Source organism: Falco punctatus, assembly GCF_963210335.1.
Source record: "Falco punctatus genome assembly, chromosome: 6".
NCBI lineage: Eukaryota > Metazoa > Chordata > Aves > Falconiformes > Falconidae > Falco > Falco punctatus.
The window spans coordinates 35,038,854-35,591,317 of record NC_137585.1 but is presented as its reverse complement, the minus strand read 5'-3'; the positions used below and the strand labels follow the sequence as shown (position 1 = coordinate 35,591,317).

General features: G+C 50.2%; 30 protein-coding genes and 1 long non-coding RNA gene across 61 annotated transcripts in view; 19 read left to right on the top strand and 12 right to left on the bottom strand.

Annotated features, from left to right (window-relative positions):
- Window positions 1–447, top strand: part of RPS19BP1 (ribosomal protein S19 binding protein 1) — a 2,402-nt gene extending 1,955 nt beyond the window's left edge. Inside the window, exon 4 of the mRNA XM_080392983.1 lies at window positions 1–447. This exon is cut by the window's left edge and continues 235 nt beyond it. The gene's annotated coding sequence lies outside the window, so the exon portion shown is untranslated.
- Window positions 448–9,064: 8,617 nt separating this feature from the next.
- Window positions 9,065–12,209, bottom strand: ATF4 (activating transcription factor 4). Its single transcript, XM_080392980.1, has 3 exons — window positions 11,997–12,209; window positions 10,578–10,892; window positions 9,065–10,005 (listed from the first exon to the last, which is right to left on the bottom strand). The coding sequence occupies exons 2-3, from the start codon at window positions 10,792–10,794 to the stop codon at window positions 9,155–9,157; spliced, it is 1,068 nt and encodes a 355-aa protein (XP_080249106.1). The 5' UTR covers window positions 10,795–10,892; window positions 11,997–12,209; the 3' UTR covers window positions 9,065–9,154.
- A 13,349-nt stretch (window positions 12,210–25,558) lies between these two features.
- On the bottom strand, window positions 25,559–31,875 carry MIEF1 (mitochondrial elongation factor 1). The gene is made up of 5 exons (XM_080392979.1): window positions 31,737–31,875; window positions 30,419–30,567; window positions 30,083–30,263; window positions 27,824–28,086; window positions 25,559–26,729 (listed from the first exon to the last, which is right to left on the bottom strand). The coding sequence occupies exons 2-5, from the start codon at window positions 30,560–30,562 to the stop codon at window positions 25,923–25,925; spliced, it is 1,395 nt and encodes a 464-aa protein (XP_080249105.1). The 5' UTR covers window positions 30,563–30,567; window positions 31,737–31,875; the 3' UTR covers window positions 25,559–25,922.
- A 38-nt stretch (window positions 31,876–31,913) lies between these two features.
- Window positions 31,914–35,009, bottom strand: MIURF (mitochondrial elongation factor 1 upstream open reading frame; the record flags this gene model as incomplete). The annotated part of the gene is made up of 2 exons (XM_080392981.1): window positions 32,492–35,009; window positions 31,914–32,152 (listed from the first exon to the last, which is right to left on the bottom strand). The coding sequence occupies exon 2, from the start codon at window positions 32,139–32,141 to the stop codon at window positions 31,914–31,916; it is 228 nt and encodes a 75-aa protein (XP_080249107.1). The 5' UTR covers window positions 32,142–32,152; window positions 32,492–35,009.
- Window positions 35,010–40,893: 5,884 nt separating this feature from the next.
- On the bottom strand, window positions 40,894–65,225 carry MGAT3 (beta-1,4-mannosyl-glycoprotein 4-beta-N-acetylglucosaminyltransferase). Of its 3 annotated transcripts, none has more exons than XM_080393784.1 (2): window positions 64,403–65,225; window positions 40,894–47,615 (listed from the first exon to the last, which is right to left on the bottom strand). In XM_080393784.1, the coding sequence occupies exons 1-2, from the start codon at window positions 65,089–65,091 to the stop codon at window positions 46,106–46,108; spliced, it is 2,199 nt and encodes a 732-aa protein (XP_080249910.1). In that variant the 5' UTR covers window positions 65,092–65,225; the 3' UTR covers window positions 40,894–46,105. The 3 variants fall into 3 exon arrangements, with proteins under 3 accessions (XP_080249910.1, XP_080249912.1, XP_080249911.1); XM_080393786.1 differs by lacking the exon at window positions 64,403–65,225 and adding an exon at window positions 58,855–58,943; XM_080393785.1 differs by lacking the exon at window positions 64,403–65,225 and adding an exon at window positions 58,009–58,843.
- On the top strand, window positions 48,360–134,392 carry RPL3 (ribosomal protein L3). 2 transcript variants are annotated; one of them, XM_080393812.1, is made up of 10 exons: window positions 48,360–48,363; window positions 128,099–128,291; window positions 128,897–129,065; window positions 129,962–130,097; window positions 131,131–131,317; window positions 131,729–131,889; window positions 132,186–132,287; window positions 132,765–132,860; window positions 133,452–133,571; window positions 134,286–134,392. In XM_080393812.1, exons 1-10 carry the CDS (start codon window positions 48,361–48,363, stop codon window positions 134,328–134,330), a joined length of 1,212 nt encoding a protein of 403 aa, XP_080249938.1. In that variant the 5' UTR covers window position 48,360; the 3' UTR covers window positions 134,331–134,392. The 2 variants fall into 2 exon arrangements, with proteins under 2 accessions (XP_080249938.1, XP_080249937.1); XM_080393811.1 differs by lacking the exon at window positions 48,360–48,363 and adding an exon at window positions 126,640–126,735.
- On the bottom strand, window positions 87,366–96,301 carry TAB1 (TGF-beta activated kinase 1 (MAP3K7) binding protein 1). Its single transcript, XM_080393793.1, has 11 exons — window positions 96,163–96,301; window positions 95,238–95,374; window positions 94,945–95,098; window positions 94,230–94,316; window positions 93,526–93,664; window positions 92,938–93,051; window positions 90,491–90,602; window positions 90,238–90,382; window positions 89,597–89,819; window positions 89,131–89,287; window positions 87,366–88,057 (listed from the first exon to the last, which is right to left on the bottom strand). Exons 1-11 carry the CDS (start codon window positions 96,193–96,195, stop codon window positions 87,850–87,852), a joined length of 1,509 nt encoding a protein of 502 aa, XP_080249919.1. The 5' UTR covers window positions 96,196–96,301; the 3' UTR covers window positions 87,366–87,849.
- On the bottom strand, window positions 105,004–124,435 carry SYNGR1 (synaptogyrin 1). 2 transcript variants are annotated; one of them, XM_080393816.1, is made up of 4 exons: window positions 121,721–121,935; window positions 109,941–110,178; window positions 108,323–108,468; window positions 105,004–105,881 (listed from the first exon to the last, which is right to left on the bottom strand). In XM_080393816.1, the coding sequence occupies exons 1-4, from the start codon at window positions 121,817–121,819 to the stop codon at window positions 105,663–105,665; spliced, it is 702 nt and encodes a 233-aa protein (XP_080249942.1). In that variant the 5' UTR covers window positions 121,820–121,935; the 3' UTR covers window positions 105,004–105,662. The 2 variants fall into 2 exon arrangements, with proteins under 2 accessions (XP_080249942.1, XP_080249943.1); XM_080393817.1 differs by having other exon boundaries at window positions 105,740–107,151; window positions 121,721–124,435.
- A 16,451-nt stretch (window positions 134,393–150,843) lies between the features above and the next one.
- On the top strand, window positions 150,844–185,600 carry PDGFB (platelet derived growth factor subunit B). Of its 2 annotated transcripts, none has more exons than XM_080393807.1 (8): window positions 150,844–164,503; window positions 170,015–170,460; window positions 177,076–177,172; window positions 180,317–180,400; window positions 180,926–181,131; window positions 182,858–182,999; window positions 183,404–183,573; window positions 184,823–185,600. In XM_080393807.1, exons 1-7 carry the CDS (start codon window positions 164,380–164,382, stop codon window positions 183,538–183,540), a joined length of 1,236 nt encoding a protein of 411 aa, XP_080249933.1. In that variant the 5' UTR covers window positions 150,844–164,379; the 3' UTR covers window positions 183,541–183,573; window positions 184,823–185,600. The 2 variants fall into 2 exon arrangements, with proteins under 2 accessions (XP_080249933.1, XP_080249934.1); XM_080393808.1 differs by having other exon boundaries at window positions 169,597–170,460.
- A 19,859-nt stretch (window positions 185,601–205,459) lies between these two features.
- CBX7 (chromobox 7) lies at window positions 205,460–230,361 on the top strand. 4 transcript variants are annotated; one of them, XR_013929162.1, is made up of 7 exons: window positions 205,460–209,740; window positions 211,124–211,167; window positions 215,189–215,254; window positions 215,780–215,846; window positions 216,448–216,787; window positions 219,489–219,608; window positions 227,980–230,361. XR_013929162.1 is itself a non-coding variant. In XM_080393815.1 (6 exons), the coding sequence occupies exons 1-6, from the start codon at window positions 209,672–209,674 to the stop codon at window positions 219,521–219,523; spliced, it is 621 nt and encodes a 206-aa protein (XP_080249941.1). In that variant the 5' UTR covers window positions 205,461–209,671; the 3' UTR covers window positions 219,524–225,934. The 4 variants fall into 4 exon arrangements, 3 of the variants coding, with proteins under 3 accessions (XP_080249941.1, XP_080249939.1, XP_080249940.1); XM_080393815.1 differs by lacking the exon at window positions 227,980–230,361 and having other exon boundaries at window positions 205,461–209,740; window positions 219,489–225,934; XM_080393813.1 differs by lacking the exon at window positions 227,980–230,361 and having other exon boundaries at window positions 205,466–209,740; window positions 218,841–225,934.
- Window positions 230,362–230,497: 136 nt separating this feature from the next.
- Window positions 230,498–245,511, top strand: CBX6 (chromobox 6). 2 transcript variants are annotated; one of them, XM_080393810.1, is made up of 5 exons: window positions 230,498–230,989; window positions 231,141–231,184; window positions 231,362–231,427; window positions 231,622–231,688; window positions 239,629–245,511. In XM_080393810.1, the coding sequence occupies exons 1-5, from the start codon at window positions 230,921–230,923 to the stop codon at window positions 240,544–240,546; spliced, it is 1,164 nt and encodes a 387-aa protein (XP_080249936.1). In that variant the 5' UTR covers window positions 230,498–230,920; the 3' UTR covers window positions 240,547–245,511. The 2 variants fall into 2 exon arrangements, with proteins under 2 accessions (XP_080249936.1, XP_080249935.1); XM_080393809.1 differs by having other exon boundaries at window positions 239,575–245,511.
- A 6,432-nt stretch (window positions 245,512–251,943) lies between these two features.
- NPTXR (neuronal pentraxin receptor) lies at window positions 251,944–263,032 on the top strand. 3 transcript variants are annotated; one of them, XM_080393796.1, is made up of 6 exons: window positions 256,406–257,167; window positions 257,667–257,887; window positions 259,760–259,982; window positions 260,125–260,369; window positions 260,693–260,872; window positions 261,289–263,032. In XM_080393796.1, exons 1-6 carry the CDS (start codon window positions 257,095–257,097, stop codon window positions 261,511–261,513), a joined length of 1,167 nt encoding a protein of 388 aa, XP_080249922.1. In that variant the 5' UTR covers window positions 256,406–257,094; the 3' UTR covers window positions 261,514–263,032. The 3 variants fall into 3 exon arrangements, with proteins under 3 accessions (XP_080249921.1, XP_080249920.1, XP_080249922.1); XM_080393795.1 differs by lacking the exons at window positions 256,406–257,167; window positions 257,667–257,887 and adding an exon at window positions 251,944–253,022; XM_080393794.1 differs by lacking the exons at window positions 256,406–257,167; window positions 257,667–257,887 and adding an exon at window positions 252,317–253,022 and having other exon boundaries at window positions 259,763–259,982.
- Window positions 263,033–268,920: 5,888 nt separating this feature from the next.
- DNAL4 (dynein axonemal light chain 4) lies at window positions 268,921–274,131 on the top strand. 2 transcript variants are annotated; one of them, XM_080393829.1, is made up of 4 exons: window positions 268,921–269,286; window positions 270,635–270,856; window positions 271,739–271,822; window positions 272,974–274,131. In XM_080393829.1, the coding sequence occupies exons 2-4, from the start codon at window positions 270,785–270,787 to the stop codon at window positions 273,136–273,138; spliced, it is 321 nt and encodes a 106-aa protein (XP_080249955.1). In that variant the 5' UTR covers window positions 268,921–269,286; window positions 270,635–270,784; the 3' UTR covers window positions 273,139–274,131. The 2 variants fall into 2 exon arrangements, with proteins under 2 accessions (XP_080249955.1, XP_080249954.1); XM_080393828.1 differs by lacking the exon at window positions 268,921–269,286 and having other exon boundaries at window positions 270,113–270,856.
- A 98-nt stretch (window positions 274,132–274,229) lies between these two features.
- Window positions 274,230–285,764, top strand: LOC308066472 (extracellular serine/threonine protein kinase FAM20C-like). Its single transcript, XM_080393800.1, has 10 exons — window positions 274,230–279,070; window positions 280,523–280,698; window positions 280,784–280,862; window positions 281,361–281,453; window positions 281,637–281,752; window positions 282,056–282,236; window positions 282,362–282,471; window positions 283,149–283,230; window positions 283,374–283,433; window positions 283,519–285,764. Exons 1-10 carry the CDS (start codon window positions 278,601–278,603, stop codon window positions 283,751–283,753), a joined length of 1,602 nt encoding a protein of 533 aa, XP_080249926.1. The 5' UTR covers window positions 274,230–278,600; the 3' UTR covers window positions 283,754–285,764.
- A 109-nt stretch (window positions 285,765–285,873) lies between these two features.
- On the top strand, window positions 285,874–296,375 carry SUN2 (Sad1 and UNC84 domain containing 2). 2 transcript variants are annotated; one of them, XM_080393787.1, is made up of 18 exons: window positions 285,875–285,985; window positions 286,327–286,485; window positions 287,018–287,190; window positions 287,348–287,482; window positions 287,684–287,779; window positions 287,976–288,069; window positions 288,280–288,350; window positions 288,612–288,733; window positions 289,057–289,287; window positions 289,373–289,450; window positions 289,539–289,582; window positions 290,034–290,199; window positions 290,286–290,513; window positions 291,577–291,661; window positions 291,771–291,886; window positions 292,075–292,242; window positions 292,688–292,780; window positions 292,897–296,375. In XM_080393787.1, exons 2-18 carry the CDS (start codon window positions 286,358–286,360, stop codon window positions 293,008–293,010), a joined length of 2,142 nt encoding a protein of 713 aa, XP_080249913.1. In that variant the 5' UTR covers window positions 285,875–285,985; window positions 286,327–286,357; the 3' UTR covers window positions 293,011–296,375. The 2 variants fall into 2 exon arrangements, 1 of the variants encoding a protein (XP_080249913.1); XR_013929160.1 differs by lacking the exon at window positions 292,897–296,375 and having other exon boundaries at window positions 285,874–285,985; window positions 292,079–292,242.
- Window positions 296,376–297,144: 769 nt separating this feature from the next.
- GTPBP1 (GTP binding protein 1) lies at window positions 297,145–316,894 on the bottom strand. Of its 4 annotated transcripts, none has more exons than XM_080393791.1 (14): window positions 316,665–316,805; window positions 315,178–315,341; window positions 311,012–311,123; window positions 308,335–308,515; window positions 306,926–307,274; window positions 306,372–306,495; window positions 304,333–304,447; window positions 303,734–303,878; window positions 303,421–303,603; window positions 302,481–302,616; window positions 301,723–301,901; window positions 301,009–301,206; window positions 299,839–299,880; window positions 297,145–299,399 (listed from the first exon to the last, which is right to left on the bottom strand). In XM_080393791.1, the coding sequence occupies exons 3-14, from the start codon at window positions 311,115–311,117 to the stop codon at window positions 299,307–299,309; spliced, it is 1,851 nt and encodes a 616-aa protein (XP_080249917.1). In that variant the 5' UTR covers window positions 311,118–311,123; window positions 315,178–315,341; window positions 316,665–316,805; the 3' UTR covers window positions 297,145–299,306. The 4 variants fall into 4 exon arrangements, with proteins under 4 accessions (XP_080249917.1, XP_080249916.1, XP_080249914.1 ...); XM_080393790.1 differs by having other exon boundaries at window positions 315,178–315,637; window positions 316,665–316,794; XM_080393788.1 differs by lacking the exon at window positions 315,178–315,341 and having other exon boundaries at window positions 316,665–316,894.
- Window positions 316,895–318,537: 1,643 nt separating this feature from the next.
- JOSD1 (Josephin domain containing 1) lies at window positions 318,538–328,029 on the top strand. Of its 2 annotated transcripts, none has more exons than XM_080393818.1 (5): window positions 318,538–319,023; window positions 319,356–319,543; window positions 323,740–323,868; window positions 323,985–324,179; window positions 325,578–328,029. In XM_080393818.1, the coding sequence occupies exons 1-5, from the start codon at window positions 318,988–318,990 to the stop codon at window positions 325,675–325,677; spliced, it is 648 nt and encodes a 215-aa protein (XP_080249944.1). In that variant the 5' UTR covers window positions 318,538–318,987; the 3' UTR covers window positions 325,678–328,029. The 2 variants fall into 2 exon arrangements, with proteins under 2 accessions (XP_080249944.1, XP_080249945.1); XM_080393819.1 differs by having other exon boundaries at window positions 318,539–318,926; window positions 319,188–319,543.
- Window positions 328,030–328,205: 176 nt separating this feature from the next.
- Window positions 328,206–330,221, bottom strand: TOMM22 (translocase of outer mitochondrial membrane 22). Its single transcript, XM_080393826.1, has 4 exons — window positions 330,058–330,221; window positions 329,838–329,956; window positions 329,421–329,538; window positions 328,206–328,952 (listed from the first exon to the last, which is right to left on the bottom strand). Exons 1-4 carry the CDS (start codon window positions 330,163–330,165, stop codon window positions 328,878–328,880), a joined length of 420 nt encoding a protein of 139 aa, XP_080249952.1. The 5' UTR covers window positions 330,166–330,221; the 3' UTR covers window positions 328,206–328,877.
- A 163-nt stretch (window positions 330,222–330,384) lies between these two features.
- On the bottom strand, window positions 330,385–333,912 carry CBY1 (chibby 1, beta catenin antagonist). The gene is made up of 5 exons (XM_080393827.1): window positions 333,650–333,912; window positions 332,807–333,036; window positions 332,236–332,341; window positions 332,036–332,151; window positions 330,385–330,994 (listed from the first exon to the last, which is right to left on the bottom strand). Exons 2-5 carry the CDS (start codon window positions 332,882–332,884, stop codon window positions 330,914–330,916), a joined length of 381 nt encoding a protein of 126 aa, XP_080249953.1. The 5' UTR covers window positions 332,885–333,036; window positions 333,650–333,912; the 3' UTR covers window positions 330,385–330,913.
- A 627-nt stretch (window positions 333,913–334,539) lies between these two features.
- LOC308066488 lies at window positions 334,540–345,105 on the top strand. Its single transcript, XR_013929165.1, has 3 exons — window positions 334,540–339,271; window positions 340,031–340,066; window positions 342,686–345,105. It is a non-coding gene; the product is annotated as an uncharacterized lncRNA (long non-coding RNA).
- Window positions 345,106–352,935: 7,830 nt separating this feature from the next.
- On the top strand, window positions 352,936–367,201 carry DMC1 (DNA meiotic recombinase 1). Its single transcript, XM_080393830.1, has 13 exons — window positions 352,936–354,644; window positions 355,245–355,289; window positions 358,147–358,293; window positions 359,222–359,304; window positions 359,875–359,927; window positions 360,862–360,903; window positions 362,111–362,183; window positions 362,818–362,909; window positions 363,754–363,827; window positions 363,915–364,029; window positions 364,881–364,941; window positions 365,434–365,550; window positions 366,247–367,201. Exons 1-13 carry the CDS (start codon window positions 354,588–354,590, stop codon window positions 366,314–366,316), a joined length of 1,029 nt encoding a protein of 342 aa, XP_080249956.1. The 5' UTR covers window positions 352,936–354,587; the 3' UTR covers window positions 366,317–367,201.
- Window positions 367,202–369,262: 2,061 nt separating this feature from the next.
- DDX17 (DEAD-box helicase 17) lies at window positions 369,263–389,834 on the top strand. The gene is made up of 13 exons (XM_080393792.1): window positions 369,263–369,582; window positions 373,749–373,899; window positions 375,928–376,027; window positions 376,169–376,302; window positions 377,034–377,099; window positions 377,384–377,525; window positions 379,621–379,781; window positions 379,870–380,042; window positions 380,352–380,462; window positions 380,933–380,994; window positions 381,396–381,455; window positions 385,670–385,909; window positions 386,587–389,834. The coding sequence occupies exons 1-13, from the start codon at window positions 369,539–369,541 to the stop codon at window positions 387,108–387,110; spliced, it is 1,968 nt and encodes a 655-aa protein (XP_080249918.1). The 5' UTR covers window positions 369,263–369,538; the 3' UTR covers window positions 387,111–389,834.
- KDELR3 (KDEL endoplasmic reticulum protein retention receptor 3) lies at window positions 387,282–396,725 on the bottom strand. Its single transcript, XM_080393822.1, has 5 exons — window positions 396,245–396,725; window positions 395,171–395,271; window positions 394,467–394,625; window positions 393,887–394,139; window positions 387,282–390,676 (listed from the first exon to the last, which is right to left on the bottom strand). Exons 1-5 carry the CDS (start codon window positions 396,333–396,335, stop codon window positions 390,636–390,638), a joined length of 645 nt encoding a protein of 214 aa, XP_080249948.1. The 5' UTR covers window positions 396,336–396,725; the 3' UTR covers window positions 387,282–390,635.
- Window positions 396,726–397,373: 648 nt separating this feature from the next.
- On the top strand, window positions 397,374–421,897 carry KCNJ4 (potassium inwardly rectifying channel subfamily J member 4). 4 transcript variants are annotated; one of them, XR_013929161.1, is made up of 3 exons: window positions 411,505–413,442; window positions 414,016–418,520; window positions 418,605–421,897. XR_013929161.1 is itself a non-coding variant. In XM_080393799.1 (3 exons), the coding sequence occupies exons 2-3, from the start codon at window positions 414,154–414,156 to the stop codon at window positions 416,727–416,729; spliced, it is 1,368 nt and encodes a 455-aa protein (XP_080249925.1). In that variant the 5' UTR covers window positions 411,505–413,442; window positions 414,016–414,153; the 3' UTR covers window positions 416,730–421,897. The 4 variants fall into 4 exon arrangements, 3 of the variants coding, with proteins under 3 accessions (XP_080249924.1, XP_080249925.1, XP_080249923.1); XM_080393799.1 differs by having other exon boundaries at window positions 414,016–414,191; window positions 415,400–421,897; XM_080393798.1 differs by lacking the exon at window positions 411,505–413,442 and adding an exon at window positions 397,374–402,172 and having other exon boundaries at window positions 414,016–421,897.
- Window positions 421,898–433,728: 11,831 nt separating this feature from the next.
- CSNK1E (casein kinase 1 epsilon) lies at window positions 433,729–457,010 on the top strand. 3 transcript variants are annotated; one of them, XM_080393806.1, is made up of 11 exons: window positions 433,729–433,996; window positions 438,118–438,205; window positions 444,215–444,325; window positions 444,488–444,636; window positions 445,324–445,552; window positions 451,930–452,100; window positions 453,443–453,591; window positions 454,080–454,272; window positions 454,362–454,501; window positions 454,896–454,961; window positions 455,600–457,010. In XM_080393806.1, the coding sequence occupies exons 2-10, from the start codon at window positions 438,130–438,132 to the stop codon at window positions 454,926–454,928; spliced, it is 1,251 nt and encodes a 416-aa protein (XP_080249932.1). In that variant the 5' UTR covers window positions 433,729–433,996; window positions 438,118–438,129; the 3' UTR covers window positions 454,929–454,961; window positions 455,600–457,010. The 3 variants fall into 3 exon arrangements, with proteins under 3 accessions (XP_080249932.1, XP_080249930.1, XP_080249931.1); XM_080393804.1 differs by having other exon boundaries at window positions 433,730–433,996; window positions 455,484–457,010; XM_080393805.1 differs by lacking the exon at window positions 433,729–433,996 and adding an exon at window positions 435,633–437,263 and having other exon boundaries at window positions 455,484–457,010.
- Window positions 457,011–458,718: 1,708 nt separating this feature from the next.
- Window positions 458,719–489,391, top strand: TMEM184B (transmembrane protein 184B). 3 transcript variants are annotated; one of them, XM_080393801.1, is made up of 10 exons: window positions 458,719–458,952; window positions 471,909–472,168; window positions 474,709–474,874; window positions 478,306–478,396; window positions 478,960–479,035; window positions 482,111–482,202; window positions 482,499–482,668; window positions 483,877–484,071; window positions 484,969–484,992; window positions 486,053–489,391. In XM_080393801.1, exons 2-10 carry the CDS (start codon window positions 471,968–471,970, stop codon window positions 486,292–486,294), a joined length of 1,257 nt encoding a protein of 418 aa, XP_080249927.1. In that variant the 5' UTR covers window positions 458,719–458,952; window positions 471,909–471,967; the 3' UTR covers window positions 486,295–489,391. The 3 variants fall into 3 exon arrangements, with proteins under 3 accessions (XP_080249927.1, XP_080249929.1, XP_080249928.1); XM_080393802.1 differs by lacking the exon at window positions 458,719–458,952 and adding an exon at window positions 465,295–465,430; XM_080393803.1 differs by lacking the exon at window positions 484,969–484,992 and having other exon boundaries at window positions 458,723–458,952.
- Window positions 489,392–490,401: 1,010 nt separating this feature from the next.
- MAFF (MAF bZIP transcription factor F) lies at window positions 490,402–493,907 on the bottom strand. Of its 3 annotated transcripts, none has more exons than XM_080393825.1 (3): window positions 493,798–493,907; window positions 492,514–492,567; window positions 490,402–492,434 (listed from the first exon to the last, which is right to left on the bottom strand). In XM_080393825.1, the coding sequence occupies exons 2-3, from the start codon at window positions 492,547–492,549 to the stop codon at window positions 492,021–492,023; spliced, it is 450 nt and encodes a 149-aa protein (XP_080249951.1). In that variant the 5' UTR covers window positions 492,550–492,567; window positions 493,798–493,907; the 3' UTR covers window positions 490,402–492,020. The 3 variants fall into 3 exon arrangements, with proteins under 3 accessions (XP_080249951.1, XP_080249950.1, XP_080249949.1); XM_080393824.1 differs by lacking the exon at window positions 493,798–493,907 and adding an exon at window positions 493,543–493,752; XM_080393823.1 differs by lacking the exon at window positions 493,798–493,907 and adding an exon at window positions 492,743–493,463.
- A 94-nt stretch (window positions 493,908–494,001) lies between these two features.
- PLA2G6 (phospholipase A2 group VI) lies at window positions 494,002–510,256 on the top strand. Of its 2 annotated transcripts, XM_080390933.1 has the most exons (17): window positions 494,002–494,460; window positions 494,598–494,841; window positions 495,355–495,570; window positions 496,401–496,581; window positions 498,164–498,351; window positions 499,593–499,689; window positions 500,654–500,836; window positions 501,042–501,150; window positions 501,754–501,903; window positions 503,545–503,635; window positions 504,393–504,556; window positions 505,055–505,205; window positions 505,390–505,526; window positions 506,172–506,326; window positions 507,063–507,230; window positions 508,396–508,469; window positions 508,988–510,256. In XM_080390933.1, exons 2-17 carry the CDS (start codon window positions 494,633–494,635, stop codon window positions 509,127–509,129), a joined length of 2,415 nt encoding a protein of 804 aa, XP_080247059.1. In that variant the 5' UTR covers window positions 494,002–494,460; window positions 494,598–494,632; the 3' UTR covers window positions 509,130–510,256. The 2 variants fall into 2 exon arrangements, with proteins under 2 accessions (XP_080247059.1, XP_080247060.1); XM_080390934.1 differs by lacking the exon at window positions 501,754–501,903 and having other exon boundaries at window positions 494,002–494,841.
- Window positions 510,257–510,356: 100 nt separating this feature from the next.
- On the top strand, window positions 510,357–524,591 carry BAIAP2L2 (BAR/IMD domain containing adaptor protein 2 like 2). 2 transcript variants are annotated; one of them, XM_080390938.1, is made up of 14 exons: window positions 510,357–511,739; window positions 512,701–512,776; window positions 513,082–513,168; window positions 514,290–514,351; window positions 514,958–515,029; window positions 515,641–515,757; window positions 516,164–516,310; window positions 516,786–516,938; window positions 517,410–517,548; window positions 518,337–518,562; window positions 519,535–519,606; window positions 519,950–520,130; window positions 521,987–522,027; window positions 522,839–524,591. In XM_080390938.1, exons 1-14 carry the CDS (start codon window positions 511,701–511,703, stop codon window positions 522,912–522,914), a joined length of 1,488 nt encoding a protein of 495 aa, XP_080247064.1. In that variant the 5' UTR covers window positions 510,357–511,700; the 3' UTR covers window positions 522,915–524,591. The 2 variants fall into 2 exon arrangements, with proteins under 2 accessions (XP_080247064.1, XP_080247063.1); XM_080390937.1 differs by having other exon boundaries at window positions 519,950–522,918.
- A 192-nt stretch (window positions 524,592–524,783) lies between these two features.
- SLC16A8 (solute carrier family 16 member 8) lies at window positions 524,784–536,017 on the top strand. Of its 2 annotated transcripts, none has more exons than XM_080390936.1 (5): window positions 524,784–525,241; window positions 528,255–528,491; window positions 528,997–529,140; window positions 529,705–530,568; window positions 532,862–536,017. In XM_080390936.1, exons 2-5 carry the CDS (start codon window positions 528,263–528,265, stop codon window positions 533,254–533,256), a joined length of 1,632 nt encoding a protein of 543 aa, XP_080247062.1. In that variant the 5' UTR covers window positions 524,784–525,241; window positions 528,255–528,262; the 3' UTR covers window positions 533,257–536,017. The 2 variants fall into 2 exon arrangements, with proteins under 2 accessions (XP_080247062.1, XP_080247061.1); XM_080390935.1 differs by having other exon boundaries at window positions 524,785–525,241; window positions 528,184–528,491.
- On the bottom strand, window positions 535,787–546,667 carry PICK1 (protein interacting with PRKCA 1). 2 transcript variants are annotated; one of them, XM_080390940.1, is made up of 13 exons: window positions 546,536–546,666; window positions 545,463–545,554; window positions 544,579–544,690; window positions 543,977–544,105; window positions 543,787–543,853; window positions 542,492–542,581; window positions 542,003–542,056; window positions 541,841–541,903; window positions 541,380–541,513; window positions 540,499–540,591; window positions 539,438–539,488; window positions 538,083–538,227; window positions 535,787–537,822 (listed from the first exon to the last, which is right to left on the bottom strand). In XM_080390940.1, the coding sequence occupies exons 2-13, from the start codon at window positions 545,501–545,503 to the stop codon at window positions 537,578–537,580; spliced, it is 1,224 nt and encodes a 407-aa protein (XP_080247066.1). In that variant the 5' UTR covers window positions 545,504–545,554; window positions 546,536–546,666; the 3' UTR covers window positions 535,787–537,577. The 2 variants fall into 2 exon arrangements, with proteins under 2 accessions (XP_080247066.1, XP_080247067.1); XM_080390941.1 differs by lacking the exon at window positions 540,499–540,591 and having other exon boundaries at window positions 546,536–546,667.
- Window positions 546,668–552,464: the final 5,797 nt, after the last annotated feature.

The window sequence follows — 552,464 nt, the reverse complement described above, 5'->3', positions numbered from 1 at the left end:
GAGATGTGCATCTGTCAGGGTGGGCTTTAATGTCATACTTGCAGAGCAGCTCTGCGTCTGTGCAGAACTTGTTACTGGCCAGCTAGAGCCATGGAGGTTCTCTTGGCTCTGAGATGCACTCTCCTTACAGTTATCTCCCTCCAGCCAACATGTCTTACATCCTTCATGTAGAAGGGTAGACCAAGCCAAATATAAATCTTGTTCCCCCGCCTTGGGATGTAGGCCTTCTGCCACCTGTGTTATTTGGCAGAGTGCATTTAAAGCACTGTATCTGAATGGAGAAATGTTTTGGACCAGCAGTAATAAACCATGGGAAGGGAAGGATGCTTTGAAAGACTATTAAACCTGAGCAGTCCTGCACTTTCTGTTCTTATTACAGCCTCTGTCAGGTTTCTCAGTCATTGTAAAAACTTTTCATATGTCATTTGATTAAATACTTGTTGCAGACACAGCCTCTCTTTGCCTTTGTAATAGTGATTAATTATGACAGGCTACGACTGATGGAGACAAACTGTGTCACTGTTCTGATCCAAGCATCCCTCTGTTTAGGATGACTCAGTTGTGTGAATGGCCTATCTGATTCATGTTGACACATGTATTTAATCTTCTTTCTGACATGCTCAGGCCTTCAAGGAGTGCAGGTTGGAATGGAGATGACTCCTCTGTTTTGCCTACTTAGTCTCCCCTCTCTGAGGAAGACCTTTTACAGGGAGAAAGTTGTCCTTTGGATGCTTGTACCTGAGCCTCCCACTCAGGTTCAGCCACGCTAGGAGGGCAGCGCTGCTGGGCGCTGCCTGCTCCTGTACCCAGGAGGGGTTGTGACCCAGGTGTTAGTCCCAGCAGAAAGTTAAAACCTTCTGAGCCAGAGGTTGTGGTGCTGGGTTGGAGGGATGTTTTTTCTATCGGGCTGCTGCTAAATACCCGGTTGCAACAAATAGAAGGCCCAGCAGGTGGAAGTGTTGTTCCAGACGCTTCCTTGCTAAACCGCTGTAAATGCGCTTCTGGGGAGCGCCTGCCACTGCCCTTGCCCGCCCCTTACCTAAGAAAATGGGAAATGTGTCCCCTTTGGGGAAAAAGAGGTAAGGAGAAGGACTAATGCTAAGCTTTGGTTAGACTCAGGAGTTGCTTACAAGGGGCTTGGCTGACATGAGCAGCAGCTGCTTAGATGTCAGCACTGGTGAGAATTTGGTATCCCTTCCCTGTTTTCTGATTAGAATTCCTGGTGCTGTCCTCTTGCTGCCTCTTTTGTGTTCTTTCCCTCTTGTCTGCATGGGAGGGAAGGTCACCCAGATGTATGAGGTCCAGCCAAGGGAAATAGTGAACATACTGAAGTGTGTGTACTGGGAATTGTGTAATAGCATGTGGGAGGGGCTTTCTTGTAATAGGATCAAGTTCAACTATCTGCAGCCAAAAGTGGTAAATATAGAACAGTTCAAAGACCAATTCCCTTCTTTATCCATTTGTTCTTGCTCCCAAAATTTTAAAAAGTGTAAAAAAAAGAATGCTTCTTTAAAGAATGAAAGCAATAGTGTTTGAAAAAGTGGTTGATCAAAAGGTGTATATACCACATGTCTCCTTAAAAACTCTACAGTCTGTGCCTGCTGTCGTGTATGTGAGCTGGTCTAACACATGCAACTCCATGTGGAGTTGTCATGGAGACAATTAACAGTGTGAAAAAGCTGGTTGTGCCACAACTTGAGTTTTGAAAGAGGTAGATTTCTGGGGTGATACTCTGTTTCAAATCCTCATCTTCAGTATTTGGTAGTTCCTTTGATCTTACAGAGGTCCTTCATGTCACCCCCTGTGCCTCCTTTACCTATTTCTCCTGCGCACCCTTGCTTCTGTGGTTGTTCAGTTCCTGGGCCCTTCTTTTGCAGGCTGAGGAAAGCAAAAGCCATCCTTTGTTGCTCCAGAAAGAAGCACTAGTAGGGTAATGTGGTTCACTCTCTACAAAACCCTGCTTGTTTGCTTACAAATGTAAGTAAACAGGAAAGCTGTTCTTTCAGAGTTAATGAGGAACTTTATAAAGTGGGGCCCAGAGCAGTTTTCCCCAAGGATAATAACACCTGGATCTGTGGAGTTTTAAAGCTAGATGGCAGCTCTCATTACTGGCTGGAAAGACTACCAGGGCCAGCTAAAGTAATAACATACTTCTTGTGGGCTGTGTGCCATGAGGTATTACATTGTTGAAGAGGTTAAACCTACCTGACTGGATTTTGCCATCTGAAATCAAATTTGGTTGTACAGTAAACAGTATCCTTAAATAAATTATACTTTATTTTGCAGGAGAAAGGAAAAGCAAGCAGAATGAATGGGTGGCTCTATATAAACAATATTCTAGAAGGGCAAAGATCTGACATGTTCTAGCCTTGATTTTCCCTCTCCCTAGCAGAGCAGCAGCTCCTATGAAAGGACAGCAGTGCCACCTGCACACTGGGTAGATGAGGGCAAGACCTGAGGAGAATGTCTACAGGCTAGAGGAGAGAATGGGTACCAGCCTGTCGCATGTGCCTGGTGATAAGCTACAGCTAAACATCTCATACTCCAGCTGTCTATGTTATGGTCTAGTCATGCCTAGAGCATGCCAGCTCCTCAACTGTACTGGGACCCCACGTGGTGGCTATCGTAGAGCAACCTGTGCCATCTCTCTGTTCCTTGCAGCCAGATTTTTCTGCCCCATGTAAGAGAAGAGGGGGTTAGGGAAGGAGCAGCTGCCACAGCTGCTTTTCCTAGCTGGCCTCCAACCTCTGGTTCCCATGCTGGAAGCTAACACACTGCAGCCCTCAACCCCTGGACCTGCTAGACAGCATTTCTCTCCAGCTTGCAGCAGTGCAGGGAGACATCCCGCTGCTGCAGGGTGAGCACCATGTGCTGGCTGAGCTCATCGGGCTTCTGGCTCGCTTCCCAGCTCTGCGACACCAGCTGAGCATCCTGCAGCAGAAAATAGAGGTAGCTGAGCTAGGGAAGAAGGAGGAGGGTGCCATCTTAGAGTGCATCCCCACCCACACACAGCAGGGAGTTGGAATGGGAGGCAGCAACAGCAGCAACTTTAATATAAATGCAAATAAAAGCTCTGGAGTGTTATTAATGTGGTAGAACATTTCCAGGGAAATCGTTTAAAGAAGGCAGAATAGTTCCCAGATGCTCGGTGTTGAGCTAGCTTATTGTGAACAAGATTCATCAGGCCTGTTAATGGCCTATTGCTGCCTCATGACGTGAACGGAAAGCAAATAGGAAAATTTGTTTGGATGGGTACAAGCTAATGTAAGCCAATAGAGCCTCTGCTGTATGAACAAGTCTTTAGTGTAGAAAGCAACACCAGCTAACACCAGCATTACATGTGTATCAGGAGAGGGCAGGACTGCAAGTGTAAACCAAGAAAAAACGTGTTTGCTCAGGACACTAACGAACTTCTTGCCTTTGAAATGACATGGCAGTAAGAAACCTGGCTGCCAGTGAACAGAGACTGACTGTAAAACTTGCTTAGGCAAAGACGACTTAAAATGCTGAAAAAGCTGTGGAGGAAAAGTAGGGGGGAAGGCTCTTAAAAAGTTTTGGCAATCTCAGCCTCTGGTTTCTTTTTCATAACTGATTTACATTTCAGTCTTTACCTACAACACTGATGGGCTCCTGAATATCCTGGGTAAGGAGCTGGTTATTGTAGAAGGTGTACAGCAGCAGCGCCCTCAGTAACTCACAAAAGAAAAGTTACAGCAAAAGGAAGTGTCTCGTTTTGAGACAAGAATACCCATCAACTCAACTAAAAATGAGGAGTGTAAAAGAAGGCAGGCTGCCTCATGCCTGTTTGCAGCTCAAAACATGGAACTCCAGCCAAGGCAGGCTGAAGGGTTAGTAGGTTTGAGATGGATTAAAGGTTTGCATGTCTATCCATAGTTACATTAAATAGGATTAACAGTGCCAACCACTAATGGTGTGGGCAGGGGAAATAAAAAGCATGACGGTTGCTCTGCAGCTGTCTACAGGGTTACATGCACCTTTTTCTGAACGAATTAGCTGTTGGCAGGGCTAACCAGTAATCTAGCCAAGCTGGTCTGTCCTGAGCTGCACCGTGTGTGTGCCAGCAAGATCATTTATCTCTTTTAATGGGAGGCAAAGACTAGGTCTTTTTCTCTGCCTGCCTGCGCACTGCAATGAAAATGCAGAGGAGTTACAGATTTAGCCAATTCTCTGCCCTATATAAATTAAGCTGACATGTCTGCTGCACTTGAAACTTGCTCCCTGCCATTTCTTAAAAGGGTGTGTATGTATAAAAGAGGAAAAAAGCAGCTGAAGGAGAAATGAGAGATGGCTAGCCATTACTTGGAGAACATGCACCCACGTAATAGGGAAATTGGAGTTTGTGGGTAGGGCTAGCTTCATTCAGCGGCTTGTGACACTGCATGAATGCACTGAAAATAATGCAAAGACAGCATACCTGGGATACCTGAGCAGCCAAAATAGTACTGCCTAGGTCAGGGGACCAAACTCCTCTGTTAATTCACAAGGCCCAACCTGTAGGCCTGAAGCGTTTCAATGGGAAATTCAGCAAAGAGTGAGCTTGTTTGGCTCAGCAAGGGATGCTCATGGTAAGACCCCAAGACTGTCTTTGTACTGGAAATGAAATGCAGCAGGAGGGTAGATGCTGGACTGCATGGCAGGGCTGTGAATACAGCAGGAGGACATAGAGGAATTTGTGTTATGGTTGTCTCCAGAAGCTATTTGAACTGTATTAGGAAAAAATCAGCATGCAAAAGGTGGAAATTATGCCTATAGAAAGGACAATATAGATCCTGTTGATTCTGAAGGCCTAAGCCTATGGAAAGATAAAGAAAACTACTGTTATTCTGGAAAATTTATAGATTTCCCACAACAAAAAAAGGTTTTCTGAATCAGGAACAGATGTAGTAAGTGGAGAAGAAGGGTGGCTACCCAACAGCAAGGGCTGAGAAAGCAAGGGACATCTTAAAACAGAGAAAGTATATGGATATCTCAAGAACAGAAGCTGAACCCTACCTAAAGAAAAGGTGAGGCAATACTTAACAAGGCTGTGGGAAATGTGGGTGAGACAAGAAATGTATTTTTTTCAGGAGGCATATGACTGCTCTCTGGAAACAACATGGCTTGGGGGCCGGGGGAGAGGGGGCTGTGACTGGACTACCTACCACTCTTATGAAATGGTTTTGATCAGAATAACCCTTTTTTCTTTCTTTTTCTTCCTACCAGTCCAGCTCAGGAGTGCTGGGGGAGCATTCACCTCCCAAAGGACAGCCTGTCCTTGCAGCTATTTCTGGGCTTTCTGCCAGGGCAAAATCTATTTGGAAGATTTTGTCATCATTCTTTCTTCATCTTCTAAAGCTGCAACTGGGGGTTTATTTTTGTAAGCATGCTGCAAAGGTGCATCTGGTTCTTCATGCAGGCATGTGGAGAAGTTGTCAGTGGTGGTGGTTTCCTCTTTTCATTTGCAAAGAGAAATGCAAGCACCTGGTTCTCTTTAAAGGCAGAATGAAGAGGAAGGTAGTTATAAGTATCATTGTATAACAGCAGAAACAAGCTTGTGAAAAGAGGCCATATGTTGTCAGAGCAGCTTTGTGAGACGTGAACCACTGGGAGTTGTTTGGTTATGTATGGAAGTACTGGAGTCCTGCTTACTATGAAGTGCAAAATGGGCTAAGGGATCAGGAGCCTGAGGGTCATGCACACTCTGTGCGTGAAGTCCACTTTACTGCCCTTAATTCAGAGGAAATATAATTGAACCAGAAATCCCATCAGCCATGCCAACTTCAGATTCAAATAGGTTTTATATAATATAGATTGGGGGAATTCTGCTGTTTCCAAGTATGTAGAAGAACTGGGCTCCTCTGAGTGTAGGTAAATCCTGCGTTTTATGCACTAGTCTATTTCTGGACATGGTATTATTGCACTGCACACAAGCCACAAGGATTCGATTAAAGCACATTTGTTCAGAGAGGCTGTGAGAAAAAGAAGACAGCTCCTGCAGTTTGCAAAATGTAAAATCAGTCACCAGCCAGGAGGCTATTAGACTTTTTCTGCTACAGGCTGGAGTTTGTTATGTGACAGTGTCCTCAGTGTTCCTTGCCTCCTGTGGCAGGCTGAACAAGCTGCTGGGATGCAGAGCCAAGTGGCGTGATGCTGGCTGTGCCTAACACAAGCCTGGAGGAAAGGTCTAAATGGAAAATGCCAAGGAAGAGCCAATCCTAATCTCCAGCCTGTGTAAAATCTTAACTAAGTTACTATGTATGGAAACATGGCATCATTTCAGCAAGTGTTGCATAAGGTTGCTATATCGGATGCCTCTGCAAAGCTGCAACCTCAGAGCCTCAGCAAATCATGACACCAACAGCTCTAAGAGCAGATTTCTGGTTCTCCTGCAAGGAGTCCTATAAAATGTGGATACAGGGCAGAGAGCAAAGCAGCACAGATGTGTCACACATTCCTGTCTCCTGTTCCAGCTCTGATCTTCCTTGCCTGGAGTAAGTATAATTTGGTAAATTGGAGGTACATACTCTCTGGAGGGCTGTAGAAACCAAAATCATGTATTTACTGGCCAGCACAGACACTGCCTCGTCTGTCTGCAGAGCATGGGCTCAAAGAAAAATTGATAAATTGATTTTAGTCAGGACTGGCTCACAGACAGCCCTGCCATGGGGTGGGGTTGGGGTGGGGGGTAAATGTGCTGGCAGTTTTTCCAGGCTTTGGGCAAGCTGAGTAAGGGCTGCAAAGTACACCCACTGCCCCACAGCCTGGGCTGCTGCCAGGCTTAAGCAGAAGTTGCGATGGCTCAAAGGGAAGCGGAGGTGCTTGCCCTGTGGCTGGAAAGGGGCATGGTTCTGGGGAAAGGAGGGGTTTGCCCTGCACAGACAAGCCACTTGCTTATACACTCACGTGAGTTGCCATGTTCTCTGCGGCTCAGCTGAGACCACACGTTGTCACCTCAGGTGCAGATTTGATCCATCAAGGGAGACTGTCCTGCTCATTGGGCTTTACTGCCTCTAATTATCCCCATCCCCAGCCTGGCAGGTCCAGCTGATCTGAAAGAAACCTGTTAGGCTGCTCTACCTACCAAAACAAAACACTCCCTTGTCCTTGCATGCAGTCACCGGCAAGTTCTGGAGAACAAAGCAGCACTTAAGCAGGACCTCGATGTGCCTGCAGTTTGCAGTGCGTCCCATTTATACAGCGCGTAGTAGCCAAAGCACTTGCCCAGGCAGTGAGCGATGGGGCAGATACTCCCCATGAAGGTGAGGGGTCTAGGCTGAGACCACTCCACAGGAAACTTGCAGTCTCACGAAAGCCAAGATGAGGGTCTTAGTTACCCAGATACCACTTCCAATGTGGCATGAGCCCTAACTCCTGACAGGGCATCGTTGTGCTGTACTGTAAACAGCACACCCACGTCACCCAGGCACTAGCTGTAAGCACGGACAGGTCAAGCCACCACCAAGGGCCCAGCCTGCTCTGCCCTCCCTGCCGCGAGCAGCTGCCGGCTGCCAGAAGTTACCGACTTCATCTGCCCGCTGTTGGAGCCTTCGCACAGCGGGTCCCAGAGCGCAAGGCTGTTACCCCGTCACCCATCAGCTAACGGCTCGGGCAACAAACAGGGCTGCAGGACTGTAGCCCTGACTTGAGGATGTAAGGAGCCGGAGTGTCAGAAACCAGGACCCCTGCGAGGCTGCAACTGGACAATTTCCCAGTATCATTAGGGACTTTTTTCCCTCCCCATCCCAGCACTACCTGGAGCCCAGTGCTGGCCAACGCCAGGCCTGAAGCTCTGCCTGCATCCACCAGCCAGGCTGGGGCACGCAGGTGTCTGAGCAGGGCAGCTTTCTGGGTTGTGTCAGTGCAAGTGAGAAGGAATTTTAACTCCTTGGGGAAGGATGTGCACATCCACATGCCAAAGCAGGTTCCAGCAGGCCAAGCAGGGATTAGGTGCTGCTAAATGTGGGTACCAGCAGCCAACACCCCCCCACCCTCCCACAATGATTAAAAATGGCACATTGCAAATCCTGAAGCTTTTAGCAGAATATGGCCACGCTGGATGTGGAGCTCCCTCAAATGTTCAGACCCTCACTGAACTACAACCAACCACAACAACCATTTCCTTGCATTGAGTGGCTACAGACCTACCCATTAACAGAAGAGCACTAATTACTATCTACAGGTAGAAGCCACCCTGCTACACAGGCTCCTCCTACCTGTCTCACGTTGGTGTTCAAGTTCTCTGCAACATGTGACAGACAGACACCATCACAGCAGGCTTAGGGGTTTTTTCTCCCCATTCCATCTTTCCTGTTGCCATGCTCCAGCGTTAACTCGCCACAGCCCCGCTGAGCCAGGCAATCCTGGGAGCCAGGCCCGGCTGCAGCTCACTGTCAACAACCCCTGCCCACATCAATGGCACACACTGCTCCAGCACACCAGCACCTTCCATTTACGTTTACACCTCCGAATTTGACTCTCCAGTGGCTGACTCGAGAAACCAAGTCTTTCAACACTTTGGTACACAGACACCTTCCACCATTAAGAGCAACAGGAGTAACCTCACCCACCTGCCCCAATTCACCTACTGGTATGAAGATACCACTTTCACAACTCATGTTTTAGTACCCAGCACCATTCACCTACTTCAGAATATTGAGACTGTAAAAAAAAAAAAAAAAAAAAAAAAAAACAAAAACAACCAACCCTCCCACCATGGTCTTCATGGTCTTTTACTGACCTTGTGTTATCTTTTATCATCTAATCTTCTATAGACCCTTCTTTGCTGTTGACTCAGGGCATCTCAGTACAATACCACCCTGTAAGTTTCAGTACAATACCACCCTGTAAGTTTTAAGTGAGCAAGGAGCCACTTGAGTCACCGTTACTAAATAAAGATCCCAAGCACCCTGTGCAACGCATCCCACTGCCTGGCGGAACAAGCAGCATACAACAGTTCCAAGCTGTATTCCCCTCTGAAGACACGAGCAGCTCACCCAATAGCTTGTTGGGTTTCCACACAGTGCAAGTGATGCTTTTGCAAGTACCCAGTTAGCCCACACCAGAATTGCAAGTTTACTATAAAATAATTTATTAGACAGCAATACACATTTTAGCAGCAAGCTTATATACATGCACATAAAAACAGCCGACTACCCTACTCGGGGACTCTAGCTCTTTTGCCCTTGGCCTTGCGTACCTCTTCAATCAGATCTTTCAAGTACTGAATTTCCTTACTAAGGGAATCTGCTTTCTCCTTCAGGGCCTGATTCTTCTGCTCCAACTCTCTGCACTCCCCAGACAGCGCCTCCTGTTCCGCTCTCTTCTTCTGCCGGTAACGTGTGGCAGCTGTCTTATTCTGCTCCATCTTTTTCAATTTCTTATCTATTTTCTTTTCTCCTTTTATCTTTGCTGGCACTACCTTCTCTGCAGGATGATCATATGGTTTGGACCGCACAGAGCCACAGCCGGCATCTGCAGGGAACTGGCTGTCATTGGGGGATCCAACTGAATTGGTAGGACTATGTTGGGGTGTCCCCAGGTAGGAGTCTGGGCTCATGCATATTCCACTATCATCAGAATGGCTCTCCTCCTCTTTCTCGGACTTGGTGATCACTACCACAAAGGTGGGGGCCTCCTGTTTTCTTTCTCCTTCCAGAACATCCACTTCACTACCTAATTCTAAACTAAATGAGTGGTCTGGAGTGGAAGTCAGAGACCCTGGGGAGAGGGGAAAAGACCAAAGGGAAGCCAATGGGGCCATTGGATCTGCTCCAATTGGAGATTCAGGGAGATGGGCAATTAGGTCAGTTATCAGTGAAGGTTCTTTGCTGTGAAATTCCTGGATGGTAGGGTTAAATAGGAGATCACACGTGTCTTCCAACGTGGCCATCAGCTCGTCTGGTGAGACGGTGGCTTCCAGATGTTCCATACCTAACAGGGCATCAAAATCAAATTCCTTCAGATCCATCTTCTCCACCATCCACTCCATGCCAGAGAAGGCATCCTCTGCACAATGAAGAGAAGATTACCAGTTCAGTTGAACAGTCACCAATGCAATTCAAGCTTCTGAAAATAACCGAGCAGCTGACACCTTTTAACATCTTTCCCTCTCATATCAATATGAAAAAAAAAAAAAAAAAAAAAAAATCAATCGGGGGGGGGCCCGCAGAAATCCCCTGCCATTTAGCTGCAGAAGACTACAGGGTACAATCTAAGCTGTCAGCTGTTCCAACATTCCATCCCTCTTACTTGGAAGCCAGAAGAATTCGGGGCCATTCGAAACATACAGCCATGCTCATTTCTTGTGACCTCTGCCAGGGAGCAGTACCATAACAGCTGGTATGTTATTAAAAGGGCAACAGAAGTATCACTTTACCATATGCCAGTCCAGCAACCAGCGATTCTGTATTGTGTAAGCAGTGCAGTACACATGCTCTCCAAGCAGAGATATGCATGTGAGGTTGCCTACGCATTTGTGAAAGCTTAGAAACTTCATTTTTTAATCAGAACATTAGTAAACACATTGTGATTATGTGCCATTTAATTGCTGCACTTCATGCAAATAAGTAATACCTTACCCTGGCTGCTATCTATGGTGTTGCCTAAACTGTCCACAGCAAGCCAATTGGAGGAGACTGCCTTAGCCTTGTCGCTGGAGAACCCATGCGAACCGAGGGGCTCGGCCACCTCCAGGTAGTCATCTAGGAGTCCCAGACTTTCCTCAGCCACCGAACACGGCTGGCTGAAGGGGGATAATGAATCCCCCAACAGCATCTCGTTGTTCAAGAGGCTCATCTTCGACAGTTTTTAATGCTTTGATGGTGAAGGATGTAGACAAGTAGAGGGTCTTTTTGTCGACTACAGCAATGCTGCTGTGCGGTGCCTTGAAAAACCTGCGAACAAAACTTGAATTATCAGCACTTGTTTGACCAACATAGTACCTTTTCAACAGCAATACCACCTCAGGAAGTATGGTGGTACTTTCTAGGCTTGTACAACTTCTCCGTTTTCGGGATTGCTCTCTGCCTCCGCAACATCATCTCTGCGCTTTTCTGACTTCTTACTACTGGCTCGCCAGGGCCAGCCGCAGGTGCGAGCCTCCGGCCGCGCCACCAGCTCCCTCACGCCCCAGCGCGGGCACGGCCGCCGGCCCCACCCACCCGCCGTGACTCACGCCCACGCCGGCAGCCGCAGCCATTTCGCGATCCTGCCGCATCCTCCTCCCCACCCCGGCAGCGGCCGCCATTTTGTGTCTTGCCACGTTTCCACCGGGGCTCCAGCTCAGGGCGCCTCAGGCTGCCGCCCAGGCTTCGCGTGGCCCAGCCGTGCCAAGAACCCGGGAGGCAGCGGTGGAGACGCGGTGGGAAAAGGACAGCGGACCCCTCTGAAACGAGCTGACGGCAACAAGGCGTCTGGGTGAGAAACCGAACCCAGTGTCAGACATTTTCTAGAGGCTTATGAAACCTCTCCAGATCATCGGGGAGGCTTAACGCTACGGCATTACACAGAGTACAGTACTGCTGCCAGGTTACGAGCAGCCCCCGTCTATCTAACTCGGGACGATACACCAGACGGTATTTACGCTCTCAGAACCCCGGTGTCTCCAATACCCCATTTCCCGAAGCTACAGAAACACGCTCCCACGCGGGGTGTGGGTACACCCTCCATAGAGAGGTACTGCTCTTACACCCACGAAAATTCCAGCGAATGGATGGTTCTCGGACGTTTAGGAATTAGAGTTGTCTTTATGGAAAAAAAACACAGTAGTTTCTCGTAATGTGTTCTGGAATGGCATTTCCTGCCGTTTCTGGCACCCGCCGCCCCGGGGAAGTTGAGCCCCACAAGGATGCCTCCCCCCCGATCTTTTATTTCCCAACAGATACCACCCATTACCATACGGGTGATAAACACAGCCTCGAAGCCCACTTAAAAGGGGCAGGAGTGCGACTAACGCCACACAGAAGTGGTAACCCCCATGCCTGGCACACAGTACTCACGCCATGGTTGCAGATGCCGGGGATGTGCCGAGGCCGCCGCCGCTGCTGCTGCGCCTGCTGCACTGGCCGATGCCGCCGCTGGCCCTGCCGCCCTTAAAGAGCCATGGCGGCCCGGGGAGGGGAGGCTGCTTCGGTCCGCGCCGCGCGGGAAGGCGTTGCGCGTACACACACTAGAACAACCTCTATTTTCGGCAACAGACACACAATGCGGTGGCACCGCCTGCGTGCCGCGCTTATATAGGAACCGCCTTAAGCAAAACAAGATCCGGCTGTGAGGTGTCCTTCCGCCAAGCGTCACCTGCCTCTCCCAGCGCCCGCCGGCCTGTAACCTAGCTTTCTGGGCTTCTCTCGTGTCAGTCTGCTGCGAATTAAACGCAGGAACCGCCGACAAAAGCTACCACTCCACGACGGAGCAGCGGCGGAGGGACTACATGGTGTACATCCGCGTCGGCAGCCTCCCCGCGAGGCGAACCGCGTCACGTGATCGGAGCAGTTGAGGACGCTCCCCCCGCCCCTCCCGCGAGGAGCTTTGGCGCCGGAGGGGGGGGAGCCGTTCAACCGCCAACAAAGACGGCGCGCTCGCTTAGCAGGCGTCACGCAGATCGCCACGTGGGAAGGGGGGTGCTCATTGGCTAGAGGCGAGTTGCTCACGTGCACTGTGCGCTGTCATTGGCCAGGGTCCGAAGGAGGCCAGATGCTGAGGGGAAGGCGGGGGGAGCGGCGAAGAGCGCAGGGGCCGGGAAATGGCGTCTGGGGCGGGAGTGGGGGCTGCGCCCCTTACCACAGTCCTGTGCTGTCGCTGACTCGTCCCTCTCGAAACAGGACGTGTTCCCCCTTTTAATTTCCAAAGGCCTTTTTTGTTCGCCACACGAAGTCTTGCTGAGGCCAAGCCGGAGCTGGCAGCTGCTGCTCAGGCCGAGGTGCTGGCACGGTTCCTCTGAAGCGCTGAGGCGGGGCGCCGCCATGCCTTCCTGCTCCCGCAGATAGTGTCGGCCCAGGGCCGCGTCGCCTTCCCTCCCTGCCTGCCTCACGCATGCAGCGCTTAGATTATGGCTGCTTCGAGGCGTAGGCTGTTTGTGTGTATGGTGGCATCTGTGTCTGACCTGTGCCTGCCGGCTTTGCAGCAGCCCTGGCACAGTATCAGCCTGGAGTTGTTCATGTGGAGCTTTGCTGGAGAGCCATGTTGCTGAGCAGACGAGAGCATGAGTCTAATTAGTGACTTCAGCCTATGCAAGAGCTGAAAATGAAGCTGGTTATTTCCCAGCTGAGGAACAAGAACTTCCTCTCCTACTCTGCAGTTTCACACTTACACAGTTGCTTTTCTGTTCTCTGTGCAGACTTTACTCTTGACTGATGTCAGCATTGATGGATCACTAAAGTGCAGTTTCACATTATGTTTTACTGATCTAAATCGACTTTCTGCTAGGAAAGAAGGCAGCCCTCCCTCCTCCTCCACCCTATTTCTGGCTATACAGTTCCACCAGCTGGTCTGGCCCTTAGTAAGCCAGCTCAGCCAGCTAACCCAGCAGGAAACTCAGGGGGGTAAACAATTTTTTACTGGTTTCAGTCCCTTCATCATTTCACTCAGGTCAGACAAGCTTTGGCCATCTCTGGTGAGCTGGGAAGATTGGTGCCTGTGTACTTTTCTCACTGTGTTTGTTATCCAGCTTCAAACAGTTGTTTTTCCATGTTGCCGTCAGCTCTGAGAGCTGCAGTAAATCTTTGCTTGTTCAATCATCATCCTGCAGGTCAAATTGCTCTCCACTATGTCTGCAAAATGCTCTGCTATTTTCTCTAATACAACTATCTTTAAGTTAGGGCCTCAATAGTATTTTGTAAAGCCACAGCCTTCACCGAGTTTGCTCAGGTGTACCTGCCTGGCACTTACTAAACAACTTGACTGATGATTTGCGAGGACAGGTGTGACCCAGTTTCTACTTTTAGCAGTCTGATGTTACCATCATCCCTACAGAGTATGTCATTCCACATCTGTAAACTGAACACTAGCTGCTGAATGAAAAAAGCAATTTTTCCTCCATGTTGGTTTGTTGTGGGGTTTTTTTTTTGGTTGGTTGTTGGTTTTGGGGGGGGGTGGTGTTTGCTTTTTTTTTTTTGGGGGGGGGGGATGTGTCTAGAAGCAAGCACAGATTTTGGAATGAGTCATTAAAATGGAGGAGGCAAAGAAAAATGTGCTCCAACGCCAGAAAACACCACAACAGCAACTGAGTGATCTAAGATGACTGTTCTGATAAATACACTATGGAGCAGGCAGATCTTGCTTCAAAGCGAAGTTTAGAGAATGCGGCAGTTTTTAAAGTAGCCAAGTGGGTGATTGGCTGGGTGGCTGGGTGGACAGCATCTTCATGTCCTCACTGGCTAAGGGAGAGCTCTCACATTCCCTGCCATGCCTGCTTGCCCCTCCTTTAAGTGAAAAGAGTGATTGTACAACCATAATCATAGCTAAATAAACAGAAATGCTATGCACACCCAATCCTTAATCTTGAAAAGATAATTATAGATTTCACTGAAAGGACTCTGGGTATGTGCGAGAAAGAATCATGCAAGCAAAAATGAAATATGCAGTGAGGAACTTAACCCAGATCTGCCTGTTTCCTAGCTGCATGGTTTCCATTTTGGGTGTAAACTTAATGTGGAAATTTGCCTGCGTTATGAGCTCCAGACAGAAATTTTTTAACAATCCCCAGTCCAAAAAGTGAAATCAAGTAACCAGAAGTCAGTCATTTAGTGAACAGCATCTTTTTTCCCCATTTCCTGAAGGACTGCAGAATTACTGTTGTTACATAATATCATGAGCTATATCCCCAATTCATTTATAAATCATCTCTCTGCATTTACACATATTACATCAGAAGTTTTTCCTTGGTGGCTAGAGTTTTTGACTGAGGTAGAAGACACTTCTCTAAGCCCAAGTAACAATTCCTTGGGAATTTTTGTACAAAAAAAAAAAAATTACAAGTCTTTTCTGTGCAGAGAACTACTAGCTACCCTCTACTAACTCAAAAGTGTCTAAAAAGTGTTCCTTTCCAGTATTACAGAATAGATTTGCGGCTCAGAGATTGAGAAGAAAATTGAATTTACAGTGTAAAAAAGGTAGTTTCTGCATGAAGATTAATTTGTGTGCATGGTCAGTGAACTTCTGCTGACATGTTAACAGCTTTAGCACTGTGCATGTTACCTTCCTGCCCTGGGTGCCATACCTCAGCAAAGAGAGCTCCTGTGATAGGTAAGCTCCATCCTGACCCAGAAGCAAGGAGCCAGCCACCGGCAAAAGGAGCTGCTCATGCAGAGCTCACTGCAGGATAGAGGCCAAAGTGACCTTGCTGGGAAGTGATGAACTGCCCTGAATAAATACAGCACTGCAGAAAGCCACCTCCGGCCAAACAGCAGCACCAGGGTGTGAAAAACGAACATTCCTCCTTCATTAAGATGGAAGGTCAATATATGTGGGGTTTTTTTTGTTTGTTTGTTTGTTTTTTTAAGTTAAAGTTGCAAAGGCGAAGAGGTTTTCTTCTTCCACCCGCAAGTATACAGGAGATAAACATGCTGAATGCTATGTTATTAAGTACACAAAAGACAGGGAGGACGTAAATGTTTCCATAGTAACATCTCCTTGCACAGCCTACACAGTCTGTATAGGATGCTCTCAGGGACTGTCAGTGGGGGTGAAATACTCATGGGCCTCTGTAGCAGGGGATCAAAGTGTGTGTGTGTGGGGAGTATATATTGCTGGGGCCAGGGAGGTAAACAGCAAAAGTAACGGAGATAGAGGTATTTGTTTATTTGTTCTTTCCTGGAGTGCTGGGAAAGCCACAGCCAGGGAGAAGGGCTGGCAGATGCTGCATCAGGAGGGTGCACAACCCCCATGGTGGCACTGGGCAGGCAGCTTTGGGCCCCGCTGAGCCTCAGTGCCCTGGAGAAGGGATGAATGGGCTTTTGGCGGGCGCTGGGCCCTGCTGGGGTGGCTGGGGAGGAGGGGTCATTGCCTGCTTTGCAGGAGGATGGGTGTGAGGGCAAACCCCAAGGGGATTCTTGTGATAATTTCTGTCCTTTGAACCTTCCATCACAAGGGACAGGAAGCCTTACTCCACACTTCAATGAGCAAATCATTTCCAGAGACCAGCAGGAATTTTTCCGGGAGACAAAAGTGCCAAGGGAAAGACAATGGGGAAATGAGGCAAAGCAGCTAGACGTTCTGAGCAGTTTTGAGGGAGAACTACCTACAACCTCTATAGCACAGGCTAATTTGCAGTGCTCAGTTGCTTCTCTCCTCATGTGGCACAAACGGATATCTGAAGGATCTTTTCTGCCAGATTCTCATCGTAAGCTCCTTAGGGATTGCTTTATAGGCGTTCCATTTTAAAACTAGATTGAAAAGCAAATATATGTGATTAAAGATAAGGCTGGGAGGTATTAGTGTCCATCTTTTATTACATACAAACAGAAAATAAGTTAGCCATATGCTCTGCCTGGTTTGTTTTGGACTAGTACACCAAATGGAATCTCTAATAAATCATTCATTGCTTACCCACCCCCTCACTATCTTCTGTTTCTATCCTGTTATGTAAATATCACTGACATTTGAAATGAGACTAATGAAAAAAAAGCATTAAATCTGCAATTTACATTTGCAACTTACAGTTCAATTATTTTAGACAGATATGGAAACAATCCTGGTTGTTCACCTACATTTTTCTTACTGAACAAACGTGGGCATGCCAAGCACATGCTGATGGCTCACAAAATACGTCTCTCCAGAGGCTTAGTTACTCAGAATCAGCCAGGCTGTGGCCAGCTGCCACAGGTAAAAATGTTGTGCAGATCTGGTAAGAGGGAGGTGAGCTTTAACTTGTAACTTGCCCAAGCATGAATTTCTTGAACAAAGCTACAACTGGCTAAAAATGATGTTTAGCAAAAAATATGTGTGAAAGGCGGGGAGGGGTATGTGCTGACTTTTTGTTCAGACCATGCAGGATTTTTTTTTGTTTTCTCCATGTCCAGCCTTGTTTTATTATGATGAAAGGACCTGGAGGTCAAGAATAATGCCTCATGTGTATTAGCACATGTGGGAGCTGTTTAGCACACAAACAAAAGCCTTCCAGTTGTCCAAGCAATAGAAGAACAGAAACATATCTCATAGCAACTGTTGTTCTTCACAGGGTTGTAGTTCATGTGACCTCCGCCGCAGACTGTGTATTTAGTGCGTATCAAAATGCACCAAATCTGTATGTTATCAGCATCTGCTGGAGTCACATATGCCAGGTACCTTGTGCCTTTCTGTGCAAAAGGATGAAGAGGAGAGCAGCAATGAACATTCCTTCTTTTCTAGCAGTGTGAAGTTAGCAAGAGCTGAGGCCTGACAAGCGGGTACAGATTATGAGAGTGCAGCATCTCAGACAGCCACAGACACCAGTGGGTGAGCTAACAGCCTGTCACCACTTCAGTGGATTTGTCTTTCAGTCTCTCAGTGCCCCTTAGACTTGTCAGAATAAGGGCTTCTTGCTGTAGCCAAAAAATGGCAATTATACGGCACTCCTGAATCTGGCATCTAAAGCAGCAGCTTTGTCAGAAGCTGGTAGAAAAGTTATTTGAGCTTTAGTCATTTCAGTCTTTCTATTCAGTGAGAGGGGATGCACAATGAAAGGCTGATAATACCAGACTATGCTCTGTGTACTCTGTCTGGGGATTTGTTTTTAACTTCACCTAACTTCAGAGTGTCTTGATACGGCCAGGAAGAGAGACTGTGAATGGGTATACTCTATTAATGAAATAAAACAGAATCATGGGGATGTCTTGTGTGCGTGTGAGATCTCTTTGTCTCTGATGCTGCCAGGCAGCTTCAGCAGGAACACTGACAAACCAGGTAGTTCAGATGAAGCTCTGAAACTCATTTGGGGATAAATCACTGTTGAGGCTGTAGCTCCCCAGGCCCCTGAGGAGGAGCACTGCAGACATTATTCAGTAGTATTTCTCCACTCTTCATAGGCAGCAGCTGTTCTGTGGCTGGAATTTACCAGCAGACTTCAATCTGTTTTAATATATACTTGTTTACAGAGGAGGAGAGAGAAATTCCTGGCAGATGTTAATGCAGTTGTGATATCATTGAGTTTATAGCTTTTTCCTGAATAACTGTCATTTTCCCTCCTGAGATCTGTGTTAGGAGATTTGGCAAACAATGTCAGGTTCTTTCAGAAGACTTTGAGACTGCTCTGCTCCCTGCACTTGTGCATAAGCTTGTGGGTGGCCTCAGCAGAGCCTCCCCAGATGCATTACAGGGGGACTGGCCATGGGCAAGCTGGATAATAGTCCCCAGAAAAGACTTTGTGGCCAAAGTATTGTATTGAGTAGGTGCTGTGGCTGTCCACTGCCACTGTTACCGGTATCACTGTGGAGCTTGGTGAGGGAGGTTTGCTGTTCTCTTAACAGGAGGAGGTTTCTGCACTTAACTGCTGAGAGCGCTGGTTTGAGACTAAAGCCAGGTCTGTCTGAGGAACCAGCCATGGCAACCCACCTCTGCTGGGCAGGTGCTGCTGGCCTGCTCTTTTGGTACTCGGAGTGTGAGACACTGTTCAGGTCCTGTCCTGAGATTGTGATGATGGTAGACATCTCTGGGTCTGAGGTAACATCTCAGGATGGTAACATCTGAGCCATTCACCTTAGTCATGCTGTCTCAGTGAGACTGATTTGGTGCTGAGCGCTTACTGCAAATACAGGTCTCCCCTAGGCAGGGCAGGCTCTGTCTGACCATGGAAGTGTGCAGTCTGTCAGGCCACAGGGATCACTTTTTATTAACTTTCTCTTCTTACATATGAAAGAAATTACAAAATTATAAAACAAAAAGAAAGAAAGACAGACAGAGAAGAAAAGTTCCTAATCCAAATCACTAGCTCATTGTTCAAGAAAACGCACTGGACTAGATACTTTCTGCTGTCTCTGTCACGGCCACAGGCAGTGATTTGGAAAAGAGAAGGTTTGTGCCTTGCTCACACGCTTGCAAGAGCCAACCTTCACTGGAATGCCAGGAAGCTGGGACCCCTGCCAACATGCTCTCTAACGAGCAACATGGGAGCTGCAGCTCTGTGGCCTGTGGGATGACTGTGTCTTGTACTACCTTTGCTTCAGCATACCTCAGGCCCTCTAACAGTGTATCACCACTGCTATAAACAACCAGGAGTTGAATATAATTCAGGTTATATTACCTATATAAGTGGTAGTAGTCATTATGTCCAAGGCTACAACTATCCTCTGTACTAAATAAAATCAAGAATTTGAAGGCAAAAATGTCTCTGCCATACTCCTTCCAGGAATGATTGCTTCTTGCCTCTCGAAGGGGGTAGGGAGCCTGGGGGGGCAGTACTAGTTTCAAAGTAATGTCTGTTGTGGAACAAGTAACGGGCCTACACAGTCCATTATTTGCCATCTGCACCCTCCTGTCTGTTGCCTGTTAGGTGTCCGTCCTTTGCAATGCTAAGCAGAATGGGACAAGATGGTCTTACAGGACTGGGATCATTGTAGTGGGGTGGTTGATGGGACAATAGATCACTGTGTATGTTATGTGGTACATGTGTATATATATATTCTGTGTATATATGGTAGTGTATGTGCTTCTGTGGAACGCTGACAATTCCACCACAATGAGAGGCAGGGGAAGGTGGGCTTGCGCTGAACCAAGGGAACTGTTGCCTTAAAAAGAAAATCCAAAACAAACCTGAAAACTCAAACAAACAACTTTTGCCCATTATTTGTACAGAGAAGGCTTTTCGTGAAGAATGTGGTTGGAATTGATATATATATTATTTTTTTTTTCCCCTGAGAAGCTTAGCACTGAGTGTTAATAGACAGATCAAAGAGCTACTTGGCCACTGGAGCCGGGGAAATTGAACCAGGGCAGCAAAATAAAAATCAATATGACTTCAATTGTATTTAAAGTGATTTTGTTCAGAACTGACTTCTGTGTGAGCACTTAGGAAAGTTAAAGATGATGAAAAAGTTTGAGTTCTGTGAGCTAAACCCTCTCCTACTCTCCTGCTATTCATAAAACAAGAACACTTTCTGTATAGAGAATTATTTCAGATCTTCCCTACCTTACCTGTTGGTCTGACCACCCTCTTTTGCCTTGCCTTTTGCAAGATTATTCCACAGGATCACATACTCATGATCTGTGACTCATGAATAATGCTGTCCTTAGAGTATGCTAGTAAAACTTTTACACCCTGCTATCCCTGATTGTGCACGGGAGTCATTTGTTAGATGACAGCTATTCTAAGGTGTTTAATCTTAAAAAAAAAAAAAAGAAAAAAAGAAAAAAGGGAGGGGGAGGGTATGTCTTGAATCCCTTGGATCATAAACTCAGATCATAATTCAGCCTGACAAAATCCAGATACCTCAAACAGTTCCCCAAGTGCCTAGACTGCAGCAGTCCTCCTAGGGCTGGAAGCCAATACTGGGTTTCACTGGTAGGGGGGAGAATCTCCCATTTCTTGCTTGCTGCATCTGTGAGTAAAGCCCAACATTTCAAGATCCAGTCCCAGATTCTGTGAGCCATGCTGGAGCCACTGAATTGTACCTAGGGCAGGTAGTGGGCCAATATATTTTATTTTACCTGGAAGAGAACCTCCTTATTTGAAAGAGGCTCCTCTTTTTTCCATGAGCTTAAATTTAAAAAGCAGCAGCTGTTTGCAGCTTTTCTGGAGTTCAGAATATTAAAATAAACCTTAAAAAAACACAGAGGTGATTAAGTATTTGGGGAAAAAAGAAACATTCATCATACAGTTCAACACTTTAGCATAATAATCTCACATTTGAGATACAGTCATTCTCTCTCCCCCAGCCTAAGATTAGCTACAGAATAGTCAGGCTGGAATGTATTTATTTTTGTATCTCTTCATTTTAAAAATAAACAAATAAGTAAAATGTCAGTTCTGCTACATTCATTTCCAGGACAGGACTGTGGTTATATAAGAAAGTGCTCAAACTATTTTGCTTTTTCAAAAATTCCCCTTCCTCCTAAGCTGTTTGTACCTTAGGCTAAGAACAAAAGAGGTGCTGAGCCTTTGCAGCCTGGAGAACCATTTATGTGCTGCTTCTTTGTAGCAACCTTTTCCATACTTGAAATAATTATCATGACTCCCCTCAATTATTTCTTCTGTACATTAAACAAACCCATATCTTTTGATCTTTCCTCCCTATTCATGCCAGGACAACTTTTATGCAAAGGTGCAAACCACCGCATACATTAAACATGTATTGCAAGCTCTAGGCTTTCCAGGGGCATTAACTTGAGTGGGTAATACCTGGCACAGATTCCACAGAGCAGCTTGTTTTAGCTGTTCCCGTAAGACTCCTTATGACGTGAAATGCGCTTGATCTCATCTGATCCGTTTCTACCACAGAGCAGATTAAAGGAAAAAAACAAAACCAAAACAACACAGGCAAGGAGTATCAGGGAAAAAAAAGTGTACGTGATATAGACTCCCTTTGTATCATAACATATCCTCCAAAATACTTAAATTTTAATTGCAGAGTCCTCATTAAAACAAGTCTCGCAAGACAATGTTGTCACTGTAGCATGTGTTCCCAGAATTAAGGAGCCTGGGATTCATCAAAAGTGGCATCGCTTCATGTTTTACCCGACATCCAACACTTCTGCCCCACCTTCGTAAGCAGGCACATAAAACTGGGTCTTACTGCAAAGAGCTTCAATACACCAGACACAGGCCCCTGGCACAAGAGCTTCCTCACTGCCTCAAGGCTGATGCTTGGATAAAAAGAGGAGTGCATTTGGCAGGGGAGAAACCAATGTGTGACTGGGCAAGGGTGGAGGAGTCTGCACAGGAAAGTTTAATATTAAAGAGGCACGGAAGCCTGTGAAGTCTGGGGAAGCCACAAGAAAAGCAGGTGCCTGTCGGGGCACGCGGACAATCAGAGAAAGGATGGGAGGCACAGCACCATAATTACGCATCATCTTGTGACTGGTGTGAACGCTGCCAGGAGCCAGCACACTGCAGTACTGAGCTGATTGCTCTCTCAAGACAAGTTGCAGTGTGCTGAGCACCCAGAGCCACAAGGGAAAAGCAAGTGAAATCAGCAAGGGGCATGTCAGTCCCCGAGCAGAATCTGGTATAATCTGGTGTGGTGCAGAACTGTCAGCATAAAGGTCATACACTGAGACAGAAGCAGAGACGTGCTGCTTTGTTTATAAACACACCGAGACAACCAGGTTACCACGGTCATTTTATTTCAGAATTCCACGCACTCTGTCACAGACCATGCACTTAGACTTTCCCCTTTGCAAATCCCCAACCTCCAGGCCTGGGAGAGATGGGGTGTCACCTGAAGACCGACACTTCTCACCACAAGTACCCACATGCAAAGAGTGAGAACCCTGATGGCAGCTTGTCAGGAGGCAGAAAGCAGCCTCATTTCCATAATTGCTTTTAAACAGGGAAAAGAAATCCATCTGACTTCAAGGATTAGTGATGGAGCTCAGCAGCAGCAAAACCCCACAGCTGAGCAAGTTGCTCCTTGCCCTGTGGTTACAGGGAACAAGACAACAATCTCATAGGAACCTCGTGTGAGCCAAGCTATAGGAGAACACACAGAGGCATTCTTGGAGCCCAGGCAGCAAGCAGCCAGATGCACGCTCTGGGCCCCTTACAATCTCTTTGTCTCTGAGCCACTCTGCCAGGAAGGTGGCTGGGAGCTGCCCTTTTCACATTCAGCTTTAGGTCCTTCTGCTCTGTGCTACAGCTTTGACTAGGAAGGAGCCTACCTATAGGTAAGACAGCCCTCTGGGCTGTAGGTCAACACACGTACTGCATTTAATACTGAAAGGTGCCAGTTTGAAAAACTCTGCAACAGTCCGTTTGACCCACAGGCCAGGTACAACATTAGTGTAAGCTTCCTGCATACTTACCCTATTTCTTCTGTTTCCCTGCCTCTCTTGCCCCTTACGCAGGACCCTGCTCTTGAAACACTCCTAATTGCAGTGTTCCTGTGACCCATTACATCTTTGGCCTTTGCTGAGACTGCCACTGCCACAGCAGCTATTGCCTGCTGTGGTGGCCGCCTGTAGGAAGTGAGCATTTGCCTCCCAAGAATGGGCTTGTGGCTACCTCAGAGGGCAAAACTGATGGGAAGAAATGATGGAAGTGATTCAAAGTGGAGCAAAGTCTACAGAAAAGGCAAAAAGGCAGTTTCAGTCTCCATTTGATGCACAAATTGAGCTCAATAGCAGCAAGAAATGGCCATAAAATATTAATTCATTAGGTTGCCAGGAAGAAATAAAAGCATTCATGTAAAGAATTCTATATACAGATATGTATGTGGCAACTGTTCTCAAGCCAGCTCAGACAGTGCTTCCTCCTGTTCATGCCTCACCTTTTTTTGTATCTACAGTTTTGATCATTCCAAACCATGTTGCTGCTCAATTCCATGTGAAGAGCATGATATTGGAGTCAGCACCAAGTGAGGGGTAGAGATCACACTGAAGAAACCAACTTACGGGGAACTCCTGACAACCCATGTATTTTAATATTTTTGTTGACCTTCAAGTAAATAAAAGAAAGGGGAATCTCCCCCAGTAGCCTATAGGCTCCATGTCTCATGTGTCTGCTTCTAGGGTAGGAAGGCTGACATCAGAAAGGCAGTGGAGGGCAGAGAAAAGAAGAGGGGGGAAAATCTGGGAACCAGAGTGAAGAGCAGTCAACAGCTGACCAACACTGCTGCAAAACTTACAAAACACAAAATCATACAAACGCAATTTCTGTTAACCTTGTATAGACTACAGACTTTATATACACACAGAGATTTCAAAGTACGCATCTGGCAGTCTAGAAAATACCAGTACCCTAAGGATTGAATAATTTAAAATGCAACTTTGCATTATCACTGTATATGCAATACTATATGACACACCGGCTAAAATGGACGGATTGTCCAAGAAAGATGCTCCCTCCCTCATCTCACCAGCACTGCCTCTAAAAAGAAAACAAGGACTAAAGACTCCCCTCGGTGGTTCCACTCCTGAAACTCACCTTGAGACTTCTCTGTCAAAGGTGGGGGGAAGTCCTGAGACTAAGGGAAGAGAAAAGGAATTCCTGCTGCCTCCGAACTCTGCTGCTGCAGTAGGCCTCTCCATTGGCTAGGGAGGCTGGACAGCAAGGAGAAAAAAAAAGGTGCTACAGCTGGGAAAAGGCAACTACGTTTCTGCAACAATAGCTGGTCTTTTGACCGAAAACCAGCCCCAGACTTGGGAGGACACCCTCCCTCCCCGTTTTTGAAGACAGGATGCCAGAAGGCTTAATGCAGAGTACGCAGAGTCTACATGGCTAGTTTAGATTGTACCAACAGCGCAGCAGGTGCTCCCCTGAAACCCATACTGCAGTCAGCAGCAGATGGTAGGGCAGCCAAGGGAGAACAGCCTGACAGCAGTCATAAATAGGAGTGGGCAGAACTGCATTACCAACAGGTCCGAATGGACAGAATGGAAAGATGTGCCCCTACGAGCTTTCTACAAGTAATTGTAAACTGGGAGCACTGGAAAGTCAGCGCATGGGAATGAGGAAGGGGATGGACAGCCTCAGTTCTGAGGTGACTGGGGAGGGGACTAAAACACAAATTGAGAGCAGATGGCAAAGCCAACGTATCTCTAAATGCCAGCTCTACGTACGTACCCTAGTATCAGTGTATGGGACAGAACCTTGCTGACGACACCAGTTCAGTTCTATCACCTTTACAGACTTACAGCTGGTGAGAATCTGGCTTACATGTGCTTATTACAAAGCCCCTTGAGGCATGCAGTCTTGCTTTCACCTCCTATAAACCAGAACAGCCATAAGCTCTTTGGGAAAGATGAAAAATAAAATAAATAAAAAAAAAGATCCCTGCTCACATGCACGTCTCCCACCCCTCCTGCACATTCAACCTCTCTTCCTCTACGCCAGAGATATCTAAGGAGCCACACTGTTCTCCATTCCCCAGGCCATTCCCACCAGCAATACCCAGCAGATCTGGCTAGGCAGGAATGGCAAGTCCTGCTCCTTTGGCCTCATCGAATAGCCAAACCACAAAGGTTTCTTCCTCCCCACCACACCTTCAGTGAGAACTGCCCATACTGGAGGTTGTTGCAGCAGACTGGACAAGCCTCAGCTCTTACCCCTGAACCCAGCTGGCAAAGGATGAGAAGGCTCTGTAGCAGCAGGAGCCACAGGCATGGGCATTCTCATATTCCAGGCTCTGCAGTCCTAAATACTGCCAGTGTAATCATCACCCACTCAGAAATACAAAGATAAAACCCTATCCAAAACATCTCAGTCAGTCTGCCCTGCACAACTGGGTCAAAAGGACGAAGAGACACAAAAGAAAAATTAGAAGAGGAAAGTAAGTATGGTACAGCAGAGAAAAAGAAACATGGGGCAAAGTGAAGACTGGAGGAAAGGAAAGGACCCCAATGCAGGTCTGCTAAAATAGTCACTGGATTTACCAGCCCAGTTCCACCTTCTTCAGACCAAAACGGACTTGCTGCAGTAAGTGTACTACAGGAGAAAGGAGTGCATAGTTTGGTTTATTTTTCTGGTAGACACTTAAACATCAACAGAATTTATGCGAAGATCTTGGAGCTGCAGTTTTAGCCTCTTTTCCCTAGCCAATGGATACCTGTTGGGGCAGAGATGGTGGAAATGGACCAGTAGCACCAAGAAATTCAGTGGGAGCACCAACTCCACAGCAGGAAATAATAATGAACCAAAGGGGACAGGGGGGCTGGAGACAGAGGAGAGGTGCGGGGGGTGTGTGTGTGTGCGTGTGTGTGTGCGTGCGTGTGTGGAGAGAGGTGGAGGAGACATACTTTGCAGTAATCAAAGGACACCTTGGCTAAACCCTATCAATGCTTCCCTAGGTAAGGCCCCATTACGTCTGCAGCAAGACCTCTGGCTCTGACAGAGAGCTGTAGAGGGTATAGCCCAACTCATCCACTTCTTCAGGGGTGAGCTCTGAAAACAAGTTCACCTTGGGGTTCAGAGCACTAGGGAGGACACCTGCCTCCAAATAGTGGATCAACCCCTTCAGTGCCTGTAAAAAGCGATCAGCCAGCATGTCCTGAGACCAATTGGACTCTTCTTGGGATAGGTGCAAGATGACATTGGTGAGCTGGCTGGCAGTGAGGTGACCCAGGGCTGGGTTTGACTTGCATACTGCTTTGAAGATCTTCAGGCACAAGCAACGGCAGCCAGAATCACACTGGTCCAAGGCCCGGAGGCGAGCTGTTTCTGCTGGCCGCAGGCTCAATCGCCACAAATTGTCATTTTGGGCCAATCGATGGGGTTTGGCCACAAGGATGATGTCACCCAGTGTCAGGGATGGTAGGAAGTCAATAAAAAGATGCCGTTCTGGATCATACTGGACTTCCAGCGTCAAATCTGCTGGGGGAGCTGCTGGACGGATCACATAATCCAAGAGAGTCCCAATTGCTGGCCAATTGATGGAGCCAGCTACAACTTTCTCAAATGTGTCTGCTACAGCTTTGGGGGAAAGGTAACCTCCCACCACACAGCGGTCCCAGTAGCTGCTCCCACGGGGAAAGTACTCTGGGTTTTCTCGACGCACCAAGTAGAAGCCAGGAATGTTCATGATGGTGTCCTCCCCAGGGATGCACGACCACAGGTTCTGCTCCAGCATCAGAGGCACAATGAGCTGGATGTGGTCAGCTGTCACTACCTTTCACAGGAAAGAAAAGTCCATAAGAACAAGCTTTCTCTCTCCATGCTCTTTTTTTCCATCACCTTTAGATAGCCTTCTGTTCAAAGGAACCTGGAATAAGGATTCAGCTGTCTCTCTGCGTTGGATTCACAGCCTCCCTTTGCCAAAAGATATTCTGAAGGGCTATTTCTCAGCAGCAGCAGGATAACTCCAAGGTATAGCCCAAGCTAGTGCTTACGCAGTAGGTACTATTTAGAGATCTTTAAATACTTCAGGACCTGATATGGACTGCATATAGATGAACCATTTTGCCTCCTATTGCTCAAAGTCCACTCCTTGGATGTGAGATGCAGCTGGCCCAGAGCACAGCAACACCACATGATACTTTAAAAAAGGAGGCAGAGTATTAAGTTTCTACGTAAGCTTAAGTTGCCACTGTTTAATTATCCCATGCTACAACCAGGTACTGCCCTCACCCGGTCTGCCACTTGTGTGGAAAAGGTCATTAAAGATTCCTTTTCACCAATGTGATTAAGACCCCAGATCTAAGTTTCACTGGACACAACACTCCATTCCAGAGCCCTGACTCAAACAAAAAAGCGTGCCTCTGAATCACTCACTATAGCCATGGGCATCTTGCCATCAGGGAGATATGCAGCAGGGACTGCTGTCCAATCCAGGTCTGTCATGCATTAAAAAAAAAAAAAAAGTAGGGAAGACCTACATCAATACACAGGAGTCCTAAGGGAATATCATGTATTTGGAAGGAAATAGAAGGGACAGAGAGAAAACAGGTCTACTGGAGAAACAGCAGGAAAGACACAGCTAAAGGGAGAGACAGAGGCAAGGAAAGAAGGGCTGAGATACTCAAAAGAAATAAACCAGCAAAAAGCAAATGCTTTGCAGGCAACTCCAGAGCAGTCGGGTCACTCACGCCTGTTCAAACAGTATTGCATAAATCAACACCTGCCTTCATGGTGGGAAAGGTGACACTACGAGCCTTATTACAGAGGAATGCTGTGCTGAGCCAGCAGTGCCAACAGGGAAGCCTGAAATACCCCTGCCTAGTCAGCCTTCTGAATAATCACCCACCATGCAGCCCCAGGAATTACCTGCAGATCATCATACAGGCTGCCGCTGAGGTACATGTCACGCAGGGGCATGTCTGGCAGCTTGGCACGTAGGAAGCTGCGCAGCTCAGCACAGATGTCCACAGCTGCTTGCTTGGCCCGGGCCTGCTCATCTGCTGGGATAGCGACCTTCTTCCGATAATAAGCAAAGAGCTTTTCTTGCAGAGACAGACGAAGGCGGGATTTTTTCAGCTCCACTTGACTCCTCTTGGCAGATGGCTTGGACTTTGTGGGTCGAAAAAAGTCTGCAAGACAGAAGGAAAACTGTTGATCGTCTGCAGTGTTTCACTGTGAAACGATCCGCAGAAGAAAATCTGCAGCATGGAAGTGCAGCCTCCTAGGTCTCAAAAAACTTTCAGCAGACATTTTGCACGCTTTACACAGGTACCAGTCAAAAGGGATGTGCTGAGAAACTTCAAAAGATACTACCTACAAGCATCAAACCAGATTAAAACAAGTTACTAGATTTGGAATTTAGCCAAACAAGACTAACATCATGTACAAGGAAGTAATTTTAATGGCTATGCGAGCAGTACCTTCGTTCAATTTCATCAAAAATTCAGCACTGTTAGCAATTCACAAGGTTTCAACGTGATGCCAGACCAGTGGGTAAAACACTCTTGAACAACCATCATGATCTCATTGAGTTTTTAACAATATAATGGATTTCTACAAGTTATCAGCAAAACCCAGTCCTGACTAGGGTATGAGGTCAGAGATCACACCACCTGGAAACGGAATAGTTGTTAGATGTCTGATCAACACTTATCAGGATGGTGAGCTGACAGGTTGCAGGGCCAGCAGAACTCAGGGAATCATAGCTCCAGTGAAATCCTCCTTCAAACCTTCAATTGTTGAAGAACAGAGAGCACACTCTTAGACACAAAAAATACAACAATGCAATGCTTCATGCTGCCATCTGTGTTATTAAGCAGTGTCTAACCCGCACAGCATCTCCAAGCCCCTTTTTTTCTGACTGGTTTCCTAAAGAAACGTCAGTGCTTCCCATCTATCTTTTAGATTTCTCTTAATATGGACCAAGCAAGAGTTTCAGAAGTTATCAGTGAGAATTAAGGAAGAATTACAGATCTAAGAGATCTTTGGAAGGGCTGTGGTATTTAACAGGTGCAGGAGAAACCCTGAAGTCAGCGACGCCATTATAGCAATCAGCTGTCGCACATTTGTTTGGCAACAGACATTTGGTCACACAGCATGTGCAGAACGGCTGTCCAAGCTGCACACAGACCCATCTCGCCCAACCTCAGCAGCTGCTGTGTCTTGTCCCACGGGGGTCTTTTGAGCCGATTTGTGGGTCTGTGTGGAAAAGAAATAGCCCACAAAACCATAGGGAACCTGACTTCATTGTCTGCTCATGAAAAAAAAATATTTTTCCATCTTAATTTATGGTAATTAAGTCAAGAATGCAAGATGCCATTGTCAATGATTTTATTCCTCAGTCCTCATCTTTGGGGACTTCAGTCAAGTGATCTAGACCCCATTTAACATAGCTGTCTAGTTACTTAACATTTCTTCAGCAGAAAATCCATTGCCATCCTGAAGATGATTTTCTTGTAGACAACCTGGAAATCAACTTAAAAGCTTGATCCTGACTTTTGTTTTACCTCTCCTGGAGAGAACTGGGATAGAAAGTAAAACCGGTGAGAAACACCCACCAGACACTGAAGCACTCTAAACTACTTATCATCCCATTCAGAAAGGTGACTGCAGGTCACTTTTTATAGCCTGATGAAGACTCACTCAGTGATGAGCAGCACTAAACAGGCAAACAGTGTTACAGAAATTATTAGGGAAAAGGTAGAAATAATATAGGAAATACTCTTATATATTGCTAGTACATTGACAATTCGAATATTCCCCTGTTAAAAAGACAGAAACTGGAACAGTCCAAAGAAATGCAACAAAGAGCTTGAAAGGAACGTAATGGCTTTTTGGCAGAGAAGATTGCACAAGTAGTATTCAGCTTGAAAGAGAAAAGACTGGGGGAGAATAAAGCTTAAGACCATGAAGTCATGAGAGGAACGAAGAATACAAATAGATGACTATTACTCACTAGTACCCAATCTAAATTCTAATTCTTGAAGTTACTGGCAGACCTGCTTAAAAGAAAAACATCAAAATCCTGGGCTAGACAGGGTATTTTCTTTTTTACGTTCTTTTAAATGAATACAGCGTTTAGACCTGGATGACTCTGTAATGCAGGAGTATCACCCTGCTCCTTACCTGCGTCTGCAGCTGAAGGATCAGTGGGAAGGGTCTGTAGGGAGCGGCTGAGGCTAGTCTTCATGTCCTGGGTCAGTAAGCGTGAGGAGGAGCCCAGCCAGTTTGGCTCTTCCCAGCTTCTCTTTCCTGACTGGCTCAAGCGAGTGGGGCTGCTGGGAGCACTGATTGCCCGGTCGTACATCTAAAGCAACATCACCAGGCACAGTTTGAGTCATTAAGGGCCCAAGATTTGCATTCTACCCAACCTAGTGCCAGCGTCCTGCATCTTTTTGTTTCCCACTCCTCCTTTCCAGTGTCCCCATGCTTAGGTCCCACCCCACCGTCCCACACACTCACCCGTTTGACGGCCAGCGTGGCAATGCCCAGCATAGCTGCTCCACCCACACCCAGCACAAGCCGGGCATTGGACAGTACGAAGTCAATGGCTGTGCCAATGCCGTTGTCATCTTTTTTCCCTTTGCGCTGCCCAGTGCCTGCCATCTCACCTGGAAGGAGCAGCAGTATTAAACAAATGGGTCAAAACACACAGTCCTAATGGCTCACTCCATTCTCCTCCACCTCACCCTCACAGCTCTTGGAGTCTTAGCACAGAGCTATAGGAAGGGACCACCCAACCCTACAGCCTCATTAGGTATCTTCCCTTGAAAAGCTGCTTATTCACAGACACACAAGAACAGTGCTGACCAAGTTCTGCAATGACAGCATTCCTTGGCTTCTAGCTCTGTTTGTGACCTGAAAAACATCCCAAACTTGATGTGAGGCTTCTAATCATTGAAGCAAGTTTAATTGTGCAATCACTTAATGTTTTTTAAAAAAGATTTACTTCAGCAATATTTTGCAATAAACCCCTACATATTATGTAAAACTCTATGACCATTCAGGTTTCTTCCTGTTAGTTTGTGCTTCTCATGATTTTTTTAATGCCAATTTATTGTCTTATTCTCAATCTAATGGGTGAAAGTTTTCTCACAGACAAGGCAATCCAGGGATGGTCAACTGCTTGTTTGCAATAAATTAGAATCTTCCCAAGAGTTGCCAAGGTAGTCTCAGAGCATCCACTCCCAGGATTTCTGGGCAGTGGCTAGTCCCAGATACTTCAAAGACACCCAAGAATCAACAGTAGAGATCACACCACACCACAATGGAAACAGCTCCCGTGCTTTCACTGTACATTAATTCCTGCCTTCAAGGCTGGTGGGTTTGACTCTCATAGAAGTAACGTATAACATGAACATTAATATTTTTTATGTACGTACTTTTGTTTCCTCCAACTCCCATTTAACCTAATATTGATATTTAAATTTAAAGAGCCTCCCTGGCCAACTACACATGTAAAACACACTTTGCCACCACTGTACCTGCAGATGCATCTTCAGTGAACCTACATGAAAACATCAGGAAACTCTTCCAACCTGACTTGAAATCTGTTTTCTAAATCAGTTTCAAAGGTTCAGAGCCTTCCTGACTTGGGTGGTTTAAAACTGTCCTTAGGTTTTTCTAAGGTCAAGCTACAATCTTAGGAAGAATGTTCCTGCTTTGATGAATCAGGAATCCAGTCACTCTTCACCCCTAGGCAGAAAAACCCCAACATCTTCACAAAGCTAACTGTAATAGTAGCATGAAGAACATGGTTACATCATTGTAAACGACCTACCTGTGACCTAATGCATTTGTAAAGAGAACAGGAGAGTCCTCCTGGTGTGCCTGTAGAAGCACGTTCCAGACTTCTTCAAGATAGTGGTAGCCAAGGAACGTTAATCATGTCTTTTAGATGGCAAGTGGGTTTTGGAAAGAAAAGAGAAATGGGGCCAAAATGAGCTACAGGGGATCTCTAAACCAGGCCCCCAAGTTTGTTCTGCAGGAAAGCTTGCCCCTTCTCCAACTGTCTTTCCTTGTCCTCTAGCCGCTGCAGCCCCTGGTTCTTGCGGAACTCACGGCGGATGAAAGCGAGGTAGAAATCCCGGTCAGTGTAGCGCAGCCCACGGCCCTGGCGCAGCAAGGCCCGATAGAGGGTCAGGACAGCCTCCCGGGACCACGCTGCCATGGGGGACGCGTGCATGGAAGAACAACCTAGAGAAAGGTGACGAAATGCGGAATCTGAGTCAGCCTTTCCCTCCCCGAGGGACGCACCGGCCACCGCCTCCCCCTTCATGCTCGGCCCCACAGGCCGCCGTCCTTCGGGGGCCGGGAAGCGGCTGGACGGCCTCTCTAACAGCGCACCGAGGATAACGGGCTCTCCCAAGGGCGCACGGCCGCCCGCCCTGTTGCGGGGAACCAGGGGGGCCCGTGGCCTGACCCCTCTCATGGGGGGCCGCCCAGGGGCCGCCCGCAGCACCCGCTCCCCGCCGGGGTCCCAGGCTGGGGTCGGGCCCGCGGAAGCCCCGCGGGGACAGGCCGCATCGCACTCACCGGGAAGGACCGCGCTGGGGAAAGGAAAGCCCTCTGGGACCCTCAAGGCCGCCGCTTCCCTTCAGCGGATGCCGCCACCTCCCCCCCGGCACCGCTCCCGGGGTCACCCGGCAACATGGCCGATGCGCTTCCGGGTCGTGACCCAGGCCCCGCCAATCATAGAGCTCGTTCGCCGGGGCCCAAACCGTTCCTTCGGCAAAGGACTTCCGGCCGGCGCGCGCCCGAGAGGGGCCGGTGGCGCAGTGCTGTCTCCCCCTGTCGGCGGGGCGCCGCGCCCGCCGCCGTACGGCGAGGCGAGGGGGGGGCCTCTGCGCACCGGCCGCCCGCGCCGAGAGGCTGCCCCCTGCCGTCGGGGAGGGGGACTGCCGCCCCCCTCGCTCCCAGGTGGGGCTGGGACGGGCAGGCTGGGCCCGGTGCTGGCCTGGTTTGAGGAGGCCGTGCCCCTCAGGGATGCCGGCTTCCTCAGCAAGGGTGGCTGAGGGGAAGACGCTGGGGCAGGGTGGGGGCCGGGGACACCCTGAAAGCCTGTGGGGAACAGCTTGGGGGGGGGGGGGTAAGTGGGACCCCCACAGTGCGGCCTGGAGGGACCCAAGCTGTGCTTAGACAGCCCAGGGTGGAGCAGCCCCTTCCCACCTTGTTCTGAGCTGTCCCCATGGCAGACAGGAGCCTCCCTCCCTGCTTAGGCCTCGCTTAGGCTTGCCGCTGCCTTCAAGGCCAGGGTGGGTACCTGCGCCGAGCCCACCTCAGCACCGGGCCTGTTCCTCTCGTTTGCGGCCTGGGCTGCGTGTGCTGCGGGGAGGCAGGCTGGGCTGTGGGCCTCGGCAGCTCCACGAGCCTGCGAGTGTGCTCCCCGCAGCCCAGAGCAGCTGGAGCACTAGTCGGTGCTTCCTTCAGCCATTCTGGCTTTGATGGGCCTAAATGCCATGAAACAGCTCGGGCTCGGCTCCGTGTGAGAAAGGTGAGAGTTCAGCATGCTGCGGCGAGGCAGCACCCACCCACAGGGTGGCATGGCCATCACCAGCTGTGCGTGCTGGCTGCCCAGGGTAACAGGGGTAGAGAACGTTTCTTTGGTGCTGCAGGGCAGGCAGAGAGCAGTGGGTTCATGCTGCATATCTGAAGGTACCTCTGACTACCCTGATGCTTTTTTAAAGAATAACTTATCAAATTCCAGTTTCTTATCTTTATCTCCAAGGAACCTGGGTCTGGTCTGGAAGTCTCAAGGGTTTTGGGAGAAGGGCAGTAGCTGGCAGCCTGTCCAGGGTCTACCTGTGGAAGTGGAAGGAGCCTCCTGAAGCCTGGACCTTCTGTCCCTCTGTCCAGGTGCAAACCCCCCTTTTCTATTCTCACCTTTGCTAGTACATGCCTAGTCTGGGGAATAATTATTCCTCCGTAGCCATCTCATCTTCCCCGGATCCTACCAAAATATAAAACATAACTGTATGTGCCATGCCTCCCCTGGGGAGAGGGGGAGAGAAAGAGCAAACTGCATGTCAGAGGAGAGCCACATCCCTTCATACACTTCTCAGTGACACCAGATATAACAGTGATAGAATTGAACAAGAAGAAAACCAGAAGCTGCAGACCAGCTCGCTCCACGCCAATCTCTTCTTGTTCATTTCCTTTCAGAGATAAACAACCCCAATCGTTTTGATCTCTCTTTGTGAGTGAGTTTGCCATGCCCCTAATCAGCCCTTTCTGAGAAAGGCTTACTTGAACTGCAGACAGTATTCCCAGAGAGGCCGTGCTAGTGATTTACATAATAGCATTATCATATTTTCCATATTATTCTCCCCTTCTTCCTTTTGCATGCTGATTTTTTTTGTGTGCTTTTTTTTAACCTGCAGTTACTCACAGAGCCAGGGTTTGTGTGACATCCAGATCCTTTCCTGAGTTGCTAGACACTGTCTGGAGCTTTGTAATTCTTAGGTGCAGTTTGTTATCTCTTGTCTGACTTTGCATGTGCCCAGTTAAACCTTGGCAAATGCATGGTGCTGCCCATTTGCCATATTTGCATTTTATTTAAAGTCCTTTCTGGTCTTCTCAAGAGTCAATAGCTTTGAGTCATCTCTTAAAAATGTTTGGTATATTGCTCATCTTTGTTTCCAGATCACCACTTCATATACTGAGCTATCCAGGACCTTGGAGGCAGTGTTCATATTCCCTACCCTTAACCTTCTGCCAGAATGAAAATTGATCTTGGAACCTTCTTACTAGCTTCCTGCCTCCTCCTCAGGTTGTTGAGCCACAGAAATACTTCAGTCCTCAACAGGGCTCTTGTTGCCTCTGGGCAGGTGCACTGATGAGCCCAGCCCCTGAAACTTTCAAGTTCGGATCAAAACCTGTGCAGTGATGTGTGGCAAATCCCTGACACACTATGAATGGGATCTGCCAGATCAGGCTGCGCAATGATGGGCTTTCCTTGCTGCCCTCCTGCCATGGCAGCCAAGGACTGCAGGCCTCCATAAGTGCCCCCTCCCCAGCCTGGACCCCTTGGGTTGTGCAAGTTTTAAGAGTTTCTCTGTTTTTTTTTACACCCTGGTCTGGCTGCCAGCTCAGGCCCCCTCACTGGCAGCTGCATGTGCGTGTGCATGTGTGTGTGTCTGTGTCTGTGTCTGTGTGTCTGTGTGTGTGCGTGCATGTGTGTGTCTGTGTGTGTGCGCATGCACATGCGCGTGTGTGTCTGTGTGTCTGTGTGTCTGTGTCTGTGTCTGTGTGTCTGTGTGTGTCTCTGTGTGTGTGTGTGTGTGTGAACTGCTCCAGGCACGCAATGTGCCCGCAAGCTGCCCTGGCCCCTCCGAGGAGGCCGCTGGCTGTGCCCACTGCCTGATTGGGCTCCCCACACCCACACTGTGTGAGCACAGGTGTTCAACCTGCCCCTTCTGTCTTGCAAAGAGAAGGGCAAGTGCAACGCCAAAGCAACATATGGCTGACACCATCCCGGCTGCTGTGCAAGTGCCGGACTTCTGGTGACATGCTGGGGGTTGTAAACTCGAACTGAAACAGTGAAGCAACATCCCCCCTCTCTCCAGCCTTTCCCAACTCAATCAGCTCCTCTGCTGACCCACCACATGCAGCCGTGCTGGTGGGGACGCACCCAGCACCCCCCCAGCCTTGTGCTGCCCTGATGGGATGCTGGCCTTGGCACCCATTTGCCTGCCGAGCCCTGTTGCCTGGTGGCTTCTTTGCCCGTGGACCCACTGGGAATGGGGTGCCCCCCCCCCCACTCCAGCCTGCATGCCTGCAAGAAAGGGAATTTACTTTGCCATGACAGGGAGAGGTTCAGGTAGAGAGGAGGGAGCACACCTTAGCTGTGCACCTGCGGAATAATAACAACCTTTGTTTCCCCAAATGACTAAGGGAGCTTGTGAAATATCAAAGGCAGCGTGGGTGACAGCACAATAACCCATGCTGTTACCTGGGATAAGGCACAGACTTCCCCTCCAACCACGGCCTTCCTGGGAGTCTCGGGAGCTGTCACTCCTTTACCAGTCTTCTCGTGCTTGCAGCCAGTCCTCCCGCTCAAGCAGCCACTGCCATGGACTCTGGTGGCCACCAAAAGCAGCAAACCGCTGCCTCTTAGCCCAGCTTGCAGCCGTTGCTCCTGGGAGTCAAGTGCCATCTCCGGGGCTTCCCATCACCCATTTTGCAAGAGCAGGACCATTCCCAGCCAGGGAGACATCCCTGTGCTGCCCACCACCAGCCAGGAAACCCTCCCTGGTCAGCAGGGAGGTGAATGTGACCCACAGATCTGCAAACGGCATCTTGCAGGAACTCTGCAGGGTCAAGAGAAAAACTGCACTTTGAAACAGAAGGCTGGCCTTTTCCAGGAGCCAAAAAAAATCCCAAAATGTGTGAGGGAAGATGGGTAGTGACCCACCAATGCCATCTGAGCTTGAGTTTAATACCCTTAATATCTTCTAGTAAATGGACCTTGCAGAGGCCTTTTGGCAGTGTAACTTCATTCAACAGCTCTCTCTTTCATTGCAGCCGTATTTCTTTATCTCCCTTGAGTGATCGCAAGGAATAATGGCTTTGGGGGTCCTGTTCTCCGGGTGCAATGAGCCAGGAGGCGTGGATGGCCACGGGTAGCATAAGTGGCTTCTTTCCCTGAACCGCCAGCACCTTTGAAGTCGAGTGCACGTGGGAAGGAAGACAGGTGCTGAGGGAGGAGAGATTGCTGGTACACAGCTGCCTTTCAAGGGGCATTCCTGTTTTACAGCCCAAACCCAGATTTTAGTAACAGACTAACCAGCCACTCTGGGGAGCCACACGCAGGGCACGTTTTGCCAGGGGGAAAGAGAGAAGTTCCCAGCCCTGCTGCTGCTGCAGAAGTGGGGCTTTTCAGCTTCCCAGCCTCCAGCCCTGCAGCCCAGGGTGCTGCAAACACTGACAGCCATGAGCAGTCTCCTGTGCAATGTAGAGCTGCTGCCACTGCAAGGATCTGCACCAACGGTCACTGGGAAAGCTCAGGTTTGTTACCTAACAAATGGAAAATGCTGCTGTAGTATTTTTGCAATTGGTCCATGTGCACCTTCGTTCTTAGCACAACTCGTGTTTCTTCAACCAAATTTCCCTGTGGCTGGATTTGTTTGAAGCATTTATTTTTTTTATTATTATTCCCTGGCTAGTAAGATCTGTTCCCCACATTTTTCACCTTGCACCAGCTGCATGCTGCAGAAGGTTTCCAGAGCCATTCAGAGACCCTGCTTTTGTGAGTGCCGTTATCCTTGTGATTTTGCATCACTCTGACAGCCTTGTGGGCTTTCTGCAGAAGTGTCTGTGGAGAGCTGAGAGCTTGCAGCTGGTGGCAGCAGCCCCATCACCACCACCCCGGCAGGGCTGCACATGGTGATCTCAGGGTTTTTGTACTCTGCCTGCCACATGCTGTGGTGAGGTCCTCAAGCCATGGAATTTTGGTTTGTGTAAGGGGCATCTGAACTCCCAACATCATGTGGGGTTGAGTCCCATGTACATATATACAACCTGAGAAGGGCAGAGCTGCTATATCCTGCTGCTTCTCTTCTTTTTCTAGGTGAAGGCACCTATTGCACGTCTCGTCCCATTAAGTCATGGGTCCTTAGATAGATTTATTTCTGTCCTATTTGAGAAAATCTGTCTGTTTTTTGTTTTGCAGTACTCTGATGTTCACTTCTGGGTAACAGTTTGAGCCAAATGCTTTAAAAACTCTGGGAACCAAACAGAAGTGGGTAGATGTTTTCTACATTCTTTTATTTTTGTGTGTGTGTCTGGTTCTTAGTAAGTGTCTGAGGGAAAAAAAAAAAAAAGATATGACTGATGATTTGTTGCTCTCTCTTTGGAAAAGGTCCAGACTGTAGGACAGGGCTAAAATTCCAGGAAAGAGTTTGTTGCATAGAGGCAGGTTCATAATATTTGATTTTATACATTTTCTGGGTAACATATTTTCTTTAATTTGATATCCTGGAGAAGTCATTTTAGACCTTTATTCAGCACAGCTTAGTTGCTCTTCTTCTCAATTTTCCTTATTTTTAGAAAGGTGAAGCGTGGTTCCCAAATTAAATTGTTACTGGGATGGACTTTAGCCAAGAGGATCCATGGTTCAAGTCGTAAGGCACAGGAAACACAAGAGCAAAACAATGGAGTTTTATTTTGTATTTCATTTGGCAGGGTGAGGAGAGATATGGCCTTGAAAAATGTGTATTCTTACATAGTTGTAATGTACTTCAACTGACAGTAATGACTATTTTCTCCTCTCATTTGCCTTAAAAAAAAAAAAAAAGCACACCCAGAAATGCTGGAAATGCCAGGATTGCCAAGTTTTCCTTAATTTCAAGTAAAGGTTTGTGTTTGGGGTTCTTGGAGATGCTTACAGTAATGTCCCAAACATTAGCTGAAGTGGGCTGATCCTCCACCCTTCTGCTGACGTGCTTGTCCCTGCTGCAGCTACAAAAGGCACAGCTTGCAGCAGCCTGGCCCCAAGCCAGGCTCCTCATCCAAGCATCCATGGGTTATATCCCTTATGTCAGCCTCTCACTCCAGTGACACGGAGCCCGTTCTCCGGATGGGGCAGCTTTGGATGGCTCCTCTGAGGCTGTTATGCAGCAACAGAGCAAAGCCCTGCCAAGATCGCTCCCAGGTGAAGGTCTGACACAGCTGGGGTGTAAGTGTGCCTGTAAGCCACAGAAACACATGCTGCTGCCAGGAGCAGGAATTTGCCTCCCTCCTACCACGGCTGCAGCCAAATCCTCTCTGTTGTGGTGCTCTGGAAAGCAGGGCAGCCAGCGCCTGCAGCTGGGGGCACGTGAGCGTGAAGCCATTTGCTGGTGACACTCTCCAGGGCTGGGGTGACTCTCTCCCTTGCGGCTCCGTGAGCTGCCACCCGGCCAGCTGAGACCTCACTGCTTCCCCAGCTGAGCCACTAAAGCAGTGAGATTTAAAGAAAAAAAAAAAAACCAACAAAATTGGACTAATAATTAAAAATTAACTATCCCTGCTAAACAGCATATTAAGCCATGCCCTTACACAGGGAACAAATGTATCTGAGCAACAAAAACAAACAGCCAGCAAGCCAAGCTGTTGGTATCCCCTTTCCAGCTTTCTAAAAGGTGTTGTAGTTTTATATTGAATTCACTTTGTTTCCAAGCACCCTGGTGTTTGGAAACAGCATGTCCATCCCCCAATCAGCTAACCTGCTGCAGGCATCGATCAGGAATCAGCCGGAGTCAGCCCCTCTGCGAGACCCAGGGCCTGTCACAGCCCTGGTTCCCACTGAGCGATGTTGCACGATGCCCATGATAAGCACTGGGCATCCCTGACATACAGTGAGAGCCTGGAGAAGCAGCTTATTTCCAGGTGATTCTACAGCCCCTCCATGGTGCATCTCCCCAAACAACACCTGTTGGTGTAATGACATTTTGAAAAACACACAGGATTTACTTGGCATTAGATGGCTTGCATGCTCCTGGTTCAATACGGCACTTAAGGCTCCATGTCCCATATTCAGGATGCAGGCTGCACATACCAAGATCCCTTTTGATGTCTTGAAGGACCCTCTGAGAGACAGTATACAAGGTTCACAGTGGAGCCACGTGCCCCTTGCACTCAGCTGACTGTCAGCGCTGCTCCTGCAAATGAGGGTCTCCACCACAGCCTGGTTTGCTGAAGAGCCAACCCCTCACTCACAGAGGCACTTCAAGCTCCCACAGCAGAAGTTCATGCTTGCCAAGGAAAAAGGTTCTGGTTTCTGTCAATGCTTTCTTTAAAAAACCCTCAAGAAATGAAGAAATGCCATTTAAATTACTTCTTAAAGTAATACAAATGCCAGTAAAAGATTTTGTGTTGGAGGCAAGAAAAATAACATGGGAGAACCTTTGACCTAGTCAACTCTCATTTCTTAAACTCACTCAATTGCCATGGGCCTAAGCTTATATACTTATCTCCCCCTCTTAAAAAGCTGAAAGTTCAGGCATTCTGGCAATCATGTATTTTTAGATTATCACCTATTTGGGCACAAAAATACAGCAATCACTAAGAATGATAAAAATCCTTAACAGAGAATTTTAATTACTAGAGTGGCATGTTTATTCCAGGCCCTTTATTCCAGAGAGAGAAGCAGCAGAAAGGCATTAAGCATGCACAACACAAATCTCTAGTTTTACGGAGACTCTTCCACAAGAGCAGAATTGAAATCATTGGTCTGATGCAGAAGAGAGAAAGAAAAAGGAATGTGCTGAATCTAATGATTTTATGGAAACCAACCTGTGATGTTTACAGTCGCGATCTCTAAAAGGGACCAGGAATGGACCTGAAGTGCAAGACACTTAAAAAGGTAAAAAGTGAAACAGCTGTAGATGGCTTGTGAAAGGCCCTTGCCAAAGGCACTGCTGGGGCCAGATGCTTAGGATGATTCAGAGGAGGACCACGCTTTGATACCAAATAATGGGAACAGTCAAAATTACACTAGACAGGTTTTAAAATAAGCCAAAACAAGGAGGTCATGTTCTTTCATGCACCATGCAGAAAGTAGCCACCAGAGACATTTCTGCAGTGGGGAGGTGTAATTTGGGGCTCCAGGGTTTTCCACAGCTTTATTTGAAAAAGTGGGTGCACCCAAGGGACGGAAGGTGGTGACAAGGGACCATTTAAGGAGCAGTGATGCTGGTTCCTACATCCACCAGCTCTTCTGAGAACTACTCGGCTGGCAGCCATCATTACCTGCTTGTGTGCCTTCACGTGCTCATAGTCACCTAATCTGACCTGGGCCCACAAAATCAGGAATGATTCCCCAAACCACCCAAGGCTCTCCCTCCATCTCCCTTCCCAGGAACAAAGTCTGCCAAGGTGGGAAGCAATTTCCCTCACTCTGTTTTCCAGTGGCCCCTTTTTGCCCGGCGATCAGAAATAAAAGCTGCCACACACACCCCTTTGGTTTCCTTTCATACTTTGTAAATTTTTTTATTATTATCTCCTCCTTTTAAGCATCCCTTTAAGGGTGAAATGAAATCCAATCATTTACAGAGAAAATGATTTCAGAATGTACATTTGATTTATCCTTACAAAAAGTTCATTATTACTTGCTCTTTATAAATTACAGAGTGGAAAGGAGCTTTGCAGACACTCTTATTTTTCCTTTTTTAAATTTATTTTATTTTATTTTATTTTTGGCAAGTCCACGCATTCTTTTGCCAAAGCAGGGTGTTCTGGGGCTGCCCCAGGGGCAACACCACCAATAGGTCCAGGTGGACCCCAGGCTCAGAAGTGCTGATGGACCACCTCCAGGATGATACTACATCATCATCCCATCCGTACAAGAAGGAAAAAACAGTGGTTTGAAATCTTAGTCTCAGATTACTTCAGATCCCTTCTTAATCTGTTATCTATAGTCCCCAAAGCTTTAAATGTCAGTGTATTGCATTAGAAACAGCTCTTCTTTCTTGGCGCTGGATCTGAGCCCCTCCTGCCACCCCCTTACCTCCAGCTCCCCCTCCCTTTCCATAATAACAGCGAGTTTGTCCAATGAAATCCGAAGGGAGGATGGGGGAGGGGGGGGCACGGCACACAACGGTGGAGGGATTCAGGATCCATTCTCCCATTCACTTCCCTCCTTTCTCACCAAGGTTTGAGGTCAGTGAAGCCAGGATGAGCCATCCCTTCCCTCTTCATCACCAGTGTTCACTAATCGGACCAGGAGTGACCCCGGACACGTGTCTTCACAGTGCAGAGGCATAGCAGCCACGGAGATTGCTGGCAGGAGCTGGGAGACAGGGGCAGACCCAGGGGCTGTTCAACAGGGGAAAACACACTACCGTCCCACAAGGATACACCAAGGGGGGTGGAGGGGAACAAATACCCATTCTGCTCCGATGCTCTCCCTCCATCCTGACTCTTATGTTACCTGGAGGCCACAAGGTCCCCCTTTTCACCTGCCACAGAGACATGAAGAGCAGGCTGGCCTGAGCTGCGTGACAGCGAACACTTCAGCAGGACACAGGGAGAGAAAGCAACAGCAAGAGTGGACTTGAGCATGTCATCCTTCATTACCAACCACACAGGCACAAAACCACTTCATCTTTTCTGTCCATCACTTGGGTACAGCATTACCCCCAGTCCTCCGGAGGGGCGAAGATGGCTGACCTGCGCGGTTCCCCCTGCTTCAGCAAGTTCACCTGCTGCAGGTCACCAAAGCCCATGTCCTTCCCCTCACCTGCGGTCAAGGAAGACGACGCGTTCCCCAGTCCAAAGCCCTGCAGGGGCACACAATCCCATTTTTAGGTGGGAGGCACACAGAAAGTCAAGAGCAGGTATGGGCAGACAGAAAGCGAAGAGCAAGGCTTGGGAACGCCACACACTGCCTCACCTACTATCCGGTCCTCCTTTGCACCAATTAATTAGAAGGTGGAAAGGTGCTGGGGCAGAAAAAACACAGAGCTGAAGAAGGCTGCAGGGAAAGTCTGGCAATGCTTTCTCTCTCTCCACTGGACAGCTTCGCTCCCACAGGCAGCGGGCACGTGGCTTCGCTGCTCACGGCTGCAGCAACCAACAGACTGAGGCTCTGGTGGCCTGATCCCAGTTCCAGCCCAGGGGTTTTTAGCCCTATGCCGCCTCAAACCTCAGGACTTGATTCAGACAAGATAAAGGAGCCTCACCACTCACCTCAGAGTTCAGCACTAGGAAATGAGGATCTGATACAAACCTGCCTCCTCCTCTGCCTCTTGCCACTCCACACCCCCACATGCTTTTGCGGTCCCTCCCATGGAGGTGGTCTGGGAGGGTGGCTGGCCACCGAGGCCCTGGCACAGCAGCACAGGCAAGGCTGGACAGAGGGCAACCCACCACCTTGGGAAATCACTCTGCACAAGTCAGCTTGCCAGTCCTCGTCCCCTCCAGGAACAAGGAGGATGATTTTTAATGACAAGCACTCTAGCCCCTAAGGATAATAAACACAGGGTTAGCCAGACAAATTAGACAGAAACATTGACTGGTTTGGCCTTAAATCAAAAAATGTTTAAACAATTCCTGAGAAACAAAAAAGAACGCATTTCATCTGTAAAGCCCCTTCCTCCCACCACAACAGAAGCTTGTTTTAAATTTAATTTTCTAAGAATAAGGAAGTAAGTCCAGGAGGAGAACAAGGCCAGAGTCCTGCAGAAAAGACCCAGCACTACTGTTCCAGCAGGACCTTCTGCTTCTGCCCAAGGGGGCAGAAGGGAGAGGCAATTCAGAGGGAGAGGTGGAGAATGATGGAACAAACAGTGGAGGAGAGAGGAGCAAAGGTAACAGGCTGTACACTTCAAGAACAGGAGATCCAGATATTGCAGCTGTGGGCTCATCTGAAACTCCCAAGCCAAGGGCCATACCCAGCAGTGAAAACGTGACTTGCAGTGCACTAAAAATCCCCCAGGATGCCCATGCATGAGAAGGGCTGGTACCGGAGGAGAGGCTGCTCCCACTGTAGAAGATAACAAGGTGCAGCCCTAGTGCACATGCACTTTAGCCCCTGCTTCACGGGGCTCTGCTGCTGCCAAAGCACCCATGCACGGACTGACTTGTCTTTCCTGTCTTCAGCAAGGCCTGGCACTGGCCTTGTGTTCTTGTCACAAAGATAAGGCAAAGCCAAAGGTCTGAGATTAGATCTTAGGCTCCCTCCAAGAGTAAAAATGAAAAACAGATTCTTCCTTCCATACTTTTCTGCTACTGAATCCCACGAGCTGACACACCTGCTCTCCTCTGGCTGCCCCTGGGGAAAGCATGTCCCCCTTGTGCTGCAGCATCAGTGCTACTGCTCTCATCTTGCTCAAAGCAGACTCCTCCTCTCAGCTGGATCCCCATTTCTCTATAATCCCTGTACACCGAAGACCTCCATGCAGCGATCTGGCACAAGGACCCTGTGACTGGGACAAGACTCCGTCCTGCTGCATCAACAAACCTGCACTTAGAAGAGCCACAGATTCCCTTTGGGGGAAGAGCATTCTGCCTACCAGAGCTCCTCCTCCTTCCACTAGGTTCCCAAATGGGACTTTTCTACCTGTGGGGAAGACACAGCAGAAGCGAGAACGCTGATTAAAAAAAAAAAAAAAAAAAAAAAAAAAAAAGTCCTTCAGTTCTGGCTTAGGTGTGGAAGAAGCTAAGCTCAGTTTGATCAGAAAAAGAATGTTCATCTTTATTCTGTTCCAGTCTCAGTCTTATTAGGCAATCAAGTTATTGTCGATGTTTTTTACTTCTCTAGAGATGTGGATAGGAGGGCTAAAGAAAGATATACAGAGATGGGAATGAGGCACAAGGCTGGGAATAGGTTGGACAGCACAGGAATATGGACCCTGATGGAGTGACTTAATGGCAATGGAAACCCTCCTGCTTCAACACAGCACTCCCGATGTCAGGGTCACTCTTCCTTATGCCATCATTTTCCTCCTCCTCCTCTGTATGATCTTCACTACTATGCTTGGAACATGAGCCCGTCTTTCCACTGCAAGGCTAACAGAGCAACTTCACCATGTTTTTCACCCTCTGGCCACTACAGCCTAGGCTCCGGGCACTCCATCAAGCCATCTGCTAAGGAAGGGCAGTATGGGTGGAGATGTGGATCTGCGTCCTCAATGAGCTGAATCAATCCAATAAGACGGGCCAGACCCTGACCACCCATCACTGGCAAACTCTGAGCAGACACTGGCCCAACCAGCTGCAACTAGTGCTGTAGATTCCCTCTCCTCTGCACAGTCCTGTCTGCACAGCCCAGGCTGCACATGCTCTCTGGATGGCACGATTGTCCCAAAACAGCCTCTTGGTCCCCGGGAAAGTCTGCCTATGCCCTATTTCTCCATGAGCTCCCTCACACCTTAAGAGCAGACAGATCCTGTGCCTTTGACAGGCTTTGTGTTTCCCTGTAACACCCATTGCTGACTCAGAGCTTTGCCCTTCTCCTTTCCCTTTTACCTTACAGCAAGATGAAATGGCCAGCACATGTAAGCAGCGACCCTGCAACAAACAGAGCCTGCAGTGTTGCAGAGGCAGCCACAGAAGCACGCAACAGTGCTATGCAGAGCCAGTGCTCTCCCTGGCCCTTTCCTATGAATTCCCCAAAAAGTCATCCATGCCGAGACAGAGACCACAACTTCTGGATACCACCATTTCCTGAAAGCACACCCCCCCCAAGCCCAACTATGTCCCCTTCCCCCCCACCAATACTGGTATCAAACGCCCACGTGCATACCAAAACCATGCATGTTAGCACTCATGCACATAGGAAACCATGCACTTGTAAACGTACACTCCCACCATCTGATTAAGTACCCTGCAGCTCACCCCAGCTCCAATAGAAGCATGTACTGCAGGGAAGATGCTTCAGCTTCTGTGGGCCAAGCCAACGCAGTGTTGTGGGGGCAGGGGTGAAAAAGGAGTTTAAAAAAAAAAAATCAGCTTTCTCCTCTGCTTCCCATCTGTCTGCTCCAGGATTGGTAGAGCATCAGGACAAGATACAGCCCAGGACAGATGCATTAAGCCTATGGGATGAGGCTGCATGTTGGGGAGAACACCTTGGAAGCAAAGGATTTCCCTTCCCCAAAATACTCTGAATATAGAGGTATACAAAAAATAAACGCATACTGAGATGCTTTTGCACATTCACTCATCCAAAAAAATGCCTGTGACACACATCTGCACACGTGACCACTCGCATCAGTTTGTGCCTGCTGACTCACACGCTCACTGAATAGCCCAGACTCACATCTGTGCTTGCTCCAATCCACAAAGGATGGGAACAGCTGCCCTCTCTCCCCATGGGACCCTCCTGGCCTCCCCCGGAGGAAAATCCACCAGCTGGCTGCAGAGATCCTCTCCAGCCAGCAGAAGAGGTCCGGGAAATGCAAGACAGTCTTTATGCTACTGCCAGAGTAGGTCCCAAACATCTCTCCTCCTCCTGCCCAGGCCTCCCTTCCCGTTATCAAGAAATTCACATCCCCAGACATCACCCTGGATGAAGGGAAGAAGAGAAGGAAGGGAGGGAAGGCAGAGATCCTGGAGAAATGGTACACCCCACCCAGAACCAAAGAAAACAAAAAAAGAAAAAGAACAGATGAAAACACCCGACTCCTTCCCTTTGTTGTGAAGTTCTGATTTCCCATGCGAGCCCCAGTGGCCTCACCCAGTGCTCTCTGCTTTTCGGTAAGGGTTCTCCAACAAGTAGCGGAACCGCTGGTAATTCTTGAGCAGGTACTTGGGAGCGTACATCTGCTCCTTGGGGTCGGCAGGGGGATACTCCTGCGTAGTACCATCGAACCAGCCACCAGTCCGGATCAGCTCCCGGATATAATTGAGGTCTCGTTTATCCTCATAGTCACCCCAGCGGGGGAAGTCCCCATTCTGGGCCGACACCAGTTTGAAGTAGATCCCCTCTGGGGTGAAACACCAGGAGCAGTGCCAGCCAGCAAAGTGGAGGGGGCTGCCCAGTGACCACTGCACCAGGATGTGTCCTGTGCTGTTCTCATACTGCCGAAAGCCAGGCATGGTGTAGTACTCACGCCGCCGCAGACGGATCCCGTCGGTAGCATAGACAGCCTGGAGCATCCCCATGGTGCAGCCTGAGACCACCTCCAAGGTGCCTGGCTGCTTCCAGAAGAAGCCATAGAGTGACTTGCGCATGTGAAAGGCAAAGGGCTCCGTCCAGCCATCGTAGAGCTTGAGGAAGAGCACACCATCACGGGCCGGGATCTCATCAGCATCATCAATGATGAAGACGTCGTCTGGGCGCAGGTTGCGGAGGCGAGAGATGCCATCCCGGGTGAGAAAGGTGCGCAGGTAATCGTCAGCGATCCAGCCGTCCTGGCGGCCGCCGGGGGGGAAGTGGTCCAGGAAGACGTAGAGCACCTTGTGGCGGATGTAGTCGAAGGAGCCGTTGAGGAGCATCTCACGGAACTTGAGGGGTCGTGGCTCTCCATAGGCTGTGAAATTCGACTCGCACACCACAAAGGCATCCACCACGTCTCCCAGCTCGTGGAAGCGGACGTCCAATAGGTCAAACTCATGGTTGACGTTGATAGCATTGATGACCCGCCGGGGGATCTCCCGTGGCACAAGGCGGTCCTTGGTGGGCAGGTTGGAGTACTGGACCACAGTGGGGACCCCGCAGCTGGGGCCGTGCCAGCCCGGCAAGCACACGCACTCCACCCACTTGCGCCGCTTGGTCCCACTGGCACTCAGCGGCTTGCGAGCCAGCCGCCCCGAGGCTGCGCCATCCGCTCGCTCCTCCAGCCGCCCTCCCACAGGTGGCTTCTCCAACACCTTGGTGCCCGGTTTAAAGCAAATGCCACCGGCTTTGGTACGAACGAAATATTCTGTTGTGTCTTCTGGCAGCACAAACTCGGCTTTGTGCAGCTCTTCACTGGCTCTGCTGGGGGGCAAGGGCTGGAGCAAGGGGGAGTGGGAGTACAGGGGTGTGCGGAGGAACTCTGCACCCCCTGGCTCAGGGCTGACCTGAGGTGTGACAGGGGCATTGTTCCAAAAGAAACTGGAGACAAGGTTGGGACTAAGTGAAGCCAGCTCCCGGGGGAAGGTGACATAGGAAAGGGCCTTGAGGAAGTGCAAGAAGGAGATGAGGCAGAGACCAGCCATGCAGAGAGTCAGAAAGAGCTTATGGCGTCTCATCTTCATCCTGTGGAAAAGCCATGAAAAGGAAAGTCACATTCAATAGTTACTGAGGTGCAAAAAGTTTACCACCGGTAGAAAGCCAGGCTGGGGGTGGCAGACAGCTGGTCCAAATTCAGCATGCAACTTCCAAGACCTGAGTCCAAGAACTACTCCCCCCACCCCCTGCCATCTCCATTGGGCGTTTTGTCTTGGGTGGGTTACACCAAGCTGAACCTCTTCTAGATCAGTCACAGTCTTATAAACTCACAAAGACAAGAAAGGCAATGGCAACAGGATAGAAAGATGGGAAATCCAGAACAACGATGATTAATGATCTAGTAAAGTCACCACACTTCATAGATTTGTCCCCGTTTATTGATGGAAACAAAATTAACATAGGTCTCCTCAGGCCCTGCATCACCAGAGGGTTGAGGGCAGATGAAGAGAGAGCAGAGAGCAGGACAGACGAGGCAAGAGTAAGGGGTACACAGCTGAAACATGAATGGCGCAAGAGAGGCAGTTCTAAAGGACGAAGATCATTAGCCAGGCTGCCAGAGCCAGATCCTACGCTCCTCAGATCTTTTCAAGTGTTTGCTCAACAGGCACCCTAAACCCCACCTTTTTTCCCTAGGAAAGGTTAGCCAAGTTCACACAGGGAACAGGAGAAAAGAATAAAATTAAGATTCTCTCACTTTCACTCTTCTCCCCTCCCTCTCACGTCCCCTGTATCTCCAAATGTTGCCCTTTGCTTTTTGTTTTCTGTGGACGAGATGCTGAGGTTTTTTGCACCTGGATCAGGTGGCTAAAATAAACGCTTGGCTGTCTCCGCTAGTAATACTGTGCCATCATGACAGATCTGTGTCAAGCCAGCGGCGCAGAGCCCTTCTCTCCAAGTGCAAAATATTGCCTTCATCCTCTCCCTACAGCATCTCCCCTCCTCCAGCTCAGGCATGGAGGAGAAGTGATTGAAGACTACAAAGGACAGGGTGTGGGGGGAATGGGGGTGGAAAAAAGAAAGAAAAAACCAAGCTCAACCAATGCTTTGCCAAAGAAAAGCAGAAAAGGCGCTCACCTGCTGTTTAGGGAAAGGAAGGTTGGGGTGAAGGTGCATGGGGAAACAAGGTCACCCAAAAGCCCTTACAACACACAGGCAGTCCTCCCTGGAGCATGAAACCCCCCGTGCAGCAGCAGGTGAAGAGGCAGAGCCCCCCTCGGAGCCCCTCGCATGCACCTGCACCGCTGTGCCCCCTGCACAGCACGCTCGCCCGCGGCAGCTCTCCGCACCCTGCCTCCTGCCAGGGCCAAAGTTCCTGAGACGCGCCACACGCTGTGCCATCACTTATAAACTCTCCACCCAGCGCGCAATGGTGCCAGCAACGCCTTTCCAGGAGGCAGCCCTCCCCCCGGGAGGCACAGGGGAGCTGCCCCACGCCACCAGCCCCACACAGGGGCTGTCCCACTGCCCTGCACTGGGGCTCCTCACAGCCGACACATCGTGTGGGAGCAGGGGGATGAAGCACCCAGCCCACTCCCGCTGGTTCAGAGGGTATTAAGCAAAATACAGCGAAGCATGTTTACTGATTAACTTGGAGAGAATTTAATACTGAAGTGAAAAGCCATAAAGCATTCAGACAGATGGCAACTGCCCAAAGGAAAACATATTCTGCGCTCTACAGATGGCTCGGATACTGACTTTGGTAGAGGGGTTGTCTGCAGTTATACCTTACAGCTCAGCAACAAGCATTTTTGGGCACTTTGTGGTCACCTTTTTAAGTGAGAACCACTGTCCACTGATGCCATCCCCCATGCTCAGGTGGCACAGTGAGGAGTCCCATGTCAAGCTCTGAAGGGGAAGACTGCAAGTCTGAAGCTGGTAGAAAAGTTAAAGCAATGCCACGGGAGAAAAAAATTAAAAGAAAAAAAACTCAAGAAAAATAAGGGATAGCTTGACCCTATTCATTAATGTGTATTACAGGGGTTTTTCAGGTACTATGATATGACACAGGCCAGCAGAGGGGCCAGGTCCTCGTTTTCTGTGCCCCCAGGATGCCACCTTCCCGTGGGCTGGGAAGGAGGAAATGGTGGCTGTCCTCAGGGGTCCACGCCAGGGCAGGCCCTCACCTCCTCCACCCACCTGCCAGGGCTCCACAGCCCAACCTCATATGCCTGGTCATAGCCCAGCTGGTGAGCAACCATCTTTGTGGTGGCCTAGCCATGATGGGGCTGGATGTTCTGTTCAAAGCCATGAAGGACCATCTTCGGGCTTGCCATCAAGCTTTTTTTGTGGGGGCTAAACAAGGGGCTGAAGAAACCCCCCCAAGAGCATCCCATTGTGTCCAGAGTATTTATTTTTGGGTTTTTTCTTAAGGGTCCATTAACGTCTTGATAGAGCAGCGAGATCACTTGCAAGGTAGAGGAGTATCTAGTGCCTTTTCCTTGCATGTCACCAGTTTTTGCTCCATCTTGAACAGTGGGGAAGAGAAGGGCACAAAAAAGCTGAAAACACTAAATTGGTAGCAACTGGCTGTCAGGAGAAAACGTCCCTCACTGGTAAATGAGTACAGCTTTCTCCAGTCAGGTGTCCTGCTCCTTCTCCAAGGCATTACCTCCAGACACCAGATTGCTCCCTCAAACACTGAAACCTGGGCGAGATGAATGCCTGGCCTGCTTCAATAAGGCAATCCCAGCGGTTGCCAGGTAATGCTGATTTCACTCCAGTTCCTACAGGACACCCAAATGCAGGGCAGCCAGCTTACTCTGGGCTGGCCCAGGACAGAGGGCAGCTGCTGAAGGAGTCACACAAGGCACATCATCATCTTCTTCCCTGATGGCTTTGATGTTCCACATGCTACAGTAAATTCACAGACAAAGGTTGTAACTCTTGACATTCAAACCGCTTCACTTTCTGGGATGTGGTGCGCCATCTCAGCATAGCAGGACACATGGGTTTAGGAAGTACGGCATATTTTCCTCACTTGACATTTGCATACATCAATATCTGTCAGGCTCAGCACACGGCTCTGCAGCTCCTCACCCCCTGGCAAGGCTCAGCCCGTGCACAGCTGCGCTGCCTCCCGTTGCTGCAGCCTGCGCCTGGGCTTGCACAGCCCTGCCCTGCAGCTCTGCCCAAGCAAGCTGGCCCTGCAGTACCCTCTGCTGTTTTGCTGCTGACATGTCCCAGGAAGCAGTTTTTCACTGCTCGGTTGCCTTTGTTAGGGAGTGGGAACATGAGCACATTTCCCATCTCCTCCTAAAAGGAGGGAAGCAATGCAGCAGGCTGTGTCCTCCTCAAAACCTCTTCCCCCACAACCACCTCCATTCTCACATGCCAGGGATTCCCCTGCCAAGGACTGGAGAGCAGTCATGCAGTCTTGGGTGGGCCCAGATGCTAAAGACCATCAGTCACGTAGCCCTTCCCACAACGTCTGATCAGCAATGCAGTGAAAGATATGTCTGCGCAGTAGCTAATTGGAGACAGAGGCCAGCAGGGAAGGAAGACTGTATTACCCACCTTCCCCATCCAGAACGTTTACATGTGGTGGAAATGAGAAAGGAGGTACCAGTCAGGGAGGCATCTCTGCTTGTCATAAAAGAGCCCAGCTACTCTGCCACAAAGCAGCCATCAATTACCAGAAACATAGAAAACAGCAAGAAGAGGGTTTTCCCTTCTGACAGTTTTGAGTGAGAAGGGGAAAAGAGTCAACTTGATCTCAGGGAGAATGATCAAGTTGCTGTCAGGTTAAAAACAACAGCAAGAAAAGCTTTAATGTTCAAGTAGAAGAAAAACCCAGGAGGAGTATGGACGGTCAGCTCCATTAAGACAAAGCTCTTTAGGGAACATGCAGTTATAAACTGCTTCCAACATTCAGTCTTGGCAAGACAAGCTGAAAGCTTCTTTTTGTAAGGGATCCCTTTGATATCTCCTTGCTTGAAGTTATGTCTCAACCATGCAGGAGAATGGCTTTCAGAGAAGGAGGAAAGCTGGAAGCGGTATGTATATGAGTTATCCCCAGGCTCCTGTTACTGTTTTACTTTGCCATTATATCAAGTGGCCAGTTGATTTATACCATCCTGAAATCACATCCTGATTTTTCAAGGAGCCAAAGATATACACCACTAAGAGCTGGCAGTTAACCAGTCCTAATGTTCTCTTCTGGAGGACACTGGCAAGAAGCCACTGGATGCCTGCTGCCCCACACTCCATCTCATTAGGGCATGGGACTTAAGACTCCCTAGACCTCTCCCACAGTTACAGAAGAAAAGCTGCTGTGGGGGACAAGTCAGTGTAGCCGCTTGTGGTTTTACCCTTAATACAGTGATGCTCATCTCCTCTGCCTAAAGTTATCCCGTAACACCCATGCAGTAACATATTTGCCCATCACTCAGACACTTCAACACAAAGCAACAATTCAAATTGGAATCACTTTCACACGGCACGATTAAAATCCAGCATGACTTCCATCCCCCACTCCACACTGAGGGCCAAACTCACTTCTCTGCTCCAGCTAGAAACAACGAACAGGCTCCACACTTCCGAAATACTAGCTCTACCTGTCATCCATAGGGAACAGGAATCACAACATGCACTGGGGTCACAGTACCTCAAAACACTAAAATCTCATGTTACTTATCCTGCAAACACCTACAGCAGTAAGGAGAAACTATAAAACCTACTATTTGTCTACAACCAAAACGTGACTAGCCCAGGGACAACAGGATCACACTTTGCTTAAGGATAGGAAAAGAATATTATATTACAAAGCTGCACAGGAGAGAAGTGGGACGTACCAGAAGGTAGCTAGGGCTCAGCATCTCTGACATGAAGGATGCCACGGTGTTTTCAGGGAGTGCAAGCTAGAAGGTGGTCAGCAGGAAGTTCTGACAGTCACAGTACAAGGCAGTTTGAGTGCAAGCAGGTCCATATTGGCTTCCGTTCAAGTTTCAAGGACCAAATAAAACATTCCTCCACAACCTTCATCAAGAGCTGCTGCCCACTGCACTAATGCAATACAGCAATACCTCATGCTACGCGTTTCCTTTGTAGCTTCAAGGCAACTGACCACAAAGTGCCACTGACTTGCTGCCAGCAGAACCAGCCGGAGCAAGCCATCCAGCACAGTTACTCTTCAAGTAAGGTCAGGCTAACGGAGAGTGAGGCTCTGCCCTAAGCATCTTCCCTCCCTTTCAACCCGGAGGTGAACAGAGATAAGGTGACCACTCAACAGCGTGCCACCATAGCATCCATTTGACTTCCAGAGCTGCCATCTACACACCATTCAGGGGTGTCATCAAGCCACGAAGAAAACTGGATGGAAGGAGGCGGGGGGAGACAGCTAAAGGGTGAATCTACACAAGGCTAAGGTGAGGTTGGCCAGGGAGCAGTGAGAGGAGAGCACAGCTGAGAAACACAGGCATTGCCTTCCCCTTCCCAGTGGAGGCAGACACATGATGCACATGTCAACCACAAGCCTCCAGATCATGTGCGAGACCTTACCAGGCCTCAACTGACCAGTAGTATCTGTGGTCAAAAAGAAAACAGGTGTCTTCTCCTATGCTTTATTGTAGGAAACCCAAATGCTCTGTGCCAGTAGCTACAATCTGCTGCACACTGAAACTAAGATGGATGCAATACAAAGCCTCCAGCTTTTTAAGTACTGTGGCTGGTCACTACTTCATCTCCTGGAAGCCCAGTACCTTTGGACTCCACGCTTTCCACAGGCTTTCACTGTTTCGACTCTTCTCTCAAGTGTCCTGTCCTGCTCTTTGGTGGACCAAGCCTTGGTTATTTTAGATGCCACATCTCCAGCCACAGCAAGATAGCTGCACACTCTGGGACAAAGCAGCTTTTGACCCTCCGTGCATAACACAAGGGACCTGGAGATAAAGTGGTCCTTGTTGACAGGATTTTGGCTCAAGACTGATCTTCCAGAAGTCAGCAGAATAGACCAGCATCTGAACACCTTCAGAGTCCATTATAAAACTTTCCACTTGAACAGATTGTTCCTACTGTAACAACCATAATACTAATAGCAGCATAATTACATAATTCTCCAGCCCCCAGTTTAAAAGAAGAACTTCTCAGAGAAGACTCTACTGAAGCCCAATAACGGCCTAAAAGACACCAGTTTAATTTTATCCAAGAAGTACTTGGACATCACAAGGGTACAGTACTGCATGATAAAGAAAACTTCAAGCTAGATTTCCAACTCCACTGGAATCTATCAAATAGTCTTTTTTGTATCCTTCAGCTGTACTGGGCTCCCTCATAACTAATCGCCTCCCAGATAAAGCCACACTCACCATAAGAATTCCCATGGTTCCAGAGATGCCTCAGCATACTCTGATCTGTCAGACATTCTCAGAAGCCACAGTTTTCATTCCTTCACACCACTAATCTAAGTGCTCTTTCCACTGAAGGACAAGCGGCTCTTCTATCTTCTCTCCTTCGTTTACACCTGATATCCTGGAAGAACTCTTCCTCAGCCCTGCCTACTGCCTCCTCAAAACAGCTGGTTCCATGAAGACTGCTGTGATGGCCCTGGAGATTGCGTCACCACTTGGCTCCAAGCTCGGGGCTTTCAGGACATCAGAGGGTGAGCTGAGGCACTGCTCGCTGCACTCTGCAGTGCACACATGCACACCAAGGATGCAAGGACGTTCTCCCAGCCAGATACAGTACTGCGGCTGCTCACTGCTTCAACAGTGCAACTATTACAGCAGGGCAAAATTGACTTGGCTAGTTCTATCACTTCTTGACTTTGGTTATCTTACAGGGAAAGAATGTTCCATCATGAGACGATGAATAGGAAAGGAAAAAGGGACAAAGCCACACAAAGAAGCAACTTACGCCCTCAGACAGGCCATGGGGTAATCAAAGCAGCATGCAAGAACTCCCATCTAGCCTCAGTATCTTACAGAGAGGGACAGGGAAAAAACATTTTGTCTGATGATAAAAGAAAATCATGCTTTCAGAGACCTCCAGTGAGGCATGTGGTAACACAGGCTGTTGTTTCATAGGTTCTCCTCCCTCCCTCACCACCTTCACAGCTCACCACCCCCCAGTTGTACGAATTCAAGTTGTCAATTGTATGAAAGTCTGCTTTGGAAAGCTAAATCAGCAGCAGATCTACTAAGTGGGTTAAAAATAAACTTTTAAGAAAACGCCTAGGCATGAGAACAAGCAGCTGACCAGCAGAAACTTTCTAAACTATTTCACCAGCTCACTTCTCACCCAAACTGTGGTACCATGTAGATACAACCTCAGTCACTCAAAGTTACAGGGCTTTTTAAAGCGCTGTTCATCTAACCAAGTCTCCAACAAGGCCCCCAGTTCAATGGCCACGAGCCCACTAACTCCTCCCAGCAGCATCAGGGACGGAGAAAATCCCAAGAAGGGATCTGGAAGAAGCAGCAGCAGGTAACTGCCTTCAAAGCAGATCCTGGCAGGCAGTCCATGTATGCCAAGAAAGTGGAGTACAAATCACAAATCCCCAGAACAAGCAGTCAAGATTACTGGTTACCCTCATAGCTGAGGGTCCATGGGTGAAGACCACATGACAGACACGTGCCAGACTATGAACATAAGCCCTGTGCAAAGGAAAGCAGGAAAGTTCCTGGGAACTAACAGCCCAAGCAACAGGGAGATGCAGGCTGAACAGCCCAGAGGAAGGTGAGGTGGGTGCCCTGTGGGCTCAGAGCGAGGCAGTTAGAGGAGGAAGGAGGCAAGAAGCACTTGATGCCATGGTGATGGGTACTGTGCACAGACCCACGCAGGCAGGCAGAAACCACGCTGCCTCCAGCTATTTTTGAAGTGGGTGGCAGTTGTTTGTGCATCCCGGGGATAAAAGCTCTCCAAGACGGATCAAGGGGGGGGAGTGATTAAACCCCAGGAAGACAATAAATAAAGAGAGGCCATGGAACAGCAGCAAGATCCTAGCAGCCACGGAGAAGAGCTGGCCCTCCATCCCCGCCCTCCTTCCTCCCCCATCCATCACCAACCACTTGGGGTTTGGCAGTGTGCTCACTTTCCCACAGTAGCCGATCTATTACTGTTTGGAAGAGCAGTTCCCAGCCTCTTCCTTCCCCTCCTCCCCTCCTTTCAGGCCACAGGGGTCCCTCTTGGCAGCCCCCGGATCCCCCTCTTCCCTGAATTTCTGGTGACCAGCCAATCCCATGCAAAGAGCATTAACCCCTCTTCACCAGGAACAGCTGGAGAAACCTGACTCCATCCTGAGACATTTCTCTAGGGTGTCTCTCTCTCCTCCTCTCCTCCCCATCCCCGACCCCCTGCTCCTTATTCTGTCACCTCTTTCCCCTTTCCTTTTATTTCTCAAAAACTAACTCCAGCCCTGGGAGTGTCGCGTCTTGCTGAGACTGTTACACGAGCCCATGGGAATTTTTCTTGGACCAAGAACAGACCCTTATTTACTTGTCTCTTCTGCCTTTGTTCTTCATTTCCTCTTTCAAGACTTAGGCAAGACCTCGACACAGTGCCGTCTGGATCCCCTGCTGCCACTTCACTTTGTTATTATTTTCAGAAAGAAAGTGCTGATGGGCAGAGAGCTCTTCAGTGCCCTGCCCCAAGGCAGAAGTAAATCAGCCCGTACTCCCACCTCTGGGGTGGACAAAGGGCATGGGCTCAGGGGCTCTGCAAAGCACCTCCGGCTTGCAGAGACAACCCCCTGCTTATGTTGTACTTCTGATTGCAGCATCACAGCCCCTCGGATTAAATCCACACAAATCAAATCTTCAGCAACAGCTCTATGCCGGTAACAGGCATATGGTACAACGAAAAGGGGCAGTTTCCCAGAATGAAATCAAAAGCCTCCTAATGCACTTAACTCGGGGTCACATAAATCTCTCTTCTGCCTCCCACAGACGGCTGGATCTTGTTTACAGGCATTGCAGCAGGCCTGGGTCTCAACAATATGTTTACTTCTTCTGCACAAACATACCCTTTCACTAAGCAAAGCAGTACCCTGATCTCCAGATTAAACCAAGGGGAGAGAAATGGGAGCAGGTCTATAGGCAAAGAGGGAGAGATTAGTGAAACCAAATGCCGCCCTGGACATCACAGAGGTCTTGGGACCATTTGTCTTCACATTCTTGCCTTAGATTGCCTTATTCCTTGAGAAAGATGAGAAAGAACTTTGCATTTAGCCAGTTGCCAACATCCCTGACAAGAGCTAAAACCATTCAATGAAAGAATGAGTTTTGTTTCAGGCTGAAGAACCCAAGAACCAGGCCAGGGCCAGGTGGGACAGCGTAACTTGTCCAAGGGACATCTGGAAATTGTCCAGCCAGCTCTTCCCCAAACGCAAAAGCCACAAACTGACACTGTGCAGATAAAAACAGGGAAGCTGAGCATTTCTGTCTACTGTACTGTTAAGCAGAGCAGTTTACTGCCACAATCACTTGATTACAGGCCAAGTTCCTTTCTCTCTCCACCCTCAGCCCTTTCCCTTCCCTTCCAGGTCTTTAATAACACAAACATTTATATTGAACTCTGTTTCTGAGAAGTCAGCTGCCACAGCCAGGTCAAAAAGGAAGGAGAAGAGGAAGACAAAAACTGTGTAAGCACACCACGAAAACTGGTGGTGAACAAGAAGAACGTGCAGGGCAGGGAGCTATGGTCATGTTGAAGTCACCAAGACAAGACAGGCAGGAGTGGGACAGCCCATCTGCATGGTACAGCAACCTGCCATAGTGAGGCAGAGGGGCATAGTGTATTAAGCTCATAGGTAGCTGGTGTGGGTGCTCAGCCCACCCAGCTCATCTTCATGATGCTCTTCTGCTGCAAGAGCCAGTAAAAAGCTGCCCCGGTCTCCCTCTGCCCTCAACTGGTTGCTCTTCAGGGTTTAATTACTGAGAAACAATGGGAATTTCAGCTGCACAGTTTGCTGCTCAACCACCTGATCTTTCAAGTCTTCAGGTTCTTATGATTTCTTGTAAAGTCCAATGGACCATATCATGCTAAAGCTAAAAAATACTTTGGCAGGACAAGATGGGCCTTTGAAAGAAAAAATACTCTCAAGCACCTGAATATTTTAAAAAACAGTCCCAATGATCCCTGCTTCAGACCCACAGTACAGCACTGTAACCGAGTCAGGCACCATATCCAAGCACCCGATTCACTGTCTCCAGCTTGACATCATCTCTTTACTGCAAAGACAAGGGTCCAAACACAGGAACCTCTCACAGTCCCAAGCCACAGAGATGCTCCACAGTACCACACACCTGAGTGATGTAGAAACCCAAACTGGATTTTCAGGGCAGTTCAGCTGCAGAGGCATACGTGAATAAATACAGGCAGAAAGGAAACCTACAGCACTTCCTCATCACTAAGTGATAGACTCTGGATGCCTGACAAACTCCCCTTCCCTTCCCTCCCCCCCCCCCCCTCCCACCCCAGCACTCACGGAAAGCAAGAAGACTCTGTTCCAGAGCACAACTGCACTATAAATAATTCAAGAGACTGCTAAATTATGCAAAAGCAATCCCATCATCCCTCTGGCCAAGCTGAATGCAGGTGTGGTCAACCCTTGCTCCAGAAGTTGCTGCTAGATAGGGATTTTGAGGCCACAGAGGCTCTGTGCCAACAGAACGTATCTGAGAGCACAGCAGCCACTTGCTAAGTCAGGCCTGCACCAAGCAACAGCATGACAGGAGGTATCTGAGGACACGGGGCTGATAGGGGAACAGCAATTCCTTTAACCCACCTGTTCCCCAGAGACCTCACACAGCCCCAGGAGACCAAGCAGCAAGATCGTGTCCCCTTCAAGCAGGGCTGCTCAGTACATCGGCCGCGGGGAGCTGGGGAGAGCCGCAGCCGGGCAGCACCGGCACAGCCAGGCGGGGAGGCCGGGATTACTGGGGCAGGTGGGAAGGAGAAAAGGGAACTGAAAACACTCCAGAGGCAGGAAAGGAGGAACACTTTTACACTAGCACAAATATCGTACAGGGAAGGCCGAACTGAACGCGGAGAGAATTGCAGTCTGCTTTTCGCTCCTTTGCCTTTGGGAGATACTGCCTCCCTGAGCATCGGGGCCACCGAGGCTTCCCTCAGCAACGGGGTCACTCAACAACAGCGTGCAGCTCACGCCGATCACCTCAGGGCACCGTTCTCCTGATTTACCCTGCCCTTTACTCTGCTTCCGAGCCAGCCCTCGCACCACCAGCTCCACAAACACAGCACCTCCTCGCACACAGGGAGCACCCCCTGCTCTCAGCCTCCGCACAGGCAAACGCGGCTCCCCAAGCCCTACCTTCCCCAGCTCCCGCCGCCTCTGCCATCGGTCTGTGCCCAACATGCTCAGGCTGCGCGGGCCTCCGTCCTCCTCCTTCTCCCCTGCTGCCCAGCCAGAGGAAGCAGGAATTGAAAGTGCTGCCATAGCCCTCTCTTCAGCCTCAGCAAAACCAGCTTAAAATCTCAGGGCTCTAGTTTACCTTCCCCTTTCTTAAAGGGCTCAGCGTCCAGGAGAGAGACTTCCTTTCATGCCTCTTTGCCATACTGCCTCTCTTGCTTTTTGTTCAGTTCCAGTATCTGCATGCCAAAACAGGGGATCCTAACTCAGATAAAGTCAGCGTAGCAGATACCTGCGTTTAGATCGCAGGTTTCACAGCTGCTGAAGCCGTTATGCAGCGGGTCTAATTTGCATTAGTCTTTCGGTATGCTTCAAATCTGCTTGCTGCAGCTTTGGTATCATGCAAGACACAATCAGCAATCTCCCAAGAAAAAATTTACCCCAAAGCCTTAAACAGATGACAGTTCGATTCTCCTTGCTAACCCTGGCCCAGCCTGTAAGGATTTACACACCAAGGGGAAAACAGCACTCCAAGGGAAAGGCAGCAGGGAGCCGGGATTATAGATTAGGTGGCAGATCAAGAACAAGGCGGTATCTGCAGTGAAAAGGGCAACAGGATCCAAGCGGTGACTAGAAAGTTATCGATAACCCCTGGCACAGCACCCACACCCGGCTGTTCTCTGGGATTTCCAAGACAGCCGGCGGTGAAGGAAGTATGGAAGTGCTGTGCATCAGTTGCTGCTCTCCTGCGGAGCCTCTGTGTGCACCAACAGGCACATCGCTGCCTTGCTCCACACCTCAGTTTCCCTGGGTGGGAAATGGGAGAGAGACTTTTCTACTCCAGGTAAGGGGCTGGGCTGGCCTAATTAAAAGCAGCTTTATGGGTTGCTTCAAGGCCCTTGGAGAGAAACCTTGTCATAAAATGCAAAGACTCAGATGATCCTCAGAAAGAGGAGCTGCCCCCACTGCCTCTCTCCCCCTGGACAGCCATACCCACCTCTCCTGCTGCTTGCAGCTTTTGCATTACATGCTGGAAAAGACTGCTGGCAGAGCTCAGTTTGGTCACACCCCACAGCCATGGCCGATTTTTTTTGGGGGTGGGGGGCGAACCCTATTTAGACACAGGCCTCGCCACTCACCTAGCTGGGGAAACAGGGAACATTAACCGATCTCATCAAGCTGCCTGTCCAACCTGGTAGGGGTGTTATTTCATTATGAAAGACCAAGGCCCCCACAGCGAGCAGCTCGGGTAACTTTTGCTATCCTAAAGCAGGGAATAATCACTTCCTAGATCACGGCTCAAGAACAAGGCCTGACTTTTTGTAAGGCAGCCAGTTCCCTTCATGCTGCTGCTTCCCTCAGCCTACCTGATGAAAGCAAGCTCAGAGTGCAGTGCTGCACTCCCTTTCACCCATCAGCTCCACCGGGCAAGTTTCTGAGCACAGAAGTACACCTGCCCTGTCTCAGGTGTTCAGGGGTTTGAAGAGCAGGAGGTACCTGTTGTGCTTCAGGAGGAGCCTGAAGGAAGTAAAGGGTTTGCACAGCAGGGATCGCAAAGAATTCTGAAAAGGAAGGTAAAGAAACCATCTTTCTGCCTTCCTGAGAGCTGCAACCAGAGTCCATTTCACAGGGAGAAACACGGAATGCTCTTGTGCACCCTACATGGCTGCTCCAGCACAAGGCATCTCCTCCCACCTCCTTCAGAAGGGGGAACTCAGCAGCAATGTGGCTGCAACTACGCCCCGGTCCCTAGGACAAGCTGCTGGTCCTGGCACCCCACACAGCATCGCTACTGTGGCACAGTCCAGTCCCAACCACACACCCTCCTAACTCTTATCAAAACACCCCAGACCTGACCTGGAGCTGCCCACGATACCAAGCTTTCCCCCTTCACGCAGCTCTGCCAATGCTCCTCAAGGCCAGCCTGCAGCACTGACCTGACAGCACACTCCATGTGTGCACTGCAGATGTCATCACCCTTCCAAGAACATCCAGGGTGGGGAACAGTGGGCATTCCTCAAACATACCCCTATGTCCCCTTGTATTGCACTGCCCTATGTGCCCACCTTCCCCAAATTTCAGATCCCACTGTAACGCTTTGTTGCAATACCACAAGATGCCATCCTGTTGTCAGGGCAAATGCAATGCAGCCTGACCTTTTGTTGCAGAACTGATGGGTGATAGGGAAATGCAGGTAGGGACAACTAGCCACTCTCTTCTACAGTCAGGGCTGGTAACATGAACCAGCCGTTTGAGGCACCTTACACTGACCTAAAGATGTGAAGATCTTGTGCCAGTCAGTACCCCTCCGCCTCCCTCTCTGCCAGAGTTATCGTCAGCTGTACCAGCCTTCGTTAGCACCACCTCCTCCAGCTACATCCCACTGATTGGGTCACAGATTCTAACAATGTACAAAGGGCTCATTTTAGAGCAACTAACTCCACCTAAAACCTAATCAGCCTTTAGGAATGAATGCTGGCCCAGCTTGCCCCATCTATCCATCATCAAATTCCCCCACTTCCTTCCTCCACCTTTACAATCCAATGCAGGGACCAGGGGGAAGACATCAATTTGTGATAGCTGGTACACCTTAAAGATGCTATTCTCAAGATAGGAGGAAGCTCAGACACAGCAAGCCAAAAACTCTGCTCTGAACCCTGTCATGAGACAGCGTTTATCTGTGCTTGCTGACAGGTCAAAGCAAGGGAGGGGCACAGACAGAAACTTCTCTGTCCCAAGGTGTCCTTCACACACTGAGCACGCACAATAACATCTAAGCGCACTGTTCTGACAACTGCTGTACCCACAACTGTTTATGCACACCACCTTTATTGCGGGCAGAAACTCTAGAAAAGTACATGCGTTCCACGGTAAGCACACCCAGCAGGACCTGTGTGCATTGCTATGTGTACCCAGCAACCACCCACCTATGTTTGTCACACAAGCATCCCTTAAAAGACATGCAATAAGCACGTGACACCAATCTGGCAGGCCACAAAGTCACACCATACTTAACCAGCCGTGCGTGGGAGAAGGAGGAAAAGGGTAAACACAAGGCATATGAGAAACGCATAAGCACACAAACTTCATAGGTACGCTCCCCAGGCAAACACACCAAGTGTATCTGTGCTTGCTGTCGTGCACCTGGCCTAGGTTAAGCAGGCTCTGTGACCACAGAGCACCCCAGCAACACTCCAGACCAGCTATCCCTGCCTTGTGTTGGGCACAAGTACTCTAGGTAAGTGTTTACAGCTAGGAGCACCCCCTGAAGCTAACTAACATCCATGCAAATACACACACTATTTTCCATCTCCTCTTCTTGACCTCCTTGCTAAGGCAACCCCTGCGGGCCACGCAGGCAACTCTTCCCCATCTTATCAGCATTTGCAGGGAGGGAGGCAGGTAGCAGCTCAGCCCCTGAACCCAGTTTGGAAACGGTCCCCCACATTCTGGGCACCTGTGATGGAAGTAAGCCTCAACAGCACCTAGGACCAAAGGTGTGCCAGCATGAAAGGCAGCAGCTGGGCCACCACATTAGGAACAGAGCAAGAAAACTCACCTGCACCTAGCCTGAGTCCTTTCCTTCTCCCAAGGATCTAATTGCCAGATCCAGGGCATTAATAAACAAGCTACGGAGGTGCAACAGAGTCCTCCCAGGGAGGGAATGTTATACCTTGCAGTGGATTTCTTACCACTACTGCAAAATCACCCAAGGGTATACAGAAGCTATAAATCTCTGAGGGACTTTTATGACATGCAGTGGCAGAGTTGAAGCTTCACTCCTCTTCTGCAGATCTCAATGGCTTTCATTCAAAGCTTGCTTTATAACACTACAGGGAGCCTGGAGGCTCCCCAGGAATAGCTCAAAAGACCGCTCTTCCACCCAGCTTGGAGGACATGTTCCCAGCACTACTACTGAGGCTGAAAAACCAGCGCAGGTGCTATAGCTGTTTTTACTGGGGGCTTTAGAAACTGGAGATGTGCTGGGGAGCCCACAGTTCTCCCTCCCCTCTGAGATGCCTCTCTGCTGTCTGAGGCTCAAGCAATGGCAGGTCCTGCTTGATTTCAGCTCTTCTCATAGGAGCTGGCAGCAACCAGGCTTCAGCAACAAGGGCTTGCAAGTGTTCCCTAAATCACAGGCTCCAGCTCAACTGTAACACCCTTTCTGCACGTGGGATCTACCGAGCACGAGAGCCACCCTTCGGGGAGGGGTCCTGAAAAGTTCCTGCAGACTCACACATTGCAGGGGGCGGGGAGACGGGGGCAGGAGTTAGGTGGGAGTTTGAAACTGTTCGCACCGGGCTGGGGGTTCCCAGTGACTCAAGTCATACTTGTTAGCAATGGTGCCACTGCATGTTTTCACGGGCTTGAACTTCCCACTCAAGGGGAGGGATTTGGAGTTAACTGGAGGGCCATTCTCTGGGAGGGGAGGCGCTCGGCACCCACGCTGTGTGCTGGAGACAGGGCAGGCTCTCTCCTGACCCAAGCTGCGCCTTAGGGTGGAAGGAGGCATGCGAGACCCCAGCTTCAGCTCTGGGAAACAGGCAGGGCTCCGGGAACTGCAGCCTGCAGAAATACCCAGAGGAAAACCACAGGCTGAGGCACCAAGGGGAGCCTCTCTCCATCCCGCTCTGCACTCCCTCCCTTGCTGAGCTGTCTCAGGAAGCCTAGAGCTGCAGCAGATGCCGTGTTCCCCATCACCCTTGTCATGCTCACCCAGGGAGCTAAACTCCAACAAGGACAGAGCTACGCCAGCCTGTGCCACTCCAGCAGGACATACATCTATTTCCAGCCCAACAGCGACCTGACAGCCCTGCATGAGCAGGGAGAACTTGGCTGCCCACATCCCTTTGCAGCCAGCCCCCAACGGGGGGATTACAGCAACCTGACATGGAGACAGAGCAGGGGGAGGGGGGACGTTTGATGATGATCATACGGATCTATTTGTATGTATGTTTTCCCTCCCACGCGCACACTCCTGTTACTCCTTCTCGCTTGCTGCAGGCTTGGCACGCATCCCCAGCCCGTGCCCTCCTCGCCTGCCGAGCACGGGCAGCAGATGGGCCTCCGCTGCAGTGCCCCGGCCGGAGGGTGCCTCCATCCCCGGCGAGCCCGCACCCGGCAAGGGGCTGGCAGCATCGCCTCCCTCCTCCCCACCGCCGATGCTCCCCCTAGCAGGGGATGCCGGGATTATTGGGGGGGGGGGGGGGGGGGGGGAAGGAAGGGGGGAGACTAAGAAAAAAATAACACTAATATAAATAAATAAGGAGCGGGAAGGTGGGGGCTCGGCGGGGGAAGCCTCTTTGACAGTGCCCGCAGGGAATGACGCCGCACCCCCGGGGCCGACGCACAACTTGCAGGTGGCGGCAGCGGCGGGTGGGGGACGGACGGGGAAGGGGAGGGGGGTCCCGCCGCCGCTGCCCGCAGCCCCGGGGCAGCTCCACCGGGGAGGGGGTGCGCGCCGCCCCCCGCCGGCCCAGCCCCGCCGCCCGCCCGCCCGCTCACTCACCCCCGGCCGGCGCAGCGTCGGTGCCCGCCGGGCCCCCGGCGGGGCGAGGCTGCCGCTCGCCCCCGGCCCGCCCGCCGCCCCCCGGCATGGCTCGGCGCCGGCCGCGGCGAAGCGAGGCGAGGCGAGCCCGCAGCCCCCCGCCGCCTTCCTCCTTCTCCGCCGCGGAGCGGAGCGGCCCGGCACCTCCTCCCGGCCGCGGGAAAGGATGCGCTGCGCCGCGATGCCGCGCCGAGCCCCGCCGGCAGCGGCGGGCAGGGCTGCAGCAGCCCCTTTTGTGCCGCCCTCCCCGCCTGTCTCCTCCCCCGGCGCGCCCGCCCGCCCCCCGGGCCGCCGCCGCCGCGGGCCGCCGCCACCGCCCCCCCCCGGGGCCCGGCCCGGCCGCCCCCCGCCTCCTCGCACAAAGGAGCGCCTTGTGGGGGGGCGGCGGCCCGCGGCAGAGCCGAGGGTGCTGTACGGAGCGGGCTGCGGTAGCGAGCGCCGGGCCAGGCGGTGCCCCCCGAGGATGCTGCGGGGTCGAGGCGGAGCCGCGGTGCCGCCCCGCAGCCCCACGGCAGAGCCGGCCCCTCCGGCGCGGCAGCATCCCTCCCCGTGCCCCGGGGCGAGGCAGGGGGGAGGCAGGAGCGCTCGCTGTTCGGCGGGAGGGAGGCGAGGCGAGGCGGGGATGTGCGGGCTGCCGTGCCCAGCGACATCCAGGAAGTTTTGCTGCGGTGCCAGAAATAGAACCTGTGTCTGCTGACTCTCGATCCTGCGCCCCAACCGCAAAAGCTGCCTTTTCTTAATTCAACTTTTCCCTCCCTCCTTCCTCATCAGGCCCATCTTTGGAAAGGAAAACAAAGCCAAGCCAAACCAAAACACACCCCACCCCCACCCCCCGGCCGAACGGCACCGCTGCAAACACGCAGACTTGCGAGTGTGGGACCTCATCCCTTGTGGCCAAGAGCTAACGAAAGGTCAAAAGGAAGCAGAACCAGAGTACACCCTTCCTCGAGATTTGATGGGAATTTAGAAAAACAGCACATTAAAAACAAAGCATCGGTGCCAACACCCCTCCAACCTGCTATTTATCAGATGGGCGAGCTGGGCAGCGCGCTGGGGAGAAGGAGAGGAGCTGTTCTGTGGAACTGCTGCCACCCGTTCTCCCGAGCAGCACTTGCGGCAACCCAACGGGGATGCACAAGAGGCTGCCCTACGGGCTGATCTTCTGCCTCTTCTCCTCACCTTCCCTAGCTGGCACCAGAGATGGCTTCCCTGCGAAAGGGCCGTCCTAATTCTGAGCTTTAAGGCCAAGATGGAGACCCTGTCAGAGCTCAGGCAAAGAGACAGCATAAATGAAGGGGAATTTTCCCCGCTGCAAACTCAGCTAGGAGGATGACTAAAGACAGCCAGAAGTCAGCTCAGGATTCAGAAGTGCCTCGGGAGTATTGCAGAAGTATTGAGGGAAAGGAATGAGGACAGAGGAGGAAGACAATGATACAGCAAGCGAAGTCCTCGCCATATGGGAGGTCATTTTGTGGCAGAAAATACTGCACACCAGCACCAGCCCTTGAGGACGCCGAAAGGCTCCATCTTGACGACGGCACTAGCATATCAGTGGCAACAGGAAGGCAAACGACAATATCGCCGATCTCTATGGGTCTGTGATCAAGTCACTCACCCACAGGACAATGCTCTCTGGGACAGCCATGGGTCTCTAGCAGAAAACTGGGCTTGAGGGAGGCCCTCAGCTCCTGCATCCCCAGGCGGAATTTGGCAGCTGTGATTCAATTTGCATTGAGTTCATGACTGCTCTTTTTTTTTTTTTTTTTTTTTTGAGGGGTCTGGCAAGTGGCAGCATTAGCCTTGCTTGTAGGGGTGATTTCGGCTCTGGGAGTATAAATCCTGTTAGAGATGGACAGCAATCACCGATTCATTTCCCCCAGCCAGCGAACATCCATCACAGAAGGGGTGCTTGGCACTAATGGAAAGAAAACTTCACTATTTTGGACCTCCTTCACTTGCAAAGCATTACCCGTTTGCTTCAAATATTATCCCCGGAGCAGTCTGAAGAGAGCCAACACTTTTCCATGTTAATGTGATAAACAGCTTACAGGCTCACCCAGAGATTGCAAATGTTGAGGAACATCAGACCACAAATCTAGAGGCAGGATAACATCCCTGCTGACAGAGAGGCAGCTGCAATACTACAGGTCCCCTGTCCTGTAAAAAACAGTGTTTGCCATGCTGAGTACTCCTAACTAGAGAGATAGGCTCCCGCAGCCTCCCTGGAGGTGTTTGCCCCTCTATTATGCCCTGCAAAGATTTGGTGGAGATTTTAGCTTCACCTTTCAAACTTTATGTGAGGAAATACATGATTTTGCTCTTCTTCCCCAGGCTAACCCCGGAGCAGAATGATGCAGAAGGCTGTTGATCCAGTATGTGCTAGTACGTTACCGGATGCAATAGCATGGTGGTACCCTCAGCCCAGTGCAGCTGTATCTCTACCTCCTCCCAAGTGGGATCTTGTTTCCAAACTTGTGTGGTTCTGGGTTTGTGGACCTGGACAGCAGAAATCTTTTTTTTTAAAAAAAAGAAATTTCAATGGTATTATGTGCTTTGATGGCACCAGACTGAGGCTGTAGGCTTAGATGTAGTATCCAAGCACCTCATGATTTCTAATTTACTTAGCCATCATATCCTCTCCAGAAGGTAAAAAACCCAAACCTTTGGCTCTGTTTTACATAAAAGGAACAGAGAATTAGAAAAATTATGTGATTTGCTGGAGGCCAAACAGAGAAGCTGTGGTAGGGGAGAAATTCCACTTTGGATCTCAAATTAGCACCCTAACCATTGCTGTCTGTGTAGTGTTTTCTCTCTACTTTGCATATTTCAGTCTGAGATGCACTGGACAAGCCCCCTTGGGATAAGGAGTCATTTTAAGCCTGATTTCTTACAGAAATTAAGCTCTCACAATCATATTGTCTATCCACCTATCAGTTGCCCATGATATGACTTGCATCTGCTGGCCATTTTCAACCAAACCTGGCAGCAAGGAAGGGATCTTACAGCAAAGCAATTTGGATGAGCTCCATGATGAGCAGAAATAGGGGAAGGAAGAGAGGGACAAAGCAGAGCATGCCCCTGTGTACCTGCAGGCCGTGGGGTGGCTGGACACCAGTCCTGGCATGGCGTGTGATGCTTCCTGCCCCTCTCCGGGGCAAGAGAGAGGGACTGAGCTCAGGGAACAATGGGCAGAGCTGGGAAGTAGCCGAGCACGCTGCAGGGATGTCCTGGGTGTGCAGTGACCCCAGGCATGAATGTGGCAGAGATTGTTCATCCTGCCACTGGCAGAGCAACTTCTGCTCTGCACACTCCCTAACCCCCACTGGCTGCTCCTCTGGGAAAGCAGCCGGTTAACATATTGCAATGAGTTAACCTTAAATGGTCTAAAATCCAAACCTCTGCATGCAAATGAATTCTGATGGAAGAAGCGAGATAAAACACCACCCAGCCAAAACCGAGACCTCATTTTAGCCTGTTTGCTGAGACACTTCTGTGTTTGCAACTGAAGCCCCAGTGGGCTCCTTGGTGATGCTCAGCCCTGTGGCAATTTGCACTTCCCCACCCAACACTGCTGCCTTGCCACGTGCAAGGCTTTGCAGCAAAACATCGCCTTGTGTGGTTTTTTAGGTTTTGGTGGCCAGGATCTGTGACATGGCCCCATTTTCTTCCTCTTGGACAGTGCTGAAAGTGGGTGGCATGGGCAAGAGCTTCCAGGCAGGGTGTCAGGCATGTGCTGGGCTTTACTAACCCCAGAGGAGCCAGGTAGCTCCAACCTGCCAGCCAAAGGCAGGGAGTGGAAAGGGACTTTTCCATCACTTCTGGGTGAACCTGGTTCACATCTGAGGAGCCGTGCCTAAGGGTTTGCTGCTACACAAAGAGGTAACTCTGCCAGTCCCTTTCCTAAGAGGAATTACAAATTCTTCCTGCTCAGTTGCTATTATGTGATCTTTTTTTCACCATGTGGCTATTGCTGATAAGTGATTCTTGGGCTCCCTGCGTGCAAGTCACTTGACATTTGGTTAACTCCCTCGTACTAAGTTACAGAGCCAAGTTAATGGTCACGGAGCCGGACTTTCACTGTCGCCCTTTCCCCAGAAGATCACCAAAAGGTCACCTCTTTTCCTCCGCTTTGGGATTACAGTCCTTTTAACGCCCTTTCCATCTAGCTCCTCAAACAAAGTCCTCCTTTGAGCCAACCAATCTTGAAATCCGATGCCCTTGTTCGTTTTGCACTGCTGGTGGCAGGGAGGAAAACAACAAAGTGACATTTCTATGTCGGTCACAAGGCAAACGCCATAAGACAATGATATTTATCTCCTCCGTGAATGCTCTGAGGCCTTGGATCTGCAAAAAATTACAGTCACAGGCAATCACCATTTCCAGCAATAAGGCTGTAGTCAAGCAATTTGGAAGATGAACAAGTGCTGGTACAAATACTCAGGGACCAACCCTAATAACAGGATCCACCCAGAAAAGATGCCTTGTGTGTAACAGAAACAAACAAATGCCTTTAAACTTGCACTGGTGCTAAGTAACGTAAAACTTTGCCAGATAAGGATTGTTTGCTCTCACTTAGGGGTTTCTGGCAGCCCTGCTCCTTGGATTATTTGCTGAAATGCATTTGAATTTTTTCAGTTTGCAATCTTAAAGGCAAAGCGATCAAGTTTTATCCTCATCTCCTACAGCAAAGGGATTCTGAGCAGCATGAAAATCCAATCTTTCCACATCTGGGAGGGCAAAGGACGGTGGCAGCCGTGGCATGGTTGCCCTAGGCAGTGGGCACAGCAGTGAAGGTGTCTGCTGACACCAGCGTCCTGCCTGTCCCACCTCATGCCACTTGTACCTGCTAATGCCATACCTCTCCAGCCTGCAAACTCTTTAGCGTGGGGCTATGTTTTGTTGTGTGGTTTTAGACCACTTGACATATCAGAGGTTCCATCACTTCCTACAAGAACAACTGAAATATAAACAATAGGAAGTCAGTGGTGGCTTGTCAGAAGAGTGAAGGAAAGCTGAGCAAAAATTTGGCCTGGCAGCAACCAAGTGTGTTTCTACATGTATTTGATAAAGAAACCATGCAGTCAAGAAAAAGCACATGCAGAGGTGGCTTTAGAGGCGTTTCTGCAGCAAGGCAGAAGAGTTCTATAACAGCAATTGCCTATAAGCAGTGGAGGGCACTGAGGGTCCTGGTGTCACTGGGTGCTCATATTCTGAATCACCTGTTCTGAGTGTGACAGCAAACCCCTTCTCACAGAAGAAAAGCTGCTGGGGTGGGAGCTTTCTGGTGTCTTCCTTTCAGGAGCAACAGCAAAGGAGAACATCACCTGCCTTCATTTCTCTAGCTCTTGTCACTGCTTGAAATTAGGTTAGTCGGCACCCTCCAGATGGCATGGGAGGCAGTACCTGCTGGCTCTCCCAGTGACGAACGCACAAGCCAACAAGTCACCACCATTTGGCTTTGGAAACCAAATAAACCAGAGGATTTTATTTAGTTAGTTAGTTCAGTGTGCAGAACTGGCCAAAACAAAGATATCAGAAGGAACAGAACACATCTCTATAATTGATGTGACAACAGGGGATAGAAGGACCCTGAGAAGATGCTGGATGCACAGATTTGGGTGCAGCTGCCCTTCTTTGGCGTGCACAGAGCTGTTGCTGCGGTTGAGGGGAGGGAGGCAGTTTGCTCCTTTCTTCCCAGGGCTGAGTTTTGCTCTTCACACTTGAGAGTGTTAATTTGATCTTGCAAACATAATTATCACAACATGAGGGGGAAAAAAGCCTGGAGAAAAGTGAACCATGCTTCCCTCTCCTCACACACAGCATGTCTCAGCTATCACCTGTCACCCCTCTCCAGACCGCAATTCACGGTGTTGCAGACACCAGCGCTGTATTTCTCCCGACTTAACCAGGCTCAGGTCAAACTGACCTGCCTACCCACTTCTCTGAGCCTGCTGCTTCCCCGTCTCACGTCCCTCTTGCATCTTGCTTTGCTGTGGTCCTGGCCCACTGGCAGCTCCTGAGGGAGGGCTGAGAAACACCGTGGGGAAAGCAGGGACAGGACAATGAAGCAAAGGGGGGTTTCTCATTTGCCACTTGGGTATAGTTTCCAAATCCTCTAACATGGAGCTGTGCCTACACATCAGAGAAGGAAACCCTGGTCCCACGGGGATGCTGAGGGGGGAGGACAAGAACATCCGCGTGCTCTCCCCAGCCTTGCTCACCCTAGGGCCTCTTCCAGACCTGAGTTTCAGCATCTCCACGTCATATTACTCACTAGACGTGGTGTCTCCAAGCACATCATTCCCCCCCAGCAGCACCCCAGGCAACAACCACAGCCAAAACAAGGACATGCTGAGAAACACCTTCAAAAGCCCATCCAGTGCAGCAGCAGCTGCGTGCTTGGACGTACTGAGATGTGGCTTAGAGTCAGTTTACCAGCATGGGAGGGAAGGGAAATGGCACACTGGTGTGTTTTGCCTGGTGGCCGCAGTCTGGAGGGGTTTTATTTTGTTGTTTATTTTCATTCACTCCAGATGAATCTGCACCTCCATCAGCTTCTGGAGTGATCCCCAGGGCTGCAGATGCTGGCCACATCCAGCACCCACAGAGAGGGAAACCCCCCCGGTGCCGCAGCACTGCAGTGCCACGCAGGTCTGTGCCCCGGCTCTCTGACCCCGGGCCGAGGGCCAACCTCCGTGTTTAACGCTGTCAGTAGCTACTGAAGCTGAAGGAGGAAACCTGAGAAAATGCAGGAAGGTGCCGTTGGACTGGACATGGCCCAATCCCGGAGCACATGCCCTGTCCTCCCAGCTACATGAAGTCCAAGTCATAGTGAAACTCTTGCACATACGTGCAGCTCAGCCGTTTAGCTGCAAAGCCACTTGGTGAGCAGCGTGCTCTCAGCTTGCAGCCAGAGGGATGCGGAGAGTTGCTGGGGCAGCCAGTGGGTGAGAAAGTGGTAAAGGGATAGGTAGCACACAGTGCACAAAACCACAGGAAGCTTGCTGTGGCTGTGGCAAAGCAGCACTGAACTCTTTGGTGCGTGCTGGCAGGGGCTTAAAGTGCTCACCAGCAGCACAGAGAGCAGGATGGATTTGCCTTGGGGCACCCAAGAAGGGATCCTGGGCATTTTCTACAGGAGTTGGGGCTGTTGGCCAAGCCCAGGTAGGCTCACCTCAGCCAGTGGACTTTCTCTGGCTGCCTGCTGTCGGGGGATGGCCCCGATGCCTCTGAATTGTGACTTTTCCTCCCATGAGACAAAGGTGGGAGAGCCACATTAAACCACAGCCATCTCCATCCACATCCACTTGCAGAATTGCTCCTGGGGTGGCGTTTTCCAAAGTTTGCTTTGAAATATCCCCCATGGTATATGATTCCCACCACAGCTTCCCTGAAACCATGTCCTTGCCTCAGCAGTCTCAGGTGAGGCACCAGTCCAGCTATCCCTTCTGCTTTCCATTGCCCTCCCCTCTTAGCCCTTGTTGCTGATCTGAGGTTCCTTTGGTTCTGTTTCTTTTTCAGCACCTTTTCTTGTGTCATCTATTATTTCAATAGAATTACACCTACTGAAAAGTCACAGGCTGGCCTTCAACCCACCCAGCCATGCAGAGATACGGCAAGTGGATTTGGGGAGGGAATGAGGGTAGGCGCAGGAGCACTGTAGCCCCCATGAGCACAGCCCCATGCAAGGAGGGGCTGGTTCACATTGCAGCTGACCTCCCCGGGAGCACAGCGGGCGCCGCTGCTCCTGCCTTCCCTCATCCAACCTCTGACATAGGCAAGGGCACGGTGGGATTTGCAGCCAAACGAGTTAAAATGCTGCTGCGTGAACATGCTTTGACTGGGGCTGGATCAATTTCTCCAGCCCCTGTGACTGATACAAGCATGTCCAGCCAGGGAATTGTAAAGAAAACAGGCTTGAAACCAATTTCATTGCAACCAGCGCTGGCTGCATGCATTGATAAGGTCTTTGATAACATTGCAGAGAGGAGTTACCCATGTTGGACAGTGCTGTCTTGAAGGTACAGCTCCCTCATTGCTGGCAGGGGGGAGCTGGAGGCAGGTACCACCAAGTGCTTACAGTACCCAGGAAACATCCCCTGCAAGCAGTGAGCAGCCAGGGCAATGCCGTGCCCCATGGCTTGGCTGGGGCAGCGGTCGGAACAAGGAGGGAAACCTCAGCCTGTCCCGCGCTGTGCTGGTGAGCTGCTTGCTTCATCTCTGCTTGCACCTGGGTTATATTGACTCACTCACGGCTCCTCCACTCCGGGAGAAGATGGGGACATGGAGCAGAGAGACATCCCAGAAGGACAACAGCTGCCTGTCCCTTCAAAAGGGACCCCAAGGAGGGAGCTGTCATCTACGTGTGGCAGCCGACAACTATAATATGTGCGTCATTTGCTCTTCCCTTGTGTGCATGTTCTGTCAGCCCCTCATCTTATTTTATTGCTCTTTTCTAAAGTACCCGTGAGGTACAGAGGCTTATCAAAGCATCCCAGAGAGAACCATTTAGACTGTCTCGGCAGGTGTGATGGGTGCAGGTGGGAAGGCCAGCGGGGTCACCGTCAGCAGGACTGCCCTGACCCCACAGCCTCTTATTTGGCAAAATTTGGCCGCATTGGCTTAACCATTGACTGAACCACATGGCTGGAGCGTGAGCCACATAGTGTCTCCCAGGCTCATCAATCTAAACTATTAAGCCCTTCTAGGGGTGACAGCTCATTGCAAGACTAATGTGGTCGCACTGCAGCGACCTTCTCGCTCTGCCCAGCCTGGCAGGCTCTTGCAGAGACCCACCGCCCGTGCCTGTGCAGGGGCTCCACACCCGGCTCCAGCAAACTGGGGAGCTGCAAACGGGCACAGAGCCCTTGACAGAGGTTTACTCATCTTCCAGGCCAGGATAGATTCCAAATAGCCCAGAAATGCAAAATTAGGAAAACAGCCTGAAAGCAAGATGAGACCTGGAAAGGAAATGACACCTAAAGGTCTGATCACATCTGCACTGCCTGCAGGTGGTGGGGTTAAAATGTAATCGAGCCCATCCAGCTGCCACCACCAGCCTCCCCATCAGCAGGCTCGGCCTTCTCCTGGGAACTTTCGAAATTACTGGTTCAGCCTCTCTGTCGCCTGTTTCGCTCAAGTGACTCAGGCTGACTGTGACAGTTCAATTAGCTACCCCTCCCGTGCCCGGGTCATGCTGCCTGTGCCAGTGCGGGCAGGGCTTTGTGTGGGGCGGCCAGCCAGGAGCAGAACCATCGCAGCTGGGGGAGACGGGGGAAGCAGTGGCTTTTTGTCAGGGCACAGCTGCCAACAGATTGGCAAATGATCCTGTGGGTCATTTAGGGTTACAAAGGAGGCTTTGGCAGATATGTGCGCTCCAAAGTGCTACGCAGGGCTTGCTCTGCCTAGCCCCCCTAGATGCAGTGCCAGAATTAAACGGTGTGCTTGGGGGCACCTCCATGGGAGCAACACCTAAGAGGGTGCTGTGTGTTACCCCTCCGGCTCGTTCCCATGGGAGGGATACCTGGTTGGGAGCTGCTGGGTCCCCAGCCGGCTTCCCGGTGGGGATGAGCTGGGGACTAGGACAACAGAAAGCGCTCCGTCCAACCGCCAGCCCTTCAAGTGTGACATACACTGGCACCGCTGGGCTACCGCAGGGCCAGGAGTACACCGAGGTGCTTCCCAAGCCCAAATTCTAGCAGCCAAAGAGCTCAGGAGTTTGCAGAGGGCTGCACGTTCCTGTTGGTGATGTTCCTGCCCTCCCTGGAGAAGGGCTTTGAAGTGTGAGGAGAGCGCAGTGACAGCACCAGAGGCACGAATGCTGGGAGCAGGGCCGGTGCCTGACTGGGTGTCGGAGCAGAAGAGGGGGCTGGTATCGCCTCGGGATGCAGCGCCCTGTAACTTTAGCTCCGGGCCGTTCCTATTTGTCTTTGCTTCTTGCATGTTGTGAATAGATATTAGCTCAAGCTCAATGGGCTCCACACAGGTCTTGGAACCAGATGATTCAAGCTGGGATTTGTTCCATATCTCGGGTTTCACATGTTTTCTTTAGCTGCATTTTAATTGTGGGGTTTTCCTTTTTGTTTGGTGAGGTGTTTTACCCAGCTGCCGTTTCTTTGCAGCTGTAAATATCCCAAATAAATCCCATTCCTGGATTATGTGAGGGTGAAGAGGAAGTGCCCTACAACATAACAGGTTAGGTTTTTATCACAGCTCATCGCCTGGAATGCCATTGGGAATGTATCCACAGAAAATGTCTGGCGCTAGTCCGGAAAACAATGTACAATGTCAGCAGAACCCCAGAAAGAGGAGTGTAACACGGTTAAACAAAGCCTGGATTGGGTTTAGCTCACCTTTACTTTCACCTTGAACCAATGAACCTCTCCTCTGAATGCAGCTGAGCTCAGGGCCTGCTGGGCACGGGACACAAAATTCTCCTTGCTTTCCTAGCTGCCTGACTTTTTGCAGGTCAGCCCTGACAGGCTGCGGTAACCCATGGGCTGTTTCATACATCCTGAGCTACAAGAGGCCGGGAAGAGGCTGGTGGCCAAAAATGAGGTGGTCTGCTCCTATGTGGACCTGTTAAACCTCATGCAATTAACTCCTGTTTCCTCCTGCTTCCTGCCCTGACGGCCGTTTGTCCCCACCAGCTGCAGCCGTTTTGTTCGGGCCACAGAGCAGGAAAGGGGCTGGTGGGTACCTCCAAGGGGGCTCCTCTATTTGGAGGACCCACCGCTCCAAACCAGCACCTTTTCCATCTGCAAGTTGGTGTTGGAAGCCCTCGTGCCCAGCGGGGAATCTTGCGCCTGGGAGACAAGGAGGCTCAGGAGAGCTATTGGCTCCTTCCCTCAGCTGTTGTCCCATGTCAGAGCCAAAAGTGCTCCTTCCTTGTTTGCCACAGGGTGGAAAAAACAGTTAACCAAGTTGTGTGCACACCTTGTAGGGAGACAACAGTGTGTTTGGGCCACCAGCCTCGGATCTGCATTGCTGCATGGGGTCTACATCCCACCTTGCAGCCTGCTGATGACTTGTCTGGGCATGTACAGGTGTTACCGGCACTGTAAGACCTTTAGGACGGACTGGTTTGACAGGCCGCTCCTGCCTTTTGCTAACCTCCCCTCCCAAATTCATATGGGGCAACTTGCCACGGGCTGCTCCATCTCATGGGTGCCCCAGAGCTGGGTTTTCCTGGTGTGCTTACACATCGTTGGCTGAGGCCCAAACCACTCGGTACATTATTGCTCTCCTTGCTACTGGGCTGTTTTAACACCATCTGGTGTGATATCAGAAATGTCACGGCACAGGCGAGTGAAGGATGGTCCCATCCCCACCAGTCGCCCCAGCACCGCCCGTAAGATGGCATCCAGCTTGGGAAATCATGGCTGGCATAGAGGGTGACACATTCCTGAGGTGCTGGGGAGATGCCATCCCCTGCTTCACCTACCCTCACTGCCGTACCCACTACGTGGAAGAAAACCCTCCCCAGGAAGGTGCTGAGCAAGGGGGACTCTGCATCCCCCTATGGCTGCTGTGTTCTTGTCAGCCTGCTGGATCCCAGCTAATGGATAGCTGCAGGCAGCAAATTTGAGCAGCATCTCAATGCCAATTTAAATAAATAAATGAGTCCGAATGCTCTGCCTTGCAGAATGGCATCTCATTCTGCCATTCAAGCATCAAATACCTCCGGGATTCTTTGGGTCTCAATTTGCAGAACTATTTCCTTTTTCTAGTGCTCTTTTATTTTTCTTTTTGCTTATTTAAACCTGTTTTTCCTGTAGTGAACAATCCTTGCAGGTGAAAGGAGGCAGGTTTTAGATGTTGACAGAACTTTCCTCCAGATTTAAGAGGGATCAGCAGAGTCTTAAATAGGTATTCCCCAGTCCCTGCTTCCCCAGTTGCAGCTGGCAGGGATGCAGAGGGATGTTCCCGTGTTTCGGGTTTAGTTTGGGTCCCCCCAGGCTGCCAGATCACTTGTGTGAAGCCAGTTGCTTGCAGCCAAGACCAAGCAGATGTTTTGGTGCCGAGGGGAAGCGCTCACCCACCCAGGGCCAAGCAGCAGCTGTGGGAACTACTGCCAGCCGGGGCTGCAGCCCCCTGCTCCAGCCCCTCAGATGGGTCATGGGAAATGAGGGTGGGAGGAACGTGCATGTGTTCAAAATACCACAGATGCCTTAAGGACAGACAAGCTCAGGCCTGGTGAAGTTGCATTTAGTGTCAGTGGGATGGGGGAAATCACTGAGCTGGGGAAGAGGGTGAGGAGGTGACATCCCCCAGCTGCATCCCCCCTGCTCTGCCCCTTTTGCTTTTCTGGGAGCTTCGCACCGTGGGAGTTGCAAAGAACCACACGGAGAAGCTATCTGAGACACCTCAGGCACTGGAAGAGCAGAACACAAATGGAAAGGAGCTGGTATTATTTTCTTTTTATTTTAAGCCAAACACAAGAATATTAAAGGATCCGATTCATGGTGTTTGAACACCTGGGAGTGATACACAGCAGAGCCTTCCCAGAAGCATGAGATTTTCCCTGAATATAATCTAAAACAAATGTCTTCCTAGGAAATCTCTAATCAAGGCCTTATGGATCAGTGAATAAATACAGGGGCTTAGTTAAATTAGCAAGATTCATGTTGTTGTTGTTGGGGGGTGGTTTTATGGCTACCTCATTCCACCCACATACCCCTTTACCATAGATCATCCTCTCCTGCCTTCAGGTATCTGCTTAATGCAGTGGCCAGCTATGGTGTTTTGCAGGTATCTGGGAATAAGCAGTGATGCTTTGGGGCAGGACACACAAACAGGCTCCTGTGAAATAGCAGAGAGCAGCTCTCTGAGCCCAGTTTCCCTTTGCTGGTGTTTGCATCCTTGTGCTTTTGCACCATGCTTTTGCGTGCAGCAGTGCTGCTCTTGTAAGGCTGTATACAGCAGCTTTTTGCACTGGTATAGGAGGAAAGTGGCAAGCAGAGGGTTTGCTCTGGCAGCCTTTCTAAGGGTGTCTGGTCTCTCTCTAGCAGCAGTCACCCTGGTCAAAATTTTGCACATCAGCCAGACCATAAATAAATGATTCAGCCTCATGTTTTAGACACATTTAGTAAACAGTGCAAAAACTGCTGCATCCCTCCAGCTCCTCCATCTTCCTGCCAGCTCCCTGGGAGCCCCGGCTGCCTTCCCTGTGCTGCAGATAATGGAGAATTGCCTCTTTCCCCATTGCCAATCCTCCCTAGGAGGGGAAGGTCAATGCCATGGGGGGGATATGCTCCCCACAGGGCCAGTCTTCCCTGGTCACTCTCATTTCCAGCCAGCCTACGTGCTTAGTATAGCTGGAGCAAGGGGGAGAGAAAGCATCTCTCTGACATGCCTTGGTTAGTGAACAATGGTGCTTGCTCTCCCGTGGGAATGTCACTGCTGCTGGAGTGATAAACTAGAGGTATTTGGGGATTCAAGAGGAGATTGAGGGACCCAGGGATGAGCAAGATGTTGCTGTACGTCTCTGCAAGCAGACACAGCCAGTGCATGGGAGCTGAGTTCAGGAGATCAGGGAGCCCTGTCCTTGGCTTTGCAGAGAGAGGGATGCACTGATGGGGTGGTCCGCACATCTTTCCTTGGATCTCATCGGTTAGGACTAATCCATTTTTTAGTCCTCAGCCTGGCAAGCCCATGCTAGCACACTGCAGCCCTTTCCAGCTGCTGGCTAGCAGGCAAGTACTGGCTCTCAGAGCCGTTTGATGGCAGGAAGCTCTGGGCACCTTGGCCACCGCCACAAGTGGCCAGGACCAGGGCAAGCATTGCAGCAGTCATTCGGGCCCTCCTCTGCTTTCTGCGCCTGCACTATCCCACTCTACCTGCCTCTCTTCAGCCCTTTCCTACGTTAGGGTAGTAAAATCCAGTTTTGCCCATATCACCACCCTGCCATCACTCACACTGGCTCCTCTCCAGTTTCCCCAGTCCTTGGAGACGCATATCTCTGCTTCCTCCTGCGAGTGGTCCCTGCAGGGTACCAGCTCAGCAAGGCTGAGTGGAGTTTGCTGCATCTTGCACGTTTCCCAGGCCCCCTTGCACCTCTCCAGCCTGCTGTCCACAGTACAAGCCCCACAGTGGGAATGGCTCCAAAACTGAGCATGGCAAGCAGCTCGGCTGCATGTGAGTGCATTTACCAAGCCCAGCTGGGGAACTGATCTGGCTGAAAAAAAATCCCTTTTTTTAAATTTCTTTTTTTTTTCACCTGGGTTACTTTTTAATCTAGCTCAGCTCCTCGACCTTGTTTCCTCTGGTTCCTCCAAAAGAGCTGAAGGGCAGCCTAGGGGCAGGCAGGAGGACAGGGATGCTGCAGAGTTCAGCCCGCTGGCAGCAAAGCTGCGTCAGAGGTCGGAGGAGAGTTCAAACACCAAACTCCGGAGCCGCTTCCTTCCCCTCGTCCCTGCTGACCTGGGGCTGCACCTTCCCACAGAAGGGCCAGTGCCCGGCGAGTGCGGCCACTGTCCCTGGCTAGCAGGAGCTGGCCTGGAGCAGGGATTCTTTCCCCCCCACCACTGCAGCCCTTTGAAATGCGTTTACATACCAGACAGGAATAAAAAGTCAGAATTCTGTTGGTGTTTGGCCAGGGAATTGCTCTGATTTGAAAGCACTTCTGTGACTTGGCTTTTTGATTGTGCTAGCAGAAACAAACGGAGGGACTGAAATGGGCAGATCAGGCTGCTTGGACAGCCCAGGTCTGTCGGGCTTTCTCACTGGAGGCCATCCAATACGGTGCGTCCCACCAAATCCTGCATGGTTTTCGATGCCTGTTGTGTTTTCCTAATGTTTCAGTGGGTTGTCCCCACCAAGTCTGTATGCCATAGCCCACTTTTGTGCTACCTCCTGGCTATGTCCCTATCCTAGATGATCTGCTTAATGCGGTTTAGTGAACGTGCCTCCTCATTAGGAGCCATCATAACCCCAGCGCTGCTGCCTGGGGGAGTTTCTGCAGCGACACTGCTGCAGCTCGTGCCTGTTGGAGCTGTTTTCCAGCATGGGGAGTTTACCAGCCCTGGATAAGCAGGGAGCCGGGAGAAGTCCCCTTTGCCATCCTGCTTTGAACTCATTAGTGAAGATGCCATGACTTGACTAGATATTTAGTTTGCTGGCACTTCCCTAGGCCTCCATGCCCTAAATAGCACTCAGCAGTCATTTATCATTGCAGTCCGGGTCCTCCAGGCAGCGTGCTTCCGCACGGCTGTATTTATAGCCGTGCCAATTTATTTTTTTTCCCCCAGAAATACAGAAATACTTACATTCTCTGCTGAAATTTCCTATTGAAGCTGCCACGCTTCTGTGGTTCAATAAACATCAGCCACCTCCCAAACGAAGTTTGTCACAACATATTCTTCTCTCATCCCTTGATCTCTGCTAGCTGTGGCTGCTCTTCTTCTGGAAACTACCCTCATTTCCCTGCTATGGCACGAAGCTGGTTTTCCCAGTGGATATGGAGCCTGGCTCACACTTGGACCTCGCATCTCTCCCCTGTCCCATGTCTTGGTTTGTGTCACGGGGTATTGGCTGCTCTGAGGACCAGCATGCGTCCAGCCATGGGGTGTGGGAGAGGCGGCAGCAGAAGGCTTGCTGTGGCAGTGTGCCTCCCAGCTCCCCTGCGCGGGGGGCATCCTGCGAAGTCACGTCTCTCCCTTGCCTGCGGTGGGTTTGACAAACAGCCTGCAGAGCCGTCCCTTTCTCTGGGAATCACAGCCCCACTCCAGCGCCCCAGGGTTGAGAAATTGGTCCAATTACAGGAGAGTGAAATGCTTCTCCTGCTTGGAGAGCCGCAGGTCCCCAGCCTACTTAAAGCTTGGCATAAGACCATTAGCGCAACAACATGTCTCCCCAGAACTATGCGTTTGCTCGCACGCTTGGCCGGCAGCCGGTGCCGAGCGTAACAATTAACAGCCACTTTGTGGTGGGACTGGCAATGGCAGCTGCAAATCACAGGCACGTTCAGCCGCCTACCTTGCTTCTAGGCGCAGTGTAGAACTCTTGCATCCCTCCTAGGGGCACTGCTGGGGATCAAGGAGAGGACAGTGAGGGTCCCTTGGTGCCAAGGAGCTGCCAGACCCCAGTGACTTGTCAAAAATCAACTCCCATAGGTGTATCGGCTAGATCATTTAATATTGTACCTTTGTTTTGTCAAGGTGCTGTATCTGTTCTGGTTTTTTCATGCTGACTTAAGCTGCAGTTCTGCAAACACAAAGTAACTTTATCCAGGTGAACAGCCCTGCAGAGTTCGGGAAGGATGCTGTCACATTCCTCACTTGCAGTGGCAGGCACAAGCTGCTTTTTCAGGTCTTAATTACTTCCTTGCTATCCAAAATTCTTAAATTCGCCACTAAAGGCAGATAGAAACAAAAATGTCGTACTTTTGCAGCTCATATATTTGCAGCCATGAATAATACAGTCACACACTCATTTACTAATGGATACGCTTCTCCTCTAATTTCTTTCCCCCTCCAGACATTTGCAAAAGCTCTTTTCATTCCCATCACACCTTTAGGAAGCAGTAAGCCATTCTGTGTTTTGTTGCTCTTATCTCTTCTCTGAAAGCTTTTATTGACTGCATGTTGGTTTTGACTCCTCACCTTTTCCATTTCCTATCTAGCCGCCTTCTTTGCTGTTGCTGTTTCAAGGCTTCAGGTTGCAGAGAAGTCCCTCGTGGAGCTATTTTGGATATTTCTCACCACAGCAGCTGAGAGCTCCTGGAAGAGCTAATGACAGGAACAATAAGGAAAAGCAGAGTTGGCACCAGAATACGTTGGGATTAGGGGGGCAGTTCAGTAAATTATTGAACTACCTGGATGAAGAATTCATATCCAAAAGCTATTTCACCTTAGCGCCTGACTCTCATTTACATTTAAGAGCTGTAAGTGTTTTAGGGATGAGCTCTTCAGCTGCTTCACTGCATATTTCTTGCTTCAAACAGAGGGAAGAGCCTCTTCCCTTTTCATACAGCATATGGCTGCAGGTAAAAAATGCTGTGGGTTGCGGGAGCGCCAGCTGGGGCCAGCCTCCATGCCGGACTGAACAGCAGTGCCCAGTGAGCCCATGCAAAGATGGGTTTTCATTTCTGCCCTCGCAGCCACGCCGCAGCAGACGCACAGCAAATCTTTAACCAAGCCTAAACTGGGTGACCTGGCCGGTTTGCTCTGCTTTGCTTAAAACCAGGCACAGAGGCATCTCTTTCCTGATGTGGGCAGCCGGTGCCCCTTGCACAGGGATTGCACAGTGGGTCTGGGGTGGAGATCTGGAGACAAGGCACTGAGGCTCTCCCCCTCCCTCGTACAGTCCCTGTCTGTATGACAGTGGCAAGAAATCACCCTCTCCTTGGCTGTGGGAGGGGGGGCCCTGCCCACCTGCCTCAGAGGTGATGGACGCACCAGTTTTTTGGCTGTTTTGCTGAGCAGGTTTGCAGCCAGGACAGGAGTCGAGCAGCTCGCGTGCGGACGAGGGCAGGAGGAGTCTGTAAGCAGGCAGGCAAACGAGGGTGGCTACCTGTTTGGCTTGGACTGCCAGTTGCTGTTGGCTGGAGCAAGGGACTTTCCAAACTGCTGATGCATGAAACCACTAACAGCTCAGCTTTGATCCCTGTACTTTGAAAGAAGTCCTGAGTTTTCCAAAGCCAGTCATGTTGGCTTGATTTCACTTCGGCTGGGAGCTCTGTGCTACGCGCTCAGAAATGCCCAGCTACCCCTAGCAACCTCAGTTTTGGATGACTGGGCTTGTGGCTGCTTTTGGAAACAAACCACAGTGGCTTCCCGATATGTTTTGGTGGCTGTTGGCCACCTTAGTGCCACAGTAACCAGAAGGGCATTGTGTAGAAGTGTTTCTGTAGCTCCAGAACGGGGAGGTGTAGTCTTGGCCACCCTTCCAGAGCCTCTGGCTCTCCAAGCCTTACCTTTCCTTGCTACCAGTCCTTTGGACATCAAAGCAGCTGGTTTGCTGAGGACTTTGCCCTGCAGAAAGGGGCTGGTGTTGCTCCCTGCCATCGCTCATTTTTTTGTAAGGCAGGGAAAAGCTCTTTGCCCAGCTGAGGTAAAACCAGCAGCAGAAATGCAGAGTTTCTAGGTTACGCTGTTCTTGAGAGATGAGGCAAGAAGAGAAAACAGATTAGGAGACTCTCGAAACACTTAGCAGAGAGAAGGCCAATGCCCAAGCATTGCACAGCCCAGAAGATCAAGTCGTCTCATGTGCCTTGGAAACACCCTGTCCCACCTGTCTCCGGCTGTGGCCAGGTCCCTTCTCCCAGGGCTCTTGCTTGGCAGCCCAGCGAGCCTGAGGTTAAGCTGCCGCTTGCCTGAGGACGTGGAGAGGGGAAGATTCACCTCCAAGCAAGAAGCCATGACACTGCATCTGTCCTATCTGCCCTGGCTCTCTGGAGTATTCCCAAGCTTTTTCTTTCCATGCTCCACTGGAGTCTAATCCTGCATGCAGAAAATTCCTCATGCTTTTTGCTCTTGTTCCTCCAGGGCATCTGTTTTCTCTTCCATTCTGTCTGGCTGTTCGACAGCCTGAACTCAGTTACTCTAATCCCTCCATCTTCAGTGATGTTCTCAGCTCCACATAATAAATATTAACAGCTTACATGTATCTTGGGGTTCTTATGCAAGGACTCCAAATAGCTTTATGGTTCATATGCACGTGGGGCTCACTTTATTCACTAGCAAAATACAGCCACCGATGAGACAGCAGTTGTTTAGCAACCTACGGTGACAACACACAATAGTTAAGACGGGAAGTGAAGATAAATATCGTATCCATTTGAAACTCCAGGAGGGGATTGCAGTTGGCAGAATATAAGTACTCATGCTGAATTTTAGCCAGAATACTCCAAATAGCATTCCTATGCTTACAGAAAGAGCTATAGGATTTAAAATACCTAACCCATCCCTCGTGGTTTATTTACAACTCATGTTAACGGCACTGATGTTTTAGGATGCCAGCGATGCTCTTAACCGGAGAAAGGCAAGTCACTTGAGCAATGAACTATACAGGATTACTTTAAAGCCCTTTCTCAGAATTTCTAGAAAAGGAAAAACTAGACTATTATATATAAACAACTGTCTGTTAGCTATCAAGTTAAAAAATATTTATATATTTTAGGCAGCTTCACTCTTCAGCTATGGCTATCTGCCACACAATGACAGGAGGCCAATTGTGGCATTTTTTTCAGTGGTGCCACAAACCCTTCTGCTATCTCCTAACACTCTCAAAACCTTCATGTGATGAAAAATAAAAGGGGTGAAAGGAAAGGAACACATTCCTTCCTCTTCAGAGCATGGCAGCTGAGGGAGCACAGACTCTAGTCGAGAATGCTGCATTTCCCTTGCATGGTCCAGGGAGCATTGGTGGCACTGAGCGGCACTTGCTGACTGGATGCCTCTTCCCTGTTGGAATGTCCAGGTGTGCCAAAAGCAACCAAGTGTGAAGTAAGAGGTGAATGGGAACAAACCAGCCTATGTTAGCTTCAGCTGATGCCTCGGCTGCTGAAGAAAACCCAAGCTCTGCATGACTTGCCCACAGATGATGTACCAGAGCTGAGCACTGACTGCCAGCCATGACCCTGCCTGGCTAACCTTCCTCTATTTAAAGATTTTGTTATAAATGGGTGCGCTGCTCAGCTAACGGAGAGCTTAAAATAAAAAAGTCCCTGGTGATCTTTCAGTGGCAGAGATGGTGAGGACCTCAGTTTTAGGTGTCACCAAGGGCCACTCTGTGGCTGCAGACCTCCATACCCCAAGGCAGCCCAGGAGCTTCTAGGTCTCCATCTGATGGCTTATGTCCACCCCATGCTGGGGTAGACACAACCCTACCAAGAATTTTTTGGAAACCGCCCTTTCCTAGTGCTGCAGAGGCCACCCTGCTTGTCCTGGGACCGTGAGATGCATGGGGGCGCAGAAGGTGCAGACAGCTGCCAGCAAGGGTGTCTTGCCAACACCCACCCAGCCCCCTCCACCGGTGCTGGGCACTCCCCACTGGACTGCTGGAAAGGTTTCTCAGTAAAGGAGAAGCAAGGAGGGACAGAAAATTAGGGATGGGAGGGATGATGGAGTGTGTCCTGTCTCCCACCCAGGCACCTCCACCCGGTGAGGGGATAATGGTGGTTTAGGGAGGAGGAAGAGTGCAAGCCGAAAGAAGGCTTTGGGGGCTGGGTCAGGACAGACACTGCTTCAAGTCCAGAGCAACACAAGCCCCAGGCTTCACACTGAAACCAGCCCCAACATTGCCTCCTCTTTCCGTCAGCTATTTCTGGAGGTCCTCAAAGGCAGCAGGGAGTCTACAAAGTCCTTACCAGTCTTTGCTGGGTTTTCTCCACACCCCTGGCATACAGCGAGGGGCACATGGCTTCGATCCTCCCCAAAAGCGTAAAAAATCTTTGCGACATCTTTGGCCCTGCTGAATCTTCAGCATGCCACTTCAGCTTGGCTGCCCTCTCACCTCACTGCCTGCCCGTGAGCACGGGGATCCAGATCTTCTCCCAGCCTGTCTCACCAGCCACAGCTTGAGCACCTCTTAACAACCCTCAGCCTGAGCCACAGGTGCTCCCCACTGCTCCCATGGGCTTGTCATTTCTACCCTTGTCTCACAAGGGGATAGCTCTTGAAAAATAAGATTAACTGCCTTTACTGCAGACTCACTCTGCATATTCCGATCTTAATTTGCCAGCTCCTCTCCAGCAGTCTGTGGTGCATAGCTGCACCGTTTTTCTCTTTCTGCCTAGGACTAAGTTTCTGGTGGTTTTGAATTTCACTACACTGCAAAAAGGCCCCTGCTCTTGTTTCTGGTTCTGTCTTCTTCCATCCACTCCTTCATTTTAAAGGGGCAAAGGAGAGGAGGTTTTTCCACTGTTGTTGCAGACCACATCTTCCCATCACTATATTAAACACCAACATTTGCTCCCAAGCCTCCTTCCCCTGTACAGAATGTTCAGTCTGTTTCTTTGACCTGGACTCCTAAGCCATGGCTTACATAGCATGTACAGAAAACCTTATTTTCCTCATCTTTTTTTCCAGTGGCTTTGCAAACACAGCTTAGTGTGATGCACCCACTCTTACCTACTTTATTTTTTTGTACTTCATAAACTGATAATTATGCCAAAGGAAAAGTTTGTTTTGCCTGTGTAAGTGCACTTGGCAATTCTTAAACTTTTATCTGGAGCATCCACATGCTGGAATATTTCCCATTGGAACTGTTCTCAGTGTAAGTTAGCAAATACCATAGATAAATGGGATGGGGGAATAAGCAAGAAAGACGTGTTTATACAGCTATTGAAATCTGTGCCAGGTTAGGGAACGCAGAATAGGGTAAAACCTCTTCAACTCCATTTTAGTCCATACCAAGATCACATCATCCTATCAAATAGCCACACAATAACCTGGAGGAAAGGATAGGATCTCCAGGTCAAATGACATTTCAGAGCACTCCAGGACAAAGCTAGGCTGGGCTCAGATACCTGAACTCCGGGCTTCTCACAGGGCAGAGGGCACAGGTGAGGGACTGCCAGCCCCTGCCTCAGTCAGCCTCAGGGACAAGGCACCAAGGCTCATAAAGCTGCTGCCTTTCCCTCCACACCACTCAAAGCCACTTCCCTGGCAGGGTTGGAAGGTGCCTGTGCCGGCATGTTCAGCACACTCAGTCTTCCTGGGAACTACACGACAGGGAAATGTGAGCTTCTGCAGGCAGCGCAGCAGCCAAGAGCCCCGCACAATTTGCACGAAACCCTGCCAGGCGAAGCCATGCCCGCGGGACCTGGAGGCAGCAGCAGTGGAGAGCCACCCACCTACGGGCAAGGGATCCCTGTTGTGCCTTCCAAGGAAACGGGTGTTTCTCACTGCTCTGATCCTGCCCACGTTATTTCTCAGTGAACTCGGATCTTGCCCTGGGGCACTCAGGGCTATTTGATTTATCCAAAGGGATAAATCTCCCTCTGCTCCTTTCCAAGCTGGCACGCCACAAGTACCTTGAACCTGCACACATCAGGGCTTGGCTACACACTGGCCTTGACTGCAGCATCCACTGCTACTTCACCCTGACTCCTTCCCTTTCCCTTTCCTAAGGTGACCAGCCTGGAGGCAAAAATGTATCTGGGAAGGAACCTAGGCCAGTTCCCTCAGCAGCTCTTTCTCCTGTGATCTCCTCTTGCCCCCTCTTGGCTTTGCCTGGTGCCTTACAACTCCCCGCGGAGGTACCAGGAGCTGTGGCACAGCAGTCGCTACCGAGGCCTCGCCGTGTTTGCTGGAGAAAGGCCCCTTCCCTGGGGAGCCAGCAAGGCAGGCTGAAGGGGAAGGCTGGAGCAGGGAGGGAAGAGGCTCGCTTGCCGCCTGCCGTCAAAAGTCTGAACTGAAGAGCAAGACGGCCACGAGCCTGATGCCTCCGCCAGCTAGTCCAGGCTTGGCTGACCTGGTGTGTAGCCAGCAGCCCAGCGGGAACCCTCCCCTCCTCACTGCCCACCTCTCCGCTCTGACACGAGGGTGCACATCTGCATCTTCAAGGCAGCCACATCACGACATCGTTTTGGTTCTAACCACACGTGACCTCCTGCTGCGCGCTACCAGAAGCCTGTGCAGGAAAACTGCGTTACAAACTCCACCTGCCCTCTACAACTCCCCAGATGGCCTGCATTAAGGGAAACGATGTGCATTTTGCCTACAAAAACCAATAGTCTGAATTTATAGTTTAACTCCAAGCCAGAATCCAGCGCCAAATCTCAAGTAAGCAAGCATGGGAAAAGGACCTTATGCTTTTAAGCCGCCTGCAAGGGCTCAGGCCGCTTTTACAAGAGAAATTTGCCTGCTGCAAGGGTGCAACCCCCTATTGTGGTTTCAGCAGGAGGGTTTCAACAGGAAGAGCCGTCACACCCACACACAACATTGTAAGGAAGAGAGCAAGCCACACAGGTGCCACCAAGTGTAGCTATAAGTTATTTATTCTGCAAAATAGAGGTATCTTCTAAGGAGTTGAAGACTAGAATCACAGCATTATGAACTGAGTTGTGGAAACATCATGACAGTACACACGCACAGGCACACACATGTACACCTACACACACGTGCGCACACACACAGCCTTGGTACAGGCCCCTACTCTCGCATTACCCAGAGGGAGCCCTCTCTGCATCTTTATTTGCAAAAACCTGCAGCAAGGGTTGCATTCAAGACCCCTTCCCCTATTCACAGGGTTTCTGAGGGAATGAGGTCGGTCAGGATTGGGTGCATGGCACAGGCTACACGTGTGTAGTGTGCTGCACACACTCCCCAGCCCAGTGTTCAGCACATCCTGGATAGGAGTTATTTCTCAGCAGAACACAGCCCCCAGTGGAGCACTCTCCTTCTTGCCTCAGTCTTTGCCCACGCAGCTGAGTGCAGGGTGTCTGGAGGAGGCAGATTCCCATGTTAGGACACAGTCAATGCTCCCTGCTCACCATGGTCCATGTTCCAAAGCCGGTAAAACTCTGCAAAATCCACATAAGGCTCCACACGCCCATCTTCATCTGGCTGGAGCGAGTGGGTGGGTCGGGAGCGGAAGAGACCCCCGTCTGAACTTGAGCTGCTACTCTGCGTATGAGTATTAGTCGACTGGAGTGTTACAGTTGGGCTTTGGCTATGGAGAGAAAACAAGCATCTTTATTTTTCCCCATCTGATGCTCTGGACAAGAAAAACACCAGAACAAGTGCCAGCTTCTTCACAAATCAAGCTATCCTTAGCAAACAGGTAAAAAGTTGCAGTCTCTTGCTCTATGAGAGCACTAGAAGTGTTGAGAACTGCTTGGAATTGCTTGGAACGCCAAAGATATATGATTCACATTGAACTGGAAGGCCTTAAGTACAACCAGGCATTCTAAAGAACAGAGAAGAAGCCGGGGGGCAGGGGAGAGAGAGGAATGGTGAAAAAATGGAGTGGAAAAACAGGAGAGAAAAAAAGGAAAAAAAAGAAAGGCATGCACTCTGCTGGCCTCCCCATACCCATACAGTATGAGCTTTACGGGAAGAGTCTGGCAGCAAGGAAAGCTATTCTTGCGTGACCTGTGTTGCAGCCAAAGCAGCTCTAGTGCGTCAGCCTCATTGTTTCTGTAGCTACCAGAATACAATAATCAGAGAGCTTCTTCAATTTGCAGTGTGTACACACACCACTCCATGCCAAAGGCTGAACCCAAACCAGAGCCACTAACTAGTATGATCCTTCAAAGTGGATCCAAATAGAATCCAGTTCTAAATTTTATCCTTTTTTTCTACCCTAGCCTCTACCTGTGAGCAAGCCAACTTGCGCAGCAAGTCTCCAGCAGCCTTACAGGTGACCCGCATAGCCCCTCTTATTAAAATGAAAGGGACCCACATTCCCCCCCATGCGCAGCATCCAACACGCTTGGCACACAAGATCCAAAGAGAAGGGCTGCTCTCTGCCAGAATGCCCTCCACCAGCAGCAGCAGATGCTGCTCCCAAGGCATGTTCCCAGAGCTGGCTTCAGAGCTGCTCGCTTTACTCATTCCCACTCCTCACACAATCGCTTTCCAGCTAACACATTATGCTGGCTGTCAATACTGCAGTCAGGAGGACCACACTCCAGATAAAGGAATGATTGACAGGTAACTGACAGGTGTATCTGCTTTTCAACCACTTCACACAGTGTGAGGTGCAGGGAAAAACTGCAGGTAGCAATAGAGCAGGAATCTTACTTTGTGAGGGTGGGGGTGGCTTCATCCAGAGTTGAGCTGCTGTGGGCACCATTGACCATCTGGCCTTGGGAAGGCATGACAAGAGACAGCGTGACACTCGTCTTGCTTGTGCTTTGGGAGCTGGAATACGGCACAGAGACTGGGTAGACACGGCCTCCTGAGAAGGGAGAAAACAAGAGCTATAAAATGCAGCGCAGACATGATTGGCTGAGGGTGCACAGCGGCAAAGAAAGGCCAAAGAAAGGGCCAAAGAACCCAAGGATTTATATTAAACTGCCTTTCTTATGTGCTGTACCGTATTCTGTCAAGTTATCACAGACTCTGTATCTCAGAAGCCAATAATACCTTCAATAAGAAAATTCCTTCTACACTGAGTATCTCCTCTCCCAATGTTAGGTCAGTGCTGGGTCAATCAAGAGATCTTATCTTCCACCCTCCATTTGGTTTCATTCTCTCCCCAACACACCTTGTGTTGGTGTCAGCGTGGGCTGGCTCATCTCACCCAGGGGGTACCCAAAATTCCTCACAAGCAGCGTCATGTCTTCATGCCGGGGACAGAACTTGGATCGTTCCCCACCGCTGGCAAAAGTGTCACAGTGGATCCGCTTAACCCGGTCCACTACTGCTTGTGCCACAGCATCCAGCGATGTCTGCTTGGCAAACTCTGTGGCGATCATGGCTGCAATTTCCTGAGCAGAGAAGGGAAGGAAGAAAAGAAGGAGAAAAAAAAAAAAAAAAAAGAAAAAAAAAGAGGAATTAAGTTTAGGAGATTTTGGAGGAAACCTTCTCCTGCCATTTCATCTAAGAGTTTTTATGGCAACTCCTCCAGCCGTGCTGCTTGCCGGTCTCACCTGCTGCTTTGTGCCCTTGCGCCTTGAATCATCCCATTCCCTTTAATGGGCTAGTCCTAAGGGACAGGCAGCTACCTAGAAGAACTGGCTCAGCGAAACAGCTCCCATGTTACTACAGATGGGAACGGGGTGGCACAGGCATTCAACCTGGCCAGCACTCGCATGACAGATGAGGAGGCAAGCCCCTATGAGAGCAGCCAACACTGCTGGAGCGTGTCAATAGCCGAAGGAACGTTTCCGATGTGAGCAGGCTCACCTGGTTGGCCTGCCCAGGCCCATGAGCTGCCTCCAGCGCTTTGTAGAGCCCTTCAGACATGAGCACCAAGAAGCCAGTCACCCCATCCAGGGAGTGCCCTCCATGTATTTCAGGCTCTGCTATGATGGGCTTAGATTTAGCAGCACTGGAAAGAGATGGTGTTATTTAGTATTTAATGGTGACATAGTAGGTGAGAATTAAGGGGTCATGAAGAAAAGGAGGGCCTGAAACCACAAAGCCAAGTTTTTCTGACCTGAGCAGTTCAATATCAGTATAGCCGTATTTGACTTTGTAATCTCCAATGCGCCGAGTGCTTTCCTGCCCACGAATAGTTCCCACTTGTTTTATTTTCCCTGCATCCAAGCCTGCCAGATTGAAAACCAAAAAAGTTTAATTGACTTTGGGAAACTTGCAGGACTTCCTCTGGTTGTCAGGAATGAGAAAAGAAATAGGCACAGCCAAAGAGAACTGCAAGACAAAACGAGATGCCAAAGAATCATCAGGACCCCAAGAGGGAGAAAAGAAAGAGCAGTTTGCTGTGTTCCAAGGGACACCTTTTCATTAGTTGTAATCTGGGAAGAAGAGAGGAGAGAGATGCACACAGCCTGACATGCACACTCTAAATGCAACAGTTGGCCGGTCCCGAGACAAAGCCCACATTCTGGTCCAAAGCCACCAGCGGCAGCTGGCCTGTGTGCACAGGCATTTGCTGAAAAGGCAGGGGAACATCTGCGCCTGTCAGCTCTGGACTGGGCGGTGGGAGGAGAAGGCAGGAAGGAGGAAAACATATGAGAAGGATTCTGCTTTTTCTTCCATCTATTATCAATCCCTGCTCCTAAACTCCACATAACAATTTCACTAATACGCTAGATTGCAAAGGGAGAAAAGGAGAACAAGAGGCACTTTGAATTTGCTCAAATGCTCAAACTGATGTGGGCTACTCCTAAAAAAGGGACAATGACCAAACAAGTATTTATTTAAATAAATTTAAGGAGATACACCTCTGGCAGGGTCTAGGAAGGAATCCCATCTTGAAAAAGGTTCTAACAGGGACCATCTGGGTGTAGCTACTATTTGAGGCAGGACTCAGAGCAGATGAGCCACTTAGTCTGTTCTGGCAAATCCCCTTTCCTGGTTATACCTACAGCTAACAGGCAGAAAATGTTATTTTGAGATTTTATCTAGAGATGACTGTCTTCAGTACAAGGTGAGGGCAGGGGTCCAACTGAAACTCTCCCTCTGAGTCAAACCAAACCTCACTGCACAGATGGCTCCACACCTACCCCAGCAGTAAGACACAACTCTGCCATCTGCTGCAGACCAAAGCTGACTCATCAACATGGCCTTGCTCATGTGCCAGCTCCTGGCAGGGGGATACATGCCACTGACAGACACAAATACAGGGAGGCTCACAGCACACCAGAGAGGTTGTGTCTACATCACAGCAACTCCCCTGGAGCACTAAACAAGGTGTGATATGCTGGATGAAGAGCCACAAAGGCCTAAGACCTTTTCCTCCCCTCAGGAGAGGTGCAACACAAGCATCATCATGACAAACACTATCCCCGCTACCCTCTTACACCACTGCGCTTCAGCCTAGCCCTACAACCACCTCCTTGGGCCCTCAAAACAGCCTCTGCACACTGACTTGTTCCACAGGCTCTCCCTTCTGCTGGGACCGCCAGCAGGAGAGCCACTGCTGCACCAAGTTAAGGTTGGTATTTCTAGCAGATCCCTGTTCTGCTATGGACTACAGCTAAAGTCTGCATTTTTGGCAGTAGAAAGGCAGTCAAAGGGTCTCTTTCCCTGGATTTTTGTATTCAGCCTTCTGTTTCACAGCACATACCCCTACTGCAGGAGTATGAGTAAAAGAGGAAATGGAAGAGAAATAGAATAAGACAAGACCCAGAAATAGAATAAGACAAGCAGAAAATTGCCACATCAACAGCCTCACCAGATAAGAACGTATCTACCAGGTGAAGCTAATGAAAAATGCCCAGTTAGTTCTACCTAAACAAAGGTACACAACGTAAGTATCTAAATAAGAAGAATTCGGTACTAGCAATCACACAAGTGGTCTGGGCTAGTTCTAGACCAAGAAAGAAAACATGTCAAAACTGCAAAGGAAAGGGCAACTGCCTAAAGCAAAATGTCAGCGTTGAGAGTTCAATAGTTACTGATGTGACAGCAGTGAATGCCAGTGCTTGGCCTGGCTCCGTCTGCGGAGTACCTGGTTTTTTTGCAACAGCTTGTACAAAAGGATATTGAAATGCACCATCCCAAGGGTGCGGCATCACACACAACTTAACCTAGCATAAATGTGGTTTGCCTCCAAAAAAGCAGTCATATAGTCTCCACCCAGTTTCTACCAGCTGGCTCCGTGCTTCCACTCCTGCCTTCCTATAGACTTCAGCAATCACATAGCTGGAGGGCAAATCAATGTCAGTTTTATGTCTGACCGCCAAACTAATACACAAAACTTGGAAAAAAAAGGATAGTTTTCCGCTGGTTCAGTGAATCACTCCACAGCCTCACAATAGCTAGACATGCAGAAAAAGAAGGCACTGAACTTGTCATTTGAAAACACAGTAAGCTGCTTTTTGCAGTCATTTATTTCCATTGGCTTGAATCATTCCTGGTGCTCCAGATAAACGGAGGCATGTGATGTTCTCAGATATGAACGTGAAACTCAACACTCACCCAGCTGGGAGAAGCGAAAAAGTTCATCCTCATTCTCTGTCGTATGGTCCACGTTGAGCTGAGTCACCTGCAGCCCATCCACCGTGGACTTGCATAACAGTGCTCGATTGGTACCTGCAGTGGGAGCAGTGAGATGAGGCACCAGATAGCTCTGCCGTTAAGAGGGAGAACATATCCAAATGGAAAAGGAACAGGAGAGAGAAATAGAAAAGAAGATAAAAGCTCATGTACTGTCTCATCATGATCTCCAAGAGTAGCCTTGCTAGCAGCATAGTAGGCCTGCTAGGCAGCTCTTCATCCAGGCCTGAGCTGGTACCTCACAAGAAAGCTCTCCATTTCTCAGTGAACCTGCACTACTGCCTCTCAACCCACTTTCCCTCTGTTCTTTGGTCATGCACACTGCACCAGCCAACATCTGCAGAAATAAAGAGCCAGGCTGATTTCAAGTGCTCCTGTAAGTAACAAGCATATCACTCCTTGGCCACAGACCAAAGAAACTGTCCCCCACATGCAAACTGCTTTCACTTCTTAGAACCACAGCCATCCTCAGAAATGCCTAGACTGAGCTGCTGACAAAAAACAACTCACCCACATTGGCGATATAAAGCTTGTTATTGAGAACAACAGCTACAATAGCCATGGCTCCTCCAGAGATCTCCTGCTCTACAACCTTCAATCTCTCCACAATCTTCTGGTACTGAGGAGGCAGCTGGTGGTGAGGGACACCCTGGAACCCAAAATGAGGGAGATGCTTAAATACACAGTCCACGACACGGAAACCACAGCTGGAATCAGATTCCATAGGGAGGGGAATTGTCTTGACATATCTTAGCTTCATGCCAAGCCTATGCAAGACATACAATTATTTGTTCAATCCTAACAAATGACATAGCTCCAATAAGGTTCTGGAGACGACAGTCCAGTTCACCTGAAGAACAGAATCCACACCTGCCCAGATGCCATGCAAATCTGAGGCCATGTCTCTCACCCGCATCATACAGCTTTGTCCTGGAAGAGCCACATGTACAAGATGAACTCCTCCCCATGATATGTTCAGTTCCTTACTAAGATAACCAATGATGGGTCTGCGTAGTGCCAGTATAAACAGTGGGAACTCTGGGAAATGCACCAAGACACTTGCTTCATTTCATGCAAGCTCCCAGAAGAGAGCCACAGAGAAACCATGTTCAATTTCAGCCTCCTTCAGCCCAGACTGACTAACATTCCCAAACCTCACCCAGTAACCTGGAAGGTGCAACCTCCAACAACCTCTGTTCCTAAGGCTACATTACCTCTGGTAGCTGGGACTGCAGACTGGCCTTCTCTGCCAAGGCATCATCAATAGACTCCAGGAAGCTTCTTTCTACCACATCAAAAGCCTAAAAAAGGCCATGAAGAGAAACTAAGCTCTTATCCAATGCCTTTGAGGCTACCCATCCCCACCTCCCTAAGACTGGCTCGTAAGAGTGGATGATTACTATACATACAGACATTTCAAGGACCAGTACATCACATTGAAACACAATTATTTCAGTGCAACTAGTTAACAGCTTGTAAAAACAATCTGCAACAGCTCAAAACAGGTGACAAAACCATAAAAATTACATTCACAGCAATGTCAGAGACCTATCTGATCTTGCACGTTGACTGTAAGAACTTGCCTATCACTCAAAGCGCACTCACAAATCCATCTCCCCACACATTAACTTCCCCCTTCCACTTATTGCCATCTTCTTCACAGGCTGACTTGCTCCTACGTGTCCAGTGAAGACAAGCTGCAGCTTTCTGGAAAACTCTCAGGACTGTGCTGACAAAGCCAAGGGGACAGATGGGTACGAGGCGGGAGTGAAACAAAGCACTACAGCTGCTTAGGATGAGTGCAGCTGCAACCATTGGCAGATGTTTCCAACCCCCACAGAAACCAGATGCTGCTCCCCTGGTGGCAAAAGAAGGACGTGGGTAGTGTGAGAAGCAGGAAGCTTTCCCAGTCAAAGAAAGCTTCTTTACCTGCAGCAGAACCCGACGCACATCAGCATCACTGTGGTCTGCATGTAGCTGGCCCAGCAGCAATTCTGCAGAGAGCCTCTGACCCACAAAATTGGTGACTCGGTTGCCATCATAGCCATTAAAGACACCATAGAGGTAGCAGTTGTTCTCGCTCCTGTCAAAGAGGCAGAAACAAAGAGGTCACAGATGTCTGAGACACAGACATACTTAACCGGTTCCTCCAGACACCTCTGCATGCCCAGGCCCCACCCTCTTCTTCCAAGTCCTGTGTGACAAACTAAATACCCATTTACCTGAATTTTAACCAGTTATCTTCCAAGGGGTGACCCTCTGTCCCCTTGCCATCTGCACTGTAGGAACGGTTTGGAGCTGAGCCCACTCCAGAGAGATGGCAGGATGGCAAGTCGTCTGTCCAACTGGGCTGCTGTTCCTATGAGAAAGAAAGAGGAAGGAGATCACGTAAACGCCAAGCAGCTTGAACTGAGGATCCTGGTCCAGTACAGGTTACAAATCCGTCCCTACAATCTTCTCAACCCTCCTCCCTTCGCTAGCACGGCAGCACACCACCCCAGCCGATAACTTCAGCTTCCCTGCTGCAGAACTGGATCACTTACCACTTCCTTTCCCTCTGAAGCTGAGCTCTGGCTGCACCTCCAGCTCTTGCTAACAAGAGAGCAGAAGTTAAATTTGCACCAGAGTTTCACGCTGGGTACTGCACAGCACTAGCTATCCATGTGGTGAATCGGCCCCTCGCGGCCCCGCGACACGGGAGCACAGGGAAGGCTCGGGTCCCCCGCCGGACTCTGGGCAGCCAGGACAGGGGGACTGGGCCCCGCCGCGGTCAGACACCCCGGGCCCAGCCCCCGGCGCAGGCCGCCCGCTCACACAGCGCCGGCCTGCAGCGCCGCTGCCCCCTCACACGGCCGGGCCGCCCCAAGCCCGCGGTACAGGCGCGGCCCCCGCCGCCACCTGCCGCCCCCGCCCGCAGCGCTGCGGAGCGGCCTGCCCGCCAGGGTGGCGGGGACTCCCAGCCGCAGGCGGCCCCGGGGGCAGAGGGCAGCAACCCACCCCCCGCTGAAGCGGAACGCTCCCCGCCCCCGCCGGGCCTCCCCCTTCCCACACGGCACTGCGGGGGGCAGACGAGGAGGAGGCCCGGGTACCCCCTCGCACCCACCGGGGGGTGCCTGTGCGTGGACCAGGGGGGAAAGTGCCACTCACACTCTGCAGCAGACTCCTCCTCTGCGCCGCCATCTTGGAGCAGGACCGACCTACCCCCGCCCGCCCTTCTCCTCCAGAGCAGCCGAGGCCGCCGGATAGAGCGGCCGCTCCTCAGGCAGGCACACGCATACACACACACACACACACACACACACCCCGCCTCGGTGGCCACAGCTCCGCCCACCCGCAGGGGATGGTCACGCCCACCACCCCCGCCCAGTGGGCTGGAGCGGCGGGGCGCGCTCGAGCGCTAGCGGGGCCCCGCCCCCCGCGACCCCGCCCCCGCGCGGAGGCGGTGCCGTGCGGAGCAAGCTTGGCCGCGCTGGCCGCCGGGGCTGCGCTGTTCTGAGCAGGGGGTCGCGCTGGCGCGTCAGCTTTGAGGGCACTTGGAAATGTGGCCAGAGCGGTGGCTGTGGAGCCCTCCTGGGGCTCCCTTAATGATACCCTGGAGAAGCATGCCCCCTCGGCGGTATAGGGGAGCCTGCGGTTGGTGCCCCAGCTTGCCTACTGGCTGGAGGAGAGAGCATGGTCAGCTCACCTTCCTGAGGAGAGAAATCCCACAGAAGTGGGATATTTAAAATTCCCTGTTGTTACCCCATCCTCTTGTCCAGGGGGAATGGAGACATCTCCATTTCTTACCTTGAGGCCTTCAGTTCTGAGAGAAAGAAGCACCTTTTGGCCACCTCTGCAGACGTAGGGAGGGAAGAGGGGCAGGGCTGTGACATTTCTGCTTGGTGGGGTTGCTGGAGAGCCCTGAACGAGCCTGGTGTTGAAATGTTTTTCTTAGAACTGCTTTGTGTTCTGTGCAACTTCTAGGGAAGACTAAGCCTAGGTAAACACAAGAGTATCGGCTCTCAGCAGCACTGCTGCTCTGTAGACACCACAAGAGGTGTCCATTGTCTCAGCTTGGAGTCTGGCTTCTGCTAAGGTGATCCACAGCCCTTTCCCACTCTGTTTGCAGGCCATAACAAGGACATAGTGAAACCATGCTTTCAGGCCAGCAATGGGAAGATGTCTACAACAGTTGACAGGTACCCACCATGGTTTGGAGCAGTTCTTGGTAGTCTCAAGTCAGACACAACAGTAAAATAGTTTGTGTGCCTGCCTGAACAATACAGACAAAACCAGAGATCACTGGTGTTGCTCTTCCCTAAGACCCTTTCTAGGCTGAGGTAGGCTGTTGCAGGAGGGACAGGTTGCAGGAGGGACAGTTTCCATTGAATCAGCTCAGCTGAAGCAGGAGAGTAGACACAAGAATCATTCCCACCACTTTCCTAACATTAAAAGTCAGTGGAAGAGCCCTCGAGGTGTGTGAGTAGCATATCTTGAAGTGAGTGACAGCTGGCAGACAGGCTGCAGCAGCAGGGGGCTTGGGGAAGAGCACATTTCCCTGTGTGATTTGAAGCTGAAGGGACTGCAATGCAAGAGATGTACAGTTTCAGTCATGTAGCAGTGTGATTGTGGTGAGGGTGGGAGTGTTAAGTAGTCTTGACTTCCAGCAGTGGCTTGATACTCTTAATGACATCTTTGTGACAAATACATTAGATCAGATGCACTTCAGAAATAATTGCTGGTTAATTAACTTCATTCTATGGAACTATGGGTTTTGCTGCAGGAGGTCATGCAGAGGGTTCCAGCTCCCTTTCCTGTAAGTCCTTTGTCTATTCTTTTGTTGCATATCTTCCTTTCAAATAGACAAAGATTACAGATCCTTCCCCTTCACGCAAGGTTCACAAATATTCAGCCGTTCAAGCAGACTTAGGCACACAGGCAGAATTACTTTTTTAAAGGTTTTATTGGCCAAAGACAGAAAAAAATGCTAAATTTAGAACCTCGGTGTGCAAACAAGTTTCTGCATGTTTAGCTTTCTGTATAAGCTTGGTCTCACCGATGTCATTTGGAGCATTCCTGTGGGTAAAGCTGCGAGTGGGTACAAATAATGATAGGAATAGGCCTTGAGTCTGCAATAAAAGAAGGATGGGCAGGTTTAGTACCGATAAAGATTTGTTTTCTTTGATATCAGAGTATCAAGAAGAATTCTTGATGCTGCAGCAATATGTGTATAACAGCATTTTCCATCTCATTAAAAAGCAACAGGTGAGTTTCTCTGCTTTAAAACACGATGACACATTTTCAGCATTGCAGCAGAAGCTTATGCTTATTTAATTACTTTCAAGGTTGTAGTCATGCACCTTGATGAGCACAAGCAGACCCTGTCCTTGCTCAGAGTGCCACTGAAATCAGCAAGGCTTCAGGTGAGCTCAGAGACTGCCAGCATGTATTGTATTGCAGGACTGGGAATTTAGACATTTCTGTCTCCTTACATCCATAGGTGAGTCCTTTTGAGACTAACAAGAGCAGAGTCTGTCTGTGGGTGCAATAGGGCAGAATGTGAGAAAGCCAAACAACTTCCCTAAAGATACAAAGTAGAAAAGCTGCTACTTTCCTTCATCATACAATGACTAGTCACCTCTTGCAGTTAAAAATGTGCCCTGTTCCTAATTTAAATGTCTGGCTTCAGCTCATAGTCACTAATCCTTGTCATTCTGATTTATTTTTTTTCTGTCTGATGGGGCTGGGACATACAGCTGGTGCAAAGCAATTTTTTTTTTTGGTGAAAATACTTGTGCCAGGTTCTGTCTGGCTATTTCTCTGGTTCTGTCATTAAGCTTCTGCCCTAACCTTGGCTAGGGCAATTAACTACTTGGCCTGCAAAAAGTGAATAGTAAGATTTACGAAATAAGGCTGCTTGCAGTGCTAAATGCATGATGTATATTTGTCCAGCACTTCACAGTCCTCCAAAAGAAAGTGCTACTGAAGCTGCTGCACTGCTTCATTAATATCTGCTCACAGAAACCAACAGCTTTATGCAACCCTTGCAAGATGAAATACTGCACCAGCAGAGTGTTTTCTGGCTGTATTGATCAAGCTTATTTTATCCTTTGTTTTATTTATACTTCATACCTTCAGTAAATCCTCTCAGAATTACCATGCTATATTCTCATGCAGCCAAAATCTCTCCAAGAATTCAGGATATCAGTCACTGAACCTCACCATCCGTGGACCAAACTCCCACGTTTTTCATTCCTCCCCCCTTCTTCTCCTCCCTCCCTCCTTCTCCTCCTCCCTCCCTCCTTCTCTTTTTATAATTAATTGTTTCTCATTGTTTCTCTGTCCCCAGTGCTAGGGATTATACACATGGCATTTCTGGTGCCAAGCTGTACTGCTGCCTTCCTGTATTTACTAATGTTTTCCCTGTAGAAAAGGAAGAAGCATGGTCACTGCTGGGCTGCTGGATAAAAGATGAACATGACTGAACAATGTGCCGTGGGGAGCAGGGAGCATAGGGCAGCCCCAGTGCAGTGCTCTTGTAGGTGTTTGGAAACCATACACAATGGGAAGCAAATACAGGATCAACAGCAGAAGGGATCACATCATTTAGTTTCTACTGATCGCGTGAGGTATGTTTAGGGGATTTTTTGTCTGCCTTGTTTTGATGATAATGGAGGCAGGGGCTGGAAAGGAAAGTTGTGATTTTTGGCAAGGCTTGCAGGAGGTGATATGGAAAAGAAGGGTCTCCATGAAGGAGCCGGCTTGTTGCACTTGCTCTGCTTCTGTGGCAAACTATCACAGAAAGGGATGGTGGAAGGGGGGCGTTGCAAGCTCTCACACAGCTCCATCCCAAGGTCTCCCCAGCTACCTCTACCAACTTCAGCCTGGTGCTTCCCACAGGCACAGATACCCTAATGCTTCTTGTTCCTCTGCAGGTCACTATTTCCAGACAGGCTGGAATGGCAAAGAAATAGAAGTGCAGTAATAGAGAGAAAAAGCATTAAGGAAGGAGAGCTGGAAACAGCAGCTTCCTTCCCCCAGCACCCTCTAGAGAGTTGGAGAGCCAACGTGGAGAGCTACTGCTAGGGGAACGGGGAATGGCGAGGGAGTGCTGATCCCCCTGAGAGAGCGCCAAATATCCCTGCAAAACAGGGGTTTTGCAGAGCTTTACACGAGCTGCATTTTTCAGGGAGGGAAATGGGGTTGTTTCAGTTGTGCCAAAACATATGATTTTATTGAATTCCTTGAGACACTAAACAAAGTCTCATCGCCTTGAGTCCTGGGATTATGTGAACTTTTTTTAAGAAAACACTTTATAATAATGTTTCTAGATGTCATGACTGCAGGGAAAGGCTTCAAAACGTGACTCATAAGAGCTTGAAATACCAGAAAGCAAAATTAAAGAGATTTCAAATGATCAGAAGACATAAACAAACTAGTAATGTCAGAGTGTTATTCATCTTAAATGCCTGCTTTTGGCAACATCTTGTCTCACCAGCTTTTAACTCCACTTGTTGCCAGCACAGACATTTGCCTTTCTGTGGGCAAGGTATCTCCACAACACTTGCATTCCAACAGCTGGGACAGTAGGAAGGGCCTTTGTCCAAGCAAAGATCAAGAAACAGATGAGTCTATCAATACTTTTGCATATAATCTGATGTGAAGCTACAGCGTGTTTGCGCTCAGTTGTGTCCCCAAGGGGAGAGAGAGTTTGGAGGAATGGGTGGAATGTGTTCACCACCACGCTTCTGCTTACTGTCCTCAAACTGCACAGGGGTTGAGAAATGTGATACTCAAGGTCCTCAGGTGACAGGTTCATTAAAAGGGGATGAGAATGAAGCTTTACCTAAGCATTGGCATGGGATGGGATTTTAAATTTTATTTTTATTGCAAAACCCATTGAAGTGAGATCCTTTTTAGTGGCAGGCTATCAGTTACTGACACCCACTGTTGACATTACCCTGAGAGCCTTTTTTTCCCAGTATTTGATTATTTTGAGCATGTGTACTATGCTAGACACCTGAGCAATGGTCACACATAGATGAATAGAGGTAAAAACATATTAAAGGAGTAAACAGATTTGCTTCCCCCGGTGTGGAAATACAGATGTTTATTTTCATATAAGTTTGTATCCTATATTCCTGGATGTCCCCCATCCACACCCCCTATAGCCACATCCCTTTCACAATGAAAGTCTACTTCTAACATGGCATGTCAAGCTCCTTCTCATGTCTTCCTGCCTTCCTACCTACTGATTAGGTAAAAGACACTTGACGGTATGTGTGATTTGAAATTTAGGCCAAGAAAAACAAAGGACCATTAGCTCCCGCTGAAATGTATCTCTCATTAAAGGCAGTTCTGTAAGTCTCTTTCCTCCATTCAAGCCACCAACTGTCAATAAACTTGCCCGCCGGCCATGCAGGAGCATAGGAGCTGTGCTCTTGTAGCAAACTGAGCAAAAAAAGCCATCCCTTCCCAAAGAAAAAACTCCAGACCATTTTTTTCCATATAGTTTGGTTATTTTGAATCTCATAACTTTATTGAGACACCAGTAGTTACCACCTTCACTTTGTTAACCACAAATATATAGGACATTGTAAACACAGGTGCCAAGGTGGCGGGGTTCGCTGTAGTTGGATTTTGGAACAGACAGGGCTGAGGGGTGGAGCGGGAGGAGGGGTGAAGGGACACTCGGGCTTAGACAAGACCACTCAGGGGATCCTGTATGCAGCAGGCCATCCATGAGTCATCGTATATACGTATATATGTATAGCTTTATATTATACATCTTTTTAAATATATATATATAATATATATACTGTACACAGGCAGTAATGAGGCAGGGGAAGGGGCAGGGCAGCCCAGGTGGTGTTACGGATGCCACGTAGGCAGCAGGGAGTTGTCTGGATGGATGGTTTGGACTTGCTGCATGAGGTGGCCTTGCTGGGCTCCTTGCCTTGTACCTGCTCTGGGGATCAGAGCCAAGAGTCCCGTGGGAACCACCCTGCAATGCTGCCTTCCCGGGTCCTCCCAAGCGCTTGCAAGAGTTGCAGGGACAAAGACACCTCCTCCCCTGAGGGAACTGCCAGGAATAACATGGAGGGGAAGGGTGTGTGATGAGGTGCTGAACAGTGTGGTGGGGACACGGGTGAGCAGGGGATGGGGACGCGTCAGAAGACTGAAGCCACAGGTAGAATTGGGGCAAAGTTTCATCATCCCTTTGCCCTTCACAGCCCCTGCTTCCACAAAACAGTCTCTTACTTGGGGGCTTTGTAAGATAAGAAGACATTAAGGGGCCATTGCTCTCAACAGGGGATGCGTAATCCTCTGTAATCTGGACAAATGGCAGAGAGGGAAGAAAGCCACTTTATCGTTTTGCTTATACAGCCTTCCCTCTGATCTCCTAATCCCTGGAGTGGGGCTGATCTCACCCATGTTTAGGATCTAAAAGGGACATGTTCCAGCCAGCTGCTCAGGTCTTGCCTATGATCACCAGAAATAGACAGCAACTTATCAGCAGCACCTAAGATAAGATAACCAACCCTTTGGGTGGGTCCGTATCTTTCATCAGCTGCAAAACCAGCCAAATGCCACTGGAGATTGCATTTTAAAGAGCTACATGCAAACAAGGAGAGTCCCACCTCCAGGTCTGTCACCACCAACCCTCCACTGCAAAGACTGAAAGTGTGTCAACCCACAGAGGATATGTCTTCTCCCACGAGGAAAAGCAAGAGTTTGCCCAAGTATTTATTGTTGTAGTGTCCCCTGCCACACCAATACCTTTCCTACAACACAAAGCAAGGAGGAAAAGGCCAGAGAGATGGGCAGTAACCCAGGATGAAGCCACCTGGATCATGTCTCAAGTGCCAGCTCTGAGGGGGACAGCCATTCCTACCTCAAGCCCACCAGAGCCCATCAGCTGGTTACATGAGGGCAGCAAGCCAAAGAGGATAGAGAAAAGCTTGCTCATCAGTCAGCCCCAAACGGTGCTTAGTTGTCTGTGTAACTCTGATGGGAGAAGGGGCATATAAGATGCTCCTGTGCTACACCCCAAAACATAGACCCAGGTAGAACCCCCACATATGGTCCATGCTTCTCCTCACATGCCTAGTCCCTCACCTCACCAAGGAGAGGAGACATGTGATGGGCAGTTCCTCCCAATAAGTACATCACATTTTCTGCTGAGGGTTGGTTATTTATAGTCTACTCCTCCTCTTGGACCCATCCCACCCCCCACCCCACAAACGAAAGCACGAAGCATGACACAGATGAGTCTGGGTGAGTACAACTAGTTTTTCTCCTCTTCCACCTCATCATTCGTTCCTTTCTCTCCCCTGGCAGGAGACAAACTGGAGGGAGCTCCCCCCACAGCCACAGTCATAACGAACCTCTCTTAATAAAGTAACTCCCTCCCAAGCCTAAATATTAGGCTCAGCCCACAGAAAAAGAAGGCTGAGGAGCTTCCCTCCAAAAAATACCTCTCCTATTTACAGTATTGCTTTTGCTTGCAGCCAGAGTGAGGGATGTGTGCCCAGTCCCTTCTGGTGCATCCATGGGGCTAGCTGGTCCCCCTCTCCCATCCTCACCAGTGGTTAACCACCAGCAAGGCAGGGGGCAAACCATGATGGGGACAAGCGATGAGGACAGCCACCAGCAGCACAAGTCTGGTAGGAGCAGGTAGAAATGGTGCCTCTGTACAGTGGACAACAACTTCCCCCTCTCTCTTGGGGCCTGCAGCTCTGTGGTTTCTACCCCTTCCCTATCATTGTGGGGCAGCTGGAGAGGAGTTGTGCTGGGAAGAAAGGAAGGACTGGTAACCTTAGTGTCCTCCACTTCACGCAACCACAGGCCAGACCTGTGTCCCATCCTCCTGACTCCTACGGGTGCTACGGGGAGCAGGCTGGATGCTTGAATTTGCTCCTGATCTCTGCTACTGGGGCCAGTGTTGGCTGGAGTGGGGCGGCTGCCTGGGGGATGGAGCTCCTCACTGCTGCAAGGCATACCCTGCTCTTTGTGCTCTGAGAGATGTCTGTGCTGGGGAGAATTGTCCAGGTGGCTATTGCTGAATTATTTCCCTTTAGGGACCATCTTCACACATAGACCTTACTACTGTCCTGAAATGAAGAGTGTGCTTCCACAGCTGTATCTTTCTTTACTTGAAGGAAAATCATGTGTGGCATGTCCATACAAGCTCTATCTGAGAGTCGGTACTGCCACCTAGGCGAAGCTTTAAACACAGCCAGGATCTGAGCTGCTGCAGAAGATGCACTACGGTATACTCTATGGCAAGTACAGGGACACCAGTTTCCAGAGAGCTCGGTCTGGCCCCAAGAAATTCTCTGTACACCAAGACCTCCTCCCCATCTGAGTGGGAGGCAAAGGAGAGCTGCGCAGTGCTGGACCCTTCCCTGCTTGGCTGCACCCCTGTGCAAGAGCCAGTCGCATGCTGGCCATCCCAGCAGCAGTATTTCTTTCCAGGGGGAGCCCGCTCCATTCCCGTGTGCTACAAAGATGGTATCAGTAAGAGGCTTTGCACTGTGGTAGCAGAAGAATGGAGGAGGGTTCAGCAGGACCTGAGGAGTGAATCTGGCTTTCCTTCCTCCTCCTGCCCAGGGTGAAATGGCAAAGCTCTCCTCTCCTCCTTGAACCAGCCCAGCTGGAGACGAGGGCTCACAGGGCCCCCTAGAAGCCCACCTCTTCCATCCTTCCCCTTCCTTCCACAGGCACTACATCTGGGGGCCAGGGACTGGGCATGGCTCCCCTCCTGCCTCACCAAACACTGGTCTCAGAAGAGTGGCAAGCAGAACGTACAGGTGAGGGGAATCACTTCCACCTCAATCCAAGGGGGCTGGGGAAGGAATGACTCCCCTGGCACTGACCCTCTGCTCTGCCCAGTCTCTTGCTGTAACCTACAGACATGACTGTAGTTTTTGATTGTACTTGCAAATCTTCCTTCTGCCCTTCCCATTTTATCTCTTCATGCTCCCCTCCCCCCCCCCCCCCCATACCACTTCTCCCCAAAACCTCTAAAAATAAAGCATCCCTCCTTCGCCAGTGTGTGGCAGAGAAAATCCCCCCTGTCTTTGCATGGGGGATGCCATTCCTGCTTCCCTCTGCCCCCCCTCCACCCTGGCACTCCTGCATGCTGACTCCAACACTATCCCCCTCCCTGAGCCACCAGGCTCTCCAGCCCAATTCAGATGCTCCTGCATCTACTCCAGCCTTTAGTGACACTGTCTTTTCTAGAAAGGTCCCGAGTCCCTCTCATTCCTTCCTTTCTGCCTCCAGTACCCTCTCCCCTGCCCTGCTGGCACTGTAGCCCCTCTCCTGCCCACTGGCCAGACTGTGCCCTCTGCAGCAGGCAGGAGGGAGATGAGGGAAGGGGGGACCTTCCTTTCACAAGGAGGTGACAGATTTTGGAAGAATTTGGTTCTGGCAGGTAGTTTTAGGGGGGAGGAGAAGGAAGAGGTGATGGGGAAACCTTTTTTTCTTTCTTTTTTCCTTTTTTAAAAACGATAAATAAAAACAGATGACCCAGAAGGCTGGAGCATAGCTGAGAGCCACCTCTTGTGCCACTAATGCACGTTGTCTGGTTTGTGCCTCGGCTTTCTGCCGGCAGTGGGAAAAGGGGCAGAAGGGAAAGGGGAAGGGAAAGGGGCATCGGTGGCTCAGTAGTTCTGCGTTTGGTACCCCTGTGTCTCGGTGTCGAAAGCATCTGCTGGAGGGGGCTGCTGGTATGTCCCCACCGCATCTGTAGCATCCTCCTCATTCGTGTAGGGAGCATAAGGCATGCCGGAGTCCTGGCTTGGGTCCATGTAGTCCTGGGAGAAGAGGGCCGAATCGGCACCCAGCTGGAAACGCTGATAAGCCAGGAACGCCTGGCCCACCTTTAAGGGAGGAGGTGGAGGGAAGAGTTGGGAAGCGGAGAGGGGAGGGGAGAAAAGAGAGGGGGAACGTACCGAGAAAGAGAAACAAACAAAAGTGGGGTTAGTAGTGGTTACGGATTAGTGTGCAAGGCCCACATGGCAGACCACCAGTGAAACACCCCTGAGAGCATGAAGTTCAGGCTGCCCCACAGAAAGCATGAGCCTGCCAGGACAGAGGAGGGCTGGGCACGGCTGGCTTGAGCCCAGCTGGCTGCGTGCAGCCTGCCGGGGCTCCCCGGTGTCTCTGGGGTATGCTGGGCACCTCCTGCCTGGTGGTGGGGTTTCACTGACATGGCACAGGTCGCAGAGGCTCAGTTGGCATGTGGTTATCCCATTCAGCCCCTCCTGCCCCTGGGAAGGCAATCTGCCTCAGCAACACCACAGAAGATTCATCTGCTGGGCTGGACGTACGTGGCCATTTTGCCTGCAGAAGCCAGGAAGGAGAGCAGGATTTGACCCAGAGTAGCGAGGTAGTGGTCACCCCCTGTAACTCCTTCACCAGCCAACATCCACACGGTACAGCCCAGACCTTGGAAAGGAGCAGCAGGAGGCAAGACAGCTGCTTCCCAGACCAGGGGATGGTTTGCAAGCATACTGCTGCCTCCTGCCCCAGGCACTGCACGTGGGACGCCCTTTGGTGGACTGAGGGAGCCCAGGCACAGGGTTCAGCATCATGGACCCCAGCAGGCACGGCTCATTGTCCCAGAGCATCTCTGAAAGAGGTAAGCCGTCTGGCAGGTGACAGGGGAGAGGTTTTTGGGGTATGAGGGCTGGGAGGAAATGGAGGAGATAAAGTAGTGGGGGCAGAGGGCATCTCCTGGCTGAAGTATTAGGTCTCAGCAGTCATCAAAAGAAAGCCGCAGTGGTGTTACGCATTGTTAGTTAGGGTATGGGTGAGAGAAAGAAGGGAGCAGAGGAGGAGGAGAAGAAATTGCCAGTTCCAACTCCCCAGAGGGAGATCCCCTGTTCAGTGGACAACCACACTGCAGTTCAATGGCCCACGTCTTCCCACCCCACGCCCTGCAGTGACCACGCACCCATGGTTGGGGTGTTGGAACTGTTTCTGCTCAGTAACCTCCTCCAGCTGCATCCCTCTACCCCTTCCCCCAAATTCCCCCATCAGTGAGGGGCACTAAGGCAGCAAGGACGGGGAGTTAGGGAACAGGGTGTTGTATTCTTCCTGAAAAGTAATGTCTCTGAGTCTCCGGAAAGCCAGAAACGTGAGAAAGCCCTGTGAGGAGAAAGAGGGGTGTGGGAAGGAGAATCAGTAACGAAAAGCAAACCAAAGTGTTTGATTGAAATAAAACCCTCAAGGAATGGGGCGAAGAGGATGCCTACTTAGCCACTTGCAAACCTGTGCATCAGGGAGGACCACACTGCAGGTGGTGGCACCTCAAAAAGGGTCCTGAGGAAACCCTTGCAAAAGCTTTACTCCTTGTCACACTTTCTGCTGGAGCTTGCAAGGGGCTTTTGGCAGTACTCAAGTGCAGGACACAGCCTGCGGGGGGCACACACAGACACTGCTGTCCCTTGCCCCGTTTGGTGTCACCCTGCCGAGGGTGCTGACTGCACAACACTCTGCAGCCCCCCTTCCCCTCTCACAGCTTTGTGGCCTTACAGCACCCTTCCTACCTGGCCCCTGCCCAGCGTTAAGGCCTGTAGGGAGAGGAGATGATAAAGCCTCAAGGAGACTGACATTAAATGCTTTCCTGCTTGGCACCATCCTGTCACTTCAGACAAAAATCACTCGGGCTTGGTGCTTTCAGAGATGGGAGGAAATCATGGGGGATATTTATATTGCACACCACCGTTTTTCCAGGAAAGTAGCAACAAAGAACTGCTAGAGAAATGGCAGGCTTAAGAGGCAGCACCACCAGCTTCCCAAGAGGCAACCCAGTGAGGCGGCGCCGCAGTCGTGGGTGCAGAGGGAGAGCCCAAAGGGATGCTGATTGCAGCTTCTTGTGGCCACTGATGACATTTTACATGGCAGGAGCAAAGCAGGGAGGGAGATGGGTGCAACCCTTGGCCTGGAGTTCCCTTCTTTGCTTACTGTCTGTGAGGTGAAAATGCTGGTAAAGTCTTCTGACACACAGGGAAAATGATGCTTGGGGAGCTGGCTTGTCCAAGGTTGTATCAGAGGTTTGTCAAGGATGCTCCTTACTGGGATATGGGACTCTCGCCCATTGTGCTTATTAATGCTCTAGCGCCTTCTTCCATGTAAGTTTTTGAGTCCTTGCTTCCCAAGATTACCTCCTAACCACCTACCCTCCTGTTTTCCCTTCTCAGAAGCCACGTGAACTGAGATCTCAGAGGGAATCACTCTTAGCCAGTCACCTTCCATTCCCCACGAGCTAATATAGCGGAGAGGACACTTGATCCAAAATCATGGCTGCTGTACTCACCCAGGTGAAGATGGAGAAGAATGAGAACGTGATGGCTGCTCGGGCTGCATCCCCTCCCTCATTCAGTGGGTTGTCCTCTTCTTTTGAAGCTTGCCACTGGTTGGTCAGAAAGCAGAAGCCAACGAACCAGAGGAATGCCCAAAAGGCTGGGATGGACCACCACCAGCATGCCAAAGGGGAAGGGGAGAGACATCAAGAAGGTATGTGTGAACAGAACATAAACACATCATATTCTCTGGAAACTTCAACACTACAAGACCCACCGATGTGTTGCAGACTGGGCCAAACTCTGCCCACACAATCTACCTAAGCGCAAGCAAGCTGGCAGTCTTGCTGATGGCTAAATTGTCAAGGTGACAATAGGTGTCTGCATAAAATACCTCAGAGGAGTTCATTTGCTTGTGTTTGGATTGATCACAGGACTTGCATTTGGCCTTGGGATGGAGCCTGAAGGGCTTCCAGTACAGGAGTGATCACCTGGGCTCTCTGAAACAGTCACTGCTTCGCAACCCTGTCCCGCAAGGACAAGCAAAGAGCAATTCCTTCCAAGGGAGCTGCGGAAGGGTGAGAAGCAGCCAGCCTGCAGCTGCACAGAGACTGGCTTTTGCCCAGGACAGCGCAGGCTAAGGGACTCACACCGAGGAAAGGTGCTGAAGGATCATTAACATGCTGTACCCCTGGGCAAGGGGTGAAGGTAGAGGGGAGCCACGAGTCCAGACTGGCAGCTGGCGGGGAGGAGTGGGACTCACCCTCTTTGCCAGGTGCAGCCAGATACCCGACAGTGAGGGAAATGGGCATTCCTAAGTGGCAGCAAAACAGGGCTCAGTCCTTCCCATTCCCCTTCTCTTGTTAGCTGTACACAGGACTGCTAAGCAAGAGGCTAACTGTGAACAAACTTACAAGCCAGAAGTCCTAAACAAGCTCAGATGCTGCATCCAGTCCTGCTCTCACTGCACTCATGGCCCCTTTGACAAACTGGGGAGGGACCCTGGCAAGGAGACGTCTGCCTATATGCCGGAGTAAATCAGTAGAGCAACTTGGGATCACAGCATGAGAGCAAAGCACCTCCTCATGATGCTGCTGACTGGTGTTACACATGCACATACACACACCCCATCACTCTGTCACTTCAACACACTACTGGGGATGGACAGATCTGACTGTGAGTTAGAATAAGCCTCAGGGCTGGATGAGGTCCTGCAGATGGGGAATGCCAGGTAACCTAGGAGGACTGGTTTACTCAGCCTCATGAAACCCTCAGTGGTTTTTTATGTTAGAATATATGGGCTTCAATCCCCTGGAGCTGGAAGAGAAGGAAGTACCATCACCAGAGGCATCAACACTTGGCCTTAGCAAGCACAAGCATGCAGGGAGGCAAGACGTGCTGATCCTAAAGGGCTCCCTGAGCTATGCCTATGGAAAACAGCAGGGAGGCATCAGCCAGATTGGCTGAGAAGAAGAGAAAGGGGAAGAAATGGAGAGAGAAGGCCTGAGAAAGCACAGAACCCGAAGACCTCCCTCTCAGCAGGGACCCGGCCTGCAAGGGGGCAGAAGCTCCCTCCCTCTCCCTTGCCAGCAGATGAGAGGGCTTCTATGGCCAACCAGCCAGCAAGCTCACCCGAGACTCCAATGTCCGAGAGCACTGCCTTCTTGCGGTCCTTGACGCTGCTGATCTGCGGGAAGTAGGCATCCAGAGCCAGGTAAAGAAGGCAGCTGAGGAAGGCGAGGACACCCACGGTAATGCCATAGTTGCAGGCATTGCGATTGCGGTTGAAAATGCAGTGCTCTTGTGTTTCGTCCAGGCGGTTCACGTACCCTTCATTGACAATGGAGCCAAACACCACAATGGAGAACACCTGGTGGGGAGGGAGGCAGGAGACACGTCAAGGCAAGCCCCATCTCTCTGGACCAGCACAAAAGAGGAGAGCTCTGCAGGGGACAGGCACCTCTCTGCCCTGCTGAGCTCCCACCCCGCTGCCCTGCCTGGGCTGTAGTCATGGGGAATTTACTGGGGAGATGGTCTCATTTTATTTCTGAGGATTAACTTAAAATAGGACACTTTTAGATTGAGCCTTTTTATCCATCTGATCCAAAGCAATGTAAAGCAGTCACAGTCCAGAGTAAGGGTAGCTTCCCACAGGCACACAGGGAGGCAACATGGAGTATAAATTGGGATATGGGTTTGGTGCAGGTGCCTGAGTACAAGGGCTCCAAGTAGTGGAAAACCTCTTAGTCTACACTTATTCTTCCACCCACTCCTTTTCCTTCTAGGAATTCATTGTTCCTACCACACATTTGTTCACTAATTTTATCTATTCAGCTACTACGCTTTTTTCCCTATCCACCTCCCCACAATCCACAGCTCTGCTTGCTCTGCAGCACCATTCTCCTGGGTCCCACTATCCCCATCTCCCCACACATCACACACCTTTCCCCACCAGTTTTCCATCAGCCCAGCCCATGACACCACCTATCCTGCTGTCCACTCACTTGCACGCCACCACCTTCCAACCTTCCTTGTGGATTTCACGGGCCAAACGTCCCCCTTCCAGGTCCACCTGGCAGGGCCATCATGAATCCTCCCTACCCATCACTGCCACTGCATGTTATTTTAAATCAGGCAGAATTAAGGATGAGTCCAGGTAGAAATGCCATAATCTGCCGCTGCTGGTCTAATCTTCATTCACAGGCTTAGCCTTCGTTGCCTGCCACAAGGCTGTCCCTCTTTGACACAGCAGGCTCCGTCCCGCTTCTCAGATAAACAGCTTCCCCTCACAGCCACAGGAGAAAGAGGGGAAGATTAAGGCAGCATGTACAGATTTTTCTTTGCAGGGCATCTTGAAACCCTCAGTAGGAAAAGCCCATCTGCAGGCTGCCTGCGAGGGCCCCAGGTAGATGGGAAATGGGACTTCAAGCATGGGGTGAACATACATATGATTTGCACTGGGATGTCACCAGGGCACTCTGCTAGCCCGGGAGCTGCCTGTGCTACAGGACCCTCGCACCCCTGGAACCACCACCCAACCCGCAAGAAGAGGCAGCACACAAGGAGATGAGGTGGCCAAGTCTCCTGCAGGGAGTGGAGGTAGGTCTGAGGGTTTGCTAGGTCAGAAGGACCCCAGTACCACCTAATCCAACCAAGCAGCAGAAGAGGGCATGGCAGACAACCCAGAAAGCAAAGAAGCAGCTTTGTGACAAAATTAACTGTTGATTAATGCCAGCCCAGTACACCATCTATTATCGGTGGGGTTGTATGCCTGAGATCCACAGCACAGACCTCTGCTGTTTGACCTGTGGCATCAAGAACAGGAGGACAATCCTTACTTATGGTCCCAGCAGCCCTTGGGCAGATACTCAGTGCTGGTCATGTTTCAGCTGCCAAATTCTAACAAGTATCCACTGACACCGATACTACTTTTTCACCCCAAGGCTCATTATTCGGTCACACTTGGGTCGCTGAGATTGGGCATATTGTTGACACACTACAGCAAACCAAAAAAGCTGAATCCTATCCTAAGCATGGGGACTATATGGGTTCTCTGAAAGTTCACAAGAGCTTTTTAAGCTTAGAAATAAAACAACTGATTTGTTCTCCTCCTCCTTCTTGAAAATCAAGATTGATCATACTTTGCAGAAATTGCCCATGAAAATTAAGTAAAAATCTCTTCTGCCTGAAGCAAAGGTCTGGTCTTCAAAATTTCAGCCTCAATGGTTTGGAAAGCAGTGAAATTGCACACAATTACAGCCAGGCTCACACACCTTCACAACAGGCTGGGCTGACAGGTCTGCCTAGGACCATTGGCAGTAACACTGTTTTTCTAATCCGAGGGAGAGCTGAGAGTCTCCTGAAATAATGTCCTAATGTGAGGCTGTGACCCACACTGATGCTGCTACCTGAAGTACCAACCTCCATACGCTGGATTACAAAGCGGGTACCCCGTATTCTACAGCATTAGACGGAAAGCATATCTTCTCTTTGGAAGATGAGAAACCACCTCAAAAGTGGCACAGTCTGGTGTTCAGTTTTGGTTTAGAGCTCAAAACTGCCAAAACGTCGATTCCCTGCCTCAGGTCAACCTTTGCAACCAGCTGTATTTCAAGTCTCTGCTTACTCATTTGGGATGAATGAACTTCTGTAATGGCCTCTCCCCAGAGACACCTCTGTTTACTTCGCTCATATCCTGATAGACATCTTCCTTCTGCTCTTATCTTTGCTTTTACTGCTGGCCTGGAAGAGCTCTCATCTGTGAGTGAAAGCAGCAGAATAATTCCTTTTTACATTTGCTCGTTTGTACCTTTTTATGTTGGCAAGTCGTAAAGATGCAGCTCAGAGTCACGAGACCAGAGGGACATCTCTCTCTCCCTAATTTTCAGGCAGAGGTGGCATTCCTAACTTCCTTTCTCTATCTTTGGCCAGCCAAGATGCCACAACTTACTCTATGTTTCGCAGCCTGGAGATGCCCAAGGTATGATTTACTGGCAAGCATCTGATTTAAGATGATCTTAGGAGTTTTCTGGGGACATTCCACTAAGGGTATTCTCACTTGTGAGCAGAACAAGTCACTGCAGGTCCTTATCTTCTGTGTCCTGAAACAGCCACCCCCAAGTACTCTTTGTCTTTAGGAAAGCTTTCTATGGACCAAAGCACAGTAGCTTAAGGGATGTCTCCTTCTCTCCGTGTTTTCCTCACCACTGGTATCAGCTCTGGTCCATGCTCGACTCCCCGGCACTGCAGACAGGGAAAAGTCAGTGGCAGTGGAGAGGGCTTGCTCCCTTTGCCAGCCTACCACCACCCTCATGGCACAGCAAAATGCTGTGAGGATCTGCTGAGCACAGAAGCCTTGAGCTGGACTGGACAACACCGACTGGGCAAGAATGGGCAGCTTAAACCAGAGGATTCACACCAACAAGCAGAGCTGGACAGCAGAAGAAGAGGCAATTGCTGCTCCTGCTGGCTGACAATGTTGCCTGTTTTATCCCTGTTGATGTCTGTACCAAGAAACTGTTGTGACGGGTGCATAGACAAACAATTTTCTAGAAAATTATAATTGTGACAGCCCAGATCTCACAGCCCTCAGGAGAAACTGTTGCATGCTTAATCCTTGGTAGCTACTTCTTGCTGTTACGGGGGCAGGTGGGTGGAAGCTCACTGATGTAGGAAGCCACCTTTGAAAGAGCAAGTATTGTTTATTTCCTTGATTTCACAATCCATGCAAAGATGACCCAGGCAGCCAGTGCAGTATGAATGTCTGCCTGGATTATAAACAAAGCACCAGGTTTGCAAGGATGACACATTTATGTTCCTGTTCCCATCACATCTGCATCACTTCTGAAGAAATGCCAGCTACCAGCAGCACCAGTACAATCCTCTTGCTCCTCTGCATTACCACTCCCTGTTCCTTCTACACCTGTTTGGCATAGTGAATCCTCGCTGCACAAAGTCTTGCCTACAACCACTAATAAAATGGTCCAAAATACGCATCCAGCTGCAGAGAGCTGAGGAGAAGATGGCAGGAGCCTTCCCCCAACTAAGCACCAAGACACAGTGAGTGCCTTGTCCAAAGGCTGACAGAAGGCAGCTGCAAAGCACTGCATTCCGATGCTCCCAAACACAGCCCATCCTTCTGCTACACAGAAGGAGATCATTAGCTGCTTTCCTATGCTAAGCAACAAAAACCATGCATCCATCCCCAGCTTTGGGCACCTGAGCAGTCTCATTTCTTCAGCAAGGCTGCTTAAGTCAGTTAACAGGACTTAAAGTAACTTGATTTTTAGGTTGAGAGGGTTTCCTTAAGCCTCCAAGAGCAACACTAATTGGGCAGGTGTGCAGCCCACCTGCAGTAATTGTTGCATGCTCGTCCAAGACTGGAGTGAGGTTCTGCTTGTATTCTCAGGAACAGAATTAAGGCTCAAAATGGAGCCAAGAAACTTTATTTGCCCAACAACAGGGATGGTGGTTCTCACTGACGCAGTCTCTTACAGTAATATATTCGGCTAGGTTCAAAAAAGGAACAGAAAAGAGCACTTGGTGAAGATTTGGCCAAGTCAGTGTTGCTGCCAGGACCCAGCTTTTGTCGACTTCACCATTCCTCAAACATCACATCCACACAGGTTGTTGCAATGATTTTCCCAGACTTCTGTTTTCATCAAAGAGCTCTGAGACACCAAGCAAAGCCCAGAGTCAGGCACTTCACAAAGCTGAAAGAGACAGAGCAACTTGCCAAAGGACACAGCAAAATGATCACTAAGCACTGCGAGGAGGAGACAGGGAGGGAATTTTCCTCTCTCAGCCTCTCAAGGGGCTCATACTGGCCATTACTAGCATGTAAGGGCTTGCTACAGAGAGAAAAGTGCAGAACAGGCAAAATTCTGCATCCCACCATAAAAGATCTCTTTTTTCCCCCTCTTGCTAGATTAGGTGAGCTGATTTTGCCAGAGGCAAAGGCGAGAGATGAGCCCTCAGAAGAGAGGCTCTCTGGCCCCTCCTCACCTCCCCACTGGAGGCTCAGCCCTGCAGAGAGCCAGCCAAAACCTCCTGAGCATCATGTGAGGCTTTCCACCATGCTGCCCATCCCCAGCTGCGCATCAGACGCTCCTGAGCATCATGTGATGGCTGCATAGCACAGCCAGCCTCTGGCAGTGCGCTAAGATTTTCCTGCACCTCATTCCAGGAGTTTGTCATGCTGCCTCCTGACTTCATCCCTGAGACTCCCGTGATGGTGGGGATGAGGCTGAAGGGGGTTTCTGCCAAGCTGCCTGCTTGGGCTCGCTGCGGTGCCCTCTGGTCACAGGCTCTGTCACAGTGTGTTGCCTCTCCCACACCCTCTCTTTATTCTATTATAGAGAGGAAATAGTTTAGTGACATAATATTCCTCGTGGGACTTCAAATCAAATCTACCTTGAGCAGCATGAAGCAATAACCTCTTCTGTGTCTGATCTGGTAATGACCAAGGATAAATCTGTTTAAACAGAAAGCGAGAACAGGGGAGAGTGCAAATGATAAACTGGAAGAGATGATCTGGCTTTCATTTTCATTCCACTACTCGCAAATGGAGTCTCTGCAAAGCTTTGGAGAGCCCTGCACAGACTGGATTATGGCTATTGTTATTATCATCATTAGATCTACTTGTATTTAGTTTATTCTGAAGAAAACATATGCAGCTTTTGATAAGCATGGGACTGGCAGCTTGGAAACAGGTGGCCTCTATTTATTTCCCCCAGCCGGCACCACGCAGGCAGCAAATGACTCCTGCCCACAGTCTGGGTGGTGTGCCTGAGCCCTGTGCGGGTGCTGGAGGGGCCGGACTCCCTGTACCCATTTGTACCTGATTCCCCTGAGCAGTGGATGGGGGAAGAGCAGAGATACACCAGCACCTCCCTTCCAGCTCACCCCCACCAGCCAGCAGCCACGTGGCACCAGCTCCCCAGCTGGGGCTGAGCTGGAGCAGGTGATGGAGGGGAGAAAGGCTCCACATCCCTAATTCCTGCCACGGGATCCTGGACAGGCTTTCCTGGCCAGCCAGCCTTTTTCACACATGGCTTGGCAGCCAACATGCTAGCCATTAACCCTTCCGCTGCCTGCCAGACCCATACCTGAATCAATCTTCCCCCCAACAGCAGCACAAGCCCTGGGAGACGATGGGGAGTCTGAAGCTGGGAAGCCTCCAGCAACAGCCAGGCCTGGGCTGAGCAGCCGTGCCAGCCACCCCAGGGAGGGAGGAAGAAGCTTTGCCAGGGGCAGATTCCCTCTGCTGTAACAGCAGGCTGTGTCCCAGACAGCAGCTTCAGGAAGCTGCATCCAGTCCCACAAGTCTCATGCTCTTCCCGTGGTCAAACATCATCTTCTGTCCCACTGTTAGTAGTGACAACCCTGAAAAGCCACACCCCCATGGTGGTATCCAGGTCCTTCTGTGCTTTCCAGATGGTCCCTCCATTGCTAGGTCGCTGCTCAGCGAAGTGACCACCCAAAGGTCGCATCTTTTTGCATGATGAAGCATTCAATTTTCTTCCCAGCAACACAACTCTCCCTCCTTGGCTTGGCTGTGCCAGCCTAGGTGGAAACCGCATCCGCTGCCACCTGCTCCTCTCACAGCCACACAAGTTCTCTCTGCTGCCTTGTCTTGCCACAAATGTTTGCCTTAGTGATGTCTCATCACCATGCAGTTTCTCTGTTCCCCACCTGTGTGCCTCTCATGTTTTAAAACAGCAGATTACATACGGCTATCTTATTTTTTGCTCATATTTCTGACTGTATTTGGTCCCCATGTGCTACTTCTCAGATTTTTCTCTGCAAATGCCATCAAACGTATTTGTTTCTGCTCCAAGATCTTTCCTGGAAATGCTATGCTGGAAACAACACAACCTGCTGTATCCTAGCCCAAATCACCACGCAGCTGTGTACATCTACTGTCCATCTTCTGACACGGCCTCTCACCCAATCCCAGTGACAGCGATCCCCCAAAAAACCTTTCTGAAGGTGACCCAGAGAATGGGATCCTATGAAGAACTGTACCGAGGGCTTGACTGAAAGCACGTGCCTTGAACTGCCCTGTTCCTTTCACCATGCACCAAGGCATCTCACAAGCGCCCAGCCAGCGAGCATGGTGGCTGGGGCAAAAATCACATGGAGGAGCAGAGGCAGAGAACATGAGCTACATTCCAGGAACACAGGGAACATCTCAGCTAAATTTACTTGGGACAGAAAGAAGCTGGAGTTTGCAGCTGGCTTCAGGCTCCTGAGGCCACCTGAGCTCTAAGGCTCAGTTTAACTACTACCACAAGCCCATGCTTGGTATCCTTTCCCTAGAGCAAAGGACAGCACGGGGAGAAGAGGCAAGGGGTGTTACAGGCTGGGCGTCATTACAGCAGGCCAGGGACCCGCCAGCAAGGCAGGAGACAGTACTGCCTGCCACGCTAGGGCTTGTCCCCATCTGCCAGCTTGCAGGTGCCAGCCCATCATGGCGAGGCTGGGGATGTGGTTCCCGTCCTTCACCTGCCTTGTCTTCTCTGCTGGAGCTGCCTGGGATGGGACATGCCTGCAGAGACAGGGGACAGTGCTTCCCGTCCCGGCTCGAAAGGTCTTTGCGACCACACCAGCCAGGGGACACAGTGGCAATGGCAACAGGTGATGGAAGAGATGGAAGGCAGGCAGCACCTCTCCACCAAACCTCACCAAACCTCCCTCTGGAGAGGCAGTGCCCTTGGTGTTGGAGGGGGACACATCTGTGTGGCAAGTTTTAATGGCTGCTTTGCCTGTGCAGCTGCATGTGGAAATACACTCGCTCAAGCCACCTAGCTGGGCCTGCTTCCAAAAGGCAAGTTACTTTTGCCTTGTTAGGCTTTTACATTGAGCAGTGCTTCAGTTTCTCCAGTGAGCAGGTTTCCAAGCAGTCAGGAGCGCCTGGAACAACCTGTTTCAATTAGCATTTTATTTATTTATGGAGCCGGTGCTACATCCAACGCCCGCAGGTTGCAAAGGAGCCTCCCAGCTCCCCCGTGCCGGCTGCGGAGAGCACTGCGGTCAGGACGCAACAGGATTAGGCAGGGATGTGCCCACGCTTGCCTGCTTTATTTCAAGAATGATCCTGGAGCTGTGTAGCTCCAGCTTGGTGTGGGTCACCCATCTCCACTAGTTCCAGCTGAGGCTCCATTAGCTCCAGCCGTCAGATCACCTAAGCAGGCTGAATGCAGGTCTATATGTCAGGGTGGTAAAAAACCCACCCATGCACCCACGTCTCATCTATTGTGGGGCACCAGCTGTGCCATGCAGCTCAGCTCAGAGCATGCCTGTGTTGCAGCCAGCAGCAAGTGAAATGTCATGGTGTAGAGCAATGCCTTTAAAGACCAGGACTGGGAGTAAACTCCAGCCACCCACCACAAAAGGGTGGGTTGCATGACTTCTTTTCACCACCACCGGGAATAGGGAGGGAGTTGTTCTGCCCTTCCCTACAGAGAGCTGGAGAAGCCTGTGGGATCTTCTAGCAGTGGATTGCTTTCCTTGGCAAGCCTCAGTCCAGCTGCATCACACAAGTCCCCTCACTGCAAGATGCAGATACCCTTAAAGGCAGCCTCAGCAGAGATGCTCAGGAGGGACTGCTCCATAGGGCTGCCTCCCTGCGCCACAAGGTGCTGTTTCATCCAGGTAAGCACATCTGGGACAGGCAGCAGCAGAGAAATGGCTCACACTGAGGGTGAACATCCAAACCTGACACGGGCGCTTTGCAGGACCACCACTACTCTCCAACACCCATGCCAGGCAACCTTTCTGTAGGGAGCCACATACTCTGCTGTGCCCAACCTCCAAAGCAGCTAAGAAACCCGAGCTGCCTCACAACACGGTCACAGTGGACAGATGTCCCAGAATTGCTAACCTCTTTCCATAGTTTAGCATCCTCCTTGTCAAACCTATCCCATCTCCTCCTCAGCGAGGAGCAACATAAATATTCTCACACCCCATCTGCTCCTGACCCTGCAGCTTTCCCTGGAGATTTGCATCCATCTCAGTTGGACTACAAACTCCATGGGCTGAAGCCAGTTTTGCTGCCTGTTGGTAAAACGCCATATGCACCTCCCATGCCATCATAAAGCCTGCTAAAAGGCAGCATGACCTAAGCACAAGGTCACTGCCTGGGGAAGCAGTCACGAGAATTTCTGCTCTCAGTGAAAGCTCGTCATGTGAAACAGACCAAAAGGAGTCTCTGGCTTGCCCTGGGGAGACAGTGGACCACCCACGCCACGAGCTGGATAAAGGCAAATGAGATCTCAGGAGCTGGGAGGCAAGGTGCTTCCAGTGCATGCAAGAGCAGGTGAAAGGAAGGACTCTCACAAGAGACCACAGGGATGGAGAGCCCTTCGCCACCAGAAGAGTTTGCCTTGTAGAGCCTGGCGATGGAAAGGCTAAATGCGGATGCGATTGCAGTCTATAAATACACCCAGGGGAAAACACTAGGGAGGGAAAAGCACCGTCTAAACTGAAGGGCACAAGAGCACAAAAGCAAATGGATAAAAAACTCAGCCACGAACAGATTTATGGTGGAAGGCCCTGACCATTGGAGCTGCTGAACCCTCTCCCAGAGGGAGCGAGAAGGGCAAAAACCCCATGAACTAGTCTTTTTTTCAGCAAAGTTCAACCCATTTGTGGAAGGGGCCATAAAGGGACTGATGCTTGTGACAGCCTGAGATAGGACTTCAGTGCTCATGAGGACCCCTCTCAGTCTCAAGTTAAAAAAAATACCAAAACCACAACTAAATATGTGGCCCCCCAGCTTTGCAGAGGGAGAGGACAGACAAGATCAAGTCAGTGGAAAAGCAGGAGAAGAAACTCGTATTTCAGGAGAGAAGAGGGGCATGCATAGCCTTGCACCACTACAGCCAGGCCAGCCTCCCTTGCTGGACTGCTAACCTGGAGCACCTCCAGCTCCTGTAAAAGGACTTGAATTTCCATGGCCAAGTGGAGTGCCCGGCATAAATCCCTCCCTGTCCTCTGCCAAGGTCAGGTGGGCAGGGGGAAACAATGTGGGGTCCCAAGGAGATGCCAGTCCCCAGGAAACACTCCTTGCCTGGGCAGACCTTGCAGGGTGCAGAGCTGAGCTCGGTGAGCAAGCCAAGAATGTCTAAAATACTGTGAAGCAGAGTAGGTACCTAATTAAAAACAAACATATTTCTTGTCCTCTCTCCCTCACCTGGTGCCTCTGGGAAGCCAAAATCCCGCAGTGCTCTGATGAAGTGGGGAAAAAAAACCACCAGACCAAGAGGGAGGGAGAGAAAGAGGAAATTCTGCCACAGAGATTAGCAACGAGAGCGCCTTTGTAGGTCACATCACGTCCATCATCCCTGGGCTCGCGGGCTGGCTCCGTTCCACCCGCCTGGGTGCAGGGGGCACACGTACCCCCTTGCCTGGTGCCCAGCGGCAGCCCCAGCACTGCCAGCCCACTCCCTGCGTGATGTGCTGTACTGTAAACAAGCTCGGGCAGATGGACGGACAGACAGACCGCCCACATTAATCACGTCCTCAGCTGCCTTGGGACGCTCTGGCTGCCCTCTGAGTCACATCACCCAGAGGGGACATCACCCACCCACCCACCCAGGAGCACGAGGGCTGCCTCCCCACCACCAGCAGCAAGCCGGGCCACCTTCCCTTTCCCTCCTCGTTTCCCCTGCCTGGCACTGCTTTTATTTCATCCTCCCAACGCCAGCCTGATGCCTCTCCTTCCAGCTCTGGTGCGCATGTGTCTCCTCCACTCTCTCTCCCTTGCCTTCCCTTCCCCGCTCCTGGCCGAGACCTCAATCTCTCCCTGCCAGCTCGGCGCTGCAGCTCTCACTGCCTTAATCCCAATGACCTTCTTGCACATACGCACCGGCCCCACTGGCAGCCATGGGATCGGCTTCATGGGAAGAGGGACAGACCTGTCCCCTGGCACCCTGTGCTCTCCCCACCACCCCCGTCAGACCCTCCTTCCCCTGTGCCCCCTTCCCCACAAATTCCAGAGAGCAAAGCATTACAGGGAAAGGAGGTTGGCAGGGTGAGAGGACGAGGATACAACACAGAGCAACATCCAGCCCCTGTAGCCCCCCAAACTCGTGCCAGCAGGGCCAGAGCCCAGCACCCCTTGAGCCCCAACCTGCTGGGGAGCCACTGCCAGGACTGCAGCATCACCCCCCAGCTCCCCCCGTCACCTCACAACCCATTGCATCCCCATGCCCACCATAAACCCACCGGCACAGGGGAATGTGGGGGGGAGAAGACCCCACCACCAGCTCCAAAACAGCCGAGATGGAGATAGGGTCATGGTCCAACCTGGTGCACCCCTTCCCTCCCCAGGGAAGAAACCCCAGCAGAGTGCTCTCACCCCATATGGCCCTATATCCATACACACAGATATGTATGCTCATAGGGCTGTACATCTGTGTGAGCACACATATATGTAGATATATATAAAGAGATATATACATACTGAGAAACCCAGCACTAGATCCATATATCCAAATACACATGCATATATATATATATGGAGATATAGCCATGAATGCTTACGGAGGCGTATACATATGTATCTGTGTGTGTATGGATCTAGACATGTGGAAACATATCAATGGACATATGCATATCTATGTGGATACATATGCACACACAAGCATATGTAAAATATATAATAATAAATATATAACAGGTAAGAACATATAATGATATATAATGGTACATAACACAACAGTTTGAGAAATACATATCTATATGCATACGCAGGTATGCAGAAGGTCGGGATTGGGGCCGCCGGCGGCTGCCCGCCCCGGAGGGAGCCCCGCGCCCGCGCCCCCCGCAGCCCGGCGGGACGCTCCCCGCCCCGCTGCCGGTGCCAGTGCCGGTGCCGGTGGCAGCCCCCGGTGGCGGCGGGGCCTTACCCAGGAGAGGAGCCGCAGGAGGGTTTGCGGCTGCCGGATGAAGGCTTGCGGGTCGAAGGCGCCGCCAGCTTTCCCCGCTCCGAAGGCTCCCCCGTCCATGGCGGCGCGGGGGTGGGCGGGAGGCGGGCGGGGGGCTCGGCGGGCGGTGCCGGGCTGCGCCGAGCCGTGCCGAGCTGCGCCGAGCCGCGCCGAGCCGTCCCTGGCTGCCCGGCGGCGGCGGCGACGAGCCGCGCGCTCCCGCCCACGGGGACGCGCCGCGCCGGGAGCGCGCGCCCGCCCGTTCCCCCCCCGCCGCAGCCGCACCGCGGGGAGGGGAGGGGGGCACCCGGGGGGAGGGGTGCGGGGGCCGCGGGGCACCGTGTGGGCCGCGGGAGGGTGCGGGCACGGCGGGTGCGGGGGGGGGGGGCGTGTGGGCACCCCGGTACAAAGGCAGCGCACCCCACCGCCATAGGGAGAAGGCGGGGGGCCGCCCTGCTGTGTTTTGGTAGGGCTTAGCAGAAGCGTGGGGCCAGCTCCCCACCCGCTCCCACGCACCCACCCGTCACCCCTCTGCCACACAGCCCAGCGTATTTCACCGCTGGCAGCCCCCCCAGAGGGGCAAGGCTGGCCCCCATGGGAGAGACCCGGCTATCCAGCGGAGCAGCCAGCGTGCTCCCTGCGCCCTTCGCCCCTGCCGGCCGCCTGCTCCCAGGCAGAGGTGCATGGTGAGCCTCAAAATCGCGCTGAGCGAAGCCCCAGGCTTTCACCTCTAACATCCCTCGCTCTAGAGATGCCGTGTCCCTGGGAGGGGGCAGCCAGAAAAAGGCCCTTTGCAAACACGGGGAGTCCAGATTATGGGGACGACCCCTGACTCTGGGATGCAGGGACTGTGGGGTCCACACCTCACATCCCTGGGGCTGCAGCCTCCCTCGCCAGTCACCCAGCCTTCCCCTGCATCCACAGTCCCGCTGTGGCGAAGGGATGCCTGGGGAGAAGCCATCCAGCCTCAGCAGTGGCTCAAACTCCTTTACCAGCACCTTTTGTGCAGAGTAACTGCATACCAGCGGCCCACTGGCTTCTGCAGAGTCCCTGACAATCTATATTCATAGGACTGAAATTAAAAGCAAGCCCCTGGGTTGTAACGTGGTTCCCTAAGCTTGGCAGAGGAAGCCAAACCGGTTTGACTCTGCTTCAGCCTGAACACAACTGAAGCTCAAATGCTTCATCTGGACAGAGATGTTCTGCACTGTGTTTCCACCAGGCATACCACGGGACAGCTCTAGCAAGATTATGGCGATACTCAGCTCAAACCTGGCAGCAGCTTTGTTGGAAGCAGCTGGCTGAAGAGTGAGGTGGGAACACTGTGAGCACTCTGTAAGGTCTTACAGCGCCAGGACATCTCCAAACGGCCCAGAAATACAAAAGTCCCCACGTTGAAAGGTACATCCCCATGAACTGGGGGAGATGCATGGAAGAGGGGAGATAAGAGGGCAGAAAATTGGTTTTGCTAAATATGTGTCTGAAATTCTCCAGTGTTCTGCATGAAGAGGGTTTGGATCTGGCCAAACAAGCCAGGTAGGGAGCAAACGCAGCTGCTTCAGCTCCAGATCCAGGTGGAGCAATATTGCTCCACCTGACCATCAGCATGGAGGCTGACAAAGCAGAATGACCAGCTGTGTGGCTTACATCCCGCTCGCCTCTGGGTCACACCTATGCAGAGAGTCAGGTTAGCAGCAAGGCGGCAGAGAGCAGAGCAGTGGGATGGGGAACGTGCTTGACGCTCTCTAGCACCATTTCACTCTGAATACGTTTTCTTGGCAGAGTTTCCAAATCGGCTGCACAACTCAAGAGCTCAGTGCAGGAGCTAGAGGCAAATGTAGGGGGGAGATAAAAGAAACATTTGAAGCCTACCCTTGCTTGCCCGTTAGGAACAGCACACTAAAAAGTAAGCAGCCATTCCTTGTCCTTTGTGAGGCATCTTCTGAGGGACAGGTTGGAGGTGTGGGGGACATTCCCCCATCACATCCAGCCATTGAATCACAGATAGTTTGGGATGGAAGGGATATTTCAAGGTCATCCAGTCCAAGCCCCCTGCAATGAGCAGGGACGTTCTTCAACTAGACCAGGTTGCTCAGAGCCCTGTCCAACCTGACCTTGAATGTTTCCAGGGACGGGGCAGCTCTGCTTTGGGAAGATGAGCTGCAGCACCAGCATGGCTGTACCCACAGCCCTCTGGTTTGTACTGGTTCCTTTCCCACTGTCTGCCAGGTTAGGGCAGGCAATGAAATGTCCTCCAAATGAAGCATCTCTTCTTGGTCTGTATGGGCTTTTTCACACAGGTTTGCCTGCAGAGTCCCTCCAGCAAAGCCTCCAACCTTGCGTTTTACTGAACTGGCAGGGACCAGAGTTGAGGCGGGGAGGTAGAAGATCTCTGGGAGTTGGTTAATTGTGTTTAATGCTTGGATATGCCCTCCTTAATTATTTCACACTAGCTGGGTAACCAGCCTCCTGTGCTGAATGGCTTAGGTGCGTTACACCTGTGCAGCTGGTAGCAGGATTTGGCTCTGTAGATAGGTGTTTGCTTGGACTATTTAATTACTGTTTGCAGTAACTTGATATAACCATAATGTGCAGCACTTATATCGCATGTTACAGGTCAGCATCCCCATAGCGGGAATTCAGATGGCCTCTGTGCAGTGCTGCAGTCCCTGGCAGGGAAGGAGGAGGCAGGGCAGCAATCTCCCCATGGTTTTGTGTTTGTCAAACACATTCTTCTCTGTAAGCCCCTGGAGATCCTAAGGTCAAACTCTGGGTGCTCCATGTGTGGGAAGCTCCGGCCCACCCAGCTCAGGGTACCATCATCTTCACAGCCTTGAGTTTGCATCTCCTTTCGTACCACTGGCAGTGTGGGATTAAGGCCCATGTTCCTTCTAATAACACAAATTTACCCACTTATTCCCAGTTTATTTAGCCTCTGGATGGGTGGAGGTGGATCTTACCATTCAGCAGTTTGGTTATTTTCCACAGATAACCTTCTGGATATATCTGACACCATCTCAACCATCCAATGGCTTCATCGGCTTCTTTGCTTGGCTTGCGTCCTGCATCCTCACTCCAAGAAAGGCTGTAGGTAGCAGGACGTGGCCACCAGCTGAGCTGGCTTGGCTCTTACTTTTACCAGCCACCTGGATGTCTGATGCTATGTCGGTTCTCTAAAGCCTGGGTTCAGCCTGTGTTATTGCAGCTGAGGCTCTCAGGCTGACCCAGAGGCAATGTGACACCCTGACATTTTGAGCAAGTGGCAAGTCGTTCCCCCAAAAGGGACTGGCGTTCAGCTGCTGGAGCGCAGGATGGATGAAGCCCTCACCTCTCCCAGCTGCTGGGTGCATGTCCTGTGTCATGAAAAAGGGGGTTCGCAGCTCATGAGGCCGGGAGGGCAGCTGTCCCTCTGCTAACCCGTGGTGCGGTCCTTGGAGGGACCATGTCTCACAGCATCACTTCCTTGAAACCTTCTCACCTGGTCTTTCACCAGCCCAGCCCAAACAGGCAGGTGGCCCTGTTACCCTCTCCTGCCCCTCAGACGTGAGTCCACTCCAGATCCATTAGGGTGGTCCTCCTTCCCCTTCCTTGGCCAGGAGCTGTGGAGATTCTGGCTGAGGACCAGAGCCGCTTCAGGGTTCATTTCAGCTGGAATTTATGTGTCACGTTAGTTATCCCACAAGGGTACTCACGCAGTTCCCAATCCAGGGAAGTCTGAGGGAGCTTCATCAGCTGGATCCTATCTGATTTCCCAGCATCAACGGATGGAGGGTGACTAATTTATTTCCCATTCCCCAGCTCCCTCCCTGTTTGGGTTTCACCTCAGCTCTGCTTTGTCCCTACCCTGCACAGTGCCAGCTCCTGTGCTGGAGAGTTTCTGACATGGGCTAAGCCAGGCAGCATCTCCCAGAGACACGGCGGGTCCCATGGCGCTCACCTCTGTGCCAGGACAGCAGCAAGCAGCACGTGAGAGAGAATAGCAGGAGTAACAACAGCTCCAGACAGGTTCCACAGGAAGTCTTATTTTCAGTTCCTCTTTCACAGCCTAACTTTGGCATCTACGTTGGTTTTATTGTTTATTATTAATTCAACAGTAGCACACAGAGGCCCTGATTGAGTCTGGAGCCGCACTGTGCCAGGCACCGTGGGTGTACCCAGCAGGACACAGCCCCTGGAGAACACATGATCGGCTCGAGAACACGTCCCTGTGTGAAAGAAGAGATGTTATTTGATGTCTTTTTCTATTTTGAGATACATGCAAAAGTAATGGGTGCCAATGTTAGCAGCAAAATGTGTTTTAGGTTATTAACTTTTAATATTTTTCTCTCGTTACTGTGATTCTTCACATTACCTAACACCTTTTGCAAACCGTGATGCGGGTTTGTCAAGACCCTTTGGCTCAGGGGGCATCGTGGCTCCCTATGGCCCCGGAGCCATTCAATACAACCTATTCAGTGCTAGCGGGGATGCTCTGGCCGGGCTGGTACAAGGCCAGTACTCACTCCCAGCTTGGAACAAGCACGTTATTTTGTGGAAATGAAACATCGAGCCTACTCCAGGGGGATGACCGCAGGGGGACACACTCTCTGAGGTTACGTACAGCTGAACGATGGCACGGAGACGTCATGGTTTTGCATAAAGTGGTAACGCACCGCAGCTGAACGTTTATGTGAGGAGCTGCACGCCTTTCAGTACGCTCTCCCCTTTCCTTTTGCTTTTCTAGGCCGCAGCGTAGCGCTGCTTGCCGCGGCCCGCACGCCTCGGCGGCGACCCTGCCCCACCGCCCCGCCGGGCGCTCCGCTCGCCGCCTCCTTCCCCACGGCCGCGCCCCGCGCGCTCCCCTGGCCCCGCCCCCACCCGCCGCGCCGCGCGCGCCCCGCCCCCCGGCTTCTCGCGAGATCGCCGCGCGGCGCGTCACCGGGGGTGGGGCCGGAAGTCTATAAAAAACCCGCGCGCAGCTGTTGTCGGCCCTTCCGGCCCGGCGTGGGGACAAGATGGTGGGTGCTGCTGGCGGTGGCGCCGTCCGGGCCTGGCCGCGCTATCCCTCGGGTATCGGCGCCATCCCGCCATCGGCGGCTGCCCGGCCCCGCTGCCGCCGTCCCCGGTCCCTGCCGGAGGCGGCGCAGGGTTTATTGCGGGACTCGGCCGCGGCAGGCGCCGTGGGCGGGTGAGGCTTGGCCTTGGGGGCGCTGGCCGGGCCCTCCTGGTGCCCGGGGACTCTGGGGCACGCGGGGGGCTGTGGGAGCTGCCAAGGGGGCTCTTTGCTCGCGGTGGTGGTCATGGCCCCTTGGTTTAGGTAGGGGGGCTCTGGTGTGGAGAGGCTCCGGCAGCCGTGCCCGCCTGACCCGGCGGGCTGCGCGCGGTGCGTTGGGGTCCGGGGGCGCCCTCGGTGAGGCTGCATCGGCTGCTGCAGGGGCAGGGGGGCCGGGGCGAGCACGCGGGGTGGTCAGGCAAATAAGGCAGTTTACCTCTTCATCTGTCATCCACATCCAATTCCGTGTCTCACTCGTACGCGAAGGTATTGTGCTGGGAGCCTTCAGCAGGCGTCAAAATGGAGTTCTCCAGGCCCCTGCCACAACATTTTGTAACGCTAACAAAAAACCTTTTCTGGACCTGGCAAACTGTCTGCTTAAGGCAGCGTGTTAAGTGTTTTTGTTGTGTTTGTGTTGTTTTTTTGTTTTTTTTTAAGTAGGACATATTTCTTAGCTATTGCTTGTTAGCCCCATTTTTAGCTGTAAAATGTTTTTCTTTAATTTGGATGTGAGGTGGGATGGATAGTTCTTTGGGCTGAGAGTTCTTCGGGTGGAACCCAGCCTTTTGGCTCTCGACTTGCAGAGGGAGGCTGCCGGACCAGCTTAGAAAAAATAACTGCAGCTCTGCCCAAAATGTCTGACCTAAAGGTGGATACTGAAATACTGTTTTACTGCAGCTTTTCAGACTGGAATTGTTTTTATAATGTTTATTTTCATAGCGTTACTGATGTGTTGAAACATTGCTTCTCAATTTTCTAGGCTTTTGAGGTGCATTGAAATTCTGGTGGCATGCTGTGGCCAAACTACCACTTGTGTGGTTCCCTGACAAGTGTGGTGCTTGGTGATACCTTAAAATAAGCTTGAAAGGGAGGAGATGTTGAGGAATTCTAGAGGGGACACAGTTGAGACAAGGGGATCACATTCTTAAAACACCATACTGGTATTCAGAAGCCAAACAGCTGATACTGAGAAGAATTTCTAGAATGCAAAACGTCTGATATATACGTAATATTCATGTTTCATGGCAAGAGGAGAGTTGGCCTTGGCCCTTGAGTGGGTATAAGTGAATCTCTATAGCAAGCACTAAATGTTTATTTTCTCTCTCTAGTCTCACCGCAAGTTCTCAGCTCCGAGACATGGGTCTTTGGGCTTCCTGCCGCGTAAGCGCAGTAGCAGGCACAGGGGCAAGGTGAAGAGCTTTCCTAAAGATGACCCCAGCAAGCCTGTCCATCTCACTGCCTTCTTGGGGTACAAAGCTGGCATGACCCACATTGTCCGTGAAGTTGACAGACCTGGATCCAGTATGTATTAATGTTCCTCTTAATGGAGGAGGTGGTTTTCTTTTTTTTATGAATGGTGAAAGATGATCTGTCTGTTAGTAGCTTTGAATTTGAGTTCTAGTGTGACTTCACCTTGTTCAAGGCCCTTGAGCTGAGGTATAAAACACCCATACCCCTCCCACTTCAATGTGGATGATGTCCCAGCAGCAAGACTTCATGTTTGGCAGTATCTGTTTTGTTAATGGTCCTGTTTGAGGACTGAGCACAATTATCTGATGGTTTCCTTTAGCTGTACTGTAACAGGCTGCTTAGGATAACCTAGATTCAATGGACAGATACAATAAATTGCCTGTGGTTTTTTGCTGATTCACCTTTCCTGAATGAGTGTTACTTGCTACCATCTGTAATGCTTACCAGGCATTGCTGTGCTTCCTACTGAGCCAGCCTCAAAATTTTTGCAAGGCATTGAAGTCTAACTTAGACTTGGTCACTTTTAGCATGCATCATCTTTGCCTTTGTGAAAAGAACCTGGGTTATTTAACTTCCCGCGTGAGGGATTTGTGTGAAAAAAATGTTTTAATAGCTGATGATGGTGTTAATTTTGCTGTTTTCCTGTCTTCACCCAGAGGTGAACAAGAAGGAGGTGGTCGAGGCAGTCACTATAATAGAGACTCCTCCTATGGTCATTGTGGGCATCGTGGGATATGTGCAGACTCCTCGTGGTCTCCGTAGCTTCAAGACCGTCTTTGCTGAGCACATCAGCGATGAGTGTAAGCGTCGCTTCTACAAGAACTGGTAAGAGAGTAGGGCTTTTTCTTGTTGCCTTAAGATCATGCCATGGTTTTATTTTTTTTCTGCTGGGTTGAAGATTATGCTAGTACAGCTTTTTGAAGGGACTTTTAATCAATTACTGTTTGGCCTGGATGAACTGGCCTAATAATGGGACAGGCTGTAGGAATGGCTCTGGGAGGGTGGTAGTGTGTTAGTGCCCATCTTGAGAGTGGGAGTGACAGTGCTGGTTTTCGCTTGAGATCTCCTTAACAGGCTACATGTGATGATACTTCGACGGGCGGACATAAGGAAATCGCCTCTGGCGCTTGTTGTTGAGTGTCGAGTCCTGACTGTAGCCCTGTTTTCTCAGGAAAGGGGAAGACAAGTGTTACTTCTGATTAGTGTTCCAGGCACTGTTGTGATTGAAAGTATGCACATTTGCCTGAGTGTGGCTCCAGCGTGTCTAGAGTTTACAGCTTGTTTATGAACTTTGCAGGCTGAAAAGACGTCAAGAGTAGAGCAATAATGATCTCAAGGGTGTTAAAGTAGTGACCTTACTGTCAGGCATAGCTTGGGCTTACAAGGGGGGAAATGATGGTATTCTGAAGCAGATAGCAGTCATGCAACTGTTGCTTTAAAGATTTTTTTTTTTCTGTTATTGTTTGACATCTCCCTACAGTCTTTTGTCTTCTGTACTGTGAATGTTAATGTGCTTTGGAATTCATGGCAGCTCCGCTCAGCTCTGGCAACTTTGCCACTGTCTGATGAGCTCCAGGCTCCGCTTGCCAGTGGAAAAGAGTTTTTAGAAGCTGGCAATGAGCCCAAACCAGCTGAGGTGGCAGCTCCTTCCGCTCGTCCCCACTTCCCTGGGGGATTGATGAAGGGCTTAGCCAAACCTTGTCTCTGCTCTGCTCCTGAAGGCACAAGTCCAAGAAGAAGGCCTTCACCAAATACTGCAAGAAATGGCAAGATGAGGAGGGCAAAAAACAGTTGGAGAAAGATTTCAATAGCATGAAGAAATACTGCCAGGTTATTAGAGTCATGGCTCACACTCAGGTAAGTGTCTGTGGAACTCAGGTGTACACTGGAAATGGCTAAGAGCAACCATAAAACAGTTAATCTCTCTAGGGGAGATTTCTGCCCTCCCCTGCAGCCTGATGCTGGTGGAAGCATGATACAAGTAGTAGCACTCTTCATTCTGTACAAAGTATGTGTTCACAGGATGCTTGAGGGCAGCCACTGGCAGTCTTTTGAAGCAAGTGTCCCAAGAGACTGAACCCTAGTAGGAACTTTTGGATTCATTCTTTTGCTGAGACTATGTAGATCTGAACTCCCTTAATTCCAGCTAATAAAAGCATGCTGAATGCTTCACTGTGGAGTTTGTGTGGTCAGCATCATTTCAGGCTGTGTTCTGTAGGGACTGCAAACACTTGGAGGCCTTTGATGGCTTCTGTTGCTCAGCTAAAGGAGGTGTGCTGCTGAGCGGTGTGGTGGTTTCTCCCTAGCCATCAGTGTTCTGCCAGACTTCCTTGGGAGATGCAGTTAAATCTTTTGAGTTGGCTGTAGGTGCAGTAAGATGTCTAGTTATGACATTGCTAGTTTTACAATTAATTTGCCGTACTAGACAGCAAAGGTAGTGTTGCAGATGACATTGATACTCGTATCAGTCCCTTGATGCTAAATATAGTAGAAGTAACTGCAGCTGCAACCCTACCCAAAGTGTCCTTCTGTGTGGCAGGCTTTATCAAAGAATCATAGAATGGTTTGGGTTGGAAGGGACCTTTCAAAGATTATCTAGTCCCACTGCCCCCACCATGTGCAAGAACATCTTGCACTTAATCAGGGAAATTCCATGTTCCTTTGGGTGGCATATAACTTCCAGGTACTGTGACTGGTCATTTAAGCTGCATTACATCCTTTCCCTCTTAGCGTGGGACCTTTTACTTCAGTATGTTGAAGCTGTGTATCTTGGAAATGAGTATGTTTAGCTAGAAAAACGTAAGGCCAGGATTAGAAGGATGCTGGGCTAGTTAATAGGAAGTCCATGTTGGAAGAGCAGGAGCTAAATGTCATCCTTTCTGTGTTCTAGATGCGTTTGCTTCCCCTGAGGCAGAAGAAGTCTCACCTGATGGAGATCCAGGTGAATGGTGGCACTGTTGCTGAGAAAGTTGATTGGGCCCGGGAGAAGTTGGAACAGCAGGTGTCCGTGTCAACTGTCTTTGGCCAGGATGAGATGATAGATGTCATTGGAGTCACCAAGGGCAAGGGATATAAAGGTAAATGCATGGAAGTTCTCTTTGTGATTGGATACAGTTTTTAGTGAAATCCTAGCCTCTAGCTTTCACAAGTGTGTGGGTTAAGAGCTGAGGAGGTAAATACGGCTCTTCACAGTTCAATGATGAGACCATGGAATGAGCACTGGGCACAGTGCCTGACATCCATGAGGAGTCATTCCATGCTGCCTTCCTTCTGAGAACACAACCTAGGGACATCTGGGGAGGGAGCATGGGTGGTTCAGGGACAAGGTGCTTCATCAGGAAACGTGGTTAATTCCTGGGATGTTTAGTCTGGCTTCCCCTTTTGTTGCCTGGGGAGAGCAGCTTGAAAGGTGGCTTAAACTCCAGTCAAACAGTTAGGTGACATCTCAGCTTGACAGTGGTTGTCATCACTGCTTCGGTTTCTTTCAGGTGTTACCAGCCGTTGGCACACAAAAAAACTGCCCCGCAAGACTCACAGGGGTCTGCGCAAAGTGGCCTGCATCGGTGCATGGCACCCTGCTCGCGTGGCTTTCTCTGTGGCCCGGGCTGGTCAGAAGGGGTATCACCACCGGACTGAAATTAATAAGAAGGTTTGTGTCCCTGAGCTGCTGGGAAGAAGTGAGAGCTGGCTGAGGTCACTTGCTGCATGATGATGAATAGAGGAGGGAGTTTTGCTTTGGATGTTTTGCTCTGTTTGAATGTCATCTTGGGAGCAGTAACCATAGTTTGTTATGTTGGATCACCATAATCTTGTATGGCTGTGTGCTTTTGAAGTGCAACAGATAGTTTTCTCCAATGCTGTTTGTAATCCTAATTCTTCATGTTTTACCTAATGACAGACCCTTTCTCCTACCTTTTGCTAAGTAGAAATTCTTGACGTTTTTAGATCTACAAGATTGGCCAGGGTTACCAAATAAAGGATGGAAAGCTGATCAAAAACAATGCATCAACTGATTATGACTTGTCTGACAAAAGCATTAACCCTCTGGTAAGTTGTTGCAGCTCTATGGAGAGAGTCTGCTTCCGAGGTGCAGTCCTAGATCAAATGGGCCTGGTATAAGTTGCAGAATGACTGAATGAAGAGCTCTTGAAAAAACTTGGCTGCTGTGGGAGGTGGTGTTGCTCAGACATACCAGTATTGATTTGTGTAACTTGCTAATTGCATTTGCTGTGTGGCAATATTATAGAGGGATGTTACAAGCCTAGAAATGATACTTGTAAATAAGGAATAACTTAGCAGGGAGAGCAGCTTTTGCTGTTTTGCTGCTGGCTGCCTCTTGTTTCTGCTGTTCTTAGCAACAGCCTTATGGCAGCAAGTAAATGGCTGTATTGAGAAGTTTGACCAGCAAAAGGTAATACTGGAAATGGGATTTCAGTGAACGTGCAAATGGGCCATCAAGCGGCAGGCAGATGTGATCACTGTTCCTGCTTTATGCAGACACTTAACTGTTCTCTCCTTGCTCAGGGAGGCTTTGTCCACTACGGTGAGGTGACCAATGACTTCATCATGCTGAAAGGCTGTGTTGTTGGGACCAAGAAGAGGGTCCTAACCCTGCGCAAGGTCAGTAGTGCAACCTGCTGTCAGATGGACTGGAACAGTGCAGCACTGCCTCTGGTGCAGGTCTTGGTTGCTGCTGTGAGGATTCATGCAGCCAGCTGGAAAGAAAAGCCCCATGCACACAAACCCACCTCGCATTAATGACCTCAGGAGCAGCATGAGGTGCTTCTCCCAGTTAATGCAGTCCGGGGCTGTTTGTATTGAAGGGCAGGCTTCAGGGTTGAGAGCTCTTGTGGACTGTAAGGACACTGGCAGGCAGACTGGGGCTCACCAGCTGGTATGAGTTGACCAGTCCTCATAAAATCACAGAATGGTTTGGGTTGGAAGAGATGTTAAAGATGATCTGGTCCCACCGTCCCTGCCATAGGCAAGGATGCCTTTCACTAGACCAGGCTGCTGAAAGTCCATCTAGCCTAGTCTTCAGCCTTGAAGGGCAAAGGTGCAGACTGGCTTATCGGCTTCCTGCACATAATAGCAGCTGGAGAGTGAAGTCTGAGTGACGTGGGAGGCGTTAGCCATGGAAGTGATAAGTAGCCAGCATGCTGGCAGGCTGACATGGTGCTGCTGTGTACTCACCTGGCATCTCTCTTGTAGTCCCTGCTTGTGCAGACCAAGCGCCGGGCCCTGGAGAAGATTGACTTGAAGTTCATTGACACGACCTCCAAATTTGGTCACGGCCGCTTCCAGACAGCTGAGGAGAAGAAGGCTTTCATGGTAAGGACGCTTTCTGAAGCTGGCAGCTTTGTGTTGTGTATCTCTGTATTGTCTTTCAGCTAATGGCAGTTGGAAGCTTGACCTTTGGGCTGCCACAGGGCCAGAATTTCTCTGTAACAAATGGTGTAGCTTCAGTCGAGAGTGCATCCTGCCACTGTGTTCCAGCCACGGGCTGGGCGTGGGGTGGCTACCCCAGTAACAGTGCTTGGTGCCTGAGGGGTGTTGCTGTGTTTGGGCACGTTCAGTGATGAGGCATGGGGAGAAGCACTGGGCAGTGTGTGACACCCGCGGGGAGTGGCTCTGTACTTGCATTTCTTCTGAGAGCAGCTCCAGACCACTGCACTCGCCTCACTGTGGGCTGTGGGTGGCATTCCCTATTTGTTACTTGCTGGAGAAAGCAAGTCGGGAGTCCTGGGTGGGATGTGAAACCCTTGCTGGGTCGGCGAGTGGTTCAGCTTCTCCACGAGATGGCACCAGCATTTCTTCTCTGTTAAATACAAAGTCATTGATTTGGCGCAGCACGGCTGCGCCAAGTTCAGCTTTCCCGTGAAACCTGTAGCTGTGGGGATGGGGCTTGGGATTTGCAATGGCCTGCCACACTGAGGGCTTTTTTTGGCCTTAACACCTTTGCTGCAAGAGGTGTTGTAATTGGGATGGGATGTGGTCTTTGGTGCAGGCTGCTGTTTACATAGTTTCTTTTTTTTTTTTTTTCAGGGACCACTCAAGAAAGATCGTATTGCAAAAGAGGAGACAGCTTAATGTGTGAAATGGTCTTGTGGCCTGTGTGCTCTCAGACAAAATAAATATTTTAAAGAAATTAACGTTGCCTCTTGGTTTATACATAGCTGTTTCAAGTCTGGTACTCTCACTGCAGGCCCTACGTGTGGGAGCAGCCAAACCAAAGCAGCAAGTAGAGCTAATTCAAGAGTGTCCAACTTGTAGCAGGGATCCCGTCATGGGAAAGAAGCTGTAACTGCTGTTCTTGGACAGTAAAGATTTTTGGGCAGAGCAAGACTTTTCTGTTTGTGTGAGAAATAGTAAAGCAGCAGGAGCCCTAAATGTGTTTGCAATTACTGAGATACTCCACATTTTAATCCTCTGCTGGGTGGCTAGAGAGCTCCTTTGAATCAAACGGCTTTTGAAATAAATAAAACTACTTCAGACAGTTGAAACTACTAAATTTTAGGTAGGTGGCTGATGCTGCTGGTTACCATGGAAACCTTCCAGTTTCTGTATGACGGAGGGGATGCAACCTGCACACCATTTACAAATGCAGCTTGTTACTGTTCTTGAGAGCAGCAGAAGGTGGCAGGTAATGCGACAAATTCCTACCTCAAGTATTCCAGAATCAATTTTCCATATCCGCTGGAAGGTTCTGCCTGTTGTGATGGGAAAGGGGCCTCCCTGGGAGGGGAGGAGGGAGACTTCTGCATCCCACCCTCCAAGAGGAGGGAGAGCTGCGTGTGCTGGCTGCTGGTGTGTGTTACTGCATGGCTCAAAATAACTGCCAGCTCCTGGGGAGGCGGTTTGGCCGGTGTTCCCGGCAGAGGCCAGTGGTGAGGGGGCAGATACTACGGGGTTTGTCTGTGTGCAAGGACTAGCACTGTCCCTGATGGAAGTGCTGCAGTTACGGGAGCTGAGCTACCAAGAAAGGCAGCGGTGGGTGGCCTGGAGTGCTTGTCTCTCCTGCAATAGTGAGATCACTTGTGCGTTGGGCCACAGCCTGATGGAAGGCTTGTGTAAATTTAGCTAACTGAGCTGCTGTGTCCTTTGCTGACCATAATTGGAGACATGGCAGCGATCGAGGTGGTAACTCCAGACCTACACACTGAAGTGCGGTGTTGCTCTGAGGCTGACCCAATTTGCTTTTTACTCTGAAATGGGGAAGGTGGATGTAGATAATATTTCCTGTGGTGATGTGTAAGAACCTTGTGAGTTAAGAGGTGGCAAAAAGGAGAGAAAACATTTACCTTGTTCCCCTAGAAACCAGACACAATGGCTGCACAAGCTGGTTGGCTCCCTGTCAGCCTCATTTAGCACATGAACCTGCTGGCTGATTTCAGCCAAATGTAACAAGAGAGGTCTTGCCTGCTAATTTTATTTTCTCTTTTCTTTTGTCACAAGTCTCAAATCAGCAGGTAGGTGAAGAAGAGCCTTGGTATTCCCCTGATGCAGAAAAGTGGAATTACCAACCTGTTGTCCATCTTGAGGCTGCAGTTTCATGAGCAGCTCTGAGGAGTGAGGTTTCCCTGCCTGTTAGTAAGCCTTAGGTGGTATTTTCACTTGGTGGCAAGCTGGCTGTTTTAAGGCACTTACATGCAAACTGACTAGCAAGAGCATGGCTCTAAGCCAGCCCTCTCTGCTACTGCTGCTTCAATCAAACGGGTCAGATTTATCCAAGGGGACTGGGATTAAATCAGGATAAATTGGGATGCGTTGGGGATGAGCATCCATGACAAGCTACGCACTGCCTTGGTGAAAATTTGTAAAAGCACCTCATTTTACAAAGTCGCACCTTGTGGTGGAAGCTCCACTGGAGGTGGGGAGCTGGTGAATGTGTTTTGAAGTGGCAGTGGTAGCAGGGGGCGGGATTTAAGGTCAAATTAGCACCTAAATAGAAGGAAGCAGTCCTGAAGAAATGCTGTCCTTGTTGAACATGCTTGGTGCATGTCTAGCAGGAGTAGCTGGTTCAGCTTGGGATCCGGTGCCAGACTTGGGTTTGTTTATTCTTGAAGCGATGGCTTCTGACCCGTGAAACAGTGGCTGGGGTGAAAAAACCTCACAAAAGCAGTTTTTAATCCTTTTCCATCCTGGAATCCTGGGGACAAGAGAGCACCCAACGTCAGGAGGTGGCGCTCCTCCCTCTGTAGATGGTGAGTGGGACACTTGTCCCCTACGACTTGCTGGTGGAGCTGGCCTGGAGAAAAGGGTGAGGCCTTCAGCTGAGGCCAGGTCACCCAGGCTACGTGGTCCCTCTCAGCTGCTCGAGAGCTCCCTGAAGCCTCGCCATGCGTTTTCCTGGGGAGCTCCTGGCATTGAGGTTTGGGAGGTTGCTACCAAGCCATGCAGATGGAAGGCAAAGGCAGGGGACACCCAGCTGACTTCTGCAAAGCTTCCTGCTCCTAATGCCTGGGTCCTCCTGGCGGCACTCATCCCCCCAGCCTTCCCACTCCTGAGGAGCATCCATCCTCTGTCTTTGGGACAGTCCTCAGTCCAGTAGGCAGCAATCGGTGCAGGTGACATGTCAGTCCAGCAGCTCCTGAGAACCCAGAAACTGGTTTTGGGGTGTATTGTGTTTGTTTTTTTTTAACTGCATTCTCTTAACATTGAGTTTTTTCTCTTTGGCACAGTCACACACACCCCCCCCCCCCAGCTTCCCAAGTGCTGTGGTGATGCTGCTTGAGCGCATCTTCCCAAATGGCCAACAACATCACGATCTGCTCAGACAAGATCCTGCATCCTGGTGATGCTTGGGCCAGCCCAAGAGCTGCGGGAGGACAGGCACAGCCCTGACCCTGCTGAAACAGCACTGGGCACCTTGGGAACAGGCCCTATCCCAGCTGGTGCCGGGAGGGTCACGGCTGGGAAGCAGGGCTGAGTTTCACCCCCGGCACCTGGTGCTCCCCAGCTGCCAGCAGCACAGGGGCTGGGACCCGGTGGTCCTGGAGGCAGGCGGGGGCACTTTTCCAGCCTTCCCACGGTGCATCTGGCTCCAGTGCTGCCTCTTTCCCTCACTGGAGATGAAACGAGATGCAGCTGCGATGCTGGAGCGGGGATGTTAGAAGTGCGTAAGGATGCCTGGGAGGGGAAAAAAAAGCAGGTTCAAGTTAGAGGTCTTGGCTCCCGTAGTCAGCTTCACAAGTGGCCCAGCTGACACCCCTGCCTCCCCACCCCAGCCCTGCCTTTGATCCCAGTGACAGGCAGGGAGCTTCAAGTATGCTTGATGGGGGAGAGAGGCTGACAAAGGTGCCCCAGGGGAGCGGTGGCTGGGTTCACATGCCGGGTGGCGGCTTTTCTACTAGAGCAGCTCCGCTGGGCTTTTCCGAGTGCAGCGTGCGTTTGATTTGCAGCCCCCCCAGCCCAAGGACTGTTTTTGTACCTGACAACTCTCTGGCTTCTCACCAACCCTTAGAAGTGTGTGCGGGACCCAACAGGGGATGGATGCAGCGGGGAGGTGGGTCCCCACAGAGGTCAGGCCCTCCCGACGGGGGGCAAAGGGGTGGTGGGTAGCCCTGTTCCAGGGCTGCAGACCCATGGGCACCCCAACGTCTCATGCCAAGGCAAAGCTGAAGCTCCCCCGCCCTCACAGCCACCACGGCCTCCCTGCCACTGGCTGTCAGTGGTCCTGGTGCAGTGCTGCTCCCCAGCCAGGCACGGGTCTTATGGGAGCCCACGTGAGTTTTGGGAAGTCTTCTCACCGCCCCCTCCCAGTGTGGTGCTGGGGTATCACGTGTTTCTGCGGCAGCCGAAGGCCACAGCGGGGAAAACTAAATTTATCTCCTATTGCCTCCCAACTTCCCTAAAACAAGGCTGCTCTCCCTTCCTGGTGGGAACAGCCGCTGTGTGTCAGGGTTGCCCAGGACTCCCAGGTGCCCTTGAGAGGCATTGCCAGGGCTTGGGCACCAGAAACCCCAAAGTAACCCCATGCCAGACGGCACTCTTGGTAACACTTGCGGTACTGAATTCAAACCCAAGGCTTGAAGCGGGAAAATGTGCTGGCCCAGTGCCCTAAAGGACACAGGGACACCTCTCCAAGGCTGTCCACCAGGCTCAGGCGTTACTTCATGCCCAGCCACCACATCACGGGACTGTTTAAATATGTATTTTTAAAACCTTTTTGACACCAGTGGCAGTAGAGGCTGAATCAAGCCAACAAGGGCCGTTCCCGCTGCATACGGCCGTGTGTGGTGGTGGGAGATATCCCGCCCACACACTTCATCCCGCAGGGACAAATTCCCCCCAGCTTTCTGGTTGGAGCTGTCTGCCATGCGCTCCACCACTACATTCGAGCGCTCATTTTTTCCCCTTGGGAATCAGCCAGCAACCGGGTCCCCAGCGGGCCAGGTCGGTGAGGAGCTGTTGGTGGCAGGAGGTATTTATAATCTTTGTTTGGTTCCAGCAAGGCTGGACGCCCACTCCCGCTTCCCTCCATACAATAAGATCAAACAGCTCCAGGACATTTCCTTGCTCCTCGCAGATGAAGTCCCTGCATCTGCTGCTCTGCTCCACCCTGCCCAGGGCTGCAGCCTCTTCCTTAGCTTGGAGACCTGGAGTGTCATTGCTGCTGTTTCTCCTGCCCAAAATGGGGGATTTGCTCACTTTCCCCCTCCCTGTTTTCAGAGCTCATGGGTGAGGGGTCCAAGAGGACTGGGACTGTGCCACCTTCTCCACCTTGACTTCATCCCCTCTTCAGCTTCCCGGGGACCCTGGTGAGGACCCATGCCGTGTCTGATAGCTCCTGTGCAAGTCATGCAGGCTGTGCCCATGGATGTCACTGAGGCTGGGGCCAAGAAAAGCAGAATGTCTGCTCCTGACAAGGGGAAGGTGCCCGGCAGGGGGTTATTTCTCTGTTCCACACATCCATCCTCTTTCTCGGTGCCTGGCCCTGGTGATGAGCAGGGATAAAATGGGAGGGTGAGGTCCCAGGAGCATGGTATGGCTGTGCTGGGCAGGTTGTCTGTATCACCAGTGATGTGGAGGAGAGATGACATCTTTGCTGTGGGAACCTGCTGCTGCTGACCCCACCCCAGTCACGAGCCCTCACATACTGCCACATTGGGGATCTGTCCAGAACCTTTCCCCAAAGGCCTTTTTGCTCTGGGGATCCCGCCTGGGGGGCTTGCTGGTGTGAGACCACCACCACTGCTGCCAAGAACGCAGGAGGGACAGCATGCAGCATCCCTGGGAAGGTGACGCCAAGCACCAGCAAAGGCTGCCTGTTCCCCAGGCTCTGCTTGGGGCAGAGTGGAATCACCCCTCTGGCACCCAGCCACTGGCAAGTAAAGTGGGTGGTGGGCAAACGCCAGCCCAGCTTCACCCTCCTGCCCCCTGAGAGGGGCTTCCCTGCGAGACAGGAGCAGGCGCTGGGGATGCTGGCTGGCTGGTGGGAGCTGCCGCTGGCCATATCCCAAGCTGTGCTGTGCTGTCCTGTCCGTCTCCTGAGCAGGTTCCCACTCCCCTCTCCCAGCAGGCGCCTTCTGCAGGTGTCCCTGGTGCCGGGGGGCTGCTGGTGCGGCAGGGGGGCCTGGCTGCGGGCAGGGGCCGCAGCTGCTTTTCATGTGTCGTCCCCCCCGCCCCCAAGCCTGGCTCACGCTCACTCTTTCAGCAGGTCCCTGTGATCTTGGGGTAATTACGGGTGTCAGGTTTGGGGCAGCCAAGAGAGGATTTTGGAGGGGGGGAGGTGGCAGGGAGAAGCAGAGGGACGGTGAGGGGCCAGGGAAGGACAGAGCCCGGTGGGCACTAGCAGGATTTCAGCACCATTTTCTCCTGGGTCCTGCCCTGCCCTGTGCAGAGCTGCTGCAGCAGCCCTTTGCCCCATGCAGTCGGGTGCCAGCTCCCCATTTCAGGGTCTGCAGCTTCCCCCTCACAACCATACACGCTGCCTATGGAGATCAGGACGCTCCAGCACCGTTAATTGTGGCTCCTTGTGTGCAACCTGGCCCCATCCTTTTCTGCACACACGCAGGTCCCACCGGGCACCGGCCTGGGGAAGGAGCCTGAGGATACAAAAGCTGCAGCCCCAAGGCAGTTCCCTTCCCTTGGCAAGGTCTTTCCCCCTCCATCACATGCTGCTTTGCTTCTTGCACCCCAGAGATGGACCTTCACAACATCTCCTCCTGGAGCACACCAGGGTGTCAGGCTGCGCTTGGAGGGCCAAAATGCGCACATCCCCCCACCCTGAGCCTTCAGCATCTCCTTCTTCAACCCAAGCCTTCCTCCCAAAGAGAAATCCTAGGCAAAGCCCCCCCATGCCTCCCTCCTCCTCTTCTTTGTCCTGGGTTGCTGAGCTGGGTCTCCCCGGGGGCAGGGGCATGGGATTGATGCCAGGGATTCAGCCGCCAGAGGAAACGGAGGAGACAGCGGTGAGGCAGGCACCCAGGTGCGAACCTGCACAGGTAGCAGGGCGGTGACTCAGCCATCCGAGAGAAAGCGCGACAGTGCCCAGCCACTGGGTCTGCCGAGGCTGGGAGAGCTCTGGTGGGGAAACCAGACAGGCCACCAGCCTCATTGCTCTCAGGCGTCTTGCTCCAGCATTTTGCTTGGCTGGCCTGGGGCTGTTGGGGTGCAGGAGCGCTGAGCTTCCAATTTTAGATCATTTCATTTACATGGGGCAAAGCACCTCTTTCACTTGGAGACCCAAGAGACGTGTACCCCGAAGCTTTTCTGCCCCTCTGGCCAACCTAATGTCAGAGTCTGATGACATCCAACCACGGATACCCTTTCTCCTTGAAGGCAACCTTCCCCTTTCTCTGCAAAGAGTTAAATCTCTCTTCAGTTCAGGACTTTTCCCCTCCCTCCTGCCCCCGGGATAATGTTTAACCAAGCCCATTGCTAATTAAATATCGATGACCTCAGGCAGGTTTTGTTATCGTCTGGAAACACCTGATGCATGTGTCACCAAGAGTTTTTTCTCGTCTCAAGTACACCGGCAACCCTTGAACTCACGCTGGCTTTTCCCTTCCCACCACCACCAGCCGCCCCTGCCCACGGGCACCAAGGCCTCGCTGGCTGCCGAGCTGTTCGCCGAGCTGTTCGCGTGGGCTTGTCATTGCAGCTCCTAACTGCAGGGGACAAATGTGGGAAGGAAGGGTATATTCCTCCTTTCCCAAAGCATGGCCATTGCTGCCTGCCATCCACTGCTGAGCAGGCTCAGCTTGAACTTGGTCGACCTTCTGGGCTGAACCTGTGCTTTCCCACCTCATGTGAATATGGAAACTGCTCAGCTGGGAGCTTGGCTCTCCAAAATACCTCCTGAGCCTTTCCAAGGGAGTGGTGAAGCCCCACAAGGAGAAGGACACCCCATCCCCTCTTCCTCTGTCCCCCAGGGCATAGCTGGGACAACACCATTGGGCTGAGCAGGCCGGAGCTGAAACCATTAAAGGCTGCAATGGAGAATGGGATAGAGGAAAAGGGGTCAAAAAAAGAAAGGCAGTAAGCAAAGTTAGGCTTGGAAGGGGTTGGAGATATTCTTGGAGGAGGTTATGAGTCCATCTTAGGCAAGATGGACTTTCACATGAGCAGAGCCATATCCTAGATGAGTTTGGGACAAATGGGCCACTGAGCTGGGACAAATGAGCCCCTGCACATAGAAATGGAGAGGACTCCTCAGAAATCACACCGCAACTGAGGTTTCCTGCCAGCTCTGCCAGCTTCGTGAACGGTCTCTGAGTCTCGCTGTTCAAGGAGGTCTCTCAGCCCTGCAAAAAATTCTTGGGGCTGGTTTTCTTTGCAGCAAAGAGCAGAGGCTTTGCTGACATCATTTTCACACTCTGCAATATAAATAGCAAACCTGAAAAACAAAGGAAAACTCCCCACAAAGACCATGTAAGGCAGAGCTACAGTTGCACCATTTATTTATTCGCTCACCGTAGCTATTTCCTGCTTCTGTTGGTCAGAGACCTCCTGTGTTGGCCAAAAGTCAGCTTTTCCTCCCTCGTCGGGAATTTACAGATCAGCAGCACCGCTGGTAATCGGGGGATTACAACCCCCCTGGTCCTGGGCAGGACAGACTCACGCCTACAGTTGGCCTCAGTCCCAGCCATTGCTTCAAGGTCCTGTGCACTAGCTGTGCATCTACCGGGTAGGGCAGCGATCATCTCCCCTTGGAGTAGCAAGGTCAGGGCTAAGGCTGGAGGGATCAGTAAGGCTGGAGACAGCATCCTGCTCCAGCTTTGCTCTGCGAGGCTGGCACTTGCTGGGTGTTGCAGCAGGCAGGACTTCTTTGGCCTCCTCTGTCTCTAGAACATTTCTTGCACTGCACCACCTCCAAGACACCCACTGTCCCAGTGGGAAGCAGATGCCCTGTTAAATCTGGATAAAAAGTGGAACATGGCAGTACGATTTCCAGGCCATAAAGACAGGGGAGATGTCACTCGGGTGGTTTTTCTCACCCAGTCAGTTTTTGCTGCCCTCCAAGCTGCAGGTTCTTGCCATGCGAGGCAAAGGGAGCACTTGGTTAGGGGTGAGCAAGCACCTGTGAGGGGGAGGGCGGCACAGACGCCCGCGCGTGCATGGACCCAGCTTGTTCAACAAGCTGGAGCAAGGCTATGGATGTGTCTCCTTTGGTCTCCAGCTGCGCTCCCACTCTGCAGCTCCTTCCCAGCACTTGTCACTGCCTCCGGACCTGCCAGCAGATCGGTCTGTGCATGTGCTTCCCAGCTTGCTTCAGGCACTGTCAGCCGGGCTCGCTCAGGCCCTTTCTTTCCTTGCCTCAGCTGTGCCGGCCAGCTTTGCACAAAGCAAAGCAGGCGGTGCTTCCCTCCACGGTTCCACCAGCACGCTGGGAGGGTGGCAGCTCCTTGGCAGGGAGTGCTGGCCAGCAGTTGGGGCTAGGACCTCCTTCAGACGATCCAGGTAAGGATTTTGGGCCAAGGGCGAGGGTTCCCTGAATTTCAGATCTCCATCTGGGATGCTAAAGTAATCCCAGCTCTCCCTCAGGCTTGCCCAGGGTGGAGGAATGGACACACAGGTCCAGGGCTACTGCTGCCTGGGAGCGTGTCTGTAGGCATTACATCCCTCAGTCCTGCCTGCAAGCCAGAGCTGCCTTCAGCTCTGCTCATGGGTGAAGCCAGATTGCAGCTGCCCTTGGCTGCTTCCCAGAAATGCTCTGTCTGCTGGGAAACGGAGCTGGGTTGGCAAGGGAGAGCACAGCGTGATCCCTGCTGCCTGCTGGTGGGGACCAGAGCTGCTGTGGGAATGCTGTCAGAGCTGCTTTGCCTGGTCACCATGGTCAAGGTGTGGGGATGGAAGGACCTGCTGGCAGGCAGCAGGTCACCCAGATTTTCCCCTTTCTGGCTGCTCATTCCCCTGCCTGAAATCCCCCCCCCCCCCGCCCCATGCACCAGCAGCCGCAGGGGACGGTGAAGAGGGGGTGCCAAAGGCTGGTGTGAGCTGGCCAGGGGCCCCGCTTGGTCTGGCTCCGGGGAGGGTCCCGTCCAGCGGACTGTCTCCTTGGTCATTGTTATCAGGGTAATTCTCCAGCAGCTCGAATCCTGTTTTTGTGCTGGTGTTGCCTGGCTCTACGGGAGCGAGGGGGGAGAGAGAAAGACAGGAAACAGCAGTGACGGAAGCAGAATCATCTCCTGGAGGGAGCGAAGAGCTGCTGACGCCACCAAGGCGAACAAAAACGGAGATTCAGAAGGGCTTATACACGGGCTTGCGCTGGAGACAGCCCAGACAAGTCGTCTCGGTCTCAGCTTACAGCACACCTCTTGCCCCTCCGGCATGCTGAGCCTCCGTCTCCCCCAGGCTGAGCCCTAGTCTGGGGTGCAAGGAGACCTCAGGCAGGGCCAGGGTGGGGAGAGGAGGCAGCTGTAAGCCAACACAGATGTTTTTGGCATGGAGAAGCCCTGGGGAAGGTGACCCAGGGGGATGTCCTCTGTCCTTGCCCCAGCTGCTGTGAGCTTTGGCTGGCACGGCGGAGCAAGGGTGGCCGTGGGAACAGAGCAGTGTATGGTGACAGCGTGGGCTCCAGCCTCACCACTGTCTCAGAGCTCTTCCCCCCCCTACCCTCAAATGCCAGGGGGGCTGTACCCGTGCCCTGCGCACACAACGGGCCTCTGTCCCATGAGCACAAATAGAACCTTTGAGTAAAAAGGCCAGAGGGCCTGGCCGCCAGTCTCACCCGGGGCCGGGAGGGGTGTGCAAGCCTCTGCCTTGCAGAGTCACGAGCCGCCCCTGTCCACATCCCCATCCATGGCACCTTTCATGGCCCAAGGAAGTCCCCGTGTGTTTCCTCTCCTGAAAACGTGGATCAGCGGTGCCACATCTCAAGTGCCGAGAGCTTTTCCACATGTCTCTGGGGCAGGAAACCCATTCTCCCAGCACGGGGCAAAGCACTTGGGTCTCCCAGCTCCTGGTCCTGTGGGATACAGGTGTCCTGGCCAGGTTGGGCTGGGATGCTCTCCCAGCCCTGCCCTCCTGTGTAGCAGTGGAGAGTGATGACAGTGGATGTAACCTTCTCCTCAACACACTTGTGCCAAGGAAATTACCCCCATCCAGTCCCCATACACCTAATTCCAAGAAAAGGATGCATACCACAGCTGCCTGCAATGAAGACCTTCCTTTTCTGTGTTACAAGGGGCAGCACTCACATCTCAGACCCTTTTGTGGCTGAAGAGCAAGAGCCCATCCCAGCCCCATCAGATGCAAACCCCCTCGGCCCATAACCCTGTCCCCATGGCATATGCACTGCCTGCTTCAGAGCCAGAGGGGAGGACCTCCCACCAGTGATGCTGCTGAGCACTGCTGATGCCTGGGAGAGTGCTGGGGATCATGGAGTCATGCAGGGTAGCACTGCTGGGGGGAAGATCACAGCACCCCTACCCTGCTGCCTGTGGCAAGGGCAGCACAGCCAGGATGCTGCTGCTGCCAGGAGTGCTGTTATTCCCAGGGTCTGCCTTCATGAGCAGTGTTTGTGCCTGGAACATGAGCACCAAAATGTCATCGGTCCCTTATCTGCAACATATCCGGGTCATTTTGGTACCTATTCAGCCTCCAAAAATAGTCCCAGCAGAGGGAAAGAATACATCCCTAAAATAGCACCATCACCCGGGCTCGCCAGTGCTGGAATTGACACCTGGTCAAGTGCCCATTGCAGCTTTGCAAGGGGATTTCAGGTCTATTCTTTTATGCCTTCCCAGCCTAAAATAGCAGCCACAACCTCACTGCGCTGGGAGGCAAGCGGGTGCTTTGCAACCTTTGCCCAAAGCAGTGCCAGCTGCCACCTGGCTGCTCTGTGCCACCCCAGGGCACCACCGGTGGTTGCCCTGTGGTGTGTCCCAGGCAGCAGCCCCATGTTGCCCATGCTTGCTGAACCGGGGCAGGGAGGTGTGAAGCTGCAGAGTGCAGCAGGGGCCAGGTGAGTCACCCCGAGGGAGGGATGCAGCCAGTGATGTGGGAGGAGTGGTCCAGCAGGCTGCCTCTCCAGAAAAGGATAGCTGCTGAGGAGGAGGAAGCCAGGAGGAAGGAAGGCCCTGTTTATCTGTTCCCAGAACAGTGCAGGAACTGCTATATGAAGAATTACCTGACCTCACATGTCCAGATGCTCTTCACCAGCTCCACTCCCCCTTCCGTGTCTGAGCCCCTCCAACAGCTCCTGTGATCTTGCCCTTCACCATGCTGCTGCCCTTCTCTGGGCTTCCCCGGCACCAGCAGCTGGTTTCCACGTGGCTGGGCGACCTCTTCTGCCTCCTTATACTCCAAATTTATCCATACCTGCTCTTCCTCATGGATGGACCACATTCACCCCCTGAGCGTGGACGCAGGACCCAGGCTCTGCCTAGAAGGCAGGGCATGGCCACAGGGCTCTGCTGACCCAGGAAGCAGGGAAAGCTGTGGCAGGGGGGCAGTCTGTGGGCATCCAGTTATGGGGAAGAAGCTGCAGGTGTGGAGTGGCTTGTAGGACGCTCTGTGGGAACCAGCTGGGGAGTCAGGAAGAAGGAAAATGGGACTCTGCATCTATCACTGACACATTGGCATTTCACAGCACATTCAGGCCTTACATACTTTGGTTTGCTCCCTGCGCAGCCCCTGCCTCACACAGTGTTGCACAGCTGGACTTCTTGGCATTCACGAAGGACGAGCGGAAAAGACCATGACACAAAGGTTTCATGCTCTTTGTAGGTTATTGCTTCTTCTCTTACCTGGCCCTTTAGAAGATCTGGGCAAAGATGTCTGTGCAGAATACAAAATGTTTAAGGATGTGTGTTGGATACTGAGGGATGGAACCCAACATGAGATAAATGCTGATCTGGAAGCAGGATCCAGCACTGCTGCTTTTGGTAGTGAACAGCATTTCCTGGGGCAAGCGGTGGAAGCGGTGGAGGGGGGTGAGGCTGCCAAGCACAGGAGGGCTGGGAATCATGAAACTCAAGTGTTTCAAGGGGGTAGGATACAATCAGAGGCTGGTGTGTCTCAGAGCCGGGGATGGAGGCACATTTTGCTGCAGAAGAGGTCTGGGGCTGTCACATGTGGTCAGGAGCAGGGCTGGGAAGGGAGACGTGGAGGGGCACACAGAGGAAGAGGAGATCAGCAATGGCATGTGCTGGGTGGAAGTTAGAGCAGGGATGTTTTCAGATCAGGGAAGGATTCTCTTTCAGAGACTGTGCTGGGAAGGGAGTAGATGCTCAGAGTACCTCCAGGGGCAGAGATGCCCCCAGAAGTAAGCTTGAGGGGTAGAGGGCAATGGAAATGGAATGATGAGGTACACCAGGGAGAGCTGAGAAGCTCTGTATAAACCTTTTTTTTTCCTCCAGGGAGAACCTGTTCAGCTGAAGACTCTCCGGTTCTTTGCAACCTTACCGTACCCCATCAACTCATGGTTAAATTAGGGACTGAGACCCCTTCAGGCTGAAGCAGGAGGAGGAAGAGGGTATATGAGTCAAAGCAGCAAACATCACTCTCAAAGATGCTAAATTCGAGATTGGGAAGGATCTTCTGAAATAACAGGTTATTTCTAGACTTAGGAAATGAACCAAGTAGCCCACTGGCCCAGAAGGGACCATGGTGAGGTCTCATATCTCTGCATTCAACAACCCGTTAAGCGAGCTGAGGTCACCACTCACTGCAGGGGACAGGAACTCAGGGAGAGGAAGAGGGGACCGGATGCTCAGCCAAAATACCTTAAGAAGTGGTGTTAAGGATATCCCCTCTCCTCCAGAGCCAAGATGTGATGGTACCTCCCTGGGGCTCTGTGCAGAGCCGTGGTGAGGGGGTTGCTTGCAGCAGGTGTTCCCAGGAGGGGTTACCCCACATTTCTTCCCACCTCCGCCATTTCTCGTAGCCTTCCTCTTCCTATAGTGCTTGTTTCACCCTGCCCCCTATTTTTCATTTTGACACGAGAACCAGCGATTGAAACCTTCCAAGCTCAGGCAAACAGGATACACGTGGGCCAGGACTGGGCAGGGAGTGGTGTAGTGGCAGAGGGGCGAGATTGCTGACCTGGGAGAGGCCATGGGGACAATGCAATGGACTTTGGGAGGTTTGGAAGAGTGAACAGGCTGGTACTGGAGCAACAGGAGAAGCAAGAGGCCAGCCTGAACATCATGCCAGGCCTTTCTTGTCTTTGAGGGATTTGCAAGCACGTTAGCCTGTCTAATTGCACTGCCCATCTGAGTGGGAATTTGCCATTACTTGAGTCAGCTGTGAACCCTACTGGTGCTTTCCCAGGGATATGCAGGGAAGCCCTGATGGTGCAGGGATCAGAAGTCCTTAGGGTCCGTGCCCAAGCTTCTTGGCCTGCATCTGTCTAGCAGAGAAGTCATGGCTGAAGGACTCGGGTCACCTTGTATGGAAAGGTGGTACAGCCCCTTAGGGTCCCTCCGGTTGCCTGATGGACAAATGTGACTGTCTGAACTTTAAAATCCTCAGTAGAGCCCTGGAACTGCCAATCGTTATCCGAAGAGGGGGGGATGTGGTCATGAGTGGGGATGTGGCAGAACACGAGGAAAGATGCACAGCTTTCCTGGTTCCTGAGAAAGGAAGCCACCATCTGTTAACAGTAAGAGGAATACCGGTGGAAGAGCAATTTAATTAGATAATCTGTCTAATTAAGACAGGTGACAGGCTGCAGATTTCCCTCCTGGAGAGACCTTTGGAGAGACCTCAAGCTTGGATGCTTCTGACCTTGTCCTTTCAGCCAAGGTCAAGCACCAGAGCAAGAGGAGCTGCAGGTCCCCAGCACCCTCCTCGCTGTTCTCTGGTGCCTGACACCACCCACCCCCTCCCGTCTGCAGGGGGAGGATAGATGAGACATGGCCCCCCAGCATGGCCAGCAGGCTGCAGCTCTGCAAGAGCTGAGTGATTCTGAGCTCCTGAGGCCTTCACTCCCTCTAAGTGTCCTCTCCTCCACAGTGCTTGGATTTCTTGCCCTTCCTTCTACCATGAAGCCAGGGCATTTGCAGACAAAGATGTGGATTGCAACCCTCTGTGGCCAGGTGGGACGCTTCTGCAGGCCTGGCTGGTCATCAGCACCTGGGGACTGTGGGAACTGGTAGCCAGACCAGGTCCTCAAAAGAAAGCACCCCATATTAGGACCAAGGGATCCCACAGCAACAGGCCAGGCTATGTGCAAACCTGTTTTCCCTTGCAAGTCAACATCTGCTGAAGGCCCAGCTTACTCAGGCTGTGCTTCATCCTGGCAGCTGCGTCATTCTTCCTCTCTCCCCACCCCCTTTTTCCCCTGAAGAAATTTCTAAGAGATTTTTTTTTTTTTAATTGGCGTTGTCGGTTTGATCCCTAGTTCCTAGCCAGGCAAAACAAGGCATGCATCTTACTGGAGACAGGATAGAGGACTCTTGGAGTTAATCGTTTTTCTCCATTGTCTTTCAAATGTGTGCTGAGATGTCCGTAGCTGGGGGACCCATTGTGCTGCTTTCCTGCTTGTTTTTCCAACAGTCTCCAGTGAATAAAAGCAATGCAGGGCTTGTAATACACTTTCCACGACCTCTAATCTTGCTGTATGATCTATGTCAATTGCCAGATCCAATACAGTATTCACTAGCAGAGGTTCCACCTCCATCTCACCTACTTCTCCAAAACCCACCCCCAAGATTTCCCTGCCTGACTCCAGCTTCCCTGATCTTCACTACCATCTCCACTGCCCTCATCCATACCTTCTTCTCCCTCCTCCCTTCTTGCTGCTCTCCTAAGTGGTCTGTCTCCTCCCTTCCTCTGAGCATTTGGTCTCCAGAGGTGTTGGCACAGGGGTGTGCTGTGCCAGGGAGGTGACTGATGCCATCGAAGATATGCCTATACTTTGCTGAAGACCATCCTACCTCCTTGCCCCACAAGTGGGTTGGGGAGCTGCCACATAGTAACTCAGCAACCCGTGCCAGCAGCACAACAGGGAGCCAAAGCAATGGCTGGAGGGGACTCCAGGGTGGACAAAGCCTGTGGGTTTGCCTTCCCACCCTGGCTATGAGCTCACTCTGCCGCGTGGGTTTGATGAGATTCCCAGATGTGGAGGCACACAATGCAGCAGGGAAACCCTTGTTCTCCTGCGGTTATTCCTCATGGCTCCTCTGGGAATGTTTGCCCTTCCTACCACTTCCCTGTGACACCGGAAGCCCTCAGGTGTCCCTCAGCTAGGACAGCCACCTGGGCTTTGAGGATGAGTCACCCCGTCTTCCCGCACTCTCCTCAGCCTTCCCTTTGGCAAGGACTGCCAACAAACAGCACAAATGAATCAGAGGCCGGGATGGCTGAGGGACCAGCAGCCCACCCCCCAGCATCGCAGCATGCACGTGCCAGCTGCAGCACCACAAGGGACTGGGCACTGCCCACCACTGAGTGACATGGACTGGTGACCCCAGGGGACAGAGAAATCTCCGAGTCATCTCACTGGAAGCTGTGATCAAGAATATCTTCCTAAAAGGGCTGAATTCCAGCTGTGGTCTTTTCCAGCACCAAAGAGACATTCCCAGAGCCTTCTCTGGACAGAGCAAAGACCCCTCCTCTGCTCCAAGGGTTTGCGGCCAGGCCAAGGATAAAACACCAGCTCCGTGCTTTGGTCTTCTCGCTCCATCATCCAACCTTTTTCTCCCTGTTTTTTTCTCTTATTTGCTTCTTCACACCAAGGGGTAGACCCTGGCCTGGATGTCTGTGCCCACCTTTGAAGAGCTGGCAGGTTATTCTTCTCGAACTGCCAGAGTAAATGACCAGTCTCCCCACTGCTGGCAAGGGGGCGTAGGCAGGAAGGTGTGGAGCTGGGGCACCACCACAGCCCAAATCTTCAGCCAAAATGTTCATCAGTCACATCTGCTGAGGAGGCAACCAGCAAGCCCAGTCATGCTCCGGGATTCCCGAGCGCTCTGCAGCTGAGCCTCTCTTGAGAAAATTGGCAACATGCTGAGCCTCATCGGGTCCAACTGCTTGCAACTCTTCTGTCTTCTTCCCGTTTCCCAGAGAGCTCCCACTGACCCCGTAACGCGCTTGTACCTCACTGTGCCACATCACTAGGATTGGTCACTGGAGACACCACAGCCACAGTAACATGGGCTGGGGAAAGGTTTGGCAAGCAAGATTTTCTGAACTGTGTCATGCAGGGGTGGGGAAAAGGGGGATTGTACTAGGCAGTCAGAATGGTCATCTTTGGACTTAGAAAAGGCAGTCTCTTCTTCTGGAGATGGTTCAGATATTTACAGAAGGGACCTAGCTTGGTAGGACTGCTCCTTTAGGCTTTTTTTTCCCCAGAGCTCTTTCAAACCCATTACATCTGTGGAGGCAGGAGATGGACTCACTCAGAGCCTGTGAGAATTAAGAACATGGTCTCCCTAGGTAAAGCCTGCAGAAGCCTGTGCTGGGGTCCTCCAGGAGGCCACCATCAGAGGTATTGGTCCTTGCCTGCTCTCCTCAGCCTGTGCACACTGCCAAGTTTGGGTTACCACAGGTGGTCTGAGTTGCTCATGGTACTCTGCCACATGGTTCTGGTGCAGGTCTGTGGTTGGTATCATGACTGTGAAAATGGCCCATCAACATTATGGGAAGGTGCCGGACAGCCTTGCAGTGCCCCAAGTGGGCTGTGAGACCTGGAGGGGCCAGCAGAAAGAGGGTGTGATAGCTGGAAAGACGATCACCAAGCTAAGTAGCTGGAGGGCTCAAAGACTTTGAGATCCAGAGGGACCGACTCTCCTGAGGGCACTCACAGCTCAGGCTGGAGACAGTGCAGGCAGGTGTTCAGGTGCTCTCCACTCGCTCCCAGGTAAGTAGTGCTGCAGTGAAATGCTGCTCAAATATTCTGCCACCTTTATCAGCCTTGGTTTTACTGTCCATAATCTCACTCCCCTTTTCCGAATTGCTCCTCAGGTTACAGCTCCTGATGGTAATCGTGCAAGGGGACCTGAGGACATGAGTCAGATAGTGGAGAAGGAAAGGGGGCCATGGCCAGGATGCTCCTATGGGACCCCACCAGAGAGGGTGGCAGGCATGGACACATGCCCAGGGGGACGGATGCAGGAGCGGCTGTGGCTGTCCCTTGTGTGCTGGCAGCTCCACATCCCATTTGCTGCCCAAGAGTCCTGTTATCTCTGATGAAAGGCAAACACAAAGGGGAAAGTGAGAAGGAATTCCTCATCTGAGAGGGCTCTTATCACCTTTCCGCTTCCCTCGGGCAGGAGAGATAGGGCAGCTCAATGCTCTGTTGTTCCTCAGGGGGCCTCTCCTCCCCTACCCCCAGCTGCCTGGGGATGCTATGGGGGCTCCCAGCCACAGCGTTTCTGCCCTGCAGCTCTCCAGGCACCCTTCAGCACATGCTCCCTGCTACACCTGCACCTCTGCCCTCACCTGAGCTCCCACCACAGTGCTTTTGGGTTTTGCACCCCTCATCAAACACGCCAGAGATCCCCTAGGGAACAGAGAGCCATTTGCTTTGCGCTGGGGGTACCATGGTTTCATGCCAGTCCCGGCACACACGCAGCTGGGTCACCGGCAGAGGCAGTGCATGGTGGCCCCAGCCACGTGACAGTGACATAACTCACCGCAACCTTGATCAGTGTCATGTAACTGAGGCCGAGAAATAAAACTGAGTCTCTTATCAGCCATGCAGTAGGTCGCAGAATGCTTGCACAGTGACCAAAGTCAATTAGATCTCTGGCAGAGCAGCCTGAGCTCGCTGGCTGAGGATGGGAAGAGGTAGCCGCAGGTGGTTGGATGCCCCTGTAGCAGTGAGGTCCTCAAGGGAAGGCAGGAGAAATGAAACAGTCTGTGCCACCACATGCAGGGGAGGTAGAAATGGTGGAGACCTGTGCTCCATTCCGGAGGCAGCAGGAAGAAACTGCTGGTCAACATCATGGTGAAATCTCAAGGCTCCTTCCACTCACCCATGTAAGAAGAGCACTTGGGAAAGATTTTATGCAGCACACCAGCTGCCAGAAATGGCGAAGCTATTGATCATCAGGTTACAGAGCTACGGCACAAAATCATGTGAATCCAAAGAGTGAACAGATGGCCAGCCTGAGTGGGGCTGAAATTATTTAGTTGCAGAACTGACAAGCAGTTTGATTCAGTGTTAGTGCAAGAACCAGATTTGCAAGGCTTGGTAGTGCCACATTTATTCAGCTCTTGGATTTTTATTCATCCTGAGGTTGTTTCTGTTAAGTTGGGGATGCATTTGCAGCTCACTCAGCTGCGGTTTGATGCAGTTGCCCAAATATTGGTATCCAGTTTCATTTTAGATGCAGTAGCGTATCCTGCCTGGCTTCCAGCTGCTACTCCAGATGAGTGTTGGTCTCCAGTAAGTCCCATGGCATATCTGCCAGCCCCCTTCATGTGTCTCAGATACCCTAAGACATCTCAGATGGCTCTGAACAACTCCATTTTGGCAACAGGATCCCGGGATTATGGTTATATTAAAGAAAATACCTAATTTTGCTTAATTTTTGTCCTTTTCTGATAGAGCTTTGGGAATTTTAGGTAGCACAGACAAACCTCTGAAGAAGTGGTCATAAGGCAATCGAAACAAAAGGGTCGGTTCAGCACAGGCATGGGGGACAAAATCTTTGTAGAGCCAAAGTCAAAGAAAGTGCAAATATTGCCACTCTCTTTTCTCATGTTGGGGGTTACAGGGACATTTCTTTTGGTAACTGAGGTTTCTCACAGAAGCACATCTCTGAAGGTCTTGAGAGTTTAGAAATGCCTACGGCTGACAGGCTGATTTGGAATACAATTGACCAGAAATCACGACTGGAGTCCAAAGAAGAAAATGGCCAAAGAGAAGAACTTTGACCCAAATAACTACAGCCACCAAAGCTCCCTTCAGAGTCAAGCCCGGTGAAGGCAGAGGGATATTCAGAGCTGAGAACAGTCCGTTCTCGGAGCTGTCTCATTTTGGTACCACTAAAGTAGGATGCCTGGGAAAGTCCCCTTATTTTTTCGTTGAAGAGGAGCTGGTGCCAACATAAAGAAGCCTGGCAGAATGCAAAGGCAGGTTCAAGCAGGTTCAGCCAGGGGAAGTTGGGCTCTGGAGGCTTTACCAGCTTGGTGCGAGCAGCACTGCACACTTCGCTCTCCCAGGGTCTTCCGTTGGCAGCATGCTTGATGGAGCTCCTGTCGCAGGCAGTTTGGAAAAGTAGCTCTGCCTTCCCCTCCTTAGTCCCCTGCCTTGCAGAAGAAGGACAGGGAGAAGGCTGGGAGGCAATAGTTTTGGAAGAAGGATCCCAAAACACAGGAACCTCCTGGAGATTTGCAGACATATCCAGGGGCACAGCGAGGTTCCACGGGGTCTGGGGCAAAACCCAGGTCTGTGATCTTTCCTGAGGATGTCTCATACTGTAATGAGCCAGGCCTCTCTCAACAGGTACCTGGGGGCAAACTGCTCTCACTTTTCTTTCTCCCCTGCTGCCCTGCCCACCCTCCAGCTCATCCTGGGCATGTTAAATGAATTAAAATTAAATGCATCTCTAATTTACCTCCATTCTATTCTCCCTGGAGAATGATTATCCCAGGGTGATGCCTCTCATAATGAGAACTGCTTTTGAAAATTAAAAAATACTCGTTATAGAAACCCCAAAACCAAATGCCCTGAGATTAACAAGAAGACTAAACCCCCTGGTGAACACAAATTTGCAGAGATTAGCAGCTGTTCAAATGCAAGATGATCACCCAATGGCATATGCTTCCAGAGCATTGACTAGAGCCCTACAGAACTATGAACAGATTAGGAAAAAATGCTGGCAATCGCTTTGACTTTGTGAGTGGTTTCATGGGTATCCTTGCAGTCAGGAACTGGTGGAGGCAGACGCCCACCCTGGGCTGGTAGAATCTGTGCTACAAAAACCAGGGTGGGACTCACGACCCAGACATCTGATCGTGAAATTGGAGAAATATTTGTTACTGAAATTCCAGTGTGTTTTCCAGAGAGAGGGGATGAGGGGAAAGGAAATGACTGCCAGAATGGCTCCAACCCCACTTCTTTGTGAAGCTTCAGTAAGAAGCACAAAATGACCCAAAGCTAACAGGCTGGGTAATGAAGGACTTGCTGAACAGATATAAAAATCCCCAGCACTGCAAATGCAGCACCTCGTCGGGATGACAAAGGTGGTGGGATCCTGTGCAAGGGACATTCTTTCATCTTGTCGCACAGCACAAGGTCAGACATACTAAATCACAGCACTTGTCTGGGGACTGAGACATGTAAGAGGAGACTAGGTGATGTCGGCTGTAGGTGTGGTGCTAAAGCCATTAAAGCCCTGCAACCACTGTGTTCAAGACGGGAAGAAAAGTGCAGCCAGTTATGGGAAAAGCAGATTGCCTAGGAAAGCCTTGAGCTTTCTGGTGTTAGATGTTTCCCCACAAGGGTCCAGGTGCTGCCCACACAAATGCAAGCTTAACCCTGTGGAAATCGGCTGATTCCTCACTATGTACCGCCCCAAAACCTCCCACGAGCAGGAGGCAACCCAGACCTCCTTTGACATCCTCACCCCTTCCATCCCCTCGGCCCCCTCTGCCCTCTGCCCCCACTTCCCTTCCCCGTGCTCAGTTGTTCCAGCAGCAGCCTCCACGCTCGCTGCTGCCTGCGTGCCTGGCTTGGGTGACCTTTCCCCAGGACAATGGCTGCTATTGAATCTGGGTAGGCATGGCCAGCGATGACACGGAACTGCAGATGCAATGGTCCCATCACTGTGGAGAGGGTCCTGCCCAGCACAGCTGGGAGCGGGGGAGGCTGGCCTGGGAAAAAGGCTGCAGCCACGAGCCTGCCTTTCATTGCACTCGGTGGCTTATGCGTCAAATGGATGGCTCCATGGTTAGATATGCTTCTTAGCCGATTTAGTCCCACTGTGAGGTGCCAGAGCCTCAGCACTGAAAATTAAAGCCCATAACATGACTTGAGGAGCTTACAGTGGTGGTAAATAACTTCCCATGTGCCCACACACCATAACAGCTTTGCTAGGGGAAAAATAATCTCAAAAAGTTTCAGAGATGGTTGCTTTGATTCACCGAGTCCTTTGTGCCTGGGTTACCATGTCAGGGTAGTAATCTTTTAGTAGACACTTAACATGCAGAGTCTTGTGGACGTGGGACCAGAAGGCAAATTATTGACTAAAGCTCACTACTGGCCCTCTCCACAGAGCTTGGGATGTCTGCTTCCCTACATCTGCCATGGACTAACAATTCCTCCCTGTCTTGTGAGGGAAAATAAATGAGTCAGTGCACACACAGAAATTGCAAGATGGAAATTGATATCTGAATGCTATGATGATGATGAATATTACTATTGTTGCTATTATTGCTAGTGCCAGACAGGACTAAAGGATCTGTTCTGTATAACTCATGCTCCCTCCCCCCAGTCCCTTCCAGCTTGCCCACATTTTTACAGAAACATCAGTCTGAGTTTGGCATTTTTACCCATCACCACCTCTCAGCAAAAATCACAGGTCTTCATGATTCAGAGCCCATCGCTGCATCCCTGCCCAGAGCTAGAGCAGGACCAGAGAACACCCTACTGCTGCTGGCTCCTGACGAGCCCAGGGCCCTCAGCAGGAGGCGGCCAGTGCCACTCCAGATTTGGGATGCAGTAAAGGTGCAAATGAGGGGAAGCCTGCTCCTTTAATGTGCCAGCCTGAACATAAAAGGCAGAAGGAAAGACTATTCTAGCCCCACCATGAGCTAAGCTGAAACGCTTCAATCCAGAAGAAGAGGCAGGAAAACAAATCCACAGTATTAATATACTGAAGCCTTTAGATTGGTAATTTCCATCAGTGCTAAAGGCAAAAAACGTCTCTGGAAACATGTAGAGTCAGGCAGGAATCTCAGGGAAAACCTCGAATGAGGAAAGGCACCACATTAGAAAAATACACTGATTAGTCCAGCATCAGCAGGTTTTAAAAGGTGTTCACCACCTCTGGCTAAGTCAGCAGTCAGAGTAGCCCTGCACTAGCTCTGTTCCTGGGTAGAAAAGCTCCTGAAAGAAGGGAGCAGCCTCTCTCCAAATCCAATGATTTACTCCAAGCCACAGAGCCAGGTCATCCTCCAGACCACCAGCGAATCTGCCTGTCAGGGGCCAGCAAACACTTTGCCAGGCAATGCCTGAAAGCTCTCACGCCTTTACCAGCCACTGCCCCGTTATCTGCTGGTGCTCCGGGGGGCTGCTGTCTGTTGGGTAAGAGAAATCCCAATTACACAATCCCACCTCTCCCTCCCCCTCTTCCTACCACCCTTGGTGAAGTGGTGAGTGTCCCCACGCACACACGTGCAGAGGGGTTCAAAGGTCTGTACCAACCAGCCCTCTCCCAGCAGGCCACTCCAGCCCAAGTTCCCACACGTGTCCTTGGGAATGTGCCTCCCTTGGAGCAGAGAACAGATACCAGGGATTTACTTTGTCCACTGGGACAGTTTCCCTGGAGCAGGGGTAGAAAAGGGGGGTTAATTCAGGGTTTCATTAACTTAACAGTTGATTGCAACAGAAACTTGTCCTATATAGGAACTGTGTCAGGAAACAGGCTGAGGAAGGGGAGAAGACAGTGGGTTACAGCAACCCTGCTGCTTCTTCCAGCCTCACCTCCCTCAGCCAAGGCCCAGAGCAGGGCACCTCGTGTGGGTTTGGCTCCCAGCTCCAGAGTCATCAAATCCCATGTCGGCAAGGAAAAGGCAAAGCTGTGCCATGGTGCATGGCCACAGCTGCCGCACGTAAGAAACACAGATGATCCCACAGGCGTGGACATGGGGGCATGTGTGAATCCATAGAGAACATCCAGGCCATTCGCACAGCATCCATTCCCATGCAAGAAATTATACAGCAAAAGACTCCCTGCACACACTTATGTGGTCTCTTGGAGTTGTATGGAGCATCCCTAGCGTGGAGGTAGACCCATAGATACATACATCCCACATAGCCATTGGGATACTCCCCAGCATGAAGAGAGAGGGATTGGGAGCAGGTAGTTTCAGGATTGGTTTCTGCTGGTCTAAGCTTCTGCTACCAGCAAAAGGGCTGGTGCCTCCATCCTGGGCATGCCTTCTCCAGCTTCCTACGTCAGCATGAGCGAGCAGGTGGCAGGGTAGCAAGTTGGAGCTGATCTGGCTGAGAATGATCCCAAGAAAATGAATAAACCAGGAAAAAAAAAAGAGGGGCTGCACAGCTGGAGCGAGAATAAAGCTGCTTTCTCCAGAAGCTTTTTTCCAAGAAACCCGCGCCAATTTTGAAACCACACCCTCAGTCACAGACAGAGATGTAAATATGTCTGTTCTGTTCGCAAGCAGAGCCACACTGTGGGGACACCCCTCCTCCCCCAAAGCACCCTCTTGGCTGCCCTCTATGACAGGGGCCAGCCAGACTGGAGGAGGAGGGCAGGAGCAGGGTTTTGCTCAGGACCTTCTGGAAGGCCCTAGGAGCAGCTCTGGGAATGTGTGAGAGCTGCAGAGGTGGAAGGAGGAACTGGGGAAGGAAGGAAGGAGCTATTGTCACCAGAGAGGGCTTTGTGCAATGGGCATTGCTGAGATTCCTGTGACCCCAGCAGCCCCACGGAGGCTCCCATTGGGAATGAGCAGTGGGGAAGGAGAAAGAGAGGCCAGACAGGTTGACAAGAGGGGCTGCGCCATTCCTGGAGCTCTGTTTTCTTGAGATAAGTCTGACCTATTCGCAGTCACTCCAGAGCAGCGGTAGGAGCCGACCTTTACGTCTGACTTGACCTTCTATTGTGGCTCAGACACTGGAAGAGATTAAGGCAGTAACCAAACAACTCCCAAACTTTGAGGCACAGCCAGCATGGGGCCGCAGCAATGCAGAGAAGCCCAGACCTACCAGCAATGGCTAGGTCCGAAACAACCAGCCTAGACCTACACCAAGCAGATTGACTTGGGAGGCTGGGACATCTGGAGGTGCTGAACTCACAGCATATGCATCCAGTGACTGCTGATCCCAAAATCCTGTAGGACACCTCTCCAAGTAAGACCGATGGCTTGGAGTCAAGTCCAAGATGCTGTGGCAGACAAGCATGCCAGAAGCATCCAGAATGCTATTATTTTCTGCTTAGTTAAGACAAATTTAGATACAGGCCATAAATAATCGGGGTAGAGGGAGAGAATGAGAAGAACGGCAAAAAGACTGAGACGTGGCAAAGGTACCAAAATCCATGTTTCATGTGTCCCTGGTTGGCTGCTTCAGTGGAAAGGATGAGGTCTCGTTGCACCTTGGAGCACATGCCCCTTCTGAAACTGGGGAGTCGTGGCTGTACAGGAGGTGTGTGCAATGAACTCTGCTTCCCACTGCCCCCACAAATACCTTGGCAGGTTGGCAGGGGGATTAAAAAAGGGGATGTGTGCTCCTTTATCACTTCTGGACCATAGGGACCAGGGCAGTCAGCCCAGCACCTTTCCTCAAAAAAGGGGACAGGAGAAGAAAAGTAATGCCTTCAAGGAATCCCTCCAGAGGGAACATGAAGAAAACAACTTTTGCGTGTTTTGATCAAATTCTCATTAGAGGTGTGAACAGGAGACCGTCTCCCCTTGCCATGCCTCAGGCTGATGGATGCATGCACTGTGTTAAACAACCCCGATGCAGTGACGATGGTCCTCTGCCGGCGCTGGCAGCACTGCTCACAGTGCATGTGTGAGTGGTGCGGGCAGCCCCGTGTGTGCAGCGCAAGGCTGTGGGGACCTCCCCGGCCCCATTCACCCAGCGTGAGGGCAGGAGAGTTTCCCCAGAATGGCACATGGCCGATGCATGGGGAAAGGCTAGTCTTTGGGTGCAGAATGTAAAGACCTGCAGGCTGGGCTTGACTTCAAGTCCAGCAAGAACTGGAGATGACTGATACTTAAAAAAAAAAAAAATAGGGTCTTTTTTTAGCAACAAGAAGGCATCCTTGGATCCCACCTGGGTCCAAGGGCCTGTGAGATGTGAGGGTATATCTGTACCACACTCCCCTCCTTTATCGGGATTTTTCCATTCTCTGAGGTATCTCAACCCTCCCTCTGCCCAAGATAATGGAGAGGCAGCTATAATGGCATTTCAAACTCTTGGCTCACTCTACCAACAATTGGACAAAGCAAAGAGGCAGGATGGGAGAAACTGGCTTTCTGGAAACTTCTGTTAGATCACACAGATCTGTTAGGGGTCACACCCCCTTCAATAGAGATTGGAGTCGGGGGTCATTTTACATCTGTCTTTAACGAAGAATGGTGGGAAGGGAAATTTAGCTTAGATGAGCTAATTAAATATATATATAATTTCCACTCTGTTAGCAAGGAAAAAAAAGCCTTGGAGCAGCTGCTAGGTCATTGTTTGTGAATTTAAAAATAAAAGTTTCTTGGCATAGATTTCAGAGATGGAGGCAGTATCTTGCATTGTCATTCCAGAGGGAAAGGGAGAGCAAGTGAAAGAGGGTTGAGGCCAGGCACGGATAGTTCAGCTTGACTACGTGTTGCTCAGGTGTGTCTTGGCTTTTGAGCCTCTTTTCCCTCTGGCTGGTTTAGGTAATCAGCATCCTGCCTGGATGGTGAGCTTCACCAGGGACAGATTTACGGGCCCCACGCCCTGAAGAGCTGGGAATGTCCTGCCATGGGGATGGTTAATGCTTGGCAGTGCCCCGAGCACACTGGTGGGGCTTAATGGCCCCAACCAAGCTCATCTGGGACCACCCCCCCTCTGCCCAGGAGCTCCATTTAATCTCACATCCAGGTACCTACTTCTGCCCTGAGCTATGTTGTAGGTATATCTGTGCCTGGCCTTGTCCTCAGCAGTCCTGGTTTCCTGACTTGTTGTCCCAGATGGACTCCAGACCTTTGCTGGTGGTAGCTTTATCTCCAGGATGCACCTTGGACCTATGCCGTAGCCTTGTCTCTAGCCCTGTCTCCTGCTACTCCTGGCCGGACCTTGCCTTCTCTGGGGCTGTGACTGGAATCTGTCCCCATTGTTACCTTGGTGGTGCTTATTGCCTGCGGGGCTGCGTTGGGTTTGTTCTTGGCCCTAAGCTGGTCCCCTGTGTGGGGCAGCCCCGTTCCTGCTGCTTGCTGGCCATGAGCTGAGGTATCTCTAGTCCTGAGCTGCACATAACGGAGCCTTGTCCTTGGGCTGTGTGGGACCCGATCCCATACCTGCTCCTCGAGTGAAGGCCACGGACCTTGAACATCACTGCTTCCCCAGAGACCCTAGGGCACTACTGCATCCCTTTTTCTGTCCCTGCTCAGCTCACCACTGGCATTGCATGCCACCTACCACCACCTGCCCTCTCTGCAGTCGGGGCTTGGCACCCGTCCCCATGTCTGCCTGTCTGTGGGACACCTTTTCCATCTCTGTGTCTCTGAAGCAGATTAATGTCCCTGCTCTGCTTCCAAGTTATGATCCCAACCTGGTTTGAAGTCCCCTGTCCCCGCACTGACCCTGCCCTCGTTCTGTGCCACCATCCTGACCCAACTCCCTGTCCCTGCCGTGGCTGTGTGTCACCCAACCAACAGCAGCCAAGGCATTTCACAAGGAGCCATCCATTGAGCCCAGACCTCCAGAAGGTGTGAGAACATACCTTGACAGTTGTCAGGACCGTGAGTGCATTACTGGGCCTTATCTGTCCTGGCCAGCCTCACCTGGGACTTGCACCTCAGACATTCTTATGGCCAGGAGCTCCATTTAACCCAGGCTGTGCTGTAGGTGTAGCCGTGCCTGGTCCTGTCTCCAGCTGTCCTGGCTTACTGACTGGTTTTCCTAAATGGACTCTAGACCCACTTTGTAGGTCACTTCATCTCCAGTGCCATCTCTGTCTCTGCTCAGGTACTGAAGGACTGGTACCCAGATCAGCAGGGCCACCACCTGGGCTGAGGTCACTCCTGGCTTGTCTTTTTTTGTGCAGCAGCCCTGTTCTTGCTGCTCACTCATGCTGGTGACAAGTCAGACTATGGTAGGCGGCCTCATCTCCAGTGGCCTTGATGCTGGTTTTTCCCTTCCCACCCTGCTGCATCCATTAGCCTGATGCGTTCTGGCAGCAGCTGCATGTGGAACAGGAGACCTGAACTTTTCCATTCCCCAGCCTCCAGCGCTGCCAACCCCTGTGAGCTGGGAACAGGCATTAAGCTCTCTCTCCACCAACAAATGGCTCCTGGCTCTCCCTTTTGCTTCTTGATCCCCCCGTGCCGTTCGCTCTGGCTGAAAGGGAGGGAAGGGGGGCAATTCCTCTCTGCCCCAGCAGGTCCAGCCCTGCTTGGTTTCTCCACCTGCTCACATGATGTCAGCCAGGGATGTGGTGGCTCTCCCCCTCCCTGTGAGCACCTAGTGATGCTCATTCCCCACTGCTGTCCCACCAATGGCTCTGGCATGCTTGGTGTGCTGTCCTTGGCACAGGTGAGCGTCATTCCAAAGAGCCTGCTCCCAAACTCTTGGCAAAAGGGAAATTAATAATAAAATAAAATAAAAAAGATTAATAATCCCCCTCCCCTGCCAGATTACACAGCCAAGGAAAGAGAGCAAAGCGTGGGAGAGCCTGGCTGGCCTCAAAGCCCTGCTCCACCTGCTCGCCGACTCAGCCACCAAGCTGGGAAGGGTTGGAGGAGGCTCTTGGGAGACACTGTTCAAAGCCAAAGGAGGGAAGGAGGAGTTTTCCTTGCTTTCAAGGCAGTCCCCCAGCCCGTCTGCCTGGATCCCACTATCAGAAAGGACCTCTTCATCTTCAGACACCCCACAGACATGCTGGCAAGCTTCAGTCAGCTCCTGGTGTCCATCCTTGTGCAGAAAATACTGCTGGACCATGTTCCCCTTTCCACTGATGCTGAACAGTGTGGTCGATACTCACAGTCTAGGCTTTTTTTCTTCTCCAGGAGCAGGACAGAAAGGCTTCCCACATGTGCACTTAAGACAAGTCTGTTTGTCAAGAGGTGTTGGCTCCCTCCTCACTGTGGTTATGGGAAGGCCTTTTTGTTTAAAGAGGAAAAGAAATGAATAGATTCCCCTGACACCCAGCCTTATCAGGCACAAACCCAGGGGAGTCCCTTTTTTAAACATCAGGAGTACATTGCTGGATAACACTCCTCCTCTCCCTCCCCTCTTGGCTTTTTTTTTTGGTTGGGTTGGGCTTTTTTCTGCCTCTATTTGCTCTTTCATAGCTGCTTGCTTCTTGCCAAACCTGCTCAGGGGAAGTGGGAGGACAGTGAGGGTCCTAGAAGTCAGGGCTTCTGGACTGGAACAGCACAGGGGCAGCACTGCTCCAAGGGCTGGAGGCAAGGATGCCACGAGCAGGTGGAAACATATGGACAGAGGGTCTGGGCCATGTAAAAGCCAGGACATGAGAGGACTGAAGTGGGAGAGAGAGTTCCCTCTCTCTTGACCTTAGGTTTCCCTCTCCTCTCTGCACATCTAAGCTGGTTAGGCTTAAAAAGCAGCGTGCTCTCCTCCTCCCTGCCCTACGAAAACAGAGACTAAAGTCAAACTTGGAATTCCCCACTGCCTCATCACTGGGGAGACAGGGTCTTGGTGGTGATCTCACCCCATCAGAAACCTTTCTGTGCACAAGGCTAGCGAGCAATGAAAAGGGAGGCTGGGGAGGAGGAGGGGAGTCATGGCAGGAAACCAAGAACACATCAGACACTCTAAATTTAGATCGTTTTATTCAGCTTGGACAATATTCCTTGATTTCTTATTGTTCGGGAGAGGGCAGAGGGCAGGGGATCTATTGAAAGGCTTTGTCCTGAGAGATGCCACTTTGTCTGGGTATACGGCTGCGGAGCAGTTGCAGATTGGATTGGTCTGGCATGGGCAAGAGGTGCATGTCCCACTGCTCCAAGTGGCCATGGGATGGGGTGGTGTGTAAGCATCTCTGAGCAGCTCTGGTACCTGAGAGGCAGAGCTCAGGGGTCCCCTCAACCCTGTGCACCCACCACATCCACAGTCAAGGTGGTGGTAAGGACTGGCACGAGGGTCCCTCAGCAAGCACCCATAACCTGTGCGCGGTGCCTTTGCTTTGGGGCAGGTCCCCATGCCAGCAGGGTGTCAGACACAGGGTGTGTAGGATAAATACACACCCGCTCTATACATCTCGCTGCCTTTCCGGCATTGCGGCTCAAAGTCTATTTTTAAACTCCCTCCTTTATTACACAGGCCAGCAGATAGCAACAGCCTGCCTCCTGCCATGCCAGGGGTGCTGCTCTCCCACGCATCCCAGGGAGCAGAGTGTCCTCCACAGTGGGCAGGGGTCACCCTGCCCCAGGACGGACGTGGGACGCAGGGTGGGCTGTGGGCATGGACCCACTCGTCTCCCCCATCACAGGCTTAGACCGCAGCAGTGCCCAGCTGCATTTGTGCTGTTGTGAGCCAGCTGCTGGCTGTGACGGCACAGGGCTGCCACAGGGTGTTTCGTCCTGCTGTGTCAATGAGATGCCCGTTTTGCTCAGGGTCTGCAGCTTACAGGAGGTAAATGAGCTGAGGGTTGGGCTCAGCATCACCAAATCCACTTGCCACTGGTGTCGGTGCAAACCGAATGGGCATGGGAGGGAGGACCAGCTCTCACGGGTAATGCACACAGGGCTTTCCGCCTTGGCTGGTGCCCTGACCCGTGGTGAGCAGTATTTAGAGTGAGTTTTGCTCTGCAACATGAACAGCAATAGCAGGTGCAGGGGGAGGGAGAGCCACTTGCTTTTGGTTTTCGACCCTCATCTTCATTTCACATCATGAGTCATGTTACGTTCTAAGCTGAGTAACTGCTGGGGCTATTTTTACTTCAGCTCAGCAAGCTTCCTTCTCACTGCTGCCACTGCCACCGCCGCTTGCTGCGGACCCAGGGGCAAAGGATGGGGAGATGGTGAGTGGCAGAGGCTGAGGGCAAGGGGAAGTGGTGTTTGGGGTGGTGTCAGTGGAAAGGGGGACCATTGCCCACCTAATCAATTTGGAAACAAATAGTATATGCCTCTTGAAAAACAACAGATGACCTGTGATGTGTGGTGTATTCACACACACACACACACATATATATTTATTATACTGGTAGAGGGGAAGGGGGGAGGGAGAGAAATTCCTTTCGAGTGCTATTCACCAGTCTGGAAAAATAAAGAAGGAAAGCAGAACATTTTTTCCTTTCATCAAAACAGGAAAGAGAGGGGGAATGGGGTGGGGAGCAGATCCATAGACATAATGGACGGTTGCCAGAGTAAGGAAATTGTTCCCTTCTACCCTAAACTTGGGGGTTGGGGTGGGGGAGAAATATATGGTAGCTTGAGCAGGGAAGGCTGCATCCCCTCCTCCCCACCTGGTGCAGGAGCGTGTATGCACATGGGAAAGCGCTGGGAAACCAGTCCCCCCGGCTTTGTGTTCTGTCTTTGAATGCTACTTGAGCGGCACATCCAGAGAGGTGCAAAATGCCTTTGCCTTCTCCTTCACCCCAAAGCGCAGGGCAGCAAGCTGCGGCTGGCATGAGCCCTCTCCCTCTGCTGTTGGCAGTGGCTGTGCTCTGCCCACTGCATGTGTCTGTGCGCTTGTCCCTCTTACCTATCCTCTCCTCTTTGCCAGGCTTCTGCCAGGAATGGGTGAGATGAAGGAGGTGGTGAGGCACTGGGGGAGTCTTATCCCTCCTCCAGGGAGAGACAGGCAGAGGGGGTGGGCTCCTGGAGGAAGCCTAGCAGGTGCCATCGAGTTCCTGCTTGCCAGGTGACACCTTCCCTTTCCCCTGGAGCCAGTTGCTCTGTGAGGGCTTTACTCATCCTTGGAAAGCATTTTCCCTGCCAGTGCCAGGGGGAAGAAGGTGAATTATGCAAGCCCTGGGCTCCCTGAGGCTCTGCCTTTCTCCAGCACCACATATAAACACCAGGCTCCCTGCTTGTCTGTTTCCTTCCTTTTGTCTCTCTTCTCTTTTCCTCCTTTTTTTCCTCCTTTAGACTGAACTCAGTCATTAGGAAGTCAGGGCAGCTTCCACGGCGGCAGCCTCTGGGACAAATGGTGTAAACTGCAGCGTAAGCTACATACCATGACTCTGTTCTGACTGCTTGGGTCAGGATAAACCTCATACAACCAGGTGATATGGCATAAAACCGATGCGCCCACAGAACAGGCCTCCTGGTGTAAACTAGCCATAAAATTTACTCTGGGTGCTTCATTTCGGTGTCACAGCTGCTCCCCTCCATTGACGGCTGTGGCAGCCCCGCAGAGTAGGCGTAGGGATTGCTCATCATTCTCCTGAACTTAGAGACCGGAGCAGGAGCAACACCTAAGTTAGATACCTTGAGTGGGCTGGCTGACTACACGTTGGCTGTCAACACCTCCTAATATCTTTCCATTGATTGTTTTTCAAAGTAGGACTCATCATGGAGAGGCTGAGACATCTCAGCTGTTCAGATTGAGTCTTGCTTTCCATTGTAAGCCCTGTTTTTCTTCCTGCTGTTTCACAATTCTCTCCCCCCTCTAAAAAAAAGTAAAAACAGAAAAATAAAAAGAAACTATCACCCCTCACATCGTGCCTCTATGCACGGTGGCTAGTAGATAATTTTTTCCACAGACATGAGATGAAGGGAGAGCTGCCTTGCAGCAAGGAACTGCTTATTGTCCTCAGACACGTGTTGCCCTCCTCCCTAGTAATAAGAAAACAACTGAGGAGATGAGTTCAGCTGTTTGTAGGTTAGCTGTAGTGGTGATGAAGTGCTATAGGTTCTTATGAAATCTCTGTTTTTATTGTGGTTTGTCTGTGGGGCCACTGCCAGCTAGCAAAGTTGCAACTGGACCTTGTCAAGTTGTGATGCTCTAAATGCGACATTTTTATGGTTCAACTGCTTCATGTAGCCTCAAAATATCTTTCCACCATATGCAATGGCAGTTTCTAACTCTTGTCCTGTGACATCTGGGACACCGATAGCCCTAAAGGCCTTCACACCCACCCCACAGGCCAGGTGAGGGGAAGATAGAGTCATCCTCATGAGATTTAGGTGTTCATGGGATAAATGAAAAGCTAATTTCACAAAAGCAAAAGAATCAAAGGAGCACCCACCTGGCTCAAGGCACAGCAGTTTTAAGTGCACATGCCCCTATTGAACTCAATGCCAACGAAACTGGCCCAGGCTTTACGAGTCTAAAGACCTCACTAGAGAAAAATCTGTCCCCGTCTTAAAAGCAGGAAGAGTAAGGAAAAGCAACTGAAGCCTGAGCAGCTTGAATATCATTTTGCTCTGTTTCCAGGCAGGGTCATAGGTAGATGATTAGCCAAATTCCAAACATCCTCTTCCTTGCTGTCTGGAGGTTCAACAGGGATTAGCTTTTTGTTTCTGATGTTGAGCTTCTAAAAACTGTCCGGCATCATTCACATGAAAATAAATAACTCTATTTCTATCCCAGCTCACATGTAATGTAGCCGGATATGTTGGCTTTTTTTTTTTTTTTTTTTAGAAAAAAAGCACCACACATAGCCCCCCCTCAAAACCAGGCCCTTCAGCAACTCTTGTTACCAAGCAAGAAATTTGCAGCAGTCCGTGCTGGCTTACTGCTGACTCCTTCTCCTCCCCAGCAATGATATCTCTCCCTGCTGAGGAGTTTGATCAACCCTCCCACGAGCAGGCTGTTCTGTCCTGGCCAGGCAGCCACTACAGCCTGGGGACCCCCTACACAGCTTGAACAAGGTGGCGTGAAGGTGTTGGAGCCACATCAGGTTACTTGAGGGTAGAGATCCTCAAAGAGCACCTGAACTTCCATTTACCCCTTAGGAACTTTAAACACATAATGGGGTCATGGACGTTCAGGACCTAGCTGCCCTCAGCTCCCTCTCCACAGATAGAAGGACTTCCAGAAGCTGGTTTGCCCATCCGAAATCCTCAGCATTCCCCCTGCTGACGACCAGGGAGCCCAGGGCTATGGCATTCCTTCGCCCAGTGCCATCTGGAGTGAGGTGAAATGGACCCAGGCCCTCTTAAATCCTTTTTTTGGAGCCTCCTACACATTTCAGAAGGCGTTTTAGTGCCCAGGTAGACATTAGGATAGCAGCTCCACCCTGCTGGGGGGTCAGACCCAAACTGTCATCATGTGAAATGGCTGGTATGCTGCTGGTAGGACAGGATGGAGAATTAGGGGAATTCTAAGAGCATCCTGAGGAATTTGGGGTGGGACAGTGTTAACACGGCTGGAGCATGTAAGATAAAGTCCTGTTAAGGTGTCTGGCGGTGGAAACAAGCAAAGGTATGCATTGCATTTCCACTTCCTCCCACTTGAGCTCCAAAATTAGGACCAAGTCACTTCAGACTCTATCTGAGGGACTCCCAGGACACTCCTTATGTCTGCACTCATGTACCTCAGATGGCCTGGGCTTTGGAGCTGGCATGGCTTTGACGAACTTCCCCCCTGTGAGGAAATACGCCCCCTCTTCTTCTGGGTGAGGGTGAAGTGCAGTGATCCCTTGTGACCAAAGAGCATCTTGACACACTGCTCTGCCCCAGGACCTTTCATTTTGTGTTTGAGCTACCTGTCTCTGTGATGGGAGAGGCAGAGGAGCTATGCTGTTTTAAGAAAGCTATGGAAGACCCCCAGTCCTCCTTGCGTCCCCGTGCTTCCTGACCAATGTCTACATCCATGAGACCAAAGTCAGGTTTGGGGGTGTAGCTAGCCAAGCTAGAAGTTGTGGTCAGATGCCTGCTACAGAATGGCCTTTGGTGGGCTGCCTGCTGCTCAGTTCTGGTAGCTGCTCCTCGTACCCGGACAGTGCATACATGAGTGCTGGTGTGAGACCGTGTGTTTTAGAGAGGGTTGTCTGCATGAGACTCGCAGGCACCTAGCCAGTCTAAGGGAGCATGGCACGTGTGATGCTGTGAGATGAGGCCACTGGTGTGCCGGTGGGTGTTTGTATGTGAGAAAGGAAGAGAGAGGGGGAGAGTGAAGGAGAACACATGGATGCCCAGGGATGTGTGAATGAGACAAAATTTGCACGTAGCTGTGCATGTGTGCGGCTCGAATAGAAGTGTGTGCGTAGCATAGAAAAAGCAGGGAAGATGCTTGGGATTCAGAGCGAATGCCTGCCGAGTGCCTGCGGTGCATGACGGTGCAGGAATGTATCAGTGGATACGAGCCTGCACAAAGATGGTGCAGAAACCCCTCCTGGTTGTGCCTAAAGTGCGCTTTGCAAGTGCAGCTCCACACCAGGAGTGGATGAGAGGGTGTGCGTATGGGTGTTTTTTCAATAGGATATGACTCTTCCTTGAACTCACCTGTTAGCAGCCTTTCCCTCCCCATCCCCCCCCCCCTCCCCCAAATATCTGCTTGCTTATTTCCCTTCAGATGTTTATTACATCATGCAGATAATCATGCAGCAAAATACCTCTTGGTGCCACAAGCAACACCAGATTGTTTTGCAGAAACGTTTAAATTTCTCTGGCTTTTTTTTTTTTTTCCCTGCACACAAAGAGATGTAAGATATTAAAGCTGTCTCTCTCCCCAGAGCTAGTGGTGTAGCAGGGCAGGGAAGAAGGCGAGTGGAGCTTAGAGAAATGGGCTCCAGACTGCAACAGTAAGAACCCGGGGCCACAAAAATAACAAACTACCGTGCTGGGAACTCCTCTCTTATCTCTTGCCGAGGAGGAAGGAATTTCTGTCCCCATTCCTCACGCGATATTAAAGCCACATTATACGGGTTATTGCAGCGTTAGTCATTTTTAATTAATTTATCATTTAAATTAACACACTTTTTATTTTGTCAGCAATGAACTGCTTCTCCCTCGCTAGATTTTTTGCCTTGATACCCAGCCAAGAGGAGGATGGCAAGTTATGCTCCACCCATCTCCTCTCCTTTATAAAAGGAGCAGCCCTGAGTGCCAGTTTAGTCTCTCTTGCAGCTCGCAGAGTAAAATAAAGACCCATCGGCTCACTTGCCTCCCCTTCAATTTTACCTTTCCTGCTTTTTTTTTTTTTCTTTCTTTCTTGTTGCAACAGAGCGCAGGAGGCAGCAGCAGCTCTGCTCTGAGGCTTGTCAAGGCTCAGCGCACGCACACACACACACGCAACCCAGCGCGAAAACATTTGCTCTCACCTGTCTCTAAACCCAAAGCAAACCTCACGTCCAAGCAAACTGCCAACACTTCGAACGCGAAGGCACCCAAGCCAGAATCTAATGTAAGGGGAAGAAATCCAATGTACGCTAGGAACTTTTCACTAGAAAGCAAGTGGGCGTAAGGAAGAAAAGGAGCATTTTAAGAAAAGAACACCTTAAGGAAGAAGATTTTATTTTTTGGATTCCGTACCAAACTTTGGAAAAGTTTCTTTTTGTTGTTTTATTATTTTGTGCATCTTTTTCTAAGAACATTGAGTTGCTACCTACATGTAAAACCTTTTACATATATATATTTTTTAGAAGGAAGAAAATCAAGAGGCAAAATAGCATGTGGACCACCTAGCAGAAGGCAATACCGAAGCATCCCTTGCAGCGAGGGGGACGCAGGCTCTGGATGCGTATCATTTCGAGGGACTGCATTTTTTGTCCACCAGGCTTATGAGATAGCACAGAGGCAGGCGAGTCGCCGAGACTCCTGTCTCCCCTCACCGCCACCACCACCAGCTCCACTCCCAAGGGCTCCCGCAACTCTCCCACCAGCAGCCGGCTCGGAGGGGAGATGGGAACGCGCGGCGCCCTCGATGCCTGAGGCCGGGCGGCCGCGGGGCTGCGTGCGGGGCTGTCTGCGGGAAGCGCTCCTCCGGGGCTCGCCGTCCATGTGCCCGCAGCCGGCGGGGCCTGAAGTCGGGATGAATTTCGGCGTGGTCTTGGCGTTCATCCTCTCCCTGCCTCTGGCCCGCCTGGAGGTGAGTTTCCCTCGCCGGCAGCGGGCGGTGCTGCCGAGCTGCGAGCCCCGGAGTCGGGAGGGGGAGACCGGCGGCGGCGGCGGCGCCTCCAGCCCCGCAGGTGCGGCGGGGTGAAGCCCGGGGGCGGCCGCGGGGAGAGCGGAGACGCGTGGCGGGGGCAAGGAGCCCGGGCGGGCGGCGGCTTTCCTGCCCCTTTCTGAGGGAAGGGCTGCGCGGCCGCGGGCAGGCGCACGGCAGGCAGGGCCGGCCGCCCCCGGCCCTGAGGGGAGCCACCGTTGCCGGTTTCCCGCCCCGCGGCGGGGCTGCCCCCCTCAGGCGCGGGCGCCTCTCCGCAGGACGGGCCCTGCGGGGGGGCTTTGCGTGGCAGTAAACCCACCCGTGCCTGTGTCCCAGGCTGGAGCCAGCGCCGGGCGGCGGGGCAGGGGAGGCCAGGCTGAAGCGCTCCCTGGTTACTGGGGGTGCTGCTGGGGAGCCCACAGCTTCCTGCCCCTTCGCCAGCTTCGCCCAGCGGCTGTCACCCCGGGGCGCGGCGCCCGCCGGCGGCTTGGCTGAGCCTCTTGCCCCCGGCACCGAGGCCCAGTTGCCACCACCAGAATAATGCACCGTGTGAGACCCAACTGGGCATCGCCAAGGGGCCAGTGGAGACAGGGCAGGGGGGCTTTGAGTGGGGCGAGGAAGGGGACAGCGTGGTTAGAGACACTGATAGCGGGTGGCACAGTGATTCGGTAAGGTGTGTGTCTAGCTGGGGCCATGGGAAGAGGCAGGAGATGAGTATTGCTGCTGTGCTTGCGTGGTCACGCGAGCATCTTGTCCCGCAGTCCTCCTGCATGCTCTGCCCAGCAGGAAGCCAGGCACAGGGTGGGGGCCAGGTGGTGGATTTGGCTGATGAACGTACACCCAACCCTCAGTTTCCCTATGTAGAAGTCAAAGCCTCACCCCAAACCACGGTTAAGGAAAAGGAGTCCCAACACCCCAAATAAATACTTTGACCTCTGCTGCCATGTTTCATCATCTGATCGTGTGCAGACTGGGGGGGTCAGAAGACCCCTAACATTTACTCACAGCACTTGCTTCACGCTTCACCTCCACCTAAGGTGGCAAAACCGTGGGTTGGATCTGCAGCTTGGGGGTTGTCAGGGCAGGAAATATCCTTCCACCAAAACTTTCTTCCCTTTGCATCGTTTCTTTCTCTTCCTCATTTTTGGGCAGGGTGGGTGGGTGGGAGGATCCCCTTGTGAGGTGGCAGGGAAGGGGTTGGATGCAAAGCATCACATCACCTCCTTATGGGCTCATTTTGCCCTTGCCTAAGCCACAAAGGGAAGCAGTTAGAGCTGTGGGCTGCCCAGTGGTTGTGTTTGTTTTGGGCAGAGGATGGTATTTCCTCTGTGGGTGGCTCAGATCTTTCTCCCATGCAGTGTGAAACATCAGCTATGGTTGGCACTGGGGAAGGGTGAAGATGGAAGTGTCTGATCCCAGGGGGGCTGTTATTCTGTGCTGTAATCACATTGAAAGACTGCACAGCACCATGACAGCCTAGTAGGGTTAGAGTTTGGGAATTCTGGCTCTAGGTTTCTCGGGAGGAATTTGTCATTTTATGACCAGAGGACCAAGGTTTCTGCTTGCATAGATGCTTCTGTCTGCAGCCGGTACCCACATCTACTTTGAGGGCAGTGTGTTGCACCCTCTGCACCGGGTGCATTACAGCATGACTCCTACCAGGCTGCTGAACCATAGCCATCCTCTGAACCAGGCTCGCACCTCCTCCCCAGTCCTGCTGGAGAAAGCGCACTGGGAACAGCAGCTCCCCGGATCAGCAGAGGCCTGAGCCAGGAGATGGAGCCTCCCGAGTCCCTCTCCCTCTTCTATCACACCCATCTGGAGCTGGAGGGCCCTGGAGCTCTTCCAGCCGGAGGGAGTAGGGAGTATGAGCCTCAGTGGGAAGGTATTTGCCAGTTGGGAAGCGAGGATACTGAAGTGATTTGCATTTGCCCCGCGGGCTGTAATAGTTGCCTTGCAACATTTACAGAGATGGGCCGAGCTCAGTGTGGTTGTGCTGGGGTGAAGCCCCACTGGCAGGGCTTTCTGGAATTCCCGAGGAATGGGGTGCGGCTGGGAGCTTGCTTATAACCTCGGCCAGTTCCCCGTTGCATCTTCCTGCTGCAAGGCTCCAGGGCTCTTCTCAAGTCATCCTAACATGGGGCTGTGACAAGGACAAAGTAGTGGGTAAGCCGGGATGGATGACACGTCTGGGGTGAGCTCGTGGAAGGAGTCAGGTGAGCTGTCCCTGCCTCCCTCTCACCGTCAGCTGATGCATAGCACCAGGAGAGAACGACGGTGGTTCCTGTGCTTTTTCCAGTGCTGCCGGCATACAGCCAGCCCCAGGGGTAGAAATGTCTCCAGCCTCGAAGGGGAGGTGGGGAGCGCGGAGGAGCAGGGCGGTGCAGTGGAGTCCCTCTTGAAATGCGAAAAAAAGGGTGGGTAGGTCTGGCTGTATTTTAGGAACGTGGGCTAGATCAAACGTTAAGTTTTGTTATTTTAAGGCAGGAAAACGTAAGCCACCATCCCAGGTGGAAGGGGCTTGTGTGAGGAGGGTTGGGCCTGCTGTGGGGAGAAGCAAGCGTGGTCCTCTGGCAGGCAGACGTCGGAGTCCCCCTGTAGCCGGGAGCGGTGCTGGAAGGGTAGAAGCCCTGTGCCAGGGGAGAAAGAGCTCTGAGGTTCAGTGGGCTGGTGGCAGGTGCTGCCAGTCTTGGTCTCTGCCAGGGAATGCAGTGGAGTCTCCCCTCAGGGTCCTCACGTCAGCTTCAGAGGGAATTAAAAAATGCTGTTTGTTTGGGTTTTTTTGCCTGGCTGATCATTCAAGACCCAGCTGCCAAGATCCCTTGCAGTGTGGAGGTGCTGGGGAAAGTCCTCCTCTCCTGTGCAGAGGAGCAGATAGCTGGGTGCTTCCCTGCCCTGGACTGGTGCTGCTGCTACCCTAGTGTCTATCTGTGCGCAGTCACACGTTTGTGTGTAGACACACCACCTCAAAAAGGAGGACTGGAGGAGTCCTCACCTTGGGAGTATCCTTGGCTGGTTTCTTTGAGCCCCGAGGGTATGCCTTCCCTGCCAGTTGCACAATCTTTGCTCCCTCCTCCTCAGTATCTGCTGTGTTACCAGGAGAGCCACACCTTTGGGCAAGACTCTTAAACCCCTTGCCTGTGAGTAGCCGGAGGGAGGATCAGAGCACAGCCCAGCATATTGCCTGCGCCACCTCAGCAGCCACCTCAGCAGCGGCTGATCTGAAGGGGACTTTTCAGCATCACTGGTGCTCAAAAGCATATGTTGGCAGAAAGCTCTAGAGGCAAGGGGCGGTGGGGTTATAGGGAGGAGGCTGATTTTGGGAGATCGTGTATGTGGGGAGCGAGGACAGGGGAATGTCCTGTTTGCAGGGCATTGCTGCTTGTGCATTACTTTGCAGCAGCCAAATGGTGCTGCTGACATCTGGGAGGAGGGAGGCAAAGCCCAGAGGCCCTGGTGTCACAGCTGCAGCTGCCAGGCAGGCAGGGCTTCTGCCCAGGTGCTCTGTTGCCTTGTCCCAGGTGTGCGGTGGCTCTCGCCCCAGCAAGTGCCAGCAGCCAGGGGGAAGGGACGTCCCTCGAAGGGGTCTGGCAGAGTGGGGAGTGCCCCTGCAGTTCAGGGGAGAGCCAGGCACTGGGAGCAGAGGGAGGGAGGGAGGGAGGGAGGGAAGAACAAACTTACTTTTTTTCTAGGAATTCAGGGCCTTGCAGGAGTACGAGGCCAGGCCTTGGGGCACTTGACAGCCAGCCAGGAGTCCATTGAGACAAAAGTCTTCTTTGATCTGCCGCACAGTTAAAAAAGGAGATTGTTAACCTATGTTAGACAAATAACTCCAGAGGAGCTGCTAAGCAGGAAAAGCACCAGCTGCTTGGTCTGGTCTGTCGAGGACCCCACCTCCTGCAGTGCTCCTCCATCTTCTGACACCATGGGATCAGGTGGAGGTGGCTGACGGACCTCTGCTTCCCCCGTGGCCCGTCTGGCGAAGTGCCCCAAGCCTAGGTGCATGTGGTGCCCCAGTCTCAGAGCCTCCCAGGCACAGGGCTGGGATGGGGGGACAGGGGCATGGCTGTTCCCAGTCACAGACCCCAAAGGGAGCAAGGACAAGCCATGCAGCTCAGGTCTGCAGAGCTGCTCTTAGGCCGGCCTTGGGCCGGGTTCTGCAGTACAAGAGGGAACTAACAAGCTTCACAGGCTTGTGGCTGTCACTGGCAGCAGAGCTGCCTCACAAACCCGGGGGAGGAGGCCGGGATTATGAGCCATGTGGGCTGGTGATACACTGTAGCCATGCTGGTAGTATCTGCAACAAGAAAAATTTGGCACCTAAAACTGCTGCTGTGAGCAGGGAGAGGAGCTTATTCCTACAGGCGGTCTCCAGCAGTACAGCTCCTGAGGGCCTCCCTGATTCCTATCTGTTCCCCCTGCTTAGTTAGCAAGGTGACACCTCCCAGCTCGCCTCCAAAGTCACCGAGTCTTGAGTCTCGTAACACCTGCGCACACTCTCCCCCAGTGAGTGCCAGAGTTTAAAATAAAGTTCAATTTCCTACTCGTATTAAGTGTCAGGAAGGACCAGGGGCACCCATGCACAGCAGCATTTGTACACAAATGCATTTGGCAAACAGGTGCAAACATTAAAAAGCCTGCAATTTCACTACCCGGCGCTGAGCTCTGGCTACAAGTACTGGGAATTGCAAATGATCCCTTTTCTAGTAAATGTGTGTGGTGCAAGGCAGGGAAACGCTGCAGAGCCTTTCTAGCACTGGGCTGTTGGTCCCACTCTTCCTCATGCAGCAGGAGTTGTCAGAAGGCATCTTTTTCACAGCTATTCAGTGATCCCTGAATTATACAAGTCTCTCTCTCACTGTGCATTCGTCACTGATGCTGCTTCCCTCTCCTCGGAGACTGAGGAAGTAACGCCTGGGGATGTAAAATCTGCTTTTTGCTGTAGGCAGACAGCCAGATCTGTGGTGAGATGTGACAGTGACAGGGACGGAGCAGGGCAGAAAGGCTTGATCTGACTGGAGCTCTGGTGGATCTCGCTGCAGAGGTTTAAGACGCTAGTGTTGTCTGCTCTGCAGCTATCCCAGGGGGTTTCTGCCCCGTGACTTGGGCTGCAGCTCAAGACACTGCATCCTAGTTTAAGTTACAGTATTAGAGTGGGCTAGCAGGGCTGAGGAGGGAGCACTCCTATTACACTGTTACTAGAGGCAAAGGGCTGGTGGCCAAGGGACAAGCACATGTGGGAGGGTGCCAGGCTCAAGCAGCCATGCAAAAGTGGCTGCTGGTTTGGGTTAAAGCCCTCAAGGTTTAAAAGCCAACGTTTAACCACCTGCCTGGTGGTTTTCCTTGACTCCAAGTGGAAGGGAAATGTTCTGCACTGAATGCAGGCAGGGAGGGAATGAAAAGCTATGCTCTAGAAGGACCACACACACGCCACCAACTACCCATAAAAACCCACATGAAAATCCCTGCGTCTCACAAGCACACAAGCCAAGCTCTCCTCTCAGTTACAGGGGCATGTGTAGGGCTGTGGCTCAGACAGCATCCAGCACCCGGCTGAAAGAGCAGCTTTTCTGCATGAGTAGCCCTGAAAGAAGAGAGCTAGGAGCTAAGCAAACACTTTGGACAGTACTTTCCCCCGTCTCTTTTTCTAGTCTTTCGGAAGTACATTTTAATCAGTGCTTGCTTTCCCACACCACTCCTTTGTAGTCTTGTTAAGTGCTGTCACTGGGGCCCATTCAAGCCTGGTGCTGGAGTAAAATTCCCAAGAGATTGATGGCATTGCACCTGCCTGCACAAACCCTGTATTTGGTCCATCGTCTGATATCTGTAAACCTGCTTACGCAAGTTTTTTTGGCACTGGCATGCAATGACATCCAAACTCCCATGTTTCTTCATCCCAATCAGCTTCTCAGCCCACCGCCTCAAACAGCCTTTCAAGTCCTCCCTGCAGCCTTTGTGGTTTCGTTGCGGGCTCATGCTGGAGCAGCCTCAGCTGCGAAGGTTGATCTTCCTCTCCACCCCCACCTGTTTTTTTTTTTAAGGGTATGCAAATGCTGTATATTATTGGGCCGCTGTGGTTTGAAAACACACGCGCACGCACACGCACATACACACATTATCTGACAAAGCCCGTGAGGGAGTTTCATAACGGAGGGAAATATTGGGAAGGTTTTATCTGATAGTGTAAGGGAAGTCTGTTAAAATGCCTTTACTGCAGGCAGCAGGAACGAGAGGCCACCTGGAGAAGTCATACAGCACCGGAGAAGGAAACCTTGCTGGCTGCTTGCACAGTATTTGGGGCTCTGCTGCACAGCCCGGGCATTTTATGGCTTTTTCAGTCTCCTGAGCACTTTGTGAGAGGTAGCAAGAGGGGGGCTCTCACTTTTGCCTAGGTTTCAGTCTTGTGCCTTCAGGAGGGCATTTCTTTGCGTTTCGCTGGTTCTGTTGTGCCTCCTCCATGCTCCTTCGATTCGCCCCACTCCTTCTCTGTGACACAGTCAGTATTTGCAGATCACCTCTCTAATGCTTCTTTTTCCTATTCTTTTTGTCATCTGGCAGGGGGACCCCATACCTGAAGACATTTATGAGATTTTGGGTGGCAGCTCAGTGCGATCCATCAGCGACCTCCAGCGTGCCCTGCGGATAGACTCCGTAGGTAAATCCCCTCTTCACCAAACACTCCTCTATTTTTTATTAACTCTTTGTGGGGTGGGAGGGGATGGATATTCTGTTTTCCAGCAGGCACATTATCAACAGACCTCACTATATAGGAACCATTCAAGAGCTGGCTATTTACAGACCTAGGCCCCCTGAAACCTGTGGGAGTTAGGCAACTAGATACCTTTTTAGATGTCCTCTTAACTGCCTGGTCTATTGAGGGACACTGGCTTCTGGAAATGATAGATGGGCAAGGTGAGTGAAAGGAACGGAGGTCAACACTTTTCACCCTGGAAGATACACAGGCAGCAGGGCCTGAATTGGCCAAGGATCAGCTTAGGAGGTGGAGAAATGGGAGGTGGAAATAGGGTGATAGAGGAGAAATGGGCTGAGTGAGTTCTCAGGCCACGGGCTCCCAGACGGAATGAGAGCAGCAGAGCACGTGTCTGTGGGTGAGATAGGACACAGGGGCTAAGTCAGTGTAGTGGTGCTTCACCTCCTGCCCGTAGATAAGAGCTCTGGGGTCTGCAGTGCCTCGGGGTCAATTGGCCAGGGCAGAGCACAGCGCGCGGCAGGAGCGGCGAAGCATGGAGGGGTTGGCACGTGTGGGAATTGGAGCACGCGCCACGGCGGCTGGGCTGGCCCAGGAATTTATTTATAAACGGTCTCTTCAGAGCAAATTCCTTTCTATTCTAACCCTGCTCCCGCCCGTCATCCCCCGGCCCCCCCAGCTCGCCTTCTCTCTCGTGTTTTGTCTGTTTGGAGCTTTGTAATCCTTGCCGAGACACTATCTACGGGGGAACAGAATTTCCTGCTTTTGTTTCCTATGCCAGTCCAACCACTGGCGCAGTCTCAAAAGCATTCCCGCTGCCTTTCAAAACGGCCCTGGAGGGGCAGGGGGGGGGAAAGCGAGGGGGAGGGCACCAGCTGCGTTCAGCTATTGTTTGCCTTAGAAAGAGGCAACGAGGCTCACCATCACTGCCACGGCCACTCCCTGCCCTCACCAGTTCCCTCCTCCTCATCCACCAGCCACACAATGGGGCAACTTCCAAAATTAGCTGTGCTGGATTGTCCCAGGCTGGTCCCTCCGCCCCAATGTCTTCAGTGCTGACCCGGGGTGTAGAAGGACAACCTGGGGGAGGGAGGGACCAGGATTTCAATGGGAGATTTGTTTCAAGTCAACAGTTGTTGCTACTTCCCCCGCCCCCCCCCCATCAACTCAACCTCTGCACAAAAGGCAAGCCCCCACCCTCGTCTGATAAAATGCCAGGCAGCACAGGATGGAGGGGTGGGGAAGGAGCGGCTGAGATGTGTGCAGTCTGTCATGTCCCAGTGTCTAAGGAACAGATACATCTCTATTGCAGTTACTAACTGCCCTCACAATCAAGAAACAAAATGCTCTTCTTTTGTTGGCCTGAAAACCCAGGGGGTATGGGAGAAAGCTGCAGAGATCTGAGTTGCTGGTTTCACTTCAGGGCTATCCCTGATCAGGGAAACAGAAAATGGTGCTGTGAAGCTGTCTTTTTGTTGCACCCTGTGGCTCTCATCTGCTCCCAGGTAGTGACTGAGGTGCATCACCTTGCTCTGTGTGGAATTTGTGTATTAGCAAATAAGTATATTAGCAAAATAATCTCAAAACAGCTGGAGCTATTCCCTGTGCTGTCCATGCACCCTGTATGTGTCACAGCTGCTGCCCTCCACTGACTGCACAGGGAGCCAGGATTAGGCAGCTCCAGAATGCAGGTGCACTGAGATATGCTCTCCTGACCCAGCAACAGAGGTGTGTAGAGTGGGGAGTAATCTCCCTTAACTGTGGTTGGCTGCAAAGCAGACATGCCTATCCAAACCAGTCATCCAGACACCCTCTGTAGCCCCTAGAGAACTACATGCCCTTCTAGAGCCCTTCTAGAGCGTGATCTTGCCTCAGGGCAAGATGAATGGTGTCCTAGAACTGATTATACCTCTCCAGAAACTTTAAAGGCTGGCTAGCTGGCTGTCCACCTCACGCATAGAAGTTGACTGCTCGGGGTCATGATTCCTGCCTTGTCAATACAGCCTCTGTGCACCCATCCCAAATCCTTCAGCAATTGCTTCAGAGCTGAGCAGAGAGCAAAGTCTCTGCTCCCCCTTTTAAGAGGGCTGCACTAGGGCAGGGCTGAGGAAGAGGAATGGGACATGGTAGGTATGGGAAGTCTGCTCCACCACACTTCTGATAAACAGAGATCTTCCCCTGGCCCAAAATTCCCTTTAAGAAAATTGCTCCCTTGATGCTGACGTCCATTCAGCTTCCTTCAGCTGCTAAAGCAGGTCAGAGAAGGAAAGAGCTGTGGCTGGGTGGGAGCTATCTCTGAGCGCAGCCATTGTCCGGAGCTCAGGAGGGGCTGCGTGTTGGAGTGCTCCATGGGGATTATGGGCATTTCTCTATTCAGCACTTCCTATGGGAAAAAGCAGTGGGGTGGGAGGGAACTGCTCAGGGCTAGCCTGAATGCTATCAGTCTTCCTCTCCCATCGCTGACTGAACTACCTCCCGATCCTGCAGCTTACCTTAGAGTAGTAGAGGGGAAAAGTAATTTTAACTTTATTTTTCTGTTCTTCTGTCACAAAACTGACTTTTAACGTAGGGTGGCTGCAGTGAGTTGGGAGAGAGAAAGCAAGCACCCCACCTCCCACCCATCATCCCCTTCACCTGCCCTCTCACTCTGCGATGCTCCCAGTCCCAAGCCATCCCAGCAAGGCACCTCAGTGTTATATACCAAAATTTCTGCTGGTCCCATCTGGTCTCTGCTCCTCCTTGCTGTATCCTGGTCTCAGCTGGCTGATGTGAATCCCTCTGCTACTCCTCTCTGACACAAGAAAGCCCTGCTGTAGGCCTTGCCATCCTTGAGCCGGAGTTTTCCTCTCCCTCTCTCTTCCATGATAGACTTGTTGCTTTGAGCTGCCTAGTCCAAGCCAAGAGTATACCTAGAGTCGTCTGTGCCCCAGCACAGCTGTAACTTTGTTGGTGGATTTACACCTAGCACGACATACTGGGGCTGTGGCTTATCCCGTGTCTCTGCACTTTGCCTGATGAGCAGAGCGCAAGTGCCCGCTGTCTTCTCCTGCCTCTATCTGGTGCTATTAGGTCATATCATTCCCTTTGCAGAGGAGGATAGCTTGAGCCCGAACCTGAATGCAACTCAGTCCGGTCAAAACCCTGTAGCCCTGTCTCGAAAGCGACGAAGCCTAGGTGAGTGAGGGGTGTTGCGCCTTATGATTGTTGGGGTGCTTACGTGAACGGCTGTGGGTGGGTGCAGATACGTGTCTGATGTATATGTGTGTGGGTAGAGTGGGAAGAGGTTGTAATGCACATGGGTGTGTAGAGGGATGAGAAGGAGGATCTGAGCCTCACGTAGAATCTGGGAGTTACACCCCAGAAGGAAAGGAGAGAGAGTGTGGAGCTCTGCGAGCTGCTCTGCTTTAAATCCCGCTGGTGCTGATTTGCTCTAAAGAAGTGTCCTCTGCCTAGGATTGCTGCTGCAGTCAGGAGCATCATTTTACTGGGGCCTCCTCCACAGGCCACGGCTCTGTCCAGGAAGGGAGCTGGAGGGGTGGGAGAAGGAGAAAGAACATGTGTGTGTATGTGTGTGTGTGTGTGTGTGTGTGTGTGTGAGAGCCATGTGGGGTCTTTCTCTTCCAGTAAAGGTGGCTGCAGTGGGTTGGTAATAGCTACAAACCCTGTTTCATCCCCCCTTCTTCTCTTGGCCCTCCGTAGATGCTCTGGCAGCAGCAGAGCCAGCTGTCCTCGCTGAGTGCAAGACACGGGCAGTGGTCTTTGAAATCTCCCGCAACATGGTGGACAGCACCAACGCCAACTTTGTGGTTTGGCCACCCTGCGTGGAGGTGCAGCGCTGCTCTGGGTGTTGCAACAACCGCAATGTGCAGTGTCGCCCCACGCAGATTCGTGTCCGGCATGTCCAGGTAAGGGACATACCTCCTGCTCCTCCCGCCTCCCACAGCCCACCTCCATCCTTGCCCCCCCAAACCAAAACTAGAGCAGGTCTCAGGTGCAAGCCTCACACAGCTGTCTGTCCCCTTGCACCCCCCCTGCAGCCACATCTTCTGCATTAGCCACACAACACTGCAGCCTCTGGCACAGGCTGGTGTTCGTGCCAGCTGCTGGGAGGGCTGGTGCTGTCCAGCAGCTGGGGACTGTCACCATAGCAGAGCTACAGGGCACAGTCCCCAGCTGCAGCTCCACACCTCGGCTATTTCTGTGGCTTGAGGCAGCCTTGTCTGCTGTGTTAGACCAGAAGAAACAGGACACTTTCACTGTGGGAACTGTTTTTGATGCAGAAAGAGGAGGGCTTGCAGTGTCAGTCTCCATCCCGCTGCTGCTGCTGCTGCAGCTTCTTCTGAAGACATGCACTGGAGCAACTTCTCCTCTTTCTCAGCCCCACAGTTACCTCCTTACCCGCTACAGCAGCAAGCAGACACCTCATGGCTGACCTCTTGCTCTGATCCTGCGCTCCTCACAGCTACCAGTGATCTCCTCACAGCTTCCTCCCAGACAGCTTGTTTAAAAATAATATTCATCTCATACTAATCCTCTGCATGAGCCATAAGAGACTCCCCCAGGCAGACGGCAGAGGTTGGCTGGGAGGTTGTATTCACACAGCCCTCTTCATCAGGAAATTCCTTTCTCAGAAAAGCCAAGCTGAATGAGGGAAAAATGGGGGGGAACAGGAGTTGTTTTTGTGGAAAAAACAAGTGAGAGGTCAAAAGCCAGCCTAAAAAAGTGACCTGGAAATGGTTTCTTTGAGGACAGAGGTCTCTCTATTGTTTGGCTGGAAGTGTTTGTCTAGTGAGCAGCGTGTGGTCTGAAGCGTGTGGAGTGGGCTTTCAAGGAAAGATAAACAGCCTGACTGCTTCAGCTCTGGCTGAGGGATGCTGCTGGGGGCAGTGGGTTTAGAGGAATTCAATCCCAGACGTGCAGCAGAGCAAGTATTTATAGCTTGTGGAGCTCTTCAGGGACTGCAGTCTCATTAGATAAGCTGAGTGGGGTCAGGCCCGGCCACTTTTGGAGTGGGAGGACCCCCTAGAAAGCTTGTGCCCTGTGGTGGGATGTGGAGCAGTGAGTCTTCCCTCTGAGTCAGCACTGGTGGAGAGTCTGAGGGAATTTCCAGAGCACTGCCTTTCCCGTGAAACACAGAGCTGAGGGCTTCAGCCCTGTGAGTTATTAAAGAGCTTGAGACAAATTCAGACAGGCCTCAGCAGAGCTGGTGAAGCTGTGTTTGCTTGCATTGGCCCTGAATTTTTCTCCTTTTGCCCTTCCTGTAGGATCCCGTGGGAATTAATTCTGGTTTCCCCCAGGTCTCCACCATCACATCTATCAGAAACAGGCTAGTGTGTTCTGCATGTCCCATGTTTCTGTCTGTGATCAGCCAGTCATCCTGCTTAAGCGTCAATAGTCAGGAACAGGAGAAACAACCAGTCACATCCAGACTGCCTGGTCTAGGTCTGCTCTGCTGGTGTGTGCAGAATTAGCTTCCATACACACCATCCCTGAACTTGACCCATGCTCTATAAACTGCCTTCTGACCCTTTAGGAAGAAAGCCAGTACTGAAGCATACTGATACTGATTATTTTTACAGAGTGCGAGCTGCAGCTGTATTAATCTTTTGCTTGCCTCTCTCTTCCAAATAGGTGAACAAGATCGAATTTGTCCAGAGGAAGCCAAAATTCAAAAAAGTCATTGTGCCTTTGGAGGACCATGTGCAGTGTCGGTGTGAAGCAGTGTCCCGTCAGCCCCCCAGGAACAGCCGGCCAGGGCCACGTGAACAGAGACGTAAGGATCTTGGCATTGGGACAGTGGAGGGAGGTGTGAGAAGAGAGGCTGGGGAGAGAGGAAAGAGCCCTCCGCTGGTTTCAATTTTCTTAGTTCCAGTGAATCCCATGGGCCTTGGCTGGTTTATACCAGCCGAGAGACCTTTCCCAGGATGTCTGCCTGCAGCGAGGGGCTGAAACCAAGGGAGGTGAAGGAAGGAAAGGTGAGAGGTGAGGGAAAGGGCATCGTGGGAAAAGGGAGAGAGCGGAGACTCTGGAAAACAGAAGACAAGGGACAGAAGAACAGAAGGAGGCCTTGTGGCCCTCCTGTTGCGTAGCCCTTTGTTGATAGTGTGTGGAGAAAGGTATTTCAACGTGAGCCAGCTACCCCTCGCTGTACAGACACTCTCCCCTCTGTTTTGGCAGGCTTGTCACCGTCATTCACCACAGCCGCTGTCTCACAGAGGCAGCGAGTACGCCGGCCGCCAGTGCAGAAGAGGAAACATAAGAAGTACAAGCATGTCAACGATAAGAAAGTGCTGAAAGAAATCCTCATAGCATAGAAGTGCTGGCAGGGGAGAGAGAGCACAAAGCAGGTAACAGCAAGCTGCTTTTGCAGTCGGGAGAGATGTTCTCCTGGGACATGGTTCTGCGCAGGCATCTCGGACCCTTCCCTTAGCACTGGCTGCTCATTCAGTGTGGGGTTACTGCAGGGCCTGGATATGATAAAAGCTGGGTTGAAGGAGGAGGAAGGGCTAGGATGGGACCCAACGTGTGCATCCTATCTATGGCTTTTTGGCTCTTCACGAAGGTGGAAGAATCGTGCTGCAGCCATACTTGCTGTTGAGCTCTGCACTTTCTCTGCCTCACTTATAGGCAGAGAACATGCCTGACTTCTCTCTACACCTAAATCCCCTTGGGGTCCATGCAATTCATCTCTTCTGTGGAGCAACTCCTGTTCTCCTTTCTCTATTGATTCTCTGTTGAAAGCAGAGAATTAATGTTGCTCTGGGGATCCCTTTTCCTTTAATTTCATTAGCTGAGTTGGCAGAAAGACTGAAAAGCAGCAACACTTGTGGTTCATCTCTCTCCTATCAGGAAGTCTGTGTGCATAAGAAAGGTCATACCAGGGAAAGGAGAACTGGAATCTCTGGCAAGAGATCTGGACTTTGTCAGTCCAGGGTCTGATTCTTCTCTCTCTGACTTGTGTAAACAGGAGTAATTCCCTTGTCATCAGAAGAATTTTACTGGTACTAGGGAAAGGAAAATAAGTCCTTGTTCCCCATGAGAGAAGGAAAGGTGCAGAAAAGAGAGAAAGAGTAGCCAGGTCACAGGGCAAAGACTGGGGAGCACAGGATCTGAATTTAGAGGGAGGCAGCACAGCCTAACGGGGAGAGCCCCAGCCTGTGACTCAGCGGTTCCAGCTCTGCTGCAGCCCCTTGAATGCACCTGGATCACCCACTTCACGTTCATTTCCCCTCACCTCGGCAGAGGGGTGACAGGCTTCCACATGTGGTGTTTCAGGAGCTAGTGATCAGGGGTACCAGGTGGTGTCTTGGGATTGGTATTCCCATGCATAGCACTACAAGGGCTGTGATTATCCCAGGATTCTCCTGCCTAGCCCAAAGTTCCCAGGGCAGGTAGAAGTGATGCAAACCCATGCAAATCTCAGCTCTGGCTTAAGCTGTCCAGAGAAAAAAATAGAGAAGGTCAAAAGCCCTCCTGGGCTTCTAATCTGGCACTTCAACACAAATATTTCCAGAGGAGAAAAAGGGAAAGGAGGGGAGTTGCAGGGGGAGAGGGTTTTGTATTCTAATGCCATGTGTTTTTTTGTTTCACTTCCAGGTTTATTTAATATATTTGCTGTATTGCCCCCATGGGGTCCTTGGAGTGATAACTTTTCCTCTTTGTCCATCTGCCTCGACGTCTGATTCAGACGGCAATTGGTGCTTCCCTTTCCATCAGTGGACCTTCTCCCACCAAAGCGTCTCTCTCCTTTCATTTATTAGCATAATTTTAAAGTTTTACACACACAAAAAAGGACAAATAACATATATATATATATATATGTATGAGAAAAGAACAAAGTACCAATAAAACCATGAACCCCGAACCCTGACAGCCACAACATGCAATGAGGACAGAACAATGCCTTCTCTACTCTAGAGGACAGGATGGAAAATGTGAAAAGGAAAGTGGGTCCAATTTCTTCCAAGGGGAGGAGAAAAAGAAATGGACGGAAGGCAAAAGGGAAATATTCTCCCTTTCCCTTGTGTTTCTGGTAAGGCTGGGGGACCTGGCTGAGATCAACACTTGCACTGGACCTAAATTTTGAAAACAGGCATATCTCAGATTGCGAGCAGTGGCCGATGATGGAAAATGCACTAAGGACTTTTCTTGCCCTACCTGGACAGATATATATTTTTGACGTGCGTGTGTATATTTTATTTTAAAAAAGAAAAACCAAAACCACTAAGATATACAACATCTCGGGGAACAGAACAAAAAAACAAACAGAAAAAACCCCCACAAACCGAAGAAGCCAAATGCATTCCCCCGCTCCCTTTCCCCTCCTGCTCCTGGTGCTGACTGGAAGGTGTTTGGATTGTGGGGAAGGAGCAGACGGCAGCCGAATTGTCTCCACACCCCAGGCCCCTGCCAAGGGGAGCCATCTTTGCACATGCTGGTGGAGAATTCAACTTTCCAGGCTTGGACTCAATTTTTTTTTTAGAATTCGCTCTGTATGTGTGCGCGTGTATATGTGTGTATATATATATATATACATGTGCGTGCGTGTGTGTGTGTGTATGTGTATTTATACATACATATATAAATATATATATCTGTTCTTAAATGGATTTCATTCCCCAGCGGCAGGAAGCTCAGAGGCATGTGCAGGCATCAGCTTCACTGGGCTGGTAGCAAAGCGCACTGCTACTGCAGTGTGCCTGCGCGGTCCGACTGGACAGGCAGGGACACCATTCGATCTCTCTCTGTCTTGTTGCCCCTCTCTCTGACTCTGCACCAACCACCCAGCAGAGCTTCCTTGCAGGAGGCAAAGTGGCACCACAAGACCAACAACAGCCAAACTTAGAAGCATGACTTAATCTCAGTGAGCTGTCCTTGCCTGATCTGTGGTCCTGAAAGCAGAATCATGTCATTCCTCTGAGGTTTTTAACCCCTTCATGGGTGTCCTGCGCACCATGCCTCCACTGCTCTCTCCCTGTCAATGTCCCCACATCTCCCATCATTTCCTCACATTTTCCCTCTCAAATTCCTTCTGGATTTTTGCCTGTTAGGTATTCCCAGCCCACCTAGCTTGGAAGCTGGTCCAAGATGTGGGCAGCTCTGTGTAGATATAAAGAAAGAAATGAGGATGGTCTTTGCAGTTGGCAGCAGCCATCTGAGACTGAAATGAGCTCTTCAGAGTGAGGGGGACTCACAGAACAATTGGAGAGTCCCTCCTGGGCCACTGCCTGCTCCAGAGGAGGGAGGAGGACTCTGCAGGTCAGGGCTATTTCTGCACACTTAATACTCAGTCACCACCAACAGAAATGTTACATATGATGGGTATCTCCAGCCTTACCTCAGAGCCCTGGTCTCAGATTGTGCCGCGCTGTGCACTGCAGAGTTACACACGAAGAAAATGCCTGCCCAGAGCTAGCGTGGCAGCCTCTCCTGCCTTCAGCCACTTCTCCCCTCATGCACACGTGCACCCCTATTGCAGGGCAAAGCCCCAGAGAGAGCCGGGGGAAGGAGGCAAACCCGCAACCTGGGCGCAGTTACAACTTTTGGAGAGGCCCAGCCCTCACCTCCTCCAAGCCCAGAGCACTTAAACCACTGTCGAGGCGGGACGTTTTTCCCTCCCTCCATCCCCAACCCTTCAAGTCTTAAGACACTTTGTTTTCCTGTTCCAAAATCTGTTTCATTTGGTTTGTAAAGATGGCGAGGTTTTATTTTATTTTAATTTTTTTGGCTTTTTTTTAAATGTAAGATTAATTTATACTCAGTACTGTATTTAAAGTTGTAAAAAAAAAAAAAAAAAAAAAAAAAAAGAACTACGTCTCAGATAATATTTTCTCTTTCTTTTGTGAGCTGAATGAAATGCAGAGGTCAAACCAGCTCACCGTGGGGCAGAGCAGGATTCTCCCGAGGCCTCCAGTTTCATTTTCAGGACACTTAATTCTGAGATTGCAGAGAGAAGCAACCAAAGCTGGGAAAGTCCTGGGAGCCCCCACACAGCCCTGCCCACCGCCGGCGGTGCTGCACCTCTCCTTCCCGCTTGTTGCCCAGTGCTTGGGCTGGTTTGAAATGACTCAGGTGGTGGGATTTTTGTCTCAAAGAGGTCCCTATCTCCTTAGCTGCTCTGCTTGGACACCCAGCCAGAATTTCCCTGCACTTTCATCTATCTCCAGATTCCTCTGCTTTGAAGGTCTTGGGACAGCCAGCACTGTTTACACTCCCCAAAGCTGTACAAACAGCCGTCCCCTTCCCTCCTTAGTCACATAGTCTAGACAACGGCAGTCCTTCCCTCAGTCGGAAGGGCCATTGCATTTCCCTTTCCTCCCAGCAAGGGAGGTATCGCACATCTGGCACTCGGGCACAAGGCTGCGGGGAGCAGGTTCAGGGTCCCCCTGGCACACACACAGCACCCCCAGTCCATGGCTCAGCTCTGAGGAGTGTAGACCCAAGTGGGGACATGTGCTGCAAGAGTGTAGCTGGGGAGTATGGTGTCTGCTGTGCTCCAGGCCGTCCTCCAAGGACCAGCCTGGCACTCCCGGGTGTGTGCCTTGCTCCAGTATGGTTCATTTTTGGGTGAGGACACGTTTTCTCCCTGATCCTCTGAAAGGAGCTGAAGGTGAGCTCTATCTACCCCCAAGGATGGAAAGCACAGGCAAAATCACAGTGAGGGTAATAATCACATGCCTGCTCTAATTTCCTTAGGATAATCTGATGAGAAGGAAGATTTATGGCATGAGACTTCTTTGGGCTTGAGGTCCTGTGAGCAGGGAATTTGGGGAGCAATGGGTGCAAAGAGGGGTACGAGGCACAGGAAGCATGAATGCATCAGCCTGGACTGGGGTGGGAGGAAGGGCTAGGCATCCCAGGGGAACTGGCACACCACCTGGCCATGGCTGTCCCAGGGGAGCTGTACAATGCCACCCGCAAGTGTGCTTCTCCGCTTTTAACAGCTCAAAATGAAGAGGTGCAGAAAGAAGCCACGGGCCAGGGCACCTGGAGCTAACACCTCCGCTGTGCCTGGCGGCCGCTCACAGCACCCACTGAGGTGCTCGCTGCAGCACCACTTGCTCACAGGGCCTCGGCCTGCATTCAGCGCGGGTCAGCGTGGGGTGCAGAAAGGCGGGTGCCCATGTCGCCTCTCAAGGCTGGAGCAGGTGGTTCGCATCCACCCCGCAAAGCTAAGCTTGGGAAATAAAACCCTAAATAAGCCCCGGGAGGGCTGCAGCACACCACCAGAAAGAAGCTCCTCTGCGCAGGGATGCCAGCTTGGCTCACCCGGTGGTACAGGTGACCTCGGAGGAGCTGGGGAGCCTTGGCATCTCTCCCTGGTTTAATTGCTTGACTGCTACCTTACCCAAGGGCCCAGCCTCAGCATATGTCATTCAACAGGAGGTTCATCTTTTGATGGAGGAAACAGACAGCCTTCCAGGCAGCAGAGAGAGGCTTCAGCAATGGGTCCTCCTGCAAGAACAAGGCTCCCAAAAGTGGCAGGCAGACGGGAGAACGAGTTTGTGAGCTATTCAGGCATAAAAAGCAAATCCCTGTATTTTAAAACCAGGCTTCAGGCTTTTTCGTGCCGACAATTTGCAATGCTAAAGCTGTTGCATGGCTAAATGAAGTGAAAAATCAGTTTGCAAGAGTTTCCTTGCCAGGCCCAGGAAAACCCTTGACGGTTAGCTTATTTTATTGGCACTCAGGAATACAAACAGCTTCAGCTCACACCCATACCTGGCTGCAGATCGAAGGAAAAACCTTCTTCAGCCCAGCCATGTGGCGCGAAGCCCACACAGGCGTTGTCCCCTCTGTCCTCAGCTTGTGCCTCCCTGCCATAAGCCATGCCCTCCGTGACAGCTGCCCTGTCCTGCTGCCTGACCTGCCCACACTCCAGATGCAGCTGGAGAGGGCTCAGTGGGAGCTATTGCCATCCTGCTGGGTCCCCGGGTGGGACAGGAATGTGTCAGAGGTGGCCCCATCTCACTGTCCAGGCACCTGTGCTTGGTGGGCCCTAGGGGCGCAGAAGCCAGCTGCACCAAGGGAAAAGCAGGGTACAAAGAGGGAGGAAAATACAAAGAATTTAAAGCTATTTAGGAAAAACCAACAACAAAACCTCCCTTGGCCTCAGCATGCAGCTGTTCCCCACTTGCCTTCATGCAGCCCGTGACCAAATGGTGCCGCCCCCCCCGAGCCATGATCTGCCCGTGACCAAGTGAACTCGATGCAGGCTTGGGAATTTCCCATCTTAAAAGAGATTGTGAGGAAGCCAGGCAGCCTCAGCTGTTTTCGGCTTTCATCACAGGGTTAAAGGAACAAAAGAGACCCCCCCAAAAAAATAAGCAGGAAGAGGGTGGGAGTTGGAAGGAATCCCAAATCTGGGGCCTCCCTCCAGGTAGTGTCAGCACAGGGTTAGTGCGAGAGCCCCCGGTCACAGCGGTGGGTCTGTGGGTCTGCTCCCAGCAGAGGAGCCAGGGGAGTGAAGAGACCAAAATACACAATTATGGCAGGGCTCACCTACCATTTTTCCTCCCCAGCCGGGCAGATAACAAACTGTACTCTCCAGCACGATGGACGGCCTTAGTTTCACAGCAAAACCGGGAGGAAAGCAGCCTCAAGGGAAACTACCCCCTTGTAATTACTAACTCAATAAAAGAAGCTGTTTGCAAGCAATTAAGCAGCAACCCCAACACGGTGGGGACCCGGGCAGCAGGGAGGTTTGTGGCTTGACAATCGATGTATGTTTCGAAATGTTTGTTGTGATTTTTTTTGGCATGTGCTTCAAAAACAAATGGTGGATGGTGCAGAGATGCCAGGCAAGCAGCTCTGCTCAAGGTCTTGCTCCAGCAGCTTTGGAAACTCCCAAGTTCCCAAAAGCCTTGACCTTTGGTCCTGGCCACTGCTGGTCAATGCAGTCAGTGAAGTGAAGTGAAGCTCTCCAAACCTGGGCCCTGCCAGGGTGTTTTCTGCATGAAGAGAAACTATTTCTCAGTACAAATCTTGGCACAGACCCAGGCAAGAGCAGAGGAGATGGTATTGGCTACTGCTGGTCTCCGAGGCGCAGAGCTGGCTGTGAGAGATGACATCGGAGACAGAAGTAAACGAGGTCAGCACAGGAAAAGTGGTGATTAATGAACCAAGATGTGCTCCCAGAAAGAAGCCCTTTTTCAGATATGCATGCCTGGTGGCAGCCCAGGGCACCAAGGAGGTGGCTGGCCAGAGGTCCCTGGGTGTCCCATAGGTGACCATCTTCTCCCTCGGTCACATCAGATGTTGCCCCATGAGGATCCAGCACATGGACAACCCAGTGTCCATGCATGGGGTCACATGTGAACAGCACCACGCACCCGCATGAGTGCTCTTGCTGCCCAGATTAGGCAGGCAGCTGTAAGGAGGCACTCAGCAGCACATTTCTTCTCCAGCGGGCAGGGGCTGGGGTCCCCCAGCAGAGGCAGGGCTGCACAGGAGGCAGCAGAGCTCAGCCAGACGTACACAGCTGGGCGCAGAGGAGAGCCTGGGGACAGCCACATCCGTGGAGGGGATTTCACCACTCCCCAGGCCTTGGCTGGGGATGCCAGCAGGCTCCGTGGGCATTGGTGGGTTGGCAGAGCACTCAGGAAAGCTGACATTTCCGCATGACGGGGTGTTAGCTGCTCCCAGAAAGGAAGGCAGGGAGGTTTGCAGGGAGGTTTGCTGTGATCCTGCACACACTGGCTTGATGTCTGCAAGGAAAAGCCCTGGGAGGTGCCTGTGCTCCTGCAAGGTGCCTGCAGTGCCCCAAGCTCTGGGCTGGCTGCACATGTCTGGGTAAAGTAGGATGGGGAGCAGCCACCCCCCTCCTGCTTTGGTGTGACCCCGGGAGGGCATCTCTCGGGGAGGGGCGGGGGGGGGGGGGGAGGCGGGCGATGCTGTGCAAAGGGGCCTTCCCCTTTAAAGCCTGCAGAGGTGTTATTTAGCTGGAAAAAATGGTTCACCGTGATGATGGAAATTGTATTTCACTAATTGTCCGAGGAGAGAGAGAAAGAGCGAGAGAAAAAGACCTTCCTTCCCTCTGACAGGTTCAGGAATTTTTTCCACTAATCAAGAAGAAAAACAAAACGCTTGCACTGGGAGGGGGATGGGAGGAAAAGGGGGGTCTCCCTGGTGTCCCATAAACCTGGTGGCCATGGACAAAACACCGCATTTGCAGCATAGCCTTGCCCTGGAAAGTTTGAAGCAGTGCTGGCCAGCCAGCAGAATGAATAGGGAGCACACCTCTCACTCACAGAGAACCCCACTTCGGAGCATCCCAGGATTCACCCAGGGGCAGCTCCCTCCCTGAAGGATGAACAAATCCAGATGAGGCTCTTGGTCTACAAAGGGCAGGACCAGCACCTGCTACAGCGAGGCAGACAGCTAGTGGTGCAAGTTTGTCCCCAGGGAGGAATGGGGGATGCCCTATTCATCAGAGCATCCCACTGGATTCATCAGCTGGTTGTAAAAGGACTGAAATGGGTGCTCTCCACATTCGAGTTTGGCTGGCTCTCCTGGCTCCACCGAGGCAGGTGTGAACAGCCTGGTAATCAAATAAAACTTCCCCAGCACGGCCACCTTCAAGTGCATTAAATGAGACAGAAAGGAGCAGTTGAACAGGATTTGCAGTTTTTTCCCCATGATACATATTTTCCCTTTTCCATGGATAGTCCCACCGGGTACGCTGCAACCTATTGTTGTAAGTATTTATTTACTCAGGTTTTGTAGATAGTTTCAAAGCTCATGGCCAGGAAGGAGCAACCAGATGCTGTTACCATGTCCCCAGTTTCCCACTCTGAACACAGATGCAGAGCCAGGCACAACCCCCAGACCCAGAGCTGAACCCCGTTCCCTTCCCTCCCTGCTGTAACCCAGCCATTAAAAAGCAGGATATTTGATTGTACGTTCATCCTGTGTGTTTTTTTCCCAAGCAAGAGGTTAGCTAGTTGGAGTGGTTTGGATTAAGGAACTGCTGCTCCTTTTGGAGAGAAGGTTGGGTTGGGTGGATGGGTGTAGGAGAAGCCCTGGGAGCTTGAAAGCTTCCCACTGCCATGGGGAGGAAGAGCAGGGGCTGATACACCACCAGTTTCCAAGGAAGGCCAGCCGGCAACAGGGGATTTTTTCTAGCTGGAAAACATTTTTTAAAACCCCCTAAGGAACCTGGATGCACGTGAACACCCATACAGGAAGCGGGAGCCCTTGGGCAGCAAACAGCAGGAGCTGGTGCAGTGCTGCTGAGCCCACGGTGGTGCTCCCCCTGCGCCATGGGTGTAGCTGGGGAAGGACATCATCGCTGCTGGCAGCATTTCTGGCATTTGGGCCATCTATGGCTACAAAGCCAAAGTGTCACAAGCTTGGCCGGCAGCCACCTTGCAGCTCGCAGCCCAGGGTCCCTTTCCTGGGTGGTGCCAGCTGAGTGTGGCAGAGACAGCCATTTTAGTCAGACAAGGCACAAACACTAGGATCTGGAGGAGACCTAGCGGTTGGGTTTTTCAGAAGCAGGAACATACATGTGTAGGTGACTCTACCTACACATCCAGGACTAGAAGCACCCAGCTGGGTCTACAGCATCCAGGAAAGCCATTCCACTGCTCCCCACCTGTGTTCAATGAGCTGTCAGGTCCCGTGGAGACCAGGACATGACAACTTCCCTGCCAGGCCTCCTGCTGGGCCACGGGTAGGGCAGGTGGGCCCTCAGCCTCAAATGTAACAAGTCCTTATTGAATTGGAGTGGAGGGAAGCAAGAGCCTGGTGATACCTGAATGTCTATGCTCAGCTGGAGCAGGTACCATCTGGGACTTACTGCTGGCTAAGGGCAGTGTTCCCTGCAGTGCTCGAATGTGGGAGAGCAGCAAGCTCTGCTGCTCCCCAGGACTGGTAGGACCTGGATCCCTGGGGTAAGTGTCACTGAATGGGAGATGTCACAGTGCCAGGTTTTGGCTGTATCAGAGGTGCTTTGGATATGGGCATCTGTATCTCAGGCCTCCATCTCTAGTATGGAGTGCCGGTAGTTCTCATTCACAGGTTTGAAAAAGGACCTGAGACGTTTGTCAGGAGCTGCAAGAACCAGCTACTGGGAGACAGAGTGAACTTGCAAAGGAGTAGGAGGGTAAAGCTAAGCCCAAGAAAGGAAGGAGTTCCTTTTTGGGAACTTTTTCTTTCACTCCTTTCCACCCCTCACCCAAAGACCCCTCCTACTTGCCAGGAAACTTGGTGGGGGCAAGCATTTTGCCACCTGGCTTATGCACGCACCAGTCAAGGAAACAATTCTGCAATTGAAAGAGGAAATCTCTGTCCCAGCTATTTCCAACCTCTATTGTTTGTTACTCAACTCATGCATTACACAGACCAGTAAGCAAGGCAGCAAGATTGCAACACTATGCATGTGCTTTCAGACATTTAATTTTAGCACTGAAAGAAGGATTTGTGGTAGCGAGAAAGCCCAGTTCTAAGGAAAGAGGAAATCTGTGATTCTGACACTTGATTTTGACCATAAAAGGAGGCAGATCATGAGTGACCTAACAGGTTTAGTCATTTAGGCTGTAATCCTCAGGGAGTCCAGAGGATCCCTGGTGGGGTTTTCCCATTCTGAAGGAACCAGGTCGCTTGGGAGCCCGGGGCAGGGCTGAAGTCCTTGAGTGACTAGAGCTTTGTGCTTTAGATTAAGCTCCTGATCTTTGGACTTTTTCTCTGGGCAGCACGGGTCTCACACACACCCCTTTCCAAGCGGAAAGCACTGGACCTCGACACCATTCCTCCTACAGACCCAGACGTGTTTATAAAGGCACTTGTCAACGTGTTGTCCAAAATCTTCCCACCTTTTCCCAATACCAGGGTTCTCTTCAGCTGCCGGCATAAAAGGCAGTTTGAAAAGAAGTTGAATTTAGGAATTTAGGAATAAATGATGCTCCAGAGGGAGATCCTGTGCAGCACTGGGGGCTGAGTTCAAAATGCAGAAGCCCCCTTTGCCTCGTCCTGCACCAGGTTGCCTTCTGCGGTGTGGCTTAGTCCCCTGCCAGTGGGGGCTAAAAAGGCAAAAGCTCTCTGCACTGGGAAGAAAATTGGGAGTGATGCATGGCAGCTTTTCTCTGCAGAGACGCATCCTGAGACAGCGAGACCTGCCTCCATGCTGAGCAAAGGCAGCTTGTCTGGTGTTGGCTGCAGTCCCACAGATACCCCGACTCTGTGCTGCAGGGATTCTCCTACTAGAAATACAGCAAAGAAATGCACAAATCTACCAAAATCCCTGTGGCTTAGGGGTAAGTCCATCTGTCTATCTGTTCCTGCCCCCACCCCCCACCTCCCCTAAACTGGTAAGCACAAAGCAAACCCCCCAAACCTCAACAGCTCCTCACCCTGCTGCTGCCAGGGCAAAGGCACCAGGTGTGGGGATGAGGCCGAGGTCCTTGCTGCGTGCCCAGCTGTGGGTAAAACCTACACCCAGCATGTCCCAGTTTTCTCCCCAGTGGCTGCAGGGAGGGTTAGTGCTGGAAATCCCTTGAGAGACTTCTGCAAGCCTGCCCAGGCCTCAGGAGCATGGTTGTACTAGTAGCTTCCTAAAATGCAGAAGCACCCTTGTGTTTTTTTGGAAATCTTGCAGATATAACATGCTTTCGATTCCTCAAAAATGGGGTTCTGCATGTGACCAGAGGCACTGTCCTCTTTCCTCCTGGTCCCTTCCCCTTCCACAAACACACGTGTGCACAGCTGGTGATGGGAGACAGGGAGTCTCCTCCTTCTTTTTAGTGGTCAGCAGGGCTACGTTTCATTCATCAACAGGTCAGCTATGCTTGTTTCATTCAGAAAGTTGCCAAATCCCGGCAGGTTGTGAAAGGGGAAGGCAGGAAGCTGGAGAAGGTGAAACAGGGGTGTGTTTTAAAAAAAGAAAGAAACCTTTCTTTTTTCTGAGTACCTGGTTGTGCAAGACCCCAAGGATCTTGCTTTGACTGTGAAACAAAACCATCATGATGTAGCTCTGGCCGAGGGTCAACATCGGCTGTGTTTGGTTTGTCATATCAATGAAAAAAAAAGGAAAGAAAAGAAAGAAAAAGAGCTCTTCTTGCTGCATCTCTTGAAATAGCTGGGTTGCAGATCCTGGCTCACCTCTGCAAGGGTGGAGGGGATGGGAGCACGTCCAGGCAGCTGGCTGAGGGGCAGCCTTGGGCTCTGTGCTTTTTTTGAGCTGTGGGTGCTTTTCTGCACCTCCAAGAGCTAAAGCAGTACCGACATCAGGAGGGTGTCCCATGGGCTCCTCCATCACTGTGCTGGTTCCTGATGGCAGCTTGGGAGCGGGAGAAGTGCCAAGCATTCTTTGCTTGTCTGGACCCAGCAAGAAGCCCAGTCTGGCTGACGGGTCAGGGTTTATGGAAGAGGAAGGAGAAGGAGAAACATACATATTGAGAGCTAAATTCAACTGTGCAGACCAGGGTAACTTTTACTCCTGTACATATCTGTCCTCCCCATGTACGACACCCCAGTGGGGAAGAAAGCAAGGCTTTCTCATCCAGTGAAATCCCGGACTGCAAGACCTAGGTGCATAGTCCTTGCAGTATATCTTTGCCAGCTGGCCAGGGTGGCCAAGAGCAGGACGCAGGGACTCAGCGAGGCCCCTCAGCCTTTCACCCTGCAGCAGATACCCCCGACCCCAAATGGGTCCACGCAGAGTGCCCTGCTGCTGGGCTAGAGCATGGGAGCTGGGCTGGAAAAGGCACTCCTAGGACACAGCAGAGGTCAAACCGAGGGACAGGTGCTGGAAAAGCTGCCAAGACCATCATGGAAAGAGGAGACACTGAGGGGAGAAGGCTGCTTCCATCTGCGGACCTAGTGGCTGCAGAGGGGCAGCCTGGGCTGACCCCTTGCCCTGATGCCACAGGCAGGCTCACCGGGGAAGCAGTGATGGAGGTAAAGCGTGGGTGAGCAGGTGGCTGGGGTGACCACCCATGGGTGCCCCGTCCTCCCCGCTGGGCTGTTTTGCAGTCACCAGCCAAGGCAGGAATGTCAGGAATGCAAAGTCCCGGCATGCTGCCCTGTCATCCACCACCCCCACCCCCCTCGGCTGCCCCCCACTTCTCTAGCCGTAAGAACAGGATATTCACCCGAATGAGGAGCGACATACACTCACACACGTCTTGTTATCAGGAAAAAACACTCAGTCAGCGTCTGGAATGGGCTCTGATTAACCATGTGGCCACCAGGGCTTCCTTGTGGGGCCACAGGGAAAGTGCCCACTCATGATGGGGTACGGGCAAGCAGGCAGCAGTGGGTCGGAGCTGATGGGGCCACGGGCATGGCGAGGGCTGGAGGTGAGCATTGAATGCTGGCACAGCCCTGCCATGACCCAGTGGTCCCTTACCCCCTGCCCTCCCTCCTGGCAGAGCTGCAAGGTAGCAGGGCGAGCCTCTACAGAGGGGAGCGTCCAGCCTGTGGCCAGCGTTCCCCCCTCTTTGCTGTGGTGATGCTGGGACACCCAGGCTGAGTGGTGCCCCCAGCCCCCTCTGCCTGCGTTGGCCACCCTGAGTCATGTCAACACATCCCTGCTTCCAGCACCGGCTCTGCAAAGACGTCCTGTCTCAGGTAAACAGGATCTCGCCGCACTGCGTGACCTTGTTTACCTCCCTGAAAGAATTTGGCTGGAATTTTTTTTTATTATTTTTTTTCTTCCTAAGGGCTGGTGAGTCACCCTACAGAAATGCGCGCTGCCTTTCCATACTGACTCACCCGGCTGCCCGCACTCCCGCCTCTCCCTCCTGCCCCCCGGCTCCAGGGCAGGAGAGAAGCCCCCTCTCACCCGATGATACAACCCGTGTGCCAGTGGCGGTGGCCATGGTGGCGGTGGTGACAGTGGTGTCTCTGCCACAGGAAGCGTGGCTCAACACTTGGGCAGCCCCTGTGCCAAAACACAGGAAGAGCACCAAGAAATTACCCCGTGCATTGTCAACTCCAAAAACACCAAAGAAAACAAAACAAAGCAAAAAAACCAAACCAAAACAAAAAACAAAATTGGCCTCACTAGAACAATTGCCCAGGAGAAAAGAAAAGAAAAAAAAAAAAAAAAGAGGCCAATGGACCTGGCCCAGTGCCAGGACCCTTGTTTTCCTTTCCCAACACAATGCACGTTAAATAATACTTCCTTCTTGCAACAAGGCCCTCCTGGGCCAGTTTTTGTTTTTCTCCCCTGCTGCACGGGTGTCGGTCATTGCAGCTGGCTTCTGTCATGGGAGCTTCAGCACTTCAGGGCTGCTGCTGCTTCTCCCCACTGCCATGGATTGCCTGTTCCCAGCACTGTGGAGAAGCAAGGGCCTCGCGGCTGTGTTGCCCAGCTCCCCCCAGCTTTCCTGCGGGGACAGTGGGGCTCTTCAGTGCTTCTAATGACCTCTCCCACCCACCGGCATTATCCACGTTTAGCTGCTTTGCAGGATAATATCTCTTCAAGGTAAGCTAGGTTGCCATCCCAAGCCACCTCCATGTAGCCATACCCAAGTTACCAAGACATCCGTACAAGCTAATCATGGCAGTCATATCATATATGTCAATTTATTGCCAGATTAAATAAAACAGAGTAATGAAACAAGATACATCGCATGTGGGATGAATGGTTTCATGACATTTCTGGTCAGGCTTCCAGGCTGGGATAAGGGGAACCCCTGTTACTTGCACCTTGTCTCTTCAGTTCCCATTCGGCTTGCACTCAGATTTCTTTTCTTTGGGATTTCTCTTCCCAATAACAGTGTCACTGGCACCCGACCGACTGTATTTAGATGTCTGTGTTACAGAGGAATCCACATAAAACTGTTTTTGTTTATTCTAACTTATTTCCTGAGAAATTTAGCATCTAAGACATCATGCCTCTGATTTGTTGGCAGTATCAATCAAGAGTCTTCAAGGGGCTGATCAGATCCATGTCTCTTAGAGGATTATTGGGTTTTCTGATTAAATGGCAGGTGCAAGAAGGAAAGGAGTTGCCCTTTTTTTTTAAATCAAAATGGGGTCTTTGCACACAAAAAGGCATTACTTCAGCTGTATATATGTTTCCCCAGATTTCTGCTTGCTTACCTGAGGACACAGGCTACTGGATAAGATGGACCCAGTGGTTCATGCTCAGAGATGTGGCACATCTCCGTTACCGGCAAGTCTCGGAGCTCAGTCAATGGCATGCACAGCTGGCCAGCCTTGTCCTGGTACAAGGAAAGAGGGCCAGACTGCAGTGGAGGAGCAGATGGCAGGTCTAAGTTGGCATTAGACATAAATGTCCACTGACGCCCTGAGCCGAGCAAACTTGTTTCCAAGATTGACTTTGTGCACTGACATTCCTGAGGCAATCCAGAGAAGCCAGATCCAAGGTCCCGCCTACCTGCATTGTCTGAGCTTAAACTTCAGGTCCTGCCTCTGGGTGATGGATTTGTGTTCTGGGTAATAATAAATACCTTGTGAAGGTGACATCTTCTTGGCACTGTTTTAGCCTGTTCTCCCACCCAGAAAATAAGCCTGTCCCCTGCTACAGGGCGCACGTGGTCAGTCACAACAGTAGTCAGGTAACCTCTTGATCAGCAAAAGCTGGCTTCTGAGCAATCACTAGCCATGTCAAAGAGGTTTTGGAGATGGATTAGTGGGAGGTCTTTAGGAAGGAAACTGAGGCAGAGCTGGGATGCAGCACGCAGCCTGGCAGAAGGCTGGGTGTTTGTACTTCCCCTGTGTTTGCTGCGCCCTCTGTGCATTCCCAAACCTGTCCATGTGTGGTAGTAACTCTGGTCACTCAGCGGGGCAGAAAGCTCACCTTCTTGGCCAACGGTGGGATTTACCTCGCAGCAGACATCTAAACATTGGCTCTGAACTCCCAGCCAGCTGTCTCAGCTCCCTCTATAGCCAACAGAGCAAGACAGGCAAGTCCAGAAATCAACTCCCTGGCTTAATTTTTTTAAGGTTGGGATGAATCATGTTGTGGCAGTGCTCAACGCTCTCCTTTGTCTAGAGAAGGAGACAAGAGCTGCTAGTGTTTGACTGCTTCATTTTCAGTCAGCTCAATTTAAGATGCTTAATTTTTAGCTGGCAAACACCAAGCACAGTGAATCCCACCTCAGGAGAACAATGTGCGAGTGTATGACAAGCAGCAGCAAGTCCAGGAGCATAGCTCCCGTCTTGATTTAGTTAACTATAGTTAGTGCTAAAATTTGACCATGGGAACCACTGTTTCAGCAAAAACCTGCTTGGTCAACATGCAGAACACACCTGGTCTTCCAGAATGTGTCCCCTGGGGACCCTGAAACATGTAGGAAAGAGTTGTTGGGGCTAGCAACTTGCTTCTGAGCATAGGGTTTTCCTTGGATCTGGCACAGCACTTGTTTTTATTAGCTACTAAACCTTTGGCAATTCATCAGCCCCTGATAACACAAGTAAAAACCTGGAATAGCCAATCCCAAACATTTAGCCCAAATCACTGTGTATATGTGTCCTCACACCTGGTGGGAGTAACCAGGTTGGCCATATTTGCTTCTATGTCCAGGTCAACCCCTATGAAGAAGTCTCAGTGATGGAGAGCAACACTGCTGGCAGATCTACCTTCCACTAGTGAGAACTTGGTGGAAACTTTCATCCAGCAAAATGTTTGTTGCTTGGCCTCCTTTGCTAAGGGAGCAGGTGCCGGAGGTTGTTTGGCTAGCTGTTTAAACAAATCCCAGCATCCCTGCCAGACCAGGTGAAACCAAGGCTTTTCAGCTGTGTCGTCCCTACAAGCTCATCAAGCAGCATTCAGCAGCTCAGTTAGTGCTGAATACTTAGCTTAGAGACACAGAGTGTCGTTCTGGTCATAGCCCTAATAGCAACCACGAGGTCAGCTTTGAAATGGCTCTCCAAAACACCGCACAACTAGGATAAATAAAGGACAATATTCACATCAAGATAGTCCAGGTTGTCTCAATATTGCTGTGAGCGTGCTCTTCAAACCATTTTTAATGTTCTTCAGGACTCAGGCTTGGAGGTCTATGTAGACAAGTGGTAGGCTCAGCTGGTTGTGGGACATCTCATATGCGAGCCTGTTGAAAACTTGTCAGTGTCATGCCAACTCACCAGTCTGAGGTATTTTCAAGGTGACTGTCAGCATGATCACTTCCCATAGCAACCTGCCACAGGGAATATATGCTATTTTAACTGGGAAAATCCATCTCTAGCTCTATTTTCTCTGCACCTCATTTGTGGCTGCTCCGCTAACTACAATGGCAAGTCCAGCAAGATCCCATTTTGATTATGGAGGCAGGTACACGTCTGGGATGTGTAAAACCCTCCAGGCTGATCTGTATCACAGAAAGTGGGAAGCAATGATGGTGACATCAGCCATGGCTGAGTGATGAAAAGTCATGTGAACATTTTTAAAAGGAATAAGACACTACCCCATTTATTTGGTATCCCCCAGCTCACTCCACTCAGGTATAAACATCCTGCAGATGATGGTAACCCTACATTGAATGAAAGATTGCTAGTTCAACAATCCACCGGTGCATGACCCATTCTCATCTTCTGTGAACAGAGGTTTTACTGGAGATACGTTTTTACATTCCTTGTGCAATATGTGGCCTTACTTAGTGTTTACACTACCATTTCTTTTGTACATCCTCTTTTCACAAATACCCACTTCTAAAACCACTGGCCGTGGACATGCAGAGCTGCAGCAGGTACATTGATAGTGACAGCTTTATGGTGACACCTATAACACTGATTGTCTATTTTTCCTCGTGTTTAAATTATTTACATGTTTATTCTGCAAAACAGTTCTGTTGATTAGCAATTTCCTTTGCATGAACTTCGAGGTGTTATGATGACTTGTGACTTAGAGTCCTACATCTTTTAGGGGGTTTCAATTACCCATTTGACCAAATTGTACCAAGAACCATCCTTCAGTTGGGTTTTGCAAGTAGATGGTGCTGTATCTATCAATCAGGCTGAATGAACCTCAGCAACAAATCTAACTGTGCTGCGATTTCAGGCTCTTCCTAAGAAAACTTTCTGAAATGCAATCTAGGGCTGTACAATTTCAGATGGGAAGCGTAACTGCCTACTGAGAAAAATGAGAACATACACTCCATTTTAAGCCCATTACAGAAAGGAATTACTTAGACAGTCACGCGGACGCAAAGCTAATATCATCCCCTAGATAGTAACTGCTGCATCTAGTACTGCTCAGCAATGTGCAGAAATAGAAGTGGACAGAAATCCACCCAGACAAAAGCCAAGATTTTTTTTCTGATGTCTTCGGGTGCCCAGACATGGCTCCTGAGCTGTGAACATCCTGTTGGGCTGCCTGTGTCCCTGTGCTCCCTCTTTGCCCCCATTCTCCCAGACACCTGCAGTTTTCTTTGAAGCAGGGACAAGGCGAACATTTCCCAGAGACATGTCAGGACGCAGAGAGAAAAGCAGAGAGATGGATTCTATCTGTCAACTTGCAATGAAATACAGTGACACCCCCCTCCCCCCCAGCCCCAAAAGAAAGCTTAATTTTCTCTAGTTAAAAAAAGTGTTTGGCTCAATCCCTAGACCAGCTGCTTCCTACATAAATAAGAGGCATGAACGGTGTACAGAAAAGAATATTTGACATTCCTAATCAATTAGATAAGGGGAAAAACCAGCCCATTTTCCTGTTCAAAATAAAATTATCATGGTTACTTCAGATTTCAAGGGCGTTTATCTTTCAGCTTCAGACAGAGGGGCACTCAGTAGGCTGCAGGTTGCTGACCCTGGGCTGAAGAATGACTAAGCTGCCAGCTGGGATGGAGGAGCCCAGAACTGGCTCTAGCAGGGTGCTGAGATGGGAATAGCCATGGCAGTTGCAAGCCAGGTCAAGTGTGTTTTGGTAGAGCCGGGCTTTTGCAAGCACTGTGTCAGACCGGGAATAACTGGCAGAATGGGAGGAAGGAGTTAAACCACCTCAAACCAAATTGTTCAAGAGAATCTTGCCTGTGCACTCCCTGGCTTTGAAAACTTGTATAAACATTTAACCAAGGAAATGCCAAGGAAATCAAGGTGAGGAAGAAGGTGGCTGGGAGGGCTTTAAGAGAACACAGGCGCCTTCCCTACCCCAGTTCAGCTCAGGACGCTTCAGTGAAAGAGGCACAGCCTGAGACGTGTAAGGGTATGTTCAACCCAAAAGCACAGAAGGCTCCAGAACCTGGGGCAGATGCTGGGCATTGGTGCCAGCCCCACAGCAGAGGCAGGAGGCACAGGCGCAGTGGCATGGTGCCCTCTCCTCGAAGAGCACATGTCTCTGCATCACCAGCATCCTTTGAGGCCTCTCCGCAGACCACTGGAGAAAGGACAAGATTTTTGAGATGACTGGCTCTGCTGTCTCCCGGTTCAGGGAAAAGCAGCAGCCCCACAGTGCTGCCCTTTGCAGTGCCTTGGTGCAGCCAAGGCTGGCGGGTGGACTGCAGGCACTTTGCATGTTTTTTTACCCCAAGCAGCTCCAGGTCCCCATGCGCAGTTCCTGGAAACTTCAGGCTGGGTGTCTGTATCGGAAGTCTTGATTGCTGCTGCTTTGCTTTTGCAATAATAATTCTGTGTTCTTCCAGGATTTGTCAGGACAGCATGTTTCTCCAGGAAAAAAAATACACAAATAGGGCAACAAAACGTCTGAGCCTGCAAACCCCTGCGCAGACCTAGAGGAGCCCTCTGGAGACTGCGCTCACCATGAAATCCTGGGCCTGTGGTGCCACCTAATGAGCAAGCGCCGTGCAATGCTGTGCACCGGGGAATCAGGCAAAGGTGGTGGAAGGCTTCCTTACCACACTTCATTCCACTCTCATGCCGTTCGTCCCTCTCCCAGTGCTTAATTTATTCGATCCCTGCAATCCAGCCGTTAGGCAGCAGATAATACTAACCCTCTTCTGTGGACGAGTCACAGAGCAACTTTTTGCCGAGCCCAAATACACCAGACAAGTCAGCAGTAGTTGAGTAACAAATTAAGAGTTAACTCCATTCTCTGCATCAGTGCTGGAAATACTGCTTCCAAGGGACAGGGCAGAGGGGTGACATGGTGCAGTGTTGTGACCTGCACCTTTGCCCTGGGCTAACTGGCTCGTTCCCCGTGCAGCAATAGGACCCTCCTGAGTGACAAGCCATGAACTTCCATTTTTTAGGAGGCAGAAGTTGGGCTTCATTTCATTGGTGAGGACAGTGGTCAGGCAGAGGATCAGGAATGGCTGTAAAGGGCCTGAGGACATTCCTTCAGGAAGAAACCAGCTGGTGTTTGGGTTTTACACAGAAAATCATCAAAGAGAAGGAGAACAAATGCTCCACATGAAGTGCAAGCTTTGTGCTGGTCACAACAACCGCCTTATACTCACAGACCAAGACACTGAGGTGCTTCCCAGGACTGCACTCAGGTTTCTGGCCTCTGCTGATACAAGGAGGCATCCCAAAGGACAAACCATCTCCAGGGGCAGAGAGCTGCCTAGAAGCAGCAGGCAGAAAATGTGTGAGAACTCAGTCCCTCCTCAGAGCTTAGAAGTTAGGGTTGTGCGTTCCTCCTGCTCCATTTACCTTCTCTGCCGTGATCTCAGGCCAGGCACCCACCAGAGCAGAGGCCTCTTGTAAAGGTGTTGTCACAGAGCACATCATGCATTAAATGGTAGCTGTGTGGTCAGAGCCTTCTCCCAGAAAGTGGGAGGTCTGAGCTAAGTGTTCTCCTCAGCCTGTAGGGACTGTAATTCACTCTTTCCACCAGCCTGGTCTGCTCTACCTTGCACAGCATGGCATGGCAGGGCATGGTTTGGTATGGTATGTCTGCAACATGGGTGAAGATCACCTCCTAGCTTCTGGACCCCAAAGGCATCACCCAGACGCGCCCTGCTGTGAAGGTTGGGTGCCAGCTTCTGGCACCAAAGCAGGAGATCTGAACACAAATGCCAATCACATCATGGATGGTACAGATGTTGAGACCTTAGCTAAGTGTGAAACAGACTCTGGCCCCGTACCTGGTTTTTAAGTCTTTCAGAATTTTCAGACTGCTTCAGGCAGGGGGAAAGTGAACACTGCAACTCTGGCCCCTTCACAGTGGAAAGAATGGGAGACATGGACTGTCTCATGGAAATAGTCCTCTGTGGAAAGACACATTTTTAGGGCTGGGTGCTCTTGCTCTACAGGCAGGAGATGCTATGAAAGGATCATACATGAGAGTATTTGGAAGTCTTTGGAAGTTTTAAGCAATGAACAGCTGAAGAAGTTTCTATAGAGCATGTGGCAGCCAAGGCTTTTCAAAGACATATCATATGTCCACAGATAGGCAGGCTTTCACTAAAACAACAAAACTCAAATTAATTGAAACAACAAAACACAATTTAATTGAAACCACAAAAATATTTTTTTAAAAAACAAACCACAAAAGCACTTATTTTCCCTTGCCCACCTACACTTCAAGCTAGGCTTGAAGTGTGAGCACTGAAAATGCTACTACAGTTTCCCATAGAGGAATTTATCTGAACTGTACTTTGTGTACCAAACCAGCGTACGTCACTCTTGCCGGGACAGAGACGAAGTACTCAGTACTCAGCACCCAGCAGCCAAAGAGAAGAAAGACTGTTCACTAGCTAAGTGTTTATCTTGGAAAGCAGAGACTGGCATTTCAGCACCTTCACTAGGACCTGTTTATGTATTTTGCATGAGTCAGGCACTGGATAACATGTACAGTCAGGGATCAGGATCAGGACACAGATCTCCTCTTGCCCAGGAAAATGACCATGAGGTGAGATGTGTCACACCTGTTCCCTGGCCCAGGGAACTCTGAATTCTTCTTGCACCAAGTGAGACAACTTCTGTGAGTGAATGTGTATTGCTCTGGAGATAGACTATAGTCTGGTGTTTGGGGCAGTCTCCCAGAAGATGGGATTTCATGGCCCTCAAAGACAGAGGAGGGACTGGACCTTGATCACCCGCACTGCTGGGTGTGTGCTATAACTGTTGAGCTACTGTTTAACACGTAGGAAAACAACAAGACCTCTTCCAGTGGCATTTTAAAAGAAAATTTTCATCACTGAATCTGCTCTGGGCAGTAGCTGAGCTTTTCAAGAAAGTCTGGGATGAAACACCTACCTGATGGTTCCCAGTCACACCTGAGTGTAAGCCAAGGTGTAGAGGAACACCGAGCTGCCCACCAAGTTGAGGTGCACTAAGGGACAAGTGCCAGTGGTGTGGTGTTTAGAGAATCACCATCTGGGACTCAATGGTTACCATCCCATTTAGTTGGTACTCCAGGTGCCTCAGATCTGCACCCAAGGCATGGCCACAATGAGACAGAAATGTGGGTGCTCTGATCTAAAGAGGATGAAAGGCTGAAGTAGAAAACTGTCATGTATGCCTTGTAAGGGGTAAAGAAACCCCAGGCGAGGAAAAAAGAGGTTAAGGATGAAAGAAAAATGGCATTGAAGCCACAGAAGGTATTTTTCTTCATGACAGACCCCAACCAGAGCTCTCAGCATGACTTAAGCTTGGGCCGGATGATCTTTACCTCTTAGGACTAGCTCCATCGGCCAAGGCAAGGGGACTTCCATGTTTGTTTTCCCTGTGTGTGTCGGCAGGAGGCAGAGCACTGGGGCTGGGGCTCACTGGCCATCTACTGTCAGGAAATCCCTGTGCTGGGAACAGTAGATCAGAGCCAGGTGAGGAACGCACAGCAGAAGTACAGCTTGAAACATATTGTTCACTGGCTGCTGTCACAAGGGTTCCGGGTAAAGCGAGACGCTGCCAACTGGCAGCAGGGGACAGCTGCTTGCTTTCCATGGGTTTTAAGGAACTAACATTAAATGTAGTAATTGATGTGCACATACCAAGAGGTCAGTTTTTCTGGTGCCCTTGGGCTTAATGGCACCGGTACCCCGTGCACCCTGCCTGTGCTTTGCTGTGCTTCCAGCCAGCTTAGGGGTCTGGGCGTGCTGCTCTCCTGGGCCCGGGCAGCGCTGACCGTGCCCGTTCACTGTCTTTAATTTCTGTGATGTGTTAGGGGGCTGCCTGCAGAAACCATGATCTGCGTGTGAAACGGACCTGCGCTTGCAGAGCAGCATGATGAGTGCCACCTACTGAGAATTAAACATACAGCACCACGGGGAGAGGCCGGTCCCCCCACCAAGTCAGCGGTACATCGCAAACGGCGTCGGCAGTGTGGCTCTCCATGGCTGCCAGCTCCCGTGACATTACGGAGTCATGGCAGCACCGTGCTCGCAGGCTGCCAAGGCTGCTTCTGCTGCAAGGTCGTTTCTTGAAGCTTCATCAAGCAACATTTCTTCAGGGATGTGCTGGGTTGTTTTGGAGCTATACTGATCTTTGCTGCAGTATTCTGGGGGGGAAAAAAATCCCTGGCAGGATTAGGCTTTGTAAAATATAAATGACCATTAATAAATTTTTAGTGTTAATGTAAATGCTTGTATCAACTGGAAGCTAAATCGCTTAATCAGGCTAGTAGCAATTAAAATGGTAATTTTTTCTGTACTAGATTCTGCTTGCAATTTTTACCCAAGTAAAACTCTTTGAAGTTAATTGGAATTTTGATTAAAGACTCCGGGATCTGGGTCTTTAAATTTGTACTAAGGAAAGTTCAATATTTGCTTTGGTTTTCTGCACATTGAGTTCACTTCTATATGTTAGTGCAACTGTACAATTAGCCATAACAAGAACAACTCCAATAAAGATTTCTGTAATCTAGTTCTTGATATACTTTAGAAAAGGTCTTGTATCACAGAATGGCTTTTAAAGTACTGCTAAAACAAGCTAAAAGATCTGAAAAAAAACTTGATTGCTTAAATTGTTTAATTATTTCCAGTCCCTATAAATGGCTTAGTAATATTCACTTAATGGTAATTCAGAACTCGGGATGGCATGAAAGGAAGGGAGATGTTCTTACTCTTACCCTTTAGGCTCATTTTTCGGTTGCCGGGGGGGGTGGGTGGGTGGTGGAAACCAAACAAAAACACACTGCCAAAAAACCTACTCAAATTATATTATAACCATTAGTAGAACAAAAAGAAACTGTGGTGTGACAGCTTGAAAAAGTTACATTTTTGTCCAAAGTGTTGCAAAAAAACCCCAAACAAACAAACCCTCTGAGACAAAAAAGTGACCAGACTATGGTGAGACACTTAGTAGCATTTTCTGAAAAGTAAAAGGAGCCACAGGCACCCTGTTGTGGTACTGAAGACACTCGAAGAACCATGGTCGTCGTAGCAGTCCAGACTCACGCAGGTTTCACTCCAGCCAGTACAACCACAGGTGAGAATAAAGTCCCTGCAAAGGAAGGAGGACTTGCATGGAAAAATCCCCCAGCAAACAAGGAATAGATATTTTTGTTATGTCGTGGGATTTGCCTGGAACTTTATTGCATGCTGATGTCATCTTGTGGACAGATCATCCTTCCAGGCAAAAGAGTGCTCTTTCGAAAGCTGCAACATAACTGATGCAAATATTGTTTAAACTTCACTTGGGTCAGTTGCTGGTGTGAGAAAAGGGAAAAGCAGAAAGAAAGAAGGGAATAATTGTGCAGAAATTACACTGATGATGCAGAGCATATGGGTTCTTGTTGCATACCTCCATTTATAAGAAGAGTATTGTAGCTTGCCATCAACATGCAGGTTGATTCACTTTGAGAAATCCTTTAATATTCATTAATAAAGTTTCTTTAATTTTGAAATATACATATTCTTGACCTTAAAAAGATACATATTAAATAACAGATTATAAATATCCTATACTAAGAAGTGCAACAGTTTATCAATAATGGACTATTCTGCAAATTTGTTGTGACTGTAGGATTTATTTATTTATTTTATTTTATCCTAAAGTGGTCATTGGAGCACAGTTTCTTCCATTTTGAAGTTTGGCACTGCAGTAATTGGGTTCAAGTGCAAGGAAAGGGGTTATAAACAGGTCGCTGCAGTTCAGGGAAATGTTCTGCTCTTCTTTTGTCTCTGCTTTTTCTGAAGATCTTAATTTTGAGAAACAAAGTAGTTTATCTTAAATGTTTTTCTCTATTCCCTCTAAGAAATAGAAGCATAATATGAGAAAGGAAGAATTCAGAAGGTCAAAGATTCATTATTATTATCATTATTCTTATTATTATTTTGCAATATGGTACAAAAACCTTGAATATTCAATGGCTATGCTGTTACAGAACCAATTCTACATTATAAACTGCTAGGTCTGCATAATGGTTAGCCCAACAGCCACAAGTCCCTGACAGTGCACTTTGAGCTCTTAAATGGCTGCAGAAAAAATAAGCAACCTGCCAGTTACTGCATCCGCAGGTATGGATTGTGTATGTTGTGTGAAAACGAATGCTTTCAAAGTGAATGATGCACATTAACTTGCTCTCAGCATAGACTTCCTTTTGCATAATATTTGTAATTTGAACAGTAAGGCTCATCCCATCTCAAACTTTGCATATGAACAGCATCCAGTGACACGCAGTCGCAGCGGAGGAGCGACCGAGCACGTTTGTGGGAGAAAAGGTAGCCACACATGTTGAAAAAAGCACCTGCTCTGATGCAAAAACATCCGAGGAGACTTTTAAAACAAAGCCTGTTGTTTAATGCAGTGGTCGGGAAGAAAAAGCACAATTCTGCACACCAGATTGGTGCACAAAGGAGCCTGGACACTTCGGTGCTGAATGCCTGTTCACGACGCTCCTGTTTGCTCGTGCCTTACCCTAGAAAGCCTTGGCCACCTTGGCCGTAGGTCCTGCCTGTTTCAAGATGTCAAACACCTACGTGTATGCTCTGTCCTTAAAACCCCTCAGCACTTCACCACAAGGCACTTGAAGCGGGTGCCCGGACAACCGAGCCGCACCGGGTTTCTTCTGCATCGGCCCGTGCCGCCACCTCTCCCTGCCTCAGCACTTTGTCACCTGGTGTTTTCCCACCCGCCGCCGACGCCACGAGATCGCTGAGGGCCGTTCCTGTGGAACACACTCGTAAATATCACCGCTTTGCGGCGGCCGACCGTTTTCCTCACGGCGCTCGCTCCGCAGCCGCCGGGGCGTTGGAAACCGGCGGCCCTTCCCGTGAGGAAAGCGGGGTGCCGGCGGGAGCCCGGCTCCCGGGGAAAGGCGGGGAGGCCGGCTGCCGGCCACGGGCTGCGGCGGGCGGCGGCGGGAGCGGGGGCTGAGGCGGGGAGGCGGGAGAGGCCCCTCAGGCGGTTCCCGCCCAACCCGCGCCGCGCCGCGCCCCGCCCCCCCCCGCGCGAGCCGGGGAAAACGTTGCGCAGGTTCTAAAGCGGGGCGGGGGGAGGGGAGGGGGCGCGGCCGCGCGCGAGGGGGCGTGTGAGGGGGAGCGGTGGGTAACGGCCGCCAGCGGGCAACGGCCGCCGCCACCGGGCCAGCCGCGACCGCCGCCGCCGCGGGAGGCAGCCCCCGCCCGCGCCCTCCGCCGTGCGACAGCCGGCTCCGCCGGTGTCCGGCGCCAGCGCCGCTGCCCCGCCCGCCGCATGGAGCTGTCGGCCATCGGGGAGCAGGTGTTCGCGGTGGAGAGCATCCGCAAGAAGCGCGTGCGGAAGGTGGGCAGCGGCGGGGCGCGCGCCGGGGCACCCCTCGCCTCTCCTGCCTCGCACGAGCGCGGGGGGCGTGGTGGGCGCGCGCGTGGCCGCCCTGCCTTCGCCTCCCCCCCCCCCCCCCCATGCCCGCGCGGAGTAACGGGCAGCCGCGCGCTGCCGGCGGGGCGGTACCGGCACCTGCCCGCGGGGCCGGCGGGGCGGGGGGGGCGGGAGTGCCTCCTGAGGGGTGTGTGCTTCGGGGGGCTCCGCGGGGGGGGCCGGGCCGGGCTGAGGGGCGGGCGGTGTCACCGCCGGGGGCTTCCGCTTCCAAAAATCCGTGCTGGTGGCAGCGGAGCTGGCGGCGGGAGGGGCTCCGGGAGGGCCCGGTGGGCAGCTGCGTGACTCAGTTTCCCCATCAGTGGACGCGCGCTGTCCCGGCAGGGCGCTACGAGGCCTAGCCCGTAAGCACGCAGCCTGCGGGGACCCTCCGCCGGGAAGCTCCTCACAGGGCAGTGTTTCCAAGCGCTGGGGAGCCCATGAGCCCCCCATGAGGAAGACAAAACCGTCTCCCTGGCCCGAGGACCCAGGCGCTGTGCTGTTGTGTAAAGGTGCTTGCGGCTGCAGCAGCGGCACTTCAAGGGATGGGCATCCCGCACGTGTGAGGGCCTCTGCCATGCTTTGGGAAGTCCTTAACAAGCTCCTCAGTATAATATTAAAGATCTTAATAGTTGTACACATTGCTCATGGAGCCCTTGAACATGGTTTCCAATTGCTATGCTTTTTTTTTTTTTTTTTTGCTTGGGTTGTTGGGGGTTTTTTTCTTTTTACATCTTGTGCTTGGACTGAACGAATAAACGGGTAAATCTGAACTTCAGCTGTGCGCTGCTGTTTGCTTGGGTGGAAAGGTTGAGTGACTGTGATGATGGGACAGCGTTTGAGTAGAGTGTGTAGCAACTGGAAGGGAAGTTGAAGAGATATATCATAGGTTCTGAAATACTGTATTTCATCTCTGCTTGAACAAAATTCCTTTGACACTTGCTTCTGGCATACATCTCCTTCTCGCATTTATGCATGCTGCCTTCTTGTAGGATTGTCTGTAAATGTGGGAATGATTGCAGTCTTGCTCTCCACTTGGCTTTTGGGGTCCTGCCTGCAAGGCTTCTGCAAAGGTATGACCCCAGGTTGATGGTAGTTCAAGCATGCTTAAATACCCCCGCGTTACTATTTTCTGGGGAAAAAGTTATAGCGAGCATATTTGAATGAGGAAGTGGCTTTGTTTTGAAAATAAAGGGATGGGAAACGAGATTTTCAGTTGCAGAGTTTAGGCCTGTTCATTGGTTGCATCTCTTGCTGTAGCCCATATTTGGTTGCAGACTTCACCTGTTTTCTTCCCTTTTCTGCCTTTAGGGTAAAGTAGAATACCTGGTGAAATGGAAAGGATGGCCCCCAAAGTAAGTTGTTTTACTTGGTTTTTACACCTTTAATATTTGGTAATAGCTTACATTGTATCGCTACAACTGAGTATCCCGTTCTTAACGGGTAACCTTTTGTCCCTGGTTCCAACAACAATAAACAAAAACAAAGAGCTACAAACCAAAACCAAATCTATTTCTGGACCGGCAGCTGAGGGATGCAAACTGTGTGCCAGTCTATTCTGACTGGGTTTTGCCACCACTGAAATATTCCATTGAGATGCTTTCTAGATACAAATGGTTTTAAATTCATTACGAGTTTAACAGGGAACCCTGATTCTTCTGAACTTGGAATGGCTCCTGCTTTCCTGAATCAGCACCGAGAGGACCCCACTTTATTTTTAGAGCTATATGCAGTTTTTTAAAATAGAAAACAAGTTGATGTTCTTGTCTTGTTGTTCTACTACTTCCCCTCTGCTATTCACAAACGGAAAGGGGCAATGTTTCAGATTTATTGATTGTAGCCAAATGCAGGTGATCTTTGTCCCTTGAAAATTATTGCCATGTCTTCATTTCCTTGTCTGAAACCTTCTGTTATGTTGAGTGTCTCTTCTGCTTTTGCTTTGGTTGCTATGTTGCAAAAAGGAAAAAAAAATTTTTTTGCAGCATTGCTGTACATTGTTAGTAGATATTTTTCTTATTAAAATGCAGCTGCCTCTGAAGAAGAGTGATTGCTCTGGGTCTAAACAGTCTGTAAAAGGCTTTAAGATTAAAAGGATTAGGTAACTGGAGAATATTACTATGTTAGCTAGCGGTCTAGTAGAACAGCCCCCTGACCAGCCTGTATGGGGCCCTGTCTTTGCTTTTCTGTTTGCAGCTCTGTGTGGGTACAATTACATTACACATGCAGTTGCGCTCTGTGTTGCTAAGCAAAAGGGGGCTGCTTTTACGGCTTCATCCTTGCAGTTGCAAAGCAGGGCCCACTAGGATGGTCCTGACAGATTGTACCTGGTGTCTAAGAAGTTGAAATGTGTTCCTACGTGCCATAATCCTCGTGCCTAATCCTTGTGCTTATAGGGCATGTGTAAATACAAGCAGCTTCCCCTCTCTGGTGGTGGTGGGAGAGGGTGACTTTGTTCTTGACTGTAAGTTCTGCTGTCAAAGCGTAACCTTGTGCACTCGTTGAGCGCCAGTTGCCATGTAGTTTGGGTCAGTTCTTGGACTGCTTCAGCCTTCTAAGTAGCCAAGCCTTGTTTAATCACTGCTAGAAGTTGGGAAATGTGTTTGTAGTCTGTGAGGCACCATCCCCTTTTGGCCAGAATACTGATGTTTATCCCATTCTCCTTTCAACAAGTGCATTGAGGTCCTTCTTTTGTAAAGTCACTTGCCAAGAAGGTGGGTTGAGGCATGGCGTAGTTTTCCTCAGACAGAACAGCCCTTATTCTTACTGCTGCCTTTCCTTGCCATGTGCCTTGGAAATCTGGGAGAGCTAGAAGCTCTCTTTTGGGAATTAAAAGCACAGCTTTCTGCCCAGGAAGCAAGGGGATGCCAGAGTTCCCTTCTGATGCTGTGACATGTCCAAACATCTTCGCTCTTTCCCCAAACACCAAATCTGAGAAACACTGAATTTTTTTTTTCTTCGCGCATGCTCCCACCCTCCCCTAAACTGTTCACCTGTTGGTTTGAGTTGCTTAAAACCAAGATGCTTTGAGCATTGAAGTCGCTTTCATCCTAGTAGGCTCTGTTCCGTGTTTCTGAACATGCATATGTCTGTGATAGCATGCAGCACCACAAGCTGTCTGCGTCTTTATTTTCCAGCATACTCAGTTTCCCCATCCCACATCGTGTTTCTCTTCATTCCCCTCCCAAACTTTGTCTTAATGCTCTTTGTAATCTCTGTACAAGTTGTCCCATCATTCCCATCAGAGGCTTCATGGAAGCGAGTAAGGATAGGTCAGCAGTTTGATGCTTTCCCACATAATTGACTTTTCACTTTTTTTTCCTTTCGTTTTAATAATAAATTCTTGTTAATGTCCTGCACCTCAGATTTCTGGATTGTACTCCTGGAGTCAGGGAATGGAGGAGTTACTATCTGATTCTAGTTACAAGCTTGTTTACAACTTGTATTGGAGTTTAGAGGGGAGGGGGAAGAGGAGGAGTAGAAGGAGGGGGAAGGAACATCATATGATCTATGTTTTCCAGAGTGCCTCTCTGCGGTTCTGCTGCAGCCTGGGCTGTGTGTACCCGTATATATAGCTCTGTGTGTGTATGCGCATGCGCATGGCAAACTGAGCCATGTTTTTTTTTTTATATGCAGTGTTTTGCCACTGCAGAGAAGCCAGAAACTGAACTGCAGAGAAAAAGGCAACACCCACCAGGGTTTTTTTTAAAACAAATCCCCTTTCCTCTCCTGCCTATGCAAAGCAATCCAATGTTTTCCCCTCCCTGTGTTATTATTTTTCTTAAATTTGTAGAATGAATGCCAGAATCCCCGCAGCTGGGAGGAAACCTTCCTCTGTTCAAACAGTAACTTGGCTTTGACAGCTCACAGTCAGGTTGCTGCAGGAGGTTCGAGCAAAGGAGGGAGGGAGGGATCAGCTGGTTAGGAAGAAGTGTCTGTTCTTAACTCTCTGATGTACAGTGCACCTTGGGATATCTGAATTTCGTATTTTTGTTTCTCCATTTTGCAAAAGAATTGTACTTTTATTTCTAGACCCATTCTCCATGAATGCTATCAGTACCTGTCTTCCATCTAATGGAGAGATGAAAGGGAAAAGCATTCCCACACCACCTCCCCTGTGTACATATATGCATGTACCATGTGCCCTTGTGTGTAGCCTAGACTTCATCCTGAAATGTAAAAATCCTAATTGGCTTTTCCCCTGTTTCAAGGCACTGATATCAGTGCCCCCTTGCCCACCTGCATGTGGCTTGTCTCTTGCTCTCCTCCCCAAGGGCTGGGAGGTGCTTTGTCTCCAGGCCCTGGACCTCACATTCCAGGAAAATTAACAATTTGAGCATTTGGGGTTTCAGACTTGCTTTCTTGCCTTTGAGTTTCTATGGTAGGGACATGCCACCCACCTTTTCTGGGCAGACATGACCCCTTAGAAGCAAATTTGACATGAGGACTACCCTGTGATTCTTTCACCTTCCACAATGGGAGTTTTTGCTGCTTCTGCTTGGTATGAAGTGCAGCAGTGCCCTTTGGGAACCAGTTTTGGTGTTGCCTGCTGGGTAGGTTCAGTCCTTTCCTGAACATCTGACTCCTGTCACAGCTGTCTCAAAATCGAGGCAGGAGATGGGGCAGTGAGTGACACTGTTCACAGGCTACTTTCAGAGCATCAAGCTTATTTTGAGTAGTTTTGGTAGCCCTGACCACAATGCAGATGTGTTCCTCCTGCACCGGTACAGAAACACTGGTGACCTCTGCCAGATAAAAATAACCCACAGGGGCAGTCGAGCAAGAGGAGGAACAGTTGGAAAGTCGCTGTCAACTTGCCTCAGGGCCCAGGTCTAAACATGTTTAGTTTAATAGCATCAGTGGAGAAAAATTAAACTCTTCTTAAATGAATACTTTCAGCTCCAGTTATTAGAGGTAATTAATAATGCAGGTGAGAAAGCATACTTACTCTTTCAGCAACCTAAATTAAGAGAGACCTATTTTTCAGAAAGCTGTATTGGATTGCATCTCATTGTTCCATGGGGTTTGTTGGATTTGAGGGAGTGCTGTAGATGAGACCTGTTTAGGCACTGACTTAAAATCAGTTTTCAAGTGTCTGCAGAGTCTTTGCAAATAGTGTGAAGGGGGCCCTGGGGAGGAAAGTCTTCCCTGTTCTCCTTTAAAGAGCTGCCTGACACTCGGCCCTGCCTGTTTTGGGAAGGGGAGGTGGTGTCTGCTGGAAGTTGGGGGTGCAGAATGGCTGAGATTCCTCAGAGCTCTTGCAGTGTTGTGGCAGGCCCCACCAACTCTTGTGAAGGCAGTATCCAGGGCCACAGCACATTGGTAGCAGGCCTGCAAAAAAAGTATTGTTTACTTTATATTCCTTATGTTTTTCTTCAGATACAGCACATGGGAGCCAGAGGATCATATCTTGGACCCTCGCCTGGTAGTGGCTTACGAAGAAAAGTAAGGCACATGTTCTTTCTCTCCCTGGACACAGGAAAAGGAAATAGTGTCTTTATTTCACAGCATGTACAAAGTGCCCCTGTTGTCCCTGCTTCAATCAAAGATGACATGTATAGCAATGAATCCTGCTTGGTCTCTGTATCCTGGCGTTGGCTGAGGCAGACAAGATGGGGTTAAAGCAGCTTTGATTGGCACTGTTCAGTAAATGAGGCCAAGAACAAGCAGCACTGAGCCAAAGAGCAGTCAGTCTTAGGTTTTGATTAGGTCCAGGGCTTGACTGATGTGAGGTGGTAAATTTCTCTAACCCATCCTTGATCAGCAGTCAGAGAAATTCCCTTATTGTAAGGCTTTCACTCCTACCAGAAGCAATTCCAGGACATTCTTCGAGCCCACACTGGTCATCATTGGATTTTAATGCAGGAAATGAGGGAGCTGTGCTGCAAAAGGTAGATGTCCAAGGTAGATGTCCTGACTAGGTTTTGTGCTGTGGTGTTTAGTACTCTGATTTGTGTTCCTCTTTCACAGGGAAGAGCGAGACCGTGCATCAGGGTACAGGAAAAGAGGCCCCAAACCAAAGCGCCTCCTACTGCAGGTAGCCTCTTGCTCTTCTGTGTATTTCTAACTCATTAGCTGCTCTGCTGCTCCTCTGCTCACAGGGAGGTGGAAACTATCTGTTTGCTGTTGCATGGACAAAACTGGAGGTAACAAGCTTACACAACAACATGAAATCAGTGGGTAGGCAGATACTTTTAACCTGTTAGCTGAAGAGCCAGCTAACTTGTCTTTAAAAAAGCTAAACAAAACAATCAACAACAGTTCTTGCTGTCTGAACTAGGATTTTCTAAACTTTGGGCTTGGGTGGTTGCAGGTTTACCTGGTTTGTGTGCTCTTTCAATTTCACGTTGGGCTTGGACTTTACGTCATATTAAAGGTAGACACTGGTTGGAAGCGGAGTTCCAGCATGCCTTGACTGTTGCCAAGCAAAGCAGCCAGTCCTAGGAAGCACATATTAGGAAGAGCTTAGATGGCAGTTGAAGAGGTGAGAGAAACAGTGTTGTAGAAGCAGCACAACTTCTCCTAGCTCATCTAGGTGTTCGGGGACTGAACAGAGAGTAGTTTCCTGGCTCCCAGGTGGGAGCCCTGACTATTATCTGATTTCCTCTCTGACCCTTGCTGCATTGATGTCTTGGCAGCGGCTCTATGGCATGGACTTGAGGAGTGCCCACAAGGGAAAGGAGAAGCTCTGTTTCTCTCTTGCACGGAGGTTTGGAGGAGGAGACAGTAGCATGCCAGGGGCCAAGCCAGGGCAAGCAGAGTTCTCAGAGAAGACTGGGGGAACGGTCCTGCCGTTCTCTCTCCGGAAGCAACGCAAAAACCAGAAGTACCTGCGACTGTCAAGGAAGAAGTTCCCCCGCATGGCAAGCCTGGAAAGCCGAAACTGCAGGCATGAGTTCTTCCTGAATGATGCAGTGGGCCTAGAGGCCAGGCAGGGCCCTGAGGACTGGGAGGCCATGCAGCACGCCAGCAAAGAAGGTAAGGCCAGACACCTCGGCTGTGAAGTTCTGGGGTATGCAAAGGATGCTCTGCATGCTTCCTCCTTGCTTGCCTCATCCTGGGATTGTGGTTTGGGTCAGGTCCTCAGAGCAGCTCTCGCTGGCTGACATTGTGGCCCTCTTGTTTGGATGAATAGCACAGATTAATCTGCTTTTTTGGTGCTGTTGCCTCCCTGTAGGCTTTGTATCAGTAATGCCCCTCCCAGTAGAAGATACTGCATGTGGAAGGTGCTGCAAGTTACTCCCCTCTTACAGTTTCCTCCCAGCAGAGGCGATGTGCAGGTGTGATAGGGATGAACTCTGCCTCTGTCCACATATCCACATGTGTTCAGCCTGCTGCTCTTCTAAAAGGAGCTCGGCTGGCAGTGGGCAAGCTTGGGCATGAGAGCTGCTCTCCCAGTGCTGCTCTGATAAGCATACAGGAATGCCGTTAGGAACCCATAGTGCATTCCTCTGCCCCCTCCTTCCCTATTCTCTCCACACCCCACATCCTGTAAAGTCTCTTGCTCTAGAGCTATGTGAGAGGGGGATGAGAGATGAAGTGAGGATGGTAACTCCTGCCTGATCCATTGAATAGGCAGCGTGGGTGTAGGCATGGGAGATGTCCAGGCATATTTGGCATTTTGGGGAGGGATACCAACACCTTGTGCAGATGGGCTGTGGGAAGGGTGTGTTTTCTGAGTTACGAAGAAAACTCTATCCCTGCATTATTAGAGCTTCTGAAGGCACAGCTTTGCTAAGGAGTGGAAAGCCAGGACTTGTGCTGCTTGTAGTAGCTAAGGGAATCCTGTTACTCCTTGCTAGGAGTAGCTGTTAGCCAGGCTGGATTAGGCAGCATTTTGAGGAGAGAGCTGTGTTCTGGCAATCAACGTTATCCCCTCCTTCCTGAGAGGGACTCAAAGAGTGCCCAAAATACAGGGAGGCTTCAACGGTGGTAGCACAGACGAACCCAGCTCTGCATCCTGCCAATGGGCAAATATGTGAGGCTCTTCCCCTCTGGAAGTGGTGGGTTCTAAAGCACTTGGGGATCAGAAGAATGAATGGTTCTACAGAAATGTAAAACTGTTTTTGTTATCCCTTTGACACATGGCCTGCATGGAATTCCAATTATTGTTAGGTGGGTTAGACTCTTTCTGAGGTGAAAGTAGGCACCCCAGGTATTTGAGACAGAGGCCAGGAAATACACTTTTAAGGGGCCCTCATTCCTTGCCTGGTTTGGGACAACAAGGTGTATAGTACAGGTCTAGTGACAGGGAGAGGGTACGTTTTCCTTCCTCTCTCTGTATTTTTGTGGCTGTCTCTGGGGTTTGGGGGAAGTGAGGCTTAGGGTGGCAGAGAGACTGATAATTATTACTGCAGTGAAAAAGTGCAGGGATGCTTGGGTTTCTTGTATGTAGCTATCCAGGAGCACAGAAAGGATAGAAGAAATGGAGAACAACCTCTCTGTGAAGCAGTATTGACAGATTTTTTTGGAGAGAATCACACCCAGGCTGCATTACAGGTGCAGTACAAGGAACACTCTCCATTTTGGATCCCTTTGACTCCCCCAGGAGTATCTGAAGAGCATGTGTAAGAGTTTGTGATTTTTTACTTTTCAACAGGATAGGACATTTATAAGCAGGTGAGCTCACACCTGGATGAGTGTGCTTTGCTGACACAGCCAAATTAGGGGCTGAGATGAGGTGAGAGGTATCAGGGAATTGTGGATGGTTAGATGAGCCGAGTGGTGTTACAGGGTCTTTTGACCTCTGCGTAGCCTGCTCCAATGCTGGCGTGTGTCTGGACACCTTCGCTATTCTTTCCTTTTCCCATTATATCCTGCAGGGATCCTCTATTTTCCCATAGCCTCTGAGGGGAGGGCTTGCCCATGCTCTTTCTTGCCTTTGTGCAGATTCAGTACAGGCTGTTTTCACCCACCGTTTGTCAGAAAGGAGGCCTCTCTTTCCATCCTTCCCTTCCCTCTCTTCTTCCTCCTTTCCTTCTCCCCCACCTCTCTCTTGCTAACCTACTCTTATCTGCCTCTCCTTCTGCAGCAGATGTGGATGGCAGTCTCCCTTGGATTCCCACTGTGCCCCCCAGCGAAGTGACAGTGACAGACATCACAGCAAACTCCATTACCGTCACTTTCAGAGAAGCACAAGTGGCTGAGGGCTTCTTCCGAGACCGGAGCGTGCAGTTCTGAATCTCCATTTTCAGTGCTCCCCAAAACCAGTGCTTTTAGGGTGGGGCTAGGGAAGGGTTGTTTTATCCCTTAAGAAAAAAAAAAATATCCAAAATGTGTCCTCTTAAAATGTTTACAGAGACCTTTTTTTTTTAAAAAAAAACCAACGAACCAACCAACCACCACCCACCCTCTCTCTTTTCTCCTTTTTCCCCCTTTCAGATACGCAAAAAAGGGCAGTGTAGGGGGTGTGTGTTTGTCATTGCTTTGTCCATCTGAAAAACTGACAGCCCTTTCCCTGGCAAAGACTCCCCTCCTAGATGTGAAAGCAGCAAGCTGAACAATTTGCCTTTTATCCTGTTAAGTGGTGGCAGCTGCATTTGTGGGGAGAGGGCATGTGAAGGTGGAAAGAGAGCTGGGTCTCTAGTCTGCTGCCTTGTTTTGCAATTGATATCCCTTGGATAAAGATACTTCTCTGTGCATTGCTCTTCCTACCTTCCTCCTCCCTCTCTTCCTGCAGCAGTGAGAGGCAATGGATCCTACCTGTGTAGATAACTCCAGTCTTAACAGACTTCCTCTCCAGTGCTGTTTCCCCTGTGGCCTGCTGTCAGGACTTCAGAACCATGTTTGCCTGTCTGTGGTAAGTCAGTCTTTGCAGCGTGGGTCCATATAGACAGCAGAGGTTTCTCCGTTTGATAGTTGATCATGTGGAAAGACTGAAATGCGTCTCTGAAATCTAGATTGGCAACATAAATTCAATTTGCACTCACTAAAAGCTCAGAAACCCAGTGCAGACATACTGTTCTGTATATGCTGAAGAGGATTTCCGGGCTTGGCTCTGCTGTGTGAGGAATGCATTATGGGGAGTGGGGTATTTTTACCCTTTGCCAAATTCAGTATTAATAACAAATGCTACCCTGAATCTGTGGTAATAAGTTGGTTGAAAACCGGCTCCTCTCCCCTGGGAGGAGGGGCCAGTAGGACAACTAAAGCATTGCCTGGCACTGCAAAGATATCCAAGATACTGGCACAGGCCCAGGACACAGGAATTGGAGAGAACTGAGCTAGAAACGGACCTTGATTAGCAGCAAATTCTGTTCTTGGATCCCATTGAGAGATCCAAGGTAAACAACATGTGGGGAAGGCGTGTATTAGATTTGAGGAAGGGGTTAAAAAAAAAAAAGTCTTAATTCTAAGCAATGAAAATTCTTGGATTGTACTGCCTGAGTAATATTCTTCTGTGACTCTGGTCTCCTCACAGTATCTGTGATCCTGTACTACTTTACTGATAGGAACTTCCCCTTGGAAGGCTTAAAAAATCTTTGCCAAGGAAAGCGGTCTGCGTTTCAATAGACCCTGCCTGATCTTGCACTTAAAAATGCCTTGTGCTGGACTGCCTGTGACACTTTAAGGTTTTTGAAAAATTGATGTATTTTGAGTTAGTAGTTTAGCATAGCATCTGTTCTTGCACATGCATGTTCTCTTCCATTTTTTTAAAAGCAGATTTTATTTAACTTAAATTTTAAAATATAGACCTTTTCCTACAGAGAGCAAGAAAAGTAAGTTAGAGTCTAAAGTGGGAACTGCAGGACAGAGTGCTGCAGGCTAACATTGGCTACTGTCATGATTACTGTTCTTAAATCCTTTGTTTCCTCTGCCCACCCCACCTGAAGCATCTCTTACCTGCTGTATTTATTCTACAAGCCTTCTGAGCTCTAAAGTAAAGACACCTGTGGAAATCCTCAATGTGTTCCTTTGAAGGGCTTGGCTGCTAGCCTGCAGAATTTGGGAGCTCTGGGACTTCTGGTCCTCCAAACATCTACCTTTTGCGAAATGCTTGGACTGCCCCTGTGGTTTTTATTAAGAGAAGGTTTTACCTCAAGATAGGATGTGGCGGCTCAGTATAGACTTAGGATTTCCCCTTCCATCTCAGAGCTGTTTGAGTAGGCCTATCTTCCACTGTGTCACAGCAGTGTAAGGACCACTGGGAAGATCTTGAATTACTGGACTAACCTTTTTGTCTCTCAAGGTAAGTGACATGGGAGTTTCATTATGGGGAAATCTGAGAGGGTGAGAAGTGGAAGCTGGGGGATGGAGAAGTTGTGTGGTGGGAGGAAGAGTGAGTGGGAAAGCAATAGCTAGCAAGGGCAAATTGATGAGGTAAGCATACAGGCTCAGGATGTTTGTTAAACGTGGGTGTCCAGAGCGAGGCTTCTGTATCTGGAGCTGCACCCTCTTTTGCAGGATGTGGGGACAGACAGTATTGTCATCGTCACCCCACACACTTACTCTCCCCAACACTTGCCAAATGTGCTGATTACCTGCATCTCTTTCTTGTTGTGTGACCAGTGGACGCACCACATGGCTGAGTCCACTCTTGAAGGTTGTAGCGGGTCAAGTAGTTATAGTTGCAGAAGCATAATATTTTAGCTTATTTTATAAAAAGTCTTGAACTCCAGCTCTTCCTGCTAAATCTTCATGGCGTTTATGGGATCTGGTTTCTTTATTCTAATGCAGCTACTGCTGCCTTTGTCCTGTCTTCCATCTCAGTGTACAAATACACCAGAAAAGCTTCCTAAGGTTCCTGGCTTTGGCTGACATTGGAAGCAATACCAATCCTGCGGCAGGAAAGAGCTTGTCCTAACAAACTGGATTTCCATCCTCTGCTTTTCTCTCCACTCATCAGCTGAGACTTCTCAATGTTTTGTTTTGGCATTTCTCTTTAAACATCTTTGCTTCCTCCTGCAGTGGAGTTTTCAAAGACCTGTGGTGGTCTTTCAAAGAGGGTACACCCACAGCTTCATATCTTAATCACTTTTTGGATCAGGCTTGCTTGTGTTCTGCTGGTGACTAATCTCACTACACAGTGTTGAACAAAGTACTTTGCTATCATGCTGCTTTGTGTACAGGTCAGAGGAGTTAACCCTTATCACGTTAAGATGCAACAAGTTGCATGTGTGTGGGTTTGGTTTGTGTGTGTGAGGAGGAGTTTGTGCTAGGAAACTAAGCAGTTACTGTGTTGGGGTGGACTTTTTTTTATTTTACATTCATGAATTCTTTCTTGTCTTAAAGATCTCTTTGAGAAGATTTTTCTCTTGATATTTTAAAAATCTGGCTCTGTTCCATATTGTCTGGTGACATGTTGTTGTAAACTTCCTTGGTAGAGCTGGTCTTGAGGGACTTTAAAATTAGTGTTATTCCACTTCTGCAGGTGTAGATGTGTAGGGGTTTTTTATTTGTGATGGAATGAGAGGTTGTCTGGGTTGTCTTGTCTCTTCTCCCCAGTGCTGTTCATCTGCCAGTTCAACCCAAAATTTGAAAACTGAATTGGGACCTCTTGGGCTAACATACCATGAAAATCAGATGCTGTACTCAGAGCTTCGTTAAGCATTCCGTTTGATTAGAAGAGCCAGAATAGCATCCAGCTGAAGCTGAGTTTAATAATTCTATTTGAAGCACAAGCTGAGAATAGAAATGGGCTAACTCTCCCATACCTTGTTTGGCTCCATGGCTGTAAACAAGAAAAACTTCAGCCAGTGGAAATTACTGAACTGTATGCAAGAAACAAACTTCTCGAAGAAGAACTGTTCTTTCTAAGGGTCATTCTTAGAACTCTTCCCATGTGAGAATTTACCAGCCACAATCGGGGGATGGAAGTTTGGAATTTTTTATTTCATAGATCTTCTAACAGTGAACTCGCTGTATATATGACAGAACTGAGGGGTTTCATGAGACTGGAAAACCTTTATTGTTAACACTGTGTTTGAAACAAACAAAAAACCACCCCAGACCTGTGGAAAGGACTGTCTCTGTTCCTGGATAGTTATAAATGAAATGTTATTGCTCTGATACATGTGATGCCTTGGAACAGCAAGTTTTAACACATAAAATAGTGGCATTAAGTAGCCTTGTAGCTCCTGCATGCTCCTTAGTGTCTTGCATTTGCTTGGGCACCCTTCTGCTTGTGAAGTCAGACCAAGGTGGGGGTTTTTTTGTGGATTATTTTTTTTTCTTTTTCAAGCAAGAACAGGATATTATTGTGAGAAAACTCAAAAGCAGTTCCATTTGCCAAAATAAGCCCAAATTTGTTAGTGAATCGACCCTTGCTTATGTTAGAGCCTCAGAGAGAAAGAAGCTTATTGAGAAATGAATGGCTTTTTTTGTTGTTAGTGTTGTGAAACTGTCCAGAATTGTTCTTCTGGTGTTTTGTGACTGAATGTATAAAATTGTTTGTTCACCTCACAGGGGGCCCTTGGCCCCAGTACTGTTTCCTGCTGTACACCAGCTAGCGCTGTTTGATTTTACTGGAACAGAGAAGGGAGGCCTCACACAGGTCAAAAAATAGGCAGGGTAGCTCGTGCAAGACCCTCGGTGGTACCCACAACAGAGGCTGGGGTGTGGAAGACAGCAGCGAGGGCTGTCAGCCAGCCACATCTATCTGAGCAAAGCTAAATCTGCCACCACCTCTCCACGCCTTCCTCTCCTCTCAAGCTTTAAGCTTGTCCTTTGTGAAGTAGGGAAAGTGTAAAAATCTCGTTTTCTAAAGCTAGTTGGTATCTACCCATCTTCTGTTCCTCCCTTGCTTACCTGCGGCCTAGGAAGAAGGCAGTGGGCCTTTCTAGGAAGATAGTAGGGGCAGCTGCTTGTCCGGGAAGGGAGGGAAGGAGCTGCCTCAGAGCTGCTCTTGCTAGGCAGTTGAGGACAGGCCTTTGGGTGAGCTGGCAGCTGAGAGAGAAGGTATGTTAGAAGTGCAAAGAACTTGTAGTGAAGCTGATCCCTTGCATCAGTGGGTGGATGCCCCCTGGAGTTCTGAGTGGGCCCTATGGAGAGGAGATGGTCAGAGCTTCATTTATGTATGTTTTACCATTTGGGAAAGCAAGGGAGATGTCCATGTTAACAGCTTGCATAGGGTAACTTCTACATGGGAATGTATAGCATTACCACATACAGGTAAAGGGAGCATGTTGCTTTTGCTGTGCTTGTTGTAAAATTATTTTCCCCAAGGGCATCGTAAACTTATTTTGAGACAATAGCTTATGATCGAGAGACCATGTTGTCCTATGCCAGCTCAACTTACCATCCTCACAGAGAAACCATGAACCTTCTGGGTGTCAAATCACCTCAATACCCCCAAAGCAGCTGGTGAAGATGGGAGGGCCTACCAGACATCCCCAGGACATTTGGAAGGAGAGAGAAGCAATCACTTAAAATTGAATTCAGGCCCTTCAAATCCTTTCCTGTAACAAGCAACTTCCCAGAGCGATGACCCCTTTTTCTTTTCCACCTCTTTTTCCCTTGCACCCTTAATTTCTCAGAGTATGGTGGCTCAGCAGGGAGCAGGTGGCAGATGATCCCTAGTTAACTGGGAGTAGTAGAGAGGAGCAGAGCTCAGTGGGAGAGCTTAATGGCCAACAGGGTGGAGATGGATTGCTATTGAGTCGGGACGGGATGGAAGCTTTGCTGCTGTGATTGTTTCCATCTGTCATGGGCTGCTCTGCAAAAATGCTAGGGAAAAGGGAATGCTCATAAGGCTGTTTGGAACCTCCATCGCAGCTTATCTTGTTACTGGGGTACCAGAGTTTTGACTGGGAGGGGGATTTTGGAGGAGGGGGTGGAAAGCCTTTTTAAGTATTATTATTTTTTAACCAGAAAATGTAGTGTCAGCACAAAGAAGCTTTTTGCAAATCTGTTAAAATGTTAAGTAGCTTTTTTTGCTTTTAAATCTGAAGTATATTTTGAAGCACTTTGGAAATGCAAAGCACTAGGAGTGCTACATACTCCTTACCGTCTGTCTAAAAGTGGCATTTGAAAAGCAAAAGATGTATGTTTCAGGCCACTGGCTGCTCCTTATCATTTTTCCAGAGCTGCCACCCAACCCTTTGCCTCCCTCCCATGGCAGAAAGGGGAGTGCAGTCCAGGGTGCCAACTAACAAGAGGGCTCCCTGGACGGGGAGAGGAGACACACAAAGTCTTGCTCGTCTTCAGGGTGCAGGCTGGCTTCCTCCCTCCCCCACCTTCTTTGTCAAAAGAAAGGGGAAAATGAAGCTGAGTTTCGGTTTGAGCGGTCCTAGTCTGGAACTTTGACTGCTTCTTCTGACTCTGGAGACATCTTATAGCGTTTTCTGTCTGAAAAATTGCACCTTATTAGCTTAGTTGAGGAACAGGAAGGTATCTGCCCTTCTGCAGGGAGTGGGGAGAGGAAGGGAGGGTGAACCAGGAGCTGTCTTCAGTAGCTACTGGATTTTTCCAGACGCCATTTCCTCACCTCATCACCAACAGAACGGCAACAAAAGACCTAAAATCTCTTAGATTAAGCTTTTGTTCTGTGCGTCTCAAGAACCTTTTGAGCAGGCTAAGATAAGAGAATCTTTTTTCTCCCCCCTCACTTAGCCAGCTCTACAGCTGAGGGAACCCCAGGCCTCTGGCTGGGTTTTCAGCACCAACTCTTTCCCTCATCGTACACACATTGTTCGGGCTGTTTTGCACACTGATTCACCTAATGTGGTGTTCTTCCTTTCTGGTGGGGGGAGGTGGGAGATGGGGTCAGTTAGTGGGGAGGGCCCCGGATTATTTCTGTTCTTGTCTCTTCAGTTGTTGCTGTTGCTCCTGTCAGCTCGCTAGAGTATCTGAGTCTTTGCACACAGAAAGCTTCCTTTTGCACAGAATGAGCTTCTAGCTTTTGTACAGACTAATTGAATGTATTTGGGGAGGGGGGGAAATAGGGAGTAAACCAATTCCAAACAAACCAATTGGAGTTTAATGCCTTTTCTGAGCGAGTACGTGCTGTAAAAGGAGATTGTAATAGCAAAGGGAGGGCAGGCTCGAGTATAATTTGACACAAAGTGTGGTTTTATTTTTGTACTGATATGGATAAGAGACTGTACAGCATCTATTTATTTAGATGATTTATGTGGTAAATGTTGCAAACAAAATTATTAAAATATTAAATATGAGAACTGACATTTACCTAATGGTCTGTTTGTGTGGTCATTTACCTCCCCTTGCTCTAACTCTACAGCTGAATTATTTTCCACCAGTCGCTTCTGCTGGTATAAACACACGGCATGGCTGGAAAAGGAATGGAAAATGTGTGTGTATGCATGAGAAAGATCAGTAAAGAAGGATCGATGAAGAACGGAGCCTGCAGAAGGCTGTTTCTGACATTACTCATTACTTTGATTCAAGGAGGTCAGGTTTTTATTAATTTTTAACCCACTGGGTAAGTTAGAGCTGTACAGAGGTGACCTGGGACAGCTGGTTGTTGGTGGATTAGAATTTGAAGAGGAAAATGCTGATGGCAGGGTGATTGCTGCTATGGGTTTAGGGAGTTCTTGACATCCTCACGCAACACTGCAGTGCCAGGATAACTGCCAGCACTGGGAGAGTGCTGGTGTGCCCTGTATCCTGTGTCTCTTCTGGGAACAGAGAAACTGAGGCAAGGCCTGGGCTGCCAAACGTGCTCCGCACAGGTTGCCAGCAGGGAAGCCCCTCTCCTCCAAGCTGAGTCCTCTGGTGGGTTGGCCTGCAGGGCTTTCAAGGAGCTCCCCGGCAGCACAGCAGCTGCTGGGTGGAGTTTGGCCCCAGGTTCACTGCAGGTAACAAAGGGCTCAGTTAGGGAGCCCAAGTCCTGGAACTGCTGCTACTCTGGAGAGAATCCCAAAGGTCATTTAGTCCACTTTGGTTTCTGACTTGCTCCCTCAAAGGCATGTGCCTCGCCATCCTCTGTGGAGGGGGAGGCTAGCTGTTAATTGAGGTACCTCAGCAAGCAGATGGGGCTGCCCAAGATGTCTTTAGTAGCTGTAACGTGGGGGTGAGCCCTGCATCTGAACACAGCTATGACATCAATCGCTAAAGCACGCGGAGCAAAAGCAGAGGGGGATGGGGCGCATTTCCTGAGTCGGTCATGGCTCAAGGCGGTGTGGTTAGGTCTTGCCTGTGCTACCAAAGCACAGTCAGCATGCTTGACCTGAGCCAGGGAAGCTGGATTTGAGTGATGGCATCAGAGCAGGACTCCAGCCAGCTACTTAATTTCTGGCAGCAGCTAGGGAGTCAGGTGAAGTTGTAAGAAACTGCAGGGCAGAGTTATGGGAAAGCCGGCTCTGGAGAAGGCTTCTTCCTGCCCCTGCCAACGCTGCAGAGGCTGGCTGGCGCTAGGAACTCAAAACAGCTTGTCCTTTCTGATGCATGTGTTGGTTGGATTAAAGGTTAATCTGGATAGTACTTTTTTTTTCAAATAATCTGTTGCTATGCTGCCCCTCTGATCCATGCAGTGCAGCCAACTCTCCCGATCTGGTGACTGAGAACAAGAACACTCATCTGCACCACAGGAGGTACCCCCCAGGCCCCTGCGATGGTAGGTAGCACCTGAAAGGGGAAACTGCACGGTGTGAGCAGCTAGGTGTTCTCCGAGAAGCATGAAGTGAAGAAATGCAGCATCTGTGGCCCCTACGGTGTCAAGTGCTGTCAGCAAGCTGGCCATCACCTCCTGTCTGTTCAGTGCCGCTTGTCTTCCCTGCTCTTGGTCCTTCTCTTCACAGCATTTTGCTTGTTAAGTGACTGTTTTTGAAGCAAGGATACAAGAAACCCGAGGGAGTTGTGTCATCACCCCAATCTAGCAGCAGCCTGGGTAGCTGGGCCTGCTTTGGGAACTCATAGGCTGGCCAAGGGATTTCTTAGCACCCCGGTGGTGTGGGCACTACGTGACACCTATGGGCCTTCTCCTCTCTCTCCTATGTCAAAAAGCTGGAGGGGTGGTTGTTATGCCCACTGCTTGGGCCATGCTGAGCCACCTGTAACAGCTGCACAGGGAAGCACATGGTCAGCTCTGAGGGGTCTGCCTTTGTCTTGTGTGCTTCAGAGCTGCAGCTGGCAAATCTCACCACGTTTTGATGCAGATAACCATAATGCCAAGGGTTCGCTTTAAAACCTGTGCAGCGTTTGCTTGAAGGGCTGGGGTGTGCGCAGCTGTACCAGCTCCCAGTGTAGGCGAGGGAATGACCACTTCTTTACAGAAATCCACCACTCCTGACAGCGACCTCCCTGGAGCAAACAGCAACGGAGTCAGTTGATCAACCCTTGGAGTTGTTCTGGTGGAAATAAGTGCTGCTACTCCTGGCGAGTCACCAGTTTGCAAAAAATGAGCCCGGAGGCAACAACCAGCTTTGAGCAGGTGAGTTTCCCATTATCAAGTGCCATTTAAAAAATAAATAAAAATGGCCTTGCATCTGCTGCTCTCCTCCCATGCTCGTACACTGCTTGCCAGTGATTTTAGTGAGAAAGGTCTTCTTGTTCCCCCAAAGTTTACTGCTTACCTGCACTGGCTTCTCAGCCGTAGCAAGAAGTGCTACGGTATATCCTACGGCACCAGTCTTGCTGGCAGTGAGGCATCAAAAACATGTTTTATTTCAGTGTCTGTAGTGAACGATAGCTGTTCTGGTAGAGCCATCTTCCCAGGTTGCTGGGGGTTTGGTTGTTGGTTTTTTTTTTCCTGAAGTGTTTTACTGGGAACGTGAATGAAACAAAGGAAATGGCCAACAATACTCAGAACAGCTGGATATTCTGCTGCTATTTTGCTTTGTGAAAGTAAAAGTTAGATGAAAGAGCCTGGGACTGGGCAATACCTATACAATGGCTGCTTGCAGTGATTTGAGCAGTCGCTGTGGCTGGAAAGAAGGTCCTGCTGACAGGTGGAAGGAGAAAATAACTAGAAAGAGCACAGAGAACTGTCGGAAATGCTGCTGCCCCTTCTGGTCCATGGATCGGGGGTGCCTTGTGCCCCTGCCCCAGGGTGAGGTGTGCTGTTCTTGACCCATTCGTCTGCCTGGGGACAAGGCCATCAGTCACAGCTGCTGCACGTGTATTTGTGTATCTGTGTGAGGACCCTTCCTCCTTCTGATTTAGGAGTGCCTGCTTTTTAGGGTGGATGATATTGACAGTTAGAAGTTCAATTGTTTGACACTCAGCCACAAGTGTAAAAGCAGTTGTTTAAACAAAGCAAACAGTATCAAATACACTAATTTAAATGTGGATGGTGTTCATTAACACTCGATGTGCAAAGTTAAAAGCAGTTAAAAAAGTGAAAAACGAAGTGTGATGGGTGTGATCAGCTTGTTCTTTTGAAGTTGCCTTCAAAATATATATAATATTTTCAATTAAGAATTAAGATTTTTTTTAAATGGTGTCTAGAAAGATAGGCCAGTCCAGAAGGACTTGTCCTATTCTAGATGAGTCTTGAATGATCTGTCTGGGGTTTTGTTCTCGGTTGGCCTGTGATAGTAAATACCTGAGAAAGGGCCTCTTAAAGCCTGCTCTCAAAGAAAGTGATATTGCCACTGATAATTCTGCATTTAGGTCAAGTTCACTGTGGTTCAGTCCCTGACCACAGAAACACCTTGTTCTCCGAATTGTTTGCATCTCCTGAACCAGGGTCCATGTGACTGTCCATTTGCTGTCTCTGTCAGCATTCAGCAACCCCTCCACCCACGCCCCTTCAAATGAGACAAGGTGGTGGGGAACGCATCTTCTCTTGAGTCACTTTTCCTCTGGTCAGACAGCTTGTGGTGGCTGCAACATTTCCGCTGCTAAGGTGAAAAAGAACAAAACACTATGACAGATCTTGCCTGAATCACAGGCAGCAAGGAAGACGCTTGTTCTCCTGCCTGCCTACCTTGATTTTGGGAAATCCATCCCTACTACTACTACTGATAAAGATAGCCATTTACAGAATATCCTCCTCCTGGGTAAAACTTCTGAGCCAGAGGTAGAAAGGGGAGACGGATGCAAATAAAGGAAGAGTTAGCAAAGGCCACAGGGGCTGGGAGTGCTCCCTGCCAGGCTGGCTGAAGAGCAGGTCGCTGAGGGATGCCAGTGCCCTGCAGGTGGCTGGTGCAGTCAAGGTGGGCTGAGAAAGAGCAGCAAAAGCAAGTTGGCCATTGCCTACAGCCCTCATCACAGCTCCCCCTTTTTCCAGAGGGTATCATTCTGGAATGCACCCCCTCCTCACCCTAAAATGGAGCTCAAGCAGGAGAGTATGCTGTTCTGCTGTGCCAGGTGGTATCTCCAGGCAATGAGGGACCCTGAGCTCCACACGAAGGCAGCTGCAGGGCTGCCAGCTTCCATTTTGAATCAGCGAATGATTTTTGACTGAGGCTTTTTTTTCTTTGTCTTTTTAGCACCTAGAAGAGAGTGTAAAGCACGCTGCAAATTAAATAGGATTTTGCAGTAATGCTCAGGGCAGGGAATTCCTCTAAGTGACTTAACATTTTTCTATTTTATTTTTTTAAAGGTTTATGTAGCATGCTTGGCCCATTTACCTTGCGGTACCTTATACTGGCTCAAAAATGAGGGCACATAAAAGTGCCAGCCAAAAGGGAAAAAAAAAAAGGAAAAAAGGATTTAGTCACCTTTACCGCTAGTTTTTGCCTCAGTAGGTACTTCAAGGCTGCCTGCTTCCCCGCGTACCCCCCGGCGCCACCCCGCTGGCTGGAGGCGGACGGTGCGGGGAGACGGTGCATCTGCGTGTGCGGGAGGAGCGGAGGCTGCGCGGCCCCGCTGCCGCCATTGTTTTAAGTGAAATACAGGCCCCGCTCGGGCGGGAAGGGGCTGAGGCGGCCGAGATGCAGCGCGGCACCACCGCCGTGCCCGCGGGCCGCCCGCCGCTGCCCGCAGGACGCCTCTGAGGGGGCCGGGGCCGCGCCGCCGCCCTCGCACCCCCCGCCGGGCGGCCTCTTTAAGGGCCGGCGCCTGCGCGCGACCCCCTTCCCTTAGCAACCGCCCCCCCCGCCCACGCACGGGTGGGGGGAGGGTCACGCGCGGCCGCGGCGGGAGGGGGCGCGCGGGCGTGCGCGAGCCGGCGGCGGCACGAGGAGGGCGGGGCGGGTGGCAGGGGGCGGGGCGGCGCGGGCGGGCGGGCGGGATTATTATGGGCTGTGGGCGCCGCCGCCGAGGAGCAAGATGGAGCTGTCTGCAGTGGGGGAGCGCGTCTTCGCCGCCGAGTCCATCATCAAGCGGCGCATCCGAAAGGTGAGGGGCCGACCGGCGCGGGGGTGGGGGGGCGGCCGCGGGACCGCCCCCCGGCCCCCCCTGGTTCTCGCTGCCGCACTCTGGCCGCGCCGCTCGCCGGCCCGCCGGGCCCCCGCCTCACCCCCCACCCCCCCTCTCCCGTGTGTTGCAGGGGCGCATCGAGTACCTGGTGAAATGGAAAGGCTGGGCCATCAAGTGAGTGCATCCCGCCGCGGGGGGGCCGCGCCCCCGGTGGGGGCCGCCCCCGGGGCCGCGGGGTTTGTGGGCACGGGATGGGATGGGACGGGGCGGGGTGTGGGGTCCGTGCGTGCGGCTGTGGGGGGCTCTGGGCTCTGACGCCTTGGTTGTCTCTTCCGCCGCCGCGCCCGGCAGGTACAGCACCTGGGAGCCTGAGGAGAACATCCTGGACTCCCGCCTCATCGCAGCCTTCGAGCAGAAGTGAGTGTTCGCCACGCACCCTGGGCTGGGGGGGCGGCGGCGGGCCTGGCGTGGGGAGGGGGTGAGCGGGAAAGGGCATCCAGGCTCTTCTTTATTTATTTTTTATTTTCTAATATTTTTTTTTTAAACTTGTATGCTTGTGTTTCACCCTTTGGGAAAAGTTTTAACGTCTCCACAAATTTGACTCCCTAAAGGGAACGAGAGCGTGAGCTGTATGGGCCCAAGAAGAGAGGACCTAAGCCTAAAACTTTTCTCCTGAAGGTAACTCTTATTTAAAGAACTTAGGCCTAGCCAAATGTCTCTCAAACCTCGCTGGTGCATGCCTTTGGAAGGACTGGGCTTTCAAATGACTTGTGCCTGCCGCCTACTCTGCAAACACTGGGACAACCCGACAGGAAAGTGGGTGGGGGGCAGGGAGGCAGGAGCATGCGAGGGGAAAGCGTGTGTGCATGCGACGGGTGCCCCAGCAGGACGGTCGGTACGCACGGATGTGCATGGTGAGGCTGCAGTCTCTTTCCAAGATCCTCTCTCTTTACGGCCTTCTGCTGCCGCAGTGGAGAGCTAGCCAGCCCTGCTCCTGCTTCCTTCAGCAGTCTATTCCATCCAGCCTGCACCCTGCAACTTAGCAGCCTGCTGAGCAATCGGGCAGCTGTGCTGGGAATCCCGCTGCCACTTGTGCTCCTCCGGTTGTGTTTCAGGATGTAGGTGCTCTACAGGAGTTTCACGAAGGGTTCATGTTTTGATCTGTAAACTGCAGGCTTGTTTTGCACTTCTTTTTTGGGGGGTGGGGAGAGTGTTTCACCACTGCGTAGGATAGCAGCCAAAGTTTCTAGTTCCTCTCTGATAGACCCAGTGGCTCTGCAAGGTGTTGTAGCATCTCTCCTTGCTCACAGTGAAGAACGAGGAAGGTAGTCCCTAGTGCACACACCCCCCACACCCCCCCTGGTTTTTTGCTTTCTTCTTTTAATTAAGAAATCTGGTACCTTGTAGAAACAGCATACTTTTGTGTGATTAAGACAAATGAGTGAGTTCACAGCTTCCCCGGTCTTGATCTGGTATAAAGCCCTGGAACAGCCAGGGCAGACCCTGTGGTAAGGCATCACTATCACTAAGTCATCCTATGGCTTTGGGCAAGTCATTTAGCCTTTGTGCATGTTTCCCCATCTGTGAAACGGGTTAATACTTTCCTTTGCCTGACAGTGGTAGGAGCTTTACTCAAGTTAGCGCAGCACTTTAACTGTATGAGCACTGGAAAGAGTGGTGAGGGACAGGGTGTCACCTCTGCTTTAAAAGGACATAAAGAAGCACACAGATGAAACGCAGGAACAGGCGTATTCTGATGCCCCAAGTAGAACCCAGGGGCCTGTGGTAATCCTCGGAAAGGCCTGCCAATGGAACTGTCCTCCCTCGTTGCTTGTTTTTCTGCTAACAGTTTTCTGTATCTGCAGACTGAGAACTACAAACATAACTGATATGTACTACCTCTTACACTTTATTCAGGGAAACTAGACTAGTTGGTTTTTCTCTTTCTGGCAGTCATGCATTAAATGAAACCCTTGTGTTTAGGTTTCCAACAATGCAGGGGAACGCTTAAAGGGAAACCACCAGCTTAAAATAGTTCTCTGCTTGAATTGAAAAATACTGGTATTTGTAACACCTGACATTTTTCAGAGTGGTAAATAAGTGTTTGTGCTGTGCTTTTAATGTTACTGTGTGTAATTGGTGTCTTTTTGATTTGCAATGTGACGCGGCAAAATCCATTGCAAATTTTTCACTTGCTTAAAAAAACAAAACCAACCCCAAACTCAAAAATAAAGCCCACTCATTCCTTCACTTCTCCCCTTGCCCTTTAACCCCCCCCCCCCAACTTGGAACCTGAGTAATTCAACAGCATCCTTTGAATCACATCCCTGACACATTTCTGTGGCACATCTTCCTTCTGCCAGCTTCTCAAATGCTGCTGAAAACCTGTGGGTTTGCAGAGCTGGCTTGGTACGTTGTAGAAGGTGAATCGCGATAGGGAGTGAAACGGGCTCTCCTGAAAGCTGGTGCCACATTGTGGGAGAGGCTGGCAGGGCAGAGTGCTACCACTGCTGCTTGGTTTGCTGCTCTGGGAAACGGAGCTGGTGAAACTGTTAGTGCTCCGACTTGCCATTTTTCTGTGACTTCGAATCCTACCCTAAAAATAACACCCCAGGCTAGGCAGCAAGAAGTAACTCTATCTCGGCTAGCCCTATCTGAACTTGTTTGAGCTCTGTTCAGGCAAACCACTAGCAGTGCAACTGTGACTAGAAACATGACAGAGACCAGCGTGATAGTTTGTGTTGTGTGCATCTCTGTCAATTTTTTTCTGACCTGCTAAAGACGTGCATTTGACCTCTGCTAGACCTGCAGCACTGGTGCTGCTGCGGGAGGGGTGGGATATAGTTCTGCCTTGTGCATCGCTAACGATGTTTTCAGTTCTTTCAGCTGCAGAATCTCTTGCCAGTGAGAATTTCAGCAGCAGGGAAGAAATTTGATTCTTGCATCCCAGAGGGAGTCTTTGGAGTTGGCAGTTAGAACAATATTCTTTTTGATCTGTTAACTGAACAGATTAGGCCTGGATGCAATGATGTTTAAGCAGGAGTCTGGCCTAGGACTGCTTTGGTAGACCAGTCTGCCCTTGACTTGGTGGCTTGCTGGGATTTTTCTTGTGTATCAGTGCTTAAACTTAGGTTTCAGAGTCTCCAGTAAGGCATCGAAATAAGTGTTCTGATACACCGCTCAGTCCCCTGGCTTGTGTGGGTGTTCCAGTTTGCAGTTGGGGCTACGTTTATCCTGGGATTAGTTCTGAAAAGCTGCAGATAGGCACCCAGGGAGATTTGCAGAAAGCATTCCAGCAGGTTAGTGGCCCACGCCTTTGGAAAAGCTTTGAAAAGCTGCATCTTCGGCCACCTGCTGCCAAGCCAGGCTGCTGTAGCTGAGAGCTGTCTAACACTTGCCCTTTCGATCAGACCACAAAGGGAAATTACAGTCTGGGCTTTGTAATATTGCTATCAAGATGGCCGGTATTTGAAAGTGACCCCTGCAAACTTCAACTGAAAAGTTTTGGGCAGGAAATGGGTCTTTATCCTCTGCATACTAGGGGCAAACTTTCCCACAGCTGAGATCAAGCTTGGCGGGAGGTTGTAATTCTTGGGAGGCTGCTGGTATGCTGCAAGCTTTGTGCTGAGTGTTCAGGAAGCAGAGTCCTTGGTCTGAAATGGGCAGCGCTGTACATAAGGCTCTTACCTTGCCACTTAAGTGTCTGGCAGGAGTCATCCTCGAGGACAGGCCCTTCAGCTGTTAGACCTAGCGTTTGCTATAGTGATCTTCCTCTTTCCCCTGCTCCGTTTGCTCTTTTTATTTTGCTTTTCTCTCAGCACTCCGCTGTGTGGAATGCAAAACTCGCCAACTAATCTAATAAAGTCTAGCAAGTGCTTTTAAGAGACAGAGCCTGGTCTGCAAGCTCAGTGGGTGGCTAGCAAAGACCCCCTGGTCAGGGTGGCTGTAAATACTAAGGTGAAAAGATTGGAGAAGGTTAGTGGGAATTAAGAGGTAAAGGAGAGCCGGGGGGGCAGCAGGAAGCAGAGGGGGAGAAGGGGGTGAGCAGCATGGTGTTCTGTCATTTTGCCCTTCCTTGAACTCTGAAGTTGGAGTTGGGTTTCTTTTGATGTCCTCCCCGTTCATAAATTATCCCTGAGTGGTTTGAAAACAGACTGTTCCCCATCCAGTAGGGAAACTAGTTTATGGCAGTGTTGCTTGGGAGAACTGTGCTATGAACTGGCTTGCTGTTGCCTTGTCACTTGGAAGACCGCAGAAGAAAGAGGGTGATAAAAAGGCAGAATGGCAGCCAAAAAGGGGAAAGAAGAGCTCTTGCGAATGCTGTTTGGACTAAGGACTGTGGGAATGCAGGTGGAGAATAAAAAGCGAAGCAGAGCCAGTAATTTATGAGAGAGTAGCACTACTATGGTGCAGCAGCACTACTGGAAATTACTTGATTTTGAAATAATTAAGTAGAAATTCATAGCCCTATAAGGTCCTTTTTTTGTCTTTTTTTTTTTTTTTTCTTCTGGATTGCGGAGATTTTGATACAAATCAGGTAAGAGAGGCTTTTCTAAGCACGTGTCCGTGTACGTGCTTGTGTGCCTCAGTGCGTTAAGGGAATGAATGAACAAATATGCTTGCTGGGCCTCAAGGGACAGTTATTCAGAAATAGTAGGGAACAGGGGAGATATACTTGTTCCCATGGGCAGTGAGGGAGAGCTGTACAAGCTAAATAAAGGTGATACATATCCCAAAAGGGAAGAGGGGGAAGGGAAGCAATTGGCTTGTTCTCGTGACAGAGCACTGCAGCAAGCCTCCAGAAGCTGCAACCTGATGTAGGCTGAGCTGTAAGCAGGGTGAATTACTTTGTATACATGCTGAGTACCTCTTCGGCAGTGAGCAAATCTTGCAGGTGAAAACAGCAAAATCCAGAGAGGTGGTTTCCGTTTGGAAAACTTCTGAGTTAAGTAGCAAACTGTGGTGATGCAGCTGAAAGGACTAAATGGGTTTGTTTTTCGAAGACCTTATACTCATACGGCTCATGAGTGTGGTTAAATAACGGATCCATAGCAGGGAGATGTGCATTTCTAACGGATAAAACTGAACACAGAGTCTTCTCCAAACCAGAGGTGGCAAGTTACTTGGTGTGAAGTTGGAAGCAGGAGAAGGAGAGCCCAGGAAATGTGCTGTCCTTTGCAGGGAAGAGACTTGAGTTTGTATAGTTGATGCCTGAGTAAACCTGATCCTGTAGTAGGAATACTGAGCTTTGCAAGTGAGAGGGCTTTGGGGGCTGGCCTTAGATAAAGCACCTGATACTGTTTTTCTTGAAACCTTACCTGGAAAAACAAGCTCAAAGTAAGCTGAATATTTTGCATATTGCTCTTTGGAACTTGCATTGAAGACTGTCGCTGGGGATAGCAGTGTAGTACCAGGGGAGGACTGTTGGCTCCCAGCTTACCCTCTATTTTAATAATCTGGCCAAGGAGATCAATGCTGCTTGTCTACCTGGAGACTACTGAAACTGCAATTTAGTAAATGCAGAGAGCTGAAACATCTTCAGCCGTGAGGAAGTGCCCCAGATGTAACTGGAAATGCAGACATCTAGCAAGTGAAGGAGACCCAGTATCTGGCATACCGGAGAAGCCCTAGCCGTGGACCAGAGCTCTGTGCTAGCTGCTGTATAAGCACAAAACCAAGACGGGTGTCTGTCAAAAAGGGACAGGAGCCAATTCATGTGCATAGGCTGAGAAAGTAAAATCAGCAGGATTATGGAAGTGGCCAGGCAGTGACCATCCCAGCACTACTGCTTTTCTTTTAATGTCGTTGATGGGAAGCTTTGCTGAGGAACTTTGGGGTGTATAAGGCAACTGTGGATGTTTGTGACTGCTTCCCCCAGGCTTGGGGGAGGCTGCCTTCTTTCTCATGGGTGATCTGAGCAGTGTGGCACGGGAGGGGCAGAACTCCTCACTCTGAGGCATGATTACAGGGTAGGGAATTAATCTACAATGTGCAGTGTTGGCAGCAGGAGAGGCCCTGAAGGATGCCTGTGTCTCTCTGCTGAAGCTGTGGATCAAGGATTTTTACTGCACATCTGTCTGTACCCTCTGCCTGGCTTCCCTGTCCTGCGTTTTGGAACGGGACGTAGTGTTGCACTTTGCTCTCAGCTGAGCAGCGGTAAATTGGCAGGAAGCCCAAAGCACAAGAGCAGCAATGCTGGGAAGGCTGGCTATGATGGGGCAGGGGAGGGAAAGGAATAATAAAGTCATTAATCCAGGCTGTGCTAGTATGTAATGGCAGAAAACAAACTGTAGCTTGTCCTGGTGTCTTGCCATCTGCTTCAGAGGGACCTGTGAAGAGAGGGAGCAAGCGCAGCCCTAGATGTGCATCTGTCTGTGCTTGTGGTCTCCTGGCAGGGTCTGCAGGAGGGTCTCGAAGTAGTGGTTCATTGGGATGGGGAGAGTTGATACATGGTGCAGGGAGTTTTCGTGGTGCTGCTGCTGTGCTCCAGCCCGTAGGATGCCTGGGACAGAAACTGTATGTAACCATTTTCTGAACAGTCTGAGGCATGGAGTAACACGTGAGGCCGAGCAACGAGAAACTAGCTGGACACTGGGATGCTTCCTGCTGCAGCGGGGCATGTTGGGGTTTATCTTTGCTGGGGACACTTCCCTATAGCTAGGTGAAACAGCCCTGTACAGCCCAGGCTTAGCGTGCGGAGTGGCTGTGCTTGCCTTGGCAGTCGTGTTAGTCATCTCTGTTTCTTTGTCAGTTGGCTAATACAAAGTCTAGATTCCCTGGTTCAGATGAGCTTTTGGTCTATCTTTCCACATACAGCCAGGGAAGGAGGCTTCATTTTTGCAGTCCTTTTAAAGCCAGTGTACCAGTAGTACTGAAGAGCAGCACGATCATCTGGCATTAGCCAGAGAGGAATGAAATGTCTTCACGTCTCTGTTCTGTGCTAGTTCAGGATCTTCTGCGGTTCCCATGGGGATCTCTGTGGGAGAAGAGGGGCACTGGGTAACAGCAGAACTCTGGGGATGTAGAGCCAGGGGGTTGAGCTTATTGTGCAAGAGCTGGCCTGGGCCCCTCGCTTAGATATGTTAGATCCCTGCCTTTACACGCACACTTTTTTTCCTCAGGCGTTTCTCTGGTAGGAGGCGCAGCCTGCAGGGTGACAAAGGAGATGGTGTTGGAATGCTTAAGCTCTTAGCTGGCAAGAAGCCATCCCGATCTTGGCGTGTACTAGGGGGCAACACGGGATGGAAAAGTTGGGGAGGAAAAGCAGCTGTCTTCTAGCTCTGCAGTTCTTGTTGTGCCCACCAGGTGGGGGAAGCTGCTCACTAGATGGGCCGGCAGAGGGGCTCGCCTGTCGCCTCCAGGCCTGGGTGACTTGTGCCTGTAAACCACTGCTGAGGAAGGAATAAGGACGGGGGTTTGTTTGGGCAGGGAGTAGGGTGCAGGTGAGAGGCTGTGCTCTACAAGCAGCTTCCTCTGACAAGGTATTATTTAAGAATACACTAGGGTTTTGTGCCCGTAGAGTCTTCAGGTCATACTGCCTCAACTTACCAATGAAACTGTTGTTCCTGCTGCCAGAAAATGCTCCTGTTCCTGGTGCGTGAACCAGGACAGGTTTTGGCACTATCTCCAAGCACCAGAAGAGTTTAAAACTCTTGTTCCTCTGCCCTGGTTCTCGGGCAGGGCTGGCACCAAGCAGTTGAACCAGTGCTGTTCCTGCTGTGTTCCAGTAGTAGGTTTCAAACAAGCGTGGTGTTCAAAAGGACAAGGCAGTCTCTTCTTTGGAGATGCAGCTAAACTTGAATTCCAGCTGACTTAGTCTCTGGCTTTAAACACTGGACCTTGCTTCCACAGCAGAGTAAGGATAAACAACTTGCTTGTGGTCTCTAGTTAAAATTAAGTTTCGAATCTCCACATTTCTTGTGTTTAGCTAAGAAAGTTCCATTAGACCACCCTCGCCCACCTCCATTTGTGCTCCTTAAGACCCCCTTCTACCATGCTTTCCAGAGCAGTTGAGTCTGGTTGCGGGAGGGGAAGAGCAAACTGGATGCATTACTCTTCCTGTCTGCTTTGTCTTGCTCTCATTTTGTAGAGGACCTGATGCAGTCCCCTGTCTGGGGACTAATGTGTAATTTTGGATGCTAACCCAACACTAACAGCCCCAGTACCTAGGAGGATGCTTGGTTGGCCAACGGTGGAGGGTTGTGCGCTTCGGCTGATAATGATGACTGAGGTGGGCCTTGGAAGCCATTAACTGTAACCCTGAAAGATGGCTGGAGGGTGGTGGTTTCCTCCTGGGGAAAGCACCTGTCAGCAGGGCCACAGCCTTGGGAGTAATTAGCTGCCCGAAAAGGACATAGACAGTGCCCTGTGCTTGTACGGGGGCTGTGCCGTAGCTATCAGTAGTATATCACGTGTATGTGTGCTTGTCATTAATGTGGGTATAAATGTGACACAGCATTGCTGGTAAGCACTTGTCCTGAGGTGAGCAATGCCTGACTTAAGATATGGCTGCATCTAGGCTGCCTCTCTGACCCTGTTTTTTTTCTCTCTCCCCACCACCGCAGGCTCGGGCCCAAGCGGAGGCCCTCCACATTGGGGATGTACACTTTTCTGTCAAGCCTGGTTCTAGCACCTCCTCTCCCAAGCTCCACTCCAGTGCCGCAGTGCATCGGCTCAAGAAAGACATCCGGCGATGCCACCGCATGTCCCGGCGCCCCCTGCCCCGTCCAGACCCCCAGAACAGCGGGAGTGTGGGTGGTGGGGCTGGCATCCGTCCTCCCGTCTCGCCCTTCTCGGAGACCGTCCGCATCATCAATCGTAAGGTGAAACCCCGCGAGCCAAAGCGCAGTCGCATCATCCTCAACCTCAAAGTCATTGACAAAGGTGGGAAGCCAGCCAATGGGGCCGGGGGCCTTGCTCGGCCCAAGATCCCGTCCCGAAATCGTGTCATTGGCAAGAGCAAAAAGTTCAGCGAAAGCGTTCTCCGCACCCAGATCCGCCACATGAAGTTCGGCGCCTTTTCGCTCTACAATAAGCCGTCCGCTGCACCTGCCCCCTCTCTGGAGGGCAAAGGGGAGGCTGAAGGCTCCCAGGCAGCCTCCTGTGGGCTCATTATGGGCTCCACCCCCTATGATGCCCCCAGTTCCAGTTCCTCTGGGTGCCCATCGCCTGCCCCCCACTCCTCTTCTGACCCAGATGATTCACCTCCAAAGCTGCTTCCTGAGACCCTCAGCCCAGCCATCCCCGACTGGCGTGAGTCAGAGGTCCTCGACCTCTCGATCCCACCAGAGTCAGCTGCCACCAGCAAGCGCTCTCCCCCAGGAGGGTGCAGTGGAGGGCAGACGCCCTCCTTGTCGCTCTCCTCTTCTGACCTGGAGCAGGAGGCCGGCGACTGGCGTCCTGAGATGTCCCCTTGCTCTAACGTGGTGGTCACAGATGTCACCAGCAACCTTCTCACTGTCACCATCAAGGAGTTCTGCAATGCGGAGGATTTTGAGAAGGTGGCGGCAGGTGGCGGTGGAGGAAGCAGCAAGTGAGCAGCTGGGTCCCCCTGCTCCAGGGGTGTGGGGGGAGCTCTACCTGCGAGAAGTCATGGTGCGAATGGCTGTCCTTAGTTCTCTCCTTCTCCCCTTGGCTGTCCCTCTTGCCCTCACTGCCACTCTTCCTCCTCCTTTCCCTCTGCCCACTCCTGCTTGCCTAGAGGCTGGAGTGTGTCAGTGGAGGGGAGTGGGGGCACCCACCGTTCCTGGGTGTCGCTGCTGCTGGGAGGAGGCTGGGAGGGTTGTGGTGGGGCTGGGGAGTGGTTGGTTGTCCTTGAATGTGGTGTTGTCCAACAGGCGGCGGAGCCTTTGGGAATGAGGGATGGGTGAGCGTGTCTGTGTGCCTGTGGGGGTGGTGGGGAAGGTGCTCTTCCTCCTCCTCCCCCTTCTGTCTTTGATGAAAACTGAAGAGGAGCTCCAGACCCTTGAGGGGAGCATGTAAGAGGATTGAAGCCCTCGCCCACATCCTCCAAGCCTTCTCCCACAATGTGCATGCAGTCTCTTCCATTCCTGTGTTTCCCCCTTGCCATGACTCTGATCCTGTCATCCTTCCCCTTCTTGGCCTGGATCTGCCCTGTCCTCTGCTGTCCTCATGGCAGTTGCAGATCCAGATGCCCCTAGAGCAAGGGGGAGAGGGGCAGGTAACGTGTCATGTCTGGAAGGTGCTTGAGACAAAGCTGGGGTGGTGCGGGGTGCCCCATGCAGCATACGCCCTATATTGGCTTCCCCTTTCCTTTGACTATTGGTGCTACCTTGGCAGTTGTATGGGCGCTTTCAGGTGTCCTGGTCCCTCCTCTTCCCCTGCATCTTCCAACTTGTTCAGCTCTGCAGGGGGAAGGAAAGAAAAGGGGAATCTGCTTCTGGCCCAGATCTTCCTCCTGGTGTTCATCAATTGCACTTGCTTGGGGGTGAGGGCATGAAATGCCCTTCCCTGCCCTTTCTGTGGTGGAAGTGGAAGTGGGCTGTGCGTCCATCCTTTAATTTGGGGGAAGATACACTGACAGCGTGTTGCTGCCCCAGCCGGGTGAGGCTGGTCTCATCCTTTGCGTGTAAGCTTCCCTGATCCCGTTTGCTTCCCCCCACTCCCTCAGAAGGAGGGAGGGAGGGATGCTAAGGTGGGTCATTTGCTCTTCCTGCTTCCTTTTGTCTTTCCTGCTCTCCTTCCCTGTGGTTGATGGCCTAGAAGAGGGTTCCCCTCTGTCTTTTCATCATCTGAAACAGCCCTTACAACTGTCAACCAAAGGTGCTAATAAGAAATAACTGTCTCTCACATCGTATGCATGTACGCTGGATCTCTTCCCCCAGAGCTCTTGTGAGCTGATAAATTCCTTCTCTTTGCCCCTAGCAAGTAGGAGCAAGCAAGGCTACGCTTGCTGTTGCTCCCTCTTTCCCTGACCACTCTTGTTCACATGCAAAATAAGCTCTCTTTTGCATGCCGCTTCTGGCTTGCTCTGTTTCTGTGTGGGTCCTAAGCTTCCCAGTGAGATGCCGTTCCTTTGCTCTCCGTTCTCCCCCTACTTGCACAGGACCCAGCCTGTAGGGGCAAGGAAAAGAGGTGCTGATCAATCTGTGGGAGAGCCTCGCCCTCTCAGCCCTGTCCCTGGTATTCAGGATGGGGCAAAGGGGTGTCACTTCTACATAACATGCTGCAGAGGTGAAAAGGGTGGAAAAAATTCCCCGTATCAGGGCATACCTACTTGCAGACCTGCCCTGTGTGGGAGAACGTGAGTGGAATCAGCCCCTCTGGTGCTTCTGCATGAGGGTGCTCAGGAGCTTCCAGCTCCAAGGAGTGCTCTCACGTGGAGTAGTGATTTTGTGGTTGCAGTGGTCTGAGGGTAGAAGGGAGGCGGTTTGTGGGAGAGAGTTATATTTGTCTGCCCAAGAGGCGTCATTGGGGTGGTGGAGGAATAGACCAGCTTCTGACCTTAATTAGGGCTTCTGTGCCCAGAGCTTGTCTTTTCCCTGCCTCCAGTGCCTGGGTTGGTGTAATAAAATCTGCTACCCTCCCTGAAAGTCTTGCCTCACAGTGGGTGGCATTCAGAGACGTGGGGCACTGTGAATTCACACTAGTTGTGGTTGAGTGTCTGTGCAGACAGTTCGAGGGGGATTCCAGGTGCTGTTAGCACCACCCTTTGTACACCTCTTTCTTTCCTTGGTTAAAGACCTTAGTGGACTCCTTGGGGATGCAGTTGCATTAACAGCTGAAGCTAGGGGCAGGGAGAAAGAGACTTCCCTGATCCATTCACCAGGCTAAGGCTTCCTATAACTTGTTGGACTTGTGTGTGTCTATATTAATACTTGCCTGTATTTTTCGTGTCTCTTTTTTTGTTGTTTGTTTGGTTTTTTTGGCATCTTTCCTGTGCCTGGCACACCCGGGGATCCCTTATTTTAGCATAGCCTATCCATTTGACTGCAGCTTCAAAGGTGAGCAGTTTGTAGGCATAGGGAACAGCTCTTTCTTAGGGAAATAGTGAGGAGATTGTCTTCTTCCACCCCTGCCCCCCCTTCTCAACAAGAACTATTCTGTGGCTGTGAGATAAGAGGAGCTTTTGTGGGGTGAATGCAAACTGGCCAGTCACTTTAGGTTGTTAAGTTACTGTTTGGTGTGTATGTGGCGATGTGTTTTGTTTTGTGGTGTCGAGGTTCTGCAAAAAAAAATAATGATGCGTTTAAGTGGGAGATAAAAGGGAACTTTAATAGGAAACTCTTGATGTGTTTTGGCCAAGATGTGTTTGCTTGGCAGAATTCTTTTCCCCAGTGTCTCTTGTATGGTGTTCTTTGGGGGCAGGGGGCAGGAATTGTTTAATCGAAGGGGTTTTGCCTTTCTCCAGAGTGACAAGCAAGGGGACTGTCTGTGAAGAGCAAAACAGTGGGTCATTGTAGGGATACTCCATGAGGACCTTCTTTCTGTGGTGAGGAGATGAGGGGACTTGTTGCAGCAGAGGAACTCATGCAGTAGAACTTTGTGGAGGAAGAAAGGAGTATGATCCGGCTTGCAGACACAGCTCAACTGCTTGTGTGACAAATCTCTCCCTGGGTGGGTCACCAGGTGGGAACCAAACCCTGAACCTCTTGGATCCAAATTGAGGATCCTGTGCTGTTTTGAGTTAGAGGTTTGCTAACTTGAATGCAGCAGCAGCCTCAAGTCCCCTCAGGTGGATGAGCCGCTTGAGGCTGACTAACCTACCTTCGTATTCACGTGGGTTACACTCCTCCTTCTGAATTTTTTGCCCTTGCTCCTTAATGGAGATGGGAAAGAAGATCCACCCATGCCCTTTGAAAAGGGCGTGGGATTGAGGGAGGAGTTTATTTGAAAGTATCCCCTTCCCTTCCCTGTAACTCCTAGAAAAAAGAAAAAAAAAAAACAAACAGGGAAATATTCTCTGTGTCTGTGCCATGTTTGTTCTCTTGTTGTCGTGTTTTTAGAGGAGATTTTATGATGGAGTGGAAAAAGTGAAATGATTAGTTTTGCATAAAAAAAGAAAAGTTTAAAAAAAATTTCTACAGGGAGAGAGCGAGAGAGAGTTTAAAAATGAATAATAAATGCAGTGATTGCACAAACTAGTGGTATTAGATGGTCCTTAGAGAAAAGAGTATTTTGTAGTATCGAAGCATGTGTGTCTGGGATGTTGTTTGGCTTGGTTGAACTGGAGGCAAAGGCATTCTGGGACTAAGCAGCGATCTCTGAGCTGAAAAGGCAAGTTGCATGTTGGAGGAACCCTGTCTACAAACCCTTCCCGTCCTTGCCTCCCAAGTGTTGGAGTGAGTTCCCTTCCCTCCCATACCTCTCCTGTGAGCTAAGGTGGAGTCTCTTAAGTGGTTTTTCGGCCGAGTGGCCCTCAGAAATGGCTGGTCATGTTCTGCTAGAATGTGGATCAGGCCACCCACATGAAAACAGTTGACTTAACTTTGCATGCACAGCAAGCTGCTAAGATTTGGGGTTGGTGTGTACCTTTCCTGCCAAGTCACTGTCTCTTCTCTTTTCCCTCCCCCATATCCAAGCAGGATTAAATGTGGTGGGCTTATCTCCTGGGAAGCAGATATGCCTCCCCTCTGTAGGGTCTCTTAGCTTCTTCCAGCAACAGGTGGGCGTGTGTGGCATTTTTCCACGTAAGATTCACCACATCAGGACAGAGAACAGAGTCCCATCTGTATGCAGTCTGCCATCCTGGCGGTAGCCGGATCTTCAGAGGCAGGTGGGAGAACTGCCTTGTGTGCTGTGAAGGTTGTGCTGAGCAATGTGTACCCCCTCCTCGAGGCCAGCAACTGCTGGAGGTTTTGGGGTGGGGGGGAGGGAGAGGAACACCCCAACAGGACTGTGCTTGAGTAGGGCTGCTGCCTTCTATTCCAGCTTCCTGCAGGGTGGCAGGGAAGAGTTGCTCAAACATTTCTTCAAAGCAAGGAGGCAGCTCCTGTGTGCTTGCTTCCCCATCCAAGATGTCTCCGCTGGGCATTCATCTGGTGCATGGGAGTGACTGCAGGGAAGAGGGAAGCCACCAGATGTTGGTGTCTGAACAGAAGGTGGCAGGCAGGGGACGCTAGGACAGCTTTTCCTGTTTGGACTTCTCTGGTGCCCTTGGCTTTGCAGTGGCAGGTGACAGATGTCTCAATGCCTCGCATAGCCTGGGCTGCTCTTGGGAACTTCTTCTCTCTCTGCCCATCGAGCTCTGTCAGTGCTTCCCACGGCCTTCAGCTTGGAGTGGCAGCCTCCTCTCTTGTGCTCTCTTTTTCTCCTCGGTGAGCAGAGTGGGACTGGGGGGGTGTGAAGCTAATGAGATGCAAGCTCCTTTTGGCATGGAAAACAGAGAAATAGCGTGGTAAGCAGGGTCAGCTGTGGTAAGCCACTGCTTAATTTCTGTTTTCAAAAAGGAAAGAGAGCTTTTCTCTGCATCTCCCCTTACTGAAGTTCCCAGGGAGATTTTTATGAAATAAACAAAAGAAAAAGAAAAAAAAAAAATCCAACAACCAACCCCACCCACAATCCTGCTTTTAACCAGGTGGGAGCTGTCTCTGAGCTGAGTCTTCCTAGGGATTTCAGTCCCTTTCCCAGCCCCTCTTTGTAGAGGAGGTTTTGGCAGCTCCTAGTGTTCGGGGATGATCACCTTCCTGGGGACCTCCTGGCAGAAAGAGGCTGCCATGCTGAAGGATGGTGCCCCAAGACCCCCATGCTTCTGCCTACCCCAGGTTGTGGCATGAGTGGGGCTGCTTGGGAGAGCAGGCCCTTCTTCCCTGGGAGGTGTAACAAACCTGGAGTGCGTGTCTAGCTAAGTGCTTTTTCTCCTCTTGCCTCCTTCCCCACTTTCTGACAAGACCTTTTCCTCCTTGCCTGGCGCATCCTTTTACTCCAATGTCGCTTGCTTTTGCTGCATTTTTCAATCGCCCAATAATCGTGCAAGAGCTGGGATCTTATTTACTTTTTATATATAAATATGAAAGAAACCTTTTCCCCTCCCCTTTTCCCCCCTGTCTCACCCACCACCTTGTGTGTAGCCTTCCTGAACTCTGCTCTGAAGGCAGTGTGCTGTAGAAGATTAATTTGGGGCCAGGGATTTGGTGCCTCTTGGGTTCTGTTCCTTCTTGGTTTGCCGTGGCCTTTGTGCCAGTTGTGTTGCTGCCCTGTGCCTCAGTCTCCCTTGTGTGAAGGGGGTAGGGGGTGGAGGGGACCATCCTGCTGAGGGTGCTGGCAGCCTGACTCCCACGACATTTGCATGGAGCCAGAGGAGTGCCGAGTATCGCTTTAGAAATCCCCCTCTCCGTGCTTCCTTCCCTAGGTAACACCAGGAGGTACCTTCGTTTCATCGATGCTTTGGGGTTGAGCAAATAAGTGGCTTTATTTTGTTTTCTTCTATTTTTTAGGTCTCTCCCCAGAGTGCAATGTGTGTAGTTTCTTTTTGAGGGTGTAGGTGGGAGATGTTGGAGTCTTATCTCCATCCTCACCTTTGCCCTTCCGTTCTCTACTTCTCTCCTTTTGATGTGCCCTGTGTCAGGCTAATGTGGCTAGTAGTGGGGTTTGCACCCTTCTCTGTGCAGGGTCAGCAGCCTCGGCACCAGCAGCTTTGCATGTGTTCTGCATCTGAGGTACCCTGTTGTCCCACCTGCCTCATTGGTATGGATATCACAAGGCCCTGAGCTCTTCTTTCTTCCTTTCCTTCTGGGAAAAATTTCTCCTTCTTGGAATAAAGGGAGGTGTAGGCAGCGTGCCCTTCCCGTGGTGGTGGGCTGCCTCTGGCAGTTCTGTCCCTTCAAGCTTCTCTGTGGTGGTAAACAAAACGTCTCCGGGACGGTCCAAAAGCACAGTCCCTGGGGTGAGAGTCCCTCCACCTCAGGTGAAGGCTGTGCTTTGAGCCCTCTCCCTCCAGGTGTCCATCCAAGAGCGCAGGCAGAGATGGTGCTGGGGGGTGGAGCGGTGGGGATGCCCTCTGCGCCCGGGCTGAGCGGAGCTGGGAGGTGGGCAGCAAGCAGCGTGCTGCTGCATAGGGAAGCAGTAAGGCGGCAGAAGGGCCGCTAGATGCGGACATGGTGATGCCAGCTCCAGCAGCGACTCAGAAAATACACCTGGCAGGGGCGAAGGGCCAGGACAAGCAGCTGAAGGGTTAATTGCCATTGCAGGGCTGGTTCTTGACTTTGTTCAGCTGAGCACTTAAAGCTTGCACTAAGCCGAAGGAGTGTGGCTGGGTGTGTCAAAGCACTTTGTGGGACTTTGGGGTCTTGTAGAACTAGTGGGGCTCTTCTGTGCTCCTGAGCAGCTCCCTGGCTGCGCCCCGCTATCCAGGGGTGCCGATGGGTTCCCTCTGGGCAGGGCAGAGTGTAGGTTGTTCGTTAGCTGTGTTGGAGGGAGCCTGCTGCTTCCAGCTCCCCACCTGCAAAGGGGGACGTAGTCTTAGGTCAAGTTCTTAGACAGAACAAAACAAAAAAAAAATTGTGATGACTTTTTTTAGGAGAAAAGTTGTCGTGCCTGTGCCTCCCCCAAGCTGATAAACTTGGTGTGCTGTCCTCCCCTCCTCTTCTTGTCTCCCCTGCCATTAAGCCTTGTACACTCCTTAAGAATAGAGGACTCTCTATTTTGGGATATTTTTTCTCTCATTTGTTTTCTTTTTGGATAGAAAGTTGTCCGCTGGTGGTGGAGGACGGGGGCCTGCCTCATCTGTTCCTTCCTTTCACCTTCCCCAGTGCCAAGCTTAGGCTTAAATCCTGCAGATTCCTGCAAATACTGAACTTAGAGCAGGCGAGTTACCCCACTGAGCTCTGTGGTACTTGAGTGCTTCAGATCCTGCCTGTGCTTGAGTTTTGGCAGCATCAGAGCCTTATCCTTTCTCCTAGAGAAGGTCAGACCTAACTCTAGAGTGCTCATGGTTCTGGTGCAACCCATCTGTGTATATTTCCCCTTACTTGGCATACAGAGTGAAGGTGGTAATTTTGTTTTTATTTAAAATAAACCTAAATATGTATCTTGTAATTTTTTTATTTTGAAAAAAATGCATTTAAGGATTGTGCACGGATGAATTGTATATCTATATTTTTTTTTGTCTTGCAATTTTCATTTTAAATATAGTGTTTGTTCAGTTTTTTGTTTTGTTTTTTTTTAATCCAGTTCCCAGCTGGCTAAACTCTGTCTAGAGCGGATGGGTGGGAGGCATAGCCACTGGAGGGGTGATTGAATCGCCCTTTCCCCTGGTGCTTCCCACAAGAAAATGGTTTGCTCCAGGTTTGGGGGTGGGGGTTGTGCTAATTACTCTTGTATTCTTGTACATTTTGTTCTTTCTGCTGCTCTTGAATATTGTATCAATGCCAGAAATGGGGAGTTAAAAATAAAAAAAAAAATTAACCCCAATAAATTGTTACATTCCAAAACCTGTTGTCTTCTCTTCCTTGGGTGGGCTGTGACCTGCTCTGGGTGTGAGTGACCTGTGGAGCTGACAGCAGGGATGCTGAAACACCTGCTCTAAGCCAGCAGTCAAATACAAACACACTTAGTACCTTCTCATGCACCTGTGTTGGTTCTGCTTTGGGTCTTCAGAACTTTCTGGACACAGAAGCTCTGACAAAGGAAGAGGGAGACTTGTGTAGCTCTGAAGTCGGAGTGCTTGCATATATAGCAAGTGGAACTGAGCATGTTCCTCCAGTGTGCTCTGGAGAACCTCCCCTGGGTCCCCCACATCCTTTTCTTTTAAAAATGAAATTAGATCTAGGCACAACCTAGCACTTGGTGGCTGAAAAATGCATTGGGCTTTTCTCAACTCCAAAATGTGTGCCTAAGTGCACTTTATGACATAATCTAAGAAATATGGTGAAAAATACTCTTAATGTGTGTAATCAAAGCCCCAGATAGACTCCATTAGCCTCTAGCCCATAGAAACTGTATAGAAAGGTTACAGCAACATTTCTGGTGGGAAAGGGCTGTTGGTGTGATATGTGGTGGGGAAAGCGAATGGGGTTTGGGTGAAAGGGTTCTTCAGTCGGGTGGGGGAGAAGAGCAGGAGGTCAGTACTTCGGGTGTCACCATCAAGCTGGCTCTGACCAAAACACCCTCAGGGCTGCCCTCCTTCTGCAGGGTGATCCGGGTGTTCCCGGGAAGGGTTGCTGCTTCACTAGCCAAGGCTGCACATGCTTTGAGATGCCTCCCTAGTGTCTGAGGCCTAGAAAGCCACAAGAGAGCCCTCTCCAGCAGTGACATCTCTTGGCTGGCCAGGAGCAGGGAACACTGCCCACCGAAGCTGAGCACAGCCAAGGTGTTAACGCTCCTGGCGTTGTGCCGTCAGGCTCACCTTGGATCTGCTGTGCTGAAACACCAGCGAGGCCAGCGCTCTTGCCCTGTGCCCTGGGTTTCCTCAGAAGCAGGTGAGCTTTTGGCTGGATCTGAGTACAGCAAGTGAAGCCACCTCTGACCCATGCTTTCTGGAGCTGGAGGAAGGTGGGAGAGGCAGATGCCAGCCTTCACTGGACACATCCTATGAGGTCCTGCACAAGCAGGGTGAGGTGACACAAGCTGCATCTGCAGGGCCTAGAGACCTGGAAATAAACCAGGATTTCCATGCTATGTGGAGTCTGTGGATCCCCTAGTGAAATGGACTCAGGGTCCCTAGTCTAAGGAGAAGGTGGAGCTGGGTCCATGGGGTGGCAGCTGCAAAGGAGCTCTTTTGCCCCATTAGGGTGGCCCTGGGTGTGCACCTGGGCTGGGCAATAATCCTGGGGGTAATCCCCCACCCCAGAGGCCCCAGGTTACCCTCCCCTGGGAAAAGGCTCTTCCCTTTCCTCACTCCCACCACCCTGCTGGCTTGAGCATCATGAAGGAGCCAGGCTTTCCTCCTGGCTGGCAAGGGGCTGGCTGCCTTGTTCCCACAGGGAGGGTCGGATGGGGAGCAGTGCATCCACTCGGCTCAGAGCAGGGGGTGTCCTTCCCCTTGTGCCAGCAGCCCATCCCAAATGTCTCTCTCGCTTGGGAGCCACAGCAGGGCAGATCCTTGGCCCACCTTGCCAGCCCGAGGCACTGTCTGGGTGTTAAGTAGATGGAAGAAAATCCTTAATTGCTTGTTGCCTGTCCCTCTGGGCTGAATCCATGAGTTTTTGCTAAAACCAGCTTCTGTCACTAATCCTGTTCAAAACAGGGTTCCCCAAAGCCCCCCCGTCACCTGCCCTCACCCCATCACCTGCAGGAGGGCAGGGTTTCGGCATCACTGCATCCGTGTGGAGCCAGCTGCCCACTGAGCATCTTTGAATCATTATTCATGGGACAGGGAAGCTGCTCTGGCTACTCACCAGTCTGAGTCATCACCCCCTGCGAACATCTATTTTTGCCACTTCTTAGTCTCCGGGAAGAAGTTGTGGTCCCTGCCGAGGGAGAGGTCAGGACCCCAGGAGTGGTCAGCCCTGCCCTGTTGCAGCACCCAACTCTTCCACCTCCCAGCGTAGGTGAGTGGGTCAGAGCTGGTGTAGAGGGGCTCACCCACCCTGCGCGCTGCCACAGCGGCATCAGCCGGAGGGATAAACCTTGCCACCAATATCCTGGAGCCTCTGGCAATAAAATCTGGATGGCTGAGCCAGTGTGAATTTCCTAGCACAGTGTCACTTCCCCCAGCCTGGGACCTGAAAAGCCTCATGAAAGCATATGGCATTTTTGTCACAAGGCTGCAGGTGAAGAACACCCTATCCCACCCTGGAAGAACACCCTGTCCCACCCTGATCTGCAGGCTATGGGGTAGGGTAGGCTGCTCCAGCACCCACATGGGTTCATTTCCAATCCATTCCTGCCTGGCTCACAGGGGTGAGCATGCTGCAGGCAGGGGGTGATGCAGCGGGGGTGCAATCCCCTGCCACCGCTAGGAAGGGGCAGGTTGGAGGCAGGTGGCCTCCCTTTGTTCCACGGGGTGCAGGCTTCCATTTTCCTTGCATCCTGCACCTGCATCCGCACCCACATCCCTGCACACCAAGCACTCACCTGCCTGCAGTGTTCACCGGCCTCACTCCCACAGCACGATGCCTGTCACTGATCTTTCTCCACATCTGCCTTTCTTGCCCCGGTCCATGCCCACCTCCATTTTCTCTCTCATGGTTCCCTTCATCTCTCTCTCTTCCTTAAACCACCCCATCCAACTTCCTCCTGTCCTCCCTGTAGCCACCTAGCACCAAGTCAGGGAAGGACTCTTGCTGGCTTCAAGGTGAGGATTTTGGGGGGCTGGGGTGCAATGCAGTTTGTGGGGAGAGAGGGTGCCCACGCCCCACCGGCATCCTGCTCCCTGCTTGTGGGAAGCTGAGTTTGAGGAGCCTTTGTAGCTTTGGCTCCCTCGCTAGAATACTCAAATGTGCCTGGCGGGGAGAAGATGTAATCTTTACTGGTGTTTCATATCCAGCACTGGAGCTGTTTTTAAACACACATGCCACTGCTTCCCTGCCGGCTAGGATGGATTTCCTGCCATTTCGGAGCAGAGCTTCAAATCGGTTTTGTTTGCTCTTCTTCCACTGCTCCTCTTTGCTGGGCTGGCCAGGATAGCTGAGCCCCCGGCGTGCCCGGGGCACGGAGAGCGCACGGCTCGGCTCGGCTCGGGGTGGATGGGAGAGCACACTGTTGGAGCAAGGAGAGAGTGGGTGTCTGAAGTATCATCTTTATGAGCGGTTTAGGGTAAAGCATTGGTAGGGGAAGATTCGGTTTAGGTATGTATTTCCCAAATGGATGGCGTGGGCGTGCAGGGCAGAGGGTGAGGCATCCACTCTGTGCAACAGTCGAGTCTGGGGTGGGAGAGCAAGACAGCCGCCCGGCCGCCCTCCCGGAGGAGGCATTTCCAAGAGCCGTAAGGCTGCCGGCTGGATTTTTAGGAGAAGGTCAAGGAGGGAAAGGCCCGCCAGCAGCCTGAAAGCCGCTCCCGAGGGACACCTGATTGCGGGGTGTTGACCCTCAGGGTAACGAGGGGATCCTGAGGAATTCCAGCCTGAGCATCTCGCAGGGGAAGGTCCTCCCTTGGGCTGTCCCGGCGGAGCATCCCCTGGCTGGAGGCTCCCGCCGGGCCGATTTCAGCGAGCCCCGGGTTCAGGCTGCCCCCGTCTCCGGTGCTCCCGAGCCGCCCCCGCTCCGCCCGGCCCCTCGCACCTGCGGGCCGGGCCGAGCCGCGCGGGGGTCGCTGCGAGGGGCCGGGCCGGGGCCGCGCGGCCGAGCCGGGGCCGGGGCGGGGGCGGCGGCGGGGGCGGTGCGGGGAGCGCGGCGCCGCCCGGCACATATAAGCGCGGCGCGCCGGGGCCCCGGTGCCGGTGTTGCTGCCGGTACCGTCCTTCCTCGCCGGCTCCCTCCGGGCCGCCGCCCGCCATCCCTCCGTCCCTCCCCGCCCGCTTTGTTTTCTCGCCGTCCGCGGGCTCGGGCCCCCCACGCCGCTGCCACCCTGAAGTTTCTGGCGGTGCTGCTGGCGGCGGGCATGCTGGCTTTCCTGGGGGCCATCATCTGCATCATCGCCAGCGTCCACCCGGCCGGTACCGCCGCGCCCGCCGCCGCTGCCGCCGACAATGACTCGGCCGCCGCCGCCCTCCTGCCCGCCGCCGACAAGGGGCTGGGAGCGCTGCACGGCCCCGCCGAGGCTCTGGCCAGCGCCGGGCCGCGCCTGCCGGGGGGGCCGCCGCCGCCGCTCTTCAGCCGCTTCGTCTGCACGCCGCTGAGCGCCGAGTGCCCGGCCACCGGCACCGGCCCCGCCGCCGCCGCCGGCCCCGAGGAGCTGCTGGCGCTGCGCAGCGCGGCGGCCCAGCTGCGCCGCACGGCGCTGGAGCAGAAGGAGCGGATCCGCATGGACCAGGAGACCATCCGGGAGCTCACCGGCAAGCTCAGCCGCTGCGAGGGCGGCCTGCGGACCCCTCCCGCCGCCGCCCCCCCCGCCGCCGGGCTCCGCGCCGCCCCGCGTCCCGGTACCATGGGCCACCCCCCTGCCGAGCCGCCCGCCGTGCGGGAGCTGGAGGAGGCCGTCCGCACCCTCCAGGACCGCATCGACCGGATCGAGGTGCGAGGGCTGCTCCCGGGGCTCGGGGAGGGGTGCTCCGGGGGGAGGATGCTCCCGGGGCTGGTGGGGGGATGCTCCCACACGTGCCGTTCCCCGGGCCTGCAGCCACACACACCCTGGACCAGCTCATCCCCCCTGCGAGGCTTGGGGAAGGCTGTCCTTGTCCCACTCCTCCTGGAGGTCTCAGCCCCGTTCTCTTCCCTCTGTGCAGGGTGGTCCCAAGGAGCAGGGCTGCCCTGCTTCACACACACCCCCCCCCACCCCGTCCGCACCCATGTAGGGCACCCCGCTTGCCTCCCAGCACCCGCCAAGGCCCCCACTGGAGCAGGCCGTCAGCTCTGAGCCAGGTCCTGCCCTTTAGCAGAAAGGCAAACCCCATCCGATGCCGTGATGCCGTCGCAGGTTTGAGTGGGACTTCTCACAAACTGAAGTGCAGTGTCACCCGCTGCAAGCCAGCACCCCTTCCCCGCACGGTTCATAGGAGCTGTGGAGAGAAGGGGGCAGCTGGAGCCGCTCGCTGTGCCCGCCTCTGTGGCATCGGGCTGTTGGTACTTGGGCTGCGGACCCCTTGTCCCCACTCTGTAGCAGCTGTGCAGTGTGTGCCCAGCAGGCTCGGCCCTGGCCCGGCTGCAAGCTAGAAGCGCTGTCAGCTCTGCTGCGGTGCCTGTGATGGGGCCGATGACAGAGTATGTGTGTGTGTCCGTTTATTTGGGTTGATGTGGGCTCAGCGGTTGCACGGACCTTGGCAGACGTTGCAGGACACAGCCAGGGCAATAGTTTGGGGACATGAGAGCTGCCAGAGGGGTTGTCTGGTTTCCTTAGGGGGGATGCTCCAGATGCCCCATCTTTTCTGGGGGTTATGTTATCCCCTGAGGTCTGCTGGGGGCCAGAGCCACCTGTAAGGAGCCTCCAGCAAGTTCTCAACCTCCCATTTGGGTCCCTGTTGCCCTCTCCACTCCTCCCCAGAGTGTAGAACTGGGAGGGGGTCAGGCAGCACCCCATGGGGGTCCCTTTCCCCAGCTTTGCCCTTCTGCCCTCCTCACTACAGCCACATGGGTGCAGTAGCAGCAGGTCATGGGTGGATAATTCAGAGCCACTAAGGTCACGGGCTCAGAAATGAGACTGGGAGAGAATTATTGTAGAGGATGGAGATATGGGCAGGGACAGAAAGATGAGGAAAGGCAAGTAAACACACACACGGGAGGGGAAAGAGCTGGAGACCAGCTACAGAGGATGCACCTGTGAGCTGCCAGGGTAATACACACATGCACAAAAACAAACACAGAAGGATACCAGATGTGTGCAGAGAGAGGGGGACATGCAGCCCAGCTGAGCATGATGCCCAGAGCCCAATGCAGCCAAAGGGAGGGACAGAGGCACCCTGAACCCCCCCTGCAGCCCCAAACAAATGGATTCCCACAAGTGGGATAACACAACCGGGCTAAGACATGCACATGCAGACAGCAGATAGGCTCACCCAGAAATAAAAGGGGAAAAAATAAGCCCCTGTACATGCATACCTGTGTGTGCATGAGGACCAGGCAATACTCAGTGGGACAGTACCCAAGCACATCAGTTTGAATCTTGGGGAGCATCAGTCCTTTAGCTGCTCTCTGGCCATGTTCTCCCCCTTCTCCAAGGGGCAGCATCACCCATGAGCTGCCCTGGCCCCTCTCCTGGGTTTTCTGGCAATGGCAGGAGGTTTGGGGTAGGGAATGGTGAAGCTCACAAGACCCAGAGCAGGCTCTCACGTGTGCCCAGGGAGCCTGAAGCAATGCTGGGTCAAGGCTTAGGCTCACGCACATGCTTACTGATGAGGAAGCCAAGTGGCACATTGCCAGAAATGTTTCCTTTTGCACTGCCAGTGTCTCAAGGGTACCCGGCAGGGCGGGCTGAGCCGCAGGGCGCTGTATCTCCCCTGCGAACTGAGGAAATAAGGCAGCTTGTCGCAGGTGGGCTGGACTTTGGCTGACCTGGCTCCAGGCAGCTCTAACATATCACCTGGGATGGCCTGGTGAGAGCCACAGCCCAGCCAGCCGAGCCCTAGTGTCACACCTTGGCTGTGCGGTGATGGTTGCCTGTGGCCTCCCTCCCCGGCTTGCTTTGCTTTTTGTACTCTGGGGGGTACCTGTGCCTCTCCATCCTGCATAGCTCCATCCATTGGCCCCAGGAACCTTCCTGGGGTACCACATGGCATGGTGGGCACCCCCAGCCCCTGCAGCTCTCCTAAAGGGTGGCAGTGATCACCCCGAAAGGTGACCTGGTTGGGGACAGTCCCAGGGTGGCCACCGGTGTGCCAGAGGCTCTGCAAAACCCAGAGGGAGGAAAGGTGAGAAAATGCTGGTGAAGCCCAGGGTGACCTAGTCTTGGGAGAGGGATGACACAAAGTGCTGTGGGCCCCCTCCCCAGGAAGGCTGGGTCCCAGGGCATCTCCCAGCAGATCTGCCAGCAGGGGTTACCGCGGGAGGCTCTGGAGCCGGGATTGCGGGGAGGGGGCTGGTGGAAGATGGCTGATCTAATCCAATGATGTGCCAAAACCCCTATTAAATCATTTCATTCTTAATTTTGGTGGTGTGGCGGCAGGGTTTCCCAGGGAAGGGGGACACAGGGAGGGCCCCCACAGGCTCACTCTTTGTGCCCTGCCATTTCGGTGGGGACAGGCTAGTGCTGGCACAGCATTCACACCGGGGTACCTTCCCTCACCTCCTCCTAGCCCCCTCAAGGCATCACTCGTCCTCCCCTTGTGTGCAGCAGCCTGGCTGGGCTTTCTCCTCCCAGTTTTGAAGGGTCTACCCTGGCTCTCTACACATACATCTGTACACTTGGGTGCATCTTGGTGAGCAGAGCCCGGGCCCCCAGGTGCTCCTTTTCCATACTTTCAATTACTGCTGCAAATGGAAATGGAGCAGTTTTGGAGCAGGGGGGGAATCACCTGGGCTGTGCCAGGTTGCACATGCCCCGCTCCTCCCTGTCATCCCTTGGAAGGGAGCGGAGCGGGAGAAGGGACAGCCCAACAGGCTTTATGGGGGACCTGGCCCCAGCTGAATGTAACAGCCCGTTGGCTCCTTAGCCGGCATGCGGCTGTGCCGTTGTGACTGGCGACCCAGCTTCTGGCAGGAAACCTGCAGGTATGGGCATGGGAGTGGGAGCAAGCTGGTTGTCTCCCTCACACCTCCATCTCTGGCAGAGCAGGGATGGAGAGCCCCAAACTGTGACAGCCCTGGGCTGCTAATAACATCTGAGAGGGACGGAATCAGCAGCAAGCTCTTCTCTCGCGAGGAAGAGGAGGCAAAGGCTGATGCATGCCTGCTCATCCCCTGCCCTGGGCAGTCCTTCTGGGGGTTTAATGACCCCCAAAGCTCCTGCCTGGATCCAAAAGTGTCTGAAAAACCCCGGTGTGGTAGGTGTGCCATCCTGTGGCAGTGGCCATGGGAGAGCTGTGGGCAAGCTGGGATGATTTGAGGTTCCAGGAAAGGAAATGGGAATGCTATGTGCACGTGCTCAGCTCAGCATCATGATCTGTGGGATGTGCTGGGGCATCAACGTGTGGTCCTGGCCACCCCATCTGAGCAGCTAAGGTGGGCACTTGCGTGCTGATGGCTGAGGGGGAGCATCGGGGCCCAGATTTGCTGGTGCATTAGTAAATGAGGCTCTGATCTCCTTACATAAATCAAAGTGCATTTGCCGACTGAGGGCTACAGCCTGAGTGAGCACATGCTGACGTGGCTGCCCCGGCCCTGCAGCCCCCTGCCCCCGCGTCCCCCTTTCCGCTCCCTTCCCCCACCGCCCCACCCGCTGACATTTAATGTGATTAATATTACCTGGCATCTTTCAATCTTTTTTTTTGGTGGCCAAAAAGCATTGAGCGAGCCTCCCCCGCACCCACTGCCCACTCCCCTGCTGCCTGCACGGCAGCAGATGGGAAGCCGGGTGCCTGCTGAACAACCAGGGAGAAGGCGCTTCCCCTCCTCTCCCCTCCCCAAAGGTCACTGGTAGACAGCAGCTGCACATCTAGCAATAATTTTGCAAATAATTTGATTTGGGAGAAAGATACTCGAGTGGCAGCTCAGAGATGCGGAGGATGGCTAAGGGATGCAGCCCATCCCAGCACTGGGAGGATCACCTAGCACATCCCAGCTACATGGGTTTGTATGGGGAGGTCTGGTCTCCTGCCAGCCGTGGTCTGGCTCCTGGGATGGGGATGGTGTCTGCTGGGACAATGAGGTGGCCCTCAAACTGCTGGAGGAGGGTACCAGCTGCATCCCTCGCCAGGAGGAACATGGAGCTGGCAGTGGTTCAGCCGACCACATGGGTCCAACTATCAGTGGCCTGGCTGCTGGGCTGGAAGGGCCAGGGAGAGCTGGAGAGAGAGATGAAGGGGGAAAAAGGAAGAACTGACCAAAAGGGGAGAGAGCATGTATGTGTGTGGAGGGGAGCAACCAGAGGAGATGCTTCGAAGCCAGAGAAATGAAAAAGCCATAGGGAAAAAAGTTACAGAGGGAAGAAAATAGCAGCAGGGAGAAAAGCAGGAGGAAGGAGAGGAAAAAAACCCGCTCAGTCACTACTAAATAATGTAGTGCAGGCTATCAGGGGCTAGCGAGAGCGACAAAAGCTCCCAGCCTTTTCTTTTTTCGTCATTAACAGATGGAGCCGTGCCTGAAAGCAGGGACGTAGGCTCCAAACCCGCAGCTCGAGCAATCAAAGCGTGCGGCAGACAGAAGCAAAGCGTGCCAGCCTCCACCACAGCCAGGCAGCCTGATGGGATGAGAAAAGCTCTCGGAGCCTGCAGGATGCAGACAAAGAGGCAAAGGCGACCCTATCCTACCTGCACTGCCCCCTGCCAACACAGCCAGCTCTGCTTGGATGTGGGCATGGGCAGCCCCGGGTGGGAATTATCCCTGCTGGGAGGACGAGAGTTAACCTTTCCACTCACTTTTCCTTCCTGCCATCCCTGCCCTGCCTTTCAGCCAGCTGCACCAGTGGGTCTCCAAGACCCACTCCCCCAAAAGTGCTCAAGCCCCTTCCCCGTTGGCTAAGCCCTCCCTGTTTTACAGAGACCAAAGGTAGGATGCCCTTTGCCAGGTGCTTTTCCCTTCCCAGAGAGGTTTTGTTCTCAGCGAGAGCATCCTCAGCACCGCCGGAGCAAGCTGGCAGCGAGAGATGGTATTTGATGAGGGCTGGCAGATATCCCCTGTGCCACCTCACTTTCCTTGCTGAGTTTTGATTGTCCACATCGATTTTCCTCATGTAACCTGTGGGTTTGCCCCAGCAGACCCCACTGGAGGCTCTTTCAGACCCTAGAGCATCGCAGCCTCCCTCTTATTTGCAGCCTGAGTGTGTCGCTGCCCAGTGCGGGGCTGTTTGTGCTCACACTAACACCATCTCACTTTCCCTCTCCCTGCTAGCTTCTCCCTGCTGTTCCCATCTGCCAAGGCTGCATACTGCCTGGCCGAACCCAGCTTTCCTCCAGCCTTCTTCTCTCCCCTGTGGTTCATGATGGATAGCAAAGATAGGTGGTGACATCGGTGGGCTTTCTCCCCTTCACCTTTGTATGCATGATCATCAGGTCCTGTCCATCCTGGAAAAATGGGATATAGGGAAGAAGAAAAAGTTGTAAGCCACAACCACAGATGAGCATGGTCACCTCCTCCAGGCCAGCTCCGAGGCTGGGAGGAGGCTTATCCTGATCAGCAGGGATGGCATCACCCCATGTCCCACCAGCATAAGCTGTGTGAATGTCCAGGGCTGAAGCAGCTATGCAGACCCGCCTCGGTGCTGGAGCAGCCATGGTAAGCCCTGCCTTGGCCTTCGGTCTGGCAGAGGCTAAGGCAGGTTCACCATGGCCACTCTGGTACCTTCAGGAAGGTCTGGCAGCATGGAGGAGGTGGTCACCATCTTTCCAAGCTCATGGCAAAGAGCCTAACATCCCAAGGATATGGGGAAGGGAGAGGGCTTTTATTTCCGGAGAAACCCCAGAAGCATGGCAAAGGGCCACCTGCTCGCTTCCAGCCTGGTTTTCTTCCAGCTGGGATGGGATCTGGGATCTTTGCAGGATGCTGTAGCAGCTGGAAGCATCTTCATGAGGTGCTGGGGTTTGGATCAGCCAAGAAAAGAGTTTTGGTCTGTGTTTTAACCCTGATGGGACAAGACATGCTTGATGTCCCCAGGTGATGGGTCATGTCTCAAGGACCAGAGACATGACACCCTGGCCACTGGCCCCACTTCTCCGTGGCATCCTGATGGCCTGGGAAAGGCTGGCTTATGGAGAGCTACCTGGCCGACCTGGCATGTGTGCACACACCCCCGCACACCGGCTGAGCTGGGCTAAGAGGATTAAAGCCCCGTTACGTGATGTTAATGCACCGGCACAGCCTCACCAGCAGTGGGGAGGGGAGCTCCAAGCTCCTTTCCACATTGTTCCCACCTTGTGCGAGGCTGCCCGCAGGAGCAGAGCCAAGAGATGACCCAAGTGCTCCTGCGTCCCATCACTGCTCTGTCTCTGAAGTGGCAGAAAGTCATTAAGAACAACCAAGCTTCATTTTGCAGTAACAAACTCAGGGGAGGCTCTGAGAGGGGAGAGTCAAAGTCACATGGAGGCTCTTGGAGATATGGGGTTGTGGTTGAAGCACTCCCACAAGTGGTAGCGCAAGCTGGACGTGTCCTTATTTAAGGACACTGTGCTGATTTTTCTCTTTTCTTCCTCCTTTCCCTTTCGTCATGCCTGCTGCTGAGTGCAGCAGGAGCTGCCACCCCGCACCAACGGCTCGGCACCCACTGCCCCAGCGCTCACTCGCGATGCCCTCCACACCAAGATGGAGCAGCTGGAGGAGCAGCTCCTCTCCAAGATCCTGACTTTGCAGAAGGAGCGCCAGGCCGCCAGCACTGACCGCAGCCAGCAGCAGCATGACATCGAGAAGGAACTGAATTCCCTCCAGAACCGGGTGACAGAGCTGGAGCACGGTGAGTCCTGCCCAGTGGAGATGGAGGTGGTGCAGGGGGTCCCTACCCCCAGGTGCATCTCCAGGAGAGCCCCAGGACAGGCTGCCCTCATCCCAATGATGGGTGCTGACCCTCCTCTCTCCTCCCCATCCTTGGCATGTAGGACCACCAGGCTACAGCCCTCCCGATGCCTTCAAGGTGACCATCCCAGTGCAGAATAACTACATGTATGCCCGCATGAAGAAGAGCCTGCCTGAGCTCTACGCCTTCACCATCTGCATGTGGCTGAAGTCCAAGGCCCTGGCAGGGCTTGGCACCCCTTTCTCCTACTCTGTCCCAAGCCAAGCCAATGAGATTGTGCTGCTGGAGTGGGGCAGCAACCCCCTGGAGCTGCTCATCAATGACAAGGTCAGCCCAGCCACAGGAGGGGCAAGAGGGAAGCCCCTGCCCTCATCTCCCCTGCTTCAGCCCCCCATGGAAATGATGCTCCTGGGGGTACTGATGTAGGGGAGCTGGGAGGAAGGGATTGAGAGGGAAGGGGGAGGCAGGAGGATGGGGAGGATGGCCCGTTGTGGTGGGATTTGAGAGGGAGAAGCAGCACATTGGGATGTCTGTAGAATTTGGGGTGCCACTGCTTTGGGGGCGCACTTCTTGCTCTGCAAGGGGCTGGAGAGACACTGGGGTCCCCCAGCATTTGCACCGAGTGCCGGGCTCTTGCTCTTCTTTCCAAGGTTGCCCAGCTGCCACTGAGCCTGAAGGACAAGGCCTGGCACCATGTCTGTGTGGCATGGACCACCCGGGATGGCAAGTGGTCAGCGTACCAGGACGGTGAGCAGCGAGGTGCTGGTGAGAACCTGGCCTCTTGGCATGCCATCAAGCCCCAGGGTGTCGTCATCCTGGGCCAGGAGCAGGTAAGTGCCAGCACAACACTGAGAGCTGCTAGTTTGCATCGCTCTGTCATGAAGCCAGCTGGGGAGCAGGGGGCAGCCCCCAAATGGGGCAAGGGCTGGGGGTGGCATTGGCAGGACCATTCAGCATGGCGCATTGGCATCTTGGGCAAGGGGCAATCCTGCCTGCTCATCCCACCTCTGGGCAGGCCACGTACACTCACTGTCTTTTCCTCTTCCCTCTCCCTGTCCCTCTGTCCTCCATTTGCTCCCCGCCTTGTCATCTTGCATCTCCTCCATGCATCCATCCCCTCCAATCCTTGCCATTGGGCATCTTGCTCTGCTTCTCCCGATACATCTCCCTCTCCCCTTGCCCACTGGATGCCTGTTCCTTCTCCTGTCCCCATCCCTGTTCCATCACCTCTCTTGCTCTTTGCCAGGACACGCTGGGTGGCCGCTTTGATGCCACCCAGGCCTTCGTGGGGGAGCTGGCGCAGTTCAGTGTGTGGGACCACATGCTGGCACCAGCAGAGATCCTGGGCTTGGCCAACTGCACCTCCCACCTCCAAGGCAACGTGATCCAGTGGGACGACCAGGCGGTGGAGGTCTTTGGGGGTGCCAGCAAGGGGGACTTCGCTGCCTGTGAGGAAGGGCGGAAGGCATGAGCAGCCCCTCACCCGCTCTGCAGCGCCAAGGAGCCCAGTGGCAGCCCCGAAGCAGGGAGCCCCCTTCTCCCCTCCCAGACTACCAAGCCTCATCAGGGCGATGCTCAAGCCCCCCACGCTGGTGTCCTGGGAGGGAGGGGTTCCCCTGGCATCCTCCTTCTTGTCCCCACGCTGGTGGCGCGGCTTGTCCCCTGTCCTGGCATGCCTTCCCCTGGGTGTTACCCTGCGATGCTTCTGTTTCAGGAGGACACCACCATACCCACAGGTGTCTCTGGTACAGCGAGGGTCCCCACTTTGTCAGCCCCAATGAGTGGGAAGGAGACCTCCGTCTGCCCCAAGCACGGTCCAGCCTTAGCGGGATGCCAGCGTGCGCCCCTCCCCCTCCTCTCCCAAGCACATCCCCTTTCCCCGTTTATTTCTAGTGCCCCACTATCTGGTTTTGTGAGTCTGTACTCCAAATGAGCCCAAAGACTCGGCTGGGAGCATCTTCCCCTCTGGCCCCATTCCTTCTTCTCCTGTCACCCTGGTTTTCCAAGCACAGCCCCGAGGAGGCTGAGGGAAGATGGCAGAGGGTTGGCGAGACAGTGCTCACCCTCCCTGTGCCCCTTCCCCTGCCTCTACTGCCTGTTTGGGCAGGACTGCCTGAGGGGAGCCAGGCTTTCAAGGCAGAGGCAAGCAGAGCAAGCCCTCCCCTCCCAAGCTGGGGGGGTCAGTTGGCCACCAAGGGAATGGGGAGAAGGGGCAAAGCATCTCCTCCATCCCTGGCTGAGGGGGAAAGAGTGCAGCACTGCCATTAAAGGGAACAAAATCAAGCAAAAAAAAAAAAAAGGAGACGGAGGATGATGGTGGCCAGAGGAGCCTTGCTGCCCATCCCTGGCCTTTTGCGTGCTGGATTGGGCTGCTGCCCTTGCCTCCACCTGGCTCCCCTGCTTTGAGCTGCTCCTGGCCAAGGACAGGGCTGCTGCCAGCCTTGGAACTGGAGGGGTGATGGAGTGGGCTAGTATTTTCCCCATGGAGTGCCTGAGAATACACCGTTTCCATGCCGCATGGTCACCAATGTCTCAATACATGTGTGTGTGCACACGTGTATGTGTCCAGGGGGGAGAGGGTTATTTCGGGGATTTCATGGTTGCTCAGCACAGTGTCCAGCTTCCAGTGCTCCCCTGCGAACCCAAGTCCTACTTCGTGCTTTCAGCAACAGCTGCTCCTGCACCGGGGGGAGGTGAAGCAGGCAGAGGGGACAGCCCTGCCACCCGCATCACCCCCCCGCAGGGTCCCCGCCGGCAGTGGGGCAGCTCAGCCCACTGCGGGGGGATGCGTGGGGGCAGGGCGCAGCCCTCGTGCCAAGTGGGAAACACTGTGACCTTCATGCACCCCGCCGAGTTGTCCCCTCTTCCTTGCTCGCTCACGCGCTTTCTCTAATGCACGTTTGTGAAAGGAGCCCCTGATGCGCACCCATGTTGGGGCATTTCTTTTGTAAAGTTGATCGTGAACAATAAACGTGACATTTTCTGTTCAAGCCTCCTGTGGGGTGCGAGGTCACTGCAGGGATGGAGGGGACCAGCCAGCCCAAGCCGAGGTGTCCTTCCCCGGGATGCTTAGGGTGGCATCCCTGGAGGGAGGTGGACAGGCCCGCAGCTGCATAGCTGGCATTACAGAAATATCATCGCGAGAGGCTGGGTATCATTGCCCTGGGGGGGTCGTGGTGGTGTCACGGTTTGGGCACCTCTCATCTGCCCTGTGGTGGAGCAGCATGGGGTACAGGCTGCTGCTGCGGGGCTGGGGGAAGCAACTCCCCATGGAAGAAGAACCCCCATCCCGACAACAGGGAAGCAAAACCCAGGAGAAAACCACAGCCTCCAAGTCAGACTGTGATGGCAAGGAGCTCATGCCCAGTCTAAGTCTATACCAGTAATGAGTTCCTGACCTAGCTAGGCACAAGCTGGTTCACCCTTGGCATGGCTGTTGGAGCCACCTATTCTAGAGCAAGTGTGGCCAGGTCTGCACAATGCTTTTGCCCCTCAGTGAGTCCTGGCCCTCCTAGGAAAGATATAACCTCACCAATATTTGGGGAAAATAGAGCATAAAGCCAGAAGACTCAGTTTACCCCAGGGCCCTGCCATTGCTGGTGTGCCAGTAGGGTCTCCTTACTGAGTCAGAACCATCCCCCCAGCTCCCACTTCTCCTTCTGGAGGGTACTTAATGCTGTAAAACAAAGTCTGGAGCTCTCATCTTCAGCCCATCTCTTCAAAGTTGAGGGTTTTTTTGAAGAAGACATTAACTCTGAGTACGTACTTCAGCTGGAGCATATGCTCAAGGGCTTTGCTGAGCTGGAGGCTCACCCCCACATCACTAACAGGAGGCGGTTCAACAGGTGACCTCTGCCTGCATGCCCAAACAGCAGCAGCATAATTAGGAAAGACAGCACTTTTTAGAGGAGGAAATAAATGTCCAAAACCATTTCTGGGGTCACAAACTTAGGAGGAGGTGAAATAGGGGCAAGACTGGTTCAGAAGACCCTCCTATTAAAACTCCAGGAGCCCTGCAAGGGTTTTTTTGGGTCCGCTGGCCAACGCAGAAGACATGCAGGAGGATAAACAAGGATGGAAACAGTCTAGCCGCTGATGTAGGCTATTGGCATAAAACCAGTCTCCTCCGGAGTCTGGAAACATAGCCCACACCAAAACCTGTGTAAACCCCTCAGAAAAAGCAGAACCAAAGGGGACGCCAGGAGACGCTCAGGCAGGGACTTCTGTGCTGCCCTCTGGCTCCCCACCAGATGATGCTGGTGTGATCCCAATCCCAGCTGTGTCCCCAGGATGCCTGGATCTGTCATGTCTGGGATGAGAGAAAGGGGGGAGCCCGGTGGCACAGCTTCTGCAGGGTAACCTCGTCTCCCCACAGAGGTTCACAGCCAGCTGGGCAGACCAGGAGGGACGCAAGAAAAATTGATGTAATTTATCTGGACATTTTAAAAGCTTACAGTAAACACCTCCATATAAAGCTCTTCAGGAACTGAAGGTATTACAGAGAGATTGGAACCTGGTTAGGAGACAGAAGATCAAGAGTAGGAATAAATATTTGATTTCCATCCTGCACTGACTCTGTGGGGGAAGCAATGGCTGCTTCTCACCCATCTGGGGAGAAGAGCAAGACGGGACCATTTATTTTTGGTAAGCCAAGCCTTGCAAGAGCTGCAAACCTGCGACAGGGCTTAAAAGGTGGAGACAACAAATCAATGGCATTGCTGGCTGGAAGACGCAATTACAATGACTTAAACATATTGCTTGCTTCTAAATTAACCAGGAGCACTCAGGAGAAGTTCTGCGCCTCTCTAAGGGCAGCTGGCTGGAAAACAACACATCACATGAAGAACAGAGGAGGAACAACAAAGTTACTATTGGGGGTGTAAAGAAGGAACTTTTTAACAACCGCCCAGAGACGGTTCTGTGGTCTGGGTAGGTCTGCTCAGCTGGGATGCTGTGTTGTGTCCGGATACCTCAGATGGGGTGGGAAAGAAACGGAGGAAACCCAAGAGGTGGGCAAAGCAGAGGCAGGGGACACATGGCGGTTCAGCGGGGACTGGCACCAGAGGAGATGGCGGGGGAAACAGGTGGATGCAATGGATACCACCGGTATGCTCTCTATCTCCCCACCAAAGGGCTGTTAACACGCTTTGAGGGGAGGAACGGGACTACCATTTCCCTTCCTAACCTCCAGGACTCACCGCTGCTTTCTGCAGGCCAAGGACTTAGCCAGACTCAACCACCCTGCCCTGGAAGGGCTTTGGCCTGCAGTGGCGATAACCAGGTCAAACATGGGAATGGGTCTGATTGGCTAACATTCAGGTCTGATGGCTACTAATTATTAGGTTTGAAAAGAAAATGCTGCAGTTCCTGAACTCCTTCAGCCGTTGCCTGGCTTTCCAGAGGGCACCATCAGCCATGTAGGCTCTGCCTCCCTGGGGACATGGGCATCCCTGGGACCCCCACCTCGGAGTGGGCTTCGGGGAGCTCTTGTGCTCCCTGACACCTGCAGCCTCAGCTTTGGGCTCACAAGTAACAGGTCCCTGTGACATGTCAACCTCCCAGTCCCCTCAAACAAGGTCAAGCCAGCCCATACTTTGTTGCCAGGAGGTGACACTTTCAAAGACCCCATTACCTGCACTGCCCTAGCAATGGGGGGCTGCCTTAATTGCCTTCTTGTGCTCCTCCATCCTGTCGGGAGCCTCCTGCACTCCCTCCCGGAGCCAGGAAGGCTCATTAAGACTCGTGCAGCGCCTTGCACGGGGAATACGCTGTGCTTCCAGAGCATCTGGTGCAGGAACGGCCCCCGCATGGCTGCTAATGCTTCAGCAGCAGACCTTACCAGAGGTAGCAGCTGTTACTAGAGGTAGTAGCTATAGGACCACACATGGGGCGCCGGCTTGTCCAGCAGACCAGGGGATCCACCTGTCTCAAAACAGGTTGCTTCTCCTCTGGAGCAGAGGGCTGGGCTGCTTTCAGCAGCTGTTTCTGCACACCAGTGTCCTCATCCCTGCCTTCCCTCAGCTCAACGCAAGACATTGGGGCTCTGATGCCAGTGAAATACGGCATCAGCATCCTCATGGGACCTCCTGAGCATGTCTGCCTCCAGAGACCTGCAACCATCTTACGCACCCTGGTACAGCTGTAGGGCAGACCTCAGTGTGTCCCATGTCCCCAGCCCGGGCCCTCTGGTACTACCCAAGGCTGTGTAGAGCAGTGCCCAGCCTCCAGGTTGCAGCTGAGAGGCAGGACAGCAATCTCTAGCCCCCTGCTTTATTGCAGAGAGGAGATGGGGCACAGCAGGGCCTGTGCCCATGGGGATGATAGGGAGGTCCCAAAACCTGACCAGAAGCAGCCACGAAAAGAGAGAGTCTGTGGGTGCCCTCCACCTGATGAAAAGTCAGCCTGCTGTCCAGTCTCTTCCTACCATTAATGATGGAGATAGCTAAAAAAAAGGTGGGGCAGTGTATATATATATAGTGTGTGTATATGTATATACATATATATACATATTGCAGACAGCAGCTACATTTCTGTTTCTCAGCTAAGGAGTACTACACAATCTAACGTCAGGTGGCAAATGGCACTTCTTTTTTTTAATGCACTTCACCGTGGCTGCCAAAGGCAAAGGGCTGGAAGAGTTTTCATCTGCGATTAGTGGCAAATAAGAAAGGACCACCCAGAGCAGAGCAATGGTCAGAGGTCCCTACATATCCAGAGAGGTGAATCAGGCCCTTGCTCTGAATTTACCTTCACCTACAGACGGGCACATGGTTGCTCAGTATGGAAACTAAAGATGGGGTGACATGAAGCCAGCCACGTATCTGCCGTTTGTACTAGCAGCTAAGGGACCAGTACATTACCTGTGTCAGCCTAACAAGGCTTTGAACAGTTTGCAGCATTGTAGAGAGGCAGCCTGCAGAAACCCCACACTTGAGGGTCTAGAAATTAACAGCTCGCATTTTGCTAAGCCACAGCAGATGGAGACAGGCCAGTAGGATGCTCCCCTTTGTCAGGAGGCTTCTCTACCTTGCAGCCCTGCTGTATAACCCACCACATTCACAAAGAACACAGCAACATGGTGTTCCTATCTTTGGACCCTCTACAGTTTTGGGTTTGGCCATTTTCCCTTAGCTTTTCACCTAGGAACCACTGATGAATAATCCTTTCAACCAGCCCCACATTTCCCGAGGAAAACACTCCCTGGGGACACACTGATCAAAACCAAAGCACATTTAATTGAACCCAGAATCACATATGCATGCACACTCCCTCCCCCAAACAGAGGCATATTATATGCACACAAACACACCAGCTCGTTCCGACTTGCTGCTTAGTAGCAAAAGTGGGTGAACTACACAGGGATTAAAGCGTTAAAAAAAACACAGCAAGAATACGATGCTTGAAAGCACTGTGTCCCTGGAGAGATTAGAGTAGCTGCCTGGAGATAAAGTAATGATGATGGAAAGATCTTCCTTGCAGAGATTCTATTCCTAATTATCTCCTCTGCAAAAGAAAAAAAAAATGATCTCCCAGCTTTTATCTGTCTCCTGACAATTTTAGCTCTGTGCCTGCCTCGTTGCAAGAGGCCGATGCTTGCAGAAAGGAGGAAGGAGAAGGAATCGGCACAGGAGGCAGGAGCGGTAGGAGAATGAGAGGGACAAGAGGCAGCGCTTCATTTCTGTCACAACCAGCAGAAAAGGCAGAGGGGCAGATGAACGATCACCGCAGCATTGTCTTTCCGAACCCAAAGTCAGCTAAGTCAGCTTCGCTGCGTTTTGTCAGGCAAACAACAACCAGGTCTGATTCGCTGTTACACGAGCAAAAGAGACAATAAGATGTCTTCCGGGGGGGGGGGGGGGGGGAAGGGGGCTTTGAGGTTACGGTGAGGGAAGAGGACTTTTTCCACAAGCTGGCAGGGGCAGGAAAATGCCCAGCTTGTTCCTCCCCCTCTTTTTTCCTTCTCAAGACAGCTAGAAAGCAATTATTCTTTCAGCAGCCAGCCGGCAATGAGGACATTTCAAACGTACACCAGCCAAAAGACCACACAAAAGATCAGGCCCACAAGCCACTCTGCAAGACAAGGATGGGCCCTGACAGAAACCTGGGCATCACGCCCAGCAGCTAGGGCTTTGCACAGGAAGTATTATTCTGTAGCTTGCTGCTTCTCCACCTGTATTAATTTCAGATGAATATGTTCCTAGACCCCCAGGAAACTGTTTTAAGCCCTGTTTTATAGGGAATTGGTGTTTGGCTAGCAAACACAGGCTTCCTAGGGAACCCAGAATCAAGGAAAGCCTCAAAGCAAACAGGCATTACAGATAAAAAGGCCACGGAGGGAGGCGATGAGCTCAGTAGGGATGGGGGTCAGTATTACAGGAGCTGTTTGCAAACTCATGACCCATCCTCGCTTTCTCCTTCTTTCCAGTTGCATCAAACTTTCCAGATGCACCCAGTTGCATCGCAAACACAAGCGGCTGCCTTTCCCATGCAATGAAAACACATGAACTGCCCCAAACCACTCCAGTATTTATCCCTGTTTAAAACAAAAGGTAGAACCAGGCCTCAAAGGGGTTTTAAGTCAGAAAAACGCAAAGTCTCCAGATACCTGGCGATCCGGCAGCGGGTGCAGCTCAGAGCCCACCCCTGCAGCCTGCCCTGCCAAAACCCACCCCGGAACCTTGGAAAAGGCGGGAAGGCCGAGAGTCCCCTGGAAGCCCCTTTGCCGAGCCCGGCCAAGGGAGACAAGGCTCCTCGTCGCCGCCGGCAGACGGCCCCCCCTCCCAGCAGCTCCTGACCGGCGCCGGCGGCGGCCCTCGAAGGGGGTGGGCACAGGGCCCGCCCCGCCACTCGCGGAGCACAGCTGTGGCTCCTGCGGCCACGCAGGACCGGGGTCCCGGACCCTTTCCACTCGCTATGGCCGGGCTGTTTCACGAGGCCCCCCGCGGTGCCGCCCCCGCAGCCCCGGGCCCTCCCGCACTGCTGCCACAGGCACCGGGCCGCGGGGCGGGGGGCGGGGCGGCGCAGGACAGGCGCCCCACGGCCACCCTGCCGTCCCCGCCGCCGCCCCAAGCCCCCGCGCCGTCACCCGCGAGGCAGACAGCCAATCAGACACGCCGGGCGGCTCCCTCGCATCCAATGGACAGCGAGGTGGGCGGGACTTCCTGCGCCCGTTGCTACGACAAGTCACGGGTCTTCCTTAGCAACCGGTGCTTGGGCAGCGGCGCGGGCTGCGGTGGCGGCGCAGGTGAGGCCAGGCCCGGAGCCCCCTCGTCCTCTTCCCCCTGCTCTGCCCGGGGCTGCTCGCTGAGCCCTTTCCCTCCTCGTTCCCTCTCCTGGGGCTGAGGGCAGCGGGCTGGCGTAAGGGGGCCGCTGAGGGTGTGCGGCCCGCTCAGGCCGTGTTCCGGCGCTCCCCCGTCCCGTCCCGCAGCCCTTGGTTGTGCCGCGGAGGGAGCTTGGCCTTGCCGTGCCCGGTGGCTCCGATCCTTGCCCCCCACCTCCGGCCGGGGCTGTGGCGTGGCCTTCCGGGCTCACGGCTGGCGGGCTGCCCCCCTCTTCTAACCGGCGCAACCGTCTGTCAGCGGCTTCTGCCCAGGGAAACCGCCGCTGGCCCGTGGGGGCACCCCCGGCGGCCTACGGCCCTGAGCACCTGCCGGCGGCAGGCTGGGTGTTGAAGTAGCTCCCGGGGTTTGGCCCGCTGCGGGAGGCCGGTGCCAGTCAGGTGGAGGTTCTGTCCTGTGGAGGCTGTTGTGGGGACATCTACAGGTCCCGTGGTCCTTGTGTGAAAGCTGGTCATCTTTTAGACTCTGCTTTAGCCAGCAGCTGTACACACTCTGCATAAATGCTTTGTCTGTGTGGTGTTGCCTGGCACCGTGTTTTGTTTTCCCCTTAATGTGAGATCACCCTTGCATCCTTTAGGTGGGAGAGGAAGGTGGTTTGTTCTGGATGAAAGAACCAGAGGGAAGACTGTGGTGAAATGTTCTGAACCTGCCAGTCAGATGGTGCTGTGCCTCTGCATTGCCCAAGATGAGGCTGGCTGGTAATTAGGCCCAGAAGCACAGTCCAGCATTTCCCCATATGGTCCTCCCCAGCTGACAAATGTTCAGGGATATGAGGAGCAAATGTACAAACCAGACCAAGATGTTCCTGTTAAGCATTTCCGTCCAGACATGTACACTGATCCTGTTCCTAAAATACTCTTACTCTTTGCTTGTCATACGCAGTTTGAAAGTCTCGCAGATAATAGTGTCCTGGGAGAATCTTTTAGGAATTAATCAATAGACATAATGGCTGATGTATTGTTCTCCCTTCCGTTGTTGGAAGCTGTACCGTTACTTGGCTTTTTCCTCCATGTCGATTGGTGCTTCTGGGAAGTGCTGTGCTCTTGAAGCCTTGTTTGTGGAAAATGATAAGTTTTTAAAATTTGTTTGCATTAATGGTCTGTAAGATAACGCTCTTAAGTGCATGACTTGTGAAGATGGTACTGAGAAACAGCAAGTAAGCAGGATAGGACAATATTCTCATAATAATTTTATTGGCCTTCCATTTTAATTCAAAGCTTTCTTTCTCTTTCATGTTTGTTTTTGTTCAAGCAGTGTCCTCTGAGCTGGAAATTTTCCCCTCCTGCTGAAGCTGCTCTGCCTGTGTTCACAGAGCTGTGTTCCTCTCAGCTGCCTGTGCCGCAGCACCTTGCTGAGCTCCAGGCCATCCCCTCTGCCCCTTCCCGGGGTCACTGTGGAAGTACCATGGCAGACACCGGGGAGGGGAAAAAGGAGGAAGCTGACTATAAAAGACTTCACAGCTTTCCACTGATTAGGGTAAGAAGAGGGATGGATTACGCATTTACCAGTGTTACAGACAAGAAATTCTACATTCGTTCTTACCAACCTTCCAAACTAGAATTTCTCCCACTGAGTAGCTGCTGTGAGAATGTACCGGTGGTCCTGTGGAGGGATCCTGGTCATCACTGCTGCTTTCTCCCTGTCCTTGACCTCTGTCAGAGAAATTGATTAGCACCATTGTGTCCCCTGTCTGTTCTGTGTACTGTGCTGCCCTGTCCCTCTCCCCTCAAGTTAGCCAGGGGAAGCCTGGGGCAAAGTGGTTGTCTAATAGAATGAACATGCTGCCTTTGGAGCCTTCTCCTGTGTTGTGGATGCAGCTTGCTTTTTATCCTAGAGGAGCTGGAGTAAGAGACCTTGTCAGCCAGCCAGCCAGCGGAACAGAAAGAAAAGTCCGTGTAATTTAGACTTTGTTATGCTTACAGCAATAATTAAGGACTGTGATTGGAGCAGCATTAACATGCTTTCCCTTCATCTTACAACTTATTTTTACAGAAAAACCGACAAATGTATCTATCTTCTCCTTTAAGCTGTGCTTACTTAGTGCTAGTCTTAATGTTAGGTAGAGAAGAATTCTGCATTGCTGGTGCAAAGGGGCACTTGTAATGCAGTAAGCCATTTTCCTATTTACTGTTCTCTGAAACAGTGGAAATGCTTGGTGTATGGACAGGCCCCTGTTGTTGGTGATGCCCCCCACCTTGAAGCAAGCATTAAAAGTTGCAGGGACTAGCTGCCTTTTGCCCATACCCAGCAGTCTAGACCCCTGCTATAGTCTGTGCAAAAGTAACAGCTACTTACTGTTGTCTTGTGTCTAGCTCTTATTTTTCTGCTTCGTTCCTCTTGTTTGTTTGCTCTTTCCAGCACACTGACATGCCAGAGGAGATGCGTGTAGAGGCCATGGAGCTGTGCGTTACGGCATGTGAGAAATACGCCACCAACAACGAGGTACTAGCCAAATCCCAAAATGGTCAGTCTTCAGTTGCTGTGGCTCAGGAAACCTGCAGGAGCAGGGCTAAGGGTGCAGGGCAGAGTAGAGTCAAATCCTGACATCCTATTACTCTCTGCACTGAACAAGGGTAGGAGGCAGCAAAGAGCTCGGCTAGATGTTGGATTCAGTTCCTTTTGTCAGCAAGATCCATACTAGCACTTTGCTTTCCTGCAGGAAGCAGAGATTAGTAGCGATGCTGCCTCCCAGACTGTTACGCCTTCCTGATCCTGCCTTGCCTGTGACATGCTTCTACTCTGTTCATAAAATGTTCTGTGTCCTGAGGGCTTGGTTCAGCACTGTGTGGAGACTCCTGTTTTGGGGATGAGTACAGTAAAGTCTTTGAACCTTTAGGTACAGTCTGTTAAGTGTTCCCTCTCAGCTTTCAGCCTCTTGAATGAAATTACTTGAGACCATATAAATGGGGGAGTGATGTAAAAGTTACAGTCTTTAGAAAGGTTGCCCTTAACTTTGAGAACCAACGATAAAGGAAAACACACCTTGCTTCTTGGGCAGGGCACGGGCTGCCTGTTGCCAGAGCAGTTTTGTGTTGGAGCAAGGCAAAGATACAAAGCCAGAGATTCCTTCTGTCCCATCCTACCTGAGACGCTGCATGTCACTGCAAAATCTTCCTCTCCTTTTTTTAGATCAAGCAGGGTGTGATCTGGGAGAAGCAAGCCTTTTAAAAGTTAGCCTAGTTTCAGTGTTTTGGTAATTAGCTGGAGTAAAAGAAAATATGGACTCCTGTAAAAATAGTCACAGCTTAGTGACCTGAATCTTCTCTCATGCTCACTACACCCAGCATAACTCAATCAGCATCTAAATCAGAATTCTTGCTTCAGACTGTGTGAACGAGAGAAGTGATTGCTAGATGCAGTTCTTTATAATTTCTCCTAGCTGCTGTGTCAGAGGCTGATGAAAACACAAAGACCTGTTTTACCCTTGGGTGTAGCTCTGGGGAGGTCCCAGTTCCTGAAGTGCAGCTGCTATAGCCTGTTGCCCATGACTTGAGTAGTTGTATTAAAGGGAGAAGATGACTAGGGGGATGTTTGCATAAAAACTCACTCCTTGCTCTGTCTTACCCTATGCTCTCCTCCTTAACATTCTGCAGAGTGCTGCCAAGATGATCAAAGAGATGATGGACAAGAAATTTGGGTCCTCCTGGCATGTGGTGATTGGGGAAGGTTTTGGCTTTGAGATCACTCACGAGGTGAAGAATCTGCTGTACATGTTCTTTGGTGGCAGCCTGGCTGTGTGTGTCTGGAAGTGCTCCTGACGTCTGGCGGGGTCCCATACAAGAGATTTCTTGTACGCTGCATTCAAGAGATTTCTTCCTTCTCTTGACAGTTTTGTACAATCTGGAGGTGGGGCTTTTTTTTTTAATAGTTAAACATCAAGATTTTTTTTTCATACTGACTTAACAGTTCCATGGGATACATATAGTTGGTGCATGTGTATGTATAAACTTGCTAAGCTGTCCTGTCCTTGCTTATAGGATTTCTCATCTGTCTGTGGCTCTTTCTGGGGTGGTTGAGCCGAAGCAGGAAGGAGATGGGGTGTAGGTATCTCACGACACGCTGCAGAGCCGTGTAGCAACGCTAGGAGGGGGAAGCAAAAGAGAAAAGGTGCTATCTAACCCTACGGGGTTTTTATCCTCCCACTTGTTCCACGTCGTGCCCTCTCTTCTCTGCCTTCCCTGCTACCATGTGGTATGGCTCTGACCGGCACCTGTTTCTCCTCTCTCTGAATGCTGAGAATATCTTCTTTCCCCCTCGCTTTTAAGATGTCCGTGCAGAACTGGCGGTGCCAAGGGTCCCCATGGAGGCAGACTGAGCTCGCCCTTCCCCATTTCTTTTGGGAGGGCACAACAGCTGAGCTGCCTGGGTGTAGGAGGTTGCTATGCAAACTGCCCCCTCCTTTCTCACCCACCACATACTGAGATAGCATGAAAACACAGGCAGCTGACGACGCCTGGGGAGTGGGTGAGAACTCTTCATAAGGCTCGAATGCCTCCCTGTCAGTTCTTGGGGGTGTTGTAAGTGCTGTGTACTTTCAGCATCTTGTTTGGAGGCTGGTAGAGGCTCCATGTGAGATATCACTTGGTCATCACAAACCTAACGTCTTTTTGGACTTGCATTCTTTTAGTCTGTTTCATTTTTTAAAGCTGTCAGTGTTGGAGGATGGAATGAACGTAATTGTATGTTACGTATATGGCTTATTTATATAAATCTGGGGAACTGTTTTTACAATAAAAATTTAGTAAAATGTCCTTTTCTGTGTGTTCTAAAATGAAAATCTCAAAGTGGATCACAAGAAGGAAAAGTAGTTCAGGAAACACAGAAGTAAGTAAGCAATGGTATCGCTCAGGTGGGGGACACTGACAAGTCTCCATCCTGCATGTTGTGTGACCAGGTGACTCATAGGTACCAGAGACGTGGTCATCCTCCCTATTCAGTTCCTTTCACCAGTGCAAGCCGTGATGCTGAGGAAGGTTGCCAGGCCCTCAGCGCTGCTGACCAAAGTCATCAGTCCACACAGCTGTCTAAGCAGTAGCAGCAAGGGAGTGTTCCTGTGTCCTCTGCCCAGCCAGTATGCCCCTGCTCTGACCTTTGGGGTCTCATATGTGTGGCTTCCTTGATTTTCAGACTTTCTCAGCACCTCACCAGCAGTACTGCTGGCACCTCATGTTTTGTGAGAGGCCACACTCTGGCCCATAGTTCAAGTCTGAAGGACCTTTCTGCGTTAGTGCCTGTGGAGGGTCTTACAAATCCTTTTGTCCCTTCTCTGAACCTCAGTGTGATGCTAGAGATGTCCTGCCTCCGTTTTATCTTCATCAGGAGCTCTTCTGTAAGCCAGGAATTAGAGTAATACGAAGACAACCAGAAATTATTTCAAATTTGGACCATCTGTGCTGGCTAGGCCTGATGTCCTCTCATATAATTCCTTATTGATCAGGTGGAAAGGAATTGCAGGGTAGGGGGAACACAACTGGTATCATAAGGTAGTTGGTATCACGATACCTGCTCTGTGTGGCAGACCACAGTGGCAGGATTGCTGTGCAGTGTAGAAGAGTCCAAATCCTTTGAGCTTGGTGTGGTTGCTCTGCTTGCTCCAGCTGGCTGCCTTTACATGAAGATAGCACTGTTGACTGGCAGTTTCTGCAGGTGGAAAAGATTAATTTTCTCTTCCACAGCTTTCTGTCTCCTCTAGGTTCAGAGGAAAAGGTAAAGCCAGTGTCTTTGCAGTGCTCTGCATTGGAGCATGATGATACCTTCAGCCATACTATAGTTGTTGTAATTGTGCCTCTTTAACACTAATGAATAATTAACTGCTGTGTGCATATGCACAGATGTGCTGGTCACAGGCATCTCTGCAGGGTCGTGGTAACCTGCAGATGATCACAGGGAGCTGCTTACCTCAACACACAATCTTTTGGCCTCGCTGCCAGTTTGTTATCTCTCTGTCTGCCAGCTGACCAAAGCTAATGTCTCCATGACCTGCATGGGCAATAAGTGAACGCTGACTGCTCCTCAACCTTCTCGAAGCATCAGTGTGCATGTGCAAACAGAGTGAGGTGAGAGCTAGGTGTGAATTTGCAGCAAGTCAGGTCCCGCACTGTAACTCCCCCAAGGTAAGTGCAAGGTAGGTTACAGGGCAGCAGCAAGCTGGTTTTGTTTCCAAATGTCACAGCTTTCCCTCAAGAAGTTACCACGAAGGAGCCAACCCATTTTAGCTGGTGTGCATACCCGTCATTGGCACTGTATGCAAAACCACAAACCTCAACCTCCCAAAATTCAGCTGGATGTGAAGGCCCCTGCTCCAAGGCAAGAGTTCAATAAGACAGATCAATTTTCCTGCCCGTTGCAAGTGGAGCCATGCTGTGCTGGCCCTTGTGTGTTAGGAGAAAGACTTCCACCCCCCTTTTGCTGTGGAACTGGCACATTTTTGGGCATGCCTGTAATTTTACGGGGACTACAGTTCATGGATCAGAGATGGCCCCTTGTCCTGTGTTTTCTTGCCAGAGACCCCTCTGTGGATGATGCTTTGGAGCCTCTAGGGCCTAGATGCTTTTGGCTATAAAGCTGCAGTCTCTTGCTGAAGGATTTTTACTTTACAAATTTTCAGCAGAAAGCTGGGGAAGCTGGCAACAGGTGGCTCGCTATTGTGTTCTCCTCTCCCTCTCATCTCCTGTCCCCTGCATCTTGCTGCCATTACCCATCAAAGCATCAGGCTGAGTCAGATGTAGAAAACGAGATGAAAAACACAGGGTGATGCATCAGTGCCAGCCAGTGACCCTTCCTATCCGCCCATCTCAGAGGGCTGTGCTTCGTGACTTCATCCCTCCCCACCGAGGGGAGATGGGCAGCATCATTATCAGCTGCCGGGGAGTCCTGACTTGGTGCCAGCAGTGGAAATGTCTCCGGATGTACGGCTCCTCCTCCCCCCCAAGGGTGACTCGAACCTGCTGTGACGCAGGGGGAAGGCGCTGGGAAGATGGAGGAAGAGCTGGAGGGGGGAGATGGGAAGAAAGAGGTGCAAACTCAACTGCTTCTCTGAGATGATGTCATGGCAACAAAGCAAGTCGACGTGCTGTCAGGCGATCGGGGCAGGCTTTGAAGCTCTCCAGCTCTTCCCCGTTGCTGTGGGCTCATGTCTGACTCGCTGAAAAATCTTTTGGTAAATATTTAATGTCAGCATTGAAGTCCTAAGTGGGCAAGTGCCCCACCTAATGCCCCTGCCTCCACTTTCCAATGGGATGCTAAATCAGGGCAGGGGTAGGATTGCAAGTTCCCCTAGCCTGGGGAGGGACTGCCCGTCAGTAGGGTGGCTTCAGCCCCTAGGGTCCCTGTTCACCTCTAGGATGTGGAGGTATCAGTCCTCCCCAACCCAGTTTGGGGCACTGAAAGGAGGAGGGTGTCTCCCTCTCCCCTCAGTCTCCCAGGGCTGGCTCTGGAATAAAGAAATCTGTGGCCCTGCCTTGGGAGCCGAGCCCAGCTCCTTTGACGAGAGTGGTTAGCACGTGGGTTTTGTTGGTGTATTTTTTCACTAAGCAATGACCTAACGATCCTGTGTTCCAGCTACAGCTCCTCCTAGGCGCCTTCTTTCCAAACCGTACATCCAGACTGGATCCAGCAAACCTCCCGGAGCAGTGTGTTCCCTTCCCTGGGGAAGCCATCTGCTCCTCTCCGCCCGGCTCCTTCTGCAGGGCTTCAAGCTCGCCAACCAGGCTGGAAAGCTGTCCTCCTCCTCCTCCCTGTTCGCCCTGGCTTCCACCAGCCATCTTGTTAGCGCAAGGCACGGGAAGGGAACGCAGGGCTGAATCTGGGGCGGCTGATGGTGTCAGCCGAAGGCGGTTTCCAGGCAACTGTAGTGCTGTGGGACACGGTGAGCCAAGAACATCAGGAGCACCGCGTTCTTGCTGTACCACCTGGGAGGGGGCCGAGCCCAGGACTGACAGAGCTGGCACGGGATGGTGCAGAGAGGCCAGCGCGAGTGAGAGGGTAGTGCAGGGATGCCAGCAGGGGAGACGGTCTCCAGCGTACCCCCTTATGTCTGCCACTCATCTTACCCTCCCTGGCTTGGAGCGAGGATGTCCAAGCTGGCTGCTGGTACATTACACAGCGAGGAAGGACCATGTGATGTATGGGATTTCACACGCCCTCTGCATCCTTTGGGAAATAGAAAAGAGGAAAAACATCACTCTAGACTCTGTGTCTAAGCCACCAACCTTGTTGCAGGTGGTTCTGTGCTTCTCTGTCCCTTAACAAATCCAAAGGTCTCCCCCTACAAGTCATCAACTGGTTCTGCCCATGCAGCTCAGCTCTGTGTCCATGGATGTCACTGGAAAAGTGAATTTCTTGCAAAAATGGGCTGTCCTGCCCTTCCATAAGCTGCTAGTTCTTCCCCAACACTTGGTGGGGTCTTCTGTCCCTTTGTGCTGATGCCCGAGGCAGCAGGCAGCATCCTCACTCCTGCCTGCTTGCCTCCCCTGCCTGCTTCAGAGGCCCTGGGAGCATCCCTGCCCATGAACCTCACCTGCCTGGCATCCCTTCCGTACACTGCCAGCCCGTATTTTTCCCTCCTATTAATGCTGATACTCACCTCTCCTTCGTTTTACCTAATTTGAGTGGTTTTTGAAAGGGGGGTTGAGTACAAGTGATTTTGAATAGATGGGGGAGAGTGGTAAAATTGTTCTAGCGGAGCAGCAGGAGAAAAACTCTCCTGGGCTATGAGTGTGTGGATGTGATGGACATGGGGAACTGGGCTGAGTGGTGCTGGGCCCGGTGGGTGCTGCAGGAGAGCAGAACTGCCTTAATGCCCTGTATACAAAGAAATGTTCTGCAGCCCTGTGCAGGTGACAGCATAGAGAGATGGGACAGCGTGGGGGTTATCTGCAGTCACCGTTGTCCCCAAGCCAGCTTTGTGGCTATTGATTTGGAACTTGCCCTGTCGTTCACGCTAACCTTGGTGGTGCTAGCTTGCTCCTTATCAGCACTGATAAATCCCATTGCAACCTCCTGCCCCGTCCTGCTGTCAGCCCAGTGGTGTCACCCCTTGAGGTGCCGTGGTGACAGATCTTTCCTGCAACTCTGCCCTTGCACTGGTTGCTCTTTTGCTGCAATGCTCTAAATCCAGGACGCCTCACTCCTATTTTTGCACAGAGGCTGTGGCTGCACCAACCGTCTTTTAGCCCTGGGTGGGTGCCCACCTCTCGCTGAGCATCTCGGCCAAGGAAGGATGCGTTGCCGGCTGCAAACGCTTTTCCAAAGGAAATTTAAAGTCAGCCTCCTCTTTCTCCTGCTCTTGGCCCTCCTGGTACACCTGGCGATGGACTTGGCTCTCCCTGCAGCCCACAAGGCCTGCGGCTGCAATGCAAAAGCACCAAAAGCCTCGGGTGTCCTATCAGGCAGCCCCATGCTGGCCAGCCCCAAAAAGCTGAGCCTGCGAATCCTTCAGGATTTCAGTGGCAGCAACGGCTCCTTGGAGAAAAGCTCCCAGCCACAGGGAGCAGGACTGCATGCAAGGGCTGGAGGGCCAGGGGTCCCACACCAGCACAGAGAGGGGCAGACCAAGGGATCAAAGCTGGCGGCACTCTTTGAGCACCCTCTTTACAACATCCCAATCCCGAAGGTGACAGAGAAAGACAAGCTTTTTGTTGTCAACTCCATGGAGAAGTTCAGCCTGCACAGCAGCGGGAGCGACGAATGGTGAGGAGTGAGCTCAGCCCTGGCTTGCTTTTGAGGGATATGTGGGTTTGAGGGGACAAGTGGCAGCAACCAAACACATCATTTCCCTGCGTAGATCAGCACCCTACCCGAGAGGGGCCCCAATTGCTGAGCACGCTCTTCTTGTGCCTCAAATCCTCTCTTAGCCCAGAATTTCTAGGCTGCTCCCTGGGAGCCTGTAGCACATGGTGAAGTCAAAGGAGACTTGAATTATTCATAGAATTATGCAGGGTATCTTTTAGTTGATCTCCTCGTCTCCTTTCCTTCCCCAATGCAGACTAGCCTTTGGTTTGCCTTTATGTATATGAGGAAGTCCCCACTCCAGACTGCTAACCGGTTTTGTTCCCCTCTCCTGACACGGTTGGAGATGCAAAGCCTGCAATATAGGTTACCTCTAACCATGAGACCGTTCCCATCCTGCATTTCGCAGGACATTGTCTGACCTCTTTAGTTTCAGCTTTATGGTGAGCTCACTGTTGCTGGCTGCCTATTTTTATCACTGGACTACTAACCTCTAATTAGGAGGGAAGATATTAAAAGCTTTAGTGTTGATACCACATAGCAGCTTCCTTACGGAAAGCACACCTTCCAAACACGGTGGCTGCTAAAGCTGGGAGAGAATAAAAGCTGGTTTAAGAGCTGGTTACCACAGATGGGCATTTGCCTCTGAGGACCACCTCACCCGTTGGGTAGCCATGGGAGATGGGTCTGGTTTGATGTAATTGGGGCACAGTCTGCATTTTCCTAGAGAGAGATACGAATTTGCATTATAGATGCCCTGGGCTGGACTGTCCCATTGCAGTGCCTGTGGGTGCTGGTACAGAGGAATGGAAGATACCCCCAGGACCCCCACCCTGAATGCCAGCAAAATGCAAATTTGCAGGACGCACAGAGACAGGGATAGTGCTAGCCCAAACTCATCCTTCCAGGGAAGTCAGGGGTGCACAATAAACCCATCCAAGGGGAACTGGATGGTGAGGGTGGGATTTCAGGTCAGTGCTGGTGATGGCTTGGAAGCCCTTGCTCCTCCACCCGTTTTATGGATGTGTGTGTGTATTCCTGGGAGCTAATCTCTTGGGCAAAATCCATGAGACGAGCTGCTCCAGCAGGGAAATAAAGGCACGGATGAGAGAAACAGGATCAGCTGGGGGATTTTCCATGGGGGATGCAGGGGAAGACACTGAGCCCCCTCTGGCTCTGCTAGCGGGTCTTCCCAGCCACCAGCCATGGGTGGGATCTGCCCAGGTGCCAGGAGCCCCAAGGAGGACACTCAGGGCAGGGGTTTTCACCACCATCCAGGGCTTGTGCTGGGCCTTTCCCCTGCCTCACCCTCCATGAGCCAGCTCCCAGGAAGGGCCTGAGGACGTGGGGCCCGTCCAGTCCCGACTAAACACTGTCGTTGTTGTTGGGGTGGTGGTGGCTGTCGGGCTGCAGGGTCAGCAGCAGTAAAGCCGAGACGCTCCTCCCGACAGGGAAGACGGCCTACGACACCTATCCTACCTGGCTGAAATTCCACGTTGGCATCAACCGCTATGAGCTGTACCCTCGCCAGGACCCCCTGATGCCCACCCTGCTCCGGGATTTGGCCACAAAGAGGATCGTCAGCTCGGGTACCACTTCCCTGCCTGCACCCCTGCCCACACCCCTGCCCCTGCCTGCTGCCTGCCTCCCTCATACCAATGTGGCACCTTTCAGTCCAGAAGTCCGGCGGGACCCAGCTCAAGCTCATCATGACATTCCCGAATTATGGGCAGGCCCTCTTCAAGCCAATGAAGTAAGTAGAGTGGGGGACAACCCCGTACCTCCCACACGTGGTCCCATTAGGCGGCGAGGAGCGGCTGGAGGAGACCATGAGGGGAAAAATGGAGATGTGCTTCATTTGCTACCTCGCTTGAGCCCCCTTACCCCAAAACCTAGGGGAGCGGGATGGTCCCCTTCCCCTCTCCGTCCTTGGTGGTGCTTGCAGCAGGCTGGGCGCAGCTTGTGATGGGGTAGTGACCTCCAGTGGTGGAAAGAAGAAGATGGTCCATGAGGACTATCGAGGACTCCAGTTCATGAGGGCTTCCCAGCCCTTGGGTTGGGAGCAGGGGGTGCATGGGGGCCTGGCTGGGGGGTTCGGTGCCGCACCCGGCAGGGAGTGACTGGAGGAGACTGGGTCTGGCTGTGTCTCCAGTAGCACTGGGGGCATAAGGTGAGGGGTGGTTTGGAGCCAAACCAGCCTTGGGGTGACCCTGTCTATGGGCATTGCCACCACCCTCCCCTCTTTTCCCAGGCAGACCCGGGACCAGGAGACCCCCATTGATGTCTTCTACTTCTCAGACTTTGAGCGGCACAATGCAGAGATTGCAGCCTTCCACCTGGACAGGTGAGCACAAGCTTTGCATCCAAATTTTCCCTCCCAGGACAGCAAAGTGGCAGAGAAATTCCTCCTTCATCCCACCTCTTCCCTTCTGTTGCAAGGGATACGTGCATCTCATGGTGATTTTAATAACTTGCTGTGAAAAACATCCAGGATCGGCAAGAAATGGTTCTGAGTTCTGTGTTTCAGGATCCTGGATTTCCGGCGAATCCCCCCAGTTTCTGGCCGTTTGGTCAATATAACAAAAGAGATTCGTGACATCACCACGGACAAGAAACTGGCCAAGACTTTCTTCATCTCCCCAGGTGAGTTTTCATGCCATCCATCCTCTCCTGCAGCCACCCGCATGGAGCTCACCTGGAGCTGGCTGCTCCTGCCCTGTCTCCCCCTGCATCAGGGCAAACTATCCCTTTGTAGACTGCTCCAGCTCCCAACGGGTCCCCTGCCACGGAGCTCTGCTCCTCAAGGCCTTCCTTGCCATTGCGTTGCTGGTGGCACGTGGCCACAGCACATGGGGCATCCTCACCCAGCTGGACCACCCTGTATGGGAGTAGAGGGCTCGTTACCTTCCTGCTGTTCGTCAACCTTTGCTTTGTCCCCATGGCCAGCGGGCAACGTCTGCTTCTACGGGGAGTGCTCCTACTACTGCTCCACTGAGCACGCCCTCTGCGGTAAGCCGGACCTTCTGGAGGGTTCCATGGCCGCCCTGCTGCCTGACAAGACCTTGGCCAAGCGCCGCTCCTGGCGCAGCCCCTGGCGCCGCTCCTACCACAAGAGCAAGAAGGCTGAGTGAGCCGGGGCACGGGGAGCACGGGGGGCATAGCGGGCATGGAGCAGCAGAGCCATGGGGTGGGAGCAGACCACCCTACAGCTTTCCTCACAGCCCTGTCCCTCACCCTGGCCTCTGCCTGCAGGTGGGAGCTGAACCCCAACTACTGCACTCAGGTGCGAGAGACGCCGCCCTACAACAGGGGCCATCGCCTCCTTGACCTCATCGACATGACAGTCCTCGATTTCCTTATGGGTGAGCCCTGCCGTGCCGGCGCTGGGGGCTGGGGGGGCCCCTCGGGACCAAGAGGCCCAAATGGCTCCATGTCCCATGGCTCTACATCCCATGAAGTTTGTTGGCCAAACCGTTGCTTGGGCTGCAGAGAGCTGCGCTCTTACCCAGAGTGAAAGCAAAGGGCTATGCGGTTAGGGCACATCCCAGGCAGAAGCTCAAACACCAGAGATGCCAGGGAGATCCCAGCTGAACAGCCCAGGCACAGGAAACACCTCCTGGCAAGCTCCCATGTGCAGCCCCTGGAGAGCTGGGGCTGGCAGCGATGCTCCCAGGGGCTCGTGCTGCCTCTCCCATCCTTGGGGCAGCTCCTTCTCCCCTGTGCTGTCCCCCGTCATTATCTGACTTGGAGAGCTTCCCGCCTCGTCCCTGGCCACCCAGCCATGTCTTTGCAGTTACTTCTGCTCCATTTGCTGCTGTTGTCCCTCCATGGGGCTGCTGGGTTGAAAAGGGGCTTGGAGGCCCTGGAGGCTCCGCTTGTGTCCCCCCTATGGCCACGGCCACCGGACGGGCGCCTCAGAGCTGCCCTCAGACCTTGTCACCAGCCCCTGAGTATCAGTCTTGCACCAGGAGGGTGCTCTGTGTCCCTGCTCCCACCTCCCAGCCCACCAGTCGATGGCAAATGTTTTGCTTCACTGCAGGCAACATGGACCGGCACCACTACGAGACCTTTGAGAAATTTGGGAACGACACTTTTCTGCTCCACCTGGACAACGGCCGTGGGTAAAGCGGGGGGGAGGGGGAGGCTGCAATCCTGTCAAAGGGGCCGGGGGAGACCATGAGTCTTGCCAAAACGCACCCCAAGCTGGGCTCTGAACCATGGGGTGATGCCACCCTGACACCCACCGGTGGGCTTCTCCCCCCAGCTTTGGTACACACTCACGTGATGAACTGTCCATCCTGGCTCCCCTCCAGCAATGCTGCAGGTAAGGGGCTGCTGCTGCCCACCCCAGAGCTGCCATTGGGGTGGGGGTCCCCAGGTTGAAACCTCTCCCTCCTTATCTTTGTCAGCATCAAGAAGTCAACCTACCTGCGGCTGCAGCTGCTGGCCACTCAGCCCTACCGCCTGAGTGACCTGCTGCAGGAGGCGCTGGCCACCGACCCCCTGGCCCCCATCCTGGCCGAGCCCCACCTGCAGGCGCTGGACCGTCGCCTGGGGAAGGTGCTGGTGGTGGTGGGACGCTGCCTGGCCAGGGCAGCCCACCCAGATGAGGTGCTGGTGGATGACGTGGGGTCCCGGCTGTGATGGAGGGCTTGGTGCCCCACTAAGTTGGGGTGTCTTGGTGCGCTGCCAAGGGTGTTGTGGGGACTGGCATGCAGCTCTTGATTCTGTGTAGCTTTGGCTTTCAGCAGCGCCAGAGCCGGCGGTGCCATGTGCTAGGAAAGCGGGCTGTAAGGATAGCCAGTGTAGGGAGGGTGTTTGAATAAAAAAGGTTGGCCTAGTGGAGAAGACACAAGCTGAGATTTCCCCCACCTGGCTTGTCCTTGTGTGCCTGGATGTGTTGCTTCAGCTCCCCAAAGCCTTTTAGGAAAGGGTGGGGATTTCTCCTGGTTTTGTCCAGCAAGAGCTGCCAAACTCAAGGAGCTGGCAAGCTCCTGCTGCCCCAGCCCTCCCCAGCACAGCAATGATCCCCAAAAAGAGAGCTGAGGCTTCCCACTGCCAATGTGGGGAAACTGAGGCACAAGCTCCCAGACACCTGCCACTTGTCCCTGCCCCGCTCCTCCCACACCCACCTGAAAACCTCCACAGCTCCGGCATCGCCACCTCTGCTGCAGCACTGGGGTTGCAGCAAGGGGACACAAACACCACTTCCACCCACAGCATCCCCCCAAATCCCCTGGGAACCGCTGCTGGCTCCCTCCCTGCCCAAAAAAGTGGCTCTCAGGAGGGGACAGATTGACCCAGAGCCACGCACCCTATTTAGTGCCTGGTGGCTCAGCACCCAGCTTATCCCCTGAGCCTCCCAGGGAGGTTAATCCACAGCAGGGTTACGTCAGCTGGGGCAGGTGCCATTGCTAAGGCTACCGCCAGTGTCCCCAGGATGGCGCACAGGGCTGGCATCTGCATGGCCAGAGATAAGGGTGCCACCGGGGAGATGTCCTTGGCCCAGCCAGTCACCCACAGAGCGATGGGAAGCCGCAGGAAAGGGTGAAAAAGGGCGGCTGGCGCAGCGGGAGACAGAGCTGCCCTGGAAAAGCCAGGCGGAGATTTAGGCCGGAACAAAAAATGGGCTCGAAAGGGAGAGAGAAAAAAACCAGAAGCGAGACAAAGAGGATCTGTCCACGTTACACAACAGGGCTGGGGACTCTGAATTGGGGTTTGTTGTGACGTGCCCCCCCGCCCCCGACGCTGGCAGCATGTCCTGCTGCTGCCCTGGCTGCTGCACCAAACCCCGGCACAGGGAGGAAAAGGTTTCAGGGCTGTTCCGCAACAGGTTACTCCCCTCCTGCCAGCTCCATGATGTTTGACTCCCGCCACCAGTGACTTTTTGCCTCCACGGCGCTGGCTGGCGAGGCTGTTCCTGCCCTGTGCCCCACAGACACAGCCCCACAGCTGCGTCCGGACACGGGTGGCCGGTTCCCCTCTCCTCGCTGAGCCCCCCCGGGAAAATCCCTTTCCAGGGCGCTGTCAGGCTCGGGCCCGGGCCGTGGGCGGGCGGCTGTTTTCTCAGCCCGGTGAGTTTGCACAAGGTCCCGGCTGCGCCGCTGCAAGTTCAAGGTCCCACGGGAGCCGCCGGGTTTGGCTCGCACCCCGCTGCCGAGCCGGCCCGGCCGCCTGCGGGGGGAGCGGGATGGTACCGGGGTGCCCGAGGAGCAGCAGAACCCGCCGGCCCGGTCGCGGCGGCGCTGGTAGCGCGTGGGCACCGGGGCGTCGAGCGGCGCTGCCCGTGCCGCGGGGACGGGTTCGGCCCTGCTGCCGCCCCGGCGGCGCGGCGGGTGCCGGCTATTTACCAACCCACCGGGGCTGGCAAACCGTCTGTCCCACCAAAACCCAGAGGGGGCCGGGCCCGGGGCGCAGCTCTGCAGCTGGGAGCCCCCATTTTGGCCCTGCATCACCCGTGGGACCAGCCCGGGGGCTGCCCTTGGCCCTGGGGCGGCGGGGAACACACCTCCCAGGCTCAGGCGTTCGGCTCCCCGTGGGCAACCGGGAGGTGGGGGTGGGCTCTCCCCGTCGGCCGCCCCAGGGGGGATGATAAAAATGAGATAAATAAAGCAAAATAAAATAAAATATGAAAATGACAGTAATAACAAAATAATAATAATAATAATAATAATAATAATAATACTGGCATATCGAGGAGGCCCCTAGAGGCCCGGGGGTAGCGGCCCCCCCGTCGGCGCGCGCGCGGTGCCGCGAGGCGGGGCGGGCGGGGGGCGGGGCCGGGGCCGCTTCCCCTGCACAACAAAAGGGAGCGCAGCGGCGGCGGCGGCCGGGAGCGGCGTTGCGGGCGGCCGCCCTGCGCTGCGTGGCTCGCCGGTGGGTTGGCGTGGGGCGGTGGCGCGGGCGCGGCGGGTTTGCGGGGGGCGGGAGGCACGGCTCGCGCCGGGCGCGGGGGCTCGGTGGGGCAGGGGCCCTGCCGTCGGGCGGGTGCCGGCGGAGCGGAGGCGGCCGTGGCCGTGGCCGTGACCCTATAAGGGGAGGCGGCGGCGGTGGCTCCGCGGCGGTGGGGGGATGGCCCGGGCCGGCAGACGCCCCTCGGCGGGCTCGTAGCGCCCCCGGCCGCACCGGGCACGCCACGGCCGCCTGCGCGGGAGGGGTTTTTGGTGCGTGCTGGGGTCTCCTTGCACTGACACTTCCCTCTGTTCCCGGCTCCCCAGGTGTACCGTGATACCCGCTGCCGCCGCCGCCATGTCCCGCCGCAGCCAGCGTCTCATCACCACGCGCTATTACCCCGGGGACGACGATGCCACGACCAGCAGCAGCGGCAGCTCTCTGCTGGGGGGCCAACAGCTCCCCTTCAAGGAGAGCACCGGCAGGTCGGTGGGTTGGGGGGCCGGGCGGGACCCCCTCGTCCCGAGCGCGGCCGGGGCGCTCCATCCCGCGCCGCGGACCGGCCGCCTTCCGGGGGGACCGGGGGGGCGCGGCAGGGCGGCTCGCGGCAGGGAGTGTGACAGCAAACTCGGTAACTCGCTGCGTGTGGGCACAGCCACCCTGGCACTGGCTGCGACCCCGCCCTGGTAAAGGCGCCGTCTACCCCCCCCCCGCGCCCTCCCGCCCCGGTGCAGGCGGCCGCCACCGGGTACCGCCGGCGGGAGCTGCGCTGCGAGCGCGGGCCGGAAAACCGCAGCAGCGCGAGCGGAAGCGGCGGCAGCAGCCCCGGCAGGGGCGGGGGGGCCTTTCGCAAGCGGTGGTTGCACCCTGAAACCTGCTGCCATCTGGTACGGGGGGGGGGGGGGGGGCGGCAAAGGGAAGTGATGCGGCCGAGGGGTGGTTGTGAATTCCCCGGGTGCTCTGTGACCCCACCCCGTAACCGCCCGGGGCCGATGGGCCCGTTCTCGCCCTCGGCAGGACGATCAGGAGGAAATCGAGCAGCACCAAGCGCCTCTCTCCCTCCCCGGGCACCCAAACCTCCTACTACAGCGAGTCCCTGGTGAGCGAGTCCTACCTGGGGGGCAGCCGGGGCCTCACCGCCCTGGGCAGCTCTGTGCTGGACGATGCCCTGGACAGCAGCACATACTGGGGTGAGCCCGTCCTCCCTCCCACGGCAGCTGGGGACCCCCCTGGGCATCGGGGGGGGGGGGGGGCGTTGGGGCAGGCCCCCCAGGCTAGCCGATGAGGTTGTCCCCTGTGAGGGGTGGTGGTGAGTGGTTTCTCAGGGGGATGCTGTTTTGGGGCCAGGTGGGGAGCTTTCCAGCAGGAGGAGAAGAGGCATAGGGGACACAGAGTCCAGCAAGATCAATGGGCTGTTGGAGAGCAAGATGTATGACACCTACGCCTCTTCGTCTGGGTACTCCTCGGAAGACGACTACGCAGGTAGGGATGCACCAGCCTCTCTGCAGTGGCAGGGGTGCTGGAGGAGATGTCCTCAAGGGGACCAGCCCAGGGCCTGGCTGTGCCCAGGGTGCTCCCAGCCCCCTTTGCATGCCACCCCCTGTGCAAAGCTTTTGCCCTGGGCAATGCACAGGGGCACAGACTCTGTTTTAGTGACTTACTGCCTCGCTTCTTCCTTTCCAGGTCAACTTTACTCTGGCCAGAGTAGCTCTGGGTCGGGGCTGAGGACCGCAGCCTCTCGAGTAGGCTCCTTCCTCTGGCAGGTGCTCACCTCCCCAGGTGAGTGGAGGACTGGGGGTGGGGGTGGGGGGGCTCTAGCAGCACCTTTCTCCTGTCAGCATCTCTGTTCTCCGTGTGCCATGTGTGCTGCTCCTTGCTTGGGTAGAGGGGTTTTATCCCCCTCTGTGGGAGCATCCCCTGGGATGGAGGGATCATCTGTTGGACTCTGCCTGAGGCTTGGTTTCTCTCCTGGCAGTTCGGTTCGTGGGGTGGCTGTTCTCAGGACTGGCAGCTGCCTGGCACCGCCTCACCGGCACAGCTCCCCACACAGGTGGCGTCCCCTTCTCTAGGTGAGTGTGGTGGCAGGACAGCAGGGTGGGGGAGGCCTGGGGAAAACCTGCAGGATCTCAGAGAGGGGCTGCCCCACAGAGCCCAGCATGGTGGGGTGGGCATCTTGTGCCAGAGCCCGGTTGGGCTTTGCTTCCCCTCTGCCCCCATCCAGAGGAGCACTGCAGGGGGGAAGGTGGCTGCAGTCCTACAGGCACCTCTTTGTGCTCCAGGCGCTACCCATGGCTGAAGAGGTCCCTGCTTCTGCTGCTGCTCCTCCTGCTCCTTGCCATTGCTGCCTACGGTGAGTTGGCCTGGCTCAATCTGTTGCCCTGATGTCTGGGGCAGTGCAGAGCATCCCACTGCTGTACGTGGGGGATGGGATGGCCCTAAGCTCAGTGCTTATAGCTCCTTGTACCCTGGTGCATCTGCACCCTTGTGCTGGGGCTTCCTGGTAACACCAGGTGATGCTGATATGGCTGTGCCTCTGCATGTCCGCCCTGTCCCCTGCTGTCGCCCATCACTGGCTTGCCTTTTTAACCATCTCGTCCCCCTGATTGCTCAGGAGCATGGTACTTCTACCCATACGGGCTGTCGACATTCAGCCTCCCCACCTTCTCGTGGTGGGGAGCTGGAAAGCTTTCCTCCTCTGTGCCTGGAGCAGGGGACCTGACCGCACTGGACCAGGTAAGGCATGGCGGTGGCCCAGGTGACTTGCAGCGAGAGCTGGGACAGTGTGTTCTATGTCTGAAAGAGCCCTTCCAGGGGATGGGGAGGTGCTGGGGGTTGGTGGAGATGTCTCCCCCAGCTTGTCGCCATCTCACTCTGGGGGTGTCCCAGGAATGGAGCAGGACCAATATCTGCTGGCTGCTGGGAAGCAGCAGATGAATAAAGTGCCACTGACGCTGGGGACCAGGTGGCCTAGGTCCTCTTTCACTGGGATCCCTGTGGAGCAGGTGGTACCCAGCTCCCTGTGGGGGCTGCATTGTGCCCTGCCTTTGCCACTGCAGGGGCTTCGGGGGGAGCACCGGCTCCTGGCTCGCTTCCAGGCCCTGGAGAAGCGCTTTGAGGCACTGGAGGCTGAGGTGTCACGGTGGGAGCTGCAGCGGGGGGCGGCAGCGGTGGCAGCAGGGGGAGAGCCGCCCTCAGGGGACGTCTTGGCATTGCTGGAGGGACTGATGAGCCGCCGGGATACAGGGCTGAAGGACCATCTCCGCACTGACATGACCAGCCACCTCCAGGTGAGGGGCATGAGGGGCACATGGGGACTTGGGTGCGTGTGGGTTTGGACTCTGATGTTCCCCCATGTTTCCTCTCACCCTGCAGGGTGAGCTGGATGCCCTCCGAACTCAGGTGCAGAGGGATTTAGACGAGCGCCTGGGGAAGATGGCACAAGCCTCTTTGGTAAGGGGGTGAGCGTGTGGTGGTACCTGGGCAGGGACATCCTCACCACTGGCATCATAGGTCTCACAGCTTCCCCTTCTCCTGGCAGGAGATGGAGGCACGCTTGATGGAGCTGAACTCGAAGTGGCAGAGGTAACGCTGGCTGCCAGGGCAGAGATGCCGCTGCTCTGTTAGGGGCAGGCAGGTAGCAGGGTGAAATCCCCACGGCGAGGCTTAGGAGGGGTTTCCAGGTCTAGTCTGTTTGAGGCAAAGGAGAGGTTGAGTGCTACGGTCTTGGCGGGGGAGAGGAGGGATGGATATGCAAGTATGTCGGCAAGAAAGTGCTCTGGTGGGTGGCAGGGCTCAAAAGGCAGTTGCAGCAAATGACCTTTGCCACCATCATTTTGCATCGCTGTGAGGACTGTGGCCCTTCAGCCAAGGAGCAAGCTGGGGATGCTTTCCCGCAGGATGCAGTAGAAAAGGTCATTGCCATAGGAATTGAAACAGTTTGGAGCAGGTGATGGGGGATGAACCTCCTCCCCCAAATTGCAGAGGGGAGTTGGGACTGTTAGCGTGAAGTTTTGTTGCCTTTCTCCCGGCACAGCTCAGCGCAGGAGAGCCTGCAAGGGAGCTTCCAGCAGGAGATGGGTGAGCTGGAGCAGGAGGTGGCAGCGCTGAGGAGGGAGCTGGCAGGTCTCAAGTCGGACCAGGAGGTGATGGGGAAGAACGTGGAGGGGATGCTGGAGCAACTGAAGGCGGTGCGGGCTGATGTGAGTCCTCCAATCCTCACCCTGTTTGGCAGAGGGAGGCATGAGGATGCCTGCCCCAGGGCTGAGCTCTGTCCCCACTGTTTCAGGTGGAAACGCAGTTCCCGGCGTGGGTCAGTCAGTTCCTGTCACGGTCCCGGCGGGATGGTGCCGCTGGCCTCATTCTCCAGCATGAAGACTTGCAAGCGGAGCTCCAGGCCCTGGAACACAAGATCCTGGCCAAAGTCTTAGAAGACCGGAGGCTGTCAGCACGGGATGCTCAGGCCGGTATTGGAGTGGCCCTGCAGCAGGCAGGGACTGCGGGGGTGACAGAGGAGGTGAGTGCTGGCCTGAGCCCCAGGGACATGATGGTGACCACAGGTGTGGAACTGGGGGCTGTGCCCCACTGTGTGTATGCTGGGGTGGGGCTGGCACACATGCCTGGCAGATGGCAGAGCTGTAAGGACAGCCATTACAGCTGGGACATCGATCTTGGGCCCCGATCACAGCTGGCAAGAGCATCCCTGAAACTCCTTCATCCCTTCTCTGTTGCCAGCCTGTCCTGGGCTGTGCCTGCACCCTGCCCCAGAAGAGGTCGCAGGTGGCCAAATCCCCGTGCCTGTGAGGCTGTGGCTGTCTTAAAATCCAAGTTTCTGCTCAAGCATCAGAAGGTGGGGCAGGTGCTAGTGAGGTTTCCATGGGTTGAGCATCTTGCTTACCCTTGTCCTCCAGCAGTGCTGCAGAGTCATTTGGGACAAAGCATTTCAGCAAAATGACACCAAGGGAAAAAATGAGCCTTCTTGCTTTGGAAGAAGTTGCTGGCAATTCCCTGCGGAGGTAGTGGAGGGAGGGATCAAGCTGGGATTAGCAGGCCCTACAGTCTGTGCAAGCTTCATGCATGCCATAAAGTTTAGATCCACAGTGGTGGTGCAGGGTCCCAGCTCCTGGGGCTGGGTTTGGCTCCAGAGGCATGCTCTGGCCTGCTCTCCCTTTTCCAGATGCGCAGAGCTCTCGTTGATCCTGCAGGTTGGGGCAGGAGGAGCCAGCAGATGATGCTGGGGAGGACTGGGTGGGCTGTCAGGTTGCCTGGTACCCACTGGGGGAATACCCCTCCTCCCCTGGGGCCAACCCCTCTTTCCGGATGGGGATGAGGGAGCCCAGCCTGCCTGGGTGCTGCCCTTTCATTGCACAGCTCCTCTCGTCTGGAGTATTTTTAGCAACCTCTGATGAGGCTTCCCAGCCAAATGCGTGTCCTCTCATTTTTGCCACGGTGATTCATCCCCTGGCTGTTCTGTGGGAAGGTCCTTGCGCCCTCTCTGTCCCTGCAGGGTGGAGGCGGGTGGGGAGCAGGATGCCTGCCCTGGCCCTTCGCCCATCTTGTGCCCTCTGCTCCTGCCGCAGCAAGTGCATCTTATCGTGGACCAGGCCCTGAAGCGCTACAGTGAGGACCGCGTGGGGATGGTTGACTACGCCCTAGAGTCAGCAGGTGGGTGGTGGGGGAGACTTGCCCACCCTGGATGAGCCAGCCATCCTGGGGAGGGGACCACAGGGTGCTGGCACCCAGCTTATCTGCTGTCCTCCCCTCTCCATGCCAGGGGCCAGCGTCATCAACACCCGCTGCTCAGAGACCTATGAGACACAGACGGCACTGCTGAGCTTGTTTGGCATCCCCCTGTGGTTCCACTCACAGTCCCCCCGTGTCATCCTGCAGGTGGGCACCGACGGGGCGAGACCCCGCTGACAGGGAGGACCAGCCAGGCTGGTTCTCACGTGGGCTTGGTGGGTTTTATTGGGCTCTTGCTGTCACTCTAAGCAAGCGGCCAGGCTGATGTTGGGATGGAGGAGAAAAATGTCACTGATGGTGATAACATTGCTGGTGTCTTGCTCCTGTGTTCGTAGCCAGATGTCAACCCTGGGAACTGCTGGGCATTTCGTGGGTCTCAGGGCTTTGCTGTCATCCGCCTCTCCAGCATCATCCGCCCCACAGCCGTGACACTGGAGCACATCCCGAAAGCCCTCTCGCCCCAGGGGACCATTCCCAGTGCCCCCAAGGATTTCGCTGTTTATGTGAGTGCCCTTGCCCAGACTGGAGGGAGGACTGGGGGGGGATGTGGTGGGAGGGTGCCATGGTGGAGAAGGGCATGGGGAGGGAGGGCTGGTGAGCCCCACACCTGGCTGTGAAGTACTCGGGGGGGCTGGTCTTATCCTGAAGAGGAGGAAGAAGCAGTACTGGGGGGGGGTAGGAGAGGGAGAGCACTGGGCTTCAGGAAGCATTTTGGGTGACACTGGGAGAGAGGCAATCGAGTAGGTCTAACTTTCGGTCTTCTCCCCCTGCCCCATCCCTCCCCACTGGCCCCTGGCCCTGTTTGTCTCTCTTGGCCTGGAAGAGCAGGAGCAGGGGCCAAGCGTGCCTGCTTCTGTCTCCCGCTTCTGCCCTGGGTGCAGTCATTGTCTCTGGTCTCCCTGTCTGATCGCCTCTGTTTTCCCTTTCTGCTTCCCTGTCCCTCTGTAGGGCTTGAAGGAGGAGGGAGAGGATGAGGGTCTTCTCCTTGGGCAGTTCACCTACAACCATGATGGTGACCCCATCCAAACGTTTTACTTGGAGGTAAGTGCTTTGCTGTCAGAGCACCTGACCCCAAGAAGAAAATGGGGCTTGTGGGGTCTTTGAGCCTGTGAGAGTTCTCAAAGGCTCAGGTGTTTTTCCTTCCTCCTCTCCCCAAGGGCAACGCTGTGGGCACATACCAGCTGGTGGAGCTCCGGGTGCTGAGCAATTGGGGCCACCCCAAATACACCTGCATCTACCGCTTCCGCGTGCACGGGGAGCCAGTGCACTGACCCCCGGCTCCTGCGAGGGACGAGGATGCTGCCGGGCTGACAGCAGGAGGGGATTCGTCTGGTTCGCTGCTTTGCACGTAGAAATCCTGGGATGTGCCAGCCGCTGCCCTGGGGAGCTGCTCCCCTCGGGGGAGGAGAAGAGCTGGCGTTTAAGGGGTGAAGCTTTCACTCGTCCAAGGACTGGGGTGGCGAGGCAAGAGCATCCCACGTGGGTCCTAGCGCAGCCTGGCTTGTTTTCTGTGCGTATTGGACGTTTTAACTTTTTAAGCTAATTTTTTATCGGGTCTGCGCAGCCCCTCATCCCTGTCTGTCTGCTCCTTTCTGATGGTGTGCGGAGCGTCGCTGGGGCTTGGGGAAAGGGGTACGTAACTTTGCAATGTGCTTCATGCAGGCTTGGGCGTGATAGGGTATATGGGACTGCGCTGACCAGCTCAGTGCCACGGGAGTAGGTAGGAGCCACCAGTCATGGCCAGCGAGTGGCCCCCCTCCACGTGGGGCCACTCCTCCCGCCTCGGTGATGGTTCAAGTGAAAATCTTCAGACCTCCAATGCTGGGCTGGCAGAGGGGAAATAAGGCAGTATTAATGAAGTATTAATGTAAAACTAACGGTTTAGGACAGCAGGAGGGGAGAAATTCAGCGTGTGTTGGTGGCGGAGCCTGCCCTGGTGCCGCTGCCCATCTGCTTGAGCGCTCCCGCTGCCAGCGGCTGTGGTGGGTCTCGGCAATGCCATCGGGCCCCCGGCTCCATGGTATTAGGGTTGATGATGCTATTGAAAACTCCTGTTGCCTGCTTCCCTTTTGAGTTGTTTTTTGTCTTAAGTGGGGGGAAGGTGGGGGGGTGGGGAGGAGTTATTTTCCAGTTGGGGTGTTTGGGATTATTTTTTTTGTAGTAACAAAGGGGGGTGGGGTGAGGGGGAGACTTTTTCCATGCAATTTCTACTTAACCAGAGAATGTTACATGGTGCCACTTGGGCGAGTGGCTTAGATGCAGAGGGCTAGAGCTTTGTTTAGTAGGCGAATAGTGCACACAGTAGGATAAGCTAGAATAAGATGAGCAGAGCTGTTTAAAATATGGGCCTAGAGTTGTTGGTGGCTTAGTAGCTGGACCTGGGAGGCAAGGTCCTCTGGACCTTGGACTGCTGCTTGGCAGGGTGCCAGAGGCATTCCTGCCTTCCCTTGCTCCGGAGGTGCCCTCCGAGACTGCAACGCATGGCTGCGGCCCCTTGCCCGCGGCTGCATCTGTACATAGGCGACTTGGCAGCAAGCAGGAGCTGCTGCCCCAGTGCTTGGCATGAATCCCTCTGTGCCTCAGTGGTCTCTTGGGTGGGAGATGGGGCAATCCCCAGGGCCTGCAGGTGCCAGCATGCTTCTGCACCTTGGGGAGCAACAGGGCCTCCCCCTACCTGCAGCGCTCAGGGCTGTCTCCATCACCTCCCGATCCCTGATGGCAGATGGCTGGCACAGGCTGACCTCCTTTCCCTTGGAAGGGTTCCCTTTCCCTCCTGCCTCCTCCCTGGCATAGCTTGGTTCCCTGAGCCCTGGGCTGCAGAGGACTGTGCCAGAGCAGGATGGGGCGTTCTGCCTGCAGCGGGCACGTAGATCCTGCCGGTACCGCTGGGGGGGAGCCGTGGCAGGGCGCTGCAGGCAGGGTGCACAGGGACCTTCCCCAGGCTGAGGAGTGCCAGGGCCATCTGGCTGCCTCACCTCCTGGCTGCCTGCATCACGCTTTAGTTTGGCTTATGTCCTTGGGTGGCATTATACAGCCTCCACATTTGTCTTGTGTTTTGTTGAAAGAAAAGCTAAAGGGCTCATCTTTAGCATTTCAGCCCCGTCTGATGCTGGCATCGTCCTTTCCCTGGGACTGTCCTTTCCTGGGCACAGGCGGGGCACCATGAATTGATACCCGTTCTGTTCTTCCCTGCTTGAAGCACTGTAGGGCAAGGGGCATAGAGAAAAGGGGCTGAAGAAGTGTCTCCCTTCATCGTGCCCTGATGTGTGCTGAGCCCTGAGCTCCTCAGTACCAGCCCCAGGGGATGAGTATGATGGCAGCGTGTCCTTTCTGGAGGGGTCTGCTTACTCCAAGCAAGGAAAGCAAGCCCAAAGGATGCAGCCCCCTCTCTAACAAGTTAAGTTACTCCATGTAACCCTCTGCAGAGCTGGGAGGCCCTGCTCCTGGGAAAAAGCAGTCCTGCCGCCAGATCCAGTGATGATAAATTCTCTCCTATACTGAGTGTAGTCTTAATTCTTGGCAGCAATAGCCAAAGTTATTTTAAACTTGTCTACAGCTGTGTGCTTGCCTTGGAGTCATGTCCACGAGTACCCTGTGCACATAGAGTTCTGCTTTTATGTACGCCTGGACCTGTCCCAGGCTCAGCAGAGTAGCTCCTGTATTTAATTGAATGATAAAGAGAGAGCAGTGATTAAGCTCTCCCCCTTCCCCAGGGCTTCTCTGGCTGCTGGAGCAAATGCCGTAACCATGAGGCTGGAAAACCTCCTTTTTTAATGTCCTTTCTGGCTCCCTGGCTGCCAGGGTAGATGGGGTCTTTGCCCAAGAAAAAATGTTTTTATAGTACATCAGGCACACTGGTGAGAGTGGGAAAGAGTGACCTCTTTTCCTGAGAATGGAGTTGGAGCAGGGTCTCTGCCCCTTCCGAGGGGGTGTTAACTTGCTGGCTGTGGGGTGGGGAGCATCTGGCTTTACAGGACAAGCTTGCCCTGTCCCTGGGAGGTGAAAGTTTCTGCTGTTCTGAGGTAAAAACCCCCGGAGATACCAGTGAGAGGAGGTCACCCTGGGGGTTTATGCCCTTCTTTAAGGGATAGTGCTGGTTTTGGAGGCCTCGCCGTGCTGACTGCTGAGGATCCCGGAAAGGCATGCTGAGGCTATGTGCAGTTTCTCAGCCCCCAAATGCTGCATTGGTGCAGGGCTGCAGCCTGAGCACCCACACAGAAGCGCCTGGCCAGCTGCCTCTCCAGCAGCAGCTTGCAGCATTTCTGCAACACTTATCTGAGCTGCCAAGAAAAAGAGGGCACATTAAACTGCTGCTTCAGCATGTGTGCCCAGGGGTACTTAATCCTAGTGCTGATGCAGATGAGCCTGGTGAGGCAGGAGAAACATGAAACAGCTGTCAGAGCAGATTTCCCTTATTTACTCCCATTTCCCTCCTCAGTTTGCCCTACACATGTGTTATGAATTAGCCCTGCAGAAACAGATGGTTACAGGCAGGAGATGAGTTTGTATTTGATGCTGTAGCCTGTTGCAAATGCTGCACTGTTTTGTTCATTCTATTTTTTAATCAACAGATTGTAATTTATGCCTATGCAAAGAAAAAAAAAAGACCAAGACAAATAAATTATATCAAAACTGCTGTGACTGTTTTGAGTGTTTTGCAGGTGAATTTGCTGGTGGGCAAGGCCGAAGGCTGCAAAAAGGAAATGGGATGACTAGGGCTTGGGCTTGAGGAAGGTCATGCTGTTATCTTAATATCCAGGATGGTCTGGAGGCAGGCTTCTGTTGAGTGCCCATGCAGCTCCTTCCAGAAGACCACCCTAGAGAAAAGCTTGTTCTCTGCTGGCCCTGGACCTGGCTCCAGCTACCAGCCCAACACTTACCTGTGAGAGGGCTGTGCAGGGCAGGAAGAGCCTTTGTGAATGTCTGAGATTAGGAGGAGGCAAGAAAAGGCCCATTCCAAGCCCTGGAGAGTCCCTCTGTGTTTACAAAAATGGGTAAGGTGCAAGTCATGGTGAGGGCCCAGGGAGCACAAACGTACGCAGGCAGTGGAAGTGCTGCGCTAAACCTGCATCCTCCCGTGGAGCTGGCCCCAAATGATTTGCCATAGCAGCTCTTAGACACACATGTACACACCTAACAGCATAGCTCACACCATGCAAGTGTTCTCATTTCACTACTCTGTCACTGAGAAGCACTAAATCTTAGAGTAAAAGCTGTCAGGGGCTACGCAGAGGCTCAGCGGCAGCTCTCCTACAGCACGGCATGCCCTCCCCTGCCATCACGATGAATGCAGCCTCATAGCCAGCAAAGGAGCCTGGTGCCAGGCAAACCCACTTGGTCTGGCTTCTGGCATTAAAGCGGCAAGCATTGATTTTTCCAGAGGGACAAAAAGCAACAAGACATACTTTAACTTGGAACAAACTTCTTTAAAATTTATTTTATAGATCACACCAGCCTGAGTGATCTTTGAATGCTGGTCACAAAAGAGAGATCACACCACCTCCTTTGCACAAACTGAAGTAAACCTTCTTCCAGTCTCAGCAGTCTCCTTCACTTGGAGCACAAGGAATGGAGAAAGAGAATACTGCCCGGAGCTCGCTGCTCCCCTCAAATAGAGGGCAGTGAAATCAGATGCAGTCCGATGCTGCTACAGGGCCAGAAGACAAACCAACCAGGCCCTTGTGCCCTGCTTAGCCACACTTCACACCCCCTCACAATGTGGGTGCTATTAGTGTTGTAGCCGCCTATAATTCCTCCCTCACCAGAAGAGTGCTGGTATTTAGGCACATAGCTTGGAAAGGACTGTCTGACCTCCCCCTTCCACCCACACTCAGGCCACTGCAGTCTCTAAGGCAAAGTACCCTCGCCCCCCAAACCACATTTCTCCCCTCTCCCATGCCACTTAATGCTCTTGGAGTGCTGGTGCTGGCATCGGGAGATGCGCTCTCCCCACTAAGCCTGCTGTCGCTCTGTCCGCTTGAAAGCCTACCTTGAATCACAAGGTGAACTGAAATGAACTGCACACAGGTGCCACAGAGTGAGAAACAGGAACAACCCGCTAAGGAGGGACAGAAACTTTACAGTCTCCCTCTAATTAAAGTCCTTCATTGGAGGAGGAAGCCCTCAAAGAAACCGAGGCCGACCACACCTGCTGGGGAGAGCGACGATTTGCTGAGGATACCACCTCCTCCCTCAAAATGCTCCCACAGCTCACCACAAGCTGGCAGAGGATCACTCCTGTCCTCATGAGAGCCAAGAGGCAGTGTTAGAAGGAGACATCAAAATCAGCACGGAGTTGATCACTTGCACAAAGCAGAGTTAAAAAGCATGGTAACAATACAGTTAATTTACACACCGTCCTTGCAGGGCCTTCCTGGAGAAGCCAGAATTTGTCATAAAAAAACCCACAATCTTAAAAAAAATTAAATGCAAGTCAGAAAAATTACCACATACTTCCAAACCTGAAAGTACTTCTATAATTTTAGTACTAATTCATCCTTGGCCTCTTCATCCAAGAGGGAAGAAGACAAATCTTGCCTCTGCCATGGCAAAGTTTGGCCAGTGAGTTCCAGAAAAGATTTGGGAAACCTTGGAGTAAACAAAACCAAGTGGAGGTCACGTTTCCCTGGTGTCTCTGTTTCAGAAGTATATTACCACCTGTGATCTCTGTCCATCGAGGTGAGGCTTTCCCTGGCTCAAGGGATGGACCAAGTGCTCCTGCACTATATTCTTAATACTGTCAATTGAGCTGCTGCAGCCTTCAGAGGCAGGTTAGATTTGCTCCACTGCGCACTGAACAAACAATAGAAAAAGCAGCATGATGGGAAGTGGAACAGGATGGGCAAATGACTGCCCATTTCATTCTGTCTCTAATTAAAATCTTAAGTGCTATCAACGTATTTGAGAAGGATATTCAGTATAGGATTCCTCAACATCAAGAACTGCTTTCCTATTTGTTTCTTTCTTAGATTTCCAACTAATGAAATTTCTTACTATCTCTATCAAACCTCAGTCACTAAATGAAACCCACTCAGGAACAGTTTAAGATGGAGGGAATCCAGAAACATATTTGGCACAGGGCTGCAGTGGTGAGGAAACAATGCCCTATGGAGCCATCCTAACAACGTTTTAACCTTTGCAAGTCTGAAATTTCAGGCATTTGCTAATCCCTGGATCTGAGACAGCAAACAGGAGGAGAGCAGCAAGTCCTGCGGACAGAAAGGGGTGAGCGAGGAGGGAGGCAGCTAACTGGCTCTTTGCAGTTCTATCCAGACTCTCATCTTCATGCACACAAAATATAATAAAAACTAAGAATAAAAACTAAGCCCATGATGTACAAAAATGTGTCGATGGGGGGAGGAGGAAGGTGTCAGTTACTCAGTTCTGTGTGTCTTATCACCTTCATTAGCTTATAAATTATGCTCTTCATCGCTTCCTTCAGCGAGGAGAGACGATTCTTCTGCAGCCAATCAGCTGGGATGGGTTTTGGTTTAAGCTGCTCTGGATCTTTTGGATAAGAAATGAAGGGAAGGGGAGGAATTCCTCAGAGGGAGGAGGAGTAAGAAATTCAGCAGCCACTGGCAGGAGTCACACAGGCTCCCTGAGACTTCACTTTATGGCGCTGACCCCCACGTCGCCGGCCTCCTCCTCCGACTTTTGACTGAAAACAAGAAGAGACACTTTAGTGTGCAGTGACCTCTGAATCAGAGTATCAACACAGCAGGAGTTCGGATGGATTACATACACACCCAGACAGCAGGACAGCAGTTGTGACTGAGCAACCTCCTACCACTGCAGGGAGGAGAGAAGGCAGACAGACACACCATGAAGGAAGGAGGAGTCAGATATACCATGAAGTTCAGCCCTTCAAGCTGGAAAGGACCTGATTTCCCAATTTTCTGAACATTTCACTCCCACGAGAGTCAGCAAGTGCCATGGGGCTCAGCATCTGAGAAACCAAGGCCTCAGGCTCCCTTGGCTTTGTGCAGAATGGAAGGAAAGGCCCCCAACCCCCCTACCAGGGCTCTCTTGCTAACCTAACTGTTCCCAGCCTCAAGCCAGCAAGCCCACCACCGTTCTCCTTTAAAGCAGCCAAATACCTTATTGCCCTCACGGATGTGGGGCTCTTCATCCAGTGCAGGCTGAGGGGAGACAGCAAGGAGAGAGAGGCAGAGGTAAGCAAGAACAAAAGCAACACAAACTCTCAGGGGGAGGGACAAAACAAAGTGCAAGCTGGGAGCACTACCTGCAACCACAGTGATGCTACAACAAGACAAGGAGGAGATGGGGGATCATTAAGAAGCCACAGGCACATGCAAAGGCAGAGGACCCCTGCCAGAGGGCCCTCTTTCAGCAGCCAGCCTGGCTCAAGAGGACAAGACTTGACCAGTGGCAACCAAGATAGCTAGAACTAAGAGGGGGGAACACTGACCAGGTCTCTTGACAGAATCACTTCCTGAACCTTTCACTTACTAGCTAAGTACACTAAAAGGAGAAGACCTTTCTTCTATCAGTAATAAAGCTGAGAAATAGCTCCCAAAGCCTGCAGTTAGAATTGAGTTTCCATTCCTTTCAGACCCAGAAAAGCTAGGTACCTTTCTTGGACAAGCTGAGCTGAGAAGTCCTAACCAACAAAACCACCTGGATAAATTTCTCTAGAAAGAGATAAGCCTTTCTTTCTCCTCGGACATCTCCATCCTCCCTCCTTGACAAGGCAGACGACCTGTGCCTAATACTACTACTTAGGTTGTCATTTCCCTAGAGCAGGGATGTTCTACTTCTGATTCAGACAGTAGAAACCCATTCTGTGACTGGTTGTTAGATGCTTCAGTAGTTCAGCTTCTGGGTATATGTAGAGACTTCTTCACTATAAGCACAGTCAAGCAGTGAAATGGGTTGCTGAGGGAGGTTGTGCAGTCTTCCACCTTGGAGGTTTTCAAGACATGACTGGATAAAACCCTGAGCAACCTGGTCTGACCTCACAGTTAATGCCACTTAGAGCAGGAGGTTAGACTAGACACTTCCTGAGGTCCAACCTGAATTGTCCCAGAACCCTAAGCTGCTAGCTGCTGAAAGGTCAGCCATGAGCATCAGAGAATTCTGGTTTCTGCTGTGACACTACTGATGCTTCTATTTGTTTCTGTCACACATTGAGGCCCAAGGTGAGTTCAAGGGTATGAGGGGATAATGCTTGTGCTTTAGAGTGCCCTTCCTCCAACAGATGAAACCAAGATGCAAACAGCTAGGACAGACATATTTTCCTCACTTACCAATGGTTGCAGGGCAGTAGGTGTCAGTGGTGCTGCAGCTGTTGAGGGGACCTCGTCCCCAGCTGTCGGGCCTCCACCTGCCGTCCCAGCTGGAGGAACACCATCCTCTCGTTTCGTAACAGCTCCCTTCTTGGTTGACTGCATCTTGATCTGCTGTGGCTTGGAGTTCATTGGTGAGTTATTGGTGGTCTGAAGTAACTGCAGATTACAAAGGGAGAGGCCAAAATGAGCACTAAAATAGCTAGGCCAATCTGGCAAGGTTCAATGCTGCTTTTTAACAAAAAGCCTCAAGAGATTTGATACCAATAGCCATCACGAGAAGAATGCAGCAACAGCTGTTCAAAGAAACCTAGGCCTCTGAGCTGCCCTCAAGAACCCTTACAGGGTGGAAAGGGTCACTCGGCTGAGGTGACACTCAACCTTCCACAACATGACTCAAAGAGACCAGCTACAAGCTGTCAGAAAGAGACTGAGCCTGAAGAACCAGGAGGCAGCTGGCTCATCCCCCACCTTCACATTCTCTCATTCACACCAGCTGAAGACCCACCACACAACAAAGCACACTGGTCATCCACAACCCACGTCAGGGCTGACATTTGTGATCGAAGGACGGTCTCTTCTCTCAATTTTCCACAGCTATCTGGATTCTCCTGCTGGCTTCTCAGTGCCGAAAGTAGCTAATGGGCAAAAAAAAGTCAAGCCTTCAGCCTTTACCTTAGTGATGGTACCCACAGCTTTGGTGCGGCCTTCACGGAAGACCAGCCGCTGGTCTATATGCAAATATTCTGGGGTTTTGATGAAGCGAAAGTGCACTGTGGCTTTGTCCCCCGTCCGCAGGCAGTCCTTGTCCATGCTGAGAATCGTGGCCGTCTGACGGATGCTGCCACAATGCACTGCAAATACAAATGTAAAAGGATTTCAACAGCCAGTACCATCAGCGGAATAAGCTTCAGAGAGACATGTAAGGCATCTCTTGCTACCCTACAGCTAACAGCACTGAGTCAGCAATGTAAAAATCTACTGTGTACCAAAGACTATGTGGGTCACACAGCTCCTTTTGTTCAATCCTCAAAAAGAAAACACAATCAAACTAGAACAGCTACCTTCAAATGGAAACTTCCCTGAAGCACCCCCAACAGAATCCTACACAACAAGCAGCTGGGCTAGAGGGCAGGACCCAAAACACATCTTTACATCAGCATTTGAAGCTGAAGAATCTTTGCACCACAGAGCTCTGGCTCAGGCAGGCTACAAGTACACTTGGAGTCACACATCTTTTTACCTACAGCCTCCCTATTCCCTCCGTCAGCTCCTTCCCCTCTCTCTAACACATTGCTGGGAAAGGTAAAACCAGGAACTATAGCTTATATTCAGTTTGACAGAGCCACAAGGGAGCAAAATTATCTCAGGCTAGAGCTGATACAAACTGTTACCACCGGGAAATAAAGACGAGGCAATGCTGAGACACATACCCATGGCCTGATATCGTGGGCTGATGGTGGTGGGGTGATGAAGCACCAGAATCTCTGCTTCAAACTCCCACGATGCTTGTGGATTCAGGCGGGGTGACACCATTACCATGCCTTTCCGGATGGAAGAACGCTTGATCTAAAAAGCAGCGACACAAAAAACCTTAGCGTGATTCTCCAGGGAATAAATTTGCTTCTCTGGCTGACTGCATCCAGAAGGATCCTAAGGGATTTCAGAGATACTAACTTATGCTCACCAAAAGGCAAAGCAGAAGCTGTTTAGCAGTATGTAACAATGTTATGCAAAGGTTTCAAAATCCCAGCTTCAGCTGAAGTTTCTAAGGAAGCTTTAGTTAAAGTGGTGGGAATGCTGGACACCAACAGAGAAGTTTTAACTCACTCATCCTTTAAATCAAAACATACATCCTAGTTGCACATTATCCAAGCAGATGATCTCTCCAAAATCACGATGTCTGTTAACACAATGTGATAAACCTGACCACATGAATTTTGGTATAGCTTAAACTATATCCCCTTAAAATCAGTGCAGCTTCTATTGACAGAAAGCTTTTGTGGGAGGAATCACATCAGCTTTGGTAATTTTTAAATCCCAAATCATGCTGCTGGTCCTACAAGCTGAGAGGAACAGCATGCATATACTGCCCAGGATACTAATGCAGTTCCAGCACAAAAGGAGACCAATGCTTCCATTTTGTTATGTCTGCAACACTCCTCATTACCTTGGGTCCCACCGCTATCACTGGCAGCTGTCAGGTGGAATAACCAGGGTATAGGACCCACAGAGGTTCTATGGGATTTTATTCCACTGCAAAATGAGGTAGCTGGGCTTTGCAAAAGCAGTCTCACTGCAGCTGAACTCCAAGAGCACTCTAAAATTAGGAGGGTGGTTTCTGTTCTGTGGGCCTGGAGCAGATTATCTCACCTTTTTCAAAGCAAAAGAGGCAGTCTGGCCTCCCCGCACTTCTTTGACGGGCATTCTCTTGCGGTGGATGGACTTGACAGCAATAGGGAGGAAGTTGCCAAGGGGATCTGGCCCCAGCAGCAGGGTGTCATTGAGCTTGATTAGGCCCCTCAGTGTTGTCCCAGACACAACTGTTCCTACACCCTATGCCAAAAAAGAAAAAACAGTAAGACCATGCTAGCAGAAGAGCTCTAGAACTCCCCTCGGTAGGGAAGATACCTTCTTCAAACTAAAAGGAGGAACAGAAAATTCTGCCAAATAATAGACCACTTACTGGGACAGAATAAGTATCATCTATCTGGAATTCTGCTGGCTCTTCTTCCCTGTAACTGGTCCGTGGAGACAAGAGATTAAGAAACATCTTCAGCAAATCTAGGTTCTCCCCAGTGACATTTGAAATCTGGAAAATCGGGCACATTCTGTAAAGGAAAATGGATGAAAATGGAGTTAGTTCACCTCCCTGCCTGGGATTCTACATGTAGGGAGACATCCAAAATTTTGGGACTGAATTCAATACTGCTAGGAAGGGAGAGCCTGGCAAGCTGTCAGATGAACAACACCCCATGTTTGAAAACCTGCAACACTGCCTCTGCCTTCTAATGACATTCAGGAAAAGGTGTAAGGTTCCAGGATGGAAGGAAGCCGAACACCCTGCCATCTTCTGCAGACTGCCCAGAAGCAGCCTCTCATTTCTGTCTCAGAGAGGGCAACACAAGCAGGTCAAGCTCAGAATCAACACATTCTTATGGAATCAACACACCACATGGCAAATGCAACCTTCACATATCTAGACAATGGACTCTCCTTCTGAATCTTCTCACCCAGTCTCCAAATAGGATCGAAAGAGAAATGACTCTCCTCTACTCCCGTTACCTCTCTGAGCTGAAGTTGGAGGCTGTTACAATGACATCATCCTTGCTCTGAACCAGCACGGGAATCTTCCTGCACCCTGGGGACTTCAGCAGTCGCTGTAACAGCTTCAGGGTTTCTTAAAGGGTGAAATGAATATTGTTAGGGCAGCATCTCCCGTCTTTACAAATCGCTTTTGTGGGGTCTCTCCCTGAAGGGAGACTGGTGTTCTTGTCACAAATAGACAGGAGAAGATGGCTAAAGGTGCGTGAATGAGACTATGAGTTTGCTGCAGCCCAGGTAGGACTTTGGAGCCATTCCATCTTCCATTTCATGCCAGCTAGCCTGCTGCCAAGCGACATCATACACGAACAGACATAAGTGTTTGCATCTGCAAGTGCAATGCTGTGAAGTAGACATTTTATAGCTGTCCATTAAGTAGCTTTAAGGAGTTACAAGGTATTTCCTCTTCCTATAAAGGATTTTTCATGTTGAATTCAAAGAAAACCAGCAGCACTCAGGAACTGAAATATTTGAGAACATGTGAATTAGAAATCAATTTTGACCAAACAAACCTCAACAGACATTCCCTGGCAATCAACCTGCCCTAGAATGTTAGAGAAGCATGTAAGAGGTAAAGGTCACCATCACAGTCTAGGACAGTGTAGGTGGACCAGATCCAGAAATAAATATTTTGGGACGAATCTCATGGCTCCCAGCTTTAATCTTTTGCCTCTCTTCAATTTATTTTCTAAGCCTGATATCTATCAACTAGCAGGGGCATTACCTGATGTACTAGCATCAGCCTCCTGCAAAGTGCCTTACAGTGAGAAAAAAAAAAAAAAAAAGGCCAATACGGGCTTAAAAGAGCAAATCATTTATATGCTATGATTGTCATCCAATTAGATGTTTTTTGTGAACAAATTGTTGCCTATGGGCAAAGTAATGTTTTTGGATAAAGAAACACAAACATCTAATCATGCCATCTGCTCTTCAAAGACACACGAGTCAAAGCTTGTGTCTATTTAATACAAACAGAAGAGGACATGGGAGTGGCTTCTCCCACAAGCAGCTCTTCTCTCCTCACCCAGAGCCAAAGCCTCTCCTTCCTTCCCAGTTATTATCTTAGTCAGGCCTTAGTTTATCTGCCAAACATCTATTACAGACACATTTAGATAATCTTCTGATCATATGCGTCTGTTTACCTGAAACATAATGAACTAACCACGGACAGTACCGGGAGCATTCACTTTCCTGATTCTTAGGACTGATTATCGAAAAAAACATTGCTCTCATTAACCACAGCATGTTCCTGAAGGTGTGAGAAACACATCAAGAGAATGTTAAAGGTGAGAGTTGATCACAGCCTGAAAAAACGTCAAGCGTAGGTTAAAGGGACACTGCTGGGGTTAGAGGTGCTGCTTTAACTGCTGCTGAGCAAAAATGTTGCTAGCCCCTGCTGCTCACTGCCATCCCCGCCTGTGTCTAGTCCAGTCCTGCTACCATAGCCCACAAGCAGCTGCTTTGAACCATGGTTTATTATGCACTGGTTGTTCAGACACAGGACGGAGCTGCTGTAGTTATACCAGTGTATCTTGAGAAGTGCCCAGGTGAGCAGGATGTAAAAAGCAGCTGCCCTTTCACCTAACAGCTGCTGGACAATAAGTTTGATTGAAGCTTAAGATCACACTCAAACCGTGGGCGAGGAGGAAAGCAGCTTTCAAGAGAACTTCCAGGCTTTCCCTCCAGGTTTAAATACCCAGAAAGAAACCAAAGGCACAAACCCAACTGTATGCTTCTCCCCTTGGAGCTCAGCTAAGCAAAACCCTGTAGCAAACACTTTACTGGTTACCCAGGTGAGTCCTCCAATTCAGGTAATTTTGAAATGGTGACTATGAGTGAACTGTCTACAAAACAGGCAAGGGAAAAAAGAGGTTTCTGGAAGATGTTTAAGATGCAGTCAAAAGCAGATCAAGCCACTTTTCTCCAGCAGTAATTCCTCAACTCAAGCAGAGGACATACAGAGGTAAGAAACAGCCCTGGAGAGAGCTGGTCGGACTCACCTTGTAGGATGTTGGCAGGGCACATGTCGATCTTGGTCACCACAACAAAGACAGGAACGTTAAGTGCAAGCGCCAGGCCCAAGTGCTCCTTGGTCATTCCAACAATCCCAGCATTACTGCCAACCTACATCAGGGATACAAGATACAGGGATGTAAATGTTCCTCCTGCTGGGCTACAGAGAAGGTCTTGTGTCAGACATGCAGTAGGCTGTGATTAGATTGTAGATATGTCACTGGGACTGTATGAGCAGACCCAGTGCACTTCAAATGCTGTTGGACACTAACTAAGGACTCATTTCTCCTTGGTTTAACCAGGTTTTCTGGAATTTAGAAATCTTTCAGTTTTCAAAAATCATACACCTTAGGCCTGTCTGGGAGTGTCAGTCCCAGGGCACTTGCCTCAAGAGTCCTGGTGAGATACAGTGACTTCTGCTCTCCACCCCTGGGAGATGCTGCTTCCCTCCACCACCCCACAGGGACTTTGCAATACGAAAGAAGTTGAGGCTGTTAAAGCTGTGAACAGCCCCGTACAGTACGTCTTTCTTGCTACCTACCATAAGCATGCAGAAGTCAGGTAAATGGCCAGTCATGCCAAAGACGGTGGTTTTCAAGTACTTTTCATGACCTGCCAGGTCAATGAAAGTAATGACCTTGGTGGATTTCTCACAGATCTTTGTCCATTCCAAGCTGCCACCATGGCTGTCAGGCTTGTTCACCACGTTGCCCTCACTGTCGAAGCCCAGAATGTCATTGCCCACGCTGCTGGTGCGACCTGACTCAATCTCATGTTTATGGCGGAAGAGCTTTTGCCGAGCAAAGCCTCGGCCATTGTCTAGTTCACCATGTGTCAAGACACCCAGCAACGTGCTCTTTCCTGCGTCCACATTGCCAACCACTGCTACCCTGGAGGGGAAAGGTAAAAGGAACCTGGTAAAATATGGTAACTGAAGAAACAAACAAGTGATCAAAAAAAAACCCAAATGCCAAACACCATTGCTCCTGCAAATAACTAGCTTTTTCTCCCTAACATTCAAACAGAGATTAAAAAATGTTAGACCTTCACAAGCAGAGCAGAGATTCTGTCACAGTCGTTAGTTAACAGCAGAGATCTCACACTCTGGGAACTGGGATGTGGAAGACTGCGGAAACATGTCAGTGGTGTCCAGAACACAGTCAGCTGAACGTGACATTGCTTGATGCCATACAGAATCTCTCTCTTCCAACTGCTAGTCTCTGCAATCCAACATATACACTGTGGCAGTTTAAAAGAAAGACTAAATCCCAACTTGGTCTAGAATACCTCTGCTTTTCTATACTCTTCATGTCGCAATAGCACCAGGTCCTAGGGAGAGCACAGAAATTGAAATTGCTGTTCCCAGAAAAGTAAAAGCTCAAACAACAATAAAACATTTTAGGGGAAAACCCTCCCAGGCAGCAATCTCCTTCCTTGCCTCTGATAAAGATGGCTATTATAGTTGTTGGGAAATGTTGGAAATCCATTCTATCCAGGTCTGGACAGACTCTCAAGTCATGCTACACAAGCTATTTCATGTGCATTAAAAGGTGACTTGGATCACCACAGTCTTGGAATAGAACTGAACCCTTCATCAAAATTACTGTGTCCCAGCAGTGTGCATATATGCACACACACAGACACACATGCACATATGTGACTCCCTACTGGGATTCAGCACACAAAAGATCCCCAAACTGTGAAGCTGTCACCCAGAAAGCTTCACAGTTCTTAGCTAAACACAGGCAAATGTCCACAAACACAAAAGAGACAGCAACAACAACAAAAAGGCCATTTCATTAGCAAGGAGTGGTCAAGCTCAATTCCCTTTGTTGGGTAGCTACAACACCCAGATTCGAATCAGCGTTGCTGGCTCAGCATCATGGACTGCTCACACGGTAAAAATGCAGCTGGGCTGCTGACTAACTTTGTCTCCACCTGGCTCCTCACCTGACCTCCAGGAAGTCGTTGTCACCCACACGTTTCCGAACAAGGTAGTCGCGCACCTTGCCCCCTGCCTCCTGGTGCTCCCGCAGGAGGATCACATCTGCCTCTATCTGCTCTGCCATGCTCTTCAACGTGGCATAGGATGCTTCCATGTCTGCTTCACTCAGACCGTATTCAGTTCCATCTAGCATGATGTTGAAGAGACAAAGGACAGTCAGTGAGCACCACCTTGCAATGGTCAGCAGCAGCAGCACTCTGCCTGGGATTTTCACACTGATCAGAACTTTATGCAGACTGGAGACGTCAGCCATGTAAACAGAATAAGCACCCTTTGCCCAAAATAAAAAGGGACAGTCTTTAAGCCTTTAGCCCATAGAGGACTTAAAAGACACTAGAAAAGCACCGTCTTTAATCTAGAGGAGTTTACTTCACAATTTCTACAAGCAAATACTTATGGATTGGCAAAAAAGACTGTCTAATTCCCTTATTTCACATGCTGAAAGTACTTTTCGTGCGATTTCCTTCAGTCAGATAAAACATCTCCTCTTGCATTGCAATAAAGGGAAAAGCATTAACAAAAGGAAAGCTCTGACTGAAGTATCACCACAATTAACCAGTAAACATGGGACCAATTTAAACAATCAGCTTATTTTATAAAACCACATCCTAGGTACACAATTTCTGCAAGTCTGGCCTGCACAGCAATTTCTTTAGCCCCTCCATACTCCAGTTAAAACAGTGGTTTTGGCATGTCTCACTGCCTTCGTCCTGGCACTTTGAAAGAAATGCTGACAGCACGAGGCCTGAAAACAGCAAGAAGGCACGCTGCCTCTGAACAGCTCACCCAAGCAAAGAGCTGACAGTCAGAGCAAGCCAGTGGCAACTATCTACGCAGTTCCAAGGCCACCACAGCTCTCAGCTTCTCTCCTAACCCAGGTGCTGAGAAGCTGCACAGACTTCAGGACAGAATCTCCTCTGTGGATTAAAAAAAAAACCCCAACAAACCAAGGTACAGAGCCACTCGCACCTGGATGTCCAAAGCTATTGCTGTGTGTGCATGCATATGCACAGCTGACTCATCAGCTGGAAGGCAGTAACTGCAGTTTGCATGAACTAAGCAGCATTTTAACTACTGCACATCTCTACAACAAGTAGATTTGCTGGATGGTTTCCAGCCCAACTCATAAGCTGGCTGAGAAGCTGTTGAGATGGTGGGGAAAGCAAAAAGCACCACAGCTGGGGTCTTGGGTCACAGAAGGGGAATGAGAAGTAGGGGACAGGAGAGGTGTAAAGGCCAAGTGAGAAAGAGAAGGATCACTACTGATGAAGCAGTGAGCTTCCTGGCAGTCTTCACTAGCTTCTCAGTCATCTGAGTTGGGTATCCATGATGATCAAAATCATAGACACTCGAAGTGAATGAGAAGGAGCAACTGGGACAGCATTATAAAGATTTTTTTTCTGGTTCCAATTCACAGAAAAGATCCCCATCTTCCTTGACTATGCAGCAATCCAAAACAAAGTCAGAAGTCTTAGCTCATACTTGTAAGAAAGAAATGCCTATATCCAAGTACATCACTGCAACAACCACCAGTTAACACCCTCACAGGGTATCCTAGAAGACAAAGCAGTTACTAGCCCAGCTTGTTAGTTCTCTGCTGCAGATGTGGTTATCCCAAATACCAAGAAATTGGACTACATGTGGGAAGCTCACTGGGAGGCAAGAGCATTATCTCTGCGATACTGGCTGCACGACCACTGGCCATCTAATCCTGGCCTTTCTTCTATGTTGGCTGCTTTGCAAGACACCAGGAAAGCCCCAAAAGCACACTGTTCTGAGGTAAAGCAGCTCCCTCCCTACATTATCTCAGCCAACCTTGGCAGTGATGACTAGGGTTTTGTATTCTTCCTTAAACATAGTAACTAGTAGAATGTTTGATTGTAACAACTTGATATCCAGCAGATATCTAATATATTTGAAACATGCCTTCAGCTTTATGATAGACATAGACAATTTTTTTGCATTCAGAAAAGAAACTGAAATTTCAAAGCAAGGCCATGTTCAATATTACTGTACCAGCATCAGATGCATATATTCAAATTGTGAAAAAGAGGTAATCGATGCTAGCTGCTAAAATCTGCAAAGGCGAATGACTGCAGTCATACCCAAGTTAACATAAAAATAAAGGCCTCATGCTGAGGAAAGGAAAACCTTTCTCTCCATAGTACAAATGCACACTAACAAAGAAAGTCAGCAGCAGGTATTTCGGCTATCTGAAGTATCTCAAATACATTCCTGTACAGTACAAATACTGTTACTTACAATGGAGAATTTAATGAAACCAGACAGAAAAAGACCTCCCTCAGACATCGAGGACGTCTGTACTAAAACTGTTACTATAATTTCATATCCTTCATCATTTCCTGGTGTGCCTAGACAACTTATGCCTTACTTCCAAAAAGGAACTTGGATGATTTTATACAAAAAATATGTTACATAAGACAGCTGCTGGCAGGAATAAAATAAAAGAATTTGTCCTACATGTTCTGCTATACTTTGTGGAGGTTTCCAAGTTATTCTGGAGAAGTAAGCACTACCTTCAGCAGCAGTCCAGTTAGATGAACTAGGTTTTTCTAATCATTTTAATGGTTTTTGGTTTTTTCCTGAGGAATCTATACTCACCTGATCCTTGACCAATGACATAGATGGTCTCCCCACATCCCTCATCAATTCTCTCTGACATCTGCCGGAGCAAACTGTCATACTGCTCTGAAGTTGGACTCACCATCACTAGCTGGAAAAAAGATTAAATATCCATTTGCAGATGTCAAGCAATTTCAAAACCAGCTTCAGTTATAAGGACAATCAATCTGTGTGCTTTATTGAGAAAGAAGGGCTCTTTTTCAAGGACTGCTTTCTGGTGGTTTGGGTTTGTTGTTGTTTTTTTAAAACCAGCTTTGCTGACAGCTGCTTCCTTGTGACACTACACAAGGTTATTTGCTCAGAGTTCATTTATGTTGCAAGGTACACTTCAAAGCAAATATGAATAACCAAGCACCTCATTTTGAAGTAACCAAAGTTTAAAAGACACATTTAAGTGAACATCCCGCTTCTACTCCTGTGTAATACATGTTGCCATGCAAGGATAACTGAAAGGGGAAGAGGTATCTTCTCCAAAGTAATTTCTTAGCTGGGTACTCCACAGTCTGTGCTGCACAGAGTGCTGCTGCTCCCCCAAAGCATGACGGGACAGCCAGACCTCACCACAGAGCACACCTAGAGCATCTCATAAGTCTTTCACATACTCAATGTTCCCTTTTGTTTTCTGAGGGGGCAGAGGGGAAGGAAAGAACATGAATAAGCTTTATTTTTAAACTCCTAACAAAACTTCAGGTACTTTACATTACAGTGCTTAGAGGCAGAAATACAAAGCAGTTTGTACGAGCATATTTGGACATTTCACCAGTGGAGAGCTGCAGTTTTGCAAGCCCGCTGCTGCGTTGCCAACAAGTTTTAACTGCAGTTATTGCAACAAACACAACTTCCTTTGCCCTTCCCTACAGAGACATCAAAAGAAAGAAAAAGTGGACAGAAACAAAGCAACAAATGAGGACAACGAGACAGTGCTCTTGGAAGGAAGGATTCTTCTTAGAACAGAATGGTGTAGCACCATTTCTGGCAAAAACCTGTGTTGCTCATACAATACAGCTGAGGACACTCACACAGAGTGGCTACAATGGTGGCAGGACAGTGGCAGAACAAGGAAACCTTATCACCCATTCAGGACTGATGGGCTACCTGCTCTTTGGCTGCCTCCATGGTAACAAATCTGTTGGTGGCTGAGCAACCTGGTACCATAGCTTAATAGTTGCTGCAACCAAGATATACGTTTCTGTTAAAAAGGCACTTTTAGTAGGAGTTGTAAAGGCTACCACCTACTGATAGCCCTATGGGTAGGCACACCTGTGCCCCTCTACAACACTCAGTGAAATCCATACTTCCACTAGCTGTCCTAACATACACATTCCAAAATCATGCCCAGAAAGATGTACTTCCCTTCACTATGCGCTACAGCTAGTCTGAAATCTGTGCTAGATTTGCCTAACACATATGGCTTACAGCAGCTCACAATGACTAAATCTTCAAACCCGCCCAACATTCCCTACTAACACAGCCTGACTTGCTAGCACAGCTAACATAATACGTATTCAAGGAGGAACTACCTTTACCGCCTGCTACTACTAAATGGTTGATGAAGACCTTTATTAGAATTCTGGAGTGTAAGGGAGAGCAAAACCCTATAAATAATGCTTAAGCAGCTTTCAAAACTATAGCGATGCATGCATCTGGAAAACTGAAGCACAGACAGCAAGTGCTGGTTAGAAGGTTTAAGGCAGCCAAAGCAACATTTTCCTCAAAAGTTAAGGGTCACACAAAGCATGTAGGTATCTGCAAGGGCCGGAGAGCTACAAGAGACAATCATCTTCACCTGCCTCTTTTAGACACATGCCCTACCTAAGCCTTTTAAGTGCTTGGCATGGTCTGCAAAGGGTAGCAAAGCACACTGATGTGGAAGGCCACGTAACCTTTCTATGTCATGCTACAGAGGACTGAGTTTTGCCTTTATTAGTTTTTCTTGTGGTTTTGTTTTCTTCTTAAAGGAGACAACTGGATGTAAATGTATTGAGGAGGAGATCAGCAACTGTTCAGAGGCTTGATCAGGACAGGAATGGAAGGCTGTGCGTTGATGTGTAGGGCTTGTTTTGGCCAGCAAGCACTTTCAGGATTTCCTGGAAACACAGCAGACAGGCTCACAGTTTAGGCTAGTGCACCAGCACAGGTCAGGGACTCGGGAAGATCTATTAAATAGGCTGTCATACGCATAAAGATCAATAAAACAACAGGGGCCACCAGTGTAGAGGCACACTAACTTCAGTTTCTTCAAGTCTCATCACCAGCTTTATTTTTCTGAGTTCAAATGTTTCAGCAGTGTGAGTAGGCAGGGTGTTGTCTAAAGTACCAGGGGACATTTCAGCCGAGCAGCTTGCAGTAGCCTTTCTTCATGGTACCAGGCAGGAGATCTGGGGGCTCAAACAGCATAGTACCTACACACATCAGCTCAAAACACTGCTGCTTTCACTGCCATGCAAAGGTGCTGCTGAAGGGTGTTCCAGTGGTAGACCGCCTCCAAAGCCTGCCCTGGGGCTGATGAAGCTTACAGTTGATATTGATAAAGTGAGACATCAAGAGAAGGATGTGTAGAACAAATAGCAGCTTTCATGGATCACACCTTCCAATGCCATTCAGTATTTCTAGCGGCTGCTTCTGCAGCCTGCAGCCCCCAGCCAGTTCTGCAGTTTCCTAGGTCACTGTAAGACTTTACTTGCTGTTTTGAAGATCTCTTTAGCTAGCTTCCTGGACAGAGGAAGCCTGTTCTTTGCCATCTCCTCGGTCAAAAAGAGGCCCTCCGTCTTGGCCTCTCTGCCTTTTTTTTTTTTTTTTTGGCTTTTCACCTTTGAGCAATCCCCTCCATGCTTGAACTAGGTATTCCTGTTTTTCAGAATTTTTCACAAAGTCAAAAATTTTCACTTTTGTTCCTTCCACTTTGCCAGGCATTGAGCAGTTAACAGTAGGAGCCATGTGGGTCTAGCAACCTCAGATTTCCTATAGGGCAAAAAAGTAACAACCAGTTATTGTTTTATACTCATGACAGCAGAAGGAAATATATCTCATAAGTTTGAGATGCCATCTCTGAAGTCCTTTCCCAGTCTCTGGGGAGAGGTGGCTCTTCCCACCTTTCCTCAGTTTTGGGCTTAACATACACCAGAGGTGGGTAATAGCTACAGCTGTCTGAGTTTACTCCAGGGGGACAAGTGCCATTCTGCCCTGCCCAACAGCAAGCAAGAGGCCATAGTATTAATTAACAGCAGTTTCAAGACACCGGTGAGATTGAGCTCAGGTTATATCAGCACTGCTACAGACAGTCCTCATAAAAGAAGCATCCCATATCCCTGAGGCAGCAAACTATAAAGATTAAGGGCAAACCAAATACTACATGGTATGTAGTGCTGCTCTTTATTGGAATAACATAGCCTGATATTTTGGATGGCTGGAAGGCCACTACCAGCCATTGGGAAGTTGGGGGCAAGACCTCTTCTGTAACATCTTATTTAGCTTTCAGTGTCCTGTGGACATACATAGTTCAAGTGCTATTAATGTTCTGTTGCCAATGTAGATCTAATATAAGTATCAACTTCACTAATAGCCTTGTGTGATATGGTTTTGACCTGAAAGATGATTACTACTGCAGTGTGTTAGTACTGAAAGGAAAACAAACACCCATTAAGATCAACACGATAAATGAGTTTGTGCTGATGAATAGAACTGTTTGCTTGACCAGCAGACAGGTGCACTTGACAACTGAATCCCAAAGTGGTCCTCTCTAAAAAGAGCACACCTTACAATGAACACACTGGGGGAGGACTGGGAGAAAAGTATGTAACACAGCAAGGGGCTGGGTCAGACCAGGACAGAAGCAGCAACTAGCAAACAAACTGACTGCACTGGAAATCATCACCTGAAGCAGGAATTGGACGGCAGCAATTCAGCTGGGAAGACAGAAAAGATGGAGGTATCAGGGAAGGCAGGGGCAATTAGCTACTGCATTCTCACCATATGCAATTGCTGTTTTGAGTGCACAGTGGGACAGTAATTTGGAGAGACGGGGCAGAGCTCATAGTCTTAGTTCTCATCCAAGACAGAGACAAATGAAAGGTCTAGGGAAAAGATAGCAGGTGTACACTGCTATATGGGAAAATAACTTGTAATAAACATTAAAAAAGGCTTACCTATCACCTCTGTAGTGCCTGCAGATTTCTAGGAATGGAAGACAGGTTGACTACACAAACGGAGGTTGTGGGAGAAAAGCATTTCTCTCTCTTCGTCAGAGTTTTGGTCAGGTTCCTCGCTGTCAAGTATCAGTGACACAGCCCTTGGCATCATCCTGGGCCCTCTTCCACATCAGCCACGTCCAAGACAAAGCACAGATCAATATTGGCATCCTGTACCAAAATCTTGTCCAGCTCATTAAGGCACGAACAGGTGGCTCAATAGATAGTGCAGGTTTGATTTCTGTTCTTTATCATCTTGTAAGACATCTTCATAACATTTGTTTTAATACAGTACCACACTGTAAAATATCCAGTCACCCCCTCAAAAACAAATGTTTCCACATCCACACACCACAATTCCTCTCTCTTCATTTCTCCACAGAGGGCAAGAAAATCCAGGACTTTGGAACAACTCCAGCTGGAAGCACGAAGAGGAGGGATGGCAGAAAAGCAGGAGGAAACACCAGCTATGCTGACTTCTACATCATACAATTACAAGTGGACCGAACCAAGTTTTCAGGAGACTTTAGAGTGGGAGATGGCATCTCAATACATCAAACCCTTGGCAGCAAAAGGTATAAAGTTAAAGAGATCAGCCAACTGGGAAAAAGTAGAAGACAGCATGGAAAGGCAGCTAATGTAGTCTGTGGCGGGCTCTGGCATGCACATATTACTACAATGTACCTTCCTGCAAGATGGAAGTCAGAATGGATTCCGACAGAAATAATACCACCACGAAGTTTTGCCACTTAGATCCTAGAAAGAAACTGCACAAGGCGAACAAACCTTTTGGTGTTGATTTGACCCGGTTTCCAAGAGCGAAGCACCCTTGTCACTGAGCCCTCGTGCTCAAGTTATGAGCTCTGACCTGCTTTTAAGAATGTGAACAAAGCCCCAGGAACTAGTGCAACTGGCAGCAGGTAACTACAGAGAACGAGCACAGAGGAAAAACGTGAGCGAGACGTTAAAGCAACTGTCAGCTTCAAACCCGGCGCTTGCTGAGAAGATGCAACACCCGCCGCCGGCGCTTCCCGGGCCGCCGAGGGGAAGGAGCCGGGCGGGCAGGCCGGCCAGCGCCGCCGCCCCCGGCCAGGGCACAGCCCGCTGTCAGCTCCTCGTAGCTCGACCTTACTGCTCCCCTCCCGGCTGCCCCCCACGGCACGGCGGGCTCTGCCGCCCGGCCCAGCGATGGCGGGGCCACCGGAGAGCGCCCAGGACCCCAGCCCAGCCCGCGAGGAAGCCCCCGGGGGACCCCCCCACGCCGGCGGGCCCCCCAGCTCCTCGCTCTCCTGAAGCGAGGTCGGCGGCCAGGAGCGGGGCTGGTCCCGGCTGTCGGGCCGGGCCCGGTAGCAGCCCCACGGGCAAAGCGGCCGCCAGGGAGAGGGCGGCGCGGGGCCCGGTAGGGTGACGGCGCTGGCCGCCGCCCGCCCCCCCGCTGGGCCTACCTTACTGGTGAGGTCGATCTCGGGCTCGCCGTTGAGCGCCTCGCCGTCCTCGGCGTCGAAGGCAGCGCGGAGGGGACAAGCAGCCGCCGCTACACGAGGGCCCCCGCCCGGGGAGCCGGGCTCCGGGGCGAACATGCAGGCCGGCACCGGGGAGCCCCCCATCGGGGATCGGCTCCGTTCCGCCGCCGCCATCTTCCCTGCCCCTGCCCGCCCCTCCCCGCGCCCGCCCCTCCGCCCCGGGGGGTGCGGCGGCCCCGCCCCCAGCCCGCCAAGGCGGTGCCAGCCAACCACTGGCGGAGGAACGGAGCGATTAGCCTGTAGCCATGGCGACAGCGAGCGGAGTAGCTGTTATTCATGAGGGACGGCCACGCCCCCGAGAAGAGCGCGAAGCCAATGGGAGAACCACTGCCAGCTCGACTTACTTTCTATATATACGTACACAACAGAGCCAGCTCGGCCCGCCCAGTGCTTTCTATCCAATAGAAGAGCTGGTCCTTATGACAAACATCTCTAAAGGCCAATCGAATAAGAAGACTTCAGCGACTGTGTGGGCCCAAGCCGCGGCGGCAGGTGGGCAGGGCCCGCCCTGGTGGGTGGGTATTCTCTCGGGTTAGCCAATGAGAAAGAGGAAATTTTTCACGGACAGTCGTGTAAGCCAATGGAATGGGGGGGAGCGCCACGGGTGTCCCTTCAAACCGCGGGTCGGGCTATGCCAGCTGGGCGCTCTGCTGAGGTGGTGGGTGTTGTCCAGCAGTTCGGACGTCACGGCCCCGGCTGCTCTCACGCCTTGCTCAGGAGGCCGGCAGCTGCCGGAATCCGTTCGAGGGTTTGGCAAGGGGCCCGCCGCCCGCGGTACACAGAGGAACGGCCGCGCCGGCCCCTCAGGCCCTGGGCTCCTGACAGAAATTTCGCCCCTGGACCGCCCCGCCTGCTCGCCGTGCGAGCCTACGGTGCTCAGCCCGTGAGGGGCAGGGCACCCGGGCCCAGGAGAAAGTCCCACCCGCTGAGGGGTTGTGCAGGCTGAAAGGTGACCCCGAAGCAGCGGGCTGGCCGGCGGGGAAGTTGTCCGTCCTGTTCCTCCGCTAGGTCATGCATCCACTTCTCAGCCGCCACAAGCCCTGGCTTGGCACAAAGCGAAGTGGGGGAGGATTTATGTTTGTTTACCAGGCGGTAAACCACTTCAGTCGTCTCGGCTTATTTATCACGGCACGAGACTTAAGGTTCTTAGTAATTAAGCAGCCGAGAAGAGAAGGGAAATTGAAGCTCGCCTAAGGTTATGCAGCACGCTGGCCGCAGGGCCGGAATAAGCCCTGCGCGCCGGGGCATTCCCCCACCGAGCCCTGCCCGCGCCCCGGCAGCGAACCCGGCCGGCTGCCTCCCGCTCTGCGGGAAGGAGGCCCGCGAGCCAGGCCGCGGCCCACCTCCGCACCGCGGCTTCTGCTGCCGGGACGCTCCGGGAGCGAACCGAGGCGCCAGCGGCGCGGACGGGAGCACCCGCCGCGCCGGAGCCCCTCTACCCCCGGGCCGCCTCGCGTGGGCCGTGACGTCGGGGGGCGCGCGCGACGTCGGCGCGTGCGGGGCGGGCTGCGGGGCACGCGCGCCGCGGAGGGAGGGGGTCACGGGGCGGGGGGGGGGGAGGCAAGAGAGAGGAGCAAGCGGAGCCCCGCGCGCATGCGCGAGCGGCCGTCGGTGTGGGGCGGCGGGGGCCGAGCGGCGGGTGAGGCGGCGGCGGGGCCCGGGGTCTCCGCTCGCGTCCCCCCTGAGGGGGAAGGCGGGCGCCTCGGCCGGGCTGGTGGGCCCCAGGGTGCGGGCAGGCCGCCGGGGGGCGGCGGGGGTGAGGCGGGGGCCTCTCCTCAGCGCGGGGGGGTGTGGGGCTGCGGGGGTGGGCCGCGGCTCCGGGAAGCGGCGGCGGGCCGCGGGGTGCGCAGGTGTGAGGCAGGCCGTGGGGCTGGTCCCGCCTGCTCCTGCCCTCCCCTCGCTCCCCCGGGCTCTGAGCTGCCTCTTCTCGCTGCTAATGGAGACTTCCCTTTGTCGGAGTGCAGGGTGACTTGTGAGGAATTGCCTTTCCCGGAGCCTGGACGTGAGGTTTTTTGTGGCCTAGCAAGAAGTGGTTTCCTTTCTCGAGCTGTTGGCATCTTCTTGCCTGGATTCAGTCATTCCCAAAGGAATGGAGGAATGCAGCTGATAAGTCCTTAACCACCCAGTGCTCCCGTAGGCAGCACCAGAAGCTGGCTTCATCCGCTCCACTTCGGCACTTTGGGGGTGGGCCTCTCTTTGTTACCTGCTCTTGGTACCTTTTTAGCGGCACTGTAGACCAAAGGAGATGGAAGAAAAGGAGCGATGTGATAAATTCCAGCTGGTACCTTGAGACTGAGGGGATTATTATCTTTTGACTTTTTTTTTTTTTTCTCCCCTTCCTGTGGGGGGTGGGGGGTGGGGAGGGAAGTATTTATTACATTTTATGGGGTATGGGAGGAGGGAGGAAAAATATGTTGCAGATCTTTATGTGGTTTTTAAAACCAGCCATCAGAGGCAATTGCTGAATAAACTGAAGCACAAGAGGAGGGTTTGTGAGCTGGAAGCAGTGCTAGCCTACAAAAGAAAGGGGTAGTGGGCTGTTGTTGTGACTGTGGAGGAAGAAACTTCAGCCTCCTTCGTTTCTCACCACCTACTCTCCATCCACCCTGCGAGAAAATGAGTTGCGTGCCATGGAAAGGTGACAAGACCAAATCGGAATCACCAGAGCCACCCCAGCTACCACCGCTGCATATTTACCATGAGAAGCAGCGTAGAGAGCTGTGTGCCCTCCATGCCCTCAACAATGTCTTCCAGGACAGCAACGCCTTCACTAGGGAAACCCTCCAGGAGATTTTTCAGAGGTAGGATACTCTCTGTAATGGCATTAGCTTCCCCTTGTCCTCTGTTGCTCAGAGGAATTTTCAGATCTTATTTGGGGGGCGGGGGAAAGAGCAAAGGAGGGGTTCAGAGTATGCCACTGCTTTGAACTGAATATAGCTTATTTTTTACAGCCCCCCCCCCCCCCCCCCCCCCCATGCAGAAGTTATTTCTCTTTTTACTTGTTTCTTACAATTCTGGATGCAAATTTTGGGTTCAAGGGCTTTATTGCAGATGCTGTCATGTGGTTGGACTGCCGTCTTCTCCTCCACCCACCTTAATGCATCTTCTGCTAGTCTTCCATATTTTTGCCCCTGCCTTGTGTCGGTATGTCATCTTGATGTTAATAATGGATTTTGGGATTGTCTTGGGAGGGTGAAGGTGGCAGGAATGACAAACGGGTCATCATAAAACCACCTCGATTTAGTACCACAGTGCTTCCAAGTTTTTTTGGAAATTAGGAGCTTTGCCAATGAGTGACTCCTTATTCAAGCAATTAAGTGAAGTCCTTCAAATAATATGTGGGTTTTTTTCCGTGAAGCAAGACCCTGTGTATTTTGTCAAATTAGATTTAATTTAAGCAGCTAGATCTCTATTTTCTGTGGCATTGCTAAATGTTTCCCAGCAGCATCAGATAATTAATAAAAGATTTTCTGAGTTTTACTGGGATAAATGTAAATTATTAATGTGGCCTCTACAATAGCTCATATTTTGCTCAGTGTTTATTTTACACTGTTTCAATGCTTTGTGGAAATTCTCCTGTGTGTGCCATTGAAAATTCTGGTGACCCTTCACTGATGAAGCTAAGTAATCAAATAGGAAAAGAGGTTTCCTCTGATAATCAATCCACAGATGTTGGAAACATCACATAAGTTACACTTGAATACCTGTTACCTGTTGGACAAGACAGTCGTGGTACCCTGTGCTGATGAGCAGGGAGCTGTGTGCCTGTTGCTGCTGTCCTGGAAATCAGCAGATTTATGGAACTAGTGTTTGACACATCAGACACATGCCTGTCTTTGGAAAAAGAAGTGTGGTGATAGACAACAGCAAATACCAGATTGAAACGCTGTTTACAATACTGTCGTAAATAAAATTCCTGTTGGTGAAATGGAGCTGGTCCATGACAGGCTCAAGGTACTCTTTGTCCAGTGTAAAGACGCTTTGGTTTTGTTCCAGAGCAGCAATTGTCAGAATCTTAATCAGAGATGGATTGCTATTGGCCTGAAGCAAACAAAGGCAGTGGTAGAAGGAGTGTGATGATCTAATTAGTTGGCTTTTGTGGGGTTTGGTGAGACAGAATTAGAGTGCAGCATGATACCTCGCAGAAAGAGCTGGGATGTTAATCTTGTCAGACCTCTTGTCCTAGAAGGAAGAGTTTGTCTTTGATTACAGCCTGGTATTGTTCTGTCCTAATATTTGGATCAAGATACACAGATTGATTCAGCCCCATGGTAGTATGGAAATATATATGGAAATTCCTCTCATAAATGGATGAGTTATAACTTATGCGTAAGAATTGCCACTACCTTTGCATCTCTGTTGCGTCACTACTTGTGCCTAGCTCTTTGACTTGCTTTTAAGAACTGAGTCAGTTACCCTTTATACATCACTTTTCCATATGTCTTTATTGTGTCTAGTCATATTCTGTGTGTGAGAAAGGACTGATGAATATTTTAATAAGCTCAAAAAATGTTGCGAGGTGTGATTTTTTTTTTTTTTTTTCTTCTAAATCTGGCATTGACAAGGTAACAAAATTACAAATAAGCTTCAACTTTCTGTAGCTTTTACCACATCTCTTGAAGAATGATTGAACCTCCTTGCTTAATCATTAGTTTCCCTTTTGCTGCATCCCATTGTGTAAGGCCAGGGTAGCCTAATGATAATAGTCTCAAGTGTATGCCAAAACTTGGTCCAAGCTCCCCTCTGATTTTTATAGTCCTTCCTCTAATACAAGATGTATCTTTTTGATGTTCCTCTGGCATTTGTTGCAGGAAGTAAGATTGCGTGCCCAAATGTTGCATGGAGATGCAAACAAAATCTCTTTGCTTCAATGGAGTCTGTGTAATCAGACCTGATTTGGAAAGACAACTGCATGCAGGAATCTTGGAGCCTGTTGTTAAGACAACGTGTTGATGGACATTTCTGACTTAGAAAGCTCGGGAGGAATATTACCTGGATTTCTGCCCAACTTCATCAGTCTTCCTCAGCTTAATGTCTAGATAAAAGCCCCCTAACTTTGGGGAGGTAACTTAATTCCTTGCTGTAATCAGAATCCTTCAGCTGATGATTGTGGACCCTATTTGTTTGTGTATGAGTAGAGACACTGAGGTGATTCTTGGTGAAAGTCTGCTCATGGGTGCTAGTTCTTTGAGTATGTCATCTCTGCTTGTCTCTTCATCTCGTTTCTGGGGCCCTGAAAGTTATGGGAAGGAACTAAGATAAATGTGTTCTTTCAGCTCTCAGATAAGCTTGTCTCTGGTAAATGGTGCCACGAGAGGGTGCTTGTGCAACCCGCAGGGCTCTTAATTGGAAGGCTTTCCTAGCTTGCTGGCAGTCATGAGAGATAGTAGGTTGAAGCAATGATCTTGAGGAATGAATTGTAGCCAAGTGATCCTGCTTCATGGAGATGCTGGAAGAGCTGTGACAAGCTACAGTTGCATCTCTGTGATTAGTAAAATACAGAGAGCTTTGGAGACTGGAAACCATGATTTGCTGAAAATGTCGTTGCCTCACTCTGAAATGCCCAGTGGTGGATATTAATAGCTTTCCCTATTACAACGTTGTTTCGGACTTTTCTCCCTTCTGTAGTTAAGTCACTTCCCAGGCTGCTCTGCTGCAGTCTGCTCCACTGCAAGAAAACTCACAGCTGATGCGAAAAGCTACCTGTCTGTGGCCTCTCTAGCCTTGGTTGGTCTGAAGCTCCCTACTCAATCCACTGCTTGCTTCTTGTCAAAGGCCTTATGTTGTCAGGAGAGGAATGCAGAAGGGCTGAGGGATTTTCACTGGATGAAGTATGCCTACAGAATTTGCACTGTGTTAAAGGCCAAGTGAAAAATGTGTGGGAACATCAGGAGTTTGGGGGGATGGAGTTGACATGAGGAGGAGATAGGTGAAACATGGATATTTGGATGACACAAAACACCTGAACTTGTGTCAGCAGAACTAATGGTGTCCTTACCAATCAAAAGAGCAACTAACGACAACAGAACTGATCTGAGGCTTGACTTTCTTTGGATTGGTGCTGCAAGACCTTGCTGTTCTCTGCTCCCAGTTTCCCCTGTGCTTGCTCTTCCAGCTGTTGAAGGCTGTCTGTCACCTTCATAATAATTCACCCCCTCATCGTTTCCCCTCCCTATAAAATTTCGGGGTGGGGGTGGGGGTGGAAGGAGACACGGGATGGGAATGAGACAGGAAACATAAAACAATAAAAGTGACTAACCATTTATTTTTCTGCCATATGTCTCCATATTTTGTGTCTTGCATCCATTATCTACGTTGTGCAAAGGCTGTCCTATCTTTTTTATGAAACACTGTGGACTGATTCTCGATTTTTAGATGCTGTTGTAATGCAAGTGATATCTAGGCAAGCTTGTGGATTAAAGCTGAAGAGATTTGTTTGCAACAAGGTTCTCTGTTTAGTTACCTGCAGCAACAGATATATATATATATTTTTATCATATAGCAAAGGCAATGAAAGCCTCCATTTCCACTTAGAAAGCTGTTTTCATTTACCAGTGTAGGGGGGAAGCAACCTTTTCTGCAGCCAACCACCCTGCCTCTTGTTATTTCAGACAGGCTTCAAGGCTGGTGTTTGACTGTTGAACTCTTGAAATTGTGATAGCCTTTGTTCTAAATGGCAAACTGGCATTGACTTCAACCGTGAATTGAGGAAAAACATAATTGAAGCATCCTTCAGAAGTACCAGTTCAAGGGGGGGGAAAAGAGCTTCCTGCTTTGTGGTCTCTTTCACATCAAAGCTAGGATCTTTGGAGGCTTTGGAAGGCCTCTTAGCCCATTTGTGGAGTCATAAGGGGGAACAATGATTTGTGTTTAAACAAACACTGTTTAAACAAAAATGGGCTTCAAGTTGTACAGCAAGTAGCCCTTTCCAGCTGCGGAATATAGGTTCAGCAAACACCTGCTCGCTAGAGCAGTCAGTCTCGTGTTCTGTTTGCAGGCTGTCTCCCAACACCATGGTGACGCCGCACAAGAAGAGCATGCTGGGAAATGGAAACTATGATGTGAACGTGATCATGGCAGCACTTCAGACCAAAGGCTATGAAGCGGTTTGGTGGGACAAGCGCAGGTACTTAGAAGTCATGTAATTCTGGAGATAGCCGCTGTTTGTAAAAATGAGAAAGAGAGGAAGTTAAAGTACCAGAATATAATCTTGTTGCCGTCTTGTTTTCTCTACTTTTTCAGGGATGTTAACGTCATTGCCCTGTCTAACGTGATGGGCTTCATCATGAATCTGCCCTCCAGCCTTTGCTGGGGCCCCTTGAAGCTCCCCCTCAAGCGACAGCACTGGATCTGCGTCCGGGAGGTGGGAGGCACGTACTATAACCTCGACTCCAAACTCAAGGTGCCTGAGTGGATTGGAGGCGAAAGTGAGCTCAGGTAGGATTTTTTTTGTATGCTGTTCCTCCTCAAATCCTTCCCTGTTGGAGGTGGGGAGTCTGTCCTTAAAACAGTTAGCGATTGAATTATGGTTAATCTTTAAAAGCAAAGATTTGAGAGTAATAAGGTTCTGGCATCTCCACTTAGATTTATACCATTTGTGTGAAGCTAGGGAAATGCTTTCAGCAGTGGTGATCTCTGTGAGCTCAGGAGAGCCTGACTTCGTCTCTTACATTACTCTGTCACTAGGGTTGAAGGTAGAGGCCAAGTCTGGTATTAACTGAGTGACACCTGCAACAAGATGTGCTGTGCCTCGCTGTCTCCTCAGATGTGAGAGTGTCAGCATTCCTCTCACCTCTTTAGTAGGGATCTGTGTGTATGTTCCCAACAAAAGGCTTTCCAGGCTAAAAGTGCAGCCTTATGCCAGACAGCAGTGAAAGCTGCTTGTTAGGAATCACTTGCCTGTGTAAGCATATGCTGCACTTCTGGCTTGACTCTCCTCCCCTCTTTAATCTTAATACAAGATGGTTGGTGTAATTACTTTGACTGTAAATCTCACCTGCTCTTAGTTGCTGTTTAGCTTCCATCCCATCCTGTTGTAAAGCCTACTAGCAGCTCTGCCTTGGCCAGACTTGTTCTGAGGTAGGGACTGCATGTGAGCAGTATTTGCAGAGCCTGCCATGCCAATGAAGTCTTGGTAAAGTGAACGTCAGCCTTTTGTGAACTTCTGGGATAAAGTTAACGCAGTTCTGGAACTACTGTGCAAACTTCTGGTGGATTTTATCCTTTGTGCCGTTCTTCAGCAATAAATAAGGGCTTCCTATGTAGGGAATTTTGGAAATCTGAACCAAAGATATCAGAGAAAACATTGATTTGACTTTCATAGTTACTGGAGGTAATCCAAGTTTCGTATTAAAAAAAGCTTATGGCGAGAAAGGGGCTGCAGAACCATGTCAAATGACCAGGTGGTACACTGCTGCTACAGCCTGTGATAAGGACATCTAAATGATGGTTTGCTTGGCTTTTCACAAGTATTTCAGGTTTGTTGGAATGATTTTAAAATACAGTGTGATTCTTGATTTTGGAGATCTGAAGAGACTGAACTCGTTTTTAATTCTACTTTTGCCACCTCAGAGGATTGAAAAGTGACATCTACATAAACTTACCTGTGCAGAGGCTAAGATTATGTCTGTCTGATTCTATGATAGTTTGCTGGGTAGGGGGTGTGTTGACTTCAGTGAAGCAAGTATTTGGCTTTTTTTGTCAGAAAATAATCAAAAGACAATGTGTTTCCTCCTATTTCTTGTCATATTTTTGTAGTTAGTTGCATTTAGTTGTTCTAGAACATGATGAAATTCTACATTCAGTAGCACTTATTTCTGTTTCCCTTCATGATAGGAAATTCTTGAAACACCAGCTGAGAGGAAAGAACTGTGAACTACTGCTGGTGGTGCCAGAGGAGGTGGAAGCACATCAGAGCTGGAGAGCCGATGTGTGACCCGGACTGACTCTGTCCTCCCACTACAGCTCCTTCCCCTTTACTGAACTCCCAATGTCCTGAAATCTGGATAACGGGTGCCCCAACTCTTCTCTCCTGGAATTTCCTTTGTTTAGGCTCTTCTCTTCCTTGGTGCAATAGGGCAATGGCGTAGGATGTTGCGGGGGTGGGGGGGAGTGGAGAATTGAGGGCAGAGTGGAGGAAACTGGAAGGCAATCACTTTATTTGTAGAGGCGGATGAGCTGCCTGCCCCTCAGCTAGCTAGAACACATCGCGCTCTTTAAAACCTGGCTTTGGGGCTAGGGTGTCTGGAAGCCTCTGGGCTCCCTTTCCCCCATGGTTCAAGGCTGCGTGTGGTGGGACACTGCTCCTTCCGGGACTTGCCAGGAAGGGGCAGGGGCTGAGCACACTGCCACCTCTTCACAAGCCTCTCCCTCCAAAACAAGTCGTTGTGAAGACGTTTGCAATTCCTAAAGGGTCTCTCAAGGCACTCTCGAACACTAGGAATGGTACGGTGCTCAGCACAACCCTCTGCTTCTTCCAGATGGTTTGAGCCAGGAATTAGAAAACAGTAATAGAAATGGCATCATCTTTAAAGAAATTCTTTGAGTAGCTACAGGATTCTTCCCCAGTGTCTCCAGGGACTAATGTATGTAGTGAGCAGTTGTTCAGCAGCATGTGGCTGACTCAGGCGACATGGGAACAGCAAGCACAAGCTAATTCAGGAGTATCAAGTTTCTAGACTGGAGAGAGGCTGTAGTCTGCTTGGGTTTCTTTGTGCTGCCTGGGTGTTTTTTTCTTAACATCTGTTTTGGTTTTCTGCACGGTCATTCAGTAGTTTAGGGGCTGTTTGGAGACAGGAATAAAACTGAAGGGGTTTTGAGAGGAATTCATTCCCTCTTTATTTTCCTCTTTCCAGAAGTCTAGCCCACAGTCATGAACGTCATGCAAAATGTCCCAGAAAGAAGTAAATTTACAAAGAAAAAATTGGCTGGGGAGGGAAGCCTTTATAATAGTAATTTTTTTGCCCTTTTTATAGCTACTAGCTGACAATGTGGGAGATGCAGAGGGTCCACCAAAACCTTTGGGCGTTAAGAGAGACCCTGCCCTGGTAGTTGAACCAACCTCTTTCAGCGTTGGCCAACAAACATTCCATTAATGGACAAACTACTTTTTCCTCCCGTCCCTTCTGCGGGGGAAGAGTGATTAGACATGGAGACACTAAGAGGGATCTCCACCAGCTGTTTCCTGGTTACCTGAGTGAGCTGTAGCTCAGTCATGCCTTCCACAGCAGAAGGAGAATTTGGAGCAGACTTTGTGTTTAGCACTTCCTGGCTGAGCTGCCGTTTGCTTCCCTCCTTTACACGTGGGATGTCTCAGTTAAACAGCATCTCTGGGACATGATGAGCTTGGAGGATCCTCTCCATCCTGCAGGAGAAGTCTCGTTACTGGTGTTTGAGCTTGCGAAAGGAGGGGTTGTAACTAACTTTTCTCAGTTGTTTTTCTCTTGAGAGCTCTGCAAACGCATGAGCAGTTGCTCGAAGCTGAGAGACCACCAAAATTGCACCTTCCTAACAACAGAGGCCACATGACGGGATGATGCTGTTCACCAACCTCCGGACATCTGGCAAGCAGTCTTTTGAGCACAGCCTCCCACAGTCAAGGGCAAATGGCTCTTTATGTTTTAAAGACCCAACATTTCTATAAAAAGTCCTATTTCGTAACACATTCCAATGACCAATACCAGCTGGCAGTTTTTAAACACTTCACAGGCAGGATGTGCAGCCTGCAGGCAGTCTGCTGGTGACTTGAAGCCATTTCTTCAAGAGGGGGGAAAAAAATCTCAACAACAACGTTTTCTATGCTGATTTAAAGTTGCACTTCAGAGAAACCCTGTTTGCATGGAAACTGCAAGCCAATGGATCAGTGCACAATATGCAAAGATGTTTCAAAATATTTTGGGGCTACTTTCCTCTCCTTATATGTCAGCTCCTTTCCTGTGCAGGGGGAAATGGTGTGATCCAGCTGCTCAGGTAAAGGGAAAGTGTGTGATCACATCCCTGCAGGAGGTGAGACTGCTGTGCCCAAGGGTGGGCGAAACTGGTCCAGTCCCACTGCTTGGAAGTGGGGAAGCCCATGTTTGTTTTCTTGCTTGTTTTGTTTTGTTAGAGCCTTGTTTTGGGTTTGTTTACAGAGATGTATTTTGTTTAACCAAATATTATAAATGGAAGAAAGGTTTCCATATAAATGTCCTATCACTTCTGTATGTTCAACTGAATTGTTCTGTAACAAAGTATATAAAGGAAAAATAAATTTTTTTTCTTTGTTAATAAAACAGCAACCTTTCTGCGAGTCAAGAGTTGGTCACTGGTCCTGAGGTAGAATCCACCCTACTGAGAACTCCCTTAAGCCAGACAAAGCTTAAAGTGTCTGCCCCTTCCCCCACTGCCACACATGCCTGAAACAGAAGGGTCTCTACCCACAAAGCCACTGACAGCTCTGAAAAAACTGAGCCTCCCTAAAGGACATCTTATTAAAACCACGCTGCTCAGGTTGGATTTATTTAATATTCAATACAAAAAAATATCAGCCGATATCTGAAGTTCTACTTTATGAGGCAGAGGATCAGTGCGGATGTGATCGTCTTGAACCTGTCCTGCTGCTCCCTCAGTTCTCACATGCAAAGTTGCAGCAAAAGTATTTTTGCAGATGCGTCTTCCCAGAGAGTGTTTTCCATGGGGTACAGCTACCCACACCTCTCCTTTGCTTCACCTGCTGGGAAAGTCGCTCCTCCTCCTGTCACTGGTGTCCTTCAGGTCTGAGTCAGTCAGGAAAGGATTTGTTTTGTTTGACCGCAGCCTTTTGAAGCTGGACCTGTGCCCAAGGGTGGTTTTGTGGGGGCCAAGGAGGCTGGAAGAGGAACTCCCCCAGTTCAAGTCTGTAACTGGTTATGGCATACTGATTGAATAAAAGGAAAAACTCACAACTTCTATGGGGGGAGGATGCAGACTGGAGCCATCATCAGGTCCAGAGGGTGGGCCTCCCCCCCTCATTATGAACAGGTCAATGTCCCAAAGGAGAACCAAAAATAAAAACAAACAAATGAAAAACAAAAATGCCCTGACCCAACAAATCAACAGTTCAATATATCATAATTTCAAGGTCTTCCCATGATACGAATCCAACGCAGCTTTCACAAATTAGATTTTTCCAGACAGTGGAGGCAGGGCCCCTGGCATTCCCCCCGAGAGCCCTGTGTTGGGTCCAAGGAGGATCTGGAAGGAAAACGATCAGTTGAGGGACAGCAAGGATGTGGGAGGACTGTCACATGCCACCCTCCCCTCCTGCAGCTACTTGGCGGGTGCTGAAGGTACCAGCAGTGTTTTGCAGTATTGGCTCCTCCCCTGCTATGACAACCAAGGCGACCACAGCAAACGCAAACGGGGCAGATACAGGCATGGCTGCGTGAGGCCTGCGTGCAGTCCTCACTACGTTATTTCGGCTCAGGAAAAGCCAGGTTGTGTTTGCCAGAGTTTGCTGCCAGCCTTTTCCTGGGAATCGGCAGGATCATCCCACCAGAACATCCAACCAGAGCACCTGGTGGGATGAATGAGGCCACAATGTATTGCAAACTAAACCCTGTTCCCTAAGCTCCATTAACAGCTGATAACTGGGAGGAGGTGCAGGCACCCTGAGCCAGCCCTGAAGAGCCGGGAGAGAAGGCTGGAGCGTCTCCACCTCACCTGTCGCTGCTGCAGCTGCTGCTGTTGCTCCATCTGCAGTTTTTCAGTTTCAAAGACAACAGGAAGAACTAGAATCATGAAGGAGGTGGTCCCAATCCACAGAGCTGCCCTGGAGAATCTGGGGAGCAGAAAGCACACTGGGATTAAGAACCGGTTCTTCCGCGGCTGCTTACAGGCACCAGACTTGCCCACGTTTCCTTCAGACAAAAGCCCCCGCCGATCCCGACAAAAGCCCCCGCCGATCCCGCCCCTGCAGCGGCACCTTCCCCCGACCTTCCCCATCCCACTTTCCCCACAGCCCCGCCGACCCCTGCCCGCCCCGCCCCCCGCTGCCAGCGGCCAAAGCCGCCGCGGGGGCCGGCGGAGCCCCCCGCGCCCCACTCCCGAGGCCGCCCGGCCGGCCCGCCGCGCCCTTACCTGTACATCTTCTGCGCTACCGTCAGCGACAGGTCGAAGGTGGCTCCGGCCGCCGAGCGGACGCTCTCGGGGAACATCTCCGTCAGCCCCCACAGCCGCTCCGCCAGCGTCTCGTCCAGCTGCGGGCGGCACACACCGCGTCAGGCCGCCCGGCCCTGCGCGCCCGCCGGGGTCACCGCGCCCGCCCGCCCGGCCCGCCCGGCCCCGGCCGCCCCGCTACCTCCTCGTCGTCGTCGTCCTCCTCCAGCTCGTCCTCCAGCTCCTCGGCCTTGCCCGAGCCGCCCTTGGGCAGCAGCTCCTCCGGAGACAGGGACGCAGCAGCCGCCATCACCACCAGCCAGGGACGGAGGGGGCGGCAGCCAGCGGAAGCGGAACGGCGGTGGCGGCGGCGCCGGAAGCGGGGCGGCCCCCCCTCCGCCCGGGCTCGGGGCAGGCAGCGGCCCCCGGCGGCCGGGAGGATCCGCAGGGGGCCCCACTCCTCGGCCCGGCTCCCCCGGCCCCCCCCCAGCTCGCAGCACGACCCTTCGCATAGCAAACACCCGTAACATCTGGTTTTAAAGGTGAATTTTTATGTAAAATATGCAAAACTCTTGAGAACAAGCTACTCCAGCATCCTGCTCGCCAATGGCAAGAGGTGAAACTCGTACAGGCCCCTGGAGTCTCCCCAGGGGGGGCAATTTGGTGGGGGGTGGAGGTCTCTGCATTTTTAACCAGAGAGGGTGAGGAGGAGCCCACCCGGAGGTGGATCTTCTTCACCACCTGTTTTCCAGCTGCCTTAGGACAGAGGGTACCCACAACTGGGCTATGGCTAGGAAATGTAGCGAGGTAAAGTGCTCTGAGAAAGAACATGTTAATTAACGGTGTCTGGGCGCGGGACCAGCTGTTACACAGTACCTACAGCACCACACAATGCTGGAGGCATCTTGTTACTCGCGGTCCCGTGGAACAAAGTACCTACACACAAGTACCAACACGACTAGGAGGCCTAAGATGGCCACAGCATCGCGTGCGTGCGGGCAGCCGAGACTCAGGGGCAAGCCTCCTGGCTTCCCCATCCTCCAGCCACCTCTTCCTCTTCACTTCCTCCTCCGGCTGTGGTTCTTTAGTTCCTCTAGCTCCTTCTCCATCAGGTGGGACTCAGCTGTGGTCTCGGAGAGCTGCAATGCACAGCGAACAAGAGTGAACTACGCCTCCAACCTCCACCCTGTGCTACAGCTGCAGGGCCAACACTGGATTGGTGACCTCACAGTCTGCTGCCTGCCTCAGACATGCGTGTCAGGACACAAAAGCCCCTCAGAGGTATCAGACAGAGATTGCTCTCCCGCTGAAAAAGCACCTTATGTCACGGCAGCACACAAAGACAGACATTTGTGCCTCAGAAGCTTTTCCGATGTCAGAGCACAACCTTTCTAGAGATGCCACTGAGATTTACAGCTGCGAGCCAGCACCCACATGAGGGAATCTGTCCCCATTTGAGCAAGAGGGAAGCTGAGATTTCACACTTTACTGAGATTGCCTGGAAAACCTGGAGAGCACCTAGGGCTTCTGCTAAGTGCTGCAGCCACAAAAGCCACTTGCCAGCTTTAAAACATGGGAAGAGCGTAAGGAAGGAAGAAGTGTTTGTTCAGACTGACATAAATGCTAAGTCACTTGTTAGACTGAGAATACACATGAATTTCACTGAAAATGTCTCCAGATCTTAAGTACAAAAGCTGCGATCTCTGGGTAAAGTTGAATTTCAGTTTGTTTAGGGCCTGGGAATTCTTTCATCCACAGGTTTACACACCAAATAGATGTCACACCACTTGTCACAGCAGACAGAAGCTTTAATCTTCTGTGACCAGAAACGATGGCTATAACTTAAAAGTCACAGTTGGGGCAGAGGCCAGAGTGGCAAGAAAAGTGCTGTACTTCACACAGAAAGGGAAAGAGTAAACATGGCACTTGCAGGGGCTCCTCTCTAATCAGTCACAGTGCTCACAGAAGTCAAGTTCTGCTGCAGGGGGAACCCTCCCCTCTTCCCACAGAGGGGATCAGACTTTACTCCCACAGTCACTTCACTGTTACAATTGTCTTGCATAGCCGGGTGACACGGAAGGAGCGGGGTGCAGTGAGAATGGCCTCCTCTGGCGGTCCCAGCACCCTTCGATTGGGCATTTCCACTGATGTGAGCAGGTGGCAGCTGGGCAAAGACTCACCATGTCCAGCAGAATATCCACTTTCAGCCGAAGGAGGTTGTTTTCTTCCTCTAACTGCTGGTTCCGTTTGCGCAAGCGCTGCATTTCTCTGCGATCCCCTGTGAAGCTTCCCGATTCTGGAAGGAAGGAAAGAGCTCAAAATACAGATTGTCAGACAACCGTTGCTACTTCAGATGAAAACAAGCTGAGCTGCATTCTACCTGCCACCCACTGGCCATTTTCAAACTTCAGGCTCTGGCCAGCAAGGTTCATAGTGGGGGTGCCATACTCCAGGCCCAGCTCAATCTCACGGGTAGATCTATCCAGCTGCAGGGAGAAGATCACACTCAGCATTTTACAGAAATCCAAAGCCACCCCCTTGCTCTCCCGTTTCTTGGTGACTGGCATTTCATTGGAAGCTGCTGGTCGGACTGCCCCTGAAGCCCGAAATCATCCTTTCTTTGGTCATGTACTGCTGCAGTAGAGGACTGGCTCCTCTAGCCACCATGCCTGCACTTTCTGTCACCCAAACACACCTCCTGGGCTCAGAAACCACTGCTGAGAAGCATTAGGTGAAACAGTTCTGGACTGTGGGTGGGGTGACGATGATCCTTCCCTGAGCTATTGCATTTCTACCTTTATATGTAGTCACCAGCAATCAGAAATGGTGCGCACCATGGGAGGGAAGAGGCACCGCTGGGAGCTCTTGTCAAGGTTATGGTGGCCACAGTAGCAGCCACCTACCCCTGGCCAGCAAACAAGCGTTCCCGCAGGCAAGCCACCAGGACTCACCAGGTGCAGGTTGGAGAGAGAGGCGCATTTCCTGGGGGGGGTCTTCTTCGGGCTGAAGGTGTTCCCGAAGAGAGGCATCGCGCACTGCAGCCTGGGCGTTCAGGGTGCTCCCCACGGCCTTACGCTGCTCCCTGAGCAGGGGGGACGCGGCCGGGCCGAGGCTGCAGGCCAGGAGCCGTGCTGGCAGGACGGGGTCTTCTCCGGCGGCCGCCGGCGCTGCCCGCTTCCACCTACAACGAGGCCCCGGGTGTGCCCCCCCTCACGCTGTGTACCCCGGCCCGTCGGAAAGGGCCAAATGGCGGGGAGAGCTGGCGGGGCGCCTGGGCCCGGGCCACCCGCCCCGGGGCGACAGGCCCGCGCCGGACCGCGCCCCTCCCCGCCGGCACGCGCCTCCCCTCACACCTCCGCCGAGGCGTCACCCGGTGGGGCGAACGGCGCGAGGCTGCCCCCGACGTCACCCCCTCCCCCACGCTCGCGTCCCGCGCCCCCTCCTCTCGCGCCCCCGCCCCGCGCAGGCGCACTCGGCAGCCATCGCCAGTGCCGCGCGGCCGCCTCGGCGCGCGGCGGGGACGCGGGCCACGTCGCCGGCCGAGGTCGCTGGGGAGGGCGGGAGAACCGGAGAGCGTCGCTCCCCGCTCGCGCCGCCGCCGGGGTGGTCCCTCGCTCTGTTTCCCATGCCGGCATCTGGCTGGCGAAGCCGGCGGGCTCGGCGAGGGCCCGGCGGCTGGAAACATAAACACCCCCCGCCCCCCCGCCCTAGAGTGGTAGGGCCAGTCCCGCGGCGCGGGCAGCCGGGCCGAGCTGCGCCCTCGGGATTCGCCCCGTTACGGGTGGGGGAAGCACCTCTCCGGCGAGCCGCGCTGGTTCCCGCCGCTCCGCCTCCGTCACCGCGCCCGTGGGCTCAGCTGCCGCGTGCCCCGGGAGCGGTTTGCGGCCGCTGCGTTGCCACGGCGACGGCGGCGCTCCGCCGCTCCTCCCCGCCGCCTCGGGAGGCGGCGGCCCCCGGGCCCCTGCGGCGCGGGGCCGGCAGCGGCCGTGAGGGGGGTGGCCGCGGAGGGTGCTCCGGGGCTGCCGCCTCGGGAGCGGCCGGGCGAGACCGCGCCGGAGGGCCTGGCTGGCGGGCCGGCTCCCCCCGCGCCGCCCCTCGGTCCGGCGGCTGCGCCGGAGGGGGACGGGCGCGGAGGAGCTGGCGGCGGGGCTCCTCCCGTGGTCGGGGTGCAGCGGGCTTGCCATGTCCGGCCCGCGGGTTCCCGCCAGGTTCCTTCCAGTGCTTGAGCGGGTCGGAAGACCTTTAATTGCTCTTGCAGATGAACAGCGAAAACGCCGTTCGGCAGAGAGTCGCTCCTCGCTTGGGAGCGTGGGAGAGATGGCGGCCCGGGGCCCGGGGTGCCCGAGCTCGGGGTGGTGAGTCAGAAGCTGCAGAGCAGGGACCCGGCAGCTCCTCAGCGAGCTCTCTGCAGCAGCAGGCCCAGTGTCCTGGTTTTCTGCATGTGGTGTAAAGTCCTCCCTTCTCAGCACATGGTGGAATAAATTTAGTTTTATTGTGTTACTTGCTGGCCTGTATTCCGTGGGAGATGGCTTTTGTAGTTGGTTTGGATTATATTTTGAATGAACAGCAGGGGTATGTAGCACAAATAGCTCCAATATTTTTTTTATGTTGCAGAGGCAAGATACCGCTCGTTTTCTAAATTTTATAATTATGTAATCTGTTAGAATTCAGTGATCTGAAGTTACTTGCTTCATTGTTAGAAAAGCTTCTGTTTAGGGCTGTGAGGCTTTCCTCCTCATAGTTCTAATCTAAACACAAATTTTAGATTAATGAGATGGTGAGATGCTGACTTTAAAGGGGAACAATAAAGAAAAGGTGAGGGGGGAAAAAAGCTGGAGTGGGTGGGGGAATAGCAGGCAGACAAACAGAAATGACAGGAAAGAAAGGAGGAAATAAGAGAATCACCAGCCTTTTGATTTGGTTTGTACATGTATTAATGCTCCACAAAAAAAGTTATTTAACAGTCTTTCGTTCTCATAGTGCTTAATTGGCACCCTGCCTGAAGTAAACCAGAAAATTGATTACTTGGCATGAGAATTGGAAAGATACCACAATACCAAGCTTGGTGACTACAGAAAAGAGAAATCTCTGGTGCTGCAGTATCTCCTGGTAGTCCAGTTAAGCAGTAGCTGATTCTGCATACTATAAAAACAGTGGCCTTCTGACCCTGTGTACTAGAGTCCATGCACTGGAGGCTAGTCATTTTTTAATTTAATTTTATTTTTTAATAAGGGACAGGATTATGGGGTGGGGAGGACAGGACAGCAACACCCTTAAAAGCAGAACAAAAACTTGCAGTTCTGAACAAGGGATTTGCGAGGTAGTTGTGGCTCTGTGTGTGCATATATTGGGTAAGAGAGATGAAAAGAAGGGCCAGAAGTGAAAAGAGGGCGAGAACCTGGGAAGAAGAGCTGGAAGAATGTAGAAGTACAATTTTGAACTGAAAAAAACCTTGTAGCTAACCTAGGTGCTTGTAAGACGCGAAGACCAAAGTGAGGAACTGAGCTCTTAACACTCACTCTCTTCTTTTTTTTTAAGTTGCTAAATGCACTGAAAAAATTTGAGTTTCCAAACAAATACTCAGACCTGAAGAGCTGCAGATGAGATAAACATCTCCCTGAGATGCTCAAAGACAAAGACACATATGTTTCTTTTATAAATACTTAAGGTGTTTGTTGGGGGGGGTGGGGGGAGGGAAGGGAACCAATCTTAAGAAGCTCTAGTCAGGTTGTGCCCCACCAGTAACACGGGGGTAGCAATGTTCACCTTCCTTGAAGAAACCTGTATGTTTCAGCACAGTTGTGTGCTTGAGTTCTTGCGCTGAGCAGGATGAGTATTGTAGTAATATGTTATAGTTATTGCAAAACTAAACTCTCTCATTTATCCAGGGTCTCACAGTGATTCTCTGACAGCCTCTTTCTCCAAGGCAGAGACCTCGGCATGTGAGGTGAATGCACACTTCTGTGTGCCTGGATGCCAGCATGTGTGCATAGTAAGAGTGTCAGAGTTGGTAGGGCCTGTAAGTGAGTTCAGAAAGTTCTCCTGAGGTTTGAGAGCAAGAAAAAGAGGTTCAGTGTCTGATTTTTGGTGTGATTCACTTCAGAAGTCTTTCTTCTTTTGCATGGTTTTACTAAATGTCACTTCTCAACAAACTCCATTTCCTTGAAAAACGCTGTGGAATTTCCTTGCTGCACCAACCTCTCAGGCTATTTTGGCAGTAGCTTTTTGTTGTTTCTTCATTTACATTGGGTAGATACTGAGACAAGAGCTGACCATGGCTGTTTCTAGCATTGCCTCTTAATACGTCACATCGGTCTCCTGCCAGTAGGTAATTTGACATACATTTTAAGTGATGTTAAAAGCATTACCATGTAGCACTGTGCATCCCTCTGTGCCTGACACACTGTGGGGAAGTGAACACCCAGTGCCCACTCTCTTTCCTGGGACGTAACTAGAGATATCACTTAGAATCTGCAAAAGCTCATTAAATGGTGAAGAACCTATATATTACAGTCATTGTGTAAGGTAACTGTGTATCCTTTTATGAAGACATCTTTGGGAACACTGATGGAAGGCTAAGAGAGTGACAGAACAAAGATAGGGCTGTAGCACATGACAATGTGGAAGTTTTGGAATACACCCAAGCTGTTCTTGGTAGCCTCATTTGGACTGTGTTCTTTGGCTTTTCCAGTTCACAAGCCATGCAGAATCTATAGCTTAAATCAGGGGTCCTCAAACTACGGCCCACGAGTTGGATACGGCCCCCCAGGGTTCTCAATCCGGCCCCTGGTATTTACAGAACCCCCCCGCCGGGGGTTGGGGGGGGGAACCAAGCAGCTGCCACTTAATCCACGTGCCGGCCCCCGGTTTAAAAAGTTTGAGGACCCCTGGCTTAGATGGTCTCAGAGGCTATTTTAACTCCATAGTGTTTCTCTTGCCTTCTTGCAGATACACTGCAGGATTATTATTGTTCTTTGTTACATTAATAACTTTAGGGAAGCCCCACTGACTGATGAATTCAGTAGACTTACTCTAGCTTTACCCTGATGTCAAAGAGAATATCTGTTGTAATTAGTGCTGCTTGAAACTTCCTACATTGACTGGTAGGCTAAATGAGACTGAGTTTAAAACCTATAAAAGAAATTACTTTTGGCACATTGAAATTAATTCCATGCCCAATGGAATAATTTCTTCAGTAGCGAGATAATTCCTGTCGCCTCAGTGCTCTGCAGTTAATGATGTTCCTCCTTTTAGTATCCTAGATATTAAATCTCTCACCTATAATTTATTGACAAAGCAGACGTCTATTTTTCTCTCTGTTTCTTCTTTTCATTATAGCCAACTCAAGAGATAGAAGAACAGCTGTTTCACCACTTTGCAGAGAATGCTGCTTTTCTCTTGCTTGACTGTTGCAGATTGCACCACTAGGAGGCCCTCATTAAAGAGCTTATAGCTAGGCAAAAAAAAGCACAAGGACAGTGAAATGACATAGAGAAACGCATCCCCACAGGAGTAATCTGAAACTAATACTTATCCTATAAATAGAGATTTTTGGAGTGCTGTGCAGGCCTCAATTAATTATTGCAAGAATCCTAATATCCAACCATCAGTTGTACTGTAACTTTTGAGGATACTGGGGTGTCATGGGTGCATATCCCTGCATTGAATCATCAAGGCATAGCCAGGAAAGTTCATGCCTTTGTCTTCTCGATAGTAAAGGTCTTGATAATGTAAGTAAAATAATAACATGGGATAAAGCACGATTTTGGTTTCCAGTCATGTCTGCCCTCTGTCTTTCACCCATCAAATATGCCTTCACCTAGTTCACCTCTGCCTTCTCTGTTTAAGCTAATTACTTATTCCTGGGTTTTTAATTTTCTTGCACTTTTCACAGCAGGCTTTTATTGTCTCCTAAAAAGTTCTAAATATCTGCACTAACAGTCTGCCTGATTGTTCTCTTTTGCTAACATGACCCTCTTTACAGAAGGCGGGAAGAAGAAATGTTTTCATCCTTTTTTTTGCCAAATTGTGTGCTGCTTTGCTTACTGGCTCTTCAAAGCTGCAGTCGCTGCTTTGGCTGAAATGTAGACTTTGTTATTCAAAAGAACAGTGTGTCTGTGATCTGTTAACTAAAAAGTGTACAGAGTTGACATTTTTCTTTCCTTAAACCTTCGATTTTTCTCTTCACTGCTAGATCAAGCCTTGTATATCTGCTTCTGTTCTGGTTTCCCAAGGTCATGTTTTGGTTACTGATGAAGCTGAGACAGCTTTGCAGTGCAATTTCAGAATGGATGATAGGTGAGAGTAGTTCTGCTCCTGTCAGGAAATGTAGCCCGTGCAAGCTGTAGGCTCCAAATTGAGTTATGCCTTGTCTTTCAAACTCAGTTTCTGCTCTTCTTCCCTGAATTCACACATACACATTCTACACATTTAGATTGGTTTACTTGGGCCTTTCTTACATGTATTAATGTGTAAAACTTGTGTCTTCTGCTCTAAGTGGCAAAAGGGTATATGAAGCTGTGATGCTGTATACAAAGTTTCCGGGCTTCTCAAGAGGTTTTCCAATCATGGTTTGCCATTCTGGCCACACTGTTCACCTTAAAGAGTTTAAGCAAATATGTAGGCAGTTCAGCCACTCAGGCGCTCGGGATAGAATCTGTCACTTCTGACAGAGTTTGCAATGAGGCTGACCTTGGTGACTGGGTAAGAGGTTCAGAGGACGTGTGCAGTCCACACAGCAGTGAAAGCTTGTGTTAAGCTCTATTTCATTTTGTTCCCGTTACCTGGCTACTCCTTGTTTGCTGCCATGTCTGTCTTTTCATTCTTCTCTTTGTCTCTTACTTTCACTCATCTGTTTCCTTGGGTCACTTAAGATGTCCTTTCCAGGAAATGATGAAATATTAAACCTCCAGTCTGTAGAGTCCTGATCAGTGGATGCAGGGAAAGAGAATACCAGGGAAAGGATCTCTTGGTATGGGTCAGTTTCTTATGCTTTGTTGTGACCCTGCAGAGCTGGCAGCTGCTGCAGGCAAGATGTTAGGCCTTCAGGCTGAGCTGCCATGTTTTCATAAGGGACAGCAAGCAGAGCCTGCATTCTAAATCCCCTTCTAAGCTTATTTTATCTCATGCCTTAGATGAACATCAGCTGTGCTTTGTCCATACAAACATGTGAACTGCATCATGAGATACTGTGAAGCTTAGTGTGTATAGCGCGCTATGAAGATGGGGGGGAAATGCTAAGTATTCTTTTCTCTTCCGTGTTCTTTCACAGTTCTTTCTTTCTCTCCATGTAGGCACACTACCAACCCCAAGAAATTACACTAACTGGTACTATTTATTCCCAGCTGGAACCAGAAAAAATCAAGATAAACAGTCTGCTGTCACCAAAGGGACAGGAGAGTCATAAGAACACTGATGTAAGCAGTTCTCCCTAGTTCCTGCTAATCTAAATAGGAATTTTGTGTCCAAACCAGGTGGTCATTTTTCTTCTCAAGGTGCCTTGATCCACAGGTCTTACTGATTCTTTGTGTTAGAAAGTTATGCCTGTGGGGGGCCTCTTATCAAAGGCAAAAAATGGAAGTAATGTGGGCTTTAGATGATGTGGCGTCTGCAGTAGCGTCAGAATGGACTGTGTGACCCAGAAAGTCCTTTCCAGTCCTGGGGCTCTGCTGCAAGCTTGTATGCAGATGAGGCAGCTTTCCAGGGTTTCAGGGAGTGCAGATGACTGCTCACTGGTGGCCTGAACTAGTCTGGGGTAAAAGTTATTCAGGGACACCTGGAGATTTAGAACTCATTCCTATGAGACCTGTGAAGGCTAGGTACTGTAGTACTTAAAATGGGAGGTCCAGTTGTTTTGGTTTGGTTTCCCCTTATTTCTGTGGTGTTCTAAGGCTTGAAAATATGAGGCATAACTAGGACCGAGCAGAAGATGGTCTTGATAGCTCAACAGTTGTCATATAAATAGCTGGATGGTGTCAGCATGTTCAGCAGCAGTGAAGTAGGATCTTCATTGGTTCACAAGGGAGAGAGAACCCTGAAAATACAAATTTTGAATTTGCATTGTATGCCCAAGTAAAATGAGCCGTATGGAGAGTGTTTCCTCTGCATAAATGTTGTTCTAAGTCTTGAATTCTGAACTTATGAACTGTGTTTTTCATGCTGCTTTCTTCCCCCAGATTCTGTCAAGATGCCAAGCAGTCCAGAGGAGACTGGTAAGCACTCTGTACAAGAATGTAAGATAAAAATATGGTCACAGAGATGTGCAGCCAGCAAGTGGACGTGCCACAAGCTAAGGGTTTCGTGAAAAGTATCCATTGCTGACCTCTTCATCTTGTTCCTATTACTGACAAGTTTGTTGGTTTGAGTGGTTTTTTTGATCAATTTGTCAGATGACATGAAAAAAGAGTTGTTCCTTAACTATTCAGATATAGTTTCTTGAAGTCCTCAGCAGTCTTCTCATTTTCTAAGTTTGATCCTACTAATTTAGAACACGTGCCCCACAAGCACCTTTTGCACTTCCTTTGATGTTTAGGGATTCCTGCTCATTGCAGGTCATCATTCCACAGGCAATGCTTGCTGTCTGTATTGTACCCTTCAGCCAAGACACAGCAGGCGTTTCCTTTAGAAAAGAAGTCAGTGAAGAATATGGCACAGGAAAAATGATCCTTAATGTTGACTTATGCACTAAATGCTTAAATATTGTGAAGAATCTCATATTTTTAATGTTACTGGGAGGGAACGTTTAATATTTAGGAACTGGTTCCCAGCTCACACACATCTATGTAATTTGATTAATTTTGGAAATAAAAGCAGATGAAAATCTGAGAGTCTCTGAAGATTTAAATCTTGCCAGCCTGAAAGAAAGCTGAATTGTTTTCATGGGTCAGCATACAGGCTGTTCTCACAATTCATTCATTCATTTACTGCTGAAGTAATGCGCTACTTCAGTTCCAAGATTAAACAACTGGTAGTGATAGCTGCTTGTCAGGGGTTGTGTCAGTGTGTCAAGCCTTGTGTAGAACACGGGAAAGCTTGTAATTGAAATGGAGACAGGTGAGCCAGTGTCCAGCTGGCTGCAAATAAGGATAATCAAGTCAGTAAAAAATGGGGATTGCAGTTTCCAAAACAAATGTCCTAATTTGATACTTAGTCACCTAGACAAGTAGTGACGCCTTCCAAAATGCTCCATAATAAGCATTTATTTTGCAGTTAATGGGAACTGAAGGTGCCTGGCACTTCAGCTTTTGGTATTTAATTATAAGCCTCTGATTTAATTCCCGTTTTGAAATTCTGAGACCTGAATGACCTGGATGATGGACTAATGCAAGAGCATTACCACTGTACTTGGAAACAGAGTAGCAAATTACTTTGCAATGTCTAATAGGAATTCATTGGGGTTTTTAGACATGTTTTTTGTTAGTAGTTTAGGAGAAAGGAAAATATGGTTCTTTGTCACACAAAGAAGGAAAAAAAAGTTCTAAGCACAGCCAAGAAAGTAAGTCAGAAGGGAAAAAGCAAGAGAAGGATATCTGGGCAAAGTAGCATGGAAAAAAGTATGAATGGTGGAAAAAACAATAAATGTACACAGAGCCTGCCCTGAGTAGGAGGCTGGAAATGCTGAACCTGACAGAAGCCAGTAAGAATATTCAGTACTGATAGTGTCAGTTATTTATTTCTTTACAAATGCTTTGGAAATAAATTGAATTATATTGTTCTTAAATTGAAGTTAAGAAGAATGTGTGTATTGTTATATGCTGTGATTTCCCCCCCTCCCCCTCCCCGTCTTGTATGTTGAAGAGGGGGAAAAGAAATAGGTGACCAGTCATAAGGTCTGCCTGTTCCATTAAAATCTAAAGCCCTAGAAAACAACCTGGCAGGAGAGCAAATTATTCTCTTTAAAACCTGAAGATAGATATATCAAAAATTTTCTTTTATATTTACTCATGTTGCAGAGGACTTCTCCTGGCATAACAACTTACTCTGCTTCCATCATGCTGTTTTCTATATATTTTTGTGATGAATATTTGTGCTGTCACGTGCCTATCAGCAAGTGGAAGCAACAACTTTTGTTTCTCTTGACCAAGCTAAATCAACTTTGGTGTATTTTTTCTTTTAATATACACTATTAGAGCAATCCTGCCAGGCTCTAGATCACTTTTATTTTTTGGAATCCTTGTCTTTTGCTTATATTTCAATATCATCAAAGTGATATTGCCATGCTGCCAGCATATCAATTTCTCTTACCAAACCCAGGGTCTTGCCATTACAGAGTGTTACAAAACGCCCCCTGACACGTGCTGCTTTGTCACTGTGGAGTGGCAAAGAGGGAGCTTGTTTCACTGAGCAATTATGCTGGGAGTGGATATTTGAGAGAGATTAGTTTGCTTGTAAAACTGCCTTAGAGAAACACAGTAATCATGTGATGTTAGTGCCATTTTTTCACCCAGATCTGCACATTGAAACACACTTGTATGTTGTGCTTTTTTATTTTGTTAAACCAATTTATGAAGACAGTAAGTCTTGAGGGAAGAAGTCTTCCAAACTTGCTTCTGTTGGAGGCAGCTGACTTGGCTGGGCTGTTTATGGACTAGTTCCATCAGCTACTTTTTGCTAGATAAGGACACTACCCTGGTGTCGTAGCTATTTTGCAAGCCTATAATTGCCTTCTGTGACCCTGAAATTTCTCCTGCCATTTCAGCAGGAGAGGATGTTTTTATTCTTTGCCCATGACTGCAATGTGGTGCTGCTAGCACTACTGGCTGCTGTATTTTGCCCTAGAAACAGCTATGTTTCATTCCTCAAAATTTTTCTGTCTTGCCTTTTTCTTGAAGGAACTGAGACATAGACAAGTTTCTAGCAAGTACCAACCTCATCCAACAAGCAAAGTCTTCTAAATCCAAACAGGTAAAATATTTTTAAGAAAGTTACTTTTCCAGGTATAGAATGTGGAAGAAAAGGTAAAATAATATTTATTTCACTAAGACTTTGCAGACTTGTTCAGAAGGCCTTTGCTATGCTGTAATATGTGCTCTCCATGCGAGAAGTGGGAGAGGGTGTGTACATATAGGTGTATATGTTAGTTCTTGACAGCTGGAACCCGTCAAAGCTTCTTGTGTGTATCCTCTTGTGTGTGTCTAATTAATGCAAATACTTCCTTAGGTACTCGATTCACTGACATGTGCTAGGCGAGGGGAATCTGGACTGCTAGTATTTAATATTTCAAATCTCCACACCCAAGATGCAAAGCTTGAAAAGGATAAGAAGGAAAGTGTCAGAAGCAGTCTCAACATATGCTTAAAACTAAAAGACTAAAAATAGCACCTCATCATAGAGAGGTGAGGTAATGTTTGGAGAAGGATGGGAGATACTGAATTTTTCTCTCTCCTGCTGACATAGCTGATCTTGTTGGCATTCACATATGACTTGCAATACAGAAAAGATTCTTAAGGGCAGTTGCTCGTGTAAAGGGAGTGTGGAAGGGGGATTGCTTTGCATGTCTTAGTGTTGCTTTTTTGACAGTTTTTCTGCACAGATCCTGTCCCTAAGCCACTAAGGTCCCTTCCCTGTCCCCCACTAAAACTTTTTTTCTTCCCGAGAAGAATAGGTGAGAGGACTTTACTCCTTTCTCTGGAAGCAGGTCCTCTAAGAGAGTTGAAAGAGCTTCTGTTGTGTTGAACTATTGACAAGTAGAGCTTCCAAACCTTAGTGCTTTGGATATATTTTTAGTCTCATAATGATGACAGTTCTGAAGTCTATAGCATTGTGTGCTTCTCAACAGGCTTCCCTTAGCAGTTGCTCTTCAGGAACTTCAAATAATGTTGGTGACAATTTATATACTGCATACTTATTCTAGCTGTGTCTGGAATTTCCTTCCCTGCCTTTTTTTGCCTATCAAATATACTTGAATTCCTCCTAAAGCAACACCCAGAAAAGTTGTCCCCCCAGATAGTTCAGCCTTCTGAGATGATTCACAGACACTTTTACTTTAGAGAGAGTTCCTTCAAGGCCAGTCAGTCACTTCTTACAATTGCCTGGGTTGAAAGATGGTTGCTATTCTTACCTCCAATTTGCTATTGCCACTTTAGCACTGTGATAGCTGAGGGTGGGGAACAGTGGCTGGTCGGTTAGGAACATCTCATGGCTGCAGTTTAATACTGAATACTATGTTGAAATCAAAGATTTGAGTGTCATGTGATTTCCTAGTTGTCGTACTCATTGCCCTAAGAACAGAGGTCATGTGTGCAATTTGGTCTCAGAAACTCTGACCTATTCCTCTGTCTTGGATTGCCTGGCCATTAAAGCAGGAAGGTCTGCCTTAATAATGCAGTGGGAAAATAAGCGGCGACAGACAAAACAGGAAGGAAAACTGCAGTAGGAACTACTGGTGTATATTGAACCAAGTGGGAGTTGTGCACCCACACTGAGTTTCAGAGACACCTGTATGTCATTCATAATCACCAATTCAGCAAAAACATGAGGAGGGGAGGTGAAAAGCATTCTTCAGATACAGACAGAGGAAATATTTAAGAAATAGACACGCTTCCATTAAGGCTGGTAAAGAAACCATGATAATCCTAGGAAAAGGGAACAAGGGATAAAACAAGAATAATCAGGCTAATGAATCTGTGAAGTTCAAAGGCGCAAGATTGAAGAAAATTATTAGCTGGACCATTACTGAAAATTAAGTCTCTATATGTGGCAAAATCAAGGAAACACAGTATTTTAAAGCTAATTACAACTGCTGAGAACTCTGTATATTATTCTAAGCTAAAAATAACTGTGTGATGATGTACTCAATGCCTATCCAAGTTTTAGGGTTTGAAAAACAAACTGCTTATGATCTCTTCTGGCCACTAGCCTGGCAAACATATGGAATACAAATGGAGCAAGATTGTTTTTTTCTGTGATTTACATACAAACTGACTTGCAGAAGCAGCAGGCAAAGCCAAGAGTAGAAAACTGGCCAAAAGAAGAGCATGTTCAGTTCTGCAGCATGGCTGGTTTAAAAGAAAAGCTTACCAACTGAGACACTGAGCTAGAAAGCCTTAACTTTTCCAAAGTCATAAGGTATGTGGAAACGCTGTGAAAATGATTAGTTTTTCAAGTAAAGATTCTTCAAAGTTTGGGTTTTTTTTAAACAAAGAATGTCTCAAATACCAGTGCTGAACCTCTTCCAAGTGTGAATTTAAAAATGTGGGGTTTTTTTTGTAAAATGCCATTCTTTGATGTGACTGGTGAATTCCACTGTGACCTGGAAATTAAAAAAAATTTTATTAGCTGCACTTTAAATACTTCTTTCTGAAGCATGCCAGTGAAAATGCTGTCCTGAGTACAAAACAGAGCAGTGTACTCAAAGTCGTTATTCAACCTGCTTGACAACAGAAGCACTCAGCTTCTGTGAGCTGGAATGTATGGGGGGGGGCAGGGGGGGGAACTCAAAACATTCTATGAATTATGCTTTTTTTTGCTGTAACACTGAAAACTCTACTTGCCTATGTTCTGTGGAAAAAGCTGCTTTGCTTTGTGTCTTTTTCAGATTAATTTTCAATGCTCGTGTGTGAATAAGTTACAGAAGCATTGACTCTTTTAGCCATAACAGTTAAGACAATATTTGCAGTACTTTCAGCTTGTTCGTATTAGGAGTTACAATTTCTTTGGTGTGAAGAATGCGCACACAGTCCTGTGTTCTGCAGCATGGCAGATGCATCCATGGGCAATTTTCTTGTTTTAATTCCCTTTCTGATGAGTTATTGTGGTTAAATCAAGTTTTCTGCCTCAGCTTCCTCCTAAAGCAGTAAACTCTGTTGCTTCTTTCTCTTTTTCTGTCTCATGTATCAATTTGTACAGCTGCCACCAGCCAGATTCTACCTCCTGTATTTACATTCAGTCCCGGACAGAAGTCCCTCTCTACAGGGATGGTGAGGGTCCGCCAAATGGCAAAACTGGTCCAACACCTTGCTGAGGCAGTCTCTCCTGGTCTCTCTTCCCCATCCCCCAGCTGCCTGATCCCATTTTTTCTTGTTTACTGTTCAAATGAGCACAGGAGTGAATACAAATAGGAGAAATGCAAAGCCATTTAGGTAAGGAAGAGCACAACTGCTGTGCTGGCTCAGACCAAAGCTCTGGCTAACTTGGAGCACTGCGACGGGAGACCTTAGTTAGGGGGTAGCTTGTGAGCCTGGCTACGCTCTGTAGTCTGCTCAGGTCTAGCCCTAGTGCCTGACTGGCCATTTGATGTACTTCATGCCCTTGGGTGATAGCTTCCCATTTCATCTGTGAGTGGAGGAATATTTAGTCAATTCTTCTGGTTTACTTAGCAAAATTAAGGTATTTCACCCATGGACTTTAACTAGGCTTGTGACTGAGCTTTAATTCAAATGCAAGCTCATCAGTGGCATTGTCACTGACTTGGAAGACTGTTAACAGTTTCATAGTAGATAAATTTTACTATTGCTTTATTCATCCTAATTTTATCTGACATTGGAGGTCAGTTCAAATGAACAAAGATATATGTAACTGCAATTACTACTCCCCCTTAGCTACATGAGCAGTCTTATTTCACAATTAGTCTGTTATTCCTGTTTATCATAAAGTTGATTAAGCTGAAGTAGAACAAGGTGCACTTATTCCAGAGCAAAAATGTATGTATGTGGAGTTAGTCAAGGACAGTGATTTTGGAATTTGCAACAGCTGCTTAGAAAACTCTCCCCATTTAAAAAAAGACCTGTATGTCTCAAAGTATACATTTCATGATTCAGAGTAAGACTTTCCACAACTGCTTTTCATTTCTTGCAATAGATATTTTAGTGCAGAGATTGATAAATTGCAGAAGGTCACAGCACCAGCCTCCCATGCAGGAAGAATTATATTGTTAAAAATTAATAAGCTGCTTTAAAATAGATAATTTTTTTAACATCTATTAGCATCAGTTTGAAATGTACTCGGTGATACATTTTTAAAGGACTGACTTTTACCTACAACCAGGAAGCACACTTAATCTTTGTCTGTCTGTTTTGCTACTTATCTGCTTGTTAGCTCAGGCAATCCTTGAGTTTCTTCTAATTTATCAGCTATCCGTGACATTGTGTGTGTCAGACACTGACTAGTGACAAACTGCTATACTCAAAAGCTTGTTTATGGACAAAGAGGAAGTGTACCTTGTATATAATTAAAGCCATGAATTTATTGGTAGTATAACTGAAATCTTGAGAGTCTAACCATTATTGATCCAGATATAACCTACAGAAAGAGGAAGTATAATAATGCAATTAGAGTAGTTCTATAAAATGGTAACACATAGACTTCTTGGCTTCTACCCCTTTTCCTTGTATTTCACTCATCTTTCCACTGCTCCTGTGGGTCCTAAGGTTGGTGGGTTTCATTCTAGGGTATGGAGGGGGTGATATGGAGAGCTGTCAGCACTTGGAATCCTTTGCTGAGCAAATGCAATCTTCATGTTGATGGTTTATCCTTCCTTGCCCTAGGGTCCACTTGGTGTCATTTTTATATATTTGCTAGCACACATTTACACTTTTCTTCATTGGTCTGCAGTGCCATGCTACATCTGATTTCATGATATGTGATGCCTATTAGATACGTTAGTTACTATTGTTTTGTTCTCTTTTTTACCCCTAAAACTGGTTTCATCCAGCTGCAGGTCAGCATTTCTTTGACTGTTTCCTGGCGAGTTGCTTATAGCCACCAGGTCTCCAGTGCCCGTGCCTTGCCTGCTATCTTCACATGCCTGTACTTCTCTGCACATCTTGTCCCTACTTCTTATGTCCTCTGCTATTGCACCAGGCCTGCATTTCTCTATGCTGTACCCTTGTGCTAGCCATAAATCTCTCATTTTACATAGAACAACTGCTTGTTACTGCTATTTACATAAAGTGATGGCTATACCACACACAGATAAACAGAAGTAAAGCAGATTAGCCACAGACCCTGTCAATTAAGGAAACTGCTGTCACAGCTAACCAAGTAAAAGGTACAGGAGGGTGCTTCAAACAAAGCATGTCTGACAACCCTCCATCCTGAGGCCTTGCAAATTCAGTACAAAGCTTATGGCAAATTACTAAGAATGGCAATACTGTATTATAGGGCTACATTGTTACAATGTTTTAGTCCCAAAAGCCATGAGCAGCTAAGAGCAAGCTGTATGCACTACTCAGGTTTGAGCCTTTTTTTCTGAACCGGGTGTGCTGGCATTTTTTTCTCTTTTGTGGTAGAAATGCAAGAATTAGCTTCAGTTAGCTGGCCTTTCAAAACTAGAAGTTAGCTCAAAGTATATCGCATGTTTTTACAGACAAAATTGCATTATGTAGCGAATGGTGGAGAACAAGAGTAATGCCAAGGACAGTTAAGCACTGAAATTGTCTGGTTCTTTCTCCAAAACCTCTGATAAAATAAAATCCACAGCTGCCTCAGGCAAACAAACATCTGCCAATTTAGCTGACTGTGCTTTGAGCTAGATAACTTCTTGATGTCCCTTTTGGTACTATTGTTCTCTATTACTAGTTTGCTTTTTTACCTTGAATAAAAAAATAGCTTGTGCATTCTCAAGAGGCTGCTTTCTTACCTCCTTTGTCTTTTTGATAGACTCTGCATATAAAATACTGATGCATGTCTTCAGAAAGCCTGTAACTGGGTTTAGGTTTTTGCAAAGTTTAGAAGTAGCTTTGTTTATTCTAATCTGCATTTTTTAAAATCATATAATCCTTTATTATATATAAAGAATTACTTATTTCACAATCATCTATTAAAATGATCACAAAGATAATGAAGCTCACGGTGTTTGGGACATACCGATTATTTCTTTTTCATTTAGAAAAATACCTATACCTGAATTGTCTAGCCAGTGTTTTGATATTAATAAGTTATCTTTGACATCTTTTCTTCCCCAGTCACATCCAACCTGTTGTGGCCTTGACTGTACCTGGCACCTCTTGAAAATCAATGGGCACATCCCTCTAATTCATTGTTTCCTCCAGAGCTGCATGTTGAACAATGGTCTGGACAGGACATCTTGATACAGAGAAGGGACCTTTCTAATCCTATCACATATCCTTCATGATTAACTCAAAGTAACTTAGAGGTAGCAAAATCTGTGTCTTTTTAAAGCAGGATCACTCCCACCAGTGTGGTGTTGAGTATTTTGTCAAGGCTTTGTCTAAGGATCTCAAGACTAGGATGCAGACATTGCTCAGTCTCACAGTATCATCTCTATTCCTTCCAGTAATTCCATTTAACAACGGAGCCCTCTTGTTACTCCAGCCTGAATGATGAGGCTCAGCTGGTCTGATATTTTGCTAGTCCTATCCTGAGACCCATTGTATGCATACAGCTTTTGCACTTCATCTTAGTTCTGGCCAAAGAGAAGGAAAACATAGGCAAGGTTGTTTTCTGTATGTAAAACTTAAGAGTCTACCCCAACATATGCAGACAGAGTTTCAGGCATATGCACAAGACAGGTACAGCATTGTCAAAGAAGTATACCAGGGACACTGAAGATAAATGAGGGATGTGGACCAGAAGTGGCAGAAAGGTAAGCAGAAATTCCTTAAGTACAAAAAAATTGTGTGGGTTAATCCTATTGGGTTCTGATAACCTGAATTTGACTCACTCTGCTATTCTTTTTTTTTTCTTTTCCCTAGACATATGTAACCCATTAATGAACAGGAGTTTTCAGGAGAGCTTTCAGATATGGAGAAAGAGGAGCAAGTTGTGGTGTATGGAGTTACTTAGTACAAATTCTGTGAGGCACATTAAAGCAGCATGGCCTTTCCCTGAGTCTGACTGAGGTGGAATCTGCTTGCCTGGTGCATCCTCACAGTTTTTGGCAGATTTTGTTTTGGAAGCAGTGGTTATTAATGATGTGACTAAAGGAGTAGCTCAAGTAAGACATCAGCGCAAGACTGTCATGATTTGTGGATTTTGGGGATATAATAGCTTGCATAACTTCCGAAGTAGTGCTGGACTTTCACCCTATATTCCTTTGCTGTAGGAGACACAAGAACATTTTACCTTGCTAATACTTGGATTGCCTTTGAAATAGTATTCTTTCTCCACCACCACCCCACCACCCCCGTATTTTCAACTTAATGAGGGAATAAAACCTGAAACAATTGCTGCTAGAGAAGGAAGAGCTGAAGAATATGAAGAAATTGCTGCATCTTTGCCCAGAAGCATTCTGCGATTCTGGGAAGATTTTAGGTGTGTCATAGTTTTAGTTTGGGACCAACTGTAAGTGAAATGCATTCATATGGAAACAAGAAGGCACAGGTCTTCCAAAACAGTTCAGATATCAAATGTACACTTACCCCAGGCTGAATCTCCATGGGTTATATTCCAGAAGGCCAATTATCAGACTATTCTGTCCTGGTTAAGAACAGGCAAACTGCCAACTTGAAAGTTCAGAAAAGGCATTAGCTTGTGTATTTGACTCTAGTCCATTTGAGTCACATAAATCTGAATCAAAACCAGCCAACCAAAAAAACCCTACATGATTTCCCTACTACAAATATGGATTAAAATGTTTTGTGAGGATGAAAAAATCAGGATACTTTTTTTTTTTTTTTTTTAATGGTAGTGGTTTGACTTGGGTCTTGCCTTGTCCAAACTGGTATAAGATCTCAAGGGAGAGGAAATGCAGATCACAGTGGTGTATCTCATTGCCAGTGCCTCACCTGCACTGATCCGCAGCAGAACCTGTAAGAGGGAGGGAGCAGACTCTCAGATGCCTCATCTCAGCTTGTGTGTAATGTGATGGGGTATGCGCAGTTATTGCACAGTGCCAGCTGGAAGCCGAATGAGCAGTTAATGATCACACAACATTCTGAAGATGCGGAATGCAATTTATTGCCCAAAGTAGCACTTTGGAGTGGGAAATTATATTCAGATTCTGTGCATTTGTTGACCCCTCTGAGAACTATTTTATGAACTAGAAGGATGATGGAGGGAAGGTTGTTTACAGAGGCATTAGCTGCTGCAGAGCTGTTCAGCAGCAGCAGAAGGGTCACTCTCTGCATGTGCATTCTGTTCTGGAATAAAAGCATACTTTCTGAAGAAATTTGTCTTTAATGGGCTGTCTGCCTAAGTGCTCTTCTGGAACAGCTCTTGCGGAATAATGTTTTCAAAAGCAGTGCCAGCCAGATCCTCTGTATAGACAAAGCCGTGGGCATCCAGGGTTAGGCTTTAGGTACTTAAATAAATCCCTTGATGTCTGGATGGGGTTACTGTGAGCACTCCTGTGGCATCCTGATGGTGGTTAGGGGCTGTGTGTTGTGTTGGTTCATTTCTGACTTGACTAGCACTGATTACACCTGTGCATGCTCTTAACCCCCCGTGGGCAGAGGAGGGTGGGGAAGTGTTCACAAGCACCATGAAGCAGGCCGAGATGCTGCTCCTATCACTTCTGCCATTTGAAACCTGCCATGCACCAGGGCAGGAAACCCAAGGGGCAGCCTGCCATTCCTCCTGCTTGCAGGAGCACACTGACATCTCCTTTACACAGCGCCCTATACTGACTGTGCTACCAGAGGCAAGCTAAAACAGGTGATTGCTTTCCAAATACTGTCTAAGAAGACTGCAGAAGTCTTGTTGAAGTGTTAGTATCCTAAAAAAGCACCTTTTCCATCCTTTTAAAATGGTTGATGAAGTCATGTGTATGACTCAGCCTCATTTTCTGGTCCTGTGACTTCAGGCAAGTCACTTCTATTCCAGCTTTCTGACAGGTTTTGGCCATCCAATCCAAAAATGCTCTGTGCCTTGTTTAGGAAGATGTATGTGCGTGTGTCACCCTGAAAAAATAAGGCTGAGCCGTGCCGAATTGAATGTCCTCCAAACCAATGCCACTCCGTTTTTAATTAAGTTGGTCTTTGCCATCTGTAAAATAAGTGTGATACAATATTCCTTAGAGACAGCAAATATTGATAAATTTTAGAAGATAAAAGTGATTGAGGACAATAATTCAACTGTGTTTCAGCGAGGGGGGGAGTAAGGAAAGGGGCAGTCCCCATTCCTGTCAGGAGCCCACGCACCTCCCTCACGGCGGCCCGGCGGCAGCGGGGACGCCAGCGCGCGCGGGCAGGTAGCTCGCGGCAGCCTCGTTTTGGCGGGAGGACCGCCCGCCCCGCCCCGCCCCGCCCCGCCCGCCCCGCCCCGGCGGGAAAAGCGCCGGCTCTGTCCCCTCAGAGGGGAAGGCGGGCGGGCGCTGCAGCCTGGGCGGGATTGGGGGTTCAGATCCCTGCACCCTGGGGTACTGGAACAACTCGCAGCCCTGCGCTCCCGGAGGTGCCCGGGGATGAGCTGTGCTTTAATCACTGTTGTAATTTTGTCGCGGAATTTTGGTGCTCCACAGGGGGAGGAAATTCTGCGGTGCATCACCCTTTGGGAACAGAAATTTACATCCCCTGAATAAGCAGCTGGCAAGGAAAAGCCAAATAAATCCGTATGTTGATATATGGTTAATCACTTATTTTCTTCTGAGTCAATAGATGTGAAATTCCACCATGGCTCCCCTCGGGGCAGGTTAGATGGCCTCCTGCCCTGCCCCTAGCACAGGGGCCTGAAGTCCACTCCAGTCAAGTCAGGTGCCAGTCTCTTGTCAGTTCCAAACCAGCTCATTAAACCTAAAGCTAGGTGCTGGGGCCAGGCGTGCTGGGGCCTGCTCCCTGTCACATCGGCAGTGTGTACCTGGTGAAAGAAGTGAGGCATGCAAATCTTCCTCACATATCCTCAGTAATAGCTCCCAGGGCAGCGACAGGAGGGTCAGGGGCACCTGAGGTGGCACAGAAGTGTTTTGTGTTCCCTCATGAAGGTCCTTGTTTATTGATGGATTTGCTGTAATGTCTCAGGCTTTCACCTTTTTATCTGCTTCATTGCAGGTGGTGGCAGCTGAAATCCTCTGGGTCTTTGGTGTGCCAACACAGCAGTGACAGGAGGACCCTCCACTAAACAGGAGGATTTTGTTCATACCTAAACCTTTTAGTAGGGTGTGGTATAACTTCCCCATTTTCCCTTGTAGTCGGCAATCTGGGTCTGCCCAGTTTTTCAGCTGTGAGATGCCAATTGCCTAAGGATGGGGAGTAGGAGAACAATCCCGTGACCTGTTCAGCTGTGCTTGGAGTGCAGGATTACGTGCATTTCAGGAGGATATTTTTAATGGAGAATGGGATTGTAATACAGTTGTAATGCCTTTTGCATTACTTGGTTTTCTTCCCTCAGTATTTTAAGCTGATTTTGTAAAAAATATCTTAAAATATTTATTAATTAGTGTTTTACTGTAATTATTTTTCTGTTTGATGTTAGGCATGATGTGAGGGATGATTTCTCATTCCATAATTGTCAGGGTTCTGAAACAGAGGTATCCTGACACTATCAGAAACAACTGATTTTATAGGCATATTTCCATTAAATACTAACAGAAGTAACTCCATTGTCTTTTCATTAATAAAACCCCAGCCATTCTAAAATTATAGTATTTTCTTTCTCACTTCTTCCAGCCTCTGTATACACAAGATTCTTGTAAGCAAATTAGGCAGACTTTAAGTATCCATTCAGAAGCTGAAAAGTTATTTGCAGATATTTAGTCTAAATCATCCCATCTTTTGTTAGATGTAGCCCGTTTTGTAGTTTCATAATAAACCTGTCTTACCTTTTATGGATTTTACTAGTAAGGATTAGCGAACAAACATATATGCACATCTGGATGAGGCAGGTCACAAAACTTTTGATCAGCCATAGCTAGAAGAGTGAAAGCAAGCTTTCAGAAGCAACTTATCCATTTACAAAACCACAAAAATTAAACAGACTGTTATAAGATCATATTTCTAAGGAGCTGCTTTGTATTCATTTTTCTTGTATTCATAAAATGTAAGGAGGTCATATTTTGCTTTTTATTTAATCATGCTATCAGTAAGTGCCTATTCTGGTTCTAGGCCTTGCTTATAGGAAGCCACATAAAGAGGGCAGTGAAGCTGTAGTGGAGTATAGGCATGGCAAGTTAACCATGAAAAAAACATGAGATAAGATCTCTGTATATGGTTTTGCATAATAAAAGCTTCATATTTTTATACCTTTTTTTATTCTCTTCATGCAAGCTTACTTCTTACAGGTGTTACTTGCATGTCTTCAGCATTTTTTAGGTATTCTGAACCCCAGCAAGAACTTGAAAACAAATACAGCTTTATAGTTTACTCTCAAGATATATGACTAAGGAGTTGTAGCTTTTTCAATAGCACTGTGTTGTGGGCTTTCTGTCACATAAAGGTGGGGAGGCTGAGATGTTGCATAGCCTTTCCGTCACCCGTTCTCTCTGCAGCTATGCTGACTTCTGATATAAAAATACAGACTGCCTTTAACTTTTCTACCAGAATAAATCTGACTAATCATTTAAAATGTTCCCACCTCTAAACTCATATCTGACCCAAGATTCTCACAAGGGAATGAGATTTCTTTTCTCTAATGCCTGCCTGTTAAACCTTTTCTAGCCAAACTGGTTCATCTGAAAGTAATGCAGTAGATGTTCTCCTTTTGGTCTGGTAGGTAAGGTAACAAAGAGTTGGAAGCAGAATCCAAGTTTAAACCTATGTGATGGCATGCTGAGAAGGTTCTATAGTTCAAGGACTTCTTAAAAGTCATTTTACAATAATTGACTCATTTATTGCCACCCCAATACTACCTTTGTTTGCATTTCCCACTAGTGATCCACACTTTACTGCCTGCTCTTTCACGATGAAGGCCATGGAGGATCAAGTAGTCCAAGAAGAACTAGGATACCAGGATGATGAGGTAAATTTACAGTTGACTGAAAAATATGTTCAGCAAATGTTGTTTGAAGGTATTTTGATAGTGTTCTACAATCCACAGAGACACAGGAGTTCCCAAAGACCATCAGGGAGTCTAATCCATTTAAATTTTTCTTCCAGTCTAGTACCAAGAAAACCTCATTCTTCTAGTCCCTGAACAGCTTGCTCTTCAGTACTCTCTATGCACAGTTTTTAATGGGATTATCACTATTTCTATTTTACACTTCTGTATTAAATGCCAGGGGGCTATCAGTTAATTTTATGCTTCCAAGGAATGGTCATCAGCCTTAAAAGACTGAGGAACTATGCGGAAAAAATCAAGATGATGATGATCATAACACAAGTTTTATTAGCACAGAAGTGGATTGCTTGCCTTTGAAGATACACTTTATGGTGACGGTGACAGGAAATGTGTAGGCCTTGTTGACTCATGATGGCTTTGCTTATGTGGGTAGTCCAACAATTTAGGTATTATTAGGGAAAATCATTTAAATGTTTACAAATTTGAAACAGACACAGTGAGAGGAATGTAATTAAAAGAAAAAGCAAAATGATTTCAACTTTTTTTCTGCTATTTTTTTAGGAATCCTTTTTCCAGGATATTGACCTGCTACAGAAGCATGGAATCGTAAGTATGAGCAATGACTTTATGGCACAGAATTTTCCATGTAAAGCTATTGTAAGGTTTAGCATACACGCATTGCTACAAACAACTGAAATTCCTCCTTGCAATAAATTCTAAATCAGTCATGTGAAGAAAAATTTTGCCTTTGGTGATAAGACATGTTTTCAGAAAATCTCGCTCCCATGAGATTGCTAAATAAAGTGGCAAGATATTCAAAGTATTTAGCACCCAGCTCTCTTGAAAAATCAACTACTTGCTAATTTATTTGAAAACTGTGTGATAGATTACTTCCTGTTCATGCCAATCTTTGTAATTACTCTCGCATTTTTGGTGTCTGTGAAATTACACAGTGACAACTGTTGCTATACTATTTTCAGCATGCTGGTGAAAAGGGTAGAGTGGGAGTGAGGAAAATATTAGTAGCTAGAGAAATAAGTAGTTAGTTTTCTTCGTCAAATATAAATTCCTATAATAGTTATCATAATTATCACCTAAACATCACCTATTTATTTGAATTTCTATTATTATATGTTTATCCAGGAGACTGGCTCAGGGATCAGAACCTATTACATTTGGTGTTATGGAAGCAGAATAAAAAGTTGGGTTTGCCTGAAGTAATGTAAGATTTAACTTTAATATAAATGTCTACAGACAGATACAGATGAGGAGGACAGACACAATGCAACAGCATTAGTCAGCACTATAGTTACAGGGCTCAGCATGTCCACAATGTAATTATTGTCAACTTTTTTTATTGGCAATTCATTACAGTTTTTAGGAGAGTTCTGAGGAAGAGTAATGAGGTTGGGACCTCTAACTATGGTGCAACATAGGAAAAAATACACAAATTCTTGTGTTAAAAATGTAAAAAGTTTACCAGAGTCAACCTTATGAGCTAGAAGGGAGCTGTACTAGCCTATCAATATTAAATGAGGCATGGTATGCAGGAAATGATAACAAGGTATGAGTGATCTTGAAAATAAAGAATAATAACTTAGGCTGTTTTTCTGGCTTCATAAGGGTTTCCTGCTCCTTTTCTTCTTTTTTATTTTTCTTCCTTCCAAGTAGTTATGCCCAGACCCCAGGGGAAGATTTTGTTCTCAGCTGTGCCAGTTAAAATCTTTGTGTGAATATACGATGACCCATTTCTGTTAAATTAATTTGCTTAATGAAATACTTTTTGTGCATTTAGAATTTTTTTCCTTAGAGTAGTGTTTACTAGATCTGACAGTGTGACCACAAAAAGAGTCAGATTAGTAACCGAGGATGTGGTTTAATGTTCAAAAGTGTTTCGTAGGAATTAAGGTGCTGTGACCCCACAGCCTTTGCTGAGTGTTCCTGCCTGTACAGCATGCTATCCCTTCTTCTGACACATCTACTTTTGTAGCCACCCTGTCAACAGGATTTGTGAATCAATTAGTCCAAAAATTAAAAATTCTCAGTCTTCTCCCTTTTCCACCTTGGAGGCATGCAACTGGGACAGGGCTGCAACATGAGGGAGAGGATCAGAACAAGCAGCTGGTCTAAGGTCTAAGCACGTCACTATGTTGAGCCAGGATTACTGCTGAACACTTCACAGTCTTGAACTCTATACTCTAAGGAGGTGTATGTGCTGGGACCTTGGCTAGTACATAAGCTGTTAGTGAAAGCTGTATCTGTGCAGGAGAGAACAAGAGCTTCTATAACCGGGTCTGTCACAGATTTGTAATGCACAACAGCCTTCAAGTTTCATGTGACCAGCAAGACAGAGAGCTACTGAAGAAATGCAGCAGCTGGGTATTGCATTTAAAGTTTTGGTCTAGAAAAATGATCTTTGCAGCAGTAGTCTGTTGTCTTAATAGAAAACCACCATAAAACAGCTCAATCCTTTTTATATTGCTGATTATGATATTCTTTTCATTGGAAGAGTCATTTTTATTCGTGACTGATTTTTACCTTACCCATCCCTATTAATGTAATAATCAGAAAATGTATCACAGGATGAGAAATAAGCTTCCAAATGAACATGACTAATTTCTTGCATAACCTCCCTCCCTTCTTAACTCCTATGCACCCACACACTCTAGATAAATAGATGATACACCTAGTTAATTATTTTTTGCAAAGAAAAATCTTGGCTGGAAAAGGTAAATTGAAGTATTATCCCACACCTTTCACACAGTACGTTTTCTTGAGAGTAATCTATTGCCTGCCTTTAAGTTTCCAGTGATGTCAGAGTCATTAAATGAGGTGAGAGGACACAAAATGTGTCAGTAGAGCGCTGACTGAAGTAATGCTGTACCCAATTTATGAAAAACTCTACTAGTTTTAGTCATTTAGTCAATCCAGCCCAAAGTGTTGGTCAGATCTGGAGGACACATGTTTTAAACATACAGTGAACATGCAGAAAAAGCATGGCAATTAGAGCCAGCTTCCAACGATCCTTGCAAGTCAGCTCCCAATTATCCATGATCAGCTCAACTGGTTTGCAGATTATCTGTGCTAAGAGACCAAGGACAGATTGTGTGCTACAAGGTTTACTAGACTGGACGCCACGCTATCTGAAATAATCTGTACTGTTTCTTTACTACTGGCTTGGATCTAGAAAGACTGACACTGAACAGGGACAAGTAAATACAACTGAACCCAAGACACCTTTCTCTCAAAAGCACCAGGATCTGGTCTCTGCACCACAATCCCTCACACCAATATTACTCAGAATTTTCTGTTGTTGGTGTCACAAACTACGTAACAAAGAGTTTATTGTAAATCTGTTTTTTGTTGGTGAAAATGCACATGCATATGAATGTATGTTTCAAAGGTTTACTTCGTCTTCTCTTTAACTGTCATGAGTACTCACAGAAGGGAACTTTCTTCACAGAATGTAGCAGATATTAAAAAACTGAAGTCAGTTGGGATCTGCACGATCAAAGGAATCCAGATGACCACAAGACGGGCACTGTGCAATGTAAAAGGGCTTTCAGAGGCCAAAGTGGACAAGATTAAAGAAGCTGCAAACAAGCTTATTGTAAGCCAATCACTTTCATGATAGTTTAATGCTGGCCACTCCAAAATGCTGTGCAACATTTCTCTTAACAGATTTTTTCAACACAACATCAAGATAATTTTGAAAACTACTCTGCTTATAACTTTAAAGAGATAACTCTTTATACTCTTGTCCTGGTTTCAGCTGGGATGGAGTTAATTTTCTTCTTAGTAGCTGATGCAGTGCTGTGTTTCCCATTTGGTGTGAGAACGATGTTGATCACAGACTGATGTTTTTAGCTGTTTATACTAAGTCAAGAACTTTTCAGTTTCTCTGGCCCTACCAGCAAGTAGGCTGGAGAGGCACAAGAAATTGGGAGGGGACACAGCCAGGACAGCTGACCCAAACTACCCAAAGGGGTATTCCATAGCATGGGGTGTCATGCTCAGTGTGTAAACTGGGGGGAGCTGGCCAGGGCCTGCAGATCACTGCTGGGGGACTGGCTGGGCATCCGTCAGCATGTGGTAAGTAACTGCATTGTGCATCACTTGTTTTCTTTTGTCCCTTCCCTTTGGATTTTGTTCCTCTCCCCTTCTCCCTCCTTTTCATTATAATTGCAATAATAATAACAACAACAATTATTATTATTATTATTATTACTGTTATTATTGTTATTGCTTTTATTTTATTTAAATTATTAAACTCTTATATCTCAACCCTTGAGTTTTACATTCCTTCCCAATTCTCCTCCCCATCCCTCTTGGCGGAGGGGCAGTGAGTGAGCAGCTGTGTGGTACTTAGTTACTGGCTGGGATTAAACCACGACAACTCTACAACCACCAGAGAAATGCTGTGGTGCTTTTCATACCTAACCTGTGGAAATGAGGCTAGGGTGGAATGTGGGATATTGCAGTTTACCTGCAGGTTAATGATAAAATAAACCTCTCATGTTCACTTTGGTCTTCCTTAGGAACCAGGCTTCCTGACTGCCTTTGAGTACAGTGAAAAACGGAAGATGGTATTTCATATTACTACCGGCAGCCAGGAATTTGAGTAAGCTTATCTCTACTTAAATCATTCTTTAGTCCAAACTGTTTCAATAATCGTATTTATTGTCTTTAATAAGACACAAAAATATAAATAAATATTCAGCTAGGACACGTAGGCTACTTTGCATTTGGAGCTAGTGCTGGCTCAAAGAAGCCTGCATTAGCAAGTAACAAAACCATCTCCTTTTCTGAGGCGAAACCAGACTTTGTACAGCCATTGTAAATAAACAGTGTTTGCATCCTAGTCAGAACAACCGCAGGTCTCAGGTCAAAAGTATATCTTCACGACCTCCCTTAAGATATTTTTACGGAATGTTATCTTTTCAAAGGTATATTCTCTCTTCTTTCCAGTAATAATTTCTATAGATCTTTCTCTTGCACACAGCAAGGGAGTTTAAGGCAGAATTAATGTTTTATGAATCTGTGATCATTTAGTGCCCTGCACTTAATTGCACTGAGTGAGGGGCTTTAGAGCAGAAATAATTTTACTTAAAGTAGTAAAATTTTCTCTTTTTTACTTTCTTCTTGTGATTTTGTGGGTTTAACTATACCATAATCCCATCCCTTTCTCCAGTAAACTTCTGGGTGGTGGGATTGAAAGCATGGCAATCACTGAAGCCTTTGGAGGTGAGAAAACCACATTAACTGAGTATTAATGAGAAACCACAAAGAATTGCAACTTTGTTTAGATTTTAAATCAAGCTGGATTACTTCTATCAAACTTTTCACATTGTAGTAATAAAGTAAAAAAAATAATAAAAAAAAAAAGCAAGAGTGTAAGAAGAAAGAATCCACTTCTTTCAGCGTTTTTCCATTTTTACTCTTCATTTGCTTGCAGACAAAGTTTGAGCTGGGTAATCATTAGACTTGGAGCATGCTGATTCGGCACAATGTAGCGTTATTAATACTATTAGTAGCATGTCATATAGGAAGAATTTCCCTGATGCAATCTGTGTTCCTTTCTAGAAACAAAACTGACACAAAATATTTTATTTATGCACAATTAGGATACTCTACATTTCAGATAAGAGTTTGAAATTACAATTAAGCTACTATTATAGTAAATTTGATCAGTTAGTGGTTAGCACTTAATCAACAATTAAGAGTTCATAAAACACAGTATTCTTCCCTTTAGAAAAGATAAACTGGAGACTAACATGATTTGATATAATGAGTTTAATAAATCATAAGCTCCTCCTTGATCATTTTACTGAAAATTAAACTGGGCCAGGTCAGTGGAATCAACCATTTCTTTCCCCTCCTCCCTCAGTTAACACTTTTCCATAGGTGCCATGTGGTTTTAACTTCTACACAGAAAAGAATAAATGACTGTAGCAGTCAAGCATGGTCAAATTAAAGCATTTCAGAGTTTGCTTTTAATATAACACGTTTCTACTGCACAGAATAGGATTTATAAATCGGGGTTAAATGATTTAAAAAGGTAGAGATAGACGTGAATTTTGTAAGTAAGAGTGTTTCTAACTGCAGTAACTCCTGAATCTGGCAAACTCAGAAAAAGAAACTCTGACCTTTTTCTTTTTCCTTTTTCTTTATTTAACAGAGTTCCGGACAGGCAAAACTCAGCTATCTCACACCCTTTGTGGTAGGTCTAATACCTTAAAAGAGAGTTGTTTCTTCTCAGTGAATCTATTCTTTACAACTATATCAGAATTAAACACACAGACACAAGTCAGAATCTTTTATCTCTAAGAAATATGGTGAAACAGATCTTGGTGACTTACCTCCATTAACTGTGTTTGAGTAGAGAACTCATATAAATGATTACTTTTTAATACAGCTCAAATCAGTGTAAGTTTTGCAGTAAGGAGAAAGATGATAATTGTCTTAGAGAAACCAGTGAAACACACCATCTGGAAAAGTAGAGCACAAATACAGGTTACTGGTAGACAGGGGCATTGCTCAGAAAAGAGCAAAGGCAAGATTCTTTCTCAGCAACATTTTGAACTTCCTGGTTTCAAGAGGTTTTGCTGAATATGAAATTCTGAAAGGGCACTGAAAGGATACTACTGGCTGACAGAAACTGGATAAACAAAAGAGTTTGGCAGTCACCGTATTTGGGCAGCGTCAAATACAGCAGGACTCCAGTTTCCTGGCAATATCTCTCAGTGTGTAAATAGAGGTAAATAATAACTAATGTAACTACTAATGCTACTGGAATATAGTTACCAGACACCAGGTAAGCAAACATTCCCTTGAATGAACACTATATTATAAAGGAAATTATGGCACCTTCTGGAAAAATAAGGCCTCTTCTGTTTCACACAGTTTAACGGTCAGCAGAGTCATACCCTTTTGCATGAATGATTACAACTGAATTGAGTGTTTTAGCTTATTTACTCCAAAGAGAATAAACCCATAATCAGTAACTATTCACATATCAGGAAAAATTTATAGCCAAGGAATTTTTGATCATACAAGTTACAGCTGGAAATCTACTAAATCAATACCATTAATTTTGGCAGAGGATTAAGAGATTTGTGCATAAGAACTTATTCATAATATTCTTACCTATTTTCAATATAAAATATACAGATTTAGTGATGGCATTGAGTAAAACACAATTTTGATCCCATTAATTAAATCACATCTGATCTCCAGTCGAGAAGAATGGCTTGAGTTTCATCTCAAGATTGCAGTAAGACTTGAGATACTCTTGATTTCCACATTGATTAAAACTGGCAGTTCTTTGTGATACGGATAAGCAGTTGTATTTTGTTAAAAATTAATAATATAGAGAGTAAGAAAATACTTTTCTCCACTGTCTCATTTTCATCTATGATTCACTGTAGTGACAGCTCAGCTTCCAGGACCAAATGGCTACACAGGTGGAAAGATTATCTTCATTGACACTGAAAATACATTGTATCTTTTGGACTGTTAAAAGCTACAGGTATGGTGAACTGGAAAACCAGTTACTTTTGTTACAAGCAAGTAGGAGGCTCCAGATTGCTTCATACATGTAAAACATTATAACTGACTCGTAAAGCCTGGAGAGCACAGTGTGTAGTGGCCCACAAGACACTGACTTTTTTCTCTGTCGTTTGGTGGAATCCAACCTGGAAAAATTAAAGTAAGTATACAGATTCTATTTTAACTGGGGTTTTATTTTGAGATCTAATATGCCTCCTACAGGTGATAGAAGCTTTCCTCTTTATTCCAAGAGAAATTAATCTAAATACTAAACACTATTTTTAACACCTTGTAACTGTGGTAGACTGTGTATAAATAGGTTTTGCTCATGGCTAAATTTCTAGAACACAGTTATCCATGTCAACCCCTGCCCCCACCTGAAACCCTAAATACAAGACAATTATCATTGTGAGCCTGAAAGTATTTTTAGGGTCTGTGGGACAGTGTGAAGAGAAAAAGTCAGTCTTCTCTAGGATCAAAGTAAATATCCTTCTTTTTTTCCCCCCATAGTTCTATTTTGGAATGAAGTTTTATTTTCAGAGCATGGCTTGTATAAAGAGAAATCCTTAACTTGGATTAATGTCAGCCGACCAGACCGCCTTCGTGACATTGCTGATCGCTTCAATGTTGACCATGACGCAGTACTTGACAATGTGCTGTACGCACGTGCATATACTAGTAAGACCATTACTGCAACTGGCATGATAGCTGTTTTTTCTCCAAGGTTCCTGTTTTAATAATTCTCAGTTTATTAACTGTGATTGCCCACTGAGGATCATTAAGAATATTTTACTGCTGACAAAATAAGTTGTAAGCTTGCTTCCATTTTCTGTTTCTAATGTTGTACAATGAGGAGATGTGCTCAGTGTAAGTATTCCAGCTCAGTATTTATGCACTACATAAACAATACAGTTTTGCAGTTTGCCACAGCATTAAGTGAACTCTGTATCATACATGAGTGTCAGCATAGCATCTTAGTAAGAGAAGCACCTGAACTGCTTGAATGCAAGCTAATTCTATAAATGCTGTTGAGAAATTCTCTATGATCTTGTGAATGGAACTTTATAGGGACAGCTCCCAACATACTCTGTCACGGGAGACTGGATTAAAACTTCAAGGAAGTTTTAAATGAGACTTTTACTTTGGGAATACAATATGAAAATGAGTAATATGATTAATACAATTTCTGCGTGTCATTTAATTCAACATTAAATTCAGATGTTTATATTGCGTTTTAGTTTTTAACACAGCAAAAAGGTTGTCTTCATGCATAGTTTTGTTGTGAAGCTTTCCACAAAGACGTTTGGTTAGCTGGGCAAGTGAGAACTGCAATCTGCAGAAGCACAGGCACTGCTGGGTATTTATTGTACAGGTAGCTTGTTATTGGGCACTGGATTTAAAACTGCTGGCAGTGAAAATATAAACAGTGAGATATTTGAAGTGGAATTTTAAAATTCAGGCTTTTATTCCCTCAGAGCTCTTTCTGGTCCTAATTTCACTTGGCAACTGTACTTCCCATCAGGTGAACATCAGATGGAATTGCTTGACTATGTAGCAGCCAAGTTCCATGAGGAAGCTGGTATCTTCAAGCTGTTGGTACTTTTTTGCATGCTTACTGCTTTCAGAATAAGTTTTCCTATTTTCTTTCACTATATTTACTTATCTAGCATAATTACAATGCAGATCATTGACTCCATAATGGCACTTTTCCGTGTGGATTTCAGTGGTCGTGGAGAGTTGGCTGAACGACAACAGAAACTGGCTCAGATGCTGTCAAGGCTCCAAAAAATATCAGAAGGTAAGGGAAACATTCCTACATTTGGAAAACATGGACTGGAGTTACTGAAACCATAGCTGTTGATAGCACAACCACCTAATAGTCCAGGTATATTATCCATCAGGCATTGGCCCAGGAATCTTTCCTCACTTCACACCTCTGTCAGTTACCAAAAAGATCAAACTGATAATATATTGTTTCAAGATGACAGATTAAGGAATCTTTAGAACTATTCAACATTTAGTTTTCCTAGAACTACTGCTAAGAGAAGTCCTAAACAAGAGAGAAGGTTGTAAAACTGGACAAACATCCAATAAGAGAAATTGTCTTCCCCAAATTACAACAGTCTAAATACATAAGAAACAAGAAGAATAGAAGAAAGGTTGAAGGCACAGAGAGATAAAAGAGCTGTGCCCATTGCCACATTCACAGTACTTTGCAATCCTCTGAGAGATGATGACAGGGATGAATAGGGTTCCTCCCCTTTGGAATGTGTCAGAAATATTGACGAGGAATGAGTAAATGTTTTTTTCATGCAGTAAATTTAAAAAAAAAAAAGGAGGCAAACAGGCCAAGGGAGGGAGAGGGGGCTGAGGGCAGGGAGCCAACAGAGGAGACGGGAACTGAGAAAGACTTGTTCAGTGGAATTCTGAAAAGTACTCATTTTCAGTGTATTACAGCTAAGTCACACAGGAGCAAATTTAGGCTGTCTCATGACTAACTCCAGCCATCAGACATAAAGAATATTTGTTTCTCTTTCATTTGAAATTTGAAGTGCTTCAGCAGGAGCCTGGCTTTTACCATAGATGGGAGAATATTTTGGAATTCTAATTGGACATAGTCTACCTTCTTTGTATTGTTTTCTATTGCAGAATATAATGTGGCCGTATTTGTGACCAACCAGATGACTGCTGATCCAGGAGCAACGATGACGTAAGATACTTTTTTTCTCTTTAAAAAAAAAAAATCTCTTCTCTTTTGTGTTACATATTTAACAGAGATGAGAACTGAGATTGTATGGAGCAAGAGGCACCAAGATGAAGGTTCATATTGGTCAGTGGTCTCTCATGGATGATACCTATAGGCTTCTCTCAGTTTTTGTAATGAGTTTTTTTATGTTTATCTGCCACCTGGCATGATGGCTTCTTTCAGTGTGACTTGAATGATGAGAACAAGCCATAAAAAGTATTGAAAAAGCACCCCATTTTCTTTTGGAGCAGCTTATATATGAAGTTTAAGGTGTGTATTTCTTGAGCCTCTTGAATTTAACGAGATGAAAGTTATGCTACCATTTAAGTCCTTTTTTGACATATTTACCTATTTATTATTCATTACTGACTTCAGTATGCCTCGTCTCACAGTTAATCACAGTATTAACCTATGGAATTTGCCTAGTGAATCATCACAATTTTCTTGCTAATTTAGCTTTCAGGCGGACCCAAAAAAGCCCATTGGGGGCCACATCCTTGCTCATGCTTCAACTACCAGGATTAGTTTGCGGAAAGGGAGAGGGGAGCTGCGTATTGCAAAGATATATGACAGGTAAATCACTTTTCCTTCACGTGAAGGAAGCTGTGTTATGAGCCACCAGAAGGTGACAAAGTTCATGGTACTGAAACTTAAATAGCTTGACCAGCAATTTGTGATTTCAAACCATCTGCATTTCTGGATTGTAAGTTGAAAGAAAATCTGAAAGGACAAACTAATTCACAGATTTAAAGTTGTCTTGCATGTTGCATACATTAAATTACATAATCTTTCATCATAAATCCTACTAGATGATGATCTCTCAAAGAGAACCATCAGTTTGGTAAGACTGGTGGTCCCTTGGCTGGAATTCCACAGCTGTTAAATGACTAAGTTTTGATGAGATGATTAGTATCACTTTGCCTGATAAACTGTGGCAGACACAAATTGTTAAAAATGGTACTAGTGGAAGTACACTGAGAGACCAGTGTTTCTGGTCAGGAACCAAGACGCTGAAATGAGAATTTGTACAGAGTCTCCCCTTCTCCTGCACCTTCTCCATTTCTCTCCCTTGTGTTTGTCATCTTCTAAGAGGCAGATTTCACTTTTTCTGATCTTAACAATACTGATCACGTTCTACAGTTTGCACACAGGTATAAAGATGCTGAAGTAGTCCAGGTTGCTTAGACTTACAACATTTTGGGGACTGTTTCACAACTGCATTTAACATAGGGAAACCCACAAGTTTCTTGTTTCTTTTTTTTTTCCCAGTCCTGAGATGCCTGAAAATGAAGCCACATTTGCAATAACTGCTGGAGGGATTGGGGATGCCAAAGAATAGGCAGAAATCTGACATACAGCTGAAAACCACCTGGGCAATCAGGACGCAGATTTGTGCAAGGTCACTGACTGCCTAGCTGCATTTCCACCCTTTGGGAACCATTTAAGGTATTTTGGGAGAACATTGGGATGAACTCTGTACAGTACAGTTTTATTGATCTTAACAGAAATCAGTTCATTTAGAGTCTTTATTTTCCAACTGAACTTTCAGCAGACAACGATTTGAGAAATAAGCTTGTGAACAGTTCAAAGAATCCTTTCCCTCCATTCTGTGAAAATCAAAGCTGTCCTTTCACATGGGATTAATATACTCTTTTTTAGTTTATTTCAAAGAAGGTGTCTATGTGGTGGAATTTAATAGCAAAACGGAACAGAATTGGAATAAACTCGATTGACGTAAATGGATGGAAAAGGCAGTGGCAGGAACAACAGCCCAAGAACTTGAGGGACCCTCACATACTGTAGACAACAATTTACTTTAAAAATACATTTTTAGGCATTTTTATCTTGACTAGATAATTTTTGTATTTTTATTTAGCATTTTCTACTTTTTGGAGAGAATGTTTTAAAACGGTTCTTATTAAAGTTAAAAATAAAAATTATTAATTAGAACAACACTCTGCTTATGTTTGGGTGCTTTGAATCAAACCCTGCTCTCAATAATCTCACTCATCTTTTGTGAGAGAAATAAACTGGGTGCAATCCAACATTTTAAAACCTTTTGTCTAGTTCTCTAAAGAAAAACCTTTATATAATTGCCTTGTCAGTCACCTAATATGACTATTAAAATTATTAAATAATATTAAATATTATTATTAAGAAGCAGAAGAAAACAAAACCAGAGGCCAGATAGGGGAGAGAGGCTGACACCAGTACTTACAGCAAGGGAAAGGCACTTATGACTGGGCTTGCTGAGGGAGCGTGCCATCTGTTCGGCCAGCACAGGCATAGCTCCAAGCTAGCCAGAGATGTACATCATGGGGGGCAAAAAGAAACAGGGGATTAGGAGCAAAATATCAATTCAGTTTGCATTACCTCCAATGGTCATGGAATTGCTTGTTTTAAAATAAACTCAACGATTTATATATGAGGCCCTTTAAGGGAAGGCCTTACTTTGTCTTCTTGTATAAATATGCTAATTAGAATGGGTCTGACTTTGGTGTCTGGTTAGAGAGCTTGTCCTTACTGATACAAGAATTTTTTCATTTAGATTAACTAATGCATGTAAGATAACATGAAGTAAAAAGCCAGCAATGACCAGGATTTCATCCAAGAAAAGCCTGACACTGTAGCCAGGGTTTACCTTGTGACAGAGCTAGGGAGTTTGCCTTCCTCGAGTGGTTTCTTAACAGATCTTTGATATTTTTCCCGAGGTAAAGCACTATTTTTCACAATGGAGGGAACGTAGAGACAAAGGCAGGGAGGCTGGCTGATCTGAGGAAGCCAGGAATGGATCAGCCATTGCCATTTAATGTCATGTCTAGTTCTTTGTATGTGCACAGCTTTCTCACACCAGGCATTTGTATCTAACGGCCAAGTACCGAGTGAGCGAGCATCCCTGAGAGCTTACAGTGTCACCTGACTCGTCACCCCCATTGAAAAAGGCCCAAGTTTCTTCCAATATTTTAAGCACCAAGATTGCCTTCTACTTTCTGACATATCCTGTATGTAAATACATACAGTAAACAAAATTGTAATGGTAAACAATGTGTCTTGTTTCAGGCTAACTTATTTGTTTCAAGGGTCTGAAAGTAAAGGGGACTCACTTTCTCTTCTGCCAATGTAACCGATCTGTGACAATCGCACAGCCCAGAAAGCCCTGCCAGCAGCCAGGGCCCGGTTTGGCTGGGGCCCACAGACCACCCATCAGACACGGCTCACAGAACGGCCACTTGTCAGTAGGTGCTAGAAGCATAAGCACAGCACAAAAGAACTTAAGGCCTATGCTACGTTAATTGCCTCATGGCTTATTTTATCTTTTAGCTAGGCATCTCTGGTTCATTTGGGGAGTCAAATGCTAGCAGGCCACAAACACAGTGTCTGTGCCACGCCTGCTGTCCTTCATTTCTTCACTGCATTAAGGCCACAGTGGGCGAAGAGGCGAGTTCGGTCACTTTCAGGAGAGGTTGCCACGAACCTCCTGCAACTGCGGAGGGTGTGCGCGCCTGGGGGCTGCCAGCACGACCCGCGCGGGGCCCGTTAAGCCGTTTTCTCCCGGTCTCCTGGCAGTCCGGCGAACGCAAACATCATGGCTCCTGTCACTCCTGCCCCAGCGCCGCGCCGAGACCTCCCTAGTCATCTGCCAGAGAAAAAGCGGAGGGAAACCCCAAGCCCGGCGGACCCGTGCAGCCTCGCCGGAGCCGCCACGGAGGCCCGAGGGGCCGCTCCCGCCCCGCCGCTCCCCGCTCCCCTTATTGTCTGCTCAGCCCTGCTGCCACTCTCCGCCGTCCCACCGGGCGCGTAGGCGAAAGGCCGTATTCTACAAACCAACTGCGCTGCGACATTAACGTAATCCTCCGACCTCCGCCAACCCTGCCAGCACACGCCGCGGAAGAATTTTACGCAAGAGACACGGGCTCCTCCTGCCCTACGCCAGCCTGAGTTACGCAATTCGCGTACGCCGTGTACTTACGTAACGTACACCTCGGCCTACGTTTTCCCTACCGTCTAGAAGGGGTTACGGGGCTGACTCCTTGCGTAGCAGACTTTGAGGAATAAGGGGAGCGTTACTCTGCTCCCTCCCGTCCTCTCGCGGGGGCCTGCCTCATCGAAGGACGCTACGCACCTTTCGTACCCTTCCTGCCCGCGGAGCACTGTTTCGCCAAGCGTTCTTAGGGCGTAGTTGGCTTCCGGGAATAGGCGTAGCTATTTTCGAGGGCCGCAGTTTGCGCAGTGCCGGGCGCCCGTAACGTAACTGAAGCGGGTTGGGGCGGCGGCAGCCATTTTGTGCCGGGAGCCCGGAGGAAGAAGACGCTGGTGTCTCCACACTTCACGGGCCCTGGAGCCGACCGAGAGCCCCGCCGTTCCCTCCGCCGACGTCCAGCGGGTCTCTGACCCACTGACCACCTCTTCTCCTTTTGTATCCCACCAAAGAAGCGAGGTGGCGCAAAGCGATTCCTCCGAGACACAGCCGCCCCTGGCTGGACCGTCTCCCCGTACCCCCAGTCCCTCGCCGTCCCCACGGCCGGCGTTCCGCTGCCTTTCTCCCACCCCTCCGGGTGCGATGAGGGGCTTCGGGGACCGGGGCCGCGATCGAGACCGCGGCGGGTAAGGGGGGGGAGGCGAGCCGGGCCGGGCGGGGGCAATGGCGGGTAGGGTGGCGCGGCGCGGTCGCACGGCATGGAGGCGGTGGATGGAGCCGTCTGCCCCGCGTTGGGGGCCTGGTAGGAGGGAGTCGGGGGGACGAGGGGGCGCTTGCAGTTTGCGGTATTGGAGGAGCTTTTCCCCCAAAAATTTCTAGCACTGGGGGGGGGGGGTGAAGCTGGGGACTTTATTAGTGTAGTTCTGGCAGCAAGGCAGGGTGGCGGGTTGAAGTTTTTTTATTCAGCTTTTCTGTTGGTCTGTAACCGTGCGTGCCTTGCTTGCAGTTTTAAGGCCTGCATTTTCCTCCCCCCATCCCCCCAATTTATTTTCTGCCAGCCCTGTACTTCCGCCTCCCCCGGCCCCCCCGCAAGACAGAAAGGCCTTGGTGGCCCTGGCAGGGCCGGTTGGACTGTCTGCCCTTCTGGTTGTCATTGCTCCTGCTGGACTTACCAGAAATGTGGCAGTTCGTGAAAGATCTTTCTCAGTTGCGCGCCCAGGCTTATTGTGAGAGGAAATGAGACTGAAAACTGCTGCCATGCAGGAGACTTGCGTACGCGGCAGGGTGAGCTCGGTAAACACGGCCCTGGACCACACTTAACGAGCATGACCAAGCTTATGGAGCAGTCAGACAGGAGTTGTCTGTGTGGCACTGCAGAGGCCCAGTGCTTGATACTCTTGAATCTGCTATTTAAAGGAAGCTTGGCTTGGAAAAGGCTTTTGCAGATTTTTTTTTTTTCCTTATGAGGACGGCAGCAATAAATACAGTGCCATTACAATGCTACTTGGAGACGAGGATTTTAAGGGTTAAAAGTAGTAAGGTGTTCATTCCAGGCCTTTTTAAAGAGAAAGTTAGGATTCGTTTAGGAAAGCAGCATTTTCTGCCCTTTAGATCACAAGTAGTTAGGCCTCCATTATCAAGAATTAACAATAAATACATCATGTGGGTTCTGTTATTCTTAATATGGCAGACTAGGTCTCAGTTAATGTCTCTCTTTTTGTTTGTGGTGGTTTGTTTTTTGTTGTTGTTTTCCCCCTTCCTTTCCTTCCCTTTCCTTTTTGTTTTCCTTCCCTACCAGGAGATTCGGTATTATTTTCATAGTATGTTGCAATACGTTTTAACATTTAGTTTCTTGTTGTCTGTGGAGAGAGATAGTTGCATCCTTGTTTTATCTTACACCCACATTTCACACTCTGAAAGATACTTTCATTTTTTTCATAGAAAGAAGTGTTCTGGTGTTTTTCCACTGTGAGATTTCCAGCTCAGTTTAACACAAGGACATTGGAGTAAATGCTTTGGCAAGTCAGAGATGGTTCAGACCCCAGCTGTTTCTGGAGTTTGAGTATGCAGGTTTATATACAGGTACTTAAAAGAGCACTAGCCAAAGCATTGTCACAACACTTGGCATGCCTTAAAATTTGTGTAATCTTATTTTGTGTAAAGACTTTGATTACAGGCAGATGATTCTCTTTTGCATCAGGGTTTTTGCATAAGTAAAAGGAATGCCTACATGCTTCTTTGTGAAGTTTTTGGACATTTGCATGGAAAACGTTTTTTTGGCATATTATCCTGGAAACTTTAATGCATTGATATTCAGTTTGTTATATATGTCTATTTAAGGTGTGAAAATATTTGTACCCATTAACCACCATCATACTTCATGAACTCTATAATTTGGGCCACTCAGCGTGCTGGTTAAGCACCATTTGGAATTATAACCTTCTCAGTGCTGGTTCTTTCATGGGCTAACTAAATACAGGCTTTCAGGATTTCCTTCTGTCAGGACCTAGTTGTAGGTGACTTCTTAGAATGGAAAGTTGTACTGTTTTGCTCTGGAATGTAACACCAGTAATATTACAGAAGAATATTTTGAGTCAGCCTGAATTGACTCTGAAAGAGAACTGTTGGCAAATCAGTGGAATGATCTTAGATTTAAATCACTTTAACTGAAGTTGGAATCTTGTTTTACTTCTAATTGGAATGTACAGTGTCAGTTACTGCCAGTGTAGTGGATAAACTTCAGCAGAGGCAGTGCTGAGGAACTGCTGCAGGGCTCTCTTCTTTCAGGTCATCATACAGACATGTTGTCTGTAGGAACGGAGAACTGAAACTATGTGATTTCTATGTAGAATACATCAGTTCTTCCTTCTGAGTAGCTGTGGAGCAAATCCCTGCAGTACCCAACGGTTTCAGTGTCCAGTCTTGCAATTGCTTCTTCCATGTTTCCTTTCATAAGGAGACCCACTGATACTTTGAAACTCCAGTTGACTTCAGTGAGGTTATGGGTTTTGTTAGAACTACTTGGATACGGAAATAGTTGTCATTTTGACCTCAGGTTAGTGTCATAAGTAGTAAACATCTTCAGTAAAGGTGAATGTCCCTGTGAATGAAAATTTATACTATTTTTTTTTTTTACTTTATCCTGAAAGAAAATGTCATGCTTAAATGAATTTTTGAACTTGTGTTACACAGTCTTTTCATATGACAAAATCTGCTGATTATTGCAGGCCTCTAGGGATCTGATAGACATACTGATGAGAAGATAAGGGATATTTATAGGAGAGGGAAGAGACTTAATGAAACAGTTGCAACAAAGCAAAGGTTTTCAAACTTACTTAGCAGGTTTTAAGATAAATTATATCTGCCATGCTTAGCTTTTCCAACAATGTAACCCTTTCTTCTTGTTAACATGTTGATTTGAGTTCTGGTTTTTTTTGGTGTCTAAATCACTGTAATTTGTAGTTTCCACTGGGAAGCAATTTAAAGAAAAAAATGTAGTTAATGTCTGAACAGATAGTCTTGCAGTTAAGATAATTCAAAAATTTATTTCAGAACTATATTTTTTAGCACCCGCTCCCACCCCCCTTCCCCAAGTTACTAATGTTAGAAGATTGTTTTGAGATTTTTGTTGCTTTTGGTTTGTTTCGTTAAGTTTTTTATTTACTAGTGGACTGCCAGGGTAAGGTGCAGACACTTTTAGATTTGCCATCTAAACAAAAGTTTTGTTTTAAATGGGCATTTCTGATGAAATGATGTTTTGCAGGAAGCTGTAGCTTTATTAACCAAAATCTGAATTAGGACAAAATTTGGTCTGATAGCATTTGGTAAAGCATCTTCTGCTGTGTTTGTATGAATCTAATGAAAGCACTATACTTATTTTGCGAATTTTAAAATACAGAATTTATAATATTTACAGTAAATAATAATTTTACGCCACTCGGTTTTCAGTTTTCTTACAGATTATTGCCAGAAGCTCATGCTTCGTCTAATGCATTAACAAGTCATTACAGTTGGCTCTTAGCCTTCTGAAGTGTATTTAATTAACTGGATGGAGAAAACTTAGGAGAGAGAAAAAGAGCAGTAACTTCTGAGTTGTTTTGCTAGTTAGGAAATCTTCAGTAAACATTAGCTTCTTACCCTCTTGAGTCTTCATCAATAATATTTAAAAGAGGATGTGGTTTTTCCCAGGTACTTTTTTGAGTATTTTTCCTGTTAGACTCTTGTTTTAAAAGATTTTTTAATTTTTATTTTTTAAATTTCATTGCTTTGGTTCCAGAATTACAGATGGATTTGCAGGCTTGGCTGGACTTGTTTACTTTCTGTTCTTCACTGTTTTGGCTTTCAGTTGAGGCATGCTCATTGATAAGAAAGAAGACATAGAGGGGGGGACTGAAGTAGCTATTTTTGTGTAAAATTAATCTTGAGAGAGATAAAAGGAACTTGCAATTACAGATTTTTCTCATACCTTTTCCATGTTTTTAAGTGTACTGTCAGTTTCAAGAAAAGGTAAGTGCTGTAGCTGTACCCACAGTGTAGTCCCGAGGGAGGGAACCCTGGGGTAGAAACCTAGAGAGACAGAAGTTTTAAGGCAGTGACTTACAAAATGGCTGTACTGGAAGGAAACTTTAAGATGATTTTGGGTTTAGAACTGACTTTAAAGCAGGTTTATGTTATTTCAGGAAGACGTATGCCATCATAGTGTTTGGAGGGGGGTGACTTTTGCTAGAATGTTGTGCTCATGTCAGTTTGGGGAAAAGAGAGTGGAAAATGCTTAAGAAACTTGTGAATTCCAGAGTAATTTAATACTCCTGGTTTTGTTTGCTTATTTTATAACGGACATTGACATTCACAGGTTTGGAGCAAGTCGTGGAGGTCCTCTTCCCCCAAAGAAATTTGGTAATCCAGGGGAACGTTTACGTAAGAAAAAATGGGATTTAAATGAACTGCCCAAGTTTGAGAAGAATTTTTACGTGGAACATCCGGAAGTGGCCAGGCTTACTCCAGTAAGTTTTCAGATTCTGTCCCATTTTGCCTACAACAGAAAATGTCATAAGTGGAAAAACTTGTCCTAGGAAGTCTGGGACAGTGTGTAATAGAACTGCTTTTTCATTGAGCTTGTTTGGTACCTGTGTACTGTGCAGGATGCTGGCTCTAATTGGCTTCAGTATTTAACGTTAGCAAAGGTGATGCTTCTCAGCTGTTTTTATACGAGGTATTTGGCCATTTGTAATTCATCATCATAATGCTTGTCTGGTCTAGCTATTCAAGAGGGTAGATAAGACTTAGAAAACTTGAAAGTTGCACTCCTGGGGAGGCCCTGAAAGAACTTAAAATAATGAACTGAGAGTGGCAGAAATGCATGAGAGAAGTTTGAAAGTAGCATTTTATCTTAATAATAATTCAAGCTGAAAGAGGCTGTGGGACACCTCTAGTCTAATCCTCTGCTCAGAGCGGGGCTAACTACAGAACTAGAACTAGAGCAGGTTACTTAGCACCTTGTCCTGTTAAATGTGAATATCCCCAGGGATGGGTAGAGTTTATATCCTCTCTGGGTGGCTGTCCCAGAGTTTAATGCTTCTCATGGTATTTTTTCCCCCCTAATAATTATATTTGCAACATCTTCTCTGTAGAGACCCATTGGGGTAGTTGAAAGTAGCAGTTAAATTCCCCTGTTTAGTCCTCTCTTTCCCAAGCTGGACAAATTAGCCCTTCCAGTCTTTCTTCATATAGACTGCACTCCACCCTCTTGCTTGCCCCCCATAATTGGATATGCCCTTCTTACATGGGGGGGGTGTCAAAACCAGATGCAGTACTTTGTGTTTACTCTGTACATATAGTAATCGCCCCTTCCTACACAGCTTGTCTAGAGTCTTCTTTTCACTATTTAATGTCTTTTTATATTTAGAAACTAAGAGATTTCATTCTTTACACAAAGAAACAAGCAAAATGTTCTTATCCAGTTACATAGATTTAGAGATCATTGTGAAATATTAATGAGATATTTATATGGCATGAAGGAACTGAAGGAGGCATTGGCTTTTTAAAGACAGAACAACTTGGAACTACTGCACCACAGTTAGCATTAGCTGCTCTAGTTGTCTTTGTCTTAGCCAACTAAAAGGATTTTCATGTTTTTCCCAGAAGCTGTTTTCTTTTTTTACCTTTTCATTCAAGCTGAAGAGATTCTCACAAATAGTAAATTTATTGCTTTGGATAAAGTACATGTTTTGGTATCGTGTGTATCTTTCTATTGATTTTTTTAAATTTTTTTTTTAATGAGCATTAGAATAAGGTCATGAATTGTGGAACCACATTGTGAAGTGCAGCTGGACTTAAAAGATAACCTAGAAAAAGATAAAATACTATTTCTAATCCAAAAATTATGCTTACGTGGATATATGTTTCAGAAATATATTAAGAAGTTCCATTATTAAAAAAACTTGGGAAGTCTTAGGGTATCGTTAGGACATTGCCTGGGCTTCTTCCGTGCAGAACGGAAGTGCTGGTTCCAAAAAGATTCCAAGCAACGTTTGTGAGTTGCAAGTTGTCCAGCAGGAGCTCTGTAGTTAACTGCCTCTGGAACGTATTAATTGGAGGAGAGGGACAGGCCCGCCTTCTCCTTGTTTGTAGTATATTAGGGCCTACTTACTTGTTTCATTCTTAGCATATTTCTTATCTGATTATCTGTTTCTAATCACTTTTGAAGCTGTTGGTCATTTCTGACCTCTGGAAAAAAGAGTATCATTCTTAAAAATACTATATTAATACACTCCTCATTAAAAAGAGCAGGTTGGAAGAAAAGAGAGTCCTTCTAGGCTACATAGAGAGCCCATACCTCTGAATATTGGAGAAGCTATGTGATAGCTCAATCTTAAAAGAAAATCTTTGGAAAAGGTGTCCTTTTTAGATCTCTGTTTCAATTCACTTCTCTGAGCTTTAGCCAGAGTTAATAGTGAGAAACAAGCACTTTTAAGTTCTTGTCCCTGCTGATGTTCAGCATTTGTCCTTGCTTTTATTCCCCACATAAATAGTATGAAGTTGAAGAATTGCGAAGAAAGAAAGAAATAACAATTAGAGGGATGGAGGGCTGCCCCAAGCCTGTGTTTGCCTTCCACCAGTGTAGCTTTCCGCGTAAGTACTTTGCTATTCTTTAAGATAATGAGGATTACTCAAAAACAAATGCTGTTTAGGCCTGTTCTGTTTTCTAAAGGGTCTTCTAAAGCCTGTCATCATTTAAGATGTTTTTTCTTTTTTGTTCAAATTAAATTTTAGAGTATGTAATGGATGCCTTGATGGACCAGAACTTCACAGAACCCACTCCAATTCAGTGCCAAGGCTTTCCGCTAGCCCTCAGTGGTCGTGATATGGTGGGCATTGCGCAGACTGGCTCTGGAAAGACACTAGCAGTATGTGTTCTTCCCTGTTACTTAATTAGTTTTCCTAGCTGCTTTGCAGAAGTTACCCTTGGCTACTTGTTAGTAGGTTTTGGGCTTGTCAGTACTACAAGCATAAAGTGCAATGATTACATGTTTTTAAAGCTTGCTTTATTGCCTTACAGGCAAGTAAATTTCAATTCAACTAGCCTATCATTTAAAGGCAGTTGTTTTGTGTGTGTCTTTATTTTTGGATGCTTAGTCACTTCTCTTTGGTTTATGCTTACATTGTAGTTTAAAAAACTATGTGCATTTTAGCATATTTTATTAACTGTGCAAGTTAAAATAAAAAATGGTTGAGTCTTCAAGGTACACATTAATTTTATCTGCAGTGGTTAAAAAGTAATTTTATGAAAAGCACTGGTTAGGGCCAGGATTGCTCAATTCTACTAACTTAGATGTTTAAATGAGCCTTTCTGTCAGAGTTGCTGAGCAACTATATTTTGTGCTCATGTCAAAGCCGATACGGTTGGTCAGCAGCTCTGAAAATCTTCTGTTCTCTTGGATAAGTGCAAATATCTGTATTTGCAGAATCCTGATTTTTATATAACCACAGTTTCTTGCTGTCTCTCGCATCAGATTTTGGCTTCTTGAAGGAATGTTAGGCTAAAGGGGCTCTTGCCATGATCCATTTGTCATGGCAGGAGGTCATTGGTGGTGGATATTGAGGTCCCATGTCTTGACTTAAAGTTCTTCTGTTTTAGTACTTGTTGCCTGCAATTGTTCACATCAACCACCAGCCATATTTGGAGAGAGGAGACGGCCCAATTGTAAGTGCTTGTTGATTCTCTTCCTTTTTTCGTGTGTGGCATGGCATTGTTAATGAGATGTGTACTGTATTCAATTGGTTTATCAGAATAGTAAGTAAAGAAATGTTTACTGTCACAATGTGAACATCCCACTCAGTTGAAATTCTGTGCAATTGCTGACATCGTTTAAAGATTTGTAAGTGTTTTAGCTAATAAAGAGCAGATGGTCCAGCTTTGCTTACGGTATCTATGCGGAGCATGGGTATATATGCAGCTTGGCTATCCTGAATCAATTCCTTTTGCAGTGTCTGGTTCTAGCACCTACTAGAGAGCTGGCCCAGCAAGTGCAGCAGGTGGCTGATGATTATGGGAAGTGTTCAAGACTGAAGAGTACCTGCATATATGGAGGAGCACCCAAAGGTCCCCAAATCAGAGATCTAGAAAGAGGTAATTTTAAAACAGGTGTTTGTAGTTTCTGGAGGAGGTCGTATTGTAAAATCTCTGTAAAAATAACATGATCTTTTTAAAACCTGTTTGGAAGGGGGTGTGCATGAATGACTGGCTGTCTGTTTCTCCAGTTACAATGATGGTTCATGAGGTGGTTCTCTTCTTTGTTGTATAGTGATGTATTTGGATATTAGACTTCCTTTCTGTTTTCTCTTTGAACTTCCCACTTGTGAATATCATCAGGACCTAGGAAGGGGAAAAGGGAACTTACTAGAAAGAGAACACATTATTTTGAGGAAATGTAGTAGCAGCAAATTTAAGGAATGATTTTTCTTAAGCCAGATTGCTAGTTTTCTGCCTAGGCTTGTATAATCAAACTTAATTTTTGAATGCACAGAAGCTTCTTTACACAGTGCATTTTGGGGTATTTTTTATTGTTCTTAAGCACTAAGCTCTATTTCTTTTAACATACTCCATAATGTTCTGTAACTGCCTTTCTGTAAATAGTAAGGGGCTGAGGTTGAGGATGATGCAGAACCATGGTTCTACAGCAACTGCTGTAACACAGTAGTATTCAAGTGACCTAACCTTCATTTCAGGGGCTAGTTACATGTAATTTCAAATGTAGGAATGTGCTGATGGCTTTCATCTTCACTACATTAAAAAATTGTAATGGAATTACGTGTAAAGATGTAAAAAGTAATGTCAGGGTAAGCTTATATATACAGATCTATTCAAGAAATGAGAACATTTTACTTACCACTGCAGTTCTCAAGAGTCATTATTGAAAACTGCAGTAATGGGATAAAGGCATGCATGGTAGAAGACTGCAGCATAGCTGTGTTCAAGAAAATGGTAGTGCATTCCAATTCAAAAGTAGCATCTTCAGTGGAAGAGTCAAAGTTTACATGAAGAGACCTTGGGAGGATCAGCGTGGTGGGTTTTTGCACACCTTTCTTGGGTGCTGTAAAATAGGTATTTTGCTTATGAAGAAAACCCTTGAGGATGTGGGGAGGTTCAGTGCTTTCAGTCCTTTCAGGTGTTACTGTCTTTGGATGATTGCTTAGTATTTTCTGCAGCAAAGATTGTTGAACAGATAGAAAAAGAATTTTTTTTCCCTCCGTTGTGATACTTGGGGTATTTAGTAAATTAATTTTGGAGGAGTACATCATTGACAACAGAGACTGTAGTTTATTCAGTCTCCCTGGCAGACAAATGGCTCTGTTAGAAATTGAATTCTTGCATGAGCTTTATAGAAACTAGAAGTTTGCCCAGCTTTCTCGGCTCTGGGGAGGCCAAGTTGACACAGACAAAAAAAGATCTGGGTTGCCACAGAATACTCTGCATCTGTAAGTGTAGTATCAAGAAAGTTGTTGGGGTTTTGCTTTTTTTTTCACCCCGCTGCTTGCCTAAACTTACCTATTCACTGGACATTACGGTGACACAGGAAAGAAGATCTGGGAATTGATGGAAACCAGTTCCTCCTTTTAAGGAATGTATACATTGCCATACCTGATATACTAGCTTATGAATATTTGAATTCCATTTGCATGCTAACAATACGGGCAGGATGGTTGTCTGTCACTGTTGGTGCATAATTACTCAGTATTAAAGCCCGTGCTTTGGCTTTATATATTCTAAAAAAAAAAAGGTAGAAGTGGAAGTAATTTGACCTGTATAGCCAGAGAAGCACTTCATGTTTGATTAGTGGGGAGTTTGGCTGGAGTTCACTCTCTAGATTTCTAGAGAGCTCTCTAGACTGCATAATTCTGGATGAAGGTGGGTCAGGCTTGAGTAGAAGCTTATTTTATTGCTGATTTTTGGACAGCCCTTCACTGGTGTTTTCTGACAATAAGCTTTTAGCTTCTATACTGCATTTATTATTCTAATGGCACTGTAACAGTAATTTCAGAATGGGAAAAAATACTAAAAGAAACTAGGGCTTCTACTGAAATGACTCAATCTTGGGTACGAATGAGGGTGGTGCTTTTTTTTTTTAAACAATTTTGCTCTGGAAGGTGATTCATTCTGACTAAAAATACCAATTGACATTCAAATGCAGAGCCTTACTCTTTTCCCTTATTCTGTTTTGAAGGTGTTGAGATCTGCATTGCTACACCAGGTCGCTTGATTGACTTCCTTGAGGCAGGAAAGACCAACCTTCGTCGGTGTACATACCTGGTGCTAGATGAAGCAGACAGGATGTTGGACATGGGATTTGAACCCCAAATTCGTAAAATTGTTGACCAGATAAGGGTGCGTGAACCTTGTAAAAGGACAGCCTCCTTTGGTTTTCCATTTGAAGTCCAGTACCTTAAATAAATCCGTTTTCCCATTTTCTTAGCCTGATAGACAGACTCTGATGTGGAGTGCCACCTGGCCAAAAGAAGTGCGCCAGCTTGCTGAGGATTTCTTGCAGGACTATGTTCAGATCAACGTGGGAAACTTGGAGCTGAGTGCCAACCACAATATCCTGCAGATAGTGGATGTGTGCATGGAAAGCGAGAAAGACCATAAGTAAGCTGGTTTACCTACCATTTCACTTTATTTAGGTTGTACTTAAAAATCCAGATTGCTTTGTAAGCCAACTATGAATTCCAAATAGTGAAATTACTTGTATTATTTGAATGTTACAAAGTCAGTCCTGTCATTAACAAATCTGTTGGGTATATTCTAACCATACCTTTATACAACAGACCTAAATTCTGTGTGAGACTGACTTATTTATGTGGATGCCTATTGTATATGCTTTCAATGTAAGCTGAGAGTGTGCTCCTATATTCTTGTATATGGAGATATACATTTTAGCTCTCATGTCTATTTTAGACTGATACAACTGATGGAAGAAATTATGGCAGAGAAAGAAAACAAGACTATCATCTTTGTGGAGACAAAGAGGCGATGTGATGATCTCACTCGAAGGATGCGCAGAGATGGGTGATTAGTTTCTCCCTCCCTCCCCTTGTTTCTAATGGGAAACAGAAATTGTAATCAAAAGCAGTAAGGTTTAAATGTTCATGATGCTGTTGTTGGGAACAACTTGTCCATTCTTTTCTTGGCTGAATTCAGTCTTAGTTTCCCAGAACATTCCAGTCCATCAAAGAAAGCATTAGTGCAAGATGGTATATTTAAGCTGTGCTTCTTTTAGTGTATCAGAATTCCAATACGCTGATTGGAACTGTATCAATGTAGCGAATGTGATTTGGTTGAGATGGTTGTTTATCGAGGTAGTGCATTTAACATGCAAGAAACAAACCAGTAGACATGCTGGGTAGATCCAGGCCAGAGGGAATAAAATACTTCATGTCTTTCATTTTTTGCTTTTTTACCAAAATGCCAATAAAGCTTCCTGTTGCTTTTAATGTATGTACTTTCTGTCTATACTAATGTGCATCTCTATTTGGCAGTTGGCCAGCTATGTGTATCCATGGAGACAAGAGTCAGCCGGAAAGAGATTGGGTGCTTAATGGTGAGTCCATCACAGAGAGGAGAATAACTCAGGCTGCTGTACGTAATTCACAGAGACATACTTTTCTCTGGTGGTGTGTGTGTTTTGGTTTTGGTTTGGTTTTTTTTTTTGTCTCTACCCGATAGATAAGTTTCAAAAGAACTTCCTTTGCCTTTGTACTGTTAATTGCAGTACTTGTATTTGCAACTTTTAAAATTCTTTTTGTGAAAAATGCAGTGGGAAAATTGCTTAACCCAGAGCGCTGGATTTTGAAAAATAGCACGTTATATCCTGACTTACTGGGGTTTCTGAAATTGACCCGTCTGACCTAGATTCTCAAAAATGAGCACTTACTGTAAAACAAATTCAGGTAACTTTATCTTTTTGAAAAATCTTACTTCATAGCATGCTTTGTTTTACAGAGTTTCGTTCTGGAAAGGCTCCTATCCTCATTGCTACCGACGTTGCATCTCGTGGGCTAGGTTTGTACACATAGACCACTCTTGCCTACTGCTGCATATTTTTCTTCTTTGGACTGAAATATGTTTTCTTTTAAAAAAAAAATTCAAAGCGTGATTTTCCCCCACATGTGAAATACGTTTTTTTAACATTAATCTTTTTTTTTTCTTTCATATTCAAAGTCTCTTCCTGCTCCTAATGAACAGGCTTTGGTCTGCAGCAAGGCCTAGGCATGACCAATCGATCGCCAAGAGGGAGAAGAGACGTCCAATTATGCAACCCAACCCTTCCACCACACTCACTTCTTCCCCAAACCCAGCTTTTGTTGCTGGGTGATAGGGATGGATTGCTCTCAGTTCAGAGCGTGTCAGATAAAGTTCAAGTAGGAAGCTGTGGGAGAGCATTTCAACAGCAAATAGCTAATATTCTCCCCATATGACACACCACAGATTTGAACATACCAACCCCAGTGTACACGCATGTCTACCCCACAGATGTATTCGCATCTGAGAAAGCACTGCTCCAGATCTTTAGTCTTGACATGTAGCCTTCCCTCCTCTGTGTTCCTTCTAGGCAGGACCACTGAGATTACATATGGCCTTTAACATCATGTTACCCAAATGTGTAATTGAAACAAAATCACACAGCTCTATTCTAGTGGTATGGAAATGACCTGTCTGGATGCATCAGTTGTGCCCCCTGTTTTAATACGCATATTTGTATTGTGAAACACTGTGCTAAGCACAGTCCTTCTATATCTGCCCACCCTAGAAGAGGAAGATGGCTTCTGAGGTGCTCGGAGGTTAATAACAGACACTGAATACTCCGCTTTCCCCGAGTTTGATAGAAGATAAACTACTTGGGGGTCAGTGTCTCATTGTAGTAAATTTTAGACAAAATTCCTGCATAATCAGTGCAGATAAGCCTAGAGAAATCTCTAGTTTGTTAAAAATCTGGGTTATCTGAGCTCTTGTTTTTTTTCATGTGCTGAAAGGGTGGCTGTGCTGTGCATCATATGGTCACTTTAATACAGGCAGACCATTACTAGACTTGGCAGCCTTTGTTCACACAACCTTCACCCCTCCTTCCCCTCCCCCCTCAAAAAATGTCCAACACTTCCTCAGAGAGGTGATTATATGGACTTCAGTCTCTGCCCTCTAGGGTCATGTCTGGACCTGTGCAGTTAGAACTTGGGCCTGTTGGGAGAAGGGACTGAGGCCTGAAACCAGTTTGTATGAAAGAGAGCTGCTTTCTCTAGCAGCATTTTTTAAACAGGCTTGCTATGTGCTGGTAGCTTCTTTGTGCATCTTGCCTAGACATTTAAAACAGCCTCACCCCCCTCAAAAAAACACTCCCCTCAAAACTACTTAATTGGATAACACTTCAGAAAAGTCTCCCCACTTCCCATCATCCACTTCACCTGAGCTAAGGGGGAAAGGTACCAGAGTCTGTTTCTTGTTACTGAACAACATCTCTGCTTGTTTTGGGGCCCTGAGTTTGCTGCTTCTTAAAATAAGTCACTTAACTGGCAAACTTCTGGACGACTTCCTCCAAGATCCTGGAAAGTGAAGGCTTCTACCTAAATAACATAAAACAGGGGCGCGCGCCTTTTGGCTGAGTCACCAGGGCTTTCCCTCTTCCTAATGGAACATTGGTTTCAAAAAAGCTTCTTCCAGGTAAGTTCTGAGTCCCGTAATGACTTCTTTGTGATAATTCCCTGGAGTGAGGTCCTCTCTCTGCACTGATATATATATTATTTTTTTTTACCTTTTTTTTTTTTTGTTCAGTATTAAACTAAAAACATTGAATTTGTTTTGTTTTGTTTTCTTTAACAGAAGCTTTGATATCAGCTGCAGATCATTCTCAGTGCAGGGGTGGGGGCACATCTACATTGATGGTCTGAACAGCTCTCTAGACTAGCATGTTTGCTAGTTTATATCTCTCCTGATTAATAATTGGAGACTGTGCCATAGAGTATTCTGATGGTCTGACAAAGGGAATGTTTCCCAGGTAGCTGTCAAAAATGATGTACAGTTTCAAATCTTGATCCTGCTACATTATCTTCTAAAAGCGCAGGAAGATTGGGAGTGTGCGCAAACACTTGGAGCATGCTAGACTGGAGAAGCAGAGTCTTGTACTTGCTCTGGTCTCTTCTTCAGCGAGCTGTGTGCTCTACCAGGACCACTTTCTAGTCTGGAAAACACCCTTGCATTTTCCTCTTCCTGCCTTCCCATTCTTCCCCCTCTTCCCCAGTCAAATCAGTTCCATCTGCATTGGTAGCCACAATTCCCTGTGCTTTCTGCCAGGAAAGCACATCCTTATATCCTCTGTGATAATTCAAGTTACTTTGCTACTGATGGATTTGCAAAACGGGACTGACTGAACATCACGTAGCCTGCAGCTTGTCAGACTAGTTACACCCTGGCTGTGAAGATGCAATCTGTCATACGTACTCGTTTCTTTACTTCACTTTCCCTTTTTAAAAAAACCTGTTGCATCAAGGACCCTAGCTGGAGACTCGCGCAGCCCCCTGTGAAACCTGCCTTCTCACTCCCTTTTTTTGGTGTGATTCAGGACTTTGGAGTCAGCAAAGACTGAGGAGCCCCCCCTTTGCTGTAATAAGAAACAGACATAAAGTCCCCCTCTTGTCACTACAACCCTCTTGTTTTTATTTTTCCTGCAACCCCTCTGAAATTGATGCAGTCTGGGCAATAGATGCAGTCTGACCCTTTGGATGTAATTTTTGTATCTTCATTTTTTTGACAATTGCCCCCAAGAACCCCAAATAGGGGACAAAAAGCGTTGGAGGACCTGAAACTTTTACCTGAACCCAGGTTCTCCGGCGCTTCACAACCAAATGGGGCTACAGAGAAGCATCTAAGCCAGTTCACAGAGCGAGCGTGTGTGGGGACTTCTCGCTGCCACGGACCCTTGATGCATGCTCCCCGCGCTCCAGTGGTCCCGTGTCAGAGGGCGGAGTTTTCGAAAGGAGGCCGCCAAAAATAAAAGGCAAAGAGACGGGATCGGCTGCAGCGGTTTCCCACAGGAGGAGGGAGTGTGCATCGGTCTGGTAACAAACAGAGAATGTTTCTCTCTTTAAAACAACGAAACAAAAAAAAGGAAAGGAAATCACAAAAATCTGTGTTTTATCTTGGATATTTTCATAATATTCTTCTTAAAATGCAGATTTTAAATTATTTTTTTTATGAGCTGTTAGGGCACTTACTGTAATACCATGCTTTTTAAAAATACTGTATACTGTAGCAAATAGGTGCTTTCGGTACTTGAGCTGCTTTTACTAAGTGTTACACTAACAGTTCCTTTGTTTCTGTCCAGTAAGTTTACAAAGTCTGTCTTCCCATAAGGCACGCAGTTCTGATCTCCTAAATTTGAGTAATATTTTGTGTACAAAGCAACTTTGATAATTTCATTTCCTGCTTCCATCTGACACTGAAAGTAGGGAATTGCTAATGGAATTCAGGATTGCCCAAATTACAAAAGCTTGCCAGAACTGGATGGAACAGCATGGTGAAATGTTAGTGCAATGCGTTCTGGTGATAACTACAAAGCTGAGTTAAGATACTGTAGGTCTGAATAATTTTTAATGAGTTGGCTGAATAATACTAATGTAATTGGAGTGCCTTAAGCCTTAGGCTAGGGAAGGTAGTTCACTGTATTTTATTAGGACTGTAAAAGTAAATATTTTTAAGATTGCCTTTTATTTCATGTTACGGAGTGGAAGGTAAGTGATCTTATTACTGTTATTATTTGTTAGACTTCTCCCAACAGAGTAAAAGCTTTACCGCGGCAGTTCTGCTCTTCTTCCACCCCAGTTTGCTCTGTCTGACTTTGCAGATTGTGTTAGTTGGTTTTTTTAAAAAAAGGAGTACAAAATTCAATTAGCTTGTTCACAAGCATTGGTGTCTTTGACACAGGAAGACAGAGGAATGCATTCCGGGGAGGATGAATTTGACTGCAGGGCAAAACTGCTTTCAAATTACCCCTGTTTTTCAGGACACTGATCTTTGTTCCTGAAGATCTTAAATTTGAGTCTTCTACTCTTTTGGGATGAGTCTGTCTTGTATTTATTCCGTGCAATTACTAACTTTGTATTTTTTTTTCTTATTACTGTCACCTGCATTCGTGCTCCCCACCTTTCGTTGGCACGTCCTCTCTTCTTCTCCCCTTTCCTCAACCCTACCCCTTCACTGTGCTTCGCACCTGGGCACTTCACAAGACGTGGAAGATGTTAAATTTGTGATAAACTACGACTATCCGAACAGCTCTGAAGATTATGTGCACCGTATTGGTCGTACCGCACGTAGTACCAACAAAGGTACTGCCTACACCTTCTTCACACCAGGAAACCTGAAACAAGCCAGGGAGCTTATCAAAGTGTTGGAAGAAGCCAATCAAGCCATCAATCCAAAACTGATGCAGCTTGTGGATCACAGAGGAGGAGGAGGTGGTGGTGGAGGTAAAGGCACATGGGAAAAGGGCTACAGGAGGAATAGGTTCCCCATTTTGAGGGAGGGAAGGTTAAAAGAGGGCAGGGAGGTAGTAGGTGCAAGTTTAAGGTAATGAACAGATTAGTAATAAAGCTGGTTTGTATCTGAGGTCTCAATACGTTACTTAATTTATCTCTGTCCAGCAGAGAGGTAGTCTGCTTTTACCTTGGCTGTAGATTATATTTTTTTTCTCCTGATAAGGTCCTTGGAGCTAATTTTGGTTGAATTAATTCCTTGCAGCTCCTACCTAAGCATGGGCAGCCGGATGTGTGTGCATGCACGTGCAAAATTCAAATCAGTGAAGGGATACACTGATGTTATCTTCAGGGACTGAGACTTTTTCCTCTCGTTCCCTGAAGGACTAATAAGTTTCCTTATATTTGCAAGTTAGTCCTGAATTTCTTCTATTTCTTTGTCTCCAAGCTCATGCGTTAAGAACCCTTTTTGAACTTTGTATTTACACCTTGAACGAAATGAAGAGGTGTATATGCACAGCTGTGCAGGGAAGTTCTAGACAGTCAAAAGAACTTGCTGCCTGTGGGCAAGATTTTGGATGTAGAAGGGGGAGAAAGGGTGGCATAATTGTACCAGAGTTCATTGTTTAAGACTTGTTCACGGTACTAAATCTTAATATATCCATCGCCAGGAGGTCGTTCTCGTTACCGAACGAGCAGTTCAGTAAACAACCCTAACCTGATGTACCAGGAGGAGTGTGACAGGAGGCTCCGGGGAGTGAAAGAGGGCCGGAGAGACTCAGGTGGCTTCAGAGACCGTGAGCGTGGTGACAGTTATGCCAACGGAGCCAACAAGACCTATGGCAGTGCCTACGGGAGCCCAAATTCTGCTTTTGGGGCAGCACAGAGCCAGTATGGTTACACTCAAGGGAGCTATGGAGCAGCTGCCTATGGCACGAGTGGCTATGGCACTGCAGAGTACAGTGCTAGTGGCTATGGTGCCAGCACCACAGCTGCCACCGCTGGGAGAACCTCACAGAGCACTACCCAACAGCAGTATGCAGGGATGGTGGGGCGCTCAGGCCAGCAGCCACAGCCGCTCATGTCACAACAGTTTCCGCAGCCCCCTGCCACTAATGTGATGGGCTATATGGGACAGACTGCCACCTACCAGTATCCACCCCCTCCCCCACCCCCTCCCCCTTCCCGCAAATGAGACCACTCACCCGCTGGTGACCAGTGTAGACCTCTTGCATTTAAAGGAACCTTTTCTTTCTCTTCTTTCCCATTGTGATGTCTCTCTCATGCAGGTTAGACTTAGAATTCACCTTTCAAATCCCTCGAGCCCATCAAAAATGGCCCCCAGTCCACATTACTGACCTTGTCCTTTCTTTTTTGTCTTTTTTTTTTTTTTTTTTTTTTTTTTTAAGAGATATATATAGTTGACTGGAAAACTTATTATTTTTTGTCTTGCATGTTGAGGAAATCGGAAATTTTATTTTCTCTAAAAGAAATGGGTATAAGGCAGATAGGTCCCAGCTCGATCATCTTGGTGTCTAAGGTTTGTGTGAAAACTTGCTTTTGAGGGGAGGAAGTTTCTATTCTGTAACATGTTAACTTAATTTCAGAAAGTATCAAGAGAGGTAGAAAACTTCGGGGAGCCAAAAAGCACTTCATTAAAAATTATAAATGCAAGGGAGCAATGCTCACTTCTCCTAATCTTAATTTTCTTTTTTAAAATAGCTCACTATTATTGCTTGTAAACTGTTGTAGGTGACTTCCTATAGGAAAACTCTGCTCATTTGTCTGAGCTGGGTGGTGGTTGGAGTAATGCCCCAGGTGTACATTGTTGGTGTTTTCTGCAGCTCTGGAAGCAGCGGCCCCATCTTCTGGTACCTGTAGCAGCCTGCAGTAGGGAAGTTGGGATTAAACCCCCAAGTGTCAGAGACCAAACTTGTCTTGGATTCAATACCTGAAAACCAGGTAGTTGCTGCAGGTACCACTGCTATAATGTTTAGCCAAATAAGTTCTTTCCCTATAGTTGCTAAATTGCAGCATCACAAGTATGTGGAGCCTGGTTATCCTTAAACTAGTTTTTGATCTCAAATTCCTGTTTCTGAGTTTATTAAGAGAAGTCTTAGTTTGAGAGCCCAGAAACTAAACAGAACTGAGATAATGGAACAGTATGTCTTGTTTTTCCTTCACAATCAAACTCCCTTTTGCCATGGGGAATATTCTGAATGCCACTATGCTGAATAAAATGTGACAGAGTTTTTCACGCTTAAATTTAAGAGGTTTGAATAGGGTGGGCTGGGGGGGAAGACATGGGAGGAAGGGAGGAGGAGGAGGAGGAGGAGATTGCCTGGGATCTCCTTTTCATGAGGTAAGCGGTGAGCTGGTTAGTGCATCTTGATTCTGAAGCTTTTTTTTCTTTTGTACTTTGCTCTGATTATTGCTTTTCCTGGCTTTTGAGTGCATTTCCCTGCTCCATTGGTCCCTTTGAGCTGAGCTCTCGCAGGTAGGTAGCATTTTAGAAAATGTTAGAGAAGAGTGAAATTTTAGTAAATACGTAAATAAAACTTGTTTATTTTACAGGCTAAGGTGGGTGTGAGGGGTTTTCCCCTTTAGTAAAGCATGTTGTTGACTTGTTATTCCTGAAACCAGACGGTTCAGAGACAGTAGATGATAACAGGAGTTGGCTGCTCTTGATCTGGTAATAGGGCAAAAGAATGGATACATCTCCTGCTTTGTGAGCCATCATCTTTGCATTATGAGAGTGCAGAGGTTTGGGTTGGTTTGATATTTTCTGTTGGTGTTCTTGCATATGGATGAACAAGGCAGCCCACTCCTTTTGTAGCAGAGTGGAACTTCTTATAGCCCAGGAAAAAAAGAGCTTGCTTATACAGAAATTATGTCTTTTTTAATAAAATTTCTTCCCAGAGTAAAATTTTGGGGGATGAATGAGCTTTTTGTTTGTGGTTGGTTTTTTTTTTGGTGTATTTTGTTTTTTGGTTTTTTTTCTTTTTTCTTTTGTGCAGTACACAGGTAGGTTGCTGACCCAGAGGGAAAAAGGAGAGATCTTCCAGAACCTTGGTTCACTCATCCCATCTAATCCCAGTGCTTGGGCAGGAAATTCTTTGTTTGTGTTAAGTGAAGGTCAGAAACATTTAGTTTATCCAGGCACTGACTGATTCTTCTGGCCTCCCTCACAAGCAAATGTAGAGCTTTTTTTTAATTATTATTACTATTTTAATTTGTGAGTTCGATGCAGAAATGTGGTTTGAGGGGGTGTAGGAGTAAGGTATCTCGCTGAGTGGTTTTAAAAAGGGTCTCTGGACCGTCAAAGCTGCCTTATAGTCTGCTATAGCTTTCACTTCTTTTTGGGGGGACTTGTGCACATGTAAATGTCTATGCCAAGTCTTGCAGTGCTTTATTGCCATTGAGGTCAGCTGAAGTCCAGGGTCTCAGTTCAGAGTGTTAACCAGACTGTTGAATGCATAAATGCACCGTGGCATGTGCTGCCCCGTCCCACCTGGTGCTCGCTGCTCTGTTCCATATACCAGCTGGAGGGCCCTTGTTGATAAAGCATCAGCATCTAGTATTGTTTGCGTTGTTTTCAATTTGTAAAAGTTTGTGGGAGTGTCAGATGAGTTGGGTGTCTCCTCCCCTCGCACTTCCTGAAGCAATTTACTGTTTGGACTTCTGAACAATGAAAGGGTTAGTGGCTTTGTGTGGGATCAGCATCTTGTTTCACGCATCTGCTGGTCTCTGAACACATTCCTGTTGTATTAATGAAGACTTGAATTGAGAGATTCATGGATCTGTGGTGTTCAGACACAGGATACTAAGAGCTATGTTACTATTCTTAGTTTGTAAATTGTCCTTTTGATACCATCTTGTTTTCTTTTGTAGGTATAAATAAAAACACTGTTGTCAATAAGTTGTGAAGTTTGTCTTTATTTTTGGAGTGTAAAGCTATCTTTGCCCCTGTTCTTCCCAGTTATTAAAAAAAAAAAGCAAATTCAAGGAGTTGTAAACATTCATTGGCAACCCACTGAATTTTAATAGAAATGGTCCCAGTTTGTAGAATACAAAGAACTGCCACTGAAAGTGAGTAGGGAGGATGTTTGAATACTTGTGGACTTGGAAGATTCATGTCATTCAAAGGCAACATATTTTTACTGAATGTTATGGGGCCTGCACAGAGTGAGGGTCAGACAAAGTTAACTTTCAGGAGGGTGTTAGTTCATACAGCATTAAAATAACAGTTTGTAGACTCTGCTGTGTCACATGTGATGTGGTCACATGTGAAATGGGTCCATGGCCTTTGCATATGTTATCGGACTTAATGGTGCTATGTTCCCTTTACCTTAGGCACTCGTTCAAGGACTGAAGGACCAAAGGTAGTGACAGTTTCTGTTATACTTGTGCTGCCTCAGGGTCAAGGTAGAGGATTGTTTTGGAGGTAGCTGCTGGGAAAAGCTGGGAGAGAATAATTTGCCCTACTTGAGCGTCGGCCAGCACTACTAACTAGCACCAAATTCAAGTAAGAAGAATTTTTTTTTTAAAAAAAAGCTAAGTCTCATGTGGATGAAAAGCATATCTGCTTTCCAGGCCTTGTTTTTCCGGCACTGGAGTGAAACTCGGCTGAGCCATCCGTTAGTCAAAAAGGGCCAGGAAAGGAAAACTGATATCAAGAGCTTCATCTTCAGAATTTCCAATGTTCTCTGTTGAAATGTCTTCAAACAGGCATGGGAAGACTTAGCTTCTTTCCTTTTAGGACTGTGCAAAGAGAAAGAGAAGGTAATGAAGGAATTCTGGGCAATTCAGTTGTTGCATTGTTTCAACAATATTGTTAATTTTTTGTTTAACTTGCTATTTAGAGTGCTTAGCTAGCGGGTTGCCAGGTTTGCAAACAGCAAGAGGTGATGGCTATCGAATAGACTTTCTTGGGCATCTTCCACGTGCTAATGTAGGCTAGCAGGAACAGAGCTGTGCCATCTTCAGGGAACAACTGCTTGTCCTCAGTTACGACTGTATGCTAACAGCTCCAGAGAATCCCATTCGTTATGGAAGGAGCATCTAGGAGAATTTAGTGAGAAGGGTAACATAAAGGAATCCTGAGAACGGGAGAATTTGTGATCCTTGATGGGAGACATCCATTACAGAATTGCTTCTTAGCAGGGAAACTCCACAATGAATTTATTCTCCTTTATGCTAAAGGGAAAGGATTCTTTCCTCTTCCGTGGTTATTCTTTCTCATGTGTGGGCCCTCTTAATTTCCCTGCTTTTTCTTGATGATGTACTGTGGAGTCTGCTATTCTATCCCCAGTGCTTTCCCCCTTTTAATAGAGAACATGGCCTGAATAAATGGTCTGTGGGCCAGTCTCGCCTGAGCCTGCCCCATCTTACCCGACCTGGAAGCTGGGATGTGTGGCCTTGTGGGAACACCAGGGGCCCATAGGCTTAGATGAGGTGGATGGAGAAGTGCTGCCCTGGGCATATGGTGGTCAGCAGCACGGAGTCCAGCTGTTGTCATAGTACTGGGGGTGGGTACTGGGGCCAGTACTGCTCATCATCTTTGGTGCCAGAGGGAAGGGCAAGTACTCCCTGAGGGATTTCCTAATGCACAACAGAGGGGAGTGGCTGATGCACCAGATGGGGTTAGAGGGACCATGCCAGCCTGGAGAAACAGACTGGTGGGGACCTTATGAAAGTCAAAGGGAAATGCTGTGTCCTGCCCCTGGGGTGGAATAACCCCATGCACCAGTATGTGCTGGGAACTGCCCAGCTGGAAAGTGCCTCGATAGAAAAGGTCCTGGGTGTGCTGGTCTACACCAAGTTGAACACAAGCCACCAATGTGCCCTTTTGGCAAAGAATGCGAGCAGTCTCCAGAGCTGTACCACCAGCAGGTCAGGGGAGGTGGGTCCTTCCTCTCTGCTCAGCCTTGGTGAGGCCACAGCTGAAGCAACAGGTCCAGCTCTGGGCTCCCAGTAGAAGAGGTGGGAACATAATGGAGCAAGTCCAGAAAGACCATGACGATTAAGGGACTAGAGCATCTGCTATAAGAGTGCAGGCTGAGAGCTGAGACGGCTCAGCCTGGAGAAGGCTGAGGGCGATCCTGCCAGTGAGTAAAATGCCTGATGGGAGGAGTAAAGGAGACAGACCCAGACTGTTTAGTGGAGCCCAGTGATGGGAAGTTCCACTTAAAAAAAGTTTCTTACAGTGAGGATGGTTGGACAGTGGCACAGGTTGCCCTGAGAGGCTGTGGTGCATCTGTCCCGGAGATACACAAAACCTGACTGGACAGGACCTTGAACAACCTGCTCTAGGCAGCCCTGCTGTGAGCAGGGGGTGGATTACAGGATCCCCCAAATTGCTTCCAACCTCAGACATTCTGAAATGCAAGCTTTTGGGAGCAGAGAGCTTCCTCAGAGTATCTTTCAGGTCCTGGTGTTAAACAGAAAGGAGTTAATCTCGTTTTGAAAACAAGATAAAGAGAAGTTGCGTTCTATAAAAATCCCTTTGCAATGCTTTGGTATAGGCTCTGAAGTCTTTTAAAATACATTTCTTTATGTAACACATCTTTGCTTTTTTTGCAGCATTGCTGCCCTTTTGTTCAAGCTCTTCAGTGTTAGAAATGTTTGGAAAAGATGGTGGGGTTTTTTTGTGAGAGTGTAAGAGAGATGCAACCTGCTATAATACTGCTGGTTTTCATAAATGACTGCAAAGCATTTGCATATCTTCAGACACCTTTTCTCTCCCGTGATTCAGAATGTTTGTGTAAAAAAAAAAAACAAACAAAAAAAACAACAAAAAGCAATTCTCTTCCTACTGTGATGTCCCAGGGACAAATGTTTTTTTTCTTCTGTCTCCTGTATCATCTAAATTTTGCAGCTCTGTCACTAGTGATGTGAGACTGAAAGCCAGCAGTTGGGTTTTTTCCCCCTTTTGTTCCACCATCCGCAACTACAAAGGGTACGGATTTCTCACAAAATACAGAAGGACACATGAATTGAGTGAAGCTAAAATGGGGATTAGTTTAAAAAAAAAAGGAATTGATGTGGAGCACCTTGATGGCAGTTTTACAAAGTACTTTTCTGGCTACAGAAATGTTTTAATGACAGAAGGAAGTTGTAACCTGCCAAGGCCAGCCACCTGCTTAGTGCTCCTGTCACCTCTCTATCAGCAGGTATATTGCATGAAGCTACCGAAGATTTATCCCTTGAAACGTCAAATGTAGGCCGTCACTGCTGCTTTTGGCAGACTAGTTTGGGAATTTGAAAAAGGAAGAAAATATTTGTTCACTCAGCTGGATTTCGTCAAATTCCATCCGCCTCAACAGAAAAGTGTTTTAAAGCATACTTCAGCCTCAGCATACCATAGCATGTTCTACCAGATTTTATGCCCTTGATGCACTTGTTAGCTCTGGTATGCAGCCGTTTACCAAAGCACAGCACTGAAGTGGAAGGGGCCTCTGATTTTGGGAAACAGAAAGGGATGTCTTGTCTGCAGATGCCCATCTTCCTACAGAATCAGTTCTTGAGAACGTTACATCTTTTCCATCAAAAGAAAAAAGCAGACTTAATAATATCTCTGTATCTCTGCAGTTGCTTTCTCAGGTACATTGTCTGCCTACAGCTATTCCCCCCCCCCTTAAAGTTTCTTTGCATGATTCATAATCTTTCAAAACGTATGTAGAAATGAGTATACCTCAGTTGTTAACTTCCCAAGGTGGGGTTAAACCAGGCTTAGCTCTGGTTTAATTTCTACTTTGTTTCACACAAACGTCTAGATCCTTGTGAGCAGAAATGCCCAACTGCATTCAACAGATAGGTTTTTTAAACTGGATTTTAGGTAGACAATATGCATCACAAATACAGCAAAGAATAAAGTCATGTAAGGATTAACGCATGGCAAGCTGTAGCTCCACTGTACATTACAAGAGTGCCAAACAAATGTTTCAGATTTATACCAACTCATTTACCTACCTTTGGTAACGTAGAGATAGAAGAAGTCACAGTAGAAGATGGTTTGTACCACCCCGGAAACTACAGCGATCTGATCATAGAAATTCTCCGTGTAGTAGCGCCAGACCCAGTTGGCAATGTAGAGAGCACGGTAGAGGCCCAGGAAGAAAAGGTAGTGCGTCGTGATGGTCTCTGCTTCCCCTGTCTTGCTGATCATGAAGAGCTGAGGAAGGATAGCCACGGCCTCCAGGTAGATGGAGAAGGTCCAGAGTATCTGTGAGTGCAAAATGAAGGCAGTGAAGGGTCTTGGTGCTGAGTAATACACGTTAAGACCCAAAGCTTTTCATTTGGCAGAGCACTGATGTACGAGCAGCATGAGTAGCGCTGCTGGAGTTGGGGAAAATGAGCCTGCTGTGCCACGACTGAGAGGAGACAGCACTGCGCTGCTCTATGGATGGTCCAGTCTTCAAGGCCTGCCAACTTTGCCTTTCCTGTCTGCTTCTGCTGTTAATCATCTCAGCTATTCAACATGCTGCTCACTTTGCTGCCTGCTGTCAGGCTGCTGCTTCCCCTCCCCTTTCCTGCCTCAGGTTTTCCTTACCTCCAAGGGTGTGAAGCTGTGGTTCTCCAGAAATGACAAGCCTGTGACAGGGACCAGCAGGAACTCGAGGCGAAAGGAGTCATTCTCGCTGTCAAACGTCTTCCGGAATTTCACATAGATCATGTACACGGTGATGTAGGCACACATCAAAAAAATCACCTGGAGGAGGGAAGGGAGACACCAAGACCTTACCTGCAATTGCACCTCCTGTGCTTGAAGAGGGGGTGGCTTTGCCAAAGTCAAGTTCTGTTAACCCGTTCTGGTGGAGCTGTGCCAGAGCAAGACAGTGGTGAATACTTTTTCTGTGCTGGCTTGTGAGTTGACTTCTGCTGAGGATACTCCAGTGGTCAACTAAAGATTGCCCCACCATGAGGATCACACCTGTTCCAGCCCTCTAGGGCTCGGTGTGAAGAGGTTGGCTTGGTTGTGGCTGGCTGTTCATGTTCCTGCTGTGCAAGGATACCCAGGCTTGATTCATGGTGTCTCATTCTGGTTGTGGTGGTACTAAATGTGGTGGACTCAGCTTGCTCACTGATTGTGGTGAGGAGGATTTTTGGCCGGCGGAAGGCCAGTGACACCAAAGGAAGCATCTTTATCCATCTTTGCTGGCTGAAAAACTGACTTAGCCACCACGTACCCTCACCTCCCCAGGAAACCAGGGTGCGCTGAGAGGAACCTCTGCTTCTGCACTGCCCTCTCCTTACCTTCATTACAGTGTTATAGACAGAGATGAAGGTTGTGAACAGGTCCAGATAGCGGGTTGTGAAGACAAGGGCAAAAAGAATCTGACTCTTCCCAGAGATACCTGCGTGGCAGGGAGAAGAAAGGAAGGTAAAGCAGATGAGGGGAAGGACCCTTAGGATGGTGGTTTTCCATTATGCCTTCTTTGGAAACGGCTGTAGTTATGCATGCTGCTTTGTGAGCCAGGTCTGATGTGTTGGTGCTGTGGTAGCTCTAGAACTACCCTGGGACTGGCTGGAGTCTCCCAAGTAACAGGGCAGTTCCTGCAGACACCCCTGAGCCCTGCCTCAGGTCACAGGGACCGGCACTTGGTGGGCATGTTCACTGCTTTGGCCAATTCAGCCCCTACTGTCATCAAAATGCTTTTCCCTCGCTGGGCCCCTTCACCTGCCCACCTTGCCAGGGCTTGTGTGATGTGACATCTGCTGCACAAGGGAAGAGCTGCGGGACTGGGGACCAGCCCAGGGATGCTGATGGAGCTTAGTCACTGCTGGCAGGGAGGTGCAGTCAGACCCACCGATTTCTCTACCTGTGACAACACGGGCTGCAGCCCAGCTCCAAAGTCTCTCAGGGAGGAAAGCATGAACTCCGAACAAAACCCTCCTGCAGGAAGCTGCTGCCCTGTTTTCCTTGCCCGGGGTCGGGGCAGCCTCTGGTACCTGCCCACTCACTGGCAGGACCTCCAGCCTAAAGCAGCTTTCTTTCCAGGCTGTTGGGTTTGGTGCCACCACAACTTCTTGTGCTCATTCTCCACCTCCCTCTGGCCTTGCTGCCCTCTCCGCTTCATCATCCCAAGACCAACACCTGCCTGAGGCCATGTGCCTTGCCACATCACATCCTTCCAACACAGCCCTCTTCTCCAGGCAGGGAGACCTCCTGGAGGAGGAGGATGACTTCTCTCAAAGAGCCCATGGGGGAGGGCTGCCAGCTTCTGTGGGCTATCGCTAGCCTTTCTGGAACCCACTTCGCTTGCATCCCTTGCTAAGTCACCCTCCCAGAAGTGTCCCCCTCCTTCCCCGGGGCGTAGGAGCACTCACCAGAGCAGGACTTTGACTTCAGGATCTTCATCAGGAGGATGATGATGGCCAGCAAGTGGGAGACATCCCCCAGGATGCGGAAGATGTTCATGGTGCCAGAGGGGCTCCTCTGGAGCAAAGGGAGCAGGGCGCTCTTCCTGCGGGCAGGGCGGGCAAAGGCAAAGTTTTTCCCCCTCCAAGCCTCGCCTGAGCAAACGTGCTCTTCAGGCTTAACCGTCCTTTCTGCCCGAGCACGGAGCCTCTCTTCTGGCAAAGGGAAGTTGAGGCTCGCTCTGCCCTGGCTGCGAGCGCCTGTCCCCTGCCAGGCGCTCGGGCTGCGTGTCTCCCTTGCTTACTTCTCCCCAAGGTAGACGTTCTCTCTCCCCTGGCCAGGCCCTTCCTCTCCCTGCCCCAGGCAGAAAGTTGGGGTTGGTGGCCCGGGAGCCCCGGGCTGAGCCTGCTGAGCAGCCCGCAGCCAGCCGGGGTGACGGTGACGTGGCTCCTGGCTGCCCGGGGAGGGGAGAGAGGAGGAGGCGGAGGCGGGAATAACTGCGCTGGTTTTCCCTTTTTCTTTTTTTTTCCCTTCCTCTTTTTTCCTTCCCCAACTTGTCTCGAGTTACAGGCGGAAGTGTTGTTAAAGGGGGAAAGGCGAAAGGGAAAGGGATCCCTGGCCTCTGGCCGCGGGGATGCGCGCTGCTGCAGGGCGGCTTCCCAGGGACATTCCCCGTGGATGCGCTACCTCTGCCCTGCTCCCAGCCGGCCGCCTCCTGCCCTCTGCCCTTCCCGGCCCCGGCCCACATCCAGCACCTCTCCCAGGCGCTCCGCCTTGCTTCCTGGAGCAAAGGAAGAAGCGAGGAGATCCGAGTTATCGGGCCACTGTGGCTGGATGTCACACCCCGTGTCCACAGCGGGTCATACGCAGCCGCAGCCGTTCCCCGGCATCCCCCCACCAGGCACCCCTGCCTTTGGGGGTCCTGTCTGGAGCAGCACAGATCCCAGAGTCCAGCCCTGGAGGAAAGGAAAGATCCTTCCAAGAGCTGGTTTGAAAGAAGCTTTGCTGAAAATATTAACTCTGGATTACTGCAAAAGGATTACAAACAACATAATGCATGAGTTGACAAAAGAAGCACATAGATGCTGCTGGTTTTATAGATTTGACACAAAGGAGCTTAGTAGTGATGGTTATAAAGTTTTAATATATTCAGAAACAGCCCTGGGTGACCAGCCTGGTTGGGATAAACCTTGTCCCTGCAGCAGCAGTTATGCAGGGAGGTCTCATGGCTGCGGCGGGGGACCTCCGTGTCGGGACAGGGCCATTCATTATCCAATTGCTAATATAAAGTAGCTTTAATACAACCAAATGGATGTACTAATTTGTCACCTTGTCCCTGAGCAAATCACACCTGGCCACTGGTCTAATTTGGTTACTCCAGGGTTGGATAACCCCACCTGCTCTAGCCCCCGGGCTGGCTCTGCCTGCTGCCCTGCCTGACCCCCGCCGTCACTCGTGGCCGTCTCCTCCGCGTCTCCCTCCGTCTTTACGGGCTCGCTTGGAGTAAAATCCTTAATGATTAAAGTGTAAAAATATTATTCCTGGTGCTTCCTGAGAGGACTAACAAGTCTATTAGCATCACCGGATTCCTTTCTGAATACATTTGCATACATTTCCTCCCTGCCCGTTTGTTAGGCTGGATGCTGTGTTTTCCCCTCTGCCACTCCAGCACCTGCCACACTGGGCTTTTCCAGCCGCGTTCCCAGGCCAGGCTGGAAAACACCCGCTCAGCCTTGCAAAACAGGTGGGGCCCTGCCTGCCCTGGCCAGGGCACTGAGGCGGAGGTTGGTGCGGTGGGAGAGGAGCAGGTTAGACCAAAGGAGAGCATCGGCAAAGGAGTGGCAGGGCAGGGGCTGGCTGAAACCAAGGTTCCAGCCCTCAGAGCGGAGCCACCTGGGATTTCAGCAGGGCCCTGCAAGGCCATGCGGGTGCTGGTGAAAGCCAAGCCCCGGCCTCGGTGGGCCCAGCTGGTCCCTGGCATCCCAGGTCCTTTTGCAGGTGGGCAGAGAGAGGTTTGAGCCATAGAGCAGAGATGGGAGGTTTTGGGGGAAGGAACAGATTTAGGGTCCTTTCTTCTGACAGATCCCCTTCCAAGCCCCTGTGATGCAATATCTGAGAGTCCTCATCATCCTCTTGTCCCTCTGCTCCTCTTGGCAGCTTCTTGTTCCACCTAGGGGATGATGCCTCCTGTGGAGAGGTAAGAATATTGTGGGTAGCAAAAATTTGGTCTCTTCATCTTGCGCCTTCCCAAGAAGAGCTGATGAGCCCCAAGCCATGGCATTATCTCCTGCTATGGCACCAGGAACCACCAGCTGAGGTGACCGTCAGAGAGACTTCATGGGAGCAGACCAACTGAGCTCAGCTGGGACACAGTGGTGGGGCTGGGTTGTCCTCATGGGACACCCCTGTGCGGCACATGGGAGGGTCATGGAAAAGCTTCTGGGAGGGCAAGGGGCACTCAGTCACTTAGAGAAGGAAAAACTGGCACACTAAGTGGGAGCAAGTAAAAATAACCCTTCCCTCCTCCCTCCCTGCCACAACATGAAGCGCCTTGCACCGGGTGTCTCCCTGCCTCCCAAAATAATGCCGGGTGCTGCCACGGCCCGCATGGTGATGCTCTCTCCATGCCTCCCATTTCCATGGCGACAGCAAGGAATGTCGCCAGGGTGACAGGGAAGCAAGCAAGCTAGGATTTGGCATTAAAAATGAGAATTTGGGGTTGTTTGGTTTCTTTTAATCACACACATACACACACACACACCCTTCTAGTTCTATTTCTGTGTTTCCCTCTGCCTCCACTGGCCTGGGAGGCTCCTTCTCCTGCAGAGCCACTGGGCCAGGCAGCAGCAGCAGCTCCGCTGAGTGCCCTTCCCTGCCCCCACCTGCCCTGCGAAGGCGATGGTGATGGCCTGAGAAGGGGTGCAAAGGGCGTCTCCTTCCCCCTAAAGCATTTCTTTCCTGCCACCGGGAAGGCTTCTGTGCTTTTGCCCCTGGAGGTGCTTGGCCAGGGGTCCCCCTCCATTACCACCGCAGGCTATGGCTCAGGCCCCATCCAGACCCCCTGGGAGGCCGGGCAGCCCTGGAGAGTCATCCCAGAGCAGCCCCAGAGAGGGAAGTGATTCAGTGTTCCTGGAGGGGCTGGGAAACGTGGTGGAGTTGAGCACCACAGGCTACCTCCATTTCTTACCACCTCTGCTCCTACGACCAGGACAGCTCGTCCGGGGCAGTCCTGGAGCACTGGGGACAGAGGTGAGATGGTCAGAGGGGGATGGCAGAGGAAGCCCAGCAGGTACTAAGGAGACCAAAACAATGTTGTCTGGTTTAAAGACTAAAAGTCATACCTGCCCAGTGCAGAGAGGGCTTGAGGGTTTGGGCTGGCTTAGCTGGTGTTGCAGGAAAATGGGGCTGTAGGTGCTCAGACAGGGGCTGCTGGGATGGGGGTTGCTCTTGTCTTCATCCCCAGGCAGGATGTTACCTTCCCAAGAGCTCCTATGTCCCCCTCCATCCCTCTCCATCCCTCTCCATCTATCCCTCCATCCTTCCATCCCTCCACCCATTCCTCCATCCACCCCTCCATCCATTCCTCCAAACATTTCTCCATCCACCCTCCCATCTCTCTTTCCCTTCTTTTCTCCATCCCTCCATCCATCCCTCCATCCCTCTGCCTCCCTCATCCCCACAGCAGCATCGGGAAAGGTTGGCGGAGTGGGGCTATTTTTGGGAGCGTCTCCCTGGCAACGGCTGCCACCGCCGTCTGTGGTGGCTTTTCCATAGGTGCTAAAATATTCCACGCTTCTTATTAAAGACGGTGCTGGTGGAGACGGGCGGGGGTGGTGAGTGTGAGCCACCCCGCTGCCGGGGCTGGCGGGCTTGGGGCGGCCAGGGCATGGCATACTGGGGGCACAAAGACAGTGAGGGGCCGGTGGCATCCTTGATGCAATGTCCCCATGTCCCTGCTGATGGCCCTGGCTGTGCCTGCTGCCTCTAGGCTGTGCCAGGGTGCTGGTGCCATGCACAATGTGCAGCTATTCATTCTCTTGCTGCCCAGGTGGAGGGAAACACAGCAAGGGCCCAGGGAAAGCTGGCGATGGGGAGCAAAAGGCAGACAGGGTGAAACCCAACATGAAGTCAAGGTGGCTGCAGAAGTGTGCAGGTGCCTGGTGTCTTTGCCTACCCCAGGAAGGAGCAAGGTGTCACAGCAGCATCTTCATCCCTTTACTGCACCAAGGGGAAAGGCCTGTCATGGTGCCAGAGGGCCAGCATGTTTTGCCATGAGGCATCTGTGCAGCTCCCAGCTGGTAGCTCTTGGGACCCCCATGGGCTCTGAGGACAGGGCTTTTGGGAAAGCAAACCTCTCCATTTGCAGCTGCTCATCTGCATGGAGAGCTACTAAAAAATACCCGCTGCTTCCCCTGGGGTGGCTTTGCCAGGTGAGAGCAGGCTGCGCCCACTACGGTGATGTTTGCCAATGCCAGTGGAGGGATGCTGGTCCCCACAGTGTGTTGCGGGGGGGGGGGGGGCGGGGCAGGGGCAGCTCATATGCCATGGGATCTTGGGATGATTTTGGGAGGGAGGGTAATGATTGTTGCAGGATTGGGGCCCAGGGCACACTCAAAAAGTGGTTTTTTAAATGTTTTTTTTACTTTCCAACACAGGCCTTAATGCTGGGGATGGCAGATGAGACACCAAGATGGAAACCCATAGACCCTACCAGCCTGGCACAGGGCCATCCCCAGGAGCCCATGGCCTACAGCCACTGCCTGTGGGGTCAGGGCTCTTTTAAGCCTCTGGCTTCACTGCTGCAGGGTCCCCTGGTCCCTCGCCTTGCCACCAAGAAGTGACCTCTTCCAAGCCCCTGAGATGCTGCTGGCCGTGGAGACCCAGGGAGAGGTTTCTGAGACAGGTTTCCTGGCAGGTGGCTGCTCACCATCCTGGAGCACCAAGAGCTGGTCCCTCCTTGCCTGCGCTCCTGTCCCTGGCATCGTTTATCCTGGCAGGACAGCCCCAGCACTGCAGGGTGGGGAGGCTGAGCTGTGGATGCAGAGAGATGATGCCCCACTGCAAATGCTCTGCACAAGCTGGGAGAGCCTGGTCCTTCCTCAGGGCAAGGTGTCAGTCCAGCACCCCAAATCCAGGTGGGAAAAAAAAAAACCCTCACTATGGATATTTCAGCTCCTTGCGCCAGCCCAGTGGAAGGATTTGCCTCCCCAGGGGCACCCAGCAGCCGCGCCGTCCCCTTGCCACTGCCAATGGTTGTGCTGTCATCTCCCCCATGGTGGCTCCGCAGCTCTGAGCTCACACGCGAGGATGGGCTAAAGTAGCGGAAAGCTGTTGGATCCTACCACAGAGTTACTGACTTCTCAGCTACAGACTGCATAGCAATCAGCGAGGGGGAGAGGCAGCCAGGGAGAGGGAGTGGAGCGCAAAGGGAGGAAGAGTGGAAGGGAGAGGGGGGATTTGGGGACTAGAGCAGGGGGGCAGAGAGAGGCACGGGCAATTAACGCCAGGGAAGGAGGGAGCCAGGCAGGAGAGGGGAGATCTGAACCCGTCGCTGAGCCACGAAGGCGCATCAGTGCTCCGTGGGATGGACGCTCCTGGGAGCAAAAAATTCTGAGGAGAGACAGAGGCAGGAGCAGAGTGCTGGCGTGGGCAGGAGAGGAGTCAGGAGAGGAGCAGGTCATGGCAGAGAAGTAGCTTCTTGGGGGCGGGGGGGGGGGGGGGAGGGGGGGGGAGAGAAGCGGGTGGAAAAAACCCCAAGCCAGAGGCGAGTGAGGGCTGCAGAGAGACCTTCCTCCGGTCCGGCTGAGACATTTCATGGTGAGATGGAGAAACTGGCTGCTTTCCCCTTCCTCTGATGTTGCCTCGGCAGGGCTGGAGCATCCCTCGGCAGGACCCGGGTAAGAGGCGGTGCCGGGGTGCTGCTCCCCTCACCAGCGTGAGACCGGGAAGGGTTCTTTTCCTTAGGAAAATAAGGTACCATTTCATCCGCGCTCGCTCCGAGGAACAGCTATAAATATAACTCAGAGAGAGATGCGTGGCTTCATGTGAGCGTGCCAGTGAATAATAAAGTTGCCCGTGGGCACAGCGTATGCAATAGGGCGAGCGGGGTGGCCGCGGGCCACGGGGCAGGGGTGGGTGCCTGCCCGTACACCTCCCCAGCTTCCCCTCCTGCCCCTCGCCACCCTGGCTTCGGTCGCTTTGCAGGTAACTTCTTCGTTTTTTCGGCTCTCTGTGTTTCCTTAGTGCCTTCTTGTCTGGGGCTGGGTCTCGCTCACCTTTTGTTTCTCCTGCTCCACACGGGCAGTGGTCCTGGCCGGTTCCCAGAGAAGAATGGCGCTGGAGATCTGTTCTCCAAGCACCTCGGTGCAGCTGGGGCTGAAGCAGCTGTGTTGGCTCTCCTGCTGCCCGTGGAGCTTTTCGGGCTCCAGACCTGCCCCCCTCCCCCTTGCCTTCCAGCTCTTCTAGTCTCAGTGTGGCTGATCCTGCTGGTGGTGATCCAACGTCTCCCAGACAGGCACAGTGCAAAGGGCCTTCTGGATACTGGGTTTGGGTGAAGGAGCTCAGGATGAAGCCATGAGCAGAATGCCATAGAAACTCTGGTTTTGCCCTCTTTTGGCAAGGCCAGCATCCCTTCTGGGGTGGGAGCATGCGGGTAGGTTTGCGTGGTGCGGGCAGGTCACCTTGGACATCCCTGGTACCACCTTCAGCCCCTGATGCCCTCCTTCTTGGGAAAATTGCCTGGAGACAACCAAATTGCTCTGCCAAGAGCCTGGAGTCTCTCATCTCCACCACCCATCCTTAACTTCATCCGTAGCAAAGCAAATGGTGGCTCCGGGGCCTCTCCCTTCGCCCCTTCCTCCCTTCGGGGTGTGTGCTGCAAAGGGCAGATGGTGACAGCACACATAGGAGACATGTGGTGGAGGTGACATGGCTCCAAGACTAACTGCCTTCAGCCTCTGCTCTGTGCCCTCCTCAGCTTCTCAGGAACAGGTGTTTGCAGGAGGTGGGAGGTGTGGAGAAGGACCCAGGGCTTGGGGTCGCCCAGAGCCCAGGAGGGGATGGGGGGTGCATGGGGACCACATCTTGCTGAAGACTTGGGGACGTTCTCCTCTCCTTTCACCATTGGAAGTGGCATCCACAGATGCCTGAGTCACCCCGGCATGTGGCCATCCCTGTTTGTAGCCACATAATAAGCACAGGGGGAATACATGTCCTAGGAGGGAAAAGTGAGCCTGGTGGGGATGGGGGTGGTGGGGAAGAGGAGGGATGGTGAGGGTGGCCATGAACGGGATAAGCTGGAGAAAGCTGGAGAGCGGATCTGGAGGGAAGTGGAGCTCCCTCTTTGCCACCTTTCTTCTCTTCCATCTCTCCCCCTCCTCGATGCCAAGGCAGAGCACCATGATGTGCAGTGCTGGCAGGGGACTGCCAGTGGTCCTTGCCCCTCGCGGCTGCCCGCTGCAGTTTGTAAGGAAAGCCAGGGAGCGAGGAGGTGGCTGAGGAAGGACAGAGTTACCTGGCAGGATGGGTCTCCCACTGGTCACTCTGGCCACTCAGCCACCCCGCGCTTGGTTGCCAGCCACCACCCTGGGGTCAGCTGTGTTCTTGGGTTGCTATTGCCAGCAGGAGGGTGCCAGCGAGGGGGAAAAGGACATGGTGATAGATACCTGCGACTGCTGCACGCTGACATCAGTGCAGACGCAGAGCAGAGTGGTTAATTGCAATCTGCCCTCAGCAAGTTCCCACTGTCCTGTCTCGTTACTGGACTGGGTTGGCTTAACCTGACAGCACAGCTGGAGATCAATAGATGGGTGCTCTGTCTTAGCGATCGATCCCTTACTCACACGCGTGGCTCCCCGGCCTCCCGCTGGTGCTCGTTTTTCTGTGAATGGTGAGGACCGAGTGAAGCTGTCTGTGCTTGCCTTGCAGCACTGCGAAACCGTGTCAGGCTAAATTCATGTTCCTCGATGGCGCTGCTCCTGTGCCCCTCATCAGGGTGGAGGGACCTCAGATGGAGCCCCCGGAGGCATTGGCATTGGTTTTCCTCCCCAGACAAGGTGGCTTTACTGAGTACAGTTGGTCTTGAAGCCCCTGATCGTGGGACATGCTGATCCTCCCACAGTGAGGACTCGGGATGGGCAGGGGCTGCCTTTGAGCTGGTTCTTGCTTTCAGACCTCTTAGGTTTATTCTCCAGCAGTGAAGGTGGTGCTGTGGCCTGGGCAGATGAGGGATGGGAGCTGGCTGCAGTGTGACCCTGTCCTGACTGCCCCAGAGACCCGTGCACCCCCATGCCTATCCCCTTGGGAGCCTGGTGGCAGACAGCTTGCCTGCAGGGGCAGTTTTGGCATTCACCCACTAGTGTATGTGGGGAGGAGGTGCCACCTGGGGCTAGCGCCAGCCATGCTGGCACGCCAGCACCACCGCTGCTCTCGCTGGAGATGAGGGAGTGGAGGATGGAGGACAAGGTACCCTCCAGCCTGGCACGGCCCCATGCCATCGGCTGGGGGCTCCTGCCAGCACTCTGCCTGTGCCTGTGCCAGCCCCTGCCACCATGGTGGCGGGCTTGCCCCTCTCAATCTGGACGGCTGTTTTATTTCTATGGCAACATTTCTCCCGAAACACTTCAGAGGGAGCCTGGTGCTGTGTGAAAATGAGGGAGTCAGCATCCCCCACTCTGTCCCCTGTGAAAGGCTCGGAGAAAAGACCCTAACACCTTTCCTGCCTCCCTTCTTCCCACCTTCCCTCCCTCCCTCCCTCCCTCCCTTCCTTTCTCCCAGGCAAGTGGTGCCAGCACCGGTGCAATGAGCTGCCAGTCTCATCCAGCCTGCACCTCCATTGCCTGTTCTCCCTCTCCTGCCTTCATCTTTGCTCTCCCTTCTCCTCTCTCCTGCTGCCTTTCTGCGCTGGGCCATGGCATTTGCTGGCAGCCTGCTTGGGTACTGATGCAGAGGGGTCAGCTGAAAGAGTCTTATAGAAAAAGGATGTCAAAAGTGACTCTGCTGTAGAGAAGAGCAAACCAGTCCTATAGCCCCATGAGAGCTGTACAGAGTGGCCCTGCCAGCAGCATAGCGAGTGCATAGGCTGAAGAGCACCAGGGATCCCAGAGGCTGGACAGGCCGGCGCTTCACCCCTCCACAAAGTTCAATGGCATTACATAGAGGTGGTGCCTGCCATAGGACTAGACCCATTGGCCCTAGAATTCTTCTCCTCCCCCTGCCCCCATCGCTCCCATCACACAAAAAGAGCCTTGTGTCTGGGTGAAGGCAACCAGAGAGCAGCTGTGGGCAGCGCTGAGTGCCAGCAGGCGAGAGGCAGGTGAGCAGGCAGGGCACCAGCAGGGGCAAGCGCCGCAGCCCAGACGAGCAGGGGTACAACAGCAACTCATAATGACAGCAGGGGGGATATTGCAGGTGTAGCAGTGCGCAAATGCAGCTGCCATGTCCCACTTCACACTGCTCTCCCCCTGTGCCTGAGCCCATCTGCACGGGCAGCCCCGGCCAAGTTGCAGAGCCCGGGGACAGGGGAAGGAGAGGGGGACGGTCCTCCCATACCACAGGCAGCAGGAAGCACTAGGGCTTGACATCTTTCAGATGCATTTTTTTAACCAGACTGAGCAAGCTACAGCAATACAAGTCAGCAGACTTGTAGTGAAATAGTTGATCTGCTCTCCTCAGGAGTGCAATTTTGCAGCTTACCTGGGATGCTCCCTCTGCTGTTTCTGGTGCCTAGCAGGCATACCTGAAAGGGGCGAAGCTGGGATGCCCTCGGGAGGCTGGTGGCTCCACTGGGCTCCTTTTTAGAGTAGTGACAAGGGGCTTTGGGGGAAATTTTTTTTTCCCCTATTGCCGATGGACTAGTGCTGAGCAGCCAGGCCATGCTGGAAGCTCGTGCAGCAGCCGGGTGTAGAGCAGCAGCTGTAGCCTCTCTTGGCTGGGGGTTTGGTGCAGAGCAGGCTTTTCCCTGAGTATTGCTCACCCTTTGCTGCTGTCGCTGTTGTTATCATCATACACAACCCATTTGCAGGCGCCTGCCTTGCTGGGTGCTTTATAGAGGCACCAGCAGACTGTTCCTGCCCTGTCAGGAGCGCAACTGCCGTGGACAGGCAGATGATGTTAGCCACCCTTGCCCCCCTGTTCCTGTGTGTTGATAATGATCCTTGTTCCCGACTCGCCAGAAGCCGCTGAGAGGCCCCACACGGGCAGCCCTCCTGGCCAGGCTGGCACAGGCTCAGGAGGAGCTCTGTGCTGGAGAGACGCTGAAGCGTGGGGACGCTGCTGGGAATGGCCTTTCGGCAAGGCTCCCACAGGGCAGGGTGCTCAGCAAAGGGACCTCCTGGTGTAGGGGGGTTAGCGGAGATGTTCTTTTTGCTGATGAAGTCGTGCTGGGAAGCTGGAGGAGGTGACCTGAGTGCATCACAGCTGCCTAGGACACGGGGACCTTGGGGACACCCCAGCGTCTTCTACTTTTCAGGTCTTGTGGGTTTTGCACCAGCCCTTCAGGGTCTAGGCCACAGTTTTGGCAGGATGGCTGCTGGGGCGTGTGTCAGGGCCAGTGCTTCCTTGGGAGCTGGTGGGACGTGGTCTGCGCCCTGGCTGCCACAAAAGTCCAGCTCCTTTTTGGCCAAGACCACCACCCAAGCAAGGCCAGGGGCCTTTTGAACATTTAATTTTCCCTGTGATGCCAGCCACAAAGAATAACACACACCTACCTCACCTGACAAGAAAAAGCACGGACTTCTCCACAGCCACCACCCCAGCAATGTCCTCTCCTTACGTTCCGGCTCAGCTGCTCCTCAGCCCCTGTCACTTGTTCCCCCAGCTCCATTTTGGCCAGAGGAGAGTGGGTGAGCATCCGTGCCAGTCCCACCAGCCCTGCCATGAGGTACCCCAGCTGCTGGCCGGGATCCTGGGGAGCGGGTGGCCACTCTTGCGGTACTGTCACCCAGATGGTGCAGCCAGAGCAGGGGTTGCCCGGCTGGTGCCGGAGCAGGCAGGAGGTGATGCTGTCACCTTTCCATGCCACTTCCCGACGTTGCCATCCTGGGGAACTTTGTGTGGATCCCATTTTTATCTGGTTTTTCTCCCTCTCTCTCTTTCTCTCCTTCTCTCTTTGCTTTCTTCTCTCCCCCTCCCGTCAGTATGTGGGCTGATCAGTGCTCAAACTTTTAATTCAGATGGTAATTGGAATAATAATACGGGCAGAATCCTTCTGGCTCCGTTGCTGCAGCTGGCTTCAGGGAGCTATGAATAGCTCTGAGTCACACACTGAGATGGTTTAACTTCAAATCATTTTGTTTTGTTTTGATATTACCCATCCCCAGTCTCCAGAGCTTCACAGGGGGGAAAAAAATCCCCCTTCTCACTCCACCCCAAAATATAAACCGGGCAGAGGCACGTTAATAAAATCCTCATTTGGAGAGAGAAACTGGTCAGCGGATCATGCCTTGCGGGGCAGATGGGGACTGTTGGCACTTACTCAATCTATTTATAATTATTGAACGAAAAGGCAGAAGTGTGTATATAAAAATGGTATAGAGTTGATTACAGCTTCCTCCCCTCACCTTCCATATGTCACTTGCCTTTTTAATATGGTAAAACTCTCCTGCATGGTGACTGTGCCTTCGCGTGTGCTCGTACAGCGCCTAGCACCCAGCCCTGCCAGCGTGGAGGAGTGAGAGCTCAGCCATTGCCTCTTGTGACAAGACAGCCCCACAGCACCAAGCTGCCCTACAAGCCCCAGCATGAACCCCGGGAATGTTTGTGAGGAAGAGGAGAAGAGAAAGAGCTACAAAGAGGATGGAGAGGACAAAACGAATGCCATGGGTCTGCAAGGCTCCGCAAAAAGCCAAAGGGGTCCTCTTTCTGCTGCAGGTGTTTCCACCCTGAATTCGCAAGAGGTGAGAAGACGTCTGCTGTGTTGTCACCATGCCCGAGCCAGCAGGATGGGTCTGTGGACGCTGATCTCAAAACCAGGCGGTGCTACGCAGCTGGTAAGAAGAATAAAGGCAAGAAGCACAGCACAGCCAGCGGCTTCGGTATTGACCACAGACAGGAGGGAAGCATTTGCCAGACAACTCCAGATAAAGCAAAGACTAAGAGTGTAAAAATACCCTGGGATTTTTCCATCGTTGTCGTTCACGGTGTACATCCCAGAGCACCAGATACGGTTGTTATAAAAAGAGAAGTGGGGGAGTGCTTCAGTGTGGACTTTTCTGTTCTGTTTCATCAGATTCTTCCACTGCAAATTTAAAGGATTGACAATCTATGATCTGCCTTGGCAGAGACTGGAGAAAGCCTGGGATGTGCGAGGCACTGCACCGTGTACTGAGGATGGAGCAATGGAGGCATTGCATCAGCACCACGTGCCCTGACATTATTAGCCCACAGATCCCTCGGAAAGCGACAGCGGCAGCCTGGCCCCACGCATCTGCTCAGGGTCAGAGCAGTGCCAGGGTGGCAGCGTGGGCTGGTGCAAGGGCTTGTGCTGCTGGAGCGCAGTGTCACTTGGGAAGGCAGGGATGACTGCAGCACGGCAGCAGTGTCCTGGCATCACTCAGTCTAGGGCGCAGGAGGGGGAAAGCAGTTGGGAAGGAGGGAAAGGCAGCCCAGGCTGCAGGGCTGGAGGTGGCTGTTAGCCTCTGGAGACCCACCTGGCTGACACCTTCAGTGATGCAAGACAGCGGCTGTGATGTCCACGCTGCAGCAGCTTCCCAAAGCACTGGGGGGCTTCTTCAGGCCATGAAATACATGGGTGTTCATGTATGCTCAGGACATGGCAGCAGAGGGATGGAGAAGCATCTTTCCGAACCCGTCTCCTGCCTAGCATCTCCCAGAGTGCCCCATGCTGCACCCACCAGCATGGTGCCATCCCACTCCCCAGGAGTCACCACTGACCCCCCAGATTCTCCCTCCACATGTGGGTTCCAGGAGGCAGAGCCAGGTTCCAAGAAGGTCCTCGGGCATACTCCGGGATTCACATCTCTGTCCTCGACCAGGCTTTCCTCCCCCTCATCCATGTGACAGGCAGCTGTCTGTTTGGGCCTTCCCCCTTCATCCCATTTGTGTTTCAGGTTTTCAGGTAGCAAGGAGACAATTTCACAGCTGTTTGAACTGAGTTTCCATAGGGTTTGGGCTCTTGGCACCGCTCCTGACCTTGCCAAGCTGCTGGCATCCATTTTTGCAGGCAGGAACGTCGGTGGTGGCTCTGGACCACCAGCTACTGAGGAGGGACAGTGGCTACATCACATCCCAGTGTGACATCTCCAGGGGGCTAATGTGAATGCTGACCCAATGCAATGGCAGTCCCCAGCCTAGGGCTTCTCGCCTGCCTGTCTGTCTTTCCCATGGTGGCACTGCGCGCTGTGGGGGTGTGTTGGGGTGGAAGTGGTAAGTGGGTTTATTTTCGTTCGTCTCCTGGCTCGTGCCATTCTGAGCTTGTGGTGCTTGGTATTACTAACACTTCCCTGCACCAGCTGGCAGCAGGGGATGAATCAGATCAGCAGCACCACAGCATGGACCCCTCGATGGCCAGACGACTTGGGGCAATGCCTCTGGCCAAAGCACTGGTGACGTCTCCTGCCTCTGCCCAGGGTGAGCCCTGGCACCAAAACGCCAGCAGGCAGCTTGACCTTGCTGCTGGAGATATCTCGGCAGCCTGTGGGGCAGGGTTGTCCCCTCTGCCCCATGCTGCCTGCCTAGGGCCAGCTGGTCCTTGTCCCTCCTGCATGCTGGAGGTCTCACGTGGCTTCATGAGCTCCTCCCTGCCCACTGGCAGCACCCCTGAGCTGGTGTTGGCTCTGCAGCCACAAAGATCCAGCTTATCCTCCTGCTGCCAAAAAAGCACTTTTGCAATTGATCGGTTCCTCTCCCCTGGTCATGACCTCACAGCAGGCAGTGAAGTCACAGGATGACATCACAGACCCTGATGATTCCTGTTCTTCCCATAGCAAAGACACAGAGATGCCTGGTCCTCTGCTCCCTCCCGAACACCCTCGTGATCTAAATGGGGGGATTTCAGTGTCTGCCTCTTCCCTCATGAGTGTCACTGAGGCAATAGAAGTCGGCAGGCTGCTTGTCAGTATTACCTGCCTGCATGACCCAGGCTCCAGGAGGATAATCTGGATCCTCCCACTTGCTGCAGCCCAAAAACCTGAAAAGTGTCATGGCTGCTTGGCACTTCTGGGACAATGGAGGGAGTCTGCCCAGTATCTCAGGGCTTGGAAGATGATGATGACAATTATAATGATGATGAATCCAGCTATCTCTGCCACTCAGCATATCCTCTACCCCAGTGCAAGAACTATGACAGCTCGAGTGACACTCGGGTGGAGGATCTAGGGGAATCCATCCCATTTTCCCTAAATCCCAGGCACTCTTAGATGGTGAAAGAGTAAAAACCAGAATTATGCCAAGAGGTTGCCCAAGCATGCACTGGATCTCGGAGGAGAAAGTTCAGAATTTTCAGGAACCATTCTACAAAGAGACAGAAATGCCTGGAAGCTTGTCCAAAGATAAGGACCACAGCTGGACCTGACGCCTTCCTGTGCATCAAAGGTTGCAAGTTCTCCAAACTGCCAGTAAGGCACCATGTGGCTCCTATGACTCTTTCTAGCATAGTGTGGGCACACACTTTGGGACGGATGCCTCTACCTCAGAAGCCCACGCCAGTGGCCCTTCTCTGGGGTACCCAGAGCACACCAGGGAAGCAGAGCCCCACATGATGCACAAGGAGGCCACTGGGGACAGGGAGTCCCTGTCACTGCAGCTGACCTGAAATGTGCTCAAGGAGAACAGCGTGCTCAGGAAGATGGTTAGGAGCATGTGGAGCAGAGGCTGGAGAGGCAGTTGAAGGCCAGCCTGGCCAAAGAGGAGAGGGAAGCCCAAAAGCTACAATCCTTTGTCTAGTAGACTGAGTGGAGTCTCCAGCTAATGACCGAGCAGGCTCTGGTGGCAGAAAGCAACGTGGAGAACTGAAGCAGGAGATCTCTATTCTCCAGGGAGAGCTGGAGAGCTCCAAGATGGCGAATGGGCCAAACAACTGACCTGGGGGCAGTGAAGCACAACACAAACTTTGCCTTGCAGAACCTCCACGAGATCATAGCTGGCCCAAACTTGTCTATCAGACAGCCTGCCTCTGGAGTGGAGTTGCTGCATTTTGTTGCTGAGGTCCTTAAATCTATTGGCAAAATTTCCAAAGCTGAAGCAGAAAAAGAGCGATGAACTCAGTTCTGTGTGGGTCCTACGGATGGGTGTGTGGACCAAGACCACGGATCTCCCACTACATCCTATACTAAACCCTTTTGCTCTCACATGATCGAATGTGTGCGTTCAGATTTGTAGCCTTTTCTCTTCATGGAAATACTTTTCTTGTGATTATGCACAAATTGCAGGTAGTGATGTAGTATTAGCTGCCGATGCTCTGTTCTGGCCCTGTGGACCCAGCAGCAAACCTTCCCCATGTTCTTAGCTGCAAGGTCCAGCCATGGTGGGCTCTGCGCAGGAGGCTGTGTGTGCCACAGCTCTGGCTGACTTGAGGTCCCGTGTGGGAGCCAGGAGGAAGCACAGCAGCATAGGATGCAGCACTCTTAAACAGCGTATCCATCCCTTCCCACGGCTGTACCACCCAGAACCAGAGATAAGCAAAGCCCTTGCATTTCGTCTGCTTCCTTTGCCCCTTCTCAGTGAGGTGGGGAAGGTGTGTAGCAGAGATCCAGGTGCTGCTGCACATGATTTCAGTGAGCAGAAGCTCTTCAGGTCCTCCTTCCTCTTCTTTTGAAGCTGGCCAGTACCTGGGTCAGAAATTCAAAGCCTCTAGAAATTGTGCACCAGTTCCTGCAGCTGGGGAAAGGGGGCGGTGGTCAGAAGCCTTTAAGAAGTTGTGAAGTACCCGTACATGTGAGCTGTGGTAGTGACTTTCCTCTGCTATCAGTGTCAGTGCTGGCCAAGGATGAGCTTGGCTTGTCCAGGCTAACTAAAGAAGGTACCAGTTGGAGAGGATGCCCTTCCTCTCCTGGCTGGAGCCAGCATGGACAGGTATACCTGCCTGCCTTTCTCACCTCTTAAAGACCTGTGGCATCCTGCAGTCCAAACTCACCATGTAATCACTGAAGGTATGTCTCAGCTTTATCCTAGCAGGACCATCTGTGGGCGTGAAGCGACCTTTCTTCAGCGTCTAGTCATCCCTCAACATTTCTGATGAACTTATGTTACTAACCCCAGTTTCTGCTCTAGGTTTACCCAGATGCACATCATAATTTCCTGTATCTGGCCAAACTGACCCTCCTTAAAGGTTTGGATGCTGTAGGGCAGTTGAGGAGGAGGGTGGGTGCTGGCACAGTTCTGTGCTTAAGTGCTTTTTACTGGTGGGAATTTTTGGGCAGCTGTTCACTTTTACATCTATATGGTGAGTTGCGGACTACAAGGTTGCTACCTTCTCCTGGTCCCACAATATCCTTGGTCTGAACAACCGTATTTGTGTTGCCACAGAGCTTAAACTGCTTCAGTAAGCTTGGTTTCTGAAGGAGAGACTGCTGTTTAACCTCCATCCCAGACATGACAGCAGCAGTGCTTGCGCATCAGAGGTGATGTCTGGAGCTACTTACTTGCTGCTTTCTCATCTGTGCTCCTAGCTGAGGAAAGCTGGTGGTGGTCACGCTTAGCCACATGAAGCCCTGTTCTGCAACACTGATGATGAGACAAGGATGGATCTCACCAGCTTTTCCATCCCAGACAACATCACTTGGTGTTTCTCTCTCCTGTCCGTGCATGACCACTTGCAAGCAGCTCTAAACCTTGGATTTGTCCCCAAAATCCTTGGATTTGTCCCAGGTATGGCAACCACTGGTTGCTCATCAGTGAGGCCGGGGGGAAGTAAACTAGCTGGCTTTGTCTGCATCCTGCGCTCTGCGCTGGCTGCTGTAATCCAAAGGTTACAGTGCAGGATTAGCATGGGTGTACAAAGCCCTTCCTAATCTGTGAGTCATTACCCCCTCACTGCATTTCACTTCCCAGCAGCTCTGGGCAGGCAGGATAGGTTGGCTCTTGAGTCTTCAGTTTCCCCATTCTTCAGTTTGGGGAGGACCGGGTCAGGACGTAACATCTGCTGGACATCCTCCCCAGGGCTCTGCTGCTGAGCCGCTCCTTGGATGCTGTACACAGCGCACATCGCAAGGTTTGTTTGCTCTAACCAGCTTCTCCTTGGCTATCCCTAAGCCCTTCCTTTCCACCAGTTCTCCTTTTTGGCTCTACTGATAGCTTTTCTTCTCTTCAAAACAGTGGGGTGTTCTGCACCCCCTGGAAATAAGTCTCCTCTGGGTCAGGCTGGGCTGATGAAGACCCTTGAGGGCTGCTGTGCATGTCTGTGCTTTGTTAGTCCTTGTGTGCAAGGTATTTAGCCCGGCTGAGCTCTTGTCCTGGTGTAAGCTATATTAATATAATGGCTCAGGGCAAGGGCCCTGCAAGCTGCTCAGCCGTTGTGCCCTTGATCTGGTGAGCAGGGACGGGCTGGCCCTGCACCTCTCCCAGCAGTAGATGCTGGGGAGCGCGGGGGCTGCAGGTCGTGCAACCCACTCTGTGTCTGTCAGCTCCTCACCTGCCCGAGCCAGGCTGCGGCGCGGTGCCCCACGGACACCTCCAGACCTCTCCCGAGCAAAAGGCCGGGAGCCCTGCAGCCCCTGCTCTGGGACTGAGACGGCTGCTGTCAAGGGAGGCTCTGACTGGGTTTTGCTTCATCCTTCTCTGCAAGGCGCGTGCCCAGGAGCAATCACAATGGCAGCATGGGTCCCAGCTCGCCAGAGGTGAAACCCGGAGCTGCCCAGTCCCATGTGAGTGCTGCTGCATGAGATCCCGTGCCCTCCCAGCTCCCGCAGCCCCCTGACACCTGATGATACAGCGAGCCATGGGCAGCGTCCGAGTCAACCGGTGAGTAATCCTCCTCTCAAGGACTGCTGATGCCCCAGGTGGCCTGGTCCTCCTCATCTGGCCTTTCAGCCTGCCCTTTGTATATTTTTCTCAAATTACCTGCCAGGGGCTTTCCTGCTCAAAGGTATGGCTCCTCTCTCCTTCTCCAGTCCCAAACATGCCATACGTGGGGGCAGTGCTTAGAGGAGTATCATAGAGAAGCAAAGTGCTGTATGGTGCAGGACCAGAAATTACAGATTCCAGCAGCACTGCAGAAGCCCCACGTCTCCAGGAATCACAACTCCAGCCACCAATGCTTCCCTCACTGTGAGACGAGGATGGGGGTTACGGAGCCTGTGTTGGAGGGCTCCAGCTGACTTGTCAACATTACGGGGTGGGAGAGACACTGCCAGCCTGAGGGGTCTCCTGGGAGGCTGTGGCTTGATGACCACAAGGGCAGAGTGGTTTTGGTGGGTTTGTGCGCTGGCTTGATTTCCTCGGTAGTTAGAGCATCTTCTGCCGTTGCATCTTTAAGGAGTATCTGCAACTGTCCCAGCAGTACATGAGGGGCAGCGGCAGTGTTGCCTGTGAGGGAGGAGAGCTGGAGGGGCAAATGTCTCCCAGAAAGTGTGTGTGGAGCTTCTGCCAGGAAATCTGCCAGCACTTTGGCTGTTGATCTCCAAATTACACCTTTGGCTTTGGATGCAGGAGCCACATGTGTTGCTGTGGCAACAGAATTGTCCTGAGCACAGGAAGTGTATAAACATTGTCACCAGCACACCATGAAATCAGTGAGGAAAGCAGAGGAGAAAACAGAAACTCCCAGCCTTATATAATGTTAGGGCCAAAATGTGGCCAGAATGCCAGTGTTTGCTCCCAGGCTTTCCAGCTGGCCCAGCTGCTGTCAGGCTTTGAAACCTTGGATCCCTCCTCACCACAAAGTCTAAAAGGTAGCACAGCACAACAAACTTCTCCTGCTTTGCTGCCCTGCCAGGACTTTGCTAGATACAACCTCCTGGCAGTAAGACTCAGCAAATATTGCACCCAAGCTCCACCAATTTGGTCAGGGTGGCACCATGGTGCAATAACCAGGGAACCATACTGTTGTGATAGTTAACACCATGCTACCATAGCCCCATGAGCCACCCATGTGTCTCCTGCCCTTGCTGTCTCAGTAGTTGTTATTATTCATGTATTTCTGCTGGAAGTGCCTGTTTCTTCTCTTCCAGATACAGCATCGTCTCGACTGAAGAGGATGGGCACAAGGTTTCTGCACTGGGCAGCATGAATGGGCACAGCCGGAATGGGAAGGGCCATGCCCCACGAAGGAAGCACCGCAACCGTTTTGTGAAGAAGAACGGCCAGTGCAACGTCTACTTTGCCAACCTGAGCAACAAGTCTCAGCGCTACATGGCTGACATCTTCACCACCTGTGTGGACACGCGCTGGCGGTACATGCTTATGATCTTCTCTGCTGCCTTCCTGGTCTCCTGGCTCTTCTTTGGGTTCCTTTTCTGGTGCATTGCTTTCTTCCATGGTGACCTCAGTACACCGGCAGTGGGAGGTGGTCCCTCTCTCCTCAAGCCCTGCATCATGCATGTGAACAGCTTCCTAGGGGCTTTTCTTTTCTCAGTGGAGACACAGACAACCATTGGGTATGGCTTCCGCTGTGTGACTGAGGAGTGCCCACTGGCTATCATGGCAGTTGTGGTCCAGTCCATCGTGGGCTGTGTTATTGACTCCTTCATGATTGGCACTATCATGGCCAAGATGGCAAGGCCCAAGAAGCGGGCCCAGACCCTCCTCTTCAGTCACCATGCAGTCATCTCTGTGCGGGATGGCAAACTGTGCCTCATGTGGCGGGTGGGCAACCTGAGGAGGAGCCACATCGTAGAGGCCCATGTCCGAGCCCAGCTTATCAAGCCCTACATGACGGAGGAAGGGGAATACCTCCCCCTGGACCAGCGGGACCTAAATGTGGGCTACGACGTGGGCCTTGATCGTATATTTTTGGTCTCACCCATTATTATCGTTCATGAGATTGATGAGGAGAGCCCACTCTACGGGATTGGCAAGGAGGAGCTGGAGACAGAGAACTTTGAGATTGTTGTTATCCTGGAGGGGATGGTGGAAGCCACAGCCATGACCACACAGGCACGAAGCTCTTACCTTGCTAGTGAAATCCTTTGGGGTCATCGTTTTGAACCAGTTGTGTTTGAGGAGAAGAACCACTACAAAGTGGATTATTCACGCTTTCACAAGACCTACGAGGTAGCTGGCACGCCTTGCTGCTCAGCCCGGGAGCTGCAAGAAAGCAAGATGACTATCCTACCTTCTCCTCCACCTCCTAGTGCCTTCTGCTACGAGAATGAGCTGGCTCTTGTCAGTCAAGATGAAGATGAAGATGATGATGAAGTGGGTGTGGTGTTAGGGGGCAACACGAAGGAGGAGGCAGGTGTCATCCAGATGATGGATTTTGGAAGCCACCTGGACCTGGAGCGGCTCCAGGCAACTCTGCCCCTAGATGCAATCTCATACCGCAGGGAGTCGGCCATCTAACCCCTCCAGCCTCCCCATTCCACACCTGTCACCCACCATCTCCTTCTCTGTTCTGCACCCATATGTAGCTGGATAAGTCCCTTGCCCACCAAAAAATGCCTCCTGTGACTGCCTCTCAGCCCCTGCGTACATCAAGGCCTGGAGCTGCTCTGATATACTCCCTTCCCCATGAAGTCATACTGCCTGGAAAAGGAGTGAGGGTACACCACTCCTCCTGTATGTGCAGCTTGTGCTAGGACCCCCTTCCCGCCCGGAGACAGGAGAGCAGCACGCCTGGTTTCTCATCTCTGGAGAGGTGACAGGAGTCCCTGCCCTCAACGGGCAGGCTGGGACCCGCAGCAAGTGTTTCTGCTGCGGAGACAACAGCAGACTTTCTGTCCCCTCTCGACATGGGTAGGCCCCGTGGCTGTCCAGAGTCATGACCATCACTAGGAGAGAAGCAATGCCCAAGACCTGACCAGATGAGGATGGATGGGAGAGATCGGGACTCCTGGAGGGAGTGGGGAAGGATCTTAAGGAAGGGGTTTACTTGCATGTTTATTTCTTGTTGCACATGACTCTTTCTTTGTATATAAAACAGAACGAGAACTGAAATCCATATTCTTCCACTGCAAATGCCAAGCTAGGAGACAAGGACACTCCGCATAGCCTACTCAGCATTCTCCTGGGCTTTTGGCATATGTCGTCTCCAGAAGCAGCTCAGCTCCACGGACTCAGACCCAGTTCTCCCAGTCTTCATGAAAAATACACCCTGCTCCTCTCCTGAGATTCCTGGCAGAGGAGGCAGGGCCCTGTGCTTGCACACTCAGACTGCTCCCTGGCACAGTGTGGCCAGGATGACAGACAAGTGACCTGACTGGACAGCAGACCCTCAACTTGCTCCTTTCACCTCCTCCATTCTTCTCCCTGCTGCCATCAGCTGTAAAACTGAATTTGTAACTATTTATTTTTAATAAAGTCTAATATCCAGGGGGAGGTGTGGAAGCAAAGGAGAGATCCCAAGGTATAGAAACCAACGACAGTTACTAGTGCTGGTGTTTGCTGTTTGTATGGTGTTGGTGCCCAGGAGCTCCACCAAGAGCACTCCCTTGTTCTAGGCCTCTCTGGTAAAGACCTAAAATAAGAAGCTCACAGAGTTTGCTCAGGGAGAAGATCATACAGAATGTAGGTAGGGAGGGAAACATTTGCTCTAAAATTACCTGGATCAAACAATCCCGCTCGGTCTGGAGATAACAAGAGTTTTGCTCAGGGAAGGGTTATAAATACGCTTGATGAAGAGACAAAGATGTGTAAGACATTGCTCTAGATATAAGGCTCAAAAACCCCTCCAAAACCAAAAAACCCTAAGCCTCCTTTTTTTCTAGAGGCAAGTAAGAACTAAGGGAAATGAGGGAGGACATCAACCAGAGCTAAACCCGTAACATCACTTGGCTGTCATTTCACAGAAGACACAAAAACCTGATGAGCCTTTTCCTTTAGGAGCAGCAGAATTACTCCTTGAAAACTGTAGATGGTACAAGGACAGGAAGACAAACAGGTAGCTCAGGAAGCTGCTCAGGGCATCCAACAGTTGTGCTGTGGAGGGAATGGCTGAAGAAATGATGTCCCACCCAACCCCTGATCTACAAAGCAGAAAAACAGCATCTCAGTATCAATTTGGAATTGGTTCAAGAAGCAAGAGGAAGCGGAGAAGAAGCAGAAGGGGAAGGAAGGAAATAGCAGGAGTGAGAGGAAGAAGCAGGCACAGCAGGCGGGCGGAGGAGGAGGAAGCGAAAAAGAAGAGAAAATGAGGTAATAAGGGAGTGCATTTGCGAAAAAGTGGGGATAGACTAACAAGACTGGTCTAGACCCAGACACGGCCATTTCTTGTCACAGCACATAGGTTCTGTGGGGGGACAGCTGCCCTGCACAGGTTTGGTCTGTGCCCAAGCAGTGATCTGACACTTTTGGGAAGCCTTGTCAAGAGGGGAAGAGGAGCTGATGAGAGGATGAGAGAAGAGCAAACAGGTGACAGCTGAGGAGCAGAGCATCAGGGGAGGGTGGGGGGAGAAAGGAAAGGCATCACTCCTGACACCTCCCTCTCCTCCCCTCAGGTACAGACTGGGGACAGGAGCTCATGAGTCCTGGTGTCTCCTGGCTTTTCCCATGTATGACTTGATACACAGCCTCATTTTTCCACGTGTGTCCCTGTCCCACCTCTCCTCCCCACTGCTAATTAATGAAGTCCCTCCCTCCTTTTGTTATTTATTTATTTTCCCCCAGAGGGAATAAGCAGGGGCTGGTATTGACCTGGCTTTTAATACAGCTTTCACTGCCGGGTGCCTGCCACTGGCCATGGCAGTGGAAACAAACTAATGGACCGAGAGAGGACTCTGTGTGCGAGGACACGGGCATCCAGGACACAGGCTGGGGTGGTGGCCTCCAGGACAGGGGGGAACCCGCGTGGCTGGGTACGCTCCCACTGAAGTACAGCATCCCTCAGAGGTGGATGGCAGTGCTTGGTGGGGGTGAAGTGCCCACAGCCTGTTAGCTCTTGGAAGGCTCACCTCCAAGGAGAGAGTGCCCAGCAAAGCCAGGCAAGTATGGGGCAGCTGAAATACACTAGGGCCATGGGCGAGCACAGCTGGGGTGTTGAGGTGGCACACAGGCCAGCACTGCCACCCCTTGCTTCAGCTGGTGGGGCCCTTGGGGGGAAAATTGGAAAAAGGTTGCAATGAGGTTAAGGGAAGAAGCGTCACGCGGCCATGCTGGTATCCCAGCCCACTCCATATGCTTCAGCCTGCTGGCCCTTTTCATGTCATGTTTGGCAACATGGTGGAAAAGACACCAAGGCACTGAGGAAAACCCAGCTAAACCCCTGCTGTTCCCAATAAAACTGGGAGAAAGCTGGCAACACTGTCACATCGTTAGAGAGGGGAGAGAGCTGAGGAGGACCCAGGTGAGGAGAGGCTGAGGAGACAGGGCAGAGGGGAGGAGAGGAACAGCCAGAGTGTGGGAGAACAGAGGTGAGGGGTAAACCTCTGTCCATCAGCTGCTCCTCCTGCATCTGTGCTTATGTTACCAAAATGGCATGTTCCTTGGGTACACACAGTCCATCTGACTGCCCGGTGCAGTCACTCCTCCTAATAAAAAGTGCTCTCCTGCCTCTGCAAGCTGCACGCATGCCCACAGGCTTTGCTGATACACAGCGGTACACACATCCTTCTGCAAGGTACTTCTGTATGCTCAAATTACAGGGTATTCGTGCCCAAGTACCCACTGCATGTACCTACATGCATATGCCACACATGGGGGCATAACCCATCCTACACCACAACTTCATCCCATAAACACCCAATGACATGCGCACAAATGCCATGTGACGGCAGCATCTATCTCAGTAAGTGCCTCTGGTTGTATGCCGGGGACTCCTTTATGCAGCCTGTGAAAGACCACCAGGAGAATCCACCTTGGAAGGCTGTTTGCTATAAAGAAGACTGGACATTTTTAAGCAATCTGCAAATCAGCTCTCCAAGCCATTCGCAACTGTAACCACAACTGCTATTTTGGCTTTTGCATACAATATGTGGAACATCACCTTTCAGGTCGGTGACACCGTCTAGGCCTGTGCTCTCCAAGAAGACACCTCTATTGCACACCAGGGCACGACGGCCCTGGGCTCGTCCTTCCTCCAGGGTCTGATGGAGGGGCTGTTTTCCCAAGACCTCCCCCTAATCCCAAGGGGCTGGCAGCTTGCTTTTCAGGAGGAAGACACTGCTTCTGCTTCTTTATCTGCCCACAACCTATATTTCTTTCCTGTCCTACTTCTGAACTTCTTGTTTGGCTCATTATTGAAAACTATTCAAATACCAGAAAGATAATGGGGAGAGGAAGGACTTTTTCCCTATGAATAAGATCCAGGCAATGGTTCAGATCCTCCACCCCATGACAACTACGCTGCTGTCAGTCTTGCCAGCTTTCAAATGAATATTGTTGTTGTTTTAAATGACACTTGAGAAACTTGTTTCATATTTTATTTTTGGTGACACTTTTGGACAACCCTTTTGAAAAGAAACTGTCATTGGCACCTTTCAACTCACCCAAAACTTGCTCAGCAAAACATTTTGATACACACTGCAACTAAAAATAATTTCAAGAAACACAACAATAATTTCAAACAGGGAGAAAATGGGTTTGGATTTCCATGATCAGGAAATGGTGTTGAAAATAAATGTCCCTGCTGCTGAACAAATGCGTTCCTTTTCAACCAGCTCCATTTTGTCCAGGTTTTGCCCAGGAGCGGAGCAAGGCATATGGCACTGCCCCAGCAGTTGCATGCAGGCTCATTGCCTCTGAGCAGCAAAATGACTCCTCTGCTATTTTGAGCTTTAGCAGCCCTTCTTCACCTTTGCAGGAGAGCCTGAGAGCTCTCCTAGCTTTTGGACAGACAATATAAAGTGGCCATGGTTTTCAACGTCACGAAAAAGAAAACCCAGGGAAAAAAAAGCCTCACCTTCCCAGGCCATTAAAGGCTTGCTCTTGGCCCCGTGAAGTCAATGGGACTTTTGCCATTGCCCATGGTAAGAGCTGGGACCTAATGGAGTGCCACTATCGGAAAACCCCGCAGGCTCTGGCCCTGTGCTAAATCCGCAGAGCCGGGACAGACTATTGCTGGCTGCGCAGGCGGGGGAGAGAAGGGAAGGCAGCCGGCCGGGATGCTGAGAGCATGGGGTGGTGTAGGGCCGGCTGGGGCAGCCCCCCTGGGGCAGCTAAAGGGGGACAGCAGAGGGATGGGGAGGCAGGGGAGGCAGTCTGTCGACGCAGCTGCCCGTGGCACGGTATCCCACGGCCGGGGGCTGTCACACCAGGAGGACCTGAGGCGGTAGCCAGTTCTAGGAAGGGCTACAGATGCTTCTCCTCCTGCCGCGGTCAGCAGAGCGGGGGCCCTGCCTTCCCCAGCCCCGGCGTGTCCCCGCCGGCAGGACGCAGCGCAGGGCGGCTGAGCGGCACGGCGCGCACCGGAACAGCCCGGCCGTTGCCCGGCCTCAGAGCACCACCTAGAGATGAAAGCGAGGTGGCAGCCCCGCCGGCACCGGCACCGGCACCGGCTCCCCGCGCTGGCCCAGCGCTGCCTCCAGCTCCGGCGCTGCCGTGACATAGCGGGCTGGGCTGGGGCTGGGCCGGGGCCGGGGCCGAGATGGGGCCGGGCTGGGGCTGGGCCGGGGCTGGGGCCGGGGCTGGGGCCGGGGCTGAGCCGGGGCCGGGGCTGGGGCTGAGCTGGGGCCGGGGCCGTGGCCGGGGCTGAGCTGGGGCCGGGGCCGGGGCCGGGGCCGGGGCCGGGGCCGGGGTTGGGGCTGGGCTGGGGCCGGGGCTGGGGCCGGGGCTGGGGCTGGGGCCGGGGCCGGGGCCGGGGCCGGGGCCGGGGCTGGGCTGGGGCCGGGGCTGGGCTGGGGCTGGGGCTGCAGCCGGGGCTGGGGCTGCAGCCGGGGCTGGGGCTGCAGCCGGGGCTGGGGCTGGCTCCCCGGGCAGTGCCGTGGGTCAGAGCTGGGGCTCTGGCGTGGAAGCGTTTACTCTCGAGGGAAGGCAGGCTCTGAGAGGACCGGCACTCACCACCAACACTGCACCCCTAACCTGCAGTAAAAGTCATCCTGCCTGACAGCCAGGCCGTGGCTTTCACAGAGTGGCTACTGACTCTGGAAGCAGTTCAGATACGTGCTACCACTTTGGTTTCTTCCTGGGGAGAAGCCTGCAAAGCTGTGCCAGCTCTGGGAAGTAAGGCGGACAACTGGTTCAGATCCGGGTCCTTCTGGTTGTCACCTTGCTGCCTGCCTGCCCTTCAGTTTTCTCAGAGCCCTGCCTGGTTGCACGTACTCAATATATGAGATTTGCTCCCCTTTTCCTGTTGTTCAGTCCCTCGATGGGGCACACACAACCTGTGGCTGTAGCAGGGCGCTGCCACCCCTCCCCTGCCACAGGCAGCCGGCCAGCACACGCCCCGGCAGGAGAGAGGCAGTGAAGCTGCATGGAAGTGGAGAAATGTCCAGCGTGAGGACTCTCAGGTACAGGGTTTGCAATGCCTTGAGAGCTCTTCTGGCAATCAACCTTTTCATACCCCCTGGGGACATTAGATAATGACAGCCTGGCTTGTAAACTGTGCAGTCTTGGCTCCCAGGCTTCTTGCATTTCCTGGGGAAAGCAACACCAGCAAAGCAATCAGTGGACCACAGCATATTGCTTACCTTTGACTATGTCACCTCCAGAAGAAAGCATTTAGTGGGGGAAATGCCTCTGCTCTCTGGACAGCCTGGGCACACAGACCCCAAGTGACATGCTACCCAAGTCAGGTCAGTATGGAAAGAGGAAAAGTAGAGCAATATGATTTTAGTATGCTGATGCCTGCAAAGAAGTTCAAAATGGTCACAAACACCATCCTGAAATAGTCAATGAGACACTGGATATTTGAGCTTTAAAAGTTTTTTTTGGCCTCTGAAATTAGCAGGATTATTTTGGTGCTGGCCCCAGATTTGAAATAGCATGTCTTAAAACCTGGGACCTGGTAATATTTGGGTGCCTGGCTGTAGTGCATTGATAGAGTTGTTTGAATGTCCCAGCACTATAGTCACTGAAAGAGTCAGCTGAAGGCCTGTATGATACAAAGCCTCGTTACAGAAGCCATGCAACTGAGAGAATAAGGAGCTTGAAATTGCTCCTGACAGGTGATTAGATGCTCACCCAGCAACATTCTCTGTATGTCTGCCAGGGACCCAACACAGGCCTGTGCAGCACTCCCGGGGTATTGAACAGAGGAGGATGAGCTGACACAGGAACTCCAGAGAAGACTTTGGAGGTATGTATGACCTGCAGCCTGCACGTGATTCTCTCAGGGATAAAATAATGAATCAGTTGGAGAGTGGGTGCAAGCACATGACAGGCAATGTAGACCTGTAGCAGAACACTTGGTACGACACGGAAGGAATCGATTAAATGTAAGCAAAGCAGAGCCATCATTTAGCTCCAGGCTGCTGGGTTACACCATGTGCCTTTTGCTCTCCAGGATACAGTGTTGTGCTCACTAGCAACCAGGCTGCCTTGAATAGAGAAACTTATGTGACCCATCCAGCACTGCACAAGGCTGTGGGAAAGGCGGGGAAGAGATGTGATGAAAACCATCTCTGGAGCGGAAAGCTGCAGACACAGGGTGAATGGCTGCACCCAGTGTGCCAAGGTTTTAGTAACTGGGAGTCCTGGAGTGCCCAAGGAGTCAGCAGTGCTTGGCAAGCCAGTAGGTGCCAATGGGACAGAGTGGTCTGAGGTCAGTAGAAGAGGAAAGTCAGGGTGAAAGCAGCCGGCAGAAGTTGCTGCAGAAGAGGTACAAGGTGTGTTGGTGGAGTTGTACTGACTGGATGAAGCTGCATGCTCCCTGCTGCTCTGTTTGAGACACAGCTACCCTGCAGCGGTCAGATGGTCTTGTGAGCTCAAAATGCATTGTCAGCTGTTAAAATGCAAGAGCAATTTGTGAAAAACATGAGGTTTTCTGAGTCCTTGTAATTATTTGATGATTTGTCCCATGGAAAAGCCTCCAGACCCCTCAGGTCTTCCGTGGCCCCGTTGTGCTTGCTGCTGCAGTCGTAAGACAAAGGGCAGCTTCTGTTCTCAGCCAGAAAGCAAGCAAAGCGGGACAGAACTGGCTGACAGCAAAGCAAAGTGACTTGCCCAAGATCACGAAGCAGTCAGTGGCAGAAGGAATTTAACCTGCCACTGTGGGTTTAACCCGTCACTTCTCTGCACAGCTGGGTACATAGCAAGTGACAAGGGAACTGGGAGTGGTTCCTAGACTAGCTCTCTGCCCATCCTGCACTCACAGCTGCAGTAAAGCTGTGGCCAGGACATTGCACTTCCCTAGATATGTATAGAATGCCCATCACCTTCATACCACTGTCTATGGCTCCAAACGGCAGCTCTGACGGACCAAGCGCAGTGCATATTCCCAACTTGAATACCCCTGGCCTCCAAACATCCAGATGTAGGAACTGGGAGCCATCAGGCCACAGTGCTTCCCTCAAATAGTCTACATGAGTCCTTACAGATACAAATCAGCATGTTCAAATCACATCCAGAAGTGAGTAAGAGACCATGGCAGGCTCAAACGAGCATGTCCTGCAGTCCCTGATGAGCAGCAGCATGATGCAAGGCAGAAACGAAAATCCACGACCTCAGTCCTCACAGTGAACAAGTCCCCAGCTGCCTCTCACCCTTCGCTGCGTGGGACGGGTGGTGAGATGGCCTTTTGTTAATCGGTGCCCTGTGCCTGGTGTTCAGCTGGCGAGGACAGACTGTCCCTTCCAGAGAAACCCCTTGCATAAGAATTAAAGAGGAGCTGGGCTGAGATGCTGAACTAATCCACCAGGGCATGCTGGGAAGCTGCATTTTAAGCCATTCTCCCTACCCTCCCATCTCCCTGTGCGTTGTTTATCTGTCCCGTCCCTCCTACAGTAGTACATGAATTATCCTGACTGGGCAAGCTGGTTTCATAACCGCCTGTGCTATGTCCCGTCCCTCCACCCCCTGAGTCCGCATGGGAGATGCTCGTATGTGGGAGGCTTTTTAGCTACCACCAGTTTGCGCCGCTGTGAATCACAAGCCCACACAAACACCACTCTCCCCCTGCCCATGCGCGCAGTATCTGCGTGCTGCACAGGCATTTCGCTATGACCACAAGTTCACTCCCCTGGAACACGTGCGCAAGCTCCCACGGCACACTTACATCACAAGCTCCTTGCAAGCACACTTTACACACGTGTGATGCTTGGTGAGCTCACCAGCATGTGCAAAACCGGCACACTTGTCATGGGTGTTCAGAGCTACTGCCCCAGCTGCTACCCTGCCACGGTGTGCTCCTCACCCATCACCCATCACCCATCGTGTGTGTGTGATAACTCATCCCCTTTCAGCTACACCCTTCACATGAGACACAGGCTTGCGGCTCATCCTTGCCATGGACTCGTGGGGCACAAACGTACCTGGCACATGCAATACACAAATGGGGCACTGCACACCACAGGATCGTAGGATAATTCAGGTTGAAAGAGACCTCAGGACAGCTCTAGTCTGGCCTCCTGTTCAAAGCAGGGTCAGCAAATGAAGTCGCTCAGAGCTTTATCTGGTTTTGTAAACCTCTAAGGATGGAGGCTGCACAGCCTCTCTGAGCAACTTTTCCCCATGCTTGACTGTGTTTTGGAAACAGAAAGATCTTCCTTGTATCCAAGGTGGACTTCTTTTGCTTGTTTCAGCTTACACTGATTGTCTCTCATCCTCCCACTGTGCACCACTGTGAAGAGCTTGGCTCTGTCTTTTACCAAAGCTCCCAGGTCTTCTCTCACAGAGCTGTTCACCATCTGGCAGGTTCCCAGCCGCTACTGTGGCCATGGCCTCATCCTTCCCAGGTGCAGGGCTGTGCATTTGCCCTTGCTGAACTCACAATATCCCTGCAGGCCCATCTCTTCAGCCTGCTTATGTCCCTCTGATGGCAGCCCTGCCCTCAGGCATGTTGACTTATTCCCCCTTCAACCAGGTGTTATCTGCAAGCTTGGTAGAAGTGCACTCCATCACCTCCTCCAGGTCATCAATAACTGCGTTAAACAGGACAGGTCCCAGGACAGCCCCCTGAGGCACCCCACTTGGTACCAGCCTCTAGATAGAGTACAACACATTAACAACTACTCTGTGAGCCTGGCCAGCCAAACATTTTTTTACCTGCTTGTCTACCTGTTGAGACCACAGCACCTTTACGTGGATATCAGAAAGTTGTGGGAGACAGTATTGAAAACTTGGCTGAATTTGAGATAAACAACTTCCACTACTCTCCCCTCACCAACAAGTCCAGTAATTTTATTGAAGGTGGCAATCAGGTTGTTCAGGCCTGATTAACCCTTTGTAAATTCACACTGACAGTTGCCAGTCACCTCCTTCTCCTTCATGTCCACAGAAATGTGTTCCAAGAGGACCTGCTCCAGGGCCCAATCAAGTCTGACCAGCCTGTAGTTCCCAGGATCAACCTTTTGGCCTTTTTTGAAGAATGCAGTATTTGCCTTTCTCCAGTCATGGAGTACCTCCTCTGACCTGTACTTCTGTATCCAGCCTCTCCTCCAGCCAGCCTCCCAAACACAAGTCATTTCACAGGTGACTTGCCTCCTGCCTGCCAAGACCTTTATTTCATCTGGCCTGCCCTGCAGATCTTTACAGAGGGGTGAATGTGGCTTCTCACTTCCCATTGCTTTGCTCCCACTGTTCCTAAGACAGACAGAGGGCTGCGTGCTTGAGCCCCAGGGTGTTTCTCCTCTCCTTGGGCTGTACATCCTCTCACTAGAGGCTTTGAGAAGTTCACACTGCTGCAAAAAAACATTCCCAGCTCCATGCAGAAAGGGAGAGGGGAGCAGAGCAGCCTGATTCCATCCCTCCAGAAAGATGAGACAGGGCTGCCCCACCTGATGGCTCTGCCACAGGATGTGGCCATGGGCCAAAAGCTTAAACAGAAAAAGGGACCAGTTCAGCTACTTTTCTCCAAAAATACAAGGGTTGGAGTTTCTTAGAGGGATCTGTGCTGCTTTCAAGGTGAGGAGGAATCCACAAGACTTGGCAAGGCAGAGGTGATGCCTCCCCTGCATCCCTGCATCTTGCCCAGGGTGCTGGGCCAGGTTCTTCCACCACCTCCTAGGCACTCTGATGCCTTGGTGTCCATGGAGCACTCAGTGTGCAGGTAAGGAGGACAAGGTTACACGTCTTCAAGCAAGATCCTGCTGATTCAGCCCTGAGTCCAGCTCCTTCCAAGGAAACTTGGTCCTGTACTGTGTGGTCTTTTGCTACATCTGCCCTGGCCTGATACAGCTCTGAGGATGCCCCTGAATATTCCTGTTTGGAGGTTTTTTCTCCATTAGGTCTTCTTTTTTTTTTTTTTTTTAATTTACCAAAGCAAGCCAGCATGCGTGTAATAAAGAGAGTTGGCCACAAACTGACAGAAGCTGGGAATACCATGAGGATAAAAAAGGTGCAGTATATGGAAAAAAGCAATAAAAGCCCTTAATTACAGGTGTGGCCAAAGCAACTGCTATTATTAAGGTTGCCGACACTTCCCCTTTTAAGACCCTGTTTTCACTCATAACTTTGCTTATAACTTTGTCAAATTTTCACCACTGGAGCAGAAATTTTCCATAGAAAGTGACAGTCTTAGCTTGAATTGGGCACATTTATTTAGTTCTTTTTTAAAATGTTGGTCTACCACTAGGTTTTCTGGGCTGGAGGAAGTATATATACAGCCTAGGGGATGAAAGCTGTGGATCTTCTGGGCTTTCAAGCGAGGGCTTGGCTTTGGGCAGGATGTCAGGTTTTGTGTCATGGAGGCTGTGTTTTGCCAGCTTCATGAAACACCGCTGCTCTCCCCCACTGGCGTGGACAAATTACATGGTTTTGTTAAATGTGGAAGGAAGTCACAGCTTCACAGCTACAAAGATTTCAGCCTCCGCAAACCTGCCCAACCCTCCCTTGGCTGGTGTGACGGTGTATGGGCTTTCCCGTGGAGGAGCAGAGCTGAAGGAAACTGGGAGGTTTCCCTTCTAGGGCCACAACCTGCTGCTCTGTGGCAGGCACTGGGCTGAATCCCTTGATACTCCCCTCTGCCTGTGTTCCCATCCACCTCTCTTTTGGCTTCTGGGAAGCCAAGTGGAGGAAAGCCCCTGATTTGAATAGGGAAGGGGTGAAATTCAAAGGGAAAGGACCAAAAATCTGGGGGAAAGCAAATGAGACTTGGGAGGCAGATGAGACTGGGAGCAGCAGGGAGATGCTGGGCCTGGCTGTGCAAGGGGCTATTGCCTGGGAGCTGCTGGAGTGACTGGGCTGGTTGATCAGGGGAACTGGGAGCAGAAAGCAGGGCTGGCTGGAGCAGTGAGACTGGGAATGAGAAGAGCAGAGGCATGGTGATCAGAGGTGGGGAATGGGAAGAACAGAGGAGGGGTGATTGGCAGTGGGGTGAGCAGCGGGCATGGGGGGGAGGCAGGCAGCTCTCAATCTGTTTGCCTGGGGATTGGGGGATTCTGATGATGGATGGGGATTGGGGATGGAGGGGAGTGGCCACTGACTGACTGCCCAAGAAGGCTTGGACTGGTGACAGGGAGCAGCTTGTGTGTAGGGAGAGAGCATGTGGTGGGAAGGCTAGGACTGAATGGCCAAGGACACTCAGCTGAGCCAGACTGGTATGTCCTGGGCAGGAGACTGGTTCCAGGGGTGTGATGGGGAAGAGACAGGGAAGGGTAGGTGAGGTGGACCTAGGAGGGGGCAATGGCTGAGGTGGAGTCCAGGGCTTTGTGACAAGCCTGAAGAAGGGAAGCCAAAAGTGGGAAAGCTTGGAGGGGACAAGGGCAGCAGGGAGGAGAGCTGTATCAGCTTGTGTTTATGGGATCACAGATTTCTCCAGTGCCCAAACAAATGTCTTCTCCCAAGTCTTCCTCCCAAGCCTTACTGCTCCTGTGCTGTTACCCCAAATGCCACTCGACAGCACATCTCACCTCTTGCCAGCTCTGCTCCTCACTGAGGATGACAGGCCATTGCTGCTGCCTGTTATATCAGAATACACATTTCTCATCATTGAGAAATGACAGCACCAAGGCTGGATGTACAACTGCCCTTCAGTGTCCTCATGCATATGAATTATGGTTGAGTCTTTAATTATGTGGCCACATATTTATTTTCTGCAGGACACCTGCAGCACACAGGTTAGATGGTACTCTAGATGAGTCTGGGCTGTGTCATGAGAAGGCTCGTTGCAGAGAGTCAGCATCATCCTTTTTTTTTTTTTTCCCCAAAAAAAATGTGTGAAGAAAAAAGAATGACTCATTGCTGAGACAGTTGTGTGTTGGCCTAGATCCCTGCCCCTGCCGCCGATTTCCTACCTGATGTTGAGCGAGTCACTGACGGCAACCTTTTCAGAGGTAGCTATTAGCTATGTTTTATTTATTTTGGCATTTTGCTTTGTTTTTAGCCTTGTGCTATCCTGGGATCCTAATGTCTCATTTGCAGCAGTATTTATTGCTCCCTGCTGCATGAGAATGGGGACTTGCACTTGACTGTAGAAAAGGCTTTAAAATGCAGAGCGCTCTGGTAAAGCGCTCAGATCAGCATGCCCACCTTGCAGGCTGCATTTGACCTTCCCTCCAGGAATACTGGGTCTTCTGTACAATGCTACTTTATTGCTTGGTATGAATATTTAAAAGTCAAATCTATTATTACTTGGGAAGTACTGAGAAACTAGACTATGACCTGTAAAAAAGACCCTGATAACATTAATCATTGTTTTTTGAGTGGGGGCTGCATGCTCTGGATAAACTGTTAATGTTTTGAACAACTCTGTTCTGGTCTGTTGGATGTGTCAAGACACAGGTACCTGCCTCCTCAGGAACCTCTGCTCTTGAATTGTAGGTGGAAATGAATTTGTTCTCACCTCTCATCTTTTCTTGCCTTCACTGGCCTTGCAGAAGTAGAACTTCAGCACAGAGCTGAAGTTTTTGCTGCTCTTTCACTGATCCTTCACGCTTTCCTACCACAGGCAAGTCTCTCTGGCTTTGGTCTTCAAAGCGGTATGTCCCTCTCCAGATAGTGGGTGAAATGGGATTCTGCTCATTGCAGATCAGGCAAGGCTGCCAAATGTGACCTGGCAGTTCTCTGAGGTCTGCTAGGACACTGGAGCTCAGCTTTCCCGTGAGTTTTACTAGGTGCTATGAGTATCATATACCACGGCTCTGGAAGGCCACCCCGCAGTGACTAAAAAGGGTAGCTCTAGCTCTAGCTAGACCTGGGTGCTCATGAGGTATCCCCCCTGGATACATCAGCCCACAAGACTCAGCTCAAGACACATTGCCATGGGTTCCCTCTACAGTGCTGCATTGTGAGCACTGGGGACTGCCCAAGGACCTTCCCACTCCAACAGGACAGCAGCCAAAGGGTTTGAAAGCAGAACCACGCCATGTAGCCCATCTTCTGCTTGCCTGCCATCAGCAGCAGCACTCCCTGGATCATCTAGGGATGTTTTGGCTATGTCTGAACCCTGTGAGAGGTAGACATGAGGTATCCCAGGTGCAGTCCTCCAGCTGCTGAGCTAAGGGTCTTGGCTGGAGCCTCAACTCCCTTCCGTGCTCTACATGCAAAGATCCTTCCCAGGCAAACCAGGGAGAACGAATGAAGTAAGGCCTCCCGGGGTCTCATCCTGGCATGGGGTTTTGAGTGCAGCTGTGTCTCCCTGCTGGGTCTGGGAAGTTACACAGCCTTCCAGGTGCTGTTGTTTAAACAAAGTCTTAGGGTGCCTTTGTTGTTGTATTCTGGGGTCTAATACAAGGCTAGACCTGAGGGGATGATAATTTTTGAAGAGGTGCACGGAGAGGAAAAGGTCCTTGTGGCTACTGCTGCACACCAGTTTGGTAACTGGAGAGGAATGGAGATGACCCAGCACAGATCGTGAGCATGGATTCTGCCTGTCCCTCAAACTTCTTCCCTTCCCTTCCCAACCCTACCCAACCCCAACCACTCTCTAGCTGGGGTCCTGCTGCTGGTGTTGTGTGTTAACACCTAACGTTTTTAGACACTGAGGCAGGAGTTACCTCCTGTACCACTGGAACACTGACAGTCCTGGTGGTGACGGGGTCCCCGCCGTACTGGCTGCTACACGCATAGCTAAAACCAACAACCCCTGGCCCAGGCTCCCTAATACAAATCACTCCGTAAGAGGTGTAACTAGGCAATGCTTGGAGTGGTGGGTGTTACTAGATCACATGGTTAGCCAGGCTAACAGCACTAAAAGCTTGATTACAATTCAATTAAGGGAATGTTTCTAATTAAAGAGTTCTTATTTTAAGTCCTAAATGATTAAAATAAAGGTAGCCGAAGTGTCCGTACACATTTTCTGGTTTCATCCCCAAGGGCTGTGTCTATGTTTGGGATTTCTTTAAATTCCCTCCTGCTGCCTCAGCCAGCAACAGGGGGAGAGCTGGTGAGGCTACCGTCCCCCCAGAGCCTGCATCTGCCTGCCAGGCAGGGTCACCCCAAACTCAGCTCCCACTGGCCACACTGAGAGCTGCCTCTCCTGGGATCTGATTCAGATCCATCCTTCCAGGAGCCCTCTCTGTCACGGCCCATCTCGCCCAGTGCCTGCATGGGCCTGCCACTCACAGCAAAGTTGTGAGCAGTGTTGGGCTCCAGCAAATTCCCTCTCGGCTGACATGCACCCACCCAGGGTAGGAGGGCAAGCCCCCATCTGGATTTGGCAGTGGCTTTATTTAAGGTAACTTTATTACCTACCTTCCCATCTGTTTGCTGTTACATAAGTTGTGAAGCTACAGAGATTCAATGAAGCATGTGTAAGGAAATGTCATTACTACAAAAAACTCAATTAAATTCTAACTTCTCGGAAGGGAGACAAAGTTCTGTGATAAAGCTGGCCCAGCAGTGAGAGAGGGAAACAGCAGCGATTCCCAAAGGTTTGCATAAACCAGGGACTATTCCCAGGTCTCAGTGGCCCATCAACTCAGCGTGGGCACTGACTGGCAGCGGGATTCAGAGCGTTGAGGCCCACCATCTTGGTACAACTTGAACCTTTCTGCACCACACAGTGGGGGCAAGCTGCAACCCGGCCTCTGTGCCAACAGCCGGTGCTTGTGTTGTGTACTCGAAAGCTGACATGCGAGTCCCAGCCTAGACGCATCACAGGGCTGGCCTGGTATGGGGGCTCTCGAACTCTCCCTCACCATGCTTATCTCCTCCACTCTTAGCTCAGCTGCAGGAACTGGAGTTCTTGACTTTGGGATGACTGTGCTGAAGCAGCCTCTCCCCAACAAAGCATCCTGGTGCCTGCAAAGCTTGGCAGCATCTGGCTCTTGTTCCACAGGACCTACTGCTGTTCCTTTCCCTCTCAACCTACATTGGCTCCAGCCTCCCTCCACACTCAAAGAATCACTGGATGCTCAGGGTTGGAAGGGGTGTCTGGAGATCATCTAGTCCAACCTCCCTGCTAAAGCAGGTTCACCTAGAGTGCGTTGCACTGAATCATGTCCAGGCAGGTTTTAAAAGTCCCCAGAGAAGGAAACTCCAAGACCTCCAGAGAGGTTGTGGACTCTGGACTCCACCACCGCTTCGGCTCCCAATGCTCACAATGGCACCTCACTCCATCTTTGCTTATCCAGCCTCAAACACATGCCTCCCAGGAGCCCCCAAACACTTCCCCAGCCTGGGCTTTGTTCCTACACTCCCTGCAGGTCTGGTACACCCTGGCTGCCTCCCCCCGACTCAGCTGGCCCTCTCTGAGCTGATCTGGGACTCACTGCAGCACGCGGTGGCTGTCTGGCCCCCAAACGCCCCATGGTCTGAGGGATATCCCCAGCTTTGTGCTTGTCTCCTGGGTGCCCTGTGGACCTCCATCCATCCACATCAAGGTTTATGTGCGTGCCAACGTTCGCCTGTATGTGCAGGTGCTTCACCAACGGGGTGCCCCTGCTCCCGAGGGGCGCGGGCTGAGGAGCCCTGACCCTCTCTGTGTGGCTGGGGCGACTCTGACACCTCACGACCCATCCTGCTGGACCCCTGCTTGCCATCTGCTGCCATCGTGGCGGGACCTGATGCCCCTGCATGAGGATCGCCAAGCGGGGCCGAGGGGCGATGACCCTACTGTGGTGGCAATAGCACCATGCTGGGGCTGCCCCACTGCCCCCCCCGCCGCTGTGGGGTGCCACAGGTGGGCTGCTGCCCCACTCCCCCCCAACACCCCACTGAGGAGAAAACTTCAGCCGGGAGCCCGGCGGCCGCTGAGGGGACACGGCCCCCAAAACCAAAACCCACCCCGTGCGCTTGCGGGGAGGTCTCCCCCTCGCCGGGGCTGGCGGGGGCCGCCGGGCTGCAGGGCGGCGGGAACGGCGGCGGGCGATTGCGCCTTTAACGGCGGGCGGAGGAGGAGGAGGAGGAGGAGGAGGGCCGGGGCTGCGCTGGGTGACATCAGTGGGTTTGGCTCTGGGGCTCAATGGAAACTGGGTGAGCGCCGGGCTGTGCCGAGCACACGCCGGCTGGAGGGGACGGCGAGCGGGCGGGAGGCGGCAGGCAGCGCCGCGCCGCGCTGAGCCGAGTCGAGCGAAGGAGGGACGCGCCGGGCACGGCCGCCACCAGCCCTCCCCAATCCTCCGTCATCCTTCCCGCCGCGGCCGCCTGGCCCCCTGACAGCTGGCGGAGCAGCAGCCTCACACGGCCCCCTTCTCGTCAGGGTGGGTATGGGGGGCGCCCGCCTCCATCTTGGGGCGCAAACCCCGGGGGAAAGGCGGCCCCTCCGGCTCTTTGTGTGCGCGGAGGGAGGGGGAGGGGGCGGGGGAGGGGAGGGCAGGGAGCGATGCGCCGGGCCGGGACCGGGGGTGGGCAGCGGGGGACAAAATCCCCTTTGTGGGGGCGCGGGGAGGGGGTCTCCCCCCCCCCAGCGGCGGCGGATTTGGGGGGGGCTCCCCCTTCTCCCCCTTCTCCCCCTGCCGGGGCCCTGTCTGCTGGCGGCGCTGAGGCGAACGGGGATGGGGTGCCGCGCCGGACTGTGCCGTTCCTGGCGGGGGGGCGCGGGGGTCCCCGCGGGGGGCCGCCCCCTGAGTGATTTAACCCCCCATCCTTGCCGCTTACTGATGCTCCTTGTCTCCCTCCCCAGCGCCCCACGTCGCTTGTATCAGGGGGTCTGCCTCTGGCGGGGGGGGGGTGTGGGGCTCGGTGTTTCCCTTTGTGCGGGGCGGGGGGCGGTAGAGGCGGGGGTCGGTGACCGCGGCGGGGGGGGGGGGGGCGAGGGGAAGTTCAGCGCCGTTCCCGGGGGCGGCTGCTTTTTGTTACCTACCCGGAAAAATAACAGCCCGGGTAACGCTGTTTTCGCGTAGTGTTTTGCCTGTAGGGGGTGGGGGTGTAAGGGGCATATTTATTATTATTTTTTTTGTGTTACCTCTCCCCCCGTTTTCCTGTTGTGGCTATTTCTTCATATGTAGTCCAAATGTTCTGTGCGTGGGGTTTCTCCTCACCCCCCCCCCCCCCCCCCCCCAATCGCTTTTGCTGCTCTCCTTTTTGTAAGTGTGAAAGGGTCTGGAGGGGTTTGATGTTTTGCATTTCAATCAAAACGTAATTTTTCTCTCTCTTTTTTTTTTTTTTTCCTTCCTATTTTTAAGCCAGTTCAAATTATTGTTTTGCCAGCCTCTTTCTTTATTCCCTTCACACACACGCACAAAAAGCCATGTAAAGCCTTTATGGTCTATGGGCAAAGCAGCTCCTGCTCCCCACACCTCCACTGAAAGCTGGAGTGGTGCTGGGCTCGGCAGCCTCCATTATGGAGCCGTGGGTTTGCTTTTGCCTGGCCTTTGCTAGCCAGGGCATCTTTTCACTCCCGATCCCCTCAGGTGGGGCCGAAGTGGCCCTCCTGACCCCCCCACCCCGAGGTGGTCCCTGCATCTTTGGTCGCCATCAATGCTGGCACAGTAGCATGATATCAACTCTATCGTGTGTTTATATAATGGCCTTTGTGCCTGTACGTGGGTATTTTATATTATATAAAAGGGGATTGGTGCAAAATGGTGTGTGTGGGGAAGCAGCACTGGCGGCTGGATAGTATTTTTTTTTTTTTTGCTATTTTATTATGAGGCTCTGTAGTATATTGTAGGTGTCTGTGTAATGTTGGATATTCACGTATGCAAACGCTCATGCAGAGCACACACTCGCTTTGAGGTTGTATGTGTGTTAATCCCTTATGGAAAACTAAATGGTTTAACTAAATGATTGCCCTGCAGCCCCTGGGAATGCTGCCTTGGCTGGAGAGCGCAGGAAGGGTGGCGGTGCAGGGGGGGTTAAGCCTGCTGGGGGGGTTGGCGGACAGGAGGGAGGGGTGGCTTCAAAATTTTACACATATAAATAATATATAGAGAGTAATACAGATTTCATATATAATCATACAAATTTTATATGTAACATTTTCTGTCTTGTAATAGTAGACCGTAGATCAGATGATAAGGGCGGAAACTGTAGATGATGGGGGTATGTGTGTGAAGTAGAAGCAAATGTGGTAGATGTTTGAACTCCTGGAGCAGTTGTTAGGGGGTGGGATGTGTTTCCTGCCCCCTTACCATGAATCCAGGCTGTTGCTCTGTGGCTATCCTCCACCCAGGTTTTCTAAGCACACTTGTGTGTGTGCTGGGGGGGAGATAAGGCAAAATGACAGCTGTGCGAGACCATGATTTTTCACTCCATTATCCTGCTTCCAGCTTCCACCCCCTCACCCCGGAGCATTTTTTAGATTCCCCTCTGGAGCCTGTTGCTTAATCAGCTAGAAGGGCTGTTGCCTCTTTGTGTGAGAAGCCCTTCTTAACCTGGCTCCTGCCTGTCCCAGAAGGGTGGGACCAAATTTAGGCATGGAACTGCGGTGTTTTAGAGCAGTAAGTGCTGTGCCCTGGTGTGGAGGAGACCCCACCGGGACCTGTTGCCCTGCCTCTGTGGCTTGCTTGGCTGTGCTTGCCCCGGCTGGGAGTTGAACTCGAGTGGAAGTGCTCAGGGTTTGCAGGCCTGGGCAAACACGGCCATGAAGGAAGGAGGTTCAAGAGCTGTCTTCCTGGCAGTGGTGTGACGGGTTCCCAGGGACACAGACCTTTGATCGTTTATTGGAGTAGGAGTGTAAGCAAGTCAGATGTATGTTAATGTGGTTATACAGAACAGCAGGCAGCGGATAAAAATCATGTCTGTTTGCTGTGCCCTCACCCAGGTACACCTGCCTCCTGGTTTGGTTCCCAAGGCTCTGCCTACATTCCTTGTAGTAAGAAAGTCAGAAATAGCCACAGGGTTTTGTAGACTTGAGATGCACAGAAACCCACATGCATAAGTAAATACTAGGTGAGGGGACTCCACCTCCGAGTGTTTTGTGTGTGGTTTCTGGTGACTGGAGCTCTGCTTTCAGGGTTCACAATGTCCCCTGAATACCTTGATAGGATTATTTCCCTGTATGTCTCTGCAGCCCGTCCATTCCTCTTTCTGTAATCCCATCTCCTGGGGCAGGAGAAGCAGCTCTAGGTTTATTGTATGCCCAGAGTCCTGTAGCTGGGATTATTTTTTTTGTGCTTGTGTCTCACAAGGCCATTCCTCCTGTCTTTCCTTCAGTGATGCTTCTTTCCTACTGAGCTCCAGCAAGGGAAAGTTCCTCTCACCTACTTGTGAAAACATGAATCATTCCTCACCTTTCCTGTCCCCAACAGGCTCTGTGTCTGCATTTTGTACGCTAATAATGTGGCATTGCATAAATTAGGATTGTGGCAAAACCCTCTAAAAGGAGACACGTTGGCTGTCTCAGGAAGAGCTGCAGTTCCTAGAATTAAGTTGGTGGCCATGGAACGGGTGAGGGAAACGGGGCTGTTGAAGGGGGAGCTGCTGGAACTATGTTTGGCCAAGATGTTTGCAGCAGAAGTTGAGGTTGGCAGGGAGAACAAACTCTGTGGCTGTGATCCTTCAATCGAGTTGGTTTTCTGTGGAAGGTGAGTAGGCTAAGCCTGGGCTTGTTCATGGGGTATAGCAGGTCAAAGGGTTAGCTAATCACCTCAGGTAAAGGGATGAGGAAAGGCCTGACCTGCTAAAAACAAACAGCCGGCACACCTAGGTAGGCAGCAGAGAGTGAGAGGCTCAGGTAGACCAAAGGAGGCTGTGATCCCATCAGCAGAAGCATATGAAGATAAGCAAGTGGTGTTCTAGTCATTGCGTGCCTTGCAGGGTTCAGTTCAACAAGATGTCTCCTCCCTGTCCCTTGTGCCAGCCCCCGCCTAGGGGTGACTGACGGAGTGGCTTGCTCCTGGCAGTCTGTCTGGCTCTCAGAGCCCTTGGGTCCTGTGCTTCACTGCCACTGAGGTGCTAGTCTAGGGCTGGACTAGAGAGTGCTCCTTCTCACGGGGTTTATTGTGCCTGTCCCTTCTGGTGTCTCACGAGGCTACCGCTGTCTGGGTGCCAGGCACTGTAGTTTACAAGGAGCAGTACCATCTCTTGTCACAGTAGTGTCATCACCCACCGAAACCTTCTTAGGAGGGATTTCCTGTGTCCCCCCCAAATCAGCGTCTGAACAGAAACAGTGGGGAAGAGATTCCATCCTCCTTCATTCCCATGATGGGAACATGGAAAACATGCTTGAAAGGGTCACGTTCCTGCAGCATTTTTAGCTCGTACTGTCCCTGGATATTCAAGAGACCAGGAGAGGTGACAGAGGCCTTGTAGAAGATGAAGTATTTCAAGATTAAAAACTGTACCCAGCCTCTAGTGGGGAGGTCTCTACTGTACTGTCTTACATGATTCACTTCCTGTTTCTGCTCTGACGCTGCGCTTTCTGTGCTTCTTTTCTCAGCACGACTGAACCATGGAGCTTCGAGTGGGGAACAAATACCGTCTGGGCAGAAAGATTGGCAGCGGTTCATTTGGAGACATTTACCTAGGTGAGCATGAGTCTCTGTCCTTCCACCTGTAAGGTTGTTGTTCTCACTTGCGTCATTGTTTTGGGGCTGTTTTTCTTGCCTGTTGATATTTGTGTGTGCCATGTAAGGTTGGAAGTGGTGGAGAGAAAAAGAGCTTCAAGGAATGCTGCTAGCTGCTGCCAGTCTTCTGATGACAGAGAAAGTGGGATGAGCTCAGCTTTGCCTTGCAGATATGAGAGACACAGTGGTGGTTGATTAGACTGGTTTAGATTTGGACTGTTCAGGGCATATTTGTCATACACCCTTATTGCAGCTCTCTTGCTTCCTTTTCTTGAGCTTGGGTGTGTGGGTATAAACTGTTTACAGAGTAGATGGTGGAAAGGGAGGAGATAGCTGTTCCTTCAGGGTAGAAGTAAAGTTTTGGGAAGATTGGTAGTGGAAGAGGTGGTCCAGCACCTGTGAAAGAGAGTCTGAGACCAGGAGGTCTAAAACAGGTCAGGGAGGGTAGCCCAGTTAAAAGTCCTGGGGCCCAGATCTATTAGATCTGTAATGGGATTTAGAGTTAATATCTGGAAAGACCTGAGCTGGGAGCTCAATGGACAGAGCTCATGAGGCACTGGGTTTCCTGTTACCGTGGCAGGTCACTTGGGGAGAAGTTCTTCCAAGCCAGCATGCTGATGTGTAGATACGTTCCCTAATGCTTTGTCTGATGATGTTTTTATTGGTTCAAACCATGTGGGGCCAGAGTGTTGAGACTACCCAGTAGCCTGATCGATCCCTCCATGGAAGCTGGCGTGGCTTTACCTGTTGTCTAGTTCTCACCACTGCCTGTTTTGCTGTAGTCTTGCAGGCCAGTAGAATGATTGCCCTCTCCCTTCTTGGTGTTTGCACCCTTTGGGTATTTACAGATGGTCATCATGTGCTCCTTGACTCTTAATTTGCTCAGTTGAGTTGTGTTTTGCTTCCCAGTACATCCACCACTCCTCACTCTTGCTGCTCGTTCAGTTCTTCCCATTTTGTCCATCTGCTGAGCAGCTTGAAGCCTACACAGCATTAGAAGTCCAGTGCCTGGCAGTGAAGGGCTACCCTTGAGTGATCTGTAATGTGATGCCTCTGCACAGACTGCTTTGGGTCTCCTTGGCTTCCCCCATCATCAACACTGTATCGGGTAGCAAAATTGGCCTTAGTGCACTGTCAGCTGTATTGTGGGAGATCTCTTCTAGGATGTGCAACATCTTCTCATCCCTCCCTGGGTTCCTTTTGTTGAATACCTCTAATTCAGATTACTTTTCCCCGTGTTTGTAAATCACCTTCTGTTTTCTACCTCTTGCTTTTATTTCCAGTTCCCTCTTGCTTTATTATTCTCTCTTGATTGGTGTTGGCAGCCTCTCTTGATTAAGTATCCTGTGGGAATAATCAGTAACAGGTTTTGTTGCCACCTTTATCCAGGGCATGAACAAAGATGATAAATAATGGATCTGGGATCCCAGTCCCACCGCATGCTTCCTTTACAGCAGCCTACTCCTGTACGCCACTCCTCTGTGGCCCTCCAGCCTTAGTGTCTCTTGACAGTGCTTTTAATTCCCAGGTGCAAAAGATTGAGAGGTGTTAGCCCAGACACAGCATTTTCCACCTATGGTGGGACTTGAAGCCTTCCAGACCCTCTCTAGTACAGTATAAATTGCCAGGATATTGCAAAACATTGGGGTACATGTGGAGAAAGAGCAAAACATTGGTGTGTATGTGGAGAAAGAAGGGAGGTACTGATTGGAAAGGCCTGATACTGTATTTCTCTGTACGATGTAAGAGATCGTTCACCTGTGCAAAGGGGACATGGCAAACAGGCTGTGGTGAAAGTGTTGTGTCTGCCTTGCCTGTAACCAAACAACATGAGGGGCAGAGGAAGCCCCAGTGCCCTAGTGTGGCGAGGGCAGCAGAATGCCTCCAGCTGCCGAGTGCAGCCAAGTTACTTGAACGCAGTATCAAAGCCCTTGTGATGTTCATTGAGGTGCAAGCCAGTGTGTTTTGAAGCAGTGATAGCGAGACTTCTTGGAGCCTGGGTGACTCCCCAGCCTGGAGGGATCAGGCATGTAGTCTCTGATGCTGCGTCTGGAGGATGCTTGTGCTCATCCTGTCTTCTCATGGTCTGCTCTGCAGACAGAGAAACTCATTCATGAGGACTTCTCTCCTGCACCAGATTCACCTCCCAGTTCTCTCTCAATGATGATGTGGAGACAGAGCAGGGACAGAAAAGCCTTTTCTGTCTCTGTAGGTGAGCATGGGCTCTATGGTTTATCCTCAGCTTCTCTTTTTCGGGATGTTAGTTTGTTCACCTGCTCTGTAACCAGCAGCTACTGCATGCTGTGCTCCTTGGAATTTGTTTTGGGGCTTTCCTGCCAGAAGGAAACTCTAATTTCTACATGGGCAAACACAAAGGATGGATATCTGTTAATCCTTAGCTGGGTCTTAAAGCACAATGCCTTGCTTCCATGCCCTGCCTCGGGGGATAGATGTGCTAAAGGGGGATGTTCGCCCCATGTTGGCTTGGGAAGGTGAGAAATGAGATCAGGCTGTCCATGGGCCTTGGCTAGCCCATTTGCCTTTAAAAATGCTCACTCAGAAGAGCAAACCCCAGTTTGCAGAGGAACTGCAGAGACCTTTGGGCTGCCGGAGGAGAGGTGCTTTGTCAGAGGTGTTGGCCAAGAGGCAAGGCAGGCTTGCTGAACGTGGTAGGAATCTCCGGGCTGGGATGCACACTGGTGGTGGAGAGGAGCTGGGCAGACAAAGCATGCTGGGACCTGGGCTGGCTGGGGACAGTTCCTGGTGGCAGGCTCCTCCCTTGCTGGGCGGGGAGTGCCTTCCCTTTGTTTCCTGGCCTGTTAACTCTCTCTCGCCCTGTCTGACTTCTTCCATCTGTTCGCAGCCCTCCATTCTTCCCGCGCCAGGCTGTTGAGAGGGGAGCCGGCGGTGGGGAGAGCGAAGGGCTGTGCCTGTTGGCTTGCCCGGTGCGCAAGGAGGGTGGCGTTTATTGTATCAGACATGCAGCAAAAGGCTTCCACGCTGAAAGGATCCTGTTTAGCCGGTGACATCCTCTGTCCCCGGGGCTTGTTTCAAACAGCTCGTGATGAATGAGTTGAATTTGTGCAGCCCCCACAGCAGAGCGAGACTGGAGGTGGATGTTAGAAATTATCCCCAATCCTACATACGTCTCTCAAGTGGCTGAAGCTAGGCAGGCTCTACTTCATTTGTCTGAAACGTGATGCTTTCCAGTCTGGAAAGGGAGCAGAGAACTGTTCCGTTTGTACTTGTATCTTTAAAAAAGGTGGTGGTTGAAGTGTGGAACAAAGGATCAGAAAGACTCCTGCCCTTGAATTCCTTCCTCACTTGTGGTGGTCTCAGTCTGGGTAGATCTCTAGCCAAGAAATGGTAGAGGGAGCAACCTAAAGACATAGTGGGTTTTGGGGAGGGGGTGGGGTGAGCCTGAAGTGTTCAGTCAGAGACACCCTCAGCAAAGACTGGCTCGCCATTAGGTCTGATTGGTCCTACTTTTGCTGTTCCAGGCCACAGGGTTTTGTTTCTTCTAAGAGACTAACACCTGTGTTTGGGCTATGTAGAGTGTGGGGCTGAAGATCATGTTGACCATTTGAATGGCATATTCACATTTTGCAGAATCTAAGTTTTCTTGATACTTGCACCTCCTTTCCCTTTTCCTGCTTTATATGCTGGCAGATAACACTCCCCATCTGCAGACAGCCTGGTGGATGGATGCTTCATCATCTTCCTAAACATGCAGGGTAATGTGGAGATGAGAACTCATTCATCTTTCCACTGTTCAGCTTCTGGGGGTAGGGCTCATTCGAAATGCTAATACTGCCAGAAGTCTCATGAGTGCTCCTCAGTGTTTGTGGGTCAGCAGGTAGATTAGGAGAGGTAAAAAATCCCTTAGGGAACAGACGAGGCTGCTGCAGAGGATTTGGAGGAAAGTCTTGTCAAAGGCACGGGAAAGAAAGAAGGGGAGGAAGCACTCATCTTTTTGGATGTCCTGGGTCCATGCTGAATGAAGGCTAGTGATTGAACACTGATGTAAAAGGTAGATACTAGTCCAGGGCCATGTTCTTACTGTGATCTGAGCCCCTTTTCCTGCCCTTTTCCTCCTTGCACTCCTAATGCTTGTAAGAAGGGCCCTGTGGGGGAGTAAAGGGAATGTAGAGGCTTGTTTTGCTGGCGAGCAGCTTTAAGTTGGAAAATGACAGCATCTTTCCAAAGTAACCATTGGACAAATGGCTCTAGCTCTCAGGATGGCTTTTTCCCTTTCCCTTCTCCTGGATCTTGAGTAAAAACCTTCATTAAATTCATCCCATTGCTCCTCCTTCTCCTCCCTCAGAGCACCCTAAATAATTCCTCTCCCTCCTTAGTGTTTACAGCCTTCAAATATTTGCAGACTGTTGTCATGTCCCATTCTTCCTCCCCACCCTTCTTAGCTGTATCTCTTGTCTATGTTACATATTTAGCTCTTTTAATCTTTCTTAGTAAATCAATCCCTCTAGGCCCCAATCGTTTGTGTTCCTCTCTTACAAATTCCTAGCAGCTTGTCTGTCTCGACCCGGTGCTATAGTATCTAGATGACGTCTTTTTGCTAGCAGGCAGCTCTTGGCTAACTTTGAAGAGTTCTGGCTTGTACAGAATGGGAGATGGATCTCTTTAGGATCCAAGGGGGGAAGGAATCCAGTTGTGTAAACATTTCCTTTTTCTCTTTGGTCCCTGGCTCTGGAGGCAGTGTGTGAAAGAGGTTGGATAGAGAGGTGTATCCACAGCTGTCCTTGTGGACTCTGAAAGTCTTATCACAGGGATCAGAAGGAACGAATTAACCAGAGCTACCAAGGCTAGCTATGGGATATCTACAAAACATCACCTTTGACTCCAGCTCATGTTTGACATGCATATTCTGGAGCAGTTTATTTTATGACAGTGTTCATAAGTCATTTGTGATCAGAGCTGCTCTCTGATTTGTGTTTGAGTGGAACTTTTAATAGTTCCAGATACGAGGAAGGGCTTGTCTCTGTGTGTGAGGCAGGCGTGGAAGGGGAGAAGAGAGAAGCAAGTCTTGAGTGTCATTCCCGTGACCTGTGTACAGATCTTAATTCTTTCCATTTTAGGATGATGTGAAACATCTGGAATCCTCTCAGCTAGTACAAGAGATAGACCAGCCTGTTCTTCCTTTGAGAGTGCACTTTGGGACCAGAGTGCTGGCTTTTGTGGCTGGTAGCTCCATTCTTTTCAGAAAGGAGTGCGTGGGGGGTGGTGGTTTTGTGTCATTGCAAACTATCTAGCGATACCTTCAACAACGGCATCAGAGTAGCTTAATTCAGTACTGGATTCAGTTCATTTCTTCATGCTTCTAATTTAGGATATAGCAAATGTTTATGTGTTGGCAAAAGGTAAAGGTATTATTAAAGCTACCAGGAGAGGGAGAAGCTGGAGATTGGGAATTGTCTGTATTGAGCAGGTCAGGGCTATGGAGAAACCAGAGGTAGCTGGGAATGTTAACAATGTCTCCTCCTGAACTAATTGGCTCTGTTGAAACGATGTACCTGAGGTAACCAGTGATTTTGTTTGGCAAGAGGTATTCCATATCACTGTCTGGGGGGCTGGCTTGGGTTCAGGGGATAGGTATATAATAAGCTAAAACTTCCACTCAGTTTAGGTACTGCTGATACATACAGATTGACCTCCCAAAGTCTGCCATTTTTTGAGATAACAAGGCAGGTAATGTACTGTAGGACTGTTGTTCGAGCCTAGCTGCAAGATCAGAGCTGGTTTCCTATTCCTGTGCCTTCCTCTGGGCTTGCCTTTGTAAATGGCAGTGCTGGAAACTCTGTATGAGGTTGAAGCAGCTGAATCTCATTTCTGTCACAGAGAATAAATTTCAGGGCAAATCTTAAGGTTTTGGCATCTGTACAGGCCTTGTAAAAACTGTTTAGCTTCAGTGGAAGCTTGCACAATCTTCATTTTACCCTCATTTCTATGCAGGAGCCAATATTGCGACTGGTGAAGAGGTGGCCATCAAACTGGAATGTGTCAAAACCAAGCACCCCCAGCTCCACATTGAAAGCAAGTTCTACAAGATGATGCAGGGAGGAGGTGAGATGGGGAGGAAAGGATGGGGCTGGAGGAGTGGTTGAAGAAGGAAATTATTCTGGAAGGCCTTAGAAAGGAAATGATTTGGTGTTACATATGATCTTCTCAGCAGGGGATGCAGCAGTTTTCCTCTGTTCTGTGGGCTTAATCTTTCTCTTTCCCCAGTGGGTATCCCCTCCATTAAGTGGTGTGGAGCAGAGGGGGACTATAATGTGATGGTGATGGAGCTCTTGGGGCCCAGCCTGGAAGATCTCTTCAACTTCTGTTCCCGCAAATTTAGTCTCAAGACAGTTCTGCTCCTGGCAGACCAGATGGTGAGTTTCCTCTGAAGCATTTATGCCTACTCTTCTTTTCCATGCCTTTCTTTTTTTTTCTCCCCGCACCCCACTTCCCCCATCCCCCCATCGCCTCTGCTCAAGAACTGCTATATCCCAGGCTTTTTTCATTTAGCAGCAAGTGGTTGCCAGGTTTCTATATCTTGGTAAAGCCGGGGGTCTGGAACCTAGACACCACTGGCTTTTCCTGATCTCCATCTCTCCTTCCTTCTCCTGCTGCTCACCCTGTGTTAGTGTTGCATGCATAGATGCTTTTGTCTGCATGATGAATGATTGGCATCACTACCTGTCTCAACTGAACTGCCCATGTCCTGGCTTTAAGACCCTTAGCTGTTCTGGACCCTCTCCTTTCCCAACCTGGTTAAGTTTGAAAGTTGGCTAGTGTCAGTGCTGAAGCTCGAAGTTTTGGTCTGTACAAATTTGCTTCTCCTCCTTCCTTGTGCTGCTGACAGTGACCTCCCTAGATGGAGGACTGAGCTGGTGCGCAGGGTTGAATTCAGTCTCCATCTCATTCTGTCTCCAGAGGGTGTCTATTCCTTGGCTGTCATCTCAATATTCTCTGTACTCTCACAGGCCAGTGTCCTGGAAGGGTACTGTTTTTAACAGATGCAGTTATGGCAAGTTTCCTTCTTGCTTGTCTCACTATTTATTTATTCCCCACTCTAGATCAGCCGTATTGAGTACATTCATTCCAAGAACTTCATTCATCGGGATGTAAAGCCAGACAACTTCCTTATGGGCCTCGGCAAAAAAGGCAACCTAGTATACATCATTGATTTTGGTTTGGCCAAGAAGTACCGAGACGCCCGGACCCACCAGCACATCCCTTACCGGGAAAACAAGAATCTGACTGGCACAGCCCGTTACGCCTCTATCAACACCCACCTGGGAATTGGTGAGCCTACTGTTGCCCCTTGGTGGGGCTTTCCAGGGGAGGTCATGTGTCCCCAGAAGGAGGGGGCTGGGTTCTGTGCCTGGCTCAGCTGCTGACCTGCCTCGGGCAAATAACTTTTAACTGTTACGCCTGTGTTACCTGTCCTGCCTTTTGTGGCACTCTGAGCTCCTAAAGTCAGAAACTGTCTACCAGTACGTGTTTGTGCACTGCTTAGGACAGTGGGGGGCCCTGTTTAGCATCAAGGTGGTGACCTCTCCGACTCTGCTGCTACTGATTCTGGCCTTGCGCAATTTTTGCAGGCTGATTAGATACATAAAGGAGACATTCACAGGCATTGAGCCTTTAGGGATATGTGCCATTGAAAACTTTCTTGTTGGTTCCTGAGTGCCTTACTCTGTAGGTGTCGGAGCTGGAGGATACAGGCACACCGCAATATGGTGATATTCCTGTTACCCACCACTGAGAATGGGGACAGTCATGTGCTGGAAATGTACAAGAAGCTGAAATGAGGGGAAGCTTCATGATGCCTGGACAACCAGGTTTTGTGATTGAGGATTGGCTGTCATGGGTCTTCAGATTATGTGTGCGTCTGTGAACCACACTGCCCTGTTCACCACTGAGGGAGACTGAGACAGCTTTAGGGAGGTAGGGCTCTGCCTTTAGTGTCTATGGCTAGTACTGTGGGATGAAAACTAGACTGGGAAAGAGTCCTGAGTTCAGCCGAGTATTATTACACTGGTGATAGCCATCATCCCAAGTTTTGTAAAAATCTTGTGTGGGTTAGTACCCACAGTGCTTAAACTACCTGAAGTCACCCAAACTCTTGTCCTAGGAATGAGCCCCTGATGCACAACACCTGGTTGCTGTGAGGAACAGTGAAAACCTCTTGCAGTTCTCTCTTTCGTTCCCTGAATGGAAAATTCTCTTTGGTGTGTGACCTCTTTCCCCTGCAGACTTCAGCTAAACTTTGCCTGTCCACAAGTGCAAAGCTTTCATAGTTACCATAGGGTTCATTCTGAGCAGGTGGACTTTGTTCCACTACTGATTGGCAAATCTGAAGAGCAGAAACACTGAAGCTGCCCTGCCTGCAGAGCTAGGAAAGTAGCTGCTGTGCTTGTAGCTCTGTATTTCTGGGAGACCTTCTGAAATGCGTAAGCTGGGAATTGGAAAATAAGAGCAAGAAACTCAAACCTTTTAAACTAGCAGCTTCCACAGGATTTTGTGTCCTCATTCTTCCTAGGGAAAGCTTCCTAGTCTCCCCTCTTGCAGATGGTTTCTCAGAAATCTGGAGTCAAGACTAGAACCTGCAGAAATTAAAGCAGTTTGCCACCATCTTCCTTGCTTAATAACTGTATAACTGTAGACTGAAAATGCTTTATTTATATCAAAATGGGGAGTGTTGTGCATTGAGAGTGGGCTGTGATCTCTTGACCTCTTCCGTGTAGTAAAAATAGTTCTTGTAGAGCTTTCCGAGTTGGCCTTCTGTATTTTGGCTTGACCTGCTTATATATAACTGACTCTCCATTGAATTCTCAGTCAGGATTTCCACAGCCATGGTAACTGCCACAAGGAGACATGCACAAAATAATTCTCACTACTATGTCTGTCGATTCTTTTGTGTGTGCCTGCTCTGTATGAACAGATCACGAGAGGCTAAATGTCTGGTTGTGGAGTTGGCTTTTTTTTAAAGGATGTTATTATTCATTCCGTCCCGACTTAGCCCTTTGCTACTGGTGCTTGGCTTGTGTATCAGGATAAAGAAACAATGTCTGAACACTAATCCAAGGTCAAATTGCATATGCCATCAGTCTGAGCACAGCCGTCACCCTCTTCATGCCCTTTGCTTTGGCAAGGTCTGGGTGTGAGTTACTCTGTGCAACAGGTCTTGGGTGTATTATCTCCGCGTTGCAGCTCATTCCCCTGAATGGCATAAATGTTACTTGTTTTACACAGAGGACAGGGGATGGGGGTGTCAGGGTTGCAGCTGGAGTTCCAGTTTCTCAAGACCTTGCTACAGGGTGTATGACAGACATGTTTGTGAGTTAGCAGCGTTGCCGTGTGAACCATTACTCTGAATTTTTTGATTTTTCAGAGACTAAATTCTCTGTCTTAATGTTACATTAATGTGGTTTAGGGAGAGGAAAGGAACCAGGTGCTGGGGTATTCATGTGACAGGAATAGCAAATGAATAAATGCCTTTTATTTGAATGTGCAAGCTAAGGATTGGGCATTCCGATGTCTGGAGGAAACACATTCTTTTCCCAGTGACTGCGGGGAAAAAGTTGGAGGCAAGATTGGGGAGGGTTTCCACAGCTGGAGACTTACTGTTGGAGGAGTCATTGGATTGTGCAGACTTTGGTTCACGCATTCCAGTCAATTTTCACATGCTCTGGGAATAAGAGTCCCTTGCACCCTCAGGAGCTTGTAAAGTCTGAAATAGAAGATGCCCAGGGGTGCCCAGGAGACAGCCTTGCAAGAAGCCTGGTGGGCTCTGTCTGGATAACAGGAGGCAGGGGGCAGTTCCTCCTCAAATGCACATCCTAGATGGCATCAGCGTAGGCTGTGCAGATCGTAAAGTTCTTCTCATCTTGCCTTTTGTCGCCCATTCCAGACTTCTGTGTGTTTTTAAATGCTGTTGACATGCAGTGGGGAGAGGAAGGGGAAGTGTAGTCCCAGCATGTGGAAATTCAGATCTAAATATGTAGTCAGGAAAACATTGCTTGGTTAAGACTGCTTGCAGCTGAGCTGGCTCCAGTGAAGACAGATGATTTCTAGGGAGTCCTGCATGGGGACAGCATCACTTTGGATAGTACTGGGGTGGAGGGAAGCACTGTCCTGGGGGGGCAGGAGGCCCTTTAGGCTGCAAAGAAACATGTTTTTTCATGAACTCTGTGTCCAAGGTAACCAGTCCCCTCAGTCTCCTGTCTTTGCCCAAGCATGTCTTCCCCAGGTAACTCACAGTCCTGCTCACCCTGGACACTGCTGCTGAGGACCGTGCTTTGGGAAGGGAGTGAGGGGGTGGGCTGGCTGGGAACCTCCCTGGGAGCAGGAGGGAACTGGCAGGAGATTGCTTGCAGGGTGTGTTGAGTTTGAGAGGTCTGCTGGGTTGTGTGGGAAGGCAATCCTCTGTTTTCTGTTGGATGGGGTTTTGTGAGTGAGGGAGGAAAGGATGAGTGTCTTATAAAAGTCGCAGTCCCCTGTGTGTTGTAGGAGAGCTGAAAAGCTGAAATGAAATGGAGAAGGGAGTGTGATGTGGTGTCATAGGTCATGACTGTACAGCTTCTGGACTGACTCACCCTAGGCATGCATTCATGTCACTGTGTTTCTCTTTTCAAACGATGAAGTGAGATTATTTTTTTTCTTTTTTTCCTGTGTCCCAGGAATGCTGTGAGAGTTATTAAATGATTGTCAAGCTTCTAAAAGAGGAAAGCAATGATATTGAATAATGTTTCTTTGGTGTGTAGAGGTGATTTTTTTTTTTCTTCTAACTCTTAATTACTCCAGTTTTGTTGTCTGATGTTATCTAGTATCTTGAAATTGTTATATAAAGCCAGGCAAAAAAAAAAATAAATTTGGAGATGTGTAGTAGTAACTGAAGATGAAACAAACAAATGGGCTGTAGGAACTGTTGTTCTCTTCAGCATCATCCAAGGTTTCATTCAGGATCTTGTAGTTAGGGTTGCAGGTGAAAGACAGCTACAATGTTTTGAGGTACCTTGGCAGCTGTGACTTACCATGTTGGTGCTTCAGAATTGTAATAATTTGAATCTCACTGAAATTGTTTAAGTGGGCTATAGTGACCACATATACCATAGGTATTGGACATCAGGGATGCAATGAAATCAGAGATTTATCATGCAGTATTTTAGTAGTTAGGTGTAATGCTTGCAGTTGTTTTTCCTTGATCATGTTGCTGTGTTAAAGCACAGTTAAGGTGTGTTTGCATGCACCTAATGGATGCTAGTGAGCTGTCCAGTTTGACTTTGTAACGCCTCTCATTGCCTCTGGTAAGGGCTTATAGCTTCCCCCACCGACTTAAGGCTCCCTAACCTCAAGTCTGTAACTTTGGCCTTCCTCAAATCACTAGGACTGTGCCTACCCAGAACATATCCTGTTCTGGATGGGGTTGGTAGCTGTGCTCAAAGCTGCTGTGCTCCACCCAAGTGAAGGTGTATGGTCCAGCCTGCCCTAAGCAGTGTGGAGTTCAAGCAAGATTTTGGAGACAAGATCCCGATTTATTCCTAAAAGGCTGATTTGCTTCTTCAGTAGGTTTCTCTGGTTCCTGCTTTGCCTTTCTGTACTCCTCTGAGGGGTACCACCATGCTGTAGATGAGGAACCTGCAGTTACAGGCTTTAAAGCTACAGAATACATAAGTCAATGGCTGGCAAATTGCAGGATTGATGTTACCAATGTCTCCTGTGCTTTCAGGTCCTGGATGTGTGTTCTGACTCCATTTCCACACGCCTCCTGTCTCGGGATGTAGGTCATTATCAAATATTGTTTAGTTTTGTTTACTTGATATGTGTAGTGTGTAATCATGGCCCTCTGAGAATACGTGTATCCTAACCTTAGGCCAAATGCAAAACCGGGTTTCTTTTTGCTGCACCCTGCATAGCATCTAAATATCTCACAGCCAGTCGTGTAGTTATCTTTGGCAGCAGCCTGATAAGATTAGGAAGTATTAGCCCCTTTAAAGCGGGCAACTTGAGGCAGTAAGTTAGTGAGGCTCAAAAAATTACGTTATTTCTGCATGCTGAAAATAAGACACTTAGGGGATCTGCAGGGCTGCTTTCTCCTCTACTCCTGTCTTGGCATTTCACATGCTTTGACCCAAAGGCTCTCTCCTCCTGGTTATGGAGCGATGAGACCCTCCTTTTCTTTTGCAACCACAATGTTTGTTTCCCCGCCCCCCCCCCTCCCCCCGGATATTTTTAACTTAGCAAGCACCCTAGTTCTCAAAACTACTAGGAGGTTATAAGAGAAATGCAGGAGGAAGAAGGGTCTGTGGTGACCCACAGCTTGTGTCTGTACATCTGGACATGTAGATCTGTGACCTGCTACAGCTACTCCTTCATCAGGGTTCAGTTCACCTAGTGGAGGAAGGGGTAGCTGTAATAATCTGCTGGTCTTTGAATGGGGCAGGTGGTAGCATGTAACTGATACTGAGAATTAACCCACAGGCCAATACATAATCTGCAGCATCCTCCATGGCATAGCACTGAATCCAGCAAAATGTGCTATAGTTGTAAATCAATGTAATAGATGAATCTCTTTAGTCTTTACCCTGTGCTCTCCCTCAAGCCATATTTTGGCTGTCTGTTACCTATATAAGTTGTTGTCCTCTTCAAGATGTAAATTACTTTCTCCAAAGTGTCTGTTATATTTTATTTGGGAGAATAAGGGCAAGAGCTTCTTGGCAGAACTTAGAGATGAATTTGTAAGCATGTTGGAGGAGCTGGGAGGAGTTTCACAAGATAACCAGTCAATATTTTCAGTTGCTGCAATTCTGCTTCAGCTGCCTCTTGAGCTAACTTGAAACTTAAAATGGGTTGTCCATTCCAGAGAACAAGTTCAATGTGGAATGTTTTTGTTTGGGGAAACAATTTTTTTTTCTTGTAAATAAGCATCTAAAAGCGGGCCCTTAGCATGTCATATTGAGGGCAACTGAGTAGAGTTGGTAGTTACACCAGTTACACAGTCATCCCCTGTTTGGAGGGGAAACTTTGGTTCAAAGTGTACTTCTGTATTCATGCCTCTTTCCTCCACAGCTTGAAAAATGCTACCAATCCAGAAAGATCTTTGTACAGTATTACACATTAGGCTTCTCTAAACTATGAACAAAGTTGTTTACCACAAGAAGGGGTCGCTAGTTCCTCATTTCTGCCTTGTGTAAAGAGTATCAGCAGGTTAATTAGAAGATGAGTTTGAAAGGGTAGTGTTGGGCTTACCTCTTTTAGCTTTGTCTTTTCATGAGTACTTCCATCATGACTAATCCCCTGGGTGAAGTATAAATCTGGGTGGAGAAGTGTAGGTGCCCTTCCTCTGGGAGCAGGCAGTGTCACTGCAGCACTTCTTGAGCTGTTGAATTCTTGTGTGAATTAGGGCTTGCCCAAGTGAGGAGGTAGTCAGAGTAATTATTCATTTATGAAGTGGGTTGGGCTGTGTGGGGAGAGGAGTGCTTTAACTCTTGCAATATGAACATCCCCACAGGAATTTGTGCTGGAATGTCTTCTGCAAGTTTGTCTATCCATAGAAATCTACTGAAGAACAGAGAGGCGTTGTTTCTTTTGTTCCTTGTGCACCTCCAAAGCTGTGGGGTTGCCAAAGCAGTTTTGGTTGCTACTCACTCCTTGCCCCTTTGTAACTTTTCTCACAGAACAAAGTCGCCGTGATGACCTGGAGAGCCTGGGCTATGTGCTCATGTATTTCAACCTGGGTTCGCTGCCCTGGCAGGGCCTTAAGGCTGCCACCAAGCGCCAAAAGTACGAGAGGATCAGCGAGAAAAAGATGTCAACGCCCATTGAGGTGCTCTGCAAAGGGTACCCTTGTAAGTGCTCTGATCTTGATGGCTGTCTTGTCTGATGTGTGGCTTGCTTTCCTGCTGAAACCCCATGGAGCATTGAGTCCTGAAGGGCAATGACCAGTACCCCCAGACCAGGATGTGCTGCTGACACTAGTGATGAGAAGGATAAGAGACCAGTGGTGATACAGTTCTGGTTCAGAAGTGGGAAATGTTTTTGTGGAGAGTAGAGCCTTGTGTTAGTAAGGGCATGAGAGTGCTGAGAGGGATCTTCTTCAGGACCTGAGGAACAGTCTGGAAGCAAGGTGGGCAGCGAGGTGAGAAGGTGTGCTGATGATCCTCAGTTTTTACCGGATAATGAGGATGAGGGCCGAGTGTGATGAATTTCAGAAATAACCAGACAATGAAGTGGCAAATGCAGTTCTTTGTAGGTAAGCATGGAGTAATGTGTGTGAGAGAAAAGAGAAGGCCTGGTCCTTCTGTCATATGCAGAATACTAGGCTCTGAGCTGACTAGTGCCATGCGTCAATGAGCAGTTACAGTAGGTGGTTCTGTGAAAGCATCAACTTTGTGTTTAGTGGCTACTGAGGAAAGCAGATGAGGTATTAGGAATTACTAGGAAAGAAAAGGAAGCCCAAACAGTGTGCATAAACCCATGGCCCACTTGTACCCTGCATGCACTCTGCAGCTCTGGTCCATCCCACTATTTCAGAAAAGGTGTGGCAGAACTGTAAAAAGGTCCAGGAAAAGGCCAAAAGGGTGATTAGAGGTGAGATGATTTCTATACAAGCAATGAATTTGCTGGATCCTAGAAAAAAGGTGATTCGAAAGGTGATAGAAGTCTACACACTCGCTATGCATCCAGAAATTTGGATGGGAGCTGATTATTTGGTGGCTGTAGTTCTTGTATTGGAAGAGAAACAAAGCTGGCTCCTGCTAGCTTCAAAACAAAATGGTGTCGTTCTTCACACAGCCAGATACTTAAAACTTTCTCCTCTGTAGCCGTCTACTGGCCACTGCTAAAGACAGGCTACTGAGCTAGAAGGACCTGTGGTCTGAGCTGAGCTTCCCAAAGCTCACCTCCACCTATTTTTAAGACGTGCATTGTTACTGTCCATCAGCAGGCTCTGTGACTTGCTACCTTTTGCTTGGAGAAGGAGCCAGAAAGAGAGAGATGCATGAGCATTTCCCCTGGTAAAACCAGGAAGGGGGTGATCTTGGCCAAAGTATTGCAACTGGCAGCCTCCATTCTTGTTACATAGCTCTGTGTTTGTGCCATCCTGGTCCAGCACGCTGCCGCTGAAAGGTTGCGGTGACACCAGGGGGGTTGGATGGTGTTCAACAACCAAGTGTTCTCTGCTCTCTCCAGCTGAGTTCTCGACATACCTCAACTTCTGCCGTTCACTGAGGTTTGATGATAAACCTGACTACTCATACCTACGGCAGCTCTTCCGCAACCTCTTCCACCGCCAAGGCTTCTCCTACGACTACGTCTTTGACTGGAACATGCTTAAATTTGTAAGTGTCTGTGGCAAAATGGCTGGAGGGACAGGGGTTCATTTGTATCATGGGGATGGGGGAGGAAAGTTGGAAACTGCCTGCCATTTGTACTTGCCCCTGGGGAGCAACTTGAGAAAGGGGAGCGGGCAGAGTTGTTTCATGGTGCTAATTGGGGAGGTGTAGCTACTGTTGTGTTAGTGAGTGTGTCTGTTGGAACATGTGTGTCAATAGATCTATAGGTAGGTAGAAATAATTTTTTTTCAGGAGAGAACTAGATTTGGAGGTTGGATACAGACGTGGATTGCAGTAATAGCTGTAGCACCGTTTGCTTTCTTCCCTGTTTTTTCATGGAAGAGAATGAGGCCCTTGGTGGGGAGAGAACATGTTTTGGGGATGGAGCTCTGCTTTGTTGGCGTGATGGCGCACAGTTTTTCTTCTGTATGGGGCTGCTACGGTCTCTCCTGCCTGACAGCCATGCATGCCATGGGGGTTTCTCTCCTCCTCAGGGAGCAGCCCGGAACCCCGAGGATATGGATCGGGAGCGGCGAGAGCATGAGCGAGAAGAGAGGATGGGGCAACTCCGGGGGTCAGCCACGCGAGCGCTGCCCCCTGGCCCGCCTGCTGGAGCCACTGCCAACCGTCTTCGCAATGTCACTGAGCCCATGGCCTCCACCCCCACCTCCCGAATCCAACAGTCCGGTGAGTGGGGTGGGAGAGCTGGAGGAGCCTGCCGCCCCTGTTGTTGGCTGGATTGTTGACTCTTGTCTCACATTTCTCTGCCCCAACAGGAAACACGTCCCCCAGAGCAATCTCAAGAGTGGACAGGGAGCGGAAGGTCAGCATGAGGTTACACCGAGGAGCTCCTGCCAACGTCTCCTCATCTGACCTCACAGGGCGGCAAGAAGTGTCACGGATTTCAGCATCACAGGTGAGTCCCTGCTGCGATGTTCGTGGCCTTGGTCTGCTTGTCCTGGAAGGACTACAGGCCCCACAGCAGTTTCTACCTGATCTGCTGGAGCTGACATGAGCCTGAAGCTTCTAGCGTGGTGAGGGGAACGGTACCAAGTTACACCTTCACTCTTCAGTTATGTGTTTTCTGGAGGCCATGCTTAGTACTGTCATCTTAGCTCTGCTTTGCTTGGAGTAAGCCTTCATCTGGTTGTCTTCCAGACTGCAGAGATTTGAAGAAGTGGAACAGTAAACTCTTGGGAGGGAGTTGGGAAGGAGGATGTCCTGAGAGGAACACACAGTTTCTCTGTTTTGGTGTCCTTTGTGCCTTTTTCCTCCTCTCCATCCCTTACCTCTTCTTTCTTTTCTCTTAGACAAGTGTGCCATTTGATCACCTTGGGAAGTGAGGAGCAATTGCCACTGGACCAGTGTTTGCTTAGGTGAGCATGCCCTCATGCCTGGGATCCCTCAAGGAGGGAATTGCTGGCATTAGGGATTAGATTAAGGCTTTGATGTTGCTGTGTCGAATTGGTATGTTTCCTTTCCCTTTGCTTTACTTTGAGATTATTTTTTTTTTTTTGCTTCAGAGGGTTGGCAGCCAAAACCTTGAGGGGATGGATTATCTTGGGTGTGAAGGTAGCTTCCATTTCTCCAAGAGGGTGGGGTGGGTGCAGAAGGTGCTGGGCCAGGGAGCCATTTTGGTAGTTCCTAATGAATGCCTTTCTGGCAGTGTGATAGTGTTGGGGAGGAGGGTGCTGAGTATGTGAGACTTTGCACAGCTAGTGAGTGCCTCTTGTAGAGGAAACAACAATAGCTGGACAAGGTAATTCCGAGGGGTGGCAGGAGTGTGGAAGAAAGGGCTGATTTGATTTGTTACACTCCAGTTGGCATTGGAAGTGCTGGGAAAAGCCTTTTCCCCTAACATCTCTTCCATTTTTCTCTCTTTCTAATTCTCTTCATAGTGTCTTCACTGTATTTTTCTTTTAAAAAACAAAAAAACCCAAAAAACAAACAAAAAACTAAAAAAGACAAAAAAACAACAAAAAAAACCTGACAATTTCTTTTTGCCAACGACGAGGAGTCGAGCTGTGCCCCCACGCTGGTGTGAGCCGTTTCAGAGAGGGCTGCCTGTGTCCCCCAACATGAGCACCTCCAAGAAGTTGACGACGTGGGAGCCGTGTGAGAACACCTCCACTGCCCCCAGCCCCACCCTGGCCCTACTGCTGCCTGCACCGGTCACCCCCACTTCCTTCTCCTGACTCTGCTCCTGGTTTTGTTTTTTTTCTCTCTCCCCCCCACCTTCTTCTGGGTTCTCTTCTCCTGCTTTGTTTTTTTATTATTACTTTAAAATCATGTGGTTTCTAGCCATATACATTTTGACTTTGCCCTCCTTTTCTTCTGAGGGCAGGGTAGGGTGGTGGGGGATTATTTTTTTTTATTATTATTTTTATTTTTTATTTGTTTTTTTCAGGAGCCTTGTGGGCCAGGAGGGAATCAGATTCCAGCCATGCTTGATGGTAGAAGTCTGATTTTTATTACTATAACAGAATTTATTTTCTCAAGCATTAAATGAATTTTAAGCTGTGAGGGGAATTGTGGCAACAGTCTAATCATTGACTTGGGCTTCCTTTTCTTGGGTGGCTTCTCTGTGGGTTTTTTTTGCCTGTTGGGAGAAGTGCCAGACTTCCATGATCTGCGTGGCCCTCATAAGCCAAGGGACCTCTATGGAGAGGTACCTGTGCCCAATGGAGGGTGGGAAGGCTGGAGCTGAAATACGGGGAGAAATACACTTCCCATTCCTGCAGCGGGGTCTTTTTTTTCGTCTGGCTGTGCGTGTTTTTCTATTTTTTATTTTTTTAATTAAAACTTGTTTTAATTCCTGCGGAGAGAGTGTGGGACTTGAGGAGAAGAGAGGGGTGCACAGAAACTGGAGTTTGGTGTTCTTTCAGAGCCATGGCTCTTGCTCTCTCCTTCCCTCATGTAACCTCAAGTAAGATCCACCGTACATGCACAATCCCTTCCTGCCCTCTCCCACCCATCTCCCCCCCTCCCCCCCCCTTAGTTGTTTTTAAATATAATTTAGGAATACTCAAGCTGCTTTGTAGCACTTGGGGCTTTGAAACACAATGATTACCACTGCGACCTATGGCCTGTAGCAGACACACTGTCACTGTAGTGTGGAGCCGATGGGTTGTTGGCAGGGTGGGGAGGGTGGGGTTAGTCTTTGTTTTGTTTGTTTTTATCCTTTCTATTTAACACGTTATTTTTCCTCCCTATTTTTTTCCTAATTTATTTACCCCTCTTACTGTCTCTCTTTTTTTTAATTAAAGAGCAAAACTTTTTATTACTTTGTAATTTAAAAAAAACAAAAAAAAACCTGAAGAACTTTGGGGGGGATTTTGTACTTTTTTCCTGTGTAAATATTGGACTTTTTTGAGCTTTATCGTGGTTGTTAATTTGAAGTAATAAAGTAGAAAATGATAAAGTGACGCCAGCATCTGTCATTTCTTCCTTCCCTGGCATCCTTGCTGGGAGTGACATCTTACCCGCAGGAAGCACTGTCTTGTGGCTGAACCTGTTCCTGAGTTCCAGGAACGAGTTTGATCAGAATTACTGGAAAAAAGGCACAGGGCTGGAGTGCCTAAAAATAAATCTGAGCTGATCTCTGCAGTTGCAGCCTTGGAACAGCAAAAGCTATGTGAAATCTGATTCAGGATCTCTCAGTTCCTGGGTTTGAGCCGCTAGTGTCCCAGGCGTCTGGCCTTCAGGAGAGGGATGGGGCCTTTCCATGCTGTTGTTGGCTTTTGGGTGTGCACAGAGTTCAACAGAGGTGGACCCTGGGTTTTATGTTTTCTTGCTTTCTTCTATCCTCAAACTTAAATCATGGAGGAAGGGGAAGGAGAGGGGTCAGCGCAGCAGCCCTGAGCACCTGGCAGCAGCACGGTGCCTGATGCAAACATGCTGAACCTCCCTGTAAAGTGCCTGCGGTAGTGTGGTTTGTTTGGGTTTCTCCTCCTTTGGTTGCCTAACCTGTCCTAGCAGTAAATGACTAAATTTTAATACCGATTTATTTTTAAATCGCTGCTCCTGTAGTTACGCTTCCCTGCATTATCCAGATGAGAAGCCTGTTTCTTGCAGGCTGCGTAAAAACTCTTGAAATTGATTTTTCAGAACCACCTGCTGGGAATAAATGGTGGATCTTGGTGACTGCAAATGCCTTCCAAGCTTGTTCTCTGCCAGCTGAGCAGGAAGAGCTTCTCCTTTGTTTGCCCGCTGTGTGGGGCTTCCAGCTCCTCAGAGGAGAGAAGATGGCAAGGAAGGAGAAAGAGGAGGGAAGTTCAGGGGTGTAGGGGATTGTCCTGTTGCCTCTGTCCTGTGTTGGTCCTGCCTCGGTTTTGAGTGTGTTTTTTGAGGCATCGGAGTGAAACTGGACTTTTTTTCCTTCTCAATACTGTTTTGAATGTTGCCTACATGGAAGACAACACCTGCCCCCCCCCCCCCCCGTATTGCCTTGGCTCCACAGAGTGCTGGGCCTCGCTGCGGTGGGCAGAGGCAGCAGGGCCTCGACTGTAGCTCTTTCAGGGCAGGAGGGAAATGCACCACCATTTTGGGAGATAGCAGCCCCACACGTGCATGTTGCAAAAGAAGAGGGCAAGTGCCTCTGTGAAGAAGCAGAAGGTCTCATCAGGTATGTCTCAGATGGGGTATCTCCTCCTCTTGCTAACACAGTTCCCCTTGCCCCCCCGCAGTTTGCTTGCATATTAAAGGTTTTCAGGGTTTAGGATTGGGTTTGCTTTTTTTTTTTTTCCCAGGTTTTGGTTTTAGGGGGTTTTGGTTATTTTGTTTCTAGATTGAAAAATCTCTTGTTCCAGGTTCAGTCGACGTACAGTTTTGGTTTCCAACACCCACACATATGTTTTTCCTTGGAGTTTTTGGGAAACCGTCTCAGAGGTAGAGGTGGAAATCTGCCTGGGGGGATCTTCCTGGGCACAGCGCAGCCCTTAACCGGCCCCGGGAGGGGGAAGAGCTGCTGGGGCGCTGGAAACCCCAGCCGCCCGGCTCAGGGAAACGCGGGTCGCTGCAGCAACCGAGCCCAGCCACGCACACCGGCCGAGCGCCGGCACCGCCCCTTTAAGAGCTGGGCGGTTACGTCACCCAGCTCTCCCGCTGCCCCGCCCCCGCCCGCGCGCGGAGTGGGCGGGGCGTGCCGTACCATGCGCAGGCGCGGAGGGCCGGGGTGGGCCCGGCGTCGCCATGGGCTCCTGAGGCCCGCAGCGCCCCCGCGCCGGTGCCGGCGCCCGCCCGCCCGCGGGGCAGCGGGGCAGGGCCCGACCCGACCGGATCCGACCCGACCTGACCCCTCCTCACCCTCACGGGCCGACCCCAGCCCAGCCCAGCCCAGCCCCGCCCCGCCCGCCCGCCCGCCGGGAGGTAAGACGTGGCGGGGGCAGGGGGGCCGGGGCGCGGGGCGGGCCTGAGGGGCCGCGCTGGCGGGGGGGGCGGGGGGGTGCTCGCCGAGACCCCCACAAAGGCCTTACGCACCGCTTCGGCCTGGCGTGGTCGCGACCTCCGCCCCCCCGCCCAGCCCCCCTAATCCTACCTCCTCCCGTTCCCCGGCGTGGCTTGCACGATCCCCGCGGTGCGGCCCCCCCAGCCCCCCTACCCATTCTCCCGGTGTGCCGCCTCCCTTCCCCTCCGTGCAGCCCCCGCCACTGCCCCTCGACGCAGGCGGCCACCCCCGGCCTCTCCCCACCACCCGCTGTCCTCCTGCCTGGCCTCCATGCACACACACGCACCATCCCGCGCCTCCCCACAAGCTCCCATGCAGCCCCCCGCGCCGCCCACATAATTCCCCCCCTCCTCTCAGCATGTCCCTGCTGCAGCCCACCCGGCCTCCCCATGCCCCATCCCTGCCCCTGGTGCTGTCACACTTCTCAGTGGTGCTGGGTGGGTGTCACTGTCTGCGAGGGTGTGTTCGGCCGCAGCTGGGCTGGGAGCACGGTAGACCCAAGCAGGGTGGTGGGCACTGGGTTTGTGTTTGCTGTGCCTCCTCTGGTTCAGGCTGAATGGACTAACGGGCAGACACCGTGTGTATGTACGTGTGCTGATGTGGTAGGTGAGGAGGCTGTTACGGGCCCTGTGTGCTCCGGTAGTGCAGCTGAGTTGTGATGGGTCTTGTTTGGACGCTCACAGTGCCTTGAAATTTCAGTTGCACCGCGAAGGCTAATTCTATCTTGGGAACTGCAACGCGTAGTGGAAAGAGGGCTTTGGAAGAACATGTGAGTGACTGAATTCTGATGAATTGTGCTCCAGAAAAGGGACTGGAGTGGTTTCAGAGACAGCTCTATCAAAGCTGCCTGGAACACTGTGAAGCTGTCAAGAGGAGGAGGAGTGGGAAATGTAGAGGAAATACTGAAGATGGTTCCTGCTTACAGAAAGTTTGAAACTGTTTTTGCAGTGTAAGGGGCTCAAACAGGAGTTATTGTTGAAGACATAGGCAGGCTTCCCTAGAGAGGAGACTGTTTACCTCCATTAAAGTGAAAAATAGAAGGTATTGATCAATAATAGGGCAAAGGCTAATAGGATGAATAGAAATGTCTATTTCCTGTCCTGCAAGAAAAAGACAACAGTCGATGAAAATGTGATAAAGCATACATCCCACTAAAAGAGACTTGGCTTTTTTAACATAATAGTTAACTGTTCTTTTGAACTTAAACTTGCTGGAAGTTACCCTTGAGTCTAAAAGCCTAGCAGCCTCCCTGAAAGGGACCAGAGATTTCTCTAGAAATGTTTGTGTTTTTCAGGTTTCTAATACTACAGGTTTGTATTTATGTGGTGCTTTTGGAAGAAATAAACTCTCACACTTTTAGGATATTGACTAAGTACTAAACAATAGGCTTTAGGGCGAGCTTTTCTTAGGGTGAAGGTATTCCACAAAGACCAACTTCAGGCTTTTTTTTTCACCATTGTCGCCCCCAAAAATGGGCTTCAAGTCTGCTCTGGTCCAGTGGAGCAATTTTGAAGTCCTTAATACTGCCATTGGTATGGTTGTGCTGTAAACCTTAAATGGCACGTGTGCAGCAGCTGGCTGGCTGTCTCTGCACCTAGGGCAGAAGTGATTCGGTCTTGCTGTAAAATGATCGGGAAAGCATTGCTACCGAAGTCAGTGTTTCTAACCAGTTTGGTGGTGTGGGAAGATGTTTTTCTTTGTGTTCTGCTCAGGTCTCTACAATCAGTTTAGATTGCTGAATGGGTTGTGTTTTGGTAATGTGGGGCAAGGGGAAGAACACCTCCCAGTCATTCAGGCATCTGTTGTATTTTTATTTGTCTGTCTCCTTGGGACATGTGGCAGTTCGAAGGGGAGGTTCTTAAACATGCACAAGCTGGTCAGAAAATAAAGTTCAACGTGACTAGCTGGTTTGGCATAACAAAAGCATTCTGAGCTGGCTGGTTTCTAACAATTTGACAGAATCCAGCTAGAAATCTGCCTTGTTCTCTGTCAGCTTGTTTGCCTGTTTGCTGGTAGCAGGCTGGGAGATGAACTTTTGCAGTTTGCAGTTGTGGGATTAGGGTTCTTTTCTTCTTGTGCATAAAGGAGGGGTGGGTTGTTTTTTTCCCTCAACTCATAATTAAAATAACTTTCAAAACACCTCCCCCCCAAATGTCAGTGCCTTTCTCTACCCAGTTTCTACTGTTAGCTAAAACATCTAATAATCATGTTCTGACTTAAGACAACAACCCTTCATCCCTCCTCCCCTCCTGTTTAATTGGCTTATGTTTGCAGCGATGAAGATGAGCTCTTGCCTGCTCCTTCTAGAGCAGAAATGCCAGTTTCATTTTCCAGCAGCTCAAAGGATGTCTTTGAGCACTTCCAGCAATGGCTGGTGGGAGCAGTAAATTCCTCAGGAGGTGTTTGTGATTTGGTCTTAGCTGCTTCAAGAGTGTTACATTGTTCAGAGTATTGAAGGCTGGGGTTCAATAGGAAGTTGCAAGTCAGACTTGCTGATTCTGGAGGGCCACTGCTGTGACTAGTTTTCACAGGGTTTCCAGGCTAAAACTGAGGAAACCAAGGATGTAAAGCAGCAGTGAATGTACAGGTTCGGCTGTCTGCAGAATCAAGAGAATAGTACAGCCTCTGAGAGAAATTGTACTTGACCATTGCACGGTAGAGCTCTCCTAGCATAGGACTGCGGCTAGCTATCTGCGTAACAAAGCTGCTGTGTGTTACTGAACAGCCAGGGCTGGGGGAAGAAGCTTTTCTCTCTTTTAGAGCTTGTGACTGATTGCACTCGCTGAGGCCCTGGAAAATTGAGGTGTTGTAGAGAATAGTGTTGTGTTTGAGTTGTGTGTGCTGACTTGCCCATCTGTTTGCTTGAAGTGGGGTGTGTGTGTTGTATGTGCTGTTCTTGCTTCTTCCCAAACCTCTTGCGGTTTGCTTTCTTGTGGTGGAACAGTGGTTTCCTGCCAAGACATTACAACCTACCAGAACACTTGGGACTCTGAAAGCCGTTTGACACTGTGATGAGAGAGATTAAAACACTTATTTAGAATAACTGCAAAATATGATAGAGCTTGGACTGGAAATACCCTTTTGAAAAGATGTTTGTTGGTGGTTTGGGGGTTTTTTTTCTTTCTTTTTTTCCTCCCTCATGGACTACTTTGGGAGAGAGCAACTGGACATGTTTTCAGAGAAGCAATTCCCCAGGAAGGTTTTAGAGTTTAAAATCTGCCAGCTAAAGCAGTGAGTTGCAGCCAGCCTCCAGGAGTCTCACCTCTGAGTCTTCCACCTCTAGGAAGAGGCAGGGGACTGGATGTACTTGCGTATAGCCAGGTTCTCTCTAGTCTTTGAAAATCAGCTCAACCTCGATGGGGCTTTTGTTTGTGGTTGTGTAAGGAACATGTCCGGGAAGGCAACAGAGCAAGCTGTGTCCAGGGAAAATGCAGTGTATAGGCAAGTTGCCCAGGAACTGTGCTATATCTGAGTGTGACCACATCTTTATAGCCCCTGAGGGGCATAATTTAAAGGAAATCTGAAGAGGGAAATAACTTACGTGCAGCATTTAATGTCCTTTAACCCATAGAGTATCTGGATGTTTGTCTCCCCACGCTCAAGTCTATCTCTGGACTGAAATGATAGGAATATGGCTGTTACTGTTGTACAGTCACAGTCCCTGGGAGTCTGATGATATTGAAAGGATCAGCTATTTGAGGGCATTGTATAATGGAGAGCGACCAAGAGCATAGAGGGATGGTGTCACAGCCTCTAATTTTTTGTTTAACCTGAAAATGTTCCTCTCTGCATGGGTATGTTGTACATCTGTCCCCAGTCAACTCTGTGGCAAAAAGGTAGAAAAAGGTCTCTCTGGTTCTACAAAGAAAATGACTGTAACATGTTATGTAGTGCAGCAGTAAGGCTTCGAGTAGGAGATGAGATAATACCTTAAAAGCTGACCTTGCCGGCCCAGCGTTCCCTCCCCAGGTTACAAAGTATGACATGGATGCTATTGGAGGCTGCTGAGCTGATTGCCTGGGAGCATGCAGTTGCCTGGTCATCACAGATGCAGCCCATGCAGCAGTAACGTTAAGTAGCTATGCCTCTGTCCAAGTCACTTAAAATGAACCTGGACAGGCCAGTCACCTGAGGAGGCAGATTAGAAAAGAGTGAATTTCTCTCCATGGCTCACCACATCTTGTCTCCTTCTTGCCAGCTTTGCTAGGAGAGGCTGGTTAGTGGTGGGTAAAGCTATTTGCAGCTAATTGTCCCATGGGAGCTGGGAGTGTCCTCTGTCCTCCATACTCTGCTGAATTTCAGACTTTCTTTCCCCTGTCTCAATGGCTTTGTGATGGCACTGATTTTACAGCAGTTTTAAGCTAGAAGTTAATCCTATAAATTCCCATTTAGACAACTTCATCCAACTGGGTAATGTAATGTTACGGTGTCTGGAAAAATTGTGTTGCATTTTTATCTTTTTTTTTTTTTAAGTGCACACCTGATGTGCCCCTTTATGTACAGAAAAAAATGCATGGCTGTTGCTGACTTCACAGACAGAGGGGGAGGATTTCAGAATCACCTTGAACTGTTTTAGTAGCTGTTGGCATCTGTCAGCTTCTGACAGTATTGGTGACTTCTCTGCAAACCTCTGTGGTCAGCTTCAGTGCTGCGTCAGGAAAGGGTGAGCAGCTTCTAGCCACTCTTGGGATGTAGGTAGCCTTTGGAAGAGGATGCTGAGCAAGGTTTTCCCCTCTGATGCTGTTTCTACTTGCTGTGCTTTAGCCAGCAAGGGTGAGAATGGTTTCTTCCCCCAAGCACTGCTCTCAGCCTGCGAGCTTCCAGAGGTAACTTTCCTGTAAGGGAAGTGCTGTATCTGTGCTCGTTCTCTAACTAGCAAAGCTGTAATGCTGATGTATCTAGGGCTTGGCATTTCTGTGTGGGGAGGAACTCTCCTCTCCCAGGAGTCCAGGAATACAGAGCTCCTAATTCTGTTTTTAGAAGTTTGAATCTGTAGGGGTTTTGTTTTTCTTGATGGAGTAGCAGGGCAGGAGAGAAGTGTGGAGGGGTCAGTGTTGAACAGGAGTGATGAAATCAGGAGTTGGTGATTTTGGGGAATTAAGAAGAGGATGCATGTATCTCATGTCCAGAATTAAAAACAAACAAACAACCCAGCAACAACCCAGAAACAAAAATAAGCAGATCAGATGTTATCTTAGCAATAACAGGATGGCTTCATAGTGAGTGGCTTTGGGTGCTTTGTTGAGAATCACTGGTTTTACTTCTGCAGTGCTCATCACTGCTATGTATTTGCATTGGAGAATAATTGCTAGGGAAGTCAGATGTGCCATCTGCCTCATATGCATCGCTGCACAGTTGCCTAGGCTTGTGATAAGATGTCTGACTTATTCCAGCACATTTACTTACTGAATTTAAATATGGATCTGATCTGATAGATTCTGTATGTTGCATTCTATGTGAAAAGGTATGTTCCAATATAAAAAAACCCTCCCATCATGCGTGGCTGCCATGAGTTCAGTGGCTTTTGATCCTGCTGTAGAGTTTGAATTCTGGTTCTTCTTAGAGTAACTGTATACCCTGTGGCAACTTTAAAACTGTTGTCTCCTCTGTCTTGGCCCTCAGAGGTGGCAAAGGGTGAATGCAAGCGGTGGTAGAATAAGTTCTGATTTGACTTTGTTCCTGAGAATTTGGAAAATGAAATGCAAACTTCCTCTGTCATGCCGGACATAAGTGTTTACAGCACATCCTTTTTCTTGTTGTCTCTTTCTCCCCTGCCAGTTGCAGAATATCTTTGTAGTCTTTCTGTGTTTCTCCCCTGGGAGCAGAGGGCTGGACTGGTTTGTGTGGAGTGGGATTGCTGGGAATATGGGAAAGGGAAGCAGCGCATGGCCCAAGTGTGCTTGATCCCGCTCTCAAAGGAGCGGTTGGAAGGTTAGGGGACATCCCTTCTCCTTCTCTCCCTCCCTCTTTCTCTGTTTTCCCTAGCCCCTTCCAAAAAAGGGACTGGATGTTGGATGTTGACCTATCACAAAAGTGGGTCAGTCCAACAAAAAAACAAAACAAAACAAAAAACCAAAAAGCTCCCCCAAAAAACAAGAGGAGGAGGATGGGGGGAGGAGGGCTGTGTGACTACAGCGAGACAACAAAAATTAATAGAGCAGAAAACTCTGGAATGAAGAGTGCATGGCTCAGGGTAAAAGGGTTTTATTGTTGATTCTGGGTTTTTAAATGGGTGCATGGGGAAGGGAAGCTGCTTTCTCTTTGGGTGACTGTGTGTGGATTGGCAAAATGGGTGGGGGCTGTGTGAGCTGGGAGTGGAGAAGAATCCTGTGGTATTCTCAGTGTTTAATTTCCTTAAAAAGAGAAAAGAAGTTGCATGGCCTTTTTGAAGGTTAAATTGTACGCATGGTATGATCTTATGTATATGTAGGTATTGGATCATCTCTTGAATATGGCTTAGTGGGTGTGTACCTTGCTCTGTGGTTTAGTCCTTCTAGGTGCCTGACTCCTCTACCTTCTACTTCTGAGGCTAATGGTCTTTCTGCACCGCTTGTGCTGACACTACTGTTTTTATGTCCCAGTGACACTTTTCTCTTGTTTCACTGACTGTACTGACAGCTGTTTTGAAAATTGTGACTGGGCAAAATGTCTTCAGCATTCAGACTGCTTATTCCTCTGGAGACCTAACGTTGTGAAGAACTGCATTTGGATGTGAATTTGTTGTGCAGAGAGAGAAGTGCATTAAGCTGATATGAAGTGCAGTAACTGTAGATTCAATCACTGTGTTTTGTAAATCTGGTCAAATGCCTGTCTTCTAGCTGAGTTATGTGTGTGTGCCTGTGTATGAAGTGCATATTGTGGGGTGACTTTCGCTGACTTGACATTAAGAAAGCTTTGCCCACTATGAATAGCAAAATGTAAATGAGTTGCACTAGTAAAAATTGCATGTTGGGTCACACACTTAACTCACTGCTTGTTTCAGAAGTGCTGCTGGAGAGCTTAAAAATGCACTGTTGGGGCCTTTTCATGTCTCATAGCTACGTAAACTAGATGCCAACCTAGAAAGCAAAAGCAGTTTAAGAGGTAATACATTTTAAAGCGTTTGATTTTCTTTTGTTGCTATCACTGATTTGAGCTGCACCAGTGACACTCTTACTATACAATGTTATTTTGTCCTGACTCTCTACCTTTTCCCAAATCAGCTGGTGATGCTATGTCTTTGTGGATTGAAAAGACCTTAAACCAACTATTAATTTGCAATATATGCTTAACACAAAGGAAAGAGCTGATCCCAGTTGGCAATTCTAGGCATTCTTAAAATAGTCTAAAATAAGCCTTGAACCATTTTGTCCTGTGTGTTTGTACACCTTGTTAAGCCTAGGGGACATTCTGAAAACCATGAAGCTCCTGCTTTCACTAATGCAGAGCTCTTGTTTGTGTCCTAATAGGTGCAGAAAATTCAGACTATGTCATCCACTGCATGGCACTTCTGCTTGCGTCTTTTTGTGTCCAGAATCAGGATAATTTAATGGAAAAACTGTTGGAGGAATAAGAATTTAAGAGGGGAGCAGGAAATGGTTTTGTGGTATGTTAACATAAACAAAGTTCAGCATGGTGGATATTTAAAACTACAGTAAGTGTGGAGTAGGTTTTAAGGAGGAGCAATTTCTTGCTTCATAGCTTTCCAGGAGAACCTTGCAGCAAGGTCCTGCGTGTTTTGTTGTATCATGTCTTGTACAGCAGAAGGAGGCTTAGCTATTAAGACTCTTTCATGGGATAGCTTTGTGTATCATTCTTTGCTCCCTCAGCAGTTTAGAAATTAAATACTTTAGCCTTGGAGGAGATGATCTATTTTAAAAACAGTTTGTATGTGCAGATGGCAGAGAATGGCTTTCATTTCATTTGGGGTTCTTTTCCTACTGCCACCAGGGCAAAGCAATTGCATTGTCACCAACAGCACAACGGAGCAGGTCTTGCTTGGAGCAGGCAGCCCACTCCTCCTTTACTAGACTCTGTGATTGAATATGTGTTCAGAACTGAAGGACCAAGCTTTAACATTTCTTCCCTCCTCTTACCCCACTTCTGTTGTGTCAGACATGGGGTTTATGTTTTTATGTTTGTTTATGTTATGTAGAAATAGCTCCTTGTCACTGGTAACGTTTTCCATGCCTTTATGCAAGCCCAGAACTGAAGATTCTTGTTTTCACTTATGCCATATCCCTTTGGTTTATTGTTCTGATTTTATTTTCAGTGGAAGAAGCTGCCATGTTAATGTTAGAGACAGAAGGCCTGTTTCCAAAAGGTACAGGAATGGCAATCTGCTCCTGATCGAGAATTACTGTGCTGCTGTATTTCTGTGGATGCAGGCCCTGTGGACACATCCCCACTAGCTTTACATCAGTGTGGTGTCTCTAACAGAACTGCTCCCCATGCAGGTTGGAGCCCCTTCCCTATCAAGAATCTCAGTTACAGTGGTTTGCATCTCTAGGTTTTTATCAGGATAGTTATCTTGATAAAAATAGCACATGCTTTGCTTTACTTTCTTTTCTCCTCCTTGCACTGAGAGCAGACTCAAGTAGTCCTAAAGTGCTTTCAGAAGATCTGTTAGCTAAGTTTAAGTCAGTAGTAGGTTGGTGTTTAAGCTAATGCCCTAGCAGTACAAGGTCTTGTCTTGCTCTAATGTGTGTAACTTGTAATGGCACCTGGGCAGGAACACATTGCAGCTTGTTGGGAATGGGGGTGTCATCTCTGCCTTCGGTGTTTGGGGTTGTTGGGCTACACTAGGGCTGTGTGAGGTCTATACCCATGTAGAGGAATCTTACCAGCTGATCCAAGTTTCCTGTGGCCATCTTGAAATACATCTAAGCCCGTGTCCGAAAGCCCTGTGCGTTTACCCAGATGTACTCTTCTGTCTGTGTGTTTCCAGTTTCCAAAGTTTGGTGCTTTTCCTGGCTCTCCGTTCTCCTGGTCCTGAGACATGCTATATTGCAGGTTACCTGCGGGGGGGGCACGGTAGTCAGCTGGAGACGGGGGAAGCTTCAAGAGTGAAATTTAGAAGTGTTGAAATGTTTTCCTTTGGTATAATCGGCAGAACCCTCCGTTAGAGGGAGAGCAAGTATGCAAGTGACTTTACTCTCTCTTGAAATGGAAGCAATAAGGTGCAGGTGAAAGAGATGGGCAGAGAAAAAAGGATATGGCAGATGAGTAAGGAACTCTTTTAACATTTCTCATGCATTAGATTGGTTTGGTTTGTACTACATTGGTAATTCAAGTTTCCAAATGCCCCTAATTTGCCATATGGTCATGTCAAGTACCATGGTTTGGTACCTCACAGTGCTGGGAACTGTACAGGCAGAGAACAAAAAGATGGTTGTCCCAAGGAGCTTAAAATGCACAAGAAACAACAGAGAGATATAGCCAGATGGGAGGAGTACACAGAAAAGAGATCACAGCTAGTAGCCTAAATGTTGTCAGGTTGTTGCACAGCTGGAGTAGCAAAGTGGGAGACTGGAGAAGATCGAGGTGAATATGAAATAGCTTTGTGGCTGCTGGAAAAGGCATTTTTCTCTGGACGTGAGATGAAGCAGGAAGGTATGTGTTGTGGCACTGACACTGGGGTGCGATGGAGGTAGGTGTCCAAGAAACAAGTATCAAAATGCATTTACTGTGTCAGGTAAGAGGGAAGCTACTTACACCAGGGTGCTCAATCTGTAGCTTGTCAAGGCAGCGTGTTTGCTGTGATGTGCTCTGAGGCACCACCTTTGCTGGAAGCCTGTTCTAATGATGTGCTGGGCTTGCGTCCCATTGCACAGTAAGGAAGAGGCATCTTGGAGACAAGGCCTGTTAAGAGTTGCCATAGCCCACCCTCATGTTTTTCTTTTTAACAAGACAAAAGAGGAGCTAGCAGACTCTGGGCTGGTGTTGGTAAATGAGTCGGAATCCACTTACCTGGTTAAGGTTCCAATCATCCATGCTATTACCTATTTTTTAAATATAGTACAGAATTGCTCTTACAGTGTCAGCTTATTGCGTACAGTGGTGTTTCATAATAGCTTTGTGCACTGCTTATACCTGTCACTGTGGCAATGCTATATGGGACTTCAGGAGATTAGAAGGGATAATTTGGAAGGTGTATGTTAGTTCGGCAGATTTGTGAGTACAGTGTTCCTTCGTGTTTCACTAGCAAGGAAAATTAACTGGAAGCTGATGTTTACAACCAATAAAAAGTATCACGCAATTAATAAGTTGTCTTTGGGGGCAACCCTGAGAAGCAGAGAGGGTTGTTTGTGGAGTGAGGTTTGGGGTAGGAAAAGTGGAGCCCTATTAAGAAAGTTTGTGTGTTTTCTTTCAGAACACAGGGCTGGAAAGAGTTATTAGTTTCAATAGCTGTGTGAATTAGAGGGGATTAGGTGAAGAATGATGCGTAATCATGTAATTAATGACAGTTGATGTATAATCACAAGGGGGCAGTGTTAAGGTTACATACACAGCTTGAACTTGTAAGTAAGTGTCCTTGCTTCTGAATACATGACCCTTGTCACATCAAAATGCTTGTTGATCACTTTTTGCTGCTTCAGCTTCTTCTAAAATGACTGTAGAGAAGCAGAGGAATTCCCTTTCAGATCTTCAGTTCTGCTGATGTTACTGGCACTACATTTGGGTCTGTGCTATCAATGTGGTTTGATTAGCTCAAATGTAGAGCTCCAGGATCTGTCCCTTCTGCCACTGGTGGTCTGCAGTAGAGATCCTCTCCCCCATGAACTTTAGGAAGGGCTTAGCAGCTTCCTCTCTTGCATAACTCCCAAAGTGCACTGGGATGTGCAGGATTGCAGCTGGCTGGAGTTTATTTAGAGCTAGGTTAACCACAGGTGCATCTGCTCTGATTTCATTTGAGATGTGCCCTTTGTGAGTTTAGTGGAAACACTCTCAGCACTGTGAGTGTCCAGTCACTTTAGACGTCACTTGGGTAGAAATCCCTTTCTTCTCAAAGCATAAAAGCCTTGCTACCTTGTGACATCTCCATCCAGCCTTTGTCTGCCCAAATTTTTAGATACAGATAATGTGATGTGTGTGTATGCTATGAAACTCAAAACAATTAAGTTTTGTGTGCTGATCAGGACTGGAAGGGAATTACTCTTCAGTATGTGCAGTTATGGAAAGCTGTAACTCAGAGCAGGGATATTTTGGAAAAAGAATGGCTGGAAAGAGCAAAGAAAAGCCAAGTCTGGTAATTGTTTTGTAAATTAAACCATAACAGTTGTGCAGCTCCCTCTATAGTAAGATAATACCTGCTTAAACAGATCTGGATATTTCCGGGATTTGTATTTGTTCTCTTCCCCCTCAGGAAGCAAGCAGAAATGAGGTGGAGTGTGGTGTAAGTACCATCAGAGTGCTGCACGCCACTGGTGCAAGTGTGTGGTTTGGAAAAGCATGTGCTGGAGGAGCCATTTGCGCACCTCAGTGTGCATGTGGAAGTGATTTGCTTCTGGCCCTCTGCTTTTACTGGGTGCTTGTTCCCCGATTTGCGCTGTGGCTTTGGGTGAACCAAGGCTGGGGCAGTTCATCTGCAGGTATGTGTTCTCTTTCGTGTTCTGCTGTGACCTGTCAGTAAATGACATACACGTCCTTCCCTGCTGCAGCTGTAAGCTGTGGCAATGGACTGTTGGCTTTTCTAAGGTCCTTTCCGTCTGCTGATCTTAAAGGCTTGTGTGAGAGCTACGTCTTGCACTTTTACAGAAAGGGTATCCCAAAAACTATTAGGAGATTATTGGGAGGTGGCAGTATGAAGCTGTTCCTCTTGATAACCCTGTCTTTACTACAACCACATCAGAAACAGCTCTTCTAGTGGGTAGAACCAACGGCTGCCTGCTTGGGATCTTGGTTTAAGTGGATTATCTTCCTCCAATCCGAACGTCACATTAGAACCTGCTTACAACCAAATTGAAAATAATAGCCGCTTTAGATCTTAGACCTTCAAGAATTTGTTCCATTAAAAGAAAATAGCTTTTCATCCACAAAATGACCAAGGGTCATGCTGCTTTGAAATCTTGCATATCCTTGTGTTCTGGGTATGTTTTCATGGGTCAACTGGCTTTTAAAAGCCAATCAGGTTAAACTCACATCACGTAGAAAACAATGCTAAGTTAGAATGAATGACAGGCTGGCTAAGTGTACCATGTCATGCAGTGTTTGGTAAAAGTATCACTTTCGTGTTCTTCTAGTGAGGAGAGCTTTCAGAGCATATCCTTCCAATGAAGGTGCTTTGGATTCAGTTTGGATTTGGGTTGAGTATGGATTTCAAAATGGCAGTAGGGGAGCACGGATTGTTTGCTGGAGGAATAAGGATGCTCTTCTTTCCCCCTTGCTGTGCAGTGACACTTTGTGGTACATATTCTTGTTGCCTGCTGCTGCTTGTTCCACTGCCTTCAAGATGAAACCATAAGACTAAGACTCTGGCAGGCTAACCGTAAGACTAGGAGACAGCAGAATAGTCAGTGCTTTTGTGAAAAGTAGAGCTGTTAACTTAGGTGTGCCCATCATCTTCCAGTATGGATGATTTAGATACTTCATTCTGGTCTCAGGTGAATGCTGTGTTCATCTTGTTCTAAAATGTTTTTATTGCAGAAGGGTGGTGACAACGGCGGTGGCAGTGTTTCATGATCTTGGGGAGGCTGTGTTGAGTGGTAGAGAGGTTCCTGAGTACCACATGATTTGTTGTATCATGAGGGGTGGCAGTGGCAGGCTTTTCCAGGTCCTGTTTGTAAAGCATGTGAGCAGCCTGGTGAAAGGCATGTGAGAGATGTAAAGTACTGTCACTGTTATGCTCCTGAGTCATTTCAGCCTGGTTCAGTTGCTTTTTGGTTCTCTTCCTTGACAGGTCTTGGCTTGTGGGTGGCTCTTTAGAATCCCAACTGGAACGTCACACCAGAAAGCACCATGATAGTGATGACTGACGTCACTGTGGCCCCCAGATTGGGGTCAGCTGCCACCACTCCAGCTGTGGCTCCCAACTTCTCCTGGATGCCGGAGGATGGCAGCCCCACAGCTGTGGAGCAGCCAATATTCCTCATGACCACTGCTGCTCAGGCTATCTCAGGTTTCTTTGTGTGGACAGCTTTGCTCATCACCTGCCATCAGGTAAAACCCTGTCACTCATACTTCTCACCCTTTTCCGCACGTGGAGGAACACATTTGATCCCCTGGCATAACTCTGACAGATACAACTGTGTGATGGGGATTTGCAGACTCTGGAGTGGTACTGGAACCTCTTATTTGGGGTCTAATTTTTTATCTGTGCTGATCAAGGTGGTGACTTTTATATGAAGGCCTTTTTACACCCAGGTCCAGACTGTTTCCATAGTGTGAACTGAGAGAAAGCAAACTCCTTAAAACTAGCAGGCATAAAACATTTGGCCATCTCTTGAGTGTTTGCAGAAAGGTGTGTTATCTCAAGCCATCCTTTCCCAAGTCTTGTAGCTGAACCTAGCAATTTTGTTATTGTGTCAGCTGTTAGCTGAATGATCGTGGTCATCTGTTGTTTGACATACCTCCTTTGATCTCCTGTGCCAGTGGATTCCACAAGCTGAACTCCACTGCAGAAAGGAGTAGCAGGAAATGTTTTATTTTAATTTTTTCCCCTCCCCTCTTTCTGAGGCAGGTGTCCTGGGAGCCAGAACAAGTCAAACCCTGCATCCTGTTCCCTACCTCTCTTTCATGCGGTTGTCATGTGAACTGAAAAACACAGTGGGGAACCACAAGCCTTGTTATTTATCAACCTGTGTTTTGTACCTGTCGGTCCGTAGATTCCAGAGTGATGACTAGTATCTAGAAAACTACAGCCTATTGATGGAGTATAGTGGCTAGTGAAGTTCAAAAATAGATTAGTGACTGATGAATAAGAGTAACACCTGCAGTCTCACAAGCTTGGGTAACAATTACAAGTGCCATGGATCCTCTTGTCAAATTGATCACCTGCTGAGGGTAGAAAGAAACCTTTCCTCTGCAGTATAGCATTGCATAGTTAGGCATTGATGCCCTTCTCCGAAGAAACCAATGGAGGTCAGTACCAGAGAGACACTGTTGATTGAAATGCACTGTTGTCCTCTTACAAGGCAACAGTTCTTGTGCTCTCGTAGGCGCATGAATTGCAGGGCTCTTGTGACATCCCAAGGGCAAAGCTTGGAGTCATCTGAACTCTGGCGTCAGCTGTTCCTGTGCTGGATGAGATGCGTTACTGGGATTGTCACAAGGAAAAAATATCCCTAAGGTTTGTTAGTTCATTTTCAACTTGTTCTCCTCAGGAAGTGAGGGGTTTTTGAGCACCTCGTGGGTTGGGGAGAGGAAACCCCATGGGAGAGAAGTATTTTGAGCCCTTCAGTTGACTTTGACCAAATCTGGCTGGGAGGCAAGGAGAGGTGAGCAACAGACAGCTGGGGAGAGTCACCCCCCTCTCCCTTACAAGGGAAAGGTGAGATCATCAACGTATGCTTCGTTAGACCATGGAGAATCCTCACAGCACTCCTGAATGCAGAGTGAAGCTTCAGACAAATGCTTGTGCTTCTTCAGGCAGCAAAATTGGTTAGTTGTGAGGCATGTATGTAATAAGCCAGCTGTTACTAATTCCAGCAGTTGGGACAGCAGCTTGATGAGGGTTGCTGTATGGAGGCCTTGCCTCTGGAGAATGTGCCCTCTGCTGACTTTGGTCGACAGCGTACCCGCAACTTGTGCCAAAGCTCTGGGTGTGTTATTACACCATTACAGGAGTGGTGCTCATCTTCAGGGTATGTTTGTGGTCAATACCTTTTCCAGGAGGTGGGTATTCTGTGAAAAAGCATCTTAGGTGTGGGATTTAATGATGGCTAACAAACTATGAGTGGTGGGAGCAGGTAGGGTGGGGACACTGTGCTCCCCCAGCCAGTGACTTAGAGGGATTGGCATGTGTGCAGACAGTCAGACAAAACAAGTGGTGTGGCTCTGTGGTTCCTTTGAGCACACTGCACGAGCTTGGTCATCCCTTGGTGGCTGATACTTTGCAGCTGTGCTGTCACCAATGTGCAGAACAGCATTTTTTGAGCAGACGGGCTGTGGCTTATCAGCTCTTGGCAGTGCTGTGAAGGGCTCTCTTAGGTTGTTTCAGGTGAAAGTCTCAAAAGCATGCAAAACTGCCAAGAGAGTGAGAGTGTTTACAGTGAGCTTGCGCTTAAGTGCATGTACCTGCCCTCTTCAGAGAAAAGCAGCCTGCAGTGTGGTGAATCTTAGGTATTTAGGATAGCAGGAATATAGCACTGATAATTGGGAAAAAGAGGTATGAACAAAAGAATATGGGCAGGGTGATGATAACAGTAAATTAATTTCCTATAAGAAACTAGGTTAGAAATGCCTCCACTTCTTTTCCTCTTCCTTACCTCTCCCTGCAAACTAAGGGATGTTATATCAATACCATATGATACAGTGTTGGGGGTTTTTTTAGTGGTTTGTTGTTGTTTTTTTTTTTTTTTAATTTTTGGGGGTGGGGTTTTATTGTGTTGTTTTTTTTTCTTAATCACTTTGAGGCTGCTGGAGGCAATTGAGCTGATTTACTGAGTTTGTTTTTCCTGGACCAACTGACTCTCCAGTTCTCCTTTTTCCTCTCTACTCCATATACTGCTGATCCTGGTCTCCCCTCTCTGTCCTCTCAGATCTACATGCATCTTCGCTGCTATAGCTGCCCAAATGAACAGCGCTACATTGTTCGGATCCTCTTCATTGTGCCCATTTATGCCTTTGACTCATGGCTCAGTCTCCTGTTCTTCACCAATGACCAGTACTATGTTTACTTTGGCACAGTGCGGGACTGCTATGAAGGTAAGGAGGGGTCGCACAGAAAATGGGGGAGGTGGGAAGTCTCTGTCCTGAGAAAACTTTTGCATCTGTTTGGGAACGTGGTGGAAGCATCACTGTCACCTACTGAGACAGAGTTTTACCTTGTGCCTCACTGGATGATCATGGCTTGTTTAGTGACTGAAAATCATAGAATCATAGGATAGCTTGGGTCAGGAAAGACCTCTGAAGATCATCTAGTGCAACTTCTCTGCCGTGTGCTGGGACGTCTTTCACTAGATTGAGTTACTTAAAGCCCTGTCCAACCTGACCTTCTCCCTTGCTGGCCTCTGAGCATGACAAGACGTGTTGAGCCTTCTCTCCAATGTTCTGTAGAGACAAATTTTATGATTTTCTGTGGGTCCTTTGCTTCAGGAAGGTGTAAAGTCAAATATCTGATTCTACCTGGGTGTTACAAAGCGGGGTATCAGTTAGCCCCTGGCTCTTCTAACAGCACTTACTCAGCAGCCAGGCACTTGCTTTGTCCTGTTTTCCTGGTGCAGTTTGCTAGCAATGTATTCTTCTGGTCCCATCCTGCAGCCACTTGTGTGCTTGCACAGGGCAGCGCAGCCACCACGTGCTGGGGTTTGTGAGGTGTAACAGCTTTGGAGTCCTGCAGAAGAGAGGGTGCCATGTTCAGGATGAGTTAATGATTGCTTTGGTTTTGGTTTATCTGCTGCAGATAATGCCACTAGCGTTGCATGAGAGGGAAACAGTTACTCTCCAATAAAGGCTATCTAAACTTCCTTTGTTACTGCTTCCAGAAAGAAGCCTCTACCACCCAGCAGGAGAAACTGCACTCTAGCAGTGTATTTTTGAGGACAGTTTATCACCATACCCTCATTAAATTGTAACTCCTTGGTGCAGCTGTTTTGGTGAGATCTGCATTGCAGAGAGGTGCCCCTGGCCATGTGAACAAGTTAATCAGCTGAAAGGACCAGCAGGGCCTCCTTCACATCCACAGCAATGCTCTGAGATGCAGCAGCAGATGGCAAATGCACACACGTGATTCAGAAGGCATCTTTGTTTGGGCTTGGGGGTTTTTTTTCTTCCCTGCTCTACATGCATGTGTAGGTCTAGCAGGAAGCTCTGTGAAACTCCTCTCCTAGCAACAGCCAGTATCCCTCTGCTTCGCTTGCTGGGGAAGTTTGCAAACATCTGAGCATCTGCTCAGGAGACAGCCTGTGCTCCGGAGGTTGCCTCAGCACTTTAGGCTATGCGAGAAGACTACAGGTGGAAGTGAAAGCACCTTTGGTCAGCAGGTTCTCTCCCTCGGTTTTTCTGGGAAATGCTTTGAAACAGCAGCCTTTTTGTTCTTTCCCCTTCCTTGTCATCTACCTTATCCGTTCTTTTTTTGGGAAGGTTTTGGATAACGAAGTGGGGAGGAGCTGTTAGGGTCTTCTCCCTCCATTCCCTACAAATACGTTTTGAAAGCTGTCTTGGGCCATTTATGAGCTGCATTTCACAGTGTGCATTAGGAGGAACATGTTTTGGTGTTGCTCTTTCACATGACTCTGCTGCTGTACAAACCTGGGTGTCGGTAACACTGACACAAGTAGATTTATTTAATATTTTTTTTGATGTCATGAGCACCGTCTGATGAATGTGGATCAGGAATGGGAGAAGAGTTCTTTTCCTGGTGTGGTCAGCTTTGATAGTTAGCACTCATTTCTTTTGGGGATGGAGGGGCAGATATTTCCCCCTCTCTTTGTTACTTGTTTTTGTTTTTCTCTGATGTCATTTCTTCCCTAGTGCTTTTGGAATGGGCAGCTGGTATTGTAATGACCACACCGGAGGGCAGGTGTCACTGGAGGGCAATAGGAAAAGCTCAGCTTTTCTTCCTCTGGGTGCTGTCATCTAAGCTGCAGGAAAATTGCAGGCAAAAGGGGTTACCACAGTTATTTAAGTAAGTTTTCCATGGTTGATATTTTCTCTCCTAATTAAGGCTTTTGCAAAATCATGGCTGTGTGAACATACCTAACTTTGTTCAACAACAAGGATTACAGATGGAGTAACAATACCCAATTACATACATAGAAGCAGGTATACCACTGGTTTTTATCTGCTGTAGCATTCTTGCCAGCTAGGCATGTCTACAATCCATAAATATAATGTTTTGAGACTATGAGCATTTTGGAGTGCGTTGAGTACCTCCTTTCCAGGGCATAGTTTGGATGCTTCTAGAAGAATTAGAGTTGATGTCTGTCTCTGACTTTGGAAGTTCATCCATGCAGGTAGACTGACCTCAGGTCTAATAACCAGCTGCTTGGTGAGGTCACCTTATCAGCACTGCACATTATTAGGCTTTTGTCTTATTTCAAAATTCCTTGAGATTTCTGTTTCCATCCCAAGTTATTTTCTCTTTGTATTATGTCAATGCTGGGGGCCAAAACCAGAATTTGAGTGTTGGCATTCCAGGGAATGTCCAGGTATAGACTGCCATAGAAAATAACGTTGAAAGAGGGATCACCTGGTGTGTCATTTTGCCCGAAGGCTGTATGTGGCAAACTTAGGGGTACAGTCCTTGCCCTAAAAATCTCACAACTGTATGAGGAAGCACCAGTGATTATAACCAGTCAAGTGTCGCAGACAGGGCACATACAGGCTTACTCCATGCACAGTTAAGTGGGTTTGGATCCCATGAAAAGTAAACATGTCTGTAGTTATGATGAGAGCCCTCCCCACAGTGTCTTCACCTCAGTTTATATGTATCAGCAAAACTGAATCTTGAAGAGAATTGAAATGGAGTGGAGTATTAGCGGTCAGTCTGAGAAGGCTCTTCCTCATCTGTACCAGATTGCTGGGGAAGGCAGAAAAGAGGTGGCTCAAGGAGAAGGCTATTCCGTACACAAGAGGTTTCAACTTTCTGAAGAAATGAAGCACAGCCTGTTTTTCAAAAATCTCCACCAGACATGAAAACAGAGTTTTGCTGATGGGTAAAAATCCTCTGTGTCTCCAACTCTTGTGTCTATAGTCTGGTTACCTTGGAGAGAGAAACTGTGTTCATCTCCTAAAAGGTTAAATACAGAAGATAAGATATGGTTGATGGATCACAGATAATTTTCCAGATTACTTAGTACCACTGTAATGTCCTGGAATAATGCACAGGAACCCTGTAAAGAATGGCATCTTACAGATGCCAAGTAAAACAGAGACTGACCACAGTTTCAAATGGTCGTGTGACCCTTTTGGCATGAGTCGTGGAACTGGTCTGGGACCTTGGCCAAACTCCAGTTCAGATAGTCTTGTGAGTGCTGAGGTAGGTCTATAAATGCAGTGAAAATAATCTGGAGTGCTTTGAAGGGAAAGATGCTGCATAAGCAGTCCCTGCTAATGTTTGGTCTGTTGCCTGTATTCTTGGTCCTTGCACCTGTTTTAAGTTGGTTGTCATTTTACTCTGATTGATGTCTTTGCAGCCTTTGTAATATACAACTTTCTCAGCCTGTGCTATGAGTACTTGGGAGGGGAGAGCTCCATCATGTCTGAGATCAGAGGGAAACCAATTGAGTGAGTATTTATTGTGCTTACAGCATGACACTCTTTTCCTCCTGTGCTCATCTACCGTGTCTCTATGCCTGCCCTGAAAAACTGTCAGGTGGCTAATGTCTGTTGGGACTGGGCAGCATGGATGATGGTCATTTACCAGTATGCTTCTCTGAGACAAATCAGGCTGATCACATCCTCTTAGACAAGCTGGATGGATTCACAGCTTTTTTGGACACCTGCCTACTTCTTTGTTTCTTTTCTTATTCCCTCCTTCTTTGAATCTTTTCTGTCTTCAGTTGGGGGTGTGTGTGTGCTTCCTCTAGGATCTGTGTTTTTCCCCATGCTACTCTGTTTAAAAAAAAAAAAAAAAAAGGAAAAAATAAGAAAAAAAAATTGGAATGTGGAGTCAGGATGTTGTTTTAAATGTGTGTCTGAAAGAGGGTATGTCTGTAACTGTAATCATGGTTGGAGAAAGCACCAGTCCTGCAACTTTGCTACAGAGAGGTAGACAAAGAGGGTAGGAGTCTTGCACTCTAGCCCGAATCTTGTTTCTAAACCCTGTCATCTTGTGTTGGCTCTTTCAGGTCCAGCTGTGTATACGGGACTTGCTGCCTGTGGGGAAAGACCTATTCAATTGGATTCCTGAGGTTCTGCAAACAGGTATGTGCTAGAGGAGCTGTGCCATCCTCCAGAAGTGAATGAAGTGTGGGGGGGGTGGCAACGGTGCCTTTTGCTGCCGAGCTTCTGAGGTGAGCAATCCTTTGAGGGGGTTTATAATAGCGTTTTGAGAGGCCTGCAGACTGCTGAGAAGAGGGGTATTTTGGGATTTGTTTGTTTGTTTTGAATGATCTTAACATTTTCTACTCAACCCCACATCAGGAAGGCCTTAGCAAAAGACCCAGTTTATCTCCTGGATCTGATGTTAGCCTTGGGAAGAAATTCCAATTTCCTTTTCCCTTTCTGAATTGCAGAGGTCCCAACTTTAAGAAACTGATGGCTGTGTTGTGTTGCAGACACCCCACAGTTGTGTAACAGCCTCCTGAATTCCCAATGCTGCTGTTGTGGTTTGGAGTTGAGGAGGGGGTGGAAGTTGAGCGTGACACAATGCTTTGTAGGAGGAACCGAGCATTGCTCACCGTGTGTGTGTGTGTCTGTGCTGAATTTGGTATGTCGAGGGGGAGGGAATGGGAGAGATCTAAACCTCGATACAACCCTTGTCTGCTCATCCCAGGTCAGTCATTTCTGGGTGCCATGAAACAGCAGGTGAGTTTCAAGGCTTTGCTCACTTGCATAAATGACCACATGAGGTTCTGCTGGATACAGTGTGAAGCAGATCTGGTTCTTTGAAAGGGCTCAGGTCATTGTAATTCCAGTCACTGGGTCTAGATACCTGCCCTGGCTTCTTGTCCACATTGTGACCCGTCTTCTGTGTTTTAGCAATATGCAGGAACATCAAAGGTACAATGCAGCCTCATAGTAATACCCAGTGTTAATCTCTGCCGCACAATTGGCCTTTCTGAGGATCACATCTTTCTTTCCTCTGTTCTGTTTGTCTCTGTCCTCATGACTTTCCTGTTTTCTTGCCTGATGCTTTATTTTCCAACCTACTCTCAGTATGCTGCTTTGTCTGTTTCTCTTGGGCTTCATTTGTGCACCCTTTGTTTGATTTGATGCATTACCTATTCTTTTTGCTCCTAATGTTAACTTTTACCTTTTAAGTATGTCATAAGTGGATGTAACACCCATCGAGGTGAATGAATGCTGGAGAAATTATTTCCCTTGGACCTTGTTTCTCATATTCCACAGGCTCTGGCAGTTGTCTCTATATGGGTTACATTTGGAAAGTTTTTTTCACAACAATGAAGACTAGAAGCACTTTTTGGTTTTTTTGGGGGGGGATGTTCTGCTGGCTTTAATAAATCCTCAGCTCATTTGGTAACTGGCTTAGGTGGGTATTTTTCTTTTCCTTTGCTGCTATCTGGAAGCAGTTCTCCTAATCAGGCCTGGCCTTTGCAAACTTAAGTCTGCTGTGGAGGCTGTGAGGCAAGTGTCTTGCTTCCATCCTTCTTGCCTTGAACTTAAACGTTACCTTGGTGAGAAATCTTTGACACAAAGACTCACTTTCTGGTACTTCTAGACTTCCAGGATTGCTGAGTAACACCTGTCAATGCAAATTCGTAGGAAGACTGGTGTGAAAGGGCATCAGAGCACCTATCAATGCTGGCCTGTGTGGTATCCATCACTGTGGTGATCAGGAAGAAGAATATGCTGCAAGGACCACCTTGCCCATTTTATCCGTGTTTTCAGCCCTCCTGTTGCCTCCCATCACCACCTGCCCATTTTCTTTGCAGCCCCTTTCATCCTGAAGGAACGTCTATGTTACAAATCTTCACCCCCGCCCCAGGCTGTTCTCGTGCAGGTGCCTGCTGTGGGTCTGTCGGTCTGCCTGCATTGCCTGTGGCCCTCCAGCAGTTGGGTGGTTTGCTGGTGGCTGTAGTGTAAAATCTGGACAGCTTGTTTCCTTAAAGTTGTCTTGATCAAGATTCTTTGCTGGGTCTCTGGTGACCCTCACAGATTGGTCACACACCATCCATGTGCTTCCTGTATGCTGTAGCATCTTCTAGGGAAGCAACTAAAAATAGGACATGGTGGTTTGGATTGCAGGGAAATGGTTAAAACATCCCCAGATTGGAAGGAGGGGAAGCTTAGAGGACAGAGTTGTTTACCAATTAGCTTGACCTTTTCCAGTTCGCATATTTACAGTGACTCACTAACTGGCATGTGCTGGGGTTTTTAATCTCCTTGAAGTCTTATGACCACTAACAAATTGCATCGTATCCAAAGCAATTGTTCCTGTTTGGTTTTGCTCTCTTTCCATACGCAGCCCTCCATACATGTGCACAGTTCAGCACTTGCCCAGGCTCTTCCAGCGTCCTTCAGGGAGACATGGGCGACATTTTTAGGGTTATAACGCTCCACTCTCTTAGGACCTTGAAGTTCAGTGTCTCCAGAAAGGTGAAGAATGGGGTGGCTTTGAGGAGAGGAGTCATCCCAATAGGAGCAGTGATTTATAGTGGTGGAATGGATAGAGCTGATCCCACGTGCCATGGAGTCTTTGGGGAGACTCAGTAAAGGTTGTGTGGCTGACAGCAGAATAGCTCTTAACTTCTGTCTGGCAACACACACCGCTGTGTATACAAAAATGCCTTAATATGGTGGCAGTTGTCAAAATTCTTCCTCAGAGAGCTGGGTTCCCCTCCTATCCAGGGGACTTGTTTGCCTAGCTTTATGGCAGCTATGGATTGAAGTTTGCTTCCCTTCCCTAATATTCCTTTATTAAACTTGCTGTGTCTGTACCATAGCACAGTGTGGGAATATTTTTTTTTTTGGTTTTCATGCTATTACCGTGCATAAATGTGCTGCAGCACAGCTTATGAAAAACAGTTCTAGAAGAGAGCAGCTGAGCAGCTTCTAGGAGCAACCTATAGAGATGGTTTTTCCCAAATTGGACAAGTAGATAGCACACATACTTCTTCTGAATCTCTTTTAGCTCCTTTTGGGTGCCGCAGTCCTCAAGCATGATCCATTAACAAGTGGCGGGGTCAGACTCCTCGCTGGGGCTGGATTGTGCTGCCTTGCTGAGTTGTCCCAGTGGACACTCCATTGTGGTGCTCGTTTGGGAACCTGGCCTCTTGCACCTCCTGCCTTCTCATTCCTCCTCTTTCATTCCTGTAGGCTACCCTGCAGTTCTGTGTGGTGAAGCCCCTCATGGCGATCAGCACAGTCATCCTTCAGGCCTTTGGCAAGTACCAGGATGGCGACTTTGAGTAAGTTTGTTTGTCTAGCATGCAAACCTTGGCTGCCCCTTCTCTGCCCAGCTGTGCTTATTGTTGGTGTGTGTGCTGGGCTATGGGAAAAGACAGGGGGACAACACAGGCTAAATATGTACGTAAGAAAGAGGGCAGGGGTACGCCTGTTGGTTTCAGGTTTTTTCTGCCTTGGTTAGGGGAGGGAATGGGAAGGGAGGCAGGAAGAAAATGGAGTTGTAGAACTCCCCAGTGACAGCGGCAAGGGGAAAAGATCATGCTGAAATTTCAGGCATTCCTGTATCTTGTCTTTCCAGTGTAACCAGTGGCTACCTCTATGTGACGATCATCTACAACATCTCTGTCAGCCTGGCACTGTATGCCCTCTTCCTTTTCTACTTTGCTACACGGGAGCTGCTCAGTCCCTATAGCCCAGTCCTCAAGTTCTTCATGGTGAAGTCTGTCATCTTCCTGTCCTTCTGGCAAGGTGAGCTGCTTTTCCCTTCCCTTGGTAGGCACAAAGAGCTCTCTGCAGGGGCTCAAGAAACTAGAGTTGATAGAGCAGATGCTAATTAATAACCAGAATGTTTTTCTGTATTATTACTGTATTTGTTTTATAGTCTTTCATTGCTTTTCTCTGGGAAACCAGTTTTGCTCATTTTCATCTTTGTTTTTGTGTTCTTGAATCCTTACTAGCCTTGTGCTTGTTCACGTGTATGTGCATATCTGCCTGGCAAAATCAGCTGTTCAGATGAAGAGTCCTTTGCATTCCTGGAACCATCATAAAGCAGAAACTGCCAACACTTTATCTGCATGCTGCCATTTTATTGATTAAGGTGGCACATCTAAAAATTTTGAGCACTTAAAAAAAAAAAGTGCTCTATAAATAAAATTTTAATGGTATGTCTGTGATTCATGTGAAACAGCAAGCTGGCTGAATGCAGCATGTGCTGCCACAGAGCCACCACCAAGCAGGACATTCAGAATACATACACATGATGCAGAGGAACATTCAGAAAGCTGAAATTCCACCTAAGCTTAGTGCTCCTTACTAATTGGCTCTAAGCATTTCCGTGTTCAATGCCCTATTTAGGTTTACTAAGTTGCACTTCAAAGACTAATTGAGTAGGAACTTAGGTGGAATTCAGACTGTTGGAGTATGGCCTGTCCTCCCTGTCTACAAACTAATAAGCTGCCTAGTATCTTGAGACATCTGGTCACACACTGTCTGCCTTTTGTGGAATTCTTCAGCCACCTGGCTATGGACAGGGAGAAACAACTTTCTTGCAGCGGTGTGTTGAAAACACTTTATGCTTAAATGAAAATCTCTGGTACTTCAATTTTTGCTCTAGCTAGTGGAAGTGCTGAGATCACAAAAGTGCTCGCAGAAAAATCTGACTGCTTCTTTACTCTTTTGGACTTGATTTCAAGTCCTGCAGCAGCTAGTTCCATCAGTTGAGAATAGAAGCGGGTTAGTGTTTGAACATTTTTTGCTTAAACGTATTTGTGTTGTTTACTCCTCCTTTCTCTGTTGTACAAGTAAGCATAGATGGAAGTATCTAAGCCCACTCTGTAGCTCCTGCATTAAATGGTTTTGTGTCTAGGACATACAGCGCAGGCAGCTATTTCCATTTCTTACAGTTAGTATACAGTCATGTTTTCTGCACATTTACATGAGCTTGTTGCTTTGTTTAGGGATGCTGTTGGCCATCTTGGAAAAGTGTGGTGCCATCCCCAAAATCCACTCTGCCAATGTGTCTGTGGGTGAAGGCACAGTAGCTGCTGGATATCAGGACTTCATCATTTGTGTGGAGATGTTCTTTGCAGCCATCGCCCTACGCCATGCCTTCACATACAAGGTGTATGTGGACAAGAGACTTGATGCCCAAGGTAGGAAATATGCCAGCACATATGGCATGTCTGTTTGGTAGCGAGACTGGGTGGAGACTGGTCCCTCTGGCAGCCAGTACACTGATATGACTCGTAGCCTGAACGCTTGGAAAACATCACATCCCCTTCTCTGTGGTGTCTGAGCAGATTCATTGTGCAATGGCTCTGCAGAGCAGAAACCTGGCCTGAATTGCATTGTTCCCTTTTCAGTTCCCCAGTATGCCACCCACGACAACTTGTTGCAGACCTGAGGGCTGCAAGAAGTTGCATCCTTTCAGTAGAGCGGGTTTGTCCTTCTTCCTGTCTCCCCAAAGGGGAACTCCATTGCTCCAGATTGTGCAACAGGCTGAAGGCAGGAGGGACAGGGCCTGAAACAGGCTCTGTTTTGAATCTGGCTCAGGAAGATGAGGCTGTGCTTTGGCAATATGTTTGGCTTGGAGGAGGAGGTTCTTCCTGTAACAACTTCGTGAAGGCTGGGCTGCTAGAAGTCTTATTCTGGGGAAGAGGGAGGTCGATGTTATCTGTTGGAAAAGGGGGTTCTTGTGCCCACTCTATGCAAGTACATTCGGTGTTCCACAAATAAAGGGGTTTCTTCCTGCTAGGGGGAATCTGTGCTGAGGTGCAGGAAAAGAGCAGCCCTTGGGCAGTGTTCACGTAGATGATCCCTCCATCCCAGCCAGCCCCAGAGATTTTGGAAGGACAGTGGTTGCAGCTGGGGGAGATGAGATGTGTGGGTGATGAAAGGGTAAACTGCTGGCAAATACATGGGGGATGTTTCGGTGGTGGGTCTTGTTCAGTTCTTGTTATTTCCCCTCTCTCTCTTTCTTTCTCCATCTCTCTCTCTCTCCTCTCCCCTTTTTATCTCTCCCTTGCTTTGGCCACTGGTCCCTGATGCAGCTGTTCCATCATATGGGCCATACGGTAGGTACAGCATGCTCTGTGTGTTTGTCTCCATTGGTTTTTAACTGGGATGCTGTTCTGTCCTGATTCGCCTGCCTACTGCCTGCTCTGTCCCTTGTTCCCCCTTCCTTGTGGGTCTGTAACTTGACTGCCTCACACAGCTGCTTTAGGGTTGTCTGGATCATATGTTGTAAAACAGCCCTATAGTCAGTGGCATAACGCCTAGCTTTAGAGCGTTTCTGTCCCAACTGTGTGAATCTTTCTCCAATGAGTTGCTCAGGCTCTCAAAGGAGCCGGTTTGTGCTCTCACCCCAGCCTCCCTTCACTTGCATAATTGCCACAGATCATCAGCATGCTTTGGTTGTTTGGGGAGCTCATCCCCAGGACTGAGCAAAGCTAGAAGCCCATGCTGGAAATGAGACCTAGAAGCCGTGAGAAATGGCATCTCCTAGAAGGACACACAGCCTTCCTCTATGCTCAGCACTTGGGTGGGACAATCTCCAACTGTTGATTCCCTCATGGTATCACTGTGACACCTTCCACCCATGAGTGGTTCTGCCTCTATTACTGCCTGTTCCTCTCCTTTCCCTCCTTCACGTTACGTTCCACTTTATGATCTCTTCCTGTGGGCACTTCAATACCACCTATCAGTCTGAGTTCCAGTGAGTGGGAATGGCAAATGCCATTTCTCCTTTATTTTTAGAATTTCCTTAGTTTTTATGTTCTGAAACCCTTTACAGGAGCACTTCCCTACCTGACTGTCTTCGTTGCACACCCAAGTCGGCACAGGTAGTCTGTAGTAGAGTTTGTTGCTGTGGGTATGTCCCATTCTCATGGCAAGTCCCCCATTTGGTGCTGAGGTGGATTCACTTGGCTAGCAGTGGCTGGATTTAGGAGCACTACTGGTAAAACTTGACACCATTTGTGTGACGCTTCCTTAGCAGCTGCTTAAAGAAGTCTGTGAAGTAATTTCTGCAGGATCTAGGACTGCATGTTCCCTGTTCTCCTTACCTTCATGTTAAGGTGTGTGTGGGAAGGCAGCAGTATTCTTCACTTGTCTCTCCCTGTCTTACCTTGACAGGTCGCTGTGCTCCCATGAAGAGCATCTCCAGCAGCCTCAAGGAGACCATGAACCCCCATGACATCGTCCAAGATGCGATCCACAACTTCTCCCCAGCCTACCAGCAGTACACCCAGCAGTCAACACTGGAGCATGGTCCACCCTGGCGCAATGGCAGTCATGTTATCTCACGCTCACACAGCTGCTCAGGTGCCCGTGACAACGAGAAGACCCTCTTGCTGAGCTCCGATGATGAATTCTAGGAAGGGAAACTGCCAGCACAGGCTGTCATTTTCCTTCTTTTCTTTTTTTAATTTTGTTTGTTGGTTGTTTTGTTTTTTTTTTAATTTATTGAAGCAGAAACATGCAAGTCATATCACTTCCTAGAGAGTGTAGGTTGCAGAAGTGGGCACTTCCCATTAACTTTTGTGGGTACGGACGTGATGAGCATTGTGGAGGTGGGGGAATGGCCAGGACTCCATTCTCGAGCCCATTCCTTACAGCAGCAGTTGACTGGAATTAACTGAAGCAAAGCTCCAGGCTTTGGGGCTCTGGCCTCCCACACCTGTTCAGCTTGGTGCGGAGCGTGACTGGCCAGAACCTGGAGTTGTGGCCAAAAATGTTTTTGTTTTTTTTTCCAACAGGACGACCCAACTGCTTTGTATTCCTCTTCCTGAATGCTAATGAAGGCACAGTTTTCTCCCCCAGCTCCCTGGTACTAACAACTACTCTGTGATCCTTGAGAAATGGGATTAGGATGCAGTGATAAGCATTCCTGAGGACCAGACCAGAGACTGGTCTGTTTATAGCCATCTTCTTGAATGCTTCGTAACAAAATGTCTGCTCCCACTCTCCTAAGCACCTGCTTGTGCAGTCCTGTACTTGAGTGAGCGAGGGGGGAAAAAGGACAGAACTTTCTTCCTGTTCCTCCACTTCCTGCATTCCCCCTGCTTCCCATCAGAGCTGATGCTTGCTGAAGCTCAGCAGGGATGGTATTACTGTCTCACAAGGGCAGGGTTTTCTAATCAGCAGGTGTCCAAGCTTCCCATCTCCCCTTCGTTCCTGTGGGGCAAGAAGCCTGCCTGCAGTGTCTGTCTCCTGGTAATGAGACTGAGGTGAGGACTGGCTGTGATAGGTGATTGAGTTTTGTAGAGCTCTGTCCCTTTCATCCCTCTTTGGGAAAGGAAGATACACAAACACTGAAATGTTTTTTCTTGTTTCCTGTCCCCCACCTACATAGCTGCCCCTCTTAAAGGTGTGGATTGCACCAGAGCAGGTGCTGGTCTCCCGCAGGGGGTTCTCCCCCTGCTTGTCATCACTGACTTCCCTTGTGAGCTGCACAAGTTTTGCCCTTAAGCTGGAGTATTCAGGAAGAGATGCTGCACACTCCTCCTTAGCTTTTTATCTCCATAGCTGTTCTGGGCCAAACTGGAACAGACTTGAAACCTAACATGACCTGGGTGGTTAAAATTGTCCCTCTTAATTTCCCAGGCAGCAGATGCTGCTGCACATTTCACAGGCCCTGCAGCAATTGCAGTGATGTCAAGGGTGGAGCCAGTATCCATGGGAGTGGGAGAAGCTTCCCCTTGCTTTTGTTGGGTTTTGGATTGGCCCCTGAGTATTTGGTGGAGCAAAAATAAAAATGATCCTTCTGTAGATCTATCCAGGGACCAGGAAATGCCTCTTGCTTGCTTCAAATTGTGTAGGGGAGGAGGGCGGAGCACACTCAAGTGCCCCCGATCAGATGCCCCTACCCCCAAGCAGGAAGCAAAATGGAGAGGTTGGAGCAAGCTGCTGTGTTCTTGGCTGTAGTTTCTCTGTTCTTCTCCTGCTTGATGCCTACCCTGCCACCAGCAGACCTGCACATTTCCAGCTTGCCCCTTGTTGCTCTGCTGGGAGAACTGGGATCTGGTTTACTGCCTGGAGTTTACCTTTCCTCTTGTATTCTAATCTATGCGTTGCTCATTCACTTTCTCAGAAGGAACTGTAAGTGAAGAGCACCTAATTTCCTCAGCACCTCTGCCAGGAGTTGGGGGAAAAGGGCTTGAAGAGAGGTAGGTTTGCTCCTTTCTGTGAGGATAAGATAGGGGAAAGCTTAAGGACAGTGTCTCCTTCCATGCTTGCATGTCTGAGGGGGACTGTGGAGCAGGTGGGAGCAACAGTGCTGACTCTCGAGGCAGCTGGAGGCAGGGTCAGTGGGTCCAGCAGCTTCTCTGCTGCTGGATTTTCCCATTTGTGCACATCCTGCGATGCCATGCAGTTAGTTACTGCTTTTCCTAAATCTGTCGCTGCTTAAATGGACATGCAGATGTGTCTGCCAAGCTTTATGTGGGCTTGGTGTAAAACTCCTTTTCCTCATGCCATAAGCTGCCTGAAAAGTAGGGCTGAAGACTGAATGGGGTTTCCTTCTGTCTTCTATGGCTTTGGTTAATAGTCCTTGAGTGTGAGATATTTATGTTAAACTTCCCCTCTCAGGAAGGTGGGGCATGATCACTTCCTCCCCTTCCCTTGCATTTGCAGGCCGTTGATGATGTCTCAGTGTCACTTAATTGGTGACTGTTCCCAATCTTTGTTGTGTTGGGTGGCTGAGATCTGAAATCTCTGGAATTGCCTTGTTGAGCTTGAAGGTGATCCAGGTTTGGGGAAGCATTTTTTAAAAATTATTCTGAAATGTATGCTGCATATATATGCTGTGCAGAGGATCTGGATATTCTCAAAGCTTCATGTATGTAGTGGTTCTAAGTATAATCCTTTTGCACTAGCTGCCTTTGGAGAAGCCTGGTGAAGAATTAGTGCCCAAACAACAGCCAGCTGCCATGCATTATAATTTTTTATACATCTATATTTTTTAACACCACACAAAATCATCTCTGAGCTTCCTGCTCTCCCTCTTGACAGGCAAATGCCAGAGCAAGGACTGGCTCTGAAGCTGCCCTGGCTTGGAAGAACAAATACCTTCTTATAAGACCCAGAGCTTGTGACCAAGGAGGCCAGGGCATCCGTGGTCTTACAGGTCTGCTTGCCCAGGGCCCAACAAATGTGTCAGTTCCAGCAGTAGGCCCTTGGAGCAGCTCTCCCTCACCTGCTTCCCCTCTCCTTCCTTCCTTCCTTTTTGTTTACTATGTAACATACCCATGGGATTTATTATTTTTCCATATAGAGTAGTTCTTTGTATATAAATGACTGAAAAAAAAAAGTATGATAAATAAGACAGAGGCACCTAGTTTTGTACCTATTGTGTTTAACTGATGCGAGCTCAGCGACAAGCCGCTCTCTCTATTTTGGTCTTTGTGATGTTATACTCTGCAGAAATGAGCAAATATGATGACAAATAAAAATATAGAGATAATATAGATTGTACTTAAGCTGCCTCTGTGTGGTGCTGTCTGGGTGACTTGTCTGAACTTATCTTGAGTTTTTGCTCATTGCAGGGTCTGAGGTTTAGTGGGTCATTATGTCTTGTTCTCCTAGTCCTCTTCTTGGGAGGAAAGTCATGCAGTCTATGTATGCAGGAGCTGATGGAGAAGTAGTGCTACAACAGCCTGGGGCCAAGACATCACTGATGGCCCAAGGCAGGAGTGAAAGCCATTTGTCAAAAACCAGGAGCTGAGACTCCTCTCTATCTCGGGTGCTCAGTGCAAAGCACCTGTGGGAGAAAGGGGGCTGGTTTCTCTGGTTTGGGCCCCAGCAAACAGCAGCTCTGGGCTTTTCTTCCATGAGCAGTGGTGGGGCTGGGGCAGTTTGCAGTGGCAGAGGGAACTTGAATGTAAAACCCAGAACCACCATGTGAGCACTGCAAGCTGCAAGGATGCTGGGCCCTGACCTGCCAGGTTGTCAGAAGCAATGAAAAGTGTTTCCCCTATCTCAGCTCCAAGGAAAGGTGGCTTTTCCCTATGGGGAAGGAGCTCAGACTTTACCTCTTCGTAAGGTGCCTGCCATGCTTCCTTGCTCTGCCACCCATGGATGCAAGCTCCTCACTCTTCCTGAGTCACATAAGGAAGTTTTGGGGTAGAGCTGCCCTGACTGCACCTGCCTCTCCTCCCACCCCAGGTCTAAGGACAGCCTGGAGGGACTTTTTCCTAGTGAAAAGCATTATCTTTCCTAAGAAAAGCTGACTCAGCACAGCTGAACCACTCCTGAAAGCAAGCACTTTTGGGGGTGTGATGTTCAGCATTAAGCTTGCTTACTGAGCACTTTTCTTCCAGAGACTATAAATTGGTGTGTGTCCTAAAAAATCATGAGCTGTCCCCACCCCATCTTTTATAGGCACATGCTTGAACGTGTGCTGCAGCAAAGCTAGAGGGAGCCAGAGCAGTCTCAGCGACCACCTTTTCTGCCCGAAGTTCAAGAATGACCAAGCACACTGTCACTGTGGATAAAAAAACAAACAAACTTGCTTTATTTGTAAAGTCTACAAAATACAGAGGAGTCAGGTAGGACACATACTGTAAGTCAGAAAATAAATAAGTATTTTTTTTTGCTCTATATAAGTATAAGATAAAATGTGATTTGCATATATAAAATATAAAGTACAGCTCTGTACCAACATCCTGGCTGTGCCGAGAGGCAGAATGGCAAAGAGGACGTGAAAATAATTTATGTTCGTGCAATAAATAAACCCAAGAGGAGTTGGAGTGGGGGGGATGCTAACCACAGTGCCCTCTCTGTGAGCAGTGGGCACCTCTCTCCAGGGAAGGATGGAGGCTGCAGCAGAGGGCAATACCCAAAGCAGGGGCAGAAAGGGGCAGGATCATCTACTGCAGCAGATGCCAGGGTGGGTCTGCCTCCTGGTACCTCCCCTGTGCTGCCTGTACTTAGCAAACCAAACTCTTCTACAGCATTTCAGCTTGCTGAAGAGCTGGTTATCCCACACAGGTGTCCAAGCTGGAGGAAAACCAAAGGGAGGCACCTACCTATTTGCCTGCCAGGCAGCTCCCAGGAGCAGGGATGCTCTCCACCCCTGCACCTCCACCCCTCTCTCTGCCCCCACAGCTCTGGCTCTCAGGGTCCAGGAGCACCTTTCCGTGGACTTTGTAGGCAGTGGGGTGCCAGGGAGTGCTTGGTGGGGCTGTACAAGCTGGCCTGCGCTGAGCAAAACAGTGTTTATCTCTGCTCCAGCTGCCTCCGCTTCCTTCCTGCCAGTGCCGCTGCTTTTTGGAGACACCCAGCCAGGCTGAGCGTCCCAGAGGCAGGAAGAAGCATGAAGGATGTGCGTGATTGAGAAAGATAAAACAGCAATGCTGCTGCTGCCCTTTGTGGACAACAGCCTGGGCTGACCTGCTCGCATCCCCCAGCTCTCCCCTGCCTGAGCAATCCTCCTCCATCACAAGTCACCTCTGGGTTCCCCCAGCACTGCAGACTGTCATGGCACTTTCCCATCCCACTCACCTTTACCAGGCACCAACCTACAGCCACTTTCTCTTCCCCCTCTGACCTGCCACCTTCCCTCACCATCTCCATTGCTGGAGACTCCAGCCATGCTGCCATCTCTCCCCCCACTTCCAGCCGTGGCCCAGGATGTGGGGCCAGTGCTGATACCCCTTCTCCATCATATCCCTTCTGCCCCCTGCTGTGAAGCCTCTCTCCCCTCCTTTTCCTCCCCGACACATGCTCCTGGGAGTACCTGGCACACACTCAACTCTCCCATTAAAAAAAAAAAAAAAAAAAAAAAAAAGGCACCTGGTGTTTTCCTGCCAGCTTGGAGCTGTGGGATGCTTCCCCACTGCTGCCTGCAGGACTCACCCTCTCTGTCTGCACCCCCCAGAGGGGACGGGGCTGCAGGGGTCACCAGTGGGGTTCTGTCCTCCACCCCAGCACCCACACTGTGTCAGCCCTCCCTACACAGGGGAGCTGGAGGTCAGGGGATGGGGGAAGGAGGATTTTGGGCACAGGTCCCAGCAGGGAGGGAGTTGGGGAGGGGGTAGGAGGCAACTGGTGGGGGAAGGCGCCCTGGGGAGGCCTGTGCCCAGCCAGGGGACAGAGGCCAGCACTAGGAATAGGCAGCCTGATTGGCACTGGACTTGACGATGGTGATGACACTGGCGGTGGCCACCTTGGCAGGGGGCCCGTGGGCGGCCACCGTGCGGGCAAAGCCCTGCAGGGCCTCGTACTTGCCACGGAGGGTGTCGAGCTCCAGGCGCATGGCAGCATTCTCCCGGGCCAGCTTGTCCACCTCCCACTCCAGCTCCATCTTCTGCTTCTGCAGCTCTTCCTTCTGGCAGACGCGCTTCACCCGGCAGCTGGCGGCATAACCCCGGTTCTTCAGTGTTCGCCGGCGCTGCTTCAGCCTTGCCACCTCCTCCTTGGAGAGGCCACGCAGGTGGTGGTTGAGCTCCCGCACCGACAGCCCCATCAGCTCCTCATCCGACAGCAGCGGTGTGTTCTCCCCCAGCTCCCGCTTCACCTGCCAGAGAGTGGGGTGTTTGCCTGAGACCCCCGAAACCAGACCCCTGTGCCCCAACCCCATTCCCGCTGGCACTCACCTTCAGGGCCTTGCTGGAGAGCCCGTCCGCAGCCATCCTCGCCTCGCACTGGCCCTGCCGAGCAGCCAAGAGAAAAGCCAGTTACCCCTCGCCTCAGCACGGAGGGCACCAGCCCCGCTGGATCCCCTGCCCAGTGCCCATGTCCCCCCACCGCGTGACTCATCCCTACACCACAACAATAATAACAATTTTAATAAGGGCTGCAAAAAATAACGGGGAGAGGCTGGACCTCCCGTTTTTCCTTCATCCCACCCCGCGGTGCTCGGGATGCAGCTCAGCCCCGGGGCCCCAAAGCGCCACAGCCGGGAGGCCGAGGCTTCCCGCCGGGGAGGGGACCCGGGCGCGATCGCCCGCGGCTGAAAAGAAAGTAAAAGCAGGAGCCCGCGGGCCAAACCGGCCGGGCCCCGTGCGTTGGTACCGCCCCCCCGCCCGGCGGGCCCGGGCCCCGCGGCTCCCGGCGCCAGCCTCGGGTGTCCTCCGGCTCCGGGGGTGAGGGGTCGGGGCCGCGGTCACTCAGCTCGGGCGGGCGAAAAGTGGCCTTCCGTGATTCAGCAGGCCGGGGGAAAAGTCGCTGAAGGGGCGCCTGTCCCCTTCCCTGGGGGCCGGTCTCTTGGTCCCTCGGGCGGGGAGGGGGCCGGGAGCCCGAGCTGCAGCCCGGCAGCCGCTCCCCACCGCGAGGAGCTCCCCGCTCGCCAGCGGAGCCCCCGGAGGGGCGGGAGGGCCCGGCCGGGGCCGAGAGCGCCCCGCAGGGAAGTGAGAGGCTGGAGAGGGGCGGCGGGGAAGGTGGAGCCGGGGCGGCTGGAAGCTGATGCAATCCGGGCCGGGAGCCGCCGGCGGAGCGGCGGCCGGGACTCGGCAGGGCGGTGCGGGCGGCCCTGAGCGCGGACACCTCCACCCGCCCCCCCCGCCCCGTCCCCGGTCCCAGTCCCCGCGCTCAGTGGCGGCAGAGCGCCCTCCCGCCGGTGCTGGACCCGCCGCACCACGGGGGGAAAAGCCAGGAGCGGAGGGGCCGCCCCGGCCGGCACTTACCGGGAGGCTGCGCTGGTCCCCGCGGGGCCGCTGCCGGGTCAGGCCGTCGGGCGGCGCCTCCAGCCCCGCTCCCCAAGATTACTCACCCGCAGATTCTTTTCATTCATAAAAACACAGTCATGCAATGACGTCACCTTCGCCCCGCCCCCTCGCCGCCGCGGCCGCGCGCCCCAGCCGCTGTCCTTTAAAGCGGCCGCTGCCTTTAAAGGGCCCAGGTGGCGCCCCCGCCTCACGCGCCGCCAGCGTGTTACACACCGTGGGGCACGAACACAGCCGTGCTCCCGCGCCGCCGCTGCTTCTCCGAATCCAAGGATGTCGCGCACCTGGCCCTGCCCGGGAGCACAGGACCCCACCCTACCCCAACGCCACGGGCCGCTGCCGCTTTAAGAAGAGCACACGCACGCACACACACACACACACACACACACCCCTCCCGCCCCTCAAAAAGATGGCGCCTCCCGCCTTTCTGCCCTCCTCGGGGATGGAGACGGGCGTGGCGCTGCGGCGCTCGCCGCTCTCCCCCGCCCCAATCGCCCCTCCCCGGGTTCGGCGCCGCTGACTGGCCAGTCCTGGGGGGCGGTGCGGCGATTGGCGGGCGGCCGGCGAAGCGGGCCGGGGGCCGCGCGCGGAGGACGCTGGGGGCCCGTCGCGCTTTGCGGACCCCGTGGTACCCCGGGCGCTGGGCCCGGCCCTGCCAGGCCGCGGGTCGCACCCAGCCCCGGCCCGCCGGGCCCCGCTGCGCTTCCCCCGGCGGCGGGCTGCTCCTCCCGGCACGGGCGGGGGCGGTCGTGGAGGGGGCGTTGCCTGCTGAGGCGGCAGAGGAAGGCCCGTGAGGAGGCGGTCAGAGGTCGGCGGTGGCCGTGAGGCGCTGAGGGGAAGCAGGTGCTTTTCCCGGAGGAGCCAGGAAAGAAACCGCAGGTGCTGGCGCCGGACTTTCCTCCCAGGCGTCGTTTAACCCCGGCGGCTCTCGGTTCTCCTTTCCTGGCACTGGGTCGATAAATTCAGGGAAGGGCAGGGGCCGGGCCAGGCAGAGCCGGTGACCGGGTTTCCCTCAGGGCGTGGGGGCGAAGCCGCCTGAGGCGCCAGGAGGATGCAGTTCTTTGGCCGGCTGGTGGATACCATCAACAGCGTCACCCAAATATTCACAAACCCTTACCGGGTGAAGGAGGTGCCAGCTGCGGAGTATGCTGCTCATACCTGCCTAAAGAAGGAAGGCAGGGTGGCCCTGTATAAGAACAGCCTTGCTCGATCGTGGGATTGCCTGCTGGTGAATCCCCAGAGCCCACAGGTTGCTTTCCGGTAAGTGACAGACCTTTAGCAATCACTGCTCAAGCTTGAAACAAAAGACCCGAAATCTCCAGCCCCAGGACGGTAGTGTTGTGTGGGTGTGGGCTGATGTGTTTGATCAGCACGTGGGCTCCTGAGGAGTGCGAGGCCCTTGTGTGTGCTGATGGAGGAGTTGTCATCAAAACAGCTTGTGACAACAGGGCAGGACAGAGTCCAGACACTCTGAAAACAGGCAACTGAAATGGGTACTCAGATCAGAACATCCACAAGTTCCACTCGTATTGTTGCTGCTTTAGCATTTGGAGCATGGGATACTTGAGCCCAAAAGTAAACATTCCTCAGGAAGAGGAGACTCACTCTGCTAATGAAGTAGGCTCCCTTCCCTGGGAACAACCATGATACCAGATGAGGAGGAATAGGAAAGTCCCCAGCACTAGTGTTTGGAGAAGAGCTGTTTCTCTAAGAGACATGGGATGGAGGTTGTTTCTTTGAGCAGGACTAGTGCTGCATATGCCTTTCCTCCAGGCTCTTCCAGCTTGACAATGAAGCAGATGCCCTGATGCGTTTTGAGCAATATGCCGGGCAGCTGCGCCCTTTCTACGAGAGCTTGTGCCAGCCCTTGTCACTGGAGGATCTCCAACAGCTCAGTGACTGCTTCCGCAACCACCCCAGCTGGTCTTCAGCACATGTCGCGGTGGAGATTGGCCGTCGTGAGAACTTTCGACACAACTGTGTTCTGAGGCAAGGGCTGGGAAGGGTCTCTGATGGGCCTGGTGCTGGGAAGGAGCTTGGGAGGGCAGGCTGGGCCAGGTTAGTCTGTTCTAGCTTGATGTACCAAAGCCACAGGGGCTGCTTCTTGGAGGAGCTGAACACCTGTGGTTACCGCAGAGGCTGAGTTTAAAAGTTCTGGCTTGGGTGTATCTTGCCTGAATGACAGATGGGGTAGCAAAAGGGGTCTAATGGTTGCTGTGTAAGCTTACTGGGGGGCTTTCAACCTGCTACTGTGGACATAAAAGCCCAGAGCTCTGGTGTTTGAGCTAAAGGATTGAAATGTTTTGTTAGAGGTACTAATTAGTTTTTTATAGCCCTTGTGGAGCTGCTTTTTGGATAGTGTTGTGGCTGACTTTGTAAACCAGAAGAGGTACAGTAGAACTGTCTTTCTGAAAATGTTTTTTTGGCCATAAGCCCTTGCAGTCTTTCCATGGGGAAGTTCACTGAAGATAGGGTAGGTCTAGTGAGGACTTAGGGGACTGGGGATCTAATGGCAGCACCTCTGCCAGGTTGCTGACTATAACCTGTCTCCTGTTCCCCTTTGGACAGAGGGAGCTGCTCCCATAGCGGGGGCAGAGGAAGGAGCAGTGTGTCAGGGAGAGGGTCCATGGCACGGATGCTTGGTAGCCCTTTTGTGTGCTCTTTCTGTGGCAAGAGGCTGGGCTTTCATGAACTTTGTGGTTCACACCAGCTGGGCCTGTCACAGACATGGAAGGTACCTTTGTGTCAGATCCCGGGGCAGCTGCACATCTTCCTCCTCACAGCCCTTCCTTGGCCTCATGTTGACTCATCTCTTGCAGCTGTGTGAATAGCACAGACAGTGAGGATGGCTGTACCCCAATGCATCTAGCGTGCCGCAAGGGAGACATGGAGTGCCTGCTGGAGCTGCTGGAGTGCCATGCACGGGTGGATATTACTGACAGGAATGGGGAGACTGTTTTCCATTATGCTGTGCGAGGAAACAACCCCCAGATCATTGAGGTGGGAGTGATTTCAAAGCTGGGGGGGAGTGGGGCTGGAATGGGTCCTCTCTGTGCTGTGAGGAGGGAAACAGGAAAATAGCTGCAGACAGGGGAGGAGAAAGTTCCCTCTGCTGTAGCATTGAGTTAATGCTTGAGGCTGATTTCAGCCTCTTTCTTCCCCCTTTGTTTGTGCTGTTTGCCATAAGCAGGCTCTAGATTCCACTCTGCAGTGGGACAAAGATAGTAAGGAAGTTTCCTCGGCAAGTGTCCTTCATTGCTACTTGCATCAGGCTCTCATCCTGCCTTTTGTCAGGCCCTTGACTTTCCCTTCTCTGTCTCCTCTGAGCAGTGTATTTGATTCTGCCAAATATTGGGCAGTGTGCTCCTGTGGGGGAGCGTTTGTTTAGGCCACTGGTGGGGAAGTACCTGCTGCCCACAGGCTGAAGGACAGTTTGGAGCTACCCTGGGCTTTCCTGAGCTGCAGAACCTGTTCTTTGGACTGAGTGGCCTTGCACTGGGCACAGTGATCAGAGCCTCGAGGCAGAGAGAGTCTGAAGCCAGAAGTGTTCTCGATTGCTGAGAAGTGCTGGGCAGAGTGACAGAGTTCATAAAGTCGTGGGTGGCCTTCTATGTTGGTTCTTAGGGTTCATCAGCTCCCCAGCAACCCAGAGTGAGCGTGAGACCAGCTCTCCCCTATGGTTGCAGCTCCCACATTTGCCCAACACCTGTTGTGACAGCTCTCCCTCTGCCTGCCAGACTGTGCTGGGGTTTCCTAATGCATGATGGGGGAGGGTTGACGATCGGGGCTTGCCATGCTGTGGAGCAGGTCAGTTAGGACCTTTGTATTAAAAAGATACCCTCTTCCTTTAATTCTCTGAAGGCAGCAACTTGCCTTGTTGTTATGGAAATACTTCCAGGTCTGGTCTGTCTCCTGTTTGTTTCTTTGCTCTCTTGATTCTGTGCTAATCCAGAGAAAAGAAACCAAATTCCTGCTTCTCTTGTGTGCAGCAGGGCTTCTGGGGTTTCCCCAGTACAGCAGTGGGATATTTTTGTGTAACAAACCAGTCAGCTGATAACAGGTCTAAATTTATGGGGACAGTAGGAAAATTGCTTCAAACATATCCCCACATGTATATTTTGAAGAGAATCCTGTTTGTATCTGACAGCAATGGTGGATGGAGTTGCAGTGGAGGTTGAGCTCCTGCCCGCTGACTGTCTGTGGTACCTGATGGGGCCACAGCAGAAGAGGAAACTACTGGTTTCAGTTAGTGCTCTCATTTGGTTGGGCTGAGCTTGGCTTATGCACTGGGAGACGCTGGGAGTCTACTGGGTTGTGTCGTTCAAGGTGGTGTGAGCCCTTTTCAGCTGAAGGGTGTCTTGGAAGCACACGGGCCAGAGGAAGAGGGCACAGACAGCAGTGATAAACCCTCTGGGGAGAGCAAACCAGGAGTGCTTCCATAGCTACTGTGGTGGAAACGGGTGGAGAGGACAGCCTGTAGGGTTGTGGGGAATCCAGTACTCCAGAGTCTGTCCTCAGAGCTCAGTAGGAGGGACAGTGCTTTTCCATGTCTGTCTACTTATTTATTGTCTCCTCTTCCCAGCTCCTGGGCAGAACCCCAACTGCTGGCTTGGACCACCTGAGCCACGAAGGGCTGAGCGCTCTGCATCTGGCTTGTCAGCTGGGCAAAGAAGACATGGTTCGGTCTCTGCTGAAATGCCGTGCCAGCTGCAGCATCATGGGTACACTGGGCTACCCCATCCACACAGCACTGAAGTTCTCCCAGAAGGGGTAAGTAACTGCTTGGCCTGCCAGAACGGGGCTCTTCATCCAGTCTGGGGACCTGTCTGCTTGCTCAGGGTTGTCCAAGACTGGACATCTTTCAGGGCAGTGCTCAGTAGGAAGATGTCCTGTGCTGTCCTCTGCTTCGTCACAGAGTTGGCAAAGGAGTAGAGAAATGCTGGTGTGGGAAAGAAAGAAACACAGGAAAAAAATATTTCCCTGAAATTATCTATATATATAATTTAGTGTCAGACATCAGGAGAAAAACACAGATAATTTTTTTAAAATGTTTGTGAAATACTTTATCTCAAAATGAGCTGTGAGAAGATGATTTACTGATGCTTAAATGGTACTGCAAACTGCTGTACCTGTTTGCTTTTGAGTGTTCTGATCCTAATAAGCTTTCATTTCAAAGTCTAGTTATTGCTGTCTCCTGTAGGCCAAAGGTACTCTCTTGACTTTTAATAACACACTCTGGCACCAAATCAAGAGAGACACAATGTTTACTCCCTGTTTTGTTTTCCCTGGAGAAATTTGATTCTCTTTGTACTTAATTTTCACAGTGTCCAAGCTCTACAAAGTAGGGTATTCAAGTTAACAGTAGCTGCTGCTAATTTTTCAGCATTTTCAGAAGTGCTTTCCAACATTAGAGACACATTCACAAGCCAAAACTGTGCTTAGGTCTCCTTAGTTTGCAGTGGGGCTTGATCTCTTGTACGTGGTTTGTTTGGTGGTATTACAGAGTGGAGGGCGTATGCTTGTTTCCTAAGTCTTAACTACCCACACTTTCTAGGCACCAGTTTATTCACAGTAGGTGTGGGTTTTCTTTAACCCATGGGGAGGTACGCAGATTCTTAATTTCAGCAAGTATTTAACTATTTCAGTTTTATCCCCACATTTCCATGGAGAGAGAATGAGAAGAATTTCCCCTCGGGTCTTGAGAGTTCCCAGAAATGCCAGATTTTCCTGTATTGGAGAAACACCCAGATGTTGCTCCACAACATGGAACTGGGAAGGGATTTTCATGCTTCCTCCGAACACTGTGCTGCTTGTATGCTTCCTGTTGTGCCCTTCCTTTCTAAAATGAGCAAAACAAAACTGCAGCTGAGGAACTTGCAAGTGTTGCAGAGAGCCTGCTGCTGCTGAAGGGTTTCCTGAAAGGCGCTGGGTGGAAGGCAGGTGCTGATATGAGTGGAGGTGCTGAGTCAAGACAGGAGCCACGCATCTCTTCATCTCATTGTCTTTGCCAGGTGTGCCCAGGCCATCCTTGAGGCAGATGCCAGCCAGGTTCGCTCCAAGGACCCACGCTATGAAGCCACTGCACTGCACTGGGCGAAGAAGGCAGAGGTAAATGGAGCCAGTCCATTGCGAGGGCCTGTGCTGCCACCCAGCACCCTGCTGCTAACCTGTCCCTTTCTGAGTGAGTGCACGTCAGAGCCCTGGGAGTGTCAGAGCCCAGCCAGCAGCCCCGTATTTGATTCTCTTTGCCTTGTGTCAATCAGTGCAGTCTTCCGTGGGGGACAGAGCAATGGCGCCTTGCAGTGAAATAAACTGGTGGCCTTATCCCTAGTACTTCATCCATGGCTGCAGAACTGCCAGCTTGTCCCTTTTCCCTTTTGTTGAGGAAATTGTAGCACTGTCGCTGAACCACGGTTGCCCCCGGGGGAGCTCTCTTCTCATTACCTGCCAGTTTTGTGGGAGGAAACAAACTGATACCTTAAAAAGTGCAGGAGGAGTGTGAGGTAGGCACAGAGTGGTGGCATGTGGGTTTTGGCCCATCTTCTGCCAGAGATGGGCTGGTCAGTGGTGTCACGTGCCATGCTGCAGCACCTGAACGGTGCTTATTGCAAACAGAGGATGTTCCTATGGCAGGACTGTTTTGCCTCCTGCAGTATCACGTCCCCCTTCAGAAATGTCCTGTGGAGTTTCAGAGCAGGCATAAATCTGCTTGGTTTATAAAGAAAAGATCAGAAAGCAAACTTTTTCCCTCCAGTCTGCAAGGATTCTGATCTGAGTAGGAATTTTTTTTCTCTGTTGATTTCAGCCAGTTGTTATACGTGTGTTTAAGTCCCAAAACATCCAGAAGCTCTGGCCAGATTGTGAAACCACTAACTAGTTCTGTGGTAAAAGACAGAGAAACTCCATCTCCAGTGCTTGGAAAAAAGCAGCTGACATCTGCCAGCCAGCTGTATCCAGGCTAAATCTCCCTCCTCTTCCCCTGTTTTCCTTGCCATGAGACCTGGATCGTTTGAGTGCCCAGGCGGTTGTCCTAACCATCGCTTTCTCCCTTCTTGACCTGGCATGTGCACAGATGACACGGCTGCTGCTTGAGTATGGCTCTGAGGTGAATTTGACCAGCCGGACGGCTGACATGGCTCTGCACATTGCGGTCAAGAGGGGACGCTTTGACTGCGCCATGGTACTGCTGACACATGGAGCCCAGACCAATGCCAGGGGTCAGGATGGCAACACACCACTGCACCTGGCCATGAAGGTGAGTTTTCTGCAGAGGTTGCTGGGAAAGAGAGAGAGGATTTTCTTGAAGGGTTGAGGCAGGGACGCACTCCTTTAAAATTCTGGCTGTTGTCTTTCATAGAGTGGTCCCTTGTGGGTACTTTGGCTAATGAGGAGGGAGGGAATGAGAAATCAAGTAGCCAAGGGGAGCATGGCTCTTGACTGAGCTTTTTCTTGTTCCCTAGCATGACCACCTGGATATGATCAAAGCAATCATCGTGTTTGGAGGAGATGTTGAGATACCTAATGATTTTGGGGAGACACCAGGGCTGTTGGCAGCCAGGAGCAGCAAAGGTAAGGGAGCATGTAAGCAGCCTTACAGGGTGAGCCTGGCATCTTGTTTCCCCTTGGTGGTCAAGACAGTGTCTTGGGGAGAAGTGGAAACATGCCAAGTGTGAGTGATGCTTCTCCAACATGCTTTCCCAGCTTCCAATTGCTCACAGGGGAGGCGCTTCCTGAGTTAGCGGTGTAGGCTTTGTGTTAGTAGCCCTTGATGAATTTCTATTCTAAGAGACAGAGATGCAAGAGGAAAAGCTGACATTCACTCCCCCTCTTTCAAGCCACGATGTCAGGCGCTGCAGGCTCACAACGGGATGACACAGTGTTGCTGAAGCACCCTGGTGTAAGCAGACACAGGAGGCTTTTCGGTGGCAAGAACTATGTGGCACACGCCCTTGAAGCTGCACAGCATTGGTACCCCTGCTGTGCACAAGTCCTGCTGCACACAAGTCCTGGTGCCTGGTGTTCAGGGAGAGATACCCAGGACATGCTTTCCCCTTCCCCAGGTCCTACCAGAGGTTTTGTTGAGGGTCAGGGTTGCTGTGAATTTGGCAGAGCCCCGTGCTGATGTGTGCATGCACTGATTCTCTTTCTGATTTGTGACCTTCGTCGCCTAAGGTGCGAACCGGAAAGTGCTCTTAGACCTGCTGCAAACTGTAGGGACTGAACGCTGCCACCCACCCAACCCTGACTCCCCAAGCCTGGCACCATCTGCTTCCTCCTTCCTGGAAGGCCAGCCTTCCTCACGGAGCAACTTCAACAGCTTAGGTAAAGCCTCCCCTGGCCCTCCCTTGCTCTCCTTCCCTCTTGCTTCACAGTGCTGTCTCAGATCTCTTCTTCAGATGGGTTGTGCTCTGGGGACTGTCTCCTACTCTCAGTTTCTGGTGACTTTGTCCAATTCAGCTGTTGCAGGATCCCGTCTCTTTTCTCTGCTTTTCCTCTGTGTGTAGTCTAAACCCTTGTACTCTAAACTTCTGTTTTATAGACCTGACACACTGCAGCTCTGCAAAAAGGAAAGGGAAGAATGATTCCCTCGCCTCTCTGTAAGAGATGTAGGACTTAGTTGCCCACATGTTGTACTTTATCCACTAGGCCATGTACAGAAGGGAGGTTTTCTGGTCTGCCTTGAGGACCTCCCGGTGCTGGGCTGGGCACAGGGAAATTAGAAGCATCAGTCAGTCAGTTCCTGGAGGCCAGCGGCTGGGAGAGAGAAGGGATGCAGCCCAAGGATAAGTGACTCTGGTCACAGGTTTTACATTACACATAGGAAAAGCCTACCTTAGGACATATGATTGTGTATAACTTGCTCTGTACTGCCCAGACTGTGTAAATAAGCCTGTGGGTCTGTGGTAGGTGCCAGGCTTTCCTCCTCTAGGGAGCTCCAGATCTCTGAAGAGGCAGCGGGAGGGGTTATGGAGTGGGCAGTGGGTGAGTTGGCTTGGAGGGAGGCTTGGACCCTCATGAGAGGGGCATGCAGGGAGATAACAGCTGCTTGTGGTCAATTTACCCTCTCAGGTTGGTGGTTTCCTTTGCAAAGACCTTCCTGTGGGGCTAGAGGACACGCACCCCACCCCCAGGCCCTGCAGTGTGTCTGTCACAAGTCTCACTGGCTAATGACACCAAGACTTTCTTCTCACGATGGCCTTGTGAAGGCAACCCCCCAGTTTCAGCTCTGATGCAGTGACAGAGGAGGACCCTTTTTCATCATGGACTCTGACCCGTGAAGAAACTCCTCACCACATTCATTGTCACCAATGGCCACCTTCCGGCCTGGGCACTGGCAGAAATACTTAACTTCTTTCCCCCTGTTCTTTTGGCTTCACAGGCTGGCTTCTCACCTAGTCTGGATTGGTGGCCTGGGTGTACGTCAGCTGAGGGGTAATGACAAGCCACCCTGTCCCCACAGTTCTGCCTAGGTTACCTTGCAGGAGTAGATTTAGGTTTTACCTTAAGGCTTGCAATAAATGCTTAGTGGGCACGCTGCTAGGCTCTGCCTTCTCTCATGCCTACTGTGCTCATCATCTGCTTGTACAAATCCTTCATCTTTGCAAGTCCATCTCCAGCTGCCTGCTCTAAAGGATGGGGTTTTTCCTCTTTGGTGTGGAGTTTAATCTGGGGGGGCGCCTGGTGGCTATGGGTAAGATGGCTTCTGTCTCCTGCAGGGAGCTTCATTCAATTGGGAAGGGAATTGGATGTTCTTTGTGTGATTATGGTGGAAATCGTTGATCGCACTGGTGGGAGGTTTGCGTACCCTGACGCAGAAAGAAAGTAGGAAGAGTAATTCAAGGTTTTCTCATTGGTTAAGTTGAAATTGGGTGACTGCTGCCTCTGAAGCACATGTCAGAGGATTCAAGTAACAAAGTGGTCTCTAATTTTTCTTTTTCCTTTTGCATGTTCATGGCCCTCTAGGGTACACGGACCTTCTGTATGTTTCTGCAACGCTCGGACAGTTGTTGAAGGCACCAGATGTTGTGGACTCACCAAGTGAGGGTAGAAAAAAGTAAGTGAGAAACAGTTTCTGTCCAGGCTCCTGTGCAACTCAAAGGTGGAATCTGTGTGTGTGAATTTTCCCCACCCACGTCCATGGGTGTGATATCCTCAAACTGACATCATTTAATGTCCATTGACATTCCAGTTTTTGCCAGAACCTTGTGATAAATCTCTGTTCCCATAAATGATCACCGCCTGTTCCTGCCTGCAGCTCTGGAGCTGCAGTGGAGCGTGAGCTCAGCAGGTGAAACCCCTGCTCTGTCCCTCCTGTCTGCTGCTAGGCACCAAATGCTGTTTTGGCTTTGTGATTTCCCCACCTCCATACACTGCCCTGATGCTCACCTAGCTCTTTTGCTGGGCTGTGCACTGCTCACCTCGCCTTGCATGGAGCAGAGGGAGGACAGGCACCAAAATGCTGCTAGCAGCAACTTAGGGCTGACTGCTTTTTATTTATGAGACTATACCCATTACTGCATAGTAAGGGACAGGATGCGTTTTTGGCTTGTGAATGTCTCTCTGGTGTAGAGGTTAGAAATGACTAAAAGAGCAAGTGGTGTTGCACCAGGTTTGATGAGGCTTATCTGGCCATGTCCAGTCTTACTTGCACCTGAGAAAGCACTGCTGGATTTTTGTTCACTTATACTGTCCGCAGCGGTGTTCTTGTTACTGGTGTTGTATTCCATCCCCAGGGCCACATTCCCATGTGGCATGTTGTGATTTGTAAGCTCTCCCACAGCTCCCAGTCATCTGTGTCTGTCTCTCTCCAGTCATGACCGCCTCCTGTGCCTGGATGGAGGGGGCATTCGGGGCCTGGTTCTCATTCAGCTCCTCCTGGCTATTGAAAAGGCTGTGGGCCGTCCCATTCGTGAGATTTTTGACTGGATTGCAGGGACCAGCACTGGGGGAATCTTGGCCTTGGCTATTGTACATGGTGAGGATGATGCAAATAACAGGCCCCTTCTTGCTCCTGTGGGCTCAGGTGCTTCTCTGTGGGGAGTGGATGTGGGGTGGGAGCAGCCTCTCTGAGTCCCAACTGAGATTGTCCTTGCCAAAGGAAGGAAGGGATATTCATTAATGAAAGAAAGCCTAGACCTGGCTTTGCGCTCTCTTCTCACATCAGCTGACCTTGAGCAGCTTTCTGGGTTTTGGGAAGTGCGTGGTGGCAGAGTGCAATGTTCTGTTCTTCCCGTTCTCCCTACGGGGGTTTTGCAGCAAGGTGATCAACACTCTCTGGTAGTGGGAGACTACACTCCAGGTTTGCCCTTCCTCTTCAGTCCTTCCCAGTTATGTTGCCAAGGTCCAAGCAGATGACAGGCAGCTCGGGAAGGGGATGGCGTTGGGAGTGATGCCTCCCAGCTCTGATGTGCTGTTTGTTCTGCCTGTTCTTCCTCCCACCCCCTGCTCCTGCTGCTGCTGTTGCCTGTCTCAGGGAAGTCCATGGACTACATGCGCTGCCTGTACTTCCGCATGAAGGACGTGGTGTTCCAGGGATCTCGACCCTATGAGTCGGAGCTCCTGAATGAGTTCTTGAAGCAGGAATTTGGGGAAAACACCAAAATGACAGATGTCCGAAACCCCAAGTAAGTCCTGCCGGAGCCTGCGCTGGTTGATGCTCTCCTGAGTGTGCTCTAGATCCCTCTCAGCAGAGATGCTCAGCCTGTCCTTAGAGCAGATTCGGAGGAGTGTGATGTGCAGACTATTGAAGCCTGTTCATGTACATGTGTTTTCCATTTTACTCTTATTCTGTCATGTCCTTTCCCCCAGGGTTATGGTGACAGGGACACTATGCGACCGGCAGCCAGCTGAGCTCCACCTTTTCCGGAATTACCCTGTACCAGAGACAAAAACCTCCACTGAATACAAGACAACTGCTTCTTTCAAACCGCTCACTCAACCAGAAGGTAAATGCTGGCACACAGCAGTCCAGCTGGTTGGCAGGGGAGGGTGCTATCCCTCAGAGACAGGCAATTTCCTGTTCTTCCCCGCATTGCTCTGAAAATTGAGGTGTCCAAGCAGTGGCTTATCCCTGATGGTGACTTGTAGCTTGGTCCTAGTGATGGTCCTATATTTCCTTCTCTCTTCTCTCCTCCTCCCTTGGCTTCTCTTGTACTGGGAACAGGGGCTGGCTGGTGAGGTTCATGAGGAAGGGATCTGCTAGAGGAATCCTGCGTGCTGTCAGTACTTGTCCCTGGGCTCTCAGGAGCAGATTAAGACAGAAAAGCAGTGTAACTGAAACATGTGGCCCCCTCAGCTTGCTGCTTGTTTGTCCAGCAAATGCAACTGGTTCACCATCAAAATAGCTGCAACGAAGCTGATAGAGTGTGAAATTGACCCAGGTTATGTAGAAAGTGAGAACATCTTTTCAAGACCCCCAAAATAATTCTGTCCATCCAAGCAGAGGCCTACTGTTGGGAGAAAGAAGCACGGCTGTCCAGGGCAGGGTCGTCTGGGTTTGCAAGCCTGCCTGCTTTGTGTTGGTGAAAGCAGGGTGCTTCCTGAACACAGGAAAGTTGCTGCAAGAGGCTATATGCTTTCTCTCCCCCCAGACCAACTCGTATGGCGTGCTGCTCGCTGCAGTGGTGCGGCTCCCACTTATTTCCGGCCAATAGGCCGCTTTCTGGATGGCGGGCTGCTAGCCAACAACCCAACCCTCGATGCCATGACGGAGATTCATGAGTACAACAAGACGCTGATCAAGAAGGTGAGGGAAGTCCTGGCACTGACTGGTAACCGGGGCTTTAATGGCTCCACTGAGCTTCCCTTGAAGGGGGAGAGAGTTTGGGAATGAATGCCTCTCTGGTGGATGAACAAGTTAGCAGTGCAGCACCCTATAAAGGAGTGTCTGGAGGGGAATGTGTGTTGGGAATGGTGACTGAGGGGTGAAATACCTCTTCCAACAAGGGTGTGAGATGAGGAAACAGCCCCGTCAGCCTGTCCTTGCTACTTCAAGCAAGGATGCTTCAGCTGATTTTTATATGACCCTTGACGCAGCTCTGCAGGGCCTTTTTCTGTCCCAAAATAAAGGGAGAAGATGATGGTAGGGCACTCTGCAAGGCTGAAGAATGAATGCCTTCTGTGGTGTGGCAAGTTCCTCAGAAAGGTGACTTAACTACTGGTAGCTACTGCTCCCTGTAGCTGAAAGGGGAGGTGTGTTGCCAAAATGACTGAAAAAAATTGGACGGTTTCACAGTCACCTGGTCCTAGGGCTCATCCTTGGGGTGATCCCCTGGGTCTGGGTGCAGTCAGGGGTGTAAGGGACAGAACAGTGCAACTGTTAAGTCACCTGTTTCACCAGGCAGTATTAAAGGGGGAGGATGGGGGAGAGAAAAGGCTTCCAAGGCTTTTGCTGGCTTTCAGAGCTTCCCCAAGACTGCTGTGAAAGATGTACTTTGCCTTGATCGTTGGTCCTTGTGAACAATTCTTTTGTTTGTCCACAGGGTCAGGGGCAAAAAGTAAGAAAATTGGGGTTGGTGGTCTCCCTGGGGACAGGGAAGCCTCCACAGGTCCCGGTGAGCTCTGTGGATGTTTTCCGCCCCTCCAACCCGTGGGAGCTGGCGAAGACTGTCTTTGGGGCCAGGGAGCTCAGCAAGATGGTGGTGGATTGTGTGAGTACTGGGAGGGGGGGGTGGGGGAAGACCCGTGGGGCTGCTTGCAGGGAGGGAGCAAAGGTTTTCAGTCTTCATCTTCTTCCTTTTGGAAGCAAATTATATTTCCTTGAAACTGCTCCGGCCGTGGCCAGTTCAAGGAATGGACATAGTGGGTAACTTAAGAGTTGTGTGAGCACAGCAAGTCTGAAGCCCTGTATGCCTCTTTGGGGTTTTGAGTACCAAGGAGAGGTTCTTGCAGCTGAAAGGAGCTAAGGACAGGATGGTGGTCAGTGACCCTTAGGGACGTTTGCAGGTATGAGTTCATGAAACTTGGTATCTTCCCAGGGAGCACTGAGCAACCTGGACGAAAAAAAACCCCACACGTCACGCCTTGGGAAACAGCAATTTGTTTTTCTTCAGAAAAGCTTTGTTATTCCGACTGGGAAAATCAGTAAATGCTAGAGAAGTGGGAGTATCGCTAATAAAAAGCAGTAGTTCAGAGCCGTGGTTAGGAGTGTGTAATAAGCATCCATTCTTGCATGCTTTGAAAAGATCATTAAATTTGGGCATCAAAACGCTCCAAATGAACGAAATCCAGAAAGATCAGAACTGAGGTTCTAACTATAATCTTAATTCTGTTGCTTTGTCTGCTTTTAGCTTCCTAAAGCCAGAACATACCCAGAGAGGTCCCTCTGCTTCCCCTGTCTTTTATTTCAGGGCTCCCAGGGAAGCTGTCCCAGGATAGGCCAGAAGGCCTGTAGCAATCAAAGGCTCTACTGGTACTGGGCTTGGACAGAAATGGATAGAGATGAAATCCCAAGGCAGCTGTGATTCAGGTCATCCTGGCAGTTTCTTTAAGGGAATCTGCTTGGTGCTGTGATGGATGGGGAGTCTGTAGGGTACAATTTTTTGTGTTCCAAGGATCAGGAATACTGTTCCTACATTAAAAAAAAAAAACCAAAAAAAAAAACCCAAAAAAACCCCCAAACCCAACAACCCAAAACCCATACAAATAAAAAGCCACCCCGCTCTTGGTGGTGAATGGTGCCATTCAGGATGTACTTGCTCCTGGTTTTCCCTCTGCAGCTTGTGCAGTTCGATTTGGTGCCAGCAGAGCCTCTTGCAAGCAGGGGGAGAGCAGTGTGACAGTCAGGCTGTAACTGTGGGCCTGTTTCTCCTGCAGTGCACTGACGCAGATGGCCCAGCTGTGGATCGTGCCAGGGCCTGGTGTGAGATGACAGATACCGCATATTTTCGGTAGGAGCTTCCTTTCCGCTTTCTGAACAGACCTATTTTTACCCCTCTTGCTTCAGACCTGGCTGTGGCATGTGTCATCCCAAAGAGTGTCCCCTCTAGAGGCACGCCTGCTCAGACTTGTCCCCCTGCCCCCTCTCCTCGTGCCTCAGTGGCATAACGGCAGATGCCGTGACCCGCTGTATGAGCCGATGCACCAAGCACGCCTTGTCTGGGGTTGGTTAGCTGGGGCTTGGGGGATGCTGTCGAGCAGGGTCCTTCAGGGATGCACCTCCTGCCCTATCCCACCATGCACAGTGTGGTTTAGACTCGTGGTGCAGTTGAACTGTAGCTCAGCTTTGAGTGTGGTTGGGCCCTGGAGGAGAGGGGGAAGGCCTCTGCTCTGCCAGCCTGCTAGGTAAGGACACGTGAACACCCAAGCCAGTGGGAGCCACTTTGCACAAGTCTTGCACTCGGCAGGCTCGTTGCCTTGTTGGGTTTGCATCTGTTCCCAGCTTGTGATGCTGTCTTGCCATATGCAGGCTTAGCCCTCAGCTGCACACGGAGGTGATGTTGGACGAGGTGAATGACACTGTGCTGGTGAACGCTCTCTGGGACACCCAGCTTTACATCTACCAGCAGCGGGAGCAGTTTGAGCAGCTGGTGCAACATCTCTCCCGATGACTGACGTGGAGGTTCCTGTTCTGCGTCCTGATGGCAAGGAGTAGCACTTGAAACTGAAATGGCTTGGATTTGCCCTTGAACCAAGGTGTTGAGGTGGGAGAGGGACTACTACTAATAATAATGAAGAAATAATTATATTTAATAGACAAGAGTCCACATACACATGTATTCCAGGAGTCACCCATGTATACCTGGGCAGCTGTGAAATGCTGACAGTTGTCTTCATACTGTAGCCCCATCTTTGCTGCTGCCCTGCTGTGTGACCGTACAGCCCTTCCCAGAAGCCAGAGCCCTCACCTACCTGTCTTGAGCTGTAACAGCTGGAGTCTGTCTCCTGTCTGTGCAGCACCTCTACTGACAAAGCGCTGTTCACCTTCCCTTGTCACAGAATGGGCCAAGGCTAGATAAAGCTTCAAGGATTACTTGGCCCACTGGGGTCAAGGTGTTCCAGAATGTATAGTATGGGGAAAAGGGATTATTCTTCCCTCAGCGTGCCTGATTTGAATGGGAGCAGAAATGCTGCGACTTTCTGCAGTACGTATGATGCAGAATGTTGCAGCTGACTTTGGGAGAAGGGGGAACCTTTCCTGAGCCAGTTATCTTTTGTAGCACCTTCCGCTTTCCCCTCCAAGATGGGCTGGCAACACAGATACTGACTGCGCCCAGGGTGGGAGCAGACCCCCATCAGAGACTGTTTTGTGCCACCTGATTTGCTGTGCTACTCTGCTCCAGGACTGAGATGTAAAAGCCTGTCTTACAGCAAGCTCAGGTTGAGGGACAACAGCCTTGGCTTGGTAGAGAGATCATTTCTCTTTATTCTTAATGTGGAATTGAAATGATCTGAGATCAGTTCCCACCAAAAAAGCTGACCCTATGACAATTTGGATTTACCTTTTTTACTGCTGGAAATCCCATTGTAACTGCTACACTATTCAATGTTTCTGCAGTAGGTTTTGCAGATATTTATGAATAATTTGTGTATCTATTTGGAGGCGTTTTAAGGGGTAACATGAAAAACTGAATTCTTAATTGCTCTTGTCTGAATGGACTGCTGTTGTGAGCAGTGCTTCTATGCAAAACTAACATGACCTGAAATAAAGAGAAGTTTATGTTTGGTTCCACTGTCATGCAGTCCGTGGTTGTCTTGTCTCTCTCTCTCCCACCTCCACCCCCACCCCCCCCTCCATCCTGCAAGGTCCCAGGGGGATTCTGAGCTTGCAGCCTCTGAATTTCTTACAGGCAGAAAATCAGAAATTAGGCTTCTGGAGACACAGGATTATACCCTTTGTATGGGTTGAAGAGGTGACTGGCCTGTCCCTGCAGCCAGCCCTGGGAGCACGCGTGTGAGTGGCTGGGTGTCCCAGGAAGCACAGCATTGCGTGCTGGGCTTAGCAGTTGCAGTCAGTGGAGAGGCTTTGGACCAGCTACCATACGAGAATCCTCTTGGAGCTGCAACACACAAGTCCCTCAGGATACAAATGACTGGAGGTGGGACTTTCATTTTGGTTTCCCCAGGTGGTTCCTGGGTAAGATAACTGCTGCAGGTCTGCTGGACCTGGTGCCCACTGGTTCCTAAGGGATGCTGCTGGCAGGAATGTGGCTGCTGTCATGGATACAGCTAAAAACTGTCTTCTGATCTTCAGTTTCACAAATGTGATTGTGGAATTGAAGGGCTTTTAAAGTGGAGTAAAAGCTTTCTTTTCCTAAACAACAGAGGGCTTACCTTGCTGTGGAAAAGCAAAACTTTGTGTCTTGAGAGGGAGAGAACACGAGCTCTTTCCTGCTTTTTGCCCTGGCTTGCACCTTCCCTCAATCTTTGTAAGCCTGCACCATCTGCAGGGACTTTCTGGAGTGATGCTGTGTTAGGCTCCCTGCGCAGGCAGGGACAGCAGGAGGGCTCTGGCACAAGCTTGTGCCTGCCCTTAGGGAGTCTCACTGGGAGCGTGAGGGCGGCTAAGAGCCAGAGGGCTGAGGCCTGATCTGGGACAATAGCGGGCAGGGAAGAGCTGAATCCCATTTTGAGCTTTCCTTGTATTTCCCCCTGCCTGCTGCTATTTGCTGCCTGCAATTGCAGGCTGATACGGATCTCCTGACTCGTGAGGTGCCTCTGTGAGAGAGACCTGAAGATGCTCTGCTAGCACAGCGAGGCCGAGCAAGCCACCGCTGAGCAGCGACAGTGACAGAGGCAGCGAGCCATAAGGTGGTTGCTCTGGCAGGTGGCTGGCTCTGCAGGTGTCGGGGCAGGGAGAGCCGGGTACGCGGAGCCGGCAATCAATAATGCAAAGAGGCAGTCACATGCCCTTGCTGGCTGTCACAGGATTCCTCTCTCCCCGGAGTCTGGTTACTTCCAGAGATCAAGTTCCAGCCTCTTGGCTGGTGAATTATTAAACTTAAGCAGTGCTCCATTCCCTTTGTACCGTGTCTGTGTCTTCCTGCCGCCCTTCCTTACCAGTGACGGGCTCTTTCCATCCAGCCGCTGTGCAGAAGCAGAGTCCTCTGGGCCAGTACAGCATCTTGTGCTCTCCTCCTTCGCTCCTTGTTTCTCTGCAGGAGAGGGAAAAGGCTCCAGATATGGACTTGTCCTACAGAACCACCATCTCCATCTACAAGGTGAGTGCCAGCACTGAAGGTTGCTCCTGTCTGCCTAGAGGAGACGTGTGGAGGGGAGGAGAAGAGCTGTTTTCTGCCAAAGGCTCCCTTGGGTGGGCAGCTGAGGGCTGGATCTGTCCCTGGGCTGAACTGTAGCAGCTCCTGTGGGCTCTGGGCTGTGTTTGAGAGTAGATGGCAGGAGGGGAGTGTGGTGTGGGTCTTAAGGCAGATCTGGGAAGGAGTTGGGCCACGAGGGTGGTTTGGGGAAAATGAAGGGTGACACCCCTTTGTTCCTGGTAGGAAGGAGTTCAGTCGGTTGTTTTCCCCCTTGCTGGAAAGAGCAGTCTGATCTCACAGACGCTTCCCTACACGCATTGATGCTGCACCAAGGGGGTGAGGGCTGGGAGACAGAGGAATTGCTTATTCCAGCCTCTGGTCTTCTCTGCTGTGGGCAATAAACACCTTCGCTAAGCGCAGCAGGTAAGAGCAGAGTGGCTGGCCTGAAGCAGCCCGTGCTTTCTCTTACTAAGCTTCTGAGGCTGGCAGTGCACTGTATCCTGGCCAGGAAAAAGTTGTGTTCGTGCCTGGATAATAAGTGGTGGCCCTCACCCTGGCTGGCTCAGGGGTGAGGGAAAAGGCTGCTCAGATCCCCTTGCAGTTACTTCCTTGTCTACAGCGTGGGTGTGGGGCCTGGGGAGAAAGTCATCTTCAGGCAACCGCTTGGCTCTGCAGTGGGCTAACTCGCCCTCTGGCATTGCTCCTCTCCTGGCTGCCTGGAGAGGACTTGGGGCAGCTGAAGGTCCGAGTCCCAGCTACCTCCGATGCAGGGAGCCGACTTTGTGCGTGGCTGCCAGCATCACGGCTGGGGGAGCTCTCTGGGTCCCTGTTGCGTCCAGCTGAACCACAGCAGGAGGGCATCGACCTGCTGAGGTCTCTGGGCCATGAGGAAGACTGGTGCTAACGTGCTTCTGCCTGGCCACAGAGTATCCTGGAGCAGTTCAACCCCGCGCTGGAGAACCTGGTGTACCTTGGGAACAACTACCTGCGTGCTTTCCACGGTGAGTGGGGTCCTGCAGAGCCAGGGCTCTAGACCATGCTGCTGCATCTGTCCTGGGCATTCACTGTGCCATCACCCAGAACAAGGTTGCTGGTACCCATCCCCTCGCTGACATGTCCTGAGCTGCTCTTAAGCCCTCTTCTGCTCCAGGACCCACTGCTGTTATTAGGCACAGATGGGAAGAGATGGGGTACCCTTGCCCACAGGTGATGTACGGGGGGGTGGCTGTCCTGTGTACTGCTTGCTGGGGCTGGTGATGGTGGGAAGGCAGGTCAGATCCTCACCTCCCTTCTCTTCTCTTCACAGCATTATCCAAAGCTGCTGAAGTGTATTTTAAGGCGATAGAGAAGATTGGGGAGCAAGCGCTGCAGAGCTCCACCTCACACATGCTGGGTAAGCCTCTCCACTCACCATCCTCTTTCCTGTGATGAACCACAGTTACATTTTTTTGGACCCTTCCCCTTAGCTGGTCCCTTTCCAGGTACTGCGGGAAGGAATACAGCTCCTCTAAATGGTGTCTCACAGTGCCAGGCCCTGTCCAGGTGGTGAGAGTCAAATTTATTGTGTACCCTTGAATATCCCTCAAGGCCCCAGCACTCTGCCCTGTATCTCTCTGAGATCAGTGACTGAGCTCAGCTCCTGGGATGGACCTTCAGCAATGGACCGCTCACGGAAACAAATGCTTGCTGAGGCATCCTACTCTGAGAGCTGAAGTTTTCACTTTGGAGGAACCAGTTTCCTCCTCCTCGCAGGTGTGAGGGAAATGCTGGAATGTATGGACTGACAACAGCTGATGGGATGGTGTCCTCCTGAGCCTGCAGCCAGCTGAAATGGCAGCTTGGAGCTGAGGGGCTTACGCTCAGCAGTGCAAATTGTTCTGCAGCCTGATGACAGCTGCTGAAAATATGTTCAGGGAACTGCTCTACTGCTAAACGTTTTAGTAAAAAGCTTCCAGCAGATGTGTCCCTTCTGCAGACTCCTATCATCATCTGCACCACCCAGCTAGCTCCTCTGCTCCCTGCTGTCAGTCTCTTCCTTTCCTGGTTTTGTAATACCAACCCTGGCGAAGCGGGACCATGCACAGCATCGGCAGCAGGTGCTGTAGCTGCCTTCCTGTAGGACAGCCAGAGCCACGCACTGCAGCTGGGGTGGCACTGGAGTTACAAATGGGGCCTGCAGGGGCTGTGGCGGAGCAGAGACCCAGCACCCAGAGCCCATGGCAGAGCCGAGGCTGCTGGTGGGCACCTGGGGCTGGAGCAGAGCACTGGTCTGGCAGCTTCATGGGCTGGAGCAACCCTGCATTGGCAGTGCCTGAGGAGTGGTGGTGGAGCTGAGCCCTGGGGAGGAAGGCTGCTAGCCTCTCTCAGGGTGCAGAGAGCAGCGCTCTGCGATATCTGTTGGACTTTCACACCTGTATATCATCAGCTTGAGCTGCACACTGTGGTCTGCCTCCTTGGGCACACAAGGAAACGGCCACAGGATTTTTCCACCATCTCCTGTCTCTTTCCCTGAAGGTGAAATTCTGATGCAGATGTCTGACACACAGAGACTCCTGAGCTCTGATTTGGAAGTTGTGGTGAGTGGTTTTCCTGAGCGCTGGTGCAGGCGGGGAACAAAGGGGCTTCCTTAACCACAGCTTGCCAGCGTTTGCCCAGTTTGCCCTGTCTCCTGCCCTCTCACATGCCTGCTGGCAGGTGCCTGCTTCCTTGCTATCCCTGCTGCATGTGACAGAGGTGTGTTACAGAGCTGGCGTGCCCGCAGCCTGGCTGGTGTTCAATGTTTGGTGTCGTTGGTGGACTGTTACCACCTCTTCACAAGTGCAGTGGGAGGTGTGCAGTAGACTGAGCAATGCCTGGCTCGGAACGCATGGCAAGGCCATCCTCTCTTTTCCTGGGTGGCAGTGGTGGGACAGGAGTGGAGGGGCTGATAACCCTTCCAGATACTGCTGTTTGTGCCCATGCCAGAGCTTGAGGGATAATGGTCAGGTGGCTGCTGAGTGCCAATCCCCAAGCTGCAGGGCTGCTCCATGGTAGCCCTGATGTGTCCATTTCTGGCTTCTGTATGGGGTCCAGGTGGCAAGAGTTACCAGCTCTGCAGGTTTTATGAGCCACTCCTCACCACAGTGCATGTAACACCCCGTATGGTGAAGGGACAAGGGTGATGGCTCCTTTGCCTCTTCCAGGCTCAGACCTTCCATGTGGACCTGCTGCAGCACATGGAGAAGAACACTAAAATGGACGTGCAGTTCATCAGTGTGAGTGATGAGCTCCCTTCTCCTCCTCAGCCCTCCTTGTTTCCCTCTCCCCTCCACCCAGGGGCTTTGCTTGAGCATCTGGTGTGTTTCCTTGACTTTCCGCAGAAGGAGTTAGGGGGGGCTTATCTTCCTCTCCTTCATGGACCAGCACCCCCCCCCCCTCGTTTGGCTGACGATGGAGAGCTAAAGAGGGAAGGCAACTGTTTTTTGTGCAGTGGGACTTGCCAAATGCTTCAACTGGGCTAAGAGGCTAGGCATCCCAAAAGCAGAATTCCCAGCTTCTCCAAACCACAGCTTCTGCATGGGTGTGGGTCCTGTGCTGCTGTGGCCCAGCTGGCCATGCTGGTGGGTAGTGTCACAGAGGGAGACAGAGGCCTGGGCTCCCAATGCTGGGGGAGCTGGGTGCCAGTTCTTGCTCCTGAGATCTTGAGGTTCATCAGCACTATGGGGCCCTTTGAAATGAAGAGCAAGGTAAAGAAAGACTTTATAAGAGGTCCATGTGAAGTCTGATTTCAGGGGTACTCAGATGTTCAGTCACCCATCAGAGCAGGACCCTTGCTGTATCACGGTGTGTCTCTGGTTCCTTATCAAGCCTGGTTTCTCCCTGGCAGGAGAGCCAGAAGCAGTATGAGCTGGAGTACCAGCGCAGAGCCACCAACCTGGATAAGTGCATGGCAGAGCTGTGGAGAATGGAGAGGGCCCGTGATAAAAACGTCCGGGAGATGAAGGTGAGCAGTGATTGTGGGAAGGGGAGCTGGAAAAAGAACTGGATGATTTCTCTGGAGCCAAGGCTTGATTTCTCAGCAACCTTGTCCTTCCTTAAAAGCCAAGGGATTGACACCGACGTTCAAGAGACAGCAGGCTTATCTGGAAAGGAGGAAACTCCTTTTCCTCAGGGTGCTGCAGGCCTGTGGTGCTCACTCCTGCCAAGACCTTTCCTCATGCAGCAAGCCTCAGTGTGCAAGGTTTAATCCCTGGCATTCTGCTTTAGCTCCTCTGTGCTGCTCCAGCACTGCAAGCGGACTGGGAAGCTCGTAGACATGACGACCTGTTTCAACCCTCCCCCTGCCGTGTATGAGCCCCTTCTTCTGAACTTATGCTGATGCCTTCCTCCCTCTTTCCTTTGTGTTTCAGGAGAATGTGATGCGACTGTGCTCAGAGATGCAGGTGTTTGTCTCTGAGAGCCAGAGGGAGGCTGAGCTGGAGGAGAAACGTCGCTACCGCTTCCTGGCTGAAAAGCATCAGATGCTCTACAATACTCTCCTCCAGTTTTACAGCAGGGTATGGCCCTGGCGTGCTGGGGGGCAGAGCTGGGGGAGCAGGCAGCATGGCTGGAGGAGAAGCATGCAGGAGGATGGAGCCAGGGCCAAGATGCCCCTTAGGTGAAGGCAACGTCTGTGCATGGACTGGGCAGGAAAATCTATTTCATTTCTTGCTGGTCGTACTAAGTACAGGCTGGCTGTACTAAGCTAGGAGAGCATGGCTGGGGCTGAGGATGGTGCTGACACGGGGGTTAGTTGGGTGTGTGCGTGATGGGAGAGGTAAAGGTGATGTAGGCGTGTATAGCAGGGTCTTTGAAACCACAGGGTCTCTGCTGGAGGGTGCCATCCTAGAAATTCGCTCCTGTGGGGCTCTGTTTGGTCATTCCCACAAACCTAATTGTGGGAGCAGCTGGTCCCCAACCTGATGCACATGGCAGCCCTTGGTTCCCTCTGCAGCTGTCCTGCTTTGTCTGTCACTCCTTCTCTCTTCCCAGGCTCGGGGCATGATCCAGACTAAGGCACCACAGTGGAAGGAGCAGCTGGAGGCCAGCCGCAACCCCTCGAATAGCCACTCACAGGGTCTTCTCGCAGCCTCCCACAGTCAGGGGTATCCATCAGGCCGGCTCACCCCCACCCACCTCGAGATGGTGAGGACCCATGGACAGCCTTCACCTTGTTTGGTGAAACACTGGAGCAGGTTGCCCAGAGAGGTGGTAGATGCCCCATCCCTGGAAACATTCAAGGTCAGGTTGGACAGGGCTCTGAGCAACCTGATCTAGTTGAAGGTGTCCTCCTGCTCATTGCAGGGGGGTTGGACTAGATGGCCCTTAAAGGTCCCTTCCAACCCAAGCTATTCTATGATTCTGTGGTGGTGAGGCTGCAGCTCTGCCTTTCAGGCTGCAGGGCACGGCCAGTCCTTGGCCAGCCTTGGTGGTACTGGCTACCTTGTCCAGCTTCTGTGGCCTTTCCTGGCCAAGATGAAGGGAAGTATGTGTATGGCCTGCAACAGGGGAATGTGCTGGGTTTGCCTTTCTAAGAAGGACTGAGTATCTCTCAGAGCATCTCCTGATTAACACAACCCCTGTGGATATCTGTTCAGCCTCCTTTCCTTCCAACAGCCTCAGAGACCCCTTGAGGACTTTTCTTCTCCCATAACTGGGAGTAGATCCAGCATCTTCTCTGCAGAGCCTCCAGAAATGAGACTGTCTCCTCAACCAGAGCCCCCCAGGCGGCCATTGCGGAGGACACCATCAGCTAGTATGACATGGGTCTGGGAGCAATGCTGTGGGGACATAGAGGGGTTGGACCTCTCTGGGAAAAGGGTTGGGTTTCAGGAGGGGCCACCACTCTATCAGACCACTGGTCCTCAGCCATATTCCAGAGCATGGTGAGAGGACAGTGTGTATGGGAGCTGTGAGGGGCAAGGCTGAATGAAGCAGAGGGGTGAACTCAGGCTTCAAAGCAGGGTCCATCCAGGACAAGGCCAGGCTTCTTGTCTGGCTGTGTGAGGTGGGGAACCCCCAGATGTGCAATTTTCAAGGCTCCTTAAACCATGAGGGCTGGTGTTTACCGGAGTTCCCATTTTGGTAAAGCACCCGACCTCATGCTACCGGATTTAAATAAAGATACCCAGCCACTTAACCTGATGTCTAGCCTTAAAAATTTCAGCTTGAAGTGTTTAAAAAAAAAAGGGGGGGGGGGGGTCAGGGAGGGCGAAAAATTACCCAAATAGTTGTTTTAGGTCTTTCCAGCTTCAGGGCTGGGAAGGGGGCCATCAGCCAGGGCATGCAATGTCTATCCTCTAGACCTTTGGCCAAAGAAGAATAGTGCAAAGCAAGTCGTTTCGGCTTGAGTTGATTTTCTCCTGCAAGATGAATGTTTTCCCATGCTTTGCCCATGCTATGCCTTGCTGTCTCCTTGCAGAGGAAGGCTGCCTACTCCTCCTCTAGAGTGATTATTTGACTGGGGAAGCACTGGTCCCTTCAAGGCAGTGTGGGTCTTGCAGGAGGATGCCAGACTCCAGCCAGACCCCTTTGTCCCTGCAGGTTTGCTCCCTACTGGCCGTACCTCCCGTTCAGGTTCCTTTGGTGAGGCCAGCAGCGGCAGCGAAGGCAGGAGGAGGAGCAGCACAGCGAGAGTGCAAGCTATCGTGCCCCACACGACTGGTGTCAACCGGACCCTGCTACGGTTTGACCCCGGGGATGTCATCACGGTGCTGATGCCAGATGCGCAGAACGGCTGGCTGTATGGCAAGCTGGAGGGCTCATCCACGTACGTGACTTTGGTGCTGTAAATTGTCCTGATGCAGGCTTGTTGGGTCTGAGGCTGGGAGGCTTAACCCTGAAATTCTCTCCCTGCTCCCTTCCTGGTGTGGTCTGGGCACTGTGCCTCACCCACCATCTGGGTGGGACATCACCGTATCCTCAGTTGGGGGTTGTGCCTAGCATGGGGGCTCTCCAAGCCAGGGTGATGCGGTGGGGCTGGGCTAGTGTGGATGAGCTGCCTAAGAAAGCACTGGGGGCTTTGGGTAGGAGATCCAGGGATGCAGCGACCCCCTCCTGGCTTGCATGACTGAGTGACTTCTGTCATGAGATCCAGCTCAGGGCCACGAACTGCTGGAGTTACCTGAGAGGCCTGGCATTTCTCAGCTCACACCACAACTGCTGTCACAGCCTCCAGCACAGACATGGCATGGAAACTGCTGCACCCAGCACTTACTGAATTACTCTCCGTGGCACCACCAGTCAAAACCTGTGTGCAAAGCCTGCCCTGTTCCACACGGGACCCCTGCACCGTGCTCTACAGGGAAGCTCACGCTCAGATGTGAGATGAGCAAGAGCAGTGCCTTTCTTTGCAGGGGTTTCTGGGGTGGAACTGTTTTACCCTGAGGAGAAAGGATTTCCACAGCTTCCTTGTGTTCTGGCCTTGGCTTCCTTGTGATTGTGCTCAGTCAGAGCATCTCTTCCTGGGTTGCACCAGCATTGCTACTGGGAGCGTGGATTTTGCATGGCCCCTGAGAAGAGCGAGTCCTGCTCCAAGGACTGTCTCTCTCCAAGTACAGTCTCGCAGTAACCCCGTGCCCCACCCAGAGGTGAAAGATGTGCAGGAACCCAGTCACACCCAGTGCAGCAGCAGCAGCAGCTTGGTGGATGTGTGGGGTGGGTGTAGATAGGAGTGCTGGACAGCTGGATCCGAAGAACCACAAACTGCGATTGCCTGGTCTCATTTGTGTCTGTGCCCTAGATGCGGCTGGTTCCCTGAAGCTTATGTCAAGCCTCTGGAGGATGCAAGAGAGATGGAGGAGCCAACCACCAGGTAACAGGAGAGTAACTGGCCAGGCAGGAGCTGGAGTGGCTCCTGGTAGGTCACTAACACCAGTGGGGTACTTGTTTGGGATGTGCCCCATGGAAAGCTGCAGTGCTCCCATGCTGGAACATCTGCTGAGAGCCTCACTGTGCCCTGAGATATCACAGGCTTACCCTAGAAGGCTCCCCTGACACGTGCAGTATCTTCTCAAAGGCACTTGTGACCGGACCAGTCCAAGCCATGTGTATTTTCTCCAGAGACACCCCACAGATACATGTTGCAGCTAGCACCTCTGCTGCTCCCTGTTCCTTGCTCTTTGATTCTCACCCCGCTGTCTTCTGCTCTTGCTCAGGTCCTTCCCACTGCGAAGCAGTCACAGTATGGATGACATCCTGGACCGTCCCAGCACTCCTTCCTCCAGCAATTACTGGCCTGCTGCGGCCCAGCCCAGTTTGCCAAACCCACCTCCCCTCTCAGTGGGTGCCAGCAGTCACCAGACTGGGGTAGCCACGCCAGTCAGTCCTGGCTCCAAGGTGAGTGCAGGAGGAGTGACCAGTGCGTGTGTGTGGAGTGGGCCACGTCTGACTTTCGTCTTCCAAGGCACACCTTTTCTGCGTTGGCCTCTTGAGAAAGAAAAACACCTTCCAGATTTTGGTGTGTGGCTTCCCTCCCCGAGCTAAGGTGTCTTGCTAGCACTGGCCTTTCTCACCGAGTCTGTTTGCATGCCACCATGTCCTGGTGGCCCCTGCTGGTCAGCCTTGTGTGTGCAGATCCTCCGTGCCTGGCTTTGCTCCCACAAGGAGCTGCTTCTCTGCCCCTGCCCTTCTTATTTCTCTCTTTTTTTTGCTCACCAGGGACCCTTCAGTTCAGTCCTATTCTCCATGACCTCCCAGCCTGATTTCTGGTGGCTCCAGGGCAGCACCTCTTTCTGCTAATAGTAGGACCATGGAGTGATCAGGCTGGGCTGGGTGACCAGCTAACAGAGATGCCATCCTTCTTCTCCCTTCAGAGAATGGAGAGGAGTTTCGTAGGAGTCCTCTTCTAAATTCAAGCAAGGGCTGGCGTAAAGTCCCAGCTGGGGTAGGGGAAAAGCTAGGGGTAAAGGCTGAAGGGCACAGCCGTTTTGGAAAGCCTTAGAACAAGTTGTGTCCGGCCCGTGGCTTATGGATGGTGTGCTAAGGAAAGCCTCCGCTTAGTCACTGCTCCCAGCTGGGGGGAATTGACCGGTGAGGATGAAGTTGAGGGTAGTTAAAGGCAAGGACCGGGGAGAGGGAAGAATGGTGCTGCCTGTGGCATGTTGCTCAGTCTCAGAGGAGGCTGAGAAACTTCATTTCTGGTCACTGCTTGCAAGCCAGTGCAAGGTTGCGAGCAACTGGATGGCTCAAAGGACTGAAAAATGCAACATTTAATTACTCTTTTTTTGCCTTTCATGTCCTCCTTTGTGGTTTCAGGGAACCTCAGGCCGCACGACACACAGGGGAACAGGCTCTGCAGCCTGTCCCCTGCTCTGGGTCACTGGTTTCCATCCGGTCCCAGGGCTAGGGCATAGAGATAGACCTGGGATTGAGCAGTGAAACACGTAGAGCATTTGGAGTACCATGGCAGAGCAATTGACCCCTCATTAGAAGTTTTGAAAAACTTAGCCTTGCTCTAAACTTATGCCCAAGACATCCTCCAGTTGAGCCAGGAGCAAATGGATGTGTGTTTGATTCCCAGCTGGAACACAGATAGCCACATGTGGCTTTCTTGTCTGACACCAGCTACAGAAACTGGTGTTCTTTAGCAGGCCAGATGTCACAGATCTATCTGTTCACTAGCTACTGGCCAAGAATAAGGGCCACAGGGCCTAGGTCCATCTTTCTCCATTGGGTTGGTCCACGTTTAAGCAGAGTGTGGTGTGGGGTAGGTAGCTGCAGCTCCTGAGTTCCCTGTGGATGCAGGAAACATGTGAGGGCACTGATGAGATGGACTCTTTGCCCCAGGATGTGTGGGCAACATGAAGGGGGCATCTCTGGCTGTGCTGGCAGGGTGAAATGTAGCTCAGACTGTCACTGTTTGCTGTGCTCTTCAGACATGACACTTTGGGGATCTGAGCCATCTCCTTTCTTCCCCAAGACAAAGGGATGTGTCCTGGGGGAACAGGAAACCTGTGATGTAGGGACAACCCCCCACCACAGAAATCAGGGTGTTATCTGTAGTGGTAAATCTGTGGCCTTCTGCAAAGCTTGAATGAATAAGTAATCAGAGCCCTGTTAATAGGACTCGGGCTCCTAAATCACTTCAGTGTTTTGTGAAATCTTCCTCCATGTGTGCGGTGTCTCCTGCCCCACTTTCTGTCTCTCCGTTCCCCACCCCAGATCGCTCACTGCTGCTTTTCTTTTAACTGCAGAAATCAGGAGTATTTGACCGGCCCCCTGAACTCTTCCCACGGTGAGTGAGGTGTGGAGCTCTGCTCTGGAATCATCAGACAGGGGAGGCATTATTCCAATGCTATTATTATTTAATCTTTTGGATTATCAAATGTGGGAGGAACAGGGAAGTGCCTGGAGGAAAGCAATGCACAACCCACCTCCCAGGACAGGAGGCAGAGCTGGGCCATTCTGGCCTCTGCTGACTGGGAAGGTGCTCTTCTACCTCAGGTAGAAGGTGTAGGACTTGAGCACACCAAGCGTACGGCCTGACCTGCATGCTCCTTCCCATCCATTCCAGAAGAGCCACAATAGAAGCTCACAGCCTGAGCAGGGAGCTACACGATTTGGGCAGCTCTACCTGCTTGGAAAGGGCTGAGGTGTAAGGGACATGGCTTTTAGCTTTGATGAGCCGGGTCTGTGGAGATAAGACTTGCCATAAATCCCTGCTTTCCTTCCCCCTGCAACTGGGTTGGTGTCTCCATGTTTCTGGCCTGGTGCTGTGGCCTCTTTCTGCTCCCTCACCCCTTGCTTGGAGGGTCGGGGGCCACAAGTGTAGAGTGCTACTGCAAGGGACAGCCTTATGCTAGTGTCCCTTCTTCATCCTATGAGAGAGGGAGGGTGAGAAGCCCTGAGGAGAGTACCAGGGGAACCACATGGGAACCTGCAGCAGGGTGTGTTAAGGAGGGAGAGAACACACCTAGCAGCCAGCTTTGCCACACTCTCCTCCTGGGCTGGCGAGCAGGACTAAGTAGCCTTTGCTTGGTCAGTGGGACCCCTGCATGGTCTTTGCAGATTTTCCTGATGGTTGCCTGTTTCCTTTCTGCTTCCAGAGGTACCAACCCCTTTGCCACAGTCAAGCTGCGTCCCACAGTCACCAATGACCGCTCAGCACCCATCATCCGATGAAGTGGGGCTGCAGACGGTGGAGAATTTCAGCAGAGAAGGGGGAGGCATAAAAGTGACATGCTGTGACGCCCAGCTGGGCAGCAACCTAGTGCTACCACTCATGAAGTGACCTCTCTTTTCCACTGCCTTACCTCCAGGACATTGGGACCCATCTCACCTGGCTGTCTGGCATACTTAAGCCAGCAGCAGATCCCTGCTGCTCTTTATGGATCACCCCCTGTCCCCCCTCCCCGTGTGATGTTACCGTACTTGCATGGGAGATGTCTGGTGTCACTGGTGCTGGTGGCCGGGAGAGGGGATGCTGCTGGTGTGGGAGGTGGAGGGACAGATGGGTGAGATCATGGAGCACATGGGGCAGAACTAGCAGGATGGCAAAGGTGAAGCTTTGCTAGCCTGGCTGTGAGCAGAGAAGGACTTCTCGCCAAACAGTCCCTTTGGCAACCATGTCTGTCTGTAGTCCCATCTGCCCCTTCCTTTACCGGGCAGCCTGGGGCAAGGCAGGGGCAGGTGACAGTGCTGTCACTGCCCTGCTCTTTCCCCTGTTGTCCTGTGGAAAAGATTTGTGGTTTGTTTGTTTTTTTAATAAAATGGAGAATGCCACTTCTGTACCCATCCCAGTGGCTGGGACATTGCCTCAGTCAGAGGACGCAGTGGGAGGAGGTTGGGGGGTCCCCGCCAGCACTGGGGCTGCGCTGGCTGCTCATGGTCAGGTGTTGAACGCTGCAGTGCCATGGCTCCGGACAGGGCAGCTGCCAGCCCAGGAGGCCACGGTGGACATGCAGGGTACCAGGAGGGTTGTACAACCCACTGTGGACTGTGGGTCCCCCCGGACCCCCTGGCTCTCCTGCTGTTGGAGGCAGCAAGCCCTCGCTTCCTGGCTGCCATGCATGGGCAGGCCTGGTGGCCATCTTCTCCTCACTTGCTGCCGGGCCGTGCACCCCAGGGCACCCCGAGGCTGCTTGGTGTGGGGGGAAAAACGTCCCCTGGATGTGTGGGGGCCCCACCAGCCTGGCCACACCACTGGGGTGACCTGCGTTTGCTGGGGGAGGCCTCACTGGAGAGGCAGCGTGGGTGAGGGAGGGAGTGCAAGCAATGGCCAGGGCTTTAGCTGATTAGCCTTATTAATAGAAATTAAGCCCTGGCTGCAAGCACTGTAAAGCCCCCGTAGGCCCCCGTGCTGCCAGGAGGCTGCGGGGCTTTGGGGGTTTACAGCCCGAGCCTTTCCCTCCCCAAAACTCCACCTGGGGTGAGCCCCAGCCCTGTCCCTGGAAGTAAAATAGGTTCCCCCATGCGTGGCCAGAGACTGGCTCGTCTCCAGTGCCTCCCAGACCCCTTCTGGGTGGCAGCCACTTAGCGGGGTTGTTTCTGGTGGGTTGTTTCTTTTTTTGAGGGTGGGGGGTGGGTGAGGTTAGTGATTTGCCAGGGGTGGGCTGGATCCAGCACTTCAATCCATGGTTGCTGTCGATTCCTTGGGTGGCCCACCTTGCCTTTCTTCTCTGCTGGGCACATGCCCTGCAAAACCATGGCAGTGCTTCTCCATCCTTCTGGCTGGTGGCTGAGGAAGCAGTGTGGGGCTTTGAAAGCAGCCCTTTCCCCTATTTTGTCCCTTACTGAAGCATGGGCCCATGCCCTCATCCTGCACTGCCCCCCTCCCTGGCACCCTCCTTCCTGGCTGGGTCCATCACCATGGCCTCCTGCCTCGGCCCCTCCAAATCTGCCCCCACCAGCCTGCACCATCCTGCTGGGGAAAGGCAAGGAGCTCCTGGGCAGCGGGATTACTGGGGGATTCGGGCCGCGGCAGGCAGCCACCTCCTCCCCATTGGCTGGAAAAGCCTCTTAAAAGTGGAGAAGTGCTTTCTGCCCGCTCAGCACCCACTGGTCTCTGCCGACCTGAAACCATAAGTGGCTGCTGACCCACATCCACGCTGAGTGCTGTGGGGCACTACCTGCACCTGCAGGAAGCAAGGGGGTCCCCTGCACGGGGCATCCCCCCGGACTGGTCACGGGCAGCTTTGCTGGGCAACATTGGAGCTGAGGAAAGCAGGCTGAGAGGTGGATTAGCTCTGTTGTGAGGACATAGTTGCCTGGAAGGAAGGAGTGGAGCACAAGAGACCACTTGAGGGGTGCTGGATTCCTGCAGACATCACCCTGTGCCCAGCTGACGGTGTGCCCACCATGGAGCAAAGAGCCAGCAGGACCATCTAACCAGGTGCCCTCATCCAGAGCTGGGAAGTGTCAGGCAGAGGGACAAGGGGACGCTGCTGACGGATCTTCTCAGCCCTTGGCAGTTCAGCCCGTGCTCAGGAGGTCGTCACTTCATTGTGCAGGTGAGTGGCACGGAGGGATGCTTGCATCCTGGCACCAGCTGCCGAGGAGACAGCTCATTCCAGGCCTGCACTTGTTTAATTCTCTAATGAATGATTTCCCAGGGTTTTGTCTGTGGGCTGGGGAGGCTGGTGGCATGAATTGTGGGGCCTTGCATTTAATAAACAAACCCCGCACCTCATCCAGGCTGTGTGGAGGGCAGTAGGAGCCATCCTAGCATTTTTGGGGACCCACCTGGATACAGCTTGCCTGGCACGGTGGGGCTGTGCTGGGCATCGCCAGCACTGGCTGCTCTGTGCTGTGCGTGTGTTCAGGGACTTGCAGCCACGGCTGATCCTACCGTGGCATTCACCCTCCCAGCCGGGGCCGGTGACTTCTGGTGGCAGCACAAATCTTCTCCCGGCGCCCACCTGCAGAGGGCGCTGCAGCAGCGCCCGCTCCGGGCCCACCTGCCAGTGATGCACGGGGAAGGGCAGGTGCTCATGCTGATGAGCTTTTAGGTGCATGTGAACTTACACGTGGTATTTTCACCTGTGAATAAAGCTCCTTAACTGAGGAGAAAAGAATAGCAAGCTGTAGAGTGTGCAAAGGCAAGGGCAGGGTACCTGGTGTGACCACTGTGCGCAGCCATGAGCAGAAGAAGTAGCGTATGTGCCGCGGTGTTAGGAACAAGGCAGCTCTGAACTCCTGGCTTAGAGCTGGCATAAATGTCCAGCAGAGCAGCACTGTGGCATATTGACCTTGGAGCGTCTCTACAGCTGAGTTCCTCTGGTGTACCTCATCTTTTTCAGACAACATCTAGCTGCAGGCCAGGCTAAAACCCTTTCATGCCTTGCTATACAGTTCTGTAACACCGAGCAAGTCGCTCCTGCAGAGGTATCTATCTAGCTCCAAACTCAAACGGTACCGATGGATATTTGTCTAATGTTCTCTTCAAAATCAGAGTCACTGACAGGTGCTACAGAAATCTCTAAAGAGCATGCCACAGATGGACACATATTTTCTTGCTAGGAAGCTGGAGGGGAGGGGTGGGGAAGATGAATTGCAATGGTTTGATCGGTTCATTTCATTTGTGGTTCAGGCCATGATCAAGGAGAGCAAGGGTGGGAAAAGGGCTTGGATAAAAAGGCTCAGAGTGTGTTTGGTGGCAGTCACTCTTACCTGAAGCCCTGTGGTTTCAGGAGCAAGGGTTCCCCTAGGGGGAGAAAGGAAGGATACCTCTGAGGGTGGCTGGTGAATCTTATCCCACCCTTCCCTCCACAGGTCAGCCTTGGCTTGGGCATGTGGCTAAAACCAACTGACCAAGACCATTTTGTGCCTCCTCATGTTGATGCACTGTAGGTGCAAGGTGCCATGTCCCTTGCTGACGGGTCTAGAACTGACCTAGTTGTCTTCCTGCAAGTCCCTTCTCCAGCATCCCCCAAACTGCAGTTTCAGACCCCTCTCAGAGCAATTTCCAGCCCTGTTTCCAGCCTTGGCTCTGCATGCTGAACCTCCTGCAGCCTGAGAAAGACCAGCCACTCTCCTTTTCTGCAAGATTCAGGGGTGTCATGGGGTAGGACCGCTTCTTGCCAGGCAAGGGCCTGTTATCTGGGCTCTGCCCCAGCTTGTACCATCCGTGCTTTTGCCTAAAGGATTTGCACTTGTTTAATGTGCAGAGTAACAGCAGCGATGGGAATCAGGTCCAGTCATCCCCATTGCTTGGGGGACACAAAGAAGAGGGACTTCCTTGAGAAATGCACCCAGATCCAAAACTCCCAGGTGCTAGCCCTATGTGTCCTGCCCACAGGACCTCGGCAGTCTCCAGCCAGTACGTGACTGCTGGCATTTCCCATGACTGCTGGTGCCAAGGGATGGGGACATTGCCACAATCCCGTCATCCTTCAGCCAAGGGAGCTGGAGAGGAGACAGGCCCCACGTTGGCAGTGTACTGCCAGCAGAATGGTGATAGGGCAAACTGGACCTGACAAAGGCCAGCTCAGGCATGGAAAATGGCCATCCTGCTTTCTAATGCCTTTCTGGTGCTACTTGGGAGCATCTATAATCAAAGTCCAGTGATGGTTTTGCATACAGGTTTGAAAATAAGCCCAGCTGACCAAGAAACTGAGGCTAATGGTGCTGGGAGGGGTATGTCAGAGACGTGGTGCCTAGGGGAGAAATAAGAAAAACATACCTACAGCAGCCAACTGGAGCAAAATTCCTGGGCAGCTTAAGAGTCCCAAGAGCGACTCACAAGACATCCCCTCTAATTCCCTCCTTCTCCCCCCTTAGGCTTTGTTCTGGCCCCTCTGTGTAGGTACAGAGCCCTAATCTCTCTGGCATGCAGATAACCACCGGTTTGCTGTGCTCTCCCCCTTCACCCATTTCCCAAATCTGGCCCCTCACGGCGGGGAAGGGAGGGTGAGGGAGACGGCTGTGTACTGGGGCCTCCCAGAGGAAAGCACAGTGAGCTTAACAGATCTCCTGTCCCTCACTACTGGAGGCCTCCGTAGCAGGGCAGGTCCTGGAGGGCTCCCAGCTGGAGCAGGCCAAGGCAGGAAAGGCTCAAAGGAAGATCCTGGTAGCTGAAAGGGGTTCACGTCGCTGGCTCTCACCTCACACCAGCCTACAGGCAGGCTGGGTATGGAGCAAGCGAAGTGCTGCAGATCCTGATGCCCCACCACATCAGATGCAGCTCTCCAGTCTCAGCTGGGAGCTGTGACCCCGCTTGGCTGCATCTGACCAGGGGTTATGGAGCTGTGGGCTGCCCCCAAGCTCAGGGGGTGATTCCCACCTCTGCCCAGCTGTGGCTTGACCTCACACCCTGAAGCAGTCCTGCCTTGCCTGGCAGAATGAAGGTGCAGCGAGGTGATGTGTTCCCTCAGTGAGGCTTGTGGAGGTTGGATATGCTGGACGTGGAGAAAAACCTCATAGTAAACGTTTGCCTGCTCTGCTCTTCTTGCAGCACCTGGAGATTTCTCTCTCTCCCTCTCTCTCTGTTGCCCTACCTCCTTCCTACCTGCCTTTCCCTCCCAGGCTAGACGATGGGGAGACCTGACCCAGAGGAAGGGCAGCTCCCAGCTGCTGTGAAGCCCCCAGATGGTGGCTGGGGCTGGATTGTGCTCTTCGGCTGTTTTGTGATCACTGGCTTCTCCTATGCCTTCCCAAAAGCCGTCAGTGTCTACTTCAAGGAGCTCATGAAAGATTTCCACGTGGGCTACAGTGATACAGCCTGGATCTCCTCCATCATGCTGGCCATGCTTTATGGGACAGGTGATGCTTGGACACACTTCCCCCTCCCTAACTTGTGCCTTCCCCATTCTGCTATGGGCCCAGACCATGTCCCCATGGGCTCTTCTCATGCTCACTGGTCTGGCCACGAACCAACATGCAGAATACAATTGCCCCACCACTTCCCTTCTAGAATTGTGCTGCATTTCATATCCTCGTTTCCTCTGCCCCGGGAGACCTCAGGGGTCACCCCACCTGCCTCTCAGACAGTTGACATGGGGTTTGCCCTCATTGCTGAAGTGCTGCCCCTATCACACCAAGCCCCTCTTGTTCTCAGGGAACAGGCAACTGAACAGGCAAAGCAGAGGCCTCCACACCACAGCCTCTCCCCCTTGGCCAGGCCAAACAGATGTATGTCTAAGCAGCCAAGTAGTGATTTCCATCATTAGTGTTTCATGTTCCCCAAGTGCAATGCTTGGCCTGACTGCCCCTTCCCAGTTGTCCTGTCTCCTGGTCTACCTATTCGGTCTCCTCTGCTTTCTTCCAGGACCAGTATGCAGCATCATGGTGAACCAGTTTGGTTGCCGGCCTGTGATGCTCATCGGTGGGCTGCTAGCTTCCTCTGGGATGATCCTGGCATCTTTTACAACTAATATCATTGAGCTTTATCTGACAGCTGGCGTGCTGACAGGTGAGAGCCCCAGAAGCTGGGGGGGGGGGGGGGATGGGACATGGACTTACCTGGGGAAGAGTCAAGACCATGTTGTAGCTCCCTTTAGCACTGCCATATCTAGCATGATGCTAGGCATCAGGTCTCCCCTCACCTATTTGTACCTGCTCACAGGAGGCAAGTAGTCAGTGAGATGCATCTGCTGGACCTAAACAGGCAGGGCCTGTGGTTGAGGGGGGAGGGACAGAAGAAACATAAGTGATGCTCAGTGATCATGGTGACTGGGGTAGCACCAGTATATAGTGATAGGGGAGAAAGGGAAAGTTCCTGGTTAAGGCACAGGTTGTATCTAAACATGGCCACAGTTACCTAATTCAAATACGTTTCAGGTAGACAGGCTGGTTTAGCCCATCTTCTCTGGGGGCAACCCACCATCACGAAGGAGCAGAGGCTTGTGGGGAATGCATGAATCCCATCACGGGACTTCAGGACTAGGAAAGTCTGAGGGGAGTTTTCAGTTCGTTGCAAACCATGTCTCATGTTCTTGCACTCCCTGTCTCCCTCCTGGCTCTCATCCCCACATAGGTCTGGGCATGGCGCTGAACTTCCAGCCTTCCCTGATCATGCTGGGCACCTACTTTGACAAGCGTCGGCCTCTTGCCAATGGACTGGCTGCCGCTGGAAGCCCTGTCTTCCTTTCCTCCCTCTCTCCACTGGGGCAAGTGCTGCTGGAAAAGTTTGGTTGGCGAGGAGGGTTCCTTATCATGGGGGGCCTTCTGCTTAACTGCTGCACTTGTGGGGCAGTCATGAGACCCCTGGATATGGGCATGAAGCGGAAGATGGAGAAAGCTCAGGACAAATACGAAGCCAAGGAGATGCTGCCCATAGGAGGGAAATCAGAGGAGGGAATCAGCACCGCTGATGGAATCAAGAAAGCTAAAAAAGCCAAGAAGAAGCCCAAGAAAGGGAAGAAGCTTCTGGATTTTAGTATCTTTTCCAACCGAGGGTTTATCATTTATACCATTTCAAAGTTCATCCTGGTCTTGGGTCTCTTTGTGCCCCCCATATTGCTGGTCAACTACGCTAAGGACACCGGCGTACCAGACACAGAGGCTGCATTCTTGCTCTCCATCATTGGTTTCATAGACATCTTTGCTCGTCCAGCTTGTGGCATGGTGGCAGGGTTGAAGTGGGTCCGCCCTCACGTGGCATACCTGTTCAGCTTTGCTATGCTCTTCAATGGCTTGACAGACATCTGCAGTGCCAGGGCTAGCAATTACACAGGACTGGTCATCTTCTGCGTCTTTTTTGGCATCTCTTATGGCATGGTGGGTGCACTGCAGTTTGAGGTGCTGATGGCCATTGTTGGCTCCCAGAAGTTCTCCAGTGCCATCGGGCTGGTCCTACTTATCGAGGCTTTTGCTGTGCTCATCGGTCCACCCTCTGCAGGTAGGTACATTGCTGCAAAACACAGGCAATTTGTTTGGCTGCCATTCCACAGCATTGCGGGTACTGGGCATGGGCATGGTACTTGAAGACAAACCCTACTTCTCAACTTTAAATTTCCTCTGGAAGCTGAGATCTGAGGTGAGAGCTTCCCGTCTCACTCCATGCACCACAATGCTCAATGTGAACAGGGGCAGAAGGTGGCAAGTGATACTTCTCCATCTGCTTTGCTTGGAGACTTACGCAATGGCAGGCATACAGAGCTATCTAGAGTGGCATGACCTCCGGTATCCCTCAGCCCTGAGCAGCGGCACTTCCCTCTCTTTCATGCTGGGATCCAGGCCTCTGCCTTCACTGCCAATGTTGTGTAAAATCACGTTATGGGTAGGGTCAGGCACATGCCTGACCTTTGAGAGTCTTCAGTAGGACAAGGTGAGGGTCTTTCAAGTTCTCCTTGGTGTCCACGGCCTTTAGATTGGTGCTGTGAATAATGACCTCAATTTGTGTTGGCCCCAATCCCAAGGCACAGGCGTTTAGCTGTTGATGAAGTCAAAACAATTGGTAGACCCACCCGAGGCATTTGTTGTTACTTTTTTTTTTTAAGAGATTTAAACACTCACAGCTTCTCAGTCTAGCCTAGGCCACAGTCCCTGGTAAGTTCCACGCTCCACAAACAGGCTGTTGAATCGGGAGACCCTTTACCCACGAGGTTGGTGTAGATTACTGTTTAGTGTCTGATCAGGTCTGAGAAAGACAAATTATGCCAAGAGCTTATTTCCAAATGAAGTGCAGTTCCCCGCACGTGCAATTGGCGAGGAAGGATCAGGGACAGACCATGGGCAAACCCCTGGGCAGGAATCACTCCATGGCTTCCTGCACTCCCCTCCTTCAGCTGCAACCCGTGGGCTAAAGCCCATCAGTGAAGACTTCTGTGTGAATGATCTTTTCCCCAGCACATACCACCAGTTACGAGCAAAACCCACCCTCAGCAACTCCACCCAGCTCTCAGGTAAAAACTGGTGGCCAAGAGAAGATCCTCTTGATGCTAACATCTTATAAGCTCTGGGGCAGTCAGGAGTCCCAGGCCAGGGAAGGTCAAGGAATATGTGTCCGGGAGGCAGCTACAGAGACATAACGGGGGGCGAGGGGGATTTAACAGTGCCTTGCTCCAAGGAGCAGGCACACCATGGGTGGTGATGGGGGACAGCCCTCAGCCCTCCTGCCTCAGTTCAGCTGTGCCTTGGTGCTGTCCGCGTGCACAATGGGAGGCAGGTGGTGCAGGGAGCCAAGTCATGGTTCCCACCTTCCCCTTAGGGGGAACCTGCTGCTGCAGTTCTCCTCTAGTTCAGGAAGCTTGAGTGTGCTGGCAAACCCAGCGGCTTGGACTTGGGGGAGCAGTGCTTGGCTGGAAGAAGGGGGTTGAACAAAGTAGCTTTGTTTGGTGTAATCCTCCTGAGCTGCTTCCCGTTCCATGGGGCCGAGGGGGTTTGGCACAGGATAAACCACACACGCACGCGTGCATGCACACAGGCTCCTCACTCGCCTTCTGGCTTGGGTGAACAGGGGCACATTCACCTGGGGAGGAATTTACCATCCGGGAGGCACCTCAAGCGTGCCCTGGGGCTGGTTTCAGACCACGCACCATAGCACAGCAGGGACTGGGGGTCACATGTACAACCAGGAGCACGCAGGACCAGGATGAAGCCTCTGGTCACCATGGCTCCATCCTGATTGCAGCAGGGTGGCTGCTCAGGCTCCCCAGCACGAAGGACTGGTAACCCTCCCTCCATTGCCAGCCCTGGTGCATTCAGAAGATGCATTGAGAAGATCTCTTTGGCAAAGAAATCATCAGGGGTGGGCCAGCCAAAGGGGTTTCTCTGCCAAAGAGATGTCTCTTCTCCCCCTCTGAATGTTTTCCTGACATGATAGCTTAAGAAATGGCAATGCCTCTAAAATTTTGTTTCTCTTCTGAGACTGGACAAACCAAGTCCTCAGAGGCTTGTCTCACCTTGGCAAGAAGATGGCCCACCATGATGTGAGACCACAACATCAGTGTGTCACAATTATTTAACCTTGCCCAAACAAGGGAAAACACCAACCCCATACCCTTACAGTACTTTCCTTGGTAGTACAGTGTGGCTTCTGCCCAGTGTGATTTTTAGATGTTCAAGCTTCTTGTTCTTCTCTTTACAAGCAGGTCCTCAGCCACGTGCAGGTGCTGCCCACCTGCACTGGGCTCTCTGTGCAGGAACATACAGGCTGAAGCTAACTGTCTCATTTCTTCTCCAACCATCAGGCCGCTTGGTCGATGCCCTCAAGAACTACGAGGTGATCTTCTACCTGGCAGGCTCAGAGGTGGTGCTATCTGCTCTCTTCCTGGCCATGGCCACCTACTGCTGCCTGAATCGGGGGAAGAAGAAGGAACCTCCTCCAGAGAAGAACCTATCCAGGGCCGGCGGGAGTGACACTGAGGAAGCAGAGTCTGATGTGCAGGAAGCAGAGGAGCACAGCAGCAACAACCACCAGCTGTCCCACAGCACCGACAATGCCGTGGTGGTGGCCAGTGAGGAGGCCAACCATGTGGCTGAGGAGCAGAGTGGGGAGGGAGGTGGGTGTCCCGAGGGGGACGGGGAGGTGTCTGCACAAGATGGCTGCAACGCTGACCAGATGGTGGAGAGGGACAGTTTTTAGCCAAGGCAGAGGAACAAGGATGTATAAAACTGGCCTTGTTTGCATGCACCTCAGCATGGGATGGTAGGTGGGATATGGGGAAGGGAAGGCTGAGACAAAAGCAGATGTAAGAAGAGGGAGACGTGTAAGAATAGCTCATCCTTATATATATATATCCACATACCTACCCAGTGATACAACTACTTGCATACAGCACCCATGCTGGTACAACACAGGCTCAGAGCCACCCAAACACCAAAAAGAAAAAAGAAAAGACAAAAAAAAAATCTTCTTTTCCTACTTCCAAATCAGCCCTGGAGATGATGGTCTTTTGAAGAGGCCATCAAGGACTCTCCTTTTCCTTCTGCATTGTCACAATACAGAACACAAACAATTAGAGACTCTTTGTAATCAGATCCTGGTACGCTTTGGTCTGGTGTCAGTGTTTCCTCTGCCCCACTTCCACGGTCGGGGTAATGGCAGACTATCTGGCAGTAGGTTTAAGGGTGGTGTAATTCGTAGCTATCGTCTGGGTCACCTCCAGCTGCGGCCAGCATGGGGGTAGATGCTGCGGTCCCTAACGTACCTCCCTCGGGCACTGCTGGCTGGTGGGACGCCAGCTCCGACCACCTCCATCTGGTACATCTTTTGTAGGAAGTAAAGCTGGGGCAGTGACACGTGGTGCTGCTTTTCCAAGTAGGAAAGTGCTGGGTTAGAGGCTGCTGCTGAGATGCAAGAAGAAGACATCTAAGACAAATGGCATTAGGTGAGCAGCCACGAGATGGAGCCTTGCCGACAGGAATAGCAGCGAGCCAGCTTTAACTAGGCTAAAGTGAGTCCTGTTGACGTGTGAAGTGAACAACTTGGCCCCTACGGGGGTGGGGGTTCCAGGGCAGGTAAATAACTGTGTCCCAAGCAATCATCCACTCAGCAGGAATGGCACCAGATGCATGTGTGTTTTCCTTTTAAATAGAGAAAAACCCCTTACGTAAAGGAATCAGAGGTAAGGCAGAAGGACAAGCCACAGCGCCTGGGTGCCACTAACAAGGGTGTTGGAGCACGTGGTAAGGCAGGCATGACCCCCCTCACCCCCGCTGCAGTGGTGGATTTCTAGATTCAGAGAGGACAACCTTCCCTGGCATGCTTAAACCACCCCTAATCTGCTTTAGGACTGGATCTTTTATAAACACCCCTGGGCAAAGCCCTTCCGGTTTCCTGAACTGCTTCACCTCAGGGGCCCTGGGGGTAACCTGTGACTGTAGTGAGGGATCAAAAAACTAAGCAGAGGCTACAGGGGAGGGGGGCAGGGGGCAGCTCCTGGGGCCATCAAAATAGGTGTTTCATTTCAGACCAGACTAACTACAAATTAATGGGTAATGGCTGAAGTCTGCATGAGCCGTAAAGCCATTTAAACCCAAGCAGGGGAGTGGGGACACGAAGGACAGCGTTTCATTCCAGATGCTCCCAAGCAAAGAGCAGATTACGAGCAAAATAAAGCTGCTGAAGAATGTCAGTTTAAGAAGATGTAAGAACTGGAAATTGGAGGGGAGAAGGTAAACCCCATGGGGCTGTACCTTGTCACCACTGTTGTTAGTTTTGGTTGTGAACCAGTCACGGCAGTGACTTTGGGCTTTTTCCTATTCAAACCCACTTAGAAAGATCCCAAATCAGACTAAGCACCACAACAAACCCCAGATGCAAAGCTCTGGGAGAACGAGAAGCAGCAGGGAGGGTGATGGAGCCGTGCAGGTATTCATTCACTGCTCCTCAAGCTTGTTCTCCCCTCCCCACAAGGTGAGATCACCATTTCTGCCCTGCTTGACCAAGTAGCTCTGCAGCTCTCGCCAGCAAACCTTTGCCCCCCAGGCAGGGTTTTCCTTATTTACCAATACCCACTCCAAGAAGCAGCTCACATCTTCCCAGAAGTCCAAGGTCCACAGTATGAAAACAACTGCCTTTGTCAGCCAGGCAGGTCACTAGAACAGGGTCCCCTCTACTTCCTTGTCACCAGTCAACATCTCCCACCAAGCCTCCTGCTCTTATATCTTTTCACAAAAGGACATAAAAGCCCTTAGGTTACAAGACCTCGCTATAGATGGTGCTGTAAGATACTCAGACCTCTTCTCTCCCCCTCCACCGGTCAGGCTGCAAAAAACCTGGCACCACTGCCTTCCACTTCCGTCGTCGGCTTTCAGGCAGGCTCCGCTGAAGCATTTTCTCTGTTCTTTTGGTACAACAAACAGCTCTGAAAGAGGATCAGGGACTTAAGCATCAGCTCAAGCTTGTGAGGCAACGGCTGAGCTGTGTGATGCTGGCCCTGGAGGGGTGCAAGGATGCCACTGGGCAGGACTGAGGCAACTGGAGGCTTGACAAGGCTGGTTTTTCCCTGGGAAGCCAAGATGCAGAGAAGCTGGTGTTAATGGAAGAGTGGCTTTGCTACTGCATTTATACACTGCCTTCTCTGGAAACCTGTGCTGCAGTAACTACCGCTGCTTGGCACAGAGATTACCCATCAGCATGAGCAAGAACAAAAATGGCCAGCACATGACACTCATCTTTCCATCATTATATTTTAAGATTAAAACCAATGGAGGATGAGCAAACAAATCTCTGCAGAAAACCCACGAAGGAGAGGAAATGAAATGACACATTTTTCTTTGTTAGAGACAACAGTCAGTACATCAGAGCCCATTTAAATCTTCCAGAGCAGCTTGACCATGGGTGACTTTCTTCCAGGCACCCATAGAGATGACGAAGCTCCAAAAACAAATCAAAGAAAACAGAACATAACAAAACAAACATCTCGATCATAAACTAATGCCCTTTAACTTCTCTCATGACCACTAAAATGTAATGACAGAGAAGTCAAAATCCTTGCCTCGAAGAAGCACACCACTCCTGGCAGTTGTGCTGACTGCTAAAAGAGAAAGGCCCGTCTGCATCGGGGATCAGCCCGCAGGGATGGAGGGAGGAGAAGAGAAAAGGAAGGAGGAAAGAAGCAGCCTCACTTACCTTGGTTTTCCTTTCCCCCCTTCCCTCGTGCTGGGGAATGGGATGTTAGCTACTGCTTACAGCTGGCCCAGAGGCGGCACCAAATGGTTGTGCGGACAGTGGGGATGGTATGCTATTCACGCTTTGTACTAAAAAAAGTCTCTGTAGGCCTCTGCCTACAGGCTGCATCTTCCACTCCTCACAAGGCTTCCTGTCTCTCCCCTCTGGTTTAAGGATGGGATATCTCCTTTGTGGGTCTAAGGTGGCTCCTCCTGGCACCTGCACAAGGAAAAAGTGTGCAGGACTGGCTGCACAATCTCAAGAAACACACTTGGTTACTGTCCATTACAAGGTGCCATAAGAGAGGAGAACAATGGAAAGAAAATGTGTGCAGCTTTGCTGTTATTCCAGGAACCCATCTGCCTCAGACAAGCACGCTCACCTCAGCATCTCTGCTGAGTAGGGGGCTCCTTCCTGAGCCAGGTCCCCAGGGAAGGGCAAAGCAGTATCCTGCAGGATTCTAGCTCTGAGGTATAGCTATGGAGCGTGCAGACAGTGCCAGCTGTGCAGGAGCTCAGGGACTATGAAGAGGATGGCAGCCAGGGGAAGACACTTCATTACTGCAGCAGCTCAGCATCTTAGGCAGCTACTTCCACCAGCCCCTGCTTTGAGGGGTTCCCCCAGCCCCTTGGATGGAGGCGGGGGTGATCACATCACATGTACCACCACCACTTCTAGGCATCAGTTCAGACGTGCTCCTATTTCTTAAAAACACTGGCGCAGAGAGCTGGGAGTGGTGGGAGTGTTCATCCTACAAAAGTTGTTCCTGCGTCCCATGAAGACAGATGGGAGAGACAGAGGAAGCTTGAAACAGGCCGGTGAATGGGAAGCTTGAAGATAGCGAGCAGTGGGGTGAAGAAAACAATGCTGCTGGTGCTCACTCTTGCCCATAGCACAAGGGGAGGACAGAAGGGGGCTGTTCTCGCCATTTGTAATCATCTGCAGATGTTTAACTGGCTTCCAAATGCCAGTGGGGAGTGGTGCACCCCACATGCTCAGCAGTGTCCCGGCTGCACAGAGTCATGTGGCGGTGCAGTAGGGGATTTTCCTCCCCACACCTCAGTACTCGAGTTGGGCAGCAGAAGTGGGGAAAAAGGAATGTCCAGGCAAACAAGCAAGGGAAGACAGCGGAAAGCAGAAGTTGGTCCCAATCCAACCAGCTACCCCCACCCAAAGCAGAGGAGGAATCCCAGGCCAGACATACACAGAAATCATGGAGGATGAATCGCCATGTGAAATACATGTTTTCGTAACAGTCCACAAAGTCTTTCCTCTGGCCATGCGGGCACGCTCAGACACCATCAATGAGCTTTTCACCATTTGTGTCCTCCTTCCCGCTACCCTCTCTCTCGCTTCCTCCTTCTTCTTCTTCCGCCCCGTCTGTGTACGTGTCCTTCTGCCCATAGTTGAGAGTAGTGCGGGCAAGGTCCACCTCAATGGGAAAGACGTCCGCATCTCGGAGCACGGCATAGCAGTCGTCGTAGTACTTGGACATTGTGGAGACAAAACGCTGGAGCTGGAACACGATGTCCTGCACTGTAGCACAGACACGTTGGGAACAAATCAGGTGAAACCCCCTTCCCGAACAGCACAAAGGCTGCGATCAAGCCTCCCTCGCCAGCGTTAGATATAGTCTCCTACACATTCATTCCTTGTGGCTCCTGAGAGCTGATGTCTCAGGCACAGCCACAAAAGGCTTCTTCAGCAAAGACTTCTGACCTGAGATGAAGGAGTATGCAGGTCAAAGCCATGTCTGCCTGACCCCTTCAGGTGCTGGACACAGCAGTGGTACTCACCGTGTTTCTGGTCCAGGAGCTCTATTTTCTCTAGCACATCCTTCCTCATCTTGGCAAAGCGTGTTCGAGCCTCCTGCCGGCAACGCAGGATAAGGCGGTATTCATAGTTCCCAGTGCTGACACGGTAGAGGGGTTCACCCAGAGCCTGCCATGGTAAAGAAAAGCATCACTACTACGCAAAGACAAAAGGACAGGCACCTTTCAACCCAGCACGGAGAAGTGGCACGGCTTCTTATCTGAACTATTAAGACAGGCACTATGAACAAACAAGTCTAGGGTGTGAGGAATATATTAATTTATATCAATCACACAAAAAATTCTGCCCTCCTCTGCAAGCTCTGCCCTGTATGCATTGCATAACATACTATACATACATATACGTGACATACACAGGGACCACTGTGGGATCTACAGTCATCCAGACATAACACTGGAAACCAGGACGGAGGGACCTATACATTGTCCCACAAAATAGTTTTGAGAGAAAAGGGTTAGGTCTGTCAGCAAAACAGCGTTCTTTTCTTGCTCCTACAAACATAATGTACATAAAACCCCACGTTACAGACTATGGCTCGGTAATGCATGCTGCATGTGCCAAAACTCAAAGATGTTACTCTGCTGGGCAAGACTGGGTTTCTTTCCTTCACATTTAGAAGGAAAGATATAATTAAATGTTGTGTCAGGAAAATTTTATTCCTTCCTGGCATTGGGAACTAGGCATTCCAAAAAAATTAGATCCCTGCTCTGAGATCAACACCTAGGGTAAAGCAAGATCTTACTTTTACGCAGGGAAACTGGGCATGTCAGGGACACCTTTAGCTATCTTAAACAGAGCTGTTAAGCATTACAGTCATAAAAGTCTAAACCCTAAAATTCCTATTGTTAACAGAGATCCTTTAATCAGTTTTCTTCAACTACAAATGCAGCTTTCACAAGCGTTTTGCTAGAGAGAAGCTAACCCTCCGTTTCTCAGAAAAAGCCCAGAATTAATGATAAGCTGTACACAAATGGAATCTGTGAAGATAACACCTTAATCCTCCTTACACAAGCTAATAGTACTTAAACACTGAGACAGGCAACCACCGAGCAAACAAGCTGCAGAGGAGACGTCTGGTCCCTCTACTATTCCGCAGCACTAGCGATTCATGACAGTTATTTGCAGTGTTTCCCAGGCAGCATTTAAGGCTCTCCACTTTCTAATACATTAAGAACAAACGTGTGTAATTCTTAGGATGCATTCACCAGTTTTGGTGCACACAGGCACAGGAGAACTCTCGCAATTATAAGGTAGTGTGCATAAGGAAGCGGCAGAAACAAGAGTATGCAGTTGCAATTGCCATAGTACTGGTACTCACAATGCAGCTGTACTCTTCATCATCCATCTCTTTGACTTTCAGGCAGTAAGACTTTGCAGATTTTAAAATTAAGGAGAAAAAAAAAGGCAAAACAAGAAGGAAATATTAAGAATTAGAAGCAATTCCATCATCATCTGCAGGCATAAGAGTTTTACCATTTCAAGCCTTCCTTCAATGCTGCAGCTAGGGACACTGGGGAAAGCACAGTGGGATCACAGTATATTAAACACCTCAGTGGAAATAAAATCTATTTAGAGAAAGATGGGAAGAGAAAACAGTGGGGGAGAGCGAAGGCACTTAATATTTATATTACAGTAGCAAATAGTTTAGATAAGTATAACCTAGTAAGAGAAAAATCCCGTGTTCATCTACTGTTTAGGAAAACAGTATTAGAGAAGTATGAGGAAAAAACAAATAAAGAGGAAAAAAAAAAGCTGAATTGTGGGAAGGACTGATGTGGGAAGACATGCTGCTGTATTCACTGGCCTTAGGGCTGCAGCTTCAAATACTCCTCTCAACCGGTAAAAGGAAATAGATTCCTACAGTTATAGAACAGATGCACTTAATGACTCTACTATCTTTGGGTGTAGAAAACAAGGTGTAAGTGGAATGGAGGAGGGGAAAAAAAAGGCATGGTCTAAATGAAAAATATGTCTTGACAGTTGTTTACTTTGGCTGAAGAAAGACTATCCAAAACTACCTGGAAAACACAGACTAGAGAGCTATTTAGGGGAGTTCAAAAGCATAAGTTGCACAGGAACTCTACAAATAAATTAGAAAATTAATTCAGACGTGTAGAAAGTAAGTCACCTGAACTCTGGGAGATCTTTCTTACCAGTGTGAACCATTAGGTTAAAAGCAGGTGTCTGAATCTGAGTAATCTGGCAGCAGACAAAGAATTGGAAAAAATGATGCATTCTCGCAAGGACTGTGGAAGGATGAGTATGTGATCATACAGGCTATAAGTGACTTTCAGGCTACGGCTCTGTGAAACTTAATTTCAACCACCAGTGAGGGAAGAAAAAAAAAGCAAAAAAAAAAGCAAGCAGCTCGCAGCTCACCAAATATTCAAACTTGACATCCAGGTATTTTTTGATAGTCAGCCTTGTGTCAGGAATGGCTTTATTAAGATACGTATTCAAGTCAGTAAGCATCTGCAAGGGAAACATGCTGTTGCTGAATGTAAAAAACCAAAAAGCATGACTACAGTTCATCAAGTGCAACTTTCTAACCAGCACAGGTCATGAGACTACCTCGAGTTAACTCTTTTTTGAGCTAGAGCGTATCTGAAAGAAAATCTCTGATCTTGACTCAGAATTGCAATGGTTAGAGCATCCAATACTGTCACAGGCAAGTGGTTCCAGTGTTAGAAATGCATGCCTCCCTTCTAATCTGAATTTATCTCCTTTTGACTCATTTCATCTCATTTTCAATCGGTCCTGGAAAGCACTCTCCCTCATTCAAAGGCCCACTACCCAAAGCTGTCCATCCAACGTGGCACTGAAAGTGGTGTCCCAGTCAACATTTAAACCTCTCTTTGCTAAACTAAGTGGACAGATCCCCTGGAGACTTTCACTCAAATATATTGATTCAAATCCTTGAATTGTTCCTGAACTGCTTACTTAAACTCTTTTTAAATTTAGTTGCTATCTTTAAATTATGGGTACCAATATCAGGAAAAGGGCTCTAGGGACTCCGCTGATCAAGCTATCCCCTCATCCACAAAAGAAAAGGAGAGGAATACACTCATGCACAAAAGTCAAAGGCACAAGATCGATATATTCGCTACATTACCTCTTAGGTTCTTTATGAAGAAAGAAGGAAAGCAAAGAGTTTTTCCCACAATGAATGATCTTTAAGACCACACCTCCAAAGACAGGCTTCTGTCTTTCTAGATTCCCCTCTTCTCCAGACCACTTACTTCTATGCTTAAATTCATTACCGGCTTAATTGTTTTCAGAAGGTGAATCCCAAACTTCTCAATATTGCGATGGGCATCAGCAAATTTCACAAAGGCTTCACTGGCAGCTGGTTGAGGCTCCCGTACACCAATGACAGAGAAAACGTCTCCAAATGCTGGATGAGGGTAATAAATACAGACAGATGAAAGAAGAGGTTGACCCTGGAGTTGACCCCTTCCCATAACCTTGCAATTAGCTGGGGAATGATGCTATATGTTCCTTAAAGACCAGAGGTTGGCAGGGCGTTTTTTCAATGTCTCGTGTGAAAGACATGACCTGTGTTAGCACCATAACTGGCAATGCCAGGAAAGCAGACCTTCCCAGCTCATTTCTGCAACACTTAACTTTCTTTGAGTGAGAGAACCATGCATTTTAAGTACTGACTAGAACTCCTGAAACTGGAGGTCAAAGATTTCTGCTCCCTTCACTCAAGATTCTTTACCTCTGTGTGTCTGAGAAAGCTCAAAGAAAGCCCTGAGAAGACTCTTGGTGTGCTCTGTCAAGCCTGTGATGGAAGCCAGAAAAAACGTTTAAGTAATTTCATTGAAACATAATGGAGGCATCCTGCTCTCCCATTTGGTGTCTGATGGAAGACACGTTTTACCTTTGTATAACTCTGCAGTCCTCTCCAGCTCCTCTAATCTCTTCACTAGTCCATCTAAGTGGAAACAAGAATCAGAATACAGAATTACAACAGTCAAATCCAGGATGTGGTTAAGACCTGATCAGCCAGAAAAACACCACTTTCTTATCTTTGGTTCAAAACTCCCTCGTCTCTTAATGCCTGCCCCCTGGTCCAACGTGGGAAGCTTTTAAAAAAACCTGCAAACTTACTTTACAGTGTGGGGTCATCACCTATTGGCATCCACTAAGTGGGTCCCCACTTTAAATTGATTTGACTTTAATTAACATTTAAATGGCCCCAGTGACTGGATATATCACTCAGGAAAGGCAGAGGCAATCACAACAGTGAGCACAGCAAAAGGAAAGAATTATGATGGAGTAAGTGGAACATGCAAATAACAATTAAAAGTAGGTAAGCACAAGAGGGTAAGTGTTCCCTTAAGAAAATGTCCTCCTGGACAACACTTACCATTGCAAAGTATGGCCCGGCTTAATCCCAGGGCATCCGCTGTCCCTGAGCTCATGTTCTCTACCAGTCGATGCTTTACCTTCTTTAATACTAAAGGCCAAAAGAGAGTTGCAAACCAGGATCAGTATCATTTCTATGGGCCTGATAGCATACTTCACTAGTTTCTCAGGCATTGAATAAACTGAACTTAACTCACTTTTGAGGTAGCAGGCAGAAAAAGAATAGCATAGAAACTAGATGTTTGGTCCAGCTGTGCATAACACATCTTCTATCTTGCCTATCTGTTCTGCTCTCACATCCTATATACTTCAATCACCAGAGCTCCAGCACTTCTTTTGGAAGACTATTCCGATCAATCACTTTGCTATAAACTACCTATCACGATATTTGGAACTAAACTTTGCTTATGCTACTTGCTATATTACTGCAAATGAAGTCAGGAGATGAGGCTGAAAGCAAGACAAATAGGATTTAATGCTCAAACTTATCCCTTTGCTTACTTTTACATTTTGAATCTTAGTTAAACCCTTTTGTCACCCCTTGGTGGAATTAATTTCTGTCTTTGGTGGTCATACCCTGCAAATAACTAGACACAGTTATACCCTCTTTAGAATTAGATGACCCAGCTACATGTATTTAGGGGAAACCTTGCAGGGGTGCCAAGTGCCTGCAGTTCCCAATAACTCAGCTGAAGCCACAGTGTTCAGCATCTCTGGAAAATACCATATTCTCACCACACCTCTGTTTCCCCAGAAATCCATCTCACTCTTCATGATTTTCCTGAACCCCTGTCAATTCATTAGAACTTTAATCACCATGAAAATAAATGAAAGGAAAAAGAATATACGGATTTTTTACAAAAGTGATAAAGGTAGACCATATAAAGGTAGACAGGCATTTCATCACTGTTCTCCAAGCTGAGAAACTGCAACCAGTGTTTTTCAATAGATGCATTTCTGTGTACAGCTGAAAATCTCAAAGGTCAGCATAACTTACATGTATTAAAAATAAATAAATTACATTATTATCTAGTTGAGTTTCATCATCCATGTTAAACACAGTGCAAGAAAACAAGCCTCCCGCAACAACAGTCAAGCCTCAATTTAACTTTTAAGATTATTTCAAGAAGTCAGGGAAGTTATCTTTTAAACCTGCAATTCTCTTTGACAGTATCCATTTGAAAATGACTGAGTTAAGAGGAAGAACAGAACGAAAATTTTACTTCGGTTTTGCAGGGACAAGTCTTTCACCCCTCCACGCCATTTTAACACTAGGGAAAAAGAAACCAGTCTTACCAATATCCAAAGACTTGCCCTGCTTTGGGTCGGCCTGAAGCTTGTTGTAGTGTATCGTCACTTCTCCCTATAGAAAGAGCAAACCCAAAACTGCTGTGCTGGAAGCAAGTAGCAGTGGCTTCCTTCACCAATGGACAATAAACCATTAACTATGACCCAGAAGCTCCAGTGGCCCCCTCCTACCTCTCACCTTTACCATCTGTATCATCTTGGCCACCTCCACCTTGGTCTTCCCTTTCACGGACTTCCCATTCACTCCTGTGATTTCATCACCAGCTGCTACGGTGCCATCTAAGGCTGCTGGAGTGTTATCAAATACCTAGCAGAAAGGAGAAAGAGCACAGGCAGTGTGGAATCAAGAGGAAGAGAAAGGTTAACAGAGGGCTGAAGAACAAAATACAGACAATTATATTCCTCTTATTTAACTCAGTTGTATTTTGTTCACAGTGGAGCTGCAGTTTTTCCCCTTTCCTAACTAAGAGGTGGGCTGATCATCTTGCTCTCTCAGGAAGTTCTTGCCTCCAGGACGTACCTCCCCAGTGAGAGGATTTCTTGATGTTGAGAATGTCCCTGTGAATTCTAACGTGCTCTCCAAGGAGAAGGATAGTTTCAGAAGTCTTAATTTAACTCTTCCACACCATTAGGTACTAGGGTGAGGAAATCTTATTCACTGGTGAGATGATGTCTCCCACTTTGAGGAAAAAAAATAGCATAGGGACTCTCCATGCTTTCCATCTCCCAAGCCAACACTGTTTTACCAAGATGTTTTATTCTTCCTCCCTGAGTGCAGACCTGGACAATGTAGAGACAGGGGCAGTACTGGGCTCCTCCCCCAATGCTGATCCCAATCAGGTTCTGGGAATCCTTCTTCAGAGTCACTGTCCCAGGTACAGTGGGGATCCCCCTAGAATGAGAAAGGGGGAATGAATAACTGAACATGGATGGCAGAGCCGCACGTGTATGAAACAGCTGCGGTGTCTGAGTTGATACAAACTGAAAACACGATGGGCACTCCACATGTGAATTCATCGCATTATCACCACCATAGAGTCTATCAGCACAGGCCAGCAGAAAGACCTTCTGGGCTATCTTTTTCGAGGCTGCATACACAGATCAGAAGTGGGAGAGACACCCTCACTCACGGCACTGAGTGAGACACCGAGGAAATGCTATCATGTTTTAGAGATTTAATCTGCTTAGTGCTGGAGTGAGAGGACAAGTTGTACACCATAAATGAGATGCAAGACAAGTGCTCCATGTTAAATTAGTTGTTAATCTCATCAAAGCTTTTACTTCTCAGGAAATACCAGTGTCCTCCTCCTTACAGACCTAAGGAGTCCTGAGTTTCTCTCCATTTCTTGCCTCATTATCTTTCCTCCATTATAATATTTTTCTCTCTGGCTAAGGTCAGTAATTTACAGAAGATCTGTCAGCACTGCTTTGCAATCAGAAATGCAGGGTAGTCATTGCAGAGCAACAGAAAGCATTCTCCTTTGCTCACCAGTGCATCAATGCCTCATCCCCAGTCCCCATAGGGAGCAAGAAATCAGAACTGAACTGACTCTTCAGCACACAGTGACAGCAGCAGGCAAATTTATCCACTCCCGTGAGGTCTTGGCTGCAAAGACTATTTCTGTTGTTAGCAAAAAACAGGGAAAACCAAGCAAAATACTTACAGCTTATCTTCCTCAATATCATAGTCCAAATCCGCAAACATTGTTTTGGTTAAATGGAGCCTGTTTGTCTGAAACGGCTTATTCCAAACTCCCTGGGAAGAAAGAACAGAATAAACCCCAATAAACCAATGATCTCAATAGAAAACTGCAAAGAATCAACCTGTCACACTTGTTGATCTCCTTTTTTTTTTTCTTTTTTTCCCTAACATCACATCCTGGTCTCTGTTCTTTTATCAAAGATGAAAAACATGTCAAGAGCTTCTGATTCTTTGCTCTGAATGAGACAGGAGAAAGTCCTTGAGTTTGAATGCTGTAGGTTTCAAAACCCACATATGTGTAGCATTTCCAAAACGGAACAAAAAGTCGCCCTTTCTGGAAGCTGTTTCTTCACATGCTCAACCTGCACCACGGCTGCTAAAGATATTTACAGTTTTATCCCCTACATCTGTTAAACACGTCTATTTAGTTCTTGACTTCACTGCAAGTCATGTCACATTTTGACATCTATTTCCTATCTCAGGAGGCCACACAAAGCTTTTTGCAACTCATTTTCCCAAAAAGCCTCATTATTTCCCCACACACGAGCCCCCCGTTCTGTTTCCTATTTAATTTTGGACAGTAATTAGCAGACATGTCTTGTTTCGCTCGTCCTTTAGCAGCACCCGAGGCACGGTGGGTGACGTGGCCCGACCCCACCAGCCGCCACCAGGCTTCGCCGACAGCTGGCCACGCTGCAGGCCGCCTGGCGGCCTCGCACATCGGGCACAGCCCTTCGCCGCTGCCTGCTGCGTGGCCCCCACCCCCGCCCTCCCGCCGGGCTGCACCCCAGGGCCCGCGGGGCGAGGGCCCGCCACGGGCGGCGGGGCGCTGGGCCCTGGCGGCGGGCTCTCCCCGAGGCCTCAACCCCAGCCCCGGGGGGAACCGGGCGCCGGCCCGGCGGTTTGAGGAGGGGTCGCCCTAGCAGGGCGCGGTGCTGGCGGAGGACGACCCCCAGCCCCTGCCCTCACAGAAACCGTCGCCGGGGCAGCCGCGGGGGGGCGGCCCTGGGGGGCGGGGGGTGTCCCGTGGCTCACCGGAAGTGGCCGCCTGGCGCGCGGCCCCCGCCGCCACCTGCCTCCCGGCGCTGTCAACCCGCCGACACGTCACCGCCGGGGCCAGCCCGGAAGCACCCGAGCGGCCGGCGGAGCCCCGCCCCCTCCGCTCGCGCCGTGCGTTGCCATGAGGACGGCGACCCGCGGGGCGGGGCCAGCTCGCTCCCGCCGCCATCTTGAGAGAGGCGAGGCCGTAGTGCCGGCGCCCTGGCCCCAGCCCGGCTCTCGGGCTCCCCCGCGGTGGGGGGGAGGGGGCTCACCTTGGCCTCAGGGGAGGGGAAGGGGCCATCCTCCCTCCGGCCAGGCAGGCCCCTCCGGTGCGGCGGAGCGCTGCTCTTGGGCGTAAAGCGCCCTTCGGGTGTGTGGTGTATCCCGGCCCCGTCCCCGCCCGCCCCGAGGCCTTCGGGCCCCTCCGGCCACCGCAGCGTGCGGAGAGGGAGGGCTGGGCAGTGTGTCGGGGCCGGGCCTGCAGCCTCCAGCCCCAGGTTTTGGGTTACATCCGATTCCAGGTTCCCGAGGCACCCCAGTCACCGCGGCGCCGGCAGACGGAGCCTTTGAGCTCCCTGAGTCGCAGAAGGGGAGCTGCAGTGGTGGCAGGCGCTGCAGGAGAGGATGGGAACTGCTAAGTTGAACAGGTGTCATGGCACAGCATGAAACAGCAGCACCATTGCTTGTCCTGCTGTTATTAATGGACCACGGTGAACTATCGGCCATTCAGTCACCAGGAAGGGCACCCAAAGTGTGCCCACAGCAAGGAAAAGGCCCTGTTGCACTTGTTGCTTGGAAAAATACAGAGCTGTTACCCATGGAAAGTGATGTACCCTACACGAATACACCCAGCACCAGCCTCCCACAGAAAGGAGCGTTTCAGAAAAAATTTTGTGAATGTGAACACACCCTGGACTGATGATTCAGATGACAGCAGGGACACAAAGAGCTTTGAAAGTGATTGGTACAATTGCCCCTACTGCTGGCAGGCCAGCAGCAACCTGTGGAAGCAGTGATTTGGAAGCCGATCAGCACAGCTGTATGCAAAACTACTGTGCTGCCATGTGTATGGCAGGATCGCCAAGCTTCTGCACGTTTTTTCTCCTCTGTGATATGTGTGTGGGGGCAGTGGTTAGGTGTTCAAATTAATTTTCTGCCTCCATCAAGATAGTACCATCACTGGGAAAATGCTTTGATTTCCCAGAAGAATGTGGTCACCTGTTGCATTATGTGTCATCTCTTCCAGCTGCTGCTGTCTTCTGAGCAATTACCAGCCTGCCAAACCTGCCTTACTGATGCAGATTAAAAAAAATAAAATTCACTCTTTGAACTGAATACTTCTCCGTAACCAGGAAGAAGGACTGGCCGATGACAATGACCTCTCTTCCTGGCTGTGAGAGTGGTTAGTGTTTGCAGTGTGCAGCCATGAACCTCTTGACTGCATACATCAAAACATCAGCTGAAGCCACCCACAATGCTGGAGTACAAGGGCAAGAGTGTGTTGTTAATAATCACTTTGAAGTCCTAGGTCTAGGGGATGATTTATTTATGAAGGGAAGTTGAATAAAAAATGCAGTCCTTCAGGTATAAGCTCTCTGAAGAGAAGACTGACATCCTGACTGTGGATGCTAGCAGGAATTTTACATCAGTGAAACACTAGAATTGATGAGCCAGACCCTGATCTCTGCCTGTGAGGAGCTTGCTGTGGCTCAGCAGTTCAATGGCACTTCACTGCAGCTGAGGATGATACAGAGAAGGCAGAGCCAGCAAAAGGCAAGAGGCAAGGGTTACAAGTTGCAGCATGGAATTCCAGTGCAATGAAAGGGGGGGAAAAAATCCACTGTGAGGGTGGATAAGCACTGTTATGGCAGCCCAGAGAGGTGGTGGAATATCTACCCCTAGAGATAGTGAAAATGTAACTGGACAGATTCTGCAATGCTGAGGTCCCGAGAGAGACTCTGCAACATTTGAAAATGTTTTTGTGTGTAATTCTTTTTCAAATTCTTGGATCAAAACAACTGTCTGTAACTTTCTTCTTCTTAGAATACTTTGAAATGCATTAAAACAAAAAAAAAAACCATCTGTCCTCCTCAGAGCTAGTAGCTTTGCTATTGACAGCTAGGGGTTGATGTATTTGTGACACATTGCAGCCTGCAGTGAAGTCCAGCCCTTGGCTAGCTGGGCACAGCCCAACACAGAGGCGACCCTGCATAACCCTGCCCAAAGTTGAGTGTTAATACAGACAGGAGCTGAATAAACCAGTAGCACACATCAGATCGTCAGCAGAGGCAGAAACCAAGTCTTTCCCAGGCCACGGCAGGTCTGGGAATCCCACACTGGCCCTGTGCAGTCTCCTGCTGCGTGGCAGGGTCACCCCGGAGGAGGCGACCACCAGGCTAGTCAGCTGGGCTTCATTTCTGAGAGGGGAGCTCCACCGTGTGGGCCCTGCTGAGAACCTCGGCTGCAGGAAGCGGGTCTGGATTCAGGCGTACTGGATTTGCAACCGTAGGATATTTTTCCTATTTTACTGCAAGGGGAAAAAAAAATAAACCGTTTCCCCCACGCCTAAGAGAACACCTGCATAACCAAAATCATTTGGTTGTGCCCAAGGGGATTGGTCAGGGCCTTGTACATGGCTGGGCAACAGACTAGTTAAAAGCAGTCCTGGGTCCTCATTTATCTTGCGTCCACTTCTGCTACTAGAGCTGCAGGGGAAAAGAACAAGCAGCAAATGTCTCCTCTCCTGGCAGCTCCTGCCATTAGAAAGAAAGACAGTAGGCAGAACTGGCCTGAGGTAAAAACCCAGACCTTCTGACACTAGCAAGGCCAAAACCGGTAGGGCTGATGCACCTTGCTTTTGTATTGCTCCAGTGATGTCTGCACATCGTGTATGTCCTTCGGTATGTCCCTGAAGCACTGGCTGGTGTGTGTGTGTCTGACTGACCCTGCTTTTTTTGTGTGTGTACAGTCATTCTAACATGTCCGGAATCGATTGGATTCTCTCTGCATGAGATGGAGAATGAATCTGCATGTGCCCTAAAGCCATTCATTAGAAATCCAGCCAATTGCCTCCTCCCAAGGGAAAAACTAATGAATTACTGATGCAAACGGTTATCTAACATACAAAAAAATAAGGCTAGCCAGCATGTAAAAGAATCCCAGGAAGCCGTTCTTTTCCAGGAATAGGTCTGATTAATTGTTGTATCAAAAATTTGAAACACAGTTTTATCCTGAAAAGTCTATCAATAAATACAGCCTGGGTCAAGAGGGCTCAGTTTGCAAGTACAGACATTTTTCCACCCCCAGACAGACAATCCATGAAAAGTCAGCCTAGGCTCTGGGAGTCAAACTCCTTTCTGCTTGTCTTTCATCACGTGTAATAAGAAGTCTGCAAGCAGATCACACTTTGCATGACTAGTTAGCTTCTTGGCACTCAGATGCATTTCTCTGTACTGGGTCTGTGTTGAATCTCGTGTTTCTGGCTGCTGTTCTGCTACTGTTGTCAGCGTCAACACAACTAATGCTGAGCTAACATCCTCCTTGATTGTTGTCCCTCGAGCCACGTTGTCTGTTTTGAGGGGAACTTCTAGTGGGTAAGTGTGGGGATTGTGTTTCCTGCCCACTGTTCCACAGCCTGCCTGCTCCGTCCCTGCCCTACCTCTGCTAGGTGCTTCAGACCCCTGCAGGGGCTTCTACATGGTGCAGATGAAAGATGGAGGTGGTGGTGGCCCCATTTGAGGTGGAATAGGGGACAGTCATACACAGGTGTGGTTTATCACATGTCAGGGTGGGTGTTTGCTGTTAGCACTTGCATCTTGGGGCTACCAACTCAGAGAGGAAGGGGAGAGAAACCTTGAAAACATTGCTACAAATGACCTGACTGCTGATTTCCCAGCCTGTGGATCTTACTGCTGCTGCATTCAGACTCCTCCCAGGATGAGATGAACCTTCAGTTCATTCTGACAAATTGGAGATATCCTTCCCCATGGGGGCACCAAGCTCTTGAGTGCTTGCCCCATATTGTTTCAGCAGAACACAGTATTGCTGTCCTTCGGAGTTCAGGCTGACTTAGTCTGGATGGTGAAATTTCCCATTTTTGGGGTGAAAAGCAGTATTTTTGTGCATTGATTGATTTTTTCTTTTGTAATTTTTTTCCTCCCCGGGTGTTTTTATTACTCTGCCTCTGAAATTTCCTGCATTTAGGGTTATCAGAAGCTTATCCAGAGGGAAGAAGCCTGGTGAAATGGACACTGTTCCATGGTAGATGCATTGTATTTCCACACACACCAAACACGTTTCATTCCCCCTTGACTTTGTTCCCACAGATTTCTCCTCCTAGTCAAGGAGGTAGGTCTCAGGACAGTCTGTTCTTCCCTGCCACTAACACACTGCTCACTGCTGGCCCTCAGAAGGTACAGCTGTTACCTCCATGAAAGCATTACATGCAAAGGCAGTATTTACAACCTGGAAAAAACAGTGACTTAAAGCCTAATAGTTTTTCTGAGATCCTGCAAGTGGAAAATATGAGCCCTGGCTTGGCTGATGGTTTTTAATTTATACAGCAACTTTCAGCCTTCCCACACCAGGGGCATGACCACACGTTATTGACAGCCCAGGAGGACTGCCAGTCTGGTAAGGCACTGTCAAAGCTTGTGGTCCTTGGGTTGAGCCCTTGGAGTGTTGAGCCCCACAGTGGAAGAGTGACGGGGCATATGGGGGACCACATCTTGTAAGGAATGGCAGAGTGGAGGGTGGGAAACAGGCAGAGAGTTGCCCTCGTTATGCATGGGTCTAACATGGCCAATTACCCCATCCTCTCCTCACCTCCACAATGTAAAAGACTCTTGTTGAGAGCGGTCATAATTCACGGTGAACACCCTGCCTCCCCCTTACTCCCTTCACACCCGCTGCTCTCCATTTTCCTTCCAGAAAAAAATGTGTCTTTGATGAAATGAAATGGCTCAGTCAAAAAAACCCTCAAATGGTTGGGGACCCCTGCACTTGGCCACCCTTGCCCACTTCCCAGCTCTATTTCTGGCTGAGTTTGGAGTTTAAGTGGGCTGACCTTGTGCCCTGACTGCCCCGGAGGTCAGTGATGAAAGCGGATGGAGGCTTCACAGTCAGGTCTCTTGTGTGTGACTCTTTTGTTCCCGGGACAAGGGTGTGCAGTGCCTGGGACAGTGCTTAATTGTTCGGGGGCACTGCTTTACCCGTCATGCCCTTCCCCGGGTGGCCCCAGCCCTTCTTGCTCATGCGTGGGAGGGAGGCAGCTTCCCCACTCGGAGTAGGGAGGAGGAAGCAGAGTCTGGGTTGCTCGGCATCATTTCTGGCTGTTTATCAATCTGTGTAATAAATTTTGCAGAGTGCCAGAAAGCCAGAAAAAAGAAAGAACGAATGAAAAAGAACTTCCTGGCATTTTGTGACTCCTGCCTGTCACTGGGTGCATCCTCCATTGTCCTGCCATGCAGGCAAGAGCAACATCACCTTGCCCCAGCCAGCTCCTGGGTCTATCTGCTGTGCTCCATTGGGATGCACCTTGCTGCAAGAACTCCCTCCACCCTTCTGCAGATGTTTAATGAGGAAAGCCCGATGTGTCAGGTCTGAGGCACTGGGCTTAGCCCACGTGGAGGTGATGGGGTCACACCAGGCAGTGCAGAAGCTTCGAGTTGGGGCACATCAAAAAAGCTGGGTGGTATTGTGGGGGAGCAAGCCCAGGGCTGGACGTATTGAGGGTCCTGAAAAGCTTTGCTAGACCTGAGCTGGGCACCGCACCTGGCACCGCCCTGAGGACACACAGAGGAGCAGTGAGTTTGCTGTAGGTGTGCGTGGGCAGGGGAAAGGTGCTGGACAACTTTGTGGCATGATGATGAAGAGTTGAATGTTTACAAATGTCTGTGATGGAGGTAGGTCAACAGAGCTCAGC

Coding starts and splice junctions, on each gene's coding strand:
- GTPBP1 (XM_080393788.1), bottom strand. CDS start 316,856: ATGGCGGCGGCGGAACGGAGCCGATCCCCGATGGGGGGCTCCCCGGTG. Junction 304,448..306,371: donor CCCTGCCAACATCCTACAAG/GTGAGTCCGACC, acceptor TCACCCTTTAAG/AAACCCTGAAGCTGTTACAG. Junction 302,617..303,420: donor CCTCTTTTGCTTTGAAAAAG/GTGAGATAATCT, acceptor GCTGCTTTTTAG/ATCAAGCGTTCTTCCATCCG.
- MAFF (XM_080393823.1), bottom strand. Junction 492,435..492,513: donor TCTCCAGCAAGGCCCTGAAG/GTGAGTGCCAGC, acceptor ACTCTCTGGCAG/GTGAAGCGGGAGCTGGGGGA.
- KDELR3 (XM_080393822.1), bottom strand. CDS start 396,335: ATGAACATCTTCCGCATCCTGGGGGATGTCTCCCACTTGCTGGCCATC. Junction 395,272..396,244: donor GAAGTCAAAGTCCTGCTCTG/GTGAGTGCTCCT, acceptor CCTGCCACGCAG/GTATCTCTGGGAAGAGTCAG. Junction 390,677..393,886: donor CTATCTCTACGTTACCAAAG/GTAGGTAAATGA, acceptor CTCTTTGCACAG/TCCTAAAAGGAAAGAAGCTA.
- CBX7 (XM_080393813.1), top strand. CDS start 209,672: ATGGAGCTGTCGGCCATCGGGGAGCAGGTGTTCGCGGTGGAGAGCATC. Junction 209,741..211,123: donor GCAAGAAGCGCGTGCGGAAG/GTGGGCAGCGGC, acceptor TTCTGCCTTTAG/GGTAAAGTAGAATACCTGGT. Junction 211,168..215,188: donor TGGAAAGGATGGCCCCCAAA/GTAAGTTGTTTT, acceptor GTTTTTCTTCAG/ATACAGCACATGGGAGCCAG.
- MGAT3 (XM_080393784.1), bottom strand. CDS start 65,091: ATGTCGCTGGGCACGGCAGCCCGCACATCCCCGCCTCGCCTCGCCTCC. Junction 47,616..64,402: donor CGACGCTGCGCCGGCCGGGG/GTGAGTGAGCGG, acceptor GCTTTTCCACAG/GATGAAGATGAGACGCCATA.
- DMC1 (XM_080393830.1), top strand. CDS start 354,588: ATGAAGGCCATGGAGGATCAAGTAGTCCAAGAAGAACTAGGATACCAG. Junction 362,184..362,817: donor ATTGACACTGAAAATACATT/GTATCTTTTGGA, acceptor GATTAATGTCAG/CCGACCAGACCGCCTTCGTG. Junction 364,942..365,433: donor GATCCAGGAGCAACGATGAC/GTAAGATACTTT, acceptor TTGCTAATTTAG/CTTTCAGGCGGACCCAAAAA.
- CBX6 (XM_080393809.1), top strand. CDS start 230,921: ATGGAGCTGTCTGCAGTGGGGGAGCGCGTCTTCGCCGCCGAGTCCATC. Junction 231,185..231,361: donor TGGAAAGGCTGGGCCATCAA/GTGAGTGCATCC, acceptor CGCGCCCGGCAG/GTACAGCACCTGGGAGCCTG. Junction 231,428..231,621: donor ATCGCAGCCTTCGAGCAGAA/GTGAGTGTTCGC, acceptor GACTCCCTAAAG/GGAACGAGAGCGTGAGCTGT.
- PLA2G6 (XM_080390933.1), top strand. CDS start 494,633: ATGCAGTTCTTTGGCCGGCTGGTGGATACCATCAACAGCGTCACCCAA. Junction 498,352..499,592: donor CTGAAGTTCTCCCAGAAGGG/GTAAGTAACTGC, acceptor TGTCTTTGCCAG/GTGTGCCCAGGCCATCCTTG. Junction 501,904..503,544: donor GAGCAACTTCAACAGCTTAG/GTAAAGCCTCCC, acceptor ATGGCCCTCTAG/GGTACACGGACCTTCTGTAT.
- ATF4 (XM_080392980.1), bottom strand. CDS start 10,794: ATGAGCCTCTTGAACAACGAGATGCTGTTGGGGGATTCATTATCCCCC. Junction 10,006..10,577: donor CACCATAGATAGCAGCCAGG/GTAAGGTATTAC, acceptor TTCATTGTGCAG/AGGATGCCTTCTCTGGCATG.
- MIEF1 (XM_080392979.1), bottom strand. CDS start 30,562: ATGGCAGGCACTGGGCAGCGCAAAGGGAAAAAAGATGACAACGGCATT. Junction 30,264..30,418: donor CCACGCTGGCCGTCAAACGG/GTGAGTGTGTGG, acceptor ATGTTGCTTTAG/ATGTACGACCGGGCAATCAG. Junction 26,730..27,823: donor GCCTGTATGATGATCTGCAG/GTAATTCCTGGG, acceptor TTCCTGTGAAAG/GTAGTGACAGCTGACCACAT.
- TOMM22 (XM_080393826.1), bottom strand. CDS start 330,165: ATGGCGGCTGCTGCGTCCCTGTCTCCGGAGGAGCTGCTGCCCAAGGGC. Junction 329,957..330,057: donor AGGACGACGACGACGAGGAG/GTAGCGGGGCGG, acceptor TGCCGCCCGCAG/CTGGACGAGACGCTGGCGGA. Junction 328,953..329,420: donor AGCAGCTGCAGCAGCGACAG/GTGAGGTGGAGA, acceptor TTTTCCTTCCAG/ATCCTCCTTGGACCCAACAC.
- DNAL4 (XM_080393829.1), top strand. CDS start 270,785: ATGGCAGACACCGGGGAGGGGAAAAAGGAGGAAGCTGACTATAAAAGA. Junction 270,857..271,738: donor ACAGCTTTCCACTGATTAGG/GTAAGAAGAGGG, acceptor TGCTCTTTCCAG/CACACTGACATGCCAGAGGA. Junction 271,823..272,973: donor AATACGCCACCAACAACGAG/GTACTAGCCAAA, acceptor AACATTCTGCAG/AGTGCTGCCAAGATGATCAA.
- DDX17 (XM_080393792.1), top strand. CDS start 369,539: ATGAGGGGCTTCGGGGACCGGGGCCGCGATCGAGACCGCGGCGG. Junction 369,583..373,748: donor CGCGATCGAGACCGCGGCGG/GTAAGGGGGGGG, acceptor TGACATTCACAG/GTTTGGAGCAAGTCGTGGAG. Junction 373,900..375,927: donor AAGTGGCCAGGCTTACTCCA/GTAAGTTTTCAG, acceptor CCACATAAATAG/TATGAAGTTGAAGAATTGCG.
- CBY1 (XM_080393827.1), bottom strand. CDS start 332,884: ATGCCTCTCTTCGGGAACACCTTCAGCCCGAAGAAGACCCCCCCCAGG. Junction 332,342..332,806: donor CTCTCTCCAACCTGCACCTG/GTGAGTCCTGGT, acceptor TTCTCCCTGCAG/CTGGATAGATCTACCCGTGA. Junction 330,995..332,035: donor TGGATATTCTGCTGGACATG/GTGAGTCTTTGC, acceptor TGTGCATTGCAG/CTCTCCGAGACCACAGCTGA.
- SLC16A8 (XM_080390936.1), top strand. CDS start 528,263: ATGGGGAGACCTGACCCAGAGGAAGGGCAGCTCCCAGCTGCTGTGAAG. Junction 528,492..528,996: donor GGCCATGCTTTATGGGACAG/GTGATGCTTGGA, acceptor GCTTTCTTCCAG/GACCAGTATGCAGCATCATG. Junction 529,141..529,704: donor GACAGCTGGCGTGCTGACAG/GTGAGAGCCCCA, acceptor ATCCCCACATAG/GTCTGGGCATGGCGCTGAAC.
- PDGFB (XM_080393807.1), top strand. CDS start 164,380: ATGTTACGTTCTAAGCTGAGTAACTGCTGGGGCTATTTTTACTTCAGC. Junction 170,461..177,075: donor TGCCTCTGGCCCGCCTGGAG/GTGAGTTTCCCT, acceptor GTCATCTGGCAG/GGGGACCCCATACCTGAAGA. Junction 181,132..182,857: donor TTCGTGTCCGGCATGTCCAG/GTAAGGGACATA, acceptor TCTTCCAAATAG/GTGAACAAGATCGAATTTGT.
- CSNK1E (XM_080393806.1), top strand. CDS start 438,130: ATGGAGCTTCGAGTGGGGAACAAATACCGTCTGGGCAGAAAGATTGGC. Junction 445,553..451,929: donor CAACACCCACCTGGGAATTG/GTGAGCCTACTG, acceptor CTTTTCTCACAG/AACAAAGTCGCCGTGATGAC. Junction 454,502..454,895: donor CACGGATTTCAGCATCACAG/GTGAGTCCCTGC, acceptor CTTTTCTCTTAG/ACAAGTGTGCCATTTGATCA.
- PICK1 (XM_080390940.1), bottom strand. CDS start 545,503: ATGTTTGCGGATTTGGACTATGATATTGAGGAAGATAAGCT. Junction 544,691..545,462: donor GATATTGAGGAAGATAAGCT/GTAAGTATTTTG, acceptor TTCTCATTCTAG/GGGGATCCCCACTGTACCTG. Junction 543,854..543,976: donor AGATGATACAGATGGTAAAG/GTGAGAGGTAGG, acceptor CTCTTTCTATAG/GGAGAAGTGACGATACACTA.
- JOSD1 (XM_080393818.1), top strand. CDS start 318,988: ATGGAAGAAAAGGAGCGATGTGATAAATTCCAGCTG. Junction 319,024..319,355: donor GATGTGATAAATTCCAGCTG/GTACCTTGAGAC, acceptor CCACCCTGCGAG/AAAATGAGTTGCGTGCCATG. Junction 319,544..323,739: donor CTCCAGGAGATTTTTCAGAG/GTAGGATACTCT, acceptor TTCTGTTTGCAG/GCTGTCTCCCAACACCATGG.
- KCNJ4 (XM_080393798.1), top strand. CDS start 415,308: ATGAGCCACCCATGTGTCTCCTGCCCTTGCTGTCTCAGTAGTTGTTAT.
- BAIAP2L2 (XM_080390937.1), top strand. CDS start 511,701: ATGGACTTGTCCTACAGAACCACCATCTCCATCTACAAG. Junction 515,758..516,163: donor AAAACGTCCGGGAGATGAAG/GTGAGCAGTGAT, acceptor TTTGTGTTTCAG/GAGAATGTGATGCGACTGTG. Junction 516,939..517,409: donor CCCCCACCCACCTCGAGATG/GTGAGGACCCAT, acceptor TCCTTCCAACAG/CCTCAGAGACCCCTTGAGGA.
- TMEM184B (XM_080393801.1), top strand. CDS start 471,968: ATGATAGTGATGACTGACGTCACTGTGGCCCCCAGATTGGGGTCAGCT. Junction 478,397..478,959: donor ATCAGAGGGAAACCAATTGA/GTGAGTATTTAT, acceptor TGGCTCTTTCAG/GTCCAGCTGTGTATACGGGA. Junction 479,036..482,110: donor TCCTGAGGTTCTGCAAACAG/GTATGTGCTAGA, acceptor TCATTCCTGTAG/GCTACCCTGCAGTTCTGTGT.
- SYNGR1 (XM_080393816.1), bottom strand. CDS start 121,819: ATGGACGGGGGAGCCTTCGGAGCGGGGAAAGCTGGCGGCGCCTTCGAC. Junction 110,179..121,720: donor TCCTGCGGCTCCTCTCCTGG/GTAAGGCCCCGC, acceptor CCTCCCCACCAG/GTGTTCTCCATTGTGGTGTT. Junction 105,882..108,322: donor TCTTCTCCATCTTCACCTGG/GTGAGTACAGCA, acceptor CCTCCCTTAAAG/GTGGGCCAGGCGTTCCTGGC.
- RPL3 (XM_080393812.1), top strand. Junction 128,292..128,896: donor AGTTGACAGACCTGGATCCA/GTATGTATTAAT, acceptor GTCTTCACCCAG/AGGTGAACAAGAAGGAGGTG. Junction 133,572..134,285: donor AGGAGAAGAAGGCTTTCATG/GTAAGGACGCTT, acceptor TTTTTTTTTCAG/GGACCACTCAAGAAAGATCG.
- TAB1 (XM_080393793.1), bottom strand. CDS start 96,195: ATGGCGGCGCAGAGGAGGAGTCTGCTGCAGAGT. Junction 94,317..94,944: donor TGCGTCGGGTTCTGCTGCAG/GTAAAGAAGCTT, acceptor GGCCTTTTTTAG/GCTTTTGATGTGGTAGAAAG. Junction 90,603..92,937: donor TTTTCGCTTCTCCCAGCTGG/GTGAGTGTTGAG, acceptor TCAATCTGGCAG/GCTTGGATGCAGGGAAAATA.
- SUN2 (XM_080393787.1), top strand. CDS start 286,358: ATGTCCCGCCGCAGCCAGCGTCTCATCACCACGCGCTATTACCCCGGG. Junction 287,191..287,347: donor GGACAGCAGCACATACTGGG/GTGAGCCCGTCC, acceptor TTTTGGGGCCAG/GTGGGGAGCTTTCCAGCAGG. Junction 290,514..291,576: donor CTGCGGGGGTGACAGAGGAG/GTGAGTGCTGGC, acceptor CTCCTGCCGCAG/CAAGTGCATCTTATCGTGGA.
- LOC308066472 (XM_080393800.1), top strand. CDS start 278,601: ATGCGTTGCCGGCTGCAAACGCTTTTCCAAAGGAAATTTAAAGTCAGC. Junction 281,454..281,636: donor GCAGCCTTCCACCTGGACAG/GTGAGCACAAGC, acceptor TCTGTGTTTCAG/GATCCTGGATTTCCGGCGAA. Junction 282,237..282,361: donor CACAAGAGCAAGAAGGCTGA/GTGAGCCGGGGC, acceptor CTCTGCCTGCAG/GTGGGAGCTGAACCCCAACT.
- NPTXR (XM_080393795.1), top strand. CDS start 252,450: ATGCTGGCTTTCCTGGGGGCCATCATCTGCATCATCGCCAGCGTCCAC. Junction 253,023..259,759: donor ACCGCATCGACCGGATCGAG/GTGCGAGGGCTG, acceptor TGCTGAGTGCAG/CAGGAGCTGCCACCCCGCAC. Junction 260,873..261,288: donor TCATCCTGGGCCAGGAGCAG/GTAAGTGCCAGC, acceptor GCTCTTTGCCAG/GACACGCTGGGTGGCCGCTT.